The sequence below is a fragment of the Neocloeon triangulifer genome, unplaced genomic scaffold (genome assembly GCF_031216515.1).
Source record: "Neocloeon triangulifer isolate White Clay Creek 2 clone unplaced genomic scaffold, ASM3121651v1 ptg000014l, whole genome shotgun sequence".
Classification (NCBI taxonomy): domain Eukaryota; kingdom Metazoa; phylum Arthropoda; class Insecta; order Ephemeroptera; family Baetidae; genus Neocloeon; species Neocloeon triangulifer.
The window spans coordinates 13,551,601-14,069,151 of record NW_026775556.1 but is presented as its reverse complement, the minus strand read 5'-3'; the positions used below and the strand labels follow the sequence as shown (position 1 = coordinate 14,069,151).

The following is a 517,551-nucleotide window of genomic DNA, read 5'->3' as shown; positions in this document are numbered from 1 at the left end:
ATTTCGTCGTCAATTTTAATATTTGAGCCATTTATTTATTTATATTTAATTTAATTATTCCCTGTGCTTACAGTGCTCTTCGAATGGTTTTTAATATTCAGGTTGATAAAATTATATGAATTATTTAATTTTTAATGAAAATGTATATTTATAATTCTTATATGTCTCTCGCACCCCCTTTTAATCGAATCTTTTTATGGCTCATAATTAGGGGGGATCAAGATAATTTTTCCTTTCACGAAGTTAATTAAATCAATTTCTTAAAAATTGGTTGAATTCAAATACAATTATAATATTTTTTTTTAGCAAATTAGCAACCATGTATTTTATATTATTTAATTCATCGCGTGCGATGTTTGGTACCACAATTTGCTCCCACACTGTGGTACCACAATTTGCGCCCACACTGTGGTACCACAATTTGCTCCCACACTGTGGTACCACAATTTTCGCCCACACTGTGGTACCACAATTTGCGCCCCCACTGTGGTACCACAATTTGCTCCCACACTGTGGTACCACAATTTTCGCCCACACTGTGGTACCACAATTTGCGCCCACACTGTGGTACCACAATTTGCTCCCACACTGTGGTACCACAATTTTCGCCCACACTGTGGTACCACAATTTGCTCCCACACTGTGGTACCACAATTTGCGCCCACACTGTGGTACCACAATTTGCGCCCACACTGTGGTACCACAATTTGCGCCCACACTGTGGTACCACAATTTGCGCCCACACTGTGGTACCACAATTTGCGCCCACACTGTGGTACCACAATTTGCTCCCACACTGTGGTACCACAATTTGCGCCCACACTGTGGTACCACAATTTGCTCCCACAATGTGGTACCACAATTTGCTCCCACGCTGAGGTACTTTTGACTAAACGCCTTATTCAAATAATTTTTTATACATTTTATTGACTTGAGTACATTAAAAATCATTTGAAAATTACTGTAGGCGCATATGCAATAATTAAATTAACTATAAATAAATATAGATATTTATTTATATTTATATATATATAAATATAAATATGGCTCAACTATTAAAATTGACGACGAATTAGAAATGGAAATGGATAGGCTGCGAAATAGAAGTCGTAATCGAAAAAGGCGACGAAATAGAATGGGGTAAGCAAATGGAAAATGAATATAGAAATGGAAATAGAAACGAAAAAGCTTACAGAATTAGACCCCAGATTCCACAAACGTGGTAATAGACGTAACTAGCCTGAAAACTGACTTGATGTCCTCGGCGGTCGCGACCGCCGCGACCGCCGCGACCGCCGCGACCGCCGCGACCGTCGCGACCGCCGCGACCGCCGCGACCGCCGCGACCGCCGCGACCGCCGCGACCGCCGCGACCGCCGCGACCGCCGCGACCGCCGCGACCGCCGCGACCGCCGCGACCGCCGCGACCGCCGCGACCGCCGCGACCGCCGCGACCGCCGCGACCGCCGCGACCGCCGAGGACATCAAGTCAGTTTTCAGGCTAGTTACGTCTATTATGCTTAATTTTTACCATTTTAAAGAATATTTTACTTCAAATATGGTGTGGAATAATAATTAAATACACCTAAACAATAGAAATAATATACGCAAGCAATGATACGCAATAGAAAAATCAATGCATAATTCATTCAGTATAATATATGCAATTCCCTTACTTGTAATTTTCTTTTGTTTAATATACAATTAACAAATTTTTAAAATCAAATGCTTGCATAATTAAAAGATAATAATTTTATTAGGTTTTAAAATTGGTAAAAATTATATTTATCTTCTTAAATTATATATTGTCATGATTTGCTATATTTGGATATTTACATTTTAAACTTATTGATCCTTCCCGGTATATTTTTTTTAATCTCATATATGATAATTTTGTGCGACACCTTAATTAACATTGTATTATAGCTGTGCTATAGGACGTTTGTGGCACAGATATACAAAAATATTTTTGTGCCCTTTTCCGTCACCGCCATGTGCTGTTGCAAGCAAATTTGTTTCGCCCGCTGGCGGTGCCAAAAATTAGAGTGATACACCACACGGCCAATTTACAACGCGCGTGCGGAGGAGATTATTTATTTTTTATTATTTAAAAAAGTGCCTATGTGATGAAACAAAATTTACCTACTTAATTGTAAATTAAATTTAAAAAATCTATTTGGAAGATATAAAAAATTACCAAAACATATTTTGGTTAAAACATTTTATAAGTTTAAATAAATATTAATTTGTAAACGCTTACAAAAAGACAATGAAACTTTTTATTATTATTTTATTTCTTGTATTCCATCAAATGTTTATACAAGAAGTTGCAAAATTGTGAACATTGCAGATTTCATTGAAACTGGATTGAAGTGTATAAAGGGCATTGGCAATAAATGGCTACCGTGTAACGATCAATTTCCTGGCCATGGCTACTGATAACAAGAGAGCTTCTCGTCATATAACAACGCTTTGCCTGCTTATTACAACACTCATTGATTAAATCGGAGTCGTTTCGACGTTCAGATAACTCGGTCGCTGGATTCATCGCAGGGCTCGAGAGCTGATCCCGCCCGCCCATTTTCAGCTCTGGTTGCTGCCTGGGTCGCGTCTCGCAGTCTGGCGAAATCTCCTTTATGAAATCGACTGCTGCTTCTTATCCCTCCGCCCCACCGACCCACAAACCCGTCCGTCCGGCCGGCAGATAAGCCCTTTTCCATCTAACTTAAGCCATCTTTCGGATTTAGAAATGACCAGCAGCAGCCGCGGATTACTTTTATTACTGCTCCATTCTGCGGGCCCCCCGCCGGATCTCTTCCTCTCAGAACAAAATAAACGCAATCTTGCTTTTTTCCAAATGAATTGCACCCATCTTTCCCTAATTGAAATTCGCTCCGCCTCTCTGCAGGTGAACTTATTTATACACTTATTTGCATGCAGAAAGAGACTCGGCGAAAGTTGCGGTTTAATTGGCAATTGAGGATTCACTTTGTGCATGAAGCGGCGAGGACGACCGGCGGAGATGGGAAAGGTTAGCGACCCGCAATTAGTCTGATTAATCGGTGCATTATGCAACTTCGTGCTCGGCGAATTCATTTGCTCTTCTTTCATCGTCGGCTGCGGCTCGCTTTTGACGCGATGGAGACACGGCTGATCAAAAGGAAAATTAAAAGTTTTGTGCCTTGGAGGAGATGAAGAGGTAATTGAGAAATAATGAGTTTTCTGCTCTTTTGTCGTAGGACAGCTCAAAGCAGTCCTATCCTTCAAATACTGGCAAAAACATAAACTATACTTGTAAGTTAAAATGTGCTAATTGACGCTTATTTCGCAAATCAGGTCTGCGATAGACCTGGTGATTTTTTAGGTCATGAAGGATTAAAACATCTTAAAATTTTGAGAGATTTTTGTCCTCCATGACCTAAAAAAATAACAAGGTCAATCGCTAATTAATTAAATATATCTCTAAATGAAGAATAAAATATTTTAAATATTTTAGAATAATGTTAAAAGTAATTAAATGGTAACATTAAAAGGCAATATTAACATACTTTTGTTTATTAAAATGGCGTATCTAATAAATACATGTGGACGATTTTAATAAAAATAAAATTTCTCAGGGGTTGCGCAGGACTATTTTAAATATCAATACAAGAATTAAATTCTTCTTCTTTTCGGCATAAACAAATCCCAAGAATAAAAAAGGAAAAGATTTCCCTATGCAGATAAGCACCGAATTCTTGTGTATACGTATATGTACACACACAAATACTTTTACTCCCCGCATTTATCTAGATCGAATCCGCGCGACAAAAAGAATAAAAATGCTGAAAGGCCCGAAATTCCAAGAGAGGAAAAGGCACCAAGATTAATTATCGGCGCAGCGGCTGTTATCAAGTGGCGCAGTCAAAAAGCCGTGTCACCGAAATTTATTTTCCAAAGTGTGTTGCCTTTTTTCACTCTCTCGTATGTGCTCACGGCTTTAGCGGCAAGGTGTGAGTTTCTCGCGCGCACACCCCTTTCGGGCCGCTCGCTGCGAAAGACGGATTTTCAAGCAGTCATTTTTCAAGCCCTACAAACAGCACGTCCTCTTCTCATACGCATTATAAAGTGTTTAAACGCTCGCTATCAAACCGAGCGAGCCAAATAAATTATATGCGCGCCGCTTTTTATACCATGGCGCTCTGCTCGCTTTTAATTTATCGTCGGGGTAAAAAATAAAATTGTCAAAACGGCTGAAAAATGAACGCGCGCTCGTCTTCATGTACTCTCTCCAAGTGTATATTTACGACTGAAAAATTGAAAGAATATAAATAAATATATATAAGCTGCTTTTTTCACTTGACATCAGCAGTTTTTCATATTCGTCCAATCTTCTGCTTTCCGCGCTACGGAACGGCGTTGGGATTAATTTTTACCCGGCTGACGTTTCTGGAGCAGCACGAAATGATAAATTCCGCGGCGACGACGCAGTTGCCAAGCAGAGATCGTTTTTAATTTTGCCGCCGATTTGCATAGTGCTGATGCACTTTTTCTCTATACACAACATTCTAGCCAGCGAGATGATGATCATTCCAGCAGACCGTGATTTATTTATTTTTCAACGCTGCCGCCTCTCCGCGGAGAGAGAGCGTGTTATTTCAAATGGCTGAAATTCCTCGCGGTGAGAGCTTGAAAATAAATATTTTTATTTTCCTGGCGCGAGAGTGAGAGAGATGCAGGCAAAATATGCCGGGTATTTATTTTAGCTGCTGCCGAGCAGTGTAATGGGGCCCTTGGAGCGGCGACCTGTCCAGGTACCAAAACGGATAACGTATGAGCGGCCGGCGAAAAACTCGTGTTTACACTGAAAACCGCTTGTAAAGATAAATAATATTTCATTTCGCACGGCCCCCGGGTGAAGAAGAAACGCCGCTCCTCGACTTTTGCCAAAACAACAAGATAAATAATTGATTTTCCTGAACTCATCCTCCATTCGCTGCAATAGCCTCCAAAACTCTTAATTTTCTATTATTTGACCCTCTGCAAAAACCTGAAATTTTTATTTAAACATGTCATTAGTTTATTAAAATGAAAAATCAAATTTTTTATTCTTGTGTGTGTGTTGATTTGCATAATTGGAAGCCACGATGAACAAATAAATGCAATTCAATAAAAAAGGCATTCCATTATTTTCATAAACAAAAGTCTTGTATATACAATATGTATAAATATATTTTGATGGTCTCTTGGCACGAGAGGTGATTTATGGCGTGTTGCTTGGGAAACACCTCGTTTTCGGTCGCATTCAACACGGAATCGAACAAGCAAACGGAGAATCTCCCAATTAATATTCCTCGTAACTCACACGGCGAGCGCAGGTTATTTGTTTCTCTCCCGCACTCGCGGGAAACAAAAAACTAACGAGCCGGACTCCGGAATAAGAAAATAATTCGGGCTCTCCATCATCCGAATTTACATTTATATAAGTCCGATTATATTTACGGATCGAGCTAGGAGGAACTCCGGAGAGAGAGGTCAGAGGTCTCCATTCCGGCTGACTGACTTACGGACGGACCGACCGACCGACGGCGGGCTGCCGGAGAAGTCCCAGGGGAGGAATGTGGGGCTGGGCTGCACCGCCACTTTAATGACTCCATGCAGATGTCACTTCTCTCTCTGTTTCGCGTCCGCAACTATCCATTATGTATGTGTAAGCACCTCTGTATCTCGGCCACCAGCAGTGGCGGCGACGGCTAGTTTTATTAGGACACGGAGCGGCAGCTGTCGGGTTAATATTGGCCGGCAAAAAGCTGGTGGCGTGTCTGTGCAAGTGGTCGGTAATAAAGCTCAAGTTTGCCGTAAAAGTTTGAAACTGTCTCGCAAAACAAAGCCAGAGTAAAAAAGAAATCAGAAACATATTGGACATCAAAAATGGGAGCTAAAGCTTTGCGAGCAAACTTAATCAAAAGCTTCAAAATTAAATCTGGAACAATTTTTTTTATTATGGGAAGGAGTTAAATGTTTTCAACACCAATACTTTCATTGGGATGAAATACCCCGAAATACCTAGTAAATAATATAAACATATATAAAAATCGAATTACTTTTAAAATAAATATATACGTTTAAAATGAATTTTTTATAAACGATTATGATATATTATTACTTTTGAGTTGAATCACATAATCAACTTTATTTCTTTCTAACACATATTGAATCTGCTGTTTTCGGAACACAAGCATAACATGGAGTAAGGAACCATGCAAAACGCACAGTAAATAACAATCCGCATGCCAATAAATGACAAATTGACCAGCGTTGATCAGCCGAATCCATATCTCTGTGCTCTCCAGAGCGAATGAATAAATAAACAAAGCAGGCGCTTTTACATCAAGTCAAATTAGCCTCTCTGCATATTCCGGACGAACAAACAAACGAACAAAGCAGCGAGAGAGCGGATGAGTGATGCTCAACACTTTGACTCGCTATCAATCACGCAGAGTGCCTCTCCGCAGCCATCAATAAAAAAAAAATATCGGCCGCAAAATCCTCTCCGTTTGTTTACGACCACCATATTTATGCTGTTTGTTCTGTGCAAAATAATGGGCGTAATTAATAACACGTGTGGCCGCTCATGTAATGTGTGTTTGCTTTTCTGGAGAGTTTGTAATTAATTTATATACGGAAATGAATTTTGAGAGCATTAATTTTCAAAAATTGACTTATTTTAAAACAATGAAAATTTCATAGAGGCGTTAATTTATTTATAAAACATATAGTCAACACATAATATAGACTGGAGGAAATCTCCCCATTTCAGATTTAATTTTAATTAAAAGGCTGCGGATAAAGACACATAATGTGATTTACATCACTTAAAAATTAAAAAGAAACCAATGTGCTAGTTTAAAAAAAATTGTTATTTCCCTTACTCAAAACACTATTAAAAAATATGCCACATAGTGCCCTGCGCTCGGCCTGCGCTCGGCCTGCGCTCGGCCTGCGCTCGGCCTGCGCTCGGCCTGCGCTCGGCCTGCGCTCGGCCTGCGCTCGCCCTTCTGTTTCATATCAATATAGTTCATTTGGTTCTACGAACTTGAAGTAAAATTTAAATTTGATATATTTTGTGAAATTTAAAATTCAATTAAAATTGAAGCCTATTTTTAGGTGCAAAGGAAACATTATTAGTTTCATGTTGAATGTCAACTTCGCTCCTCTTGTGAACATGTGTTTATTTTTATTAAGGTTCATGTTGTTGTTTGTTTTTAATGTTTATATTGGTTAGTTAAAAAATAAAAATAAAATATAACTAAAGTTGAGAGTGAAAAGGAACAGGAAGGATTAAAACAGATGAAAATAAATTTTCTCGATAGGTCCCTAAACATTGTTTTCAGTGTTGATGCGATTTCTCCGGTGACAAACGTCAGAAATTCCGCTCAGGCACCCTAATCGAAAGCAAACCATCCCTTTGCTGCTGCTCTAATTGGAGCCACGTACTAAATGCGTTCCGTGCCGAGGGATGCTGAGGAGGAAATGAGCGGCACTTCCTGCGTTTTAACCTGGCAGTCCGTGCACCAGCCGGTCGGCCGGGATGATTAGCGAACACCCACCCCGACGCGATGCACCCGGGGCTGCTCGCACGTAATTATCATTTGCGGCCGCCGACATTCGGATGCACGACCGGTTGCATACTGACGAATCCCCCAGGGGCGCTCGTCTGCGTTTGACGCTCATCCAGGCACACAGATGCCTTTTGTCCCTGGGGAACGATTGGAGCGCCGGAAAAGCGAAAATCTTTGCTCATTATCAGGGGTGACACGTGATGCCGGTTGCATATCCTGAAAAACGTCCTTGGAAGCAGGAAATTTATGTTGCCAGGCTCTTCTCGTCGTTATTGCCGGCGCGAATCTCGGGGCAATTTTCGGACGAATATGTTCTCGTACTTGCCGCCGAGCAGACGACGGCCTGAGCCATTCTCTTGATTTGCGAGCGCAACTGCTCGCGGTCCTTATTCATGCGCCGCGCTTTGAATAATTGAGTCGTAAAGTTGTCATTTTGCCAAAGTGCACGCCATTAAATTGAATTTATAAACCCGCAATACTATAACATGCTGCCGCTCTCCCTTTGCGAGAAGAAACACACATTCGAACCATGAAATCTATCGACTGTAATAATGGAGTCCATTTATAACTTTCGAGAGAATATTCTCCATTGACAAGTACATACTTTCTCAAACCCAAAAAATTATAAAAGAATAAAAAATATATTTTAGGAAATGTTAATTAATTTCAAAAGGAATTGACGAAGGTCATTATTATTTTAAATTTTCACGGACCTTTATTGCATTGTCTTATAAGTAAAATGGTTACTTTTTGAGAAATCTTTCCTATCAATATGCGTAAAAGATTTAATTTTCAAGACGAACGTAAAAAACTCATGAACATTGCTCAAAGATTTATTCAGCACTAGGGAATTTGCACTTTCTGAAAAATTACCCTACTAAGTAAGATAAGAATAAATTCTTTAAACATGTTGTCAAACCATACTTATAAAGTAAATAAAAGCTTTATTTTCATTTCAAATATTATGTATTTTTTGACTTGTTTTTTTAGAGGTTTCAAAACTAAACCAATAAATAATTACAATAATCGCATACAGCAAAAATATTTATTTATAAAAATTCATTAACTATTCTTTTTGGATTAATCTGAATAAAGCGAATATTTGCTTGATGGACAACACAAAGGGCCGCACGTGAGACGATGCATGATGCGAGCAGACTAGAATGCAGCCACGTTTTGTTTTCAATTTGTTATTCTTCTGCGTGCTCGATTGTCCCTCTCTTCGCCAAGCAATTTGACTCGCGCAGCATCCCATTAAAAATGCCCTTGTCGCTGTCAATGAAGAGGAAAAATCGCTGCAACGCGGCATGCACTCTCTCGGGGCATTCAGTTCTTTATACGTTTATATATATTGAACGCAACAAAGTCAATATGTTGTTTGTTTTTTGTGTTTGCTATAGGTATATATAATGACACATAAAATGCACTCCAACGACGACGAGTTCATTCCGATCAAGCTAGGTGATTTTTTTATTTCCTCTCTCGTGCCGTTGCATTTCAGGTGTTTATTGATGCACGACCTGTGTTTGCTCTGCAAAAAAAGAAAATACACCGGTCGAGTGCAATGCATGTGCAATTGCTGCGCCGTGAAAACTCTATTTGCAGGTTCTCGTCGGGCACACACACACGGATATTTTTATCAGTAGAGGCCAGACTATAACGGCGGGGTACGAATCTGGTCTGCGAGGATGAAAAAATAAATATAAATGTTTCTGCGCTCTTAAATCGATCGCGGACAAAGAGAGTTGTCGTGTTTTGTCATCAGCCAAGCGTGTTCTTTATCACAACTTATAAACACACGCCGGTCGCGAGGGTAATTAATTTATTTGTCCACTTGCGCTCGAACCAAACGAACCGTGTACGCGTCACATTTATTCGAACCAGATTTCGCTCCAACATGTTAATTATTGCGACCGGTATTGCGATTTACGAGACGGGATGAAAATTCTTGAATTAAATTTTAGGTCCCATAATAATTCATACGCAAAGTTCATGTTAAGGGCTGCCTATTTAATTTTCTTGTTTTAATTCACAGAGCATCTTCCCACGGAGGTGGAGTTTTAATTAGGAGAGGATAGGGTTATATTGAACCAGAGTGGAATTATTCATAGAGTAGCGCTAGACTAATAAGGCAGGAGCAAAATAGAGCTGCGCACATATATAAGTAAATAAAATGTTTATGAGCGCTTCAAGCATCCACAGAGAAAGGTTTTCAAAACCTTGAGGCTCCTTTCATCACAAGACCGTTTGGTTTTAATTAAAATTTAGATTAGCAGCTAGAGTGTGCTTTTGCACCGAGTAAAATGTTGTTGGGATACAATTTTAACCTATTTTTAAATGTTCAAACTTCCTCCACTTTTTATTTTTCTTTTTACTGTCCAATTAATGATAGAAATTTTAAATTTATCACCATTTTTATTTGATATAGGGGGAAAATAAATTTATTGGAGACTTAAAAATTGTCAAGAAATGTAAGCGAGCCAAAGAAAAAGCGTCCAATTAAACGAATTTATCGGCCAATTTGGCCGCAAGAATGCGAAGCGTGCGGTGCTGTTTCTCCGCGCTGGAGGGCCCTGAGGGCCGAGACCCTTGGCAGGGTGCTGCTCATCTGGTCGGTCCGAGCCCCCTGTGGCGTATGTTAATGGCAGCGTGTTTGTTTAGTCGCTGGCGGCGTGACGGCCCCAAGAGGCGGGGGGCCCGACTCGCCTCCTCCGCGCCCATTATTCATCCGCCGTTTGTGCACCTTGATAATCGAACATGGGGCTTCTTGGCGAGAGCGGCGAATAAAAATGATCCTGGGCTGATTGATTTCTTAAGTGCACACCGTACTTGCCTCCACCGCCCCGTGCGACCCACTTTTCTTGAATGTCGGTCATTTGATAACTCTGTTCATAGTTCAATTTTCATAAAATCATTTCATTATTTTCATTATTATTATAATCTTCTTCAATTTAAATAAAATTATATTGAAACCACATAATTTCCATTGAGACAATTATATTTTTCCTGAAAAAAACCACTAAACATTTAAATATTAAAAATTTGAATTTTATTTAACCCATTCAATTCTTGCTGCAGTTTGAATCTCATTTGAAGGAAAAGTAAATAGAATTTCGTCACAAAACCATTAAAATTGAGTTAATTAGAGCTAATTGGGTATTCACAAGAAATGTCCTCGCCGTGGGAATTTATTGATTTATGGTACATAAAGAACTTCCTCCAAAATCCCAAATACCATCTCGTTTGCTCCTCGTCCCCAGTCGTAAATTTCCCGTTCAGATTCAAGTTTGTTAATTATTTGCCTTTCTTTCCTCTTCTTCTAATTACCATCCGCGGCTGCACGACTAATTAGCCGCGTCAACCAGTTTGACTCGAGTACTCGCTCACTCGAATTCCAACGCAACTTCTTCTTTTCAGCCACACACACAGTTAGTTTGTGCTTATTTATTATTCAAATGCTCTGGCTTTCTTGATTAAAATTATGTATGCGCGCGAGAGCATGAAAATGCCATTCCAATTTAAGATATGCAAACCGGCCCGGTGGTCTAGGGGATTAACTTATTTATTCCCGAGGGCCGCAGAGAGTTGAGTTAAAGGAGACAGTTACTAATTTCAGGCGATCAATCCTGTCCGCAATTATCATTCGGATTATCATTCCTCGTTCCACGCAGGGTCAAAAGTGGACCTCCACCAAGTGTTTGAGTAATTCCTTTCATTTTGCATATAAAAAAATGAGGATTTACAGCTTTTCTTCATTCACACCAAAAGAGGATTTTAAATGTTTGCAATTTCAAGAAAAATAAAATTAATTTAATTAGCCTTAGAAGAAATGTAACACTCCATTAAGATTTGATTCCATAGATATAGTGTCAAATGGTAATACAGAAGAAACTTGTATTTTTTTTTATCAATAAATTGTCATCCTTGGCATGTCAGATCTTTCAATAAAATTTTAATTATGAATTAAAAATTAAATTTCTATAATTTTTTTAAGTAATGTTTATGGGCTTCAACTTCTTTCAAAAATAGAAAAATTAAATTTTTTAAAGATATAATTATTAAAAAGAGTTCACACCTAGCAACGAAACTGACTTTATGCAACATAAATCAGCTATTATAATCATATTTTATGCCTGTTATTATATTTCTTTTAACTTAATTTTGCAAACTTCACCACGTGCAGTGCAAAATGTTTCATACAGCTTCAGCATCATTGTCACTTGTCACCTCTTGGCGCTGTATTTACGTTTTCTCAAGCAGTGGTTGGTTATCCACACAACCATCTCCCTCTGCGACACCCGCGAAAAACACGAGCATTGTTAAAACTGTACGCGCCCACCAAGTTTATGGACTTTGTTAAATTCAAAACATCGACTGAGAGATGCATCTCCTCGACTTTATTTCATTTCAAGAGACGTCTGAAGTTCACGCGGGCGTTTTATTTTCCGCGCGTCTGGTTAATTTGGCAGCAACGACATTGTTGACTTTTGCGCTGCAAAAACAATAGAGCTGATTCTTTTTCTGATTATAGAGAACACCACGGCTTCTGCTAATGCATTAAGCCGAGCGTCTCCCTCCGTTTGCCGGCGACTCCGTTTGCTTTGATCTCATTAAAGGGCAAAGAAACTCGGCCGAGCAGAAAGAGCGCCTCGCGATTTTTGCGCACAACAGAGCACGAAAGAAGCACACACATAAAATCAATTGCAACTGCTGATGCTGCGCCAGAAGAGCGACAGAGAGATTTCCATTTTATTAAAATTTTTACGAGCCCTCTCAAGTCTCTTTGCCGCGGTTGCATCAAAGCGCACAGCAAATTTTTAGATATATCGAGATGGAAAAAACCTCCCGGAATAATTTTTATCGAGAGCGGGTAATAAATTAGGCAGGGGTAATAAAAATCAGAGCACATTCATAGACTGCTTCTCTCTCACGGAGGTCCTCATCGTGATGCGCGATATCAAAAGACTACTTTAATAGCAAACCCAGGTTTTTTAAATTTAATGACGCATTTCGGTTTAATTTATTTATATTAAAAAACGTCCCTCTTATCCCATTATGGTCTCTGCGTTGATGAGATTTTTCTCTTCATTTCGAAAGAGACGATGAAGGGCCACACCGGGAGTGCTTATTAAAACGTCTCCTGATTCGGCCACCGTGGGATGTGTGTACGTGTGTGTTTTCTTTGTCCGTATTAAAACATATGCCTGGTTCAAAAAAGATTCTCTCTTGACTTTTGGCATTTTGATGAAAAAGATTTTTTCATTTTGTCTAAAGTAAATTTTAAATAAAAAGGGTGTAGCATGTGGATAATTCTATCCGTCCTGGTGCTGAGCAGAGGAATTATAATAAAAGCTGACAGCGTTATAATAAGTTGTTTTGAGCATTTAATGTGTCGTAGCAGAATACGTGTGTAATGTATGCGAGCGCGTTCAGCATTGTTTTATTTGAATAAAACACACGTAATTATGACAGCTGCGGATGATGTGCGAGACACCGACCAGAGTGCAGCGCATTGTTTATTGTTCCACATGGGAAAGGTGAGGCTTTTTAAGTCAAATTAAAGCCCACGCACTAAATATGTATATTTAAAATCACAGATTTAAATTATGGCCAGAAGAGATAAGCAAAGTATAAAATAATACGAGCATTAAATTTTGAATATTTTTGTTAATTGCATAATTCTTATTAATGTAATAGTATGACTTTTGAATGTTCTAATTTTATGGACAATAATCACAGCAATTCTGACCAAAAATCTTGTGAGTTAATTTTTACTTTTAACTGATCTCTTTACTCAATAGCCGCTATTATTTGATATGTTAAAAAAAAGTACAAATTTTTTATTTTTTCTTGATGACAGTTACGAAAATAGGTAAATTATATAGATATAATCTAAAAACGACAAAAACAAAAGTAAGCAATAAAATATAAAAAAGTTTAAGTAATATAAAGAAAGAAATAAAAATAATTTGAATAAACCTTATTAATTAGTTTATTTTTAAAACAACTTTTAAAAGTTTAAGAATTTGTTATGCATGAAAAGCAAACAGCTTTTTTCTTTTCACGAGTCGTGGAGGTGGTCTATTGTTTATGGAATAATAATTTAATTTGCCGGCAGATACAGATTACAAATAAGCACCTAGACCATGAACGCGTTCATACAAACCGAGTCCAGAGCGCCGCGGAGATAAAGGAGTAATAAATTTGCAAGTTGGCTGCGCGCAATGGGCGCTTTTGATTGTTATTGCCAAATCGTTTGATACCTGATAGCCAGCAGGCAAAAAGGTGTTACCCGGTCGTGTGTGGGAGGAGGTTCGCAGCACTGCATACACGCGAGGAAGAGAGACGATGAGCAAGCAAGAGGATTTTCTGCACACACTCGAGCTGGCGCGTAATAAAAATAAACTTTAATTCAGGCCATAAGACTGGTCTTGTTTGTTTTACAGCAGAAGATTTCGCATCAAAGTTGACTGGGCTATCAAAATACAAATATCATGATAAAAAATATGGAAAGATATATTTTTGTTTTTAATTGATAAATAAAATAAAATGTTATTGTATTTATTTTTATTGATATACTCATAATTTAGAGAAGTCTTGAGGGTTAAACATTCAAACCGAGTTTTCTCTCGTGGCGTTTAGCATTTCAAAATCAAAGAACATTTATTCAAGCAGCACCCAGCCGAACAAACAAACATATTTTCGGGCGTTGAAGTCACCGAACGGAGATTGCATCTCGCGAGTATTACCGTACGTCTCTTTTTCTTTCACTCACTGCTTTGAATACACAAACACGGAGCGCGTGAGCTTGAATTTGAATAGAGCAGCGCCTTTGTGTGCTCTCGCCCGGCTGCCTTATCTCAAATGGAAATATTTTCATAAACTTCTCCGGCGCGAGTGTTATTCCCACTTGTCCGACATCTGGATTATTATATATACCTGCGCGCCCGAATCCGAATTATCAGCATTGTTATTCACGACGAGCGGGATTATCGTCGTCGTGCCACGAGACAGATGGAAATATTGTTTAAGAAGTTGCACGGCCGCGCTATACACAGAGTCGATTGTTATAAAATAATAATGGGTGCATGAAATAAGCGACCGGATTCCTAACCGCGCCCTCTGGAAATTATTTTCTGGGCAAGATCTTTATCAAAAAATAGTGAGCTTCTCATTGTCACTTGCTTTTTTTGATCTACTTCTCGTTGTGGGATAACAGACAACAGACCTCACGAGAGAGGTTGACAAATTGGATGTTCCTGAGTTCAAGAAACTCCTCTCATGTCAACAAAGTGTTTCTTTTATACACGTAGCAAAAAAATATATATATTTTAAGACATACGACAATTATTCGTTTGGTTTTCTATTTATTTTTTAGCAAGTGCCCTATTGAATAAAAATCTAGAAAATATCTGAGCAAAAAATAATAATTTTTCCCTAACTGGTGTGATATTTTTCTCAAATTAATATATTTTGCCTAAAAACAATTTATTACAAAAAATAAATAAAATAAGATAATTTCAGAATAAAAAAAATTGTCTATTAAGGACATCTGAAGGAATTTTAATTAATAAAACTATAAATAATTTTGTCCAAATTACTCTACATTGCAGCGCATTCATATACTAACGCAGCGAGATGATTTTTCTCAATTACGCTCAAGATTCTCATGATCCACAGCGATCCACAGCTAATAGTAAGCAAACTAATTTCACTCTAATTGAATAATCCCACAACGCCACAAAAGGATTCAGACATAATAATCCAATATAATAAATTTATATGCATTCTTCCGTTTAATTGCGAGCCTCGTGTGTATGCAGTGTAGTTTCAATTATTCCTGCGTGTTCCTCTCTTTTATTCTCATCTGCTCCTTCACACTTTGATTTGAAAATTCAACGCAGCTGCAGCCAGGATTGAATTATTATTGTGTCTATATGATTTTTTTTTCATTTCCACAGAATGAGCAGAATGCAACCAACTGATTAAATTAATATGTTGCAGCTGAAAAACTCTCACGCTGCTCAGCACATCCTGCGAGATCAAAAAGAGCCGCTGAAATTGATGCGCGCTCTCGTTAATTTCGCGGCCTTGCTCTTTTCAAGAGTGAAAAAATAAAATGCGCAATTGGAACTGCTCACTTTTTTTCAATAATATGAAATTTCCTCTATTACAATATTAAATTTTAAATTTAAAAAACAAAATTATTAACTTTTAATGAAGGGTTGATAAAAAATTGTAACCAAAAATGTAGAAAAAAACTGAAATTTTTACTACCCCATCTTAAATTTTGTCACGTAAGAAGCTCAAGTAATTTTTTTAAATTATCCAGCCTGAGAAAAATGCGTGTGTTCAGAGATTTGATTGGTAGCTTTGGTTGCGAAAAACACAAGGTGTACGCAACCTGCTGAGCAAAACAAACGCAATGTTATCGATTCCTAGAAAATCGCCGACGGAGGGCCGATGGGACTTGTAATGAGTCCCTGATCTCATCTGAATAAAACTGCACGGTACAAATTGCTCGTTTCTGCTCACGCATTTCAAGGTGCGGTCTCTGCTGGAGCCTTTTAAGATCGAGAGGGCGCAGACTGACCTTCTAGAGGGAAACGAAGCAGGCAAGGCTAATTAAAAGAAAAATGAGCATCTATCAAGTAATTTTTTAAAATTTATTCAAAGGTCGTCAAATCAAAAAGAATGATTTTTTAAAATATTTCAAATTCATCGATGTTTTTTTTTTAATTAATTTTAAAATTTGAGTCAATTTTAATCATCACAAGCGCGGTAGCCAAATCAAATTTTCAATGCTCATTTTGGCGAAGCTCCTGCCTCACAAACAATATTGTGGTGCTTTCAGAAGCCGCGCCTGTTCGCTTGATGTTCCGTCTCGTGGTGTGTGACGAAATCGACGCGGCGCAACCGGTGTGTCCATCGCGCGGAGATTATCCATTCGTCGTGGTTCGCACCCGCGCGTATGTGCTTTGCTTTTCTTCTTATATATCATTAACGCGGCGGCCGAGTCGGTCGGTCGCCGCGGATTATTTATCCACGTCCGCGCGCTCACACACAGACACATTCTATATAAAGGTGGATGATGAATAAAAAATGGTAAAGCGAAGAGAGATCGCGTCGGAGGAGCGTCATTAAAATAACATCAAATGACGGAGAAAAAGCGAGGGAAAAAAGCGGAGAATTTCCACGTTGATTTTCTGCTACGCTGACTGCTTGATTATTATGGTCATATCCGTCTTCTTCTTCAGCAGCAGCAATAATAATGATGCGGCGCTTCTTGTCCAAACACACACACCCGACGTCTAATCTAAAAATAATCAAGATTGAGCCGAGAGGGAAGAAAATACGTTACGCATGATTTTGACGCTTCACCGCTGCTGCGTGTCGTTTTTCTGTTTCGATGGTTCGTGCGCGGGATTTTTTTTTTTTTTTTTTTCATAAAATGAAGGTAATTTAAAATTTGGTCTTTTTGATACGGTCTTCTACTTTGTGAAAAAAAACCTAAATTTCTCACCCTATGGACCCAAATATTTTGAATTTAAATTCCTACTGATGTACTGATTGATAGATCAGCTAAAAGGTAATTTAAATCTTATTATGTAATTTTTTTTTATTTATAAATAATTAATTAAGTAGATTTGATTTTTTGTAAAAATACTGTTTTCAGAGTTCATGAGAAGGAGAAAAACTAGAAAAAATATCATATTAATTAGCTGCAGCGAGACATGATTTAGCTATTCTAAATAAGAGGATGAACCTTTTGAAAAATTCCCCCGGGTTCAAAGGTTACCTCTGACTCTGACTCATACCACCTATGAAGCGAAAAAGGCAAGTTGGTCTTTCTGTATACATATTAGTTGCGAATTGTTGATCTAGAATTAAGAAGAAGGTTATGAGATCAAATTTGTGCATTGCTTGTTGCTGCCTATTCTGGTACTCCAGATTTAAATCTGGCCCTTCACATGATTTAAATGGGCCAAAATGGTCAAGCAAGCCTCTCATTTTGCTTCGCCATAATTTACAGTGCATTTTTTATGCAGAAAGTCAAATTTTGACAAAAATTGATTGGGATATTTCTTCACAGTAGACCCTGCTTGAAATTCATTACTTGAATTTACTGTAAATTATTAATTAATAATAATAATGTGAAAATAAATGTTAACATATAATTTAAAAAGAAAATATTTTAATGTTATTATCGTCATCATAATAATAATAATGATAATTTTTTGCTGATTATAAATATTTTATAACATTATTAATATTCAGACACTCTAGCAGTGTATGATTTTTTTGTTAATTTTATTGGCATTTTAATTCACTTATATGAGAATTACAGTAATTTACTGCCGGTTACATCACAAGTTATTTCATTTTTATTTATTATTATAATGTTATGTTACCTTTTTAGCATTTACTTCGTGTCTGCTAGCTGACATGAGCACTCGCAATTCGGCAGCACTCATCCCTCTCTGTCGTTTGTCGTGTGACATTTTACAATTCAAATGCCGTGTCGAAGCGAAATATCGTTCTCGGGCTGCGGCGCGAAACGTCTCACTTGGCTGTGCCACACATCTGTGCGGCGGCGAGGGTATTATCGGCTGCCGCTGCTTTTTACGCGTGCTGTCATCTCTTCCTCTGGCGACGAGAGAAGGAATATCAAATGAGTTTGACGTTTAGTTTGCACTCGTCCCCGGGGAGTTCGCCAAGCCGCACCCGAGCGGAATGCACAATAAGAGCGCGGCTGCATGTCTCTCTCTCTCTCTCTCTCTCTCTTGGCTGCTGCTTCTGCTGCTAGAATTAATAAAGAAGTCCCGTCGGGTGTAGTGTCGGCATAAATTTGGATAGAGGTCCTCCGCGCACATGAAAAATGTTGCCAATTTGGAGCGATGCACGCGCAGTAGGGGGTGCATAAATTGCCACCTTTTCAGTGCCTACAAAGGCCCACGCACCGAGAGGCAAAGCACGTCACCAATGTGCGAATCAAATATGGAATGGGCTCGAGATATATTCAAGAAAGAAGGAGCACGTGGAGCTCCCAGTCGGATCATTTGATCTCCTGCAAAATAAATTTATTCAAAAAGGGTCCCAGTTCAATTTCAAATTTAGTTTTATTTATGTTAATGGAAGGCAAATTGTTGAATGTATAATCGATGTACAAGACTTTAAGTTGCTTTATCTTCTAGTAGTTTGTTATAGTTTGCAGAGAGACAAATCCCGAATCTACTTAATGCAATATTATGTAGGCAGTGCAGGCGGCGGTCACAGTTCAAATAATGAAAGTAATGAAAAAGTAGTGACTTGGAAAATTGCATAATTTTTAATAATGTATGATTTGGAAAAAAATTTAATTGTTTTAAAAAAAATTAAAACAGACAAATAAAATAAAAACTAAAAAATTGTCTCTGCAGAAATTTTAATTAAATTGCATTATGTTAAAATGTTTTTTTTTCTTATTTGTTATTGAGAGAAGACTACTGCAAAGTGACAGTGACACTTTTTTTGTCTGCTTTTTGTGAGGGAAAATTCTTTAGGTTTTGTAGTATTTTGTTTTTATATTACAGTTGCATAATAACATTTTGTTTGTTTTTAAATATTTTTATACAAGAGCAATGATAATAACGCACAGTGCGTGCTACCTCTACTTCCAATATAAACTGGATAGCCTGGAAAACTGCTGGAAAAATTATTTATTTAGTAAATTATTATTAAGAACATAAAAAGCTGGAGCAGCTTCAAGTTAATATTTTTGAATTCATAATTTATAATTATAAACAAAATAATTTAAAAAAAGCTGATATGTACAATGCAACTTTAGTTCAAGTTGTAAGACATTGTAAGTTTGGAAAATGCAAGGGATGTTATCTTCTGTGGCAACAGTTTCGCCGGCGGAAATGGCCATATTCATATTAATATGCCGAGATCAAAGTCGTTGTGGCGCGTGTGTTTGCACGATTTGCAAAATGCATGGCCGAAAAGAGCCGGCCGGGAAATGATAATGCACAGCAGCAACTCGGACGAAACTTGAATTAATTACCAGGGCCTGAAATTGCCGTCCTCTTTGTCTCGGGGGGTTGCATCCCTCTCTAGCGTTTTCGTGGGAGATGATTTTATATTTCATATCCGCCGTCATGGAGTCTGTTTGCGAGGCAACTCGAGTGCGGCCGCATCATTTCGCTTGCGCGCGTGTGTACACACATACCCGCTGTCGAGGAAGGGGTGAATAGCGCAGGCACGGGGGTGGCTCTTAATTACATTTTTCAGCATTGTTGCGCATAATAGAGAAAGGATCAAGAGGAGCTTTCCGCGGGCGACGGTAATTGCTTTCGTATTCCCTCGGCGAATATTTTCATCGTTTGGTACACACACTGGTGTGGAGAGAAAGCGGTGAAACAAAGCGGAGATTATGCAACACGCGCGACCGGAGTGCATTCTCGCACACAGGGGATGCCTACTTTACACGCTTCAACTCGGCAAAATTTACCCTAGCAACATCAGAGAGCAACTATTAAAAGCTTTCTAAAACAGAAATTAATTTTAAAACTTTTTCCATTCCCATTCCAAAAAATTATTGCGATAAAAACAATAAGGTCAATAAGAAAGTAATATTCTTCTTTAAAATAAATTTTTTTTATCTGATTATTGAATTTATGTTTTTGGAAAAATGACTTACTAGTAGCTGATTTTCTTATGTTAAATTATTTCGATTCAAGAAATGTTTATTGGGTTTTAAATGAGGGCACTTATGTCCCATTTATATTACTATTTTTTTCAAAGATTTGCTCAGAATTATCATATTATCCACTTAAAATATAATCTTTTACAAATTTAAAAGCATTCAAAATAAAAATCAAAATGAAAGTCGGTTGCAGCGGATCCCCCACGGTCCCGTTTGCACTCTTCCGCAGCAGCCAACATCATTCTGCAATTTTCCCGTACATAAAACTCAAATCCTCCCAGCGGACGCCGTAAATTGTTTCAACGATGACGTTTCAAACGATCCAATCCGCGCAAACTTCTTTTCCTATGCCCTCTTTCACTCAGCGCGTGCAAATCACGGCTAGGAAAAAGATCCGACGCGAATAATCCCGGAGTGTAATTTATTCACTCGACACGGGATATATATTTCTCTCTGCGTATAAAATGCAGTCTGCTGCTGTCGAACATTGGTGAAAAAAAAAATCGATAGCGCTGCGAGTTCAATTAAATCGACTCCTTGCATGCACACGTCGAAGCGAATCTCGTCGGCCAACAGCACCATATTGCCAGAGGATGTGTTGCTGGGTTTGACGCGGGTGCGCAGCGCAATATCACCGGCATGGGGTGTTTTGCGCTGCTCTGTAGACTACATGATCCTCTAGTTGTGGAAATTGTATTGATACACAAGATACTCTAAAATTGAAAATCTTTGTTTTACAATTTTAATTAATCAAATCTTTATAAAAATACGTAATGCAGTTGATTTTTAAATTTACAATTTAATATTTGAAGCATTTGAAGCACTTTTTCTTATCAATTTAATTTTATAAATGTAAACAAATTTCATGTTATCTTTGTAAATCAATTAGAAAAAAGGAAATTTATTATAAATTAAAATAAATAATTTGAATTCTGTAAAAACATTATTTCAAACTAAATTAAAGGTTAGAGTTTATAAGGCTATTAAACAAAATATATTTTTTTTAAAATTTAGTTTAATACTTCCTTAAAAAATATCATAAGTAGATTGAATTGAATTTAGAATAAATTTTGCTGAATTAAAAACTAGCAAAATCTCCACTACAAGCTGTTCTTGAACGTATGAGGCTGACTCATTTCCAGCCCCGTCTAGGTGGTGCCAAATATTAACTGGCTCGCCTAGTCAATGGCAGAGATTCCAATCGCAGAGTCAGTGAATCAGCAGCAAAGAGAATTTTTTACGTCTACAATCTGACTCCGGGGACGAAAACCGACTAGTATAGTTGCAGCGCCCGTATAATCTGCTATGCGGATCTGCAGATACAAATAACAAGGGGTGACCGAGTGCAAAGAGGGTGCGAAATTTTATTGCGTTCGACGCGCACATCATCACTCGGGGCGGGGGAGGAAAAAAAGAATCTCGTAGAAGAAGTAGGGACCAACATGCGACACTCCGTCACTTGAGTGGAAAATTTTAATTCAATACTTCAGCAAAATGCTGACTCTAATGTAAGTTCACTTTCAACATCAACACACCCTTATTTGTAATCGTCTTTCTTTGTTATCTATTGAAATTGGAAAATTGACACAAAAAACAAAGAAGTTTTTTTTTTAATTAATTGAATATTTAACAACATTCTGATTTTAAAAGTAATTTAAAGGGAAAATATCAAAATTGATTTTAAATTCTGCAACCGCAGAGCAGCAGCTGCTCAGTCTGTATACGTGAAAAATTAAATTCCTGAAAACGAGTTCGAGAGATGAGCGAGCGAAGAGAAGAACAAAAATTGATTTCCTTGTGAGCCCCCGAGCGCGGCAGCTCATCCTCGTCTCATCTCGCTGCGCTGATGTTTTTGTAATTAAGAGTAAACAAAGTGCGCAGGAATTAATTTACATAAGCAATTAAGCGAGCGGAGAAAAAGAAACGCGCCTCCATCTCTTTCTCTCACGAGTGGCGTAATGATTTGTTTGTTAATTCAGAGAGCCGGCTAAAGTAAATTGAAAAGAAAATACACTTCTCTGCTCTCCGACCGAGAGTTTCCTCGCACGCAAATTCGAAAACGCAGAGAATATCTTTTCTGCGGCCTCCTCGCGCACATCTCATCATCATCGCGAGGCGCAAAACTCACTTTTGTACGTGTTCAGCAAGGTTATTCTGATGTGCTTTGTGCCGAGAACAATTCCTTTTGTGTGGATTTCAATTAAGTGTACGTAGAGCGGAGGAGCCGGCGGCGATTTGCTCCAACTTTTCGTTCTCTTCATCTGCTGCTGAAATGTAACCGTCGAGGGGGGTACATGAAAGACTAGCTGGCTTCTTCTTTTTCTGCCAGTAATCAGACCCGGACAGTGCCCTGCAGTTAAAGGCTTCCAAAATTAGAGAGACCAAAGATCAAAATTAAAATTAATTTATTGTCAATTGATCTCCATGAAATATCTAAAAATTTTAAAACATCTGCTTAAAAATCTCATCATAAAAATTTTAAGATTTTAATGAAAATAGAGATAGTCCAGCCCGTACTTGTCACGCACCACCTAAATTGCAAGCGCTTGCTTTCATCAAAAATTATTATTTCGCTCACCAAAAGTAATAGAGTGAATAGTGCTGGTGTTGCGTTAATTTAACAGCTGCTACAACACGCATTTTTAAATCTTCATAAAAGCTTTAAGTGCACATGTTTACAACTATTTTATCATTCAAATATTTAAAGCCCTCTGAATTTTTCAATGTCTACCTATTTATTATCTTCCTTTATGCAAACCAAAGCTGTCGTGATAAAAATGGAAAAATAAATATTTATTTTTATGCTGTAGGTGCAAGTTAAATTCATATTGCATTTATTAAAGCAATAATTTGTATCAAGACACACCATGCAACTTTGTTATTTAAAAAAAAAAAAAGAAAATTTAGGCAACTTAAAATAATCATAAATGATATGAATATTATCCAATTTATTCTTTATTTAATTAATTATTCCACTCTCATTGAAACATACGACATTTCGTATTAAGTTCAGCTACAGGCACTAAAAATAATCTTAAAAACAGTCACAACATGTTTTTACGCGATAAAAAAACTGATAATTAATTAACTCTATCAACACTTCCTCATATTAGGTTGGTTTCTTTACACCATTTTTTTATACCAGACATTCACACAATTCACAGTTCAACTTCAACAGCCTAGCTTTAATTCCACAGAAGAAAAGTGAGAAAATGAACGCTACCTACAAAGATTTTGGTAAGTTCTAGGAGAAATTGAAAAGAGAACTATATTTTCAATTAAATTTAAATAGTGTCCGACTCAGCAGGACTACCGATGAAGGAAATACCGCACTGGTGGTTAATATCCGGTTTCCTTGTGGTGATGCACTTGATCACCATGATTCTCATCACCATCGTCATCGTCAAATCACGCTCTGATGATGAGTCGACCAAATCATTGCCGACAAAAAGGTCCAGGGTTGTATCTGGACAGAGAATCATAGATGCTGAGGAAATCCAAATGGAAACCTTACCTACGCAAGAGCGTCAAAATAAAGGAATGGAATTTGCTTATGAAGAAGCATGTGGTGGCTTCTCTGAAGAAACATACCAACCGCCTCCCTCAGGAGCATACCAGCCTGCCCCCAGTACTTTCAAGGCACCCATACCAAAATTTTGCGAATCTTATGAGTACAACCAATGTGACGAACCCACCTATTCAAATAATGCAGATACTTATGGAAACCTTAGTTACAGTTACTCTAGCTTTGACGATGAAGAAACATACGCAAATGTCAACACTCTCAAAAAGTGATAACATCAAGATCTGCTTGTTAACTTTTTTTTTTAAATTGATATAAAATTATAAAAAAAATAATATCGCTCCTCTCATAGTAATCAGAGGAGTGATATTCTTTGGTGTTTGGTGTAAAATGATGTATTTGGGCAGAGAATGCCTGGTGGTACATTAATAAACACAATTGTAACTAAAATTTTGGCCAATAAATTGCAGCAATGCGTAAAAAAAGTATGCCCATTCCTATCAGGCTAATACTATAATCTATAATGATATAAAATTTAGACTTCATTATTAGTCTAGTCACAAAAATAATATTAATAATTTCCAATTTCCTCCATATTATACTGTGTAGTAAATTTAATCGTTGTTATGGCTAATTATATATAATAAAAAGTTAACTCCATGAAATGTAGATTTTTTCTTCAATTTTTTACCGTCTCAATATAAATATTATTAAAACATGGTAGCAAATAAGGTAAAGTAACTGCTGTATTAGAACACATAAAGAGCACTGTTAAATCGTTGCAGTTGAGCTTTAAGAGTATACACAAGAGGGGTCACCCTGACATGAGGGGCTATCAAGTTTCCTGAGCTTCTCAACAGGAAGTGAGAGGGCTGTCTGCGAAAATTTATTCTGATCGTCAAGGCGGAGTTTGGACGCCATCTTCAAAATGCCGATTCGCAGACGGTGCACCGGAACCGAATTAAGTTGTCGGCGGCCATAATCCAGCTGATTTTCTGATAATGACTGCAGCGCGTGAGAAACGAACCCAAGACAAAGGGGGACGACTCAATTTAGGAAGCAGGTGGCGTTTTTATAAGAGAGTGGGAAGCCTACAAATTGAATAATAATAAAAAAATACAATTGATATCAAAGACAAAATGCATTTTCTCTCATATAACGATTTCTATAAAAAAATTTTTTTTATATATTATCAAATAAAAATTACGTTTAAATATCATAAAATTATGGTTAATTATTAATTAAGGAAAGCAGGTGTTTTCATATATTATGGAATTATGAAGATAATGAGAATCCTCAAGATTATAATGACCGCCCTGCCGAGCTGTAAATTTATGGTGTGCGAAGAAGGGGAGTTTTCCTAATGGGGGTAGTTTGCTTGCCGGAGGTGTTTGTTTTTCGATCGTCTAAGTAAGATAAAAATGCTCCAAGCAGGTATAATATTAAGAAATTGAGATTTTTTCCTCCAGAATGAAAACTTTACTTACTAATGCCAACATTTTAAAACATTTTCTCTCTGGCAAAATGTCGAAAATTGAGGAAAAGAGCAAGTATGTACAATATCACGAAAAATGCACAAAAAATGAAGAAAAAAAAAAGAAAAACGTTTTCCCTTATATTGTTGATCGATGTTCCTCCCTGCCGGATAATAGCATTTCTCACAACTTTAAAGCGTCCCTCGGGCGAGAGCAGCATCGCATCTCGTGTTAATGAGACGACCGTGCTTTTGCTCCCTCCATCCCGACGACGTAACTCAAACTTCAAACTGCGCAAAGTGAATTACCTGGCACTGCTTTTCACGTCGCGTCAGGATGAAAGCGCAAGATAATTTGGTTATCTCGAGACTCACGACTTTGTCAACACCGCGGCCCCTTTGTCTTTCTCATTAATTTCTCCTTAATAGCTCGCGCAATTACGGCACAAAGTGGCTGGCGGGGGATGAGAGAGAAAAAGAGAAAACGCATTTTCTTTGTCGGAAATTTCCACAACGCGCGGCCCGTTTTATTTATGTTTCTCGAGACGTCAATTAACGAGAGGAGAAAAACCTATCCGGCCGTTCGGGATGTTGTTTTTTCCTTCCACCGCGAGACGGTCTAATGAAGGCCAGGGGCTACTTTATTTACGAGAGAGAGCCCCGCCGTCTCTATTAAAAACACACAAGCCTCTATTATATATAACAGCCAGGCCGACCGACAAGGCAAAAACAACAATATTCGTGCGTATTTTCGGCGTTATTGTCTCTCTGCTGGGGCAGGATTTGCGCGCGGCGAGAGATAAAAATTATGGCATCATTAGCTGCCGAGAGGACCGGCCAGAGCAAAACGACACGCGAAATTGGCACTTAAATTTTAAATGCGTAAAACGAGACTGCGCCGCGGAGGTTTATTTATGTTGTAATGATTCGCCCGAAACGACTCTCTATGCTTTGTGCGCGCTCACATTATTTATGGGCCGCTTTCATATCAAAAATTAATTAGCCTTTTTTTGGCGAGCTTGCTTCTTTCTCCCTCTTGTCTGCACGAGTTTTGCGCTAATTGGCCACAAACCTTCCCAGAAATCCCTCCGTATGTTGATGGACAAATACAAAATTCTAATTAAGAGCCTGCTTGCTGTATAGGAATTTGCATGATGTGAGCAAAATGGAGATATTTGCGCTTCATAATAATAACTTTCACTGTGTGGTGAGAGAATTTCACTGATTCCATTAGTCAACTTCAATGAACAAAACATATTTTACTCTTTTTTATATCTTAAAAAAGTTTATTAATTGATTATATTATTAAAATTGATAATTTTAATAATAAATAAATTTTTTTTTAAATGACTTTAATTCGTTAAATTTAATTATTATTATTTTTGTTTTCTTATCTGTGATTTTAATTATTTTTTAGTTGTATCATTTATTTTTTATGCTTTATGTCTAGTTTCTATTATTATAAAAAACATATAATCATATGTACACATCTTCATTTAAAGGTATGCTTTATAAATTGCAAAAATAAATATGTAACACGTTTTCTTTTCTTTTGAATTTCCTTTATTACTAATTCATTGAAGTATAACATTAAACATCGCTGATAGATTGCAAATTTAATTTATTATTCGAATTAAAAACACAGTTTTTATAATAGTTATGACTGATTCTTAATTTTTTAAAGGATGTTTTTCTCAGACTATTCTTTTTAAATTGAAATTTATATAATAATTTGCCAGTTTTATCTCCATTTATTTTACTACTGCGGTATGAGTGCACAAGAAATTATGACTTGTGAAGTTCTTACGCAGATTTTATATTGACTTGATGTAAGATAATATGTATAACAATAAAAATAATAATCTTCATTGTTTTGATTGAATGCAGAGAAAATAAATTTTTGAAATCATGTTTTGAGAACTGATAAGATGTGCCTCTCCATACAACTCCTTAATTTTTAATAACTTTTGCATATTTGCACAATATAATTGTAATTCATGTAACAAAATCCATTTTATATTAATAATCCTAATGTAAAATAATTATATTTCCATGGAAAAAAATGTTTTTTTAATAAGTTTAGTGTCAGAAAAATGAACCGCTCAAATTAAATGCTACAACACAGCTTGATCAATGCTCACATAATGTTATTTAAATTTTAATATTGTGCCTTGCAATAATTTTTCTTATATATACCATTGTTTTACACCTAAACTAACAAACGTTCATGAAAAATGCATCTCGCCTGGTTCATCTCATATTAAGAGAGCGAAACAAATTGGCGCCGCCGCTGTTCCTGTCCGGAGATTTACGCTCTGCCAATTTCCTGGACGTGATGAATACGTGCTGAGGAAACGCAAAAATAAATCCACAGGCCGCTCTCTCACATTTGCACCAGCAGTGGCATTTCCTCCGCAATCCTCCCCGGCAAACGTATATGTAATTTTTCGCGAGCAGGTGCGGAAATTCATCTCGGTGGAGCACGTGCTCACATTGTTGTCACCGTTTTTGTGAGTGCGTAATCCGCCTTCACGCTTTTTTGTTCATTACGCGCGCGTTGGAGCGAAACAATCGCGGCCGCTGGGATCCTTCTTGCACCCCTGCTTTTGCTGAGTTTGGGCTTTTTACACCACCAGAGTATTGTCCTGTGATTCTGCTGGGAGCTCAAATTTTTAAAATTATTCCAACTGAACTGCACGATGAAAAAAAAATCATGGCAGGAAAATATTAATATTTTTTTTTTAAATATTTGTAAAAATGTTGGGTTAGAGGAAAATTTAAACACAGAAAATGTGAAACGGGAAATCCGTGAGCTATGCAATGAAACTTACAAAACAGATATCACATAAGCAGACGGTGTGGTAATTTATTCATGAGAAATGTCAACTGAGGTTCTCGACTTTTTTTTTTGATATCAAATTTCGTTGCTGCTTTGGGCACGCACGTTAGGGAAAGGAAGAAAACGCGAACCGACTGCTGATTTTCCCCCAGCATGCAAAAGAGATGCGGAGCAAACAGGGCGACGCTCCTTCCGCTCGTAAAAGTTGGACGCGCCAATATTATGCGCGAAAACAGACTCTTCCTTAGACTTTATTGCGACGCAAAATTTTATTTCTGTTTGTATATGACGAGAAAGAAAATTGAACATGGAGAAAAATGCTGATGTGATCGGAAAAACCTCCGCTTAGCAAAATGGGGACACGGAAGAAGTGCATGGTTTCTACATAAATTTTCAAATGGGATTTGCTGTTCTTATATTCTTCAAATTATGAGTGGACTGCAGAGAGTGTCGTTTGGCACGTCTCTCCAGCTTCCCTCGCCAACTTAACTTTGCACCTTTCTTTATTTCATGAGAAATAATTGAAATTTCAAATATTTTATTAGGAAAACTTCTGCCAAAAATATAAATACGCATGGAGAAAAATATATTATGCATAGCGTTTTAATGTAGCCTAATAACTTATTTTGATTTTAATTAATTTTATAAAAAGAATGTAATAAATTTTGAATAAAAATTCCCTTCCATTTTTGTTATCTTATCTTTGGTTATAACTTTCAAGAACAAATTTTAAATATAAATTAATATAAAATTCTGTGTTTAAAAATGCAAAACATTAGAAAACTTTTTAATGCTTTGACATAAATAAATACTGAACGTATGCATACGCAATTTAACAGCATTCAACCTGTCACTTTCCTATAAACATACTTAAGGCTTTGCCAAAATTTAATTTAAAAGCTACTGAAAGGCGATAAATCACGGCCGAAAACAAAAGAGCCAACGAAGGGAGGTGAGAGAAAAGCAGCACGGAATGAAACAAAACAAAACTGCTCCCGGCCTGTCCCATTCGACCTGCGAAAAAGCCACTTGTTTTCGCTGCTCTTATCTTCAAGAGTACATGCACCCTTTGGACTGCGAAAAAATCTGCTGTGCGCGCAACGAGACAAACATTGGGAATGAAGGTGGCGAGGTAAATCACGATTTTGCTAACAAACAAAACAAATAAAATAAGAGGATGGCAAAGCGACACGAAAACGAGAGCTGTTTGGTCACACCAAAAACAAAAGCATCACAGGCAATTATTTTGGGTGTCCAACAACATTCCCACCCACAGTCCAGTAAGTAAACAGTACAGTTGTATATTGCATGGTGCATTAAATTCTGTTTGTTAAGAGTATATGAATAAGGATTCATGGGAAAAATGAAATTAAGAACTGAAAAATGAAAAAAAAATATTGAATTTAATTTTTTAATGAAATTAATTTTCATTTACGTGATTTAAAATATCATATTATTTTGCTATTAAATTACCAAGTAAACAAACAGCTAATCTGCAATGAAAAGTATTTCTGACGTCTGCGGTTGAGTTTCTTTTCCTGCCAAGATAACGAGCCACAACGACCCTGTTTACAATACACACTGACAGCCAAATTGCGAATTGCGAACCAAAGTATATGCAAATGAATAATTAGGCCCTTCACAAAAAACAAAGGAAGGCGATTACTTTTGTTTCCCGACTTTTTTCGGCGACGTCAAATTTGAGCAGCGCGACGGGACACGCTAGTTGGTTAGTTAGTTTGTTTTATTGTTTAAATATTTAATGAGCCGCGAGGCAGACAATGGAATAAAATTTATCCGCGCCGCCGTAATTCATCAGCATCAATTCAGAAATACCTGGCGTCGCACGGCACACAAATAATAAAATTATACTATTACAGGCGTTCATAATGCATTCGCGCGCGCGATGGGATACTTGTATATGCACGTGTATAATGATAATGGGCTCGTCGCTCATTGTATGCATATTAGATGCGCGAATAATGCGCGCGACCAATCATTATTTCCATCCGCAAGGTGTCACCGCCTATAACAAATATAATGATGCAACCAAATAAAGTTTGAGATTATTTTAAATTTTTTTAGAATAAATATATAAATCAAGTGTTCAGGATCGGAGGCTCCTTTGCAAATCGATAAATTACTGCGGCTCACTGACAGCCGACAAAATATAACTCATTTGAATTCATCCTCTGCCTTTACCCTTCCTCAAGAGTGTAATTGCACGATTTATTATCTGCTTTCATCCGCGCCCTATTAATAAATATTCAATAGTTCCCATTGACATCTCAATATTTCATAGGAAAGATTTATTGATTCGCAGCCCTTGGCCAATGAAAGCAGGAAATAGTTCGATACTAGAATTCAAATTTTGTAATTTTTAATGATCAAATTTGCCCCAGGGCTTATCATTTATCATATCATAGTATAAAAAATGAAATAAAATACTAGTTTCAAACTTGCAAACAAAAGAATGATTATGGCTTAAAATTCTTAAGAGATGAATTTAAATTTAAAACTTCAATTTAGCAAGCTGAATTAAATCAAAACAAATATTTGTGTTGTCTACAAAGTTTTATTAAATGCTTGTGTAAATCTTTCCCTCTAATTTTTTTTATTGAAATTTAATATTTTTAAACTCTTAAATCCATAAATTTTGTTTAGCTAAAATACTTAAGGTTGAAGTTTGGAATTACGCAACTCCGAATTTGCACTAAAGGTAACCGTTGAGTCGCCAATTAGCGGCAACTGAGTGCCAATTAGGCCGGTTGCTAATGAAAAGCCCCGGTCGTTCAAATAATTAAGCATAAAGCACTTTTGAAGTGTGGGGATTTTTTTGTATTGCTTGTTATTCACCCCGATCTTTTACCACACTGTACTTGTTAATTTTCATCCCAGCCCGACGTGCACCCGCATTTCACACTTGCCAACTTGCCAAGCGCACTTCTGCACCCCTGCACTTTTCAAGATGGAATAAAACCAGCAGCGAATTCAAATTTGTACGTAAATCCGCAGGTGTTTTTTATTTTTATATTTCTACTTTTTCTGCAACGAGTTTTGAGTGTTTATTCAAATGAAATTGCAAGGGGGGAGAGTTTTTCGCGTCTAATGAGCGCCAGTCAGCTCCCGCGAGAGGATTGTTGCGGATTCTGCATGGGGTGTCTCTCTCACTCTGAAAGCATTCTGCGGAGACGGACTCGCAAAAATCTCGGCGCTGCGCATAAATTATCACGTAATTAGAATTAGTGGTGTAATTTGCGCTGCTGGGGTGCAGGTGCGCGAATTTTTGCGCCTCTTTCCTTCTCCGTCGCGTTCCATGAATAAAAGATGTGTCCGCAGTTGCCTCTGCCAAGTTAGCGAATTTTGCTTAATTACGCACTTTGTTTCTCTCGCGGACTAATAACTCACGGGGAGACAAAATTTCCGCAGACATGTTAAATTTAAGGGGCATTCTAGTAATTTTTAGGCATGTGCGATGGTTTAAATTTAATTTCAACCAGATAGTTGAAAACTCTATTTGTATAGAGGATACCAAAGAAATGGAAGCTCAAACTAGCTAAAGAATGAGGATAAAAAAAACATGGAGAGATTAAAATCTAAGTAACAGCGGTTTGCAAATGATTACTTTTTTCTGATTAAATATAAAATTTATAAAAAGAGGTAAATAGATCGTAAATTTTAAATTGCTACGCAAGAAAAATATGGGTGATACATTCTGCACCATTAATAAAAGACTGCGGGCTCAGGCTGACAAAACTTTGTCTTACCCTAAAGAAATTTGTAATAAAAAAAATAATAAATATAAAATTTAATAGCGGAACATTGGAAGCGGAACATTAAATTAAACAGTATCAGTAGAGAGATGAAAAGATTCATTGCTGTAAAATCATGAATTAGTGGCTCAAGATTAGTTTATATAAATAATTTGGTCAATAATTTCAATAAATAAAAAAAAGGCACTTTAAAAGTAAAAGATGCATCTTATTAAAAAATTATTTAACACATTGTATGTAATATAAATAAATTTATTAAATTGTTTTATTAAAAATAATTTTTATTCTGTGATAATTATATTTAAAAATAAATTTATATATTTATTAACGTTTAAAAAATACAAAATAATTCTATTTGCACTACTTTAAAAAAAAAATCTGCAGTGCTCAAGCTATCAGCTGATATCGTTCCTTGTGTTATACTTGTAAAAGTCAGTTTTGGGGGCGCTACTGTCACGTGATGCAAGTGTTCTATTGTTTACATCGTGTTCAATCTACCGAAATTGTGCTTGCAGACAACGTCAAGAGCTCTTTGGAAGGTTCTGGAGCAGATGGAAAACGCCGAGGCTGCTTGTAAGTACAAATTCGATGTTGTGTTCTGAATTAAAAAAAAAAAAATTGATTTTCAGTATAAATTTTAACATCTGCAGCTCGATTATATCAATTCAGACAAACCTGACGTTTTCAACGCGTGATATAAATATTTTTTAATGTATTTTTGGCAGTTTTCGTGCCAAAACTACATTAAACAGAATCTAAAATTGTAATTAAATTGATTGTAAACAATTTATTTGCCACATAATATGTTATTTAAAATCAGGTTTATAGTGTCATATCTTACCATACCATTATCAATAGAAATAATTTGCTGCTTGAATGGAATCTTTGACGATTTTCACAGTTTTAAGGTTTCTAAAAGAGCATTTAATAAATTCAAGCTGACGTTAATAAACTTACAATTTACAATTAAATAAATTATTTGTAAAAATATCCACATCGTCTTTTCAAAGGAGAGGCGAATTTTAAGAACGTTGCTCACGTGTCTTTAAAAAAAGTTCGGGAGCGTGTCGGATTTCTGAACAAAGGAGTATTGAAAGTTACAAAGAGGCTTCTGTTTTTTGCTGCTGCCGGCTTCGCTTTTGCCGCACGATTCGACGCGCCCCTAATTACAAAAAAAGCACCAAAGGTTAAAAACAACTCCAGGGGAGGTTTTCCTTTAATTGTTAGGAGCTGATGATCGGCTCACAAGAGCGACTATTAAAAGGGTCGATCGTTTGAATGGGCCGCTTAGTCAAAGGGGATGCCGACGCTCTGCGGGTGGTTTATTTCTACCCTAGAGTGAGAAAAGCCTGAACTGAAACGATTCAAGAGAAGTGTCTTTAAGGGTTGTAGTCCCAAATTGCTGCCTTAATTTTTTTATTCCTTTTAGATTTCGATTTAATTAATAATAAAAAGAAGTCATTTAATGAAGCAGTTTCTAACAAGAGAGCTGCAAGAGAGGAAGATTTGGTCCGCATATTTTACTAAAAGAGGAGAATAAAAATATATAATATAATTTTCAATTTATAAATGGAGATAAAAACTTTGCAGGTCTTTTTTTTTACAAATATGTGCCTCTAATTTTTCAAATATGCAAACTTAAAAAAGTTTAGTAAATACTGTTCTCAAAAATTGTGTAATTTTCTGTTTATCATTTATCATTTTCTTTTTTTTCTGAGAAGTTTCTCTTAATTTAGATTAATGTTCATAAAATTATTATCACACGATAAACGATGAAGAAAATTTGCCAAAAAATATATGATTTTTTTAGTTCACGGTCATTCGATGGCCACAAATCATCGTTGGTGACACTCTTTTTTCCCTGTTTGCCCTTTTGCTGCACAAAAAACCTGCGGGAAGTTTGCCTTCTCATACTTCCTCAGGGGCACCTGAGTCGAGCGAGAGATAAAACCTCGAAAACAAACAGGCAATCTATCATTTGGCGAATTTGCTTTTTCGCGAATTCGCCCGTTCTTTCTTCCGCCGGCCTGCCGGCTGGAGTCATCAGTAAATGCCATCTCGGCCGGCGGGTAATTAATCACGCAGGTGAACGGCTGGCTGGCTTTTTTGCGCTGAAAGAAATCATTTGATTTTCATTGCAGAGTGAAAAAGAATAAAAGAAAAGGGAGTCGGTCTGTGCAATTAGGAGCGAGCACTTGTTGCGGCCGATGAGTGATGGCCGATTCGCGCAGTCGAGAAGCGATTTTTCAACGCCACCTTAATGCCGCTTTAATTAGACGTATCGTGCGAGTCCAGCGCTTTTAATTAGGCCCTGCGCCCCAATGATAAATAATACACACACATCTCACATACCCAAATCAAAACCGAGAGTTCTTTGCTCTCGTGCGCGCACAAACCCACGACGGTACGTGTAATTAACATTCAGCCCCTTTTGTGCGCAACCAAAGTTCTCAACTCGGCTCATTTTTCAGCCCGAGTCGTCTCTTTTTTGCAAGTAATTGCCAATTTTTAGAGGCCTGCGAACTTTTTAATTGGCTGTCTGTCGTTTGACAAATTTCCATGGTCTACTGCTTGAGTGATGCTTCAGTTCAGACAACGCTTTTGACCTTTTTAAGCAAAAAGTTGTACCAAAAGTTTATAGCAAACACAAGTTTACTATCCTTCTTGTTAAAATGTCTTTTAGATTGCAAGATTAATTGAGAGAAACTAAAAATTTGTTTGACTTAAACTAATAATTTTAAAATGTTTTTATTTTAAGGGATGGTTTAGATGGGAATGATTGGAAGGGATCTTGATTTTGTTAATTGCAAGTTAATTTGTATATTAAAACCTCTCATAATCCTGCAATAAACAATTAAATAATTTTGAACAAATAAAATAAGGGGAAAATTCTAAAATGCAATACATTTCATCACATTTTGTTATAAAATGGTGGTGTTTTCCCCCTTACCTAATTAACTTTCATCCAAAAATTATTTGCGTAAGGAAACAACTCTTGAGCACAATTTGAGATGTGTTTTTTGTGCGAAAAAAAAACCGAGCAAAATCTCTTTGTGTTAAAAGCCAGAAATAATAATAATCCTTGTTTTAATAAAAAATTTTTAAGTCAAACTGAGTATATGCGGCAGAGGAACAAACATCTACATCAAATGTTTATTTTATGAGCTGCTTGGCAGATAATTTTGCAGTAAAACCAGACTCACTCAGCCCGCTAACAGCTCGTCGTCGTAATCGAGAAATAAACAATAAAACGCAGCAACAAAGTGCATAAATCCGTTTAGTAGATGCGACAACGCCGTGCATATTATTGCTGCAGCACGCGACGCGAACAATAAAACGTATGATGTGATTTAGTCGCTTCTCAGATGTTGCGGCATGCGAGAGTGTGCAATAATAGACTCGCTGGGTATAATAATAAATTCAATATGACTGCTGGGGAGTGTCGCGCTGCAAAGATTGATAAAGGCAGAATAATAAACTCGCGGTGTATTAAAAGAGCAAAATAATATGCTTGTTTTATCTGCTCGAGAATGAAGCGCGAAAAACTCGCGGATCGCTCGCTCGACTGTGAAAAACTTTATGTTTTAATAATGTATATCGAAATGCATCCGCTGCTTAATGTTTGAAAACTGATTTATAAAATAAGTTTCTCTGCGGCGTGTGCAGCACGATTAACATGAAAGTGCAGCAAATCAAGACGAGGATATACAGCGTGTGCAGCAGTACGAAAGAAATTCTAGCCGCGACACCGTGTTTCAAGAGAATAATTTACTTCTGCCAAGATAATATACTCCTGCTTGCTTCAAGTACAAATAAATTACTAATAAAATAGATTACAAACGTAAGCTCATTTGGTGGAAGATTTACAACAATTTTTTACTGTGCAAATTTTCATTTTATGATATTGGTTTCAGTTACAAAAGCTGGTGATTGGAATGTTTTATTTTGAATTCCAAATTATATTTTAACATTTTCAAGAATCAAAATCGACGGGATCGAATCAATTTAAAGTAACCTTCATGTTATCCCTATTTTACTTCAAAAAAGTCTAGAACTTTCTGGTGAAGTGGTTTTTCTATACAAGATTTTACATAATGTTTGTGTATTATATCAAATTTTAAATTCCAGCCTCGTTGGGACAATTTGAGCGGATTTCTCACTCATTGTCACTAAGACCGTGGAAGATTTGCTTGAAAGAATGCATCATTAGGGAATTATTTTTTTAATTTTGTCAAAATACCGTGTTTTCTGTTCAATTTTAGTAAATTACATTAAAAATTTGCTTTCTTTATAATTCTGCAAATTGTTATAATCGTGGAAATAAACGTCTGAAAAAGAAGCACTTAGCGAATCAACGTGATCTCGTTTGTGCCTTTCTCAGTTTATTGCAAGAAGACTTGCTGACAGCCCCCGTCTGCACATTTCCATCTCGATTTCACCGCTCATTCTTCTTCACGTCGCGCAGATTTAATTTCAACGCGCGTTAGGCAATCAATTAGCGCTGAGCGGAAAGTGACGAAACGCGCTCTCGGCAGGTGCATCTCGTTTTCCTCGTTGTTCGCTTCCTTTCTGCCGCTGCATCACGACCAAGTGTCGGCTCGGCGGAGCACTTTAATCCATCATCTCTGCCCGCGCGCGCGGTCATCAAAGACGGAAAGAGAGTGAGTGAGTGAGTGCAGCAGAGTACAAAAGGTGCCGAGTAATGCTTTTTGATAATAACGACGTACGTGCGCGATTTCCAGAAGCGCGCCTTAATTAAGTCGAAAGAGAAGAAGCGAAGACCTACCTGGCTGACGAGTGTCGAAAATTGTTTCAACCGCGGCGAGATAGAGGCAGAGACACACGCAATAATCATTTCCTTTCGTTTTAGTTACTTCTCCGAGAGAGACGACGAACGAGCAAAAAGCTTTTAGTTCCCATGACTGTAGATATGCCTTTTCTGCTTGTTTTATTGTTTCACGAGAAAGGAAATCGTAAAGAGCGTGTGATAACGGCCGAAAAATGAGCAGGAGATGATTTTTGACGAAAATTTAATTCGGCGCCCGGATTATTGTTATTTTTTATGTGCGATGGCTCCTTCCGCACGTCATCAGCAACAGCCACATCATGCACGTAAAAATGAATTATGCGTCGCGAAATGTCCGTGTGAGAGTCATAAAAATGCTCTCGTTTCTCCATTATTTTCGTTCGGGGCTGGAAAATGGAAAGCTTCCTGTCATGGCGCTTCATTGGCTCTGATCATGCTTTACCAGTTTCCCTTTCCTGACAAGGTTTTATATTTTTTTATACAATTGCAGCAAGTTTTATAAGTATTAATTTTTTTATATGAATAGTCTTAAATATTATCTTCTCTCTTAAGTTTTATAATTGTTTTATATAAAACTCTCATTGAGGCGGTTGCAATACAAATTTATTTTTAGATTAAAGCTGGTTTCTATAAAAAAAATCGCCAATGGCTAATCTCTGACAAATTAACGTCGTAATTCTCCTTACCATTATTATTAAAAAGAAAATAAAATTATTATTTCTTTAAATTAGTTTTAATTTTGTGAAATCTGTTTTCATGCTTATAATTATTAAATTAGATTTTTATTATAATTTTTATATTTTATTTTTTGTAAAATCTTTTTACATTATAAAAAGTTGCAATATGCTTTGACATACATTTGTAATTTTTTAAATTCCATAAATTTATTGCATAGCTTGTAATAATCATTACAATTAGTGCAAACAATTATTCTCAGTGCAGGCGAACGTCGTAAACATTATATTTTATGTAATATAAAATTTCGTAAAAATTACCTTGCTGAGCTCGATATCGGAATATGAGATAAAATCAGTCAGCTGTTCATGAAATGAACCACACACTTGTCATTTTATTTGACATGCCAAGTTTTTTTATATAATTCGTCAAGACTTTTCGATTGCAAATGACGCATTATTGATTTTTTCAATCTCATTGCATCACAGCAAGCAAATATAATACGCTCTCATAGTTTTTTTTATTGTGTGTGACTGATAAGTTTGGTTGCGCTTTGAATACATACAAGTTCATGATGTGTGCATGTGAAGTAGGAGGTACCGCGGCTGTCACAGGCACCTTCAATTCATTATTTAAAAACGCTTTTTCTTACCTAATTTGTTGCAGCCCGAAAGCGACCGCCGATTTATAAATTGCCGTTCTCTGTTGAATTTTAAGCCGATTACGGCGCACAACATAATTTTCAGCGAATTCTTTCTTTAATTTTCGCGTCTCGTCCGCCCAGCAAACGCCTATGGCGCGCTCTTTGACTCGCGAGATATTCGCCTGCTAATGCCATTTAATTGCTCTCACGAGAGACGACCCTGTAATCAGCACTTAAAACTCATCTCTCTCGCTGCTCCTTTGCGATTATCATCGCTGTATGTTGTACATCCTGTGTATAGGTATGTCAACCGATCGGATTGAAAGCTCATTCGCGCATCATGCAAGACTCTTTGTCCGCTTCGCTGGTCGTGTCGCTTTTATTGTGCGCGCACGAGAGCGCAAATTTATTGTCCGCCGCGTGCGTCAGGTAAGTGAGTGAATTTATGCAGCGCACATACCGCCATTAGAGAGAAAGAGCCTCTTAAACTTTATTGTTCGTGGAAGATTTTATCACTCTGCTTAATTTTCGTCATATTTTGAGAGCACTCTCTGCCAGGTCTGCGATAAGCGAAAATTGCATCGTTCAGAATTTACCGCAACATTTTAAAATTCTTCGCTGCAAATATGAATTATTGATTAATTTTTTTTGCTTTTTAAAATTAGTTTTTTATGGATTAGTTGTTAGTAGTAAAAAAAGTCAAGTTCAATTTAAGAAATTTTCGCTGCATGAATCTTTTCCCACGATTTTTCATACGACTTAAAATTTTTTTTGGTAAATAATTTTTCTTTCCTAATTTATGATTTTTTTTTATTAAAAAATTAATTTGATTTAATACGATTATCATTGGAATTAGACACATCTTGTACGAAAGTGGTTAACTTATTAAATAAAATCCTGCGTGAATTTTATACAGGAGTATGCATTAACAAGCGATATATTTTTTCCCTTTTAGATGTCTGTGGCTCATTAATTCTAGTTAAATCATTCCGAATCCGAGAGGATTATCCATACCAGTCTAACCGAGGATAAAAAGACAGGATTCCGTTTCAATTTAAACCCTTTCAAAACATTTCGCAACCGGGGCGTCTGCTTTTCAAATTTAATACGTATGCGCTTAATTTATTCTAGTTGCAAGTAAAGTGCATTTGCCACGGCGAAAAGCAAGAGGAGCTTTCACGTGATTCATTTGCCGAAGAAAACCGTGTGCAGAAATTCTCAGCGGCAGCATTTCAGACTCGTGGCTTTTAATTCACTATCAGCGTGCGAGTGCAATAAATCTCAGGTGCAGCTCATAAATTGCAATCAGGCCTGCATTATCGTCGCATCTCTGCACAGACTGAATCAATATTTCATGTCTCATAAGAACTTTTATAAATAATAAGTAATAAAAATTGAAATTTGTTGAGCAATCTATAAATAACAACATAAAAAATGGTTTATTTGTCGATTTCTATTTTATAAGATTCAAAATTGATTAGAAAGTTTTGGGCATCAGTGTTGAAAAAAATGAGCTCGTAAAAAAGATTTTTTTTTTAATATAGCATAATTTGATTTGTCTATGATATAGTGATGAAAGATTCTACATCAAATCATATTAAATTTCATATTTTTTATTTTATTATATTGTGTCTACTTTTTAGAGACTAAAACATTTTTGAGCAAAGGTATGTTTTTTTAGAGATGATGAATAGTTGTTGTTGTTTTCTAGATCAACCTTGAACTCCCTTGTTCCTCATCAGCACACTATAGTTTATTTTTTGCATCTGGGGGACAACCTTGGTGGTCCCAATGGAGCGGAATGAGAGCAGCCGAAATTAATCGATTAGATCGCTTTACGCGTTCATCTCTCGTTTTTCGCTTTTTCTCTCACTTGGCGAGCCCTTCTCAAGAGAGTTGCGCTCTTTCACACCTCATTTGGCCGCGACGTGCATTAACCACACGTGACTTACGCTGCCTTATTTTGCGCTAAAAAGTTGGTCTCTGCCTTTATTCATTACGGAAAACTGCCTGCAGCAGCTGAGAAAAAGCCGCACTGAGAGAGTGCAAAAAATTACTAAAAAAATATATTTGCTGGCATTACCACATGATGGAGAACAGAAAGGCAGTATAAGTTTGTGTGAATTTTCAATTTTCATGAAAGGGGAGGAAAAAGTTTTAATTGGGTTGGTTTGCAGCAAAGTTTCGCGCCAAACACGGTGAGGAAATGAGCAAAACTGCGGCGTTGAAATTAAAAAAAACTTCTGAATAAATTTGCATAATTCATCAATAATTGTTTTTGAAATTTACCTCAATTTTAATGAAAGATCGCATCTAAAGAGTTCATTAGAGCATTTTATCCCGTTGAAATTGAAAAAAGCTTTGAAGTTGTCCACAATGGAAGAGACCTATTATTATTTTTCGAGTTTCAGTTCTTTTCTGCTGGCCTCTCTTTTCAGTGTTCATAATTGCGATGTAATTGCAGACCATTATAAACATTTAATTCGGTCTTGTGTGTGAGAAGAATCCCGCAGATGGAATCGAAGAGAAAGAAAAAAGGGCAGCTCTGCGCAAAAAGGATACGCGCTCTGTGGCGGCGTTTTGAAGAATTCGAGCTTGTTAGCGGGCAAAATGCGCGGCGAATTACACGAAGGCACGCAGTAATAATGCTCCAGCTCTTATTAAGGCGCACGTACGTACGTATTATTATATAAAACGTTCGCTCATATGCGCAAGTATAATAAATAAAAATTCGCCTCAGTGTGTGCGAGACGAGAGCGGCGCTCAGAGTAATGGGGCCTCTTCGTCGCTGTCGCTCGTCCTCTGATGAATCACTTTGGCCGCGAGATTTACGGCCCGCGGAGCAGATGGATTCCTTTCTTTCTTTCGGTCGTCTGGAGCCAAGTCATTAGCGAGAGCACGGCGATTTTTGCCTTTTATTGGAAACAACTGAGGGCTCTCTCAAATGAATTATCAAAAGGAAGAAAATTCATTTATGTGTAAGAGAAAGAAAGAGACGTGGTGCATCTGCCAAGCGGGTCCTTATTAACAGAATCTGTTCGCAGACAAGAGAATAAAAAAAGAGAGAGAGGATAAAAGAAGCTGCTGCTAATAAAAGAGAGAAAAATATGCGAATGAGGAGTAGCTACAGTTCTATAAACCGGAGCGAGCGAGAGCACAATGCAAACGGGCTGACATATTTACGATTATCGCACAAATGAACTGGCGTCGTGTGTAATTTATTGCTCGTTTGCAGATAGGCTAATTACGATGATAAATCATGACCGCGTTTGCTCCTCCGCGCGATGAGAAACGAAGAGCCCAACAGTCGCAGGAGGAGGTGCTCTGCCGAAACAATTAAAGCGCAAAATGAATACCACGAGAGTGAATTAATTATTCATGTTTAATTATAGTTTATGTTTATTCTCTTGTATATGCTGACTAAAATATAGGGACAGACATACTTTTAGATCAAGGTTGGTTAATTTTTCATTGAAAAATATCATAAATTTAGTACGCTGATGGAAGTATTAAGTTTTTATTGTTGTTTATTTGTCTACATTGTTACAATCACATTGCGGTTTACATTCAATTATTGAAAAGTAACGAGTTTTTAAAAGAAATTGAAATTTTTGAGAAAGCGACTCCGCCACTAGCAAAGATTTTCATTTATCTTCCGAAATAAAATGATCTTATGTATATTAATTAAGATATGAACATTTAAACTAGAGTTTTTATTGGTATTTCATGAATTATGATTTTAAAAATATGCAATAAAACTAACTACTAATTGTAAATGGATTTAAATATAAATGGATATTATTCGTTTCAGTCAAGAAATTTGTCTAGTGTTTGGTATTTTCCAACGCAGAACTTGAGCGCACACTCTAGGCTCCTATTTTAATTGTGTTAAGGTACCTTAAGAAGCATATTAATGACATTAGTTAAATCTGCCGTTTCATAGCACTAATGTAAAATGTTCTCAAAAGTTAAACATCGCCCAGCGCATTTACTTGAGGAAATCAAGCTGAAAGTCCCTTGAAAGGGCCTTAAATGCGGCACCGTGTCGAGAGGGTGCTTTTGCTGCTGGTGGGCGAGATAAGGTGATAAAATATGAAGTCGAGGAGAAAGTCACATAAAGGCACCAAGAAGTCCTCAAAGTGGCACTCGAGCCGCTCGGGGTTGCTGGTGTCAAGAGCGTTCGCGACGCCTTTTGTTTTTCGAAGAGCAAAGGGTTCGAAACACACACATACACCTCCGGTGGTTGCTGCTGTTAAATAGCCGACGCTTTTCCGGCTCTCGTTGCCGGCCCTTTTTGCTGTTCCGCTTTCACGCCCATAAAGCAAGCTGCTCCACGCCGTGGCCGTAAAGCAAGCCTAGAGAGCACCATTAGCCAAAAGAGCTTGGTGAAATAAAATAATGAATGTTTATAGCGTCTGTTCAGAACGTGTTCGCCGGCGTAAGATACGGCCCATTAAAGGTACTCGAGCAGTGGCCAGGACAACACCAAGAGATGGAGGGATTTAGATTAGGCGAAAAAGGCTCACTGCCGCGTTTACTAATTCTTGTTCGCAAAATTTTCAACTGAATGTTATTTGAAATTGAGGCAAGAGAACATTACTTTTTCATAATCAGTGAATTTAAATGCAACCTTCAGTTTCTTACTTTGAAATACAACCCTGGAGGGAATAAAAGAAAACTGTAAAATTTGTCAAATTGTGAAATTGTGAACCAGACTCAATTTTCAATGTCGAGCAGATTGCTGCGTGATGGTTGTCATGAATTATGAAAAGAAAATTAACTATTTCTTTAATATTATTGCTTGGTAAATCTGTTGCAAAATGATCTCGTAGCGTTAAGTGCATGTGTGCAGCTGTATTAAGAAGAATTTTGATTTTCTTCTACTTCTTCAATTTTGTAAATATTTTTGGCGAAGAACAAATATTATAAAATATATTCTAAAGTTCAGAGAATAAAAAACTTTTCTATGGCTTTAATCGTTTTAAAACCAATTTTTCAGTCCCATTTACTTTTATTTTTATTCAATACATTGTGATTTTATTTTTTATGTTTACATAACACACTTAATTTAAATGAAATTTAAAAGCACACAAGGCTAAGCTGGAAAAAATTTGCTGCTCAGCAGAGTGAAAGAAAAGACCACTCCTCGAATTTTTTCCTTCGAATTCTCGCACATGAGGCGGATAAAATGGCAATGTGTGTGCATGCATCGCGCAAAGATGAAATCAATTGTTTTGGACACGACCGGCCGTCCGCACAGCACTTGTATTAAGTGAAAATTACGAGCTACATGGCACATAAGCTTGCGAAATTGACACTCCTTATGACACCGCGGATCCTTTTTTACACACAGCGAGCCGGAGACAGAGAGCGGAGCGAGAGAAGAGGAGGAGAGAGAATTTGGCCGGTCCAAAAAAAAGCGGCTGATTTTATCTGCAGATGTATCGCGTTTCGCCTGACCTTTCGCCCGATATTTGCTCAAGCCTGTTGCCATTCTAAAATCGGTTTTTGAATTCCACCTTAAAGAATCTAACTTGCTTGAAGAAGAAAAAAAAATCACGGTGTGATTTTTAATTTGTTGCGCATTGTTGCGCGGCCGACAATTTATTCTGGTGTTATTCTTAACACACACGCCCAAGGTGAAACAAAATAAGACTCGGTGTGTAAAATTGGCACTTTCGCGACACCCGCCGCTCGGACATTTTTTCACCTACGCGCGAGATCTTCAGATACCGGTGAACGCGCGACGAGGAAATAAAATTGCAGCTGAAGGAGAACACGACGCGCGAAAAAAAGGGCAAATGTAACTCAAACCGTGCGCTTTAATGAGGCCATGTTCGGCGACTGTTTTTCGGCAAAAGCAGCTGCGCTTGCTTTTCTCGCGCGATACCTTTACGAGCGCCACGGAAAATAATTATGCACTCGTTGCTTTTATGGAGACGAAAGAAAGAAAAAGAGCAATCGGCAATCAAGTCGGGGGGTAAAAGCTCGAATTTAATGGCTTTCGAGCAAATTTTATAGCGCGCCAGAGATTTCGATCTTTCGGCAATAAAGAGCGGCGCGGAAAATTGTGTGTGGTTATTTATTTTCAGCTTTTACGAGCCGTAAATTCGCATTGTGTGCTCTGCTCGCGGTTGATGAATTTTGCAGATTGGACGCGCCAAATCGTAAATAATTATCGAGAGATCATCGCAGACCTTCTTTTTTCGCCGTCATGCCCGAGTGGAGAGAGGGTGTGCGCGACTTTTTGTGTAATAAATTTCACTTTGGATTTTCTCTCGGTGGAGCAAAAACGGCGTCGAATTTATTGAAAGGCTTTTTGCCCGCGCGCGACTCCAACATGCACAATGGCTCTCGTGTGAATTATACAACGTGGAGGATGCATTTGTGCCAAAGGGAGCTGGCTGGGCCTCGTTCGACTCGGAATTGGGTTTATTGGAAAACACTTATTGGCCGTGGGAGAAAAACGAGCGCGTCGGCTATTGTGCTGAATCAACGAGAGGCGTCCAAAAGTCGGATTGACGCTCTCACTGCAGAATCCAGCGCCCGTTCTAATGCCCTGCTAATCGATATAAATGGCTCCACGGAGAGACTCTTTTTGGATAAAATCACTTCTCTTTTTGCGGTGAAAGCAAAGATAATTGAAAAATATAAGTGGTTTAGAATTTAAATTTTTAAACACGAAAAAAATTTAATTTCCAGACGGTAAAATTTTTAATCACTAGAAAATCATATATTTTTAAATTTCGCGACCAATTTAAAATCCTCATTCGATTCAAAAAGCTATTTCCCCATTAATCCACTAGTCAAATGTTTTTGTTATTTGTTTCTCTCTTCCCAATACAAACGTATGGTCCGTCCGAATTGAAACATTTCCGTGGCAACAAAATAAATATGCGCCGGCCAGAAGTGATCAATCACGGTCGCATTTTCAATGAGAGCCTTTCTCGTTGTGCTTGTGGCCATTTTTCATATTGACCACCGCACACGGTCGAATGCACGCAGTGGGAAAGCCTTTTTTTGTATTATTACGGGCTGTTGCACCCCCCGTCGAGCGGACGAATATTTAAAACACAACAGCCAAACATTTCCATCATCCCCCGGCGACTATTAATTCCTCGACGCCGCTCGTATTTTATACGTTCGCATTTAGTCAGTAAATCCACGCGCAACGCGTGATTTAACAAATAACAACACACAACCAAAATCTTTTTAAGCCATAATCGAAGTTATATATATATATAAAAAAAAAAAATAAATAAAACTCCAAACTTTTCTCTAAATACTCATTTTTATTTGGGTATCTTCAAATATAATTTTATTGCAAAATAAAAGGAGCAATTAGAGAGCAATATTAATTATTAATGAAATCCTAAAATTGAAAATTTTATGGTATTTATAATTTAATATTAATCTTGAAGTATTAATTAACTTTCTCCTTTCAAAACAATATAATCAGTTTAAAACAGCCTAAAATTTATAAATTTAAATAGAAAACTAAGCTATGAACCAAATTTTATAATATTAACTATGTAAATAGCATCATTTTTCATTATAAATATGTGGCATGCATCATAAGCCAGTCGTGCTCTTCGTCAGTGCATTTTACAGCAGTGGCAGCAAAAATAAATAATAGGTAATCTCTTTCAAAAATTATTTTTAGCTGGATGACAGGTAATGAGTGCAATAATGTGATGTCATAATCTGTCAATTAAGGTTACTTGCAACATTAATAAATGCAGGATTATAATTATGTTAGTTTATAATTATTTATAGTTATAACAATAAGTATTTAACAATATTTGTAATTTTTCTTAAATTATATTATTTTTATTTTATTTTATTTTTATTTTTTTACTTTTAAAATAAATTGTCAATTTAAAAATACTTGGCTAGCCTGGGGGCATAAAAATAAAATGTGTGAGTTATAAATCATTAGTTTAATAAATTTATAAACTGGTTACACAATATTCAATTATATGTACATATAATTAGATTAAAAATAGTGAAACCACAATTCTCTATGAGTCAGATTTGTGGTAGGAACACCAATTAGGTACATACATAAATTGATATTAAAAGATTAATAAAGGTAAGAAAAAGATTAAAAAGTTTACAATGGTGGTGTATGCATGATCTTATTATATGAATAATTAAAAACAGTTTCGGACCAAGAAAAAATTTATTCAATGTTAGACTTTGATACGCTCCTACTCTCAGGACGGCATGATTGACGTCGATTCTCCGTCCGGCTGACGGCAACACGACGGCCATTTGATGTTTTAATTAAAATCGGTGATATCTCAAATAGAAGAGAAAACAGACGTCGGCCAGGAAAAACTTGAGACTCGCAGTGGTTGGCGGGAAACCGTTGTTTCAATCGGAGGCACAAACGTGTGGCTGAATAAATATGTAAATTACATCGACGTAGGCTTTTATTTAGATGTTATCTCTCTTCTCTTTCCATGTTTCCCGTCCGTCGGACGAAAATATGAAAAGCTGCCCTCGTCGATTCTCGATTAATTTTCCGGAGGATCATTTGGGGGCAATGTATGAAAATAATGATCTGGAAATGTAAATACACCGGACTAAGCACTCTCATAAAAAAATCATGCGGCGGTCAAAATGTTTTCAGCTCAGCGTCGGCGCGCATGACTGGCAGAAAGATATTTTAATTAGCTCTCTGGTGGAGCAGCTCAGATATTTTTTCATACGAGGAGAGCTCAAAATCCTCAGAGTTCATTGATTTTGTTTTCATTTTTGTTGAAATATAAAGTAATTGTGATTTATTTTTTGCTGCAAACATCTATTGATCTGCTAAAATTTACTGTGAAAATTGTTTGATGCAGAAAATTTTGTAACAATTAATTCAGTGGAAGTTGCTAAACGTCGGCAAACCGCGTTTGAGTTAATATGCTCGCGAATAATTATTTCCGGTGGTGCCGTTTGTTTTCCTAGCTCCTGTTGATTTTGCAACGAGAGAGATGATGATGATGAGCTGCTCGTCGCAACTAATTAGCTTCTGGCCACGGGGCCCAATTTAACTTTATCTATCCATAAATCTAGCTCGCTCGTTGCGGAACAGCAGTAGCTATTTATGTTTCAGCGTTGGCGGACGAAAGGGTTGAACAAACACACGGCGAAAAGCGCGCACAAGTTGATATTATAGTTTGCGCCGGCTTCTGCAAAAGCAATCATTCCTGCCGTCAGCTTATACATATAGTTTTCGTTTATAGAATCTGCAAAATTAAAATTTGATATAGAATTTTTGCTCTCCATCTTCCTTTTTTTCCTCTTCAGAAAAGGAATTTTAATTCAACCTGGTTGTCTCTCCGAATGTCGCAGCTTTTCACTCCGGCGCGGAAACAATGTTGAGCAGAGCGAAATTAAAACTCATCCGAGCAAAACGAGACTCACATCTAATCCGACAGACTTATTATTATTATGTGCTGTGTGTATAGCGAGCACATTTTTACAAGTGGCTAATCCTCCTTCGCATCGCGCCGAGCCGCAAATCCTGCCGTCCGTCGAGTGGAAGTCGAGAGAGCGCCTGCGAGTCGCGCATTATGCAACCCGCTCGTCTCTACACTCAACGCAGTACAATTTTTTCATTTTTACCCTCGCTCGTCAATTTCCGTGCAAACGCATATATTTTAGTATCAACCGTAATGACAATAATGACTCATTATAAATATAATCAGCCACTTGAAATTTTGTATTTCGCCGTACCTTGAAAATAACAGGAAATGGAGTGCCTGGGAAAAATAATTAGTGTTTTTTTTTAAGGGTCTGATTTTCATGCTAAAAATAATCACTGTGTGTATTTTATTTGAAAGAAAATATAAAATTTGATTCCAGGCTATTTTTTTTATATAAAAATAAATTTTGAATCAACCGAGAAGAATAATAAGAAATAAAAACACGGTGTATTCATAAATTTCCAAAACAGCTTTCTAAAATAATTTTAAGTGAAAGCTTAAAAATTCTGAACCAATTTTGTTCTTACATTTTATTTTTGCGTTTCAGGCTCAGGACGCCTTCAACAGAAAGGAGAGAAGTGAGTACAAATGACCCCGCCATCGCAATCACTGTCGCTGGTGGTCGGCCAGAAAATTTCCATCTCTCACGCTGGCTGCGAAAGATGGAAATCAGCCGTGAGAGGTGATTTTGTGACGGCGGGAAATTAAATTACGTTATATTCCGCGACACACTCGCAGGGTGAAATTGAAATTTAGATTAAATTCTCCATAATCGGAAGCCTGCTGAAGTCGTCAGCAGTTTTTGCAATGTCTGAAGACATTTTTTAAACGAGAATTGAAAATCTACTTGGAATGAGATTTCGACAATTTATATAATTTGAAATTTTGAGGAGCAAAGAATTTTAATTTTTGCTTTTTGTTATTTAACGAACAAAAAATATAAACGACCAAAAGGATACCAGGGCACAGCAGAAAAAATACCGATTGAGAAACCTGTTTTGAAATTCAATTTAGGACAGTGATACACACTTTTGTGCGGTGTATATTTATTTACTCTTCGCGCTGAGAGCCACGCAGATAATCCGAGCTCTGTTCTTGTTGGCAGCAGTTTATTGTATGTTAAGTTTGTGGCCAAGCGGCACGTAATTAAATTCAATAGTGTAAATCTGCTCGGCTGCCGACGAATATTATATTTTGACAACAGGTTGCGACCAGTATAATATATCGGGCGATCGGCTTTATGGGCTTCTGAGTTCAACTGTACTGTATAATCCATTACGATTCGCGCGAGGTTCGCAGCAGCCGGCAACTTTTTGTTTCCTTATCTGCCTCCCGCTTGTCACTCAAGACCAAAGCCTCACGCGTTCACAAGCAAATAATACGCATTGAAATTCAACACGGAAAGATATAACGGCTCTTCAAGTTTTATGTTTTGGTCCTTTAAATTTTTGGGGTTTTTTTTTGCATAATGATTAAATTGAAGATTGATTTGAATTAGGAAATTAGATTATCAGAAAACACATCTGTTGAATATTTTCCTCATCAGAGAAATTATCTTTTGATAAAATTGCGCTGGTTAAAACTTTGCTCTAAATTTTATTTAATTGTATAATTTTGAATTAACACAATATAAATATACTGTAAATCCTTTCTTAGATAACAATAATTGCCTTTGTAATAGATCAAAGCATCATTGCACAATTAAACGTGAAAGAAAATTGTGACGGTGAATTTTAAGATTTTACGTATTCAAATTTGCAGTTCAATTAAAAACAAATCTTTTTCCAATTGACACTTATATAATTTTGTTGTTGCCTTATTTTGAAAAAATATTGCTCAAATTAAAAGGTCGGATTATCAAATATGAATGAAAAATAACAATTTTACTAGTAAGGAGTTGCACATAAATCGTTTCAGATATTTGGTTAAATAGAATAGATCAAGTGCAAAATATTTTTCTAAGATCTGGAATATTAAATGCAAACTTATTCAAACCGTCCTCTGTGAGGTAGAAGAACGGTTCAAGTGCATGCGGAGAATTAAACTGTGAAGGCTCCAACTTTACTCTTACCGCAAAGTGACTTGACTGACTGTCTTGCAAAGTAAACTTGGCGATTTAGACAAACAAGTAGATCACGAGAAACTTGCTCCCTCGTGTCGCCGCTGAAACAGAGTCCAGCCTAATTAAAAGTTTGCACTTTTCAGAGCTCCAAGCATCTGCCGCTGCGGTTAATTAATGTTCTCCGCAACCGCTGGCACACAAAACGGAGAGATTCATTTTTCCTAGAAATTGACGATTCGCGAAAAAGCTTCGATCAATCATATGAATCGTTTCGAAAATTCCCGACGAGAGGGTTCAATCAATCTTGAGAGCGCGGCCTTATTGAGAGATCTCTCGGCGAGATTGACCGCGCAGATATTGTCGGCGGCGGCTCAATTGATAAAGAGGAAGGCGGCCCTTGATCATGACGTGTGCTCAACGTAATAATAATAATGGACCGTGCGGCGTTTGTGTACTTTCGCTCAGCCGGGCGCAACAAAAGCACTGTCTTTATTAGAAAATTATTGCTCAAGCTGCCGTCGATCGCGGCTCGAGATAAAAGCAATGCCGCCGCAAGTGACATCACGTACACAGGACGCTAATTTGCGTACGCGGGGCCAAACTAATCTCTTCAATCGAGTGCGGTCGGTTATATTAAAATGAAATGATGGGAAAGAATATTTCTTTCAACGGAAACTAGCAAATATTTCTGTAGTAAAAATTTATGTAAATATAGATTTATTTGTGCCTCTTAATTGTAGATAGCTAAATTTAAATTAAGAATTATTAGAATTAGTAATTGACAAGAAATGATTAATATAGTTTATTAATATTGATTTAATTTCATTAAATAGATTCTTAATAGACTTGAACTAAAAAAAATTACTATCATCGATTCAAAATTGTTAAATGTAAATATATTGATTAGTTTTAGCTTTTCAAAAAAAAAAAATAATAATAAACTTTTGTGATTTGTTTATTTATAAATTATTTGGTAACCACGTTTCAATCATAATTTATTTTAAAAATAAATAAAATATTTTATATATAAAATCATATTTTTGGAAAAAAATACGTTAAAATTTTATTATTTTGAGAAATATTCAGCTATTGTCATTTTACTGATTATTAATTCTATTTTAATATAGCGTGGTTTATTGATTTATTTTGCTTCTAATTTCTTGCTTCGCATTTCTTCACGGACAATTTACTTCATCACAAGAACTGCAGCTTCATTTAACATAACATGTGATGATGAAACCGTTAATTCGCAATAAAATTATTACTCTGCGCCAATTAAATTTTTCCTGCTCGCAGCTTCAATCAAAAGAGACGCTTCGTGTTTATGTGGTTGTGAGACATGACGAGCTCTTGCACAACTAATTCCATCATTAATATGCACACGCTTGGCAACATAAGTGTTTATGTTCAGTGATGGAGAGACACGCGGAAAATAATTAACGACATAATTCATCTCCACTCAATTACTTCCCGTTCATTCGCTGCTCACAAGGCGTGAAATAATGAAAAATCATAACTTTCCCCAAACTCAAATATACATAACTTGTCGAGAGAGAAGAAGAGCAAACTTGAAGGTTTCCGTGAAGACAATTTGATTGCGTACTAATTGCACGTTGGCGGCGTCCGTGCGCCGAGCAGATGTCGCAGCCCTGGGGCGGGCACCCTTCCGTCGAAATTAAATGCTTCACCACACGTCCCGACCTCAAAAGCCGTTTGTGGGTCCACTTTTACTGCCCTCGATGCCCGTGGGCCTTCATAAAGGACGGGACGCCGAAGAGCACGCGACGCACGCAACCAAGCAAAATAAAAATCGTGATGCTTTTTGATAGAGGAAGAGATTTATTTGTATAATGCATTTAATCGTATCTCCATCCTTGAAATATTCTCAAGTTAAGAATGAAACGCAAATCTTATTTACTTCTTTTTAGATTTTGTTTAAAATTTTTTATTTTCAAATTTAATATGTTATTCACTATCATTATGTAATCACTCTTGATATACACTTAAATTTTTGATAAAGTTAACTTTTCTCCCATTATTAAAAAAAAATGGTTCATTTCTTTTGATGCGTAATATAATTTTGGAATTTTTACCATAATAATAATTATTGTATTTTTTTTCATATTTTTTTTAATTTATGTAACACTTGAAAAAAATCTAAATCATTTATATTGTTATGCTCCGGTTGGAGCTGAATCTGAAGCTGTAACAACCCCTTGTTGAATCAAATTAGGAAATTAGGCTATTAAAATTATTCGACCTCGCTTCTTGAACAACGAGCACAGCGTTTGTTCCACCGTGCAAAACACACACCAATTGGAGTGCGTTTAATGATCGCACATTAATTGCCGCCGGACATAAATTCCATGCGATTCAAAAGCCGGGCCCGCCGTTTTCCGCACAAGTCGTGCGACGCAAATTGCTTTTCAGCTAGGAGGGAAGAAGCTGCACCAACAGTGGGTGCAAGCGCAGGAAAACGTACGTTTGAATAAGTGAGAGAGCTCCCTGCTCTCCGCTTGTGCATTGTGGTTTTGTCTGTGCGAAATCCTCCATTAAATCGTCGCACGCCCACTAGGCCGTCCATAAAGTACACTTGCGTCAGGAGATTGTGAGACTGCCTACATGAACACACATGCACGAGTGGGAAATAATTTCAAAGAATTTAGCGAGCGAATAAGCTTCATTGCATGCTACACAGACTGCAGTGAATAATTTTTTTAAAGGAGAGGAATGAAAGTGTTAATCCAGTTAAGCAAAAAGAAAAAGAAAATGCATTTCAATATATTGTTAGAGACATAATCATTCAGTTGTGTCGATATAATATTTATTTTATTTCATGTTTCTTAAAAATTAACCACAAAAACTTTTTTAATTTGAGAAAATAATATTATAAATTATTAATTTTTGTGTTATTGTAATAAAAGTAAAAATGTGATAATAAATTTAACGCATCATCTACTAAAATTTGTAAACAAATTAATTTTAATTTTGTTTGAAATAGAATTAAATAAATTTTGCACAATATTTTGTCTTGTTTTCCCTTCTCGATTCTAGACTGCATCTCGGGGCGTAGTGCGAATATCCAACAGGATCAGGCGGAGTCGAAATTACACTTAATGCGCCAAATCGCAAATCAGCAGAAGCAACAACACGAGCTTCAAGTTGCTGTTGCAGCGTGAAGAGTCGCCGTGGCGGAGATAAACACACTGCAGCATCACCTGCTGGAGAACGAGAGGCGGCTCATTTGCATTTTATTGCCTGCCGCTGCCAACAACGCAAACAAACTCATCTCCACCTGAAATACATTCCCAACTTTGTTAATCGCGGCCTGTTGGGATGAAAACTGCCGGTGCAACTTTTGCTGACCGCACTTTCGCATAGGAATTTACGTTCGGCTAAATTATTCGCATTCGACCGAGGGCAATTTGTGTTTCGCGGGCGAATTTATGTGCCCTATCAAATGGAAAACATTAAATTTTACGGCACCGCCGCCGCTAACAAAAGCAAAAACGATTCGTTCGCCCACGCAAAATGGACCCCTGTTTTGTGTTGGATTTATGTGACAAATCAGAGTGGCCCATCCGAGAGAGGCTTCTGTGTGTGTGTTGCCTCTCCTAGCTCGGACGTATCCATTACCGAGTGCTGCACAAAAAGCTCTAAATCAATAAGGAATTCTCGGAATCACGCTGCGGGATCGCTTTTTGCTCTCAAATTGAATCACGACCGGGCGCTCGAAGCCTAATTAAATTATAATGAAAACATTTCGGCCGATCAAACAATCCAGTCACATACTCGCCGCGTCTCCGAATAAACTCTTAATTTAATTTGCGGTGGTGGGGCCAAGCAGGAAAAAAACCCTGCCGGCGGTGAATTACTGATTGCCGGCTGGTAAACTCAACACTGCTGAGCAAATAAAATTGATTTTTTGCTGCTCTCGTCGCGAAATCGACTTGCACGGACGCGGAATATTATTGAATTTTGACTTCTTCGTGAGCCAATCGTGCTGCTTTTTACCCGGTACGGCACGATATGCACGTATAATATTTCATCAGAGCGATGAAAAGCGTGGGAATGCGTCTATGAGAAAATGGACACGGTGCGATTACAGATTCAGCTCGCGACGCACTTTCATCTTGGGCGTCCTGGCTTCCTATTAAATAACAATCAACATAATTAAAATCACAGAAAAACTTTTTTCAAACTAATACAATTACATAATAAATTCTCAGATAATTGTTAAGTGTGCGTGTGTTTTTTTCTGTTAAAATTAGTGTAGAGTAGTGTTTTGTTTGTGTTGTAAAGTGTAAAGCAGTTTCAGGGGTTAATTTTTAAGAGGTTTTTACGTGGATTTACTGAAACTGTGCGAGAAACACTTGGCTTTAAAGAATGGAATATACAAACCAAAATTTTGACTTTTAATTGAGAAATTAATTTTTAAAAGTGCCTCAAAAATTAATATTTTTGAGTCACAAAAAATCAAAATTTCAATTAAAACTCGGAAAATTAGGGTAAACAGAGCAACATAACTGGTCTGGATCGCGATTTCGCCCAATTCCAGGGCTCATCAGCAGACCTGAATGTTTCGACTGCACCTCCAAAATGCACCCTTCGCTCTCCTACCCCTCACTCTACACAGCTGCCGCAGTCTTAGTTCGTGAGTGCGGAGGTGCAGTCGAAACATTCAGGTCTGCTGATGAGCCCTGGAATTGGGCGAAATCGCGATCCAGACCAGTTATGTTGCTCTGTTTACCCTAATTTTCCGAGTTTTAATTGAAATTTTGATTTTTTGTGACTCAAAAATATTAATTTTTGAGGCACTTTTAAAAATTAATTTCTCAATTAAAAGTCAAAATTTTGGTTTGTATATTCCATTCTTTAAAGCCAAGTGTTTCTCGCACAGTTTCAGTAAATCCACGTAAAAACCTCTTAAAAATACATAATAAATGTTATTTTTTCAATCATTCCTAAATTTAACTCATAAATATTATTCCATAGTTTCATAAATCTGGAAAGGAATTTGTTTTATTTTCAGTAGATGTAATAAATTTTTTTTATCTATCTCCTGCTATCTCCCATTATTTATCTCTAAAATTTTCAAAAATTAACAATAAATAATTTTTTTGAAATTGCTAATTTTTATATTAATTTTTAATAAACTATAAAGTTTAATGTTACTAAAATATATATGTATTTTTTTTTAAATAAATTAAATTAATATCATATCAGAAATTTAATAAATTTCTTGCCCTTATTTAGATTTAATTTTCTTCATCTTAAATTAAGCACATATTACAACTTGATACACTAAAATACAAGGTTTGCAACTGTTTCCTGATATCAATTTTTCAACTGATCTATTTTTAGTATATTTTTAATTATCCTACATGCCACGGCACCACACGGTCTTATGTCTAAATGTCTCTATGGTGCGTAATTTTTCGCCCTATAATATGTCCCGTATTCTTCGCAAAAGCCTTTGTACAAGTCCTGTAATGACATGAAAATGCTGCAGGCCCACGTAGGATTAAAAAAAAATGGTTAAAAATTAAACTTCAAGCTAGATAAAAAGTCACCAGGGAATGCTATTTGCGCTTTTGTCTTTGATATAGAATGAAAAAGATGTTCTTCAACCGATTTGCAACCTTTGAATTCTTAGGAAAGATTATTTATTGCACATTGTAACTTTTATAAAGAGTTTTGTTGAACTTTCAAAAGCAATTCTCTTGTCTTTGAAGAGCGCTTTTTTAATATCAAAGGAGAATTATCTTTTGGGCAAGAAAAAACTCAATTAAAAAGTCTTTAGCCTGGCAAATGGCGTTTGAGCAGCGGCGGAACGTTTAATTAAACCGGATTAGGAGTGACATCGAGTCGTTCTCCTTTCCTCAACTTTGCTCTCGGTGCTCTGCAAATTGTTCGTACATTCACTTTTGCATACAAGTTTTCTCTTTTTCATCTCCATGGGAGGAAAATGCCCGCGTCCTGTGTAATGAATTCACTTTGCGTCCTTCTTATTAAACATCTTGTTTTTCCGCGCAGCCTGGTCGAGAGGCACTTTTGCTCTTTTTCTAATGAACCTCCTCTTCCATTTAGCGCAAACGGTGCTGCACGTTTTTCGGCAGGGTTGTTGCATTTTCAAAAGCACGGTGCTTGCGACACAAAAGATTGTATTTGCAAAGCGCTTTTTCGTTTGCCGACGTCAACACAGAGCGCCAGGGCGAAATAAAAGCAGGAATTCCTTATTTCCGCGCGCAAAGTGGCGTGTTTCTGTTTTTGCTTTGTTTTCGCAGCAACGGCACTCTTTTGTCACAGAGTGCGACGACGAATTTTGACTGACTGACTGCTGCCGCCTCCGCTGCCACAAAGGGACGCAATTACCGCCTGCGAAAGAAAATTGTGCGCGTCTCTCTTTTGACTTTTAATTGCTTCTGAAATTTTATGTCCGCTGCTTTCTACGCATTAAATGCTCCTCGACTTTTTAAATTTTAAGCTGTAGTCAAGAAAATGCACAAGCAAGTTAGTATGTTTGATGTTGTGCAGATAATTTTTTAAATTAAAATTACTACTGTAGAATTTTTTGGTAATTAATTCAGAAATTATTGTGTTGAATTCAGAAACCACTGCCAGAAAGTGACACGGACTAATCTAAAAAACAATTTTATAGACAAATTGCATGCAATATGTATACATATTTTTTTAACAAAATATTATACTAGATAAATTGAGAAGTAACAGAGGTTGTTAGCACATTACTTTTTTTAATATTTCGTCATTGGGGATTTCCAGATTTTGTAATTGCTGCCACTGCTTCTGCAGACAAGGAACTTTTTGCGTCCATTGATCTTGCCTTGGATGGTTTTTTTATTTTCAAAAGTTTGACATTTAGCTCACATATATGCAACAAAATTATGAGAAATTCCCATTTAAATACTTTATAGAATCTGTAGGTTGCATTCGATCTCAATGAAACATTCTTTTCAGCTTTCGATCAACGAAAGTCACATCTCTGGTCGGTGACACTCGCGTCAAAAATTTGCATTTTCAGCACCCGGCTCAGCTGCCTTTTGGCGAGACTGCTGCTGGAACAATGGGTCGGCCGCGCGCGTCCACGCCGAGTGTCGACTTTTGAAACGGACATGATTGTGTGGCCGCCGCCGTCGCCGCTACTTTGACAGCAGAAGAGCCACCCTGATTGACGCGCGGTGCTCATTGTGCGCAAATTTGCCTTTGTGCCATTTTTTCGGCGAACAATCGCGCCTCATCAGCAAGGTAGTGAGCAGCACCGCGAGACCGCCTCATTGTCTGAATTAGCGCGAACCTTGCGCCGCGTTTTGTTTTGCAGAAAAAAAAAGAAAAAAATACTCGGACAAAACGGCAAGTGATCCGCGCGTGCACAATAAGTCGGATTGGCTTTGTTTGCGGAGCGAATGGCGCATTTGTCATAAATAATGAATTTGGCATTCAGCGTGCTTGAAAAGGAAAATCAAAAGAGCTTCATTATTTAATAAGCTGTTTATTGACAATAAAAATTTGATTGCAAAATTTAATGAAAATCATAAAAATCAAATATAATCTTTCCATGTCCAAAAAGGGATTGATAAGAAATTTTATGTAATTGACTTTTGTAACTTGCACCCCTTAACTGGTACTCATCTTTTTTATTATTGTTTATTTAACTCGATTTTTAAAAGTATTTAATGTACGAAATAGAAAACAAAATGCGAAAGAAATTTATGTGCTTCATAATGAATGAATTTCTTTCTTTGAATCACTGAAGTAAAATTATACTTTCTGAGATTTTCTTTCTGTTTCTGTAACCCATGTAATTGTACATTTATTCACCTTTTCTGTAATAATTTATTAAAAAATTAAAAAAATATAAAAATTAAATAAAGAATAAAAATTAAAACGTAATAATAATTTAAATTGAATGAATTTAGAAAATATTTATAAAAAAAATGTATTTGTGGCACATTAAAATATTTTGTTCTCTTTACTATTCATGAATTAATCTATCCTAAAATTTTCATGCCTATTTGTATTTTATAAATACTATTTGCAGATATACAAAAGTCATTTCTAGTGTGTAAAGTCTCTCTGTGGAGAACACAAAAGAAACTTATTAAGCACGATTGCGATCTTTAGTCCCTAACAAGAAAAGTTTCTCCGCCGGAGAAGTTAAATTTCCCGCCATTCACGTCCTTTACTTTAGCCCTGCATAAAATTTCGCACTTTCTTGATGCCCAGCCTTCCTCCTTAAGCTTTTCCCGGCCATAAATCGCATGCGATGTTTCTAAACTGCTCGTAGCACTCCAAGCCGCTGCTCTTGCTTTTCTCTCTTTCTCTGCGAAATTGAAACAGAAGTGCGCTGCCCTTTTTCTCCAACACTTTTCTCAGAGAGTTTTATCTCGGCTCACGCAGACGGCTGATGATGTTTTAGCGCCGTACGGTGCCGGCCAGATGCCCGAGCGCGATTTCCATCTAATGACGTGCGTGCCGAGAGATGATATCGCACAGAAATTTTTATTGCCGCTTCGACGGAAAATTCACCGTAAATCGCAGCTCGCAGGAATTTCATCAATTCGCTCTTCAAAGGAATTTTTGTTCAAATATAAGATAATTTGTTTTGCCTCAAACGCATCGGAGCATAGACAAGTTTTGACTCCAAAGTCTTTGAAAATCTCTCGGATTATTAAACGAAGCAGAGAGAACGAAATCCAGAGCGACGTCCTTTTTCGCGCGTCTATCTTCATCAGCTTTGCGTTGAGTAAAAAGCAGGTCGGCGGGTGGTCCTGTTGGCTTTTGAGAGTCAAATGAGTGACGTCAAAATATGGAAGAGAGACGAAAAACAATACCCTCTCGGCAGATTTGGACCGTCCCACCTGGCGAAACACGAGAATATGTTATCTTTTTTATATATATATTTCTCATTACAAGACCGCGCGAGACGAGTGAGGTCTCTCTGGAAATTATTCCGTAACGCGGAGCGACGGCCCGGAGAAATTTATTTTCGTAGATGGCAATCGGCCGATATAAGATAATTTGCGGTTGGTAATGATTTTATTAAAAAGTTATGATGCGCGTGTATTAATACGCTTATCACCCGCCTCGATCGGCTAATTGCGGACTACGAACCGCCCCGAGCTTTGAAAATTGATATCGCAATTAACCTGTCAACCTGCCTGGCTGGGCGGTGCGCGCGATATTCAAAATAGCTTCTTATCCGACAAATATAGGACACCTGCTCCCAATGAGGACTTGTAACCAAGGTTAATTTCAATTAGAAAAACACAGAGATAAGAGAGGTTTCTCGGCAGAATAATTATATAACGTAAATTATTTTTTGAATTCAATATTATGAGCTAATTTTGCCCTGAAAAAAATAGTAATTTAAATGTTTAAATCGAGTGTATTTAATAATATGGAACCGTGAAAAAATGAAAAACCAGGCTTCGTTTGCATTTCGTTTTTTGAGGTTAGTTTTCCTTATGCTTAATTTTATTTTTTTCTCTTTCCTATAAAGTTGCCTAGTTTCAATTTTTCATGAAATCCACCACGAATATTAGTGATAGCATTCAATAATAAATTTACTTCAATTATTTAGTATCGTCATTATCAGGCGATTTTTTTTATCCAAATCTGTTTTTAATCATCATATTAATTTCGCATTTTGTTTAATTTTGTTTTAGCTATATTTAAAGATTGGCATTATTTGTTGAATCGCCACACAGATTCCAGTAATAATTTTACTTTGGGGATATTTTTTAATGTATCTTTATATTTCAATTTGAAATAAATCTTGTGTCTGTAGCTGCGCGTGCGGCGTTGTAGTTTCTTTATTCGAGTCGGAAATTTCGCATGTCAGTGCTCACTCACACCGCCAGCTTAATTCCACCGATAATAAAGCAATTTGGCATTTTGCAAGAGGACGCCAGGGTAAGGCCTTTTGTAATCACTCTCCATTAAGTGACTGGCCGGCTGCAAGAGTGATCTCACTCGGCTTGTTCAAACCTAATGACTTGTTGACTCGACGACCGATAAAAAAGGCGGGATCCAGTCATCAGCATAGGGCAATTTCGGTCAGCAACACCTGCTCCGCACCACTGTCCTGACCTTGGGTTCGCAAAGATTTCAGTCCTTTGATCTGGAAAAGTTGCATAAATTTATTATTATAAGAGACTTTAAAACGAATGCAAAAGAGAGCAATTAATTTGTATTTATGCATTTTATTAGCCAGTGGTCATTTAAATTTTAAAAATCTCAAAGGGAATTCCGCCTGCAAGAAAATTTGCTGTTTCATTTTCCTATTCGTACCAAACGTCACGCGGCAGCAGCAGCCTTTCTCTCTACTTCTCACACGTTGGTGCCTTTTGTTGGCCGCCATTGTCGTCTGGGCATGAGTGTTTAGCCGTTGAAAAGAGCCATTTCTTCTTTCTGGCTCCATTCAAATTGATAAAGGCCCAGCAGTGTGGATTACTCGACACTTTCAACAAAACGCGCATATACGCAATCAACAAATACAAATATTATTGCTCTGAAGAGGGTCCTTTCTCTGGGCACACCACGCAACCCAGTGATAATGCATAGCATATAATTTTGGACGATTGTACGCTCGCACAATCACGTTTCCATTCACACAAGTTTAGATGGAATAAACCCAGTTTTGGAGCTTTTTGTCCAGCTTGCAACTTTTTTCCTATTGTCCCGATCAAGTGGCATTTTGAGAGTATTTTGCAAGTGCAATTTATTTTCTCTTTTGTTAAGAAATAAATACTGCTTAAAAGAAATTTAACTTTGTTTAAAAAAAATTTTTAATAAAATTCCAGATGTATTAGGTGAGCAAGTTATTGAATTTTTCTGGTGCTTATCAGACTAATTGCTTCAAATTAGAAGCTTTTTAGTGCTTACAAGGACATTTGACAGTTCTCTATATTATTTTCAATTTGTTCATCATACAATTTGTTCAATTTTGTTTTAACATCCATTTTTTTAATTTGTATTCCACATCATTTTGTTCTGCAAGTTTTTTAACTCTAGTGGCAACAGATTCCACAAACGTGGTAATATACATTCCGACGTACAATTGAAATATTTACTTTATTTTATAGGCTCAATTACTGGTCCTAATTGCAATGCTCTCGTGCTATAAGGGTGAATTCTAGGTACTCCATGGTTCTCATCAAAGTACTTGAATCATAATAAATTTAATTCAAATATTTTACCGCCGCGACCGCCGCGACCGCCGAGGACATCAAGTCAGTTTTCAGGCTAGTTACCTCTATTATGCTTAATTTTTACCATTTTAAAGAACATTTTACTTAAAATATGGTGTGGAATAATAATTGAATACACCTAAACGATAGAAATAATATACGCAAGCAATGATACGCAATAGAAAAATCAATGCATAATTCAGTCAGTATAATATATGCAACCCCCTTACTTGTAATTTTCTTTTGTTTGATATACAATTAACAAATTTTTAAAATCAAATGCTTGCATAATTAACAGATAATAATTTTATTAGGTTTAAAATTGGTAAAAATTATATTTATCTTCTTTAATTATATATTGTCATGAATTGCTATATTTGGATATTTACATTTTAAATTTATTGATCCTTCCCGGTATATTTTTTTTAATCTCATATATGATAATTTTGTGCGACACCTTAATTATCATTTGTATTATAGCTGCGCTATAGGTCGTTTGTGGCACAGATATACAAAAAAATTTTGTGCCCTTTTCCGTCACCGCCATGTGCTGTTGCAAGCAAATTTGTTTCGCCCGCTGGCGGTGCCAAAAATCAGAGTGATACACCACACGGCCAATTTACAACGCGCGTGCGGAGGAGATTCGCAACAAAGAATCAATTAAACGCTGTCGACAGTGCAAACAGACGCGAGCAAACAAACAAACAAACCATAAAATGCAATAAAATTTAATTTATATTCCGCGTCCTGCGGGCTGATGCGTGATGGTGTGTGTGCGTCTGAACGCAAAGGTCGTTTTGTGAGCGGCGTCGGACCAACCATAATAATAATAATATTTCCTTCGATGCAATTTATTTATTTATTCACTCTTGATTGTTGCCGCGAGCGCAGCAATATTCAAATGCAGGGTTTCTCTCGTCGCCAGACAAATAAATAAATTATTCAAATTTCAGAACTTCCTCGTATTGAGAAAAATTTCACCTTGCGTGCGAGTTACACTCAAATAAGGAATGGTCAAATGTGCTGCCTGTCTTCACGATTAATTCAGTAGCCGCGGTTATTATTCAAATTTGTCGGAGAAACTCTGCGTGTGCCGTTTGCTTTCAATTTTTAATCAATTTTTTTCGCGCGAGAGGAAGATACATGATGATGAACATTTTGGCATTGCTCATGAATTTTATCATGCTAGAAAATTCCTATTGTAACTCAAAACTCAATACCTTATGATATGATCTGACAATGAGAGCAGAAATCTAGCACGTTCTGAGGCAAATAAAGTGCAAAAATGAAAAGGGACGTTCCGCCTGGGCTGCAGTGACAGGAAATCCCGAAATCGCGGGAAATTTTCAGACCATCTGCTGCATTTGATGGTTTGCATGCTGGGTGCGCGTTGATATTAAAAACGTGCCCATCGATGGGTCCCGCACATTGCATTTTATGCATGATTTTCTGTAAGGCAGCTGTCAAGGAGGCATTTTGGTTCAATATTGAATTTGTAGAGGAAAGAATTCAAGATGAAGATGCTGACAGTTTTCACTTTTCAGGAAGCTTTATTCAGATTTAAAATATTGTATGCATACTTTTTTCTAGATATATTTAAAAAAATTAATGTAAAACATAATATTAAGAAATTTTTGGATATTTTGCCACATTAAAACTTAATGCGCAAGTTATTCAATAGGAATGAAAATTGGTTACATAATTTTATCTGACTCTCAAGCTTCCACTTCTCTGTTTCATGCTTTTTCAATCCTTTCCCGTGATGATGTGAAGATGTCAAAAGTTTAAAAAAAAGTTTTCTGAGTCATGATTTGGTGTCTGGATATAATACATATGTTAAAACGGAACCTACATCATATATGCTCGCTGAATAAACTCACCATGTGTTTGAACGGTGCACACGAGAGCTAATGATGGTGCACCTTTTTGCAATGATCTTCAGAGACCGGGTATCGACATAAAGATCTTCATCTTGCCGCGCGCACGAGATTTTATCTTGTTATTTTCAGTCATCGTCTCTCGGCACCGCGAATAAGGTCGTTCCCATTACAGTGTGCGGTGCGCATATTGCGCTTCCAAGAGATAACACACACCGGGCGATAATAAAATCAAACCTCCGCGGCGCTTTCTATGAGAAGGGATGAATTAAACATTAGCTTTCGCGGATGCACTGTGTATTTTACTATATTGCAACACACAGAGGAGAACATTTCACATTCCGCCAGCAGCAGCGATAAAGTTTTTGTCTGCTCCCCAGGGATTGATGCGCGTTCGGAAATCTGCAAGGATTGCCTCAAGTTGCAAAAAAATACACCTCCTGTGTATTTTATTATTTAGATCTAACGACGAGAAAAGATATTGCCCTTTTTCTTTTGAATAATCTAAACAAAAAATAAAAGTGATATGACATTTTTAGAGTAAATTATTGCATTGATAGAAGAAAATAATTTGAAAATCATTCAGTAATTATTCTCTTATTTTACAACTTATAAACCAATTAATCATTGATGAACTACTTGTTTTACGTATTTTTTAGTATTCAAATTTTTAAGATTTTATTGGAAATAAAATTATATTTTTTATTTGTACTATGTCTAGTTTTTATTAAAAATGTTGAATCAGTTTATTTTACTTAATTATTATTAATTATTTTAAATAATTTTTCAAATAAATTTTGAGTTGAGATGCATATATATCGTAATGTTTTGATAATTTGGACGATTGACAAGTAATTCTGTGAATCTTTATGAAAAAATCTCTGTAAGGCGAGCATCATTCTTTCCCTTGTAGGATTAAAACAAAAATGGATGTGCTCCACCCGCCGATTGTATCAATGCGGGATGCCGGAGCGCAAAAGGCACTTTGTTTCCCGCGAGCGCGCAGATGTGTGGCTGCTGGGAATCAATTGAATTAGCCAGCGGAATTCCAGCGCGCCGGCTTTTTGCTCTTCACTCTCTGTGCTCGCATGCGAAAATTCCGAGAACGGCTCGGCCAATGTCATATCGCAAAAAGTTCTCAAAATAAATTTCTTCATTATTTCGATGCCCCGCCGCCTTTCAAAGCGAATTAAACGCTCTTTATCAACGGACTAAAAGGCGCCACAGGCCCTGCCAAGGAAAACTGCTGCTCCAGCAGCAGCGACGGTGCGTTATTTTCCTTCTTGCTCTCTTTCTGATGTATAATAAATTATTCAAAAAGTGCGATATCGGAGCGGCGAATTCAATTCCGGGCATTGTTCGGCACTTTTTCATTCGGAGCATATTGATGCGCGGCCGTAAAGTATATAAGAAAAGTTGCGGCCGAATTGGATTTCTTCTCTGCTTTTCTCATTCTCCGACTTCTTTCGCATTATTTTCTCCGCCCGCCGTTTTGGCACGATAAAATTTATTGACGTGCCCTTTAAAGGGATAAGAAAGTAGTTTTGCCATGTATCACCCGCCGAGAGCACACAAGCTATTTTATCTCTCTAGTCCGCTTTTTCTGCAGCTGAATTTCGATTCGCCCGTTTGTTTCTTTTGTTCTTCTGTCGCTTGGAAAAAAAACATGAATTTTATTAACTGATACGCGTCGAATATCAAACGAGTAGAATTAAAACGCAAAAAAGTTAGATTTGGCCAGAGGCACGTCGGCCAGGCAATTGAATCACGTAAGTCACTCTAGTCTGCTGGTTTGCTCTCGTGTCGGAATGTCTGTTCCACCTAGATTAGGGCGCACGTGTCTGCAATGTCTGACGTTTAATGCATGAAAGGGGCACGCGAAGAAGACGCTCGGGACAATTAGATTTTAGAATTGGTCGTTAAAGGTATACGTGTTGCTAAATTTGCAGGGTTTGCGTCACAGATTTCATTATCATTAGCTGAAAAAATTAATCAAATCTGCTTTAGAGATAAGTAAATTGATACCACGCCATGGAAACCAGCTTACTTGAATATTAAGATAGAAGTCTAACGAAATCTTCATCATGAAGGTGATCTTTTGCCTACTTGCAATTTTCTCAGTTGCCGCAGCTAAACCAAAAACCTTGTCAGGTACAATATTTATTTCAAACCCTAATTTTAAATAATTCTTTGATTTAATTTTCAACACGTTTTCAGAACTGGGCTTGCAACCATTTGCCGATGGTCAATATTTGCTGAGCAGCTTTATTGTAAGTATCCATCATATATTATGCATTGAAAATATAATTTTGTATTTTAACAATTTTTTCCATTTCTGACCATTAATAATTTTGCGCAGTCCTCATGGGTTGATGCCAGCAACTTTTGCAAGAGCATTGGTTGCGCTTTGGCTGATGTCACCACCGAAGACGAGCACTTGCTTTTAACTAGCGTTTATGGTGATTTTAATGTTTAAATTTTCCACCTCTTACTTGAACGCATTTTTTTTATTATTTAGCCTCTTCGATCCCAGACAGAGTTTGGATTGGAGGAACTGACCTGGGCACTGAAGGAAATTTCTACTGGGGACAAAGTTTGGAGGATTTTTCTGCTGATGTAAATTTAACCTTTTGGCACGCGGGAGAACCGAGCGGTGTGACTCTGCACGGAATCCCCGAACATTGCGTTCAATACCGCCGCTTTAATGGTGCCCTCCTTTGGAATGATGCACCTTGCGAAAATGAGTATCAGTTCATTTGCGAGGTCAAACCTTCTGTTTGTTAGATTACGATTTCCGTGAATGTACTCAGGAAAAACTTTTCATAAATATAATTATATTGATAAATCGGTTAAAAAACTGCAAAGTTGTTTTAAATGAGATTTTTATTAGAACTTTTCAAATTAAACAGATCAATTGTCAACTGCTCATGCTTTCAACATAAAACTAGTTTTAAGACTTTATTGACATTTTCTTGTAAATTAATAATAAAGAAGAGTAAATTATTTCACAGACACTTTGAATTTATTTACCAATATTTTCACTTAAAATAAAACCAACTGCTTTATGTTTTTTGACACAATATGACAAATATGTATAAATATTCCTTATAATTTATACACTTTCAATGTTTTAGAATAATTGAATGCAGAAATTTGTAGGCTGCGATTAGGACTGATTACTTGATTAGATTATATATTTTGTTTGACACGTTGAAGGACACATTTCAAGCAACAGCAACGCACTGTTTTAAATAATCGCACTTGAGTCGGCATTTCAAAAAGGAACTTATGTGCGATAAAGTTTTTAATCTATTGCAAAATTTGCAATATTTTTATTGAAAAATAAAATAATTATAAAATATACTGAAACGCCTTCTGCGTTTCTAAAAAGGGGCCTTATTAAACTAATATTCAAAATTAACCTCTTTTGCGATACTGCTTTTTTAAAGAAAATCCGGCTTATCAGGGTTCAAAGCTCTGTTGGAATGAGCAGCAAAAATGCGTCCGCCTGGACTGATTCTCATGCAAGGGGCAAGAAGTGATGAGATTCCGCGCCGCATTCTTGATCTTTTTCATTACATTCCAATGGCGTTCCATCGCTCAAATGAGCGTATTACATCACAGATATTCGGCCGACCGACAGATCATATAAACATATTTTTTCGGTCCAGCAGCAGCAGCAGCCGCTAAGGAATAAAAAAGGCGCCGCTCGTGTGTATGATTTGCACTGTGTTGGTGGAAATGATTTGAGTAGGAAGAAAGGAGCATCACGCACGCTCACTTATTATCGGTCACGCATCATACAAAATCATGAAATTCCTCCTGGACTATTAGAGATAGGAATTTCTGCTTTATAGATTCAAGTGCTTTCCTAAGAATTAAAAAAAAAAAAAAATTGAATTTTATTTAAATATAAATTTGTTAGATTTTTTTTTTAATTTTATATATTTCATTTTTAGAAAAGTAACTACACGTGAAACGCGTTTGATCAAAAATAACAAAACATATCGTTGTCTCCCGTCCAGGATGAGGAGCGTGGAAAAAGCGCGACGTCATTTGAATAATTCATATTTACCAAAAAGGGTTGGTCTCGGCGAGATTGAGGGTTTTTTCCTTCTCGCGCAGCCTGTCTTGTCCTGCGTAAAAAGCTTTTAAATTTTGGAGATTCGAGAGAGATGCCCAGTGATATTTTGAGACGAGAATAATGATGAGGATTAAGCTGAGAATTCCTGTTTATCAAGTGCACTCATCTCCACCGCACACACTCGATCTCCGCTTTATATACGAAACAGCAGAAAAACAACTAGTTGATTGATGGACAGGAAAATTAAAAAGAAAAAAAAACTACAAGAGCCGAGTTTTATTCTTTAAGAAAAGTCTTCAAGAGAGCATAAAATCATAATACGTAGTTTCCTTCTAAATTTTCATCTCCTTAATTAATAAAAGGCATTTTTATCAGTTTAAAAACTTTTAACCTTAATAAACTGACAGGATAAAAATTTATATTCATTTTGGCGAAAAGCACTCGTATTTCACAGTTCCGCTAATGTGGTACTAAATAATAATCACCACTTTGTCAGAATTACCCAGACGTGCCCAAATAAATCTGAATAATGCACTCTGCGAGCCGCATTTATACACAAAGCCCCTGTCATTATCTCTCTCCAGCCATTGTCGTTTGCAATGATCCTCTTCGTGTGTATCCGAAATTCAGCATGCGAGGAATTTCGGTGCGTTCTTAATGAAGATCACAGGCAGGGAAAGTATCCCTTTTGCTGTACGGTCTAGGGATGAGGTTACCCGCCGCCTTTGTTTCGCCCTTTGATGCGCTGCTCTGTGGCCACGGAAATATTGTTCTGCGCCACACGCGCACGAACACAAACACCTTTGTAGCAAAATATTCCCTCTCATCTCGGTTCGCTAATTCGTGTGCCGTCGGCGTGCTGCCGCTGGGAAAGTGGCAGTTTTGCAAGAGCTGCCTTTGACATTTTACTGTAGCAAGCGCAGGGAAAAGGATGGAAAGAATGAAAAGTCGGCGCAGATGTTTGCATTTTTCATGCGACTTTTAATGCATGTTTGTGATCTTTTTCCAGAGGGAAATAAAAAAGCGTGTGCACGAGTTTTAGAAATTTTTAAATCTTTGTTCTGGTGCAGACAAACACTGATTTTATTGTTGATGTGGACTGGAAATTATTCAGAAATTACGTAACGTTCACTCTAAGCAATTAATTTATATAATAAGGTATAAATTTAAAGTAGCTCACGGCTGCTGTAAAGAAATAATTTCACACTCAGCTGATGCAAATAAATAAGTATCATTTTCGGAGTAGCAGCAAATGAAAACGCAATAATGTTTGTAAAATTTAGGTTTAATAATTTTTCATAAAAAAAATGGTTAAATTCAATTTCATAAAATGCAAAAAAAAATGAACTAGCTCCATTTCTTCAAGTATTTAAAATTCTTGATCTTACCTCATTAAGCAAATAGCAAATTTATGACCATTTAGTTGCAAGTTTATGTACCAGCATTTTCAACGCGAAAAGATGAATTCTTTATTTAAATTTCCTCATTTTATAAATTTATAACAAGCTTGAAATTGTGAAGGCACTGAAATCAAATTTTAATTTTCCAGTGAAGCAAGCTTAAATTTTCATTTCAAACGTCAGTCTCCTGATAAACTAGGCCATTTTTTTTTGTAGTCAATATTTATGATCTAAAATTTTAGAGCTTTTTGGTGCTATTTTTCTGTGTATGTAAATTATTATCGATCATATAATTTTTCCGTTCTAATGTATTGGTAATTATTACACTATTATTAAACCATTTTTCCCATTACATATAGAATGATGTTGTCAATTGAAATCAAAGATAGTAGCTTGGGATAAATGGCTGCCTTTATTGAGCACCAAGAGTGCATTTCAGCATTTCGCAGGCCAAAACGCGCTCGACCGGCAAAAACTGCACCTTACTCTATTGCGATAATAAAAACAATGATTAAAGTCGCCCCGGAAAGGAGCAAAGAGGTCGCTCTTCTCTTTCGCGCGGGGGCCATAAAATCGACGAAGTCGCAAACAATGCAGATCACGGGCAGATATGAATCAAAAGAGCAGCGCAGTAATCCGGCCGGCGAAAGAGATAAAAATTCAAATAACAAGCGCGCGGCCGTAAAAGCTGCTTTATGGTCTCTTCTCGGGCACTTTGTTCGTATAGGAAAAAAGCAGCAGCGGACGAGCAACTTTCCTTGGGTGGTCATTTTCGTCGGCTCGCGCGGGTAACTTATCGTTTTTGCGTACATCCACTCACCCTGCTAGCTGCTGTGTGTGTGCAGAGATTAAATCATTATTGTGTTTTCGGTTCCACCGATTTCCATATTGTTTGCGACTCATTTGTATTCGCACGGCGCGCGAATACAACCATGCCCGCCTCCCCGCCGCCGCCGCCGTGCGATTATTGTTTCGCCAAAATTTCCATTCGCCATAAATTGCGCCCCTGCTTTTCTTCTGCTGCTCTCGGCACGCAGCACAAACAAAATAAATAAATAATGAATAATGCGCGAGTGCTGTTTGAAAAGGGAGCCGAAAAACGCGTATGTTGCAGCAGCAGGCGGCGAAACCAAAAAGCGGTAGCAACTTGTTCGCCGCTAAAAGGGACATTATGTCTCTGCGCCGCGAAAGGGCCTTGTTTATTTATTCGTCCGTTGTTCGACCAGGTTTGCTAATGAGCTGCAATAATTGTAAGCAAAAAACTTCAGTTTCTGGTATGTGAGCGAATAAAAACGATCTTTTTGTGAGATTGTGTTCAGTCAAAATTGGCAATGATCGAGCATACAACCTTGCTTATTTATTTAAGAAATAATGAAAAAGCCAGTATTAGTTTTAAACTGCATATTATCATTTATTATAATATTATAAATTCTTTCTTTTTTTTTCTTTGCAGTATTTTAATAATTTCAAAGCTGCAATTTTCATGGACCATCTGGCGCTGCTACTTTGCAATAATTGTATCTTCCTGATGCTTTCACAATTTTATTTCTTTTCTATAAACTATTCAAAAGCTTTGCAGATGATGAGGTTCGTCTGAACGGTGTGTGCATTTGAGGGGAAAATATGAAATGATAAGCGGCATCCTTACGTTGCTGGTTGCATTGTGCGAGGCGGAAAACAGATTTGGAAACGGGAGCATCTCTTCAACACAAAAAGGCCAAGAAGGTAAACACGTCGTTGCAAACAGATTAGAGAGCGTTGAATACAAATCACTCCATGCACAATCCCCAACGCACCTGGTTCTTTTCAGGTTGGATGTTTCAATGTGTATCAAGTATAGAGAAAAAAAAATCATCTGTAGACCAGAATCGTTTGCCCAGCAACATAAGAGTAACATCGATCGTTCCTAAAGAAAAATTGCATTTAGCATCAAAATATTTTGCTGTGTTTGCAGGGTGCTTTGTCAGATTTCGCAACAGCATTCTTGGCTATTTTTTGCCTTCGTGTGAAATATCTGACCCGGTCCTTGGTTTTTTTGGCGCTTGGTGTCGGACGATAATCTGGCGACATTCATCTTGCTTGCGAACGAAAGCTCCTTGCGCTGTCTCGGTGCGACAAATTTCACGCCATGAATTATCATACACGCATATACACAAAAGTAGCACCCATGAGACCAAGCAAAAAGCGGCTTAAGTTTGTTAAACCCAAGCTTGACTGCGGTGAATTCAATGGTTGTAGGGAGAAAATTGTATAATAAATTTTCTAAATGAATTGCTATTTTTCAGTTAGAGTGAAATAAATAAATTTTTGAATCTTCTAGTGAAATCAAATGATATGAAAATCAAAGGCTGCGCATCCCAAAATTATGTTGGTACACGGCTGCCGTCAGAGCCATGGGGCCTTATGGCTCGGGCGGAAGACATCTTTTTTTTTGGCCAACATAATAGAGCTGATGCGCGGCCTTTGATGAAAATAAAATAAAATTTTAAATTTATTTTATTTTTAGTTTTTTTTTTGGGAACTTTCAACCTGATGCTGGTCAATTTGTCGCAAAGCTTCCTCGTGTGGCGAATAGGATAAGGTCTATAAAATATGCATTAAATTAGGCGAAATGGGTGCGCACGGAGATATTAATTTTCAATGCTGGGCTTTGATAATCCACTTACGGTGATTTCGCGCATCCATTCATATTAGTTTGACGCGTTGCATTTGCGCGAATTCAGCAGCACTGTTACTTTTCGCGCTCGGCCACCAGCGGAATAATCATCTTATGGCCGTGAAAAGCCTCGCTGATTTATCGCACTTAATGCGTCGTAATTTAATCGCCGCTGGAATTAGTTTCTGATTTAATTGATAATAATAATTCATCATTATTCTGACTTGCACAGACATCAATTATGATGAGACCCGCATTCAGTTCAAAATGTTTTTTTTTCCAAAGAGAAGATCTAATTCTCAATTCAATAACCGCACCGTTAAATTATGATATGAAACATTTTCTACCAGCAGGTTAAATTAAGAGAGGAATGTTACCAAAAAAGAGCTGACAGCTGATCAAATTTTCCGCCCAGTCGAATATTATTCCTTTCAAAGAGCCTCTCGCCGAGCTCGTCTCATTCTCAATTATTTTTCCAGTCGGTTGTACACAATGAAATCATCTCCTAGAGTCTCGGGTTTCTTTTTGGCCGTCGTGCGTTCGCGCGCGATTACCTCCCGCTCTTTTCAGAATATAATGTGCCGCGCTTTATGCGCCACTCATGCACGCCTAATAGTACACCAGGTTCACACTGCGAGTACCTGACGAGTATCCAATGCGCAGCAATTAATCGAAAATAAATTGGCGTTAAAATGAGCAGCCGATGTGATCCGACCGCGCGCATTCCGACCGTTTTATTATACATCGGCGCGCGCGATTACCGCGACAAGTTATCAAACACGAACCAACGCCGGGTTAATTACTTTATTGCAAAGCGAGAACGAGCGATTTCGTTCGCCGCGATGCAATCGTTTCTAATTTACAACTAATTGCGATTATTACACGCCGCGGACGCTTCCAGTGCGGTCGTGTAATTGCAGCGCCAAACTGGTTCGGCGCAAAAAGGTCGTGCGAGGATTAACTCGCACACGTATCAGAGGGGTCGTAAAATTTGCGATTTATTGGGCTGGTGGAGAGCAGTGGGTGATTACGATTATTGCAACTATCACATTTGGTTCGATCAATAGTTTTCTTGATTATATTACATGGCCATTAAAAAAAAAAAAAAAATAGGTGATCACACTTTTCCAAAGAGTTATTAAAAATTGTATAGTATAATTTTTAGCGTATTAAATATTAAATTTACTGATCTTTGTTTAAGTTTACAATTAAATGAAAATTTGAAAAGATAATGTACACGGGAATTTTCTAATAATAGTAACAATAGAAATTTATTATGCATTAAGTTCAAAAACACTTCCAATGAAAAGATAGGAAAAGAGTTCAAATTATTATAATATTATCAAATCTTTTTTAATCAACGACGAATTGTGTGCATTACATACATTAAAATTGGTTACATCTCAATGTTGCATGGTTAGATAAAATTTATTAAATTTAGACATTTAAGCTCTTTATTGTTACCTGAAAATACTTGATTATTTAATTTTTTTTTTACTTTTTGGTAATCCTGATCTGCATGTAGGGCCTTCTAAGTAAATTGAGAAATTTAATTTTAAAACTATTAGAACCTGCCTCTTTTTGCAATACACTTAAATTCTCTTTCATTTAAATGTTTATTTTTTTTAAATTACCAAGAAAAATAGCAAATTAAAAACGTTTTCCATTATTATTTGTTTTTCTATAACAATGCGCCAGTTTGAGCACTTTCCTTGAGAGTCTCTCTCTAATAAAACAATAAAAAGGTCGCTCACGACTCTGGCAGATGCTCACGAGACGAATTTATTGCGGCTGCAAAACAAATAAAGCGCACGTCTCGTCTGTGTGATGTAATGATTACGGTTTGGGCCGAAACGAGGCAGAATAAGACTCCGGGGCGTGCTAGCTTGGCTCTTTTTTTTTTATTTATACTGCCAGCCGTAATCAAATGAGCAGCAGAGGATGAGTTAATTTTCAGTTTGCTGATGCGCGTGTGAGGTCTGGACTCTCGTGTATTATTAGCGAAGGCTAATGCTGGCGCGCAAAATTTCTGCCTGTCAACTTGTTGGGAATCAACGTCTTGCTGATTTTCTGTGAGAGGGAGGGGGAGAAAGAAAGAGAGATGAAGGAGTTGCGCTTTTGCACAGACTATCATGTTTGTGCTTTGAAGTGGCCTTTTGAAACGTGAGCAGCCTCGGGTTTTTGATCAAGATGCTTTGAAGATTCAAATTAATTATCAAATTTATATTAAAAATAGAACATCGTTAAATAAATGTGATTGCACAGAATTTCAGAATTTTAAAATAATCAATTTTCATATAAATAAACAAAAAGTGAGTAATTCTTAAATTTGTTTGAATATTTTCCAATTTTTAATAATTTAAAGTGTTTTTCATTAATGTGTCGAAGGGCATTTTGTGCCCAAATACATCATCCATTAATTCAAAATTACATTTGATTGATTACAAGAGAAAGAGAGAAATAAAATTATATTAACTTATACTTATAGTGATTTCATAATTTGCAATTAATTATTAGTATTTCAATTATTTATGCAAAGATATTTTAATTTAAGCAATGTTCAGACTTGTTAATATGCAATTTCAAAACAGGGACCCTTGATTCTGATGACATTGAATGCACGTAAATTCATATTTCGTGTTGTGTTTGGTGCACACCTACATCAATGGTGGATTGGATGCTGTTTGCGCCAACACTAAAAGCCAATTACCCGCCTTGGCTAAGCTTGGATGGTTCCGCTGTGTCTCTGACGCCGGCAGAAATTTGCAGGGCTTAACACGTCCGACATACACTGCCAGTCCCTGCTGCTTGTTTCAATATTATGCAAATCAACATCTCTCGACGGGTCTCATTAGGGCGGCGCAAAAGTGATTTCGCATAGCAGCATCTGGGCGCGTGTGTGCTCGTCTAATAATGCAAATCTGCCGCGTGCAAATCACATTCGGTGCCGAGAGAAGCATTGTTTATTGCTAGGGAGACTATTTGCATATTGCGCGATTCGTGTGTTTGCCTGGGCGCCTTCATTTCATTAGCACGTGAATTATGCATATTCTCAGGCGGTTTTGGGGCTTGGTGACGATTTGAGGTTCTAGGAATTGATTCGGTTGAGAAGGAGTTCGCTTAACAAATTATCGTATAAGTCAAAGCACGTATAAAATCTCCTTCAACGCCGCTCCATCAGACGGAATGAACAAAAAATTATCTAACTAAAATATGCTAGGCAATATTTAAAAAATATAATGAATATAAAAATATTAAAATAAATAAAAAAAAAGTACTGCGAGAAACAAAAGTTTTTTTCTCCAAATTTTTGGCAAAATAGCATTCGTCGACAGTAAAATTATTTTTTGTTTGGATTGATGTACAGCAAATAATTTTCAATTTGTATAGATTATGATTTATGTTATAATAAAAATTTTGAACTTTTGAAAGTTATGCAGCATGCATGTCATGGCTTTCTGCACGGTTGCATACTTCCCAACCTAATTCGCTCGCATTCAACCTGCTCGCATTTTTCAACATTGAAATGGAGCTGCGACCGAGGGCCCAAACTTTGACGATCACATGCAAAGTGCCTGAGCAGTTGCAGGTCGCCCGGTCTGGTCTCATTACCTATAAACTTCCCTACTCAAACTGCGACATGACGAGAACCTCTTTTCACTTTCAAGACGAGGGTTGGGCGCGAGAGGTGTGAAACTTTGCCTGACGACGTTAACAAAGGTGCCCCGAGATTTTCACCCCATTTAAGAGGATTACACACCCCCAGATGACGAGCCGAGGGTGAGGGGGAAATACACATTCTCAAATGATGCTCGACATCTTGTTGCAGGCTGTTCAAATTTTAATGGCACTTGTAATGCGAAAATCGTTTGGAATGTGTAAATTTTGCCTTTGGAGACTTTTCTTCGATAAATTTATTTCCCGGATGGAGCATTGGTGTTGATTCTTAAGCATAATTTTTGGAAAGCAGTCAGAAAACTATTAAAAAAAGTTGATTGACATGATCTTCAATTTTAATTGTAAATTGTAATGATAATGAATACCACCAAAATAAATTAAAGAATCGTTGAATGAAGTTTTATTAATTTGAATGGAAGATGTCAAAATGGAAAAAAAAAATGCTTTTGATGCTCTTTTACATATAATATGAAATATACTAAATTTATAATTAGTCAATTTTTTTCGGCATATGGAAGAATAAAAGCTACTTGAATTATATAATAATAAATCATAATATGTCTCCGGAAATTATAAAAAATTATTTAATATTTATTTAATAATCCCTCAAATATAATTTTATTGAAAGGGATAAATAATTTACCTTGTGCAATTTTCATCTGCGCAGGCTGTGATATACTCATTGTCAGTATTGAAAAAGACTTCATTTCCAAACAAATATGTGAGAAATTCTATAGTCGCGTGTTTTCCAAACACACATTCACCTCTATTTTCATGTCACACCTCTCCATTGTAAGTTCGGAACGTTCTCAATTTAAAACGAATTCTGCCGGCTGCTTGGCTACTTTGTACAAAGGGAGAGCAACAGATAAATTCGTGCAGAGATTAGGCGCATAATCCGCCCCCTTGTGACACCTTTTTGGAGCGGCAAAACCAAACACCTTTCGCTTTTTACTCACGTGACAAATAGGTCGACGTGAATGGAGACCTTGTTTGGAAAAATACACAGCAACGGAGGTGAGAAAAAGAAGATGGAAACTTCCCGTGATAGAAATGGACAAAGAAATTGGAGCTGTATCTGTGAATTTCTCTCTATTCCAAGGTGCAAAAGGCCAAATTGTGTGCGTGGAATTTTATTATACGCCTGCAGCTCAGGTTCGAATCGCAACAAAGGTGAGATTAGCCTCATCGCTCTATTTTCACCAAAAATATCACCCCAATTCATGGAAGGCCTTTTGAATATCAACCATTTGAAGATTTATTGATATACAGTGAATAGTTTGAAATATTTTTATAGGAAAAAGTTATTAGGAACTTTTTCTTTTTTCAAATTTTACACCAAATTTTGAAAATTTATGTTGATAACGAGTTTATACATAAATAATGCTCATTGCAATGCAGCGTCAGAAAGTAAAGTGAAACATGATATTCTGGTCTGTGTATAAATGTCCTAAATACTGTAAATTAAAACTGCGTGGTTAGTTTTAAAGTTCTATAAATTTAGCAAGCTGACAAAAGCGACTTCAGGATTTATGTTTTTATGGCGGAAGTGGCGGAAGTTGATAAGGTGGTAGAAAAAAAAGATAGGAAAGACAATAAATTTTATATAAGTTTGAAATTCCTCTGCTTAGATTAATTTTTACATTGGCTTAAACAATAGCAGCAGCAGAATGCTTCAGGACCATAAACATATATTCATAAATTAGCCAAATGAAATAGGAGCATGTTTAATGTTTCATTAAACAAAACAAATTGGCTCGCGCATGCCGTTGTAAATTTTCCATCATGTGAAATAGAATTACCGCCGTTAATTGTACAGTGCAGCACGTTAATGGCCGCCAGCAAAAGACGTTAAGTGTTTTTTGCAGCCGCTTTCAGACCATTATTTTCTTAATACACATACATATGTGAACACGCTCTTATCTGCGATCATCTTTCAACACACTATTTTTAGTTGGTGATTCGATTATAATGCAGAAAGATTAGCCAATAAAACGAGAAAGAAGAGTGACCATAAAACTGCCTGCAAATTAACTTTCATCCAGTAAATATCTTTTAATGGAGTTGAAGAATCTTTCTAATAATTATACAAATTTCCTTAAAATGTTAGAAAATTTATATTTACTGTGAAATTTTATATTTATTGCATGTGTAATGTAGTGGCTATGGTTGTTTTCTTTTATTCGCACTTAGTGGCCACTTGTTTGCGAGTGAGTTACGAATCTGCATTTTCTCATGCGTTTTCTAGAAGCACTCGAAGCCAACGTCGGTGTCGAGAGCTGCTATAGCTGAACGAGTGGCCACTCAAAATCCGCGAGAAACGTGTCTACGCATAAATTTATCTGCGCCGCTGTAACAATTTTGCTTGTTTGTTTAATTTGCGCAACAAATCTTGAGCAAGGTAAAGTAATTATTGACGTAATAAAACTCTAGTACAAGTCGTTTTGAAATAATGTACACACCGGCAGAGCTAAATGACACAGTAAAAATTAAAATCCAAAAATCAGGCAATTTTTTGTAATTGATGAAGTAAAAACCTATGTATCATTTCTAAAAGTTCAAAGCTATTTATTTCTTCAATAATCAAGTCGAACGAGAACTTGAATTTTGATTCCATCTTCAAAAACTGATCTTAAGGAGAAATATTGAAAATTATGTTAAAATTTTAAATTTAACAAAATGCCATGTGCAAAATCATATGGAAATGTACACTTCAATGCTACATCAAAAAAATGTAATGAAGTAGAGGCTAAAAATATTTTGATACATTTTATATATGCAAATTCACACACAGTAGCAGTGCGCGTTGTGTCAACTGTGCGAATACACGCGCGTGAATGTTACACATATTGCAGTGCGCGGCGGTGGCGAGATTGAATGATGGTGATTACTGCGTCTCTTGTATTGAAAAAGCATTAAAGCGCCGGTGTTGTGCCTAAAAGCTTCTGTGTTTTGCTTTTTGCTCGACGCCCGCGAGGATAAATCTCTGCCATGAGTGACGATAATGCGTCAATCTCTTGACGCTCCAGCTCCAAAAACCATGGCAAAGCGTTATAGCGACTGAAGTGTGGCTTTTTACACAGACATAGACACAGCAGTAAAAAAAAATGTGAAGCAATAGTTCTTCCAAATATTTCCATACTTTTGGAATTTTTACAATATTAACAAATAATAAAAACAAAGAAGCATGATAAATATATTTATAATAAATACTTTGGAGTTGTTAATTAAAGATATTTTAATAAATATTATATGAGAGATTGTGTTTAATAATGAAATGTAGAATTATTTTCCTTAATAAAAACAAAAATAGTTAACCAAAGTTTCCAGAAGTTTGGAAATTCACAAACACAACCAACAAAGGATAATTTCTCTTGACTGACTAGGGATATCCTTGCGTCATCATAATCTCTTGATATCAAACTGAGAGCATCTTTTCCGCCCTTGCTCTTTCGGCAAGAACGAAACGAACTTTGCTATTATTAAAAGTTTTGCTCGTTCATGCGGCTCAGCCGCCGAGGAAAATATACAACTTTTGTGTCCAGCGGCTGCAGCGGCAACCAAGGAGAAATTGGCAAACTTTCTTTCGCTCTCGTATAATTCTGCAGCAGATCGAAAAGCCACGCTGCTCTCTTGTGTTATTATTTCAGCTCTCGGACCATCACCGCGCGTGGGGGCGAAACGAAACATGCAAATTCGAAAAGTTTGCAACTCGGAACTGGCTGGAAATTTTAATAAAGCTGCGAAATGGAGAGAGAGGAGGGCGAGCCCAAGTGGCCTTGTTGTTTTTCTTTGCTGCTGATGGTAATTAAATTTCATTGGCCTGCGAAACTTTTGACGCCTCAAGAGGCTCATTTCGCGCTGAGCTCATCCAACAAGGCAGTTTGAAAGGGTATACAAAATAAGGCCATTCCATATATTATGGTATTTAAAGTTATAATATGAAAACAAGTAAAATGATGAATAAATTATTGAATCTTGCAACCAGTTCATTAAAACATTTAAATAATCTTCAAATTTCTAGGATAGATCTTTTTCAATGCAATTCCAAAACAAAACTTTTAATTTCTACAATACATGTAAATTAACAAAATGCATGTTCTGGATAAGTCATTTTGTAAACGTGCAGAATTGAAATATTTATAATTTTTCTTTTAATATTTGCTATGTTTCTTAAAATTATGAATTTTATTGGATTGAAAAATGGAAACCAGGCGAATAACCTTGTTGCAAAGAAAAAATGTTAAAATAAAGGACTTGACAATATCTGCCAATTTTGTTTCTTAATTTTAATTAAATTCTCCTAAATTTTATTTTTAATTTTTTATATTTATCCTCCCACTTAGTTTAAGTTTGGACACGACAATTTTTTATTTTCAACAAAGTTTGTTAATTGGTATTGGAGTATTTCAATTATGAGTTTAAGAAATAAGCAAAAATTAGTTCAACAAACAGACCATATTTTTTGCTATTTTAATTTGGGCTATTTTTTCATCCGCAGCTGACTCTGCGGTCAGTTGACCCGCAAGGGAGTGACTGCGGTGAGGGCGAAACTTGATCCACCGGTTCGCTCTTTGATTGACTTATGATACTTTTGGCGAGAAAACGATCTTGGCGGCCGATGAAGGCTAATTTAAAAAGGCACGTCAAACAAGTGCTCTCGAGTGATAAATTCTAGCGAGTATCCGTTTTCGAAAGTATCGTCAGAAATTAATAATCAGCGTTATTACGCGTTTGGCTGTGGTTGATGCTGAATCCATTGCCAAAAAGAAAAAAAAAACTAATTTTCAACCTATAAGAACAACGACAGTTCTCTTATTGGATAAGGCACTTCAGATAGAGTAAAAAATAACTTTCAAATTTATATAACACAATCTAGTACATTTCTGTAAATATAAACGGAACGTGCAGAATTTCAAAAATTGATTTTAACATATTTTAGCTTCAAAGCAAATAATTTTTTTTTTTAATTTTAATAAAGTATTAATAACAATTTTCAATTTTATTGTAATTGTAAATAAGATATTTAAACGATTAATAATAATATAATTGAAAATGAAAAATAGATTTTCTAGCAAAAAGATAATCTGTTTCTTTTCAAATTCCAGGAAAAGTTCAAAGTTTTTAGACTGTCAGACAACAAACTCATTTATTGAGGTAAAAGTAAAACGCTTAAATTAGCTACAATGCAAATTGCGTCGTCATAAAAAGATTATTCGACGGGCTGTGGATGGAATCGACGGCTCCAATCGAGAATGGCGCCTGCAAGAGAGTGAGCTTGCTGACGAACCACATCTCCTGTGGGGCCTACGAGTGCAACGTCGAGAGTCAGATAAAGACGTCCAGGCAGAACTGCCGTGATCAGGATGCCGTTGCTCAGGGCGAAAAGGGACTTGAAGTTGAGCACCTCTCGGCCCCTTAGCTCCTCGCCAGGTTCGCCTTGGCGCAGGGTCTGGCCGTTGAGGGAGCGTTGGATGGTCATCAGGGCGTTGAAGGCGTCAGGTTTGTCCAGGATAGAAGGGTCGTCGAGCACCAAATCGACGCCGTCCATCATTTTGATGGCAATGCCATTGCGCAAGGTCACCACCAGGCCGGACACAGTGCGGGCCGACTGCATGAAGGAGACCTCGTGATAGGTGTCTCCGGCCAGGAAAATCGTCTTCAGCCCGTTCAAACCCTGCACACCAGGATGCCCGAGGTCATTCTCATCCTCCATCCCCGTTAGAGCGGTGAATTCTATGAGCAAACGCTTCCTGCGTGCCCAGTGGTCGCGGTCCAGCAGACTCGCCTTATCCATCTTGCTTGATTGTTAAAAGAAGTTTTCTCAAAAGAATTTTTTGATATCTCAACATTAAGCTTATTCTGTGGCAACAATGGGGCTGATTCAAACCATCAGCAATTATTGGTTGTTGCACGATAAGCAATGAACGTTGCCATAGAAATGGCAAGAATGGATTGTTTTTGGCATAGAATTTAAATTTTAATTTTGATTTTAATGGGAGGGGGGGAATTTATCGAACTTCTAATATCCAGTTATTATGAACCAATTTTGAGGAAAAAAATGAACCTGATGCATTACAATTAATTATTCTAGTTAAAAAATATTTGAAGATTGATATATTTTTTACTATAAAAAATTAAATAATATGATAATATCATTAGAAACTTGCCCAATTAAAATTTATAATAGGATCTCCAAACAAAAATTTTTTAGTACTAGCTGAAAAAAAACATGCTTTTTTAGTTTATTTTTTATTTTTGTTGGTGTGGGTCTAATGAATATTAAAACAAGAAAGACTTTGATGTTTGTTGATAAAGAATCCAAGAACCAGGTTCATCAGTTTCGATCTTGCCAGCGTCAAGGGCGAAATTAATGAGGATTTTTAGCAATATTGAGAGTTTATCGAAGCTGAAAAATAAAGGCTGGCGCGAAATAAAGAGTAACAAGATGGATGATGAAGCACTAATGGGTGTAAGTTGACGGCGTGCGCGTTTATCAATAGCAGAGAGTGCCGCGCCAGAATATACGCGGGGCTGCCTCTCTTTTTCTCATTAATAGCATTTGCTATATAAATTGCAGCGACGGACTGATTTAGACGTTGGCCGCGGCGCGCACTTGACGGATGGGCCGTTTTCGCAGATGACGAGCCCTGATAAATCAAAATAAAAGCTCTCGATCGCGCCGCGCGCGTTTTTACCTCTTATTCAAATCTCTCGAGGGCCACTTTTTTGTTGCTCCCCGCCAGACAGATTATTGACGGTGATACTTTTTATTTATTCAACATTTAAATTTATTTCTTATGTAAATCAACTCGTCTTGAAAGCTGAAATGGAACTCCCACTTAGCTGCCAGCTGTTGGGAAAAAGCGACATGACGGTCTGTTTGCTTTCAGAAATAAGAAAATGAACAATTAGTAAACCAGAAAAATAACTATACGCAACTGATTAAATTAAAAAAAAATATATGTATAATTGACAGATTAAAAATATTATAAATACTTCCACGTGAATACAATTTATCAATCTAAAGAAATATTTTTCAAATATTTTTATTTCACTCTTTCTAGATTCCGAGAGGTTAATTAATAAAACAATCACCTCCCGTCTATGCAAATGGACCCCAACAAAAGCAATCTATCGAGATCTGAAATGGAGATACGCGTGTGGAGAAAAACCGGTGGCATCTTGGCGCGAACGAGCCGAAAATTTATCGAATCGTCCGGACACACCCATGCTGTATATTCCCGGACAAAATCAATTTATGTCGCTTAATGAAGGCACAGATAAGAGATGGAAAGAAAAATACGCTTGCTTTTTATTCTAATGGCCGGAGAAAAACGACTAGATAAATAAAAAGCGACCAAGCGGAGAGGTAAAAGCGGTGTTTGTTTTCAGGTGAAAGATGGAGGCGGCTGATTACCTCTCGTGTCCCGAGTTAGAGCAGCAGGGGACCTGCGAAAAGACGAATTCATTTGTAGATTGATTTATTATTCATTTTTTTAACAACAAAAAAATAAAGAATCGTTCATTAAATGAAATGAACTTAATTATTATGTATATACTTGTATGTAATTATTTTTCACTTTATTTTCATATTAAATAACATTTTTTAAATCTTTTTTACTGCTTATATTTAGTTAAATTTAGTTTACTTGTTTTTTTATCCATTTATATTTTTTGATACTATTATTAAAAATTAAGAATTCAAATTTCACTACAATAATATGCAATTTAGAATGAATAAATAAGTAAATAATTAGGTTTTGGTTAAAACCATGCAATGCGATTTTAACGTTAATTATACAACTATTTCAGGAGGAGAGTTTTTTTTATAATTTTTTGTAATTGACAATCTAAGTCTATAAATTATTTGCAACTCAATTCTAAGTAAAGATCTGTCTGGAATTGACTTAAAACTACCTTTTAATTTATTGTGCTGATATTTAGCCAAAACTGCCAAGTAATTGACGCTCTGCAGAAGATCTATCTGGAGTCTGGAAATCCATTTGGCTGGCTCGTTTTTCTTCCACCTTTTCCCTCCGACTCACTTACTTTCCTTTTTTCCCACTGACGGCCACTCACTCGTCTCTGGAGCGAAATCGGGTCCATGATAATAGGATTTTCGGCGTCTGCTTATCTGGAGCGGCCTTTTTAATATTGGCGAGTGATTTTGGTGCAGGGTCTGCCGCTCCGAATACCAATTGACTGACCGCCGCCGACGGGGTGGGCGACATTGATTATCCATCCCCTCGGCGGCAGCAACAAATGCCGAGAACTCTGAAAGGTGGAAAGCAATAGAAGGGCCGTCGAGTGCTGGAGGATCGCGGCGTCCATCTCTGATGAGGGATCGACGAGAGAAGAGAACCCTTTGGAAAGAGAGGAAATCAATTCCCTTTTTTTTGGGAAAATGCAGGTCGGCCGATGTGAAACGTAGACAAGGCATATTATAAGGATTTCCTCGGGACCCACACGAATCGACGTCGTTTTTCCCAATTACGACGAACCCCTCGCACGTACATACAATGCCGCTTTTTATTTATGGCGATTGCGCGGCTAATCAAGCGAGAGCATCGCGCCAGGCGTATGTAATTAAGGCCGAATAACAAAAAAGAAGAAGGTTATTTGACACTTTAATTGAATGTTTATTTAAATCTATGTGGGCAGTCGACGTCCGACGCGACCGCAGCGAGTATATATAAAAAAGCAAAGCATCTCGGGATGATGCGAGCGCGTGAGGTTTCCATTCGCGGAGCCGCTCTTTTAATTTACAAGCAAATTTATGGGGCGTATTAATTCTTGAGCGTGACAACTTTTCACTCTCAGGCCTATCATTATCCGTGTGTTTTGCCCGATGTCCTTGGTTTGCAGTGCACGAATTAAGCTGATGGAAGTTATAAGTCAAATTTTTATTTATTCAATGGCAAGAAATGGTAAGGTTAATTAAAATTTTTTTTTAAAGAGAAAATAAATTTTAATGTAAGCGAATTTACATTTATTTATGAAAAAGTTAAGAGGAGGAATTCGAAAAATAATTACCGCACCATTAATATAACAATATCAATTTTTCGTAATTTTAATTGCTTCTCTGTTTTATTCCTCCTCAATAAGAGAATTAATTCTTACGCATGAAAATTCTTTTAAATTTTCACACAAAGAAACGACATTGAATACAAAACTAGGAAATTTGTCAGATAATTTGTCGAGAGCTCAATGCAAATTGCCGTCGCAAAACACAATAATAAATGCGAGCTAGTTGTTTGTTTAGTTGCTCGCGCGGTCTCATGATTTATCTCACGAGCTCGGCTCCGATATCGCGAAGCCCAAGCCGTCGCGCAGCGGTAATAAAGTATAATTGCGGCCAGGTAGGCATCTAAATCAATCCGCACGTGAAATTATCCTGCCCGAGAGCACGCCTGTCACTTTAACATTTAAATTCAGATATATGGCGAACCGAGCCAAGCGAGCGAAACAAATGTCTGCATGATCACGTTGTTATTATTATTTGCTCTTTGCCTTCTTTCGTGCACTTGGAAAAGGAAGAGAGCAAATAAATGCAGGAATGATGTTCAAATTGCAGGCTCGCTCCAATGCCACGGATTAACGTGGACATTTGACTTATCTAATTATCTTTGCTTTTGGTGCGCGCCTCTATAATATTCCAAATTGTTTTGGATTGTAAGAAGAAATTTGATAGTAAAAAGTTATTTTTACATATAAATGGTTTGAGAAACTGAGAACTAATTCTTGAAGTGAATGCGAGAGATCGTAAAGATCTTTGGATTCAGAGCGAATAAAGCAGTGCTGTTGAGCAAACATCGACGCGAGATAGCGAACCTCTGCTCTCGGACGGGGCGCGAATGCCTATTGCATATCAATGAGCCGCCAACTGATCGCCTCTCGTTCTTCTTCTCCTTCTTGCTTCTCGGACGCGACAAGAATTTCATTTCACTCTTCACCAATTGTTCGGGGCCAACTCGAGTAATTTCCTTGCGCTGAAGTCCCTTAAGAGAGGTACGGTTTTTTTCTCTCTATTTAAAATTTGCTTTTCGTTAAAAGCCGCTGAAAATTGTTAAATTTTCCATTAAATTTTGACTGTTATATTTAGCCTGGTCATATTAAATTAAATGCATCAAACCTATAAATGGATTAATTCAATGCTATCAAATATAAAAAACATAATTAATATATGATTGCTGAACTATATTAACTTTTTTTTAAATTTATTTTCACAACACTATTTTACCCTGAAAAATTACTATTTTACATGATTGCATGATTTTTTTTCTTTAATACAACAAGTTTTAGCATTCGATCTTTTACAGAAATTAATATTTTACTTAAATAACTACTTATATTAAGATAATAATAGAAAAATTTAAAAAAAAAATTAAAAAATTTGTTACAAAATTTTTCACTTCAATAATTGTTGTTTTTTTTAATAAACTTTTTTTAACGTAATTAAATAATCATTAATTCGATCTCGTTAAGTTCAACGCGATTGACGTTTTTCACCAAATTATGCACACCCACACTGAAAATGATCCAGACCTGATCCAGACACTCGTAGAGTATGTTGTCCATCTAGCGGACGGGCGCAGTGTTAAACTCGAGGCGCGCATCATGTGGCTCCCCTAGTAAAGAAGCACCAGAATTAGCAGGCTATGTACAAAATACATACCGAAAAGACTAAAAAGAGTCTGGAGGCCTGTCTTTTTGAGCCCGACATTCATGGAAATAACCGATATAACCCTTAACCATCCCTGAAAAATTATAATTAGAATAATATTCAAACCTCGCTACGTTAAATAGTGGATTGATTCTATGTTTTTGAGAAGTTGAATTTTTGTCTTTCACATGTGCACAAGACAATAATTAGTTTTAGGTATATATTGAAGAAAATGTAATTATTTCCTTGTTATTGTAGTTTTAAAAAAAAATACCAGATAACTAATTATATAACCTTGTTTTTAACAATGTATTATATTAATAATTTTATAGTGATTGATCTATTTATTTTTTAAATAATTACTTCACCTTGTTTTTAACACAAAATTATTTTCTGTAAAAAATCCTAATATTGGCCTTTATAAACAGTAAAAGAACCAACGCAAATTATTGATTTTATTTATTCATTCAAAGACGTGCAGATTCGCACACCCATAATATTATTTATTATTAGTTTTATAAAATTTAAAATACTTTTTGTAAGAAAATTAATGATTAAATTAAACATCCGAATATTGGAATATTATACAAAATTATTAAAGATTTGACTAAAAATATGATTCACTAATTTCAGTGAAAAAAAAAACGTCCATGAAAGCAAATTTTCAATTCCGTGATGGCTACACAATATTATCAGTGCGCTTGTCGCTCGTTATAAACACAGATGAATGGATTTATTATGCATTTTGTGCAGAACGGGATGGCATCGTGGTGGCAGCGACAACGATAACGTTTACATTAACATCAATCATCTTCTTTCCGCTCGTCTCCTGTATCGATCTGGTGGAGGAGATTTTCACCCATTCGCCGCCGACGTAGGGGGACGTTCAGCGGCTATTGTGCCATAAAGTGCACGATTTAATGCGCCGCGCGGCCCTTTTTTCTTTTGATCCCATTCATGAAGCTTTGTTGGTTTTTATGTCGGGCAGAATAGATTCGGGTGCAAGAAATATCTCCAAATTCATGGCAGCGAGTAGAGCCCTTTCGGTCTTTCATGACCAGCGTCTGCGAGGAGAGAGAAAAAAACGTGAGTATGAATGCAAAAAGAGATAACTTTCACGCCGTGGCTCAAAATTTTATCCCGGCGCGTCTTGAAAGACGTGCTTCTTAAAATAATAAAAATATCTGATTCTTGCTTTCCTATTGAGAAATTTGCTTTCTTGAAGGTATTAAAATATTTTTTAATTCAATAAAATACGTGTTTTGGTAAATTCTTCCTCAGTTTCAGAAATCTAGGTGAAAATTCAATACGAAGATACTAAATGTTTAAAAATCTTTAGATTTGAGGTTTATTGACATTAAATTTTAAAGCTGTTTATACAAATTATATAATTTATCTTATCGGTTTTGTTTTCGCTTAATTTTTTTAATTTTATTAATTCATTTTACAAAGAAACTTTAAAATTTTTCAAAACGTCTTTAGCCATTATTGGAATGAAGAGAAAAAAAATGTGCAATTGTAGTGATGAATAATCATGCATTTTTTTTTTTTTTTTAATAGTTATTCTTATACGTGATTTTAATTTTCTATGAAATGTATGTAATTGTATAAGTTTTCAAACTAAATAAACGTTCATTAAATCAAACCAAGTTAACCTTAAATTAAAACAAAATAGTTCTTAAAAAAATCATTTAAAATGAATTATTCTTTTAACTTATCTTTCTTATTAAATTTATAAGCTCAACTTTCATTTTTTTTTATAATACGTTGACATCAGGTCCATCCTGTTTTATATGATGAGCTCTTTCAAATAAAGAACCAAATACATGTGATGCTCCGCAAGCAATTTACTGGTTGGACTTCAAAGGTTATGAGATGCTGTGCAGATTTATATTTTTCATTTCACTCTACGTGTATGTGTGTTGTTGAATAAAAAACCTGCAAGAGGCGCACAACCTTGCAGCATCTCTGATGTAGGTCAAACACCCTCAGTAATGGGCTCAATATCGCTCTATGCACGACACTCGCTCACTTTCCATTTCATATATCTGCGCGCTTTGTCAGCCCCTTGCTGTTAATATAAGTTCGCTTTTCGGGACGCAGCTTGATCCTAATTGAAACTGAAATAAGTCTTTTGTAGAGATCGGAAAGGATAGATTTTTCTGTTACAGAAATGCGCAGCGTCACTGACCGACTTCTTATTGCAAAGAATCAATCAACGTCTCTGGTGTATTTTTCGCAACAGCTGGCTGACCAGCACCCTTCTCCATATTCATTGGGCATCATTTGTTTCCAACAACAATTTGTTTCTTTCAGCTGTCTTTGGAAGCGGAATGATGGTTGTTCTTTGTCTTCTCGCGGTTTCGCTGCTCCACTGATGAATGTTTATTCCTGTGCGTTTGGCGTCGAGTGCCGCTCCTTGGGGCGAATGGAATCGAAGAGTTCTCTTCACTTTTTAATCAAACTTGGAGCAAAGAAAATCTCTTTCACTAATACCCGTTTTCCAATGATCACTGTGCGCTGGGAGAGAGAGCAGAGATGATATTCTGCGAAAGGCCATGGATGCACTTGAGCTGCTGGGAAATCGCGCGATAGCAATCTGAGAAAGTTTAGCCTAGGAGAAGAGAGAAAACTCTCACTTTTGTTTTATCCCAACGTGAAATTTCCTTGAGAATTGATTCAGCACTTATAAATTACTTCAACCTCCTAGATTTTAATAGCAATATCACATCAAAATTTAATAATTCAATCTAAAAAGATATAAGATAAATTACTAAAAACCTTGCTTCACTTTCTTCTCCTTATTAATTTTGACATAATCTGCACGCAAAGTACTAAAATCTGGCCCAGGTCGCGTCACTTAATTACGTTGTTAACGACTTTATCTTATTTCAATCGACGCTACTAATGGTGGCGTGGGCTGTGCTAAAAGTCAACGCTGGTCTGGCAAGTTGTAAAAGCGACGACATCGTCCAGTGCGGGCGAGATGACTCGGCGGGAGGGCGGAAAGTGAAAATGCCGCGTAAAAAAAAAACATGCACAGCTCTCTCCACTGGCGGGCGCCATCAAGCCCCCTGGACAATAAAACACGGCCGTAAACAAAGAAAATAGCAGCCGCCGGCAGCGCTCGTCCTCTTGTGTAAGAGTATTATTACTAAGGTCGGTCTGGCAGGCCAGGACTGACTGACGGGTCGTGATTTTTACACTGATGTGTGCCCGTCACTAGACCTACAAAATCATGAGATTATATTTTCACGGCACTACTTTTACTTTCATTTCAACTCAAACCTTTCTTATTTTTAGCAAGCCGGGAAAAACGTGAAACCACATCACTCCTTCTTTTCATTTGAATTAGCAAAGAATAATCAAAAATATTTTTCATATTAAATTCGTATCCGGAGCTGTTACATTTTTTTAGTTAATCATAGTAATTAATAAAATTTCAAGTATCGCAGCAAAAATTAAATTAACTCTCTTAATATAATTTATTTATAGGTACAATTAGTGAAAGAGTCTGTCCAATTACGTGTCAATTTCACTGCCTATCAAGCTGCGTCTTTCCTGGGCAAAAAGCGTCATTACCTCGTTTATGTCATTTTGGCGTTGGCATTAACTTGGGGCGAAAAACATTAGGGCTGATTGTGCCGTGCGCCGCGGGGCATCCAGAAAAGTCCGCTTCTTATCATCTGAGCGCCGCGACTTTGGGCAGTAAAAAGAGCGGCCCACGGAGAAGCATTGCGCGACTTTCGGCAGTAAAAACTTATGGCCCGTCATTCAGGCCGCGATTGTAAAAGTTGCCAGATTAAAAGGCCAGATCGCAATTAGCTGTTTGCACATGGTTCCTCTGACGGACACGTCACGACCGAGCAATGTGTCACTGAAAAAGCCTGTAATCGGCCACGTCTGATATTGGCTGTCAATATAAATTTTTTATCTTCCAACGAGCAAGAAATTTAGCACCAACTTGTGAAACTTTCACTGTCTTGTCATATTTTTTCCACCTTCTGACGTGAATCTCGATCGAATTTTTTTTTCAAATTCAAGTTAGGCAACTCGTTGAGCTTGGATGTCGTGCGGGCAGCCTATTCTGGCCACTCGCGCCAGAGACACACCTGCTCGGGGAGTACATTGACTTTCCGTATGATGAATGAATCGAGCGAGCGGAAGCCCTGGTGAGAAAATAGACCAGTTCCATTCATGAAATCTATTTTCGGCGCGCGCACAATGACAGCAAGAGAAAGAAAGGTGGAAATAAAATAAAGGGGTCGCGCGATTGCCTCTTGATGAGCGTCCTTGGGGACAAATTTCTTCCTCGCCAAGCACCCACGCAGGTGCGAGAGGTCGGCACGCAATCAAAACCCACACCAGTTGCCTCTCACTCAGAAGACAGTGTGGATTTTGTAAAATGCTTCAAGCAGCTACAATAGTTGAAATAAGACACAAAATATAGGTAAATTAATTTCAACTTCTAAACATTGGTAATATCAAAATTAAAAAAAGTAATAAATTTGATTTTACTCGCTGTTTCGTTATCACATTAAGTATATCTTCAATCTAAATTTGTATCTTGAATTGACTTGTTGGCATCATCTGAGAGCAGATAATAACACGTCTGATTTTTTCTTCTATTTATTTAGCTAAAATTTAATTTTAAAAATAGTTTTAATAATTTTGTAGCACAATTTGCTTCCATATGTGTACAAAATATTTTCCATCAACATGTTATGGTTTTGTGTAAGGTCAGAAATGAGCTGAATCACCAACATAATTTTTCGTTTCAACAAGTGTTTACTAAAATAGGAGATTCTATGACAATTATTGAGGAGAGAATTGGAAATTTTTGACCACCAATGTTACAATAAAATTCTATTTGACCATACAAATAAAGAGTACTTCATTAATTTGACAACACAAACTAACGAATTTATCTCTAAAGCTATTTTCCTCTAGGCTCAAACTAGACTTTAACCGCCTTGATTGTGTTCACAAAGGCTGAAATCATTCATTCGAGTGATAAATTCAGGTCGTGCACACTTAAATTTGAAGCGAAGGCAAGAAAAGTAAAATTAAGAAAACCCAATTTATTAACTTTTCCTCGGCTCTAACTAGCTTTTTACCGCATCGATTGTGTTCAAACAGGCTGAAATCATTAATTCGAGTGATAAATTCAGGTCGTGCACACTTAAATTTGAAGCGAAGGCAAGAAAAGTAAAATTTAGAAATTCCAATTTATTAACTTTTCCTCGGCTCTAACTAGCTTTTTACCGCCTCGATTGTGTTCAAACAGGCTGAAATCATTAATTCAAGTGATAAATTCAGGTCGTGCACGCTTAAATTTGAAGCGAAGGCAAGAAAAGTAAAATTAAGAAAACCCAATTTATTAACTTTTCCTCGGCTCTAACTAGCTTTTTACCGCATCGATTGTGTTCAAACAGGCTGAAATCATTAATTCGAGTGATAAATTCAGGTCGTGCACGCTTAAATTTGAAGCGAAGGCAAGAAAAGTAAAATTAAGAAAACCCAATTTATTAACTTTTCCTCGGCTCTAACTAGCTTTTTACCGCATCGATTGTGTTCAAACAGGCTGAAATCATTAATTCGAGTGATAAATTCAGGTCGTGCACGCTTAAATTTGAAGCGAAGGCAAGAAAAGTAAATATTAGAAATTCCAATTTATTAACTTTTCCTCGGCTCTAACTAGCTTTTTACCGCCTCGATTGTGTTCAAACAGGCTGAAATCATTAATTCGAGTGATAAATTCAGGTCGTGCACACTTAAATTTGAAGCGAAGGCAAGAAAAGTAAAATTAAGAAAACCCAATTTATTAACTTTTCCTCGGCTCTAACTAGCTTTTTACCGCATCGATTGTGTTCAAACAGGCTGAAATCATTAATTCGAGTGATAAATTCAGGTCGTGCACGCTTAAATTTGAAGCGAAGGCAAGAAAAGTAAATTTTAGAAATTCCAATTTATTAACTTTTCCTCGGCTCTAACTAGCTTTTTACCGCATCGATTGTGTTCAAACAGGCTGAAATCATTAATTCGAGTGATAAATTCAGGTCGTGCACACTTAAATTTGAAGCGAAGGCAAGAAAAGTAAATTTTAGAAATTCCAATTTATTAACTTTTCCTCGGCTCTAACTAGCTTTTTACCGCATCGATTGTGTTCAAACAGGCTGAAATCATTAATTCGAGTGATAAATTCAGGTCGTGCACGCTTAAATTTGAAGCGAAGGCAAGAAAAGTAAATTTTAGAAATTCCAATTTATTAACTTTTCCTCGGCTCTAACTAGCTTTTTACCGCATCGATTGTGTTCAAACAGGCTGAAATCATTAATTCGAGTGATAAATTCAGGTCGTGCACACTTAAATTTGAAGCGAAGGCAAGAAAAGTAAATTTTAGAAATTCCAATTTATTAACTTTTCCTCGGCTCTAACTAGCTTTTTACCGCCTCGATTGTGTTCAAACAGGCTGAAATCATTAATTCGAGTGATAAATTCAGGTCGTGCACACTTAAATTTGAAGCGAAGGCAAGAAAAGTAAATTTTAGAAATTCCAATTTATTAACTTTTCCTCGGCTCTAACTAGCTTTTTACCGCATCGATTGTGTTCAAACAGGCTGAAATCATTAATTCGAGTGATAAATTCAGGTCGTGCACACTTAAATTTGAAGCGAAGGCAAGAAAAGTAAATTTTAGAAATTCCAATTTATTAACTTTTCCTCGGCTCTAACTAGCTTTTTACCGCCTCGATTGTGTTCAAACAGGCTGAAATCATTAATTCGAGTGATAAATTCAGGTCGTGCACGCTTAAATTTGAAGCGAAGGCAAGAAAAGTAAATTTTAGAAATTCCAATTTATTAACTTTTCCTCGGCTCTAACTAGCTTTTTACCGCCTCGATTGTGTTCAAACAGGCTGAAATCATTAATTCGAGTGATAAATTCAGGTCGTGCACGCTTAAATTTGAAGCGAAGGCAAGAAAAGTAAATTTTAGAAATTCCAATTTATTAACTTTTCCTCGGCTCTAACTAGCTTTTTACCGCCTCGATTGTGTTCAAACAGGCTGAAATCATTAATTCGAGTGATAAATTCAGGTCGTGCACGCTTAAATTTGAAGCGAAGGCAAGAAAAGTAAATTTTAGAAATTCCAATTTATTAACTTTTCCTCGGCTCTAACTAGCTTTTTACCGCCTCGATTGTGTTCAAACAGGCTGAAATCATTAATTCGAGTGATAAATTCAGGTCGTGCACACTTAAATTTGAAGCGAAGGCAAGAAAAGTAAAATTAAGAAATTCCAATTTATTAACTTTTCCTCGGCTCTAACTAGCTTTTTACCGCATCGATTGTGTTCAAACAGGCTGAAATCATTAATTCGAGTGATAAATTCAGGTCGTGCACGCTTAAATTTGAAGCGAAGGCAAGAAAAGTAAATTTTAGAAATTCCAATTTATTAACTTTTCCTCGGCTCTAACTAGCTTTTTACCGCCTCAATTGTGTTCAAACAGGCTGAAATCATTAATTCGAGTGATAAATTCAGGTCGTGCACACTTAAATTTGAAGCGAAGGCAAGAAAAGTAAAATTAAGATAACCCAATTTATTAACTTTTCCTCGGCTCTAACTAGCTTTTTACCGCCTCGATTGTGTTCAAACAGGCTGAAATCATTAATTCGAGTGATAAATTCAGGTCGTGCACACTTAAATTTGAAGCGAAGGCAAGTAAAATAAAATTAAGAAATTCCAATTTATTAATTTTTCCTCGGCTCTAACTAGCTTTTTACCGCATCGATTGTGTTCAAACAGGCTGAAATCATTAATTCGAGTGATAAATTCAGGTCGTGCACGCTTAAATTTGAAGCGAAGGCAAGAAAAGTAAATTTTAGAAACACCAATTTATTAACTTTTCCTCGGCTCTAACTAGCTTTTTACCGCCTCGATTGTGTTCAAACAGGCTGAAATCAATAATTCGAGTGATAAATTCAGGTCGTGCACACTTAAATTTGAAGCGAAGGCAAGAAAAGTAAATTTTAGAAATTCCAATTTATTAACTTTTCCTCGGCTCTAACTAGCTTTTTACCGCATCGATTGTGTTCAAACAGGCTGAAATCAATAATTCGAGTGATAAATTCAGGTCGTGCACACTTAAATTTGAAGCGAAGGCAAGAAAAGTAAAATTAAGAAAACCCAATTTATTAATTTTTCCTCGGCTCTAACTAGCTTTTTACCGCCTCGATTGTGTTCAAACAGGCTGAAATCATTAATTCGAGTGATAAATTCAGGTCGTGCACACTTAAATTTGAAGCGATGGCAAGAAAAGTAAAATTAAGAAATTCCAAATTATTAACTTTTCCTCGGCTCTAACTAGCTTTTTACCGCATCGATTGTGTTCAAACAGGCTGAAATCATTAATTCGAGTGATAAATTCAGGTCGTGCACGCTTAAATTTGAAGCAAAGGCAAGAAAAGTAAATTTTAGAAACACCAATTTATTAACTTTTCCTCGGCTCTAACTAGCTTTTTACCGCCTCGATTGTGTTCAAACAGGCTGAAATCATTAATTCGAGTGATAAATTCAGGTCGTGCACGCTTAAATTTGAAGCGAAGGCAAGAAAAGTAAATTTTAGAAATTCCAATTTATTAACTTTTCCTCGGCTCTAACTAGCTTTTTACCGCCTCGATTGTGTTCAAACAGGCTGAAATCATTAATTCGAGTGATAAATTCAGGTCGTGCACGCTTAAATTTGAAGCGAAGGCAAGAAAAGTAAATTTTAGAAATTCCAATTTATTAACTTTTCCTCGGCTCTAACTAGCTTTTTACCGCCTCGATTGTGTTCAAACAGGCTGAAATCAATAATTCGAGTGATAAATTCAGGTCGTGCACGCTTAAATTTGAAGCGAAGGCAAGAAAAGTAAAATTAAGAAAACCCAATTTATTAACTTTTCCTCGGCTCTAACTAGCTTTTTACCGCCTCGATTGTGTTCAAACAGGCTGAAATCATTAATTCGAGTGATAAATTCAGGTCGTGCACGCTTAAATTTGAAGCGAAGGCAAGAAAAGTAAAATTAAGAAAACCCAATTTATTAACTTTTCCTCGGCTCTAACTAGCTTTTTACCGCCTCGATTGTGATCAAACAGGCTGAAATCATTAATTCGAGTGATAAATTCAGGTCGTGCACACTTAAATTTGAAGCGAAGGCAAGAAAAGTAAAATTAAGAAAACCCAATTTATTAACTTTTCCTCAGCTCTAACTAGCTTTTTACCGCCTCGATTGTGTTCAAACAGGCTGAAATCATTAATTCGAGTGATAAATTCAGGTCGTGCACACTTAAATTTGAAGCGATGGCAAGAAAAGTAAAATTAAGAAATTCCAATTTATTAACTTTTCCTCGGCTCTAACTAGCTTTTTACCGCATCGATTGTGTTCAAACAGGCTGAAATCATTAATTCGAGTGATAAATTCAGGTCGTGCACGCTTAAATTTGAAGCGAAGGCAAGAAAAGTAAATTTTAGAAACACCAATTTATTAACTATTCCTCGGCTCTAACTAGCTTTTTACCGCCTCGATTGTGTTCAAACAGGCTGAAATCATTAATTCGAGTGATAAATTCAGGTCGTGCACACTTAAATTTGAAGCGATGGCAAGAAAAGTAAAATTAAGAAATTCCAATTTATTAACTTTTCCTCGGCTCTAACTAGCTTTTTACCGCATCGATTGTGTTCAAACAGGCTGAAATCATTAATTCGAGTGATAAATTCAGGTCGTGCACGCTTAAATTTGAAGCGAAGGCAAGAAAAGTAAATTTTAGAAACACCAATTTATTAACTTTTCCTCGGCTCTAACTAGCTTTTTACCGCCTCGATTGTGTTCAAACAGGCTGAAATCAATAATTCGAGTGATAAATTCAGGTCGTGCACACTTAAATTTGAAGCGAAGGCAAGAAAAGTAAAATTAAGAAAACCCAATTTATTAACTTTTCCTCGGCTCTAACTAGCTTTTTACCGCATCGATTGTGTTCAAACAGGCTGAAATCATTAATTCGAGTGATAAATTCAGGTCGTGCACACTTAAATTTGAAGCGAAGGCAAGAAAAGTAAAATTTAGAAATCCAATTTATTAACTTTTCCTCGGCTCTAACTAGCTTTTTACCGCCTCGATTGTGTTCAAACAGGCTGAAATCAATAATTCGAGTGATAAATTCAGGTCGTGCACACTTAAATTTGAAGCGAAGGCAAGAAAAGTAAAATTAAGAAAACCCAATTTATTAACTTTTCCTCGGCTCTAACTAGCTTTTTACCGCATCGATTGTGTTCAAACAGGCTGAAATCATTAATTCGAGTGATAAATTCAGGTCGTGCACACTTAAATTTGAAGCGAAGGCAAGAAAAGTAAAATTTAGAAATCCAATTTATTAACTTTTCCTCGGCTCTAACTAGCTTTTTACCGCCTCGATTGTGTTCAAACAGGCTGAAATCAATAATTCGAGTGATAAATTCAGGTCGTGCACACTTAAATTTGAAGCGAAGGCAAGAAAAGTAAAATTAAGAAAACCCAATTTATTAACTTTTCCTCGGCTCTAACTAGCTTTTTACCGCCTCGATTGTGTTCAAACAGGCTGAAATCATTAATTCGAGTGATAAATTCAGGTCGTGCACGCTTAAATTTGAAGCGAAGGCAAGAAAAGTAAATTTTAGAAATTCCAATTTATTAACTTTTCCTCGGCTCTAACTAGCTTTTTACCGCCTCGATTGTGTTCAAACAGGCTGAAATCATTAATTCGAGTGATAAATTCAGGTCGTGCACACTTAAATTTGAAGCGAAGGCAAGAAAAGTAAAATTAAGAAATTCCAATTTATTAACTTTTCCTCGGCTCTAACTAGCTTTTTACCGCCTCGATTGTGTTCAAACAGGCTGAAATCATTAATTCAAGTGATAAATTCAGGTCGTGCACGCTTAAATTTGAAGCGAAGGCAAGAAAAGTAAATTTTAGAAACTCCAATTTATTAACTTTTCCTCGGCTCTAACTAGCTTTTTACCGCCTCGATTGTGTTCAAACAGGCTGAAATCATTAATTCGAGTGATAAATTCAGGTCGTGCACACTTAAATTTGAAGCGAAGGCAAGAAAAGTAAATTTTAGAAATTCCAATTTATTAACTTTTCCTCGGCTCTAACTAGCTTTTTACCGCCTCGATTGTGTTCAAACAGGCTGAAATCATTAATTCGAGTGATAAATTCAGGTCGTGCACGCTTAAATTTGAAGCGAAGGCAAGAAAAGTAAATTTTAGAAATTCCAATTTATTAACTTTTCCTCGGCTCTAACTAGCTTTTTACCGCCTCGATTGTGTTCAAACAGGCTGAAATCATTAATTCGAGTGATAAATTCAGGTCGTGCACACTTAAATTTGAAGCGAAGGCAAGAAAAGTAAATTTTAGAAATTCCAATTTATTAACTTTTCCTCGGCTCTAACTAGCTTTTTACCGCCTCGATTGTGTTCAAACAGGCTGAAATCATTAATTCGAGTGATAAATTCAGGTCGTGCACGCTTAAATTTGAAGCGAAGGCAAGAAAAGTAAATTTTAGAAATTCCAATTTATTAACTTTTCCTCGGCTCTAACTAGCTTTTTACCGCCTCGATTGTGTTCAAACAGGCTGAAATCATTAATTCGAGTGATAAATTCAGGTCGTGCACGCTTAAATTTGAAGCGAAGGCAAGAAAAGTAAATTTTAGAAATTCCAATTTATTAACTTTTCCTCGGCTCTAACTAGCTTTTTACCGCCTCGATTGTGTTCAAACAGGCTGAAATCATTAATTCAAGTGATAAATTCAGGTCGTGCACGCTTAAATTTGAAGCGAAGGCAAGAAAAGTAAATTTTAGAAACTCCAATTTATTAACTTTTCCTCGGCTCTAACTAGCTTTTTACCGCCTCGATTGTGTTCAAACAGGCTGAAATCATTAATTCGAGTGATAAATTCAGGTCGTGCACACTTAAATTTGAAGCGAAGGCAAGAAAAGTAAATTTTAGAAATTCCAATTTATTAACTTTTCCTCGGCTCTAACTAGCTTTTTACCGCCTCGATTGTGTTCAAACAGGCTGAAATCATTAATTCGAGTGATAAATTCAGGTCGTGCATGCTTAAATTTGAAGCGAAGGCAAGAAAAGTAAATTTTAGAAATTCCAATTTATTAACTTTTCCTCGGCTCTAACTAGCTTTTTACCGCCTCGATTGTGTTCAAACAGGCTGAAATCATTAATTCGAGTGATAAATTCAGGTCGTGCACACTTAAATTTGAAGCGAAGGCAAGAAAAGTAAATTTTAGAAATTCCAATTTATTAACTTTTCCTCGGCTCTAACTAGCTTTTTACCGCCTCGATTGTGTTCAAACAGGCTGAAATCATTAATTCGAGTGATAAATTCAGGTCGTGCACGCTTAAATTTGAAGCGAAGGCAAGAAAAGTAAATTTTAGAAATTCCAATTTATTAACTTTTCCTCGGCTCTAACTAGCTTTTTACCGCCTCGATTGTGTTCAAACAGGCTGAAATCATTAATTCGAGTGATAAATTCAGGTCGTGCACGCTTAAATTTGAAGCGAAGGCAAGAAAAGTAAATTTTAGAAATTCCAATTTATTAACTTTTCCTCGGCTCTAACTAGCTTTTTACCGCCTCGATTGTGTTCAAACAGGCTGAAATCATTAATTCGAGTGATAAATTCAGGTCGTGCACGCTTAAATTTGAAGCGAAGGCAAGAAAAGTAAATTTTAGAAATTCCAATTTATTAACTTTTCCTCGGCTCTAACTAGCTTTTTACCGCCTCGATTGTGTTCAAACAGGCTGAAATCATTAATTCAAGTGATAAATTCAGGTCGTGCACGCTTAAATTTGAAGCGAAGGCAAGAAAAGTAAATTTTAGAAACTCCAATTTATTAACTTTTCCTCGGCTCTAACTAGCTTTTTACCGCCTCGATTGTGTTCAAACAGGCTGAAATCATTAATTCGAGTGATAAATTCAGGTCGTGCACACTTAAATTTGAAGCGAAGGCAAGAAAAGTAAATTTTAGAAATTCCAATTTATTAACTTTTCCTCGGCTCTAACTAGCTTTTTACCGCCTCGATTGTGTTCAAACAGGCTGAAATCATTAATTCGAGTGATAAATTCAGGTCGTGCACGCTTAAATTTGAAGCGAAGGCAAGAAAAGTAAATTTTAGAAATTCCAATTTATTAACTTTTCCTCGGCTCTAACTAGCTTTTTACCGCCTCGATTGTGTTCAAACAGGCTGAAATCATTAATTCGAGTGATAAATTCAGGTCGTGCACACTTAAATTTGAAGCGAAGGCAAGAAAAGTAAATTTTAGAAATTCCAATTTATTAACTTTTCCTCGGCTCTAACTAGCTTTTTACCGCCTCGATTGTGTTCAAACAGGCTGAAATCATTAATTCGAGTGATAAATTCAGGTCGTGCACGCTTAAATTTGAAGCGAAGGCAAGAAAAGTAAATTTTAGAAATTCCAATTTATTAACTTTTCCTCGGCTCTAACTAGCTTTTTACAGCCTCGATTGTGTTCAAACAGGCTGAAATCATTAATTCGAGTGATAAATTCAGGTCGTGCACGCTTAAATTTGAAGCGAAGGCAAGAAAAGTAAATTTTAGAAATTCCAATTTATTAACTTTTCCTCGGCTCTAACTAGCTTTTTACCGCCTCGATTGTGTTCAAACAGGCTGAAATCATTAATTCGAGTGATAAATTCAGGTCGTGCACGCTTAAATTTGAAGCGAAGGCAAGAAAAGTAAATTTTAGAAATTCCAATTTATTAACTTTTCCTCGGCTCTAACTAGCTTTTTACCGCCTCGATTGTGTTCAAACAGGCTGAAATCATTAATTCAAGTGATAAATTCAGGTCGTGCACGCTTAAATTTGAAGCGAAGGCAAGAAAAGTAAATTTTAGAAACTCCAATTTATTAACTTTTCCTCGGCTCTAACTAGCTTTTTACCGCCTCGATTGTGTTCAAACAGGCTGAAATCATTAATTCGAGTGATAAATTCAGGTCGTGCACACTTAAATTTGAAGCGAAGGCAAGAAAAGTAAATTTTAGAAATTCCAATTTATTAACTTTTCCTCGGCTCTAACTAGCTTTTTACCGCCTCGATTGTGTTCAAACAGGCTGAAATCATTAATTCGAGTGATAAATTCAGGTCGTGCACGCTTAAATTTGAAGCGAAGGCAAGAAAAGTAAATTTTAGAAATTCCAATTTATTAACTTTTCCTCGGCTCTAACTAGCTTTTTACCGCCTCGATTGTGTTCAAACAGGCTGAAATCATTAATTCGAGTGATAAATTCAGGTCGTGCACGCTTAAATTTGAAGCGAAGGCAAGAAAAGTAAATTTTAGAAATTCCAATTTATTAACTTTTCCTCGGCTCTAACTAGCTTTTTACCGCCTCGATTGTGTTCAAACAGGCTGAAATCATTAATTCGAGTGATAAATTCAGGTCGTGCACACTTAAATTTGAAGCGAAGGCAAGAAAAGTAAAATTAAGAAATTCCAATTTATTAACTTTTCCTCGGCTCTAACTAGCTTTTTACCGCCTTGATTGTGTTCAAACAGGCTGAAATCATTAATTCAAGTGATAAATTCAGGTCGTGCACGCTTAAATTTGAAGCGAAGGCAAGAAAAGTAAATTTTAGAAACTCCAATTTATTAACTTTTCCTCGGCTCTAACTAGCTTTTTACCGCCTCGATTGTGTTCAAACAGGCTGAAATCATTAATTCGAGTGATAAATTCAGGTCGTGCACACTTAAATTTGAAGCGAAGGCAAGAAAAGTAAATTTTAGAAATTCCAATTTATTAACTTTTCCTCGGCTCTAACTAGCTTTTTACCGCCTCGATTGTGTTCAAACAGGCTGAAATCATTAATTCGAGTGATAAATTCAGGTCGTGCACACTTAAATTTGAAGCGAAGGCAAGAAAAGTAAAATTAAGAAAACCCAATTTATTAACTTTTCCTCGGCTCTAACTAGCTTTTTACCGCATCGATTGTGTTCAAACAGGCTGAAATCATTAATTCGAGTGATAAATTCAGGTCGTGCACGCTTAAATTTGAAGCGAAGGCAAGAAAAGTAAATTTTAGAAATTCCAATTTATTAACTTTTCCTCGGCTCTAACTAGCTTTTTACCGCCTCGATTGTGTTCAAACAGGCTGAAATCATTAATTCGAGTGATAAATTCAGGTCGTGCACGCTTAAATTTGAAGCGAAGGCAAGAAAAGTAAATTTTAGAAATTCCAATTTATTAACTTTTCCTCGGCTCTAACTAGCTTTTTACCGCCTCGATTGTGTTCAAACAGGCTGAAATCATTAATTCGAGTGATAAATTCAGGTCGTGCACGCTTAAATTTGAAGCGAAGGCAAGAAAAGTAAATTTTAGAAATTCCAATTTATTAACTTTTCCTCGGCTCTAACTAGCTTTTTACCGCCTCGATTGTGTTCAAACAGGCTGAAATCATTAATTCGAGTGATAAATTCAGATCGTGCACGCTTAAATTTGAAGCGAAGGCAAGAAAAGTAAATTTTAGAAATTCCAATTTATTAACTTTTCCTCGGCTCTAACTAGCTTTTTACCGCCTCGATTGTGTTCAAACAGGCTGAAATCATTAATTCGAGTGATAAATTCAGGTCGTGCACGCTTAAATTTGAAGCGAAGGCAAGAAAAGTAAATTTTAGAAACTCCAATTTATTAACTTTTCCTCGGCTCTAACTAGCTTTTTACCGCCTCGATTGTGTTCAAACAGGCTGAAATCATTAATTCAAGTGATAAATTCAGGTCGTGCACACTTAAATTTGAAGCGAAGGCAAGAAAAGTAAAATTAAGAAAACCCAATTTATTAACTTTTCCTCGGCTCTAACTAGCTTTTTACCGCCTCGATTGTGTTCAAACAGGCTGAAATCATTAATTCGAGTGATAAATTCAGGTCGTGCACGCTTAAATTTGAAGCGAAGGCAAGAAAAGTAAATTTTAGAAATTCCAATTTATTAACTTTTCCTCGGCTCTAACTAGCTTTTTACCGCCTCGATTGTGTTCAAACAGGCTGAAATCATTAATTCGAGTGATAAATTCAGGTCGTGCACACTTAAATTTGAAGCGAAGGCAAGAAAAGTAAAATTAAGAAAACCCAATTTATTAACTTTTCCTCGGCTCTATCTAGCTTTTTACCGCATCGATTGTGTTCAAACAGGCTGAAATCATTAATTCGAGTGATAAATTCAGGTCGTGCACGCTTAAATTTGAAGCGAAGGCAAGAAAAGTAAATTTTAGAAATTCCAATTTATTAACTTTTCCTCGGCTCTAACTAGCTTTTTACCGCCTCGATTGTGTTCAAACAGGCTGAAATCATTAATTCGAGTGATAAATTCAGGTCGTGCACACTTAAATTTGAAGCGATGGCAAGAAAAGTAAAATTAAGAAATTCCAATTTATTAACTTTTCCTCGGCTCTAACTAGCTTTTTACCGCCTCGATTGTGTTCAAACAGGCTGAAATCATTAATTCGAGTGATAAATTCAGGTCGTGCACGCTTAAATTTGAAGCGAAGGCAAGAAAAGTAAAATTAAGAAAACCCAATTTATTAACTTTTCCTCGGCTCTAACTAGCTTTTAACCGCCTCGATTGTGTTCAAACAGGCTGAAATCATTAATTCGAGTGATAAATTCAGGTCGTGCACGCTTAAATTTGAAGCGAAGGCAAGAAAAGTAAATTTTAGAAACACCAATTTATTAACTTTTCCTCGGCTCTAACTAGCTTTTTACCGCCTCGATTGTGTTCAAACAGGCTGAAATCAATAATTCGAGTGATAAATTCAGGTCGTGCACACTTAAATTTGAATCGAAGGCAAGAAAAGTAAAATTAAGAAAACCCAATTTATTAACTTTTCCTCGGCTCTAACTAGCTTTTTACCGCATCGATTGTGTTCAAACAGGCTGAAATCATTAATTCGAGTGATAAATTCAGGTCGTGCACGCTTAAATTTGAAGCGAAGGCAAGAAAAGTAAATTTTAGAAATTCCAATTTATTAACTTTTCCTCGGCTCTAACTAGCTTTTTACCGCCTCGATTGTGTTCAAACAGGCTGAAATCATTAATTCGAGTGATAAATTCAGGTCGTGCACACTTAAATTTGAAGCGAAGGCAAGAAAAGTAAAATTAAGAAAACCCAATTTATTAACTTTGCCTCGGCTCTAACTAGCTTTTTACCGCCTCGATTGTGTTCAAACAGGCTGAAATCATTAATTCGAGTGATAAATTCAGGTCGTGCACGCTTAAATTTGAAGCGAAGGCAAGAAAAGTAAATTTTAGAAATTCCAATTTATTAACTTTTCCTCGGCTCTAACTATCTTTTTACCGCATCGATTGTGTTCAAACAGGCTGAAATCATTAATTCGAGTGATAAATTCAGGTCGTGCACGCTTAAATTTGAAGCGAAGGCAAGAAAAGTAAATTTTAGAAATTCCAATTTATTAACTTTTCCTCGGCTCTAACTAGCTTTTTACCGCCTCGATTGTGTTCAAACAGGCTGAAATCATTAATTCGAGTGATAAATTCAGGTCGTGCACACTTAAATTTGAAGCGAAGGCAAGAAAAGTAAAATTAAGAAAACCCAATTTATTAACTTTGCCTCGGCTCTAACTAGCTTTTTACCGCATCGATTGTGTTCAAACAGGCTGAAATCATTAATTCGAGTGATAAATTCAGGTCGTGCACACTTAAATTTGAAGCGAAGGCAAGAAAAGTAAAATTAAGAAAACCCAATTTATTAACTTTGCCTCGGCTCTAACTAGCTTTTTACCGCATCGATTGTGTTCAAACAGGCTGAAATCATTAATTCGAGTGATAAATTCAGGTCGTGCACGCTTAAATTTGAAGCGAAGGCAAGAAAAGTAAATTTTAGAAATTCCAATTTATTAACTTTTCCTCGGCTCTAACTAGCTTTTTACCGCCTCGATTGTGTTCAAACAGGCTGAAATCATTAATTCGAGTGATAAATTCAGGTCGTGCACGCTTAAATTTGAAGCGAAGGCAAGAAAAGTAAATTTTAGAAATTCCAATTTATTAACTTTTCCTCGGCTCTAACTAGCTTTTTACCGCCTCGATTGTGTTCAAACAGGCTGAAATCATTAATTCGAGTGATAAATTCAGGTCGTGCACACTTAAATTTGAAGCGAAGGCAAGAAAAGTAAATTTTAGAAATTCCAATTTATTAACTTTTCCTCGGCTCTAACTAGCTTTTTACCGCCTCGATTGTGTTCAAACAGGCTGAAATCATTAATTCGAGTGATAAATTCAGGTCGTGCACGCTTAAATTTGAAGCGAAGGCAAGAAAAGTAAATTTTAGAAATTCCAATTTATTAACTTTTCCTCGGCTCTAACTAGCTTTTTACAGCCTCGATTGTGTTCAAACAGGCTGAAATCATTAATTCGAGTGATAAATTCAGGTCGTGCACGCTTAAATTTGAAGCGAAGGCAAGAAAAGTAAATTTTAGAAATTCCAATTTATTAACTTTTCCTCGGCTCTAACTAGCTTTTTACCGCCTCGATTGTGTTCAAACAGGCTGAAATCATTAATTCGAGTGATAAATTCAGGTCGTGCACGCTTAAATTTGAAGCGAAGGCAAGAAAAGTAAATTTTAGAAATTCCAATTTATTAACTTTTCCTCGGCTCTAACTAGCTTTTTACCGCCTCGATTGTGTTCAAACAGGCTGAAATCATTAATTCAAGTGATAAATTCAGGTCGTGCACGCTTAAATTTGAAGCGAAGGCAAGAAAAGTAAATTTTAGAAACTCCAATTTATTAACTTTTCCTCGGCTCTAACTAGCTTTTTACCGCCTCGATTGTGTTCAAACAGGCTGAAATCATTAATTCGAGTGATAAATTCAGGTCGTGCACACTTAAATTTGAAGCGAAGGCAAGAAAAGTAAATTTTAGAAATTCCAATTTATTAACTTTTCCTCGGCTCTAACTAGCTTTTTACCGCCTCGATTGTGTTCAAACAGGCTGAAATCATTAATTCGAGTGATAAATTCAGGTCGTGCACGCTTAAATTTGAAGCGAAGGCAAGAAAAGTAAATTTTAGAAATTCCAATTTATTAACTTTTCCTCGGCTCTAACTAGCTTTTTACCGCCTCGATTGTGTTCAAACAGGCTGAAATCATTAATTCGAGTGATAAATTCAGGTCGTGCACGCTTAAATTTGAAGCGAAGGCAAGAAAAGTAAATTTTAGAAATTCCAATTTATTAACTTTTCCTCGGCTCTAACTAGCTTTTTACCGCCTCGATTGTGTTCAAACAGGCTGAAATCATTAATTCGAGTGATAAATTCAGGTCGTGCACACTTAAATTTGAAGCGAAGGCAAGAAAAGTAAAATTAAGAAATTCCAATTTATTAACTTTTCCTCGGCTCTAACTAGCTTTTTACCGCCTTGATTGTGTTCAAACAGGCTGAAATCATTAATTCAAGTGATAAATTCAGGTCGTGCACGCTTAAATTTGAAGCGAAGGCAAGAAAAGTAAATTTTAGAAACTCCAATTTATTAACTTTTCCTCGGCTCTAACTAGCTTTTTACCGCCTCGATTGTGTTCAAACAGGCTGAAATCATTAATTCGAGTGATAAATTCAGGTCGTGCACACTTAAATTTGAAGCGAAGGCAAGAAAAGTAAATTTTAGAAATTCCAATTTATTAACTTTTCCTCGGCTCTAACTAGCTTTTTACCGCCTCGATTGTGTTCAAACAGGCTGAAATCATTAATTCGAGTGATAAATTCAGGTCGTGCACACTTAAATTTGAAGCGAAGGCAAGAAAAGTAAAATTAAGAAAACCCAATTTATTAACTTTTCCTCGGCTCTAACTAGCTTTTTACCGCATCGATTGTGTTCAAACAGGCTGAAATCATTAATTCCAGTGATAAATTCAGGTCGTGCACGCTTAAATTTGAAGCGAAGGCAAGAAAAGTAAATTTTAGAAATTCCAATTTATTAACTTTTCCTCGGCTCTAACTAGCTTTTTACCGCCTCGATTGTGTTCAAACAGGCTGAAATCATTAATTCGAGTGATAAATTCAGGTCGTGCACGCTTAAATTTGAAGCGAAGGCAAGAAAAGTAAATTTTAGAAATTCCAATTTATTAACTTTTCCTCGGCTCTAACTAGCTTTTTACCGCCTCGATTGTGTTCAAACAGGCTGAAATCATTAATTCGAGTGATAAATTCAGGTCGTGCACGCTTAAATTTGAAGCGAAGGCAAGAAAAGTAAATTTTAGAAATTCCAATTTATTAACTTTTCCTCGGCTCTAACTAGCTTTTTACCGCCTCGATTGTGTTCAAACAGGCTGAAATCATTAATTCGAGTGATAAATTCAGATCGTGCACGCTTAAATTTGAAGCGAAGGCAAGAAAAGTAAATTTTAGAAATTCCAATTTATTAACTTTTCCTCGGCTCTAACTAGCTTTTTACCGCCTCGATTGTGTTCAAACAGGCTGAAATCATTAATTCGAGTGATAAATTCAGGTCGTGCACGCTTAAATTTGAAGCGAAGGCAAGAAAAGTAAATTTTAGAAACTCCAATTTATTAACTTTTCCTCGGCTCTAACTAGCTTTTTACCGCCTCGATTGTGTTCAAACAGGCTGAAATCATTAATTCAAGTGATAAATTCAGGTCGTGCACACTTAAATTTGAAGCGAAGGCAAGAAAAGTAAAATTAAGAAAACCCAATTTATTAACTTTTCCTCGGCTCTAACTAGCTTTTTACCGCCTCGATTGTGTTCAAACAGGCTGAAATCATTAATTCGAGTGATAAATTCAGGTCGTGCACGCTTAAATTTGAAGCGAAGGCAAGAAAAGTAAATTTTAGAAATTCCAATTTATTAACTTTTCCTCGGCTCTAACTAGCTTTTTACCGCCTCGATTGTGTTCAAACAGGCTGAAATCATTAATTCGAGTGATAAATTCAGGTCGTGCACACTTAAATTTGAAGCGAAGGCAAGAAAAGTAAAATTAAGAAAACCCAATTTATTAACTTTTCCTCGGCTCTATCTAGCTTTTTACCGCATCGATTGTGTTCAAACAGGCTGAAATCATTAATTCGAGTGATAAATTCAGGTCGTGCACGCTTAAATTTGAAGCGAAGGCAAGAAAAGTAAATTTTAGAAATTCCAATTTATTAACTTTTCCTCGGCTCTAACTAGCTTTTTACCGCCTCGATTGTGTTCAAACAGGCTGAAATCATTAATTCGAGTGATAAATTCAGGTCGTGCACACTTAAATTTGAAGCGATGGCAAGAAAAGTAAAATTAAGAAATTCCAATTTATTAACTTTTCCTCGGCTCTAACTAGCTTTTTACCGCCTCGATTGTGTTCAAACAGGCTGAAATCATTAATTCGAGTGATAAATTCAGGTCGTGCACGCTTAAATTTGAAGCGAAGGCAAGAAAAGTAAAATTAAGAAAACCCAATTTATTAACTTTTCCTCGGCTCTAACTAGCTTTTAACCGCCTCGATTGTGTTCAAACAGGCTGAAATCATTAATTCGAGTGATAAATTCAGGTCGTGCACGCTTAAATTTGAAGCGAAGGCAAGAAAAGTAAATTTTAGAAACACCAATTTATTAACTTTTCCTCGGCTCTAACTAGCTTTTTACCGCCTCGATTGTGTTCAAACAGGCTGAAATCAATAATTCGAGTGATAAATTCAGGTCGTGCACACTTAAATTTGAATCGAAGGCAAGAAAAGTAAAATTAAGAAAACCCAATTTATTAACTTTTCCTCGGCTCTAACTAGCTTTTTACCGCATCGATTGTGTTCAAACAGGCTGAAATCATTAATTCGAGTGATAAATTCAGGTCGTGCACGCTTAAATTTGAAGCGAAGGCAAGAAAAGTAAATTTTAGAAATTCCAATTTATTAACTTTTCCTCGGCTCTAACTAGCTTTTTACCGCCTCGATTGTGTTCAAACAGGCTGAAATCATTAATTCGAGTGATAAATTCAGGTCGTGCACACTTAAATTTGAAGCGAAGGCAAGAAAAGTAAAATTAAGAAAACCCAATTTATTAACTTTGCCTCGGCTCTAACTAGCTTTTTACCGCCTCGATTGTGTTCAAACAGGCTGAAATCATTAATTCGAGTGATAAATTCAGGTCGTGCACGCTTAAATTTGAAGCGAAGGCAAGAAAAGTAAATTTTAGAAATTCCAATTTATTAACTTTTCCTCGGCTCTAACTATCTTTTTACCGCATCGATTGTGTTCAAACAGGCTGAAATCATTAATTCGAGTGATAAATTCAGGTCGTGCACGCTTAAATTTGAAGCGAAGGCAAGAAAAGTAAATTTTAGAAATTCCAATTTATTAACTTTTCCTCGGCTCTAACTAGCTTTTTACCGCCTCGATTGTGTTCAAACAGGCTGAAATCATTAATTCGAGTGATAAATTCAGGTCGTGCACACTTAAATTTGAAGCGAAGGCAAGAAAAGTAAAATTAAGAAAACCCAATTTATTAACTTTGCCTCGGCTCTAACTAGCTTTTTACCGCATCGATTGTGTTCAAACAGGCTGAAATCATTAATTCGAGTGATAAATTCAGGTCGTGCACACTTAAATTTGAAGCGAAGGCAAGAAAAGTAAAATTAAGAAAACCCAATTTATTAACTTTGCCTCGGCTCTAACTAGCTTTTTACCGCATCGATTGTGTTCAAACAGGCTGAAATCATTAATTCGAGTGATAAATTCAGGTCGTGCACGCTTAAATTTGAAGCGAAGGCAAGAAAAGTAAATTTTAGAAATTCCAATTTATTAACTTTTCCTCGGCTCTAACTAGCTTTTTACCGCCTCGATTGTGTTCAAACAGGCTGAAATCATTAATTCGAGTGATAAATTCAGGTCGTGCACACTTAAATTTGAAGCGATGGCAAGAAAAGTAAAATTAAGATATTCCAATTTATTAACTTTTCCTCGGCTCTAACTAGCTTTTTACCGCCTCGATTGTGTTCAAACAGGCTGAAATCATTAATTCGAGTGATAAATTCAGGTCGTGCACGCTTAAATTTGAAGCGAAGGCAAGAAAAGTAAAATTAAGAAAACCCAATTTATTAACTTTTCCTCGGCTCTAACTAGCTTTTTACCGCCTCGATTGTGTTCAAACAGGCTGAAATCATTAATTCGAGTGATAAATTCAGGTCGTGCACACTTAAATTTGAAGCGATGGCAAGAAAAGTAAAATTAAGAAATTCCAATTTATTAACTTTTCCTCGGCTCTAACTAGCTTTTTACCGCCTCGATTGTGTTCAAACAGGCTGAAATCATTAATTCGAGTGATAAATTCAGGTCGTGCACGCTTAAATTTGAAGCGAAGGCAAGAAAAGTAAAATTAAGAAAACCCAATTTATTAACTTTTCCTCGGCTCTAACTAGCTTTTAACCGCCTCGATTGTGTTCAAACAGGCTGAAATCATTAATTCGAGTGATAAATTCAGGTCGTGCACGCTTAAATTTGAAGCGAAGGCAAGAAAAGTAAATTTTAGAAACACCAATTTATTAACTTTTCCTCGGCTCTAACTAGCTTTTTACCGCCTCGATTGTGTTCAAACAGGCTGAAATCAATAATTCGAGTGATAAATTCAGGTCGTGCACACTTAAATTTGAATCGAAGGCAAGAAAAGTAAAATTAAGAAAACCCAATTTATTAACTTTTCCTCGGCTCTAACTAGCTTTTTACCGCATCGATTGTGTTCAAACAGGCTGAAATCATTAATTCGAGTGATAAATTCAGGTCGTGCACGCTTAAATTTGAAGCGAAGGCAAGAAAAGTAAATTTTAGAAATTCCAATTTATTAACTTTTCCTCGGCTCTAACTAGCTTTTTACCGCCTCGATTGTGTTCAAACAGGCTGAAATCATTAATTCGAGTGATAAATTCAGGTCGTGCACACTTAAATTTGAAGCGAAGGCAAGAAAAGTAAAATTAAGAAAACCCAATTTATTAACTTTGCCTCGGCTCTAACTAGCTTTTTACCGCCTCGATTGTGTTCAAACAGGCTGAAATCATTAATTCGAGTGATAAATTCAGGTCGTGCACGCTTAAATTTGAAGCGAAGGCAAGAAAAGTAAATTTTAGAAATTCCAATTTATTAACTTTTCCTCGGCTCTAACTATCTTTTTACCGCATCGATTGTGTTCAAACAGGCTGAAATCATTAATTCGAGTGATAAATTCAGGTCGTGCACGCTTAAATTTGAAGCGAAGGCAAGAAAAGTAAATTTTAGAAATTCCAATTTATTAACTTTTCCTCGGCTCTAACTAGCTTTTTACCGCCTCGATTGTGTTCAAACAGGCTGAAATCATTAATTCGAGTGATAAATTCAGGTCGTGCACACTTAAATTTGAAGCGAAGGCAAGAAAAGTAAAATTAAGAAAACCCAATTTATTAACTTTGCCTCGGCTCTAACTAGCTTTTTACCGCATCGATTGTGTTCAAACAGGCTGAAATCATTAATTCGAGTGATAAATTCAGGTCGTGCACACTTAAATTTGAAGCGAAGGCAAGAAAAGTAAAATTAAGAAAACCCAATTTATTAACTTTGCCTCGGCTCTAACTAGCTTTTTACCGCATCGATTGTGTTCAAACAGGCTGAAATCATTAATTCGAGTGATAAATTCAGGTCGTGCACGCTTAAATTTGAAGCGAAGGCAAGAAAAGTAAATTTTAGAAATTCCAATTTATTAACTTTTCCTCGGCTCTAACTAGCTTTTTACCGCCTCGATTGTGTTCAAACAGGCTGAAATCATTAATTCGAGTGATAAATTCAGGTCGTGCACACTTAAATTTGAAGCGATGGCAAGAAAAGTAAAATTAAGATATTCCAATTTATTAACTTTTCCTCGGCTCTAACTAGCTTTTTACCGCCTCGATTGTGTTCAAACAGGCTGAAATCATTAATTCGAGTGATAAATTCAGGTCGTGCACGCTTAAATTTGAAGCGAAGGCAAGAAAAGTAAAATTAAGAAAACCCAATTTATTAACTTTTCCTCGGCTCTAACTAGCTTTTTACCGCCTCGATTGTGTTCAAACAGGCTGAAATCATTAATTCGAGTGATAAATTCAGGTCGTGCACGCTTAAATTTGAAGCGAAGGCAAGAAAAGTAAATTTTAGAAATTCCAATTTATTAACTTTTCCTCGGCTCTAACTAGCTTTTTACCGCATCGATTGTGTTCAAACAGGCTGAAATCATTAATTCGAGTGATAAATTCAGGTCGTGCACGCTTAAATTTGAAGCGAAGGCAAGAAAAGTAAATTTTAGAAATTCCAATTTATTAACTTTTCCTCGGCTCTAACTAGCTTTTTACCGCATCGATTGTGTTCAAACAGGCTGAAATCATTAATTCGAGTGATAAATTCAGGTCGTGCACGCTTAAATTTGAAGCGAAGGCAAGAAAAGTAAATTTTAGAAATTCCAATTTATTAACTTTTCCTCGGCTCTAACTAGCTTTTTACCGCCTCGATTGTGTTCAAACAGGCTGAAATCATTAATTCGAGTGATAAATTCAGGTCGTGCACACTTAAATTTGAAGCGAAGGCAAGAAAAGTAAAATTAAGAAAACCCAATTTATTAACTTTTCCTCGGCTCTAACTAGCTTTTTACCGCATCGATTGTGTTCAAACAGGCTGAAATCATTAATTCGAGTGATAAATTCAGGTCGTGCACGCTTAAATTTGAAGCGAAGGCAAGAAAAGTAAATTTTAGAAATTCCAATTTATTAACTTTTCCTCGGCTCTAACTAGCTTTTTACCGCCTCGATTGTGTTCAAACAGGCTGAAATCATTAATTCGAGTGATAAATTCAGGTCGTGCACACTTAAATTTGAAGCGATGGCAAGAAAAGTAAAATTAAGAAATTCCAATTTATTAACTTTTCCTCGGCTCTAACTAGCTTTTTACCGCCTCGATTGTGTTCAAACAGGCTGAAATCATTAATTCGAGTGATAAATTCAGGTCGTGCACACTTAAATTTGAAGCGAAGGCAAGAAAAGTAAAATTAAGAAAACCCAATTTATTAACTTTGCCTCGGCTCTAACTAGCTTTTTACCGCCTCGATTGTGTTCAAACAGGCTGAAATCATTAATTCGAGTGATAAATTCAGGTCGTGCACGCTTAAATTTGAAGCGAAGGCAAGAAAAGTAAATTTTAGAAATTCCAATTTATTAACTTTTCCTCGGCTCTAACTATCTTTTTACCGCATCGATTGTGTTCAAACAGGCTGAAATCATTAATTCGAGTGATAAATTCAGGTCGTGCACGCTTAAATTTGAAGCGAAGGCAAGAAAAGTAAATTTTAGAAATTCCAATTTATTAACTTTTCCTCGGCTCTAACTAGCTTTTTACCGCCTCGATTGTGTTCAAACAGGCTGAAATCATTAATTCGAGTGATAAATTCAGGTCGTGCACACTTAAATTTGAAGCGAAGGCAAGAAAAGTAAAATTAAGAAAACCCAATTTATTAACTTTTCCTCGGCTCTAACTAGCTTTTTACCGCATCGATTGTGTTCAAACAGGCTGAAATCATTAATTCGAGTGATAAATTCAGGTCGTGCACGCTTAAATTTGAAGCGAAGGCAAGAAAAGTAAATTTTAGAAATTCCAATTTATTAACTTTTCCTCGGCTCTAACTAGCTTTTTACCGCCTCGATTGTGTTCAAACAGGCTGAAATCATTAATTCGAGTGATAAATTCAGGTCGTGCACACTTAAATTTGAAGCGATGGCAAGAAAAGTAAAATTAAGAAATTCCAATTTATTAACTTTTCCTCGGCTCTAACTAGCTTTTTACCGCCTCGATTGTGTTCAAACAGGCTGAAATCATTAATTCGAGTGATAAATTCAGGTCGTGCACGCTTAAATTTGAAGCGAAGGCAAGAAAAGTAAAATTAAGAAAACCCAATTTATTAACTTTTCCTCGGCTCTAACTAGCTTTTTACCGCCTCGATTGTGTTCAAACAGGCTGAAATCATTAATTCGAGTGATAAATTCAGGTCGTGCACGCTTAAATTTGAAGCGAAGGCAAGAAAAGTAAATTTTAGAAACACCAATTTATTAACTTTTCCTCGGCTCTAACTAGCTTTTTACCGCCTCGATTGTGTTCAAACAGGCTGAAATCATTAATTCGAGTGATAAATTCAGGTCGTGCACGCTTAAATTTGAAGCGAAGGCAAGAAAAGTAAAATTAAGAAAACCCAATTTATTAACTTTTCCTCGGCTCTAACTAGCTTTTAACCGCCTCGATTGTGTTCAAACAGGCTGAAATCATTAATTCGAGTGATAAATTCAGGTCGTGCACGCTTAAATTTGAAGCGAAGGCAAGAAAAGTAAATTTTAGAAACACCAATTTATTAACTTTTCCTCGGCTCTAACTAGCTTTTTACCGCCTCGATTGTGTTCAAACAGGCTGAAATCAATAATTCGAGTGATAAATTCAGGTCGTGCACACTTAAATTTGAATCGAAGGCAAGAAAAGTAAAATTAAGAAAACCCAATTTATTAACTTTTCCTCGGCTCTAACTAGCTTTTTACCGCATCGATTGTGTTCAAACAGGCTGAAATCATTAATTCGAGTGATAAATTCAGGTCGTGCACGCTTAAATTTGAAGCGAAGGCAAGAAAAGTAAATTTTAGAAATTCCAATTTATTAACTTTTCCTCGGCTCTAACTAGCTTTTTACCGCATCGATTGTGTTCAAACAGGCTGAAATCATTAATTCGAGTGATAAATTCAGGTCGTGCACGCTTAAATTTGAAGCGAAGGCAAGAAAAGTAAATTTTAGAAATTCCAATTTATTAACTTTTCCTCGGCTCTAACTAGCTTTTTACCGCCTCGATTGTGTTCAAACAGGCTGAAATCATTAATTCGAGTGATAAATTCAGGTCGTGCACGCTTAAATTTGAAGCGAAGGCAAGAAAAGTAAATTTTAGAAATTCCAATTTATTAACTTTTCCTCGGCTCTAACTAGCTTTTTACCGCCTCGATTGTGTTCAAACAGGCTGAAATCATTAATTCGAGTGATAAATTCAGGTCGTGCACACTTAAATTTGAAGCGAAGGCAAGAAAAGTAAAATTAAGAAATTCCAATTTATTAACTTTTCCTCGGCTCTAACTAGCTTTTTACCGCATCGATTGTGTTCAAACAGGCTGAAATCATTAATTCGAGTGATAAATTCAGGTCGTGCACGCTTAAATTTGAAGCGAAGGCAAGAAAAGTAAATTTTAGAAATTCCAATTTATTAACTTTTCCTCGGCTCTAACTAGCTTTTTACCGCCTCGATTGTGTTCAAACAGGCTGAAATCATTAATTCGAGTGATAAATTCAGGTCGTGCACACTTAAATTTGAAGCGATGGCAAGAAAAGTAAAATTAAGAAATTCCAATTTATTAACTTTTCCTCGGCTCTAACTAGCTTTTTACCGCCTCGATTGTGTTCAAACAGGCTGAAATCATTAATTCGAGTGATAAATTCAGGTCGTGCACGCTTAAATTTGAAGCGAAGGCAAGAAAAGTAAAATTAAGAAAACCCAATTTATTAACTTTTCCTCGGCTCTAACTAGCTTTTTACCGCATCGATTGTGTTCAAACAGGCTGAAATCATTAATTCGAGTGATAAATTCAGGTCGTGCACGCTTAAATTTGAAGCGAAGGCAAGAAAAGTAAATTTTAGAAATTCCAATTTATTAACTTTTCCTCGGCTCTAACTAGCTTTTTACCGCCTCGATTGTGTTCAAACAGGCTGAAATCATTAATTCGAGTGATAAATTCAGGTCGTGCACACTTAAATTTGAAGCGATGGCAAGAAAAGTAAAATTAAGAAATTCCAATTTATTAACTTTTCCTCGGCTCTAACTAGCTTTTTACCGCCTCGATTGTGTTCAAACAGGCTGAAATCATTAATTCGAGTGATAAATTCAGGTCGTGCACGCTTAAATTTGAAGCGAAGGCAAGAAAAGTAAATTTTAGAAACACCAATTTATTAACTTTTCCTCGGCTCTAACTAGCTTTTTACCGCATCGATTGTGTTCAAACAGGCTGAAATCATTAATTCGAGTGATAAATTCAGGTCGTGCACGCTTAAATTTGAAGCGAAGGCAAGAAAAGTAAATTTTAGAAATTCCAATTTATTAACTTTTCCTCGGCTCTAACTAGCTTTTTACCGCCTCGATTGTGTTCAAACAGGCTGAAATCATTAATTCGAGTGATAAATTCAGGTCGTGCACACTTAAATTTGAAGCGATGGCAAGAAAAGTAAAATTAAGAAATTCCAATTTATTAACTTTTCCTCGGCTCTAACTAGCTTTTTACCGCCTCGATTGTGTTCAAACAGGCTGAAATCATTAATTCGAGTGATAAATTCAGGTCGTGCACGCTTAAATTTGAAGCGAAGGCAAGAAAAGTAAATTTTAGAAACACCAATTTATTAACTTTTCCTCGGCTCTAACTAGCTTTTTACCGCCTCGATTGTGTTCAAACAGGCTGAAATCATTAATTCGAGTGATAAATTCAGGTCGTGCACGCTTAAATTTGAAGCGAAGGCAAGAAAAGTAAAATTAAGAAAACCCAATTTATTAACTTTTCCTCGGCTCTAACTAGCTTTTTACCGCCTCGATTGTGTTCAAACAGGCTGAAATCATTAATTCGAGTGATAAATTCAGGTCGTGCACGCTTAAATTTGAAGCGAAGGCAAGAAAAGTAAATTTTAGAAACACCAATTTATTAACTTTTCCTCGGCTCTAACTAGCTTTTTACCGCCTCGATTGTGTTCAAACAGGCTGAAATCATTAATTCGAGTGATAAATTCAGGTCGTGCACGCTTAAATTTGAAGCGAAGGCAAGAAAAGTAAAATTAAGAAAACCCAATTTATTAACTTTTCCTCGGCTCTAACTAGCTTTTTACCGCCTCGATTGTGTTTAAACAGGCTGAAATCATTAATTCGAGTGATAAATTCAGGTCGTGCACGCTTAAATTTGAAGCGAAGGCAAGAAAAGTAAAATTAAGAAAACCCAATTTATTAACTTTTCCTCGGCTCTAACTAGCTTTTTACCGCCTCGATTGTGATCAAACAGGCTGAAATCATTAATTCGAGTGATAAATTCAGGTCGTGCACACTTAAATTTGAAGCGAAGGCAAGAAAAGTAAAATTAAGAAAACCCAATTTATTAACTTTTCCTCGGCTCTAACTAGCTTTTTACCGCCTCGATTGTGTTCAAACAGGCTGAAATCATTAATTCGAGTGATAAATTCAGGTCGTGCACACTTAAATTTGAAGCGAAGTCAAGAAAAGTAAAATTAAGAAAACCCAATTTATTAATTTTTCCCTGGCTCAAAGTAGATTTTAACCGCCTTGATTGCGTTCATACTCAATGCAATAAGAAAGGAGTATTTCTGCCGCTGACATTAGGGGACTGAGCACTGGAGTTTTCTATACCAGAATGCAAATTTGATTTTATGTCACAAAAGTACAATTATTCAAATTAATCTAGACAGTCTTCTCAGTGGATACAAGATTCTGGAAAATCGTTCTTTCAACGATATATTTCTAGGAGAAAATACAATTTAAAATAGCAAAATTCACCGAATTTACTTTTACGACCTTTTTCGGCACTCTCCTTTTTGTCGATTTCATTTTTGAACGTCCTGTTCCGTGCCATTACCCTTCCCAATTACATCCTGTATTATCACATTCCAGCTTTACAACTCGAGAGCATTCCCTCACGCATTCACGGAAATCTCATGCGTCCGGCGTTATATTAAAAGCGTTGGCGGATTGGATTTGTTCCCGAGGCCGTTTCCCTCTGCCACTCTATATTGTGCAGAGCAGTCGTCAGATTGATGCACCTGCTGGGACCATCGCTGCGAGCGAACACGTGTGTGTTTCGCGCCGTCTCTCGTTTATTAGCATGCAAATTCTCGTGTCATCGGCCGCGGAAAGCGAAATGACATCTCCATTTGCGCACACGTGACATAGCCTCCGAGCCTAGGAGCTCATGTTCTGTGTTTCGCAATCTCGCACACAGAGAAAGAGGAAAAAATTGATGAGAACATGCTGCATTATGCGTCAGTCAGTCGCAGATCAAACCGTCCACCAGGGAAAATTGAACGGATTGCGTGACGCCGGCGGCGGCTGCAGCGCCAAGGATTTTCTTTTGTCGCCGGAATTCTTTGCCAAGATGACGTTTTCTTTTATGGGGGTTATTCACATTATTCAATCTCTGGCATATAATAAACCGACTTGCTGCTATTAATGTTTGCCATATCTTGTTTACATGATTTAATATATTATTATATATTGCCAGAAAAGACCACTTAAATTAAATAGCGAACCTTGGGATGTGAATAGAGGGATAAATTTGCAGATTCTAACATCTTAACAAAAAAGTCACAATTGTTTATCATAAAATTTCAGCCTTTAAAATTACTAACATAAGATCTTTTTAGCATAAAATAATATATCACACAATTCAAACACTGGTAAGCTACTTGCTTGTACTAAACGATTTGATTTTAATTTATTATCCAACTAGATGCCGCAACTTTGAAAAAATATAAATTTGCATATTGCATTTAAATAAAATGATAAATTTTTTTGTTTCAATCAATGATACCCAATTCTGCTGTTTTTGGTAGTTTGAAAATTATTGGTTCAACAAATATAAAATACAAATATTATTTAAATCTTTGAATTACCATAAAATTCGCATAAACAAAAAATACAATACGACTACTTTAAAAAAACTTAAAATTACAAATATAAATTATACGATTTTATTTTATAAAGTAAATTTGTATGCATTTTAGCGTTTTCAGAATGATAAAACTTGGATAAACGAGTATTTCAATTTTCAGATCCCTTCCCATTTGCTTAAATCGCTTTTGCATGATTTCCCATCTGACCTGCACTAATAATCTTGATTCGAATCACGCTTTCCCGCTAATAAACTTCATTGTTCGGAGAAAGCACTCGATTTCGCCTCATGACTAACTAGTTGCATCCTTCATAAACGTGTGCGCACGTAGACGTGTTCCGGCCTTATTGCCTCTAAGCGCGACCTCGCGCGTCTAATTATCCACTCAGAAGTGTAAATCGCGTACAAGCTAAAGTGATCACATCAAAACTTAATTTCATTTATGTCGTTTACAACAGCATTGAATGTGAAAAATTAGTCGGAAACGACTGCTGACAAGGCCATTTAGCGCCGCTACAAGTAAGTGTTTGTGAAGCTCGGATTTAATTTCTGTATTTATGCACTTTTCATGTAGCGATGCATATTATTTATGCAAATTACTGCAAACGCTATCTACTACTGCAGGCGTTCTACATGTGATCCGATACAAAGTGGACAATGCAGCTTTTCTAGGTTAACCTTCAAAAGTTAAAATGGCTTGCAAAGTATGAATAGGCTGAGATTGAGTCAATTTAAACTTTGAGAACAAGGAATGGCATTGGCAACGGAACATGTATACTAGAATTAAAACTGCCACAAATAAATATTAACAAAATTTTGACAAGATATTGTAATTAGAAATTGATAAAAAGAAATATAGTAGAAAATAATATAAAAATATTTTATGCTTCATCATTGTCTAATTCTCCTTGATAAATGAAAAAACTCTGCCAAAAATGTGTTTACCCTCTCATGTTTTATCACTGCATATTAAAATGTGCCGTATTATGGCGTGTCCCGGCGGCGGATCGAAAAAAACTAGATTATTTTTCATGCACGAGTGCCTCTTTGAAGGACGAAAAAGGGGTTGACAAAGGATAGCTTCCGTCTCATTTTATTTTTTCTCCACTGCGACGAGTGATTTATTGCTAGTAAGGGTACTTGACACGCGTCTCCACGTACTTCTTGATGGCCGGCAGTGCGAACACGCGGTCCCTGAGCGCCTTGAGCGCCGGCTTGTCTGCCACCAACTCCTTGCCAGCCATGTGCGACAGATAGTCGATCAGCGAGCCGTACGCAATGTCCACCCACGTTAGCTAATTGGCAAAAAGTATCTCGAATTACAAAATCCCAAAAGTAATCTTGGGATTGCAAAACAAATCCCATATTTTTTATTATCTTAAAAGTTAATAATTTTACCTGTCCACCAACAAAGTAGCCGCCATTTTCGTTTACCAATTTCTCCAGGTTGCGTAGGTACATTGGTGCCAAATTTTCAAGCACCTCTTTCCGTTTTTCGTCTGCAGAAGCCTTGTTTGGCTCATAAAAGTATCCCAGCATCACTTAAAGAAGAAAATTAAATTTTTTTTCCAAGGTTCGATTTTTTTTATTATGAAGAATCTAAACAAATAAATTTTTGAATTAAAAAAAGCAAAAGTAACTTACTGACTCGAAGGTCTGTGATTGTGTCGTAGGCGATGTCGCACTGCAGAGCTTCAAACTCATTTTGGCCGTAAAGGGTGCCGCCGGCCTTTCGGGCGAGATAACGCAGAATGGCAGCCGACTGATGCATTCTCAAACCGTCCATTTCCAGGACGGGCAGTTTTCCGAACGGATAGCCTGCGAGTCGCCATTATTCCCAAATCACAGAAAATCAAGATTTATCCAACTCACTCGGTTTCTTGGCAGGGAAATCTTCCACGGAGATGATTTCCTCTTCCCACTCGACGTTCGTGTAGGCCATCATGAAGCGCAGGGGCTCGCCCAGCCCGTGGAAGGGAAAGTAGATCATCTTTGCCTTCGGTGCCATCTTTGCTGAAACTGAAATCTCAAATTGCAGATCGGATCTTTTGTACGTTCATTCAATTTTGATTACTCACGCTCTGCACTTTCGAGAGTGAAGCTAAGCGGCTGATGGTGAGATAAAAAGTGACATCACTTGGGCCTCCGTTTGGATTTGCTGAGAGTTTAATCGAGCACCAAGTGATAAGGCGATAAAGACATGGAGCTCAGAATGGGCTGAGCGATGATTTGACAATTTTCGTTACTAATTTTGAATTATTCTTATCAGATAAGTGCGATGATCATACAACCACTATAAACTTAATACTTCTTTAATAATGATGAAATTAATTGCAAATAATGAAAACATATTTTTTACATTGTTATATTTTTTTGTACCCTAAATTAATCATTCATTTCAAAATATTAATCATAATTTTTTTTCAACTTTTGTTCGAATACTCTCATTTTTAAAGAAATGAGAGAAAGGAGAACAAACGAAGTCAAGGAAATAAATGAGCATATGGTACAGTTTTTTTCCACCGCAGTTCTTTTTTCTCACTCTCTAGCTTCTCTGCATGCACCATACAATTCGTCACTGTCTTTCAGGCAGCGTAAAAATTCGTCTTAGTCTCTCGACGCCTCGTGAATTATTTTTCTCTATCGCGAAAGGCGCACAGACGACGAGTCTTGAGAGCGTCTCGGTTTTGGGGCTCTTGCTGGAAAATTAATTACAACTTCATCCTCTTTCCCGCACGGCCATCATTATGTATTACAAACGATCCTCCGCCTTCTTTTCAGAATAATTTTCAACTTGCCGATTTTTCATCCACTGAGCCTGTTAAACTCATTAAGCGAGAGACTTTTCTGATTAAAACTTATGAAATGACGCTCTCTGCTCAGGAAGGTCCATTGAGGATTCTGGCTGATTAAAAAAATGAGCCTATCGCTATGAAAGTTATCGACCCTGACGTAGGCGCGCGAACTAATAAAATAACGGTGGTCATTATGCTGGTCGTAATTTCGCTGCAGGAAGAGTGGCTGTAAAAAGCATTCCCTCTCTTTTATGCTGATGCGCATAATTTGATGCTGAAAAAGACGGACGTGTTAATGGAGATACACGGCTGTCCTTTAATCAGATAACAAAGGTACATAATAAACCAATGTTTTTACTTTAAAATTAAATGCAGTATAAACATGGTGCAAAAATATATTTTTAATTAAAATTATTTAATATAACCAAAAAATTAAAAGCAGAGCTCATATTTAATAATAAAAAAAAATGAAAATGTCACATAAATTTGTTACAGTTTATTTATATTTAATCCACTTATCTCCGTCTCGACTTGAAAATTGTTTGTCAATATTAAGTGTGAACTTAAAACTGAAATATGACTTTGAGTAAAAATTAATTATTGGTATTTACAGGTTGACGTTTAAAAACTAATCCAAAACTGTTGGTGTTGTGATTCATATTTAAATTATACAATACAAAAGAAAAAATTCTACGAATAGAACATTTACCTCCATGCAGAAATGCTTGATAAAGTTTCTTCACTGCTTGATGAATGAATAAATTTCCATAGTACTTCTTACATTAAATTTGTGCAATTCTGAAACTAAATATGAATGCAACAGCTCTTGCATTTATGCAGCGTTTGTAGAAAAGTATTTATTTAAACATTAATGCCCACGCTAGAAATATCCTTGACATTCTCGTGAACATTCATTGTTGGCGCAGCAGTTGGAAAAAAAACTTGGATTCAGTTGTGTAAAAATGTCATCCATCACTTTTACTTGAGGAAAGAGTGCTTTATTCTCTGCTGCTGCACAGCACGCTCTATATAATAATAATAATCCGGCGCTTGCAAGTAAAAGTGCACGGCGGAGTTTTCGCAAACTTTAGCGGATATGCACCGTCTCGAGCTCGTTCTGCACTAATGGCGGAAAAGCGCAGCGAGAGCGAAAGTGAATCAAAAGCGCAGCTCCAATAAATCCTCCGGCTGGGACGGGGGCCGTTTTCTATGCAGTTAAGCACCGCTAAGTGGCTCATTTCGCATGCACTTCCGCCGCACCACTCACTCTTCCTTTGAGTGAAAATTAATGTAATCCACTGAATTGCTGGTGGGAGAGTAAATTTTGCTGTGAACTTCTTAAGGTCAAAAATATCATGAATATAGAGCTCCTTTAATTAATATACTGTATACTTTGTAAATTAATTTATCGCTAGAGTTGCCGCTTGAAAAGGGAAATAAATACATGACTTTATATTAACTACAAGAGACAGCAATAAAATATAATTTCTGAAAGAGCGGCAAAGGTATTATTAAATATAAATAATATTTTTATTTTAAAATTTGCAATATCATTTCTAAAATTTTCAATACATATATGTAATACATTACATAATATTAAATTTAGATATTCTGAGCTTGAAATAAAGATAAAAAAAAAACCTCCCCTCTAATAAACTTCTATATGAAGATCCACGTTTAACGGAGTGCGAGAGAGTTATTGAAATGTGAATGTCAACCAATGGCATAATTAATTATAGTTAATTTAAAGGCAGTATACCTTCGCAAAAATTTTAATTTGCCACACTCTACTGACTAGCCTTTGAATAAAATTTAAAATCCGTCATTTGCTGTTTCTAACGCACATTTCGAGTGTCTGAGCGGATCTATTTATTGAACATATTTGTCAGCATTTAAAATTAAATTTATAAACAGAAGCATTTTTTACATCTATTGAGCTTTTTCTGCCGCTTTGCAACAATTACTGCCTGTTTAAAAAAAATGATCTATTATTTGTTTTTGGTTCAGTTTTTTTCCTTATGTGTCTTCATTGTCAGAGAGTGTCTTTCAACAACGAAGCTTTGCAATTCCCACAAATGCAAAATCCAATATCCTGCTCTATGCTCGGCCGCAAACCGAGATAGTAAATCACTCGCGGTTCGTCATCTTCCATTAGGACTTCGCCCGCTGGTGCCTCTGGTCGAGTACTCGCGAGCAATATATATACCCTTGTTAAGGATCTGGAGATAAATCTTCGTCGTCGAGGCGAGGTGTCTAGCACTCTCTTCGCCGGGAATAATGCATGAATTTCCTACCACACGACGTCTCGCGCCCGCCGAGAGAGAGACGACGAGTGCCAGCAGCAAACAAAACGACCGCCAAATCCATTAAAATAATGGATCGGGGAGCTCCGGATAAAATCATATTTCTCGCTGGCACAATATCAATCACCTGCTGCTCCATTAGCCTCTCTCGCGATCAAAGATATTCACTGATAAATTAATTTCAGAATCCAGCTAATTGAGATTGCGCTTTGAAATCTTATTCCTTTGATTTATTTCGCACTCAAACGGGGTTTGATGAGAGGAGAGATGGATGGAATGAGAGAAACTCGACACGCTTTCGCAACAGAGTTATCGTAATCGTTTTATTGTTCCGATAAGACATCTGAGAGAGATACATACGCTGGTGAAACAATAATGTACACGAAATGCTCTGTAATATTTCTTACTCGCCTACGTGTAATACATAAACCTTCTTTCTTTGGCATCGAAAAAGAAAAATACAATATGTGAGATTCAGCCTCTATTTGGCATTGGGAAAACAACATCTCGTAAAAACGGCGGCTAAAACAGTGGCTTTTGCTGCGGTATATTGCGAGCGACAATTATAATAGTTAAAATGCATGCTCTTTTTGTAACATCTCATAATGATTTAATTTATATTTACAAAAATCAACTGAGCAACATTGCGGCAACAATATTCTAAACCTCATCCTCTAGCAGATCTCGCGATTTTATAATATCTCATTTCTAAAATTATGAAACTCGTCTCTCGCGTCTATTCTCGAGTCTAAAAGAGCGCCTCTAACTGTGAAAATACTGCTCAGGAACAATGGATCATTTTTTAATTAATCTCCTTTCCATTTTTCTGTCAATCATCTAGCTCAGTTAAATTTTAATTAATCAACTTTTCGTGAATAGTGGGACGATTTGACTTCTCGACCGCAGGCGACATTTGTTAAAATAACTGGCAGCAAAACTGTTGTGCACTTTGACAATGGTTATATTATTTTTCGGTCCACAAGTATAATTATTCATTTATATTTTGTTTAATCTCCATACAAAATACACCAGGAAGAAGTCGTAAATTGAGGCAGACAAACCGCTTCCTTTTTCCGCTCCCACATTCACAGCAAGAGTTTATCTCTCGAGTGAATTATTTCATGTTTCTCAAATTTCAACGGCGAATAATAATTTCAATTCAAAAGTGCTTATTAACCACTCATTATAAATGTAAAACGATGAGTTATTCTTTGACATTCATCACAGATAAATCACTTCTCACTTTGATCCTCTTCGGAAAAATTGTTCCGTTACCTCCGCACCATCCTGCGGTGACATCAGGTTTACTTTAAATTGTTTTAAACTTTTATTGACTTTTCATTTTCTAAACGGTGTAGGGAGTAGTTTGCTTGCATGATTTATTTACGCGGCTGTGGATCAGCTCTTCTGATACAAAAAACGAAACACTTATTGTTAAACATTGTGGACAACTTTTCACATTGAATTGAGATTTTGCAGCTGAGATGGCTGTTGTAAGAATTAGATGATATTTTACACAAAGAAAAATTTATTCATGTGTGTTTAACCGTTCAAAAAATAATAAACTTTTATAAATGAACAAAATTTAGGATCACAAGAATAATATGTTCACAAAAGTTTAAGTGATCATTTCAAATTAACAGATCCTGTCTTTTTCAGCACCACTTTTTAATTAAACAACACTTCCAAGGTCCACAGCCGCAGTTCATATCTGCTTGTCAGGGTTGGCGCCATTTTGGTGCTCGCCGCCGTTTAGTTTGGCTCGCCTGAAGCTGAGGACTCGGCTGACGACTGACGTGGAGGCGTTGGGGTCCTCCAGCCCCCGCGAACGGGCGCGGGGGCGGCTTCGCCGTCATGCCCGCTGAGAAACGCTGCGGCTGGGGCCACCGTTGGGTCCATTGTGACCTCCCGCAGGGTCACCAATCGTCCACTCAGCACGCCGACACATGATCAGATTCTTGTACGCCTGGCGATACTCAGAACTCATGACAACGTAAATGATTGGGTTGGTGCACGTGGTCAGGTAGACCAGGATGTAGCTCAGGATGTTCAGGTTCATGAACTCGACCGCCTTGAACGTCTTGGTCAGGGTGATCGGCAGGTAGCAAACAAGGAAGCACACAAAGATGACCAGGATCATCTTCAGCAGCTTCTTGTCCTTGGCGGTCATCTTGCCAGGCTGTGGTGCCGACGGCGTGCTCGGCCGACGGCGACGGGGACTTTTGCGGAAAACTGAAGCAAAGTGGGACAGCGCCGAGTTGACCGTGACCGCAGAGGACATGCGCTCACGGCGCTGAAGGGTCGGCGACCCTGGCGCTGAGACGCTGGGCGTGGCGCTGCGATCGGGAGTAATGACGCCTCCTTCGTCGTCGCCCAGGTTGCCCGTGTCAACTCCAGAGGTTGATTGGTCCTCCATGCGAAACATTGCCTTGCCTGAGAACAAAATTACAGGGCCATATAAATAATCTAAATTATACTCATTAGTTTATATTAAAACTTTTTAAATACAATTTAAAAATCTTTATTAATTTAAAAAAAGAGTTTAATTTTTAAATTTTAATATTTTTAACAATTTAAAATAAATTTAGGCGTTTGAAATTTAAATCATTTATTTAAATAAAACATTTTTGGAACTATATTAATTGGCTAGTAAATTAAGACAATTAATTAATTATTATTATTATAAATTTCTGGTGTTCAAGCTTTTGTTACAAATTTATTACAAGATTGTTGGATGAGCCTGTTGTATTCAGTCTATGTGTGATATTTCATTGAGTAAAAGAAGTTCATTAATATAATTAATATCCCTATAAATTTTCAATGATTTTCAATTAAAATGGAATCTTTTTTTAAACAAAATTGATAATCAGAGTACACTAAATTTTTTTCATATTTCTGCGGAAAGAGTTTCTCTTTAACTTCATATTTTTCTGTGGAATCAAGAAAAATAAAATATAAAAGCATTTTATGCTAACCTAAATGCTACGCTCCTATACTATAAGCATTCAACAAATGCATTTTTTTTAATAAAATGTCATATTATAAATTATAATACAAATTATAATAAACTTTTACTCTACTAATATCGAGTTTATGAAATTATACGGATCAAGAATAAAAGAGGAAAACAACGGGACTTTAAAATGAATATTTTGTTTTTGTACTTTGCAAGTATAAATAAGTTATTTTCGAATTCAAAAAGTTTGGGCATATAAAACATATTTTTTACTAAATTTTTTTCAATGATTGTAAATTTTCAGTTAGAAAAAATTTAATTGTACTTACATAAGCAAAAGGTTGATTCTACTTTAAAATGAGAATTACCTGGAAGTTGAAGTCTCATTGGTGTTGGGGTAAGAAAGGAGCATTTTCTGCTCTTGCCGTTGGCGTCTCCAACGTCACTCTTCATGTCGGAGTGTCCGTTCGTTTCGGCAAGACTGCTGAGGCCGATGGCTGAGTCTTCAGAGGCCAGTCCATCCCTGCGCATGCTGGAGCACGTGACGCCCGAAATCTCCGAGTTGGCTCCGTTGGTGGCGACGCCGAGGAGGCCATTGTCGCCGCCGCCGTGGTTTGATGCTGCCGGCGTCGCCGTCGCACTTTTGAGGTTGCGAGCGCGCGACTTCAGCGCTGTTTTGCGCACAATGTAGAAGATGCGCGCGTAGCAAACCACGATGGCCAGGCACGGAATGAGGAAGCCGATGATGAAGAGGAACTTCTTGGGCGAGCGGTTCTGCTCGTCCGGCAGAATGGTGCAGCTCCCTATGCTGGTGTCCAGACCGAATTTGCCCCACTCGCCCAGCAGGGTTGGAATCAGCGCGCCAAATCCCGTCAGCCACGTGCATGCCACCATGAGCGCCAAGTATTTGCGTTTGTACAGTCTGGAATCACAAAAATTAGAAGATAAATAATTTCTAATGATTATTTTCTAAAATTGATCAGAAATAGCATGAAAGGTTCAATCACAAACGCCAAATAGGTGCAAACTTTAAATGACTTAACATGATTTAAATTTCAAACCTTATTTATATATTATAATTCATTTTTAGGTGGAGATATTTAAGATATTGGCCATTTTTAGAAAAAAAGAAGAAAAAATGAAAATTCAGTTTACCGCACATAATTAACTGACGTTTTGTGATTTTTTGGACTGGCTTCTATTTTTCTCCAATAAAAATAGAGGTCGTCGACCTTTTGTTCACATTTAATCCAGTATCATCCCCATACCCAAACGCAGAAAAAGAGAGCGCATGGGAGATATTGCGGAAATACACAGAAAGTTTTGCCACCCTCGCAACATCCGACGAAAAAAGACGGGTTGGCGTCGTTGGAATTCGTTTGGCGCTTTTCTCTCAAGCAACTTTAGCCGCTGCTAAAAGAAACTTTTCCGTTTTTCACTCCACTCGGCTAGCAAAGCAGAAGAGTCAGGCAATCTGCCTCGCATGCCGGTCGAGCAGGTTGCCTACCAAACTCACCTGGGATACAGTTGTGGGTGTCCGATCATGACGTAGCGGTTCAGGGTGATTGCGAACACGGTGAAGAGGGACACGGCGACCAGGCCGTACCGCAGCAGTGGCAGCAGCACGCAAAGGAATTGACCGTGGCGCCAGGCGCGTTGCCAGAAAAGTGACGCCACCAGGGGTAGGTTGAAGCAGCACAGCATCAAATCGGACACGCTCAGGTTTATGATGAAAACTGCCGTGGCATTGCGAACCTGAAACAAAATAACAGGTTTTATTAATTAAATAGCTTTTTTTTACAAAACACAAAATATTTCTTTCAACATAAATAAAAAAAACCTAATTATTTATACAAATTGAATTTCTTTTATATTTAATTTTAAAATTTTTTTATAATAATATTTAATTTGATTTCAGCATTTTATTGGTACCAATTTTATTACTTAAATTCTTTTGAATTCGAAACTAATTTATTCAAACATAACTGACGCAAACGATTTATATTTTCATGCAAGAATTTTTATTATATGTTAGCTCCATCATTTTAAACAAAATCTTTTTGTAATAATTGCTATGCACATATGCCATTATATCGATAAATTAAATATCAAATAATGATCATTTTAATATAATAAATATAATCTTCACACACAAAGAAAATTCTGTATCACATATATTGTAAAAAATGCGACAAATGCCTAAAGAAAAGTTGTAACAATGGCAAGATGGCCCCACAGTGACATTTTTCGCAGAATATCACTGGTCTTAACTGACCCATTTCTCCTGAACTGAGCAAAAAGTGCGCGCCGGGCACAAATACTCGCGCGATTTTTTCTTTATCTGCGTCCAAAAGCGAAACATTCCACAGGCTATCTTGCTTGCTTTCCTCCTTTCTCCCCATTACATCTACAATGGACGCAGCACCACTATAGTTCTTTATCTGCGTGTGCGAAATGGAACATTCACGCGGTGGCGAGACTCGTTATTTTTTATCATCTGCCGAGTGAAAACTTTTTGCCCAGATAAAGCGTATTTGTAACTTTTGTCCGCCGCTTTTTATTGCTCTCGGCTTAATTAAAAGTTGATTTTCCTCTTCTTGCGGGCTAATGAAAGCCAGGCGATGAGCGCATTAATCAAACACAGAAATAATAACTGCCGTGCTTCACCAAAAGGGGAGGTAATAAAAAGCTTTTAAATTGCTTTTCAGCCAGGAATTTGCCGCTTTAAATTCAATTTATCCTCCTTCCCAGGCAAGCCGTTTTTGGGCTGAAGCCAAAGTGGAAAAGGGTTTTATTCTGTTCTGGCAAATAAGAAATTTAATAAAGCGTTTTAGAGACGAAGGAAATTTCCGAAAGTCAAATTGAAATTTCGCGAACCTAATATTGAACGTGAGTTTTTAAATCAAAGTTAAGGAAGAAGTTTGAGCTTTGGATGACTAGCGTTTCCATACATTGTAACTGTTGGCGCTCTCTCGGCGCAAAGCGCCTCGCAAACGACCTCGTTGTAGCTACAAATTTGCATAATCCTTTTTTGTGCAGCCTCTCCACCGCCGCTGCGAAAATCACTTCCGATTTATTTATTTGGCTGCGGATTTTCCCTTCCATCGCAATTTGCTAGCACGGCTTGCTCTGAGCTGAATTTAAATCAAGCTTGATTTTTCGCGACCTCTTTTTGCAGAGGTAAAATTTTCAGGAAAGTAAAATCGCAAGTCAAATATAAAAATATTATATGTAGGGCGGGGAAAACAATGGAGATCATTCTCGGAAGCTGGCAGCGCGAATGGAAAAATTCACTTTTGCCGGCAAATGGCCCTGAGAGTGAAAAGGCCACTCTCTTTTTCCTCTTGCCATTAGGGTCGCACTCACTCTGATTGCCGTCGAACGTACAAAGGGCTCGACAATTACTTTCAATTGCACCAACCACGCACAATGAGGTTCAAAAAGCAGCGGTTTGTTTGAATCGTAGCCAATCCGCAAGAATTAGTTTGTGTCTTTCAATTAGCTCAATTTACGACTGAGAAGTACCAGTCAAAATTTTTAATTTGAAGCAAGAAACAGAATAAAATCTATAGTTCTTAAAAAAAAAATTGAATTTATTTTAGTTTAATTTCATCGAACTACAACTATGTATTTATTTCTTTTTAGAAAACTTATGACGTAAAATTGTTCTTCCTTATATATATATTTTTTTACTTCCCCCCCCCCCCCCGTTTTTTGTGTATGACAAAGTCTCAAAACTGATCATTTTGTACACTTTTATTAGGATCGTATTTGAATTTTCTCAGAGAACATTTATTTCAGTGTTCATTTTAAAGTTGAAAGTTTATTTTTTTAATTAGAAACAAGCGCAATAATTGGTATTTTGTAATGCTGTGCATCCTCTGTATTTATTGTGTGCAATCGGCCTGTCTATGGGCTGTAAAATCCACTAGCACGTGCACTCGACCTCAGTAAACGAGCATGATTTACGGCATGCCGCGTGTTTAACCGAGAAACACCTTGCCCGCCATAAAACGCGCTTTCCCATGCAGCTCGGAACAAACTGCAGGCGTCGCAGCGTGAAATTAAAAGTCGCTCGCGAATGAAACAAGGCGAAATTGCCTCTCGACAATGCAAGAGAAACGTTTTCCTGTTGCTTTGGTGCAAAAAATAAAGGGTTGCAGGCGAACACACGATGGGAATTTGCATTATTTGCACGGCTCGGCCTTGTTGCTTTTCCCGCGCGACTCGCTGTCAGCTGACGAGAAGAATTCTCTTTCAAAAAGAAAGTTTGGCCTTCAACAGTTTTGATATGTGCGGAGAAAAATTCCTTTCTTGTATTTGCTCCGTCCTGTCAATATGAAATATTAAAAAAATCCTAGATTCCTCTTCAAAAATTATTCGCGTACCAAGAGGCGATAAATCTCAAATTATTGGCTGTTAAAAGCGTCGAGTAACCAACCCTTAGCGGTTGTTGCTGAGCGAGGAAAACCGCTGAAATAATGGGCCCTGAGCGGAATTGCGACTCGGTGCCAAGTTCCACGCGACTTCTGTTTGCGGTTTGCTCACGTTGGAAGCTCACAGAGTGGCGGCGCTAATTGAGCGAGAACACTGATCAAAAATCGAAGTTGAGCAAAGTCTGCAATTAGCCGCCCATTCAAAAACGCCGCTGGCAAACAGAGCACGTCCGGTTTAATCAAATTCAGTTTTCAGGTCAAGGGTATGTCGACGGAGCTTGTTCGTCGTGATTGCAACTGACACCACCGCGTTTTCATTGTTTCGTGTGCTCTTTTATAAATTAATTTGCTGTGTTAGTTGCATTTTCTCTCAATTCTAAATTATCAACAAATAACATTGAACAAAGGAAAATTTGTATAATATTTGTTTATATTATTGATATGAATTAACAATTAAACTTTGAAATTTGCCTGAAATAATTTTGTTTCTAGTATCCCATACGTAATTGATTTTTTGTGTAAATTACATTATTCTGATATAAGTGGATGCTTTAATGAAAATACCAAATTAATAATTAAAAATAAAAAATAAAGAAACTTTTTCGGCCACCATTTATTTTTAAGGTGAAAAACATAATTCATCCGTAAATTGAGACAGCTTTGTCTCAAATAATTGTAAATTAATTTAAAAAGAGAGAATTCTTTTATAGCTATCACCTGATTTAATTTTCTGATTTGATCGTGTAATACCTTAGAAAGGCAACTTAATTAGTAATTCCAGTTTTCTTTTCCTCTATTTAGTATTTTAATTTTGTTCTAGAATTTCCAAACTTTGCAATATTCACTTTTAGATTAAACATTAAATTATTGACTTAGTATGATCGAGATATTTCCTGCGTTGTCTGTTCCTTTTCCCCTGAGGTGTTGTACTCTTTTTACCTCGTTTCTTCAAAGTGAATTACGACGTTATTTGCTTACACTGGCAATACCCTCGAGTGATGAAGGTACCAACTTGCCGGCACAAGAAGAGTGTGCAATAAAAGAGCGACTTTTTGCAGATAAATATCATACCTCCCTCGCCAATTTTATTGGTCTCTCCATCAGACTGCATCGCTCGTAAAAAGCTAATTCCGTCGGCAAATCACTAAAGTGCGACTCGTTTTAATTCGATCGAAAAGTGTCTGTCTGCGCGTCAACCCGCACCAGAGACGCTAAAAAAGGCTCGACGGGCTTTATTTCCCCAGAGTGGCATTTTTTTCTCGTTTGAAAATGTAAGCATTCTGAGCAAAATTGAATTTGCTTTTCTTCCATTTTGAGTGCGAGGAAGCCTTTTTGCAAGCAATTCGTCCGCTCGTGTAAATTGGAACTCATCTTCTGAAAGCAAACAGCCAGTGGGCGTTTGCAAATCATTGCACTTCATTTCACGCTCTCAGGCTTGAAAGCCCACATTGAAGGAAAAATCCTCGAAATGTGTTTATTTGGGAGGCAGAAAGCCAATTTTTGGCATTCCAACTACACGACGAAAACCAAATTTGAAATTTTGATGAAAATTAATTTTTGCATGTAGCAAAAATTTTTTCTCCTCGCTCAAATATGTAAATGCCAATGTTCCAATTTTAAATTAAATTTTTTACAGTATTTATCTATAACATACTGTATCATATTACGATAGCTATTTTATTTTATTTTATTATAAATTAACGTTGATAAATATTTAAAAAATACTTTACAGAAATACTAATTGTAAGATAAACAGTTTAATTAATTAATTAGATTGAATTATGTTGAGTGAGATTTTATGCATTTTTTTAATGATTATGCGGACAGTGATTGAAGTTGCATTTTTTTTTTATTAAAATTTTTTCGTTATATAAACGCAAGAACCGTAATATCCACTATGGTTTTAAAAAATTAAAAATTTTTTATTATTAACGCATCCTAATTTATTTAATAATAATTTATGTTATCTACAATGTACGGGTAGCTCATCTTTTTTGTTAAATCTCGAGAACCAAACAGCAAAATTTTACATCAAGTAAAATGTGATGTTTTGCGCCGTTGTTCTGCCGAATCAATGAATCGTCTGGGCTTGTTGAAAAATTCATCGGGTGGGTAATGGAGCCAGACACCGCCGCGCGTTTCGCATTATAAAATTTCGGTAGAACGCGCTCGTTAGGCGCGCGCTTTTCCTCTTGAAGGCGCGAGGGGGGGAAAGGGACATAATATGGAAATTCAATTCGCACAGGCTGCGTACTGCATTGTTCTTATGTGCAGCGTTTTACGATGTAAAATAAGCAGCCCGCTCGTGAATATTTCATTGGCGCCCATTTGCGTCGGCGGGGCAATAAAGGCAAATGAATTTACGCCAACTCGATTTGGCTAACTCGATTACTTATTACTTGAGTCCTCTCAAGTGCTTACTTTGCAATTAGCCAGAGTGGAGCACCGAATCTGGTCGTTCCATTTTGAGGAACAAAATAATTTTAAAACAATAAAACTTGAATTTCAAGTTGATTAAACAGGAAAAGAATTATGTTTATTAAAAATTGAAATGGAAAAAGTATTTTTGTGGTAGGATAAACTAGAATTTTGAATTACATTTGCGGGAGATTAGTTCATTAAATTTTTAATGAACGTAAAAAAGACAGTATGAGTAATCCTTCCCATTTATTTACATGCACATCCCTTTCATTTCCAGAAGATTAAACAACCCGCCTGGCTCTCTCTTTTGAGTCTGTTTTCATTCTCGCACTTTATTACCGTGCGCCGAAATTTCTGCTCAAAATTAAGCGAGCCGGCGAAACAACCTCATCATCATCAAGAAGAATAAAAGCAGGCAGCTGCAGCGACACAAACTTGGCACTCGGCCCCACTCGAACTGCTAAAGGGTTGCTCAAGCACCAAACACCAGCGCAACTGAAAAACACCATAAGCGAAATTGCGGATTGAATTCTGTGACGGCTAATTGGGCTGCCAAACTTTATTTGGCCGACTTTCTTTTTGATACATTCGTACAGCACCGCAGACTTGCTCTTGGCAACGCGTTTCGTAAACACGCCCGTTTATTTAACCAACTGTGCAACACGCAGTACAGACGCAAAACGATATTTCACTGCCGGTGAACGAGTTTCGTGAGCAAACAGACACAATCTTTGAAGCTTCGTTACCCGCCGGCAGTAAAATCACCCAAGCTTAATTTAACTCTTTTCCAAAAATTTAATTATGTTTGCCGAGTTTCAAGATGATTTCGTTTGTGGCATTGCCAATATTTTTTTTTACAAGGAATTATTTATCAAAAATTAAGCCCATTCCTCAATCAAAAACTAAATTTTATAAATTACTCTTTCGGCTATATTTAGTAAAGTCTTTCCAATTATTATTTATTAATTTTCTGCGTGAGATATTTCATTACCTTCACTTAACTATATTAATGACAAAAAAATCTGCTTCAATAAACAGCAAAAAGATGTTGTAATTAAAAATACAAATGAAAAGTAAATTGCACGTTCCTTGAATTTTCGTACAGAAAACCACTTTAATGAGCATATTTTTTCTTCTTATGCTTTCAGATCTCGTCAGACGATTTCTCCTTTCGTGCCCTTTTTCTTCGAGTAGCGCTCATTCTCGCAAAGGAAGCTCGCGCTGAAGCAAAAAAGACAATATCCGTTCGCACTGCGAGAGGGAGAAGAGCGAAGTCGTGTGAAAAGCGAGCCCCTTTGATGTTGTCTTTCGCTCAGTGGAACGGAAAAATTCCAATTCGCATGCTGAATGTATTCGCGAAAACTCCCTGACGGCCGTAAGTCCATTCTGAGGGTAGAGAGGTAGTGAATTTTTCATGGCTTCGATACTCATTCATTTTTCATCTCCTAGAGGAATCGACACTTTGAATTTAATTATCAGGACGGAGTGACACTTCAGACACTTGTTTGCTTTTAGATAGGTTTTCCGCCTTGGAAAGAAGACAAAGTTAGGGCGGGGTTTAATTAAATTTTGGCGAAACAAGAAGTTTTTGCTTCCCAAATTAGTTTGGAGGGAGACACCGCAAAGCCACTGAAAACAATTGAAGTGAAATAGCTTTTGAAACGAATACAGTGTATAGAATCAAATATGAATTGCGAAACAATTTCGACTCCTACGCTTTAGCAAAGTTCAATTTTCTTCATACTGCATTTTATCGGATATTTCACCACGGAATTTATCGGTGCAAATTTCTGCGCCGCTTGGCATTTGCCTTTTGAAAGCTGCTGTATCGCGGCATTTCGCCTCCGGTTCACCCTTTTGGATTCAGCCTTTGAAGGCTCGCTTGTATATTTTATCAGCATCAGAACGCGTGCTGATTTTGAACACGGTAGTGTATTATAGCAGAGTTTGAACGGGAGTATGTTTTTGCAGGGCCAGAAAAAGAGCACCTTTTGAGCTTCAACTTCGTGGAAGCTTTTTGTTTCACAATTTAATGAATTGAGCTTCATTTCAAAGGGTTTCCAAGCTGCTCTTTTTCTTAAGTTTGTTGAGAAGAAAAAACATTGTCGTAGTAAAGCCGCACGTTATTCAAATTTCCTTGGGTCGGAACGAGTCATTCAGGCCATTATTTATTCACCGAGGAGAAAATGGGAAAGTCCTGTACAAAAAACTTGTGCGGTAAAAAATGCAAAGGTTTGGCCAATGGAAAGAGGGGCAGTCATCCAGTCAGACGGAATTTGACATGGCAAAATATTTTGACTGCGATACACGCACTGTTTGGCCGAGAGAGCTCCCGGCGCCGAATAAATAAATAAACGTTCGGCGCAAAGTGAGAAAAGCACTCGCGTTGTTTTTGCACAGATTCGTGGTTGCCAAATGGACTTGCTTTTTTGAAAGCTCCCCTTTCTGTTTCCATATTATTGTAAGGAAATTATTTTTATTGAAAAAATGAAAAATATTTCTCAGCGAGTACTATTGGTTTTGAAAAATATATTTTTATGAGTCTTGCTAACAAGCAGAGAATTTCCTCGCGTCGCACGAGCCTCTTCCCTTTTGCCATAATTCGAAGCATCAATCTGCTACCTTTCAGCGAAGCGCGAGTATATAAAAAGCCTTCGCAGCGCAACAGAATCGATAAAACGTGCGAAGAAGCTGCTGCCGAACGTCAGTTGCGTGATGATGGATTATCGCCATCAGCATTAGAAATTTATTAAAAGGCGCGTCGACACTTTTTCAGCCGCTAATCGCCACCGTTGCTGCTGAGTAAGGTGTGATGCCGCGCGGTCTATAAATAAAACCATCCACCCCCGCGGGGTTACGCAAATACCGCGTGTGTTCGATTGACCGATTTTCAGCAGCGATGCACCAACACACCGCCGCGGGGTGTAATTAAGCGCCGGCGTTCGCCTTTTTTATTTACACGGACGCAACCCAGCCTTCACGCGAATGTGTAGGTGAGCAGGTGAGATTGGGAGCGGCAGAGATTTAATCAGATTGGCTTCGCCCATGTAGTTCTGAATTTAGATCCATGGTTGAACAGGATTACATCATATGTGAATAATTAGAAGTTTCTATCCATCACTGATTAAAAAAATTTATTTTCTGAAAATACCCTAGTAAATAAAGTTGATGTGAATCACAAAATTATTGGCATGGGCAAAACAATTATATCATTAGCTTGAATTATAATTAGCTATTGTAAGAAAGATTATTTTCTAAAATTTAATTTTTCTAAAGCATCATATACAAATAAAAAACACCTTAAAATAAGATTCAACTTCCTCTACTGTTCAATTTCAATCAAATTTAGAAACTTCAATTTTGATTTCATATAATGTATAAGCATGGTTATAAAAAGCTTTTCTCTAAAACAAGCAATTTCAATAAGAGCATTGTTCCATTTTCTTGAAAAAAGTGTTGAATTTTATTATTTGCTTATCAGCATCAAAAAGTCCCGCAGTAAAACAGGAGCACCTTTATAATTATCATTTCTTTTGCAGCACAGGTCAAAGGCTAAATTAAGAAAAATTAATTGCCTATCTTGTCGAGTGCCGTAAAGATTTTACAGCCCAAAAAATATATAAAAAGCAAGACTAATAAATTCTTTTATTGTTTTCAAGTCAGTGGCAGTCGTAAAAAAGTTCTTTGGACTGACAAGTCCAAAAGATATCGGTATAAAAAAGACGCGCGTCTCGTTACAGCCCCTTTCTCCCGAATTGCCCTGCCGTTATTTATTTTTTTCGCTAATTTTCCTCCTCTTGCAAAACAAAGGAATGAGACGAGAGAGGGTTGCTGGGGCGACGTCTTTGTCTTGGTGACGAGACGCTCTGGTGCGTGGCGCGCCCAAGGCAAAAAAGAGCGAGGCGCGTGCTGTTTTTGTAAACATCAATCCTGACATGAATTGCATTATGGTCTCAGCCAGTCCGCCACCGCCACACACATATACACGCCCTTTCAATCACGTTTTTGATATCCGCCAGTGGAGGCAAAAAGCAAACAACAGGAGCAGAGAAGGGCTTTTCTCATTGCGAAACTGCGTGCAAAAGCCAGGCGAGCAAAGGTTGCGTGCCTGTTTGCCCTACAACAAGGACACGAACTATTAAAAAATCTAGCCTAGTCTCTCGTTTTAAATTATCCACTGAGAATTTAAGCTAATTAATTAATTAATTGTTATGTATAGTTAATTTCCATTTTATTCATGGCTTTATCGAATGGAGAATAATTACACGAATAAATGACTTTTAGATAATTTCGTTCCATATTTTGAAAAATAAATCACTCTATTTTTACAAAACACACTATAGCAAAAACTCCAATGAACGACGATAAAAGTTACCTGAATCTAACAAAATTTGGAATTAATTGAATTATATAATATATTTATATATGTATATGTTGTTGACAAGAAGCCATTGTAGGAAAAGACATCCACTCCTTAATTTATAAGGGCACTTTGAATTTGTACAAAAACTTTTGCAAAAAGTGATAATGAGATGGATCCAGTATATTAAAATGAACTATGGATTTCTATCACACTTCGTTGCCAAAGATTAAAAGTTCTATGTATAAAAAATAGCTTTGAAAGTCTATGTCAGTCTATGTTTGAAATAAATTTAAAACTGAACTTGATCAGATAAAAAATTGATTGTAAAAATATTTCACTCTGTTAGTACCACCTTTGCAATTAATAGAAATTGCTTCATATTTCCCAGTTTTATATTTTGTTTGCACAGCTGCAATAAGCAATAACACGCTTTCATCCAAGTTCATATTACGTGAGTGCCATTCGCACGTAGCGGAAAATGCAATATCTAGGCAATTTTCAGCTTGATATTGCGTTTGCCTTTGATCTATGCAGCGCATTGATTGGAGAAAAACGAGCTGCTCAATTTATATCAAATGAATTTGGCAACACTTATTTGCTCTCAAAGGCTAGAAGAGGAGCGTGGGCGCGAAATGTTGGTCGAGTCAACAAACCCACCGGCCGGCCGACTGAGCTGGGAACACAAAAGCCCACGCAGGCCTCTTTTCCGTTTTCCGCCCCACTGAAGCTGCTAGGTCAGAAAGTAGGTGACTTCCGCTTGACCTGACACAATTTGCTTATTAACGGAAGATTGATGAGCCTCTTTGTATAGTAATGGGATCAAAATTGACTCAATCGATCCAAAAAAGAATTCAGCACAAAATTTGGAAATTCACTGTAAAAATTAATGAAAAATATGTAAAAGACAGATAATGTTTTGAGGTATTTAATTATTTGTATTTAACGACGGCCAAAATTTGTAATTCCCAAGATTTTGAGCAGCAAAAAATTTAAAAATTAATAATTTTGTTTTTGCACACTCATATTTTTGGATGAGTGGGACTGGTGTGGTTCTTTAGGAGGGCGTAATGACAATAAACGCCCGAAACTCTGCTCGTAAATTTCATCCTAGGACCCAAAATACCGCTGCTCTCGCGAATCCACGCTGCCGACCTTTAAAAAGAACGAGGCCGCGCGCGACTTTTCATTTCGTACCGCAATATTTTTATTTCGGGCCGCTCTTGGTCTCTCGGCCGCGGCCGGTGTATTTTCAGGCGAGTCGTCGTAACTTTCCAATATTTCGCTCGGCTGCACGATTTTGAGACTTTTGACGATTTAATGGCGCGGAACAGAGCCGGTCGCCGCGTGCAGAATAGCTGCAGAAAAGCAAAAAGTAAGTAGTTTTCTTCCATAAAGCCGGTTATAAATTGGAGGGAAACACAATCAGAACCGAGTGAGGGGGTTGAGAAGTTTTCCGCCATAAAAGCGTAAAAGTATACTTTTTGGCGTTAAGTTATAAGATTGACAAAGTGAGAGAAATATATCGACCGGTGTTTCATTTTGATAAATGAACGCTTGGCAGATTCGATACTTGATTGGCGTTGCGTTTTCGGCGTGGTTGGCACAAAAGAAAATTTAGCTCGTGTTTCAGCAGCGGTGAGGTGAAATTCGCCTGCTGCTGACGGGATTAATGGGAGCCAAAGTTATCCAGGCAGATGGTTTTTGCGCCGAAAGGCTCAAACCCACCGCCTTTCACGAATTTGAGACGAACGCAGCCAGCTCGCAAGTAATTCGGCACCAATGATTAATATTTGCTTAAAGGTAATACATCCACTCAATTAATTGTTCTTTAACAATCTCAAAGCAGAAAAAACATAGTTTTAAAAATTAAAAACTAATTTTTCTATTTAGCGTATCAGAATAATTTAGAGCACTAATAAATAATAATTAATTTTATTTTATATAATAGCTTTTTTTTTTAATTATGGTTTTTAACATAATATTAGTTACCAGATTAACAATTTAAAATGAATTAGCACTATTAGCAGAGATTATAATCTATTTAAAATTATTTGATTATGATGCACGCCTGATACATTCATAAATGTTAAAGTAAATTATTTCATGCAAAATATTTCCACTTCAAATTGACTTTACATTAGACATATCGATATGAATTATTAAATAATTAAAAATAATACATTAATAAAACACAATATGCAACTAAATCAGTGACAAAAATAGTAAATCTATGAGGTCAGTCATGTCAGGCATACTTGAATCTGTACATGTGTTATATGTTTGACAAGAATTCCAGAAACTCAGAAAACTCCTCTGTTTACTTTGAAATAAATGAGTCAGTTTATCTAAATGTTTTCCTCCCATCGCCTATTTTTATTAAAATTCTAGATCTTAAACTGAACAAAATATATTTAATTTAAAAAAAAAAAACAATCAAATGGATGATATGTAGAATTGCAGATTGCAAATCTATTTTTATTTAAAACAAAAATTAAATCCTTAATTTATGGCGTTGTTGTTTAATTGATCATTATTTCAATATGAATACATGCATTTCAGTATCGCCCCTCCTCATCATACTTTACCAGCAACTTTTTCGAAATACATGCTTTCACAAAATGATATCTTTGCACGAAATAAATTCCTGGAGCTGGTCGTAAATCGTCGGATTTATCTTATTGTAATTGTCAGCGGCCGATAAATCGCCGGCTGACGGACAAAAATCGACTCTGGAGAGAGAAACAGAGAGAGATACTGCGGCCAGACGCCGTGATAATAATTTTTCAGGCCCGCACGATATTTCCTAATCCGTCTGCTTTTTGCCCCATGTATTATAAATCGCTGGCCGAGGGCGCTCTTCACTTTTTGGCAACCGCAGCTTTGCCTCTTTTATTGCCGAATTGAACGTAAATCGGCTGGACTGCTCTTGCGGAATGAATTTGCCTGCGCTTGTCACTTTTTTTCGCTTGTCCGGCATCGAAATCCATCGCGAAGGCAGAACTTGAAAAAGTGGCGGAGGAAATAAGAAAAGTTGTTTTTCGCAAAGTTTCCCCCTTTGCCAAAGTCAGGCGGCCTCTTACGCATGATGCATTGGGATGAGGGTCTGGTAGTTGCGGAAAAGCTTTTAATTTCCCCAACACGATTCTGGAATAAGAATGAGAGAGAAAAAAGGAAACGATACCAAAGCTTAAGAGCTTTTCATTCTCTGCTGGCTTTGTTTTGAATGCTGAGATCAAATTTAATAAAAGATTATTCAACTTCTGCTTTTGTGCTTGCTGTCGGCGAAAAGAGATTTTTGGAGATGGAAAGCTTTTTATTTTCAGGAGAAAAAGCTGTAGATTCATCCAACATTGCATTCGAAGAAAAATTTTATTTTTCCATCAAGGAAGCTGTGAAACGTTGGAATAAAATAAAGGCACATTTTTTTCGTCTGGAGAAAGAGACGCAAGCTTTTGCGTGTGCAAAGTACGTGTACCACTTTTCCCTCGCTTTCGTTTTATCGCGCCCTTCAAAGTACCCACCGGCGGTGGCGGCTTTCCGGGTACACAAACAGACGCGTACGGCATTTTTATTTTGCGGCTTGTGTGCGTGTGTTGCACTCTTGAGCAATAAAGAAGCTGTCAAAAGTATTATGATCCCCCAGTGTCTGTATCCTTTCCGGCCACTTCAAGCCTTCCAAAAGAAAAATATATAGCATGCTTCATTTTTTTTTTATCAAAAAGTATGATAGCAAATTCCAGCATATTGTGAATTGTGATGATAATTTACATCTTAATTCAGAAATTGACACTCGAGGAGACGTTCCTAGAAGTGAAGTTCTTGAAATTAAAAAAAAAAGAAAAAAAACTGTTCAGCCACTCTCGGTAACATTCTGAGAACATATTTCATGATGTGCAAGATATTTACAAAAATAGTAGCAAAATTAAATAAAAAAATTTTTTAGTAAAAAAGAGAAAATTAAAACAATAAATAAATTTATAATTAACAAAAATTCCAGTACCAACCATAGTTCTTTTTATTCATTTTTTATTTAATTTTGCTGGTATTTTGTATTTATCTTTCTCACGAAAGAAGTTCGTAGTTCATGACCAAGACTGGTAGAGCCGTCTTTTAAAAACAAAAACTTTTCAACAAGGACAAATTTCTATATGAAATCCTTCTCCCCAATACATCTGGTTATACTTCTGCGGCTGACAAAATGACAAAAAAAATTATTTGTAAGCTTAACTTTTATAAAAATTATCTGTCAATTTCTTTAGCAATGTTTTATTACGTCGTTTCAGATAAATCTAGCTTCGCACTCAAAAATCCAGTTTACTTTCGTTAAGATACCAAGCAGTTCGTAAATAACAATATTCAGGCAAAGACAAAACCAGGGGCATCTAGACAAAGTAAACAAGGCGCAGTGCTGCTGTCGGGTGAATAAAAAGTTACGGCGGCAGCAGAATCGGCCGCAAATCCTATTGCACGCGGCAGCAGCAGAGAAAGGCAAAAACGGGTATGCCCTGAGCAGTCTTATCGTGGAGACAAATACATTTGGCACTCGAGCCGCTCTTGTTTCTTTGGGGGTTCTCTCGCTCGGAAAATCTCGTCTCCAGACGGAAATAGAGAAAAAAGGGCAGATTTCGCAATCAGATAAAACTTTCAAGGTTGACATTGAGGGAGTTCACCACGTGAAATCCTTTGTATTTTGCCGAAAAGAAAGGAACTCCAATTAGAGTTAAACGTGCGTAAAATTGAATTTATTTGACAGAGCGCAAAGGGCCTCTTGCAAGCTTCCTTTTATTGCATTCCTTACTATTAAATTATTAAAGATTTCATTTTAAAAATTTATTTGATCCTCATTTTCCTTTCCGTAGCATAATAATTGATCTTTTATTGTGGTTTAAATTAAAATTGATTTGAGTGATTAATTTTGTGGACCTATCATTTTGCTATTTTCAGTTACTGCGTAAAATCAAAATATTGACAATTTTCAAATCATGTAAAAGTGTTATTTCTATAAAGATAGAAAAAGCATTACCATATATCGCTGACCATTTTCTAAAGGAAATGTAAAAACTTTTGCTTCCCAATCTTTTCTTCGCTGTAAGGGTCAAATGGACTTTCCAGCTCGACAGAAAACTTGACCGACCTTTCACTTTTATTCTTGCTTACTCGAAGCGAAAAAAGCTCAGAATTCCGTCCACGTTTGGTCGTCCTTATTTCAAATCAAAACAGTGCTTGCATTTGTATGCAAATTCTACGTGTCAGGCCGGCGGAGGCGAATTTATCGCGGAGGCCGCGCCGCAAAGCAAACTTGTCGCAGCTGCAATTAAATTATGCACGACGCGACTCGCTTACTTACTCCAACTGCAACGGTGCATTTTCTCCTCGGGTGCTGCCAGCACACGTGACGCGGCGCCCCAATGGCTGCTTTTGTGCAAAAAGAGACTTGTCACTTTCGCTCATGTACGCGAGGCGAAGGAACAAAAGCGTAAGCCAAATCGACCTCCTTTTGCATAAACACAGCAAATGAAATATTCATTGGCGAGCGAGGCCTGAGAATAAATAAATAAAGTCGTTTTCACACGAGACGGTCGCGCGCACCTGCTGGTGCAATTTGGAGAGTGAATTAGCTCAAAAGAAGAAGAAGTTCCATTCGTTCCATCAGGTGTGATTCGCGTCGGTTTTAGTGTCGGCGTGGCCTACTTCTGGGGCAAGACGTCTCTTCTCGTCTTGTCGCGTTACGGGAGTAAAAAGCAAGGGGCAGCCAAGAGCAGCCGGACGAAAAGAAGAAGTTGATGGGCCGACACTTGGGTTTAGTGCCTTATGAAATATCGCCTCTTTCGCAGAATTCCCGTCGGGAAGTGGAAATCATGACATGTGCTCCGTATTGGACGGACCGTCACATATGTGAGCTTTATTTTTAGATTAATAAACGTGTCTGTTGCCACGGGTATGTGTTTGTGCTCCATTGGTACATTTTAGCAATCATACGCTGTTTGTTTATTTAACACGATAGAACGTGCTCCCTCATAAGTTTATGGTAGAGAGGATTATTTTTTTATATGGAGCAATGCTTTTTAAACAAATTCAAACTGGAAATTTAAAGCAAAAGTAATCTGCCGCTTTTTATAATCATCCCGAAATCAATCATGAAACCGTTAATCTATAGTTCAAATTTTAATCAAAATAACTTGAATATAAATTTGGTGCGGGCTGTTGATTATGTTTCGTTTTGCTGAAATCCATTCAAGTACGGCTCTGCTAAAGTCGCAAAAAGTATGCAACCCGCGAAACGAAATTGCCAATTAAATGGAATACACGAAATTTTCAATTTTATCTGTAAAACAAATGTGTATATTCTCAAATAATTGATCAAAAAGAAGCCGATCTTGTAAATATTGAATACACAAATTATCAACCTAGAAAATCACATTAAATTATTTAATTATAAAACTTTGCAGCATAAGTGTCAAATAAATTTCATTAAAGTAATTTATTTTTTATTTTTTATAATATCATAAATCAGAATCAAAAGGGTTTGAGAAATTTTTTGAATATTGCTTAAAAAACGCTGCTTGTTTTCCGTTGAGACCCAATTGAGAGTGCTTTTCAGCTCTTTTGCCATTGTACTTTGCCTCCGCCTGCCCCTGCTTTCTCCCCCGCGCGCTGCCACTGACCTATCCACTTGAAATCGGGTCACCGTCGCCAACACCTCTCCCCAGAGACCGATTTCGTCGCCGCCGCGAGCGAAAGAGGCCCAAATAGTAATTTATCTCCTTTCGCCCTTGCTTTTGGCGCGCGTGCTATTTTCGCCTCCAAACCGAAGAACTTTATTTAGAAACAAACAATTCGCTCAATGTGGCATATTTGTTTACGGCAAAAACCTATAAGCTGCAGGATTAACAAAAGAGGAGCAAGAAATTCAACCGGCGTGGTTTGTTACCCTTCACTCTTTGGTCCATAAAATGGATTTTAATCAACCGCGGAACAATTTCGGCCCCTGCTCGAATCCAGTATGGCGATTAATTTATTCGCGGTAGTGGTTTGCATTGGCCGCATTCCAAATGCCAAACGATGGGTTTGTTTTTCAGCTCCGCCCTCGCATCGTTCACCGTTTTGGTATCACAAAAAGGGAGTCGAGTTTCATTTGCACCTCTGCGAGATTTCCAAATAATGAAATAACATACAAATTAACATATTTTCTCACTCTGTTTGCTGACATGTACATATTATGTAAATTTGCACTCTCCATTCTGATATCAATTATTTGCAAGCCCATTAAACCCAAAGAAGACATTTTCATATTTCTAATTTCTAATCCATAATAAATTTAGGCTTGATGAGTGGCATGATTATTTATTATTTATTATTAAATAAGAAGTATTATTTTTATAAAGAGAAAACTTACATAATATCCATAATATAGTTTAATTTTATAACATAAATAAAAAAAAAAATCAAAGCATAGAAAATAAATAGATATTTTGTTCTCAAAAATGTTATTGTTCTTGTAAATTGCACAAATTAAATTATGTATTATTTTATAATCTTTTTATAATCTAAATTGCCTATGATACAGATATCATCTAACCTTTCAAACACTTCCAAATCTGTTATTGCGGATAGGAATGGCAATTTTACCTCCGCATATTAAGGATTAAGAAAAAAAATCTGAAGGCTCCAGGAAGATTGAGATTGAAGTCTAACGTAGCAGAAACTGAGCAGGCTATTTTTGCGCGTCCTAGATTGAAAAGCGTTGCGAGCAGATGCCTCGCCGGTCGACAATGACCTTTGCCGTGAGTGAGAAAGCGAGAAAATCTCATTCCCGGCGGCATAACTGGAAAGATTGCATCTATTTTTGCTGCGGGAGGAAAAATTGAGCTAGACTCGGAATAAAAAAAAAAACGAGAGAGCTATTCCGTCCCCGTTTTCTTATGATTATTATTATCATCGTCCGCCCCGCCTTTATGGCACACGCCCTTCCTGCTAGGGCGAAATATACGTTCGTATATCAAACAACGGCCGGGCAATGATCTACGGCAGAGAGGGTCAGTGATCAATTAACTTAAGGAAGCGGACCGCCGCCGCCGTCGGCGAATTTATGGCCGCGCAAATTTATTTTCGCCGACGGGCGACGCGTCCGTCTCGTGCGTGCCCGACCCGAAAAGCCCATTTTCTTCTCCCGGGGCGGTTCTACTTCGTCTTTAAGCGAGAGGCCGCCGGGCTCACTCCAAATAATTATTTCATTGTCCGCAGCAGCAGAAGGGCAGCCGGAAGACGGAGGATCACGCTTTGCTAACACACGCCGTTGAGTTTGAATATCAAATTAGGGCTCTCTATGAAATTCAAGATCGCTTTGAAATAAAATATTTGAACTTAAAGATCTTTAATTCAAATGAATAAAGACTTTCAAAGCCTTTTTTTACTGATAAAAATTGATTTGTAATAATAATAATTAATTACAGCTCGTAAATTCTATTTAACTATACGAGTAAGAAGTGACTAAATTAAAATAAAAACAAATAATACAAAAATTCTTCCTTATTTTTATTACGCTTTTATACTATTTTTCAATTGCTCTGATGGAAAAAAAACAGCTCTGCGTAACCTATCCTGCAAGCATTCCAGTTATGCAGTCCCGTCCGACTTTGATGCAAAGCGCATTGCCTACCCTTGCAGGACAAACTCCTTTATACGGAAACATTTCATTTTTTTTTTCAGTTTGCTTCTCAAAGGAAACTCGAGGAATGCAATTGCGAGAGTCCCCGTAGGTAATTTAATCGTACTTTGCACTCCCGCGCGGGAATTCGACCTCGGACGGCCCTTTTTGTGTTTGCTAATGCAATTTTGAAATGAAAGTTTGCGCAAAACCGGCGGCAGCGGCGTCCTTGGCAAGCAACACGTGCTCCCGGTGATTAGAGGCTGCTTCTCTTTGTCCACCGCGTTTCCATTTCCAGCGGCAAAAGGGCGAATTAGTCGCTCGCGTGAGTCCTCGGGTGCTTTCGATTCCCAGCAGTCCCAGTACAGAGTATAATAATGGCGTTTTGATCCGCTTGTGCAGCCTCAACTGAAACCGGCAAATTTCCGCTCCAGTGAGCACCAATTGTCCAAAGGGGGGCGAAACAGGTGTCTTTTATCTCAACGCCTATTAAGATTTATACTTTTTGATATTCCTCAGCTTGTGAAATGAAGTTGGTCAAATTAATTTGATTCATTTACTAGCACAAAATAAGTAATTTTATATACTAATAGGTAAATTAAATATTTCAATTGTACTGAAAATTTCTTTCAAATATTTATCAAAAACTGATATTATAGTGTTCTGCTCTATGAATTTCCAATTATGTTTGGAAAAATTCGAACAGGATTTTAAAACTGTTGCGCGTTATCGTGGATTTTTAGACGAAAACTGGTTGGACTAAAAATCCTCGTCTACGCCACGCATGAATTTTGCAAATTCAGGTTTACATAAAAAAATTATACCAGGATTTCACAACTTTGTGTTGCGCGTAATCGTGGATTTTAAGACCAAAACTGGTTGGACTAAAAATCCACGTCTACGCAACGCATGAATTTTGCAAATTCAGGTATACATAAAAAAATTAAACCAGGATTTTACAACTTTGTGATGCGCGTAATCGTGGATTTTTAGACCAAAACTGGTTGGACTAAAAATCCTCGTCTACGCCGAGCATGAATTTTGCAAATTCAGGTTTACATAAAAAAATTAAACCAGGATTTTACAACTTTGTGATGCGCGTAATCGTGGATTTTTAGACCAAAACTGGTTGGACTAAAAATCCTCGTCTACGCCACGCATGAATTTTGCAAATTCAGGTTTACATAAAAAAATTAAACCAGGATTTTACAACTTTTTGATGTCCGTAATCGTGGATTTTTAGACCAAAACTGGTTGGACTAAAAATCCTCGTCTACGCCACGCATGAATTTTGCAAGAAGTAAAATTATTATCAAAAACCTACAACCAAATCGCCCTTATTTTGATCATAGTTTTTTTTTTAGTATATATTTATATTAGCTAGTTAAATATTCACATTTATTTCCTATTATTCACCCTCATAGTCCAGATTTCAATTTTATCAAGTCAATGGTCGATGCAAATGACCTTCTTTTGAATCTACACGTCCTCTGCAATTCCCTTTTCCAGTTTAATTGGGGCAATTCGTTTCGGCCAATCCGTCTCTGGTGCCCTTTGTCGCAGAGCGCGGCAGTTAATCAAGCGGCAGCAGATAAGAAAACTCGAATCCCGCCAGCAGCAAGACGATGTTCTGCTCCCGGCGGCGGATTCCGAAAACGGCCGGGCCAAATGGTTTTGCGAGTGGATTAGTTAGTGTGCGTTCACCCCAGCAGCTCGCACGACAGACTCGCTCCAATGTATATGTATGTGCGGCGCACTCGACTTTGCAAACAGAGAGTTGGAGGAATGGGACTTTTACGAGGTCGACTCCGGCCGGTCCCGAGTAAAACAACCTACCATTTTCTCTTTTATTTTCGCGCGGGAGAGGAAAAGTTGCGTGCGAAATTATTTGTCAATTTGATTCCCGGCCAAATGAGGGTGATTACGAGCCGAATTCTTTTTTTCTCCGAGCGGGGAAAACTTTTCTTGCGACGTGGAATGGCATCGAGCGACAATAACGCGTTGACGACGACGCTCTTCATAAAAATAAATTGCTAAGAAATGGGCACGAGCTGGTACAGGGGAGACAAAAGAAAGTTTCAATTTACAAACAACGATAGCCTAACAAATTAAATTATTAAAATTGATTCAAATATTACAATTCAATTCCTGGCTGTATTAAAAATGTGCTGTATTTTAGTTAATCAATTTAAAATATTTAAATATAAGTTAACTTTCCACGTAATAGGGTGGATTTAATCAATTCACCCCAATTTGTTAATTACATGTAGGTCGACGTGTTTAACCAAAAATATTCGCTTAAAAGCAAAATAATTAATTTACTCATTTGCGTGTTTACATAACCACTTCACGTATGAACGGGGTGTTGTGTAGACACTGCAGGCACCCAAATAAACAAAATTTTGGGCACGCGAAACCGCAAACATCCATTAGCAGCGCCACCAAATTCACGTGATAATTTCATCCCAGTCCGTGCGTTGGATGCGCTCGCGCCTTGCAAATTGGCCGTAATGGAAAGCGAAGGGCCTGCTTATGGCGTTCGAGATCTTCATTATGCGGGACACGTCAGTGCCGGTTGACCCCTCGAACTTTTGAAAAGTGAGAGAGCTTCAGCCAGTCTGCCGGCGAAACAACAACAACCGCCGTTAATTAGACTAAAAAGCTACTTGTGCGATGTGATATCATCGCTCGCCTCATCAACGCCGGCTTTTATTATAGCACGCCCTGCTACTTAACTGCGCGAGGGGCGATGAACTCAGCGAAAGTGGCACTTTAATTAGTAAATAAAGTAAATGAGGTCAAAGAGGTCTCCACTTCACATAACACCTTTTTAATAATATTTCATTTACATAATATTTTAAAATATTTAACGAAATAAAAAACTTTTGAAAAGTTAGCAGATCAAATTACATAACACAGATATTATTAAATAAGTTTAACTATGAAAAAATTATTAACTGACGGTTTATTGAAAAGTTGCATAATTTTTCTTCTTCTTCTTTTTCCTCTGACAAACTTGAAGAATGAAAACTGCGTATAATTTAATTTGAATTTCAAACATGGTAAACTGCTTGCGAGAGATTTCATCTACCAGTCTAAATATTAGTTCAAGAGAGGCCAGAAGCGTAATTAGAAATTCAAATTGCTCCTGAGCACCTCTAAAATTCTTCTCCTCCCGTTCGCTGCGCTGTTGGTTCGGCACGAAATCCAAACACAAAGCACGCACAGAGCAGCTGCGCCCAAAATAAAATTTATATTCAAAGCCCAGACTTTATTTCGCTAAAACTGCCTCATTCTGGCTTCCATTTTTTTTCCACAGCGGCGCAAATCTCTAGGCTGGAAACAAATGGCCGCCGTCGCCGTCGGGACTAATTCCTTTTCCGCCCTCTGTTTCGGAATTAGCGTCGTGGAGCACATTAAGGCATTTGGCAATTCTCTCGCGGAATGCTTTTGCTCGCAGGCACCGCTCTCTACTTGTGCAGTTTTGCAGCATTATGCGAAATGCGATTTACGATCCTCAGCTCGACGCGTGACTTTGTTGGTCAATTACAAGTCCCACAGGCTTGGAAAATGACCGTCTACATGTTAATGCATGTGACAACTTCTTCATTATCTTTATGTTTATTTACTTAATGGCCTCAAAATTTTAAGATTCATTCAAATTTATTGAAAAGGCGAAAATTATTGCTAATTAATTAAAATGCATTTTCAATTTTGTTACCACCTAATTGTTTTTTAAAAGTATCAAGAACATAAAATTGTTGCCAAATGCTCGAATGTGATTGATTTTGTTTGACAAATAAAAGAGGCAACATTCTAAGCGGCCCGAGTTCTTCTAATGCCGTTCTGTGTTAATAAAACTGTTTCGCTTCAGTCTATTTTTGAGGGCGAACAACACACGCCCGTTCATACGGTGCTCTCTCTGCTGCTTTGTTGACGTTCTGTCACTCGGATTTCAAACAAACTCCATCCGCTCGCTGACAAGCGGTCCCAATTTAAACAGTTTAATCTGAACCAGCAGCTAGTCCGAAATATTCAACTTCTCATCGTCGTTCCCGTTTAAAACTTCAAGCGGGCTTTTGTAAATGCGTGGTGACTTTATAGATAGGGCAACATTATTGCGCCAAAACGCAAACTTCCCCGGCACATTTCAGAGCCAACAACCCGGCACGCAACCAACCACTTATTTTGCGAATCGGCGTCGGCAGAGCGCGTGCACAAAAAGCTCTCTGCTCGTTTTCGTCTCGTTTGCTCAGTTTGCGAATTCAAAAGGCGGCGGTTTGCTGCAAACTCTCGCCCAATTACACTGTTAAAAGGATGAGATACTTGCCAAATTTCATTATCTCAGCAAACACGGCGGCAAACTTGCTTCCTAATGTTTATTTTCTACGCGTGAAGTACTCCCGAGTTCGAGAGCTGCTCAACATCAGGGCCAAATTTAATATCAAAGAAGAAGACAACAAACCTGCCTGACATGCGGAAGCTTTGGCAAATTTCAAGTTCGCAACAATCAGTCTTACCTAAAACAAAGAAATGAATAAATTTAACTCAAGTTTTTTTAATTAATCAATATAAAAATTATTTTATTTTATTGTCAATACATTAAATCCAAAGAGTATAAACTAATTTATTAAATCACACAGTTTATATTCTATAATTTTTATGGCAGACTAATCCTTATCAATTTATTCAAATTACAAAATAGTAAGAAATGCCAACCATGACATCGCGGAAACATCATTCTTTCTGTTGGCGACGGTGTGTTTTGCCACCAGAGGCGGTTCAATATTTCACTAGAGAGAAACGACCGGGGTGGGTTTTCGCAACGTCTCGCAGCAGCAGCCGCTATTAAAACGGAAGTGCGCTGCGTAGCAATTTTCACTATTCGCTAAAACTCCCCTGAGCTAAATGAATCTCCTGGCACGAGAATCGGACGGACGTGAGGTGATCAGAGGGTTTGAATTCAAAGCAGCGATTGCATTGACTGATTGCGAGTCCAATCAAATCCGCACGCGATCTCGAGTGCACACCAGGGATGAGGTGCGATTGATTCCGCCGTGGGAGGTGCGGCAAATTTAATCCGACGATGGAAGCACTATAAGTGACAGATCACTCTTTCGGTCTTTGATTAGCTGGATGTGTTAAAATAAAGGCCATTTTGATTGAAAATCCATTCCTGTTTTTTTGCATCCAATAATTCATTTTCGAGGTTAATCAAAAGGGTTTTTAATTAAACAATTTAAATTAATTTTCTAATTTATATGCGTAAATGAGTTTCCTTTTCAAAAACGGAGCGATTTAGAAATTAATGGATTTAAGCATAATGAGAAACTCATTAGTTTTTTTAGGCACAAACATTTTGTGACAAAAACAAGAACGCGAGTTTCGCATTATTCGTCTGCGCTCAATTAATTTGGCACGTTTTTCAATTACTCATGGTCTCAAATGAGGAGGCGGTGGGAATTCAATTTGGCTCCCCTCAGGAGGCGGCTGCTTGTTTTGTGTGGCGGCGGCGGGCCCACTCTGCCAAACAAACACACGATAAATAATCCACATCACGCCGTCATAATTTTAATAAAAATTCTTGGGCGAAACAATTTTTGCGCCCCAAATTCCCAGCGTCCTTTCATATTGCGAAACACAGCAGGAGGGCAGGCGGCAAATTTATGCGTCTCTTGTTGAGCGCCGGCACTTTTTCACGCAAAAGATGAATATGTCTCTCGGTCGCGGCGGGCGTGTGTCACAAAAATACGGCCGCAATCTTTCTTTTCTTCTCCAAGGCGGAGAGATAATTTAATTACTACGACAAAAAGCAACGAGTGCCTTGTTGTGACTGCGGTCGAGTTTCGCGTCGCATCCATCATTCGCAGCACGGCTTCCTCTTCTAACGTTTCCTTTTGTGGCTGCGGAAACAGAAAGAGTGGCCAATTTTGCAGACGAGCTTTTGTTTTCTGCAAATATAAGCAAATGATTGATGATGCATTTTGCCCTCTTCCCAAAAAGCAGAGCAGAGCATTAAAATAATATTTTGACCTTTTAATAACTTTACTTTGAAAAATTAATAGCTACAATAACCAATTAAACAATTTAATAAAGTAAAAAAAATCAAAATTAATTTATTTAATTTTTTATATAACTTTTTTACTAATTTTAATCAGTTTTATGATATTTATTTTGATTTTTTTACAAATTAATTGAGCAAGGACAAATACTTTGCAAAATATAAAAAATTAAAACATAAAATAGGTTGCATTAAATCTCACTTATATAACCTTTCAGTAATTTAATTAATATTTTATCCTCATAATCAATACATATTTTATTACAAATTGGAAAATAGCTCGTTAAAAATATTTAAATTTTCAACAATGCTTAACAAAAAAAATGGGTTATCTATTGAAAGCTCAAATACCAAAAATATTTAAATGAACCACATCTTATTGATTGTGCTTTAAAATTAAAATATTGAATTTTCTTTGGTTAACTTATCGAATCCTTTGATTTTTTATGTTGTGTTTAATTAAGGAAAATTCTGATTAAGGAATTCCCAAAAACATCAATATTTTCCATTCTAATATAAAGTTTATTGAGATGGATTTTTGCCCCAAGTGAACCCTTAACATTTTATCGAGAGCAACGTCAGCAAAAGTTGGCCCTCCTTCGCCCTTGAAACAGAATTTTCGGTCCATTAATTATGCAAATCTGCTGCAGAATTTGGCTGAAAGTTGGAGGTATAATATAGCGAGCGACAAATTATTGGTGCTGGAAAGGGCTGAAGAAAAAATTGAAGAGCAACATTTGCGTGCGCGATGATAAATATCTCCGGCGCACCGGTGTAATTTCATTTTTTGGCCACTCTCGCCGACTGAGAGGCTCAAAAGTGGCAGATTGCCAGCCAGAAGAGGGAACGAGGACTTCCCTTCCGCCGGCCGAAATCGCTTTATCACGCGCGCCACGCATGCAAAACCAACGAACAATGCCCTCTTCCATTGTTGCCCCGCGACGGCCGGGCCGGCCCATTATTGCGGAGCAAAAAGCGAACGGGGTATAATCAGCGCCGTGAGATAATGAATGCGTTGACATCGCCGTCGTGCCGCACATTCGGGTCACTCTTTCTTTCGGCATCGTTAATTTCCGCCCGCGTTCATCTCCACAGTGAGACGCACCAAAAATAGAGAGCTGGACAGGATTTCAGTGAATTTACTAATTAAAGTACCTATCATGGCTATTTTATAAATAAAATAATTATAGAGGATATAAATAATTAATTAACATTTACTAAATTTTGCCTGAGCAATGATGTAATATTTTCTCAAGAAATGTTACCTTTTGAAGAGTTCATGACTCTAAAATGACAAAAAAAGTTATTGCAAGAAGAAAAAAAAATGCTCTGTATGAGAATTGATTTCAGAGCATAGTACTATAAGTTTACAATGACCTTATTCAATTTCATCTGAAGCCCCTTGGCAATATCTTTGACGAAAATATAGTAAAAAAATGAAAATTTTTAATTCTATTTTTGCATAAATCATTTTATGAAACAAATACTCAATTAAATCATTCAACGATGTTTTTATAAGTTCAAAACTATTGAATTATTTATAATAAAAAAAAAAGATATTCACTAATACAATGAATAATATTTTCTATTTTGATAAATTCAAACACTTTTGCTGACTATTGCATTTGTTTTGAATAGATAAATGAAAATTAATTGAAGTGCTTTTGTCCTACTTTTCATTCATCAAAAATAAATAATAACAGTTAAAAACTACTATTCAAGTTATGGGCCACTCTTAAGTTCCATTATTGTTTACATTGAATCATCCTATAACCTTCTATTTCCCCATCAACCTCCCCTTTTTATTTTTCGCAATATTCCAGTCCAATCACAAAGCAAGCGCGTGTGTTAAAATCGAGCAATTTTGCAGCTTAATGTCCAGCATTTCAATAACGTCCACGCCACTCAAGTCAAACAAGGTCGAGTATCAAATAAAAACGTCCATTCAAACGCTGCGGAATGCCTGCAGGTCAAACGCGCGCGTCGGGGTTGCGCGGCACCTGAAAGTTTGCCACTATGCGCGGCTAATGGCCTCGTGAATCGCAATTTGCTTTACGAGCTGTGTCATATTTCACCGCGAAATGGAAACTCGCGTGGAAATTTGCGTCCCGAGACGCACGAATCACGGCTGGGTCGTGTAATTGGAGGGCAAAACGCCGCGCCTGAAAGTGAGAATGTTTTGTGTTGTGCGCGGCCAGAGGATTTCGTGACGGTCGGCAGTTAAATTACAATTTCGGTGTAATTTGCGGCTGATTGTGTGCGATAACCACCATGCTCGCACATCACATTCATATCCAGAACATTAATTTAATTTTAACTTTCAGTTATAATTCATTTCATAAATTAAAAACCAAACTTAAATCTAATCAATAGATGAAGTTTTTCAAATAACAAAATATTTTTATTTCCTATCCGATTGCAAATAATTGTTTTTGGAATTGAGAATTTCGGAGTAAAAAAACTTTAGAGATAAAAAAACAATTTTTTGAATTGATGTTCAAAGTATTTGAACCACGAGTTTCTACTTTTTATAAATTTTTAATAAATAGAGTGAGATATTATATCCTGAATATATGCATTTTACTATCTTGATAAACACGAAATTGTTGCAAATTTAGTTTATTAATTTATCTTACCACATTTATATATCTTAAATCAAAGTTATGAATAAATATTTAAATCTCTAGATTGTAAATAACTTGTCAGTGTTTCCATTATTTACACAATAAAAATCCATCTTTAAAAATTTGCTCTTCATTTCATTTAATGAATCATTATTTACTATGAATTATCTTGAAAAAAACCTTTCAGCTGTTTGAACAGGATTTAAGATTTACGGCTCTGAACCAGTTAGAATAAAGTTTTAAGTTTCGCGAAGTTTGTAATATCACCTGCGGCCAATGAAATAAATCAAGACAGAAATCCTTTTCGAAGTCGCGTAATAATAGCAGAGCAGTGCTTCTTGCGGGAGCGACGCAAATCCGGACTAATTAACGACGAACACCCGGCCATAATTAATGATTTCGCCGGCGACGTACGGCTCTCAACTGCAGGCGATTAATAATGATCATTGTCTGTCGAGTGAACGGGTCGAGAGAGAGCAACCGAAGCATCGAGCCAGCTGATGTGTGTGTCTCTGTCGAAGGAACTTTTTTGTGGTCTCTTATAGGATATTGATTGGAATCGGAAGTCTTGACAGACGGACGAATGAAGTTTTTATTTTAAATAAATAACTCGTGGGAAATCGCTAATAATTCCTTTTAAATAAAAATAATATTCAAAAGTGTGAATAGACGAGAAATTCAATTAAAAGGGTGCTCAAGTCGGAGTGAAAAATGTTTTGGGCCTAATGGTGTGATCCTTTGCATTTTTCTCTCTGCCAAACTACAAGAGGGGCCGTCACGCTTGCAAAAACTGCAAATTCGTCACCTCTCTCTCCGCCCTCTCGTTTTCCAGAGGCAGAAATAAAAAGATGGGCCAAAATAAAAAAGTAGCCAGCAAAAAAGCGGTTTGACATTGAGAACCGCTGTCGGCCATAAATCCCGCCAACCGACCAACATCTGGAGGGCCATTCCACGCTGCCACCTCTCTGCTGATCCTTTACAGCGCGGCTTTGGTGCGTCAACGCTCGCGATTTCATTGTTCCCTGGCCGTGATTAATGAAAAAAAGCCGCCGCTGTTTCGGCAACGAGCGCTGCAGCTGTGTCCAAACGGTTGCATAATACGCCAGCAACCAGGCGATTTCACTTTCCGCCCGCTGGAGCGCACTTTTATCTACAGTAGCACAAAAATTTCAGTGGTGGAAACTCAAAAAAGATTGCTCGACACGCAGATGTTGCGCAATTTCAGTTCGCAAGTTTGCGCCAGCTCTGTAAATGAATTTTTATCGCACATGTACATCAATCAGGTGTATAAAATTGCTACATAAAAATTAACAGATAAATTAAAAATAAAAAATCTGCTACATTTAGAAGCATTTAAAAATGAAGCTTATCCATAAAAATTTTGCTGCCCGCCAATAAAAATTTAAAAATTGATATAAAAATATCAAAAATACATACAACCGCGTCCAACATTACATAATATTTTTAAATTTTAAGCACTGCAAGAATATAAAATAAATTGAAAATAGATGCAGAATAATTTATTTCAATCAATTTCAATATATTAATATAACAATATAACTTTTTAATTTAATAGTGAGCTTTTTTGTAATTTTTTAAAAAAAAATTTATTTGTTTTATTTAAAGTATTCCATTATTTTTAAACTTATGAATCAAGAGAAATACAGTTTGAAAGGTATTTAGATCTAGAAATATTTATAAATTAACTTGCAAATCAATTAACATTAAAGTAGCATAGTAATGTGGCTCATATCCACTGACTTTTTCCAACGGCTGCGCATCCCAAAATTAATTTTGGTACTCGGCTGCCGTCAGAGCCATGGGGCCTTATGGCTCTGGCGGAAGACATCTTTTTTTTGGCCAACATAATAGAGCTGATGCTCGGCCTTTGACTTTTTCTAAAATCAATCTTCATTTCAAGAAAACTACAATTTTATTTCCTACTAATAAATCTTAATAACCTTGAGAACCACATGATCTCCATTAATCATCCTATTAACTTCACAACTCCCACGCAAGAACTGTAGATTAACATGTTGAGTCACTCCACAATTTAATGGCAAAGCCGTGCATCGGCGTCAGTCGGAAGTTGTTAATGAGAATATCAGTCGTAAAAATGGAACGCGAGGATGATTACGGTGTTTGCATAGCGAGAACACCAGCCAGGGTGGCCGACACGCGGCTTTAACATAATCGATTTGCCATTCTCGGCGGAATCTCAGCAACTTTGCGTGGTCTGCATTCGCAAATAACGCGCGGCGATCAACAACTTGGCCTTATTCGCCTCGGAAGACAAAGAGAAGAAGCTAGTGGCATGGAAATGTACGGCGGACGAAATTGCTGGTGATTTTGTCGCGACGCAATTTTGCCTCCCTCACTCGAAATCAATTTCACTCTCGTCTGAAAGGCAAACTTTTCAAGAGGGAAAATCTTTCGCATCACATGCAAAATGGATTTGATCAATATGAGGATATGAAAGACGATCTTCAATGAAATGGTTAAATAACTCTAATTGAAAAAGGTTTGTGCCTATTGAAAAGTCCCCTTAGTACATAAAATTTAATTTTTATTATTTATGAATTTTTGAAACATTTTTATTTTTTATCTGAAATAAAAAATGTTGTGCCAGATTTCCAAAGCAAGTTAAAAAAAATATTTGGAATGAAATAAAATATATTGATGAGAAAAAACATTAATAATAATATAAAAGAATGCAATTTTGAAGTGTTGGCGTTTTTGAATCACTGGAGAATTTTTCAAAACAATTTATGGCAATAAAGCAAATCTTGGGCTTGGAGTAATCAAAATTTTAGAATAAAGTCCCTAATGTGTGGGCCATCATCGTCAGGATTGTTCAGAAGGCCTAAAGAACAGCCTCAAGAGTCACTCAGCACTCACTCAAAGCAGGCGTTTCTCGTTTGTTGCTCCGTCTTTCTCGACTCGCATTAAAGCAACCCGGCTAGGAAATAGGCCATTTGTATTCCTACATTCGGCGGCAGTGGCGGCGCCCAAAATAAAAAGCAGCAGCCACGCCAGGCACGAGAAACAAATCGCCAAATCGAGTAAACAGAAAATATGGGCGGCGTAAAAAAGCACAAGGATTGATTCATTTCTGGCAAGAAGCCTTGGAACTGGTCGGCAAATAATTGAAAACGCCCGCGGGGGCAAAAAACCGAAAATCAATTTCGTGTCGGGCGAAAACAATGGCGGGGAAAATTGACGGGGCTTCTGTTAAACAAACACGGCTGGAATAATGAAAAGTGAGTTTCAGCGTGCGTTATTTTTCTACGAAAGATCTTGAAAAATATGACAAAAAGAGAGGCGCATTATTTCCAGGCAGATAACGCGGCTTGGCAAAAACGGAAGCGGCTGTGGCTTGGCCAGATAAGGAAAAGGATGTTTGAACAATTTTTTCGCTGCCGATAGAAATTTATGCATGCGAATGCCGAGGCTGGAGATAAAACGCAATTTGGCTAAAGTGAAACCGGGGTCAAAAGTTCACGTCCCTCGACTCATTTGCGTTCACCTGCTGCCTCAATCCCAGCGGACCACGGAGTGCAGAATGAATTGAGTGATGAGAGCGACGTTGATGGGAAATACGATCGCAGAAAAATCCCATCGAGCCTTTTTTTAATTGAACACCCGCGTGCATTTGCTTCTCCAAACAATGAAATGCAATTAAAAGACGCAGCTGCAGGAAAATATTGGCTGTGAAAAAACAGCAGTTGATGGCAGCAACGAATCAATTAACTTTTTCAAATCAAGTGCAGGCAATTTGTTCAACTGGATTATTGCAAGTTATACACGGACTTTAAAAACAAAATTCTCGAGTAATATTTTGATGCAGTTTTTCATTCGACCTTTGCAACTTGAGTGAGTATAAACAACCTACCAAGTAAAAAGACGTGAACTAATATGTACTTAGTTTGCGCAAAGTTGAGAACATAAATCAAAGAGCGCCGATAAATCAAGTGCCTTGCGCGTGTTTCTGAAGAGAAAAAACGTTATTTATCGGTTCAATTTTTCTCTCCGATGAATTAAATTGACCAAAGAAATTTGAATTAAAATTCCTCCGTGGGCGGCACTCCTGATGCGATGTTTTAACGGCTGCGACTTTTGGTCCCATAAATTAACCCCAATTATTTTTATCTGCCTCGCTTGCTCGCGCAACAAGGGCAGACGATTAATTAAAAAAAAAACTGGATTTCCGCCAGCTGGTGCGATTCAAATTTTGGCAATTCAAGGCGTGGTATTTTACAGAGAAGATAAAATGCGTTTCATGTATTTTCGTTTTGCCGATTCCTGTCACGCTCGTCCTTCTTATCAAAGTTTGCGGCGGTGGCAGTCAAGTTTCATCCGGGAGGATATTAATTAAAATTAATCCCACAGCGGCCGAGTAAAAGAGAAGTGCAAAGATTGTATGGTTTTATCTTTTTTTTAATCAGTTTCTATTCAAAAGAAACAGAGGTCGCCAAGCTTAGAATACTAATGGAAGCTCATAAAGATAAGGGAAAAATAGCAAGGAAAACATAATTTTTAAAAAAAACTTAATATTTATTTATGGTTTATGGTTGTAAAAAACAAATATTGGGAGTTATTTTTAATTATTTTCTATAAAAATCGGCTCATTTATAATTCTAAAAAGTTAGTCGATTTTTATGCAAAGTACACACAGGTTTTTCTGGATATTTGTAATTTTATCCCGTTTTCTCCAGTACCACAGGACTTGATTTTATTTTAAAAGAATTCAGCAACAAAAACTTTTGCTAGAGTTTTCGCCTGAAAATGCTGATGTTCGTCACGCCAGCATCTTTCCGGCAAAGCGACTCTCGTTTGCGGAAGCACGCATCTCCCTGGGTGACAAAAGTCAACACTCGTCTTCCCTCGTCTGGCCGCAAACAAGCCGAATCTTTTTCGCAAACTTTGCCGGCGGCCGGGTCGTTGCTGTTATTTCAAAGTAAATCTGCGCCAGCCACACGCGGTTTCTTTGCCGAGAGCTGAGAGCGAGCACCACACAGCTCCCCGCAGAAATCAGCAGCTCGCGTTGGATTAAATTACACCGGGGAGGAGGCACCAGCAAGAATTAGGGTCTTGTGATTTCAAGTGGCCCAATTTCGCTTATTGCTTGAGTTGCTTGAGTGCGATTTTCAAATTATGTTTAAACTCTTGGGTCGAAAACATTGGGGCTGAAAAAGTTGTTATATATTTTATATGAAAATCTCCGCTCGATTGGAAATTGATTGGATATTTTTACGACCGGATGAAACAGAAAAACTCGCTGGGGGAAAAAATTGATAAATTACAAAACATGTATTAAAGCCCTGGAGTTAGCGAATTGCGTCAGCTGTGTGACAACAAAACTTTGCGCGTAATTTGCAAGGCAAAGCTCTACGTGTGTTGGGTCTAATTGAGAGCTCTAGAATTCCGAGAACTTCAGATGATGCTGCACAACAACAGTGGCCACAAGCGGACGACTGCGTGCATATTATTATCCCCGGCCTATCATCTATTCGGAGGTGCCCTTAATAGCATCAAGTGCGTTCAAGACTGGCCGTAATATGCTAAGTGGCTGGTCGCTCTCATTACACGTGGGAGCAGCACTTTCGGATCGATCAAGAGAGTGGCTGAATATATTTATCAATTTGCGGGCGAGCACAATTTTCGCCTGCGTTTGACGGTGCAGCTTTCGATTATGAAATATGTGGTCGTTGGGGCCACGCAGGAAAACGCTGATGTGCCAGAATTTTTTGGTGGAAATGAAATTTTTGCTACATATATTATGAAAGTTGAACAAAAAATAATCAACGAGGAACATGACTTGGAAGTTTTTGGTATAAATAGATGATAATATCTGCAATTAATTCTTGTTTGTGAAAATATTAACAAATTTTCAAATATATATTTTCATAATAATTATCGTATTCCTGACAGGGAACTTTGTATTCCTTTGAAGAAACTGACACTCGAGGGCATGATTATGGGCGTGTATTCCTTATGAAGTTATGGAGATTGATGCACATCAAAACAAAAAGTAGTTCATGAAAGTTGCAATTAACAAATAATATTATTGTAATACAAAGGATTATATAAAAAATTCATTAAGTTGAAAGTTGTATTTTTTTCTATAGCATAATATCGAATGACATCAGCCGTTTTCATTAATACCAATCAAATATATTTTTTCCGTCGAATAAAAAATGTAATGCAAAAATTCTTAATGTAAAATACTATTTTTAATAATAATAATATTTTCCCGATATGCATTCAATAAAATTTGAATCATTTTTTTTTTAGTTAACATTATACATTTTGCTGAGCATAATATGTAAGCCGAAAATAGCTGGCATTGCCGTTAAGTCTAAAGGTTTTTCAAAGAAAATAGATTATTTGATAATTGCTTTTTTCTTTAATTAAGTAACACTCCTCGCACGTACTGCAAAACAAGTCGAAATAACTTCCACTTCCCTGTCAAGCATGTGTATATACATATATTATAAATATTCAAAACATTATGTTTGAGGAATGATGACGTCACAGTCCCCTTCCACTCTAGTTCAGAACGAAAGAAGTATCTAGATTCCATGAAAACAATAAAGCATGGGGTAAAATTTAAATTATAAATAACATCAGGACAAATATATTCAACCAGTATTCAATAAAATAAATAAAGGAAGAAAAAAATTAAAATAATTATATATGTAAATAATCAAAGCTTAAATAAATTAAAATCCTATATTTTTTCTTAAACGATAGCATTTTTTTCCAGGATATTCTTTCGCCTCACTTATATTTTTAATTTTTAGTTGATTTGCCAAATTATTCATATTACACAAAAGGATTATTACAGTCAACTCCGCCACAAATTGGCCCATTTCCCTTTTAACTCTGATGTGAGTTGACAGGTGAGTTAAATTTGAGTCTGCTGGTGCAGAGTCGCCTGCAGCCGCGGTGTCGAATTACCTCAAATTGGACGTTATTAAATTTGGCAGGTTCCTTCGGGCGACACGCGGACGGATCGGCTAACAAACTCGACTAAGGAAAGCAAAATCGAAATACAAACTCTCGCTTTTTTCCAAATATAGTATGTCGTGTGTGTACATTTGAGCAACGCGTTTGAAAGGCGACACTTTGTTTCTGCACAATCAGCATCACTCGGCAGGCAAATGCTGTAATCCACCAACACTCGCGGTGGTTTTTTATCAGTTGCTCCGCTGGCAACATCCCACACGGGACGTCGTTCGCAGCAGAGTTGTAAGAAATCTCCTTTTTTGCTCCCTCGGCGCGACAAAAATGGTTTTTATTAAAGTTATTCAAGTTAAGAACGAGTCGGCCATGATAAGAAACCGCAAACTGCGATGAACCTATAACGTAAGTATTTCCGCATATTTTACTGGACAAAAGCAATTTTCATTTTCATTGTGTCATAAATTAAATAATAGAAAATCATTAATTTAGGTTTTAACCTCCTACTTATTTAATTCATTATAAACAGATAAAAAAACTGCATGAAAAGAAATAGAAGAAGCAAAACAATAGGTCGCAGAGGGGCTGCAAAAAAATTTTCCCGCCCAGAAAAAAGGAATTTCGCTTTCCATTGTGCCGATGTTTTTTCCGTCTCCACTTTTTATGACGGCAACGGCTCATTATATATCTCGCGTGTCGCTCGCATCAGCAGCTAGCGCGAGCGGCTCCCGTTTCACTAGCATAAGAGAAGAGAGTCATTTCTTCTGACAAATGTCGTCAAGAGCGCTCTACGTCTTGCAACGCTTCTGAATGTTCCAGAGCAAGAATCTCATAGAGATATTGTTTACTGAGAGCATTGCATTTTAGTGCAATGTGAAATTTAAAAAAAAAAACCTATTAGAAATTCAATCATATGGGTCGAATAAAAAATAAAAATAAATATTTGCTGCTACAGAAAAAAAATTAAAAATATTCAGTAAAAAAAAAATGCAAAATTCAAACGAAAGATTCTTTCTCCCAATAGTGTAATATTGCAGAAAATCTTCCGAGCAAAAAACTGCAGCAGTTTAGAAGCGTTTTTATTTGTAAATCGGGTGCGCAATCACGATCGCGGCACTTGAAACAAAAAGTTTGCGCGCAGCAAAATTGCACAAGTTTGCTTTTGCTGGGATCGTGCAGCTTCAAAGGTGCACGCGGCTCTCGAATAATTTTATAAGTTTATTATGCCGCCGGAGGCTGCGCTACACTTGCTTACCAACTTTCCTTCGACGGCACAAACTATTCCGAAAGGACAGAATTGTAGGAATTTGCAACAATTACCCCCACGGTGGGACGCGCGCGCAGCCATAAAATAAATTTACGCCGAGAAACGCGAGTGATTGATTTGGGACGACTCTGCGAATTCACTTTCTCCGCGTGAACACATTCACGTAATTGATTCGAATGGGAATCTTCACGACGATGATGAGCATAACTTTTGAGAATAAATTACACGCCTCCACTTAATGAATGATTGTCAGGTTCAAATGAGCCCAACAAGGAAAATCTCTCCTTTTAATAAATGCAGTGAAATCTCAAGCTCATTTAAATTTAAAAAAAACCATTTCATGCAATATGTTTGTTTATTTAATAGAAATCAAAGTTACGCGAAATGAACCAAATATTATAAAAATTATACAAAAATTTTCCTACGAGGAAAAATATTTTTATTTTAGAACTTTCCTGTTTTGTCTTCCAAAATGAAATAGGAAGTACGTCAATAGCGTCGTTGCCATTATATTTTTCATAACTAACAATAAGCCAAAAATGAATACAAGTTTGAGGACAAAAACATCGCAATATATTGCTACATAATTACACGCTTTGTAATAAGAAGCGGCGGCGCTATCTTGTTTGTTTTTGTTTTTCCGCAGTTGAAACAAGAGACCGGCTAAACGGGCTAGGCAATCCCGACGGACGGCAAAAAGCATAATAAAATTGACGATCAAAACAAGAGGCACCCCAATCGGGGCTTTTTTTCTCTCTCTCATGCGTGCCACTTTGAAATTAGCTCTTGTCTGCTGTAGTGCTGATTTGCATGGAGGCGGATGAAATAACGGACGGAAATTCTATGAATATGGAAGAGACCCCTCACCGGCAGACCTTCTTTTTTCTGATGACCTCTGACCTCAACCGGGTACTCTCCTCATTTCGGCGTTAATTGGTTCTGCGGTGAAAATAAAAAAAGAACTTAATTTTACTTTTACTTTTTTAGAGTATTTTGACTATTTTTATTATATTTCCAGACCAGAGAGGCAAACTGCCTGTGAAACGAGCTATTTTAAAAAGCATCGCGGTTTTGCAGCCGAAATGCGGATTAGTCACAGCACGTTAGGCGCGGATTGGAAAAGTCTCGCACTCCGTTGGCCTTATTTAAATGCAACAAACGCGCAGCTCATGACCATGTAGTGAGAATTTTCCATTTATTATGTGTGTGCCTAGTAAGCCAACTTTAATTAGATCTTTAGCACGGTTTGGAGAAAATAGGCGGATCTCATTATTTGATTTCAGTCAAGTGGAAAAGTAGCAGTATAATTACAAATTATTTTGATAAAATTTCCCATTAAGTTATTTAAAATTCCTTCATCCTATTTCGCACTCAAAAATTCCACAGCATCGAAATAGAAATAATTATAGACCTTTTTTTGGTATAAGCTTTAATTTTTACAAAATAACAAATAACCCTGAAACATTTAATTGTGTTAATATTACAATGTTTGAAATTAGTGTAAGCGGAATTTTATTTATTTTTTCATTCTTTAAAAGTGGACTAATTCCTTTTTTCAATTAAACTCTTTCACGTACCACTAATTTGATTTAATTTTTTATATAAAGACATAACCTTGTTGCAATGTAATATTTTTTCTTTTCATTTCCATGTAACATTATAACGTTTTGATAAATTGATCAAAATCTCAGTTAGGCCGATCCATCATCCGCTTCTATTTCAGACTTTCAGAGTTGACCGGCGTTTTTAGGCGCGTGCTGTGTGTGCATCAAAATTCAGTGGGTCGGCCGCTGCCAAAAAAAAACTTCACATATTAGACCGGAGCAGAATTGATTCGCCGTCATAAATATAGCCGTCGCGATTACCACGGCCAACTTCCGTTTCTTATTTTTTTCCCTCCATCCGCGGCTGCAGCACGTCCGATATTGGCCTGACTCCGAGACTGATTGAGATACAAAGAGTCCCAGTCGCTTATTCACTTTGTCATAATTCTCTCTTTCTCTCTCTCTGACCTGACAAGACTCGATCAGAATATCAATGGGCTCCAATTTCTCCACTAGCCGATGAATAATGCGAAACGACACGCTGATGCGCGCGTACGTACAAACTTTTCGACTTCACGATCGACGAGAATGTGTGCGTCTCTAGGTGAATAAAAAAACTCAACCATGACTTTGTTAACATCTATATAAGTATATAAGAGACCCAGCTTTGTGAATCTTACTGAGAGGCACTGTTTAGAACATTATCAATGGCTAGGTGCCAGATTATTTGTCAAATTAAATTTTAAAAGGTTTACATGAAAACTATAAAATCGTTGTCGTTGGAAAGCAAAATTTGGAAAGCTTCAATTATGCAAAACGGCTTTCAATTATGTGACTAGTTACCATTGAAGATATAAAAACCATAATTATAATTATTAAATTTATGGATTTGGGCAGAGAATGCCCAGTGATACTTTAATAAACACAATTAATTTGCAACTAAAAATATACACGAAACTTGTTAATTAAAGAATGAGAAAATGCAAAATTTATTTCGTTAATAGTTATTTAAAAAAAAATACAGAAAACACTTATAATAATAATTGTTATATTATTATTATAATGATTGTAATATAACTTTTTGAAAGATTTAAACTTTCAATAAACAAAATCAACTGGAATTATTAATTTGTTTTGTATTTTTTGTCATTCTAAAAATTCATTTATATTACTTTGAAAAAATGGGCTGTCAAAAAATCAAATTACGCCGTTAATGATGTGTTTAGCGTGCCAGGCGCGTGCAGAAGCTTACGAAAGTGGTGCTCACGAGCGATATATAAAATTTCCAGACGCACACTCCGTTTCCCAGAAAGAGATCGGCGAGGAATGAATGTAACCCTGCAAGTAAAATAAACGCGTCTCGGCCTGCAAATAAACGCGGTGCGCGCGCGAATTACAGAGCTATGCGCTTTCCACGCAGGCAACAAACACACACGCATGAAATTAAAACAGCGTTTTTCTTTCTTTTCATCTGCGCTGCCTATTCTCGACGTTCCGGCCGAATGTATGTAAATATTATTTGAAATGCACCGAGAGCGGGTTCTTGTAAACGTCACATGCTCACCCTCGCTCGCCCTCAACGCCTTAATAATAATAAAAAAATCATATTTAAGAGTGTTTGTTTTTAATTGCTACGTGCGCACGTTGGCCCGAAATAGAAGTTTCGCGATCTCTTTTCACGGCCATGAAGATCAATTTATGCATTTCAAACGTGTTATTTTTTTCTCTATAGAAAGCTCTTTTTACTCATTTGAGTGAAATGGAATTAGCAAGTAAAAATTTTTAAAACGCAAGAGCAAAATTAACGCAATTTAAATATAAATCGACTTAACTTAGTTATTCATGAATAAAATATGTAAAATATAATTCCGTTTCAATTTTCAATTATGTAATAATCATATTAAAATTATATTATTATTTATTGTTTCTGCATATTATGTAATGCTTCTTCTGAAAAATATTTTAATCTATTTAAATTGAGGATTTACACTCGACTCAATGTGTAAATTAGATTATAAAAAAAATTAACAATATTTTTTTAACTATATATAATGATCAGCAAAATACGAAGGCATCCTGCTAATTATTCATATTCGTAAATTATTTGTAACACAGCAAGTTCTTAGTATTATTTTTATGTAGCAGTGAAATTCTGTAAAGATTTTAAAAAATAAAATTGGTTTTCAAACATAATAAAAAAACCTTAACGACCCCTTGTGACAACGCACGCAACATAATATCCTCGCAAATAAACTAACTATACGCAAAATCTAAGGTTTGCAACACTCACCTTTTTACACCTGAGGAGTGCAATTATAGTGATGAGGTTGCCAGGGATGCCGAGCAGAATGAAAAGGACGCAGCAGGCGACGGCCAGGTCGAGCAGCACCGGCGAGTAGCCCTTGAAAAGGTTCTCGCCAGGGAAGTCGGCGTCCGTCGACGACGCCGACTGGTTGGCGACCAACGAGTCACCGGCCTCCATGTCACGGCGAACGCGTTCCGCAGACCAAGTGAACGACGACCGCCTTCGAATCCATCCTTCCGACTGAGTCGCACGCGCGCAGGCGGCGCAGGACAACACAGAGGAGCAGAGAGAGTACTCGGTGGCGCGCGGGCCTCCCTCCTCGCCCGCCCGGCCGCCCGGCACCCGCCGCCGGGCGCCGCGCAATCGCTCTATCGGTGCCATCCTCCCGGCGGCGGCGAACGCAGTTTCGCTTTCTTTCGGTGCCAATGTCACCCGGCCGCCGCGAGAATGCAACGCTAATTACTCGCCAGCTCGAAAGATGCAGTTCAAGGGCGCCGGAGCGGCTACTGTTCGGGAATTTATTTGACATTGGCCAAGGAAAGAAACCAATCATTTAATTTTAAATAAAGAAAGAGTTCAATAATACATAATTACGTTAATTTTATTTTGAAAAAGCCTATGAATTTTTGGCAATTATTTTCAATTACTTGTTTTTGATGTCAGGCGTTTTAGCAGACCTCTGCTAGTTGTGATACCCTTTCTGCTCATTTTTTCCAAATCAATTTTTTTCATGTATGAGTCAAATGTGTCAAATCATGTATGACTTGAGTAGAATAAACAACAATATATATGTAATCTTTATTTTAAATATGTAAAATTTGATAACGTTTGGGTATATATAATGAGTTAATTTTGTTTTTATTTTTAGCATTACCATGTTGCTTGAATAAGTAAATCACAAAGAACACAAAAATATGAGACCAAATTTATTAGTCAATTAACAATTTATTATGATTAAATATTAATTACCACGAGCATTGTCAACGCCACTGCTATATATATTTTTTTTTTCAATAGCTGCATTGAAGATTAAAAAAAAACCTATAACAAATATTTTAAAATTTCACTATCCTGTTGCAAAATACAAACTAAAAAATTTGATTTTTTTTAAATAAAACTTACTTATGATGTCTAAAACTAGTGAAAATTTAAATTAATTTTAATAACAAACAACTTTTTAATTATAATTACATAATTAAATATTTGTACATGGATTGTCTATTGTCGCTCATTATATCCTTCCTTCTTTCTGGATAGATTTGTTTTAAATACATACATGACTACTTAATTATTGCTAATATACGACAGGAAATGAGGTGGTATTTTATAACCAACAGTTTTAAGGAAATAAATTGCCAGACGCCGATAAACTATTTTATCGCCGTTTTTATCTCTGTAACCCCATGAAACATTTGTATATGAAATTTTTGTTATAAGCTTGGAGCCGTCTGAACAAGAGGCAAGAAAAGTTAGAAGAAAAAATGGACAATGAAGAAAGCGTCGAAACGTAAACTTAGAAATTTTTAACAAATGTTTACCTTAACTGAAAGCTAACTATGATTTATTTAGTATGCCTCGCACTTTACTCACTGTTTCGGCAGTGATAATAATTTTGATCATCATTCTCGGAGTTTTGGGTAATTTGTTGACCATTCTTGTGTATTCATTAACTCCCAAAATACGAAACGCAACCGCTGCATTCATTGTCAGGTACTTCAAATTGCTATTTTATTCAATCTTAATTATTAAGATTAACCGAGATCTGTAAATTCAGCCTCAGCTTCGCCGACCTGTTTTTCTGCATTTTCGTTTTGCCGTTCAGCGCGTCTAGGTTCATCCATGGAAAATGGAAGTATGGGGATTTTGTCTGCAAATTGTATTCTTTTGTCGAGTTTGGAAATGTTGGCGTTTCCCTTCTGTTCATCATGATGATTTCAATAAACAGGTATTGCAACTGAGAAAAATATCAAGCACTTTCCATGAGCTGAAATATTATTAGGTACGTTAAGATCGTGCATTGTCAGATGTATGAGAGAATTTACACGCCATTGCGGACTGCAGCCATGATTGTATTTTGCTGGCTAGTCAGTTTCTTGATGCAACTGCCTACTTTGCTAGGAGTCTGGGGTAAATCAATTACTTTTAGGGAAAACCCCAATTAATGAAAATTAATTAATGAATGAAAAAATAGGTACATATGGCTATGATGAAAAGCTTTTCAAGTGTGACATTGTGGAAGATGACAACGGACGTTCAAGCAAATCAGCGCTCTTCATTATTGCATTTACCCTCACTTTCTCCACCATCATCTATTGCTATTCCAGAATTTTTGTCGTTTACTTCCGGTTAGTAGTTGCAATTGTTGAATTGAATCTATACTGACTTTAAGATTGCTTCTTCTAGGTCAAAATCTAGAATTCGTCAGAATTCAACATTTCAACAATCTGATAGAAACAAAAATGCAGACAATCAAAGGGATTTGCGTTTCACACTGATAATGTTCACGATCTTCATATCATTTATCGCCTGCTATGTTCCTCAAACAATCATTACTCTTGTGGATGAAAAAAAGGAAAAACCAGGTTTTAATATTATGTCATTTTTATATGATTGTTTTAATTTAACCCGATTCCAGCGTTGTACGTGGTGGGATACGACATTTTAAGTTTGTCCGCCTGCGTCAACCCCATCATCTACGCATTGATGAACAAGCAGTTCAGAGATGGCATCATTCAATTGCTGCCTGTAAAGAACACTTTCAACCCCGACTATCAAACTAACCAAACTGTATCTGCTAGCCTTAAATAGAATCATCGTAATTCACCATTTATATTTAAAAAAAATTATAATAATAATAATTTTATTGCTTTATAGGTATTTGCATTATTTTTACTTCAATTCATCATAGCTTCACTTCCATCAATGCACATGGCTAACTTTTTTCCAAATTAATTGCGTGGAAAATGTATATTTTGAATTTTCCGCAGCACAACGTTTACTTACAAAAATATAGATGACCATAAACCATTTATTTTATATAATTATGATAATTATTTCCTGACATATTATTTCAAGTTTAAACGCTGAAATAAGTTTTTAAATTAAATAACGAAAACTAACTTCTTGCGGTATATTTAACTCTCACCAGCACAATCAAAATATTAATGTTTGATAAGCCAAACAAATTATACGAAACTCTTATTTTATTTCTTTTACATTTACATATTACTAAACTTCCTCACAAGCCAACAAAGACCATTACAAAGTTTCCAACAGTGGTATTAAAATTTTGTATGACGCTTCAAAATGAACTTCCACAACGAATTTTTTTCTAATTGTTCTTATTAACAGCGCTCAATAATTTCACATGTGCTCTATTTACATTAACTGCTTATTATTAGTTTTCTCTTCAATTACGATTTTATGTTAAAAAATAAATGTGAATAAATTCATTACAATTACATTTAAAATCGTAACAAATTAATTTCAAATCTAACAGTTGACTAACAGGTATGGCCTTTAACAATGAAGATTAATTTATTTCTCTCCAAAAAATTAAGCACACAAACTGTAAAGGAACTTAGTTATTTATAAAGAACCTCAATCCCTTTTTTGGATTTCCTCTCGATTCCAACCAATGAAGAAATTTACTACTTTTGAAAAGTGGTTTTCGTGTTTCTACTTTTTTGGCTTTTTTGGTCAGCCATTCGTGGCGGGGAGTTTATGCAACTGGCTGAACGCTGGCGCATCAACGGCTGCCGCTGTAAAAGTTATTAAACCAGAGCACACCGACTCGAAGCGGTTTATGTAGCGCAGACGACCTAATGAAAATGTACTTTGAAGCCGAGTTGTGCCGAGTTGTTTACGATAATTTATTCATAAAATGTTTTTTAGGGTTTCGTAATATTAATGAAAATGTTATCAATATAATACATGAATAATATCTTTCATTTTTTTTGTAAGTTTTCATAGCTCTGGATGAAATGAACATTTTTTCGTCTCTTGAATAATCACTCTCTCAATTCTATATTTTTATAGCAAAAGAATTAAACTCCTTTTTTTAATTTTCTTTCTTCTTTTTCATGTTTACAGCCCTATTCAAATGACCTACAGACCACTACAGACAGAAACAAATAAGGAAGTGGAGTCTGAGCAAATGAGCGGCGCTCTCTGTAAAATGCTCCACAGCACGCCGCGCTTCTATACTCCCCACAGAGACTCTAAACCCAACGAACGCCCTTTCGAAACAAAATGCTCGTCACCAACTGTCAATAATCGCGACTCGTTTCGTCACCGCAACCGTGCGTGTCTCTTCTCTTCTCCCTAAAATGTTTTTGTTATTCTGTCTGAATACCTTATATCTCAAGACATGAATAATGAATAGGAAAAACGTTTTAAGTAAGACGCACATCGTTGGTTGGCACTTATCTTTGTAAATATAAGCGCGGTCCACCACTTCCACTTCCGTGACCTTATAGCCTCAAACAGCAGCGAATGGTTAGAGAAATTCTTCAAGCCTGTGCTAGCGATTAGAAGGTGTTTATGGAAGTAGATTAAAAGCTTGGAGGTTTTTCCTTGATATCGCAATTAGTCATTTTCCGCAAAAATAAATGTGTGTTTTGCTGAGGACTGAGCAAAATAAAAAAAGAAAAAAATATTATCTTAAAATTAAAATGAGTCTTCATAAAATATACTTTCAATATTTTTGGAACAAATTTTGATTAATACTATAGCAAACCAATGAAAAGGAGGAAAACAGATATTTAACTTAATATTTTTACTATATTTTTTTATAAAAACGAGCCTGTACACATTTCAAAATGCATATCATCCAAATTAGGTTTGGAAATAGATGTCAGTGAAAGAAAGGAGAAGCGGCGGAGAAAGTAAGAAAAATTGCAATCCATTTGGAAGATGGCATATAAATCAAGTCAAGAGCGAGTGCCACCCTCGTCTGCTACAACACAAAACGAGAAACAACATTTTTGGCCGGCGTCCCGCTGGCGGATGCAAAACGCCAAGATTAAGCGTCGCTCCTCCAGCAGCAGCTTTTCCTCGCCGATTTGCAATGCTTTTCTTTATTATTTTCTGACGGAGTCCCTCCGAGTCTGCCGCTGCAGCTGCAATTCCCTCTTCGCGCTCACCATCAGCAAAAAGCGAAAAGCACTCGGCCATTATTCCCATTCGTCTCCGGCGCTGCTTTTCTTGCCGGGGCTCAACAGCACATGTTCCGCCGCCAACAATGGCAACGAGAAGTGAGTGCTCTTCGCTGTTATGTACGGATAGCCCAGCAGCTATAGTGGAGATAAATGCAATTGCGACAATAAAAGAGCCAGATAGAGTTGGCTGGTACGCTCATTATTGTGTGCGCGAGAGCTCCTAATCTAAATTCAACATGTTATTATTCAGACGTTTATGTGTCTTTGAATGTGTCACATTGCACCCGACGAGTACCCCTTCTAAAATATTATTATACTGCGCACGTGGGTATAGGCAGAGCTGCTATATATTATCTCAGCAAATATAATGCGGTACTTTTCGGCTCACACATTCGACACATAGCCACATTCTTAGAAAACTTAGCTCGAGTTATTTTGTGATAAAAGTTAAATAATACATTTAAGATGAGATGTAAGATCCTGAATACAAAATCTGCCAATTTTTAAATTAATTTAAATTAATAGTATATTATGAATTAAAAAACAATTAACATTTAATTTAGAAAATTCAAATAATATTGCATGAAGTATCGTTTGTCTACTTATCTGCAGTACCAAAATACTTAAGAACTTTGTGATAATTTTTTTAAGCATATTTTCAACCAAAACTTTCTTTTTCTGTTTGATTTAATAAGATTATCAATTAAATGAATTAAATATAATTACGCTAATTAAATTTATCAACTAATCCAATTAACTCGGTAACTGTTTTTATTAATAAGGTTCAGTGAAATGATGTAATAGCCTGGTTTTTATACGTTCACTGATTAAAGTAAAGCTCTGTCAAACTAAAAATGGTAAAAATAATGCACTGAAAACCTGCTGCAAATAAATTATGCAGAGTATGACTATGGTGTACTGGACCCTTTAGCAAAAATCAATCGCTCTCGTCATGCAAACTTGCGTTCAAAGGCACACAGGATGCTGGTGCGCGGCTCATTACGCGCTCATTATTCGGTTTATTTATTGCCGGGCGGGGGTGGGGGCGAATTTCGACGTTCATTACCTCTGCCTGCACCAACAATGCTGCCAAAGCCTGGGTGTGGTTTTATGCCGGGACGAGAGGCGCTCACTAGACTAATACAACCCCACACTTGAGTGTAGTACATATTTCGTATGTCCCTCCAAAAACGCCGCTCACGTGCTCGGAACAAAATAAAAGTGACGAATAAGGAGCGACGCATGTGGGTTTCAGGCGCGAACAAAGAAAATAAAACGCTCACTTAATGACAAAATTATTTCCGAGTGCCAATGTGGGTCGCTAGTTTGCTTTTGGGTGGAGAAAAAGAAAGAACTTCTTATTATTGTTGAGGGAATTTATTTATGCGCGAATAAAGCAGCGAGTCGATAAACAACCAACGTCTTCATTTCCAATGCGGCGGCGACGACTCGCTCATTGTGATTCACTCGCCGTTGTATAATAAATTGGGCTCATCGGCGCCGAAAGTGCTGTAAATTCTGCACTCGCCAACGAAAACACAACAGCAACAACAAAGAGGCAGGCGCGCAAATCACGCGGACACCCACTTGGTAAATTTGAATTTATTAGGCTTTTGAGTGAGAAAATCTGCATAACGAGTCAAATAGATAAAATAGCTGCTGGGCCATGCAATTTAAATATTTAAAATTGTGTGTTTAAATGGATATTATTAATTAAAATTTATTGTAAAAATTTACTGATTTTTTTTTGCGATTTCATTTTACATGGAATTAAAAATTTTGTCAAGCAATAAAAACATTTTATTTATAAAATTTAAAATTTGAAAATTAAATGCAACATTGAAAACATTGAAATTTTTAGTGTTTTTTTTTTTTTTTTAGATTTTTATGAAACTGAATATTTTTTTATTATTTTTTATTTCTAATACAGTACCTTGTTGCAGTTAAATCTGGAAATATTTTACTAGTGTTTTAAAAATCAAGCAATTTTGCTGCTCTTTAAGCTAAGATTCTGTATTCTGAATGCCAGGAAAAAGAAATCTGATTTGAGAAAATTAATAAAAATCACAAAATAAAAAATGAGCGAAAATAAGGTGGTTAATTAAAATATTTTAACAAACGTGTGACTCCAAATTTCAAATTTGAACATATTTTATTAAACATATTCTTAGAATATTTTATTTTAGAGAAGAAGAAAAGGCGGTCAGTGGTAGTGTTGCAAGATTATATAAGAGCGATTGCGGCCTATAATCGGCGGCGGCGAGTTGGATCGTCCGGCGTCTGGACACGCGCCCGGCCAGCCGCCCGTTCTGTTTGTTATGAAAGCCACCCACGCCAATCTTCTCCATTTCTCGCACTCGAGCACGGCAGCGCAATAATAAAAATACGCGAGCGGCGGCCGTCATTAGCGCAGCTGGCCCCCGAGAAGTTTATCACTAGTGAGGCACGAGCCGGCACCGCTGACGTCAGCGACTCAATTTTCCAAATACACCAAAAAATTCTTTTTTTAAAAAATCCAAAAAATCTGACATTCTGGCATTTTCCGCATTCTATCTCCTCGGAAATAACAACGGTCGCGTTTGGAATTCGGAGTGGGCGGCCGATTGATTTCGAGCCGCGACAAGTAGCAGTGAGCTGTGGAAATGTACAGGACCGAATTTGTCTATTAGAGATGCCATGGTGGTGGCGGCAAAAGGAGGAAGTGAGCGTAATGAGCTGTGGGAAGAAGGGGACCCGCCGCACACATTTGTTTCTCTCTCGCTCTGAGCACCACGTGACCCCCGCGGCCGTGGTGCTTCCAACGCCTCCCTTAATTCAGTCCATCGGCCGCCTTTGATCGGCGACGACGACGAAGACCAGCTGGACACCGGACAGGCCCTCGTTAGCATCATGTTTCGGACAGTCATATTTGCACCGTTGATTTGAGTCAAGGTTAGTCACAAGGTATTTTCTCTTTTTACATGAACTTCCAAATAAAATTAAAGTGTACCTAATTATACTAATTTAATTAATAGCTAATTGATCGGCTACAAATTTTTTTTTTAATATATACTCTTGTAATTAAAGAAATAGATTACTTTCTCTAACCGACACAATTCTTTTGAAATCATTATTTCATAAAATTATTACATTGTCTTAAATATATGTTGATAACATTATTTATACATTTAATTAATATTACATTGTAATTAATACTTATTTTAATTTAACATGAGCATAACATTTTAAAATGTTTACTATCTTGTAATGGCGTTTTTTTATAAAAATATAAAAATATTGTATAAAAATATCTTTAATATTTTTTTATACAATATTTACTGATTATAAGATGCAGTTTTAAACTTTATTTAAATCTTTTTATAAAAAAGCTGAATCTTAAGTGCATTTTATGCTATACTTGGTGCAAAATGCAATGGACAGTGAAATAGAAGAAATTAACTGAACTGCCCAAATTTTAACAAATTGAATTTTATTGCTGGTCAATTATTTTGATAGACGCCCTCAGGTCAATGTAATGACCAAAATAGCTGACATTGGCACAGGGGCCACCGCGTGCGCCGTCTTTTAGCATTAGTCACTCAATTAGGTGTCAAAGAATCATTTGTCAAAACAGGATATTATTCTCGGCTTTGCGTTTATTTTCACTACGCGCTGGCGAGAACTTCCCACTATATGGCCGTGTAATTATTGTCAAAGTAAACGGCATCTTTTGATTACTCCAGCACTTTCCTTATATATATTATGAGTTATGAAAGTAAACAATTAACTATACCAGAGTTGCAAACGAGCTTCAAAACTTCTTCATCTCCTTTGGGATTGGAGATTTTAAAAGTTTTAAATAAATAAAAAAAATTCTTCACGTTCCAAATAATTGGATGATTTTTTTTACGAGAGAGCAATTAAATTTTGGTTTATGAGGCAATGAAGCGATAAATTACAGTACTTGGGAAATGCATTTAAGTGGCGGTGCTCATGCTGGTCGATTCTTCTGCGTTTGTCTGGTGCATGTCGCAGCCGACACATAAAACACATGCACGCCCAGAACATTTGAGTTCCCATCATTCGCTTTCTTGAAGCGCCACGCACTTTTTGCCCTCTCTCTCGCTCTCTGCGTGTTTTTTTCTTCTAGCTGCCTCATCTCGCCGTCTCGCCCCCATAATGATAATAAACCAAACGCATAGCACTACTCCACTGCATTCACCATCCTCTCGCTGCTCTCTCATCCAAGTCAAAGTTCGCGTTTCTTCCAAACACTTTCGTCTTCATGCCTGATTACAAATGATGTCACGAGCACTGCCCACAAATAAACTCCCCCTCGTTAAATTTTTATTCTGTTTTTTTCTAACAATATTGTATGTCTTTGATACCAAATATTAGTTGATGGTCAATTTTTCAAGTAGTTAATTTTGAAACAAAATTTATTTCTATTTGATGAAACGATGAAATATGTGTATTCTATGAACAATAAGTTGCAACAAAATACACTGTAAATGTTTTTTTTTTATTCAACTATTCAAAATTTGATATATTCTCAATTTTTTTTGTTACATCTTCAATTCACAATTGCATTGCTTAGCAAATAATTAGTGCAGAGTTTGTGTTTAATTTCTTCCTAAATAAGTCGATCTTTCGACATCGCTATGAATTTCTTTTCGAAGACTAAAGTACGTCAGACTCCATAAATTAAACGCCTTCTGCTTGCACATACACATGCGAAACTTTTGCGCGGTGAATTATTTCTCCTCTTTTCTCGCTGCTCAGCAGACTTTTTTATTTCGCAAACTCCACGGTTGCAGAAAAAACGGCAGCAAAAGTAACGGAGACGAGGCTGGTGTGAAAATACGCATGTCTCAAAAGTACTCGATGTGTATACGCAAATAATATTTATCCAAGTTCGCCTGGCCAAGCTCCTCTCTTGAGACCCACGCATATCCAAAGACCTTCCAGAAGAAAGGTGAACCCATATTTGCGGATCTTTGGACAATTTCTCTTCCCTTTTCACTGACGCACGTTCTGCCAAAATCCCCAACGTGAAATTCGAAACTGAATCGAATCAGTCCGCAAATTTTATCGTTGGTTTGCTTTGGCAGACGGATTCGGACGAGCCAGTTTTTTACTCGCGGCTTTTGGGTCGGCGATAAATTATCGGTTTGTTTACACTTACGCATCATTCGCGCAAACCGCTTTTTACCAACGTGTTTATATGAAAGAATTGCACGTGTTTCTGACATACCCGAATTTCTCTGACAGCTTCGGCGCCGGTGCGGTTTTATTCAGCGTCAGGCGACTCACATTGTTTTTGCTGCAAAAGTTGTCTTTCGTAATCCGGATTATCATTTTTATTCCCACCAGAAGAAAGAGAGTAAAAAAATTTTATAAGTAGAAAAAAAATCATTCCGACCCAATAATTTTGTTTCAAATCATTGATAACGAATTATTTGACTTTTGGAGCAGTGCGACAATGATTTACATTTTGATTGACTCGCTGCCTGCATGCAAATGAAGTGTGAATCGCTTGTTTGATTGATAGTCGAACCGACAGTACAACACGCAGCTCGGTGGAGGCGTCAAAGAGCGAAACGTCCGTTTCATATTTTTGCAGTAAAATTTCTGGCCCAATATGTAAATCGTTATAGAACAAGTGATGGACAGAAACGGGGATTTGTTTTGCGTCGGCAAACAAAAGCAGCGAGTTAGACGAAAAGTTTTGAATTTTTTAACGACAATTGCAGAAATAGATATAGATCAATAAAATTTTAATTTATTTAACTATTTTTATACTGCATTAAAAATTAAACAGATATTATTTCGAATAAAAAACTATTTCTTTAATGTTTTTGTTTAAAAAATTTTTGTTGATATAAATCAATTTCAATAAAAAGAATATTTTGTTTATCATACTTATTGTTAGTTATTTACCAGAACTATATTAATTTTTATAATTAAATATTAATTAAACGGTTATATTTTTATAAACATTGTCTTGTAATTATATAATAATATGTTACAACCCACCACTTATTCTCCTTATTCTTAATGATTCTTATGTGTATTTCGCATGGTCAGAAAATAAATTTAGTGTTTCACTCTTAAATTACAAATTGTATTATTTTCTGTAATTAAATTCATTAAACAAATGTAAATGATCTAAAAAATAGGATTTATTGGTAAAGTCGTGTATTAAGTGTAAATGCAGATTACTGCTCTAGATTTTAATGATCTCTGGCAATACATTCTGAGCTGCAATCAAAATACATGATACAAATGGATACTATACCATATGCATAATTATTTTTGCTGAGCTCACATTCAAAACAATAAAATTTTATATTTATGCGGAAGGAGAAGTAGCCGAAAATAGCACAACTATGTACTTTTACAACTTAGTTACTGATAATTTTTTATTCTTTGATCTGCACATTTAATTTCACTTTGCTTATTTCCTCGTTTTTGCCGGGTTCGTACGCATTTCGAAGATAATAATTCCATTTTGAATAATGTTTCTTAAGCTGACGATGGAGACCACAGGGCCCAATGAGACTTTCGTGGACGTGAGTTCGCCTCGAACGATGGCTTGGACCGATTCGTTTGCGGACTTCAACCAAACTGTCCTGCAGGATGTCGAGCTATCAAAGTATTATTTTGCAGCATTTCCAAGTATTGATAATTTTTAAATACTTATTTTAGATTCCCTCGTTCTTTGTCAACGTTTACCTCTGTTATCACCATCCTGATTCTCATTCTCGGGGTCTTGGGCAACTCGCTGACCATTTGGGCCCTGCTTAAATGTCCCAGGGTGCGCAACGTCGCCGCCGTTTTCATTATCAGGTAAATTTTATTAATATTATCTTAGAGCTGAATTAACTTTGCACCAACAGTTTGTGCGTGGCCGACTTGCTGTTCTGCGTGTTGGTGTTGCCATTCAGCGCCTCGCGATTCCTGCATGGAACATGGATCCATGGCATGACTATGTGCGTCTTGTTCCCTTTCATGCGCTATGGCAATATTGGAGTTTCACTGCTCTCCATCACCATGATCACCATCAACAGGTAATCAAAATTTCTTTTTTAAGATCACTCTTCTATTCAAATTTATATTAAATTTCTTTAAATTTAAAAGAATTAACAACAACAAAATAATCAATTCAAATGAGAAAAATGAAACTGAAAAAAAACTTGATTCTTGGAACCGATTCAAAACACTGCGAGTGACAGACGGGCGAACTTTTTCCGCCACGACAAAGTTATTTATGCACGAACATGTGCTCTTCCTTGTCAAAAGCGACTTGGTGAATCTCTGGAGTGCGAAACTTGATATCCGAGAAGCAACTCCAAATGACAAAAACAACCAGGGACCCATTCCGAATAATTAAAACGTTTCCTCCCAGCATTGGTCCTTCAGACTAAAGAACAACGCTCGTATGTCTCTACTTTTTCCTTTGTCAACAGATACGTTATGATAGCACATCACAATTTGTACGCGCGTATTTACCGGAAGCATTGGATCGCCGCCATGATTGCCTTCTGCTGGGTTTTCAGTTATGGCATGCAGTTACCAACCCTGTTTGGCATTTGGGGTAATAAATCCTATATTATTACAACTTTACTTTTTTTAACATAATTTTCTAATAAAGATTAAATAATTTATAAATAAAACTGCCTTTATATAAAATTCTAGGCTCCTTTGGTTATGACACCAAACTGGGGACGTGCAGTATTTTGGAAGACGAACAAGGCAGGTCAAGTAAGGCTGCGCTTTTTATAATGGCCTTTGTCGTACCCTGTTTTGTGATCATCCTTTGCTACGCGCGAATCTTCATGGTCGTCCACGAGTGAGTATTTTTTTTTTTTTAATATTTTTATATAATTATTTTTGTTCTCAACATTTTGCTTATACAATCCCGCTGGACGTTTGATAGTTGCCAGTTGCCTAACTTCCAAGGCACCGATTTCAATCTGAATTTTGTTATGCAGGTCTGAGAAAAGGATGCGTTTGCACGCGAACGTCAATGCAGCGCGTTCGCCGACAGGTACGGTGGGACGCACGGAAAAGGAAAACAAACGGAAGCGCAACGAGTGGCGCATCACGAAAATGGTGCTTGCCATCTTCCTTTCATTCATCATTTGCTACCTACCCATTACCATTGTAAAAATCGCGGACAAGGCGGTTAAATTCCCTGGTACAACGCAATAAAAACCAAAATATTTTCTTGTCTCACATATTGTTTATTTAAAGGACTGCATGTTATGGGCTACCTGTTGCTCTACATGTCGGCGTGCATCAACCCCTTGATCTACGTGATCATGAACAAACAGTACCGCCAAGCCTATAAGACGGTGCTCAAGTGTCAGCGAGGCCGACTGCTCTCGTTCACGCACGCTGGCAACACCAGTCAGCAGGCCGGTGAGAACCCTAAAAGTTCTTTGCATGGTATGCTAGCCATAATTAATTTAGACTTAAAGATATTTCAATTTTTTTTCATTTCATTACACGATATATATATATTTTTTTTTTAAATCTAAATTTTGCTCGTTTTGCAGAGAAATCGCGAGACCAAAACTGCAGCAGGACTATGATGTCACAGGTGTCCATTGCGTTAAATCCAATGGGCAACGGTGGCACCAGTGATGACATGCCTGACGTCTTCGATGAGTCAAGCTAGAGTCTCTCTTGACATGTGTAGAGATGTGAAAATAAACAATATATATTTATTTGTCAGAAGTGCAATTTTTGAAAATCAACAAGTGAACATCAACAAAGGAAAAAATTCTCGTCATTATTATGTAAATAATGTACCAAGTACACATTTTTTAATTAATAATACACATTGACTTAAGATCTGTATAATATAAAACTTAAGGAACTCTAGTTTTGTGGATTCTATCACCACAACTGCACTGCGCTTGGTTAATATAAATTTAATAAAATTTAAAATTGGTGTAAAAATCAACTAGTTAAATTTTTATGCTTTTTTTAACAAAAATTGCTCTGTTTAAATAAAATTTTGAGACAAGGAAATTTTTATTTTTGCTTTTTAGTGTATTACTTTCATGATCAGTGCAACAATGTGAAATGAAAATGAAAAGTACAACAATGCAAAATCGTTTATAACTGTCTCAAACGAAACAATAAAAATTTAACAACGATTGTTGCTTTCTTAAATTCTTTTGAGATTTTTGAGACTCTTTCACTTTTCTCAAAATGTTCCTGGAACAAGTGGTTTGGTCTGAAATTGGACCCATCGCGTGTGTGATTCTTCTGTGGCTTGCTAACGGCGGCTTTCTGTTTTATGGTGAGCCGTAGTTTTCAATTTTCCATTACGAGAAACTTACAAATTAGACAAAAATTCACAGCGTTCTGGAAAGATGTGACCCTTGTCCCCTTGCTCATGTTGATGTTGCGGCCGTCAATTTTGCCACCACTGACCAAAGGTGGTCCTCACCTTCGATACGCAATCTTTGTAGGAATATTTTACCTCGCAGAACTTCCATTTCTCCTGAACAACTCGTTAAATTCACCGTTCGAACAACTTCGTCTTGAGAATTGTAAATTATAATTCCCCAAATTTATTTTAATTTAACCCTTTGAAAATTTCAAAGGCTCCTGGGTACACACGATGATTGCCGATCCAATTTTCGGAATTCGAGAACTTAAAGTTGAAAAATGGAATTACTACATGACTGCCATCAACGCCGGTTTAATCATTGCCCTTTGCACACTACCCCGACAGATCACCAGCAACTTACCCACCATCACAACTCTGTATCGAGCTATTAGCAAAGAAGTCTTAGATTCTCTCGGTTGATTTATTTTATACAATTTTAATTTTATAATCTATATTTTTCCTTTCTTTAAAGTTTTCTTCACCACAAATTTGTCCCTGGTGCTTGCTGGTTGCGTGTGGCCGTCGGCGATTCATGCCCCGTACATTCTCGTGGCGCTTGTCTGCACTTTCGGCTGGGCCTCCAACGGCCACTGGATGACCAAAGAGCGGTTCCTTGGTGCACTGCGCCTCATCGGCGTCTATGTGGTCGCCCACTTACTGCTCGTCACCATCTATCACAACGCCTTCATCTACGAGCACGCCTGTTGCCACTTTATTCTAACAAAGTATAATTCATAAATCGAAATATTAATTTTTTTTATTTATTTTTAAAAAAAAAATACAATAGCATTTTAGGGCTGAAGAACATGCGAGACTGGGCCTGCAAAGAAAAGTGCACGACTGACAAAGACTCTTCACACTTTTTTATCATTCTCAGCTTGATGGTTGTTTCGTTTGCTGTCGCCCAGTGCAAATATCGAATAATAGTAATTTAATGAAGATAATTCAAAAAATATTTAAATATTTTATACCAATTTACAGGCAAGCCAGAAAACTGAAGATCTGCCTTTGACCACAACCAAAGAATTACTAGATCAGAGAATTTTCAAGAAGGTCAAACGAGAGGTTCAAGGAAACTTGCGTAATTAAATGCGTGTTTTTATTAAAATATTAAATTAAGGCACAAATAAAATTAGTAAAATCCTCGGCCATTTCCCTGGTGATCGCGGCGAAGGAGGCTAAAGTGAGGCAGGAAAAGCTCAAGAAGCAGATTGACGACTCGAGCACTGAGCTGCAGGACCTTCTCTTCGGCACCATCATGAACTCAACTATGATGGTCCGTTGTCTCTTACTAAATTTGCTTAGAAACTAATATTTATGTAAATTTTAAATGAAAAACACAGGTTTGGAGTGTGTTGTTTCACTCGTGGCTTGGATTCGTGATGTTGATGATGGCCAATGTAATGTGGATCATCCCGCGCCAGAGCGTCTTCATGAAGCGGATGGTGCGTTTCGTCTCGACTTACACCTGCATTCGCGTCAGCGTCACTTACTTGGCTAGTTTTACTTACGATTTTCCGGAAAGCATCATGGGCATCCACTTAAAGCAATTCGGGCTAAAATACGAGACGGAAATGGAAAAACTTGCTCTTTTCATGCAGGTTGGAATTTTACATTTGCTTCAATTAAAACAAAAAAGAAATTTCTTTCAATATAATAGTTCCTGTTTACGGCCATATGTCTGATCACGTACCGCCAATACACTAAGCCTTACATCGCGGGCCTAAATATACCTTTATCAGGTAACGGTTTTTTCTCAATTTTATGTACATTTAATTAAACATATAAAATTGATTGAAGGATTTAAGCGCTGGGTGAAGGTGATCAGTCTGATGTGGGTGCGTTATGCTCTTCTCGCTATTGTTGTTATGGTACTGTACGACGTGCAGACATTCAAGATCGTTGTCGTGCCCTTTTACGTCAGCATTGCAATAGCAATGGTATCAAGAGTTACTTTTTTATTATAAGTTAATTAATGTAAATTTTAAGTGGATTCCTCGACAACCTGGAGTGCCACTGACCATCTTCTTTTCGCTTCTGGTTGTGGTCGCAGAAATTAAGTTGATTCTCACTTATGTCTACAATTTTGCCGGCGCCTCCAAGTACATTGGCGAGATACTCGACCTATCCGACGTCAAGTATTTTATTGTTCGCAAATGTTTTTTAACTTTTGTATCCAATTCTTCTTTATTTTAGAATTTATTTTGCTTTCGGCCTGCGAAAGATGCAAGGCGGTGCTTTGCTGCTCCACCTTTGGCTGCCTAATATCCTCGCAATGTTTTCGGCAATCTTCCTGACTGCCCTGAAGCGCGAAACCATCGACAATTTACAGAGAAAGTGAGCAAAAAAATCGACCCTTTTGGCTTGTAATGAGCCTCGCAAATTGCCTCTCTCGTTTTCGCGAGCGTGGTCCACTTTTTGGAATGCGATTCAATTAAACTAGATTATTAATTGAAGAATTTCCTCTTCAGTTCGGAGCTCTGGGACGAGTCGATGAAGGAGCTACTTCTCGTTTCATCTATTAAAAGGCGGCCGGACAATGACGAGGAGAGCAAATCATTGGGCAAGCGGCGAGCTGCTCTATCTACAGTTGATAATGAGCTTGACGAAAAAATTAAGTGTGATTGATAATTATTCATTACGTTAATTTGATCGAAAATAATTGTGTTTAAAAAACCATTTTGTAGATGTTTTGTTTGAAAATCACATCAAGTTGACACTACTTCCCATTCGGAGCTTGAGCAAAGTAGGTATGTAGGTGGCCGAGGAGAATTATTCCGAAATAAGCGCAGGCCTCGTTTTTAATCAAGAGCGACTAATCATGTTAATGTTCACACAGGGAAGCCGCCGGGGCAGCTCGTCTAGCGAATTATATATTATGTAGGTTTGACAGCCGCGCGGCACTCCAATTTTCCTCGCGGCTCTGAAAGAGAAAAAGATGATTTCGTCTTTTGTGAATTAAATTGCTCGCGTGCGCGAGAAAAAAGATTTTATCGGTGTGCAAACACACGCGTGTTAAAAAGAGCGGCCGGAGAGAGACAAACGCTCGCTCTCTTTTCATTGTGCCGACCGAGCTGCGAGTGAGCACTTCTTCAACAGCAGTCGGTCGAATTGGATGGCATGATGCCGCCGTCGTCTGCCACTTTGATCTCCGCGGCCGCTTTTCTTGTCCTCTTCCTCTTGACTGCAGTCACTGTAAGTATATAGTTTCCCCTGCGTTTTTTAATTTGTATTTTAAAAATTAAAAAAGCGAGACATTTTTCTAGAATTTATTCAAGTACAATAACTAAATAGTCTATATTATCTAAGTTGTTAACGATGAGAGCTCTGAAATGCAAAACAATTTAAAATAATAATAAATAAAAAAAAAAACATCTGTTTCTATTACGATTTTTTGAAACAATAAAATTTTTCAGGATTTTCTGTTGAGAAAAAAAATGGTAGTAAAATATCACTTTTTATGTCGCATTTAAAAAAAAATGAATAGAGCTGAAGTGCTCGGCTTCTAGCCTTGCGCTTTATAGTCGCATAAGCACCGGCTGGAAACTCCGATTGATTAGAGTTGGCCTGACTTGTCACTTCTTGTCAAACAAACATACTTTATGAAAAAAAATTAAATAGCTTAATTTCACAATCGTACATGATAAAATTACTAAAAGCATAAATGAATTTTTATTAATAATTTTTGTAATAGTTTTCTGTTAAATTTTTCAATTGAATGTTAGGGCCATTTGTTCTCAAAATACTAAAATTATAATTATATAATATAACTGCTTTTTTTTATAAGTTTTTACTTAATGAGAATGACTAGAATTTCTTTTATTTTCACAGATATTTGAAATGTTCAATATTAAAGATTTTTAAATTATAAAAAAAAAAAATATAATATATAAAAATACAACAAGAGTTTTTGGAGTCTGTTATGGCTTACAATTAATATGACAATCAGTAAGAAAGTACCAGAAATTTTCTTCTAGCGGTTTTTACGATGACAGCAAGGTGAGGTTCAATTGTTCAAAAGTCAATGCCGTGAACTCTCTCTACTGCAGCGTGAAATTTTACGCGCTCTTACAGCTGTTGAAAGGAGAGATTAAGTAAAGTAACAGTTTTTATGATCCGCGTGAGGATGTGCACAAACTTTTAATTTTGATAATTATTAGCAACTTTCAAAAGCACTTTATATTTTACCTCTCACTAATGTTCAGAAGTAAATTAAACTTTTTACTTAATATGTCCCTATATAACTGGTCTTTTTAATGATCATGAACAATCATGAATAAGAAATGTCTTTTTAGAAGTTTTAAAACTTGTTGATAAATATAATATTAATTCAAATAAATTATTTCTTTCACAGGATTTGTAAAAATATTCATTAACTCTTTAACATTACTCAACAGAGCTATGATGGCCCCGGCATAATGCAAGTTCAAGTGGAAGGTTTTTTCAACCCTGACGGCCGCGACGCAACTGGTCGGTGCTGCGTCCCTCCACCCGAAAACACCACGTCCGCGGCAATTGGATGCGCCGACGAGTGCCGGACCTTTTTCCGAGTGTGTGCAGCTCGTGTGGGTCCCAACTGGCCCGAAGAGACTGACCTTCGGCAGCACACTCTTGCGTGCCCTCTTGGCCTTTTGGTGACCCCAACCATCGCTAACAATTCTCTCGAGCCTCGCAGGGATGGGCTGTTGCTCATGCGGTTTCCTTACAGAGAGTGGCCTGTGAGAAAAATTTATTATTAATTTTAAAATTTCATAAATTAATAAAATTATTTTTAAAACAGGGAAAAGTTAAATTGGTCATTGAAGCTTGGCACGACGTTACTGGCCAACTGTTTGGAAGAGATCCATACGAAAGTCCAGAAGGTTTGTGAATTTTTGTATTAACGGCAAAATAATGTTTTGGCAAAACCGCTACTTAAAAGGAATCTCATACAAAAAACTATGCATTTTAAATTTAAATTAATATTTAGGAACACCGTTTCCTTTTTTCTAACGGTAAGTGTATTATATTTTATGAGAGACCTTTTACGCAGAAACTCTGAATTAAGAATTAATTAGTATTAATAATATAAAAAAATTTCACAGCAGAAAAGGTGGCCAAAATGATTGTGCGCGTGGAGCGGCGTCACAAGTTGGTCTTTGGCGACGACTGGTTGCGGCGAAGCGTTCGGGTCAACCTGCCGCACCGGGGTCCTCAACGCAAACTAAATCGCCGTATCACTTTCACCTACGCCCTGAGATTGGCCTCAGTGCCCGATCCTTCCACCACAAGCACCACTTCTACCACGACGACAACCACAACCACCACGACCACTGAGCGTCCTGAGCGGGAAAGCGTCAGCCATAATTATATCTCTTCGTCTTCGACGGTCAGTTACACTCCTGTTTCAACTGTCCATGTCACCCACTTCCCTCAGGAGCCGCAGCCGCAGTACACGCCTATCGACGGTGTCTTCTTGCCGCAGAGTAGCAATGCCTACCCTTTACCACAGGCCGTCTTCACCCCATCGACCACGACACCTGCTGCTCCAGAGCGAGAATTCACTCTGCTGGAGAACACGTACCGACCTGACGAGGTGGTGACCGCCACCCTAGTTGAAGTTACCACCATGGTCCCTGAACCAAACGAGTCATCCGAAGATCGCTACACCCCCGTCGGAATTATTCCTCAGCCGCCGAAAAAGTGGCCGACCTTGCCCACTTCAACAGAGCCACCGAGACGACCTGAGGGTTTTTATGTTCCGCAGCATGATGACCCTGAGCCTGTTACACAGAGACCAAAAACCACGACGCCAAAACCTCATCACTCTACACCAACGGTGGACTATCATGCGGCCATAAACGGCGCCTATCTTGCCCATATGCTGGCAGGTCTGCCAGCCAAGCGTCCGACCCCCGCAAGCCCTCAAAGGGTCACTTATTCCCCGATCGGCGGATTCCACGTTTTTAAAGCTCCTGACCAAGAGGATGACGAGGAAAAGATGACTCCTCTGCAGAATATATACCCTTCTTCAAAACTTCCGATACCCGAGCCAATCCCATATAGTTATCCAACGACGGTACAATCAGACGTGAAGATCCAGAAGGTCACGGCAGCCCCTGTGAACATCGACCCCGCGCCAGAGAAAAGTTCCGAGGAAAGTTCCGAGCAAGTGGTTTTATCCTTTGTTGACTCGGCCATAGTGCAGAAAAACGAGAACGGCACCGAGTCTAGCGCCTTTGCAACCATGCCTGTCACCGTACTGGAAAAAACAGCCGAACAGAGAAACGCAACGGCATCTGTTATTTTAAAGAAGGACTCGTCGGAAGAAGATGAAGAGAGCGATGAGAGCCTAGATTCAGAAGAAAGAGAAGCTGTGGGTGCTCAGTCTGAGGACCTAGAGGATTTTTTCGACTACGCTATATTCCCTAATACTGCAGACTTTTTGTAAACGGCGTAGAAACAAAAGTTTAAACAAGTCATCTGCTTTTAAAATGCTCAAGTATCTCAAGATTAATTAAGTTCAAAAAATATCTAAAATCATTTATTAATAATAAAAAAATAACAATATAATTATTTATTTAATAAATATATATTTTTTTAAATACTGTATGTACATCTGTGTGAAGGTTTTAGATTTTAGTCTTATGTTGTGAACTGATCTGTAGCTACAATTTAAACTGTTTACATTTTATATAAATTCAAAATTATATTGAGGCCATTGAGGGTGTTATTGTAAATTGTGAAAAATAACAATAAAAGTTTTGTATTTTTATATTTATTATAAGAAATTTAATTAATATAATATTATTTTCACCAGAGTTTGTTGATAAAAACTAATGCAAAAATGAACCGAAAAAAAAACTAAGTAATAAAATCGTCTTTGAACTTAATTTTGGTCTAAACAAAACTTGTCAACCACGTGACCGCCAACCACAAGTCAATCAACCCGCCGCGGGAGCAACTTTCTAATCCTTGAACTTGACTGTGTTGATTTTCTCGTGCGCTCGGCAAGGAAGATGTAAAAAAAAGTATAAAAAGACACTGCCACCAACAAGTTGAAGTCGGTTGCGTCACTGGAGTGCTGTTTGGCCCCGTTACCCAGTCCCTACCTCTCCAATCGCATCAATGCAAATTAATTGGCTCAACATTAAAATCTAAATAATGTACAGCTTTCAAATATAAATAAAAATGAAAAAATAATTTTTATTTCTTAGAAATTAAGTCATGATAAATAAACGTCAAAACGTGAGTCATTTTGATTTCTAATTCTGCACGCAGAAAGTGTGTGCCGAATGTCGGTCAGCGACGATGGGAGGTCATTCTGAGGGGGCAATTTTATAATTGCGCTTTCTTGTCGAGCGAGAGCAATGACCACTAGCGAAGAAGTGGCAATTTGCAGCGAAAATAAATTAAGGGCGCCGGCCCTTTGGTGCAAAAAGCAAGCTCATGCTGATGAGCTTCGTGCGTTTATGCGAAGCGAGAGCGACGGTCCGACAGGCGGCATAGAAACCTGATTTGTATACGTCTCGAACGTTTTTGGGCCAGATCAGGCGAATAATTGCGCTTGGGATTCTGTGCTGCTCTCTCGAATCGGACGCTAATTAGCATCGGCATTAAGCCTTAATTAGAGTGCAGTATATATGTGAGACGCAATCTAGATTCAACACGTGGGAATGTACTCGAACTGAGACGAAATCTGGCCGAAATCGTCTCGTTTTTGTTATCGGCACAACCGCAATCTGCTTCTTCATTCGAACGGTGCTACTTTTCGTCAGGTGTCGCGAAATATAATAAATAAATGTAGGTGATTGCGGCGATTTTCGCAGTGAGTGGGCTGCTCTTTCAATTCGCGAAACGTTGCCGGCACCTAATTCATTGTGCATGCGGCTAAAGGAGCGAACGAGTCGGGAGCATCGCGCGCGCGAGTCATTCCAGTTTTACAGTTACCTGCGCGCCAGGTCGGCCAATGAGACGGAGGAGCCGTAGCTTTTTTAAATAAGTCGGTGGCCGTAGCGAGTCAGTCGACAGGTCGCTCTCGAGCCGCCTGCAGTGTTTAATTTTTGTTCCTGAAATAATTAAGATGAACTCGTTATTCGTGATTTCGGCGATTGTCCTGTGCGTCCTCGTACCAGAGGTCGTGCCCACCAGGACCATTCCAAAGTGGAAGAAGCAGGTACAGATATTTGAATTTAATCTTTAAAATATTTATTTATTTCAAAAAGATATAAATTAATGCTTGCAATGGTAACATACGATTGAAGTTTAAAATTGTTATTTAATTAATAATCTTTCACTCCTAATTACATTTTATTAACTCTCTAATTGTTTACTATAGTTTATTATTCTTACGTATTAAAAAAAAAATGAAGATTGTTTAAGTTCACACATTTTTTAGATTCGTTTTTTCAAATCTGATTGACAATCAATTTTTTTTCTTCACATTTTTCATGAGAAAAATTAACAACGGGAGTTAAAATCTCCAAATCTGTAAATTTAATTTATTTCGAGACACTTCCATTTGAGCTTGAGGTCAAAAACCTCGTTTTTTTTTCATCTTTAACGCTTCTTCGGAATTACAAATTGAGGAAGACTCTTCCTCAATTTGTAATTATATATGCTTTCTCGGCCAATAGCCTTCAGCCGCCCGCAATGCGCGGTTCGATTTGGGATGTTGTGTCGAAGGGAAAGCGGGACACAGATCGGAGCAGGAAAGCCCCAAGTGGATAATACAAATGAATCTCGTTACACATTCGCGTCGTGGGTTGTGAATCACCGCGCGGCTTGCTCAGGTCACTTCTCTCGCTGGATGCCGCACCCATTTAAGTGCGAAACCAGAAAGAAAAAAACCAGAGAACGCTCTTTGCGCAAATAAAAATTACAGTTGCTCGCAGTTCCGGGGTCAAAAATCTCTTCGGGCGCTTTGGTTCAATTTGATCAATTAATTATCTCTTGAATTTCTTTTCGCACGTTTTGATTGCGTGACGAGCTTGATTGTGATTCAAATGAGGCTAGTTAAAAATGGTGATGCTAAATAGAGCCGTTTGAAAATAAATAATAATTATACCGTTAATTGGCGTCTTCCAACATTCATTAAAAATTTCTCACAAAAGATACAGCATTAAAAATTATAAAAGATAATGAGCAAATATATTATTTTGTTATTAGGCATGTGAACTGCCAGCGACCCAGCAGGACTCAAACAGCCATTACACATGTGACGAGAGTGGTGAAATGCTGTGTCTTACCGGTTGGACCGGCGACATGTGTGACGTTCCTATTTGCAGGAAGGGTTGCGACCCCCTCCAGGGATATTGCAAACGACCCGGCGAGTGCAGATGCAAATTAGGTACAAAAATATATTTTTTTTATAAGTCATCTCATTATAAATGAAATAATAAATATATTAAAAATTAATTATGAATATTTTAATCAATTGTTACTTTAAAAAAAAATATATAATATAATTTGCTTTAGGATTTTACGGTGAAAAGTGCGACAAGTGCATTCCTTTGCCCGGCTGCCAACACGGCTATTGCAACTCAAGCTTTGAATGCAACTGTCACAAAGGCTGGGACGGCATCTTCTGCTCAGAACGTGAGTTTTTTTTATTATAACTTTTTTTTCATTAAATCTAATTGCAAGATAAATATTATCTTTTGCAGCGGTGTGCAGAAGCGACTGCCACCCTCAGCGTGGTTACTGCGAGAGCCCTAACGAGTGCCGCTGCCGTTTAGGCTGGGCTGGCGAGACCTGCAAAGAGTGTCAGGTGCTGCCTGGATGCCAGCACGGCTTCTGCAACAAACCCCTGGAGTGCCGATGCCAAGAGGGTTGGACTGGACTTCTCTGCCAAACACGTAAGAATTTTCAAAAATTTGTAGTTTTATTTGGAAATGTATTTAAAAGAAAAATCTCTTTTTTAATTAGTTGTGTGTATTAAATAGAAAAAACAAATCAATCCTTAACTTTTTTTAACAATTAATTTAATTTTTATTATAAAGAGAATATGGAATTATTATTCTTTATTACATAATATATCATATATTTATTTTTTGCAGCTATTTGCTCTGGTACTTGCCATCGCGAACGCGGCTACTGCAAGAAGCCTGGTGAGTGCCGTTGCAGAACCGGATGGTGGGGCAAGGACTGCGATGAATGTTACCCTTACCCTGGCTGCGTCCATGGATCGTGTTCCAGGCCTTGGGAGTGCAATTGCGAGCCTGGCTGGGGAGGCATGCTCTGCGACCAAGGTATTAATTATCAAATAATTGATTTTTATGTTAAATTTAAATTTAAACCAAAAAATTTTCAATGTATCACATTTAAAATAATTGTTTTGTTGAAAAAAAAATGATTATATATTATGAAATGATTTATTTTTTAGTCAAGATAAGATTATCCAACCTTTGTCAATGTTTAGCTATTAATTTTTTTAACTTTTAATTTTTTTATCCTTTTTTTATCTTTTTCATTTTTATTTTTATTTTTGTAGAGTTGACCTATTGTCAAGATCATACTGACTTGTGTGAAAATGACGCTAAGTGCGTGAGTCTGTCGGAGGAGGATGGAAATTACCGGTGTATTTGCACTGAGGGTTTCACTGGTCGCAACTGCGATGTGCCCAAGACGCAGCCAACCACTGAGCGGGTCAATGCCACCGAGGCCACCACTACGACCACGACTGCCGCCCCCGCGAACGAGAGCGAGAACGAGGCCACGCAGCGTTCGCGCAGAAAGTCCAAGATCATGAACTGGGACAAGAACTGAAGAGGAACCAGCAGGAAACTCAACCCACCTTTGCATTCAAGTCAAATCTTGCTGTTTAATTCTCCCCACAATGATTTATTTGTAAGACAGAGCAGAGTTGTCATGTAGTAACTTATTTTGATTTATTTATTTTTAATTTATTTATTTATTTATTGGGTAAATAATAAAGATATATTGAAATAAAACATGTGCTTGGTCACTCTTCTTTGGCGTCAAGATTTTCGACTTTCATCTCTTTGAGGACGATTTTGATGCTTGCAATCAGCCGCTCCATGTCGGCGGCGTTCAGGTCTCCTATGTGACCGATTCGGAAACAAGGAGCGCGAGTCACTTTCCCTGGATAGATCACCAACCCTATGTATATAATTTTTTTTTATAAAATGATGCCGCGAGTAATATGAATTATTTAATATTAAAAATTATACAGTACAATCAATATAAAATATAATACCAAGTGCGCTGAGGTTTTTATAGAATTCCTCAAAGTTGAAATTCGGATGGTCAGGAAAGCGGAAGCTAGAAATTATGTACCCATCGGCGCCTTTCTTGTTCTTATCGAGCAGTGTCCTGAAGCCCAACTCCCTCATTCCGTCTTGAATAATTTGGCAGTTCTTCTTATACCTGCGATTATTGTAAATAAAACCAGGTCTTAACTTTTTCACAATTAAGGCACCTATGAGCTCGCGCTGCGGGTCCTCCTTCATCCCAAAACTCCTTCAGGGCTTGCCTGAAGGCGAGAAGAGCGTGCGTCGGCGGCGTGAAACGAAATTGGCCGTCGCCCTCGAGTCCCTTGTGCTGCGCCAACAAGTCCAAGCTCAAGCAACGTGCGTTGCCTATTTGCAGGATTCAGTGATTAAAAAATATTATTTTAATAAATATTTAATTATCAGTTTTTAGAGTAATTGTATAATGGGAAAAACTAAATTATCTTTTTATATTTTTTCATTCAGACGTAACGAATATTTGGCGAAATTTCCATTTCATTAACTGCCATCATTACCAGGATCTATGCAGCCTGCTTTGCAGGCCAGTTTAAACTGTTGCCTATGTATCTGTTTTAAGTATTCTTATCGCTGATTCAAACGCCACTTTACGTCAATCCGTGCAAACTCGGCTGTTGGTTAGTTGCTATTTTTACCTACAGAAAAAAATCAGACGTGGAAACCCTGACCAGCACTATAACGTTGAATCATAGAATGAAATGCAGCTCCACTAATTCCCTTTACTGGCCCCTCAATGCACTTTTTTCATTTTTTTATTAATGTATATTGGATGATACTTTTGATAAAATATCAAGTTATGTTTGATGGCGTTCAACATTGTTTGCGTCACATATTATAAAAAAGGCATGAATGAAATTTCTGCGACCGAGTATCTGTGACAAAAGTAGGGCAACAGGAAACGGCCATTCACTTTTGGTTTCATTGCCAAGACGACGCGCGATGGCTCAAATATAAAATCTACATTTATTTTCATCCTTATCAAAAACGCATTAAAAGTTAATAAATAATAATCCACAAGTCTAAAAAAGCTTACATTTAATAGGTATATTAATTAATATTTTTTACATAGATTAAAAATAAAAATTTGGCTCACCTTGACACAGCAGTAATTTCTTGGTGCGAGCAATCACAAAAGCAAATCCCGGCACTCCTTGAAGACACTTGTTGGCCGAGCTGACGAGGAAGTCAACGCCGGCGCTTCGCAGATCAAGCTCGACGGCGCCGAAACTGCTCATGGCGTCGACAACAAAGACGCACTCAGGTCGTTGGCGTTTGACGGCGCGCCCGATCGACTCGATGGGGTTGATTACGCCAGATGACGTTTCGCAGTGGACGACGCACACAGCTGAAAATTCGATTTTCGACTCGCGTAGCAAATTTTCCACCTGCGCCTCGCAAACCGCCTCGTCCTCGCCGAATTCCAGCACAACCACCTCAATGGATGGCACGTACGAACACATGCTCTGCATCCGGCGACCGTAGGCGCCATTCACCAAAATTAAAATCTGCAGAATTTCAAATTAGAAGCAAATACACAACAAATCACTAAATTTAAAAAAAAACAGTTTAAAAATTAGTTGCAAATTAGATTTCAAGAAATTATGTATTTGGCTCAGAATTAGGGCAAGTTTCCCACAAACTTGGGTTCTTATTATGAGAAAAGTAGCAAAATTGAAAATTGTGGAAATTTAACAAAGAATTCCCAAATTTTTCCAGCTTTTTTTTAATTGCAACTTACAACAAAATTGTAATACATACAATCTATAGAACAATCTATTAATTAGCTTAGTTATAAATTTCCCCTGCCCCGTTCTTTGATGAGGGAGGAAAAAATTGATGCGCAATCTTTAATATATTTTAGCTCTATTATAAGTCTAAGTTTGCGCCTTTGACGGCCAAATTAGTGTAATGCAAAGACTATGAGATCGTTTTAAGAAAAAACAAATTAAAAAAAAGTTCTATACATTGAGGATTCTGAATAAAAATTTTGTTTATACCTTTCCCCCGGATCTAGGAAGCACAGTGTGCAGAACAGCTTCGACGGCATAGGTTCCACTACCCTGGAGCAAAAGAGCAGTGAACTCGTCGCATCCGACTCCTGGTAAAGCAAGACAATTTAATAATAATCCGTTTTTCCCCAAACAACCAAACTCGCGGATCCAAGCAAAACTTTCTCCCATCAGTTATTATATAAAGTGTTGCGTCGCATACCTGCCACCCGCAGCAGCTCAAGGCGGATTTCCTTCACTGTCTGTATGAATTCTAGGTCGCGTGAACCGAGGTCTCGAAGCATCGCCTTCTTCACAGACAGCGTGCAGTTTAATGGACCGGGAGTGAAAAGTGCTTTGTTGCCATCTAAACATTTTAGCTTGTTATTAAAATTATTGAAATAATTAAAACAGATGAACCGCTTCTCTTTGTAGACATGGTGCCGCAGAATGAAGCTTTTCTTAAATCTTGCTTCTTGGTCCTCCGTTGACATTTTAACCCTTGTGATAACGCAACAGATAAAAGAAGGGCATCTCAGCGCGACTCTAAAGAGCCTTTTGTCTTCGTCTTTTTTATTTATTTTTTACTTTTATTTTAATATAATATATAATGTCATATTTTTACATTAAAAATAATATATGCATAAATATATTTTTACGCAATAAAAATTCAAATTTACAATATTTTATAAAAAAAATTAATAATTAATATTAAATTTTATCAGAAGAGTGTTATTTTATTTTATTTTTAACTCACTAACACTATATATAATACTTGGATGCTGTGGACGTTATAAACAAATTTTTCATTAAATTATAATTAAATTTAATAATTGAACATTCTAAGACAAATAATAAACAAAAAAGTCGCAGAAAAAAATGCAGTTCAATAAAGTTTTCCTATTTTTTATCTTCGTACTAGAGGTTCAGTGCCAAGGTCAAAGCTCCCATGCAAACTTTCTCCGACGACCGTCCTGGAAGTTGTCGGCATTGCAGCGCATTACTTGTTATGTATTACTAGAACTGCAATAATAATGCACGTCCGCAGCCGACCTTCTCGTTGCATAATAAACTGCACTGACCGCCGGCGATCTAGGCAAACCAGAGTTTGCGAAAAATCCTTCGTCGCTGTGGAAAAAAGCTAGCGCGATTTTTCTAATCAGTTACTCGCAAGTGATGGCATCAGTTCGGTTGGCTGGCGTACTGCTGGCTGCTCTCCTGTGGGCCCACTGGGCCCCGGCCCAGGGCTTGGAATTCTACAAGCGCGGCACTCTAGAGGAAGATCAGCTTGAGGCATTCATCGCCCCCGCGTCTCCTTTAATTAAAAACGAGCAATGCCGAATCGACAGTTTGCTGTATCTCGCGCATCTGAGGAATTTCACTCTGTGGGCAGTAAAAAGTAAGGCTAAATTTATAAAAGAGAAAGTTTCATTCATCATTGGCTATAGCAACGCACTTCTGTATAGGAGCAAATGTTGCCATGGTCGAGCGGATGTGACTAATACACACATTTTAATAAATCCGCACTTTGGAAAACCCACGCGAGCTCACTCCGCACCGCGCAACTTTATTATCATTTATAATTTAATTGCAGAGACGTCTTATCTTCACGCATGCCACCGTACGTTCTCTGTCTGCACGTACGAAAAATTAGTTCTGGGAATGAGTTTTGAAATGTGCTTAAAAGGTCTAACAATAATGTGTACTGCATACAGTTCAAATCGGGGATCCCCAGAAGTTTTATTTCAATTGCAAATATATTTTATCAACGGACGCTTTTCGCGCGCGCAAATAAAAAGGAATATCTCGTTTTTAACTAAAAAGAGCAGACTTTTTTGAAGGGCTAAGAGCTTCAAATAATAATGTTTTATTTCTATTAATTTATGAAATAATTCAACTTCATTTAATTTAAATTTGCAATTTGATAAAAAAAAAATTCTCTCTTAATTGGTCACCCATTTCTCATGAGCTTATTTTAATTATATAAAAATTAAATTATTTTTTAAAAGATTGAAACCGGGCGAACCTCGTTGCAAAGAACAATGAAAAAATAAAAAATAAAGGACAACTGACCCCAAAGGCGACCTGCGGTCTGCTGGTACTTTAAACCTAGGGTTTCTTGTGTCCGACTAAAACTAATTGTAAGTGGGAGGAATTCTTTGCAACGAGGTTCGCCCGGTTTCAATCTTTTATGAAATCCACATCGAGTGTTACCATTCAATTTAAATTATTTTTAATCAACCAGTGTTCGACGCCAGTGCAAAAGTCCCTGTGGGCCTCTTGGCCGGGTCCACATTCCAAATGGGCCATTTCGACGAGTGCCTTCAAGTTGGGTCCGAAGAAGCACCAACGGAAGTTGTGCCTTTGACCGCACCTGTCAAAGCACAGTACTGCCTGGCGCGAATCGTAATTGAGCCTGAGCATGAGACATACCCTGGTTTCAACAGAATCGACCGTCCGCACGCTTTCAGTTTGCAGTATGACCCCCGAGCTTCTGCTTGGGAAAAGTTTATGGTGTGTAATTATAAATTTATTGTTACTCAAATATTCTTTTCAAGAAACAAAAATAAAGAAAATGATAATTATCGTAAAAAAGCATGAAATTTATGATAAATATTTTCAAGATGCTATTTATATTGATAAACTAAAATTTTGTTTCCCCTTAAAATATTATAAATAGTCACTGTTCACATTATTTAAATTTTAAACAGAGATTAATTTATAAAATTTATAATCTGAAATTAAAAAACGCTTGCAAATTTAGATCCCATTTGACCCATCGAAAAAGCCGCGCAACTCTTTCCACTGGGCGACGTGCATCCCGTCCAGTTGTTCTGCCGCCGACTTGCAGACGTCTCTTGATGCCGCCCTGCAACCATTACGCAAAAGACACGCCGTCAGCTTGAAAGTGGCCGTCGACGATCAGCTTTGCACCCTGGCTGGTCACGAACCCTTCCACACTAGTGACTTTGTAGTCATGCAAGTTAATAATGCCACATTCAAAACAAAATATTTATTGCTGCCTATATTTTAGAGCAATCATCCTCCTGACTTTTGGCGTTGTGTTGGCGGCGTCTTTCTTTGACATGGCAATTTACAGACAACGACCGGTTGGCGAGGAAAAACCCTTAAGTATATTTGTTTTCAAATAATAAGCTTATCTTTATAAAATGTACGTCATAACGCAGCCACGGGACAAGAGGTGCTAATGACATTTTCGGCCTGCACCAATTTGGAGAAACTAAATAAACCGGACCCAACCGACGATATGGGAATTTTGCACGGCCTTCGTCTCTTTTCAATGGTTTTCATCATATTAGGGCACCGTTGCCTGTTCACTTATGGTGGCCCCTTTTTCAACCCTGAGTTTCTTGAAGAGGTATTGTGGATTTTTTTTAATTTTTAAGTATAAACTATTTACTAATTTTTTGTCCATTCAAGCGATACCGAAAAATTGAGGATATGGTCCTTTTGAATGGAACTCTCCTTGTGGACACCTTCTTTGTTCTCAGCGGCTTCCTGACTTGCTTTGGAATTTTGTTGGAAGTTCACAAGAAAAAGAATATCAGTGTCCCAATGCTTTACCTTTACCGCTGGATGAGGTATATTTTTATTTCTGCGTGACTTTAGTTTTCCTCGCTAGCAATCATAAATTATTCAATTAGATTGACACCCGTGTACATGATGGTTGTAGCGTTTTACGCCACCTTATTAAACAAAGTAGACTCAGGGCCGATCTGGAAAGCAAGGGTTGGTCTCGAGAAGGAACGATGCGTTGACAACTGGTGGACTAATTTGCTCTACATTAACAACTACGTAAACGCGGAACGATTGGTAAGTTTCAAATTTTATATTTTCATGTCGTCCTAAAAATGTATTAATTTTATCAACATAATATATATTAATATATTTTTAAAATAAATTGCGTGCATGTCAGAGGGAATGGAATATAAAATATAGAGCGGAACTTGTCAATATATGTGTTAAATTTTTTCTATAATTTATTTTTTTATTAATTACTGTATTTTTTCAGTGTATGTTCCAATCCTGGTACATAGCATGCGACATGCACTACTTCTTGATCGCGCCTTTGATCGTCATCCCTCTGTACAAGAAGCCGAAACTAGGATTGGCTCTGCTGGGTGGCGTGATTTCTCTCGCCATCGTCATTCCCTTTGCGGTAACTTTCATTGGCGAGTATATCGGTGTTCTCCGCGTTTATATGAGGTACGCTCTTTTTATTTCAAAAATTATGCAACTAATACATGAGAATAAAATTCGCAAGGAGAGGAAGAGAAAGTTTTAAATTAATGCGAAAATGTATAATCGTGTCCGTCTAACCTTGAGACGATTAGTTGCCACCGCGAATAAAAAGCAACAGTAAATTGACAACTGCTTCAAAAAATTTGCATAATGTCTAATGTCTTAAAGGATTTCGATTAAGAATAAAAAATAAATTGTAATTTTTAGCTTGCTGGAAGATCCACCTTCTAACAAGAACTACTTCGCAGTCTACATGAAGAGTCACAATCGCGCGGCGCCTTATTTCATAGGCATGGCTGCTGCTTATTTGTATGGAATCCTGAAGCTGTCTGATATCAAAATTCCAAAGGTGAGCTATTTTTATGAAAATAGATTAAACAAGTTTTATTGGAAAAAAGCAAAAACATGATTAAATAAAATTTTGAAATCAATTTTGAATGTTGGCATTCAATTTATAATTAAAAATATTTTGATTTAGCAATTCCTCACGATTTATTTATTTATTCTCCATTCAATGCAGTCAGAAGTCATGAAAACATTGAACAATTAATTGTATACTGACAATAAGATATTATATTGTGTGGTTCTATGATAATGTTTTATTTTTTCTGCATTAAAAGCTTGTAAAGTTTCAGAAAATTAAATTAGAGGAATAATTAACAGTAAAGGATATGTACGAAACTTGTAATTGTTGATTTAATTAATGCCAGTAAGAAGGGAACAAACTTTAGATTTCCTATATATCTGAGAAGGTTAAATAAAAATTTAATTTTTCTAAATCATTTTAGAAAATTATGTGGATCTGCTCTCTTGTGGCCACAGTGCTCGGATTGTCGTCTATGTTTGGTGCGTGGGTGTTTTATATACCCGGCAGAGAATATTTCGCTTTTGAAAACGCGGCATACGCTTCTCTGCACCGCGTCGGCTGGGCACTGACCGTCGCTTGGGTCATCGTTGGTGGATGCACAACGCGATTTGGAATCCTGCAACCCTTGCTGCAAATTCACGCCTTCTTGCCTCTCAGCCGACTGACCTACTGCGCCTTTCTAACGCACGGCGCGGTGCAATTGTATACGCTCGCAACTCTACGCCAGCCCGAGTTCATGAGTTTCCCAAAATTGGTAAGGAAACATTTATTTAACTAAACATTGAAAGAAGAGTTTATATTTGATTTAATTTCATAAATTTTAAATTTTGTTATTTCCAGTTCTGGATGGCCTCTGGCGACATCACCATTTCCTTCATTATCGCATTATTTGTTCACCTGTTCTTTGAAGCACCACTAGGCGGAATTCAAAAAATGCTCCTCAAAAAAAGTAAAACGGCAAAACACACAAGTAAAAATTATATTTTGACGGTTTCTCTTTGCTTTTTCAGAAGCGAGCAACAGACAAAGAAATAATGGACGAGCGCCCATAAGAGAACACACTGTAAATGAGCAACCACCACTCTCACTAGTAGCCACCCCACCATCAGAGGACGAAGTTAGAGATAATGTAGAGATTTGCGCCACAGATAGCGGTGAAAATAATACAGTAGAAGCTTCCACAACTGGAAATACAATTGATGACGTCCCAGTACTTATAGAGCAGACTACTGTGTAGTTTTTTATCCTTATATTTCTTTTTCATTACTTCTTAAAATACATAAAATTATAATAATTTATTTTATTCAGACTATGTAAGTTTGATAAGAAAATATAAATAATCTTCCTACTTTTATAAATATTCTTTATCAAAGTTAAAAAAAAAAAACATTCACATTGCAAGTCATTGTATATTTTTCTTGAACATAAATAAGCAAATCGAATCACACCCTAACCAAAATAAACTTTAGGCTTTGCAGTTAAAAAATACTTCATATGTGATGTTACACTGAAAAAAATTGAAACAATTATAAAAAAGCATTAACGTGGCCACAATATTATAATGTACTCTATCTACGCTGACTAAAATTTTGCTCACACCAAAAATTGGAAAATGAATGTGGCACCTGAATATTTTAACAAAATATTTTATTGATATTTATTTATCTTATAATAAAAAATAAAAAAATTATAGAATCATTAAAAAAATCGGTTTTTTTACAATTCTTTTAACGATTAAATGAATAAAATAAAAAAGGTATTTTCTGCTAAGCAAAATAAAGTCTACGACTTTCACGGTTGGAACCTTCGAGAACTGGCTTGGATCGCTATATCTCACTCTGAAATAGCAGGGAGGTTAGACTTCAGACTCGTTCCACTCGTTTATTCAAGAGGACGAAACGTCGTGTATCGCAATTCGCAGGTCATCATGGCACAAAAGAATAGGCGCCGCCACAATGCACCGAAACGACGCTTCAAGACGAATTTTGTTGATTCACCTGGGCAGGTTGCCCCCGACTTTTTTTCAAAGGAATCAAAAGTTAGTGTATAATTATATTATGCTTATAAAAAATTCATTTTATATTATTATTATTAAATAAATACACAAGACCAAAATTGAAGAGCTACACAACTGGTAAGTAAAGGTTTATTATTATGCATTTTTCATTGGTTATTTTATGGGCACATTACGCTTTTTACAAAATGCAGGATAAAACCGTGCAACATATTGACACTTTCTTACACTACACAACACTTGAAGGCGCTAACTAAGATTTCAGGTTCATAGCATGGATTGCATCTGTATAATTAAATGTGCACAAACTTGTGATGGATAATGCAAATTGATCAAGACTGTACTGTACAACAATTTTCCCCCTGCAAAAATCTCATGTGCCAGCAGCAATTTTAGTGATTAATTTTGTGTTGTCATGTTGTGATAGTGATAATTGCTTGCGGCCCATCACGGCGCGGACCTCTCTAGAGGCCCCGCGTTTTAGCAACTTGTTTGCCAGAGGTGTTGCTGTTTCTTCACTTAATTGTAATTTGTTTTCATTTGACTTTATTTGGGAAGAATAAACAAGATAAAAAAAATCTCATTCTTTTCCATAATATGAGAATAACGCGTAGAGAACGTTGAGCAGGATTATCAGTTTTTTGCCAATTTTGTAAAAAATAATAATTTAAAATTTAAAGCTTACTTAATATGTTTGGCAATTTCTATAATACTTTATAATCTCAAATCACTAGCATTAGGTTTAATCCTGCCTGTAAATGACGCCCAATAAGTAATTGATAATATGCAACTCTTTCGTAACAAATTTTAATAATGCACAATGCACGGTAAATTTTAAATAAAGTAGACTAATAATAGCAAAATTTCAGAAAAAAATCAGAAAATTTTCATCAGGGAAGAAGCATACAGGAGCAAACCCCCACGGCTTCTACCCTGAGTCACTTAACGGTCAAAGTGTTGGCGCCTGCGATAGAGCTAATTGCAGACCTGATGGAGGCAGAGGGGGCTCCAACTTCGGCAACGGTGGGGATGGCGAAGACCCGCGTCGACCAAATCACCCTGGTAATATCTAGCTTTAAGACCAACCCCACTTCAATCATATTACTTATTCGCATTTTAGGCCTGACGCTATCAACTCGACGTCATTATTTGATCTTGTTTCTCATCCTGCTGATCCTTATTTGCGTCCTAATCTTCAGCACTGCTTGGGCATTATGATAAAATGATGAGATTGATGAGCAAACGGGTTTATCCTTGTTGAAACTTAACATTTTAAACTCAGAACACACCATATGCATATTTTTGTAAATCAAAACATTTTTTTTTTTTTATACATACCTATTATTGCCAACACAAATACATTGGCATTTATAATTTTAAATTTTATAAATATCTAAAATGATTAAAATTTTGTACAACAGCTACACATTTTAGATGCGTGCAATTCATTAAATTTTATTTTTATTCATTGCAAATTTGAACTTTTCCAAACTATTATTGAAGGAATTTTGCGATTTTGCGGACCAAAATTTAAAAATAAATGATAATTTAATGGTGAGTGTTTAGAGCTAATTTTGAGCTTTTGCTGATTTTGTATTTAAATTAAATAAATCCTTTTCATTATTGCAATAACTAGACCCAGTGAAGGAAATTAAGGAAAGGTTATAAATAGAAAAAAAAAATTCAAGAAGAATTTTATTTGGCGTATTTGGCTCACTGTAAAATTTTTAAATAAACAATATCCAAGTTTGAATGAACTGCGACAACTGCATTTTATTTTTAGTCTTTAATAAGCTTTTTTTAACCTGATTTTAGTAATTTTATAAACCGGTTTAATGCCCAAACGGCACTGACTTACGACGTCACATCCCAATTTCAACGTACATGCTAGGCTTGTAAGCCATCTGTCTTCTATCAAGAACAAGTTTTAATACGTCATCATAAAATTAGAATTCAAAAGTGAACAAGTTTCTCTTTTTGGACACGGATAGAAAGGCAATTTAGTTTTCAAATATGTTTGCAAAAATCTTCAAATTCCTTTGCAACTGTTTGTTACCTTCATTTTACGCCTGTTTGATAAGATTGTGTGTTTATTTGCTCATAATACTGCTTGGACATCACCGACTCTGCAAACTAGACATCAGTCCAATCCATTCCGCAAACAATCCGTTTTTTTTATACTTTGAGAGACCGAGATCCGTTTCCACGGACAGAGCAAAGATGAAGTTTTTGCTCAAGGAATCCTTATTATTGGCATAGTCAAATAAAGTTTTTACAGCGGTGGTTTAAATTTCTAGTTGTCTTCCAATAATCGCAAAAATTGGCTTTTATTTGTTGTCAATAAAATAATGGAGTGTCTCCTTTAAATTAACAATGCGATTAACGCTGCTTTTAAGGCAAATTCAATTTTCAAATACCACTACGAATAGCTATTTTTATTGTGTGAGAAAAGTTTCTCAAAAACTCTCAAACAGTGACGTTTTCAGCCGACGTCATAGTTTTCTGCGGGCCAGGTCCGTCACGTCTGCGTTGATACGCCAGGTTATTATCCATGACGTCAGTAGGCGTGCTCTGTAGTAAATTTTAGGCTATATAAGCGGGACGTTCTCAGGTTATTTGCACAGTATAGGCTCATCGTCAGACAAGGCACGTTCAATTTTGTGTTAATGCTCCAACCCTGGATTAGAGCTGCATCAAATCAACCCCCAGGAATCGTATTAAGTAGGCATTATTATTATAATTATCATCACATTTTCATTTTACGAACAAGTAAAATTAATTATTAAGGCTAACACCGCTATGCAAACTGTTTATATTGATTTATCAAACTTTTTTAGGAATTCTACAAAGATGTGCATTAAAAGAGATATTATTGCCGCATACAAAAAAGTTGTCAAGATTAACACCGGTGCTCGACCAAACAACCATCTCGTCGCTACTATTGCAAACAACCTACCAGGTCGAGCTTGATACATTTGGAGACATGGGATTTATTTCTTTGAGTAAAATTTATATTTTGCAATCCACCTGTTCTTTCAATGTGTTTGAATTGTCAACACTTTGTAGAAAAATTATGTATAGTTGCAAATTTCTTACTGAATATTATTGGTTAATAAACAAATCTCGCAAAACTGAATGTTTCAATATTTTATAAAAAAAAATATAAAAACTACTTCAATAACCAAAGAGCAAAATTTTCATCGATAGCAAAAGAAAACTAATTTTAAATTACTTTAAGTTGCCGAATTGTTAACTGATTCAACAGCTTTATCTAACAATCTTTTCATTTATTCTTGTAGGCAAATTTACTTAATCTGAGCCTGATCTGAGAGTATAAATGGACCAAATAAAAAACACTTTTGAATTATATAGTTGTTTTCATTTCCAACATTAACTTGAATTGTTTCCCCCAAAATCAATTTAGTATAAGAGTGATGATATAAAATTAAAAAATGCATCATTCATAGGTGAATGCGCTGGGTTCACTGAAGTTGCTAAATCCTTGTATAATACCAAGTGTTTTTATATCTTTCTAGTTAATAATAAGAAAATAATATTACCCCACGTTTTTCTCATAAGATAATTGGTAAAACTTTGACATTAAAATGAATTAAATCAAATAATGAAATACCCTTAAAAATATTCAAATATGTAAATGCACATGTTGAGGTTAGGACGAAGTTGAATAAATATTTTTATTTTAAAATTACACAAAATTTGAAAACAGGACACTAGTGAGTCAAATGTCAAATTCAACAAGTAAACTAAAACACAGTTCAATCTTGCATTTAACATGGTCATGCAGAGGAAGACAAGAGTCTGCCTCCAAAATATCATTGGAATGAAAAACTGTTAAATTAATACTCATTACGAGTCTATGTGAAAGTGAAATAAATAATTATGAGGATCACAATAATTTCACGCCTCAGTAGCAAACTCCTTGTTATACTGCTTGTTGAGGTCTTTTACGAACTCATTCTTTAATATCTTTAAGCACTTACGGTACTGCGCCGAACTGCGGAACTTGGCGATGTCAAAGCTCGGGGCGTGAGGCATGTGCACAATGAACGCGTTAGGCAGCACCACAAACTCGTAGTCTTCAGCCTCAAGCTGCATAATGTGCGACACCTTATTCCACCCAAAACCTACAAAGCGCGTGTCGTATTCTGGGATATCCTTGCGTACAACCACGTACGGCTCAAAGTCCGGCTCCCATTGGATCTACAAACATGACAATTAGATTAAAAATTCACTCCAATTATTGTAAAAAATTACCTTGTAAGGTGTGGTGGCGATCTTCCACTTGGCGTAGTTGGTTGGCTTGTGCCCTTTTGTCCAAACATGGTACCGGAAGGTAAACAGAGTGCCCATGTCCAGCATGCTCAGCAACTCGGCTTTACTTTTAGGAAAGTTGATCCGGTATCTTTGGGTTTCAAAGGCTGGCACAACAAGAGCCTATAGAATAAAGTCCAATATTATATAAAACAAATTTTCAATGAGAATCAAGCTTTTAAAAGCCAAGTATGCAAATTAAAATAAAATACCTTTTTATTTGAATCCAGGCTGAGCACCTGAATGGACTTCTTCAGGTATGTGTAAAGACCAAACATTGGCAAGAAATCGATGTCTGTTAGGAACACGTAGGGCGTATTTACTTGCTGCAGACCGACGTTGCGTAAAAAGTTCACAGGGTAGAAATTCTATTTTTATTTTTTTGATTAAATTATTCACATTTTTCACCAGACTTTCAAAATGTTACCCCTTCTTTATAGACGACATGATAGCCAATATTTTTGCGAGCGCTGAGTACTTCTGAACTAAGAGCGTAGCTTAGGAACTGTTGCGCTTCAGCATCAGACATATACAGAGTTAAGCTGATTGGTCCTGGAAAAAAATAGAATATGTATCTTTAGTTTTCTAAACAGCAAACAGAATAATATTATGTCCTTATGTCCTATGTTTTGTAAATTTTATTTTAAAATGTATATTTTATTTACCTTCCCATTGCTTGCTAAGGGCTTCCACCATCTGCAAACGGTCCATAGAGAGCTGAGCAACGAGGGTGACATCGAAGCCATCAACTGAAGGTTCATATTCAAAGTCCAAAAAGTATAGGTGAGTGCGGTAGCTTGTGATCCTTGCTCGCCGAAACTCGTAACAAGGATCCTCTTCGTTTAACTACAAAATTATAACATAACATGAAAATATAATATTGTCAATAATTTAATTGAAAAATAAAATAAATGCCATTGGGAAAAAGCGAAGAACAATATTTTTATGGATATTTATATACAGCTGTCTCAAAAATCTTAATTAAAGTTGCAAACAAAATACCTCGCTAAGCTCCTTTTCCTTGAGGGTGGTCTTGGTGTTGTTGCATCCAAACAACTCCCTGCGCAGCAAGTTCCCGTCATACTCCAGAAAAGTTAAGTACAGGTTCCTAAAGAACTCGACGTGCTTGTTCTTGACTTTGAGCTTCTTGGGTGAGTTGAAGTGGATCACCTTGAGGTCAGTGACTTCGGTGTAGCAAAGTTCAGAACGTGTATTGTCACTGAGCTGCACGTTCCACTGGCAAGGCAGCGTGTAGACCAAATACGGGTGCTGCTTGATGATGGCGTTGAAGATGTCCTGGTCAGCCAGGCTTGTGGATAATAGGGTCATCAGGTCACGCTCGGCAATCAGCCGCCATAAATGGCCCCAGCCGATTTGTCGTAGCTTGGCAAGGTGGAGCAAAATGACACCGGTGTTGAAGCCACGACCAAGTGCTGGCCATGGACGATGCTTTTTCCACAGCTTGCCGAGGTACCAGTCACTTTGATTTTCAACCAGACCAATGGCCTGAAATTTATTTTTAATTTAAATAAAATTAAATAAATCAGAAAAAAATTTAAATCACAAAAGATTTTATTATTGCACTTGTGTTCTATTTTTTGTTTTTAATTTATTAAATTTTCACCTGTTTAGGTCCGAGTTTCCGAAAAATCCTCCATAACTCAGCAATATCTGTGGCAAAGGTGACGTCCGTATCGAGAACAATTACCTTCTTTAGAGATTCGGGCAAGATCTTTGGCAGTGTAAGTTTCAAAAGACCATAAACACCGGAATAGTGCTTATTGGGAATCCAAGAGACATCTCCCACGACATTATCAGCCAAGTAAAAACTGACGTCCGCTGTGAAAATAAGATGGAAAATTGATAATTGTAGAAATTTTAACCCCCTTCTTATTAAAAAGTTACCTTGAGGAACGCTCCATGTGTTAAAGAGAGTCTGCAAGATGACCTGTGCAGTTGAGTCGGAAATGAGATGGAAATGCAGAGGGTTACGTCGATAGAATAAGATTGATTTAATAAGTGTTACAACGGAGCGACTTGAGTTATAGCCAGCGCACACAATAGCAACATGAATTACTTCACATTTAGGCACCTCAGGCTCCTAGAAATTTAAACGCAAATAATGATAGAGCTAGAATCAGTCAGTCTTGCTCGATCAATACCTTATTAGGACACTTCGGGTTTCTCTCTTCAGCATTACTTCCATATGAAGTGATGGTATTTTCTGCGACAGCAGCCGAGTCATTCCGTCTAGTCTCTGACATAGCATTGATCAACTGGCTTTGCGAGAAGCTCAATTGCCGTCGCAGGAGCTGATTCTGTTCTTCCATCTCGCGAACCCGCTCAGCAAGCCGCGCCTCACGATGGTTGAAACCCAGCAAGTTGTTGGGGTCGGCCTCTGATAGGGAAATTCAATTATTAATTTTTTTATTAATTGAATGCCGAATTCTGAGCATAATTGTTGGAGGTTAAATATTCCATGAAATGTGGGTTAGTACAGTCAGTGGCATACACTTCTGTTTTGTTCTGTGAAAGAAAATTCAAATTTTTAACTATAAAATAATACAAAATTGTACCATCACGGATGTAAAGGGTATAGTAGAGCAGGGCACACGACACAAGGACGGCCCCCACAAACAGACTCATCCGATGTCTAGCCATTCTGCAAAGAAAGCCATTCTGACTGCGCCTTCGGGCAATTATGGCTATCCTGGGTTTCAAAATTTGTCGATCACACGGTCATGTCTCATCCACACCAGATAGCACTCCACTGGAAAAGCATCAATTAATTTAATGAACGAAAGAAGTAATAAGAAAAAATAATAAAAGGCAATCGTGAATTATCTCAACTTAATAATGGCTTAATTTAATAACAAACAAAGAGATATTGGAATTATGAGGAAACTTTCAACTCACCCGGAGGATGTTTAGATGATAAAAAGCGGGGCGCTAGTCATTTTTATGCAGGCGTTGGTTTTCTTCAGAAATTTTAAATGAATATCTGGAATATCTAAAATAATCAGCGATTTGTGGAGATCTTCTGACGGCTGACCGAAAAATACAATCCACCCCTTTGTTTGTGAATCGAGTTCACGTAGGTGGCATTGCTGTCGCATCGCAGCCAAGCGCGCGTTGACCTCGATCTGCCTCGCCTGCAATACAAGCACAGAGAATTTAGCTCATAAAATGACAAAAAATATTGACCGCTTTAATTCTGATTTCTTTAAATAAAATTAACAACAAATTTAGGAAAAATTCTTTTTTAATTTTAAATTCAATATTCTTATTTCACTTGTCTTTGGCATAAAATAATCCTACTAAATTAAACCACTAACAGCTAGTATTAAAGTATCAAATATTAATAAAAATAATATTCACAAGAGATGTTGAAATTAACTTTTATATTTATTTATTTTATAGTATGATCTCTATTATCGCAAGAAACAATGCTCTAGCAACAATTGTTAACTTCTCATTAATGATCCTGGTGAAACAAATCTGAATGCCCGCCAAAAAACTCTCACAAAGCATCTGCAAAAAATATAATAATTCTTTCTAGAAACATTAGAAAAATCGTTTCGCAAGTTGCTTTTTTGCACCAGAATCTTAAAAGCAATTGTAAGAGAATCATTTCTTGTGTTATTGGGAATACCCTTTATTTAAAAAAATCAGCTTCCATAGCCATAGGTCTTGTTCCAATCCTCGTAACTCTTCAAATCCTTTCCAGACACACTTGGCCTAACTTGCTGCAAAGCCACCTTGAAATCTGCTAGTGTCACTGAACGAACCTTCAAAATCAGTAGTTTAATAATCTTGATACAAAATAATATTTATTTTTATTTCACCTGGCTAGCGTGGATGTGCTCCATTTGAGTCTCTGTGATGGATCTGATAGGCCCGTACGCAGCTTCTCGACAAAGGTCGCGCATGTCGGCACCAGAGAAACCCTCAGCCAGCTTCGCCACATGATGTACCTCATCCTCAGTAAGGCTGCAGCTCTGCTTAGCCATCAGGTTTGAAATAATTTGTCCACGAGCTTTAGCATCGGGAAGAGGAACATATAGGCGTTTAACTAAGCGCCGACGAGCAGCTTCGTCCAGTTCTTGGGGTCGGTTTGTTGCTCCCACAACAAGGATGCGCTCATCATCTGCAGTAGTGGCACCATCCTGATTTAGCAGAGCAAAAAATTTGTTCAAAAATTAATTAAAATGAAACTGTCACGATTATTAAAATTATTTTTAATAAATAAAACAGTAAAATAAAATTCCATACTAGCTGGACAAGGAACTCAGTTTTTATACGCCTCGAACTCTCATGCTCGGTCTCACTTCTTGAAGACAGAAGCGAGTCAATTTCATCTATGAAAATCACAGCTGGTTGATGGCACCTGAAATCCCATACAATTACTCACAAATGTTAATCTGGTATAATTATTATGTATTATATATTATGCAGAAAAAAAATAAAGTACCTTGCTACTGCAAACAGCGCTCTGACCATTTTCTCTCCCTCTCCAACCCACTTGGACGTTAGGGACGAGGCACTAATGCTGAAGAAAGTTGACTTTGACTGCGACGCAATGCATTTTCCAATCAGGGTTTTGCCTGTGCCTGGAGGCCCGAACAGAAGAATGCCTTTTGGTGGTCCCCTTAAGCCAGCAAAAATATCAGGCCGCAATAATGGCCAGACGACTATTTCCTGCAATTATCAAAATGACAAATTTGAGACGTTCTAGCCTAAATTTTCTTGATAAAGAAACCAACCTGAATGGTATTCTTTGCCGATTCAAGGCCAGCAATGTCATCCCATGTAACTGGCTTTCCTATGTCCATTATTTCATTCCGAATCATTTTTATCATTTCAGGAGCAATGTTCTTAAGCCTCTCGTCCATTTCGTCCTCCATTTCACCTTCAGATTTCCTTAAATATTATGGGAGAACCTAAAATAATTGCATAATAAATCTTAAAGTAACATACGATTCTTCTCCAAAAGCAGACTTGTGAGGCACAAACTTATTACTGCTGGAGGGAGGAGGGCCTCGTCTACCTCCCAAGCTTCGTTTCTTTGGTTGTGGATCTTCAAGAACTCCTCCAGAGTGGCCATACTTCTTGATATTCTGAGCGGCCTAAATATTTAAAAAAAAAAAAAAAAATGCATTTTATTTAAAAAATAAAAAACTCAATTTTGTAAAAAAAAAATATTATTGCTATAAAATTACCAGTTCTACTCTGGCTGTTTTAAAAGCTGCACTCTGAGGTGCTGAAGGTGCAATGAAGGTTCTCGCAGATACTTGGTTTTGGTTTGCACTAAAACGACTCAAGGGCTGTTGATCGCTGGTACTTGAGCTGGCAAAATTTGTGTTTTTGGTCCATTGAGGAGCTTCATCCTCAAGGGCTGCTGACTCGAAGCTTTTCTGCCTATTCCACTGGCTTGGTTTCGCAGGAGCTTTAAAAAAGGTGTCTATTTTCTGCTGCTCCACCTTTTGGATTCCAAACATTGGCTCTCGATGGACGAAATTTGAAGTCTTGCTTGACTTCGGTTCAAATGATGGTCTGGGCGGAAGAGCTGGAAACTCGGGTCCATCTTCCTGACTTGGACTGATCTTCCTCTTAGGTGCTCTAATAGAATCACAACCCAGGTTCATCTGCTGCACCCGTTTCATACTCTCAGTCACTTTTCTGTGCCATTCTTGTACCTCCTTTTCACTTGGCTTCTTTTCTTCAACCACAGAAACAGCTTTTAAATTAGATAATCCAGACTGCCAGGAAGATCTGTCCACTGCAAAGCAAAATAAAATAATACGTTAAATATATTTAAATTATTTATCAATTTTTAAACCTTTCATTTTCCCATCCACTTTCTTGACAGCATCTTTGACCACAGTCGAAATCAGACCAGTCGATTTGGCATCAACAGCTTCAAAATATTTTTTTAGTGTCGCGTCAAGCACTTCAGAGGACAAAATAGCATCATGTCTAGAATTTTTAAGGTTTAATTAATTACTTATCTTTGATAAAATTAGTGTAGAGAATACATAAAGAAATAATTACTGTTCAAGGGCTTTGTGGAAGTTTATTGCGCTCAGCGAACGTAGAGCACGGAAATGCTTTTGTTGCGATGCAATCGAGTTGTTTGGATCGTTGTCAAACAGGGTTTTTTGAACAAGGTGGCAAAACGGTGAATCTGAATCCGGCGAATACATTTTTAGTTGCTTAAATAATCGTAAATAATGCCCTTTCAGCGTTATCAGATTTAATGTTTTCTCCCTCTGGGCATTGGAGACGCGAACGACCAACGCCCCCTTTTTCGCCACAACACTTACACCAATCAGCGATGGCGTTAGTCATTTGTCTTGTCGTCGCTGATTGGTGTAAGTATTGTGCCGAAAAAGGGGGCGTTGGTCGTTCGCGTCTCCCATTTTTACTCTCTCTATAAAGACGCAAAAATCACCTGTTTCTTTCATAATCAAATGTGACCAACCTAAAAATGAACTGATTCTGTAAATAAGAGTTAAATAAAATCTTGGTTTTACCTAAAAATCACCTAATTTATTTAATTTGCAAGCATTATATGGTTTTTTTATATTATCATCCAGAATACGTTCGAAAAATATGAAAATTTCCCGAGTTTTCATGAGCTTATTATGTTGGTACATATATGTATTGGAATGTAATTTTGGCTCTTTTTTGCGCGAACCGCGAAGGAAGAAGCGCATGGGGCGCGGGCATAAAAAATTTTCACTTTATATAGTTTACGAGAATTGATCATGGAGATTCCATTGAATCGCATCGACTACTCTCTTGTGGGACCAACTTCACGACATACCATGAAAATTATTCCCAATCCCGAAGGAAAGGGTCAGCAAAAGGTGAAAATTTCGAATTTATAATTTAATAACAAATTTAAAATTTATAAAATTTAAAAATTAATGTGTGTAAATTTTTTATGATTAATTAAAGGATCAAAACTTACAAAATTTTATTTGAAATTATGCCTCAGATTGCACTAGGAAGTCATGATGGCGTTGTGCAAATTTTTAACATTAAGAAGGGGAATCTGGTGCATACCTTCAAATCTTTGCCTGGGAGAAAAATCAATGGACTTGAGCTAGGCGGAGTGAGAGGTAGGATTTTTAAATTATAATTTACGTTGTAATTAAATATTTTAAACTTCAAAATTAATTTTAATTCTAGATCAAATTCAAGACAAAATTTTTGTGGCTTCAAATAATGAGATTAAGGGTTACAACAAAAAAGGAAAACTTTTCCTCGCGTTTGAAACAACACTTACTGAACCTATACAGCACATGTAAAGCAAGTTTAAAATGAAAGAGAAAACACTAAAAATCATTCACAGGAGCATTTCAGGAAGCGATTTAATGGTTGCAACGTTCCACTCCTTTCAACACTACGCCGATTGTGCTGAAAAGCTGAACGCCACATTTGCGGACAAAATTACGGACATAATTAATTTGCCAGCACCGAATGTATGCTTTGATAACATTGAAATTAGTTAATACTCTCCTTTTAATCAGAACCAACCAGTAAGAACGGTAATAGCCTGTGAGGACCGGACACTGCGGATGGTGACAGACAAAAAGCAAACCGTGATTGCTGAAATCTCAGGACGGCCTTCAACCATGCAACTGGAAAACGGTGACGGTGGCTTAAATGGAATTGAAGTATTGTATGGCGCACAAGACGGCAGCATCGGACTTGTCTCTTTTGGATTGTAAAATAAATACAATATACAATAATGTCAATAATATGAAATAATTCAACTTAATTGTTAATTAATTTTTAGTCAACCATTAGTGCGTTGGGTGATGGAGAGCACCAACGGTGGCGTCAATTGCATGACACACTTTGATATGACTGGAGACGGACAGAAAGAGTTAATTGTTGGCCGAGACGATGGTCTCATCGAGGTATACGCATTTGACGAGATGCAGGAACTGCCCGTGAAGAGAGCCTCCTACGTACAATTATTCGACTCGTTAATGTTGGCAAAATTTTTAAAATTATTTTATCTTGCAGTCTTGTAGCGAGAGCATTGTGTCCATTCAAGCTGGATTTGTGAGTAGCGCCGAGTATCCTGAAATAATTGCAGTTACCTACACAGGTGTTTAAGCGCTTTTAAGACCCAACCTTAAATTTATTATTATTTGTTATATTATAAAGGCTGGTTTTTCGGTTTGACGACGGAAAGCAAAGAAAGCATTGATTTGCGGCAGGGTGACGGCCCAACAAATATGTCCGTGGAAATGCAAGAGCGCCTCCAGCAACTGCGGTAATATTGAAGAAAAATATTGATTAATTCATAAATTATAATTTGACTTTGTCAGAATGGAAATCGATGATATAGAGCAAAAAGTGATGCGAGAGCGAGAAAAGTATAAGCAGACAACGCAAAGCAAGCCAGACGCACTATCAATCGTGCCCAACATTGAAATCAACGACAAAGTGGAAAATTATGCAAATTTAAAATAGCGCAAATATAATCTTAGCTTAAATTTTTAGTTCACCCTCATTCAAAACGAGGCCGTTTACCTTTTGTCGATTGAGGTTCAGACACCAATCGATAACGTTCTCATCCAAAGCAACACGCCGCTGCTGATTTTGGACGTAGAGCGCAATTCTGCTGTTGTTAGCCACAGCGCGAGTGACCCAGAGGTAAAAATAAATAAAAATGGAAAATATGATTCAAAGGGGAAAATAATCAGAGCGGAAACCATCTGCTGGTCACCTATCGCTGCCAGGTTAACACGACCCGATTGGAGGTCAAAGTGCAAACAACCGAGGGCCGCGCTGGAGAACTGCGCGCCTACGTAACCGTGTCTATGCAACCCAAGTGCTGTAGACTAATCAAGTATCCCATCAAACCCCTGTCGCTGCATCAACGCAGTCATGACCTGGCTTTAGACAGGTTACAGTTTATGTTAAATAATAATAATTTATAAATAAGTTCAGGCCATATAATTCACTGCGGTTGACGGGCGAGTTCAGCTTGGCCGAGGTGCACTCGTGGATTGGATTGTGCGTCCCTGAGGTGCCAGAAAAAGTTCCACTGACCCCTGAGGGCGTCCTGTCTTATAAAAATGCTTCTCTTAACACTGTTCTTCACTGTGTCTATATGTAAGACTTTGAATGAATTCAATTTATCAATTCTTTGAAATAAAAAAACAGGAAAGGCAAGGCCGAGTTCAAAGCTGACAGCATGAGCACCATAGCCGTTCTTAAAGACATTTTAACAAAAGAAGCCACTGCGAAAAATATTGAACTAGACATTTCCTGTGGTAAAAAAAACGATTACGTCTGAAAATTAAATAATAAAAAAATCACTCATTTGTGAAAAATCTAGAAATCCACCCAGAAAGTACGGCACACATGCTAAGATTGTTACATCCATTGTTGGCAACACAACGTCAAATTGCAAATGACGCCGCTTTGCTGGTGCCGCTGCATGAACTAAAGCAACAAGGTGTAAATCTGCCTGAGCAGTATCAACTTATACTTGAACGCGAATTGCAACTCACGGAGAACATGAAACGACAGCCAGATCAGTTGCAACGACTTAAATGTAGGAAAATTTAAAATCAAAATCTGATAATAAAATCCACTATTTTCTAATTTGCAGCTATGATTTGTGATTTGTTCATGGATATTGGAAAGTTTCGAAGTGGAAATGCAAGAGCAAAGGTGCCGCAGTTATTGGAGCTGTTGGACAGCTACAAGGACATTCAGACACTGGAGGAATTTTTTGAGCAATAAAGGCATTTTATAATAAAAAAAGTCTCATGATTGATATTAAAACATATTACTTTATTATTAGAGCTAAGTTTGAGTTAATCACCTAGTAGCATTAATAATATAGTGTTATCTATTGATTACTTCATTATAGTTTCAACTGATTTTTGGTCGGTCATGCAGGGCTCAATTCGATTCGTTCGTGGCTGGCACAGTTCCAAATATGAAGAAACAGATCAAGAAGAGAGCTTATTTTACTTTGCAACAATCTCGTTAACTTTTGTGCAAACAACACAATTGACATTAAGCCCTGACATGCCAAACATTTCCAATTAAAAAATGATCAAGATTCGAGGTACTCGAGGTGATTTAAGTAGCAGCAGAAAAACTCGTTTTACCGATTCTACGTTGTCTACTCTTTTACTTGAATACAAAAAGAAAAAATTAATAAATCTCTTTAAATAAAATTACTGTCTTATCAGTTTATTAATTAGCTAATTAAGCTTGTAAGCAAAATGCAATTTCTTTACTAAAACATATTATTGTTAATATTCGTTTTAATCTGCGTTAATTGGAATCAAACAAATCAGTTCTTTTAAATGAGTAATACAGCAGCAACATTAACAAATTCAGGAGTGAACAGGTTGAACCAATACCGAGAGAGATTCGGGGACAACAAAGAATCTATGGTGTTCGTTGACTGGTAGAGAGACAGTAAAGGTATGGTTCATTTCTTACCAGCTGGCAGGGGTGAAGAGGGGTTGTGGACCAAAGGTACGTATTATAAGTATACAAGCGGCGCGCCTCTTTCCACTTACAAAACTTATCCATCTACCGCTTCAGCCTTTCTAGACGTTGTTTGATCAGCTCCAGACTAGCAGCATCTGTCTGCTTTGGAGGACTGCTCAAATTTGACTCGCCCAGTACACTACGAGGCAAATTGTCCAGCAACTAAAAGAAGGAAGTGTAAGCCAACTAATATTTTGTTGAGAAGAATTACATTTACCTCTTTTTGGGCATGGTTGCGGTTCATGTCATCAACCCTGTTGTCCATGGATTCCTCATTAGCGCCAAGGCCAGCCTTGTGCTGAAGTGCCTTTAGCTTCTCTTTGTAGTAATTAGCCTTGTCAGACGCTGGAATCATGTCGCCATCCTCACTATTTTGTTGCCTCAAATACAAGCCAAGCTCTACTCCACTTTCACTGGGTGTTTCTGTCATTTTAATTTACAGTAAATTTGAGTTGGCAGCACAAATTAAATTTGACTTACCTTGAGGTGAGGATATGGAACTGGCAGCTGTGCTGCCCTGGCGACTGCGATCAGTTTCAATGGTCTTGAGTCCTTTCTCAATATATTCTTGGAAGAACTGTGAGGCTTTTTCCAAAAAGGGCGCAATGTCAGCATCAGGGTTCATCTTCTGAAAGTCATACAACTGCTCTAACCCCTGAAAAAAATTGAATAATAGATTAACATATTAGCCAAGTTGATTTAAACAGCATTAAATTTATAATCTAATTACCTCTCTGGTTTGGTCTTTGGATCCAATTTTCTTAAAAATGGCAGACAACTGGTGGTGTGTCGTCTTGGAGAGTCTATGAGGAGAAGCTAGCTGCTGTTGTTCTCTAGGAGCAGCAGGCCTATCGCCTAGTTTCGGTGCACTCGTCTATTAAAAATTAATTTATTTTCTAGTCAAAATTTTAATTTATTAGAAAGACTTACGCTTATGTATTTGTTGACAATTTTACTAAGCTCGTTGCAAGTGTCTTCTTTGTTTAAATAAGTGAGAAGTGTGGCGCCCTTGAACTGTACCATTGTGTGCACAAGCGTTTTGATTGTTTTCAATGGGGTCAAATCTTTTCTGTCCCTCCAAGTGTGACTTGGGAAATCCTATTTCAAGCAATATCATTGTAAGTACTTATGATATATATATATATATATATAATGATCAACACTTACCACAAGAAAATGGTTAACCTCCCTAAGAACTGCAGCAAGGTCAAGCTGCTCCTGCCACTGCTCAATAACACGCATCACCTTCCACAAACTTTTCATAACCAGCTCAGTGAACTTTGGGTGAGTATTTGGATTGCTGATGCAGTCGTGAAGCATTCGAACTTGCGCGCTGCAAAATAAAATTTTAATATGCAAATATTCTAGATGCTCTGTAAATGTTGGTCTTACGTGACAAGTCTGGTGTGGTCTGCATTTTCAATGATGCGCACCACAAGCGAATTGGTGAGGCGCACAATTTGATCCTCGGTGTTAAATCGCTCGAGCTTTTGTTCGACCAGCATTAGCAGAAGTGAACTCATGACATCACGAATTACAGCTTGTGATGCACGAGTTGCCATCTGAGGACTTGAAAATATCTGAAATTTAATGAGTGCATGTTGTATGGTGTCAAAAATTTGTTTCAGATATTACAGATCGGAGTATGGCGATGAGTAGCGTGTAGTTTACACTCATGAGCTGAAGATCATGTGTCTCAGCGGTGGCCTTCTGTAGCACTTGCAGCTGGTTGGTGATTGCAACAAGAACCTGGTCAGTCATCGCCACTAGAGTCTTGCTGGATGCCTCTCGCCGCATCATCATTTCTACTTCCTTGCAGGCTTCGATGCTACGATCCAGGTTGTGGTTGCAGAGCCGACCAATGTGTAGTTCTACTGTCGCCGTTGCACCAGAACGGTTTGTCAACGGCGAGGTAATCATGTGCTTTGCGGGACTAAAAGTTGAATGAATATAAAGAGAAAATTAGTATTATTTTTTATTGCTTCTCTTGAGAAAAATATCTCAGTTGATAATATCCACGGATTGCAAGGATGGACAAAGATCTAAAAAGTGATCTGAGATTGTGTCAATCCTTAAATGTTTCGAAAAGCAAGAGACGAGTAAAATTATACAAGTAAACAGTAACTCTAGTGAACTTTTAATTGATTAACACTAGATAGAGCAAAAAAAAATTGAATTCAGAAGACTGACAAAATGACGTTTTCTGTTACTTACTCAAGCCTGGGCATACGGACGTCATTTCCAATGTCATCAAGATCCATTTTCAACAACTGTGGAGCCTTGACGGACGGCCCGTTCTCCAAATCTTCAAGCAAGTCATAATCAAGACGAAAGGCTGCAGAAATTGGACGTTGACGATGTGATGGATTAGCTCTGTGGGAGATAGGAATTGATTGCATGAGTAAAACATTCATTGACATTGCAAAAAAGTTACTGAAATCAAAACACAGCACACACCAATATCAAGGTCAATATCTTATACCATCAACGCAGTAAAATTTCGTTAATGAAAACCAACCAAAAATTTAATTGTTAAGGTCCTTCTTCCATACCAACAACTAACATTAAAACCATGCCCTGTGAGGAAAATCTTTTCTCAAAACCAAGTTAGTTTTCCAACCACTCGCTCTGACTGACTTGCTGGAAACAGGAGAGTCCCCAAGACGATTCATACGAAGGTCAAGTAGAAGCAAATTTCTCTTGATTGAATCCAACGAGTTGGAACCTCTTGGATTGAGAACCTCGAGACTGCTGCCACTCGATAGGATGATTTCTTCAACACTGCCTGTTCTGCTACTGAGGGCACTGCTACCCGCCTCAGTCAAATCTTCGTAACTGGGGGCAATATTTTCCTCAGGAATTTGCCGCAAACTTTCAACTGGCTCATTTTGATCAAGCGTGCTTATTTGCGCGGCAGGACTATTTACTTGTAAGGTCCTGGCGCGCTTAGGGCTTGAGGATGCTATTGGACTGAGGAGCAGGCGTTTGTTGTGAATAACTGGTAATGTGTACGTGCTGTTGGGATTGGTGATCATGGTCACATCACCCTCGTTGGCAAAATTAGTCAACAAACTGCTGTCAGCTGGGTGTGTCTCGTTGGCAACGTTACTGATATAATGGGGTTAAATTCCATTAGTGGAACATGCAATTATTTATCAAAAAAAGCATAGGACATTTAAAATGAGTAAATTTTGAATTAGAAGTAATCTTATAACTCATCTTGATAACGTGCATATTTTTTAACAAAAGAATATAAACTTTGTTGTAATACAATCAAAAATACAATTTTCATTAATTGAGAAGTTGCACAATTTCTACGCTAGCAAGATGAGCTAAAAAAAATAAGATAGTTTAGATTTAGATTTTACAGTTGTTATCAAATTTGTTAATCTCATAATTTAAGTGTAGAGCGTAACATTTATTAATAATGCAGAAACAAGTGTAGCTAAAGAAAGTTTTAAATACAATTATTCATGGTGTTTAGAGAGTAGAGGAAACATCTACATGCAAATTTTTAAGTGTACCTATAAGTGGGTTCGACAACTTCCTCTGGCTCCGAGTACCGTTCAGCGACCTCCTGTGCAACAGCATTTGGCCTGACAGCCTTTGTTGGCCTGCTTGCAGCTACCTCCACAGCCGTCTTAATCACAGGTCGCGTTTTTCCAGCACGCTTGATACGTTCTTGCAGTAGAGACAATTCTTTGTCAGAGATCTAAGGAAAAAATGTGATTTAGCTTGTGAAATGTCACATAATATAAATTTTATATGTATGTACCTGTCCGATCATCTTGTAGATTTTTTCACCCTCTTGGTGCCAAGCTTGCACCACACAGTTGAGAGCAGCAGTTCGTACAGAATTGTCCCTATCTGAAATTTGTCTGGCAATTTCTTTGAGAGCAGCTGCAGGTGTTGGCTGACTGACACTGATGCCGTAGTTATCAATCAGCAGACCTAATTCCTCCAAGCACTCTGCGGGATGGTTTGTCAATAATAAAAATAACTTATTCCCATTTCACTTCTATTACCTGTTCTCTGCCTCGAGTTCTTTGATTTGAGACCCTCCATCACATATGCAAAGAGCCTACTGCAGGGGTAAATCAAAGTGATTTGGTGCATGATGTTCTTGACACCGTTACGAACTGTGTCTTTGGGGTCGCCGGACTGTTTTAGCACTACATTAGAGTTAATACTTAAAAAAAATACTAAACTGACCTTTAAAATTAGGTAAGGGATGAAAGAGGAGGCTTCCATTTCAGGCATATTGTAACCATCCTCTGCCAGCATTGCAAAAACTGTGAGCAGGTACTCCAGGCCCCTCAGAAGAACGGAGGGGTTGGTGTCAAAGAATCTAAGTGTTAACCACTTCAGAATCAGGTCCAAGTTGCTCACAGTGGCTTGAGGATTCACATTGAGGAACTAAGAGACAAAACTTAAGTATAAAATTGGGCAACAGATTATTTAATTTACCTCATTCAAAGCGTCAATAGCTTTGAGGTGAAACTTAAAGTCATTATGGAACATTTTATCCATGAGAGATTTGTTCACAGCTGCGGTTGTCATTTGATCTTTCAAAAGGTCAACAAACTCATCCCGCGGAGTTGTGAAATTCCATTTTAAGACCTGGTAAGTGTCAATTTGCTATAAATAATAATTATAAGCAAATAGTACTGACCCTTAATTTTTGTTCATCAGCCATCCTCTGAGTTTTGAGATTGTTCACTTGTAAGAGTGGTGACAGATCTTGATCATCTTCCTTTTTATTGCGGCTGGTTGCTGATGGCTTTGCAATGGTTGGCTATTTAATATTAAATCTGGTTATAGAATATGATTGCATCAAAAATTTTTAATTTTACCTTGGACTTTGTAATTGTATTTGTGTTGATTTTGGCAGGAGCTGCTGCTGGAGGAGCAAGCTTGCCTTTAGCTGGAGCGCCCTTTGCAGCAGCTTTGGGAGGAGCTGCTGGCTTAGCAGGCAAACTAGCTCGGGCTTTTTCCAACATGGTTGTAACAGCTGTTCTGCTGGCAGCCTGTTTTTTTTTTTTTTAATATTTTTTTCATAAATAGAGCTTAAATATATCAGTCACTCACAGATAGCTTTTGACTCTGTCGAGCCATTGGTTCGAAGCCAACGTGAATCATTATGGGAAGAACAGCGTCCTGCGCATTTTTCCTCACATCAGCATTCCTGTCCTCCACTGCAGCCATCAAGTGAGGGAGGGTGGCAATAAGATCTTCTTTTGAAATTTTCTTTGCTGTTTATAAATCTAGTGATTATTTTGCTGCTCAAAGTTTATTATAATAAACTACCATTAGTTAGACTCTCCGCCATCCACTGGAAAAGCTCCGCTTTTAAGAATGGATTGCCAGTCTTGAGTGCATCAGCAATCATTTCGCCTTCATAAATCTCCTTCAGTCCACTTTGTTCAGCCCATACTTTAATGCAATCCATTGCTAGTGATCTAACCTGACTCTGATTAAAGGAAGATAATGTTTGTTTTTCATTCATATTGATGTTTTTATTTATTTAACATACCTTGCTGTCACTTAAGCCTTGCAGCATTGATGGCATGAGAGTCCTTATGTGCTGCTTGCATTGAGCTCCGAGTTTTTCTCCGAGTTGCCGGCAAATGGTAAATGTGGACTGACAAATTATTTTATTGCTGTCAGTTAGTCGCTTTGCTAAGGCAGCTGGTAGCTCGCCAAGGTTGGCCGTAACATAAGCATTGGCATTCACAATAGTGGAAACCTTCTGTAGTGCCTCATCTCGCATTTTCCAGTTTGTATCTGATAGCTGAGAGATGATGGCATCTGTGAACTGGCCACTGATGTCTACACGAGGCAAGAGTTCTTGTAAGTTGTCTGGATCGGGATTCTGGTCATCCTCTACACTCTCAGAATTATCCTCTCCCGTGGAAACAGTCATGCCTTTAATTGGAGTTGGCGGACGTTGGCCTTCAAGCTGCAAATAAAAAGTACGAATTAGCCACTCAATGTAACTTTCATGTAATTAGTGGTACACGGAACACAAGAGTTTATATCACCAACTGTACCTTATCAAACTCAGCATTGATCTGCTGCACTATGGCAGGCTTTTCAGACTCCATGATCCTTCTCAAAGTATCTCCCATGTAGAGATAGAGAGTACACAAAAGAGAAATAGCCGATGTTCGAACAGCCACATTAGTTGACGCCAAAGCTTTTCTAATGTTTTCCAAAACTGGTTTAGGTTGAATACTGCAAATTAAATCCAAGTGTAAGGAATTTCAACTAAATTAAGGTTAAAAATAACTTACACAAAGCCATATTCTTTAATGGCATTTGAGAGCCAGGCCATTGATTCTTGCTGAATCTTTGGACTTTTTTGGCTAAGTCCAAATGAGAGAACCTCAGTAGCTACAAAGTCAAGCTTCAAGTTATCTGCTATGGTTGTAAGGACTTCAGCTGCAGCAACGCCAGTTTTCGCATCTCCAAGTTTTTCAGCCACATCTTGCAAGCAAAGGTTTGCAGATGTTCGTGTAAATTTTGGGCTCTCTGCAATTGCTTTGACCACGTCCAACTTTGCTTTCATAACTTGGAAGTTGTTGTCTTTGAGGCCAGGCTTACGGCTCAGCGTCTTAACTAGCGCTTGTGCCTGCATATCGCTCTTGTCCATATTGCTCACCAACTGCAATAACTGTTCTGCTCCAGCTAAACGGGTCTTCCAGTTAGCATCTACAAGGTCATTCAATAGCTGTGGTGGAAGAAGTTCAGAAACAATCGCCTCCACTTCTTCATCAGCCATCTCCCTCTCAAAGTTACTAACAGTAGAGGCTGCAGCTTGCTTTTTTGCCGCAGGTTTTGCTGCCTTTGCACCGCCAGAGAGAACTTTCTTGGGACCAGTCGGTTTTTTTGGTGGAGGGGCTGAAGCTGGTTTGGCCACCACTTTAGCAGGCGCAGTTGCAGGACGAGCCGACTTAGGAATTTTTACGGTCATAACTGCCTTTTCGCAGCACTCCTTTATCTTTTGCATCTTGATATTGTCCAAATCTCCAATGAAAGGCATGATCGATTTTTCAGTAACTGCCTTCATTGCAGTGCCCAAAGCTTCGGCTGCACTGTCTCGCACTGTTGCATCTAAATGAAGTATAAAACAAGTTAATCAATTTAGATTTTCAAAAATAAATAAATGCATACCAGGGTCATTTAATGCTTTCAGCAGAAGTGGTACATAAGCTTTTAGCATTTTCTTGTCCAGCATCTGAGGGGTGCACCTGGAGAAGTAGCGAGTAAGGAATGAAGAAGTTTCAGATTTGACAGCGGGATTTTTATTTTTCTCAATTGCTTCAGTAATATCTTCTAGCATTGTTTCCAAAGTCAGCTGCAACAAAATTTGCAATTAAAATTTTTTCTTTTACTGTTAACCTCATATTCTAGTAAAATTAATGGCATAAAAAATTGTTAAATGTAATAAATTCATACATTTTGTGTGACAGCGTCAATGGCTTCACGCATCGCAGTTACAACGTTCTGCTTTTTCTCCTTGAATTTCTCCAAAATGCATGATACACATGCTGATGCATATGGCTGGAATTTCTTCTTCAATCCATTTGCAAGTCCGGCCACGCACTTGCCAGCCAGAGCAACAATCATCACATTTGAGTCTTTCTGAATAATCTGCAATTTTGAAATGTTAAGATTTTCTCAATTAATTTGTCTCTTGTTTATGATATACCTTCTTTAGTGCCCTAACGAGCTCTCCATAGTCACCACCTTCTAGCTTTGGGTTCTGGACTAGTTTCTCGAGCTCATCCATAGCCTCTTTCCTCTCCTGCCACTTCTTGGCCTCAAGTTTCTCGTAGAAATCCTTGGGCAATTTAGACAGGATGTCGACTGGATCTATTAGTTCTAACGGATCTATAGCTGGAGCAGCTGCTTCGTCTTCTTCTTCAGCGTCAACCTCGTCACCCTCTCCCTCTTCTACTGCAGCTACCTGCTGCTTCTGCTGCTGAGACCGCAAGTAGCGAGTCGGCACAACTTTCTCTCCAGCCACTTTTTCAAACTCAGCCTCCAGTTCAGTCAACTATTTAATTCACAATTCACATTAAATCTTACTAAAAATCAGGAAATATTTACACCAGTTGTTTACCTGAACTGGCTTGAGGTTGCTTAGTTGAGGCTTGACGGCTACTCCCACCCAGCGGTAAATTTCAACTATCAAGGCTTTTCCTTCGTCTCGGACAATTTTGTCTCGGTGGTCCAACAATTTTGGTACCTCTTTTACTAGTGGTTTGACGTTGATCACTTTCATACCAAACTCGCTGCAGAACAATATTTTTTTATAAATCAGATACAACCATAAAAGTCGTACAACTTACTTAAGAGCCATAGTCGCTGTGTTGATGCAAGCAGCCACAACTTTTGGATTCTTCTGATCGAACCCTTTGATCAGCTCTTCCATTACGGCTTCATGTTTTTCAATCTCTACATACATCAATGTAACTTGCTGAGAAAGTTCTTTGGTTTTGGTTCTTGGTGCGCTTAAGCATTTTGTTACAATGTTCGACATAACTTCACCAACCGTCCTAAATTTTTAATAATTGGGTTGAAATTACATTAGATTTATTTTAAATTATCAATTGAACAAAACTTACTTTCCAGCTGGTCCTGCATTCTCGATGTATGCCAAGATAGCTTCAAGGCCCTTCTCCTGAGCAGCTGCATTGCTGTCTGCCGCGAATTTTTTGACGATTCCCAAATATTTGTTCCACTCCGGAGCTTTTTCATCTGGGATTTGTCTGAAAAGCTTGGCCGCCTCCTCGTAACCATGAACTCTGGCCTTCCACAACTGCAATGCGCACCATGAAATACAAATAGCTAAAAATAAAGGTTAAATTTTACAGACCTTGTGTACGCATCGCTCTTCCAAAGGAAGCTTTGTGAATTCAGTGTCCTCCTCCATTTCAACTTAAACCTGTCAATCAAAAAGATTCAACTACAAAACTTATAAGATAAGTACTTATTAAATTTCAATTGATAAGATTTTAATTTGGACCATCTAAAAATTATACGGTGAATCAGCGATAAAGTACATAGGAGATTACAAGGAAAGAACTCGAGGAACTCAAAGCAAAACGAGAAATCTCACGGCAGACTGAATTCCCGGCGTGACTTTGACTGTGAGGTATTGCTGCAGAAAGATCAGGTTTAGAAATAACATGCGGGACAAGTTTTCTCTTGTGTAACTCGCCCACTCGCGACTCCCGAGGTTCGCGCACATGAATCTTAACCGACGAAAAATTGATGAAAACCGCAAATGATCATGGCTATAAAGCCGAATTTTCGAGTCCATCACACGCGAATCGGTGAAATGCGTCGATTAATTGCGTGATTCATGCCCGTGGGAAAAATCGTTACATGAAGAACGGCCTAGGGCAGTCAGGCCTTGATCCATTTGCATTGGGCGAGGGTGGAGGCGGCTGAATTTTTTTCCACTCTCGGACAGATTTAGATCTTGAATCGAGCGCTTACCTGTGCTACGGGTGCATTCGGCGTGCAGAGGTGCGGAAAAGCGACTTTGCGACTTCGGAAATGTCCGTTTCCTTTTATTTGCAGTCAGACCCTGAATATTTTTGTTCTCCACTGCGCTGCTCGTCGTTGCGGATTGCCCGCGAACGACCACTAACGATCTCGCATCTCGCTATTCAAATTGAATTAATCTAAATGCATTGCATTGCATTAAAAACAAGCAATTTGTGTCTGAATGATATTTTAAAAATTTTTAAATAAAAAATAATGATAAATTTTTACTACATTTTTACTTGGAACACCTTAAAAATAATTGAAAATAAAGAAAACTCGGAACTTTTGACAGATGGTTAGTTCGTTATAAAATTTTAGATGGCACTGCCAGAACCTCTTTTGGCGGTGAGAGATAATAATGATGGCGCCCGCCAAAGTTGAATTTGTTTTGAAAGTCGGCCAGCTGGTGTTTGATCTTGAGGACTTGTCCTTTTTGACCCGATTATTCCTCGAGTGGACATCGTAGTGGAAGAACTTCTATCGCAAAGCCTTCAGTAATGCGTCTTGTAAACAAGAAAGGCAAATTATCGTGATTTATCGTCCCGGCCATGCGGTTATTCACAAGAAACTTCCGCCCGTTGACCCGTCGAGTATTTGGGGTGATAGGTGTCATCATCAAGTACGGTTGCATCGCGCACTGCACATTTGAATATGTTGCCGACATTGTGGTCGTGAGTATAATTATTCTTTTTTGAAGCTGTGCTTTTACATTTTAATTGTAACTAATTTTAACCTGCAACTTTCAGTGCTCCGGCTCGTCAATGGAACCAACCTTGTTCACAAATAATGTTTTACTGACTGAACACATAAGTCCTCGACTCCAGAAAATCAAAAGAGGAGACATCATCGTTGCCAAATCACCCACAGATCCAAGACAATTTGTATGCAAGAGAGTCACAGGCATTGCCGGAGATAGAGTGAAGAATGGATTTTATTCAGAAATTGTGGGTTTCTTCACATGTCCTTAAATGGCAAAAATTAAATCTTTTTCATTACAGCAGATTCCTCCTGGTCATGTCTGGCTTGAAGGTGACAACAGAGGAAACTCGACAGACTCCAGAAGTTATGGTCCTGTGCCAGCTGGTCTAATTCGCAGCAGGGCTATTTTGAGAGTTTGGCCCCCTCAGGATGCATGTTTGCTCACAAAGCCAGAAGAAGAGTAGTTGTACAAAAGCAGCAGAGAGGATGAAATAAATCATAATTCTATTTTAATTATAAGTTGATACACATTGATTTATGATAATTATATGTAAGATCCAATTGTGAGCTAGTTCAAGCTAATCAAACGCAAGTGCTCATAATAATTTTGATTTACAAGAGCTTCTTGTTTCTATTATCATATTTTTCAATATGCATCTTAATTCAGTGAAATCTTGAATGTGATTAAAAAAATCACTCTAATACTTTTATTACTTAAAAGTAAAATTTAGTAAAAAAAATCAAAAAAATTAGGGGAAGTAAACTGAATTATTCCATTAAATTAGTACTGCGACTAATGGCCTTGACGTGGAAAAAAATCTAAGAAAAAAACAAGAACTATTAGAAAGCACCAGCACCACATCTATTTTCTAAATAGATTGAAAAAGATTGTTTATTTTTAATTAATTTAAAAATATTTATTTTATTGGTGCCAATAAATTCAATCAGGCAGTATGAGCTGTAATAAATTTAATTATAATATAATGTATAATACCATGAGACTACCTTGCTATGTTCACACGTGTTGGGTTGGGTTTTCAACTCTACAGTGTAGGGAAATAATAAATCTAAATTTTTAAATATATAATTATGAAACATGACAGCAGAGCACCATGTGCACAAAACATAATTTTATCTCATTAACTAATTTTACTAAAGCAAAGGACTGCAATTTTTAATTCTAATCACGCAACGACAAACAAATGAGGTGTAATTAAAAATGCACACCGACGCTCAGATCCACAGCGGATTACAATGTACAAAATCGCGTAATCTCTCTACAGTAGTTGTTATATAACATGCAAATAAGCCGTGCAGGTTGCAGAAAATACAGGGACTCCGCTGTGCACACTTCGCGGATTTGTCGAGTGATGGCATCGTGGACGGCGCATGCGCACCACCGGCGCCGCACTCACGCGCTTGGTGCTTGGTGTGTCTGTTCGATTTGAGAGAAGTGTCCGCCTTTGTCTTTCCGAGGCCGCTCGCTAAATACGAGCTACGCGCGAGTGTCCGGCCGGTCGGACAGTTGAACAGACTCCTCGTTGGTCATGTGGCTCGTGCTCTTGTGAGAACCGTGGCGTGTGTTAGTTTGATCGTACGCAAGTGTGTGTGAATGGAACTGTTTTAAAAACGAAGAGGAACCCGGAAAATCAATCGCCGAGCCAAAGTGAGTTTCCACCGCAGGTTGGGCCTCCCAGGGGTGCCCTTTGCTCACTGTATGACATGAAGTTTGATCTCAGGAAGCCGGTTTCGGATCGGGGGCTCTTGGCGCAGGCGAAAGAGTCAAACTGGGCCGGTTTTGGGCCGTTCCGTAACCGGCTTCGTGGGGGCCACTCCCTCTCTTTTGTGTCACGCTAGCCCGCCCGCGCGCCAGCTCCGGGCCTCGTCACGGGACACGGGAATATTTTTTTCCTCCCTTTATTTACATTTTTTTTACTTCTTATGCCAAAAATTCGTAATTCAAAGCAATAAATAATATTAAATTTTATCCAACTTGTAGAAATTTGGTAAATTTATTACAAATTCTGCGGTTTTCCTCATTTATATATCTCACAATTGCATACAGTCATACCCGTTTTCATTTCCTTGTTTGTTAAAATTTTTGGTTCCGTGGCACCGACGAGTGCTTTCCCCATGAGATCACCGTCCGTTTGTTTCGTCGCTGTCATGTCCAAGCGATCTAATAATATTAACGAACTCGGCGTGTGGTTTCAGATGTTGAGCAGCCGGACCAAGCACACCCTGCACTGCTGCCTCTTCTTCTCGCTGATCACCGCCTTCGAGGTCTTCACCGGCGGTGCCCGCATCGGTGACTTCGCCGACCCATCGGCGGGCATCGACCCCTGGCAGCAGTATGGCGTCCTCTGGACCATCGTCCTCTACGGACTTCGTCTGCTCGCCCTTCTCTCTCTACCGCAGGTGCGTTTTTGATATTTCACCGCCTTGGAATGCAGACTGCATTGTCTATGGGCGCCACCGATAACAGTTTATTTTTGCCGCAGTGCCATTTTTCAACATTTTCTTATCAATATGAGACTAAACAATCCGAGAAAGTCTATTTTGCAATTTATTTATGAATTGTGTTTGTTTTGACGTGTTTTTGTCAGCAAACAGTGTCGGTGAAGCATCTAAAGTCGTTAAACTACTTAATCCTAGAGTAGTGCAAGCTTTTGACATTTTAGTGAAAGTAAATCGATACGGTAAAAATGTACAGAACATGCCAGAATAATTAAAAATTTAAAATACAATTTTGATCAATATATGTTTCAATGGAATTTTTTTAATTGGAAATTTTTGTTTTCTCAGGTGCTGTTTAACTTCTTTGGCCTGACACTGTACAACGCCTTCCCTGATGGCGTGCAGCTTAAAGGTTCGCCACTTCTGGCGCCGTTCATCTGCGTGCGTGTGGTGACGCGTGGCGACTTCCCGCAGCTCGTGCGGCGCAACGTGCAACGCAACCTGAAGCGCTGCACCGCCGCAGGCCTCGAGAACTTTATGATTGAGGTGGTGTCGGACAAGCCGGTCGGTCTCGCGCCAGACCGCCGCGTGCGCGAGGTGGTCGTTCCGTCGACCTACCGCACCAAGACGGGCGCCCTCTTCAAGTCACGAGCCCTCCAGTACTGCCTCGAGGACGACGTCAACATGCTCGGTGACAACGACTGGGTGGTTCACCTGGACGAAGAGACCCTGTTGACGGACAATGCCGTGCGCGGCATCCTCAACTTTGTGCTTGACGGAAAACACCCATTTGGACAGGGTCTCATCACCTACGCCAACGAGGACGTCGTCAACTGGGTCACCACCCTGGCCGACAGCTTCCGGGTTGCTGATGACATGGGCAAACTCCGCCTCCAGTTCTCCATGTTCCACCGGCCGTTGTTCAGCTGGAAGGGGTCCTACGTCGTCACGCAGGTAAACATTTTGAAGAAAAAAATTCACTATTTTGTAGTTCGGTGAATTTTTCTAGAAAAAAATATAACTAAAATGCCATCAGCACTTAAATAATTTTAATAAATGTGCTGGATTTATCGGCTAACAATTTTTAGATTTTATCTAGTTTTTACTATTAAAATTTAAGTTTTCTTTTTTATGACGTTACATTAAAACAGCAGAACAATCACGCCTCTTATTAAACTCTAAATTCATGTCGCGTTGCCCTCAGCAGATGAAATTCATCATCGATATTATTGAATGTTGAGAACCTTCTTTCATCTTCTCACGCGCTCATGTGACTCACCCAGTCATCCTTTCAGCCGCGATAGCTGATAACCTACGCGGCATTTTTGTCACGGCGCTGTCGCGCTTTTCATATCTCTCCAGCTTTAAATGTTGGCTGGTCGGACTTTGCCATGGGCCGTCTAAGACGACGGGCAAATCTGATCGCTGTGATTGTGGCCGTAATCAAGTGAATGATAAGAGGCAAGAACACGTGAATTCTGTTTTGCCACGCCAATATCTGGAGAAAACATATGAATGGCCAGAGACATTTTAAACACTTGGCGAAAAATTAAGTAAATCGCAGCCTCATGCGTGTGGCCCATTTGTTGTCTGAATGAATGTCTCGCGCTTGACGCTCTGTGTGCTGAAATTACCGCCTGCTGGCGAAGCAAAAGCTCGTAATTCAAAGTGCCACCAGCTGAAACGAACCAAACGGCACACAAATCTACTTTTGCAAGCACAGTTGTCAAGAAAATGCTGATGAATTTAATTTTAATACTGCTCTCGTAAATAATTTTCATTCCCCATTTTATTTAACTCTGTTGATCATTTTGCGTGTTCCTATTTTAATAATATTTGTGTCAAAAGAATTTGCCTTAAAAAAAAAAAATAAAAAAATAAAAATAATACAAAGTTTGAAGATTAGACATAAATTTAAGAGTCTACTCTGAAGATAGCGTTCATCGTTCGAGCAAATCTTTCTCTTCGTCCATATTCGGCACTCTATACGAATGTTCTCGCACCGTGAAGTGTAACCAAGTGCGTGCGTGTAAGCGCCTTTAATTTTTTTCTTCCTATGCTGCTATAGCTAATTTTGACGGTAACAACAGCTGACCTTGAAATTAATTTTTTCTGTAATTATATAAAAAAAAATTCGAGACGGGCTACTCGGGCGAGAGCCAGGAAAGAGCAAAGCAAAGCAGAAGGTCGCGGGTAAATTCTCGCGCTTTCCTACGGAACTAGAGAGGGTGTCGCTTCTCGCACGCTCGTTAGCGCACAGATTTCTGAAATGCGGCCTGCTTTTTATCCAGTGCTCCAATCTGCAGCCTAATTAGCACCCTTTCTTGACTTGGCTCCAACGGTCTCGCTGCCAGCAGAGTTCAAGCCGGGTAGAGAAAGAAATCGCGTTGGAGAGAAATTATTCGAGCTTTCTCAATATTAGATGAAAATAGCTTACCATTGCATTCAATATTTTAATTCTGTCTTCTTTAAGATAAATTTTATTGCTTTTAAACAAAATTGATAATAGAAGCTTCTGGCATAAAAATTTAATACAATTGCAAAATTTTTTTACTATGGAAGTTTCATAGCCCTGCGATGAATCATGGAATTGTTGAAACTTTTCCTCTTCCATTCATTATTTTTAATATTTTTTGTCCGTCCATTGTATCATGTTATCAGCCTGATGAGTTCCCCCCGACAAAAACACTGCACAGCTCCCACAGCTCTTTCACGTGTCCAGCTGCGGAATTTGGCGAATCACGCCTCGCGCCTGACGATGAGCTATGCATGAGTCATTATACGCGAACTTCCTGCCGCCCCGGAAACTAGCAGCCCAGTCTGGCTACGTATTTTTCGTATTTTTTTTTATCACTTGCACGGTCTCTCCCTTGTGTATAGCTGGCTTTTCACGCCGTCGTGTGTTTGTTTGTCCGTTGCCATCACAGCGATGACCGTCGCTGACAACGCAGGTCGATGCAGACTCGAAAATCGCGTTAATTTCCGCGTCCCTAAAGTGTGGCGCCTTTTCCTGCCGCAGTGTAATTTATTCAGACGAAAATTGGAGAAGCAGCAGGCTGATTTATCTGTCGCCGTTTATTTTTCGCGAGAGAGGAAAGCAAGCGATTTGTCACTTTTGCTGTCGGAAGAGGAGACGGGACAAAAAGGGCATGAATTTGTCTTTGTGAGAAATGGGACGTTTTTGTTCAGGATAGGAAATGGTTTAGAACGCGTGCGGCTCTTGAAAGGCAGCTCTGGAGCTGGAGATGAAAGAGCACTTTGAAAGAATGGGTCGGTCCTTTTTCAAAGAAACAGAGTCCTTAAGAAATACATCTGCAGCTAACGTGCTACATTTCTTGAATTTTTTTTTAAGAACGACTTCTTTACAAATAAATAACATAAAACTCTTTACTTTATTATTATTGTTGTTTATTCCTGTCCGACAAATATTACATACATGTTATATGCACAGATCACAAAGAAAAATTGAGATAACAATTTTTGGGAGGGAAATGTTTTTGGACAAGAAAAGGCGCCGCCTCTAGCAAACATTTTGCATAAACATTTTACTTATCAATTTGCTAACCCAAATGCAAAATATTGTATTTTTTTTTATCTAATTAAAATAAAAACAGGACCTAAATAAAATTGCCAGAAAAGTTTTGAAAAATATTATTAATTTTGAGGTATATAAATTTTTATAATCAAAGTATTCTCCTCTTTTATTTTATAAGTAAGGCAATTTTCAGCCTTAGCCTCTTTTCACCAGTCGATCAATATAGAAAATTGTTTGTTTATTGAGTGCGTGTAAGTGGGAAAGGACAGGAGTGCACACGTAGCAAATTCAAAACGTACACACAACATACACACAGGGCAATACAAGCAAGGTTGTCGAACCGCTTGATTATTTATTCATGACGAGTCGATTAGCGTGCATGCAATTAGAATTCTAAATCACCAGCGAATGCTTGGAATAGCAAGACCTTAATTCTGCGACAAATAAAGCAGCTATTTATGAAAATATTTTATCAAAGTTATTAATAACAAGCCATTAATAATTCTTGTGAACCGGTTCAAGATCAAAGTCCATATCAGTCTGTATCCTTTAGCACTTGGCAACGATATTTCTGATGTTTTTTTTTTTTATTTCTTTTCTTTTCACATGTTAAACATTTCAAAACTCCTCTACTCTGATTGAATTCGAGTAGCGAGCGCAAGACGAGACCAATCAATTGATTACAAGATAGGAATTAATAAATTTCTCCGTCTTGCCCCTGCAGTCTCAATTTGCTGCTCGGACTCTTGAACAATAGGAGACGATCAATCAAGTTGATTGGTCAAACGGTTTCTCCTCGTCTGAGAAAATCGGCAAAATTTCGAGGAATTCTGCCAAATCTGAGCCAAGCTATTTTCTCAAATTTAGTGGAGCAAAACGCCTGCACGCTGTGTGTGTGCGAAAAGAAGTTTCTTTTTGAATCAACGTGCTTTCTTCGTCGATCGAAAGAGTTGTATGTGTTTATTTGCTTAACGAGAGAAGAAAAGAGGCCCCGGCGTTTGCTCTATTTGAAGTCACTGCCAGCGCTCTCTTTTCTTTTCACTCCATGTCCATTCAAAGAAGAGTGCACGCGCGCCGCGTAATCAAAAAGCGCATGCACATACTCTCTTTTCATTGCGAGCAATCACACCAGAATCTCAAGATGAAAGGCCTAACGCAAATTACGCCCATTTTTATAGGGGGTTTGCAGTAAATTGGCCCGTGCAGGGGTACTTGGCTCTCGTCGGCGCCGAAACGATCATTTAATTTGTCAGCGGCCGGGTCGTAAAATTAATATTGTCCGGCGTTTGCTAATAGGGCTGGGGCCGCTGGCGGATTGTTCAAATTCACGCCGGCGACGCGGATTTCATTGATCACGTGTTCGCCGAGTGCCGAAGGCTCTTCTTCTCAAGGACGTCGCTACTCGACGCTCGTCTCCCCGGTGACTCGTTAATTTCCATAATTGCCTTAATTAAGGAGGAAAATTTCGTTCCAAGAATAGATTTCTGGAGTTGGTTAAACCAGAATAAAAAATATAAATACTTTTCAAATGAAGTTGATTTGTGTGCCACGGGGCATTATCTGCCCATTTTGAGAAACACCATAAAAAAATTGTAAGCAAAACTACAAAACGTGAAAAGAGAATAAAAACATACATATTTCTGAAAGATTTTGGGGGGGGACAAGAAATTTAAATTTACTTAGCTATTTAAATTGAATTTTAATTAATTTTGAGAAACAAGATTAAATTGTTCTAAAACTATTCTAACTGCCAATTGAATTAATTGCAATTATATGATAATATTCACATTTTTATACAAAAAATTCTAATATTATTTGATAAGTTAAACAGACTGTAATTTATTTCTACCATGGAAATTCTCAGACACCCAAATCAATAAATTCGAGGAATGGTTTAAATAGAGCGCCATAGTTTATTTCTAATTTATGTACCGTTCTCTGGTACTCGGCATTGCTTCAAACAGTTTGCAATGGCCACGGGCGGTTCAGCAAGCAACTTTTGACGCTTTGAAATTCTCTCAGCTCTTCGTCCGTCTTTCATAACCACGCAAACAAACCAAGGAGCGAGTTTCCATGTTTGTCTCTCGGTTCGCATCCCGGCCGGGCTGCATTTCAATCGTACCTGCCGCAATACATAATCTGAGGCGGCCGCGCACCGAGTCGGTTCGATAACCCGCGCGTCGCGTCGCCTCTCCGAGTCATTGACGTCGAGGAAACTTTTGCTGCGCTCCGCACATTCTGCTCGGCATTATGATAACAAACGCGACAATAACGGGTGTTTGCATTTTTATCGCGAATTGGAAAATAGCAAGTACTGGAGAAAATCGGGCAAATGCGAGACGGCGAGGTAAAAATAAACCAAGAGGTGATAATCAGGCCGCGCCGCTGAGAGCTAAAATCAGACCTCTTGCATGCCTTTTGTGATGCCGCGCGCGAGCTCGGCGAAGAAATCAAAAGTGAGTGACGTCGGCCGTTGTTTGCAGCCCGAGAAATTTACACTCTTTTGTCTCCTCACACGAACAATGCAGGTTTACAATAAAAGTTCACTCTTTTACAACTGTACTTTTGCGTAAAAATATGTGGAATGAAAACGCGTTGTGATTTCTTGATATGTTTTTGCATGACTTTCAATATTCAAAGTATTTTATCTGACATTGTGTCACCAACAAACTATAAATCTCTTTTATTGCCTTAATAACTTCACCATAAAAACAAAGAATAAAAATTAGGGCAATTAAATCGAGGCATATAATGGAGATTAAAATTGATTTTAATTTCTAGTAGTGATTTCATTATCAATTTGTCTGGGCTTCAAAGGCCTCTGCGCCTATTTTTGTCTGAGAGCAAAGTGCCGCTTAATTTTGGCGTCTCACTTTGCCGCTGGATGTCACAGGCGAGGAGCGTGTTTTACAGCGGTGTCGTAAAAAGTGTTATCGCCGGGTGCAAACACCGTAGACGTTTGGTGAATCAGTCAAGTTTCTGCGTGCAAGATGGGTACATATTTTGTGTTCGTTTCTTGGAACTGGGTCACGTTATTTTCCTTTATCTAGTACTCCAATTAAACCTGAAAAAATAATGTTCCACAATGGTCTAAAAAAAAAGGTGAACTTGTTATTTAAATAACGTTAGTGATCCTGGCAAAGCATTCTTATTTATTTTCATTTAAAAAATCTTATGGAAAATTTTTTGATAGAAATTGTTGCTGGAGCATTAAAAATTTATAATTTTTTAATCTTTCTGTTGGTCATATTGGAATTGGCTGCCGCTCGAGAAACTTTGGAAATTCATTAATTTACAAATCGCTAGAAATTTAATTTCAATTAAAATTTATTATTTTCTACGCAAAAAAACTTATCAGAAAAGTCCATCAGAATCTCAAATTTAATTTTATTTTGGTTGTCATACCGTTTAGGCAAAAATAAGGCGGAAATATGATGAAACTTCAATTAAAAAAATGGTCAAAATTGCTCAAAAAATGTTATTTTGCAACTTGCGTCTAATTGTAGTGGTGAGTAATTAATGGCTATTTTTTGTAATTAACTGATTGTGAGACTTTATTGGGGGTAATTATGTGCTATCTCGGAGCTTACAAAGAGGAAAAATGTGATGCTCTTCAGCCTACGCATGTGTGTCAACGCGATAGAAGTTTATATTATTTATTTCCATTTATCTAATACTTTGCTTGTATATTACGCTTGCCTTGGACTCCTTGCACTCGCCTTGACAGCTTCAAAAGGCACTGCTTTGTTCGCCTGGGAAAAAGACCGACTGATGCACTCGCGATTCCCCGGGGAACTTCTGTCTCAAGATTACAAGGTGCTCAAAATAATTGCGCTTTCCTGGAACACAGTCGATTTTAAGTAAAAAAAATGCATGGTTTCAAAAAGGGTCTGTTATGGAGCCGCTGCTGTGACGATGTGGCGCGGCGCGAATCGATTGAAGAGAGATCCCTTGGCGGATGGTGTGTTGCTGCAGTTTGGGCTGCGGCGGCGACGGTGAAACTGGGCCGAATCGATATTTTCCGAACTTCGCGGAAATCGCGTGTAGATTCATTCCACACGTCGGGGCGAGTCGCATAAGTTTGAACACGACTGCGGCACGCCAATTACCGATTATTATATACACCAACCCATGTCATGCGCCTACACAGGATCATTAGTTTTATTTGTTTTTAATGGGAAACGAAATCTGTTGAAGGTCTATGCAGATTTGGTATTGACCATTACCAAAATAGCCTACAAACGCCAAGCAAGTGCAAAATATTTAATATGGTACAAAATTTGGCAACATTATTATATTTTAGTGCTTCTCGCTATTTGTTTATGAAAACCTAAGCATTTTGGCAAGTATTTTGCGTAATAATCTGCTGTTGAAGCCGCAAAACTGAGCCTGCCAATATTTGGAAGGTCGCAGAAGCCATGAGCTTGAATCGTTACAATCTAGTTAGAATCGGTTACCGCGGCAAGGGTTACGCGCGTGCCACTGCATTACCATTACGCGTGTGACGTCACAGGGTGCCACGACATTTCCGTAGGGAGACTTGCTTGCTCGCTGACGTGCCCTCAGTTGGACTCGGAAAGGGTGTGGCGCCAGAAACACTAGGGAGTTTGGGACAATATTATTTTTCCCACCAAGGTAAAAATAGGAGAGAGCGAAAGGAAAACAATTCCCTCTGCGGTTGCGAGAGACACGGTGACAAAATACACGTGTCGCAACACAAAGGGGGCTGCGTTTTCAACACAATCCCTGCGGGGTTATCTTCTTGACCAACGAGACTCTTGACATTGAATAAATAAGCTAACACAGGAGGAAATCGAATAAAGAAAGATTTGCCTTTTTAAAGGTTCATTAAATTGACCAAAATCTTAAAAACCAATGTAATAATTAAAATTTAAACAGATTTTTCAGATTTTTTAAATAAATGAAAATATTATTTAATTTAATCAGTGCCATATTATTTTACAAAAATAATAAATTGATAAAAAAAAGACCAATGAACAATCAAATTAATATTTTATTTTATATAAATTATTGATGGATTCATAATAATGAATATTGGTTGTTTATTTAATCTCTAATTTTTATCTTGAAGCAAAGTCAGTAAATATTTATTGAGCTTTGGTGTCGTTGGCTTCAACTGCGGTTTTGCGAGAGCGTCTTGCGCGGCGATTTATGCGTGTGCTTGAAATTCCCACCACCTCTACGTACCTGCAAGACAGGTGCGGGCGACCTTGGAGGCAGCGATGACGCTGGCAAGAAGCCTCCCGAAGACAAAGAGTATCAGCAGCGAGTCGCGTTTTTTTATTATTCTTTCTTCTCGCATCACGTGATAGTCGAGTGCGGACTGCGGCGGACCAACCGATATTCTCCGCGTGCAGTTCATGATTCGAAAGGGTCAGAGCGTGCCAAAAATTTCAAATAGAACACTCGCGTTCTGATTAACAACAAATTTTTAATTCTCTGAACACAACGAGGAAAATGGAGAGATGAATTTCAAATTTAATGTTCAGTCTTGGTTGCTAAAATTTGATATATTTAGAAAAAAAAGTTTCACGTGATTTTTTTTTAAATTCCGCTTTGGAGTTTGAAATAAAAATATAAAAATCATATATTTTTATACTCTGCATGTGAACCCTCTTGTTTCTGGATCTCTTTTAATGCGGGCAAAAGTTTTGCAAAACAAGGCCAGAACACGCAGTGCATTAATCTACCTGGATTAGAAGTTTTGCCCCAGTGGAGCAGTTGAGCGACCAAACTAATTACATATTCATAAATTGTTTGTTTGCATTAGCCAGGCAAAGCGTCCCTGGAGCCGAATTGCGTCTGCCAGTGGCACACGAGGGAAATAACGCAGAGACGAAAACCAGAATAAAACGCCCTTCTGGATAACTTTTATTTTTTCATAAACCACGCATAGATTAAAAGACAGACTCGCTTTTAAAATCTACGGAGAATTTATTTCTGCGTGGGAGCTTTTGAGAAAAGCCGTGACGGCCGGAGCATTTCAAATTCAAAAACAAACGCCCCGGGACGTCTGCTTTGGATCAGCGGCGCGGAATTATATTTACGCCCTTTCGCCTCGCTCCACTCGAGGGCCCGAAATAGGCCCTTATCATGTACGAATGCGGCACAATACAAAAATGCCGGCGCTCGTGCACTTGACACGGAGCCAAGCAACTCGTTTCCCTCTCGCCTGCGCGACACAATTCGCAAATGAATGAGGGTGTCGGGCAGGCGGACGGACGGCAGCAGGCAGGTGAAAAGCGAAAGAAAGGAGACGAGCGCTGATTGATCTCTGCTGTTCGCTCGGATGCTGGAAAATAGGCCGGCAAGGACTGAAATAGAGGTCGTTTTCTGCTTGAATTTTACTATATATACCAATGGCGCTCCAAAGCGGAAATGTTGAAGTTCACACAACGAGGGGGAGACTTATTAAAAATAGAAGGTGCAATGTTCATTCAATTCTGTGCTGATTTTTTCATGCATTATATTTTTTATATTTGGTTGGTGGAAGAAATTGATTTGATTTAGTTTTATATATACATTCCAAAAGCATTGATAATTCTACTAAGAAAAAAAACCTTCAAGAAATAAAATTTGACATTTGAAGCAGTTATATTTATTAAACACAAGGCGCATGTTTGATATAAACAGTATATGTAAAAGTTTTAAAAGGAAGTACTAATTTTTCCTTTTGTTTGTTCACAGATGTCGTGGGAGCGAAAGGTTTCGTTTGACAATGGGCCGGACGGCTCGGTGGCCGAGGACTGCTTCTTTGCGATGCGCGCCTTCAAAGAGGGCCTCTCGTTCAACTTCATCGAGGGCGAGATGTGGGAGAAGTCGCCATTCACCCTGTGGGACTTCCTGCAGCAGCGCAAGCGTTGGATGCAGGGCATTCTGCTGGTTGTCCACTCGAAGGTCATCCCGATCCGGCACAAGCTGCTGCTGGCCGTGTCCTGCTACTCGTGGGTCACCATGCCGCTGAGCACGTCCAACGTGATCCTGGCCGCGCTCTTCCCCATCCCGTGTCCACCCTTCATGGACTTTGTGTGCGTCTTCATTGGCGCCGTCAACATCTACATGTACGTGTTTGGCGTGATGAAGTCGTTCTCGCTCTACCGCTTCGGCGCCCTCCGCTTTGTGCTCTGCATCCTGGGCGCCCTCTGCACCATCCCCTTCAACGTTTTCATCGAGAACGTGGCCGTCATCTGGGGCCTCTTCAGCCACAAGTACCGCTTCTACGTCGTTTCCAAGGAGCTGCCCGCCACAGTGACCGTCTGAACGAGATCCTCTTTCCGAGGGCGGCAAAGTGTGGACGTTCACAAGTCGCCAACTTTCTGCCAGTTTCTGTTGACCTCCCTCTTGTTAACTAAACGTTATATTCCCGTGTGGACCGGTTGAAATTTGTAAGGTCGATTCAATCAAGGACGCTTTTCCGCATCCGAATTTCAAAGTTTGTAAAAATTATCAATTAAATTTTAATTTGGCAAGAAAAGCGTCGCACTTGCTTCAAAATACTCTTTCACCTTTCGGCATTGTTGAATCCCACTGTGTCTTATACTTACTGGCAAAGTTAAAGTTGCAGTATTACTGTAGACTTAATTAATTTACAACTGCGTTAATTTGATGTAGCAGTGTATATATTTTTTTACTTTTTTCTCGGTAATTCGCGATCGTTTTTTTTTTTTTTCAAATTATCCGCTTTCGCGTGCAGCGTTATTGAAGAAGTTGAATGAGTGCACGGCTCGGTTTAGGCGAGGTCGTGTGCGATCCCGGTGCCTCATATTGGGGCATTTGCCGACGGTCACCCCGCTTCCTGCGATAGACTTTAAAAGTCGCTCCCATTCTTTTTTGCAAACCGCCATTCCATCGCCCAGCAGCCGCTTGACCAATAAAGACGCCAAGCAATAAACAAATTCGAGCAAAAGCCCCGCTCGATTCTTGCAAAGAATTTGCGGGGCTCCACTTTCTTCGTAGCAGAAAATTCCTCATACACAAACACCTTCTACTACATTTTCTGACTGAATTGTGTGTTGTATACATTTGAGAAAAAGAATATAGAAGCAAAATTTTCCTCTTTGTCCGTGTGTTTGTCGATTGTATTTGTTTGTGTAAATAGAATGTTGTTGTCCAATCGCAGCTTCGCTTTCGCGGCGGAGCGTTTTAACGAGAGAACCAACTGTAAATTATTATAATTATAATTCCGCGTATAAACGGTGTAAATTAAAGAAATTCTTATTGAAATTGTACGTTACAAGCGGCAAGTGCGGACGGCGAAAGTCCGGAATGCGCCTCTGACTGACGAGCTGCAAAAAGTGAGCCAAAAATTGGCCAGTCGTGTCTTGGAATAATGTTAAGGAAATTCAAAAGCGGCAGCTTTTTGCACGAAATTTGTACATATAAAAAGAAGAAGAATTGGATGCACTTTTTCAAGATGATTCGATGAGCCGTTGCGAAGTAGATATTTTTAAAAGAAGGAATCTAACTGTGTAAAAAAGAGAGCCGCTGACACTTTTGATACGGACCAACTGATTGGAGAAACCTCTAACATTTCATTCATTCGTCACGAGAGAATGAAGTTTTGAGCACAAAAACATGATACTGTTGTAAATTCAAGCGCACAATGCAGACCCTTAATTCAGGATTTTGCACATATATATTTGGTTAATTAAATAATCAATAAAATTAAAAATAAATTTATTTATTTTCACTAAGCATTTCCAGAATTTTGGGTCTTCTCATTTGAGCAAGGTTTGTAATTGTCCCCTTAATTATTTTTCTTTGGGAAATTCACATTGTCCTCCCATTTCCGCCGCTCTCCTGTATGAAATTATGTAAAAGTAGTGCCGAGTGCGTAGTCGATGCAGCGAGTGCCATCATTTTTGTCCGCGGACGTGAGTGCAGTTTTCGTCGACGTTTTAGAGCTCGCGGTCACACTCGTTCGTCCCAATACTCTCCACTTAATTATGGATTTTGTGAATACACACGGTTATATGGATGCGTAAGAGTTGATGAAAGAGAAACGAACACTCGCATAACACGCCGAGATTCGCTTGTGAGGTTTAGAAAAGAAACGCGTTTCTGCTGATGTAAAAAATAATATTCGCCATGATTGAATAAATGAATTATGCACGCATTACAAGTGATTCGAAACATGTGTTTTTCATTTGGACATTATAATCTTCCAACCCTATAATGTTGTTCTGTATTGCACAGTAAGTAGGAGTGAAGCCGTTCAAATATCCAAGCGTAAACTTCCTTTGTTAATCCTTTGCATTTCACTTTTCCTGTCACTAGAGACGCATTTATAAGGTTTGCCCAATTACTTTTATTTTCAATTTCTCTATTTAACATAATCAAATGAGCAAAAATGAAAACTCTGGATCAGGCAGATTATAATATTTTTTTTGTTTACTGGCCACTTGATTGTGAATTAGATTGATTATATCGCAGTTGAGCGCCAACCTGATAACTTTGGTTGTCAGGTGCATTAGCCAAACTGCTTTAGAGCCAAGTGCTGATTATGATTAGTAAAAAGTGCCGGGCAGGAGGTCGATTATTATCTTTCATATATGGTATAGCATCCTCCAGTAACAAACGTGTATAATTTACATGAGGAGAACAAGCGTTGCATCAAAGTAAGGCGCTGCATGTTTTCAAAGTATCATTATTGAACGCCTTTTTATCTATACAATACCAAACAACACCTCAAAAAAACAAACACAAGAAAGTTATGAATCTGATTCGGCGTTTTGCCAAAATACCAGTCTCACTATTGATTTCTGATCTGATCAAATTTCACGTCGGCTCCCAAATCAATTTGGTCGACTGCGCCCGAAAATTGGCGAGTTAGGCAGCCCGCTCGACGAATCTGCTGGACCGGCTGCAGAAATGAAACTTTTTTGCTGCGTTATTTCATTATTGACGGAAAATTAATTGGCTCGTTAGGTAGCAGCTCTAATGAAGCAGGAGGCCGGGAAAGCGAAGCATTCAATCAGCCTGGTTATCAGCAGAAATGAAAAAAAGTCTCCGCCGGAAAATATGCTGGTGACGTGCGAAAAGCCAGACGAGAGATAACTTGATTTGCGCCGTTCCAATTTTGGAACTTGCTCCTTAATAGAAAAAGTTTCTGTCTCAATCTTCAGCGCAAAAGCAATTTGTCCGCAACAAGCGCAAATCAAACGCCCCCGACCGGCTTCGCTCATCTTAATTTGCTCTTAGTTCTTTTCTCCCAACGGGCATGGAGGCAGACGTGGAAGGCACATTAAATTCAACCCAACTATGGGGCCGTCGTCTGACGCTGGGAATTAAATTTTCAGAGCTCTGCCGCAAAAAAAAGGGTGGCGCTGCTGGGAAAGGGCGCTATTTGCTTTTATCGCAGAGGCGTCTGCCGCTGCGAATAATTCATTTTATTCCAGCAAGATAAAATTTTACAGCCACCCGAAACACATGTAACGGCGCAATTTTATCGACCTTTTTCCCAGAGCCACAAAATTTTACGAGAATGCTGCACTACAACGTGAATAACTGTGAAAATATTTTTCTATTTCTTTAAATAATTTTCTAATTCAGTTTTATCGATGATAGTGTAATATTATTAATAGATTAAGTAGATTGTAAGCATTGAATAACTGAGGAAAGATATTAAAAACGTGACATCCTCAGCACAATCATTTGAAGTAGCAAGTTATTGTACGCTGTCCAATCACATTGAAATAGCCTGACAGTCGTCTATATTGACGCAAACACTCACGTTGGCGATTATATTGATATTAATTTATAAGCAATGGAGGCGCAGAGATAAATAGAGGAACATCGCGGCCTCGCGATGACTAATACATAATCGAAGACACGCAAACAATCAGAATCAAGAAAGGACTCTCGTGTACATTTCCCACTTATCACTCAATACCACGTGGTCAAAATAGTTTTCCTATCTTGGCTCGGCAAACAGGCACTTGCCACCGTTTTATAATCATTATGCGAAAAGTTTTAAGCCATTTCAATTATTATGTATTTGAAACAGCAAACTAATCTACAAGGAAAACAATCCTAGAAATAAAAATAATGTGTAATTTTGCTGTGTTTTTTGTTTTCAAATTAATTCATAGACTTCAAATTTAACATGTTATGTCTTATAAAAATATAATCAATATTGATTCATTTAATCACCCACAACATATTCACAACGTTTGATTGTCTGTAATAAATATTCACGTAAAAATGAAATAATTAGACAAAATTAATGTTTTTCCAGAAAATCAGAAGTTTTAAGTAAAGATAAAAATGGAGGATAATAAAAAGACACCTTATACTTGTCACTATAACTCTAAAAGATATCACGTTTTTACAAAATTAAATGACAGCAAAAAGAGAAAAGAAAATGATGATTACTCGTCTCCGTTTGCGTGCGTTATAATTGACAAAAGGAGATTAAAAAAATAAAAAAAGTGTGTTTGCACAGCAACACGAGTTATGAATCAGCTCAGAGACACAGTGATAAGATTGGGCAATTTGAAAATAAAGGTACTAAACAATCTTCTTACTCATTGATCGGAACTTTCTGAGTGCTTTTGAGGTCGTTTTTTGAGCATACTTTTATCAGACAATAGACTGTAAGCGTCATAGCTTTAGTGTCATAACTGACAGTGCAGAAAACAGCTCCTTCGTCAACTACAGTGCAGCAGCACTGAAATCTGAAAACGACATATTCATCCAAAACACTTAGATATGGCTGAAATATATCTTTTCTATAATTATTAGAACTCTGCCAGATATTTAATTACTTTGTTCATGTTGATGCAAGTGATATCAAATTTAAAATAAAAAATTGAGAGAAAATTAAAAACAGAATCCTTGTCAAAAGTCAGAATTATATTTTTTTCCCCCAAAAGAGTCAAATTAACAAAAGATTTGAAATTTAATTTTACTTGTTAACATTTTTTATTTTAATATATTTTAGAGTGAGTTCTAAGAATTTGAATTTGTCGGATTTGTAAAATCTTCACTTCAACATGCACATTAGACCCACAGCTGAAAATGGCAAGGATTTACCCCTCATAATCAGACTCACGGCACTAGCTTGAAGTGGGAAAGGAGATTTTCACCATCCCTGCAGCACAAACCGTTCCATTTTATAACGTGCGATTCGGAATTACGACTGGCCTGCCGAGAGCATTACACGGAAAATGCATCTCCGTGCGCCGGTAAAAAGGCGGTCCAACACGATCCAGACACGGGAGCAATGAAAGCTGCTGGTTGGAAAATGCTATTTTTGCTTGCCATGATCTCGTTTTCTCTCGTCTGCTATTCGCGAGCATGAACGTATATGTTTGGGCAAACAAACAAATAGATGGAAAACAAACCGGAGCGGTCGCGCGCGTGATCAATATTTAATTTCCGCAGTCACCAGTCGTTGAGCAAAAAATTGCGAATAAAAAAAAGATCGACGAGACATTTCACATTAACTAACTGGAAACTGTGACACCCATTCATATCTAATCTCACGACCAATTTATTAATGACAGTTGCCACGTTTTTTAAATAATATGAAACAAGGTATGCCATTTGTATAAATAATTGACGTTCTAGCTATAGGTAATAAAAATTTATCCTAATTCACTAGATTTTGAGGGGCAAATCCAAAACTGCCAGCCGGTAATTAATTGAGAATATCAGTAATATCAAGTTCAGAAAGGTTCTGCAACGCGTTGCTTACATTATTATATGTGCATTACTCTGGAAGCTATCAAAAATTCAGATGGACGCAAAGGTGTTATCAAGATCTGAAGTGTCGCTCCACGTCCATATCGATTTTCCATTGCGTCAACAGCCGTGGCATATATTTTATATGTTGCTCTGGTATGCGTGGAATTGAAATCAGTTCGAACTCAAAAGAGAGGAGCGAAATGCAGTAAAACAGAGATGGGATTGTGCTCGAAATTTATTTCTCTGTCTTCGATTTTTTGCTCGGTACCATGGGAATGTGCCATAGCGCAATAAGGGTGGCGGAAAATAATCTGTAATCGTGTTTTTAAATTATGCATTCTTAATGCATTTAATCGTATTGCGTCTGTGAAATATATCAACATTAAAAAATCCAACAGCAATAATAATTTCAATAGTCAATAGAGTAATACTTAAAAAATTTCATTTTCAAAAGCTTGGATAATATTGTTTTGTTCTTATCTTAAAAATATATTATACTCTTTGCTAAAAAAACTTTATTTCTAAATTGTTTATACTTTTCAGTATAATTTTCGTTTGTTGGGTTACTTTTTCATTTATTTTTACCCGTTTGCTTTGAGTGCTTTCTTCAATTGCCTCTTTTTATTTGTTGAGATATTATCAAAGTTTAACAAAATGCGTTTTTTTTACTTTGGCATGTATTTATATGTCTTTTATTATACATATGAGAGCAATTTATATTTGTTTCGTTAGATTGAAGAGGTAACTAATAATAATAAATAAAATTGATTTTATTTACACTTTATTTAATGATAATTAAATAAAATAAAAATTTAAATTAAATAAAATTTAAGGCGCAGAATTGATAGAAATAATTTTGCGATTCGCTTATTTTCTCTAACCCTAGCCAGACCCTAGCATGAATATTAAAACACCCCCGTCTAAATTCATGCGCCTCTCAACATTATAGTGGACATATTTTCAAAGCCCGACTGTTGAATTGTTTTTATAGGGTGCGCCTTCCGCGGTCGTCCAGCTAGAGGAAAAGTCGTTTGTTCAAAATAGTTTCGCATTGCAGCAGCAGGGCAATATCACACGTTTTGTGTTTGAACCACACCAGAAATAAATGTACACATACCTCAAGAGCCCTTGTGCTTGCGAGCGATTTTGTCGCCAATGGCGTTTGTTATTTATTTTTATATTAATATTATTTGTTTACGCAGTGCTTTTGAAATGAGTTTTTTTTATTCGTAATAAATCAAAATCAGTATATTTCGTGTCAAAATTTTTCAAATTAAGAATTAGTGCAGATCTCGTGCAAAAATGGTGCAGAAATGGTGTGGAATCGGTCCAGCTGTTCTGCATCAGTTCTACACCAATTCTGCAGCTTTTCTGAACCAGTTGTGAACTAGGGGTCTAATTAAAAATAGAATGGTTCCATTTCCATTGCTATTTCATTTTCCATGCTTAAACATTTAATTTTGTTGCCTTTTTCATAAATGGTCTTATATTTTGCAGGTCATTGTCATTTTCCGTTTTGTTCATGGCGGTTGTTTATTTATTTTTAAATTAAAATATTTGTTAACAGTGCTTTTGAAGTGATTTATTTTATTCATATTAACTCAAAATCTGAATTTTTAAGCTTTTTCGTATCAAATTTTTCAAATTTAGAATTTTTGCTGATATCTTGCTAAACCGGTTCAGCTGTTCTGCATCTTTTCTTAACCAGTTCTGAATCAGGGGTCTAATTAAAGATGGCAGTGTTTTGAAAATTATCTCGTTATTTTTTTTAGTTAAATCCCAAAGTAGAGTAAGCTATGCAACCCGCGCTTCATGCATGTTTGGCTGTCAGTTTTTATGGTCATATTCTTTTGAAATAAGGTCGGTGGTATTGAGAATAATTATATTTCCAGAAATTATCTATCGCCTCTATTTCTATTTTATGACAGAGTTGAGAGTAATTTGATTAGTAGTGATGATCAGACATCAGACGTCAACTTTAATTTTAAACAAAAAATTTAAAAGGAAAATTATTAGGCTGATTTAGATTGGCTGAATAAATATTCAATATTATCACACGTGGTCTGTATTTTTTTCTTCCTGTTTGTAAGATATGCTATTAAAATATTATAACAAGTTCTAGTCTATCACTCTAGATAAGCAACAACAGCAAACAAAATAAAATTTTCAAGTGTTTCAAAAACAAGTTTCGCCGAATTAAATTTCTGTGTGAAGCTATTGGCGTCTGTTTGCAGGTAAGAGTTATTATAATGGCATAAAATATTAGTTTTACTTTCCTGGTGAATAAAGTTCAAAGGAATTTTTTCGTTTTATCATTTTCTAGCAATCCTGAAGCGGAAATATACTTTCCTCTGATCTTTCTTGGCCGAGTTTTCCGCCGGCACCTGCCGCAGGCCAAGATAAATATTTGATTTGGCCTGATTGAGGTGGGCGCTGGCCAACACTTAGCAAATGGAATCGCGCACTTGATTGAATCACGCGAGCCCCGTAGTTGAGAGGGCGAAATAATAATTGATGTGCTGAGAGGGCTGCCCCATCAAATTAATTTTCTGTCTTCCTCTCATTCATCCCTGCCAGGCCAATCACGTGCCTTCTGCAAACCCATCAGACCAGGCATGAATTATGCACGTCAATAGAAAGTGTAGTGTGGACAAACAACCTTTTAAATGCTTGGCCGTCTAACAGGTTTGAAGCTCGAAACTTCTCAATTTATTTTATGAAAGTTAAATTTTTGGCTGAATTTTTAGGAGAAAGAGACAAACTGTTATTTAAAAAGTTTCAGCCTTTGAAATTAATCATATGGAAGAAAATTATTAGGAATAATAATTTTCTTACTATTAGATACATAATTAATATTCATCTTTAAAAATCTCAAAGGAATAATCTAACAAACTAATTTATGACTTTTTTTTAGTTAAATGAATTTCTCGATGAGAACTACAGACACTTCGTAAAATCTGGAGCACGTGCGTGCCGCTGCCTCTCGGCAGACGCGGTTTGCTTGGGCGTTGAGGTCGATAACACCCCCCGTCCATCCACCCCAGCAGCCACAACACGATCGATCGGCTAAAGCACAGGGACCACGCCTTCAAGCGTGCCAACCCTAGATTGGTAAGTGAGTACCGGGTGAGCAACATCGACAAACAGAAAAGCTTGGAGTTCTTTGAAGTGGTGAAAGTAATTAAGTCTTTGCAAAATTTAAATTATCTCATTCAACTCAGTTATTTTTCACTTCAAACCTTAAGTTTAAAAAATAAGCTAAATAAACTCAGATATTTAAAAAAAGAATATTCCGCAATATATAAAACAGACCTTTAGTCAGTGGGTAATAAAAAAAAATTAGCAAGGAAATACAAAAGTTTTGTTACGAATTTAAAAATTGATAACTTTTAATATTAATTTAATAATAATTGATCAAATATGCACTTATGTGGACGGTAAAATAAAATACTTTTTAAATATAATACTAAGGAAGTATATTACCTATTTACAAAATAAAAGCTGTTGCATAAATAACATTTGCCGAATCTCTTCTTTCTTTGAGATGATCATAGAGGTAGTTACTTTCTGTCGAAAGGATCACTCCAAACTTTCATATCTGAAACATAAATAATTTCTATATTATCTGAGCCAATTTTATTAATTTAAAAATCATTTAAATTCAAAATACAATTATTTATTAATGATAATGAATTGATAATAAGAAAGTAACTTTCAATATTACAATCATGGCTCACACGTCTTAAATAAATAATATGTTATTTGTTATTGTACTTTAGGAGGGAAGAAAAAGTGAAGTAAAAATTTAATAAAGAAATAAAATTAGAAATCATTATGTAACCGACTAACCGTCAACAATAATAATCATGATTTAGTTACAAGATTTTATTACGGAAAGGATTTTCATTAAAAATGGTACCATATTTTTCCCTTTATAAATCATTTTACTTGATCGTCTTAAAAATTTAATAATAAAATTATATAATTAGAGAAAATATTTGAGTGAAAAAAAAACTTACTGCCAGGCTGGATATCCTCTTGCTTTATACCTTTCCTAGTTTCAGCTTGAATTTTTTCTGTAAGACAAATGACAAAATGACCAAATTTTGTAATAAATAATGCAAATTTGTATGAAACTTACTCCACTTTGTGGTGTCCATCATTGGTTGCACAACGATCGGATAAAGAGCGATCCCGATGGCTCCAAACAGACCGCCAATCAAGGCGCCAAAACGCCAACCTTTCCAAACTTTGGCCATTTAAATATTATCTTCCTCGATACAAATTTACAGAAGCCAAATTGAATTGAAAATTTCCAGACCGCGACTCCGTTTTGCTCCTTGTTTGGAAACACAGCTGATGTCGGTACTCGCGCGTGTGGAATTCGAGTAACTTTAGTAAATCTTCTTCACACAAGGCTGCAGCACCGCAGACACAGAAGTGAATAATTAATATTAGTTGAAATTCTTGACCACAGATGGCTGGCGGCTCCGGGTAGAGAGGAGACTTTAATGCCCAAACTGCAGAAAAGTTGTTATGCAATCCGCGTGGCATTGAGGTCTGCCGCGTTGCATACTTTCGAATTCCGAAGGCGGCTTTTGCACCATTTCCTTGACATTCCTGAGGCTGGTGCTCACTTCAATGTTTACGAGTGAGGAACGATTTCGTGTGTAAAAAGAAAAAAAAGAAATCCTACGGGAAAAAATAACAAAAAATGGCATAAAAATAAAAGTATAATTTACTTTGTTTGCAAATAAATTAATTAAAAAATTAATTGCAATCGTTTAAAGGGATTAAATTGAATATTATTTTTTTTAATCTAAAAAAAAAGTAAAAAAGAGCTGATGTATATATGAGCAGGTGTTTGATAAAGTTTTTTGAATAGACGTGTGCACTTTTATTATAGTGCTAATGGCGAATAATTTGGTTCTCGGAAGAGGCGGAAATAAAGAGGAATTTCCTGGAGGAAGGAAGACTGAGTCGTTGGGGAGTTTGCGGCGCACTCGGGCCGCCGCGATAGCAAATAAAAGTCATTCAAGTTACTTCACGGTTGTGTTATGTTAATAGTGCGGCGGCCGGCGCATTCCTTCGGTGTGGCATCCGCGCGCTGATTGGCCGACGAGCATGGGTTGGCGCTGACGTCACGCACACCCAATGATAATGAGGTATTCAACATGGCGCAGTGAGTGCAGTCAGTGTTCGCGGTCGCTCCGATGTGAATGTGATTTGCAGTGCGCACGATGCGGCGAAGACGCAACGGCGAGATACCCTTGCCCGACGGATGGGAAATGGGTCGCGATTTCGACGGCAAAATCTACTACATTGACCACAACAGTAGGCAAACGTCTTGGATCGACCCGCGGGACAGGTAAGCTGCCTACCTTGCAGGGCCCCACGTAGACTGAGCGTTCGCCGCCCCAGACAGCTCCACACGCGCCCTCAAACGCGCACCAAAAGTCCTTACAAAATTCTTCAGGCCCCTGTTGATTGATTATTCGCCGTTTTCGCCACTTTCGGGCCCATTCGGCTGGTATTTTGGTTGGGTTGCTGGTGTCGACGGTGCTGCCGCCGCGCCGAAAACACGCGAGACGCGCCGTGGTGACCTGCAAGCGGCCGCTCGCTGCCGCCGCAACGCTTTTCTCACTCGCGGCTTATTTCTCTCGGCCAAGAGAGCCGCGAAATTCTTCTTCGCCGACGATTCGAATTAAGAAAAAAAAAATACTTCCACGAGCGCTTCTTCGCTCGCATTAGGCTTGACAGCCGGGAATGCTGGTGTTGCAAAATTCTTGGCGAATTTCTTCCGCACTGGCGCCAAACTAAGTTGATAGAGGCCATTCCGAAAGCTTTTCCTTGCTGCGAGTTACAAAATAAAAAACTTATCAAAGGAACAAATTTTTAGAAGATTTAAACGGGTTGAAAAATGTTCATAGCCATTTTTGTGGTTCCGGTTTATTAATTTTCCCAATCAACATAGTGAAAAAATCTCGTAAAAAAATTGTTCGTTTACCTTTTTGTTTATTTATTTCCAATCCCTCATTTTTTTAATCAAAGAGAATCCTTCAGTTGCCCAAGATTTTTCTTCTAAATTATAGGATTAAAAAAATTCAAATACAATATTATAATATATTGTGATGAAGCGTTCATTTTTTGACTCGTTGAAAGGAGAAAATTGATTGTAACTTCATATCAATTAATGTTCGCGCTTCACAATAATAAATAAGATGGATTTTTCAGGCTACTGATTGGCTGGAAACGCTTTTTAACCCAATCAGAACGCTCGGCAATAATCAAAATTTGCTCTAATTGTTTTGATACACAGATCTTTCTCCATATAGAAACTCGAGAGTATCAGTCGAACAACAGATTCGGCTCAAATATAGAAGCTCCTCCGTAATGCTAAATTGCTATCGTAACCGATTTACATAAAAAAAAAAATGATAATAATAATATTGATACCCTCATAAAGCGTAAAAAATAAAATTTAAAATATTCTGTGTTTGAGGGAGAGTGAAAGAGAGTGCTTTTTTTTAATCTGCTATTTTTTTAAGCTTCTAGAAAATCGCAATTTTAATTGCAATCAATATAATGGCAGGGTATGAATTAGTTTAAGACAGTTTAAGATACGATTTGATTTTTTCCACCAAATTTAATTTACATTTAAAAAATTAAAATGGTATTAACAATAATTGATTAAAATTTTGTGAAACTTAAATATGAATTATCAATCATAAGGATCGTACTAATTTTCCGCAGAATTATTTTTTTATCTTTATGATTTGTGTTGTTAATTTGTGAGTGTTTTTTGTTTTTTTTTTTGTAATTTTTAGTGTAGACTTGTAGAGTTGTCATTTTCTTAATTTATGAGTTTTAAGTGGAAAAATTAATTATTTTGGAAACAGAAATTTTAATCTGCTTTGAAAAGAATTAAAATTTCCAATTAAAAGTTAAAATTTGGACTTTTTAATTCGGTTTCCAAGCAGTTTTTGAATCCACGTTAAAATTTCTTTTGGAAAATTGTAATTTGTATTTACTCCATTCACAATATTATAATTAACCATTAAAAGATTTTTCAAATTTTAAAACCTGCCATTTTACAATCGTCTGCTTTTTTTTATTAAAAATAATTTTGTTTGATTGTTGATTTTTTTAACAAGGAAAAGATGGGTGCTGTGACTCGGCTCTGGCCTTGGACAGGTGCACTTTTCGCACCTGCCCTGCCGCCGCTGATATGGATGAACCGCTGCTCGGAAAGGAAATTCTTTTCCGCTGCGCCAGCCGGGAAATCTGGCTGTTCATCTATTTGCTCACGCACCGGCACGCATGTTTCCATTTGTTCATCACGATGGATTTTGGGTCGGTTTCGGGGTCGTGAGCCGGGCGCGGATTGCATGAGCAAAGCGCGAGTCGTGGGAACTGCCCAGAATAAACACGTAGCGGCACCTTCAAAAATGAAACAGCCGCCGCAATTAGACACCCGAGTGAACGAGCCAATTACACGCACCATAAATTATTCAATTTAATGGAACTGAATCGTAAAGATTTTTGCAACTTTTTGCGCTCGACCTGCTCCATTTTCACACATTAATTTTACAATTAGTGCTTCACAAAGACAACATTTCGTCCTCAAATTAACGTTTTGGTGCTACAAAAATAAGATTTGAAATGATGATTTTTTTGTTAAACGACAAATTTTTTTTTAAATTTTGATGAATTGAGCTCAAAAATGCATTTTAAATTTTTAAAGAATCCCAACTTGGCACATTTTTGTTTTAAGTAAGAGCAGGAAATACTCACATGCAAAATTGCGCTTTTTAAAAAATATTTCTACAAATAAAAAATGTTCATGATAAATCAAATGCCACTAATTTTTGGTGTTTATATAATTGTTAATATCAATTATATCTTACAATTAAATTTTTAGTAAATATTATTCATAAGCAACATTTAAATGACTTGAGTTTATAAATTTAAATTTCACACTTTACAGGAATTTGCCATCGCATTATGATTTACTCAAACAGTATTTTAATAGCAATGTTTTCTGAGCTATATATTTTTTATAATTTTTAATTTTTTTAAATCATAAATTCATATCAATGAATGCAATCTTTTTGATCGATTATCTTTCTCTGCATATATTTTCAATGTTAAAATTTTTATTACTTCACCCTCGGGGGCCGATTTTAGGCCACCTGGTGCGTGCGCTGGTACGAAAAATAATTCGCGCTCGATCGATGGCGCGGCTGTTATAAATAATTTTATTTCACTCCGTATGCATGTGTGTGTGTGTTCTTTGCCTGGGAATCTTTTGTGTTTTCACTGACTGCGCCCCGTCTGTCCATGTGTCAGTCAGTAAGTCTGATTCAGGAGGCACGCAACGCGCAGAGCAGGTTTCCAGACGGCCGCGCGATTGTCTTCGTTTTGATGGGAAAGCATTTTAAATCACACGCCAGCAACATTTTTATTCAGTTTCTCATGTTTCACGAGAGCGGGGCAGAGCAAAGAGAGAAACGCGAAATGCGCCGCGGACGGAGAAAGAGAAACGAGCAGACGATCTCTGTGGCAGCCGCAGACGAGATGACTTTTCTCTTCGATCGCATTCATCATGTGGGAATTTGCCACGGAAATAGAAATAGAATGAGATGAACTTTCTGGTATAATTAAAGTCTTCGCTGAACTAAAATTTTAAAATTTCAATCGTTCAAATACAAATAAACGCATTAGTTATAAATATCATCAGGCAGAACATAATATTCAACTGTAGCTAATATGTAAACATTTTCTTCGAATTCAATTTTCTTATGGTTTTTTTTTCTAATAAAAATTTATACAAATGTTTTTTATAAATATATAATTAATTTAATGGATTCAAATGTTTCTTATAATTAATGTTCAGAATCATTTTATTTTCTACCGGAAAAAAATGTTTCAAGCCATATCTAATTAGCAGCCGGTTTTACAATCAGGGTTGTTGGCTCTCTTTTTACTGATTTATTTTTACAATCGACGTGTGGAGGAAAAATGCGGCGCAGAAAAGAAAATTGCTCCAACCGCAACAACTTGAAGCGCGCCGCGAGCCGCGCACTTTTATGGCTCGAGAAAACGAACGACGGACAATTTGCATGCAAATTAATTTGTTATTTCTGCTGGAAATTCTTGCTCGTTTGCATCACGACGAGAGAGCCAAAACTTGAAATTAAACTCGGAGATGCAATTAGAAATTTCGCAAATTTCTAGGCCCGCTGCAGTGGAATTCCGATTGGCAAAGAGAGCGTGCGTGATTTGCATTCAAGGCTCGTTGTTTAGGGTCACGCGCTTTGTTTTCAGTACATTAGTTGTTGGCAAACTGCATTCATTATCAGCGATTATCATTAATGAATTACAATGATATGTATACACATTGCTACAGTGCCGATTAATTATACGTGATGGTATTTGAGGAAATATTTTAATGGAAAATTGTTTCCATTTAAAAAAAAAGACAAAATTTTAATTTATTCGGGTATTTATTGAACCAGATAATTCTAATTTTCATTGTAAAAATCTTGAGCATATTAAAAATAAAAATAAGTAAATATTTAAGTATACAAAGATCAAATTTTTTATTAACCAAAATGATGTGCTTGTTCATTGAACATGACAGAGAAAGATTAAAATTCGCACTGTGAATCAAAACTCGTTTTCGTCTCCCGACCAGTTGAAAGTGGATTTTTGCCCTTTTCTCGGGTCATCCCGGCGTGCGTGGACAACAATGGGCAGCGGCGACGCGCGTGCCAGAAGCGTCGAGACGGCTTGGCGACCCCTGCGCTATTTTGGTCGCGAACGTCAACCGCGCTCGCGGCCGACGAGCGCCGCATTCCTCACGCGGGCCGAGCCAATTCATTTCAGCTGCAAAAGGAGAAAAAAGTGAAAGTTCTGCTGCACTTGCAACCCGGCGATAAATCGGAACGCTCTGTAGCTTGCGACAGGCGGACGCGCCGATAATAACGTAACCGGTGCTCCAAGTGAAGCTAAAATTGATTCGCCTTAACTAATCAGTTTGGAATTTCAAGTGGGAATTGCCATTAACAGATTTAAATCGATCAATCACTTTAAAAACACACGACAAACACACGTGATTTAATTGTAATTTCTCTGTAATTGTTTCTTATCAAATCATTTACTTTCATTTTTTTCTCTCAATATATTTTCGTGTCCTCTTCGCGTGGAATTTCGGAGCGATTGGTGCGAAAAGTTGTGTGTTTCGGAGCCGAAACCGCAAGTCTGAACGCACCAGTTGCGGTACAGGATGCGTTTCGGCCTCATGAGCACCACGTTCGTTTTCCCTCCGGACCACATCCTGTGCTAAGCACCCCAAACCTCTCCGGAATTCCAGAGCCGCAGTCAAAGGGCTCGGCGGGCAGCGACATTTCCCTGGAATCCGTTAAAAAAATATAAGCTCGCGGTCGTGTGTGTCGGGGAAAAAATCTTCCCGGTAAAAAAAAATGCCCCAGCTTCCTGTGTCGTTTTTGTTCCGAGCGCTTTCATCCGTCCCTACTCCATATATACGCAGCTGGAAAAAGTAATGAGTTGTAGAAGTCGTTGGAATTCCTTTAGATCATCCAGCCTCAAATACTCCTTCCTAATTTACTTCACCACATTTTTTACGTTACTCACGAAATTCGCCAATAATTGTGAATCATAACTTAAACATTGACCCACTGTTGATAAAAAAAGAGCACAATATTATTATAGAAACGGTTTACTGTGTGGTAAAGTTATAAGAATAATAGTTCAAGTTTGAATTTTTATCATATAATAAAAGGCGATTTTTTTTCCAACTTTTGTTACGACTCGTGGTGCATTGAATATTGTATAATGAAACCTTGGAACTTCAATGACAATTAAGTAGTGATATATATGAATAAGTATGAATATTCCGAATTAAAAAAATTCTGGATATTCACTTTCAAGGAAGCAATAAAACGCACAATCCTGCAATGAACAAAAATCGTCTTTTTTTATAAAAACTTGTGAAATACTTTCCTGTTGGCAACACAAGCATAATGGATCCATGAGTGCATCCTCAAAAATAATCCGCATAGGAATGTGCAATAATTGAACTAATCCGCTGACATTGCCAACCGCCAAGCAGCCCTTGCTGCGGGAAGAGTCCAAGGCATTTTATTTCTGCGCCGAGGGGCCGCCGGCGAACAACGAATCTCGCGGCTCCAGAGCCGGCGCGCTGCTGGAATTCCACTCGAAATAGGCCTCCGCGAAGAGAAACAAACGCATGATTCTGTTTCTTTTCTTTCATTTTTCCTGCGTGGACCGATTTTCGTGAAAATTCCCAGCAGAGCAGTGCACCTGTTGCGTGGCGCCGCGGCCGCCGCCACTCCGCCCTCGACGTCGCGGACAGATGAGAGAGGAAGAAATAATGCACGTCGGAATGTTTTTAATGACGCGCGGAGCCTCTATTATTTTTAAGTGCCCTTGCCCTGCTGTCCACGCAGGAATTCCATCCGACTGCTGTGCGCCCGCGCTAGCTGACGAGCCGCCGGAAAATTTAATTGGCGCCGAGTTCCGCGACTGTTGACGTAAAATCAAGTTGAGTTGTTGCCCAACATGACAGATCTCGTAAGATTTTTTTGCAATTTGTTTAAGGACGTCATAATTTACAGAATTGTAATATAGCGAAATTCTCTTCCTTTTATTATTATTTGTTTTTTATTTTATTTGTTTTTTAAAGATTCTTTTTTTTTGTGGTTTCAGAGGTGGTTTAAAAAACTTTTTGCTTTTAATGCTGTTAATTTAAAAAAAAAAAATGTAGTAAGGAAACGCAGTTTCTCAAATTGAATTCGTCATGAATCAATTCTGGATTATGGATTATCTATTACAATTTACAATATATCATCACAACATAATTATACGAAGTCTGTATCCTGTCAAAGTATATTATCTATTTTACCACCTTTTGTAACAACTGCGTCTATCAACGCCTTTGCTCAGTTGAAATTCATGCTTTTATCCTATTAAGATTATTTTTATTTTGATTTCAGCGGTTATAAAGGAATTTGCATTGTAATTTGATCCAAAAAGTTTTATCAGATAATGCTTTGTTTTGGCAATGCGGATTGCGATCTGACTCGGCATCATTTTCCACGAGGAATTCGACGAAAACATTTTGCGTAAACGCGGAGAGTCGTGTCGGAATTCGCGTTGCCTCGAGTGAGTAACTCTCTTGGCGCAGATGATATCAGCGCAGTCGCGCGCGGATGAGGTCAGTGTTTTTTCGCCTCGCACGCAATTATTGCAAGACGACTACTACTTTTCTGCTCGACGTCGCGGAAACTGCGGTTTAAAAAAATTCCTTTTAACTTGATGTGCATGGAAAAGAAAAGGGGGATTCCTTCTCTGGTTCCTTCCTCTGAGGGAGGTTTGGGAACAAAGACCCTTGTGTCTGCCGCGAGTACAAAGAAGGGGAAGCACGCGAAGAATTTGACACGGATTCGTGGAATTGTGGCCGGGCTTCTTGGAAAACGCAAGAGGGACGCGATAAGAAAGAGAATTAAGAGGCATGGTAGCCAGATGCGTTTGAGGCGAGATGAGCACCGGGCAGCAAACAACACAAGGGGGATTCCAGTCTTGTTCTATTGAAAAAACAGACTCCCTTTGAAACCTCACAAAGTAAAGGCGCAATTAGTTCAAGAAAAGAAAAAAAAGCAATATAAATCATCGGAATGTAGGTCATACAAACTTTAATAATTTATGCACATTTTAATTCGGTGTAAATCAGATTTGTTTATTTCAAATTTAATTGAATTTGTTATTAATAATTTTTTTTATAATCGTCCAATAATTTCACAAAAAATGAAAATGAAACATTAGAATAATCACATAAGTGCTGCTAAAGAATTTCCCACCCCCACAACTGGTGTACCAGTTGTGCTTCCACCCCCACATGGCACCCCATGGCGAGGGGGTTGCGTGTTTTTAATTCTCCCTGCGCCAGCTGGTCCCCAACTTCCCGACCCTGACCTTCTTTCCTCCCTTTCCGCTGCTCCACGCGCGTTTTGTTTGCTGGGTTGAAAAAGAGCAATATGAGCCGCATTCCTGGCTGATCGCACCCATCTGCGATAAGGCGACAGAACTCGTGGGCGTGCGTTATCAGCAGCCTTGGCATTCCTTTTAGCGTTCGTCACCTAACTAGCAGCTGCTCGCAATCGGCTCAGCGACACGAATTCTGCACTGTTTCCTCTATCTAGTGCAGTGGGTTATAACCGAGGAAAATAAAGAAAATTATGTTGTAGAAATTCACGATCGAGGGTTGAATTTGAAGTCGGCTTTTCCTTGATGGGTTTTTGCGAGTTAATTATTGTTTTTCTTCAACAACAAAAAACCCATCAAGGAAAAGCCGACTTAAAATTCAAATCTTCATAAAGGAAATTAATTGAAATTCCAAAAACTTTCATCTTATTATTGCAACAAAGAGTTTTGGAAAACAAATAAAATGAACTGGCCCTAAATTGATGTAATTAAAATGGAATTAAACAAAAATTGCTATTAAATCCTTGGAAAATTTCGTGGTGGAACAAAAGTTAAATTATTTTCCTTCTGGATTCGTCGATCAGATGGTGCGCGTTTCGGGCAATAAAATGCTTGGCATCCGAGGCTGCTATTTTTACAGCCGGCCTCTCAACTCCATGCGTCTCTCGGAGGGTGATTCTTTTTCTTAGCTATTCTGCGCTTATCTCGCCATAGCAGCTGCCGCTTTTTGCTACCTCACCCTGAAAAGAAAGACGGCGGCAGCGGGTGGGCGCCCTGCTTCCTATTAAAAGCCGTGGGAAAATTCTTGTGCATCTTTTTACTGCCGCTAAGAACAGCAAAATGCACTTTCTGCAGCGGAAGAAAATTCGCCTGAGGAATTTTTCACTTCATGCACTCCATTTCTATATTATTTTATCTTCGATCGTATTTTACATTAATGCCGAAATTTCAATAATTTTTCTTTCAATTTCCCCTAAAAAATTTTCCGCGCTCAGTCGACATTATTAAATTTCAGTAATCTTTCTTAATGTGATATGTTTGACAAATCTTTAATCTTCATCCCTTAATTTTTCAGATTAACAAAGCCGCTGAATTTCCAGGACTGCATCGGAAATGAGCTGCCGCTCGGCTGGGAGGAGGCGTACGACCCCCAAATCGGGGTGTATTACATCAACCACAAGAATCGTAAGTTCCTCGCATGCCTGATCAAAAATTAAATAATTTATTAAAACGTGCGCGGCGCACGACAGCCAGCCGCCGCGGCTCTCGCGGGGAAAAAAGCCCGCCTGTCAACCGACTGACTATTTTTACATTCCTATAATCATAATCGGCCGTAGCACTCCGTCCGAGGAATTCCACGCGGCATTTTTTTCTTTATATATACCTTTCATTGGGCCGCCCCTCGAGCGCCTTGAGAGGTTTTTTATTATTCAAATGAGCAGATGGACGGGCGTCGTTAATAAATTTTCCGAATTCTTCGATCCAGCAGCCGACTCTCGTCATTGTCAGATTTTGAGATTTTCATTTTTTTGCGCAGAAACAACGCAGATGGAAGACCCAAGACTGGAATGGCGCTCTGTTCAGGAGAACATGCTGCGAGAGTACCTGCAAACGGCGCAAGACGCCCTCGAGGTGAGTTTGGAAAAAATGCTACATTTTTTTTTAAATTTAGTTTGGATTTGATAAGAAACGAAACATCTCAGAATTTAAATTTAATAGATAATATTTTATTTTCTCCATTTAGTGAAGTTTAAATCGTTCAGTGCATCTCATGAACTATTTAAGTAGACAGGGACGTAAAAAGGGTAATCAGCTTTATGTCCACAATAACAAGGCTTGAATTGCCTTTTTAAGGTTAAATTGGAATTTTCAATCGCCCAATAAGAATCAACTATTTTGGCAACAAAATAATACCTAAGTCCATATTTTTAATATAAAAATAAAAATTTGGCCTAATTCTCCTGAAACTTCGCAACCTGTTTATCAAAACCATATGGATAAAAAAAAGTATGAAAATTCAAGAAGAGAGTACAAAAAAAATTATAAAAATCAACTATTAAGAAATTTAAATGAAACCATTTTAAATTTCTGCACTCTTCCTTCAAATTTATTTCAAAAACAACCGGCAAAAGCGCTTTCAAAGTGAGAAATTTTGAGCAGCAGGCGCCACGAAGCGATTGTTTTGAAAACACAGGATGCGCGTCAAGCAAGTGAAGAGCGAGAGAGAGGTAAAGCAAGTGTCGTGGTTTTTTGCGCGATTTGTGCCCGCTCGGCGCGTAACACCGGCAGCGGCGGCATTATTATTATTTGGCATGATCCGCGCGCGCTCATTATACTACTGCTCGCGGACCGAGAGCAGCAACATCCATCGCGAGTCAGAAGAGCGACTCACTCGCTGGCCGAAGAGAGCGAAGGAAGAATGGAATGCGGCGGCGTTGCCGCGCTTCGGCCGCCCGCCCGCTCGCTCGTCGGCCGGGGTCAACCGCAGCCGTGAGCCAGAGACGCTTTTCGGCGGCGGCAACCGCGACTCAACGACTCGCGGCCCGTGCCGCGCCTGCTACCTGAGTTACGCGGCGGTCCAGCGGCATCGAAAGGGGGTCCGCCGGGGTCCGTAGAGGCACCACGTGAGCGGGCAGGTGGTACCCTGACCGGCAAAAGCACCAGCGCTCACGTGCGACCATATTCATACCACACACGTACCTGGCTGCGATGAAAATTTTGAAAAAAAAATCTACCTGAAATAAGACAAATAATTTTTAGTTCTAATAATTTTTCTTCCGGTAGGACACTTTTTTTATATAGAGAATGAAGAAGCATAATATGTAATTGAGAAAACTTTTTAATTTTTATTTTTTCAAATTTTGCTCCTTTGTGCTGTTTTTTTTTTTTTTAAGTTTTCCCTTTTTTTCAATTTTTTTTATTTTTCCGGGATCATGAAATATTTTAAATTTGCTCCATTTTATTCAAGATTATCAAATGAAAATCGTCAAGTATATCTATAAAAATATTAATAGACAACGGATAGACAACAGCAAATATATGTACTCAAAAGTCTTGGTTATTTAAAATATTTTAAAACCAAGAAACTGCCCACAAGTTCTCTATAGTCTTGCCTGATTATTATAATTATTAATCTTCTTTTGCTTCTCTTAATTAATCAGTTATTTTGTGTTTGGTTTACTTCACATTTTTTTACAAACCAAAACTTTGTTATTTGTTATGTTAAAAGTTAGCATTAATTAATTTTGAAACTTGCCTGCCTTTTTGATTACACAGAAAATTTTTTTCACCCTAGAAGCGCACAAAATGCAGGTGCCATTTAAATTTTAGTTCATTTTTTGTCATAATATTCATCCTGTTTACAAACTGCGCATATTAAAATCTGTGAATCTTCTCACCAATTTGGACTGATTGGAACTGGGCTCGGCGTGTTTTGTTTTTTAATTCATTTTATTTTTTAGGCAAAATGAATCGCAAACTGCGCTGGGAGTGCTGTATAATTTCCATAAAAGAATATTGCTAATAACTGGTTTCGAGGAAAGACGATGGTGCCTACAGGCCTGCGTGCGGCGACTCCTTCTTTTCCTTCCTTGTTTACCTTCGGGCGGGGTTTGTTCACCACCTGCTTGTGCTTCACAAGCAGGAAAACAGGACGCTTTTCCTGGCGCGGCCTGAGCGCGGGTTTGTCGCACTCCCCCTTCCACAAGGTCACTCGGCAAGGTCGCCAGACAGGGATGATAAATAATAAATAATAGACGCGCAATGCCTCCCCCTTTCCTCAGCTCCCGCGTGCGTCTCTCCATATAGATAATTGTGTAGTAAAGGGAAAAAGAGAGCTCAGGCATGCGGATAAAAAATGCAGCAACAAAAGATTCGATATGGTTTCCCTACGTCACAAAGCGCAAGAATGCTCTTCCTCATTTTTTGCTTCCTTCAAAGAATGGGCTTTCTTTTGTTTGTGCATATATGAATAGAAAGGAAGGAATTTATTAATACCAACTACTCTTGACTCAGTCTATTGTTTTTAAAGTACATAAACCTATTTTATTATAATTTTTTTTAATCATTGGAGAATTAATCTAGTGTTTCAAAGTAAGAGATGTTTTATTTCAATAATTATGACACGTATATCATATAAATGTAAATATTAATCATTAATTGTAGTGGCAACGTGAATTAATTGACTAGGTGTTTTTATTTGCAGATTTAGATTATGTACATTGAATAATAAACTGTATGTAAAATTAATTTGTTTTAGGCCAAAAAGGAAATTGTGGAAGTCAAGTCGCAGAGACTGTGCTTGGCTCAGGACGAGTACAATCATCTCAGCAGTGCGCTCGGCACTCTCACCACCTCAAGAACGAGTTGTAAGCATTTTTGTTTAATATCGTGACCAATATATTTACTATTTTTGCTGCAGTGTGTTCAAGTTCAAGCAGCATTAGTACAAAATACGACCCTGACCTGCTCAAGTCGGACGTTGCTCTGGCCAAGAGTAGGGTGCAGAGGCTCAAAAGAGAGTTGGAGCAGATCAAGACCGAGGTGTGCTACACGCAAAAGGGGGTTGAGACTCTTGCCTTGTAAGTGATTCAAAAAATTTGTTCCATTTTAAAATTCTCACTGTTTTATTCCATTCACAGAGTCGAGCAGAAGCTTTTAACGCACCAGGCTGGATGCTACAACATTTCTGAGGCTCAGGCCATCTTGGCCGAGCTGAAGAACATTCAAAAGTCGCTGTCACTGGGTGAGAGGGAGAAGGCTGAGCTTATGCAGTCGCTGGCCAAACTGAAAGACGACCTCACCAGGCTACAGCTGTCGGAGAGTTCGCCAGATGTGTCAACGCTGAGCATTCCCCAGGAAAAGCTGAGCACTGCCTCACAAACTGACCTTTCAGTCGAGCCTGCTGTTATGAGGCTAGCTGAGATGGCTAGGATGAGGTTGCAGTACGACGAGGCACGCCAGAGAGTGCAGAACATTCAGCAGAAGCTAGCAGATTTGGAAGAAAAGGTCACTCCAGGGCAGGCCGAGTCAGACAAGGACCGCCTTCTGTTGTTCCAGGTAAATTATTTTTAAATTATTAATTTGCATTTAAAATTTCTTCAAAGGTCTTGCTTTGAATATCAGTTTACTTATGAGTTTGCTTTAATTTTATTAAATAAACTTTTCTTTTTTTCCATCAGGAGAAGGAACAGCTCTTGAGGGAGCTCCGCAGCAACAAAAAGCACAGTCGTTCGCAGCAAGAGGTGAAGGATATTGAGGCGCAAATTAAGCGGCTTGAGCAAGACCTTAATGATGCCATGGAGATGTCCAATAGGGCAATTGCCGACCGGTTGCGACTTCACGAGGAGAAGCAGCTTCTACTACAGCAATTGAAGGATGGTCTTCGAAACATGGCCATGTTAGAATCGCAGCTCAGAACACTTTCGGCGTCCACACTAAGTGCAAGCTCAAGTTCAAGCCTTGGCTCTCTGAGCACAAGTAGCAAGGCCAGCAGCAAGGGTTCGCTGAGTAGCAGTCTCAGTTTTACTGACATATACGGAGGCCCTCAGTGCACTTCCACCGAGCCCATTGACATGGTCGATCTTCACAGAAGAGTTGAGCGTCTTTTGCAAGGCAGCTCAACATCTTCCGAACTCGCACCCACACCCCACTCTCAGCCGTCCCTTTCACCAAGAAGTTCATTGTCCGTTTCGCCCCCTGTGTCGCCTTATGATCTTGGACCTCCTCCAGCGTACGACCAGGCCTACCACAGGGTAGCACCACCCGCACTAGACCGCACTCAGCTTGTTGACAAACTGGCTGAATTGCGGTTGCATCAAGCGGGACCCAATTTCCTGCCAGTGCCACGACCAAATGGATTGGTACGTCCGAATGTGCCTCTCGTCGACTTAGTTGACCTGAACAACATGTCGCAAGGGTCAGGCCTTGGACGGCCAGGCCGCAACTTTGACTCTGTTAGTCTGAGCAGTGACGTAACAAGTAATCCACCACTATCGCCAATTTCGGAGATGGTGCCTGATGTCTGCGAGTTATCGTCAAATGGAGGGCCCTCTGGCTCAAACACAAGATCGGTCTCGGCCGCAGTCAGTGATGAGTCCGTGGCCGGCGACAGTGGCGTCTTTGAGGCGGCTGCCAGCAAAAAAGGATCTGGTCTTAACGAAATGAACCTCGAAACTGCTCAAGTCCAAATCAAATTAAGGTAGAGCAATAAGTGATTTCATTCGAAGTGAATATAATTAAAATTGAATTTGTGAACACAGGTACTCTGTTAATGATAGTATGCTGTATGTTGGAATTGAAAGAGCGAGAAATCTGTCAGCCCTGTTCATCCCTGAGAATTGTAAAGTGTAAGTTGACTTTGAATCTTGCTAAAAAAAAAAGATAACTAACAAATTTAAATCCTTTTTCAGTTGTATAAAAGTTGCCCTGCTGCCGTCCAGTTCTTCTTCCATGTCTGCTGGTTGCACAAAAGCAGTCGAAGACTTGAAGAAACCTTCTTGCGGGGAAAATTTCCCCATTCCTGTGCCTCTAAGCAAGCTGTGTGCCAAGACACTGCAAGTAAACGTGTGGTGTATTAGACAAAATTGCCAAGAAGAATGTGTGGTGAGTTTCTTAGAACACCACAATTTTATGAGATTATTAAACTTTACCATTTAATTAACAGGGTTCTGCTCAAGTGAGCATGGCTGACTACAACCCTGAAATGGTGTCCACCAAGTGGTACAACGTTCTCAGCTTCCGGTTTATGCAGCCAGATCAGCAGAATGTGGCAGAGTCATCATCAGTTAGCGGTGTGCATGAAAAACAAGAAAGTGAGATTAGCATGGGCCGTGCTGGCGCGCCTGTCAAAGAAGAAAGCAGTGACGAGTCTACCATCATCTCTTCCCAAACTTCGACCCTCACCAGAAACCAAGGTAGCCAAACTTGAATTAAATGATTAATTGTGCTTAACTCTGGCATTCAATTGTAGGAGCGGGTGGATTAATGGGTCCTGTGGACGTCCAGTTGCTGGAACTGACTGCAGGACATGGTGAAGTGGAAGAGGAGGTGGTCAGTGATGACGACGAAGAGGACGAGTCAGACGACGAAATTAGTCATGAAGACATCATTGAAGAAGTTGATGAAGAGACGGTTGAGACAAAGGACCAGGAGACTAACACTGAGTGTGTTTTCATTCCGGAGAAGGGCGCTAGAAAAAAGAGCACCGACGACTCTGCCCGTGCCAAAATCATTAAAAGATCGCAAACCTTCTCCCCCAGTGCAGCTGTTAGCAAGAACCAGTACATTTGCAGGGTGAGTTGATAAAAAAAGAGATTTTGGGCAGATTATAACTGTTTAAAATTCTGAATTTGCAGTTGAACAGAAGCGACAGTGACAGCTCAATGCCTCTGTACCGGCGTTCAAGTGGAGTTGCCTTCCAGCGTAACTCTGTTGAAAGACGATCCCTGCGATGGAAACACCCCCCGGTGTCTCCTCAGAGAGCAGCCTCAGCCGCTTCGAGGCACCCACGCACTTCCCTGGACCTCGAGCTGGACTTGCAGGCCCAAAACACCAAGCTGCAGCAGCTGCAGGATGAAATCCAACGGTTAAAAGAGCTGAAAGACCGCATGGAAATGGCCAAGACGAGCAGGGACTCTGACAGCGCCGTATGGATTCTTGAGGATGAGCAGTTCCAGCGATTCATGGTGCAGGTAAATCATCACATGAGAATGTGTTGAATTAGGATGATTAATTTGTTCTTGGACCAGGCTGAGTCTGAGAAGAGGCCAAAGACCCACGATGAAAAGAGGGTGGACAAGATGATTAAAAAGACGTCCAAGGAATTGTACAAATTGCGGAAGAGTAGAGCTGGACAAGGAAAGCCAGACGTCATTTCATTCAAGTGAGTTTATTTTTTTTTTTAGATTACTGTGGAAATACTTTCAGATTTATATCCATGTATCTAAAATTAAATATATTAACTTTTGCAGGGAGAAAATGGCATTCTTCACAAGAACAAACCTTAATGTACCTGTACTGCCACCCGAGGACAACCTCTCCGAAGACTGCAATTCCGACAGTGGCACCTTGAAGCGTGAGGACAGCGAGAGCATCCATGGTGTGATTATCGAGGAGGAGCGAGTTGAAAGATTTGAGTATGTCATTGACCGTGAGCTTGGCGTTGAAGTCTAAACTGCAATTAACTCGCAACATAAAAGAGTCCATTTTTAGGACCACATTCTTGAATTTTGACCTGCTGTGACAGCTCTCTAAAAAGTTAGGAAACATTTAAATATTTCCCTCCGAGAACTTTGGTCCGAATGCATTTTGTGCCTTGCAGCTTGCCATAAAATAGTTGTTTTTTGCGTCAACACCACCGAGTTGTTAAGATCTTGTTCTTGCAACAACCTTTTTGATGAAACTGCCTTGATTACTCTTATGAATTATAAGTATGTTTTTGACTCGAAGTCGTTTGATAGTTATGATTGGTGCCTATTTTGTTTTTTACAAGAAACTTTCATGTTTGGTAAGCTAATTTATGTGTAAAAATAGCATTCCTTCTTTCGAAGAGATCTGAGATTAAACTTGTAATGGCCTTTGCATTCTTTGCATTGATGTATAATGCACCGGCAAAAGGAGGGTACCCACGACTTCTGCTTTTAGGCAGCATTAAGTATTCAACTTGTTGACAAGCGTTTTGGAAATTTAAAATAAAAATTATTAGTGCCTCGTATTAAATTTTAAACTGTTGCTCAATTGGATTAATCAATCAGCGTTACCAGTTAAAATTGAACTTTATAAAACTTAAATTGTTGCCTCTTATACACTTAATTGATAATGTCTGCGATCTGACTACACAAATTTATAGCAAATTTATCATGTATATGTTTGTCCCTTTTTAAGGACGCTCAAAAGTAAACGCAGCAAGGTTAAATATTTTAAGAGAGCTTAGAAAATCTTGCAAGTTGCAAATCCTTATTGAAATGTTTGTAAATAAAAGTAATTTTAATTGAGGGCTTTCGAATTCTAATTATGCTATGTTATCGCAATGATTGGCAAGTTCAGTGCCTTCTTACGCATGTTGTTGTTGTCCAATTTAAATCCCAAGGGCATGAAGTGTGGCAAGTTATGTTCAAAGTATTTCCTGGCGAATTTCTCATCTTGTCATACAATCAAAGTACTACTCGCCTTGACGACTTGCCTTATGACTTGAATGAAGAGCTTCTGTGTTGTTGGTTGGCTGAGTTATTTTCTATATTCTCTCTCAACAATTGTCTAAATGTGTAAAATAGTGAATGGATATATTATTATATATTTGTTGTACGCAGCTGTCTGAAACTATTTTCAATCGCCGTATAATTTTGTATAGCTACGTGTAAATAGCAGAATAAAAAGATGCAAATTACATTATTTATGAAAAGAGCTATTGGCTTATCTTTTTTACCGAGTATTTCCCTAATGTTGCAGTATAATTTAAAGAAAGTATACTCATGCTTGCATTTAAATATGTTTATTTACAACAGAATCTGCTTAAGTCTTTCGCAAAAATATTTGTTAAAGAATCTTAGAAAATAGGCAGTCCTTAAAACAATAAAATAGTACTTCATAGAAAAATATTCTCCATAAAAATCATTTAAAGAATTCGTCCTGATTAAAATTTTTGGTTGATAAATTGATTCATCGTAACGCACGATACCTTTGTCCCTTTTGGCAATGAGCTGGGAGCTGTAATTTTCCAAATATAATTAGTTAAAAAAATATTAAAAAGTATTCCACTTACAGCTGCTCCAATCCTTGATAGATATCTGTTCCTGATATGGAAGTCGGAGCGCTGCAAAAGATCCTGCGGAGAAACATCGTCCATTGCACCAGAGGCCAATAACTTCTCCCTTTCCAACTCGGCTTGTTCACTAATTTTTATTTATTTACACTCAAATCTCTATACTAAACCAAAAATAATTACTCTCTCTGTTTCTCCCACGCATCTCTCTGCTTTGCACTCATGTTCAACAATCCATCTCCATTGGAATCAATAATCAAGATGAGTACGCTGATCAAAAGAGCAACTAAATATATTTCACAAGTTAATTAAAGTCCCTCATCAAATAAAAAATTAACATACCGCAGAGCCATCCCAGGAAGAACATTTCCAACAAAAGATATCCTCCTTTGTCGACGATGACACCAGCCAGCATTGTGACCAATGCGAGTCCTAAGTTCTGCACGGCTTGAGCTCTAGATTTAATTAGCAAATTGAAAAATTAGAAGATCTAAAAAAAATTAAAATTACATTCCGTAAGCAGTTCCAAGCTGGTGGTCCGGGATGATAAGGGCCACCATGGGCCAGAGAGCGCTGGCGAGCATCGAATAGGAGACGCCCATGCAGACCATTGCGATGTACGGATTCAGGAATGTGAATGCCAGCAAGGCATGGCATCCGAGTGTTGAAACAATGGAGATCAGCACCCAAAAAGCGTTGCGACCCACTTTGTCCACCAGGAGGCCTAAAAGGGGCGACGCCACTGCAGAGATAATGAACACCAGGCTGTTTACGAAGTTGGCGTCCTGTGGCGGCATCTCAAATTTCCGCATGAAAAACACTCTACAAAGATTTGTTAAAATTTAGTTACAATTTTCTCAAAGAATTCTCACTTTCCGAGGGCAATAAAAGGAAAAATTGCCAGGTAGTAGGAAACACAAATTCCAGCCACCATCCAAAAGGTGACGGGGAAGTAACGGACATCGCCAATGCGCACAACTTCTTCCGTTCCTGTTGAATTCTGACCTCCAAGGTACCTCTCACGTCTTTTGTCCAGCACAGTCAAACCAAGAGCAGAAACCAAAGAAAGGATCGTTGTTGCAGCAGCTGAAAAAAAAATCATTATTGGGGGAGATTCAATAGACCTATTTTTTTTTTAAATTTGTAAATTCCGAATGAATTAGGATAAAAACTTGAAGGCAGGATAAAGAAATATTTACCCTGGGACAGCAGGATAAAATTTATCCCTTCGGATTTATCTCGGAATGATGGGGGTTTATTGAATCTCCCTCATTAACTTTTGCTTTTGAAAAATTTCAAATTACCGATAAATAAAACAACTCCCAAACAGGTGTAGCCGTGGTAGAAGTGGTTGACCCAGTTATAAAGAGGCTCCATGACATTAAAGTTGACTGTGGAGCCGACTCGAGCAAAACTCAATTGAAGACCAAAAACCATGTTCAGCTCTTTTCCCTTGAACCAGAGCACTGCGTAGTTGTTTTGAGCCACAGCTAAGGACTCACCTCCAATGCTGGAAAGCTCAAATTTGATTAAACCCAATTTTATTACTGCCAATTAACTTACCCGAAAATAAATCTGCCAACGACCATGAGCCAGAACTTATCCAAAACTCCACCCAGGGCAAAAACAAGTTGGCCAATAACGACCAGGAAAGAATAAATAACTGTGCCCAGACGAATTCCGAAGACCCTAAAAAAGAAGAAAAACGGTATTATGGAAACCAAATATTACAATTTTTTTCTTTCTTAAATTTAGATTTTTTAACCAATTTTTTATAAAATATTATTAATTATTTTGATAATTCAATCCCACCTGTCAATCAAAAAGCCTCCGACAAAGCAGAGCACCACGTTGGGCCATGAATACCAAGAGTACAAATAGACAAACTCCGTTGTGGTCAGCTGGAGGTCATGCTTGAAGTAGTCTTGCAGGGCGGCTGGATTATCGTAACAAAAGTATGAGCCTGAAATAAAAATTAAAAATTGAATCAAAGGTTGCTGTTGAAAAAAAAGTATTGATTTTACCAAAGCCGAGGATGCACATGAGTAGAAGTGCACAGGCCCTGCTACTAATGTGGGCCGGACTGCAGCAGGTCGCATTATTTTCCGATCTCTGATCATCATCTAGGACCTGTCGACGCCTGGAGGGTTCAAAATCTATCCGGTCAGGATCTTCCATCCCTCCTTCTGAACGAACCCTGCTAAATTATGTAAAATATAAAGGGAAAACAAAATCTTTTGTTCCATAACTGCAACTGGTGGGAGGATTATTTGTGGGGGCGAAAATGAGCCCAGAATTTTACCTCTCTCCGCTTTTTTCGGTTCCAAAAATTACTCAGGTTCACTTCCGTAAGGTCTCGGAGCGACCGGCATGGAAAAGAGGCCGATTTCCGATCCGGATTGAGGAGCCAAACAGGGACAAAATCACGAGATCATTTGTTATTACTCATCACGCAGTTGTCATACAAGAGACACCAGACACCTACCACCGATACCAACAACTACAGCTGGCGAGGTCACGTGACCACTACATTGCGCAGGGCTTTCAGCACAGATTTCGAAAGCTGCAACCCGCGTCACATTGGCAACTCGACAGTTGCATACATTCCAGATGCAAGACAAAAATCGCTAAAATCTTTTATTATTGCTCATTGAAACTTTAAAGAATGTGATTATTTTTTTCGGTGCAAATGGTAATTTTTTTATGCAGAGAGGTAAACATTAAAAGGTTGGAATAGTACAGAATAGTAGATTATTTAATAAATTTGAATGTTTTTTTGTTTAATACTTCCCACAGAAATAATGGCTGGGTTTTATTTAAACATAATTAAGTAATTAATCATAATTAATGAACTTTATTTATTTAAACGTAATTTTTCTGAATCTAACGTATATAGACAAAAATTGAAATTATTTTAACAAATAACTGTTTACCTGTAGACCATTATTTTATATATTTATTTAAAATTATTTATTATTGGAATAAATGGAATGTTTATTAAACACAATAGGTGTACCACATTAAGATACATAAATTAATTTTTAAAAGTGGCAGCTTCTCGCGGGCTCATTTTCTTCACTAAGCAACTATTTATAAAATATTTTTTTACTAATTGACGTGTCTTTTATCTTATAATAGACAATAATAGATTCAAATATTTAAATTGATTTTTTTTTTATTCTGTGCTGGGAAATTAAGCTGAAAGTTGCCTATTTTTTATTTTCTTAACAATTTTGTGTTGCGATTTTTTTCATTCATCATCCCTCTTGGGAAAGGCACCAGCGATAGCAAACAGGCCTGCTAAATCGCAAGGGCCGATAACTTTCGGGGACTAACTTGGGCCTGGTAGAAAGGAAAACGGGATTGGTTTGATTATTGGGAATTTGTTCGCAAATTTGTGCCACCAAGAAAAAAAATTAATTTTAATTTTGCACATGCGTTCAATTATTGAAAAATGATGGATTGATTGGTCTCTGTATTTTGCCTGTGGACTGTTGTTGGAGTGAAAAGTGATCAATCAACGCGGCCGCCACCGACTTCAGAGAGATCACAAAGCTTTCAAATCAAATCCTTGCTCGATGACGCGGCAAAAGTTTATAATGTGCAAACAACAGTCACTCCCGAAATTTGAATTTCAATCATCGCGCAAACGTCAACAACAAGATTGCGCAATCATATATTTTGTTGTCAACAAATATTTTTTAATTATTTCTGCTCAACAGATGGTCCCCGTTGCTGAAATCGCGGTCGTGATCAAAACATCAAATTGCCAGAAGAATGAAATAAATAACAATAAATAAAATGTCTTCTTGCAGCAACGAGGACAATAACGCATACATGTTGACAAGCGAAGGATGCAAAGTGAGTTCTGATGAATGAGTCATGAGAGTGATCCTTCTCCGCTCCAGATGAGAAATGGAAAAGTTTCTGTGCCGCGAATTAAAAAATTCCGAAACGCGTTACGTTCGGTCTTACAGCTCAGCAAGCAGCACAATAATGCACGGCGTTTGTCGCAAACAGATAAGCAGATGCAAAGCAGCGTGTTTCACAAATGGTCGCGCTGCTGTGTGTCTGCCATACGTAATGAGCGCCGCCCGAGAGTGCTGATTAATTCCAAATATGGAGAATCACAGCCGCGCGGCTTACTGATTTTAGTCCAAGGCCTCTTCCCCAGCAGCGTTCAATCTAGCTGCGCTCATTGTCAGTCCGACTGCGCTTTTTGCTCATTTTCTGCACCCGACTTTTTCAACAGTGTGCTCATCAACACGTTTGCCACTTACGCAGTCATATAGTTGATCTGACGATTACTCTTTTAGGGTAGGCAGCTAAATAAAATTAAAGAACACAAAGAATAAAGCATTTATGCCTTTTACTCTGCAATACTGATAAATAGGGTTGTGAAACTTAGACGCTTTTTTTGCCTAAAATAGTCGACTTTTTTTAGACACTTTTTTCATAGAAAAAGACTGTTTTTAGACGGTTTTTATCCAATTTAGACGGTTTTAGACTGTTTTTCCAAGGTTGAAAATTTGGCTTGTAAGAAGTCGCCGAGGGTGGATCTAGGGGTGAGGGGGTAAAAATCACTGTTCACCAAAACTAGCTAGAAATGCTCAGAATGACCTGTCCGAGATTTTAAGATGGTTGCCAGAAACCATGAAATTTTTTGGTTCAACCCCAAGTCCCGAGGGTGGATCTAGGGGTGAGGGGGTAAAAATCACTGTTCGCCAAAACTAGCTAGAAATGCTCAGAATGACCTGTCCGAGATTTGTAGATGGTCGCCAGAAACCATGAAATTTTTTTTCAAGAGAATGCGCGGTAAACGAAAATCTGTTCTCTTTCGAATATTTTGTGCACCGCAGGAGACGAAATGGTGAGTTTTAGACACTTATAAACTGTTTTAGTCGATTTTTAGACGATTTTAGACGGTTTTGGGCGTTTTAGACGGTTTTAGACGATTTTAAGTGGGTGTCAATCGTCTTGAAATTTCATGATTCGTGCACATTTGATGAATTCAGGCCAAACCAAAGCCCAGAAAAAAATAGTCGATCGTCTAAGTTTCACAACCCTACTGATAAATGTTATGAAATGTTTTTTTTTTTATTAAATTTCTAATAGATTCACATAAGACTTATTAATTAACGGTTTTAGATGCTGTGATGTTTCCTTAGGATGAATTTTTCCGAAGAAAAGGAAAATTATTTATTCAATTTAAATTAATAAGTTTTAAAATATAATAAATTGCTATTAAAAGCAATTAAAATTATGAATTTAATTTAAGATAAAATAAAAAGATATAAACTAACAGTTATTAAAAGTTACAATATCGAAACCTCAAGTTATACTTTATACAATTTTATTATTTACTGTAGAAACATGCTTTTTTTTAATTTGTCTTTATTGCATCTAATGTAAAAAGTTCAATTTTTTTTTTTAAATTGCTTTTCACCATTATTACAATTGAATTAAACAAACTTTTAGCGGATTTATTAATCTCTTGAAAAACATAAATTAAACCAAGTTCATGAGTTTGATCAGATTTGTTAAAGTAAGTATTGCTATACTTTATATAATAAGCTCATTTGATTCTTCACGAGTGAAATTTTCTGCGAACATATATTTAACAGCTGAAATTATAAAGTGCTTGAATATTCAAAAATCCATTTTTTACAGCCACGTCCCTGATGGTGAAAAAGTGTGCAGTTACTAATCGTCAGGCGGCCCAAAATAAAGTGCCCTCTCCACCAAATAAGGCGCGCGATTTTTTTACTTGACGGCCGGCGCGGCGAGAAGCGAAGTAAATAAAAGTTGTGCCGAAACGGGTGGACAAATGCAAAACGAACGAGCGTAGAATGGAGCGTCCGACCCTGGAATTAATAACGATCCGGTGCACTATGACCCAGATCTGCAAACATGCCGGCCGCTCAACAGTTGTGGACACCTAGCTCTCCGCAGATCAGACCGACGTGTCTGCTGGTATTTATTTCTCCGAGAGGCGGAGAGTGACAAACGCAAATAATATTTATATATGCGCGTCCAATTCTATTCCACTCGATTCAACCCGCTCGGATTTCTTTTCTTGTGCTCAATTCGTCTTCGATGAGATGAATAATGGATGAGCGCTGAAGGAAAAATAACGCAAATCATTCTCTCCTGCAAGTTTAAATTTCAACCGAGTTTTTTTAACTGCAGAAAATTGCAAGCTATTTTTTTCCAATCGAAGTAGAATAACTAGACGCATTAAAGTAAGGATGGGTGCTCACGATTTGCCGATTCATCTCTCGTTACGAAAATCCGATGAAAGCCCATGCATCAATCCGCGCCTGCCGATTTACAATTGATTTATTGCCGTATGGCAGGGAATTGTCTCGTCTTTGTTGCGGATTAAAAGGCCACGAGATTGGCTCACAACACTGCATAATACAATATTAAGCGTCAGTGTGGCGCCTAAACAAAAGAATTGTGCCTCTCGCGCGCTTTCGCGGTTCAGTTGGCTTATCTTTACCTGCCATCCGATCGCGCTCTCAATTACGGCCCAATTTGCTAATTTCAATCTATGGCCATCGGTCATTTGTATGTACGCGAGACGAGGAAGTAATAAATTCAAGCTTTGATAAATCTTCAATACTTTCTGGGTCACTTTGAAAGTTCGAAACCCAGTTTTGATATAAAACAGTTAAGTTGTAAAGCTAGTATTTTTTTATATCAAAATTTAATAAAATTAAATCTCATATTTTAATGTCATTTAAGTTTATAAGTAAAGTACAGTTTCAATAATTTATTGCCTATATGTCAAAAATACCTAGAGCAGCCTGCCTGAAACTAAAAATGCTACTGGCATGTTAATATACAATTTTTTTTAAACTATTTGCCACATGAAAAAATGGCATATATTTGAAGATAATATTTCGTTGAAAAAGTCACTGAAATGAAAAACCTATTTAGAAACAAAAATCAGCTATTTTTCGCAAGAGTATTTTTGTGTCACTTGAAAAAGCAAAAGTGGTCGCAACCGCGGAAAGTGCGATTATGTAATTACCAAGGCGACATCGTGCATGTCTTTTTAAAAGAGCGCAATAATAAATTTTTGGTCCTGCTGGCCAGCAGCTGTTGATGAGTCAGGCGGCTCGCTAGTTTGGTTTCGACGTCACAAGGTCTCGGCGGTGCGCGCCGCTCGGAGAAAGCGACGCGCTTTTCCTTTCACGCCGCCGCCTTTCAGCCCTGATTTGACCCACTCGGGGGTGGCGGGGGTGGCGACCACTTCACATGCGGGTCATTTACACCCTTTCAGAGCGATGGCCGTGATTTAAAGGCGTTCGGGCCTTTTGCAAGGGTAACACGACGCCTGCCAAAGACACGTGCACCACTGAGGCCACCGGCGCGGCGGCCCATCTGCTCGCTTGGCCTCGGCGGCCGAGGCCTTTTTCAACTGCAGACGACCCGCCGCCGGGGTGCTTTGGCCCCCTACGGAAACGCCGGTTGACAAATTCCATATTTTCTCAGAATTTGCCAATTTTGCGAATATCATTTTTTTATGAAGCACGTATTTTACTGGATACAGGATGCAGATATTTTGCGGGGAATAAAACTGAGGATCAAAACTAAAGAATAATTGCAAAATTTTTAGTTTATTTATTAAAAATTTCACATTTTTCATAGTCATTTTTTAAAATTTCAGCAAATTACCTTTTTAATTACGTAAAGATCATAGATTTTCTAGCTTACTTTTACTTACCTTCGAGTAGCAAGCAATTCAATACCAATTGCGGTAACTTTTTAAAGGTTTGAGCGTACGGGAAAGTGCAAAAAAAGTGTCGATGTGTCACTGAAAAAATGTTTTTTCCCCCGTTTTTCGGTAAGAGAGTAAATAAATAAATCTTCTAGCACGTGCTTTTCGCGGCAGTGAGGTTCGTGTAAATCTGAACTTAGGCCTTTAGCCAATCCGAGGCGACCAGAGGCTTCTCTGATTAGTTGAGCACTTGAGCGTTTGCGCAAGACCGAGAGGGCACTTTTCGTCATGGCAGCTGTGATAATGTCTGAAATTTTCAGAAAACGATACTTTGAAGCGGAATTTCGTCGGCAAAAAAGAGAGCTTTGGCCGAATCGACCACGGAATTCCCAAAAGCACATCTCGCTTCATGATTTTCACGGATGGCATCGAGTGGCAACGTCAAGTAAGCGAATTAGTTTGGGTATTTTGGGGGGACTGAGATCAGTTTTTGTTTTTGCTTTACACTCTTTTGTAAACAAAAATAACAAATATTTTTTTTAAATTGTTTATCCCTATTGGGAAAGGCATCAGCGGTAGCACACAGGCCTGCTAAATCCTAAGGCTTTTGCCTTTTATTGGCCTTTTGGCAATTTTTATTATTGAAAAATTATTGTGGAAATCTGCTCGAGAGCTTAATAAATAAATGGGAAAGCGTCGTTCCGCAACCATAATTAAAAGTGGGAAATAAACCAAGTCAAAATAAATAAATTTTTTATGATTCAACGTTGTTGATATAGACGGATCCAATTATTAAAAAACTTTAGAGCCCAAAATTTACAGTTAAATTTAACAATTGAAGTTATTTTTAAATTAACACTTTTATTATTACATTCATAATATAATGTGAACCTAATTTTATTTTAAATCGATATGAATTGTTTAAATAGTTTTAGATTATAAGCCAATTCTTTCATGAGCATTATTTTTGTTCATATTTTAGGACACTTCTATTGCCGTTTAAATTTCAGTTGAATTGTATGTTCAAGTTGACCACATACTATCTTTATCTATATTTATATTAAAGAAAAAATTCCCATTGGGAACAAGGAATGTGGATGTTTAGAAGATTTCAAATTTATTTTTAAGCGTCAATTATATGCATTATCGTTAATATAAGTTCAAGCAAAATGAAAAAAATTACTGAGCTGCTAAAAAAATTGTTGAGGGGAAGTTTTAAGATTTTTATTAAAACATTGGCAATTTTACGCTCAACCAATTGTAGGGATCAAGACTGCAAATCATCACGCTGTTTTTGGGAGTCGATAAATTTTTTTAAACGCCTTATACAAAAAAAAACTGATTGCATGCTTTCTTATAAAGAAAATTGATGTCAGCTAAAATAATTTCTTCTTATTTTTATTTCGCAATGAGTCGCGAAACATATGTGCGAAAATCCTTTTGAAATCAAACGCACCATAAGCTTTCGTCACATTTCTCTCTCCCTTTTTGCTCGCCCGTCGATTTTGGCCGCGCGAAATACAATTTAATGATTTTACGACTGCTAATGCGTTGTCGCGCCGTGCGTATAATTAAGATCGTTGCATTTTCGCAATCGGCCGGCAGCACCGCAAGGTTTGTTATCGTTTTTGCTCTCAACGGCGAGTGTCACCCAATCCTAAGAGAGGCTGCTTTCCTCGCTCTGCAATGTCAACCGAGCACTGGACCTGCTTCTCGCTGCGAGCCCCGAGGACGAAGCAGCGTTTTGTCGCAATTCCACACTCTTTATTTTCATTTGTTTTTCTTTCTCTCTCCCTTTTACGCACACAAGTAAAAATCAAACTCACAAAAGGAGAGTTTCTCAGAACCGTGGGCTGTAAAGCAATCGCCGCGCGATAATTATGCACGCGTTGTGAAATCAATTATGCTCTTTTCCTTGTGCCTTAGCTGTGCACGCATTTATCAACTTGTGCTGAAGAGTTAGTTTTTGTTTGCATTATATTATAGAGTATCGTTTTAAAGCCACCGTCCTACGCAAAGCATTGAGCGAATCGCTATTATGTATTTTAGAAATTAATATGCGCCGTGTGTGGGAATGGCATTTCGCGCCGTTTGAGAGGAAAATTGGTAGCTTGTCAGAAATAATTCCACGTTTTGCTACTAATTGACGAGCAACTCGTCAAACCTGAAGACTTCTCCTTAAGTAGATTCAGGACGTATTAGATTTATTAACTGTGTGTAAATTAAATTTTTCCTGCTCAGTAAATTTACTGCTGAAAAAAAAACGAAGTTCAATTCAAATTAAATATGAGAATTTAAAAAAAAAATCGTGTCTACAAAAAAATTGAATTTGTGAAAATAAATTAATTCTCAATTGAATAAGACAAAATCTTTTATATTTTTAAAAAAGTCTATAAATTAATTAAAAATAATAATATCATAGCAATATAAAAAAGCTAAGTAATTTACATTTTAAAAAAGAGATTGCATGGAATGTGAGAATTTGATAACAGAACAATTTTTAAAAGTCTTTGACACGTCTTATCACATCTCTTTCAATGTTATCTTTTTAGTTGCCACTTTTACATACCAACACTCTCATAAAAATCTTTAATTTGAATCTAAAATATTGAATGATTGGAATCTTAATAGCGAACTAAGTAGCAGTTCCATTCGTCAACAAGCTCCACGATTCTTTTAGTAAGTTAATATAAATTATTATTTCTTTTTCATGTTACTAAATTTTTGTTTCAAGATATTATAGCTATTTAAATTTATTGTGATTTACTATCAAAGTTATTAAATATATACTATGAAATTTAAGCATTTTTTATTAATAATTTATCATTGCAAACTAATTTTTAAACGTATTTTATATAAAATTTAAATTGTTTAATTTATTTATTCATTTTCCATTAAATAGACAGTCATAAATACAGATTTTATTAAAGAAATTGTCATATTATTCTGATTTCTTTTTTTTATAAATTGTTAGTATTTGAACTTTTCTTATAACTGCGTCAAAAGTAATATAATTCGTTGCTTTTATATTGCCTGTAAGCGAGATGTTACAAAAAAAAAAAATTGAAATTCAAAAACTTTTGATTAAAACATCCTTTAAACACTTTGATATATTTTGTTTTTCAATGTATGTAATAAATTTTCCTGATTTTGCCACATTATGCTAGAAGTTGTCCTGTGAGACAAATTGAATGCTCGGTGTTTATTTTTAAAGAAGAAACAACCATTTTATCTTTAAACCTAATATAGGTTTTGTTTTTTAATTGAAGAAACCACAATCAAAACTTAAAAGCAGCATGATTTTTAATCTTAAACATTAGCCTAGAAAAGGTTTACTCTGCTAGGAAATACGATTATTTTGAGCTTTCACTAAAACGTTAGGCAATTCTCGTCTATTAAAGCAAATGATTTTTATTTATTTACTCTGCACAGAGTTCAGAATCGAGCGCAAGAACTCTTATTTTCTTGCGAAGAAACTCGCAAACACAAAGTGCTCCTTTCAACTCAAGTGGCTCTTTGCGGGAGATGGAGATGTGCAATCTCAAATCTCCTCTCGCGAGTGAGTGAGTGAGTGAATCACCGTCGTTAATTTGTCCAGCATCGCTTCAGACTCGAATTCCCACGCATTTTGTCGGCCAAAAGAGACGCGAGTAAGACCGCTGCGATCGCCGGCAAGTCCAACCGAGATCGAAGGAAAATAACACAAAAATATTAAAAAGCGCGCGAGTGCAGTTTTCGCGCCTCGTCTCCGGCGTAAGGCGATATTTTGGCATTGTTTTCTGCGAGAGCCAACTCTCGGCTCGGGTAGCGCACACCGAGAGCACACATACGCGACTCCCACCCTGGCGAAGGCGCGCGGCGATCGCGACCAGGCCTGGCTCAGTCTGCGCCAGGTCGGCACGCGGGCAGCCACGAGAGGAAGTAGCGAGCCATAAGAAAAATACACACGCCGCTTTTATAACCAGTCTGCACAACAAAAGCCACACGGACGCTTATTGGACAATTTTCCTTGTGATACAAATTCAGGTAGGATCTCTACGGACATTTCTTGTTTTAAATTTCGCTCGGGATTTTAATTTGAAGAAAAAAAAACGTGTTCGGCAAGTTTTAAAAAAAATTCTTAGGCGTCGTCGTTAATTTTATAAATTAAGACTTCACAGTGTCAGAGACGGTTCTAGATTAATTAATTCAAATTATTATTAATATTTCTTAGCGAATTTGCGATTTTTGTGACATATGGCTTTTGACTCGCCAAGGCTATTCTGAAGGACGCCCCCAATTCAATGAGGATTTTTTGCTCATAACATAAAACTATTCTTTGAATTGGCAAACAATGGAAATTAATAGATTTCCAGCCATTCAACATTTAACTTGCAGTCTACGCAAAAATCTGAATAGTTGTTAATTACGCTTCATTGCATTCGAGCAAGATGAATTCACATCTATGGAGTGCTCTTTGATCTCATCTTTATTTGCAAATCAAAATAGAAGGTTGATTGACTGGCAAATAATCTTTTTTTATACATTCTCTCGAAGCTCAACAATCAAGTGCGAGTGAACTGCTTTTTCTTTTTCGACCCCTGAAGACTATTCCCAGAAAGAGAAAATGATTTTTTTTGCATCTCAAAGCCATTCAATTGAACGGATTTCTCTTTCGCAGTCGTTGATCCAATCGCGTATAGTTGAATTTCCTGCACTTGCTACCCTTAAATGGAAGAGTCCGCCTTTTGTGAGCAGCTGACATGTAGGCAGCACGTAGAGCAGCAATTAATTTCGAGCTGCATGCTCAGTGTGCACACTTAAATCAATTACTTTGCAAGAAGTGGCACGTAGATCATTCAAATGGACTTTAATAGATTTGTTCAGTCCTATTATGTTTCACTCCACTTCAGAAAATTATAATATCATAATAGTGTACACAATTGCTCTTAAGTATATTCGATTCAAAACAAACTTAACCTTTTTCAAGCTCAAAAGATACACTTTAATTTATTTTATTTAGGCAATAAACTCCGTATATTTCTATTATTAACTCAGAATGGAATTTTTTGTTTCAAAATGCTGAAGCAAAAACTTTTCAAGGCAAAGTTAAATTTAATTTTTTGTTTTATCATGAAAAAGTCACACGTTCATAAGTGATTCAAATCTCTCTCTAAACTGCGTACGCAAAGAGATTCTATCTTTCCTTGTCACGGAGGTCAGCATGAGAAAGCATTGAGAAATTTTGTACAGAGCAGCTGATCATTTTGCAATCGTCGTTTTGTTTCCTTAAAAGGAAGCTGTTTGTCCCGCCTGCGCTGATCAAATTTCCTTTCGCCCGCAAAACATTTTCGTCTAAGGCAACTCCTTGAGCACTTTGATAAATATAAGCAGTCACCTTACAATACAAAATCCCATATGAATGTTAATCACATTACGGCGGGCGCCATTTGATTTACGGAGTTGATGAGGTTGGCCGGACCAGATGGTTTTTTAAATGCGCCGACGTGCAGAGTAAAAGGCGCCCGCCGGCGTTTCATTTTTTATTTCCAGTCGAGGTCGAGGGTCAATGGTGAGCAAACAAAGCGGACGAAAGTGATCTTCAGGTGGAAATTAAAGCTGGAAATGTGCTCGAGATATATTCTGAGAGAAAAGTGCTTTTTTCCACCGTTGCACAAGTGCAGCTGAAAGGGGATCCGCGTGCAGAGAGAAAAAACGCGAAACAGATTAATAATCCCCGGCTGCAGCGATCGAGTGTCAGGTGTCAGAGCACAAACTCGGCGATTAGCACGGGTGGAAAATTGTTTTAATCGTCGCGTGATGCACATTGCGTTTATATCGTGCACACTGCGAGCGAATCTCTCTCTCTCTCTCTCGACGGCGTCCTGCTGAGTTTGCACTTTGCCATCTGAGCTGCTGGTGTGAAATTATTTTTAAAGTATGCAAGTAGAAAACTGGCCACGTTCGAGAATGCATTTTATAAAAATTAGCTCGCAAATACTTTATAGGCGGTTGAATTAATTAAACGCCTAACACTACTTTCCGCAATTAGATATGCATCTCGCGATCGCCGGCACTTTTATGCTAAAATCGGCTCTACTTAGAATTCTTGTTGTGCCCACACGTGAAGAATTACGATCGAATTCTGAAATCAGACTTTTTTATCACGCACCTTGTTGGTTTCGGCGCGAGGTGTGCGCACCGAGAACAATCAGTGCGTAGCGCCTAGAGAGGAAACAAAACCAGACCGCAAACAAAATTCAGTTAATTAATCACACAGCTCGTTAATTAACAGCCCTAGAGCCACTGCCTGCCGCAGGCAGACACTTACAAGTAATATTCAATTGTAAATTAATTGAGTAACTGGAAACCAATTTGTATAGTACAATAAATTTCAACTAACAATCATTTAGCCCAAGAGAATGCATGTATATATTTTATGAAATAATTTCAGTAATTGAAAAATGTTTTTTTTTCTCATATTATTAATATTTTCTTATAAAATTGATCGTAAATTTATTAATTTTAAATAACAGCAATAATATAATACTTCAATATATTTCCACGTTAGTAAAGTTAGTATTATTTATTAAAGTAAGTATAATAATAGAGCATTTAGAAAACTATTAAGTGCATAAAATGATAGAAAATTTATTTTTCAAGTTATTGTTGTGCTTATTTTGTTGTAATTAGTTTTTGGTAACAAAAATTATTATTTTTTCTGCAATTTCTAATTATTTTGAAGATCTAAGTACAGTCAACAATTAACAATGAACCATCATTTTTATGTTATGGCGATTTTTTGGAAACGTTTTACTTTCCTTTTTATTAGTTTATTACATACTGGAAAAGAACAAATAATATATTTTACTATTTTTTTTTAATGTTCTCTGACAATTGAGATATTTTTCTGACAACTAAATTACAGCAACGGCACATAAATATTATCTTCAGCTCATTCATAATTCTAAAATTTCTGAACTCATGACGTAACAACACGCAAGTTCATGGCGAAAAAACTTCTGTTGCGAAACGCGACAGCCGTTTTGTGCGCGCGCGTTATTTTATCTGGCTCGAGAATCAGTTTGTGCGATGCGCTCTCGTCCCTTCAGAATGCCGTAATCTCCACTCTCGGAGTTTGCTTTCCGCCGACTTTTCACAAACAAAAATAAATAAATCAGCAATGCTTGCGGCGGCGGCAACAAGTGGTTCTCCTTCGCCGTGTACTTTTTTGCACTTCGGCACCACAGATGAAACGAGAATTAACTGCAAAAAATTTGCTGCACAACTGCGACAAAGAAACGATCTTGATTTGTAAAATTTTCTGCATTTTCGAGGCTGATTTCAATTTTGGTACTGGAGCAAGTAAAAAGAGAGACTGGCGAGTGTGCCATGAAAAGGGACGCTGCACAGCAAGCTGCAGAGGAGGAGCTGCTGCGGTTACTGGGGCATTCCTTGTTCGCCATCGAAAACCACCCGTGTTCGCTGAGAAATAACGATTCGAGACGAGCAAAAGCAGTTCTCCGCCAAGGTTGAAAAACAGTTTTTGTCACTGCTCCTCGTCTTGAGTCTTGACTTTAAAGTTTAAACTTATTTTCTTCTTTACATTATGCTTCAAAATTAAATAATTATACCGGAAAATAGTTTAAAAATAATTTAAGAATGCCAGGAAATTTACACAACAAATCGAGTAGTTTTTCCTTCAGAAAAAACCTGGAAAAACATGCACAGAAATTTCCGGAAATGTCCATGTTGTTGATAACAGTTTGTATTGCAAATAAAAATTTTATCTTTTACTAGAAAAAAAATAAAGTTCAAAAATTTAAAAATTAAACAGCCAAAAAAATTCATTCGTGCAACTAAAATGATATGTTTTATTTAGAATAATATTCTTATGTCAAGCCATTTTCAGGTCGCCTTCTGGCTTTGCTTCATAACATATTTTATTTTCAAGAGCCTGCCATTAAAATTTATTTGCCTTTATATTACAAATATATAATACCAGCAAAATAAATTTTTAATAATTTTTGATCGTATCTAGACAAAAAAGAATTGCGTTCTTCTCTCATCAAATCTTTTCATCTCAATCGGTTTTATTAATAGATTGCACATTTTTATACAGGAAGTGTGAAACACGAAAACAGTTCACGAAACCAAAATATTGGTCGTCGGAGTTGGAAATTATTGTTATTTTGTGCACCATAAAGATCGATTGCGCGAGAAGTGGTCCCGTTTTTGGTCTGATCATTTTCATTCCTATACAGTCGCACTTGCTCGCTCGCTCGCTCGTAGTAATTACACGGAACACGCGTGCAGGCGGCAGCAATTGATAATTACGCTCGCGTCGCAAGTTCCTCCAATTACAAGTAGGCCTCCAGATCAGGTCATTAGGCGAAAATTTATTATTTCAAAAGTATTCTCTGCTCTGCGTATTTGGCCCTTTGCCGTGAGCATAAATCACATTAGAAAGCGCGTCGACCGCGACGGTAAAAAAATGTGGATTCGTGCGTAATTAAATCGTTTCATTTGCATTGCAAAAACCTGTGCGTGCCGGATTGGCCGAATACCAGAGCGGGAGGGAAAAAATCGGGCGTGTCAGGTGAAAAGTTAATGACTGTAATTAAGAGCCGCGCGAGTTTGGTATGCTGTCGTCAAAATCCAGGGCTCGGCCGGGCTAATTAAATTTTGGCGATCATAATAACGTGTCCACTCTAGTTATGGTTCAGATCCCTCGCATGCTAATCGACGCTTATAAAGTAATTAAATGAGATTATGTATAGAGCTAGAACTGATTCTAGTCTTTTTCCCAATATTATTGATACATAGAACTATATAAAATTATTTTTTCACGGGTTCTCACTTTCACTTATTTATTTTTTGTTTCAATTTTAGTTTATTTGGTTTCAATGAAAGGCAACTTTGCACTATACAATAACTCATCAATATTCAAAATACAATGTAAAATTTTTTTGATATATATTCATACAGACCTAAAGATAATATTAGCTGTATTTTAATACGGTTTAAAAATAAATATTTTAAAATTTCAAATTTATTTGACTAAAAATTTTAAAATAAAAAGTAAAAATTATGATTTATAAAAGATTATATTTTATTTTCAGTTAAATAAATACTATTCTATTTTTGTTTCTTATTTGATTTTTTTTTTAAATTATAAACAATATTTTATAAACTTAATTGTAATGTTAGCAGCCCCTAGTTACAATTTTAAATATGAAGTTATGATTTTTGGCTGGTTTTGATATTGATTGATCTTAAATACAGAATATATTTTTCAATCAAATTTAGAAAATGTTTTATTTTTTAATTATTAAATTTAAAAAAAAAATTGGGATTCTTGCCGATCTTACTGTAGAACTCCATAAGTAATTCACAAATAAAAACATTTTATTTATGGTGCTTCAATCCTTAAAACATGTATTTTATATATAAATATAAGACGCAATATAAACTAATGGCACTTCTTAATTTACATAAGAAAACATTCGGCAGGAGAGTGTTTTAATCCTTCGTATTTGGCATTAACGAAAGAGGCTGAATAGATAAGCCATTGCGAAACCCCTCCGCCCACTCGCGTTTTCGCTCAATTCACATCGCGCATGTAAAGAAGTAAGTATGTTGCCCATTTCGCAAATGACCTCATGCGCTAATACTTCACTGCCTGCTTTCCTAAAAAGGTCTGCACCGGGATGCTTTTTTTCTTGCATCTCTCGCCATTTCGAGACCCACGCGCGTCTTTGGCCGGCGGGTGCACACATTTGACCCTTGACGCGGCTGCAGGTGGAGTCGAGAATTAGACTTTTGTTCGCGGCGGCAGCGAAAAGTGCACGCCAAGTGTTTAGCATTCAGAGTGCGCGCGGCGCGGTGAATTACCAAACCAGTTTGCATTGCTTTCGACTCCATATTTGGCCAATCCACGGCGAGCTGCTCTCCTCGTCGTCCAGCATCGTCAGACGCGACTTAATTTTGTCACCAGCAACGCAGGAATAAACGGAGATTCTTTGCCGCATTTGGAGGCGGCCCGGTCGGCGTGATTTATGGCCCGTCGCGCTTAATTAGTCCGCGTTTGTCGATTTGAATTCGTGGGTCAAGGGAGATTAGCGTCCGTCTTTAGCGTGTGCGCAAGGTTGATTTGAAAACCTGATTTGAATTTTTATATTTATCGGTGTATATTTTAATACAGCCTTCCTTTTAAAACAATAGAAAGGGAGAAGTCGCCATTGCATTGGTATAATAACCATTGAGATTTAAGACGCATTGTTAGAATTTTTATTTTAACCTAAATTAAGTATGAAAAAAAACAGCCGAAGAAAAATAATTTGTGTTGTAAAATTGATAAGTACTTTATAAAATTCAAAATGTTGGTTAAAACAAGAGAGTAAAATCTTATAAAATAAACTAATTAGTTGCAAATTAAGGTTATTGGTGTCTATAATTATGCCTATATCAAGATATCATCCAAATATTCAAAAAATACAATGAAAACTACAAACAAAATTGGAGTTGAAAAAAATGCACATACATTTTATTTAAATACCTTTTGTTATTATTTTATTTTAATATCAAACCGTACTTTTCCTGAAATGAAGTATTAAATTTTAATTTATAATTAATGTCTTACGGTGATATTATGTACTATTTAAAAATATAACAAAGAGTATCCAATAAATATTATTACCAAGATTAATAATAATTTGAATCACATATATTTTATTTCGTACAAGCCTCTTTAATTGAAATCAATGGTCATACCTGAAATTGATCCTCTGGGAACTTAATTATTGTAAATGCTTAATTGGAGGCCAGTTTTATATTTTACTCATTATTTAATATTTGCTATGCTCTCTCTTAAGATTATGATAATCTTTTTGCCTGGGAGAAAAAGGAGCATTTTAATAATAAGATTAATGGAATTTTCCACTGAATCAATTATCATGAGCGTGTAATCAACGCAAGTTGTTTTGATATGTGTGTTGTTCTATATTTTGAACGCCCTGGGCGGATTTTCCTTTTAAGTTGAAACAACTGCCAATCAGATGCAAGGTCTGATTTCATCTCGCATTTGCATACTTTACAGGAAAATAAAACACCTGTTCGCAAACTGCTTCTCTCCAAAAGAGGATGCACACAAAAATCCTCTTCGCCCTACATGACCCAGTTTTCACCTGATCCGGTCGTACATATAATATGCATGCGGGGAGCTTATCAGCTCATTAATAACGACATCAAAATAAAAACGTCATGTTTGCCAATGATCGGCGCGCGAGTGAAAGATTTATTGATACACTTGGCTTGATGGGATTAATGAAAGAGGTGCTCAGTTACGAGAGACTTCGCCTTTTAAACGTAATAAATTAAAGACACACGGCTGCTGCGATGAGTCATTATATACAGCTCAAGAGTGCGTAGGAGATACGATGGGTCGCTCTCGTCACCGCGAGTTCAAGTCTCCAAACCGCAGACCGAACTCGTTTCTACTCTCTCGCAGAAAATAAGTAAGAGAAGCAACGAGTGTGACGCAGCAGCTCGACTCGCTCCAGAGCATAATTATTATCGATTTTGCTTTTGCAGTAAATCTACAATGGATGGGCACAATTGAATTTACATTCGTGTGGCGCCCACTTCCTAATTAGTCCGATGATTAACGACGAGAAAAATTGATTTGTCTAACGAAGTGAGGATTTTTGGTCTGCCGATGGGCGGAGGTTTTTTTATTTGCTTCCTCTCGTGGCAGCAAGGCCGAAACTTCCTCTCCTCTAGAGAAAATTTATGACTTTTTCAGCCAATTTCTCAATTTCTCGCTCTTCTAATCTAACACGGCAAACAAGGGATTGTTTTGATTTCACGCAGAGTGCCCTCAAAGCCGCAGAAACCTGAGAGCTGCAGACCTTGCATCAGGTCGCTCTTCTTTTGCTGCTGCTGGGCACACCCACGTTCTTTCACTGTATAAGCAAAGGTTGCAAGTGAACTCTTTTAACTTTGCTAGTTGTTGGATTGATGAAAAAAAAAACGAGTGCTGGAAAATTATTCACACACGTCCAGTTTCACGCAGAGATTTTGTTTGACGTGTTTGAGTGCGAGAGTTTCTCAGTTCCTGCCAGCGACACACACGCGAACCAGTCTTTGCCTTCTAAGGGCAATCGCTTCGCTTGCTCGCGAGAGATTCGATCTGTCTTTTATTTTAAAAGTGCGAAGGACTTTCGCAATTCGTTTATTTCACGCGTGAAAAGTGGCATGGAATAATACAGGGAGTTCTATAAGGTATTTAATTTTTCTTAAAATGGAGAAATTTTATAAAAACGCAAGAAATAAATTCATTAGATTCAATTAGTAGAACCAGCCCATATACATAAATTTTATCTGAATTTTCAATTTTTATTTAATGTAGAGCTTCTTATGATAAAGTCGTTGAGTGACTTTACAAAATAACAAATCATAAGTAGGAATTCTCTTACGGATAAAATATTACTTAGTTAATAAACCATGTTCTCGAAAAGAATAAAACCTCACTACATTTATTATATTTTAAAATTTCCCCTGTATTTTTGTGATATTGCTTTGTTTACTTATCCAGTAAACAATTATTACTTCACATTGTTTATATTCAATTGTTGAAATCAATTCATTTTAAAAAGTAATTGTTGGACAAAAGAATTTTTCTAAAGCTTCCAAGATCAAAAAGATTCCATCCGCCGCAGAGAAATTCAACTTGAACTGTTGGAAAATATTTAAAAGAATTCGGTATTATAATAATTATGCATTCTTTATCTACGAATTTCCATGTTAGGGATAATAGACATGTAAAGGTCGTCTGCGAGACGTCGCGTCGTTCGACCTTTGCCTGCAGCCAATTTGTTAGACATAAAACTGCACCAGGAAGGGCCTTTCTTTTCAAAATTAGCGGTGACGTGTTCAGGCAGGGCGTCCCGTTTCGGGCAAGGCCGCTGCCTGAGAGAAGATCGAACACGCGGGGGCGAATCTGCGGACGTGGGCGACAAGCCTCCGCTCGCCCACCCGCTCCTCCACTGATTTTCTCTGCTCACCTGCTCGTCTGATTTTGATTCCAGGCCCACGGCCATGGCGACCGACGTGGGCCAGTTGCCGCCGCTGCCCAGCGACGCCTGCGATGTTGAGCAGATCAACGACGAAGACCTCCTCCGCAGAATGGTAATTAGAACATTTTTATTCCGGCTCCCTAATTTCCATAATTTAAATTTTTAAATTTGTTCTCAATAGTGGCAGGCTGCAGAAGATTTCGGGCGAAAGAAGGAGATTCGCGCGCGCATGTACAAACTGCGCGAGAAGCGTTTGCGCGAATTTTACACGACCGGCGAGGTGCTTAAGGACGTGCAGAGCGCCGACCCGCACGCGGCCGACGCCGCGATCGCCATCCGCGAGGAGACGCCCAAGCGGGGCGGCACCACCTACCGAGAACTGGTCGTGGGCGAACTGCGCGCGGGCGACCTCTTCGACGTTCGCTGCGAGAAGCAGCCAGCAGAGTTGATCCAGAGCGCGGATGGCGCGCACGAAACCGCGATGCTCGTCTTCGACTCGCGCACCGTCGTCTGCGAAAGCGGCGCCGTCGAGACCACGCGCACCACTACCGTGACCGTGCAGCAAAGTGTGCAGGAAACCATGCTGGACCGCAAGAAGAGTCCTCCGAGCAGCCAGACAAGCAGCCGTCGCAGCTCCAAGTCTTCCCCGACTCGCGAGCCCTCCTCGAGGAAAAACAGTGAGGCCAAAATCACCACGGCTGAAATCATTTGCAGATCGAGTAGCGAAAGCAAGGAGACCTCATCGTCCCGTCGCTCCAGCGAGACCAAAAGCCCTTCGCCTCTGAAGGAAATTATTTCGTCTCGTCGCTCTAGTGATGCTAAGAGTCCTTCCCCTACCAAGGAAAATTCGTCTCGTCGCTCCAGCGTAACCAAAAGTCCTTCTCCGATTAAAGAAACGGTTTTGTCTCGCCGCTCCAGTGAAACGAAAAGTCCCATCAGAGACTCTCCTTCGAGCAGAAAATCGAGCATTTCAGAGAGAAAAAGCGTCAGTCCGGAGAAAGAAATTTCGGTGTCGCGCAAATCCAGTGTTTCCAACGTGGAGCAGAAGCAGGAGGAAGACGTGCAGTTCTCCACCTTCACCTCGGTGACGCTGGTGCGTCAGCAGGAGCAAGGCTCTCGCGTCACCTCTCCCAACCGGCGAAAGTTGTCCTCGGCAGGGTCGAAGGCGCGAAGAGCGGGGACGCCGAGTGCCTCCCCTCCTCCTTGCGAGAACGAAGATGATTCGAGCGACGATGAAGTGACCAAGAGGTCAAAGTCCGAGGAAGTGGCCAAGCCAAAGTCAATCCTCAGAACGCCTGAACAGCGCAAGAAAAGCGTCACTGACGAGGTCAAACCGGCCGCGGTCAGCAAACCCACCGAAGTGAAAGAGGTTAAGAGGGCAGTGGCTGAGGTCAAGCTGGAGAGTTCCAGGAAAACGGAAGTGACCACCAAGGTTGAGAACAAGCAGAGATTCGCCTCGAAGGAAGCTAAAGAGGAAACCAAGAAGGAGACCCGGACCATCAGGAGGAGGAGTCGCGAGCAGGTCGAGCAAGACTCGAGTGAGCGCGATTCTTCTTGTTCTCCGGTGCGCACCAGGACTCAATCCAAGTCCAAGGTGAGTCCCAGAACCGAGGTGATTTCAACCACGGTCACAACTACTTCCACGACCTCCACCCTGAAAAGACCAACCAAACTGCCTATGCTGAACAACAAGAGTAAGCAAGTTGTGGAGGAGAAAACGATCAAGCAGGAGGATAGGTGCTGCGGCCGCAGACACGGGGCCTCCTCGCCCGACAAGCCGTGGCGACAGAGTGCTCTGCAAAGCCCCAAGAAGGTCTCCCCTACAACGAAGACGCCCCAGAAGGCGCATCGCTCGCCTTCCACCAGCCCCGAAAGGCCTGCCCAAAACGAGAAACCAGCGAGGCGTCCTTTGGCCCAGAAAACACTCAACAGCCCTACCAAGAGCAGGACTGTGGAGAGCACAATCAAGAGGAATATTGTGGACAGAGCGGCAACAACAACTTGCGTAAAAACTCCAGAGGTAAGTAAAACGTTAACAAAACATTTATATAAATTTAAATTATATTTACATATATTTTTAAATGTATAATATAATATATTTATTTATTTATTATAATATAATTATAGAGAAATATTATATAATTAAATTATTACTATTTTTGATAGCTTACTTTTTTTTAAATGTTGTGAGTGTGTTTTATAATGCTGAACATTAACTTTAATGATTTATTTTATGAAATTATTTATAAAACCATGACTGAAGCAAATAGAGTATAATTACGATATTTAGCTCAAAAATTACTTCAGACAGACAGTTCAATTTTTTTTTAATGAACATGTAAATAATTGTTAAGAGATCATTGAATATTGAACAAAATACGAAATTCCATTTGGCGCATTTCATAAGCTTTCTTTCAAACACTTTTAAAGAGATAAATTATTTTTAAATATTCAAAAAACATTATTTAGAACATTTAACTTTGAAATTAGACACAAAATACGCTGAAAAGATTTGGACCGCATCCTATCAAAATATTTTCTTTGCAGAGAATCGTGACTAGCCGAGTAACCGCCCGCAGTGCCACATCTCCTATCAAACCTGAAACGACGCGCACGTTGCGAAAACCTGCAGAAACAATCACGCCGGTGAAAAAGATAGAAACTCTGTCTGCGAAAAACACAACGCCAGTCCGCAAAGGCGCCATCCCGACGTACCAGAGAACGCAGGCGGCTCGCAATACGACGACGACAACAACCACCTCCAGCACGGTGCGTCTGCAAAATAGGCAGAATCAACAAAATGTTGTTCAGAAGAACGGACGCAGCCTGTCTGGGTCAAAGGTTGTGGAAAAAGCAGTGCCAAAGGAAGCACCAAAACCTGCAGTTATCTCTCCTCCCAAGGAGCCGGCACCAGAAGTTACCGTAAGTGTCAAAATTAATTTAAATTTAAAAATAACAAAAATTATTATTTTACGCTTTCTAGTATTAAAAATAATTTTTTAGAAATAATTTTTTATTTATCTAACTTAACGTCACTCAAATGTAGTATGCAACTGGCTGAGCTGAGACGTATCACAGGTTGCATACTTTGACATTACGTTTGTCAGAAATTAAATCAATATTTCGTTAGGCAACTTCAATTCTAAGTTATTTGTGAATTTAATTCTCAAATTTACAACGCACACAATTTAAGACCTACGAAAAATTAATTTAAATATATATTTTTTCAAGACTATAAATATAAAACAATCAAACTCATAAAACTAAAATATTTAATATTCTTTTTCCTCATTGACTCATTACAGATCAGCAAGCCTGTCGAGTCTGAGGAGGAAAGCGCCGGGTTTTCGACGGAAGAAGATGAGACGGTGACTGAACTGGAGGACATCCGCTACAGCAGCGCCAACCTCCTGGACACGGAGGATGAGGAGAGCAGCTCCAGGCGCCTGCTGGCCCAAAACCAACCGCAAATTCAACAGTTGTCGCGTGACTCCTCTCCCGAGGGCCGTCCTCAACGCTTCGCAGACCGCGTCAGTGAGCCTGAGAGCGATTTCGAGACGACCAAACGCGAGAGAACGCCGCTGGAAGTTGTCGTGCCCCAAGGAGGACTCGACGGCTTGCAGGAAGAGGAGGAACAGGAGGAAGAACCTGCACTGCTCAGCGTTGCAGACAAGGCGAACATCTTCCTCACCACCGATCTTTCCAAGGTGGAGAAAAAGAAGCAGGTTGGTTTTATTTTTTGAAATAAAATTAGATATTTTAATATTTTATTTCATTAATAAATTTATTTATTCTAGTTTTTTTATATAAAATAATGATATTGACATATAATTTAACAATTTGGTGAACTTATTTTCACAGACTTTCGAAACGAATCAGGCCGTCAGTTTAGCCAAGGCCGTTTTTGAGCGCACAGACGACGCTCAGGAGGAAGCGCGCAAAAAGTACGAACGGGATATTCTCAGCAGGCCCTCTGTATTTTCCAAGGTCACAGACAGAATTCGCAACTTTGATCAGCAAGTGGTCACCCCTGAAGAGAAAGAAAAAGAGCCGCTGCCCAGAGAATCTCCACCGAAAGAAGTCGCAAAGAAGGAGGAAATTAGAGAGCCTGTGGTGGAAGAGCCCATAGTTCCCGAGAAAGTTATTCCCTCGTGTGAGGAGCAGCCCAAGGCGAGTGTCAGCAGGGCCAGCGGAAAGTTCGGTGTCACCCTGCGCAGGACCAGCAGCAGGCTTAGCGACATTGTGACTCCACCAAAGGAGGAGGAAAAACCCAAGGTCAAAGTGGCTGCAGAAAAGCCGATTGAAGAAATCACCGACGTTAAGCAACTCGAAATTATGGTGAGTGGTTTTAAAATGATAATGAAAATAGTAGAAGATAAAAAAGAAAATAATTAAAGATGAAAAGATTGAACTTTTTAAGGTTCATTATTTTTGCATATTATTAAAAACAGATGAGAATTTTACCAATTTAAATCAGTGTAAAAGGAAATTTTTTGTGCTGTTGAATTAAATAATTTCATAGAAAACAATAGAAAAGTAAGAACTTTCTATTTTTTAGTAAATTTTTTCCTTTTTTTATGTAAATGAAATAAAATAATCACTGTAAATAATTTTTCCCCTTCTTAAATTATAATAGGGGTCAAGATGCATTCCTCTATGATTTTTATTTAATCAGAAGTTATTTTATTAAAAGTGCCAAACACTCACGTCGGACTTAATTTAAAAGAGCGCAAATATTTCTGGTCCTTTCTAGCTTGAGAAAGCGACGAACTATGACGAACGAAGGCGTCTGCGGGCGGCCATCAGGGACGCCAAGAAGACGCAGACCATTTTCACGACGACCTCCACCGCCAAAGTCACCTCGTCTGTGAACGTGACTCGCAAAACCTCGCCCACGCGACAGGTAAATTGCAGTGGCGCGCAAAAGTAGGTTCTGATCCTCGACGTCTGTTTGCTCAGGTGAACGGCAGGAGGAGCGTTTCTCCGGTGAAGAGCGAGAGCGGCGGGCGAAAGAACTCGTCGCCGGTGCGCAAACAGTCTGCGGCCGAGGTGGTTCAGGACGGCAACGCGATCAGCTCTCCGCTCAGGGCGGCACCAGAGGAGCAGCAGAAGCCAGAGTTGGTCAAACAGCTCAGCACCGGAAAGTTGGACAAGGGAAAATTGGCCACTTTCCAGAGGGAGGAAAATACCACTGCCAACTCTGTGGTCTCCATCAAAAGAAAAGTTTCCTCCGAAGTAGAGAGTGAGTGAATTTTTACACTTTTCTCCTTTTTCTTACATTTCTCTTTTTATTTTTTCTTTACATTCATAAAAAGATTCATTGTTAGTAATTTTTGTTGTGAATTAGTTTCACGTGGAATTTTGTTTCATTTATTATAAATTACTATTTAATCAAGTTTTAAGAAATTTACTTTCTTGTATCACACTTTCATTAATTCAGTAAAATGCGTAAAATGTTAAAAAAAATTTAAAGAGGGAGTTTTTAAAATCAATATTCAATTGAAAAGTAAAAAAAAAATTCGGTACACAGACTTTTAGTACCAAGAATCAATCCGTAACTATTGATAATTTTTTATAGTAACAAAATTGAAAAACAAATTGATCCAATTGTTCATGCACGAATCGCATTTCCTCCGAATCGATCATTTTGAGTTTTCGACTTCCGCTCGTAAAGCAATTTTTTTTTTCTCAGTGCATTCACTTTTGTGTGAGAGAATCTGCTCGATCCTTTCAAAGGGACTGTGAATCGTATAAAAGTTGTTGCATCGCGTGTCTCGCGTGAATTTGTCGAGCCGGCAGAAGGAGCGGCGGGTAAACACGCGGGGGCCCACTCTCTCGCATTAGGCTTTAAGGCTGGCTGCCGACGGCTAAAATCGGTCGCTCGGATGGTTGGTTGGTTGGTTGGTGGGTTCACCTCGGCGAGCGAGCCGGTCTCACAATCAGTCACTTGGTGCCCGTCGCGCTGTGTAAACGTCGCTCGCAGGTCGGCAAACAAAAACCCCTTTCTTGTATGTAAGCATCTTTGCCTTTTACTTTTGTGAGTTGAAGTAATTCAATGAGGATTTGTTACATTGCAGCCATCTTTCATTGTAATTTTATGAGAGGTATCACAATATAATTAATAAATACACAGTAAATTTAGATTAACATTAAAATTGATTTAACTTTCTTTTATACATACAAATGTTAGAAGAATTTTTAATATAATTTTATAAGTAACTTAAACAAATGAATATTTAAAACTCTATTACTATTTTACTTATTTAAAAAATATTAATAAAATTATCAAGCATTATTTTTATTTTTGAGTAATTATACAGTCATTAACACAATTTTAATATAAAAGAAAATTGAAATAAATATCATTACCTCTTCATTATTCCCTGCAACGAATAATAACTTATAATTTATAATATGCTTATTTGGTGTGAAAAATTATTAATAAATAATTACCAAAACTCATTTAGCCACAATTTAATTACATTTGAAAAAGTCAATTACCATCTTTGCATTTTTCACTATCAGCTTTTGCACAATTGACCTGTTTAGCTACTGAGTGTTCTGGTGAAAAAATTTTTACTCTTCATTTCCACAACAATAAAGATCGTTGTCTCATTATTATCATCGCGTTAGGCGCTCTCTCACGATGTTGGCGCAACAAAGACCGGCAGCAGATGGAAATAAAATATTTAATTCACCGAATCTGTGCATTGGTCACACGTTGTTTATTTTGTATTATCTCGTATTTCCTGGCATTTCCGGTCCGTTGCCTAGAGAATCGAATCAGTCAGTCAGTCGGTCAATATTCCAAATCGCTGCTATTTCCCCCGCGCCGCCTGTATATATCGCGAGGCGCGGCCGAAACGAACTTGCCGTTAATGCATCGTCGGGAGTTATAACGGTGCGTTAACTGGGAAGCCTCGTTGCGGCTGCGATAAAAGTACACACACAAATGCCCGATGTGTGTGTATTCGCCATCATTTTCTCACTTTTGAGTGTAAACACGCGCGCGAAAGATCGGCCACTAAACTGGAAGCGGCTCTTAACACACTGACTCACATTCGCCGTGCAGAAAAAATTGCCTTTTTATTGCACTCTCGAGACAAGCAGGCGAAGCAGCAACTGAATTTTATAATATGAAGGTTGCAATTACTGATGCGTCGCTTTTCCCACGTCCTGATAAATAATAAATTGCTTTTTGTAAGGAGATAATTGAACCAGTATTAATAATGAAAAAAAAAATGAAACCATCGTTATTTTCTATCAAACGTGATAATTAAAATATATAAATTGTTTTTCAATTTTTTAATTTATTTTTCTTATACATTTGAGCAAATCTTTTTTTTCATAATTCAATCTTAATTATCAAAACGTGAAACCGCAAAATATAATTTCAACTATTTTGAATGCATTAAAATTTTTCAAAATATGTTTGATTCCACTTTAAATTCAACCAATTTAACTACATATTTTTTCATTTTATTTTTAAACCCTTTTTAATTTTGTTCCTCCAGGTGCTAGGAAAATCTCTGCACCGCCACGTGAGGCGAATCCAACGGACAGCGTGACCTCGAGTTACGGAGTGGGCCCTCTTGATGAGTCGGGCCGACCACTGTTTGGGCTTCGGGCCCTGAGAAGGACCCAAGGTGAGTCGTGACGCAAATCGCCTCTTGGCTCCAGCCAATTCGCAGACCGAAATAAACTCTGCCGGACCATCCGGCCAGAGTGCATGACATATTAATGAATTCAACGCGAACGCGTGTGTGTGTGTGTGATTGCAGAACCGGCACCGGTCGCAGCTCCCGCGGAAGTCGAAGAGCGAACTCCCACGCCGGCCAAGCCTGAGGTGACTGACCTTTCAGGACGACCTTTGTTTGGCGGACTCAAGGCCCTCAAAAGTCAGACAGGTACATAGAAATTACTCGCTAATTTTAAATGGTGACAATGTGCGAGCGGAACGAGGTTGGAGAAAGAAATGCGCTCTAAATAGTTTTGCGGCAATCAATTCAAATTGCTCCCCTCGAGAATGTCGCATCGGCGCATCCGATCGGAAAAAGTGCAATAAATAATCGGGTCGGCGAAAGAGAGCGCGGTGATTACAAATTAATTGAGTATGGAGAAGGGAATAGTGTATAGTGGGAAAAGCTCCGCCAATTCATCTTGTCTGTCGGTTTCTCAATTTCAATTCTTCGGTGCTCATCCTTCCAATCACATCAAGTAATTTTTTTTCGATTTCTTATTTTCTTCAAAAGATATGGGCCAAGTTTTTTCATTAATTAAGCGTTTAACTGGTGACATGTTTACAAAAACATTTTTCTTTTTTTATAGTTTCGACCGTGGTCCAAGAAAAAGAGACATTCGAGGTCACCGAAGACGCAACCATGCCCGAGTTGCAGCCGTCGACGGGCCAGTTGAAGAGTCTGGTCGAACGCCACGAGCAGAACACAAGTGAGTTTCCTTCTTCTTTTATTTGACGAGGCAGAAAACACCCGAAATAGCGTGCAGCCCTCTCGTTGCACCGCGCTTCATCGTCTCAGGCATAGGAATGTCATGCGCAGCCCTCTATAATCTAAACAGCCTCCCTAAAATGATGCGTTCGGGGAATCAGGTGTTGACGCGACAAAATTAGACCCGTCTCTCCTGTCAACGTTTCCCCCAAAGGAACACAAAAATAGCACGTTTTACACCAACAACAAATAACAAACTTCATTTTTTTTTTTAATTTTCCATTGTTTGATGAATTGCAGAGGTCAGCGGAACAAGCGTGAGTCCTACCGGCAGTCAGAAGCCGAGGGCAAAGCTGCGTGACTCTTTTGTGACCCAAGAGAGTCGCAGCAAGTTGGTGGCCGAGGCTCAGAAGGTGAGCAAAGTGGAGGCCCTGGTCAATAGGAGCGAAAGGTCAAACTCCCTGAAAGCCATCATCAAAAAGCACGAAAACACCGAAACAACCAGCGCTCCTACTGCCCCAGGTAAATAAAACAGAAGAGACGATTACGGTCTTTATATGCTGTATTATCTACTCCTTTATTTTTCAATTTGTTTGTTGATCTCCATTCATTGGTACACATAACAAAAAATGCACTACCGGCACTGTACAAAAAATGTGGAAATTAATTAATAAAATTAACGTTATGCATTAATTTCTTTCTGAATTTTCCTTTTTAAATTGAATTTTTAGAATATTAATAAGAGTAAAAAATTTATATTTTTTAGCGGCGGTTGAGCCCCAGAGAAAGATCAGCACTGAACAGGTCAAAAGCATCCTGAAAAAGCCGAGAGAAGCAACCCCTGAAGCCACTGTTGTCAGCTCAGCCACAATAAGCCTTAGAAAAGGTGAGAAATTATTTAAAATTAATTTTAATTGCTAAATCAAATTAAAATAACTTTGATACAATATACCGGCTACACTAATGACATGATTTATTTACGTTTTTTGGACCTACCGAAATAAATTTTAACTCTCCTCGCCGGCGCTAACCGCAGACTAAATCATTCTGTCGGCAATCTCTCGTGCAAAAAGCACTGCAGAGAAAAATACGCGCGTCGCGCATTCGCTGCCTAAGAAATTTGCGTTTTTCGCTTGGTCATGTGTCCGAAATTGGGCAAGCGTCGTTCGGAAAGAGCCAGCTGGCCGTCGGCCGAGCGCGAGTGCGCTTCAGCAGCGCTCAGTGTCCACCATGCCGCCGCACCTGTGGCTGCTGCTGGGGCCGTCGGGGGCCGTCATCGCCCTCGTTTTTGTGCTCATCCTCACCGAACGGTTCGCGGCCATCATCGCGTCAAACCCTGTTGGTCAGTCAGTGGAAAAAAATCCCAAATATTCCCTAAAAAGTGGCATTAAGTGCACCAAATTTTGAAAATTTATCTCAACATAAGATTGGTTTTCTTTCTAATTTTAAATTTGATCTGACGCTGAAAAAAAGCGGCGTGAATTGGGGTTTGTTTTTGTAGGTTTATGGGTCTCGGCTTCGTTTTTAATTGGCCGTGGTTCAGCCTGATTAGCCGCTTAATCTGGTTTCAGATGCGGCTTCTGAATCATCACTTAATCGTTCTAGTACTTTTAAATCACTTTTGAAACTTATGTTTCTTGAAATTATAAACGAAAAATCCTTTAAGAGTCTAACCAGACTAGTGTTGTCTGCCAGCATAAAATTGTCTAAAAATTATTTCAATTTTTTCTTGGGTTTTTCATCAGCCGCTACTAATTTGTAAAAATCATGACATTAATGAAGTTTTTAATTTAAAAAAAAAATACACATTAATTTTGCAAGAATAGAATTAAAATTACTTTCCTCAGCGGCAGATTTTTTCAATTAAATAATACTTTTACCGGAAATAAAATGAAAAGAATAATAATAGTGATTAGTTTATTAGTGAGCGACATTTTTCTTATTTTTAGCGAAGAGAGTAAATTTTAGTTTCGTTTTGAGAATATATGACTTAACAATCACAAATGATTTGATTTTAATTTTTAATTTTCCATTTGAAGACTCAATCGAACGACGACCTGGGGATGTGGAACAAGAGTCAGTGATTGAAGATGAGGACGGTGGTCGCACCGTGGTCAAAAATGTTCACCGCGAAAGAAACGAGGGTGATTTGAACACCACGTTCAGTGCCACCTCTCGCAGCCACGTGTCGGGCGACGGAAGTCGTTCGGCGAGTAGCCATTCCTCCACCACAGTGACCACCTCGACCCGCGACAGCCCCATTTCGATGGCGCGCGTCGGACGCAGTGGCTCCGTGCGCGCCCTTCAGCAGAAATTCCAGCAGACAGCCAGTAAGTATTATTTTTTTTCTCATCATTTCTAACAGATTTTGCTAGTGAAAAACATACTAATATATTTAGGACTAAAATATTAAAATTTATTATACGCAAAAATAAATCGTAGTTGATTGATAAAGACGCACTTGAAATGCGCGAGGCCACGAACCGGTCGCGTCACTTCCTTGTGGTGCTTTTGCTCTAATTTGGCGCAACAAACACGTTGCTTTTGAATCACCGGCGATTGGCCAAGATGCAGCACCAGATGCACGCCGAGCGCAAATCGTCCCAGCTCAGTGTGGTCTTAATTACTCACTTCTCTAGCGTGTTTTGTTTACGCGCCTGCGAATATTTGCTGCCGCGGCCTCGTGCGTGCCAACATTAATTTCACCTGCTTTAGACCCAAATAATCCTCTCCTCTAGTTTGATGAATTTAAAAATTAAAAATTTGGAAATTTTTGAGAGTGCTGAAATAACCCGCATGCGTTTTTTGTGCTAATTAACAGTGGAGTCTCCCGAGCCGCGATCCTTCCCCAAGGCTGGACTCATCTTCAGGACCAGCAGCTTCAAAAACGCTGCTAATGGCGAGAACAAATACCAAGGTACACCAATAGCTAGTAAATCCATTAATTTTTTTTAGTTATTAAAAAAATAATAGTTTGCTGTGTAACTTTTAAACTTTATTTAAATACAGTATTTCAATTAACTTTTAATATTTTATCCCGTATATCTCAGGTGGTGATTCAAAAGAAATCTGCGAAGATAATGTGCAGAGAACTGAGCAGGTGACTGAAAGAGAAGGTGTGTGTTGATATTTGAAGGAATGACTTAAAATGTTTGATTGTTTAACTTTTTTTCATAAGGGAGCGTCGATCGTCGCGTGACAGAAACGCGAGTGATTTCTGAAAGCTCTTCAAATTCGCAATCATTCCTCGGCAACAACACCAAAGTGACTGGTGTGCAGGACGTATTGACGCGTATGCGACAGGCAGACAACAACCACGGTAAAAATTCTTGTAAACAAATTTTTAACGGAAAAAATAATTTTTTGTCCAGATGAAGGGCTTAGTGCGGAAGATCGTGAGGCAAAGGCGCTGCTCAACAAGTTCCTGGGCGCGTCGGTGCTCATGCAGGGCATTGAGCCCCTGCTGCAGGCCCAGAGTTCTGCACTTGTCAGCCAGGTTGAGAAGCAGCGACTCGCCATTGCACAGGTCAGTGAATTTTTTTGTTATTCTATCAGCCTCAAACGTTTGTGCCTAAAATAGAAATTATAGGTTTTCTTTTAAATTTTATATATAAAAAGTATTGAACTGAATAACACAAAATATTTTAACTTAAAAACATCATTTTTTTAATGACAAGCTAATAATTATTACAAGTAAAACATAATTATATTAATATTACTTTAAACTCTTAATTTAAATTACTTTAATTGTAGTATTTCTATATTTATTTATCTTTTTGAATAATTTTTAAAAATTTTTTATGTTTTATTTCTATATTTACTTATAAAATAAAGAAATTAATTTAATTGCCTTTTTTAGTATCGTTAATTAAATTTATGTGTGGTCTTAACCAGTCATAACTAGATGTAAATTAACCTTTACTGGAGAACACTTGATAATTGGCATTGTTTACTTCGTTTTTTATTTTTAATGATTCCACTCATGATTAAACAGTAAATGAATATTATTAAATTTTCATGATTTACTCACTGTTATTTATAATGAAATTAATTTTTAACTCACCACAATAGGCATGAAGTTTTCAAATCTGCAATAATTAAAATTTCCATCCAGTTGGATTTTCCGCTACTTCCTACATGCAAATTCACATTAAAAAGTTACCGGTTCTCCGTTTATACAATCGGTTCAGTGTTTTCTTTTCTGCGCTGTCCGCGCTCGAGTGGATGAGCACACCGTCGGTTTTTGTTGCCGGTTTTCATACAATTCCACGAAGGAGGGATGCGAGGGCTAAAATTAGCTGGGTGGTCTCGGGACGAGGCTCAGCAGTAGCTGTGCAGCAGTGGTCGGTGAGTGCCGCAGCAGCCAACGGGTGGGTGATCGTCCAGCCGAAACTCTCTCTCAGATCAAGGTGATTAACCCTTTTACTCGGGCCCATTCATTCGCTCCAATCATCCAACGATTGATTGAGCTACCTCGAGACAGGATTTGGCAGCAGAGGGACGTTTGGACCAGAGTCAAATTGATCTGGAATTTTTATTGGGCGTCCCGACAAAGTGCTCAAATCGTTGTTTTGACTTTTGGAATGATGCATTGCACTCTCCAAAGTATTTTTAAAGTAAAAATTAAACAAACACCGTTTTAATGTTTAGTTGCCCCTTTGGTGATTTTTTTTTACAACTCGGGGGTTTTCTTTAAATAAACTAAATTTGTCATTTTTTTTCCAAACATGCCAGCATGTGTGGGCGACTAATAAAAAAAATAAAAGCAGAGGAAAACATTTTAGCGTGAGCAGCTGGTGGCGTTTTGAGTAAAACAAGTTAGCCGTTCGCGTTTTGACGTGTTTTTACATGCGATAAAACGCAGCTCGCGTGTGTGTCCAGAGCATCTTTTTCTCTCGTTTTAGCGTCCAGATGCGTGGCCGTTGCGAGGTGTTGATCAAAACCCTTTATTGCTCGCTCCGTGATAAACAGTGGCACTTGGCCAAGGGCGCCGCACCAGACCAGAGGGAGTCTTCACCACAATTTCTGCACTGCGCAAATATATCTCTCGCCCTTCTAATTCTGGAGGCGCGCATTTTGCATCTCCTTGATCTCTGCCAATTTTTCTTCACACGCGCGCGGCCAGCCGCACCAGATCACAGGAAACTTTTATCGTTTCTTAAGAGGGGCTTTCCGCGCGATTTTTGCGCCTCGCTTTTTTGCTAATCTCGTCGCCTGCAAAACTTACAAAGAGCAGATGCACCATCCTTTTAGAAGAAATCACTGATTCCCTGGGCACGAGCCAATGCTCAAAAGCATAATATGATTTAGTTATTTAAAAAAAGAAAATAAATTCATAATTTTAAGCTTAGATTTTGTAAATTAAATAAAAAATCCTGTTTTTAAAACATTTTAATATGTAATAAATAGAAACACTGCCCAAAGCCAAAGACACAATTTACTTTTAAATTGAAATATAATTTTTTCTTTTTCAAATATAATTTAATTACCATTATTTTAGGTTGATACAATTGATTGAAGATTTATAAATATAAATTATTTGAAGAAAAAAAATTATAAATTACTCTTAAACATATTTCAGGAAGAAATGGAATATGCAAATTTAATTAAAATACATCAATATTATTGGAGAATGTACTAAATTTCAAATTATCTTTTTATTTTAAGATTGACAAATTTTTAATTAAGGTATGATAGAGAAATTATATTGATCATAAAAATAATTTCTTAAAATATGCTGGCCCTTTTCTTTATTTTGATTTTCTGTTTTCAAGAAAAGTAGGACAATATCCTCATTCATCGACCATTACTAACTAGATTTTAAACAAATGCAGTTTGCTCTGCACACAAGTAGAGGCCATGTGGCGGCCCAGACGAGGAGGATAATGTCCAATCCAAACAGTGCGAGCCAGTGCTAATGTTATTCCACGTTCTAATTTAACGTTTCCTGCTGCGTCCTTAGAGCAGTTGCAAAGATTTTGTCTTCGACGACGGACACTCGCACACACAAACCCTTCTCGTTCTTTTCGCGTGTAAACCCTTTCGCCCAAATAGGCCGCGGCCGCGTGTTTTGTTGATTCGGCGAGCGAACAAGAAGAGAGCAGCCACCTTGAGCTGCTGGCGCGCGGCCAATTCGTCGCCAAATGGACCCGACCGACCAACATCTGCCCGCAAATCTGGACCGTTGCTGATTGATGGACGGACCGCCCGATTTAATTTTTCGCTTTCCTCCTCCTAAAAATATGAACTGGACATGATACGTGTGGCATTGAATTTCCACAGGCGCAAATTTACAACATCATTCACGCCTTTTGCAAATCCTTGATCTTAAAAAAAAATTAAGTAAAGCCAGTTTTAAATTTTACTCCCCTAAAAGTAACACACAAGGCTATGGAATATAAATCACTAATATATAACTTTCGTATAAATTTTACATCTATAAATAATATATAAACAAAACAAAAAACTTGAGTAGTACTTAAAGTCGTTCACTCGTATTTTTCTATTTCTGGCTGGAGATATTTTCGTTCCGCGCCGAGCTGCTGCTGCCTTTTACGCGTTTATGTACTCATCTTCTTTAAAATCAGAAAGCCATTCTTGTTGCTGAGATCAGCCAGCTCTCCGCTTCTTCTCGCTGCGATGGCCGAAAATAGCGTTATGAATAATAAGCGTGCGTAGCGAACACCACACAAAGAAAAGCTCTAAAACCAAATTAAGTTGGCGAAACCCTTCTTGCGAACACTCATCCAATTCTAGATCTAAAATAATACGAGGTTTGATCGCTAATTGTCTAGACTGCGAAAATTGAGAAATAATTCAGTTTTAGCCTGATGTTAAATCTTCCTCTAAAGGGTTAGTGGGTCAAGTTTTCGGTGTCAATTTTTGGCCGCCACTCATCGCTGAAAACAATCCATCAACTTCAATGGCGAGGATTTCGCGCTAGGGAAGGTTAGAGTGACGTAGGGGACATCTAAACTTATCCCAGGGATTTCGGGGCTTTCCATGCGGAATTAATTAAAGCTTTACTCACGATTTCGAATACACTGCAGAATATTTTAACAATTCGCAAGGAAAGTGGAATTAGATAATTAATGCCAATTCATATTTCATAATTAAATTAATAATTGCTGATTTAAAATATCAATCCACACATTTTTTGTTTTTCAATTTTACATCAAAATTTTAAATGGATTAATTGAAAAGTAAGACCGCAAATAGGGGTTGAAAAACGAATGCTCGATGCGTGCACCTTGGTAGTGTGTGCCGTCAGTGGCGACTCGGGACAGAAATAGACGCGCTCGCAGCCTCACCTATTTTGGGCACAAACTAGGAAGCACTAACGCCGCTTACTTGGTTGGACGGCCATGTGACTGACCCTTAATTGCTTTTTGCAGGAGGAAAAGTCAACGAGCGCCGTTGCTGAAGACGACGACGACGTCGACGCGCTCACCGACCAGGCCCATCTCAGGAAACTCGTAAGTTTGAAAACAAAAATATGGTTTAACATAATATTTTTTCTTTATCAATTTAAAATTAAATTTTGAATTCAAGAAGCGATCACTGGTTTAAATCCTGCAGCTCAAATGTACTTGGAGTTGAGGCTCTGGGCCGATGATATTCCAATTTGGCAGCGCACAGAAGGCCGAGCCGCTCGAATTAACTCTTAAGTGTGTTCTACACAATGTGAATACGAGCCGGCAAAGGCGCTTTGATAAATATTGTCTCAAAGTTGATCTTCTCCTTTGCGCCCTTGTAAAACTTAGGCACTTTGCTTTTAGTTGGACGCGGCCACAGACTACGACACAAGGAGGAAGATCCGAGCCAGGTTGCGCACCCTAATGACGGACAATAAAGGTAAGAAAATCAATTAAAAGTTTAAATTTTAGTATTAAAAATTAATTTTCCGCTTTGCAGTCACGGATGGCGGCGACGGAGTGTCTGCTTCGGACAGTGCGGCCCGTTCTCTTCACGGTGAGTTTGCGCCTTCGTCAGCAGTGGACCAACTAATGGCCACTCTCGGACGCAATTTTCCAGCTCTTGACAATAACGTTGGTGGTGGTGATGGTGACGGTGGTGTAGGAGGGGGTGGGTTGGGGGCTTTACAGCAACACCAGGAGTGCGACGGGCCGGCGGTCGACTCGGGCACCGAGTCAGGCGAAGACCCTCGCACACCCAACAGCCAGTCGCAGGTCGACCTGGCGCCGAAAAAGAAAAACGACGTGCCCGCCGAGGTGCTGGAGGAAGTGCTCGGCGCTCTTTCCAAGCTGCAGGGCACTCTTCAAACGGATGAGGTTGACCCTGCCCGAAAGGATGCTCTTTTGGAATTGGTGGCGCGTCTGCAAGGCACTTTGCCTGTGGCGCCGCAACCGGCGCCGCGCAGGAAGAAGCAGAGGAGCACCATCGGTGTGAGCGAGGCTGAGTTGGCAGGCGCTCGCCGACTGGCCGACGAAGTGGCACCTTTCAGTCCTCTCAGGCCATCTGACTTCCTCAGCAAGGAACAGCAGCCGTTCGAGGCGCACGACCCTATCACAGCCCTGACCCTGAAACGCCCACTGCATCGCCGCAGTTTCAGTCAGGGCCGGACTCTGATCGACGACGATCCGAGCCGCCTTCTTTTCACGCCGGAACAAAGCGTGCAGATCGCCGTGCACAAGGCGGCCATCAATAAACAGATTTCGCAGGAGGAAGACCGCAGAAGCAATCAAGACCCTTCCAGGTTGAACAGGGAGGGTTCCATTGAGGCTGAACTAGATTTCGAAACCAAAGGCTGTGAAGCAGTAATAAATGTGCCCAAGCGGCCAGACAATGCTGTGATTTTGCGCACTAAAAGTATGGAAGAGGGAACTAAGCAGCTTGCTGTGTTCCAGCCACAAGACCTGAGAGCGCCGGAGATGGTAAAAAATCAAGAGAGTAAAATTAACGGCCAGCAGGAGAAACCTGTGGATCTGCCCAAACCAAAAGCGGAAATTGCAAAAGCAATTTTCCCCAAAGTTGAACCAATTTCGAAGCCTATTTTTGCAACACAAGACCCGCCGAAACCCGTATTTTCTAAACAAGAACTACCCAAACCAAAACCGGTGCCGCAACAGGCAGTTCAAGAAGAGACGCCACCGAAAGCATTCAAGCCTTTTGAAGTGCCAAAGGCTTTTAAACCCTTCGAGACCCCGAAAGCAGAACAACCAGTGCCCCCAGTGGCCAAATCGTCTCATCTCAGAGCTCCTTCAGAGCCACCAAAACCACCGGCGAAGCCTTTGAAGTCCCTTGTTTTTGAGTTGGAGGCGCCAAAAGACGAAGAGCCGAAAACGAGTGGTGTCCTGTGGGGCAGCATCTGTCAATCTGTAAAGGAGCTGCACTCTGAGCGAAAAATTGTCTCGCGCGCAGAGAAAAAGCGAAAGTTAAAAAGAGCCAACACAATTGACATCCCGAAACCGTTTGACACGCAAGATTTGCACGACTCGGAGGAAGACGAAGAATTGACTGAGGGAGAGAACGGAATGCCGCAAAAAGCCACCCTCGAACTTCCCTTTGTGCCGAAAACGGAGAACGACCGAAAATTTCTCGCGTTCCTAGAGCGCAAAAGTCCCAAAGAAAACGCAAAGCCAACAACTTGCGCTCCCGGTGGCCACCAATGGAATAACAGATTTTCAAACTTAAAAACAAATTTTGAAAAAAGTAAAGAGCCTCCCGCGGAAAAGCCGGTCATCGCCAAAGAACCTGAAAAGGAACCTTACTTGCGAAAACACGACCCAGCAAAAACCACTAACAGAGAAATTTACGAACAGAAGCGAAAATCAAGTCTTCCCGCAGTCTCCTCCGCAATAGGAAAGAGAGAACAATTACCGTGGGCTGGCAGCGATCCGAACGTGGTTGTCGGCAGTCTGACCGTGGCCCAAAATGTGCAGCAAAAGAAACAAATGTTCACGCAAGCTGCAAAACCACCCATGATTAAGACGCCCCGAGTAGATCCGACGGTGCAAAAGGAAGAGCAACTCATGGAACTGCAAAGACAACAGCAGATCAAATACATGCAGCAGAAAGAGGAGCAAGAGCGGTACCGCCGGCTGAAGCAAGAAAACGAGCGAATTCGCGCGCCAGCACCCACCGGCCGTTTCAACCACGCGCAAAACTCAGCCTTCCGCCCCATCGCCAAGAAACCCTCCGAGCCCATTCAGATTTCGCACACCCCGCGCGTGAACCACTCGCCCCTTTTGCAACTGCCCCTTGTGCAAGAGCAACCCCCGCAGCAACCTAGAATCGAATACAGCGCCTCGGTGGCCACCGAGACGCGCCAACTCAATATGCGCATTTTCAAGGACAAAAATAACCAGGAAGAGAAGCAGGCACCGGACGTTTTGGAGGTGGCGGCGCCGTTGACGATGATGACGGCCGTTTCGCGGGTCAAAGAAGGGCCCAGAGCTCAACAGGCTTCCGTGGTTCACGGTCAAGTCCAGCACCGAGAGAGTCCGAGTCGTTCGTCCTTGGCCAAAAACCACCTGCGGGGAATTTTGCCCCGGGACGACAGCAGCCCGGGCAGTTTGTCCCTGACCCGCAGCTCACACTCGACCTCTGACATGCTGGATGCAGCTTTCCAGGCGCGCTTCGACGTCAGTGCTGCGTCCTCGCGGTGCTCGAGCATCCGACCGGAGTCGCCGTCTGAAATTCTGTCGCTCAAATTCGAGTTTCCCCTGCACCAGGCCTCGCCTTTGCCCTTCTCTCCGCCCACCCAACGTCGCACCTTCGACAGCCCTTTGAGGAAGAGCGAGTCGTCGCACCAGCTGGGCCAGAGACTCAGCGTGCCATCCATGTCCACGCCGACGCGTCGCTCGCCCTCCGGCGCCAAGGTGCACCTTTTCTCGAAGCAGTTTGAGGCTCAGGTCAGTCCTGACAGCGTCGAGGACAAGCAGCGCCAGGTAATGGCCTACCTGTCCGGCGAGTCGCCCAACAGCCGATCGCCGAGGCCCTTGTACCACCGGCAGGACACTCTGCGCGGCATCGTGCACGCCGACGACCTCGAGAACGTGGACGAAGAGTTCGAGCGGCTGTTCGAGTCGGCGGTGCAGCGGCCGCGGCAGCCGCCGGTGAGCTCCAGTGTGCCGTGCTCGCCCACCGGTGGCGGCAGTAAGTCGGCCGGAATGCGATTAAACCAGGCACAAAGTGAAGAGCTATAGCTTGTCTCTCATAATATAAGTATATGCGATATTTAGATTTTTACAACACGCCTGCGGCTCTCTCCATTCATTTAATTTTGGCTGAAGTTTTTTCCACTCGCATTAACTGCTCATTTTTTATTTTATTTCGTAGGTACTTGACACATATTTATTTTTGCGGTGCTTGAAGCAGCTTTGCTAGATATTCATTTTCATACACCTCTCTGTTTTTTTGATAACAAAGCTTCTTCATGCGCCGTATCATTGAGATTCAATGGGATCTTTTTGAAAGCTTACTCTAATTTGGCTCGAGAAAAAAAATGCTCAAAAGTAGATAATTTCTTAAATACATTATATATAATTCGCATTCCGGTTGGCGGACGCATTTTTGTGTGATAGAAACTTTCCGGTTTTGTAGTCTCTTGTTTCTGATTTGCGTTTTTATTTAATATTACTTTCGCTTTTATCTCACTCAAAGTTGTTGTTGTGCAGCTTTTATTTCCATTTCTCACATCAACATTATTATTTTCTTTTCATTGTAATCAGTATTAATTGTGAATTGGTTTTCGATTATTTGCATGGTGTGAATTTTAAGTAGATATAATTAATGAGTAGAACAAAAAAATACTCTTTGGGTAGATTTTTCTTGCCCAACACTATACAGATTTAATAAAAGATTGGTGTGTGTGATTGTGCCCGCAGTTTTTTCCACGGTGAAGGAAAAAATACGTTGGTGGTGCGCCTCACAGACTTACTTTTTTCCATCGTTTTTCTTCTTTTCTATTTTGAGATTCGCAGATTTTGCTCTCGTGATGTTTGAAAAGAGCGCAAACAAAGACACGTTTTTGCACTAATGTTGCAACAAAAACACTCTCATAAACTTATAGCTATATCTCTCTTTCTCTCACTCTCTTCGCATCACACAAAAATAAAATCCAGGAAAAACTCAAACTGAGATTCGATTTCTCGGGAGTCGACGGCCTTTACTTGACGGGCCCAAAATTAGATTCCATTGAAACTAGACCAACTTATTTTTATCCTCTCGACCGTTGACTTGTGTGTTTGCATCTCTCTCATTGTTCCTCCATCGGTGCACTCTGACGGACGCACTTTTGAGCTCTGATTTCTTGTTACAGAGAAAAGCGAGTTTTCTGTGAAGACAAGCTCTTCAACATCCACCATCCAAATGGACGGTTAGTTTGATACTTTTTCTCATAATAAAAGCTCTCTTTATTTCCTGAACGTAACTTATATTAAAAAAATATTTTTAGGAGGGACCAAAATAACGAGCGTTTCCTCTATGATGACTTCAAATGCCCGCGTTTCAAAAGGTGAGTGACCGAGAAGAATTTTAAAAATGTTGTAAATTTGGGGTCCCTTGTATAAAATAATTGCTCTACGGTAAGTGATTTTTTTGCCTTCAGCTTCATATATAGTTGCCCCTTCATTTATTTTATATAGTCATGCAGCGCCATTTAGCAGCTTTTTCATATTTTAGTAAAGAGTTTTTAGTACATTTTAATTTTTAAAAAATTATATAAATCCACCCTTAAAAAATGCGACACGTTAGTTTAGAGCCTCCATTAATCAAAGCGTTTTTCATCTCTGTCTCTCTCGTGTGGTGTCCGCCTTCACCCTCGCAGCCCCTCCCAGTAAGCTGAAGATGTCCCCGTTTGACAAGTTCAGGCAGCTGGACGAGCAAAATTCCAGCCCCTCTCCTAGGTAAGAAAAATCACTTAAAATCCAAAAAGTCATCTAAAAATCCTGCAGCCGCCCAAGAGCAAATCAGTCATCGCAGACGCAGAGCCCCTTAATCTATTTTTCCAGGCAAACGTAACTGACTTATTCAATTTTGGAAAAAAATTCAAATATTTTGTTACATAAATAAGTCGTAACGTTGGTCTGAAAAAAATTTTTAGTATGATAAGAATATATTAATTTAATTAATAGATTAGAACATTAGTAATTAATTTTGGGTCAAAAAGACTTAATGCCTTGCAGATGCTTACGGGCTATCAAATTTCCTCTTTTCTCTCTCCCTTTCATCTGAGTTTATATAATTAATCCTCTCTTATACATTCAGAATAAAAATTGTCCCTATATAAATAAATATTGTGAATTTTTTAAATTTTCTAACACTAATTCATAATTTAAATAATTATTTGGGCCGTGACATCGACAAAATATTATTACTAACCATCCCCAAGCAGTATGACCTCTCTCTCAGTAAAGTGTGATTTTAACACCCCGGCATTTCGGCAGCACCCCCAAAACGCCCGGGGGAAGCATCAGCGGTCCGTTGTTTAAATTCACGGACCCTGGCCTCAATAGGAGCGCCTCCAACGTCAAAGAAAGACTTCTGTACTGGTGTCAAGTCAAGACTAAGGAATACAAGGTACACACAAACACACGCATCAACATACACGAAAACCACCCCTGCTAACCCCCTTTCACTAACCAACCATCAAAAACTCTTTTTTTTGTCTTTTTGTGTTTCACCCAACAAGCGGCGTGCAGCAGAGCAGGCGAACTTTTTAACTGTGTTTTGTGTGTCAATAAAAATGTGTGCATATTTTTGCTGATTAAAATTTTTGCACTAGAAGATTTTGTACCTATTTTGTTAATATATTAAACTTTTTGTACATTTGAAATTTTTGGTAGATTTAAGTGAGTGTGTTTTTGCACTTTTTTTGAGTATGAGACAATCAAGTGCAGCCCAGACAACTTGGCGCATATATTTGATGAGAGCAACAAATTTAACGCAAATTAAATGCTGCCGAGAGAAAATCGCTGGTTTTGCTCTCGGCTATGAGCGCACCATTCATTGTTATTTTTGAGCACTCAAAAAAGTGTTGATAGTTTTGGAATCGGAGTGTTTGAACGTTGGTGTCGGTTTGCAGGATCTGAAGATCGAGAACTTCTCGACGAGCTGGAACAACGGTATGGCCTTCTGTGCTCTGATTCACCACTTCTGTCCTGACGCCTTCAACTATGAAGAACTTCGTCCTGAAAATCGACGCAAGAATTTTGAGCTCGCCTTTCGAGTAGCAGAGTGAGTTGATTCCTCCACAAAAATTTAAAGAATTACTAAAAAAAATTGCAGGGAGAAGGCGGACATTGCACCTCTCCTTGATGTGGATGACATGGTGATGATGAAAAAACCAGACTGGAAATGCGTCTTCACCTATGTGCAGTCCATCTACCGTCGATTTAAGGACGAAGAGATTTAAATTTTCTTTTTAAACCAACTTGATTTTCATTTCTCTATTTGAAACTTTGATAAAAATTTGTATAAAAAAAAGTATTTATGAATTTGCACTCGATTTTGTACTCTAATTTCCAATCAAGTGTTTGAATGTATTGATTGTGTAGAAAGTTAGAAGTCTCGACCGTATTTATCAAAGTAGAAAGGGGTTGTGCTTGAGAGCGCCCCAGAATAATTTATCTGTTTGGCGAGCGACCCTCCTGTACTCTTATAATTGCAGCGGGGCCGCCGCTTTTTATCGAATTCCGTCCGCCGTCCGTTGTTCTAAACTCGTGCGCTGAAACGCTGGCTATTTGAACTGCTGTCAACCTGTTTTATACATATTCTCTCTCTGTCATTTAAATGCGCAGTCTGTGAAAATCTCCCTACCCTTTTTTATTCAACCACGACGATCCAACTCTGGACCGTCACTCTCGCGGTGCTTGGTTTTAATATTTAATTTTATTAAGTAAATTTTATTTTCTAGTTGCTGGGCTGTGACGCTCGCGCAGCTTATCCCTCTTTGAAAATAAAAGGAAAATATGCTACTGTGCATTTTTCTTTCTGAAACGACAAACGAATATTTTTTTTTTTTTTATCAGTTTTCTTCTCTGTTGATATAATTATTTTATCTCCACTGTTCTATATATATATGTTGTACACACAGGAAAATACACTTATTATACTTTAACACCCCTCCTCTGTCCATCAATAGCCAAGTAGATTTCACTGACTATTATTTGTGATGCGTAATATTTAAATTATAATATTATCATTGTAACTAAAAGAAACACTATTTAATAAAAACTGTTCAAGAAAGTAAAATAATATGTTCAATTTATTTTAATTATGTGATATAAAATATTCTTTTAACCATATATATATAGTTTAGGACGTGTAAATAAAAAAAAGACAAATTATTGTTCAAATCAAAAAATTTAAATATTTGAGGTGAATTGTTAAGTTATAATTACTTTTTATTGTTGTTAACATAATTAGTTTTAACGAAAACTTTGCATAAATCTTTCATCATAATAAATTTATGATACACTTCTTTAGATGGTGATCTTACACAGAAGGCGAAGTCAAACTCAGCAGCTGCAGCCGCATCCTAGCCTCGATCCCAATAAAAACCTGTTCCAACAACCTTCAAAAACTAATAAGTACAAAAGCAATGCATTTTCCAATGAAATCCTGACCTTTTTTGTTTGTCATTTTCCAAAGGAGGAATAGCCTCAATTGCTTCGTTAAAAAACGCCCTATTAAAACAATGTAATTAATTGAGAAAGTAAAAGGTCGTTGAATCAAACCTGGCCGTAGGTGTACTGAAAGGTGCAAGGGTTTTCCTCAGGAAGGTAAGGTCGATGTGCGCCTGCAGGACCCCCTCTTCGTTGAAGTTTGGAATGCAAGACATGAGCCGAGACACCTCTTCGGCAATCATCTCCACTATGTACGACTGGATGCGCTGGCATTGACTGGGCAACACATTTTGCACCTGGTAGTGAGAAAAACTCGTTAGCAGAGGAGTATAAATTTTCGTTAGATAATTACTTCGCAGTTGACAGAAATGAGATTGGCAATTATCTCTTTAATGTAGGGGCGCAAGTCTCCTCTTTGGGTTGCACTTTTTTCCGGCAGCTTCGCCCAGTCGAATTCGCCAATGTACATAGAGGGCTCAATCGTTCCGACCAAAGGGTCAGTTTTGCTCTCAAGATATTTTTCACAAATGCTTCTGTCCAATGTGCTCAACGAATTCACAGCAGCCTCACGAGCCTTATTATAATTTAAATATTTTTTGTCAAAATATTGTCCAGATAAAAAAAATTACCAGAGCCAGTGGTGGAGTCTCTTGACCCCCTGTCAGCGAGGAGAGCGTTTTCATCACAGAAGGAAGAACAACGTCTCGGGTGTGCAGACAGTTGCTAAGAATCAAAAGAAGAGGATTCTCACTAGGATGCTTTTTGCTGCTCGATCTCGATGACGGCACTGAACCAGTCAAGATTTGAGAGAGAAACATGGGACTTGCGCTCTGAACCTCTTTACTCGAGGACAAATGTTCCAAAGTCTAATGAATGAGAAAGATTTGTTAGAAAAGCCTTAAATATAATGGGGTTATCTGTTATCTTTTTCACCTGAGTGAAGGCGTGGAAAATGTTCTGCACAAGGGATCCGTACTGCGAGTGAACAGTTGGATTGGTTAGAATGGGGTTGACAGACGATTCGCCCGGAATGTTGACAAAAATTGACTCCTTGAGAAGGGTAACTGCTTCAGTGATTTTGCCTTCGAACAATGAAGGCAGCGAAGTGACCAAACCACTGCTCTGCCTGCCTGGCAAAGTTGAACTCTGCAGGTCAGGCATCCAGTTCTCCTGCTTGTAAAGCATTCGAACTTGATCCGTCGTTTGCTTCAGTATTACAAACAAACAGTGGAACCTAAAGAGAAAACTCGATTTCAAAATGAACCTTAAAATCAAAGAGTTTTCACCTCAGGTCTTGGATTAAGCTGTTGACCTGTGCCAAAGCTTCAGACGGCAAGTCCAGTCCTCGGAGGCTATTGTAGAGGATTATCATTTCAGTCAGGCAGTGGGGCAGCCAAGGGCCAAAATCTGTTGAGCTTTTACTAGAGCTCTTGTGCTTTGGAGTTAGCGTACCACTTGGAACGGTCAGGTTCTCTTTGACCAAATCACATAGAGTCTTGATGCTCTTCAATACCATATCCTTTAAAAAGTGTATTTGTTTATTATTTAAAATTCATTTGTGTTGACAAACCTTAAATAATCTGTTGTGACCTGGAGAAGCTTCAACCTGCAACTCGCCACTGAAGTACGCCTGGCCTAATTTCCACAGCTCCGGAAATTGGAATGTGAAAACTTCCAAGCTGTCTTCCACAACTTGCACCTTGCTCGGTAACTCGCCCTGCCAATTTTGATTTCCCGCGTTTGCACCCAGTGCAGGTGGGTTTGCTGTAAAATAAAATTAGGAATATCTTTTGGAGAAATAAAATAGCTTACATGCAGGGCTAAGAAGATTTTCAGGTTGCTTTTCAGGCGGTGCAGTTAAAGACTCCAAAAGGTATTTAAATCTCGCTTCAATTGCATTCCAAGCATGGTTATTTTCACCATCCAAACTCGCCAAATTTCTAAATTGATTTTAGTATAGACCTATTTTCGATTATACACATTTTTACCTAGCCAATTTTTTCTGGTCATCAAGAGTGCAAGGCATTGTGGTCAAATGAGTTTTGAGCCGAGCAATCAGAGCATCAATTCTTTTGTCAACCTCCTCAAAAACTTTCTTGAAAATCTGTAAATAATTTATCACTATAATTTCAATAAATCCTACCAATATTAAGATTACATCTATATCCGAGTCACTAAATAGGGATTTGGCTCGAGTGTAGTCGTTGACAATTAAGTCGTAATCACCCTTCATGCTATTTTTCTCGATGCTAGTAGGAAGCATAAAGAGAAATTTGTTCCTCTGCATTGCTGAAAGGGCGTTTCGAGCTGCGTCAGCATTGTCCCTTCGATTTAGTACCTCTTTAAATAGGCGGTCTGCTTCTCTTCTTGAGGCTGTTCGATTGTCATATTTAAAAATTCACATATACTCTAATTATCAAACTAACCTTCGATGCTCTGCTCTAAACTGATGGTTGGCATCATGCGAACCTGAAGGGCATCCATCTCAAACTTGTCCCTCAGCACACACAGAGTGTCTAGCTGGTCCATGACGGCACCAACATTGGCCTAAATTTTATTAAATTACTTTCTTTTCCGCAACTATTATGATTTTAAAAATCGAGCCTTCAAAAAAGACAGCTGGCCTTCCTTGTGAGCCCCCACTTTGCGCTGAAGATGAGACAGACCAGCTTTCAGGTCGTCAAAACTGGTGCCTCGGTGGTGCTTCAGCAAAAATCTTGCTGGCAGAAAGTCCTCCGAGGACAACGACTCGCTGCTTGGGTGAGGAAAATATTCGTTCATCTGATCATCAGGCAATGATTTTCTAACAAAATTTCAATGATTAATAATTTAGTTTGTGAATTTTCAACTTAAACTTACGACGAGTCTTCAACTGAGAGACCCAATGGATCTTGCTGCTGCATGGCAGTAGTTGTGAGGGCTCTTCGACCCCAAGAACTGATTTCCTCCTCGACCCAAACCGCACTTTCCTTCAAAGGACCAACTGTCTCCATGTAACCTGATAATAATTAAATACAAATTAAAAAATAAAATATTGAGATTTGAAATATAAAACCTCTGAATTGAACAGTGCAACCACCAACCCCTCCAAGCCGGGTGATGACGACGATGTCGCCCTTGCCATTGCCAGGGCCAGACCTTGCAATGATCTTGTTTGGAGTGATCCATTCTGCCGACAAGATGCAGTTGCAGCCGCATATTGTCAGACCTAGAGAAAAATTATATGAGGAAAGTGTTTTTTAAATCTAGAAGAGGCACAAACCGATCAGATCTCTTGGGCTGTTTCCAAAATTTTCTCCTCGAATTGTGACCCGAGTTCCTGGAGGACCTTCTTTGGGCGAAATGCCCGTGACCACCGGCGCAGGAGCAGGCATAACGTGTCTGCAAATAATAATAAATTACATTTTATTTCAAAAGACCCAAATTTTTTGTTTTAGAGATGGGCGGATTCTTTCCTCTGTGATAAATAAAAAAAATGGTTTTCTTCGATTATTTCTTTCAATAGCTCACAATAGCTGTTTGCGAAAATTTACCTTAGTCTAGTCCTTTGTTAGGTAAAGCTGTTATTAATTATTATATCTTCATTTGAGTACAATTAAAAAATCAACCACTTGTCAAAAACAGCAATGTTTACGTTCAGTGACCGACCAAACTTCCTGGGCCTTAAACCCTACCGACTGTGAAGTGAAATGTAAGAGGATGCGTAAGCGCCATCTTTTGAGTAGAAAGGGCGCGAAAAACATTAGATTTGTTGAATCGTAAAATAAAATTTTGGATGAATGCATTGGTCTGCCCCGCCGGACGTGCGAGTCCCGCCCCCTTGCTGGTCCTGAAGGGTAGCGCGGACTTAATTAGTAGGGCTGGGCAGGTGCGCCGAGCCGCGGGGTCCTCCCGTTCGACCCCGGCCGACTCGAAGGTGGCCCTGAGCAAAAAGGGTTGGCGTCTCGTCTCCGCGAGCGGTGAACGGCGGAGACGGGAGCGTGTTGTTGTAGGCATCACAGGGGTGCCCGGTTCTTGCCACCTGCAGGCCGTCGTCGCTGCTTTCCTCTCTACCAAACGCGAATTGTGATAATTTAATTAAAAAAAACAATTGCCAGAAATTAAAAAGTAGGCCCTTGAAAAATTGTTTTAATTGCAACCCGAAAATTAATTGACTAAAAACAATATTAATTGGTATGGAAAGAAAAAAAAGAAGTTCTACGATGACAGTGGCGGTGCCACAGCCAGTCAAAACAAATAAATTAAGAGGGGAATAAATTAATTATTCCAAACCACTTTCAAACAAAATTTAATATTACGGATTGCATGTTTTATGGATACTCACTTTCCCACCGCCAGTTTAACCCATTCACTTAAAGCGCCTGATATTGCGCTTTTTTGGCGTGCTCGTTTCTCCGGTTTTATTTATTAATTGTTTTGTGTTTTGTTTTTATGGGAGTAAAGCTACATCAGAATGAATGGGCGGAATAATTTTTGTCAACTGACGCCATTTCTCATCTCCCTAGAGCTGCGATTTTTTCTTAACACGTTCTGCGCTTCAAAACTTATTACGAAATCCAAGTGACATGTACATATATATAATAACAATAAATAACCTTTTACTTTCAGAAACATTTTAGACAGTTTTATGAGAACTATTAGAATTATTGTTAATTCTACTCAAAAAATATCAAAACTCCAAAGCAAGAATATTACAATAATTGTATATTATTACAGTCCAATTAAAATATCGTATAAAATATTTTAATATTTTACCATTTTTACATTATGAATATGAACAATAATTATTTAATTAGTTTAATTCCGATTCCTATATTGTTTATTCATAAGTAATACATTTAATGATATTCGACACAAAAACTCCAGAATAATGTATATTTATGTAATTTAAAAAATTATAAAAACATAATTATTATAATATTAAGCTACAATAATGAAATGACGGTGTTAATGCGCTGCCACTTGTCAACAGCAAGTTCGACGACGAAGACGGCCGTGGCAAGGAGCATGCCGACCGTGTGGACCATGAAAATGCCGCTGAGATTGTGGATGCCCAAAACTTGTGGCGAGTCGGCTTGTGTGCGCGCAACTCGCACCGAAAGGTCAGAGTACCACTTGTCCGTGAGGCCTGACTCGACCAGCCGACTGACAAGAATGTCAAATCGCGGAACCAAGGTTGAACTGCGACGTAGAAAAGCTGAGGTAGGGTACGATATAGCCATTTCCTTAGCAATGTGCACTACCTAAAAAAATTGTCAAATAAAAGATTCCGATTTTTTAAAAATTTTTTTCTGAGAGACTTACATGTCCAGAATGTCTCTGCTGGTAATTGAACCAGACAAGCATTTCCGTGTTGACTAAACAAGCAACTTCGCGGCCTCCCCTGGCCATCACGTCCATTTGGCCCAGCACAGCGTCAGGAGACGGCTCAAAAAGTCTAATATTTTATCTCATGTTTATACTAAAACTAAAAATTTAGTAAATTTAAAATACTTTTGAGCTTCAACTGAAACACGCTCGTCGCCCGTTTCAAGGAGGCCCCTGAAGTTAGGGTGTCCCACAATCGGCAGCTTTCGGGTGACGATGTCCTCCAGCGAGTCGAGGGACTTCTCGTAGCGCGCTTTGGTCAAGTAGCTAAACAAGGCGCCTTGGTAGGCAGCGCTCAAGACAAGAAAGGCCAACAGCCAGCCAAGCAGCAGCACCCTGGCCCACGAAGCTCGCGGCATTTCAATCACCGAGACGCCCAGCGTGGTTGCCCAGAGGTACAAAAAGGGGCCGTCTGCATACAAAACAAAGCAAAGAAAAGAATATATTCAAAATGAATTAAAGAAAGCAGGCAACCTGAGATGCTCTGCTATTGTGCCGGTTGCATAATGCATCTCTTCCGAATATTGTGTTTCGGTTTTGTTAATTTATTACAAACACAGTAGGATTTTGATTATTTAAAACCAACTTTGCAATATTTATCCGGAGGAAAAATTAAAAATTATTAACAACAGCTAAAAAAGCAAAAATTCATAACATAACAAAATATTCAATTGTAAAAATAGTAAAGCAAACTTATAAATTTTTCAAAATATTTTGTATTTATATAAACCCTGTGAAAAATTTTTAAGTGCTATCAAAAAATATTTAATAAAAATAAATTAATATTTAAACTCAAGATTTTTTTAATCTTAAAATATACTTTTGATAATATATTCTCTAACCAGTAATTTGTCCCTTATTCGCGACCATTATGAGCACAAGAGCTGCAACAAGCACAACAGCAATGGCAACCCACGCATCCGGCGCAAAAGCTTCGACCAGGACAGCCCATCTTGGTTGCGGTTTGGGCATCGGAACGGCCCAAGCAAGGCCCCTGTGCCCATAGCTGCGCGACGCAAGCAGAAATCGCGTCCGCAGCGGCAACGGCATCAGACATCCGATTCCCACATCTGCACGGCCGGCGGCCACTTCGCCAAGGAGGCCACTGAACGTCCCGTCCTCTTTTCCGACACCCCAGCCTTGGTTGTCCGGCGGCAGGTAAAAGCGAACCCTGAAGTTCATTGCGGCGCCGATGCTTTTCATCAGAGACACCTCGATGCCGCCCAGCGGAGTCACACTTTCAAAACTCGACGCCGAGCGCATTTGAGCCGAGAATGAAGAATTTGCCGCAGGGTCTGTGGAAAAGTTAAAAAATATTTGATGATAAAAGTTATTGTACAATTGATGTAAAATAAAAAATATATAGAGATTAAATTACTTCAGGTCAACTTTATTTGAGAGAACCTGGTCAAATGGAAAGCGCTACTATTTTCATACTGGAAAGTGGGTAAGAGTTTTCAGTGAGCTTAATAAATAATTTTAATATTTGATTGTGCTACAGATGAGTTGGGCTGATCCGAAAACATACTGCGAAGACCACGATACGCATTTGGCCACTGTAGCCTCGGAAGAAGAATTTGAACTTCTTTACAAAGCAGCCAAAAAAATTAAAATCACGTAATCCGTTTTAATAAAAAAAATTATAATTCAGGAAATTGAGAGATTGGCAAAGAAAAACTTTAGTAATAAATTATAATGTTAATTTTTTTCAGTTTGGCGGTGGGTTTCCGCGTCTGATGCCAGCCGTGAGCCAGGGGATTTTGCTTGGCACGATGGCGCACAAAACTGGAAAAAACAAGTCGCTGGTGGTCCAAACGACAGCCAAACGATAATGGACCAGAGAAAGAAACGTGCGCAGAGCTTTTTTGCTTAACAAAATTCGTGACTGTCCGTGCAAAGATGTTACTTTCTTTGTTTGCGAACTTCCTATGAATTGTTTGCATAATTAATTAACCCCATATTTATTGTTTATGAAATTATCTTAGAATTTGATCGATTTTAAAAGTTAAATATTATTATTGAGTATTAATGAAAAACTTACACAAGTTTTGTTTAGAATTAAATAAAAGTTTAGAGTTTAATTTAATTAATACTATTGCACCTTTAAATAACGTAACTGCTAGTTTAACGTTTTTGTATAATTATATAGTAAAATTAATTATTTGGAAAATCACGCATACCTGTGAAAAGAATGACACTTGGAGGAAAGTGTATGGTGGCCACGTTGACTGTGCAACCCTGCAGGTTGACCATGGATGGATCTCGCATTTTCTCCTCGTCAAAAACTTTGACTTGGCCTTTGACACACTTGGCCACGTTAATTGGCTCTGGTGTTGATGAACCTTCGCAAATTCCACCAGTCGCAGAATAAACTCTAAGGAAGCGAACTAAGATTTTTTTAACCAATTTAAATTTAGGAAAAATTTCTAGCTTTTATCGGCAAACCTTCGTCTCTATCTGACACAGCAACAAAGCTCCTGAAAAATTGGTTTTTCCACAGAATGCGGAGGATTGGTTTAGGATCTTGTGTATTATTCTCTAGGAAAAGGTAAAACTGGGATTGCCAGAGACTCTTTTCATTCATCGCCACCAATCTTCGAAGAATTAAATCAACAGAAGTTTCTGTCGCATCTTCCATAATTGGTAAAATAATCGCAACCGTCGGACCAAATTGTACATTTTCCAGTGAACTGTTACAGACATGTTTTAGTTAAAAAAATTTATGTTAAATTATCAATAATTCAAAGGGTGCAGTGGAAAGTTGTGCATTAAATTTAAAAACAAACCGGCCGTTCAAATGAACTCCACAATAAATGGATAGAGGTGTTTCCAAATGCTGAAGAAATCGCTCCAGTCTCTGGTTGCAATTTTGAGAAATAATGATCAGCCCAAATGCAGGAATGCCCAGCAGACGGCGATGCGTCTGGAGAAATGGAGCCACGCAAGAATCAAAGTTCACTTCAATGCTTGTAAATTTTCTGGCGTCACTGCAGGCAAACAAAGCCAAAATACAAAGCAAAATTCTTGATTCCTTCATTCTATTTTCCAATTGAAGACTTGTAAATTTCCAATCTCTTGGAATTCTTTTTTAGACGCGATGTAATGGAAAGATTGTATGTGACTGAGGCTTCCGAAGAGAAAAAGAGGGATAAAATTTTTACTTGACAACTAAAAATGCCTCTTTTTCTCTGACAACCGATTTATCAAATTTTATTGCGCATTTACGATCTATTCACCTTTTTATTATGTTTGCACTCTTTGAACATTAGTTGCATTTCTACGACCATAAGTTACACAATATTGCAAACCCATTAACTTCTCAAGTCAATCACACAAAGCCCATATTGATCAAAAGAACAACATATGAGTGTTATTTCCGTGATTTGATTGAATAGAGCTGAAATTATTTTCTTTGTTTACAAAATGTAACAGTTTTAAAAGCATTTAAAGTTTGTCAACAAACAGTTGCATAAACAGGCACTGATAAATTATCTGTTTCACGCAACATTTAGCTCAAAAATTAAATTGTCTATTTTTATTCTTTTCAGCTTGAACTGTCACGGCGCCACTCTTGAATCGCATTTCTCTCGACGACGCCAAAAGAAATCGCCGTGTATTGGCTAGTCTGCGATAACAAAGCCAGAAGAGCCACCGGCCAATTTCCTCTTTGGCTCTGTAGCTCGTTTTTCGCACCTGAAATAGCAGCGTTATTGTGCGCGGCGCAGCTAATAGTGCGCGACGTGGGAAAGGTCAGTACGGACCGGGGCGCATATAATTAACGAGCTAATTTTGATACTGCACCGGTGCACTTACACTGAACTTACTCACCATCAAAGTGCAAAAGCCATCAACTCTCGTCGCCAGAAAATTTGTTGCAAAATCGATTGCTACCTATTGATTTATTTTGGTACATTATAGGTTACTCAAAGTTATTTCTAGATTAAATTAAGATATTCGTCGATATGTTGTTCAAATTGTAGTTAATTTTATTGAAGTGAAGATAGTCAATTATTATCAAATTTCCCTCAAAAGATTCATTTAAGGTAATACAAAAAATTAAAAGCAGTATATAAGTAGAGCCACATTTTATACTCATTGTACACATCACATCGAGTGTATAATTTTAATTTATTGATATTATTTTTTTGAAAATGTATCATTGCACGCAATAATTGTTAGAACATTATTTTCAATGTATTTATTTATTGAAGAGAGATTAAAAAAGTTATGTCACATATCTACAATAAATGAACTGCCAACACAATAAGTTTAATTTGTTGCATTTGTTACTAATCGTTAAGAATAAATTTAATGCAAAATCTAAAAAAAAGGGAAAAAACTAAATAAAAATGTTTCATTTTTGGATCAGACGGAAAAAAATGCAATTACCTTAAAAAAAAAATTAAAAATGTGTCACTGGGAATATCCAATATGTGGGAAATATTTCAAACTCGTCATGCTTATTTATTTTTGCAACTTGTGTGCATTTTTATTTATTTTTGTTTACCAAGAACATCCCTCGTTGCTCTGGAGAGCCAACTGTTGACACAGATTCTGTGTGGAAATAAACTGCCGTGCTGACGACAAGTGATTTTCAAAAGCAAAATATGAAAACAAATTATAAATACGCAATTTTCTCAACACTATAATTAAGTCACTCTGAATAAGACGCAGAATGATTAGAAAGCAAAATCTCGTCTTTGAAAACATCTCGTCTTTTGTCTTCGCTTGGAGGGCAAAAGCGAGACGCGCAGATATTCTAATTAACAAGTTTATTTACAACTCCTAACACTCGATATAGCGCGCGCGACTGACCGAAAACAAACTGCTATTTGTAGATTTATTTGTGTTTTGCGGCGCGACGGCGTTTCTGAAACGACGGTGAGCGCCGCGTGAGAAAACGACGCTTCTTTTTACGTGTGCCATTTTATTGCCACACAATCAGGGGCGCTCGAGATGCGCCGCAATTTTAGAGGCTCGTGTGAAGTCGTGACCCGGCGGCGACAAGTTCTAGAAAGTCTTTGGCAAACCGGACAATAAAATCATCAAAAGCATTGTGTAGTATCTTATTTAATATGTGGTGTAAAAAGTTGGATTCAATGAAAGCAGAAATCTTTTTGGCGAGAAATTTTTATCTTGAAAAATCAATTGCTAAAATGCTAACTTTTAATTGTAAAATTATTCAGATTTTTCATAAAAATGTGAGATTATTGCTTTGTTCTTTCCACTCGCCCAATTTTGTCTTTTTTATTTGTAATGGATTTGTTCCTTGCATGGGGGTAAAGTTTCCCTGATGTGGACAAAAAAACAACTTAAAAAACATGATTTATAAATTTTGCCAAAAATTTAAAATTGCTTGTTTGACAGCAAAAAATAGTTCTGTGTAAATTCAAGTTACAGTCTGCACCAGGGCCTAAGAATACATTACATGAAATTTCAAAAATAAAACCTGAAAACAATAAATTCATTAAGCTTAATCCCAATACTGAAAAGTATACACAAAGCATTACACAATTAAACTCGTAATGGATTAAACAACCATTAGTTAAATTGTTCTAGACTAATTTATGGTAATATATTAGAAATTTAAAGCTCCTCATGCTTATTCAATACAAAAATTCAAGTGAAAAAAGTATTATAAATTTTAATAATTTAAATTACTTTTGTTATTTAAATTTCAATTCAAATTTCAATCCTAATTCTTACATTTAGCATTATATTAAAGATAAACAAGATCAACATTATTTTAAAAAAGAGTTGCATCATGTACGTAACAATGCAACAGCAGCCACAAAAGGTTTGCACATGTTAACTACAAGAGTTTAGGAACCTCTTTTGTAAATAAAGGACTCGTCGTTTGATTTGGGTTTGATCCTTTAGCAAACATTTTCAGACGAGCCCCCAGAATCCGTCTATAGAAAAGCAAAATCACCACATCGGCCTCTTTCTCTGACCGAGGAAAACAACAATAGAAACTACGCGTTCGAATTAATACCGGTGCCAAGTGGCTTCTCATAATTTTTTCAAGGCTCTTCCCTATCCTCGCCGGCGAACGAAAAACGGACCGAGGCGAATTAGAAAGAGGAACATTGACAGAGTAATTCACGACGACGGCCGAAACGAGGGGTGAAAGGCGTCGGCTACGTGCAAAAATTCTCGCTGCTTTTGTTTTCCTGCTTTCTGCTGCGCCGGCCAAACCGAATCTTGCGCAAAAATTGTCTAGCAGGTGCCGCTCGTAATATTCGCGCGTTCTGGCAGGCGAATTTTTCTGCAGCCGCGATCTGCCGGTCCGACAGATATGCTCATTTTAATTGTTTCTCCGCGAGAGAAGCTAATTTTGATTTGTCAACCGGCCAAAATTTTTAATTCATGGGGAGTTTCCCACTCGCGCTCCAAGGGTCGCCGAACCCACATCTGAAAAAAATGACTCACACTCTACCGAATTTTTTAATTTTGTTCTAGAAGAATATTACATAAACTGATGAGAAGTGTCATGGTATAGTTCTAACTACAATGACAATGCAAAAATGATTAATTTTGCTGTCAAAATTTTACATTATCTTTGATAAAAATCAATTCAAATTAAATTATTAATTAATTTTTGTTTTAGATAGATAGAGTATTTATTGATTAATTTTTGTTTTAAAATGTTTTTATAGATCTTACACAATTATGCTTGCATTGAGATACTTTGTATTATAACTTACTAAAAAATGATAAAAATTATATTTTATATATTTTAATATTTGATTGATAAATTTATATTTTCTTTATCTTACAATAATTTTTATTTTTCAATTTTTAATCAACATGCTAATGAATTTCTTTCTCCTTTTTTTATATAATATTGGAACTGGAGATAAACCATTTGGCTTCTGGACGACAGTTATTTTAAGTTTTGTGAACAAGTTGTGTTGATCGTAGTCATGTAATTTGATGTGATAATTTAATTTTTATTATAAATAATTAAAATTACTTAAATTTAAGTTTCAATACGTCTGTATTCTCTATAAAAATAGGTGAAAGGAAGATGAATTATTATACTTTTTTTTCAATTTATCCTATAATTTTTTACTCAAAAATTCAGGGTTTTCTGTTTGAGGCTCTACTTGAGTTATATTCAACGTCGCGGATTTCTTAAGCGGCCGCTGAGTAATGAGACGCGAAAACGAATGAGAAAAATAAAAAGCACGCTAGGAGGGAAAATTATTGTTCGGTGCACAGCACCAAGATCACACACGGCCGCGCGAGAGCAAAGAAAAAGCAGCGGAACACGGATTAGAAGAGGGTGCGGAGTGAAGTTAAATATAGCCGGTTTTAACGAGAAACGACACCGAAGATATCGCCCTCGAAAATAAGCTGTAACTCTCTCATCTTGTCTTGAAATATACAGGCGTCCATCGCTCCTCGCGCGCGCACCAGAGCGTGCGTGTGCACTTTATTGAGTAATCCGCCCCGTCTGAATGGGCAGCGGAAAGTGCACATGCATCACTTCTTGCCGGCGAAAAAACCAACTTGGTGCGCGCGCGAAAGAGAGGAATGAGCAAAACGCGTGTCGCTAATTAGGCGGAGGATTGATTGCCTCGCGACGGCACCAACACGGACGAGTTGCTGCATTCGAGCGAGAAATTTGCTGCTAATCCATCTTGAAAGCCGGCCGCGGTTTTTGCTATAAAGCATTCGGCACGAGAAAAAGAGCAAATTGATGAATTTTTTATGGTCGCAAATCGTTCACTTCGGTGGCAAAAAGAAACTAATTAGTTTATTAATGGCAAATGATAATTCACAAAAAAAAAAGGATTTTCCACTCCTCCACTTTCTTTACGAAAAATTGTTAATTTGAAAGAAAAATAAAAATATTAAAAAAAAAATTATTTTAGTACTAATTCTTGTCGAAATGATTTCAGCTAATGAATTATGGTTGCAGTCCGCAGATAAAACATGCAGATCAGGATATTGTTTTTCTTAAACAATAAACAACTCACAAAACTAATTGAAGGAAAGCCGACTTTATTAAAATCACCATGAATCAACCCTCGATTGTGAAATTCTGCTACAAAATTGAAACAGAGTGTTCAAGATCGATCACAACTTTGACAAGAGATATCAATGTGAAAATAATTACTCTCTAGGTTATAGAACTAGAAAAGTATTTAAAGTTTATAAAGTTGATAAATTTGGAATTTCTTTCTTTTTACTTTTCTTACACAACCTTCTACGCTAGAACAAAATATAAAGTAAGCAATTTAATTTAAAAAATCTTAAATAACAACTTGAGAAACTTTGAAATTAAGAGAGAATCTTGGCTGCAAGTGTACTATATAGCCGATTAATCTATTCTCCCTTTAAAATAGCCAAGAGCTACTGATGGTTACTGCTGTTTTTCTTACTTGGCGCAGGTGCCGGTAATCAAAATTAAAGAAGAAAGAGCAATTGTTCAAATCTTATGAAAAACTATTTCTCATTCAAGTGTTTTCCTAAAATTAATCATAAAAAAATCTTTTACAACAAAAAATAGTTAACTTTTTTCAAAATGTGCCAAAAATTAAAAAAAAAATCATTATTTTAAATTGTATTTTTATGTTTTAAATTTAGGTTCTGCAATGGAAAATTATATGCAATGCGCGTGCCTCGATGTAGTAAATTAGAGTAGGAAGAAAAATGTCACCCTTCAAACACATTTCAAACAAACGGACGTGAAAATTAGCACGGCGGTCGGTGCGTCGGCGTGCGCGACACTGCGGAGAGGGTGGAAGTGTCACTCTCCAGAAAGATCATCCGTACAACAAATCTATTTAGAACACGTACTGCGGCGGACGGAGAGTGCCATTTTAAACGAGAGGGGAATCGTCAGCATTTTGGAGGAAAACGGCAAAAATCAGAAAATGCAACAATCGTGCGCCGCTTGCAACAACAAACGCACTTGAAATAATAGCCCAGGGTGCTTGGCGCGTCCGAATAATACATAGTAAATAGTCAAGGGCTCGAAATACACGCGCGTTTGCTGCTGTTTTCCAGAGGGCGGTCGGCGATTGGTGCTCTATTGTGACGTCCGCCAATCGAATCGGCCGCCGGTGCCGAATTATAAACGCGCGTATACGCGGCGGCAGTATTTTTCCCTACAAACAACTAGAAAGGAAGCGGGTGTGATGAAAATAAATAGGGAGACGGGCAGCGCGCGGGAGAGCCGAGGGAAGGGGTAAACCGCCCTCCCATATAACTTCCTTAGCCCTTTCGCAGCCACCGTCACTTTCTCACATCCGCTAGCTCCAGGAGCATTAACGTTTTTGTTTGCACTTTTGCACCTTTTTAAGTTCCTTTGTGAATCGTCCCCACACCGACCGACACAATGGTGAGTAAAGAGCATGCCATTGTCATTCGTTAAACACCAAAAAATTGATTCGGCCGGCGAAGATTGATCGAGTTTCATTGTGGAGGAATAAAAGGACCTTTGTTCTGAAGAGAGAAGTTTCTTCTTTCAAATCAATTCTAGGCGAGAGATCTTTTTAAACCGCTTTGAATGGACGTAATTGAGAAAAATGAGGGGTGTCCTCTCGTTTTTAAAGATAAAAAAAAAATATACCAGGAAATTGAAAATTTTACAATAAGGGAACTATTTCAAGGAAATCTAAATGCCGAATTAGCCTAACGTGAATTATTTTTGCTGGCCGCAAAATAGGCTAACTGCAGACTTTCATGTTTACCCTAGAATATATATTACTTGACATTAAAACATTATAATTTTTGCTGAAACCACTTTGAATAAAGTCTTTTCTTAATTATTCAAATATATTTCACACGAAAACTTACAGATTTGGAAAATTAAATAGTTAAATAAAACGAATAAAACAGCCAATGGCCAACAATAGCTTAAGAATACCTCGAACTTCAAGACGTCCTTCATTCATTATAGCATTATATAACTTAGGTCATTAAGGTAGGAGAACGAATGTATATCAAGAGTGGTTTCTTAAAATAAAATCTATTTTAAAGTTCCCAATGGTAAAAAAATATCAGAGGTCGTATAATAATTCACACCATAATAGATTATAGCCCCAAACTGACAGATTCAAATTTAGTATCAAATTAAATTTGCATTTTAGTCACAAAAATTAAATTAATTTTTTTGCAGATATGAGAAAATATTTAATTGAAGATTAATTCAATTTAATAATTTCCACCAAGTGAAATCGTGTTAACACGTTCAATTTAAGTTTTGAAGAAAAAATGATCATATCTCTACTATTAGAAGATGAACCCCCTCAAATTATTACAATTTAGTCGTTTTTCAGCACACAAATGAGGCCGAATGCGCCCCTTGCCAAATTCGCAAATTCCTCGAGTTTGATGTAGTGATCAATGATTAATCCAATTCGATTAATAACAATAAGGAGTGTCTGTCGTTTGGGCAACGCGATCCGGCCATTAATTTGCGACCGCTGCGTGTTGTTTGGACTGCTTGAACGCGCTTGAATTAGACACTTGACTACGAGATACACAGGCCGTTTGTATTTTGATTCTCTCTTTTCGCGCGCCGCCAAGGCAAAAAGTCAAAAGGCGCACATACGTTGGCCGCTTAATCGAGCCCTCTCGAAATAGAGACACGTACCCGAGACCCTCCATTGTTCCTAAATCAAAGTCGCAGCGTTTGATTTACGACTTGGCCGCACACGTTAAAATCGCGATATGCTCGCTCGCTGAATTTCTCGCTCTCTCTCTTTATGTGTTGAATGAAAGGTGTTTCTGGCTTTTGATTTCAGGCTGATGATATCCCTCCAGAGCAGATGCAAGGTAATTTTCATTATAAAATCTGAAAAGAAGCTGAAAAATTAAAATATCGATCGACATTCTTTAAATTTTATGTCAAAATTCTTTCCCATTAAAATTCCAAAGAGAAGAAAAATAAAATGAATAAACTACTTTATAGCATGGTGTGAAATAAACATAGTTTTATCACTATCATTTTTTCAATAAACTAAATTAGCCTCAATTTTTTAAAATAAATAAGTGTTAGAGCCACAGCAATAAAAAAATTGAATACAAAATATGAGCATTAAAAAATTATATTTGTTAAATAAAGGCGGAAAGAGGTGAATTAGAAAATAGATGGCCGCGAAGAAAATTTTGCGGTCATTGAAAATCTTAAAATAAAGTTACGGACTCTTAAAAATTAGAAAATTATTTTAAGAGGTCTTCAATAAAAACTGAAATCACGAGATCAGCGTGCGGCATCACGAAATGGTGCTGAAACTTTCATCTTCATACAGCGTTCATTTGCAAAATTTGCCCCATCAAAAGCGCGCAAACAACTCTCAGCAGGTCATAAAAATAAAACGGGGGCGGACGGACGATTTCGCAACGGCGGCAACAACAACATTTATACGTTCTGACAGCGCGAACTGCCCTCTCGTCTCCCTGGCGAGCGCAATAAAAGAGAAAAATCTGCGCCCAGCAGTTCGGGCGCAAACTTAATTCTTTATTTACGAGATCGACAGCAGAAAGATTTTTCGGGCGAAACGCCGCGTTTTTTTTATAGCTGATTGCGTTGGGGGTAATTCAATCTTTTATTACAAAGCATCGACGCCGGCAGGGGGCCTAAAAATGGGTCGGGTGCTAACCTTTTATCTCAACTGGCAGCGCGCCACTCATTTTATACTACACGGCCAAGGAGGACCAGACGCACTTCTTCTGCTCTTGCACTGGTGCATCTCGCGAGGCTCGATTTCCATCCTCTGCTAGCTTTCCTCTGATCTATTTTGGGCCCGCAACCGGCAATACGGACGCGCACTGGCCCTGTGTGATTTATCCGCCAACAGTTTTCCCCGCGATTAATTATAATTATGTCGGCGAGAGAGCAGACCCATATTTTTTAATTTCTTTCTTTGCTCACTCGGCCGTCCCGCTTGCCTTTTAATTAAGACACCGATTCGCACTCTCAAGAGCAGATTCACAAACAAAGGTTTTCATCCTGTCTCTGCGCTTCTCTGATTTATGCGATAAATTGCAGTCCGAGCTTGCGAAACGAACGGCGGACGATCTGAAAATTAAGTGTCCGCTTGTGCCAATTTCTTAGTTTCTTGAATGAGGGAAGGCACGTGTGTTTACAAAGAGTCTAAAAATAGCCGTAGAAAATTCGAGTCGAAAATGTGAACGTAATTCTGGGAAGGTATTAAATAAAGTTGTATGAAAAAGAAAGAAAAAGCAAAAAGTAAAAAATAGCTCCTTAGCATGCGTGAAGTTGCTATCAACAGTAGACCTGTAGGGCGCTGTAGTAAAAAAGATGAAACTGATTAAAATGGAAATTTTAATTGACTGAAAATTAACATATTAAAACAACAAAACTTTGATCTCAATCAGGATAGATTTTGCTAAATAAAATTAAATATGCCAGTGATAAATTAAAAAATCTTGATTTGAAATATAAAATATATATATTGAAATATATTGATGTTTTATTGGGAAATCAATCCATGCCTAAAATTGCCAAAATATATTTCCGACAGTTTTGTTTAAAATTAAAATGTCTTTTGTTCTCTTTTCACATTATGAATTAGGCATATTTAAAAGTTATCTGGTTTGTAAAAAAATCACTTTTCTGTTCCAGTTCTGCGCAATGCCTTCAACGCGTTTGATCGCGAAAAGAACGGCAGCATCTCGGTGGACTTTGTGCCTGAAATCCTGCGCCTCATGGGTCAGCCGTTCAACCAGAAGACCCTGAACGAGTTGATTGAGGAGGTGGACGCGGACAGTGAGTAAACTCGCCCTCGCAACGAACGGTTTTTCTCTCAAAAGCTTTGCTCCGTTCTGCTTTCAGAGTCGGGTTTCCTTGAGTTTGACGAGTTCGTCACTTTGGCTGCCAAGTTCATGAATGAGGAGGACGAGGAGGAGATGGAAAAGGAGCTGCGCGAAGCCTTCCGCCTCTACGACAAGGAGGGTGAGTTCATCCACAGCTGCCGCTCGACTCGAAATAGCCTCTTTTTCGGCAAAAGTAGCCGCCGGCCAATTAATAAAACTTTATTCGCGCCGCTCTCGAATTAAAAAAGTGGCGGAAGCAGCACGTTCATCGTCGCGCCTGTCTCGGTGCTGATTAGGCAACCGGCTCAGCGTTTCAGTCGCACCGGTTGCATAAACACCAATCGATCACACTTCTTACTCTCGCCCCCGCTTTTATAATAGCTGAACTCGTTTTTAGATGTCGTCACCAATTTATTTTTTTGTTTATATATTTTCTCAGGCAACGGCTACATTCCGACAACATGCCTGCGTGAAATTCTGCGCGAACTGGACGACCAACTGACCAGTGACGAGCTGGACATGATGATCGAAGAAATCGACTCGGACGGTTCAGGCACTGTAGACTTTGATGGTAAATTTGATTTTTTTATTTTTTATTATTAAACCAAAATAAATTGAAATTTTTATCTGTTCAGAATTCATGGAGATGATGACTGGTTAGATTTTCCCGACCGACGCCGGCGAACTTTCGCACCGAAGCCGCAGTCTCTGCCGACGGAGAGGCCATTTTTCGACGCGAATTCCATTCGAGCGGAAGCAAATAACAAAAATTTGTGCATTTTCTTTTTCGAAGTTGATCCAAATTCAGCCGCCAATAGAACGTCAAAGACTCTTCCCAAGCTTTTTTCGACAATCAAGAGAGGTCGGAAGAAAATGAAAGCACCCTTGTTTTTACTTTGTATTGTGAATAATTTAATTTTGTATAATTTATCTTTGGTTAATCTCGTGTAATGTTTAGTTTTTCTGCCCAGGAGAAATGGAATAAACCAAACTTACATTGAAAACCACATAAAAAGTCTGCGTTTGATTGATCAACTTATCAACTAAAATTAGGCTCTAACATCGATATTTTTCTGCACAGCAGCTGCGTTTTGATTTTGTCTTCAATCTCTTAAAAAATTAACTATTTTGAGTCAAAGATAAACACATTAAATTCATGGCCATTGCAAAGGAGATTCATAAAATCATTGATAAAAGCAATAGAGAATCACATATATTGTTCAAGTATAGCCTCAAATTTTGGCACTTTTTATAACAGGATGAGAAGTAGTTGAAGTTACAAGTTTCAAAGCCAAAAGTTATGAGAATTACGTTTAGAGGCAGAAGCTTACTTATGCTATTGCAACGACATGGAATGTTTGTTAAGTCTACTTTCAAAATCTAATGCTGCACTTTTGATAGCTACCTGAAAAATTTGAACTCGCTGGGTTTCAAAATTCTGCAGTTATACTGCGCTTTTAGAGGATTAAAAATAATAGTCAATGGCCAATCACAACAATTATTTTAACGTTAATAGACTATTTCACTGATCAGAACTTATATAGGTCCTTTCTTTCTGTAAATTCCATTATATTATAAAAAGGAGCGCCAATCAGCTGATGACGTCATTTTACAAGTCAATGTAATTTCTTAGTTAATTGTAAGACTATGATTTGGAAGAAAAATAAAATATAAAAACTAAGATTCCTACTTTTAGCCGAAGATCTCTGGAAATTCTGAAATGATTTCGTTGACAAGCGCCTGGTCACTACGGCTCTCCTCATTCTCCTCCGTCAAAATGTGCTGCAGACACTTCAGGATGTCCGACTTGCGGTGGTTGTGCTCCTCATAGTTTGAGTGCCGCACCACTCTGCGGCACAACTCCAGGTACTGACCTCGACGCTGAGAGTATCAAAATCAAATATGAGCAACTTCTGTTGTTAAACATGCTAAAAATTTACCTCATCACATGGTGATAGGTCAGCAAGCTGCCGAGAAATTATGTCAAGCAAAACTTTAGTGTCGTTGGTGTAGAAAAGTTGTGCAGTTGTTGAGTTACTAAACAGATCAAGGAAGAGTTTCACAATTGAATGGATCTTAGCCGAAGATGAGCAGAACTGAGCCACAGGATCATCTAGAGAAATATTGTTCAAATTAAAAAATCTGCACTTTTTTAAGTAATTTTAATTATACCTTCTCTGTTGAACAGAAGCAGCACTTTTTCGGTGAATGACTGTGCCACCGTGCATTTTGAAAGAACTTTCAAGAGAACGTTTTCGCTGCTTTCTTTGAACTGAAGATTGATGGCCACAATGAGACGCAGGAAGACGTCGGGAATTTGCTCCATGACATCAGACTCAGGAGGCTGCTCCAAGTTGCTCAATAAGAATTCAACGAAAGGAGCTCCCAAATGTTCTGCAAGTAATTTGACATGATGAAAATTGCAAAAATCATTTGATGAAGTATTCTACCTAAATGAGTGACTGGCATGGGCTGACCAGTGCTGAAAATCATGGTCAGCAGGTTGCCAGAATCAACAAGCCTGGCCAGATCGTTAGGGTTGCTGAGCATGTCTCTGCATAAATTAGAATTTTACAATGAGATCAATAATGCGCCAAAGTTGAGGCAAACCTGGCTAATTCCATGGGGAGCACGGAGGAGAGCATGATGACTCTGGGAGTTGTGTGAAGAGCACACATTCCCGAGAGGGCCTTCAGCAGGCACTCGCGAATGCTCCAGCGGCACTCCATCTGGTAAAACTGCAGCAAGACCTCAACGCCCTCCCACTGCATTCGCTCCAACACTCGAATGCACACTTTGCTGTCTGCATCTCTCTGTGATTAAATATTATTTTGAAATTCCTGCTTTGTCTCAATAAAAAAAAAAATCATACCAAAATACTTTGGAGCTCGGAAAGATAATCCTTTAAAGTTTGCTCGTCTTCATGAAGCATCCAACTTCTCTGCTGGTCGTCATCTTTAGCAGTTGCTAATTCCTCAAGCACCACCTTAAGTCTAAATTAGAGAGATGGATAAAAGATTACGTCATTATTATTTGCACATTTACCTGAATGCGTCATGAGTATTATCCAAAACAGAGTCGGGCATTTCTCGACCAGCACTTAAAAGCCCCAGCAGGGAGGCAGTGACTGATATAACAGGAGCCGAGACAATGTCAAATGGCAACTCTCTCATGCCTTCGAGAACCACTTTAACAGCCACACAGGATAGGTCGTGGTTCAAGCCCGTCTTCTGCCGAACTTGCTGCACCAGTTCGTAGGCAGCCTCCATGTTCTGTTCCTCCTAAAATAGTGAAATTTATGCATCAAATGATTGTGAACAAATGAAAAGGTAATTTTTACATTCATATCTTTAGGCGGAGCAGACGATGATTTTGTTTCGTTGTTTGGTTGAGAAGGTGCTCCTTCTGGAGGGGCTCTCGGAGTGGAGCTCTCGAAAGAGCCACAGGAACCAGTGATGCGTTTTCTCTTGGCCTCTAAGTCAGTCAGCAATTTAGCCGACGAACCTCCAGAGGAGCTGCTCTTAAGGGCTATGCTGCAGACGTCGATAAAATTCAAAACGTCCTCAACACTCTCCTGCAGAAATAGATAAAAATTTCATTCTTTTGATAAAAGTAAATGAAATAAATCATTATTATGAACCTCTTGACTGCTGACATAATTGCACGGGATGAAGCCGACCAAGCCATCCTTGTTGACAACCTTCCACCACTTTCGTGAGCCAATATTTTTTTCCAAGTTGACGAAAAGGTCGTTCTGCTTAAAGCTGATCGTCTTGGGATCCGTCGCATTGAAATCATACAAGGCGCGCAACAACTCTAAAAAATAAAGTTATTGTAATAATAGAGCGTATTTATGAAAAACAAAAACAAATACTCTGATGACAAAATCTTTTGTGTACCTAAATCATTATTGTCGCTCATCTGGCCTTGCAATGTCTGTGTGTCCTCCCCTGCGGATTTTGGCTTGACGAAAAGGATTCGCCCAACCGGCTCACTTCGATTAAATTTGAAGAGGGGCACGACCTGTAAATTTGAGATCAAAGAAGCGAATTTGTTGATTAGTGACTTGACGACAATTATGCAAAGACATGCAACAAACTCTTTGTTTAAGCAGGGTGCGGGGGTGTCAGAAGAAAGTGGTGATTATCGTCTGCTGCTCTTGCGTATTTTTCTCTTTGGCCGCCAAGGTGGCTCGCAAATCCAAATCCGAGAAAATCTTTATAAAGGGGGCGTGTCCAATCCTCAAAACAGTGTCGAGAATTTGTCAAGGCCGAAGGCCAGACTTGTCCTTATTCTGCCAATTTTCATTAATTTTTCGGTGCATTTGCCTAGCTATATCGCTATATGTCAGGAAATTGAAAGTGTAATTTCAAGTTCAACCTATTTAAGTGAAATTTTGCTGAAATGGCTGATTTGGAGAAAGAAGAGAGCCACAACTTGGTGAGTCACTTTTTTACTTTTCAAAGTCAAAACTCTTGACCGCAAACATATTGAACAAAATTATTAATTTTAATTTTAAATTATTCGCAGCACGTCGAGTTTCAGTGGGTTTTACAACACGAAGTCCACAACATTTTGAAACAGCTTTTAAATATTTTAGAGGTGAAACCAAATTTTTCTGCGTTGAAATTTTCTAAGAAACAATCGTATTTTTAGGAATGTCACAGAAGATTCCCTTTAATAAATGGAGACACAACGCAGCCACTAAAGCAGGAAAAGTTTTTGATGTCACCCTCACACCTTACCACGCAAGATCAGGTCAAATGCGTGGCCACACTTTGTGGAGACAGCATTTGTCATGCCGTAATGATTTAAACATTGTAAAGTGATTTGTAACCTCTAAATACAATTTGTAAACAGGAAATCCAGCTGAAATCCAGACGACAGCAGAATGTTGTCCACAGGACCAGTGTGACCAACGACTGTCCGTGGAAGCTGCAGCAGGTGCAGGACGCTGCCAACCACTTGCAACAGGCCATTCAGTTGATTGAGAACATCCACGAAGATTACAAGTTCAAGTAATTTTTATATTTTCCATATATTAATCTTAATCTTAATCTTTTGTATCCTTGAAATTTTCCCTTCAGGTCTTCAGAAGAGGTCTTGCACTTATTGGCCTCTATTTTGAGCTGCGTCCAAAGGTCAAGGACAATACTGCTTGTACCACGGAAACGTTCCATGGAGGATTTGATTAACAGCAAGAACATGGTATCTTTATTTGTAATGTTTAATCCATATTGATAAATTTTATTGTTTTCAGAAATCTTTGCTGCCTCCTTTACCAAATGAGATTGCGGTCAGCTTTTACATTCAGAGCCACAAGCTGGTTTTTGCTGTTTACCAAGTGAGCATGGTCCATGGGGCACTCAAGTTTGATACCTCCCAAGCCGAATGCTCCATTCCTTGGCTCAATGAGGTGCTTGTTTTGCTCACAGTCGGCCTCCAGACATGCCAGCAACTCAAAGACAAGGTGATTTTTTTATGAAAATTCTTATAATCTGAATTAAATTTGATACATTTTTCAGATATGTGTTTTCGCCCAGTATCGGGACTTCTACGCAGGATCTCGAGCAAGTTCTATTGTAACCTGAATTGTTGAGCAACAGCACTGTTTTCAAAGTTTATTTTTATTTTACCCATTAAATTATAATAATTCTTATTTGTATGATGTTGACTGTCCTCGTGTGAGATTTCCAAGTTGTTTAGCTTTTTTGGTATGTTTGATCGGCAGCATGATATCTATGTTGTAGTTTTTAAAATTTATTGTTAATTTATATTTCAATTTAGCATTCCATGTTTGTTGTGGACAAACTGCTTGTAGGCCAAAATTACGCAAAATCCTATGAATAGATAGACAATACCTAATGTTACTTAGAGCAGGAAAATTTCACCTAATATTTATCGATTAAATGTAGTTTTAGAAAATTTGCATAAATATTTACTGAGACACAAGAGTTGCAATAACACATGCTCATAATATCTGATAATATCCAAATTTTGAAGAAAAGAACGCTGAGATACTAATGATTGAAAATATTTAACTGCTTAATCCAACTTGGCATTCATTTTAGCCACGCGCATGCTGATAAAAAGTCAATCAACTATATAATCAAGATATATTTATGAAACGAATTCCAAGGTATTATATAACTTGAGAATTTTCAAAAAACTGAATTTAAAGTCAAATTAATTGTTGAAGATCAAGAAGTGATCACTTCTGTAGCAGTGTGATGTTCATATAAAGCTGAATTGAGAGAACTCAGAAGCAATAAAAAGAAGTCAATGTTGAAACGTTCATAATTATTTAATTTTAACCCTTTCCATCTTCAGAAAAAAATAAAGAGTTATTTATTTAATTTGCAAATTATTATGCAAAATACAAAATTATTGATGGTTGGAAGATAATTTTTCTGGAAAAAAAATGAAACTAATAATAAGCAATTATGATTAATTATTTATTTTATTAGCATCACCACCAATTATCAAATCCAAATTCTTAAAACAAAATAGTGAATGAGAGAACTATATCATCTGCAAACGAAGCAGTTTTAGTCGTGTCTGCACCTGCTGAAAAGCGAGTTTAAAGTGTGGGCAAGCAAAGGTAAGAGACACGGGCTGCTCTGCTATCCGGACACACCCTTCAAAGCATCAGATAAGAAAGCCTCAGGGTTGCTGATATCTCCAAGCAAACCTTTGCAATATTTTAGATTAACATCAAATAACAATTAATATTCAGCACTTCTTACCAACAACGTCACAGAACTCGTCAAAAGAGGCGCAAGGCAGCAGTTCATCAGAGTAGAATGTGAGAAGTTGGTTGCACGCCTTCAAGAGGGCCTCATCATTGTGCCGGATGTACTCAGCCAGTGCACTTGGCCACTGTTCTTCAGTGCTACAGTTCACCTTCTGTAGCGTTTGGAATAAATTAGAAATGCGCTTTTTAATTTTGACAAATTCCAACCTTGAAGCAATTTTTGTAGAGGCCATCAACAAGACCGTAGAACATGAGGAACGGTTTGTAGACGACGTAATCTTTCACGGAGGTGTCCGACAGCTTTGTTGCTTTCACTTGCTGAGTGTTTGTCTTTTCCAAATTCCTGGCCTGCGCAAGGAAAAGCAGCCGCCTCAAGTGGGCCACTCCATCCTCCTGCTCCCATCTGAAAGAAAAACATTAGTTCCAAAAATTTCTTTGTGAATTGAGACAACAAACTTCTTGGTTGAACGAAGGAGCAGCGACATGACACACCAATACAAAGGACCTTCGGGCACAAAGGAATTGATCACCCAGGTCTCTGCATTTGCATTCAAATAACTAGCCAAGGACTTTTCTTCGCGGGCAGCACAACGAGTGCTAAGACATGAAAGTTAATCAATAAACTTGAAAATATTTGATGGCAAAATCCCTTACGTATTGAGAACATATAGAGCCATGTGGATCAAATATGGCAGAAGGTGCATGTTGGACTCAGGGCCACCACCACTAGTGTCTTCGTTGAAAGATCGCTCATGTGCAAACTTGAGGAGCAGCAGTTTCAGGTCATGAGCTGTGCTGGAGTACGAGATGTCTCTGTGTCCAGTGCATTCCTAAAAATTAACAAAAAATATAAAGAAGGATTCATTTGAATAATTTCAGTTTATTTTTAAAATACCTGAAGGTAGGTGTTGTGTCTGGCAAGGCAGCTGGCAAAGGCAGATTCAGGCACCGAAGGACCCCAGAGCGGCAGAAGACCATTGCACCTGGTGTTTGCATTTTGCAAAGCAGCCGACTCCCATTCGTCTCGAGTTCGGGCCTGACGGACAGCGGCCATGTGGCAATCGACATGAACCACATTGAAGTGGCTGACAGTAGAGTAGCCCAGAGCTCGGCGTTGTTTGCGCTCCTCCTCTTCAAAGGCACACCGCTTTGTAAATGTGTAAATGCCCAGTACCTTGCTTGGCTGGCAACTAAATAGAATATATAGTATTTATAAATTTAATTATTTTTCATTACAAAACATACCGATAGCCCTCTCGACAGATGACGCAGACTAGTCCTGTTTCCTCTCCCAGCTCTTCCATTTGTGAAAGCAAAGAGCTGCTGGCTGTGACTTGCCCCCTTTCATTTGTGTGCATGCCAAGGGAGCCTAGTTGTTTCTCCCTCATTGCCATGGCCAGTCTTTTCTTCTCAGCTCGAGTGTGTTGTCGTACCTGATTCACATTGTGGACTTTGTTTTTAATTCCAATTTTAATTGAAATATTTTACCTGTTCAATTCTTTCTTTGACAGCCTCATTTGTGCCCAGGGCTTCAAGCAAATTTTCAGACAGTGAACCGACCCTTTCTTCTGATGAAACTTGCTCAAGTCTGTGCAGAACAGCAATGCACTCGGGGGTAGAAACTTCCAGCTAATCATATAATATGTTTAATATTCAATTCTTCCTACTTATGTCATGCTCGTAATTTTTATACCTGAGTTGGTTCGTGTTGGGTAGCAAGTCCAGCCAGCAGTCTGAGAATTGCCTTCAGGGCAGGCCTGGAAATGAAGTCCTTCCACGCGTCTGTGCCTGGTACAAGCAGCAGTGGGGTGGCAGGTGGGGCGTGGGCGGCAATGTAATCGACTGCTCTGCGAACAACCCCCAGTTGGTTCAGGTGGTCTTTCAAAGTGCTGCCAGCAGCATTGTGGTCCATTCCAGATGCAAGCAGGCACAAGAACTCCATCTTCTGCTCTTCCTCAGCGCTGCGCGACTGATCATACTTTTCAAAATCAAATACAGGCGCCAGGTAATCAGTCAGGACGGTCATTCGAGCAGGGTCTCCATAGCTCAGGGCACCAGCTACCTTTGCAAGGTGTTCAAGTAGTTGCAGGCTGACCTGAAATTGATCAACCAAATTTAATATGATGTTCAACAAATTTGACCCTAAAACACTCATTCTGTGGTTAAATTTATTTTACCTCTCCCGTTGCAGCAAATTGCAGAAGATCTTTAACGTGGCCAGCACCCTTGTCAGTTCTGGTTAGTAGCAGGAAATGATCAAGAGGTTTATCGGCTGCTAGGGTGAGAATAGTCTCCATGATGGCCAGAATTTGTTCTGTGAGACGTGGCTCGGCCGCTTTTCCTGCTGACAGACACCGCTCTGCAGTGGCCAAGAAAACTTCGATGGCACCGACTGATGGGGTAGCCAACAGCTCTTGGTTGCTTCTCACCTATTTTATACATATAGTTATAGAATGTCTTACATAGTTTGAAAATTTTACCTTTGTGCAGAGGAGGAATAATTTCAAGAGCACCTGCAGCAATGGCTTTGATCTCAGAACATTTGTAACACACATGAGCCTTTTCAGCAAGATCTAGAAATATAAATATTACAATTAACATAATTATTAACTAAATCAAATTAAAATCTTACCTGAATTCCTCCTGACTCGGCCATTACATTGGCCATTTTGTAAACCTGCTCGTTGTCCACCTGCTGTTTACTCTTGTTGTCTAGGGTCTCTACAAATTCTTCTGTTGCATCCCCAAGCAAGCCTCTCATTCGGTAAACAACCCTCATGGCCTCTCCATCACCCTCAAGCAGCCAAATTTTCTTGTACACTTCTCTGACTGGCAGATCGAGACTGATAATTTTATTGTTGACCAGAAGCTCCATGCCATTATCATCTTCGAGCAAAGCCACCAGTTCGCAATCTTGGCAGATTTTGTTCTTCACATCTCGCATGAGCGGTCCCAGTCCTTTCATTAAAAAATTATAAATAAATGAATTTTTTCTTTGTAAATTCTAAATTGTACCTGGCTCAGAGCTTGTGTAAGGATTTCCGAGCATTCTTCCCTGCAAAAAGTCTTCCTGCTGAGGATCTTTGTCTAAGGTGAGAAGGAAGTCGCCAACATCATTTTCCTCAGGGCTGATAATAGAGCACAACCGCTCCAAAATGAACACCTGCATTTTAATGATAAATTACAAGAAAAAGATCGCACAGGAAAAATACTGACCGGCGTCAAATCATCATCCACCTCGCATCGTTCAACAGCGTCAAGACAAATGCGCATGAAATCGTTTGTTTCCGCCTCAGTGCCACTAGTCATCTCTTCCAGGAGCTCAAACAACTTGTCTTGCGTCTCATCAATGAGTCTCGTGCGCTGGACAGCCAGTCTGCGTAGTGCAAGGTAGCCGTTTAGCACTGCACCCACAAGACGGCCCTTGTAGAGTCTCTTGATGGCGTCATGCTCCATAAAGCAGGCCAGCAACTCAGTCAGGGCCTTCAGAGCAAAGCCTTCGGCAAGGTCGAGTGACCCTTCCTCCTGTTTGCTCAGCTGGCTGATTTCACGGCTGATCAGATCTGCCAGGCGTACAAGAGTACCCCGCAGGGCCAGGTATCGTTTCCAACAGTCTGCTTGGATCAGAGTGCGGTAGAGGGCAAGAAACTCGGCAGACGTCTCTCCAGCCGAACTGAGGTCATCAAGGAATTCCGTTAAGAGGTTCAGCAGCTCTTGCTTTCTTTGTGGTACCTGAAAAATAGAAATAAAAAAAATAAACAAAAAATGGTATTTAAATAATAACACAAAATAAAAAAGCGCACTTGTCCAAATTCTTACCTGACAGGCAAAGAAGGTCTCGAGCATCTTGCAAGCTGCTTGCCTGGCAACTCTGGAGCCTTGATTGAAGAGAACATGTTTCAGCCACGAGGCCTGTGAGAACCTGAGACGCGGTACATGATGTCCAGCTGAAGCTCTCCACCTGCGCAGGTATTTGTGACCCAAGTAAGCAGCCCTGGCCTCTTCCCTGGAGGTCGGTTCTTGTCTGCTCTGGTGACGAGCACGCCATCTGGCAAATGAGTGCCTCGCGTCGCCGTTAAGCCAAGCGTCTAGACTGAGAGTGGAGTCTTGAGACGGAGCGACGCTGGCCATCTGAAGCACGCTTTTTTCTTTATGGGCCTGTGTGGTTGGCTTGGGTGGGTTCATCAGCCCCAGAAGGATGTGCAAGCACGGCAAAAGCACTGCTTCTGTAACTGGGGGAGACGCCTGCTGCACTGCAGCCAAGTAAAGACGCACCACACAACGCAACTTTTCTTCCCAGCAAGAGTCCTCTGTGCAAATTAGGGAGGACAAAAGACTCATCTCTGGCTGCACGCTTAATTGCCTAAAATTTAACACATAAATTCATTTAATATTGAGAGAAGAATTGAAGTAATAAAATTTATATTTTATTAATAATCTACATACCCTGATGAAGGTGCCGAGAGGGCTACGGAGATGCGGTCAGTGAGCAATTGGCAGAGCTCGGCAGTTGTGTCTGGCTGGTCTCGAGCAAGCAGACACAGCAACTGGCGCACCTGCTGTTGCACGCTGGCACTTCGACGGTGCAAATTTCGTTCGACCAGCTCACTCACAAGTCCACTGCGTCGCAGAAGCTCTTTGGGGCTGGAGATCGAGGCCAATGCCTTCAACAAGGTGAGACAGTGTTCCATTGTGGCGCTGGCGCATCCGTAGCAACCCTTGCATGAGTGGGACAGGCTGCGGCTTCCACGAGCGCGCGGGGCATTGTCACGCTGCTTGCGGTCATAAGCAACAATTTCCTCTCGGCATGCGAGAACCTTTAGACAAAAATAATAAATAAAACAAGATTAATTTTGTCTGAATAGTTGACATATAACATTGCCAAAAAATATGTATATTGCCAAAAGGCAAAATTTTGGATTCTTGTATAAACAATTGCAAGTACCTTTTGAGAGATTTTTCCAAGTTCTTCAAATGACCCCTTGCAATCTGTGCAGTATCTTTGGGCCAAAAGTTGGATTTTGTGCTTAACATGAGTGGTAGAGGCACCTCCTGATGTGGAGCTTGAGGACGGTGTTTCTTCAGATGATGCAACCTGCCCCTCTTCGACATTGTGCAAAATGTTCTCAATAGTGGGTCTAATAGCAGTAAGCTGCTTGTACACCCGATCTGCACGCTCCTGCATAGTAGCTATGGCTGCAAGCGTTTTGCGCCGGTCATCATCATTTTCGATTGGATCCACAGCACAGCAGGCCCGTGCCACCAAAGTGTATTCAAACTTTGCATATTTGCAGAAGCCGCAAGCATGGCACAAGAATGGGTCCTAGAATTTTTTTTTTTTTAAGTAACCATCTTTTGATTTAAGTACCCAAATGAATTTTTGCTTACCTTTTCGTCGTAATTAATGGCTCTGCACTTGTGGCATTGGAAAACATTTTCACCACAGTTTCCGCAAACTCCTGGATTTGATGGCACAGACACTCCACACCTGGGACACTGCAGCGTCTCTGAAGACGCTTGAATATTCTCATAAAAGTCAGAGTACTCGATCATCAAATTGCAGGCAACAATAGGCAGAGGGAAGTCGACCTTCAATATGAATTTAATTCAAACACCAGATCAAAATTTTAATTGCGTCTTACCTTCACTTCAGTCTGGCCAGATGTGAGAGTGACTCGCTTTGCCTTGTGCCACATAGACATCTTATTCTTCAGCTCAACCACAGCCTGTACAGTACGATTGTTGTAGTAAATGTTGATGGTGCGCAGCATCTTGGCCCGCTTTATATCTCCAATGCGTAAAGTGATACGGCTGATTGAGTGACTTCCAACGAGTTTCACTATCTGCGTCGTAGTTGTGAACTTTGAGTCAACTTTGACGGCTGACAGCTTAATGCTGGAGAGAGGCACCTCAGGGCTGTTGCACACAAGGCAAGGCCTGCTCTCAAAGTAATAGCCGTCTAGTTCAATGAACTGGCCAAGTTTGCTGTAGATCGATGTGTTTGGATGTTGAGCTAGAACTTGGTTTTGCGCCTTAAGAGCTTCAACAGCCAGATCAACCTGGTGAAAACAGAATATTAAAATCGTGTGATTAAGTTTGATCAGTATCACCATTTCTTGAAGTTTTCCGTTCTTGTCTGCAGTCTGTTTGGAGAAGTAGCCCAAGAGGTCAACAAATTGTGCGGCCTTTTTTCCGTAAGTCTTCAAACTGGGCCAGAAAGTCCAAAGAAGACCAAGAAGGTGTTGCTGCTCAGCATCATTGGAGTGCTCAAACAGACTGAGTACTAGCTCATGTGCCTGCCAGCGGACAGATGCAGCGTTTGTCTCCAGCAGGAAGGTTTTGATGAATTGGGCCATGACCTCAGAAGGAACATTTTTGTTTACATAGCCAACAAGTACTGAGCAGTCTGGTTTATCATCGTCAGATTCTACTGACCTCTCACGCTCTCTGCTGTTTTACAAGATGGTTAAAATTAATTGGCTTTTAATTTGAATTCATACAGCTTACCTTGGTCTGCATATAGCGTGTTGAAGAAGCTGAAGTACAGTTGGACAGACGCCTTCATCCAAGGTGCAACTGGCTTTGAACAAGAAGGGAATCAACGGTTCAGAGGCTAGGCAGAAGTTCTGCCAGTTGTTAGGTCTGCTGGTTGCCACTTCAAGACAGGCCTTCAGATGTTCCATGAGCTGAACTAGTTGGTCATAAGCAAGGGCTTCAGTAGCCAAGTTGGTGGCTCTGCCCATGTGGAATTCAAGTGCATGCAAATCCCGACTTTGACGATACTTGTCTTTGCTGCCACACAAGAACATGAGCAACTTTCGAACCTATGGTAAAAATGATTATAAATGAGTTAGAAATACAAAAGTAAAACATACTTGTCTCCGCACAAAGGGAGCCTGTGCAGTCATCATGTAGTCGCAGAGAATCTGTCTCCATTGCTGACCAAAAAGGGCAGCAGCTCCATCCGAGTGCTTCAGAACTTGATAGGGTAAGCGCAGAGCCATTTCCGTCAGCAGCTGTGGGTACGACTCAAAAACGTCTCCACCCAAGCCTTTAACATACTGCTTGAGGAAGAAAGGTGACATGTCCGGAGGAGCGGCAACAGGCTGGGATTTCAGGAAGCCTGGAGCTGTAGTCACTTGGCCGCTCTCTTGTCCCTTCCAGTAAATGAGCAGGCCTTGCAGCAGCGAGAGACAATAGTCAATGGCTTGACTTTCGACAAGACCAGAAGCCGTTGTCTGAGAAACATAGGCGTCACTAGATGTGGCAGCTTTGCTTGCTGCCTTGGCACGACTCATTAGGACACTGAGGAAGCGCATCATCACGAGATGTACTTCAACCAGCGGCGTGCGTCTGCATTCAGAGGCAGCAGACATGTCAACGGGACGTTTGATGCCCAGCTCGCTAATCAGTGCAGCCAGAAGTGCCTCCAGGCAGTGTCGGTCTCTGGTGTCCTCACCATCAAGGTCAGAGGTCAGAATCAGGATGACTTGCAGAAGAGGTATAGCCTGGACGCCGCCAACTTCTTGCAGTTTTGGGACAAATTCGAGAAGCTTTTCCAGAAGAAGTCTCTCTACGAGAAGAGAACGAGCCTCGGCCACCTCTTGTTGTTGTTCTGCCAACGGTTGGCTTTCTTTCTGGCCGCTGGATATCTTGGATGGCTCGTCAGAACGTCCCACTGCGTACATTTCAAAGCTCTCCGCACCACTTCCTCCACTCTCTGAGCCACCCTGTTCTGCTGGTGAAGTGCGTAAAGTGCTGCCATCAGTTGCGGCGTTTGAGCCTTCATCGTCGGAGCATGGAGCTGAGGCTGTTGTGTCTGACAGGTGGCCTGCTTCTGGAGCTTGGCTAGGACCTGCTTGACCAGCAAGAACTTGCAGATTCTGAAGAGCCTGGTGCGCCGCTTGTTGCGCCTCCAAATTCTGCATTCCCTAAACATTTCATTTTATTACTGCATTAAAGCTACATTGAAATAGTACCTGTTGCAGGTTTTGCTGGACAGTGAGCAGATTAGCAACTTGGTCACCATCTTCTTGCAAGCTTAGAGCTATGGCCAGTTCCATCATTGTCTCGTCCATGGCCTCAGGTGGTATGTCGAGCAGGGGCGGAAAACCGCCACCAGCGTTCAAAAGAGCCTCAATGGGATTGGCAGGAGGCAGCGGAGGTGGCACTCCGGCAGCCACTTCTCCTCCAAGCATTCGGATAGGCTCAGCTGTGTCAACGTCAGTTCCAGGAGGTGAAGGCGGAGGTGGAGATGCTACACGTTTCCTGCTGCGTTGTCTGGGGCGCAAAACTCTAATCAGCGCTTGTTTGCTACTGAACGACACTTGGGCGTCGGGGCAGAGTAGCAATTGTAGATAATGCTGTGCTGCAAGTGGAACCTGGAGAATGCATAACACAATTAATTTCACAACACATTAACAGGCAGTAATAAATTTCAGTACCTGTTCAACATCGCAGACAGAAAAGGCATGTATGATTTCCACCAGGGCATGCACAGTCGTTTCAACATGGCGAAGTCCAGGAACACAAACCGGAGCAAGAGAGGAGTTTGTGGGACGTGCTGCGTGCAATCTCCAAAATATATCCAGCAAATGCGCCACAAAAGGTCTTGGCCGTTTCTGATACAAGCTTTCGGCCATCTTGTGCAGATTGTTGGGACGTGCTGCTGCGATACTGCGAGCCATCAAAACCACACGGTAGAAGGCCTCAGCGTCCAAGTCTCTCGCTTCTGGAATGCTTGAAAGCTCATCAAGGACTGAAACCAAGTGCTCCATAATTGCGCGATCCTATATAAATGAACAAATTAATATGCATATCTTATATTTAATTTATAAAAAAGTTAACCTTAAAGTCGTAATAGTTTCCACGGCTAGAGTGGAGTGCAGCCAACAGAGATTTGGCATGAGTCTGAATTGTGTTTGAGGTTGGCAGAGTGAGCATTTTAGTGGCCAACTCAACAGTGACAATTTTCTGCTGCATCTGTTTCTCTTCCAGACAGCCAAACAATGTGAAGGAACCGTCTAACACTTCAAGTACTCCCGACACAACCTTCTCCAATGAGGTCAAAGGCTCTAAAGCACACAAATTTTCAGCGTCTCCGTTTCCAGCTGCGACTACTCCATTTGAAGAGCCAGGCTGTAAAATTTACATTAGTATAAAACAAGAAATAAAACCTTCAAAATTGTACCTCTTCATTTTCTTCAGGCCAACCAAAAGAATCCTTCGTTTTGCCATAGATGAGCATTGAGTCTAGCATTGTGACGTATTCTGGATCTTGGGATGGGCCGAAGGTAACTGACAACTTCCTATCAGCTTGCAGGCTTTCTTCTCTCGTTAAAGGGAAGTCGAACCATCTTGAGCCGGTGACATTTAGCTGAATGCTGCGACCTTGCACTTCCACAAAAGTGGGACTTCTTAATGGGTCTTGAGAACCCACCTTTATATAAAAAGATAAATGTAAAAAATGATAAAGTACGCTGATTTCTTTTGCATACCTGAATCCTAACTCCAGTCATAACCATAGAGGGATCAGCGTTGTTGACCTCAACGGTAAAGCCAGCAGGTCTGTTGTTGGCAATGTACTGACCCTGCTTAGCAAACCTATTCTTGATCTGCTCTGTATTATATGTCTCAAGAACGTCATTGCCACCATATTCAACCTCACTCATCAACTGACAGTGCTCAAAAAAGTCCACAGGGAATGCTGGGGCAGCATTCGGCTTGGCTGCTTTGCTCAAAGTTTTGATAGCAGCTGTTTTACGTCTCTTGGATGATTTGCTAGCTGGTTGAACAGCAAGCCAGAAAGAAGTGTGCTCTTGGCCGGCCATGTAGATGCGAAGACTGCCATCCTCACACAAAAGTATCAATGTCGTTCTCAATTCTGAGCCTGATGCTGCATGTCTGATCGCCACCATGTCCATGATTTTTGCCTTGGCTGGCACAACCTGATTTTCAGTATTAAGTGTTAATGTAATACAAAAATTTAGGTTTACAGTAATTTTTAATGCTACAAACACAAATGCAAAATTACCTTGATCTCCTGAACTAGAACTGTGTCTGGTCTCAGCATGAGGATCACAGGATTGTTTGACGATTGAAGAACACTGCAAACAAGGCCAGGGTGATTTGGAACCTCCGACCATTGGCAAAGAGGCTGAGCAGCTTGCGTCTGACTGGCTTTGCCTGCCTTGGCAAGCTGAATCTGGAAAACAGCTCCAAGATGCAGGTCTTTGTTGAGCGAAGCCAAGAAGCTTTTGCCCTGGTTGTAGCTGAAGAAGAGCAGCTGCAGTGTGTGGGAATAATAGACTGACACGCCACCACCTGCTATCAGACCATTGGCATCTTTGACGTCAGGGTGATTTACCTGTTTATACATATTTAAGTTATTTTTGTGACCGAAATAAATTTTATTTTTTGAACCTCAAGCGTGTTTGTGACATAGAAAGGTCCATGCTCTGCAGAGCTATCAGGGCCCATGGTTTGCGAGTAGATGTAACCTGCTGATGACATGAGCAGCAATGCTGGGTCAGAGTCCTCCGCAAACACAAACGTGGCATCTCTGATTTTGCCACTTGGCACTAGGAAGTAGAACTGCGGACTGAGAACATCCTTGGAAAGATCGTAAACTTTGACAAAGTCTGCAGTGATTAAAGCCAGCCTCGTTTGAGAACCTGGCAGCCAGACAGCCTTGATTATGTAGTTTCCAGTCTCAAGATGGGGATGCAGCACCAAGTGCTGGGACACAGTCCCTGAACCACTGAATGTTAAAACATGGCAATCCTTTAGACCGCACACGGCCAAGAAATCTTCATTGCATGGGTTTCCTATAAGCATAGATAAATAATTGGAATGGGTTGAATAAAATAATTAAAAATGTTATAAAGTATGACCTTTTGCAAAAAAATAAAAAGAGAATAATTAACAAACCAGTAATGGACAGAACAGTGAAAGGCACTGGAGCCGAAGCAAGTCTGGTCAGGGTAAGTTTCCTCTTTGAGGAGTCAGCCTGCTTGAGGAGGGCACTCAGCTGAAGAACAGTGATTTTGCCCTTTTCGTGGCTAACAGCTAAGTGCTGGCGTCTGCCATGTGGAGAGCTCAAGCAGCACATAGCCACTCTGCGGATCATGTGAGCAGACAGGAGCTGCCTGATAGTCTGGCCTTGGTCTCCAGGATAGTTAGAGCGCACGTTCTCGAAAGCACCTTCTTGAGACCCAAGAGTGGGCACCATCAACTGGTCACAGGCTTCAAACGTTTTCGGTTGGGTGTGCAAGCGGAGAAGAGCTTGCTGAGCTCTGGTATGGCATCCAACCTAAAATATTTACAAGAACACAAGAAGTTAATAAAATTTTCTTTTGATCAAATAAAATTACAAGTGATAAAGATTTCCACTTACCGAGCTGTTTCTGTCGCAAGCAGCTCTGACAGCGCCTACAAGCAAGCAGGCCAATTCCAACAGAGAGCCAACCAACGGGCTTCCAGCAGCATGGTGCATAAGAGCTTCACCACAAGCCTCAAGCTGTTGAGCAAGGGCAGCACGGTGACGAGCCTTGTCGTCTCTGGCTCTTTCTGAGCGCTCAGGAATAGGTGATGAAGTGGCTCTTCGTGGCTGTGACGAATCTGCGCTGAAAGGTGGCGCCGGTTGTGGCTCAGGACTGCGTTTTGAAAGAGCCAAACAGGAGTTGTCATCCTTGGCTCCGCAGTCACAAAAGAAGTTGCCATACTTTGCGTAAGTCACGTCGTGTGTCTTGTGGCAAACTCTGGCGCAAACGCTGCATACACCTACGCCATCAACCATTTTGCACGTGTGACAGTGATACCTGAGAAAAATAGTATTTTAATATAGAGCTTCATGAAAAAATTTAATTTTGTAATTTTACCAGTGTTGATTCATGAATTCTTTCTGGGTGAGAGTGAAAGTGCAAAGTTTGTTGCAGAGACTATCTTCATCAGAGTCTTCGCCAGTGCTATCTTCATCGTCTCCACCCATCCACTCCTCCATCCATTCACAGTCTAGAGTGTCAGGAGGGCTGAGGTCACAACTGTCCCAAGGAGACTGAGCTCTTTCTCCGATCAGAGCATTGTTTTGGGAGATTCCCAAGGCCCCGATGATATCAGCCACGTAGCAAAGCAGCTGGCCAGCAGCTTCCACAATGTCCCTCACTTTTCCTGTCAAAACTTGCTCCTAAAATAATAAAATAAATTAAAGTTTAAGTTTACAAGTACCATAGATAAAAAATATAGTACTACCTTTTCAATTTGCTTCAAAGTGTCTCCATCCAAAATGAATTCTTTGCATTGCTCAAGCCACAATGTAGCCGCACAGAACAAGTGAATGTGGCCTCTTCGAGATCCTGAATTTGCCAGCGTAACCATGATCTGCATCACATCCGAAAAACCTGTTCCTGGCATGTCCAGGGACAAAAGTCTTGAGCCTATTGGTATGAGGGCCTCCAAAATTGTTCTCGACAACGCCTCTGAGGCAGGACCCTCTTTCACAATATAAGAGACAAGGTATCGCAGCAGCTGCTGATTCTCTATTTGCTCGGGCCCAGAAGTTTTTTTGCTGGCCGTGGTTTCAGCTGGTTCAGGCGCTTCATCTGAAGGCACCTCTGGAGAATCCAGACACAGTTGGCCAAGCAAGAGGTGCCTTAGCCATTCTGATAACTCTTTCCTCTCTACTCCCGAGAGACGTGAAACAGTTGCAATGCACAAGGCCTCCAAAGGACCTCCAGGGCTCTTTTCAGCAGCAGAAAACAATTGATTGAAGAATCTAATAAAAATTAAATTAATAACAGATAAATGTTTCTAATTATTTTACTATATTAAAAAATTGCTACCTTCTATTGGTTGTTTGTCTTGCAAGAAGAACTTTGGTGAGGTCAGCATCTGTGAAAAACGTCAACAGAGCTGGTGCACCTTGCTCCAGCATTGCTTCCATAATTTTCAAACATTCAAGATGTACTCTTTCATCGACCCCCTCTGCCAACAGTAGTCTGTAGCAATGTGCAAGGAGAGTGCAAAACACCTACAAACTGTGTATTAGATTTAAATCTTATAAACCAGCCCATTTTTAAACCTGTCTTTGTTGGTCTTCATTTGTGGACTCAAGAAGAGCGGCGCTCAGGAGTTCAAAAAGATATTCAGCACAGGCATCTTGTGACACCGGCAAAAGAGCAGCCACAATTTGCTGACGAAGTGCCAGATCTCCAGGGCCGAGTTTGGTGGCCAAGTCGGATGAGAATGTGACAAGGGCATGTGTGAGGTGCTTCAGGGATTCATTGGTCAAACAGGAGTCACATCTGTACAACTTAGACACATGATTGTTCAGAACACTCAACAAATGGCTTTCTGCTGGGAGTTGGTCAGTTGCATACGCCTGATAAAAAGTAAATTTTAAAATACATTAATAATGACTGTTAGATTTCAAAATGAAAAATAAAGGCTTATTTGGAAAGATCACTTACAGATCCAGGGACGTAGGATGCTTTTGTGCTGTTCCATCTGTCTAGAGCCGAGCGAACTGAAGCAGGTAGTAGAGTCCGTAGACCCAGCGTCAAATTTGCAGTGTGCGTGTTTTGCGATGATGCCACGGCCAACACGTCTAGAAGCCACTCGTTGCTCTCTTCAACATAGGCAAGGACACCTTTCCTGATGGCCCCAGAGATGTGAGCCAACACAGCAAGCAAGTCAGGCAAAAGACTGATGGCTGTCTCGACGGCCGCTTGCTGCTTTGGATCATGCAAGTGGCCTAGCAGTTTAGCAAGGACTACATCAACCGCTATCACATCTGACAAGTGAAGAGACGGAGAGCCAGAAGCCTGAAGATACTTGGATCGGAACGCAGATAGAACAGATCGAGCTACAGTGGCTGTGTAATGCAGGCTGGTCTGTGTTGAACTGACTGTTTTAAGCAGTGTATCCACATTGGCAGGAAGTATTCCCTGAAATTGAAGACGATTGTTATTTCAGATTATTTGTAATATAAAATGAATGGTTCAATTAGATTATATTTTGGAGTTGGTGAATAATTTAAAAAATACCTGTTTTATCAAATTGTCTTTGATGTATGAAGAGAAGACTGTGCAGCCTGTTCTGGGACCCCAGACAAGCGTGTACAGCAACAGAGGGACATCGCTGGGGTCAGCACCCACTCCCAATTGGCTCACAAATGGGGCTGACGGAGGCAGCAAAAGAAGCATGCGCCAGGCGCTGCAGAACAGGTACTGAACTGTGCACAGGAGAGACGTAGACTGGCCTTTGCGGCACCAGCTGGAGTCGCATTTGTGCAAGACGCCTAGCAGATTGATCAAAGCGTCGACAAGAGCAGGGTATTTGAGTTTTTCTGGAGTGGCAAGAACAAAATTGCAAGCCAGCCCGTCCAATTTTGGACACTCTTCGTGGTTCATTTCAAGAGAGGTCAGACTGTAGTATCTGTTAATAAAAGTAGGAAAATTTAGGACATGAATAATTTCTTTAATCAATTTATTAATTATCAATCATTCATTTTTCAACTCACCTGGGTCTCATTCCAGAGTCCTCTTGACCTGCTCCTTTGGTCATGTTATCTACCACATCCTGAGAAGGACAGAACATCCTTGATGCAATTTTTGACCCCTTGTCAGCAGGCACTAAGCCTGTGGCGCTAAACAAGTTCCATTTGATTTGCTCCAAGAGCACAGAGGGTGCCTCGTACAGGTGACGCATCAAGTGTTCGAACAGGTGGATGAGTCGAGCTGTGTGGAGCAACTGGCTTTCCCTCAACGTAGAAACTTTTTCTGCTAACAGCTCGCCACATTTGATGAGGCCACTGGACACCTATCAATTTAAAATATTTTTCAATGCTGCAAAATATGACTAAAAAATAAATATCAATTACCTGAAGTAAGACAGACTTCTTTTGCAGCAGACTTAGGTAATGGAAAAAGAAGAGCAGCAGCTGGGCGTGCTCAACATTCAAATCTTCATTCTCTGAGTCAACTTGCTCTGCAGGACTTGTGACACATTCAAGCAAAGTGTTGATCAGACGGCTCCAAATTCGCAAAATCAAAGCTTCTTGGTCAGGCTGTTTCTTCATCACAATAAACTGGGAGAGCACAGCCAATGCTCGAGGATATACCTAAAAGTTGAATTAAAAAATGTCCTTGAATTTTTTTCAGAAGAATAAATTACCTGTAATGGCCACGGTTGCTCCTGCGGAGTAGGGTTGACACCAAGATGGCTGAGCAAGGAGATTTGCAGAGCATCTGGCAAAACAGACGTGGCTAGCAGGTTATGGGTGTAAAGCGTCAGGTGGTGGCTGAATTTGAAATAAAGGGCACCAAGACTTGCACCGAAGTAGGCAGGAATGGAGCCTGTCTTGGTCCTCGCAGTTTCTCTGTCCAAGTCTCTAATGATGGCAGCCAGGATGACCGTGTGTTGCTCGCTGAAGTTGGTGGCAACATTTGAACGTATCAAACCGCTGGTGGAGCACACCAAGTTGGCCGTCAGGAAGTTGAAGACTTCACTAGCCAACTGAATGTAGCCGTGAGGTTCACCCTTTTCAGGCACGACCGAGCTCTGAAGTCCTGATGATGAGGAGATGGCTGCCTGTTGGCCACTTTTTGAATCATCACGCTCTCCCTCAGCTTCACTGCCTTCTGATATTACTTTTGGAGCAAGAGTCTTCTCCAGCCACAGACCTAAGCAAATAAATAAATCGAAAAAAAATTATTCCATTTATTAACTGAATAAAAAAAATGTTTAAAAACTAATTCATAAATATCTTTTCATATCTTGAAAAAAAGGAATACCTAAGATGGGCTCACTATCCTCGTCTTCGGAACTATCCTCGGAAAAGCTGAAGTCGTCTCCATTGTATATTGTGGAGTCTGAGAAACTGACAGTGTCCTCTTCATTGGTTGGTTTGAGTGCCTTTTTCAATGTGTACGCCTTCCTATATGAAATGATGGCCAAGTAGTGCAGCAGTTGCAGCAAAGGTGCCGCATTAAGAAGGTAGGCAACTCTTTCCCCTGCTGTATGCTTGGCGCATAGGTCCTCAGGGTCAAGCAGTGGACCTTCGACTGGTTCTTTGTCGTCTTCATCAAGATCCGCCATAAGGTGGGTGCAAAGTTTGAGGGCGTGGCCTGCAAGAGCCACAGACAGAACACTGAAACCTTGCTGCACTTTCTGCAGGTTCAGTCTGCCAGAGGTTGCACGACTCGGCGATTTTCCTTTTTCTTGCTGTCGGTGTTCGTAAGTTGCAGAGACCTGATAAAACCGTTGAAATAAATTAAACAAAAGTTTATTTTATTTGGAAAATTATATTTATAAACTTAAACATAATTTTTTGATAACAAACCTGCTGCCAAAGTCCATGGAGAAGAACAGCAGCCCAGTGCGCCTCCACATTTTGCAGGGTGCCTTTCTCAACATGCTTTGATGAGGCCAGTGCTGCAGACACAATGTCTGCTACTTCAATGGCTTTCTCCACCACACCAACCATTGACGGGTCTAAATCCTCCTCTTTTCCTTTGGCTGTTGCTTGGTTGGCGTTGAGCAGAACGGCTGACGAAGCACACGAAACGGCTGCTTGCAGACAAGCTTTGCTGAGTTTTGCCAACTTGTTAACTTTTTCCGAGTTCAGAGGCTCAAGAATGGGAAGCGCTAGAGCGGTGTGAACCAAAGAGACTTCAGCAAGCAGGGTTGCTGAGTGCTGTTTGATTTGCATAGCATCTTGGGATGTCAAAGTTTTTTCTTCACTGTAAATAAATAAATAGAGATTATTTTTCTTTTTAAATATGATAAGATCTTAATAAGCAAGAAGAAAAATAAAGTTAAATAAAAAAAAAAAAACAACAACATGACAATTGTTATTAGAAATCCTATCCTTACATGAAGACAATTAATTAAAAAAAAAATTAAAATTACCTAGAGAGGTAAGGTTTGAGGCTGCCCAGGCCGAGGCAGACATTCAAAATTCGGTCAGAGGCATTAAGGGCTTTCAAGCTGATCACATTTTTGCGCACAAACTGGTTGTGTGCCTCAGTCTCAGCCGCCTCTTTTGTACTTTCAGCCGAGTCCACCGCAGCTGAAGGACTCAAGGGTGTGGTCAGTTGTTCCAGGATTGCGGCCGTCAGGTCTGAGCGAGGTCTTTTCAAAGGCTCGGCCTCTTTTTCCTGGCTGCCGGCCTTCGACGGTCCAGGCAGTCTTGCCACCTTCATGTCGGCCGTCAGGGCAAGGCGATCTGCCACCTGGAGGGTGCTTTTGCTCTGACACAAACCCTGCACTGCCAGAAGAAGCAGACGGGCCATGTGACCATCATCCGCCTCAAGTCGGCTGAGTCGCTCGACCAGAAAGTGCAGAAGAATTTTCGAAGCATGGGCCACACTCGAGACCTGGCTTTTCTCCACTGCAAAATAAAAAGGAATTTTCTCTCAATAGAACAAAATAATTTGCATTTTCTTGATAGATAAAAATAAAAAATATTAATGCAAAAAGTTATTGCAAATTATTTAATAAAATAAATCATGAATACTCACAACTGTCAGCCCCAGAACTGAGATATTCTGCAGCCAAAATGCTGAAGGCTGTGTAGAACGGTTCATATTCTGCATCATGACTCTCAAAATCAGATTCACTGAAAATACATATTTTTTTCATGACTAAAAATTGAAAATAAACTATTAAGCCTAAAGTCCCCTCCTTGTTTTGTTAATTTCAGTTTACATATTATTTTTTCAGCAAGGAAATTCATAAGTATATAATTTATTGAGGTATGTACATATTCGTTCAAAAATTTTGCTTGTGAAGTAATTAAATTCCCTTTTGGAACGTCTTGCCAAAAATCCTTGAAGAATGTCTAGCCAAACAGTTAGTGGATCGATTGCAACAGTCTGAAAAGTTTTTCGTAAATCACGGTGGAGTTGCGGCACATTTTTGGCTCGCAAACATTCCTATAGAAGCGTGTGTAGGTACAATTAAAATAGTTCGGTATGTGAAAAATGATCTGAATATTTTAGAATCCCCATAAAAACAATGCTTTCTTCGTTAGAAATTGCCAGAAGTTCTAAAATAAGACAGACGAGGATAAATGAGACGGGTGAGGAAAGGGCTTTTTAAGATTGGCAAAAACAACGTCGTTGGTGGTCCCACGGCCTCCACGGAGGCGGCCTCACCTTCGGATGATTCCTTTGACGAAATTAGAAACGTCCAACTTGCTCAACGAGCCGTACGAAGCGGCCAAAATTGGTTTGATTATCGAGGTCCACTCGACACCGCCGCTGCTCGCTGCCATTTTTCCTATTTAGTCATTTTTCTAGTTTTTTCACGGAGATTTCAAAGCGCAGCTGACGCGAAAGAAGCGAACATGGACTACGAAGCTCCTTGAAACGGCCCCGCGAATTCGCATGTCGTAGGCCGCACAGTCGCACATGCAAAAAAGCTAGTTGTATTTTCCGGTATTTTCTTCTTTTATTCGTGGTCAGAATTAAATACTACAAAAATTTCCTTTTCAGAAGTGAGCATAAAATTATATTTTTTCTTATTTAAAATTATGAAAATTATATTAATGTAATCTTTTTATGCTGTGGTGTTAAAAATTCTTGAGCGTGAGATATGCAAGAACAAAAAAACATTTACCAGAAAAATTAATTTTATCAAAAAGGATCAATTTTATTAAAAACTTATACTCTTGAAACAAAATATAAATTTGATCGTTGCATGTGTTGATGTTTGATATGAAAAACTGCTCCCATGAATAACATCACGAGAGAAAACAACTTCTCAAAGTGCCAAGAACACAAATAATAATAATCTGCATGGGCAATTTAATACTCACATTTTTTCTTTTACAAGATAATCACTTTCGTAATATTCTCTATAGCTGTTAAAAATAATAGCAATAATTGAATCTTTCAAATCATATATTCAGGCGAAGAAGACATATTTAAGCAGTGAAAATCTGAGCACAGGTACAAACCTGCATCTCGTAAACAGCACAGAGAGGTATCAGCTTCAATATCTTAAGATATAATAATCAATAATAATACAGCAGCACAATTTCGCAAAAAATAACTCCAAAGTAAATGAGTGAGTTTCAAGTGCAAGAGAAACATAAAAGTGCTGATTTACCATGGAAAATGGCTTTCACTTGAAGCTTCCAGAAAGTAGTCATATCACCTGTGTTTTGACCCACCAGGGCCTTGGAATAAATTAAAACTTCTCTTCTCTATATAAGCATAAAATAATTGTTTAAGGCACAGCAATTCATTGTTCATATCAGCAGCACTTGTTGCATGCGGATCACTTTCTAATGCTTGACTCTTTGATTGTGCGGTGCATCGACAAGATCCAGTCACTTTTAACGCAGAAAACTCAAATGTGTTTACAAAAATAGAGTCTAATACTTTTCTAAAAATATTCAAGATATTCACGATTGTTTAAAGATCAAAATCAGGCTTTGTTGGGTTGTGACACTTTAGTGAATGAAAAAGCTGCATTATTTAGCACCACTTATTTTCAGTGGCAAATTCACACATTTTTTTTCTTGATAAAATCCACCCAGCCTGGCAAATTCTCTGCGTCAAAAGTTGCGTGAGGCGCGGGAAATTATCCAGGAACCACACTTTCAGTGCATCTCTCCATTCGTCAGTTGGCGCCGGCACCAATTCGCAAACTCCACCGTCCTCTGTCACTGTTCACACGGTGCAGCCCTTGCGGGTGCCATAAAGTAGCTTGAGCTCTGGCAGGATTTGCTGCTTGATTAGCACTTGCGTGCGCTTCACAAAGACGCTTCTCTCCTTGTCTTTGTGGTAGTATTTGATGCCGGGTCGGTGCACCAGAAACGCGTTGTCCAGAATGTGGAACTCGTAGTTTAGCACGCACATAGCGTAACCCTGGAAAAATATTAATTAATAGGCCGATTTTATCACATAAATGTGCTGAGAACTATAAAGTAAAATTTATTGTTAAAAATTTTTAACAAATTTTTACCTGAATTTACTTGGCGTTAATAATTTTTCTGTTTATTTCCTTTTTGATGATTAAAATTTTTAATATTTCTATTAATTTTTATAGATTTTTTTTCTCACCTGGGTCATTTTGTCACTCATTCCTTCCCAGGACAGTCTCTCGTCATATGGGGGCTCCTGCCTGGTGCCTATGTAGATTGGCTCCCAGTGCAGGTGACGTCCCGTCCTCTGGCCGACATGGAAAACATGCAGGCCCTCTGACTGAGGCAGCGCCATCCACTCTGCCGCTTTCGGCACATTATGGCAATTTGGGCACACCTGAAATAAAATTAGTCAGAATTTTTGTCTTCAACCCTTTTTTTTATTAGGACAAGACAAAATGTCTTGTGCCCTTTTTCGCGCTTGTAAAATGCAAGCTCCAAATCTTTATTTATATTTAGAAACTAACGTGTTTGTGGAAAGGCACGGCGTCCTTATTCTTGAGCATGAGTGCAAGCTGCGTCTTGTTTTGGGGCATCGAGGAATTTTCCTTGACCTCAAAGATGCTGAGCGGGTACACCTTGGGCGGGGGTGGCAACCGAGTGGTGTTGGTTGTGACGTTGGCTGCCTGAGTCAGGTGCGCCCGCATCATTTCCAAAAAGTCGGGAATGACTCCAGGGTTGGGGTACAGCTCGACGTCCGAGGCGAGGATGAAGTGCGTCAGCGTTTCCTCGCGCGCCACGTTGCGCCCCACGTTCACAGGGTACAGCAGTTTGTGGGTGGTCTTGTAGGTTGGCTGGCTCATGGCAGCGACCGACTCCAGAGTTCTGGAGCAGTTGGCTAGGGGCAAGTGTGACTGGCCGTCGGACGCGGGCCTTGGAACCTGAAACAATAATTTTTTCAGTATATTTTATTCATAAAATTCCCATTGTTCCCTGCTTAAGGAGTGAACCAAAGAAAAATTTCAATTAAATTTTTAGTTTTCTCTATTTCCTAAAAAAAATTTCTTTCAAAATTGGCCAGATTAAATTTGATAATAATAAAAATTTACTTAACCTAGTTCATATCACCCCGGCCATTTACGTTGACAAAATAAAATGAATAAGACAATAAAGTATCTCAACTTCAAAATTGTAAAATTTTTACAGGGTTTAGATACCGTAAGCTCAATGTTAAGGATGGCATTATTTTTTAACATCAACCATTTGCATTATTAATTGAAATCAATAAAAGAGAAAACAAAGAAAATAAAAACAATGCTTATTCACTTGATTCTTTGATTTTTTTCAAGAGGACAAATATAGCTAGTGAGGTGCTTTGGCTTCAACGACTAAGTAAGGCTTATCTTAAAGTTTTTAAGTTTAAAAGGGCCAAAGAAAAGTGCTTGATAAAAAAACTTAATCTTTTTTTGTGATAATATCAAGATTTTGAAAGCGTCGTATTTAGTTCAACTAAACGCAAATGATGTGTACTTTTTTCATAACGTTTTGCATTCCGTGAGTTCATCAATATTTTGAATAATTAAAAAAATATATAGCACCCATCTACAAAATTTACCTTCTTCGGGACATGCTTCGTGGGGAAGTACAAATGGAATGTGACGTGCTTGCGGACAAGGTGTGCGCTGCGTCCACAGTTGCGCACGTGCTGGATGGCCGCGAGTGCCTGCGTCCAGTCTGTGCCAGGCGAAAAGACGGACATGGCGATCGGGCCCTGCCAACGCTCGAGCAGCGGCGCCAGGTTGTCGAGGAACGTGTGGTCGCCATGCGTGGTGTACGTGATCGAGTCGGCACACCCTGGCTGCTCCTCGGCGCGCACGTAATTGTAGAGCACCCAGAAATCGCCACGCTGGCCATAGCGCGGCGTCGGCTCGCGGTCAACGCAGCCCAGCAACTGCTTCAGCGTCGCCTCCGGCGCCGCCGGCGTCGCGACGGGTGGCTCCGAGGATGGCAAGATCTCCCGCAGATTGCGTCCTGTGTTGGACGCTATCGCGTGGGGCGTCCCGGACACCTGTTAAAAATTAATTTTATAGATATTGATTGTTTGGTTCTGTGTTTCATAACAAGAAGTTGCTGATACTGCCACATGCTTAAGTACTTTAATTAATCGACTTTTGTTTAAGAATAAACATAAAATGCAATCCATTTCAAACACTGCAAAGATTTCAAATTTGAGCCTAATTAATTCAATTAGTTATAAAAGAAAGACCATGATATATATAATTTCATATTTCATTCAGAATTTTATTCAACATCATAATTTGAGATTTAAGAATTTTAAAATTTGTATATTAAGTTTTTTATAATAATTGTTTTTTAATATTTACCCTTTCAAAATGTAGCAAATTTCTACAAAATTTGCAACATTAAAAATATTGAAAAACAAAATAATTAATATATAATTTTATAGAGAAAGCAAAAAATTTAAAGAATCTAATTCAAACAATTAGTTATTAAAATTAGCAACAAAAATACTTAAATTATTTTAAGTGTATCAAAAACGTGGCAAATATAAAATGTTAACAATAGTTTCGCCTTACCAAATTGAGAAGTTCAAAATATAATTTTACACCTCTGAATACAAAATTTTGAACTCTGAAATCTAAATAAAAAATTCTCTACTCACCACGGGGCTCAAGAAGGTGTTGAGCGCATAAAGGGACACAAAAATGAACGACCCCAGCAGGAGGCCTGATGTGAGTTTTCTTGACCGGATCATTGCGGCGGCTCCGGACTTGCAAAACCTGAGGTCATCTCGGCAGGTGAACCATCTCTCGGCCTGCCACCATCTGCAAAAAATAAATGAGTGGTTAAATTACAAAAAATAAAAATAAATTGAGTAACAAAGAAGATAAGACAAAGAAAATATTTACAATTGATGGCATTTCGTTGGCAATATTGATTACGGTCGGGTCGACCCAAAACACGCACAAACACAATTTCCCAATCATATATAATATATGATTATTTCATGTTAAAGGCCGTACTTATATTCGTGATAGAGTACTACTTTTTAGGTTCGTTTGTTTAGCCGCCTTTATACACATGAATTATTTGCCCAGTGAAGAAGCCTTCTATTGGCACTTTCGATTTATGTGACATCAGCTTGTATGTACTCGGTGAAAAAAATGAAGGTCGTTTCGAAGAAAAATTTTATTGCCTCTTGGAACAATTGCGCAAAACCATGATACCGTCAACCAGGGAGTAATTCTTTGACACGGACTGGCGTAGTCCAATTAATTAAGAGCGCGTGTCCTTGGCGGCCTCTCGGGGGCAAAACGCGGTTTCATATTGCTGTACCCTCTGTCCTTTTAAAAAACTCAATGGGCAAGCCGAACAAAAGCAGCATGGACAGGCGTGTCCCAGCTCGTCGGGGCTCTCGCATGTCGGTGAACCATTCTGCTCTCGTCGCTCTCTCTAAATCACCCACGCGTTCTAACTAATCTCCTTTGTCGGTTCACACACGGAACTTGGTTCGCCCACCTATGTGTGCCACGCTAATTTAAATTTATCAGCAGCGATTATGTTCCATTAATCCTGAGTAACACCCCCCTATAATATAGAACCTTCTGTTTTACTATTTACTTATTTAATTCGCCGGCATCCAGGAAATTCCAATTATTTTCTAAAACAAAATTTTTTTTAAAGTTCTTACTTTGTAAGCAAAACATCCTTATTGGACGTTTCTTAAAATTTTAACGGTATTATTAATTTTAAATTTTGGTTGCAAATGAAGTTTATTGTTGTACCACCGGGCAATCTCTGCTCAATTTGATACAAATATTAAAAAGATTATTAAAATATTTTTCAAGTAGCATGGAATATGAATGATTCATGCACTGTGCTTGAAAAACAAAATCATGTGCCAAAACTGAAGTATTTAAATAAATATTGTGTTTTGAATGTGCAGGAAATTATTGTTTTATATTTTTTTCCACCCGCTTTGATTTATTATTTTTATTTTCATTTTGGTACTGCGATATAGTAAAAAATGACCTGTTCTGCCTCTTGCATCTTTTGCTTTGTCTGCGTCTTTTTGCCCAAGGCAGACTTTGCTCTAATACTTGTGTGGGAATCGCCGTACGTCGACTGCGAAACTCCTCCTATGAGCGCACGAAACCCACGTGGGCTTGGCGAATCGATTCTCCACTTTTGGTCACCAGCCGACGCGGTAGCAAGAACCCTTTAATGCGGCGCAATTACCCTCGCTTTAATAATCAGCATGCGCTCTCTCATTGCACTATAAAACAATAAAGGCACGAGAGGCACACACTCAAATTTTTACAATACGACTTGACCCCACAGAGTAATCGAGCTTTCATTTCAAACAGCAACTTAACCTCGTATTCTTATCAACTTCACAATATTGTAGAATTTAACTACAGTAACGTGATAAATAATTATATAAGTTGATTGCGGGCACTGGACACTGGTGAAGTTTTTATCTGACGGTCGAGTAGAGGAAATGTCGCATGCAATATTGAATTTCCTGTGTTTGTGCAGGTCCCCTAGTGATTTTAATCAAATTTAGATAAAATTAAGTAATTTATTTTATTAAGCTTGCGATTTGATTATTTTCAGTCATCGCATAAATTTATAATTAAAAATTAAAATTCGAGAAAGGAAAACTATTGACTTATGTAGTACCTATGTATATAATATGATATTATAATACATAGTATATTTTTTGTCATGAGTTTTTAATAAAAATGTTTTTAAGTATACGTTTCAATCAGTTTCAATTTGTTTAAGTTATGTATTTGAAAAAAAAAATATCAAATTATCATACCTGGTGATTGTTTCAGGTTTAAAAATTAGCATTAATTTCAATCAATGCAAGCAGTATTTTTTCACTGTACAGTAATCATAAATAAAAAGACAATTGATTTGCTACGCTCTCAATTTTCAGGTCACGATCGATTGTATTACTTTAATTAGAGGACTTGAATATCAATGTCAAAAAAACAAAACTCAATTTACAAAACCAATGTTAAGCGCGTGGGAAATCAATACTAAATTATTATTTATTAAATGCAGATCGAGTCAGGCCTTGTTTTGTATTCTTCAATGTAATTATAAAATAGGAGCTAACGAGTAATAAATTATTTTGGGTTGACTGCAGCAAGTATTAAGGCATGTCAAGGCAAGGGTTATGCCGCAAAATTTCAGCTCGTCGCCGGATTGGCCGTATATTATTTTGGCTAATTTTTAGCGCACATAGCGTGCCGGTTGGTAATTTTCACGATCCAGTGAAGGGTGGAAAATGAAAAGCACCTTCCGCGAAACGAGATCGAATTTCTCACGCGCGGCCGAGCAACTCAATTTGCAAGTTGAACCTGATGTGTGCCTAATTGATCTCGCGTTCCAATAGCAGGTCCAGTGCAAGAAGTGCATTTTAATGCACGCGAATGAGAGAATTCCGCTCGGCGGCCGCCGGCGTGTGCTGTGATTTACGAGATGCAGTTGGCGAGAAGGAATTTCTCGCGGTGCAAGTCGGCTGGCCAGGCCGCTCGACTTGCCGAGGAGTCTTTGAACGCCCTTGACTCGGCCGACCTTTGAGAAACAACCTGGCCAAGGTAGTCGTTCGCTGGCGACTGCCGCCTCCGGCCTCGCCAAACGCAATTATTGTCCGCCGCCGCTGACAAAGAAATAGAGCTTTTGTGTCTGTCGCGGGAAAAAAGTCGGAAAAGTGGCTAAATTACATGTCGGACGCGCGGCGCCTCGATAGGCATTACATCTAACGGTTCTTGAATCTCGGATTGGAATCTTTGTTTGCGGTCGCTGTATTGCTTCAGCGTCGTTCTGCCGGTGAAATTGGATTGGAATACCTTTGCCGCAGAACTTGATTGTTTCCAAGAAATCAAATTATAAATACCAAGATAATTATACTAGTGTTTTAAATTCGTGCATCAGTGAAATTAAACAATTATAATTAATTCAAACTTATACTGTTTCCACTCCGACTTTTTATTTCTAAAATTAACATCATTGTAAAGAACATTAACAAGCAGAAGACAAGTATGTATTAGTTAAAAATGATAAACACATGATTCTAATTTCTTACTGATTGTGAGGACGAGAGTTAAAATATATATAAAAAAAATATCGCTATTACGCTAATATCATTTTCTAACTAAACAAAATGGAGAAAATTGAAAAAAAATTCATTTTGATTAATTTATACAATTTTTACATTAAAAAACAATAAAATTATTTAATTATCAAAATTTCATTTAAAATATTTAAATTTAAATTTAGAAATAAAACTAAACATAATGTAAAATTTGATTGTTAAAATTATTAAATTTGAAAATAAAAATAAAACATAAAAAGTTGTGTTGTAACGAGAAGTAAAAATGCCTGCCTAGCCCTGCAAATAATAGCGCGTGTGGGCACCTTCGCATGGCCTTTTGCCTTTTTATTGATATTTTAATATCTAGACTTGTTCAGAAATTACTATATTGAACACAACATATATCTTTTTTGATCTTGAATAAATTAATTTGAAATTTAATTGAATGCTGGTTAAAATTATAACATTATAATGCGTGGAAAACAACAATGCATAATTATTATAATGAAAGTAGTGGTATAGCGTGAATAATCATCAAACTATGCTCGCACCAGACAGTTAAAAATGTAAACGTACTCTGAAACGAGTGTAACTGCACCAGCGGAAGGTCAAAGCTGATTTATGTGTTGCCAGAGACACCGATAGAAATGTCAAAGCGGAGAGCAAAAAATGATGTTGGAGTAATAAACTGATTGATAATAGGCAGTAAATGACGGTGGCGGCAACAGGCAGTTTAAAAGTTAATAATCTGCTCTCTCGTCCCGCAAACGACAAAGAGATGCAAGCGCTTTTCGTCATTATCGACTGCGCGCAAGGTGAGGCCAATTTGCAGAGAGGAAATAATGAAATGGAGCTGCTGAAAGGATATTCACCCTTGTTTGTATGATGGCTTCGAGACTTTTCTACTTTTACATTTGGACGTAGCGGTGCATCAAAACCACAAATCGTTCACTCCAAACATAACCCATTTGCAGTCTCATTCAGAATTGCTGATATAAGGCATAATATAACATGCATTTTGTAATTATCATTTTATTAATATGAACCCATGACCGGTGCCAGCAAAGGCCGGGCTTTGTATATTCCCAAGCGAAATTAAACTCGCTCGCCAAAAAGGCGCCACAAGAGCAATTTATTGGCGAGAGCCATGAGCTGCGTGATCGACAAAAGGTGCTTTTAAATGTGTGCGTCAAAGATTGATTTGAATCAACTGCTTGTTGAGTTATTGAAATTGAATTGCAGAAGAGATGGATAGACAGTGAACGATTAAGTTGCTGCCTGTATATTGTTAAATAAGAAAATTTGATAACATTTAACTAGTGCAATTCATACAATTTATTACATATTAAGTTCCGTTTCGCGACATGCACAAAATTAAATGTGAAAAATATCACACAAATAAATTACATTTAAGAGGAAGGAAGTAAAAATTCATGTTTTCGTGTCGTACAATTTTTTAGCAGCAATTTTAAAAGTTTATTGGAATATTATGCCAAGAGGAAATCTCTGCAAAAAATCAAAATACATCCGCCTCCGTAATATTTAAATATTTTTTTATGTATAATTTTTTTTAAATAGAATTTTATAAAAATATCCTCTAGGCGGAGTTCGAGTTAGTTTATTTTAATAAAGGAATAAAATTAAAACCGTCACTTCTGGCTATGGTGTATATTATAGGAACACACATGGGTTTTGCTTTCAGCGTGTGTCAACTTTTCTCAACAGCGCATCGTCACTCGTCGGTCTCTTTCTCCGAGCGGTTCTCTCACGCAACAGCAAAAGGTCATCTCCATTTCACGGCTTGCAATTAAAATCGGAGCAGCAGAGAGGCGAGTGTGTCGAAAGAAAATGAACGAATCAAATGAAAATCGACCCGCAGCCGCCGGAGAACACGACACTGCCGTATACTTTTCTGTTATTGTTTTTGCGACATGCCTCAACATGACATTGCAATAACAACGTGCACTCTGGTTTCAAAAAGCGGCACCGAGTCCATTAGCGCGAGAACAGAACAGCCACTGCTAAATTAATGGGACGAAATTCGCCAGTGAAATTCGCTTCCGTCCCTCAAGAAATGAGAAACTCTTTTATAGGAAGCGGGCGGCGAAGCGTGCAACTCAAGAACAAAGAATATAAGGAGAAAATGTATTGTTTTCATTTGAATATGAACAACCTCTTAATTAATGAATAGAGAAATGATTATTATCTATCTGTTTTTATTTATTTCATAATTTTAATTGTTGAATTTTTTATAAATTTTGCGAGATTCCTGCCTAGTTGATTAATAAAAAGGAAAAATTTTTAACAAATTTGCCAGCCATAGAAAAATAGATAATGATTGGATATTGAATAATACATCCCATCAAAAGGAAATGATGTCATACCAATAATCAATCAAATTTTAAAAGCTTTGTTGGAGGCAAGTTAATAATAATAAAAAAAAAAAAAACTCTGTGGAGTCAGTCTTGTTTGCCAACTATAAAGAAACTGCAGCAAGCGCGTCTCGTCCTTGCTGACGAACCGTCTCGTCGCAAGTCAGTCAGGGCTGTTAGACGGAGAAACCTCAGTGGCATGATCTCACCTGAGTGCCTACGCGGACCTTCACGCGCGTTTCGTCACACCTTCAGCAGCCAAAGCTCTAACAAGAGTGAACAAAATTCCTTCGAGGACGCGCTTTTATTCACGGCTTATTTATTTACAATCGCAGACAAGAGAGTGTCTGCAGAAGAGCTAGTGTACTCGCAGCCGGGGCGATATTTTATTTACGTTTGTTTGTCCAGGTGCACGTGTTCGCGAAACCCTTTTGGTGCGCGGCGGCCAGCAACCATAACCACCCCTCGCAATGCCGCAAACGTGACAAGGCGATTTTCTGTTTCTTTTGATTGAAGAGTGCAAAGTTGAGTGCTGCTCAATTTAATGTCTGGTTGCGCAAACAAAATTAAGGTGAAAATTAACAAATAAAATTAAATCCTGTAAATTAATTACTTTACATAAGAATTTTTACTTTTAATTGTCATTACTTTAGACCTTTCACATAATTTTTAATACTTATCTACCTTTCAGTTAAAAGTTTAAGAATTATTTTAAATACAAATAATATCAATAACATTGGTGAATGAAAATATGGATAAATCGTCATTTAGAGGAAATTTAAGAAAAAAAAATATATATATAAGAAGCATCTCAAATGACAAAGTTTTGGTAATGAATTCTGTGTGCTTTTGTCAAGAGATGTGTTCTAATAAATATACTAACTTTAATATTTATGGCTCATTTTGTTAGAACATACTATTTTTAAGCAATCAGTGTATAACTATAAAAATAAATGACTTCAGTAGCATTGACTCTATAATCTTTGTCCTAAATCTTAATGAAACTAAAGGAATCAGAGCTCAATGCCAATTTTTCTATGAGTTTTGGCAAAAAAAGGTAAAGGATATCCTTCATTTGAGTAAGAAACTCTAGCCAGATTGTGAAGGGCTTGGCTAGGACCACATTTAACACGTGATTAATGTGTGTGTTCAAATCACGGAACTTGGGTTTGCGATTTAAGCCTGCTGTTAAATAAAATAGAGGACGCCTACTGCGAATAAATTTCTAACGCTCAAAACACAAATTCCGATTCTAATTACCGAGGTGTTTCACCTTGGGAGAGCGACGTCTTTTCTTCCACGGCTGCACAAGGTCCCATCTCGTTGCACGATGATTATTATTTTCGCGATTACCACATCGAACGTGGCAGCCACAAATTCAAAACACAATCGTGTGTTTGATACAATCTGTTGACACAATCAAAAGTGGAGGCGGCCCGACAGAAGAATTGAAAAATTTAGAAGAAGCTTATCAAACTAATATTTTTCAATATAAAGGAGTAGCCGACGGACCACTCGAAGAGCGCTAATAACGGTCGCAAACAGAAACATTATTCTCAACTGATTTAACGTCGGCGTTTAGAGTGCGTGTTTATTTATGGCTCTTCAAAAGCTATGGATAGTGACTGCGGCCGAAATACGATGGAGTTGGCGGGCGCTAATGAAAGCTTTTGTCGGGTAAGTGCTCACTCATTCATAGATAAATTAAACATACAAGAATAAAAAAAAAATTGAGCAAAGTGAAATTATTGAACAGACGTTCATAAAAAAGTAAAAAAGCTTTTCCTTTGTTGCTAAAATATTTCTAATTGAAACAAAACTATTTTAACAGAGTAGATAATGAAAGATAAATATCGTCATGGAAATATAAAATTTTGCCAGCTATGTTAGAATAGATTTATAGAAAAACCCCAACCTGTTGCTTTTGAAAATCAATCAAACACATCAGAATGAATAAAGAAAAAAAATGTTTTAGAATTTTACGCGCAGGTTTTTCCTATACAACAGAGAAAATCTTTTAGTCAGCGACGAGATGATGTAACCTTGAAAAAATGTGGGCAGACGTAATATTGCCTGTATTTTTCCTTGTTCAAAAGTAACTCGCCGCCCCGTGCCGCAACAACTCTCAGTTTTACAACAGGAAAAAGGGAAATTTTTTAAGAACCGAGCTGCCATTTGAACTATATTCCAAGAACGCCTATTTGGATTTTCCAGAAAACGAGGCCTAATTTTCCATCAGAATTATTTCTGTCCTCGCTGCCTTATATATAAAAAATAAATGCGGCAAACGCTGATGGAATCTAGTTTGGAGTTCAGTGGTCTGCGTGATGGCCCCAACGGTAGTGCCGTAGATTGAAAGAGGCGCTGCGAGATTGATTTTGGCCGAGTGTTTGTCTTGGATATGGGATGAAAAAAAGAGAGGGCCAAGCGCGATAAATAAAAGAAGACAAGAGGCCATAGCATACAAAAATTTATATGCATCACAGCACAAAACGCTCAACGTATATCGACACGCTTATCTAATCACAGAAGCGGTGTAACAATCAAAACCAATTTTAGAGTGAAAAAAGGGGATTTATGGCCCATAAGAGCCTTTCAGGGAAAATTTATGATATCAAATCATACAATTTCAAATTTTTGACGCAGTGATAATTTTGTATATAAAAAGTGTGCCTAATTGTGTAACTATTAAGCGACAGAATCATATAAAATTATAATTATATTTTTTTAACTATAATTTTAGTCACTTACAATAAAAAATTTATATTCAGATAATTTAAAGTTTGTTAAATATTTTGATTTTACTGAATAATTACGATAACATTTCCAACATTTATTCTTTTCCTGTGAAAAGGGAAATGGATACTAATTAAAAAAAAAACGTGCATTTTGCTTGCCTTGACAAAAGTAATGAAATGATTACATAAAAAATGTTCCTTCAAGACAAAGTAATAAATTTAAAAAAATCCTTAAATAAGAAATGCAATTTAATAATGAAAAATTGTACTCATTTGAAAGCAAGAAATTCCGCCCACTTATATTTTTTATCCACACACAGCAGCTTCCGCTCCCCGGCGTGCATTAGCGCTGTTACATAAACCATTCCAACCGAATGATCCGTTTGGAAATTTTGCTCTGGAGAACGTACCTGAGGTATGAGCAGGGCAAGTGAGAAAGGGCAGAACCGTGAGGGCAGCAATGTCTTAATCAACGTCTAGTTCTCCGCGGACTGCTGATCGCGAGCGTGGCTACGTTTTGCTTTGCTCAGCCAGCTTGCTGTATATTCCCCTCTATTTTCTACCATCACACACGTGACTCAAGCTCGAAATCAAAGAGGCAGCACCATGCTGCCATAAGTCCGCTACTGGATTAGCGGTTTTGTAATACAGCTCGGTGACATTATTATTTTTTTTCTTTTCAAATCATAGGCGTGACGATAACTTTATCATAATTATAATCATATTTTTTTTCTGCGCCTTTATTTAAAAGCTTAATTATAAAGTTGTAAATTAGTGCCATAATTTAATTATAGATCCCAAAGTGAAGTCTTGCGTTTTGCATCCCATGATGTCTTTTTTTTCTAAAATAACATTCCTGGTAGCGTTCGTTTGCACAAAATCCTGCATTTCAGTGAATTTATTTTAAGCCAAATTGAGTGACAAGCTTTATTTTTATTATTTATTATTACTTATGAAAAATTTAGGAGGAATTTTATGTCATAACAAAATTTGCCAAGATAATAAATACATTATTCTTTTGATTTCTAAAAGTGAAGATAGAACAGAGATAATAATGAGATTAATTAAAAATTATGTGACAATTTTACCATGTTTCAAGCACTCTCAGTGATAAATTTAAAACGCTTGATATTTTTTATTGCAATTTTAATTTTGATCCCCCATCAAGATCTCACGAGATTAGAACGTTTAAAAAACATATTAAGTTAACTGTACAAGAGGAAACATTTGACTACCTTCATTTATTGCAAAAATTGCAAGTTTTGATTAATCATAAATGTATAATAATTGATTGTGGGTATTTATCATATTTATAAATATGAACTCCTTAATTTCCCCAACAATGATTTAAAATCAATAGACAACCTGTTAGTGATTATTTTGGTGCTCGACCTTATGTCAAAAGGAGGGGGCAACCACCCTCTGTTGGAGGGCCACTTTTCGTGCCAGGCAAGCATTTTCTCGCCGACGTAATCATGATAAGACTTTCTCTCAATCGATCTCTTTATTGTAAGTTTTATTTTTAGCCGTGTTTCACTCTCGCCATCCGTTTGCATGCGATTTCGGTTTATGTTTAACCTCTGCTGTTGGGTGTGCGTCATTTGTAAAAAGTTGCATGCAGAGGCTATTTCCAATTTCCAACTAAGAAAATGGATTCCTTTTAATAGCAAAGAGGGGAGATTGAATGAAGAGATAAAAAGGAAATTATATCTTTGCACGTTCTGATATTCTCAATAAGAATATTATTCCGTAGAATTACTAATAATAATTAAAACACTAAAACATAATTATTCATTGCAATTTAAAAGGGAACGGCAGGAATAATTTTTAATAACAATTGAGATCAATTATGCAAATTATTGTAATAAAAAGTAACGCAACCTGCTGTAAGTGCGGCAATAAATTTACAAATCTCAAGTACCTTTGCAGTACCTGGCATATAACCGCATTAGGTTGTCTGAGTCGCCATCAAGTAGATAAGGAGCGAACTACTGGCGGATCAGGTGGCTACTCCTCTCTCAGGTATAACAAATAACGTACCTGAGAAAGCCTTGATTGATTTCTAAAAGCGGTCTTCGCACAAATTCCACTCATATCATTTAAATTCAAACTGTATAAAATTTATAGCAATAATAAGACTGCCCAAGATTTCAAAATATTTTGAAATGATTGCTTCAGGGCAAAAAGCCTAAAAAATTTGTAAACTTTTGAGGTCATCAAACCTTAATAGTTTCCCTGCAATATTTAAAGTGCCATTTCTTGTCTTAATTTCGCGGCTCCCTGACCGTCGCAATGCATACAGAACTGCAGCCATTAATGCAATTTGCAAATTCCTTTTGCCATGAAAAGCCAGGCAAAACCACGCTCTCTGCACTGCAACAATATCGACCTGACCAAAGGTGGCCAGCAAAAACCTTGACCTGAGACCGCGATCGCCTCCGATTCCAACTCGATTCGGTTTCAAGCTCACCTGTTGGAGGGCACGTTCATCGGCAGGGTTGCATTTTCCGACCCAACAAAGGCTCTCAGGGTCGGTGCTCAGGGTACCTACTACGTAATGACAAGCCAGCGAGAGGTGGAGAGAAGGATGAGCGCTGCCGGAGCCGACCTGAGCCGAGGTTTAACGCCGAGAGACGACTGTGTGTTCTGAAACGCAGCCACGGGCAGGAAGTGTCCATTTACCATTAGGCCATGTGACCTCGTTGGCTCTAATCCGATTTATTGTATTATTTGCCGACTACACGCACTGATATTATGTATAGTGTGACATGTGTGTTTGCGTGAAAATTTTGAATTGGTCTGTCTGTCCTAGTATATGCAAAGCACACGTGATGCTTCCTACAAACATATTAAAAACAAATGTTTAAACACTTAAAAAATTCCTTAACTCATACATTAAAACACACAAATTTATTTCCTTTCAAATATATTATTGTTGTTTATTCTACTCAAATCATACATGAAAAAAATTGAATTGGAATTGAATTTGGCCAAATATATTTCGTTGATATTGAATTGATGAAGATTGCTTTTTTGAGCGTAGTCTTTCTTCAAAATTCTTTACGTTGCGGCTTGCACAATTGTGTAATATAATTATGTTTTCTTATTTTTGATTGAAGAATAACATAACAGATAAATACTTTTGGTATTGATTATAATTTGCACAAATTAAAGTGCTGAAAAAGATGATTATATAGCTTCTTTAATAGTGTATGTTGTTAATGAGTGTGAGTGTGTGTTTTTATTTTATTTTATTTTTTTTTTAATTAGAATTTTTAGTGTAGAGTTGGGTGTTCCAGTTTCCGTTTTTTTTTTATTATTTAATATGGTTGGATTTATTTTTCATGTTATATGCACGTCCACACTTTCATAATCTATTCAAATTCAAACAATTTCATTCAAAAAATTTAATTTGAAAAGAAAATTTTTTAGCTGTACCAATTATAGATTGTACAATTTATTTTTATTTCCATCAATTTCCATACATTATTTCATTAATTTATTACTGGACTCTCAATTAGTGCACATTAAGCATTTTAAATCATTTTGCTTGCTTAAAAATATAAAATGAAAAAAAAATGCTCCATTATATAAGTCAGTTCAATTTGGGTATAATTATGCTGTATGCGGTCATTTTTATATCAAAAGTTCATTAAAAACAACTCCTGGCTTGACAATTTTTTTTATCAAACAGGTATGTAGCAGAGCATCAACTTGTTTTTTTATTTTGTAATATTTTTTAAAATAAATTTAATTTATATAACACTGAAAAAGTTGGGATATTATCTAGCTGGGCAACAGTTTCGCTCTCAAAGACCGCACCTTCCAAAGAGAATAGCAGGAGCCAAATGCTCCTGCTCTCCTGTTACTCGCAATAGGAGGTTCGGTCTCGCTCCTTTCCTTCGTTTAATTCCGTGCGCGACCGGCGTCTGTCGGCGAACCCAACCTCAGTGGTCTTGCTCCACAGCATTGCAGCAGTGCGAGATGTGAGAGCGGCTGCACGACACCGCCAGTGCACCGAAATGCCTTCCAACCTGCACCCCCAGCACCTCAACAACCCGTAAGTCTCGACCTCCGCAACCTTGAATAACCCGAGGCTAATTTTGCCCTGTCAAACTTGAGCCCCTCCTGGACGCGAATCGTCCTCGGAGCGCCGAACCGGAGGGCGCCGATCGCCAGACGACACCCTCCGCGCACCTGCTCGGGGTCGTCTTTTTGGTCATTGTTTTTTTTTCTGCAGAGATTTTACAATGAGCATTATTTGTAGGGCAGGGAATTGGAAATCGAGAGCGCGGCCGCCACGGAATCGAGGACGAGACCAACTAAATTAATCGAGCTTGCCGCAACAGCTCTCCGAAGATTTTTTTCTTGCGTATACACCTGAGCTGCGATGGACCTTTCTTTCTTTCCTTCTTTCGCATTCCGCAGACCACTTTAGTCTCGGGACTGAATCGGACTTTTACTTCCAACGAGATGTTTATTTGTCAACTTCAATTTAGTTTTGAATTTTGAATAACAAATTAATTTTATATTCCTTTTTTATACAACGTAAAATCTTGACCGTTTTGAAAAAAACTACCGTTTATGAAAATAATTTTTTACATTACTTCATTTCCAAAACGTTTTGTCGCTAGCAAAATTTTATTTCTCAATATTAATATTTTTTACATTAATGCTGCTTGACGTGTCGCAATTTCAAAGCGTTTGGAGCCGCGCGGCTCTCTCCAGCAGCACCACTAGTGACCAAGGTCAATCTCCAACTTTAGCAGATACATCCTCGCTTCTCTTTGCATTTTCCTCTTTTAGCGCATTCATCCTCCGTTTTTTTAATTTTTTTTTTTTATATTTTTATTATGGTGGTTAAGATTTATTTTTTTCTGATACGATAATACAATCATGCATATAAATTTTTTCACTTCCTTTTGTGTTTTTTTTTTGGCAGTAAAAATAAAATTGATTATTGATTATTTCAGTGCATATAAAAAGTACTGGAAAAGGATATTCCTGGTTTTAAATTTACTTTTCAAATAAATTCGCCATGGAATTGAAGCTGAAAATTAATGGGTCACATATAACCAACCCAAACGTGCGATTGGAAATCAAAATTCGAGCCAAGTAACAAAAGTTTAGTCGCGTGTTTTTTGGTTTACCCCCTTCATAATTGCTGAAAATTGCCCTATACGTTTCCTGCTTTAAGAACATGACGAAGGAGGTTTTTTTACGAAAATGGGGCCGCAGATTGTGGAGAAAGAATTATCTGATAATATTGGGCACAGCAATTAAAATACACAGTAAATAAAAGTTTTCAGAAGCCTATGTTTATATAGTTCTTATCCAGCCTTTGCTAAAGCTATAAAACGAATATTTATTTGTCTATTATTGTCATTATAAGCACACAAAAAAGATCATTTTATCTTTTATAAGACCTGTCAAATTTTGTGTAAATTGATAAAAATTCAATTATTGATCAATTTTTAAATCAGACACGAAGATCGATCAAAGGTTAACATGTTGATGCAAAATACGCTTCTCTGTTGAGTTTGATTGTGATAAGATATCTAGTTTTCGAAGAACTTCTTGAAATCTCAATTAAGCTAGCTACCTAGAATTCAGGTGTTAATTGCTGTGGGAGAATTTATTACATCATTTTTTTTCATGTTTATAACTAAGTGAACAAAATTTACTTTAATACCACCAAATTATATTTTTGGCATCAAATAATAACTAATTTGTTAATACAAGATTACAATTTATTTCGCAGGTATAATTGATGCAAATTGGAAGCTCAACAAAATTGAGTTTACATTCATTAATTCAAAATTAGCCTCTGTCAACTGCGGAAGCGTTAAAGCGTCATCATTTTCGCTCGACACGAGATTTTATCGCGATTGCCGGTGTTAGTTCATAATTAATCGAATTTTACTGGTATGGTCAGTGGGTGGAGGGCTGTTGGAAATTTAGCGCTGCAGCAAAAATACACGATGCAATAAAATACGCAGGCGAACATGTTAAAGCGCGGTATCGAAATAGAAAAGCGGGTGAGTTAGTGCGCCTTGTTTGGTCGATAATCATGCAAAGAAAAGCAAAACCGACGACTTGCGAGCTTATTTTCTTGTTGCCCCCAGCTTTTAGTTAAACAATATATACGTGGAAATAATTCAAAAGTTATTTGGAAGTCATCATTATATTGCGTGTTGTTGGCATTGCGTGGGCGGCGTTTCAAAAGAGGGGAGATTTAAATGTAATAAATTAGAGTCACGAGCATGTTTAAATTGATATTACCAGATATAACGATCCTTTTAATTAAGTACCTAAAAATTATAAAAACAAAATGTTTAAAAAGAGGGACAAATTACGATAACTCTTAATTTCTTACGTTTTAAAAATATTCATATTTTTTTTTTATATAAATTTGATAAATAAACTTCAAATTATTTTTACTCTGTATATTTTTGATCGGAGCACATAATATATAGCAATAGTAATAAAAAAATAATCAATTTTGATCTTTTCTTTTTTATTGCAGTTTTATGGATCGTGTTTTTATATTTCTAAATAAACAGTTAGTAAGGGCAAAATAAAGAAAGTTGTTTCATCTCGATGCAGTCGAAAACGAAAATGCGTGATCGTCAACATTTCATTTGATGTGCTCTGCTCATCTCTCTCAACTTATAATGTCTTTTTGTCTCTTCTCACTCACAACAGACATGCAACTTTTGTTTACCAAATTTCACTTTGCGAGCATCTTCTACAATCAGTTCAGCAAAACGTTTCTAAATACAATGAACTCGTAGAGAGAAAATATCTTAATCGAGCGAATTTAAGTATATTTACAGTAAAACATAATCCTCTCGGTTTGCTGAACAAAAAAAATGTTCACTTGAATTCATCCTAGTTTTTATTTCACCTTGATTTAATAATAATTCCAAATAAAAATACAAATTAAATAATAGTCTAATAAAGTTTTTTTGTATAAAAAATGTGAATTTTTTATTCTGTTGTGATTTTACAAGCGGATAACGCCTTGAAAGTCAACAAGCCAAGGTTAATTAGAACGCGTGAAAACGCGTTTCCTTTTACATGCTCTATCTCGATGCTTCAATTTGCCTGTGGAGTGACAACTCGCACGCAAAATGTGACAAGTCTCCGGTTTATGAGCAAAAAGCACGCGATTTCACTCTTTTTCTCCTAATTTTCGGTTCAACCCAAGTGTGAAAGAGATCAAATATCGCTGTTTATCAAAAATATGTCATCGAAAGTTTACACAAAAGTCTTATCTTTAGTACACCTTTTGAGTAACAAAACATCATAAGTAGCAGAATATATAATTCAAAAGAGTCTTCTCTCAAGCTCAAGAAATTTCATTGGAGCCAAAAACTCTCGACAGGGCGAAATTTGGAGAGGCACGTAATGCGCATTGTGAAAAAGCGGTGGAATGCAAAGCGCTGTTATTGTGTATGTGTGTGTGTAATCATCTCTTGGCTCGACAATGAGCAGTGCACACCGCGAGCATTAGACAATGAATGTAAGGAAGGGGCGAATATTCGCTGTTCTTTCTGGCGAGCCAATTTTCTCAATGGCCTGCAGCCTCAAATTGCTAACCAACGAGCGAGCGCAGCCCATAAAGCGAAGCGCGGCGACTCGGTCTGCATTTTAATTGCTGACTCGCTTCATTATATCACACGACTATATATAATACTGTGTGCAATTCCGAGCACACGCGCGAGCGACCTCTGATTATGACAAATAATTTAGTGGCCAAAATGAGGCCTCTCTATTCGCATCGCAGCGGCCACTTCAAAGCAAAGCGACTTTTGTTTCATTCCATAAAAGGAAATAAAAAAACTTGTATTTTTGTTAAACCAGAAAGCCTAGACTTGCAAAAAATTTCTAGTCATTCTCTTGGCAAAATAATTCACTCTTGTAGCCAGTTTTTATCAAATAATTTATTTTAACAATTAATTTACTTGTATCAAATTGTGCTTAAAATTTAATGCTTAAATTAAAGCTATAGTAAGAAATTTTCTAATCTGCTCAGAACCACAAATCGATATTGGACGTAAAGTTGTAAGATTCTTAAGTTTTCTACAAGCAGTATAATATTTTGGGTCAGCTAAATGTGTAAGTCTAATGATTCACAATATAACCAACGCCATTAATTATTACTTCATTGGAAAAAAAAATTGAAATTTAAATAATATTTTACAAAAAGCATTAGCGTTAGATTCTTTTATTTATTACATAAAACTGAGCTTGAAATTTTATCTTTTATGTGTCCTTTAATTAGTAGGAAAGCAGTGGCACTCAAATAAATGCTATCAATTAATCAACGCGCCGTCCTCTTTCAGTCACAATTAAAACAAATGGTCAACCAAGATGTCAATCTCTGCCAGAAGCAGAGCGTTGGCTTTTCGTTTGCGGCAGGCGCAATCATCGCTCTGCAGATATACGCGCGCGGCGGATTTGAGCATTTGGCCGCGCGATAAAATCGGGCGAAACGTGTTGGGCCGCTCATTTGGCGGCCCTTATTCTTTTATTGTTGGTCGACACGGAAACAAAATTATTGATCCGAGGGGCGTGGCCCGCCATTCATAACTCCAAATTCAAATCGGTGCTGCTGCTGTCCGCGTGCAAGCCACCGCACCAAAAACAACGATTCGCCACCGTGCGACGACCTCTGCTCCGCGACATAAAGTGGAGTGAGCGAAAAAAAATGAGCCAGCGGTGTGTAACAACAAGCAATATACACAGTGGCCTTTTGGAGACCTTTCAGCCTATGCTTTTGTGTTATAATTCATCACCGCTCCACTTTTGCCATTTTTTTTAGATATATGAAAAACAAATGTCTGGCAGCAGATTTTTCCATGCATTTTTTCTCACGGAAATGTTTGGTTCGAAAGAAGTTGTCGGCGCAGCCAATAATGCTTTTTACAGTTAGAGTGGAGGTCTTATTGGAAAATCACCTCCAATTTATTATTTTAACAGTATATTTTCTCGTGTCATGAGTCACGAGCAATATTATGCCCGTGCCTGCATTATAAAGAAAGACTTGCCAAGAGTCACACCTTGGTGGTTGCTAAATCTCAGAATTCCGAATTATTTATAATGTAAGTGCCAAAACCCATCAGAAATCGCTGAAGACATAGAAGCATCAATAATAACTTTAAAAACTAATTTGGCGTTCAATTGAATAATTAAATTAAATATATATATCTTACATTACCCTAATATAAATTTGAACTAAATTAAAAAAAAAAATGATTATTTCAAAAAACTTGAAAAAACAATAAATAATTTATATAAAATAAATATTAATTTTGACCTTTAAAAATTTTCTTTTATTATAGATAATATTTTACTGCTTCAATATTGTAGTTCATGCTACCGCTATCATTATTTATCCTCAAAAGCCGTCAAACGCTGTTTAATCGGAAATACACCCACCACATTTGGGCAGATAATTTGAAATTCAAACGAGATAAAGTCAAGTCCTCTGAGTATACAGTCGGCGGCGCTTCCACCCTAGCAACTTATAAACACTGTTTACAGCCGTGGATTAATTCATTTTGATATTTTCCACTCTGCATCCATAAGCCACAAGAACTTATTTTACCTATACGTCGATCTGGTTTCTGCCTGGCATGAAGAATATCAAAAACAAATTATCGCGAGCGCGCCGTCGATCTGCGGGTCACGTGGCTTGAAGGCAGGTCGCTGACCTCGCGGGGTCATCGGTATCATGCAAATCCACAAACCAGATTCCTTGCGCCGATGGTCATTGGAGTATAAAGCGCGAGAGACCTTCGCGAGATGAGTTGCAAGGCAAAGCCAACTACATAATACACACAATCAATTTTATACGACTCCCTTTTCTCGTTCAGAAAATTGGATTTTACGATCGGAAAATTCCGGTTGAGACGTTTCAGGACGTGTTGTTTAGATAATTTGCGACCAAATAAACAGGCGAAATCTGTCAGTCCATTAATCAGACGTTCACATTGTAATCCGCGTGAATTACACCGGCTGTCGATAAAAGCTGTTTGCGTAGCATCTGCGTCACAAAAATAAAAGGAACGAGCTAATAAATCACCCGCACTTTTAACCACGCGCTTTTTGTTGTTTAATTTTGCACGGGCCATTTGCGGCCAAAGTTAACGCTCCTCTGCGGAATTTTCAATTTGCAAGTTCAAAATGCAAATTGTGTTCATCTCTGCAGGGAGCAATAAAGCTGGAAGTTTCACCACAAAACCGTTAATTTATAATTTAAAATTCCTAACTAACAAAAAAATTTGCATAATATCAAATTCGGAGGCTTGCGTTTGTCTAACGGAGACGATTGTATCGCACTTTTTACTCGTGAAGCTTTGCACGTGTTCCGACCGGACCTTTAGATTTTCGGCTTCGTAGATAACACTCGGCGCTGCCAGATTAACGAGGACACGCTCAGCCCTCATTAGAGCGAGCAACAATTGCAGTCAATACTCTCATTAGCTTCCACTTATTGATCTATTTGCCCGCTCGACCGGCAAATCCTCGACAACTTTCCATCCACTCGAATTAACAACACGTGATTGTTTGCTTAAATAAAAACCTCTCTATTGATTCATATTGATTGAGCATATAATCAAACGTCCAGGCTGGTCTTGCACTTATTTAAATTAAATAATCGCAAATACAAAAATATTCTCTAGTCTTATTGCTAGGTTTTTTAAATGGTTTAAATGTTACTTTTTTAAAAAAAAATTAGTATTTGTAATAAAGAAATCTAAAAAAATTAATTTCAAATTTTTATTTTTCTAGCTCGCTGGCGCCGTTGCTGCCTGGCGGGGTGCCCCGGGGGTTGGCCAAGGGGGCGGGCCTACCCCGGCGATATTCCGCCTGCCTTGTCCTGATGGCTGTGTCCGTGACCATCTTCCTGCTGCACACTGTCCTCCTGTCCGACGCCAGGAACTTCAGCCATGTGCCTCTTTTGGGAAGAACCATTCAAGTAAGGAACTTGTATATTTTTTATTGTGCGCAATAGAGGGATAAGCTTTTCAAAGCTTGTTATATGTATTGCATCAGCTTGCAGCTCTCTATGCGATAACGAAAGCAGTTTAATCTCTAAAGCCTTAACATGTACGGGATATTCAGATCAAAAGCCCACTTATCTCGGTTCAAAGCAGCCCTCGTAGCATCGAAAGAGAAGGTGACTCGTTTTCCGGGGGCTGCTCCTCAAGTGCATCAAACAAAATTCACTTTGATCCTCTTTGATTATAAAAGGCGGCGTTTAATTTTCAAGTCGTCAAAAGCCTCTCATGCTGGAGCAGGAACTTGAATGGGATAAATGTAGCTCAAGGCTGTTAATTCAAATTGTCCTACTTATTTTAAAGAAGATTTGATTAATAATAATCCCCTTTAAAAACGTGTTGATTTTTTTGTTTAAAAAAATTAGAATTAAAACTAAAAAAATTTAAATTATTTTATTTCTTACAACGGACTGTATAACATTTAAATGATGAAAATTAACAATTTTTAGAGTTGGAGCGCGGAGGAGGTGGACGAGGAGGTGCTGGGCGCCGAGCAGGCCGAAGCACTCGCCTTCCAACGACGGCTGCTGGCCGATGAAATGATCGGCTACGTCTACGGCCGGCACGGTGACAACGTCACCTCGCTGGCCGGCCTTGTGCCTGAACTAGGAGGCACCCCTCGCCGCTCTGTGGTGCTCACCACGTGGCGTTCGGGCTCCACTTTTGTGGGCGACGTGCTCAACAGCCATCCTGCCAGTTGGTACCACTACGAACCCCTGTTGGACTTGGATATTGTTCAGGTCAGGGGGGCACCCTTAGCAGAGAAGGCGCAAGAAACTCTGCGGCAGCTGCTCAACTGCAATTACACTGGCCTTGGTGAGAAATATTGTTCTATATTTTACTCTTTTTGCAATTGAGGGATCAAATTACCCTCCCCCTTTTATACTGACAATGAGGTTAAAAATTCAAATTATAAATTATAATGTTATCATCTAAAAGTGCTCAAAATCTAGAATCTACATTATAACCGTGTTTTTCGTATTTTGAAACTCGTTATCTCTACCAGGAATTTTTATACATATCATCTTCTTACCAAGAAATTGATGATTTTCAAATTTAAGATTACAAATCTCCAGCCCTACTTTAAATTAGGTAATATAATTTGTCCAAGGAGTATTTTGACGATGAAATTAAAACTTACTTTTAGATTTTAAACGTCACGCAACCAGGCGTACTCTCCATTAGGTTGCAATAACCCTCTAAGCCTTGAACACCCCAGTTTCTTTCTTTACACATTTATAATTTGATGTTATCCGTGTGTCCAGACCACTACCTCGAGTACGGCAAGAAGCACGTGTTCCTGTTCACGCACAATCGGCGCCTTTGGCTGCAGTGCGAGGCGCACCCCAATCTCTGCTGGCGGCCGGACTTCCTCTCGTCCATGTGCAACCTTTTCCCCGTGCAAAACATGAAGGTGGTGCGACTCCGCGTGCGTCTCGCCGAGAAACTCCTTCAAGACCCAACGTAATTCTAAAATATAAGTCAAAAATTGATTCATGTTAAATAAATGATTGTACAATACAGCTTGCCGAATGTGCGAATCCTGCTTTTGATTCGCGACCCGAGAGGCACAATGCAATCGAGGAGACACAGAGAATGGTGCCCTGGCAACCCCGACTGCGACGACCCTGCCTTGCTATGCGCTGACCTCGCCAACGATTACTATGCTGCTGTTCGACTTAGTCGAAAGTTCCCTGACAGGTGAATATATAATTATGAATGCACTGGAACATAAGCTAAATAAAACTAATAAAAATAAGTGGCATAAAGTCATGACATAATGCATTGATTTTTTCTTTGGGGATTTGATTAATCTCAACGCTTTTTGCAATATTCATTTTTTAATTATGTAATGAAATGAAAATTTAAATAAAAATAATATAATCAGTAGTTAGATATAAGTAATTTCCGGAGCTGATATAGTCAAAGTAGACAATTTATTATTCATATTTATTAATTAATTTCATAATAATTGTATCAATTTTATATAATGTTTTAAAGTTCCTTTTAAGTCATGGCAATATCCCCACAATCAGGTACTTATTTCAATCGTTTCATTATTGCATCCATTGGAAGAGCCTATTCTAATTAATTTTTTTTTGGAAAAAAACTCTAAAGATGTATTGTATAAAAATCTTTTTTAAAAATTTATAAATAGATAAAATAGAAAAATATTAAAAAAATATAGTTAACAAATTTTGGTAAAATACAAATACAATTTTTGTTGTGTAGAGCAAAATAATTTTAAAAACTAAATTTTATATGTAGTATTATTAATTATAATTTGATATATGAACTACAAACTTTTAGTGATATAAATATCTCAATTTTAATACAAACTCTAATTTAACCACTTGTTTTCCAGGTTCAAGGTGATGCGTTACGAAGACATTTCTCTTGACCCTTATCGCAAGGTGAAAGAGATGTTGTCCTTCCTCCAGCTCAACTTCCACCCGGCCGTGCGGCTATTCTTGGACACGCACACCAAGGAGAACGTCGGAGGCGTGAGCAGCACATTCCGCGACTCAAAGGTCGCGCCGTTCCACTGGCGGCAGGATTTGTCCCATCGGGACGTGCGGCGCATTCAGAACGTGTGCGTCGAGGCGATGAAGCTGTGGGGCTATGTGCCGGCGCTCTCAGCCGCCCACCAGCTCGAGTTCAAGCCGCTCGCTAAGTTCAAGCTCAAGTGAGGCCCGCGCGGGGGCGCCAAAGGCCCCCTGTAGGCACTTCCGCACTTTGTTTGATTTCCGTCGTCCACAAAAAGCTGCTCTCACCAACAGGGCTGTCACGCGGCCGGTTTTGAGCCACGTCCTCTGAAACGGACGAATCAACATTCCATACTAATAAGTGAAGTTATTTCTTGATAACTGGAATCTAATTTGAAAAATTTGCTCATTGAAATTACGTTCATTCTCTAGGATGAATTTAGGCAAAACCGAGCCACCTGAGGGCGCTGTTTGGGCACCTTTTACTCTTAAATTGATTTGTCAGCGCCAGGGCAGTGATCGAAGTGATAGATTTTGCTGAAAATTGTTTGTTGGCCAGCCTACGAATTTTTATAATTTTGCTCATTCCACATGAAATTGAAAATCACAAACAAAAACTAATCGAGTGGATAAATTATATGTATAAATTATCCTTCACTGGCCAGCAGTAAAATCCGCCTTGCAAATTCATATGGGTAAAGCAGTTTTAGCGCAAACAGAAAACAGGGTCCAAAAAACGAGGTGGAGCGTACGGAAAAAGCAGCCACCAAATTAAAATGTACGAAATGGACGAAAATCGATTGAAAATTGGTCACAAATTCGCGGACCAGAGAATGAGGAAGACAATAAGAGGAGAGCAGTTGAACTACAATTCTTGTAGCCTTTTGTGATCTCAAACTGGCGATGCTGATAAAACGAGAAACGAGAGATAGAGACCGAGTCAGACCGAATTTAGTGAGCTAGGCTGTAATTGCTCATCGCTAATTTTACGAATAATTATATACATGCATATACTAGAAATTTAAAAACAAGAAACTTTCCTTCTCATACACCTCTCTTCTCTCACTCACATGTACGCATCCAACGCACAATCCGCTCTAGAGTAAAAAAGAAAACAGGAATTCATGCAGTTATAATCAAATTTGCACGAGCCTCAACTATATGAATTAATAACTCGAGTAAAACGATCAAACACCAATTTCACTCACCAACCGCGCGCGTATTTTGAAGCTTTTCGCTGCAACTTTGACGCCGTCACTAATCAACTTGTTGGTAGATTTTAGATTTTGAGGTGGCAAAATGCTCATTGAAAGTTTTGCATTGCAACGGAGCTTTCTCTCGTCATTTAAAATTGGTATTTACAGGACGTTTTACAATGGTATATTAAACTGTAAGAAAAGCGCATTTTGCCGCCTCGCAAAGGAGTTATTTGATAATAAAAGCAAGCTTTACTACAGAAAGAGACTCGATGAGAATATATATAATATAATGTACATTAACGGCGCATGTATAATATTGAGATGTATATGTTATCTTGCCAATTCGCGCTTTTCTAGGGAGTAAGAGCTGGTTTTGTGTTTCAATTTCACTGCCTCCTGCATAAAAAGGTGCCTTAGCAAACACGATAAAACAACGTTGATGCATTGAAAAATCCAGGGCAAGAGACAGTTAACGAAAAAATAAATTGAAAAATTTTGAAATCGCGCGCAGCCATCCTACGACAGAAAAGTGATCACATTATACACACGTGATTTATCGCCTTTGACAATTCATTTTCACTTGTTTTGTACAGACATATTGTTTTTTACTCTTACGTCGATGCAATTATGTTTGCAGAGGGCCTTAAATGTGATTTTTTTTATGTCAATTAGCTCTCTTATTTGATGAAAACTTTTGTTTATCTTTGCATTTTGCTTAAGTTTTGTTAAGAATGTATTATAAAAGTTTAATTTTTTATTTTGCTTTTAATTTTACCAAGTTGCCATAAAGGACAATTTATCATTTCCTCTGCATTTGTAAACAACTACTCTTCGAAAGAAGTTTGCCTCTTTAGACACTTACAATTAGTTGTTAAAACTGAAACGCACAGCAGCAGTTTAACACCTGCCGTTCCTAGACGATATCATGTAATCGATCGTGAATTCACTGAAAAGCATGTTTACTAATAAAGCGATAAGCAGTTAAAACACGTTGATACGAATCAAATCTTGAGCGGTAGATTACTATGTAACGGAGGATAAAATTTAAAAAAAAAAACATAGATTTGGGCTTCCAGCAATTACTACGACTAGAATTTAATTATTTGATAAACTACAAGACGAAAAATAACTAGCAGCTTTACACGAGAATATACATAGTATTTTAATTATATTCAGAAGTTTTCTCTGGAAATTAAAGAAAAAAAACGCATTCACTGCATTCTGGATAGAGAAAGTATATTAGCATAAGACAAGTACTTGTACTGACGTAGTCGTAAGTCGATTGTAAACCTTTCCTTTTGAGTACACCTCCACCGGCACAAAAATATAAAGCCATCATTCGAACACGATTATTCTTTTCAGTAGCAGGTTGATGTTTTGCTCATTCCCGAATCCAAAACAGGACATTTTGAATACGAAATATCAGCGCCACAAAAGCGAGTTGCTCATTCACATATTCCTAAAAAAAAGGCGAAAAATTTGAAAGCCGGATCGCGCATTTTCTCAAAGAGAGGGCATGTTACAAGAATTATAAAAGCGATTCAAGTTGATTGTTATTGCGCCTCTTGGATCACAATGATGTTAAGTACTGTGAAAATGTTATCAATCTTGATGCATTTTAACATCAATAAAGTGAATTTTTATCATACACAAAATATGTGCTGTTTTATTTTTTTATCTTTTCAGCTAAACCTCTTTAAAAATATTAGGCTTTTTCAAAATTATTTAGATTTGGGTAAAATCTTGATATTAATAAAAATCGTAGCATAAATGTTTTAATTACATAATTAATTGTCTCTTTATTTACATAATAAAACCACTCACACAGTACAAAATAGGCAGTCAAATGGGGGAGGGGGCCCGCAGGGCTGGAGGCGGCCGCAGGTGCGGTTTAGTAGCCTAGCTTCTTGAGGGTTTTCAGGTCGACGTCTCCGTAGTAGTCTTCGCTGCGTGCACAAATTACACGAGCGTGAGCAGAGGCGGGATCGCAAAAGAAAAGATGGAGAACAGAGACAGAGATATATGACAGATCAAGCCTCATGCACCGGGGGTTGGGGGGCCCTGGGGGCGGGTAATTTCGATTGACTGCTTTGGTCCAGGGGCCTCTTGGGCGGCGGGGGATTTATACCTATTGATTTTTGTTTTTGTTAACTTTTTCTCTCGCGCTCCTATCTTTTAACGGCTAGAATTTAATTGTCCTCGTCGTGGGACTGCTGCTGGGGCTGCTGCCTCGCCGCGGGGGCGGCGGCGGGACGAGGGGCGGCAGCGGGACGGGGAGCGGCGGCGGCCTTCTTGGCGGCGGCCTGCTTGTTCGAGTGAGGCTTGGAGCTGGTGTTGAGACCGGCGAGCAGTTCGCTCTTGCGGATGGACTTCAGGTCGAGATCACCATAGTAGTCCTCGCTGAAGAGCAGAAGGGGCCGAGTTTAGAAGGGTGGGGGGCGGCGGGGGCCCAGTCGGGGGGAGCGACGGCACGACGGAATCGGCGCCGCTCGCGAGAAGACGCAAAGGCGCCACTTCTCGGAGCGCAATCCGATTCAGGTGCGTCTCGGGCAAAATATTTGAAGTCCCATGTTATTGTTAGTCCATTTAGAGAACGTGAGATTTAAATTGAGAGTTTGAGGAAAGCCGGTTTTAATGGAAGGGACATTTGCTTGTCCCTCTCACAATCAAAACGTCGATGGCCTTTCCTCTCAGAGAGTTAAGTCGGAAGTCAAGGGAAGAGTCAATTGCAATCAGAAGGTTAACATTAATAGAAACTTACCAGCCGGGAACATCCTCGGGGTCCTCGCAGTTTCCAGTGCCATCAGAATCTCCGATCTTGAAGACGGTTCCGATGGGGCATCCGTACTCGCGGGCAACTCCCTCCAGGCAGATGTAGTATTTGCGGCAGTCATCAGGGTGAGCGTGACGAGAGAAGGTGCCAGAGTTGGCGATCTCACCAGCAGCAGGGCAGGCGAATCCTCCAGCGACCTCTGCAAGTGCAACGTATAAGGTCAGACAAGCAAGCAAGTTTTAGGCAACCTGCTGGACGTAGATGTCGAGCCGGTTGCATGTGGTAAAAATTTTTATTTGCGAGAAAAGAGTGGTGGGAAAAATTATCCTCGATCTTGACTTTGGTAAAGGGTCAGGGTCGTTTTGAATTTATTTATTTTTATATCACTAGGGGTACTGACCGTCGTTGCGGCACTCAGGGACCTGGTCAGCCCACATGCAGACGCGAGACTCCTTGTCGTAGGCAAGACCAGGGGAGCACTGGTAGCGGCTGGATTCTCCATCCCAGCAGTTCCAGAAGACGTCGCATTTGTTCTCGTCGGGGAAGACTCCGTAGAGGCGGGGGCAGTGAGGCGTGCTGATGGCCGGCTCTGCAGACGAAAATCAGAAAGAAAGAAAGTCAGCCACGCGTGTGTGAGAGAGACTTTCTAATTGGCGCGTAGAAAGCACATGTATGCAAGTGGAGCGATAAAGCGGCAATAAAATTCACATTATGCACGGCCTCAAAAATTTCAACAACCTTGGCAGTGAATAAGAGAATATATGCAGAGATAATTTTGTCGATAGTGAAATGACTTTCTATTCACGGTGAAAATAGTGTAAAATCTATTTATTTAAAATATTATTTATTATGTTACGCACCGATCTGGGTCCTGTCTCCGCACTCAACATTGTGCAGGTAGTCGCAGTTCTCGGTCAAGTACTTGGGGTCACTGGCATCGAAAGCGAGACCATTACCGCAAGTCTTGAGCTCAGCCTTGGCATCTTCGCACTTCCAGTATTTGTCACAAGACTTTGTGTGAGGGTAGAATCCATAATCATCAGGACATTTGAAGCTTTCTTGGGCAGCCCCTGTTTTAAAAAAGAAGGAAAAATAAATTAATAAAATGATTCACCAATAGCAGAGGTAAAATTTTTTCTGTCGTTTTTCTTTTCATAAATTAAAATGCTCCGATTCAAGTGACCTCAAATTAGAAGAAAGGAGCGGAACGGGTTCATTGCTCCCTGGGCGGGCAGCTTCTTAACCTTTAGCGGAGTGAAAGTGAATTCGCAACCGAGAGTTAGGTCATAACCCTGCCGAGTGGAAAGTGAAAGGTGTGGGATTAAGTCATGGAGTAAATCACGTGCCCATCTGAAGCTCAATTATAGGAAGGAAGCTGCGACGCACCACTTTCTCTACGATGGACCGCCAACAGTTTGGGCGGGTCCTCAAAATAAAAAAAAATCACTTCCTACTTTTGTCGGCTAATTAGGCATTTCCTGGCGTCAAGTGAGAAGTCAAAGGAACGAAAGAAAGAAAGTGACCTTGCACTTGAGCGGGGTGGAGAAATCGAGAGAAAGGAACCGGAGGGTGCCTTTTACTCTAAACAAAAAAATATAACAGGCAGACGCGTGAGTGTGTGTTCTTAAGAGATGCATAGGAAAAAGTAGCCACTTTCTCCGATACTTTTCGGCTTTAATGGACCGTGGATCATTATTGTAGGCCCGAAATAATCCTACTGATGAAATCAATACGCGATTTCCCACTTGCTTGATAGTTTGTTTGCAACAATTAACGCGTTAAAACGTTTCGCTTGTGAAGATAATTGCGTGTTTGAAACAGATGTGCCTTAATTTGAGGCCGTCCCGGCTGAAATTAAGATCCTCCCGTCTTTCGCCACATCCTCGCTTATTTAATCCACACGCAGCGGCCTTAATCACTTACGCAATATAAAACGCACTGAGGAGAAAAGAACTACAGTTAACTCTTTACATAACTTTCGCGCGCGCAATGACTCGCTTTCATGAGAAAGACTGAAATCGAAACGAGAAGAGAAACAGACGGCAGGCTTTGAGAGTTGAAATCGATTGAAAAGAGCCGATAATAATAAACAACGAGCTGTTTACAAATTGCCCTCTGGCTTTTACAATTTGTCACTCTCTCCGAACTGGCACGCACACCGTATAGAAATGTGAAATGCGATGAATTTGTTCATTTTCGAGAGTAAGAAAAAGCAACAAATATCTGACACAAATTCTTGAACACTAAACTCTAGCAGAATTTTCTCGAAAAAAAAGGATATAACTGTTGCTAAGAGATGAAGTGTAAAAAGGCTTGAAATAAAGTTACTTTGAAATCGAAATTAGTGGGATTTTTTGCAGTCTTACAGAGATTTAACAGAGATAAAAGTAGCAAAATTATAGTTTTAAGAAGAGAATAAGGAGAAATATTTGCAAAAATAATAATAATAAAACGAAGCAGGCGATCTTCTATTGCGCACGTTAAAATCTCCTTGGCAAAACGTTGGATTCGCGAGAGAGTGAGAAAAAAAAATGATAAAAGTAAGCGTACCAAGAGCGAGCACGGCAGCGAAGACGACGAAGCACCTCATCATTCACCACAAAACAGACTAACTTTCAACCCTTTCCTCGGCCAGTGCCGCCTTTTATACCTGGCCTCCCCACCTGCCGAGAGAGAGAAAATAGCCGCCGAGAGACACCGCCTAGCAAGAGTAGTCGATTCCAGCAGCACAGCTCCACATTCAAACTCACTCGCACACATATTCATTTTTATTTCGCCGCCGCTTGTGCACTTTGTTCTGACCTACTCTGTGCTAGTGCCAAATATTGTGGCGGCGGCCAAGCTGCACTTTTATTGCACCGTTTGATCATTACCGCTTTTCTGCAATACAATTCGTTGGGCAGCCAAGAATTGCGAAAATTACCCTATAAAAGCTATAAATGCTTAAATTACAATAGCCTACCATTTTTCTTAGAATATATAAATAATAAAAAAATGACTTTTTTCCTTTTGATAATAGTTATAATTTTTTTAATAAGGATTTTTTTTGACCTGAGCATATCCGATTAATAAATTTGTTAATATGGCAAAACATCTCAAATTTGATTTACCTAAAAAAATTTGCCTAAAATTATTTAATAAAATTTCTTAGCAGTGATTGATAAGCATTCAGACAAAAGTTAAAGCATTTAAAATTTAATATAAAATCATAATAAATAAAATAAAAATTAAATTAAATCATTTGTAAATCACAAATAAAAAATGTTATTTTATTTTATATTTAAAAATAAAATATCTTTTTAAAATAAATGTTATGTTTTATTCACTGTGTACCAATATTTGTGTGCCAGCAAACAGTGTGTTCATGAAGCTTTTTGTGCACTCTGTACCAATAATTCTCGACGCAAAGGTTGCTGGCCGTGACCTGCCCCACTGAATTAATTCGTCGATTCGCGGTGTTGACCAAAAGTGGACGAAATTTGCGTCTGGAAGGGAGAAGAAGAATTCAAATGGCGACTATTTCCTCTGCGTTTTTGACGGTCTGGAAGTGCCGCCTGCGATCGCCTGGGCGAGAAGCTATCCTTGAGCCATTTTTTTGTTGACGAAAAGTGGTAGTGCGTGTGTGGCGCATTTTACCGGCCGAAGGATCGAGATCGTTTTTCACTCTATATATTAAATAATCGGCTGATTCATAATTTTGTTCCGTCAACTGGAGCAGACGACGAGCGCGGCCTTCAACTCTCGCCGCCTGGCTGCGCATTATCTTTAGGCATCTCTTTGTCTTCCATCGGGCACGCAAATCGCTGCAGAGAAGCCAAAGCGGGTTTTGTTATATCGGTCGGGTTTCAAGGAAAGTGCACACTGTGTCTGAATTTAAAAAAGCTCCGACCGAGGCAAAGAAAGTTTGAATGCCGAGATCAAAGCCTAAAAAAATCTTTCAGACTTCCAGGAAAACCCCATATAATTGTAAGGTCCACTCTTGTGCATTTGAAGGACATCCAGACAATACGGATATAAATTTTTTGCTGATAAAAAAATTAAAGAAATAAAATTAACCGCAAATTTTGTTTTGAAGGAATAAAGTATTCAGACATTTTCAGATGTGTCATTTAAATATGATTTTATTATTAAAAGACATTATTTTGTTTGGTAATTTTTATCTTAGAAATGTTTAACGTTCAATTACTTTAAGAAAACTTGTAATTTGCATTATAAATTAAAAATTAATCAGTTTCCCTATAATTTTTTTTTATATATCAATATTTTCTATCATCTCCGGCTTTCTATTTCTTCTTGCACTATGAGCGAGAAACAGTTCTAATGTCACTCGAGTTATGCAAACTAGTTTTCCTGCATCTTTTGAATTAGAGATGATTGGTCAACCAAATATACACACCGACACAATTATTCAAGATTTGACGTAATTGAGCACAATGAAAGGTGTGCACCGCTTTCAGCATGTGTCATTTCAAGCCGAGACTTTTGTTCCCCGGCGTGCAATTTGTTTCTTGAGACTCAATGGCACAGAACAGAATATGTACAGAAGTAGCAACGGCCGCGTGAGCGTGCGAGCCTAGCTATTTTCACTTTCGTTAGTGCAAAGGACGTGCGTCTGTTCATTATATAATATAATAGCGCACGCACTCGGAATCGCTAATTAGTGCCGCGAACTGTTACGCAGGCATTTACGTGGCTCGCGAGCGTCGAAAAAAGAGGCCCATCACCGAGTATGTCGCAAAATAATTGGCTTTTTTGCCAGCAGATTCTCGCAATTAATTTGTGCATGATGTGCTTATTTAAGTTTCTTTGGTCATCTTTGCCAATGATCACTGCAATAATGGTTGCATTGAATTGAACTAAAATGTTAAAATATAATGCCACATTTAATTTGAAAATTTGTATTTTAATTTTCTTATTTTTTTTATGCAAGGTTAAGCCCGGTTTTAATTTCTACACAATTTAGTAAACACATACTATTTTAAAACATAAAAAACAATAATAAAATGCATTTTAATAAAAATAAAAATCAAACAGAATAATATTTCAATGCGAACTTTTTTTAGATTAACTTAGATTTAAATTGTATATATGCTTTAATAAATGCATGAATATTTAATCTTGATTTTCATATATTTTATCTAAACGTCTTTTATGTGATTCATCATCAAACGTAAAAATGAACCTGTTAAAACTATAACTCTATTCAGATTTTTGCAATTAAATTATTTTACCCTGTTAATCCAATCTTACTTCATTTTAAAATTTCCGTATCGCCAAATAAAGAAAATTATATTTATGGAAAAATAATCTTTGAACTTTGTTTGTAAAACAATAAAATACAACTTGAGATTGACGCAATTTGCTTTTTAAACAAAGTTCATAATAGAATAAAATAATGTCGAAATGAGCCAAAAAAGGCTAATCAGATTTCTTTCCGCGTGCGCTGACCCCTGTGTGTCTGTGTTGCGTCAACCGCGAAACTTTTGCAACAAAAGGCACACACTGAATAATTGAAGAAAGACGATCTCTCGTCAGCACTTCTTTTCTCTACGTACAAAACTTCTTGTCTCAAACGAGGCCGCAGTGATGAGACGGCGATTTTTGGCGATTTTCACGCGCGGCTGACCGACGAAATTTGCGCGCAATTCCGAGACGTGTGTGTGCGCTTTTAATTCTTCTCCGCAGCGGCGAATCGAGGACGCTGAAGTGGAGTTCAAAAATAAAGAGGCGTCTTTAATTGGCGATTTCTTACATTCTCCGGATGAGAAAGTAAAGCAGAAAGCAATAAAGCAAATCAATAGATAATTATATTTAAGTGGAGAAAAACTACCATTTCCGAAAACAGTATTTAAAAGCGCGATTTTTCTTATTTTGGTTGAGGTAATTTCATTTACTTTTTTACGTTGCAAAATTAAATTATTGATAAAATTTTTATTTAAAATATAATTTTATAATTTAAATCAATTTTTTCCGGTGATTGACACTGAATTTTGTCTCAAAATCAGAGGTGCATGCTGAGGTGTGTCGCAATGAATTCTGTTAGCAATGCGACTGGTTTTTCAAGTGCATATTTATTTCCACTTTGTGCGTACAGTATGCTGCTGATGGAAATATTTTTTGCCCAGCTGAATTGGCTGGGGGCGAAGCAGGCCAAATGAACGATCAAATGAGATGCTATGGTCGGCAACTTTTATTATTGAGAGCAAGGACACACGCGCGAAATATACTCAGCTCTGTACGCATTACGGACGTGACAGGTCATGCAGAGGAGGACAAATTTTGCTTCTATTAACTCATAGGTAGGATTTAATGAATTGTTTTATTTTAAAAGTGTTAAATTTTTATCTTAAATTGAGACGCATAAAAACAAAATTCTTGGTATAATCAAATTAATTACAATTAAAGTGTGACTAATGAAATATTAACACATGATTCAGATAAGGCGGTTGATTAATGCTGCAAGTAATTTCCCCTGCGTCATGCTGGTGCGATAAAATTGTATCTTGATAATTGAACCATACAATCTAAGATCACGACTGTTCCGATTTCGCCAATTACTCTTTCCTTTTCACATCTCTATAGAAGTTGGAGTACAATGGAAGCAAAATTTTTGCACATTTTTAACATTATTTTTGCTAAGATTAAAATATAATCGAAAATTATTTTTCAGCGATGAAAATAGATTATTTGCTTGATTCTTATCTATTTCTTAATAAAAATGCAGCGATTCAAGACAGGAATATTTAGGCAGCATAAATCTTTTCAATGAAGGATTGGAAGCATTTAAATTTTTTTAATTAATATAATTATTAAAATAGAAAGCTGAAAGAATAAATTTCAGCTTGAATTGGCACTAGATGAATATTTTACTTTCAAGAAGTTTGGACAAGTCTGTTTTCTTCTCCTTATATTCTCTCTCAAACTGTTTTGGCACACGCTGAGTGAGCTTGGTGAAGAGCGCACTTGAAAAGCAAAAAACTCGGAGTAAAAATATTCTCCCCGGCCTGTTTGTCATGCCGTGCATGCAGATTTGAGTGTTAACGACCGAGGATTTCTTTTCTCATTTGCATTCTTCCATTCCATTCTGCGCCCAGAGGAAGGATTTTTACCTGGCGCGCCACTCCGCAGAACTCGCTAAATATTTATACGGCTCGATTGATTTGAGACGCTCAGCTGCATGACAATTGCGATTGTTGCGTGGAAATAACTGCCAGAGCAAAACGAACAATGGATGAAAAAAAAATTGCTGCTGCTCCACCCTCGCTGAGTATAAATACGAACAATAATTTTGTCACTTTGTTATGTTATTGCCGTCTTGTATAAGTGCATTTGCATTGTCTCGATTTTGTTTGCTGCTCTTTCGCAATTGGTGGTCGCGACAATCAATGTTTTCACTTGATTGCAACATGTTGGTTTTGGTGACACTAATCAAATAAATAATTAAAATATAATAATGATTACAAAACTGCAATAACATCGAACATCGCTTCTACAAAAGTAATAAAATTTTGAAATTTTTGTGATCTATTTTTTATAATTTCTACCAAGCGAGAAGAACAAATATTAAATTAATATGCAAACTCAGAACTAAATTATTTTTTTCTGCAGAGAAAAAGTTTTTCATCGATCAACAATTTAATTTGGGTAGGTTTTTAAATTTCAGATTTATTTTTAATAAGATAAACAAATTATTTTATGCTACTGAGACTTTTGAAATTAATTAAATTATTTTGATCGTGATTGCATCTTATTGACTTGTTTGAAATTTCTCACTTTGATTTTCTTTTTTTAAATGATAACTAAATTATTCTTGAATGTAAATTTTAATTGAATTTTTCTCATTTTGCAAATTGTTATTTGACAACATTAAACATAATTGAAGATAATTCTAGCAAAGAGTCTAATTTTTCCGATGACATGCTTTGCTGGAGAATAATAATTTTTTCCAGGATTTACGTCTCCACTCATGTATCTCATTACGCGATATTTTACGGCAGGTGTGAAACTCAAATACGTTTTCGGTTCCACTCCACTAACATCAGAGCGGTGAGATGAAGCTTTTCTCCTCGCGCGCGCATGAAATTCGTTTGGGACGGGCTTTTTATTTTACTCTTTTCTCCTCGTCTCCGATGATAATAATGAGCCTCTGTTAAGGCCAGCAATTTTATTAGTCTGGCCAGAAAAAATACACGAGTACGTGCCAGAAGAGTCGAGTGAGTGCACTCTTGGCTCGATTCCACGAGAAAGAAATATAATAAAAGCCGCGCTGTGTTCTGAGAATAATGACTTTCATCTCAATCGTTGCCCTGTTATCCTAGGTGCCTTGAGGATCATCTCGATTTAGGGCCTATCCATTTTTATTGAGATTGAGTGTCATATTAAATTAAAGATGAACTGAAAACTGAAGCTGTTTTTTAATGCACAAGTAAGTATCTTTTTTCGTTATTTAGTAGAATTTCAAGATCAAGGGTTGATTTCTGGTGATTTGATTTTAAATTCGGCTTTTGCTCAATGGGTTTTTGTGAGTTTGTTTATTGTTTATGAAAAAAAAACAATATCCTGCTCTACATGTTTCGGCTGCGGGCTGCAGCCATAATTCATGAGCTGTGAAATTATTTTGACAAAAATCAGTACATATAAATTAATTGAAAAGTATTTTCTTCAAATAATAATTTTTTTTCAAAAATTTTGACAATTATGTTCGGATTGTTAGGAAATATTTTTATAAATTTAATTTTTACAATTATTTTTGGTCAGAATATGAGAAACGTGCTTTTGAGCGTACCTTTCTCGGTGGAGGTTGAGAGAAGTCAAAATTATTTTTCGTTTTTTCAGGTAGAGCAGGATATTGTTTTTTTTTCTTGGATAAAAAAAACTTTTGAAACCCTTCCAGGAAAATCTGAATTTAAATTCAATTACCATGTGTCTTTCATTCGTTCAAATTTAATTGATTAATTTTTTTTCAATAATTGTATGGTTTGGAAACTCATCAATAAGAATAAGAGTGTAATCAATCAGTAGAAGCAAACAAACAAAAATAAATCGTGCATTCCGCATAGATAGTTGATTGATTGACTGGCAGTTGAACCACAACGCGGAGCGAGCGGAGAGAAAGACTTTCACTGCCAGGGTGTGGCTGTAAACTTGAACACTCGACCATGAAGCGCGAGCTCCATTCAAGGGGATTCGAATTCATGAGCCAGCAGATAATAATTACAACAAACGTCTTTGTCACTTGGCAATGAGCGATTTAATAACCGACCAAACGCCGATATCAACCTACAGGAAACCGACAGCGAACCCCTGGCGAGAGGTCGCGCGAATTTGATTGAGCCCTGATTGAGTCGCCGCGGTTTTAATGAGCGGAGTAATGTCAACATATTTGCATACTTATTTGGCAGTGGAGTGTCTTGGGTGTGGGACTTTTATGTCCATTTTGACACATCTAATTAAAGATCTAAATGAGCCTTGAGTCAAGTCATTATTCTAATTTAGTTTGATTTAAGAGGTCAACAATGATTTTTAATTCCAGAATTATAGAATAAAGCACTACTTTGTCAGTTGAAATATAGCATTGAATAAATAATAGCTAATTAAATAGATCGCGAGAACTAATAAATAAATAAATTAAAAATATTAAATGATTTGTGATATTTTTAGAAGACTGCATATGATGCAACATAATTATAATGGAGAGAAAAGTTCCCATCTGAACCAAATTTTGGGATCGTGTGCTTTCTCACGCCGCGAGACGTTGAAAATCGTGAGTGATGATCCCACTTTATAGGAATCAAGACACTCTCGATTATAAACTAAGTCAAGACGAGTGTGTTTGTTACTCAATAGCAACTCTCGGGCGGCAGAGTTTTCATCAAACAGCGCTGCCGGAGTAAAATCTCGAGTTACTGACCTTTGAGTCACGAGAGCAACAGGTGCTCTTTTTATTTACGCTCCTTCGCTTTTTATAATCTCGCCTTGGATGACTTTTAATTGAAAATAAGAGCACGGAATCAGCCTCTTTGTTATATTATGCAAACCCTGGCCTGGTTTTCAGCACCACTTCTGCATTTCAAATTCAATATGCAAAGAGAACAGCAGGAAACGAAGGCACTCAGGTTTAAAATTTATTCATTAACCAAAGAATACAATCTCTAAGACTTAAATTGTTTTAAATTTAATTTTTGTCTAATTATAATAATTACGCTCCGGAAGAAGAGAAATGTATCAAGATCATTTTAACGCTTAAAAATGGAAAGTGCATATACAATTTTCACCGTAAATCCGAGATTATGTCACACTTTTGTGAATATATGTGATGGATTAAAAAAGCAAAACGGAAGAGAAATGGACTTTTACGCACACACAAAAACAAGCGTTCTTCTCTGTCGTGTGGGTCTGCAAGCAAAATAAACCTCAGAACGCACTTTCGCCAACATTTACTATAATTTTTCTTTCAAACGCCACGGGTGAAAAACTACGCCGCAGAAATATCTCTTCACAAAATTAGTATATTTTTTATAATCTGCAAAAAAATAAGATTCAAAAGTCCCCGCGAGCGAAACACATTTTGCACGAGGCCAATCGGTAATTGACTCCATTGGCAACGTTTTTATTCCCACACATAAGTTCAGGAAGCTGAATGAAAAAAGGGGCTGAGGCACGATGATGGCATTTCACGACATGTGAATTTTTAATTGAATCCTGGTGTGCTGGAATAAAATTTTCCTTGTAGAAATATATTAAACTTCCCCTTTTTCATGGAATAGGCGCGGTTTTAGTTGAGGAAACAAAGTAAATTGTGCCACAAATAAGAAATTGGCGGCGCGAGAAGAGAGCAATAATGAAAACAATTCCGTCGGCGGCATTGAAACTCGAGCGCGTAAATTGAATTAAACGATCCGGTTTTAGCGGCGCAACAGAGTTTGCATGGGAGTCGATGCGGGATCAATTGAAACGGGAGCTTTCTCGCCGCGAGCGGAAAAGTCTTTGGTACTTCTCGATGGCGCGCGTCCGGCCGCACACATCGCGAGAGAGAAAAACCGAACCGAGTGCGCGGCTCCAATATCGCGACACTTTCTTTCTTTCAAGCTCATTTCTCCTCGCGGCTCCACCTGCCTCAGGAATGTTCCAGCGAAAGTTGGCTGTTCGTTAGTTAATTCACACTATATATAAATCGTAGCGCTCTATTATGATAATAATTGCGCCAACGGCCTTTTGATTGCATCCCGCGTGTGCGCACAATTAGGAAAATAATTAGCCATCTCTACATTGCTGAGTGCAGAGGATAGGAGAGTGAATTAATTTGCTACCAGGCGCCTCATCACCAGTGCGAGTCGTGATAGTATAAAATAAAGAAAGACGCTCTTTATAAGTTATTTTGCATTTAAAAACAATAACACAATCGCACATGAGTTTCATTAAATAAAACAAATTACATTTAACATTATTAAAATTTAATAACAGATATCATTGTATAAATTATTTTTTAAATAAATCTGTTCATTTATAGAAATATGAATGAAGATAAAAAAATTAATAAAGAAATTTACACCTATTGTTTATAATGTATAACCTATTTTAATGAAAAAGAATTAAATTAAAACAGAAAAATTCAAATTTTTAGAAGCGCCTTATTTATAGAGAATTTGATAAAGCATTTTACCTTTTTTAAGTTTTTTATGCAATAAAATTAATTATGTAAAAAATGAGATTTATAATGCTTATAAAAACTATTAAATTTAATAATTCTTGAATAATATGTATTAAAATAAGAAAAACTTATTAGATTTTTATAAAAAAATACACCTTTGTTCACCAGAACCTCGCACACGCGTTTATTGTCTTCACCGCACACGGAGAAGGCGAGTCGAAAATTTACTGCCGTCTGATGGTTGCTGGTGTGACCATTAGTGAAAGCGGTGCGACAGGCCAAAAATGTAACGCAGAGAGATGCTGTAACTCATTCAAAAATCGTTTCCTCCGCATCAGGAAAAGCAGCGGCTTCCCAGACGAGTTTTCTCTGCGCTGCTCTCGTCCACACTTACATCACCTTTGACAAGAAGCCAAGCCCAGGCAAGGCTCAATTTTCTAATCCACTTATGTGCTCCAGCCGGCGGGTTCGAATTCGGAGAGAATCTCTCATTTCCGCTCGGATGCTGCGTTGTCTCGATTTCGTAACCAATAATGATCACCTGGCGCGCCTCTTTAACTTCAACAACTGTAGTCTGATATATAAAAAAATTATGCAAGCGCTCTTTGAAGTGCCGATTTCTCGATTTTGCTCGTTAATTCTACCCTATCGAATCAGCAGGAAAATATTTCTCTAAGCATTTTAATTTAATATGCTTATGAGGGGAAACATTGACAATAAGCTATAAATACAATTGATGTAAATGCAGGTAATTATTGGCGAGGGCACACAATCAGCAGTAAAAATTAACAAAAAAAATTCACCTCCGTGAGCATGATGATAAAAATATGTAATGCAAAACGTCCTGTAGGCGTAAATTTTCCTTGGAGCTACATATTAATTAATAAGGACAAGAGATCAAACGTGATGCAACGTAATTATGCACTTGACCAGGTATATAATTTTCCTGTTAAATTGGATGAGAATAAACCTGTTTAGGCATACATCAAAGAGTATGGTTAAATTATAATAAGATTCCACCTTTCAGTTTTGCTGCTTCTCTTACGATTAAGCGGATTTCTTTTAGAATTTACATTTCAAGTTTGCATCGTCTCTGCTGATTTATCGGACGCTAGTATTGCGAAAGGGTGGCATTTTGACGCTACCTCTCTCAACTGGAACGGCGGCGCCTCGCCTGTCGTGCGACCGTTTGACCTTTCACCGGTTTCCTGGTGTGCCTGCTTTTGCCATAGGTCGGCGCATTCAAAATAATTTTTGTAATTTGTCACTTTTACTCTCAAAATTACTCAGAAGACAAATGCATTTCTAATTGATTGGTTAATTTATTTGCAGCTGCTTTCACTTTCTTTGGGGACTAACAAATTAAAGAATGAAATAAATTTGTTCGTCGGACTTATTTTCCCGACAAAATTCTTTAATTTTGAGTCATAAATAGTTGTTATTTACAGTGAGCAATCCGAGTACTTGTTGTCGCAGGGTGTCACTCGCTTGTGTCTCCTTTGCCCGGCTCAGCAGCGGCCAACTCAAACACTCTCAACATGTCTTTTGATTTTTTTTTACACTATTTAGTTACATTTCATCCACTTTTGTTTCATATTGTCGCAAATCAAATGTCAAAGAAACATGCATGTATGCTAAAAGGCTTGATACTTTTCTGCTCTTACAACTAGGATGGAAATACAAATTTATCAAGCCTTGGTCAATAATTAAATCCCTATAGTGGCAGTCCAAATTGTAGGTAGGAATTGACCACACAGACTGGTCAAAATCTCTGGCTTCTCTATTCAGTCAACGTTAGAATCAATCTGTGCAATCAAAACAACTCACAATCTTTCAGGCCAAATTTTCTAATTCAAATCACAATAATAATTGATAAAAATAACAGCAGCCATTCTGCTTTCACAGATATGTTCATCCAAATGAAGTCATACGATCACAAATCAGACTAAGTTCGAGAGTAAACATGTTCCATCCCTCTTGTTTGAGATTTCACTGCATTTTTTGCGGTTATTTACATTATCATGCTCCCCATGGTTTGGTAATTTTATCTAAATGAAGCTCATCTGATATAAAAGGCTCTCCTCGTTTCAAACACACTTTAATTCAAACCAGAGTTTAATAAAAATCCATTGAAAAATGGCACAGAAATGAGCATGACAATCATTCATGCAATTTTCAGTCAGCATCATTTTGATTCACCACTTTCAGCAAGGAGACAAAACTTTAGTTCTAATATATCAAAGCGAATTTTCGGTTACACTTTTATCAGTGGCAGTTTATATGTGAGGTATTATCGTTTTAAATGGCACTTGCAAACATCTGAGTTCTACGAAAGAGAACTTGTCTACAAAGTCTTGATCCATTCTCATGATCTGATTGTATTCAAATTAGTCGAGATGAAAATTTCCAATCCTAACGCTACTTAAGTATTAGATTAGCTAGCACCATTGATGGCACTGGATGTTTTTTTTTCTCTCAATTCGACCGACTCCAAAGTCGGAAATTAATTTCAAAAATCAAAATGATCACCGCAAAATGAGCTGCAGTCGGTAAAAAACATTCACAGTTACGAGGACGACAATTGAAAAATATTGCACTTGCTCTGTTGTTCGCGCAGAGCGACAGCGATTTTGATAGATTTGAGAGTGTCTGCGTTGGCGGCCCTGCTCGAAATCAAAAACAAATCAAAGTGTCTTTGGTTTTTTCTCTTTCTTCTGCTTGTTTCCATCCTGTGGTAGTTGACACACGCCTTCTCTCTCCTTCTTGCTTCGACTAGATTCTCTCTGATCAACTTTTGGACTTGAAGAGGCGACTCAGTGTGCCCCACGACAGCCCCGAAATCCGCCTGTGTCGAGAGCGGATTTCAGGGGCCTCATGCTAGAGTTGCTCCTGCAGGTCCGTGCCGCCCCCACCCCCGTCGGGCAGCGTGCGCCGCTGCGGCTCGGGGGTGCTCTGGTATTGCAGTCGGAAGGGAGGCACGCGGCCGTGCTGCGGCGACCCAGGCACTGACATGCTCTCGTTGATGCGGCGCGGCGGTGGCTCTGGCGGCGCCGGAGACACGTGCCTGCGGAAAATAACAATTTCAACATCAGCAAAGCATCTAGGCAATTTGCCGGACTTTAATATCAAGGGCAAGTTCTGGTTTGAATTGTTTAGAAAAATTGAAGCGTCCAATCGAAAAAATAGAACAAAGGCATTTTTAATACCAAAATTCTGGGCCCATTAAATTGTAGAATTTTGCTGGCTTAAAAAAATTAAACTAGCTAGAGTTGATTTATATATCAGGCGATACTATTTTTTTCAGTCTTATGATGAAATTTTCATGACATTATAAATTGTTAAACTCCCTAAGTCTCCAGAGGAAAAGTTGAAACTTTGCCGAGAAATAGAAAGAGGAAATTCCACTTACATTGTGCAATTACAAATTGCCTCAAATGTATTGAATCACTTCCTCTATCCTGGAATGTTCATTAAAGAGTGCTGCAGGTTAAGATATCAGCGGCTAAATTGCAGTGTTAAGTATGAGGTCATAATTATTGGAAACACTCCAAGCAATTCAAAACAACAAATGAAATCAGGCGAAACGACAAATTGAGGCAACAAGAAGACGGAAACTTTAGTCAAACTGCAGCGTTGGAACAACAAGGTAAAAACTAATAATTGTTATTAAACAATTTGACAGGACGTCATGCCACCAATGAACATTTATAAACGGAAATTCTTAGAAAAATGGATTATTTTTAGTCTCGCATAACGTTATGTTGAGTTCCTCTTTTAGAATGTAAAAAGTAATATCTTTATTCATAAATATTAATTATTATTTAATTATTATTAATAAATAATAATTTTAAAGTTATCTACAATTTTTTTAATCATTTTATGTCTTATTTCTTCTGAGTAATCTTCACTTTCAATATTCAATTTTATTTTAATGACTTAGCTTGAGAAAAGGATGAATAAGTAGGAAAAAAATAAATTAGAAAGCCCTGTGGCTTTACGAAATATTTGTTTTGGGCGCATAAATTTGCTGGCTAAAATTAAAAAGCGTGATAGTGCAAGATTCCAAAGCGGGAAAACATGAAAGCGGGGGGTGAAAAGCTGCGGGGGTGGCAGGGCGAGTTTACCTTCGGGGCATGGAGGGTGAGGCGACAAAGTAGCGCGTCTCGCCGGCCCCCAAGCTGCGCCTGGTGGTGTCGAGGAAGCCGCGCCGCAGCCGGGGCGACTCTTCTGCCTGGAGGCGGCTGCTGCGCGGGGGCGGCGAGGGTGGAATCACCAGTGTGTCCCTTTGGTAGATGTGCTCGGTGTAGATGGGGGGAGGACTGCGGGCGTAGATCGGCGGCCCTGCCGAGGGCTGCTGCGGAAGCGGCGAACGACGGCCCAGCTGCAGCTGCAGGTACGACGCAAACCACTTGTCGGGCGAGTGGGGGCGGTGCGCGGAGGCAGGCGGAGGCGGGGGCGAAAAGCTGAATGCCCTGCAAGCAGCCACACAGACAAGCATAGAGGATGGAGCTCACGGGGGGTTGAAAAGTATGGATTGTGATTTTATAGATTTTTAACACCTTGTTATAATAGTAAATAGTTCAGAATAGTTTGGTTAAAATTATGTTTTGTATTCATTTAAAAAAAAATGAAAAATATAATTTTTTTAGGTGAAAAACTTCTTCCTTGCAAGAGACACGTGACAAATTTGAGGCAAAGCAGACAGCCAAAGGAGAGACTTCCAAGAGACACACACTCACCCAGGCAATCACACGCACACACAAAATAAAGCAAAATTGTACATTTCCCCCTTATCTTGGTTTGTTTATGTCATATATTCGACTTACAAATTTAAGAGTCAAATGCTAAAAAGTGAGTCAAGCAAGCTGATATTAGTAAAAAATCCGTATTTTTGGGACTTCCTTTGAGCTCACCTGTGGTAAATAGGAGGTGGTGGGGTTCCGTTTGCGGAAGTCAGGATTTGGTGAGGCTCCGACGGATGCCTCTTTCGCTGGTCAGCAGGATAGATCCTGGGAGGAATGGTGGGAGGCAGATCAGGGTGAAGTCGCTCATTCGAGTACAAGCGCGGCTCGCTTGGCTGCTGAAAAATGTAATGAAATTTTTCAACATTAACGCACATTTCTTGATTAGTTCGTATTTTTGATTTAACACTGCGCCATTTATTAAATTATAAATTTTTAAATTGTTGATAAATTCTATTTTAAGATTCAGAAACTGATATATTATGAATTATTAAATTCATTCAGGTTTTGAACAATCTAAATTTTACAAACCCGCCCGTAGATTGGCTGGTCGTGGTATTGGTAAAATCTGTGCGGCTGCTCATGATGCCTAATGTACTGCTCGTGGTGCCTAGGATCAGACAGGTTTCGGTGGTGGAACTGAGAGTGGTTGAACACACCCTGCCTCCTGGGGGGTGTAGGAGATGCCTGAGAGATGCTTGAGCCTGACGAGGGCGGAGTGTATCTATTTCAAGAACAATAAAAAAATTGAATGAGGAAAAATAAATGAATATTTATCCTTACTTCCTGATAGGACTGGTGACTGGAGTGTTGGTACTAGCATTGACATAGGTGGGACTGAGGCACGAAGTTGGCGAGGCCACCGTGTTGGTGCTGGCGTTCGAATAACTAGGACTCGGCTTGCTGCTGCTTTGGATAGGACTTGAGTTTGTTTGAACCGCGGTGGACGTCAGGTTTGTGACGGCCGTTTCAGAAGCCACCAAAGCAGGTGGGGTGCTTGTCTCAAAAGTGGACGCATACCAGCGTGCAAGGTCAAACTCTGCGTTTTCGTACTTGAGGATGAAGGGATCCTTCAACAACTTGCGGTACTTTGGCCTCTTTTGGTAATTTTTAGTCAAACTGCAGCAAAATCATGGGTTTGATTATAAGACTAAGTGTGGTTTAAGAATTACATACCAACTAGAAACAAAATTCTGGAACTCTGGAGAAAATGACTGATCTGCGGGAAGAGAGGGTGGGTCCTCATTTATCACTTTAGTAAGCACCTCAAAGTCTGTTTTGCAGTTGGTGTAAGGGAAGTGACCAGACGCCAGCTCCACCAGGGTGATGCCCAAAGACCACACATCAGCCCTGATGTCATAGTCGGGGTTGGTGGGATTCGGAGGGTCAATCCTTTCAGGCTATAAAAAAGTAAATTTGTAAATTTCTAGATAATAATCAAAAATTGAATGGTAACACTCGAGGTGGATTTCATAAAAGATTGAAACCGGGCGAACCTCGTTGCAAAGAAAAAATGAAAAAATAAAGGACAACTGACCCCAAAGGCGACCTGCGGTCTGCTGGTACTTTAAAACCTAGGATTTGGGGTCAGTTGTCCTTTATTTTTTCATTTTTTCTTTGCAACGAGGTTCGCCCGGTTTCAATCTTTTAATAATCAAAAAATATATTAAATATAAAATACTCACAGCCATGTAAGCAGCACAACCTGCACCTCTCGTTTTAGCCTTGGAGTCGACTAGCCTTCCAGATATTCCGAAGTCACATAACTTGACGATTCCTCTCTCATCCAGAAGAATGTTGCTCGGTTTTACATCTCGGTGGATCACACCATGCGTCTCTTTCAGGTAATGGAGTGCTTTTACAGTCTGAAATATGTAAGAGAAAATCAATTTAGAATTTATTTGCCATTTCCTAAACCATTAACAATCAAGAACAGTAAATAAGTGTCATAAGTACCGCTACAGTAACGTTTCCTAGAACATCCTCAGGCAATGGCTTCTTGATTCTTTTGAGCAGTTTGTCGAAGCACGTCGCCATCAGCTCCATGCAGATCCAGACATCAGCGTCTGTTATGAAGCAGCCGAGGCACTGTACGATGAAGGGACAGTCGTGAGACTTGAGCACCACCTCTATGTCCATAATTATTCGCTTCTCCTCCTCCCTGTTTCCTGAGCGCCGCATCTGCTTCACAGCAATCACTGTTTTGCTTGGCCTGTGCAACATTTTGACAACGTGGCCACAAGTGCCATAGCCCAAGTCGCCTAGGTGCTCAAGGTCGCTTTCTTCCGTCTGGTACTTCTGCGAACCAATCGATTGCTATCTTACTTATTAATCTCATAATTAAAATGATAAATTTGTAAAATTCATAATGCTAATTTTCTGTGATTAGTCTAAAATTTAATGCAAGTGAATTTATTACTTCAAGTTTCTGATTAAATTAAATCACATTACTGTATCAGTTTAATTTAACAGTATTTAAAATGAAGTTGATTTCATGGAAACAGAATATTAAAATTAAATCATTCAAATGTAAAATAATTTTAAAAATATACGTTAAAAGTTTTTTTAATTAGACGTAATTTTTGCACTATACATTAAAAAATTGTGTTAATTCTAGTGGTAAAAAATTGTTATGAAAATCAAAATTAAATTAAATTTTTTTGCAATTTTAGACGCACTTTCCCCTCTATGGTGAGAACCCCAGTTTGCCGCATGATCTCTTTCATCTTGGCGTCGATCTCAGCCGCCGACTCTTGAGGCCTGTTCTGGGTGTAAGTTGGCAGGCCGTGCAGGGCGAGTTCCTTTCGCGACCTCGTAGGGGTGCCCTCATGCCTCGGGGGCAACGGGGACGATGGGTCGCACACTGCAAAGAAACGAAAACACTCGTCAAATCATGTGAAGTGCGAATGGAGGGGCGCGCGCTGCGCATGCAGGCATGTGTCAAAACAAGGGCCGTCCCCACAGCCCCGCGCCGCCTTCGTGGGGCCTGCTGGTGTGCGGGGTCATACAGAGTGGTCAAATGGGCCCAGAGAGGCCCCCGAAACACTCAAAAAGTGGTTAAAATGCAATTAAAAGTGGGCACAGCCTGGGGCTAGGCAACTCACGTCGCTTCGGCCTGCTGATGGTGGCGGGCCTTCGGACCCCGGGGGCCACCGCCAGTCCTCCAGCAATGGTGTCCCGCTCGCTGGCTGCATTTTCGGCCTTGAGCCGGGCCTCCAAATCCGAAATTTTTAACGCTATTCGCTCCGTACTTATTGAAGCGCTAGACATTTTGGATTATTTTCACTTCCATCACTGACGACACCTGGCGGCGCCTACCCAAATCGGTAAGTTCGCCAGTGATTGGCCACTTTTGTCTTCGGTGGCAAATATGCAAATGAGAATTTGCAATACCGGTATCGCAAAATGAAATTGGAACGTTTAAAAAAAAAGAAGATAAAAATGTACAAAGTGTATTTTTCAATCTTATAAGCTTTCGTTTGTAAACTAAAAATTAAAAAAATATGCCTTTTAGGACGCTCATGGTGTTATTTTTCAAATTATAAAATTAATCGTAACCGGTAGGACTCTTAAAAAACCGATTGTCTTTGCCATAATTGCCATGATGCGCCCCCTGATTGCAGGCACGTATTTGTTATTGTCCCGTGACGTGTGATCAAAACGTATTTTCCGCCTCGATTACAGCTCAGCTGCAGTTTTTTTTGAAGTGATGCTTTGACCGATCTAATTATAAGGTAGATCAGTGATTATAAAACCTATAAATTTTATTAAATAACCTCATTTCTTTGCTGAATCGCCAATTTGTGACGAGGTGGGCGTGGTGACCTACGTGTGAAAAAATCGTACACTTTCTCAATTTTCAGTATTTTTGGCTCAAGAAGTCAAGACTCGCTCAATTATTTAATTTTATCCAGAGAAAAAATAATTCCATTTAAATTTTTTTTTAAATTTTGCTCAATGTCAGTTGTTCAGTGTTTTAATGTCCCATTTGGAAGATACTAGGGCAAGGTTGTCATTGCCTGACATTGGAATTGCTTGTTGTTCCAGTTATATGTTGCTGATTGATGGCGAAAATGGATAGCAAACTGAGCGCTCACGATCGACAAGACCTGGAGAAGTATACAAAGTTTTTGGCCATCAAAGCTACGCAGATCATTGTCAACAGCAGACTTGGTGAACCCGTCTCGACCAATTGCAAACCACTATCGTCGGGCACGGACTGGGTTAGTTAATAAAAGAAGGAGAAAAGCGGAGGCCATTAAATAGTTTTTTTTTTTAAATAAATTCAGTTCAACCTGGCCATCCCTGACCTACCTGAAGTGTCAGCCCAAACAAGGAGCATTCTGTCTGGCAGCAATCCCTGCCAGAAACTGCCCATTTGTGTAGAAATCAGCCTTAAGACTTCAGAAGGAGACAGCATGATTTTAGAAACATGGTTGCTGAACATGGGGGATCCAACAGACCATGCTGTATGTTTCTAATTATATTTTTCAGATATTTAATTGTGATGTATCTATTTTGTCTTCTTTTTAGACGAAAGTAACTCACACCATCTACAATCGAATGTCTCTGCTGCTCAAATCCTTGCTGGCTGTCACAAGAGTAACCCCGGCTTACAAACTTTCTCGGAGACAGGGAGCGGACTCGTACCTTATTTGCTACAGAATTTACAGTGGTGAACCTCAATTACAGTTGTTAGGTATTTATTTGAATTTTTCCAAATTTTCAAAAATAATTATTTTTTTCTTAAGGTGAGGGTCACAACCAAGCAAGAGTAGGCCAGTTGACCACTCCCTTGGGAACAATCCAGCTGTCGGTGGCTTACAGGACGAAAATGACAATATCACCCCAGCACACCAAGGACATTATGGTCAAATCTGACCACTTCAACCCAGACCTCAGCCCAAAGCACACGAGATATCAAAATATGTGAGGATAATTAAATTTAGTTTTTATTTCTTTATTATTTTATATCATATATTTAATTCGTTCTCTCCATATTAGCGAGGATTCAGACAGTTCGCTGAGCAGCACTATCAAAGCAGGTGCCTTTGCTGACCCCGGCTCGAAGAGGCCACACTCAAGATTATTTGCAGTGGACTCTGATGAGGTTCCTTTCGCCAACTTGCTCATAACAGCTTCCAAACAGCCAGCTCAGGATCAAAACAACGCAACGAAGAGCAAGCCAGACAATAATGGCAACAATAATGCTCCAGCAGCCAATCCAGTGTCAGCCAAAACCAGCTCGGATAGCGTTTCGAGAAGGTCAAGTAGCTCTGCTACGGACGACTTCATCATGGTCGACTTGGTAATACCTGCTTCATAATTATGCTTTTTTAATAAATATTCAAATTTGTTGTTGTTCCTGTTGTAGAAAACACCCTTTGCTGGTGGCAACCTGAACAGTGATCTTGGCACATTCTACAGGGAGTGCCAAACCGCACCACCCCTCAAAACCTTCTTAGAGCAGCCTACGTTGGCAGAGCAGGTGTCGGCTTTGCCGTCCCAACTGGCAATGTTTGAGAAAAGCCAGGCTGAATTTGACGCCCTGGTAACCTCCCTAATTTCACAGCCCTCTCTCACTTGAGCCAATCATGTTGCAAGAGTTGTTATTTCATTGTTGGTTACTTGTTGCTCTTGTTAAAGACTGATTATCCTGACACGATGTCATCTTTTGCCATATTAGACTTATTGCGTTACCAAAATTTATTATTGGATATTGGATTTGTGGCCTTAAAGAAACCTTGTCCAAAACTTGCAAATAAGCAATTGATTTACCAAAAAAGAGATTATTGGTATTGACTGTAAAAGGCAAAGACTGTAAATATGGTTGAACGCCTTTAATATAAAAGAAAAATGTATAGGTAGCAATGAAGAGCACACTCTGCACACAATTTCATTTATTAAAAACTTTCAGTGCTTGTCAAAAGAGCTTTAAAAGCTGTTCAAGCACTCTAGTCCACATTTAATTACCCTCTTCAACATGAGCCTGAATCTCTTCAAAAATTTTCGCTTATGAAATGAACTAAATTTGTGAATCTTCTACTTAATTTTTGATTCTTACCAAGGTTCTATTTTACCAGTTTAATGAGAACAATTTCTATCTATCAAGTCAGCAAGTCAGTTTGAGAAAAATGTATTAACTTGTGACAGGAGCTTCCTATGCTAGATTGCAAAATCATCACAAGGCAAAAGACTAATTTTTTTATTGTTCTTTGAAGCAAGCGAGTGAGAGATTGCTGGATGATATCGGTTGGGGGACGGGGGGATTTTTAATCAAGATTCTTAATAAATTTTACAATGGGAAAATTTGGAAGAAATTCTTTGACTTGATTAAAGTCAACTATTACTCATTATACACCATGCTTAGTGGTGTTAATGCATAAATATAATAAAATTATTGTCCTCAAGAGTCTTGTAAAATATTGGATAACAAGAAATAAAGCTAGTAAATTATAATATTTCTATTTATTTCTGATGATTTAAAGCTTGTGTGAGTGAAACACTTTACCAGATTTAGTTGGAATGAAATAGCTCTCATTATTTTATTGAGATGGAATCAGATGCAGCAAATACATTGTTTACTCTTTTTAATTTTTTTTCACACGGCACAATTTAAGGGTGTCCCGTTTTATTTTCACATCCAGAGAGATTCAATAAAACACCAAAAGTTATAGAGACAAATCACAGAGAGCACAGCAGTTCCACTTCCCTGTTGCTTACAAGTAGAGTTAAACACCGAATCGAAAGATTGCATTGATGGTTTTTGCATTATACTTTAATTTTACAATTGCAAATTGTTGTATAATATAATAATATGCAAAGTTAGAGCTCTGTTAAAAAATCACAATATATACTTAACATATTCTTAATTCTACATGGCATTTTTTTATATTCCAGTTTTTCAATTTTAGGGAGTTTATCAATTTAAGATTGCATACCTGATTTCATAGATAGAGAAAATTGATGATGAGTACTATTTTTTGGTAAATTTTAGTTCTTCATCTCATACAACCTCAGCGTTTGTTTTCCCCTTCTATCGTTCTCAGCCAAACATGGTTTAACTTCTTAGACATCTCCAAACATATATTTTTTGACTTTACAACAAAACACTCTGTTAGATGAATTTTCTTGAAGATGGCTCAGTATCTAGTCAAGAAAACTATCCGATCCATCAGAAAGGACTAATATAGCATAGAAGTGCATTGCAACTTACACAGCTTTCACTACATGGGCAATTATTATTATTAATTTATCTCGAACCAGCTTTTAGCAAAGAGATGAAATTTTTTAAAGGATTTTTAAGAGTTACACCTTTGAATTATTTATTGAACTGTATTAATACTTGATTTTTGTAATCTCCCAATCAAAGGAAATTTCTTGCAAAACTTTCTTCTTAAAAAATTAAGACAAAAATACAAACTAAGGTATAAGTACATGCAGAATGAAAATAAATTAAGAGCGCGTTAAATAATGATAAATATAATTATGATTTGTCTACCATTATACATTTTTCATTGCATATACATTTTTTAAGAACATAATTAACACCTCTAACTTTGCCCTGGGACGTCATATTTTCAGAATCAACAAATTTTTCATATTAGTTAAAATATTATTTGTTCAATCATGAATTCAAATTTGCAACTTGAAACACAAAACACATATTATGTAGATGAAACTCAAATTGAGCAAAAGCCCTGACAGGCAATCTCGTCGATTCGGGTTGAAAATCTTTTAAATCTTAAATTCCACCAAGTGTATTCGCAATAAATAAAATCACACACCGTCTTGAGAGAAATTAACACTGCTCGTCGAGGCCCTTGAGTTCGTCATCAGTTGGGTAGTAAACGCAGGGCGAGCGCGTCGACGGCGCCAGCAGCTGCAGTTTAACGTCGCGGCTTCCGTTGTTGCGGGCCATCCGACTGCTAGGTTGGCGCACACTGAAAGTGCGGCCGTTGGAGACAAAACTTTCCTCGTGGGTGGCCTCTGGGGAGTCGTTACCCCCTCGGCAACAGCGGCCACGCTGCGGCCAGAAGATCTTGAAGAAAAGCCGCTTGAACTTGTCTCCGAAGATGACGTAGATGACAAAGTTGACGGATGAGTTTATGGCCACAAGCAAATTGCTCGTGGCGATAAGCTCGTCTTGCAGAATGCCGTAAAAGGCCTCAAGCACGTTGTTGACCAGCGGCAGGATGTTGCACATGAAGAAGACTACGACCACGCACATTAGCATCGTTGCCAATCCAATCTCCTTTTTCTGCAGCCGGGACAGGCGTTGCCTCTCAGCATTTGCTTTCCTCACCTAAAACAAAGTTTTGAAATAAAAAAATATTAACTTTTGCTCTTTTATTACTTGAAATTGTAACGAGGTAAAGTAAAAAATTAATTTGAACGAAAATTAAAATAATTTTTTCTAGGAAATAAGAGTAAAACTAGTTTTCAAAATTATTTTGCGGTTGGGGCAAGCTGAATGGATAAAAAAAATATTGAATCAATATCTAAATTAAAATTCTAAACACTTAAAAGCAAAAATATATATTGCCAAAAAAAAAGCTTTCCAAGCAAGAGAGTTACAGACCTGCATGTAAATTGCGCAGTTGAAGATGGCAAGCGCAAGGAAAGGGACAAAGTACATGACCAGCAGATATGTCCAGTTGACATAGATGGTTATGTAGAGAGGGTCGTTCCGCAGCGCTGAGGCGCTCACCATGTAAATGGTGGTGTTGTATGGTGGCAGGGTGCCAGTGACACGCTCCACCTCAAAAAAGCGCGGCAGGTTGTACAAAACGGAGAAAACAATGATAAGCACAACGTAAATCCGCGCCCGGCCGTAAGTGCAGAGGGACCGAGCGCGCAGAGGGTGGCACACGGCCACATAACGCTCCAGGGTCACCGTCAAGGTCAAATACACTGAGCCCGTCTGCGCAATCAATCCCATGGGGTAAACAATCTGAAAAAAAAGATGAAAAATATATTTAATAATTATTATTTAGCCTTGATTCTTAATGTTCTTAAACAATTATTTAAAGTAAATATCAAATATTGAAAACTTTTGATATAATCTGTCATTTTTTTACTCATTTTATGAATATTAAAAAATAAAATAGACTTTCCTATGAATTAGACAAATGTGTCCTGGGTGAGCTGGGACTTGCAAAAATTTATAATTTCTATTGACTTTGACTGAAATTGCTTATATAATTTAATTAATTTTCTTACCCTGGCGATGGAAGGGTAGACATAGTACATGTAATGCGGCAGGCAGCCGGTGTAGGTGGCCACAGAGGGTAGCGAAAAGATTAGGATGGCGGCGACGAGGAGAGCGGCGTCGCACCGAGCCAGTCCAACAAGCAGGCAGTTGATGCTGGAACGCATCTGCGGCCGCGACAGGATCACCATGGTCAGCACGTTGCCCAAGATGCCCATCAGGCTGACCAGGCCGAGCAGCACCCCCTTGACGAGGAACTCATACAACCTGCGCAACTCGTCGCTGTTGCCGCCGCCGACGGCGCCGTCCGCCTCCTCCGTGGTCACATTGGTCACGTTCTCCATGGGCTCAAGTCACGTCCCCAGAATTCTCAGCCATCGCTTTAACCTGGTGACAAAGTGTTTTTCATTTTATAAATTGAAATAATAAATAATGTTCAGTGAAAATTCATTGAAAAACGCTGAACTTTTATATAATTATACATGAAAATAAATTTTAATTAATTAATATTAGAAATGGTTGTTACACCGTGGATATTATTGTTACATAAATATATTACATTTTTTTTATTCCCGTCATTTACAAAGAACTGAAAAAAATAAATATCTTTAATCTGGTTTATAGGGGAAGAAAAATAAAGTGTCAAATACATCTTCTTTTAAATTAACACATTTCCTCCCTAGTGTGCTACTACATTGCAAGTTGATCGTAAAACATGGATCTTTATTGGGTTCATTTCCTCTTGGCACTTAATAAAAAAATCATTCAATACCTCTCCTTTTTAATGACTTGCTGCTGTGATTGGATGAATGTGTTATATGTACAGTGACGTTTACAGCCCATAAAATCGACCATGGCTCGCCGCCTTATAAAAGTCGCAGCCTTCACTAGCAGCTTATTTTCGCACTTTCGAGATTGCGTCTCCCTGACAAGATTTGCCACGCAAATAACCTCTATAAATAATCCGACACCTGCCTGACAACTTTCGTAAACAAAATTTTCCCCGGGCTGTTGAAATCTTGTGCAGATAAAACGAATTTGCAATTTCCCTGCTGATTAGTAAATTAACTTTTTAACTCCCACTCCCATCCACCAGAAACGAAAATATTTTCCCGAATCGCATTTTTTCCTCTCGGCGATGATTAATGCGCTTGATTGCCCGTTGAAAGGGTTTCGCCTGTTGCCAATCGGAAGCTGCACCGCACGACATACACGTCCAGCGGGTTGCCTACTTAAATACTGGTTCTAGTCAGCGTGAGTAAAGCCGATTATTTCCGATTTCGAGTGGAATTTTAAACCGAAACACGCAAATTGGCACCCATTCAAGGAAAATCCTCCGTGAGAGCAGGTAATCAGCCCGACGGTTGTTTCCAGTGGCGATTCCTACCCACTTTTTCCGCTTGAGTTTGCATGAAACTATGGTAGAAATAATCCGCATGCAGCACGACGTGTAAGGAGGGATTTGTGTCGCCAGCGATCCGTGCAATTTTGACCTAATTCTGCTCACTTCTGAACTGCGACGTTTGTATGTACACGATTCTATGTATATTATCATTGTTTCAATATATCGCATCAGGGCCAGAACAAATTCAATCAAAAGCACTCAACTGCGCAGGAACTAATTAAGCCGACTGCGAATGCCCATCAGGAGAGTCGAGAGCAATCGAAACTTTTTGATGGGAAGCACTGCACTTCAACTCTGCTTTATTAAGTATTAAGTAACAGGCTTAATAGAGTTTGATTTGCAAGGCTCCTGAGGATTCTGCTGTCTTCCATTAGCAACCGTTTATTTTAATGGAGCTGAATAATTATTAAATGACGTTGTCTGCTATTTTTTATCAACAAGGAAAATGAACCGATACAAAAATGTAGACTGGATAAAACCAATTTTCAATTAGAGATAGCGGACAAATCATTTTTTTTTATATATTATAAAAATTGTGACCTGTTGAAAATTTATCTGCATGGTTTTTAATTGGTTCTAATCAATATTTTTTTTTTTACAAATCCATTTGATTATTTTTAATAACATTGCCTTAAATGATATTTCAGATTTGGGAACAGATTATTCTTCATCTACATGCACGCACATAAATGACACAATTTTCCCTCTGCATTAGTTGTTTTGTGTCCATTTCTGAAATTTATTTCGCTGGAGGGCACGTTTTTGCTTGTAATCCGGCCATTTGCTTTGGAGCAAGTTTTGGGATCACACCAGACGATTACATGAGATTAGGACGGCCGAGAGCGCGCAGGAATGAGGAGATCTGCTGTTGGAGAGGCGGATTGCTTTCGCAAGAGGCGCTTGCTTTGCGTTCAACCCTCGAATTAATTCCTAATGGCTATAGTGTCCTCCTACGCGTGCATTCTCTCGCAGCAAACCAAGGGGAAAATTAAAACACTGGAGAAAGAATTTGGACGATTTCTCACGAAATTAATTCAGTCCTGCAGGGAAAACTGTAGCTTGTGCGGTTCCACGTTTTAACCTGTTTGGAACAGTTGCGTGGTTCTTTAAAGAGTGATAGTCACATTGAGCCAAATACTAGAAGGGAAAACATTTGAATAAGACTTTTAAGAGAAATTTATATTTATTTCTTTTTGAATTATTGTGTAAATAGAAATTGAAAATAATAAAACTTACTGAAATTATAATTATTATTATTGCATCTCATCTCTAATTTTTTTTTGCACCCTGCAGTTTAAATTTAATCATGTTTATTAAAGTGAAAAAAATTACAAATTAAACACGCACAATGAATCATCAATATCAAAATGTTTATCTGAAATCAAGCAATTAATTAAACCTTTTCTTTAAACTTTTACGCTAATTCCCTTTCTTTGATATCTTATTTCTCTAATTTCTCTTAGTCTAAATTAAATGCTGCTTTTGCTTACCTACATTGACAAATTTAATTGTAAGCTTGATGGGTGATGGCATATTTCTCAAATTTTCTAGTGTGAATTTTGTGAATTCTATTCATATATTAGCAACCGCTACGATACTGATTGTCTGGGATCAAAACCAAAATCTTCTTATAATGTTGTGCTCATTATAACTTTTTAAAAGCTTATAAAGCCAATCTGTTTTTGTTTGGTACTCTGCAAAGTGCAGTCTCATCCTTTAATCTTGTGCCAAAAAAATTAGCCGCTTTTAATCCTACGCTCTTTTCCATTCGCAGTAGTTTACTGTTTGCTTTGGCTCCGGCGACCACTTACTCAGTGTAAATTTTTCCGTCTGTCTGCGGTCGGCTTTGCGCCATTTTTGCAATTCGCTTGAAAGCGCTCGCCAAATGGCTCTCAGCCGACTTTTCCCCGTCTCTCTATTTTCCTTTCGCAATCAACTTCTGCTATATTCCTCCAATTCCACTTAAAAAGTCAACGCTTAAGGGGCCACGTGCACGGCAGCGTCAAAGCACTTAGCGTATCGTTCAGGAATTAGTCGTGCCATTACATTGTTTGCCGCGCGGCAGAATTATAATTGCATGAGCACAGGCGAATTAATTTATTCTCGACGGCGCGACGCGATTGCAAAACATTTTCTCGAGAGTGCACTCTCCAGAGCAATTATGTGCACTTGCTGTGTAAGTCGTTTGGCTGTGCGGCACACAACGGCAAACAGCGAGTGCGCTCGTTGCGGCCGGAATCAATCCGATCGCGCGCGACGCAAAAATGAGGCGGCCGTGAATGCACCTGGGTACCGCTGGCTGCGACTGCTGGCGAGAAGCAATTATTATACGCTGCACCTCGGCGAAAGGGTTGCGAATGAGTGTGGTAACGGAATGCACTGGGGAGTGCTGCAGGCAAATATTGAATGTGCGCTGGGATTGAAAACCCAGGGACAAAACGACTTTTTGAATTGAGCTAGGGTGGCTAGCTGCGTAGTTGATCTGACATTCCTTATGTGAAAGACCTTCCATTGATCTCATCGAGGAAAAAGAGTCACTTTTGACCTTTTTTCAAAACCAATTTGCATTTATATTAAACTGTTTTTCCAGTTATAAAAACGTTTCATTTAAAGATTTACCACCAAAGTGCTCGAAATGAATATTTTTACAGAAATAAGTGCAATTGTTTCAATTGGTTTTAACCTAACAATCTCGAGGATATTTTATTAAATTATATTATATATTAAAAAAAATTTTTTTCAGTGTTATCATTAATAATGGTTTTAAAATATGCAAAGAAAATATAATATTGAATTATAATCATGACCTCCTCGGCTCATCTCAAATACAAACTGGCTGCTGCATAGCTTTCGATCATTATTTAAAAGCAATTTTGATAAGTATTTTTAAATTAAATGAAGCAATTTATTTATTTTTATCATTGCAATACTTATGATCATTAATCTTGATATTATATATTTAATGCTTATGATATATTTCATACAGAAAAAAGTGAAACTAAATTTAAAAAAAAAGAAAAAATTAGTATTTTAGAAATATTTAAATTTCAAAAAAAAAACTTTTAAACTATAAAAGGGTTGATAATGTTTAAAAAATAACCTTAAATAAGCTTAAAATTTCAACTATGATATTTTAGAGAAATTCAAACCTGAAATTTATCCCAATCGCTACAGATTTTCAACGATTTTCGTTCAAATCACGCATTTGCAAATATTTGCAAAATCCGATTCCCACGTCAATCGCTCTATTTCATCATACCACCTCCATACGGCCAATTACACACGACTGTTTGGCGTTTACTTCAAAATATTTGCTGGAGAATTCAGCGAATCAGCATGTTTGAGCTGAACGAAGTGTTCGCTAATATTGAAATAGGACGGAGGGAAAACAGTTCGGTAGCAAAAAAATCCAAATTTGTCCGCCACTCCGTCAGGACCCTTGTTCCCTTCCATGCAATTACGCCCAAAACGCTTCGACGTGTAAAATTCTAGCATAACACCGCAAAGTGTGACGTGCGCCACATTAAATTAGAGCACCATCCCTTGCATTTCAAAGTGACCACATATCGTATAAAGGCTCGCGTGTGCGCACTGCTGCAGCTTGAGAGGTGAATTTTAGCGTGAATTTAATTAATTTCGAGGGGCATCGTGCCCGAGGTCATTGTTAAGCAAATGAGATTCAGTCTAATTAGGAAACAACGCGAGCATACATTAGGCAAATTTGCTCTAGGAAATGAGCTAGGACCTTTTGACGTTTAAAGCCAATTAGTAACATTTGTATTCAAAGTGAAGCGTGCTTAGAATTTAAAACAACTGTAAATGAAAAAAAAATTGAAAAATTGCGAAGGAAAATTAATTTTCCACAATGTTCGTGGGTTGTGCAAAATGTGGGTAATTTTACTGGGTAAATTTGCAACTTTGTTTTCCGATTAAATGCTTACTTGCTGAAAATCTAATCAGTTTTTGTTTACATTGTTGCAGGCCACGCTCGAACTTTCCGCTCGGACCTCCCGTTAATTACATTTCTAGCGAGAGACGCGCAAAAGGGGTTGAAACGAAAACGCATCTCCAGGGGCGCAGAGAAAAGCGTTGCCTCTCTTTTCTTTCTTTCCTCTCAAGTCTCCGACGCGCGCGCTCTCTTTCGTCTTCGGCCGCTGGGAGCGAGAAAAATAATCGTTTGTCCTTTTTTAGTCGGCACAAGGGTCAAATCGTAACGCGCACCATAAAGTGATATATACTCGACAATAAAATGCTCCGGCCGGGCCAGATAACAAATAACAATTCCCGCCGCAAGGCCGAATATCATCAAAAGTTGCAGCGGAAGCAGCCCCTGACTGACCGACCGAATATTGAGACGCATTGGTTTGTTCCTCCTTGTTGCGGGTGTGTTGATCCCATTTGCGACAAGAAGAGGTATTTCGACAGATATCGGAGGTTCAAGACGCACACGGTGGTATCTTTTGTCATCAAGACGCGTGACAACAACAAGAGGAGGAAGGAATGGCGTGTTATTTTCGCTAACGAGACGCAAACATATTGGCTGGTGATGGTTTTGGTTTACCAGCTTCAGTGAATCTGTCTCCAGATTTTGTCTTATTAATTTACGCTCTTCTCAATATTTTTAAACAAAATTTCCAAGCTCTTATCTTCTTTGACGGAAGAGTTACCTTTGAATTTACGTTAATTAATTTTCAGCTTGCAAGTATAAATCGTGAGTCGTATTGAATTACAACCGCTTCCTCAATTAAAAATGATAATTGATGTGAAATAATTTGTCAACAACACCCCCTGTGAAAAAATCTGGGTATCGACTGTCATTAGTCATTATAGAAATAATGTTGATTGGGCTAAAGAATAAGATATTATTATTTCTGTGATTTTAAATGAACACGCAGCAGAGAGAGAAAAGCAATAATTTGATCTGAGCCGTGATAAAGGCGGGAGATAATTAAAGAGACGCAACTCTCTGTCACTCAGCCGCCGACTCTCTCGCAGGTCTAATTTGGCTAATTAATTTGGAAAAGAGGGGCACAGACGCCATCACTAACGAGCGACATGAAATGAAAATACACACAACCGAAAGCAATCACACTGCTACGAGAAAACCTTATAAGGATGTAAGAATTTTTTGTCTAAAGTGCATTGACAGGAATTTTTACATGAATGCACCTAGGATGATGGTGATGGATCTCGAGGGAAAGCGGGAGAGGAGCGCCGCAATTATCATGCAGCAGGTAGGTACCGCACAATAAAAAAAGCTCATCTCCTCCATTCAGAGCCACTTGCTGGAATCCGTCGAATCCCAGTTGGAAAGTATAGAAAAGAACGCCGATTAAATTTATCACCGACTCACAATAATACTCTTTTATTTCGTTGCAGCAGACGCTGGGTCGTGATATTGATTATAAAGAAAGAAACGTTCGAGAGATAGAATTCCAACATTTCCAACACAGAATCTAATTCCGTTTAGCGGAAATGAAATTGAATAAAATTGTGGAAATGTTTTTTTCAATTAGTCCGGTGGTTGAGCAAGGAAATCAATGCGATAAAAACTTTTTATGGGAAGATGCGACTTTTGAAAAATGTCATGTTATTATTCCAGTTTGAATAATGCGAGAGTTCTATAAAATGTGCGGTTATTGTTACCTCACATATGGTTATGATAAGCAAACAGTTTTTTAGAGAGAAAAAATGCTGGTGTCTGCATAGATTTGCTTGCGAGTGATCTTATTTAAAATTTGTTTAATATATAATTTTCTTGCAATTTTGCCAAAGAAAGGTCCAGAAAACTGTACTAATTTATCTGCTTTTTTAGAAATAAATGACATTTAAAATTTATTTTAAAAAAATATCAAAAAAATAAATAAATAATAGTCCCTCTCACATTAAAAAACATAAATTTTAAATAAAATTGTGTTCTTATTAAATACGTAAAAAAACATTGTTTATATATACCTGCTTTATGCATGTTTTTTTTTGTTTAAATTCCGTGAGCATCTTTATTTTTTTTATAATATAAATATTACTTCAGGCCAGATTTTTTTTCATTGGTGTTATTTCCTGCTCATCATGCTCAGTTTGCCTGAAGCGCGTTAAAAAAAACTGCCGAAATCAACCACACTCTATACATTGTGGCCTGCAAGTTTCATTCACCGCGAAAAGCACGTGATTATTCCACTTTTTATTCAACCTGCCCACCGCAATTGAAAAGTCGGAAACATATATGCACACATGACCAGTTTTTGTAATAATCGTAGCTCCAGGGACATTGATTTTGATTGCACCGGGACCGGTCGCAAAAAAAAAGCACGCCGCGAATGAGTTTTTCTTCTTCCTCTGCGTCCTGCCCAAACGCACACACCTGTTGTCGCTTTCATGCGCGCCACTTGGTGCGAGAGTTTTTGTGTCTAGCCGTGTCGATTGGCCAAATGATTATTACACTCTCGCCTCCACTTAATGGCCCGAATTGTGATTCGTGGGAAAGAACTCGAAAACTCATTCCTCACTGCTTTTGATCACACGCTGTTTATGGGCTAAAAATATCTGCACGAGCCGCAGGGGTGCTACGTGCCATTTGCCATTTGTGGCGAAGTAAAAAAGTTCACTTTTTCGCATTGGTGGGGTGCAAAGTGGACTGATTTGACTGAAAAAATATCCCCCTTTGCTGATCGCAAAAAGCCTCGCGCGTCCTTCTCCAGCACGCACGGCCCCGACTCAACTAAAATGTTGCCGTCTGCCGCGGATATCGATTGACAGGTCTTTCAACTCTAATGCCAAATTTCGTCCAAATCGTGCATTTGACACAGCAACGCTGTCGCATCATTATATTATGAGAAATGGATCTGAATTTTTACCTTCTCCAATTAACGTCAGATCTCTGACAGAAATCATTAGTCTTAAGAAATATCTTCTTCAAAATTAATTTTCAGCTCACTTCCTGCTTTGAAGCTCTAAAAAAAATTCAGTACATACGAACAAGACACGCAAAAGTTTCTGGTTCTAAGAAATTTCGCAAAAGTTTCGTATAGAAAAATGAACGTGAGAGTTTTCGTATAGCAGCGTTGCTGCAACTATTTTTTGCCCATATAGAGAGATGTGGTAGGAAAAAATGAGGGTAAATTTATTCGCAGGGACGGGCGAATCAGGCGTGAGTGAATCAAAAGAGTTCATGTGCGGATCTGGAGATGCCAGAATCGAATTTTGGCCCTCTGGCCGTCGTGGGAATAAAGGCCGAATGCAAATGAGACGGCGGCCGCGAGGTAATTTTGCGCTTTCAAGGGCAATCGTGACCTTGCAGATTCAAGTTCAAGAAAAATATATAATATTAAATTAGGCAAGACTAATTTAGGTTAAGTCAGTCTAGACGGCGGGCCACCCAAAGCAGGAAGAATGGAAAGTGTGAGAGCAGCTCTATTATTAGATCGCAAGTTGGTTAGCAAGTCATGATTTGAGCATTTCGCTTTTAGCTGATGGCATGAAAAATGGAACGTGAAGCATTGTTTACTTCTGACAGAGTTGCTGTTCATCATAAAAGTGCTCTTCGTTGAATATGTCATTATTCAGGATTCTGGTCTGGAGAGTTGTTTGTTTGTTTCCGAGTGCTTTATAAACTAAACAAAACAAGTTAAAATAATAAACTTTTATCCATTCAAAATCAGATAAACTCACAGGAGGGAGGGGGGATTTTTTTCACGTCCTTTTGGGGCAGGAAAATCGCCCCCACGAAATTTCGAGACCTACCTTGTGCCGAGTTTCAGGCTAATTTTCCTCCAAATTTGCGCATATCAGCCTGGTTTAAATGGGCTTTTGGAGATCCTTGACGACTCGAGCTCAATTAAAATCACTAAAAAGAGCACTTTCAAGAATATAAGCACGGTTTTTAGTGAGATTTCTATTGAAATCCATGAAAAAATGGCAAAAACACCCTTCCCAGCACATCTTGGGCCACCACATGATTTTTCCCACCAGAAATTAACAGATGATTATGGTAAAAGTCACGTGATTGGTCAACCAATAGCATTCATTGTTTACTAAATCGGTGATAATTCACGCCAAATCGTGACAAACGCGTGTTTATTCTGTTCCAGTGCTATTTTAACGCTATTTTCCAACAATTAACATTTGAAAAGGTCTTGAAAGTGATTTTTTCGTGTATCTCAAATGTTGTGGACTGATTTTGTGCCATGAAAAGTTGGCGGAAGTTGCGGAAATCGACGATAAAATCGCCAAAACTGGATTCACCGGACCTGCAGGGCCTTGGAGCTAATGGCCGGAAGAGGTAAGATTTTAGCAATTTTCTCGTGATATTTTCTCCCCGTGAGATTCTTGGCCCAGAAGGATTAGAAAAAAACGACCCACCGTGAGAGTGTATTTGATGATATGAATTGAGCATATATTAATTTTATTTAGCTAAACGTTTTCCATCAAAACAGGTTTCACCAAATTTGTTTATAGCAAATCTGTTATAATTTATTTATTGATGAAATATCCTGCAGAATATCATTTTTTCTGCAGGCTTTTTGCATAGCATGCGAAACATTTAAACCGCAGGGCGCACACTTCTCCAAAAGTCACCGAACAGAAAAGGTTATAGGAATTTTTGCATCTAATGGAAATCGACATAAATATTCTTATAAGCACTACTTTTGGTCCAATAATAGAATTTAACAACAATAATATTTTTAAAAGTTAATTTTGGCGAATGCATATTTAAATACATGGCAAAATTCGTGATACATGATAAGAACAAATACATAGTCAACCGAGGCTCACTGCGATGCATGGAGTCTTTTTGTCACAAGTTTGAGCAAAATTCATGCTAAAGTGGTGGTGCTGTGTTGTATAACGATGCCTTTTTCTTCATAAATTTGTTCTCAAATAAATTGAATGTTCACAATGTATTTTGTAATAATGTGGACGAATAAACACCAAAAATAAAAATTAATAACTTACAGTAAAAATTTATCTTCAATTTAAATATTTAATAACAATTAATTGATATTAAATTTTAACTTTTGTTTTGTTAACAATTTTTCCTATAAATTTTTCCAAGCCTTCATGTAAATTTCACAATTTCTTTAGTTATCAAAAAAATAAAAAAAATTCTCGATAAAAGTAAATTCCTCGTAATCTCTCTGGTCTTCGCTCTGTTTTATCACAATAATCTCATTCATAATGTAGCAACGCAGTGCCTGTTTTATGCAAAAATATCCACCCACGCACAAGTTGCAAACTATGATAAATTGCCTTTGAGGTATAGGCAAATGAACCGTCAAAGTAACTCGTCTGCGTACACACGACCCAGATTTCATTGCTGAGAATCAATCTTTCGCTGCCCTCCTAAAACACACGTGCTATGCACGTAATTCACTCCTTTAATTAGACGGCAGCGTTTCGTCTTTTTTATCCGTCGTGGTGGCGACGATTTTCCCGAGGCCGGCAGCAAAAACGACGAGACACGCGTGTTTCTGTGTACACACAAAAATATAATAAATCCGTCGGGTGTAAAAAGGAGCCAAGATGTGCTGGCCGCGGTCCAAACAGCGGTCATTCGAGCTCTCTTGGTGCGATTCTGTGCGCAACTCGTTCCGCCGACGCATGCATTGAAATAATAGTTCAAATGAAAAGCATGTATAAAAGTTGCGAAACATCTAATTAAGTTTATATGTGAGTTCTACTTCCACTCTTTATGTATTGGTGCGGAAACGGGAGAAAGTTTAAAAACAAAGTTTCTTTAAAAAAATGGAAAAGTTATTTATTTGTACTGTTGAAAACTTTTTAATATTTCTCCTAACATAGCTTTTTGCATCATTGAAAACTTTGATAAGTTAATAAAATTATTAAACAAGTATCTCCTTATAATTTTTGTGGCAGAGTCATCAGAAAAATGAGATTTTCCTTTTAATGCTCCTCAAAGAAATGAAAATCAAGTTAGCACACAATGGCAAAGCAAACTTTTATGAAAGGGAAGAATAACTGTGTTCATTACACTCCTGTTCTGACTGCGCAAAGTCACTTCAAAGTGCTCATCGCGATGAGCTAAATCGTTCTACTTTTCAAAATAACTTCATCCGACAAAACCCTTGCTTTTCTTCCCACTGAGCATTATTTAATATCATAAAGACTTCGTTAAGAGCTCATCCTTATTGAAAGTGATACTTCTTTCTCTTACGACCGAGTGCCTCTTTCCTTGTCCCCATGACAATGATTTTCCATGTTTTTTTCTTGTCATCTGCAGATGAAATTTATATAGCTCAAGGATGCTTTGCTGCAACTCGTCACAAAGTGTTTATGTGAAGACTTAATGGCGTGTTGAATTTTAATCTTCCTGAGTGTATACGCGCTCTGTCTGTCGAGGATTCATTAAGGGGCTTTTGTCTTTCCGCCTTTTAAAAGTGCCGCCGCATTTAGCATCTTGAGACTTGATCTTTTGTCTTTTGTCCTTTGCTCTGGCAAAAAGCGAAGTTTTCCGGAAACAAAGAGCCCAAGACAGACTCCCAAAATTAGGAAAATATATATCCGAAACAAAGCAAGGACGCGAAAGCACAAATTAAGAATCTTAACTCGGCTATTATGAAACGCACCACAGCTGGAAATATGCTCCTTAATAAAAAAGAGAGTGAGTTTAATTAAATTTGAGAGAGAGCACAAAAAAGCGCGCCCTCCAGCATAAACGCGTTAATCAAGTTTTGATTAATTACTTTTTTCTTTAAAACTTTTCCAATTCTCTGAAAGTTGAATTATTCATTCGGTGTAAACGGTATGTCGGGGTTTTATTGCTTTATTATTTCTTCCAATTATTTCACTTTTGTTCTTTTACTGCTGCCAGTTCTTGCTCACCCTGTCTAGCATTTTGCCAGTGGTGAGGAACAACGCGGAAAATAATAAAAGAAAGAAACGCACGCGCGAGCAAATTCAAATTAGCCAAGCAGCCCTCTCTGCAACATGTTGGAGTGATGAATTATCGTTTCGTGAGCATTTGACTGATCCATGGCGGCGCGAGCGTGTAATTTTTATTTAATCTTCTCGCCAGCTGCGCTCGAGTTCACTTTTTCAGCGCAAAAATCGACGCAATTATGCGTGAATTTCTCAGATTAAGCAAAAAGAGAAGGGAGAGCTTTTTTGCATCCAGCAGTTTTTTTCGCTCCAAAGAATGAACACAAAGTTGGTGGTGCATTATTTATGCGTCGGTTTTCTCTTTTACTTTGTGTATTTTCCTTTTCGCCTTTGCTTTTTTGGGCCAATCAAACGAAAGCCAGCAGACAGACAGACGTGGCGCGGCAGCGAGTCGGTCTTCGTTTTTATTGCCGGGTTATCTGGAGATGAACTGCCTTACTGACAGAGCCCACAACAAAACACTTGCCAGCCGAGAGAATAAACTAAAAATACAGCTGAAATTGACAAAACTGGGCCATTTGAGAGATGCGAGGAATGCGCTCTGCGCACAGCTAATGGACCAGCGGCAAGGAATTGACGCACTCGCGTCACAGACGACGAGGAACGTGGGAGCAAAAAGCAGAGGAACGTTTTTAAAGTGAGAATAAATTCACTCGAATTGACTTGAATCAAAAGTTTTACTGTGAATCATTTTGTTATTTCGAATTTCCAAATTCTTTTATGAAATTTGTGTCTCTGTTTTTTCTGACGAGAAACGTTTATTTTTTTTTTATGCCAAAAACTTTTCAAGCACGTAATGCGGGGAAGTGGAGCGGAATGGTAATTTATATTCAATTTGCAACGACAACAGAAAGTCAAATACTGGTGTGGTCCCCTTTTTCCCTTTCGCCAGTGTCACTTTCCGCGCGGGAAATATGATTCCGGGATTTTCCACGCCGACGAGCTCTGAATGGGCCGCGGGATTTAAACGAAAGCTCGCTGACGAGAGCAAACTTTTTTCCCTTTCTGCGCCGCACATTCATGGCGACCCCAAACCTTACTTTCGTTCTTTCTTCGGGGACGGTGAAAAAAACCAATAAAATAATTCACGCGCCGGAGGGCACCATCTGCATTTGGATAGAAGCTTTGTTTCTGCCGCCACATGCACTTCTTCGGCCGCCATCGATTTTCGTTTCGCTCACTTTACGTCTTGTGACGTCACCATCTCATCCTCGCTTAACTGGTCGTCGATGCTTAATTAAAAAGCTGCAGGGGTTGGCACCACTTAATTTACAACTGGCAGGCCCATTCCTCGCCCCCGATCGAGGGAAAACCTGCATGCGCCTAGGCCTCTGCATGCCCCGATTTCAAATTAACGTCAGAGTCTCTCAGAGGGTTCGAAAGAAGATACGAAATCGCACAGGGATTTCAAGTGCAACAGGGCTTATTGGTTTTAAATTGAGCAGCCAAGCCACCCTTCGACGGTTAAAATTTGAAAAAAAAAAAATTAATTTTTTAAAGCTTCTACCAAATTTTTTTGGAGTTTTAAGTTTTTTATTTTATTTAAAAAAAAATATTTAAAATTTCTAGTTTTTTATTATTTATTTTGTAGTTTTACAATGAGAATTTGCATGTAAGTAAAGTAGTCGTTTTTATAATATGTAGGAATAATTTTTTCTTTCATAATTAATTGGAAAGGTTTATTAAATCAAAATGCTAAAATTATTTTCATTTACAAAAAGACAATTTTAGATCCATAAAATCAATACATTTTTTATTTTTATTTTTTTTTTAAATTTTGACTCCATAAGTTTCAACAAACAACATCAAGTTATTTGTTTCGAGAATGTTCATTATTCTTGTTGCTTTTTTCCACCCCAATACTAGTTTACAAGCATTGTAAGCTCATTTCGTTTGCAAAATCGATATTCGCCCCATTCACAACAGTGGCTGCTGAAAGATAATAAAATCGTCGCCCTCATGGTTGATCTGCTGCAGCTGAAAGCAATCAGGTCGTGCGAATACAATGAATATTTCCAAGATTTACGACTCTCTCAGCCGTCCTTTCTCTCAGGGATACAAAATTCCGTTCCATTGGAATTCCAGTCGTGCGTCGACAAACAAAACAAGCGCCCTCTTAATAATTGGCGTTTCTCGGCACGCGCCTCTGATAAAACATAACGCCGGCGATTTTGCCAGCTTCTTCTCCAGCATAGCCTAGGGCAAACTTGGCCATCTAATTGACTTTGCAGATTCGATTCTAAGGACGCTTCCGGCGACAGTAAACCTGCTAATTAGCGTCAAGAATAGAAGAGGCTTGTGCGCAAATAACACAAACGCCCGTGCGCTGCGAGGGAGGGCGACTGCTTTAATGAATCCTTGCAAACTTAAGTGATGAATGGTCCTCGATCTTGACAATTAGTTGGCGCCTTGGAGCTCTCGTCTCTCAAAAGCCGCCACTCTCTTTGCAAAATGATATTTGATTGTGAGGTTAAAAACTGCGAATGTGTGATAAAAACTGAACTTTTCAAGAGAGAAAATAATTTTAACTTTTAAGGTGCATAAGTAGGAAAAATATATTATATTTAAAAAAAAAATTGATTTTTTGATGAAAATAATAGAAAAAAATTATTTTAACGCAAAACATGAAACAATTATTTCAAATTTTGATATTCAAATGGAAAATAATAATGTATGAAAGAATGGCAAAAACATCAATCAAAGAAGATTTTATGAAATAATGTAAAATGATAGATGCTGTGTTTAAAAAAAATCGTTATAAAAAAATTGATTTTTAAATTTGCTATAAATTTTAACGAATTTTAAAATAAAAGTTTATTTCATGTAAATACATTATTAATTTTGAAATCAATATTTATTTATTTATAAATATTTCAATTAAAAAAATATCAATGTCATTAAATTGAGATCAATTTTATGTATCTTTTAAAATTACTTATTAGTATATTTAATTAATATTTAATTTTGAGAGAATTTTGATATTCCATATTACTATTGTTTGATTAACCGATACCTATTAGTCGCTGCCTTCCTTTTACTCAAAGAAAATATTGATAGGAGTTATTAAATTCATGCAATGCTCTAATTACAAAAATATCTGAAGTCATTTTCATATTGAATTGCTGAAGCAGAATTCACTTAAAATTTGTTAAGTTAGCTTCAAAGTTTTGGCAAGCGTTTCCGTTTCGCATGTGTCAATGTCAGACTTTTAACCACAAAAATCCTCTTACGCACAACTTTCGCTGAGCAGACGGGTCTGCCCAAGGGGAAACAAGCTTCAATGGGATGCTAATTAAATTAAAATGCAAATTCGCGAGACTCGGAATCAGCGCGCGGAATAATCGGCGGATGAGCTTGCTAGGTACGCTGCGCTCAGAATAATAAAACGCGGCGTATAATTGCTAATTTGCACAGTGAAGGAACGTGATTTACTTTTCAATTAAAGCACCAAGAAATGAATTTTCAAAGCACCGCTGAATGCGATAAATTCCAGCAGGAACGACCTTCAAAAGATTTTCCGTTTTTTTTTTCGTTTGGAGACCAAACATGGAACCGCCATGCTCAATCAGTATGCGCCGCATGTAAACTTATGCAGTCTGTTTGCATATAAGCGGAGGAACACCCAGCACGGCTGGAAAAGTTTTGCATGCGGGGGGACTGACGACAAGAAGGTTGCTAATAATAACCGAATTTCTAAATGTTTGTCATATGCACGAGAGGGAAGAAGAAAAGTGAGGTTTGGAAACACAAGCGTGTCTTTGTCGCAGACACGAGAAACACAAAGGGGTACCTCTGTGGGTCGGAATCCGAAGTCGCAAGGTGAGCAGCGACGCACGATATTAAAAATAGCAGAGCTTTGATTGGGGTGCCAACAGCGATTAATCTCGCTTCCCACCAGAGGAACAAAAATGATCAGAATAAAACACAGTCGCTCTAAAGTTTCTTTCGTCAGCTGAACTTAATAAAAAAGAAAAGTCACTGGCGCGTGCGCTAATTGCCCGAAATTCCGCGCCCGGCAAAGTCACGCAAGATGCGCTAAATTGGCTGACATGCAAATGAGCCGGCACTAATTCATTGATTACGCCGCGCTAATGTCCCTTGCATGGCCAAGGTGCCTCCTGAGCGCACGATCAATTCCTTAGGCCCAACGCAAAGACCGCGGAACTTGCATGGTGGGAATCAGCGAGGCGGAAATTGCAGCTAGGAGAGCGGAAAAAGTGCAAGATAGGGAAAATTTGTGAGAAGCACCTTCGTCCCAATCGGCTTATGCAGCTTAAGTAACTTGAAGAAATAAAATTGAATTTTTTCATTCCTTCCTAAAATAGCTTTTATTCGCTTTTTTTTTACAAGCAAGGCAGATTGGATTTGTTCCAGAAATTTTAAATAAAAGTGGTTCAAATTTTCTGATATATTTCATTGAGAAGTAAAAACGAGAGCAATGGCAATTTTTTCTGGTGACAACTTGTTTCTTGATAGGAATTTCGGTTCAGATAAAGCACGTGACAAGCGATTTCTGTGTGCTAATTGTATGTGACAAGTTTACCGGCAGAGAGTATTCTTTGATGGAGCACGTGATGGCGAAAGTCTTGTTATAATAACTGGATTTTAAGTTATGCGCAATGTTACAAGTGTTTTTTAATATTATGTAAATTTATTTGGCCTGCGCAAGATTTTATCTTCCTCTAGTTTTTAAACGACTCTTCTTTTAATAGGCTTTTTAGTTTAGTAGCCTTTTAATGGATTCAGATTGTTGAAAAATATTTTATTCATAAAATGCCAACTAAACTGTAGCGAAAAGTAATTTCTTTTATTCACATATAAACGGTTTTCCGATATTCTAGCTCTTTTTCTGCAAAACATTTTTGGCGATGCTTTATTCAATATGTGTCAGTCGATTTTATAATGGTTTATGTTTAATTTGAATTTGCATGGACTCGTTTCTTTACAATTTTTTAATTTCAGAGTAAAATGAATTATCAATTTTTATGGGTGGAAGAAAGAAAAGAAGTCGTCAAACTAAAGCTTTCTAAGACGCTATACTTATTAATAATAGGCAAAGAGACAAGACCCGCTATTCAGTTTTATAGCAGTACATTGGGATAGAAGAGGATTTGTGTCAAATAGTTTCAATGCTCCTCTAGCGATCAACCAGAAATGTGATCAATAGACCCGTTGTTTGGAGCTGTGTTGTCTATGGTTCTGCGCAATTCCATCACGGAGATTGCACTTTTAATTGACGCGCCATTGGCGAAAATTGCTTTGGCACGCCGATTCTGCGAAGCCCGCAATATGGAGCGAGACAACGCGGCTAGCGCTAGGATTCAATTAAAACACGCGAAATTGCCACAGAGGCTAAACTTTGTGTATGGGTATTTTGTGCGACCACTCGAGCGTGTACAGAAATGCGCCATATTTCACGTGCCTTCCGAAGATAAACTGCGTCCACCGAATTTTGTTGCTGTTGCGTCGTGACGCCTGAAATATTTTGTGATATTTTTATCCACGGCTTTGGCAAGCAGTCTCGTAGATTTATATGTGCGCATAATGAATTTTCTATATTATTCTTCAACAGTGTAATTCGCAGCTTCCGAAAATGGTGGAATTGATTGCCACGTTTTATTGCGCATCCAAAACCCATCAATCAATCGGCCGTTCCAAATCGTAAACGCGCATTTTCTTCGTTTTGTTATATCGGCTATCGGCTTCGTACGTCCGCAAAAAAAAAAAAATAAAAAATAAATGACCGTCGATCATTCGCAAACGTGTGTTTAATCGTCATCTGGCAAAATTGATTTTTTACCTCGTGCGCAATACAATGTATGAAAAATAAAAGACAGCCGCTTTTCATCGTGGTACAAACTCGATTAAAATTAATAACCGATCAGTGGGCACGCACGCTTTCAATCAATCTAATCGTTTTCTAACTGGCCTAACACGCACGTTCTTTTTTCAACGAAGCATATGTGGTTTTTGCATATTTAAATTTGAGTAATTTACCAGTAATTTACGCTTACAGTCGACTCGCTTTTAACTTTTCCATTAAAAATTTTCTAGGTCAAGAAAAGTTTAAGTGAAGGAGTTAAGAGAAAAACACCATTCATTCAATCCGACAATCCTCGCACTCTTTCACCCTGTGCGCAGCATGGAAATGTAAGATTGAATGTGTGAGCAACTTTTCTCCTGCAGATAAAAAAAAACTTTCAGCGAGAGAGCAATTTGCGGTGGCGAGTAAAATATTTTATTTCCGGGAGAGCAGACAAAAACTTGTTGGAATGCGTCTCAGAACTATGAAATTATAAAACGTGGCTTGCGAAACTTTCGTTAAGCTCCGACCTGTTTACCGGCCGGGTATATTTTAGTAAGCCGCGAAAATCCGCGCGAAATGTTTTTCCACGCGAGATGAAATTTTTCAGGCTTCTTTCAATGCGAGAGGGTTTGCGCAGCGGAAAGGAATGCATTTGACGCCGCAAGCAGATTTGCCCTGGATCAGCCGTCGATGGATGAGGCGGATTGTATTGAAAAGGGGTGGTTTTTCACCCCATCCTCTCTCATATTGGCCAGATCAAAGGAGTGCCTGCGGAAATCGGATCAGCCGCCGACGCAAAATCCAATCTCGGGCTGCATTCTTCCTCGAGTTGGGCGAAAAAGAAGAACAAAGTTTTGATTCGATTCGCTCATTACTGAAGCCTTAAAGAAGCAGGTGGCTCAAAGTTGCAAACTAAATTGCGGGCTAAACATGAGGGCGAGAGAGGAAAGGGTTGTGCGGGGTCGCTTTTGCCCTTGGCCAGATGTCAAAGGGTGAGCGTTAACTCGATTTTCCTGGAACACTGACAACCCGCACGTTTTCTAAACGTAATTTTATCTTGTTTTATCAAGTAGTTAATGTTACGTGGGTTTTTCTGACGTTGAAATGCAAAATGTTAACCTGATGTTAAAATTAAAAGCGGATTAGAAAGCTTGTTAAAGTTGCAAACAAAAATAAAGTTCGGAGTTATTTTACCCCTCAGCTGCTAAATAATTAAATTATTTTTCACGCAGTGCTTTCGGAGTGCTGCTGTTGACGGATAATTCATTTGGAGGTGTTATGTAGATGGGAAGTGAAGACAATTCCAGCAGCGAGCTATTTTCGCCTCGTATGTACCAATTACTGAGCAAATGGTATACAGGTTGGCTCGTGTCTTTATTGCCTCTACCTGTTCGCTCTGGGCTGTAATTTTCTGCTCTGATGCTGAATAATTAGCGCGGTTTCTCTTCATTAAACACTCTTTGCTACTTCAGAATATTAAAAATTACGCAGAAAACGTAATGAGATGTGTGGCGATGAAATCAAGAGTGAATAAAGAATTTATCTCATTACTTCAATCACAATAACTTTTTGTTGAGTTCATATTACATTTTTTTTTATTATCATAAAATTTAAATTATATAGCTTCCATGCAGTAGAATTAATATAAATATTAAAATGCTTGTTGTTTAAATTTTTAAATGATAAAACAAATTAATTTAAATATGTATGAGGAAAATTGGTTTCAGCATTTCTTAAACTATATGCTTTTGAAAAATGCATATATAAGCTTTTTCCAACTCTCAACATTTGAAACTTACTAGTTTGTTGATGAGCTTTCCTTCGTTATTGCATGTAAAGTAGTTTCATAATTTTATTGTCATTCTATAGAAACTTTGTGTTTACCTCATTAATCCGCAGTAAATCCGGGATTTTAAATGCTCAAAGGGAAACGAGATTCTCTGTCTTCATGGAAGAAAGACTCTCTAATCAAATATGTATATTATACCTTCAGTATTTTGGAAAACATTATTGCAGCTTGTTTATAAAGCAATTTCATAAAAGCTGAAGTTTACGTCAACATCCAAAGTTCGACCACTTAGCGAATCTTCAAATAGCAACATTACCCCGTTTAACTTTTGAGACAGAACAAATTTGAAGCAAATAATTTCAACACAAAGCACAAGGCATGATAAAACAGATTAATTCACTCCCGCTGGCACTCAAGATTATGCAAAATTCCTGGCGACAGCGTGGCGAAAAGCGAAATGTTTCGCATAATTTGCATGCAAAGGAGCGCGACACACCAAAGTAGAAATTTGCCGAGGGCGCCAAACAAAAGGGAAATGGAAAATGTCACGCAATTTCATCATAGAAAGCAGGTAGATAACAAAGCATGGCGAAAATAAATTACGAAAAATGCTTCATTAGCAAATAAAGCAGGAGAAAATTGTGATCGGGAAAATTTGCCTGAATGTTTTATTCATGTCGATTTCCAGCACCTCTCGATACGAATAGGGCCAAAAGAAAATCTCTTTCGGGGCGCCGCGACCGCAATCGGTCGTTTTGTGTGCAAATTAAAGCAGGACCGAATTGCAAAAAGCGAAGAAAAAAGTCCAAGCGGTTGCCAAAAACTATTTTGTTATTTCCAACGCCGGCCAAGCAACGCGCGGGTTGTTTATTTTTAATATCTGGCGAGGCGTAAAAGACGAAAGAACCCAACAGCCGTCGTCCAATGAGAGAGTGGTGCTGGAAACAAGCACCAATATATATACAGACGATAATTGACCCGAGGGTTCAGTTATTTTTTTAGGGGGCGCGTGACTGATGAAGCGAAAATTAGTCTGTTGATTGAGCCGAAAGAGCCAAAGCCACGGGATGGGCTGGATAATCCCTGACGGGGATGATTTTTCTGTTTGTTTGCAAAACAATAAAAAAAAAAAAGAGAAAGGGAGAGCGGGGGCAGTCGGCGGCAATAAAAATAACAAGGGCGGGCGCGGATTTTCAATTTCAGATAAGACTGTTTGGCTTTTGTTTCTTTCCCTCTCTGCGAGCGAGAGTGAAGTGAAGAAGGGCACTCGGCCAGAGGGACCATCTAATAATATCAATATTTCGAGTGTCGCTCACAATGGGCCACTTTGCGAGCCAAGAGGATATTTCAAAGTAAATCGGCCGCATTTTTATTTTCGTGCCGGCCCAGCGTGGAATAAATTACTCTGATGCACCTGTATAAACGTCTGAATACGAGTTTGTTTTGCAATTCTGGCACGCGTCGCCTCGCTCTTGCCGCCTGTGGTTTATTTGTCTTGACACTTGGACTTTTAGCCAGAGTGTCCGCGAGTGTAAATAATTAAGAAGAAACAACCCGCGCCGGGATAATGGGGCTCGGCGTTTTAGCCTGATGACTTTGTCCTCCCGTTGAGCCTGGCTGCTGTGCGTGAGAAGGATGGGTGCAACTTTGATGTGCGAGAAAAAAGTGTTCTGTTTCACTTTTGTTAAAAAAAATATCACATTATTTTCGCTTTGAAAAGTCTTTACCAAACCTCGTGGCACAAGGAAAACTCTTGAATTTATAAATTGTAATAGAAAATATATTAAATTTATAAAAAAAAAAATAATTTAAACTATTCCATTATTGCCCCATGACGACAGAAACCATTATCATATTCATTTTTCCTGAAATGTAAATTTCCGTAGCACATCAAAAGAACCGCATTAATTTTTATGCCGCGGCTCAGTTGTTTTCCAAAATGAAGAACGCTTTTGAGAGCAGAAGGAAGGAGAACGCATTTGGCATTCAAATTGAAAATGAGACACGCACTGGCGTCTTTCAAGATGCGATTGACACAGTTTCGCTGTCACTCAACCAAAAGCAGATCAAATTTGGCATAGCAGCTGCCTTCTATTGCTGCCATTTAGAGAGCTTCGCAAAATTTCTATCTGATGATTGGATATTTCTGAGAAATTTTCATTACAGTTAAGAAGGAGCGAGTTCCTGACGAAATTAATCAAGTCTTGGGGGCACGTCGTCAGATAAGGAAGAAAATGTTGAGACACAAAGAGATCTTTTGTATGTACGTCTCGAGATTTGAGCAAATTTGACGTCGACAAAGATGAAAATACAGATCACAGGACGCTCCAGCTCTAGAATGAACTCATTTTCTTTTTATAATTAATGAGTCAATCCAATTTGTTTGAATTCAGGCTTGACTGATAATTTCATAGGGCATCATAAAAATATTCTTCAGATTATTTTCACAAAAAATATGATGATATTAATATATACAGTTGAGTAGTTTAAGCACAACTCAGCACGCATTTTTCGTGAAATGGGTTATTGAGGACGACTTTTTATGTGTGAACGCACTCTAAAAGCCATTATACAAAGAGATCAAAGGGCCAAGAGGGCCGTTTGGCGGAAAATTAGCATTTGCCAAAACATTTAGGCATATTTTTAAGCAGGGAATATATTTTTTGGTCTGGCCCATGGAGAAAAAATTAGAGCTAAAAAAATTGAGTTTAGAATTGGTTAATTTAGTGAAATTATCTACAAAATATCTTATTGTTTCTAATTATTGGTCGGCTTTTTACCTATCAAGGAATTAAACCATTTTATAACCTTAAAAACTTGGTATTTTTTAAAAAATATATTAACTTTGAAAATTAAAATTTCCCTTTATACTTTTTCAGAAATAATCTTTGATCATATTTGTAAAAAGTTTTACCTTAAAAACATAAAAGCATTGAAATGAATAGGTGCCTATATAAAAATAAAACGCATTATCTTTGAGTTCTGTTCCTAATCACAAGAAAAATCTCGAGAGCCTGCAGATTTAATTAAAGGTGCCTCTTTTCCACCTCGGCAACTCAAACTTAATTGGTGTTTCAACTCTTCAGACAAGAGACGTCCACAATTAGTTTGCGGCTATTTCGCCCCTCCGTGTTCGGAGAAAATCATAAAACTCGACAATTGGGCACGTGGAAAACAGGTTCACTTCATCGCCTCCATTACCTACCATGACTGAAACATCAAAGCAGATCTCCTTTTTTCCACAAGAAAAAACATCAAAAGGTGGCTGCGACCTCTATGCATTTTTTCCACATTCCATCTAGAGGGAATGCAATTTTCCACTGAATTTTTTTTAGAACCGTTTCCGTTATATTTCAGAAGCGGGGTTTCTTTTTGAGAGGAAGTATTTGGTGCAGCAGTGTGTCCTCATTTTGCTCTCGTTCGTCGTAAAGCCCCCCAAGTCAAGATCAAAAGTCCACATGGCAATTGGTGGTGGAATTAAAATATCTATCGCCCGCCGCCTGCTGGGGCGAGAAAATAAACATATATTCTTGTGAAATACTTTGAGAGTGGCAGCTAGGAGATCTGAGATTGCGTATAGAGTAAGTGAACGCGTCGTCAGACTTCGCAAACGCAAACATTTGTTCGATTGCTTTGCTCGTCTGGAAATTTAATTGCTAATTGATTTACGAAGTAATTGTTTGCGGCATTGCGGCACTCTCTCCGCTTCACTTTTATTGGGAAAGTATAACTTACGTGCCGCTGTGAAATATCTGAGCTTGAGAGAGAATGTGAATTGGCAAAGTGCATTTCAGCGAATGATTGATGAAGGAAGAAATCTAGAAATGGCCAATGGGAAAAGTGGGCTTTTAGCGCGGTGAGCAATTTTTCAGCAAGCGCTCAGCTTGTCGCATTTCGGATTTGGGTTGTTTTTGCAAGAGTGAATTGTGTAGCTATTAGATTTACTTCACGCAGTAATTTATTCAGTTAGAAACAAAAACACATCAAGTCTTTTAATAGATTGTACTGCAGTACAGCAGCAAGTCAATAATTTACGTTAAATTTTCAAATTTTTTCAACATTCCAAACGTAAGCCTTATTTTAATTAAACATATAATTGTATATTTGTTTTTTTTATTCTGACTTCTTCCGCGATACTAATAAAATAAAATGAAGATAGAAATATAATATTTTATGTGTATCAAAGACAATGTAATTCTAATTCTTTAAACTTAGCAATGTTTTATTGTTTTTTGCAAAAACAAAATGGGCAAGATGATTTTTGTAACACCGCAAGTAACTTTCTGAAGAGTAACAAAGAAAGTAATAAGTGGAATTATTAACAAATAAGAATTATTATTAAAGTTGATAAACGTAATGAAAGATAATTTAATAAATTAATTAAATGAATTACTGAAAATATTGTAAAAAATTTACATTGTTTAATTAAAGCTTTTTAAATTTCAGAATAAAATGAAAATTGGTCTCCATCCATATTGTGCCCTCATGAATAAAAAGGCGTTGAAGAGGAAAGTGAAAATTAAATAATCTTCTCTCTCCGCCCAAGCAACGCTTCTCGTCGCAAATGGAAAGTCGTCACAGTGACAGGTTTATCCGCGAAATAATCATACAAATCGGGCTGAACGAGCGCTTGAAATCTTTTCTCCGGCGGCTAGAAAATTTCGTCGTCGGCTCTGCAATTTATTTTCGCAATCAAGCCTTTCCACGCGTCTCTCCTGTTTATTTACTTTTGCCTCATCCATCCACTCCTCCGCACGAATTCGCTGAAAAAGTTTTTCGTTGAAATCACGTTCGCCTCGCGCAATTGATTGGCTCGCTTGTTTGAATCACTTTGAATTTGGATTAATGCTTATGAAAATCGTTGAGCTACACAATAAAGAGTAATTAGACTAAATAATGCATTTCATGCAGTTGGGATCCGGCCAGATGTGAGCATCATTCATAGTAATAAAAAATTGTTTGCAGTTGGATTCCAGTGGAAATAAATTGCGGAATCTCTTTGTATATTTTTTCAAGATTATTTTTATTTGAAAACTTGGCAGGAATTTGCAATTCCTTGTCATTCGCCAAGGATTCCACGATAGAAAATCAAAATTAATTGTGCCTCTTGACTATTGATGACTCTTAATTAGTTTGCACAAATAGTAGAGATAGTATGAAACTTTTTCCCATTAATTACAAACTCTTTGATCCCAATGTAGTAAACATGACCTCAAAAGTTGCACATTTTATTAGTTCCATATCAAAATCACGTGGATCAATTTCTGATATTGACCTTCATTTTGAATGTCACAAATTATAATTTTTTCCTTTTATTTCTTGCATCCACATCAACCCTCAAATGGACAAGGAGAATTCAATAAAAGCATCGAGCACCATAATCTGCAGCAATGCGCACGATATATAAATTTTATCCGGCTGCTTATTGGCACTCGCGAGCTTTTATTGCCATTCGGAGAAGAGCAGGATTTCCACAAGCAAAAAACTCTTTACACGCGTGCTCCATTTTCTTTGGTACCAACGACCCCCACCCACTTTGAATGAAAAAGAATTATTAGTTTAACTGGCCTCTTAAATATTTATTAATTACCAAGTGAAATATTTTCAGATGGCCGAGCCAAAACTCCCGACACACTCCTGGCCAAACATTTATCGCTGCGGCGCTTTCCACGCTGGGTGTGATTTGTGCATGTGAATAATAAAAACCCAGTCGATGGGCTGATAATCACAGCAAACAGGTTCTTCGTCCGGCACTAAGAAATTTACTTCTTGATATACTTTTAGGTGTTCACTTGTTCCTATATTTATAGGGTCATAATCATTTACTTAGTCAATGAGATTGGGTTCGATTTCGAGGTCAAACATGCGTACATAAATAAACGTGTACACATTATTTGCAAAACCGAAAAGTGGACCAGTTCAAAAACAAGTTTTCCTGGCCAGATTATTTTTAGTTAACACCAATTGCGCCAATTGAAATTGAATCGAGTTCGTTTATTTTCAGACACTGCAGGGTGCAAGCATCTTGTATTAATTCTGACCTGAAATAACTTTGACTGGTGAACTTGATCTCGATAACATTTTTTTTTAACAAATTTTGTAAGATATGATAAGATTGATGTGATTTATCCATGTATGGACAGAGATCACCTTCTTGTGCTGCACCAACAAACAATCAGAATGGAAAATTTCCACATTTAGAATAGATGAACAATTATTTGGTTTATAAAAAAAAATTAGATCAAAATGAAAATTTGTTACGGACTGAAAAAATGCTTATGCAGAAAATTTACAAATCTCTAGACCTGATACTCAATAGGACATTTTAAATTTGTACTTAATTAAAAATAATAAATGATTTAGAAAATTAAATTATTTCCACACTCTTATAGTATCTGAAAAATTGGTTTGAAGTTTGAATCAAATAAAAATTTTTACCTGTGATGTTATCAGTGAAGGGCATGACGATCGCCAAGTAGCCGGCCGTTGTTGCTAAAAGGGGTGTCCGACCACCCCTGATATTATTTACCGCCCTCTAAGTGGTGCTGTCCTGAGCTCATAATCCAAGGAAGGCGCACTCGGGACGACGCGAAGGAGGCAGTCGAGCCCGCAATTGCTGCCGACACACTGAACAGCTCCGACGGCTCCGTCGCGCTGAGGCTGCCGGACTGGCGGGGCGCCACCGTCGACCTACCCTCGGCAGGACAGAACAGGACTATGGTTATGACGTCCATGATGCGGACGTTTATGTGCTGAAAAAGAAGGACTTTCAGATTTATTGAGTCGTCTGATCTCATCATTCGGATCTCACAATCAGTCCGGATATTTCTTTAATGGCAAAAGCCAATTTACGATGCCGAATTTACTTGAATTTATTGCCAAAAAAACGGCTTGATTCGGAGAGATTTTTGTTAAAAAATGTATAAAGCCGTTCGTTTTTTCTGGTTAATTAGAGGACGCTATTTGCCGAATTTAAAAGGGATTTGTGAGTAAAGCAGAGTAGGCCAATAAAATTTTTATTAAATAAAAAATAGTGTTTGACAAATCCTCATTGGCAGAAGAGCTATCATATATTTTACGTCTTATGCTCACTTCAATTTACTGCAAAAAGAGATTTTTATTTGACTAAATTTCTAGTTCATGTATCTTCTTTTACCGTTTAATGTTCATGACGTTCCTAAAAATTTGAATAAAATCGGAGGAAATCCACATCTTAAAATGCGATTTCAGAGTAAATGAAGTAATACTATTTTATCACTTCAAAAAATATAGGCTACATTTTCATATTGATTCTCTTTTAATGAAAAACCAATTTTCATACATCTTCTCTTCACTTAGACTTGCTGCTAAAACGGGCCATAAGTGGTTTTTATTTTAAAAAAAAGTTACATTGCGAGTTCTTTGACCGCTTTATGTGCATCCTTTTCTGGTTATTTTTAAAACGTGAAACGACATAAATACTTGGAATGTACTTGAAATGGTATGTACAAGAGAAAATAATTTAAAATTACTAATTTTACCAGTTCTGTTAAAAAAAGGTATTGACATATATTGTTTTTTTTTTAAAGTTCCAATTTAACATCATTAGGCCATTTAATACTCTTGAGGGTTTATTTCATCCGTCAATCAGATTTGATTTGTGCTTCACCAAAATACATCATTTAATTTGTTAGATTAACGCCCACGCTAGCTCACCACTGTGAAAAGTAAATTCAGCAGCTCCATGTTTATGGATTTTATATTTGTTTTTCCAAACGCCAGTGGGAATAATCGGATATATGTTCATTTTAATCAGTTGATGGAGCCCCAACGGAATCAATTTGCCAGAAAGCTCTGCAGCCACATTTGAACCAGTGCGAATATTGCGAATCAAACGCATTTTGCAGTCATTCATTATCTGACAATTGACCAGGGAATATTTTGAAATTTCAGTCATAACTGATTTTGAAGAGCTACATGCATGGATCGTTAGGGGTAAATTATAGTTACAAGGGTTGAAGTTAAAAAATAAAATAAAATAACAAATTTTGATTGTAATTTGAAATGATGAGTGTGAAAATTCACATTTTCGTGGAATTATTTAAAGAATATTAATGCTTATTTATTATGCGATACATACATTATACATTTTAATTATAGAAATTTAATACAGTTGAGAGAAAAGATCAGAATTCTTACAATCAAAGTTTTTTATTGTAAATTTTTTTTTTAATTATTTTTTTCACATTTCATTGTGTTTTTTTTTCGTAGTTTCATAATTTTTTAAACTCAGCGTAGTGAAAATTTTTCAATTCTAATGAACGATATTTTGAAAATTGGAATTGAATTTAGTGTATGCTTCAATTACCCTTGCAGCAGCCCTCCAAAAAATCTCTTTGCATTTTTTCCAGCACACTATAATACGGTATTCTATTAAAAAAATGTTATTTCATTATTTTATTTGGGGCAAGCATTACTTAGACCAACGATTAAACCGCTCGAGTAGCATACAGAAAAGTTCAAAATAAATTTTTATACAAAACTCTCCGTTGCGCTCCACCGGCGTAAATTGGATGATGAAGCGGCCGTTTTAATTAATGGCGGAGTTTTGGTGAGAAAAAAATCACCTTTTTCCTGTGTGTCGCGGAAACTTTTCACGAGACTCATTTTTCAAAAAGTTTAGGTGCTGTGACGCAGTTTGTGAGCTTTTGGCCTTCTCTGATTGCGACGCCCTCGTATTTATTTTCAGCCGCTTTTTATTCATGTGAGGGCTTACTTAGAACGAAAAGTCTGCTGGTTTCACGTACCGAAACAGATTAAAGTATAAAACGAGATACGCGTGATTAAAACACGTTTGGGCGTTGAAATGTGTAGTGTTCTTTTAGAATTTTCAAAAGCACAGCATGAGCATTGGTTAACGCGAATAAAAAAAATGAGCTTTAGTTAAATGAGTGTATCTGGCACATTCATTCCAGACAGGTGGTGTCCAACAATGGTTTCATGAGAATCAATAAATTAAATTAAAATTTGAACTGAAAATCAGTAAAAAATTATTAAAAAATAAAATAAACAACAATAATTTAATTTTGAATACTTAGGACTCCTAAAAATTATTAAAAATGATAGAATTGATAAAAAATTAGCCATGTGTACTCTAGCAAAAATTACGTTATTGATTTGAATTTTTTGCCCAATCTTTTAATCTGAACAACATTCATTTGAAAAAATAATAGCATAAAATATGCTTTCTTAACAAGTAATAGTCGTTTATAATTGCAAAACAAGAAGAGCAGGTTAATTATAATTATTTACATACGTTAAAACAGCCCAAAATATATTATTTCCAAAAAGTCTAATAATAGAATTTAATTGTGTGCATCATTCTTATTCACGTTCCACTAAATTTTCTCTTGTTTTCCTGCACGATATTCTATTTTTACTTTCAGGATGGCGTAATCAGGGTCTTACAATGAAATATGCATACACGCATGACTTATATTCTTGCTTCTCATTTTTCTGCAATTACCCACTCATGCTCCCGTCAGGATTAAGCAGCATTTGGCGTACAAAACGGAGACCACTTATTCAAAACAAAGGCCTCTGAGACATTTATTTTGCAATATTTGCATCTTGCCTAGGGCACTTCCTTGTCTCGAGCAGCCAGCGTGGTTGCCTCGGGTCAGATGTGGTCCACGATTGTCGTGCTCCCAAGAGTAGACGCGATTCACATGCCAAAAACAAGGCTGCTTTTTGCACTGTTCTTTTGGCTGTCAATCCCACTTACACGGGATCAGTTTGTTTTGCCGTCACTTTTTGCCAAGTCAATATAGGAGCTATATTTATTTTCCGCAGAAACGTGCGTCTGCGTCCAATACGGACAAGAAAAACGTTTAAAAGAAAAAATTTCATAGTCCCTAGAATTTATTTATTTCCAAAATTATTCCTGCAAAATCTTTCTTCGTGTATTTAGTACTTCTCTAGGAACAGGGGAAATAATTAATCGCGTAAACAACCTAATTACTGCTAATTACCATGATATGAAGGTTGAAATTAATAAAGCCCAAATTTACCCTAAAAACAAAAGTCAATATTTTGAAAAACTTATTTTTTCTAAACGAATGTGGCACTAATTTGAACTAAGATTTTTCATTTTGAAAATCACCATTTTATACTAAATCATCGCATAGAGAAACATATTTTTCAAAGTTTTTACCAAAATTTTCCGACTTTTTAAATTTTAACAATGGTAAAGTTAACTATCGATTTTCATACAGGGATCTTTCGCACTAAAGGAAAAGGTCTCGGCTGCATATTTCCTGCACCAAAAGTCAAGTGCACATCATGCTCTTCCTGATGTTTGGGAGTGTGAAAAACGGCGGCTCAGCGCCGAGATGAAAGTGTCAGTCACAAAAATGCGCGACGGAGCGTGATAAATTCATATTTAAATGTGTTCTTTTTCCTGGTGCTCCTCAGCGCCCCCGCTCCTGCTGCTCGGGAATAGACATCGCTTCTGAAATAATATAATGCAAGAGAAAGAGAGAATGTTCAGGCGGCAAAATGAATTGGAAATGAGAGAGAATATGAAATTGTCGCCCGCGCATCGAAAAAAGCGTAGGCGCCGAAGACGGTGGAGACTTGAAATCCTTAAAACGCGTCCATTGTCCCCGAGCGCGACAACAAAGGAGCTCCTCTTTCTAAAATATGGATCCGCGCGCCTTCTCTATATCTCCGTTGATCCCGCTCCTTTTGAATCGATCGGGACCGTAACACCATCAAATCACGCCTGAGATGGGAATTCAGTCAGGCTTATCTGCCGAGGCGCCCGTCGGTGTCTTTGAATAGGCGGCTGATAATTGTCCCGGTGTTCAATAAATTATTAAAACGTCTTTATATCAAAATGAATGCCCTTTATTTAAACTAACTTTCTGAGTAACTCTCTTTTTTACGAACACTAGCCAATAAAAATTAAAAATAATAGTAAGATTTTAAGGAATTTATTTATTAATATGATACATCAATTACTTCATAAAAAAAGTACTAATTCTTACTTTTTCTAGGTCTTACAAAAGATTGGAGTATTTATTTATTAGCAAAAAATGTGGAACCAGTCAAATTTTACATTGAATTAATTTAAGAAATTTATTTGAGGCAAGATCCACGTATCAGAAAATTTTGATTGTTGTCGAGCATTCTGATTGCACCCAAATAAAGCAACTATGAAACAACAATCATAACCTTTGTCATTGTTTTTATACGTGGACCCTGATAAGAAGGAACTGAAAAAGATCACAAAAATCATTAAATAAAAATGCACTAAATATAATTTATTTTTATTAAAATTGTCTGAATTAACAAAAATTGAGTTATTTTATGCTGAAATTTAGCACCTATATATTTATTTTCTTACAGAACTTTTAGTACAAATAATTTTTTTATTTATTAGTTGGCACCTGCATATTTTTGCTTGATGTCAGTTATTTTCACTTTATTTATCAGAGTACACAAATTTTATATTTTGATGAAATATGCACTTTGAAGCAATTAATTGACTAATTACGTCAGAAAAAATACCATAGCATTTAGTTAGACATAGTTATTCACAGTTATTCATTAATGGCTCCATTCTTAAATTTACTGCTTTTGATTGCAGGGTAGAACAGCAAAATGTGTTGCCTATTCCCTAATAGAAATCATGAACCCTCTCAATTTTTTTGTAAAAAAACATGTTTTTTTTTTTTTCTTTATTTTTACAAACAAAAGGTATTATTTTACATTCCTCTTGAAAAAGCTTGGGACAAAATTCTAGTCTAAGCACCGGGTCGCATTATTTGCACAGTGAAATAAAACATTCATGCTATCAGTCAACGGAGCTTAACTTGAGGAAAAAATGTTTCCTCTATCCACCTTCACCCTCCTACGCGTCATTCAGGTAAATACTTTTCTCATGTTTGCACATTCAACCGAGTTCGTGAAATGGATAGTATAAGCATTTCAACAAACATATGTATGCGTACAGAACGAAAATCGCTTTCCTTGGAGTAGCGAGAGGGCTTTCCATGTTCGAAATTCCAACCCACCATCACTTTTGTCTTTCAGTTACAAAAAGGGGAACGCTGACATTTCCTGCGAAATGATCGCTGGCAAAAAATTATTTTCGCAAGTGAAAATGAAAACCGTCGCTTCCGAGCTCGCGTACAAAAGGAATTTACGGCCTACGTGCAGCGAACGTCGGCATTTTATTCTAATAACCGAGCCCACGGCGCAGCAACGATTCGATCGTGCGTCGCGCGCGAGTGAAAATCGCGAAACGCCGGAACTTCTATTTGCTTTCAGAGAACGTTCTCGGACGGTCAATGTCAGATTTGCAGCAAGGAGATCACGACATACATAAATTAGCGAGTCAATAATCTAATCAGCCTGTCTAATTCGTCCTGTGGGAATCAGTTTTGCACGCCTTTGAATTGCTTAGAGATGATAACAACCTATCTCTTCTCCTAATTGCCAGATTGGCTGATCCAATTTTGCGCGACACGCAAATCGAATTAAACGCAAATTAATGAGCCCATTAGCGAAAAGGAGCGCAGGTTGTTTGAAAGTAGAAAATTAAGCAAAGCCAGCTCAAACAACCAGGCAACAATTTTAGCTAATTTAGAGTAAACTGGAGTAAACAAATAAATAATACGAGTTTTAATTAAATTAATCGTTTTTCTTGCAAGAGGTTTTCTTTCCTAATTTACAAACTTGTTTTTTTTTTTGTTCCTCAAAAACTTGATAAAAAGCTTATTAATAGCAATTGAATTTCAGCACGTGGGCCGCAGCGCAAAAAGGCCACGAGCAACTCAATTTGATTGAATCGTTAAACCAAAAGTGATTTGGACCAGACCAGATCAAATTCAACGCAAAAGGCCTGATTGAGCATTGTGTTAGGGCAGACGATGAAAAGCAGACCCCGGTGCTGAAAGCCACCCACTTATTGTTAATAGGGTTGGCGGAAAGTTCGTTAGCGAGAATTCGGCACGTGATTTTCTATGGGGTAGAAAATCTGTTTAATGTTAATACCAAATAATGGGAAACATCAAACAATCAATATTGATATTTCCTTATAAACACACTATATGCACCTCTTTGAAAATTTATATATTAAAACAACTCTTTGGATTTAATAATCATTAAAAATCTTTTAGAATAGCAAATGATTAAATGAAAAATAGACAAGTATAATTTTAAAGAAATCATTTTCATTTTGTGCATATTATTTTGCGTTATTTTGTGTCATGGATAATTATTATAATTGAAAATACAATTTATTACATATAATTATTTTCCTATAAGAGGCCATTTCATAACTCTGTTATATTTTATTAATAATGTTAAGACTATGATGCAAGTTAAGACGATGATTTAAATAGGCTGAAGCAAACAAATGCGATTATCATAACGGACAAACACCAGCACAAACAAGAGGGTGAGAAGAGCCTCTTGACTCCTGCTAGGTTGCCAATAATCGCACCTGTTGGCTGGTCGAGCGCTGAATTTGCCGTCGGCTGCTCTTTATGTATGGCCGCACGGCGATAAACACGACCACTTTGTCTCGACTGTTCTCTCACCTTTAAATGAAGGTTGTCTCTGTATATGCACCATAAAAGAACGAGACGGCATGTGAGGCACTTATTGCGCGCACCGGCACGTCTGTCAATAAAGAGAGCGAAAAAGTTTTTTTATGAAGAAAATTTGCCTCACGGAAAATACGCCCCGGTGAATTTCAAAATACGCAATGCGAAAAAAATCAAAAAATACACTGAAGTTGTAACGCAAAATAATTTTAAAAACATATTCAGAGAATTTGGGCATTTTTAATTTATTTTTCTTAATACAAAATATAAGTTTTGCATCAATTTCCATTGAAATTGAAAAAAATTGAGCCGTTTACTTTCAATGAAAATTGCGATTTCCACTAATAAAATAAAGTAACTCCTAACTTTTGTGTTAACTTCTGCTTTTTATCGCTAACAGTCAAATTCTGCAAAAACTTGAAATTTGCTCTCTCTCTACTTACAAAAGAAGACGCGCGCGAGCACTTTGGCGGCGAGCGTGGCGAACGCACATAAATTCTCATATTCATCTTCACTTGAGAGTGCTGCTGCACCTTTTCAGTCGTTGGCCCGTCTCACTGCCGATGAAAAGCAGCCTTTCTCGGTGCTGCGAAACCGCCCTGTGCTCTAGAACATAATGCAGCGCCGGTACGTATTTTGCAAGACGTGACGTGTGCGAAAGCTAGAGGGGTGTGTTCATGTTTATACAGTAGTGGGCCATAATTCAAAAACGCATCGAGCACCCTTCACGGTCGGTTGAACACTAACGGGGCGAACGTGAGCGCAAAGCGAAGGAAAACGCGCAATTTCATATATAATATTGGGCTGGGAAAGATGTTCCTCCTCGTCAGTAATTTTTCCTAAATTTCCTATGCACGCTCAGCAAAGAAAAATAAAAATTCTTAATTTTTTATAATTATTTATTTTTACTGTCAATTGTAAAAATCAAAATCCATCCCTTAATTTTTCTAAATTAATCAAATATTCTGATGTACAAATTTATGATATTTACAAATTATGAAATTTGGTTTTTTCTAAAAAAAAAACTTTCTGGTTTCTCTCTCAAGTTTCATTTTAATTTTTGAATATTGGAATGACGTATCTTGATTGGCTCCGAGCTAGTTCAGAGATATTCTTTTGATACACAAATGCACTAAATCAGCAACTTAATTAAAAAATTTCTGCAAAAGCAAAATCTAAAACAAATTTAGATTAAAATTTTTTCGTTAGTTTGAGAAAAATTAATCTATAAAAATAAAGAAATAATATTAAAGTAGGTGGAAAAGCATTTCTGTGTGAATTTAATTTTATCATAAATATACGAGGTGAAAATTGAAAGCAAACTGCACGTGGCAGCCGCGCTTCAGATTTATTATATTGTGGAGGCTGAGTGCTCTCCAACGAAACAAGTCGGTCCCGTCGCAAGCAGACCTCAAAGCAAAATTTATTCCAATCGATGGTGTGTCAAACGGACAAATAGATTAATTGTCACTTCTTCAATTGAATTGACCCTCGTCTCGGCCGCCGAATCGATACAGAAATTTAACTCTTGACCTCATCCTTGTCCCCCGAGCTGTGCAATCTGCAGGAAAGGGCAAGTGCGCAGTAGACGCGCCGGCGAATAAGAAACAATGACAGCAGGTTGGATGAAGAGAAAAAACTTTGGTAAAAGGAGGCACCTCTCCCAGATCATTTTCTATTGGCTATAGATAATACTGTCGTCAACTATACGCACACAAAAACTGAAAGGACAGTGAAAAAATCGTCTCGCGTCCCACTTTGTGAGCTATCAAGCGCTTTACATGCTGCATGTTTTTATCGGCCACACGGCCTCAAAGCTAAATAGCCGCTAAGAGTATTACGGGAACCGATAATGAGGTCGTGCTGACTAGACCTATTTGCCTTTCATGCATGGGAACTTTTATCAAACTGTGTTTAGAAACATGTAAAAAAAAGTAGCCAAAACTTTTCTCTGCCTTTTACCAACTACTTTTTAATTAAGTTAAATATGCGTTACAAAAACGAAGATTTGATTGAAATTTTTCAAATTTCAAATTAACTTTTGTGTAGAAATTAGATTTTATAAAGGCTTAGATATTAACAAAGTACAACGATTGGTAAAAAAAAATCCAACACAAACAATAATAATAAATAATTTTTTTTCTTTATTTAGTATTACATGAATAATTAAAATAATTTATGAATTCAAATGAGAACTATATTAAACATGTACCATGTTACCAAATCAGTTTTTTTTAATCCCATGGCTTAGTTGTAGGTTTTTTTACCTCAGTGATTTATGGTCTTCAAAATAAATCCTTGATTACACCAAAAAAGTTTGAAATTTTCTGTTTTAAATATTTTTTTAATTTATATTGTAACGTATTAACATTATATTATAATATAATAATACTATCACTATCTTAATCCTTTTTATTGATTTTAGTTTGAAAATTTAACTTTTAAGGTGTGTTGGATAAAATGAAAAATATGTTTCAAACTATTTGGAGGAAAAACGCTCCTTTACCGAAAATAACTTTTGGGGTGACTTCTCTTCTTTGAAACGCGGAGACGAAACTTTTAATCTTTGCGTCACAAAAAGTGAGCATACAGCAGTTTCGATTTCCTCAAAGTCCGGCGCCCCAGGGGCACAGATAATGTCCCCAGAGAGGGGTCATCTTCACACACGCAGAGCCGGGCAACCGGCAGAAATGAATCAACTTGGAATTCCTGAGGGCCGGATACCCCGGCGAGGATACGTGTCGCTTGATCAAAAGTTCACAGCTGCCGGGAAATTGAATTATCAGCAGAGCTAGCTGGCTGCTGGGCGAACGGGCGGAAATTCAAGCCACCTAGATGGATCCATTAATAACCTGCACAAAGGCTGCCCTAATAGATAGTACGTCACACGTGAATGCGGATTGCGCGGATTATATTTAATTTTCTCACCACCCAGAGGTGTATTTGAATCTCGTTGAGTAAATTAATTAACACAACCGCTTACCCGCATGACGCATAAGAGAATTCTGATCAAAACCACAAAATGTTGCTGACGCGCTATAAAATACAATTTAAACATTTTCTGCATCTGCGTGGATTCAAAATCAATAAAATAAATTTAATTAATTTTAAAATTCCCAATTTATATATTTATATTTCATAATATTTATGCTGAGAGAATATTTTTGAGAAAGCTAAAAATGAATTTTGTATGGAGGCAGTATGCAGCCTGTGCATCATGTGTGCGTGCTCGTTGCATACATCCCTAGGGGCCACTTGAGGCTACTCGGAGCGGTGAGCAATTAGTTTTATTTGTGTTTGCCTTGCCTAAATAGGAGTCGCGTGTGTGGCTATTGGTCCGCTCGTTTGTGCAGCGTGTTTACCTGGGGATCAAAGGACGAAATACGAGCGCACCCACCGCTTGCATTATTTGGCTTGATTGGATTGAGCCTGACAAGCTAACTGAATTTTACGCCAGTTCCATTAAACTTATTTTGTTTTATTATTCCAATTTTTCTGATATGCACTTTGTGTATTGTTTATTTCTTCGGCGTGCAATTATGATTTTTTTTACATACATTCAGACCGAATCAGACCAAGCGGAACGGTTATGAAACACACCATTAAAATATTTCTTTCCTGCAAACGCGCAGTAGATTTCACTTCCTCCCTTTCTTTCTCGGGCTGGAAGGGACTCAAATGAGAGCTTGTTTTATTTCACGCTGGCTTTCCGGCGCCTGAGCAAATATTTACTCCCTCTCGCAATTGTGGAGGCAACGAGTGTGCATGCAAAGGCCGCCAAGGGGTCAAAGGTCACGCGACTCGTTTGGAGAGCACACGCGAAATGCGCTGCTGAAAAGAAGCGGCGTTGGGTCTCGGCGGGCGGAGAAAGGGCCAACAAAAGAGCGACGAGCGGCCAGATTTTGTTTGCGGCGCCCTACTATTCACATTCCACCCCTGCGAAGGAAACACTGGGGGAATATATGCGAGGGATGTGCGGAGGCCCATATCCGTGGCCGCTAATTTTTCTTTCAGAAGACGCGGCCGCCCGGAAGGAAATCAAGTGGACTGACTTTCAAATTTTGTTATTTTTGACGGTCGAAATCACTTGTGAGAGGGCGGAAATTTTCGGGATTCATGCATGGCGACTCATTCACTCCAGCGAAAGAAAAAGGCGGAGAGGAGGGACGGCCAGATATCCAGATATTCAAAACTGTCAAATATATTTTTCACCAAGAAAAGAAATTGCATAAAAATGGCTCAAAATATTCTTTATTTTTATTATATCTATTATTTCCGTATTTAAAAAAAACGTATTATGATTTGTTTAAAAAAATTCAACGTTTCCATTGTAATATTGGGAGGCCATTATGGAATCCAATTTCAATGAGAAAAAAATTAATTACTTATTGCAAGGATGTTGTGAAGAGAGGGTTGCATATTTATACCAACATTACCAACCTATCCACACGGAAGCTAATTTGAAACTTTAAAAGGTCAAACGATTTCCTCTTCCCTTGCAAAGAAATACACAGTGAGGCCTCAAAAGTCAAATAATTGCCAGAGACAAAACTTTCATTTCCTGTTTGAAAACATCCGCCCTTTAAAGGGAGGAAATATAGCTGCAATAATTGGACGCTAGCGAAATCGGCAAAGTTAGTGGCAAGAGAAAAAAAGAGCCTGGCTTTTCCATTATTTCTTAAAGTTATACAATGATTTTATTTTGTTAAGAGAGTGAAAATATGAATTTTATATTCACGTCAGGCCGAGTTGTAAGAGTTGGAAAAATGAGAGCCTTCACTGCATCGCGAGCTTTTAAAACTACAAAGAGCGCAGCGTGTCGAGTTTTCTGCGTACGCTCGCAGGGATATACATTTTTCAAACGTTGTATAGCTTTTGCTGCACCGCACAGACTGCAAGTGCGATGTTACTCTGAAAGCAGTCGCTCAGTTATAAGGTCTGTGCAATGCCAATTCATCGAAGCAAAAAGCGACAGCGTGTTTGTCGCTCCTCTCTCTCTGTGTTTGCTGCAAGACAAAGTTCTCTCGGGCAGATCGGAGTGAGGTAAGCCACCGAAGGCAAAGGCAAATAATGTGCCCGAAAGCTGGGACGGAAGCTCGAATTGGAGCACGCGACCCGGAAAATCATTTTTAGTCTATGCAGCATTCCGTCGAGTTGCTGCTTTTGATACTTGTGGAATGAACATGCAGACGATTTTCATTAAGATAAGAAGCAAATATTGACTTAAAACTCCCAAGCTGGCAAATAATGTTATTCTAAAATAAATTTCAGTCTCGCATATACTTGGGTTCACGTCTAGTCTTTATTTATTTGTAGTTTATTTTTAGAAATTTTTCATGAAGTAATTGAAAAACTTTCTTTATTACAATAATTGCCCTGAAATTGAGATCAAGTTTTGAAGAATAATTCCCCTTAATTTATATTTGGAAGCAAAATTTGTCTGGCCTTGTTGCGAGAGTGTGCGAAAATTACCTTTGGTTTTTTGTCCCTCATTTACTCTTTGGTTACTCCCCTATTTGATTTATGTCCTTTCGACATGCCACGCTGACAAATACAGACTTTTTTCACCTCTTTTGTGAGCGCGCCGCTAACTAAGGACAAATGACGCCACCGGGTATATTCAACGTCGGCCACGAGGGTAATAACGCAGCTCATTTGTTCTCGGCACCTTTCGCAGCTGCACTGCAAAAAGGGAAAAGTGTCGCTCGGAAATCGTGCGTGTCTTTTTTGCCAGACAGTAGTTGAGTTACGTGGACTGAATTTTTAACAGGTGGAAAATACGAGGAATAATTTTCTTTTCAAAAGAAAAAACAAAAACACCAAAGTTCATCAAAATTGAAAATTGATCAGAATGAACAAAAAGAAGAGAACTAATAATTCGAATAGAATAGTAAACGCAAGTATGGTGTAAAAATTTGTTGTAAAAAAATACATAATTTTAAATATTCATACCAAATAAATAATCTGTGGAATCCATTGATAAATATTACAATGAAGTTCTTTGTTGAAAAAGTTTCTGATGGATGGTTTAATTTAAAATTTCAAAGTTTTTCATTTCAAGTGTTGCTAAAATTTGACAAAAATGATTTTCTTGATATTTCATTAAATAAGTCTGTTTTTTTATAACATTAACTCTGTAGTTTGAAATTTAATTCAAATTTACATTAGAGCAAATTAACAGCAAATAATTGTTGGGCCGCACCAACAAACAATTTAGCGCCGCTAATCAAACCTGTACCGCCTTTGAGTACAACGGAATGTCATGTTGATTCTTGCCTAATTAGCTCGTTTCCACAGGTGGCTTCGGAGCCAAATTTGCGTGGCGTCTTGTACAAACAACCCTGCGGTGCATTCCACGTGTGGGGGGCTGACTCCTGCCAAAACAAAGACAAGCAATTGCGGTCGCGCGGAATGTAGGCCGTCAATGGCCCTTTAATTAATGCAGCTGCCCTTTGATCACGCACCCCAGGCTCCAGACCAAAAAACTCTCGATCTCGTCTACGTCGAAGCGGCTCGTCTCTGAGCGAGGGTCATTCAGACGCACGGTAAACTTTGATAACAAAAAGCCGTCGGCCGACCCGTTTTCTCCTCGATTGGCAGCTCAATTAGTCCGGGAAAAGAACGCATTTTTTTTAGGGAAAAAAGTTTTAAGTGGATTAATGTGCTTCAAAGTTCAAGTTGACTCTGAAGAGCTCTCCTTTTCGGCAGAACGCGGAATTGATGGTGATCAATAAAAAAATCGTTCTTTTATTTGGCGAACTAAAGCTGTAGCAAATGGTAGTTATCTAAATATTTAAACAAAAATGAGAATTCAAGCGATTCGCAGATATTAATAAATAAAAATAAATCTAGGATAAAGGAAAAATTTACCAAAAGAAGCCATAGTTTGTTGTAAATATTTAAATGACATTAAAAATCACTTTTTTTAACACACTGAGGATGGTTTAGACATAATTATATTTTACTACTAATTTGTGATTAATGTATGTAATTCACCGTGGAAATTCTGGGCAAATATTATTATCATTATTATCACCCCCGTGTTTTTCTGCACGCATTCCCTAGCAGACCAGTAGCAGAAAACAGAAATCTGAGAAAAAATTAATAGACCTGATGAGCGTGGGGAGGAGCTTTAGAGCGGTTTCAAAAGTCATTAAAGTTAAACTAGAATTATTATTTATGTGTTTCAGATTTTCCCTCTTTCCCTCAGCTAGCACTGAACTGACGCAGATGCAGGTCAGTCTCTTTGATCGCATGTTCATGCGAATTTTACTTGTTGACAATGACAAATAAAGCTATATGTAATTAAAACATATTCACTATTCGGTTTGTAATTACAGGCTGATTAATCGTGTTTGCAGCTCACAAATAAACAATGCAGGTATTTTTGAATGTTTCCATGATTTTTGTTATTTATAATTAATGACAAATATAGAAATTGTTCAACAAAACACGTTTGATCGGTGAATTAAATCTTATTTCATACTTGCTTCTTACAATTTAACATTTTAATTACGGCTATTTTATATAATTGAACAAGTTTTTCCTTTTCCATATCAAAGTGAATTACTATGAACTTTCTATTTCTTTGATTGCTCAATTTTTCAGTTAATATTATTGAAAGTAATAATTTTGTGTTACATTAAATTCATTTATTGAATTTATTCTTCCATACCGAGAGAGGCAAAGTAAAAATTTCACCGAGATCCATTTGAGGAGTGCCAAGAGCGGGTTTAAAAAATTCCTCATTTTCTCTGTGCGAAACATTTGAATAAAAAGTCAGAGGGAGAGCCGTTTTTCCACTGCTGATGATATTCAAGATTAATGGGCCTCGTCCTTGCGCGTCCGTCGGTCTCCCGCGGGCACTCGACGCTCTCTCCTCGTCATCATTGTTGGCGGCTGCAATCGATGCCCTTAATAGCCCTGTTGCAACAAAGCGGCGTTTTATTGGCGACGATGCTGCGGCCAGATGTCCCAGCAGCAGAAGCCCTATTTTCGCCGGCAAGGGGATGAAAACGTGAATATATCTCAGGCTCTAGTCAGCTGTAAAGAACTGTCTTGTCCTTGCATTGGAAATTCATTAAAATTCAATTGTGCAGGAAGAGATAGGGACGTCCTTTTGCAGACAAAGAGGAAAATGTTTCCACCGCAAAAGAAATGAGATTGTGTTCGTTTTGCTGTGCGCTTTATGCAACCCGCTCATCCCGCGAGACCGACGAAAAGGCTAACTGGACCCTAAGGCAAAGGAAAATTTTGTTTGGCCTCGACTTTTTTTACGTGTCGTGAGAACGGAAAAGCACTTTCAGTATAGAATGGCAAGAAAAAATACTCACAAACCAAATCTGGTGCAATTTCAGTTTTGTGCATATGCGGGATCAGATTTTTGTATTTTCCTATATACTGCGGTTCCTACAATCAACATTGTTCACAATTAATCACTATGCTATTTAAGAAACTGTGCAATTACAGCTCCTAAAAAGAAATAAGAAAACGTTTCTTCAAATAACTGCGCTGCTGAAAATTTATAAAAATATAATATATGATTTGTTTTTATATATAATATAATATTCATTTATTTATATCAGTAGTTTATTTAAAAAACCATTTTTTCATCGATCCGAATTCTGATGAAAACCAACCGCAAAATATAAAATAATCACTCTAGTTTTATGATTCCCATTTTCCCAATTTTCGTAATCAGATAAGGCTGATGTGGTAGTTTAGCAGCTATCGAGAGGCCTGCAGATGTGGCGATTAGCACTCTCTCTTCTGCTAGCTCCATTCACCCCCTTCCCAGCTCGGCCACAAATCACGAAAACAATTAAACTCTCTTAAGAGATAGGCCGGTCCTTTGTGCGATAAAATCGGCAGCTGATTTATTGTATTTTCTCCAAGGAGCCGGCGCTCTTCTTATTTTCTCTCTCCGCCCGTCTGGATGTAAATTAGGCGTGCGCGGCGTGCGGAGTGCGAAATAGAACGGACGGACCTTGACCAATACGCCTGGGGTTTGCAGACGGGATGCAATTTCACAGCTCGATCGACGCAGCGCCAGAGAGCAAAGACGCAGTTTTCGATTTCAACGCGTACGCAGTGAAATATGAATGAGAAAGAAATGCAAATCGCGTGCAACTTTTTGCATTGCTATGAAAGTCACTCTGACAAATTGAATAAGATTCGAGCCGCGTTTTCTCCCTTGTTAAATTATGCATGCACAATTATTTTATTGTTGCTCCTGGTCGCGTCCTTCCTGTTGTTTTTTCTACCCGCGGCCTTGATACTGTAATTACTGCGTGCACTTCGTAAGCTTAGCGGAATTAAATTCTTAAATAGCAACAAGAAAAGCGTCAGGCGCGACGGGTAAAAGAAAAATTAGAGCAGACAGTTTGACATGAAATGCGTTTTTTTCAGTACAACGCTAGACTTTTGTCACTAGCTAAGCAACTGTCGGAAAAAATATTTCACAATTCAAAAAATTATTATTTTGTTTTTAATTTTTCATTCGTAATTATGAATTTCAATTTAAATTATATATTATTGTTTTATAATTTATTTAGTAAATATTTTTGGTAGCGGAAGCATGAAAAAATTGCGTCGGAGAGAGTATAGTTTTAACAGTATAATTAATCCTTTTATTCAAACATATAAAAACGTCTTATGTACAAAATTAAAAGATAGAACATTATTTTTTCGTTAATGCCCTAAATTATATACTTTTCGTTACTAACAGTAAAATATTTACAACTTTATAATAAAATTTATACATACATTTGAACGTCATCGTGAGCAGATATAAAATTAAACAATAATTTTTTAATCTACCTCCATATTTTTGAATTAAATATATTTACAATCTAAATCAAATCTGTTAAACAAACTTATCATGTCGCTGACCGCAGTTTTTAAAAAAACATGTGAATCTGAGCAAACGGCGTAAAATTCCCCATCGCTTTCTTGGTGGAGCTAAGGAGTGCAAAAATGATGTAATGTCGTGAGAGCGCTCAATTTTAGCGATATCAAAAACTGTTGACCCAAGTCTATTTTTCTGGTAGATCTTTTCCCTAAAATATTTTGTACTTAGAAGAAACTCGACATTTTCAATTTTGTCGTTTTTAACAGCGCAATGCAAGGCGTTGTCACCATCTATATCTCTTCTCTTTACATCTGCATTGTTATTGATCAGTAGTCTACACATTTCGGGGGTTGAATGATGTGCAGCCAAAGTTAGCGCTGTTGATCTGCACTCATCCTGTACATTTATGGCAGCTCCTTTTTTGATAAGGTACTCGACAACTTTTGTGTGTCCATTGGCAGCAGCAATGAGAATGGGCGTTCTTTTCCTTGCACCCTTATTTTCAATGAGGGAAATGTCCTTGATCAGGAGTAAAAAGACATTATCTAGTCTGCCAAATACCGAAGCCCAATGTATAGCGCCGTTTCCTTTTGAGCACTTTAATGAAAGATCAGCACCATTTTCCAATAAAAGCATGCACATTTCTTTAGTAGGGTTTTCAGCTCCCATTGATAAAGGTGTTCTCAAATCATCGGCGCGTGCGTTAATGTCAAACCCATTTTGCAAGAGACATTTTGCAACATCCACGTGACCATTGCTTGCGGCACTGTGCAAAGCTGTTTGCCCATGCCCATCTTTTTCGTCAATTTCAAAGACTTTGAAGTCTAATAAAAGCTGGACGACTTGAAGGTTCCCTTCAGATGCTGCAAGATGCAAGTGCGTTCTCCTATTTCGGGAAAATGCTCGGAGGTCAGCATTTCGTGCGATTAAAAGTTGGCACATTTCGACACTTGCGTAGGCACATGCGATATGCAGTGGTGTAGCCTCATCATCATCTCTAGCGTTGATGTCGGCTCCCTTGTCAAGGAGGAATTTCGCAACGGCTACGTGATTTTTCAACGCCGCTTGATGAAGAAGTGTCCTGCTTTTAAATCCAGTTTTTGGCGCGCCAAAGTAGTCCTTTTGCGAAAAGTATTTAATGTTCTCTAATTTGCCACCTAATGCTGCAAAGTGGAGTGAATTGTTTCCGTTTTTATCAACAGCATTTAAGTCAGCTTTATTTGAAACTAAAAAGTCGCAGACGAGGTAGTTAGAGTGTGCGGCAGCCAAGAGAAGTGGTGTCATTTGATCATTTGTTCGTTTGTTCACAAAAAGAGCAAGACTATCGCCAGAAGTTGAATTATCATTATAAACTCTAATAAAATATTTCACGTTTTGAAGTCTGTTGCGCATGCAGGCAATATGCAACGCATTCATGCCCTGCTTGTCAACTGCCTCTAGATCTACACCTTCTTCAATAAAGTATCGACACAAGTCCACATCATCGCTTCTTGCTGCATAATGGAGAACAGTGCTGCCGTCGTTTGATTTTTCTTTTAGAAGACTGTGGTCTTTTTCAATCAGCAAATTCAAAGTTTGCCGACTGCCACTTATGCATGCTGCGTAGTGAAGGCAGCTTTTGCCACAGCCATCTCGTACACTCGTATCGGCAGGATTTTCTGCATTTTCAACCAAATACTTAACAACATCATGGTGGCCGTTTTGCACTGCAGCGAGCAGAGCCGTCCATTTATTTTTCGTGTCTACTATTTCGGTGTCAACGCCATTTTCTATGAGCCGTTTAACCATTCCAAGATTACCATGGCTGGCTGCAATTGATAGTGCTTGTAAATCCTTGCTTGACTTTAAAATTTCTCGAATTTCGAAGAAATTGTTTTTTAATGCATCAAAAACTTTCTCGGAATTGGTCGTAGCGACGTTGTCAATTAGACAACTAACATACTGATTCTTCACATTTTTTTCAATTGTTTCAAGTATGCCCATTTTCAGAAGTTCAATTGCAATCACTTCGTCGGTTTTGCAAGCTTCTGCCAGAAGTTCGCGCCCTTTGGATATGGGTAAGCAGAAATGACTATCCTCATCAGTTATACTGCTAGTGAATTTCACTTTTGTTCGAAGTTGCAAAAAAACGTTCCTGAGACCTTCAGTTACAACTAGCTTCAAAGTCGTTTGAATGGTGTCGTTTTTGAAGTAATTCATGAGTGATTGAGCCAAGTTTTTATCAACTCTGCTTTCCTCAGATAAAAAGCTGTCCACAAATAGACGGCACTGTCTGAAGTTTTTTTTCTGAAAAATTGGTATTTGAGATGATCCTTGATCGCGGATTTCCCTAATGAACATACCAGCAAGCAGAAACTCTGCGTATGATTGGTGATAAAATATTACGGTCTTTTTGTCATTCTGCACTGTGGCTACTCCTGTGTTGTTGATTTTTATGATATCATTGTCAGACAACTTCGTTACGCAAATTGTATCACATTGGTGCATTTTTGCGACCTTTTGAAGCAATTCCATTCTTGAAACCACTTCTACTCCAAATTTATAGTGATTTCTATCATATGGCTCTTTTTTCATAAGCGTTTCACGTATTGTTTCTTCCAGAACAACTTCAAATACAGAAAAGAGGCTACCCTCATGAATATTATTTTGAGTGCCAAAATTTAATATTAATGTGAGGTGAAAGGGGTTTTTCAGAATATCTGTTGCGCCTAATTGTCGAAGTTTATACAAAATCTGACTGCATTCCATTTCAGATTTGGATGTTATTTGACGAAGGAGCTGAATTTGCCTCTCTTGTTCAAATGGTTCTATCTCAATGATCTTCACGGTAACTCCTTTAAGAGCTTCCAAAATTTCTTTTTCTTCGTGTGGTCTTGACGTTATAAGAAGTGGCAACTTCATCTGAGCAAATATTCTCACGATCCCCATTATTTCTTTCTTTAGTTCCGGACAAACTTCGTCTATTCCATCCAAGAAGATAACAACCTTTCTCTCATGAATCAAGGAGCCATCATCGTTAGTGGCTAAAGCTTGTGTGCGCTGCAAAAATTCCATTGCATCGAATGGCTTGCTTTTTTGCAAGTTCTGAAAATTGCGTAAAAGAGGCACAAAGGCAGTCTTCTTAATCCGCTGATATCTATTTGTGAAACATTGGAGCTCCTTTAAAGTGGTAGTTTTCCCAGAGCCAGACTTTGATGAAATCACCCAAACGCAGTATTCATTTGAATCGTTATCAATATATTGTTTTTGATAATCCCATCTAAGTTCATCGTAAGAGTAATGTTCTTTTAATGCATCCGGTGCATTTTCATCCTCGATGGCTTTTTCATTGGAAAATCTTGTTACCATAAATTTTGGCGGGACGAAATTTGGTGACCAAACTGGAAAATCCAGCTGGTAAGATAATGTGCTTACTATAAGAGACTTGGGCGTGCTTTCATTGTCTTGACACTCTTGCAAAAGATCGCCTGCTAGTTCTTGAAGTGTTGAACCATCTCTCAGCAAAGGGTTTTTCAAAAAGTTCTCCATTTTTTCCGCAGCGTCTGCAATTTTTTATTACTCATTAGACATCTCGAATATGCTACATATATTGGCAGTCACTTACTTTCGTGGTTCAGAACACAAATGAAAATGCCAGCTTGATTTGTTGCTTTGATCGTAAACTCGGTACTCTGTATGAACAAAAAATTTGAGGATAATAATATAATATATCGCATTATAAAAAATAGGATTTGTTTAATTAATTTCAAAATTATCGTGTTTAAGAAATATTTTTCAAAGCGACTAAAAAAAAACAGCTACATATTTAAATTGTCTTGTTCTTACCATTGAATTGTATGCATCAGTAGCAGTGGGAGTGCGCACAAAGAAAAATATTTTTGGCCGCCCGATCCACTCCATGTTGTGCGGCCCAACAAACAGGTAGACAAAATCACTGATCTTTATTCTGTTGGCTCCTATTTGGACACAAAGTTCTTTGTCTGCTTTATTCTCTTCTATTGCACTTGCAAAACAGCAAACAAGAAAACATCCCATTGTGCATTGGCCTCCTTGAACTTTATTTAATAAGGCTTACGTCAGAAAATTAATTATGTTTAAAAATTATTCAGCTTACCCAGTCTTCTTAGTTTTTCCAAACTGAAATCTGTAGCCGAGAGTGTATCAGTTTCAAAATCAAGATTTTCTCTCAATGCTTTTTCAATGTCTCCAGCGTGCTTACAGTCGCCACAAATAACACCGCGTTTTCTTCTCAACTGCTCGCCAGATTGGGACTTCCATAAATAGTATGTCCTTTTCATACTGTCCGCCGTGTCCATGTAGAAAGTGTCCTTTGCTACTGCATCAACATCGCCTGTACCCTGGTTTGATATGTTCCTGTGTAAAATAAATAAATAAATTTCCAAACTTAAAAAATATAATAATAATTAATTTTTACTTGTAAATTTTAAATTTTGGGTGCGCTGTTTGTACTATTTCTAAAGTCTGGCCATGACTTGTAGAAATCTCGTTAATATTAAAATGCACCATGGAGAAAAAGTTCTCTATTGTAGTGCTCTCGGTCAGATCGTCCAGAGTTTCGCAAATTTTGCTTACTAACCAAGTTCCTCCATATCTGTCTCTGTTTGCTCGAGTTGCTGTATGAATTTTTTTTTTTTTTTTTAAATTAAATATTTTTCTGATATAATAGAAAATACCTTCTACGGTGGAATAGACTATGATGAAATTGTCAGCCCCAGGAAAATTTGTTATCTTGCAAGAGTTTTTGTTTGGAAAGGGAGCTGGTTGAGGACTCCCTGCCGATACTATGACGTCTTTCAAAGTCCCGCGGCAAGGCTAGATAATATGATTGATCTCGTTTTATAAAATTTTAAAATGATACAAATCTTTTATTTTACCGCAAAAATGAGGAGATTTAAACATTTTTCCCAGCTCTGCAATTTCTTCATTGAGTCAACGATTTGGTACGTTGTGAAAGTATCATACAATCCATTTTCCAACTGATAATCAGTATATATGACGCCGTTCTCATCTCCATGTGACAAAACAATGAGCACAAAGACTGAAGGAACGTCTGCGGAAATATGAGACATGTAAGTTAGTTTCATTTGTTTATGGAAAAAAATTTTACCATTTGTCTGAAAGAATCTCATTAGCCGATCTTTTTCTGATAGCAAATGTAGAAGCTTTTCTTTTTTTGGTGACTGCAAGTGTTGATAGTGGCAGTGCCGGTCATCGTGAAAGGAGCTTTTTATATTTTCCAGGTCTTTATTATTTCCCTTACGAACCATTTGCGGATCGTCAGTGAAGTTGTAGCTTACGCACAACAAACAGACTCTGAAACAATTTAAAATTCAATGCATTTATTTTTATGCACATATTTGATGTGCAATTTACATATCAGCATTGCGGTTCGCATTGTCTGTAAAGCATCCGAAGCGGGCCGTTCCCTGAATACGGCGTGTGAGATCCATGATGAAGCAGGATTTAGCGTTTTTACCCTGGTTTAATATATATATCCATGGTCCTGGAACAGATAAAGAAAAAAACCAATGTGTAAACTGTCATACATTTTATAATAAAAATTTTTAATTTTACATACAAGTATATAAGATAGTAATACGATCATATTAAAAAGCCACAAGTTTTCAGAGTAGCTAAAGGTTTTCTTAAAAATGCTGTGAGATAAGTATGGAAACACAATACTTCAATAAAGCCAAAATATAAGGACGACTAAACCACTACTTTTTACACATACACATGCATTCTTTCAAGTATATAAATATAAAAAGAGTTGAGAATGTCTTTCCTTAAGAATAATATCCAAAAGCAAACATTTTTTGAATTTTCGGAAGCAAAAATGAATTAATAATTTTTCAAATACTCTGTTTTAATTCTCATTAAAATGCGCGCTTTATCAATATCTGAATGTTATAGTCAATGCTTGGATTTATTTATAAATAATCACTTAGCAACTTATTTTGGCGATTTTCGACCGTAATTAGTTAATTGGGTGCGAATTAGATTAATATATTATTGCTCTATGTAAATATCTATATTTCTGCGCTTATCTCCCCCACGCTTACAAACACGTCATGCGGGAAAAATGTGAAGCCGGACATCAAATGCTCAGCGCTGCTAGCTGCTGAGTTCATTGCACGCCGCAAAAAGTATTTTCTATTAAGACGGCGTCTTGGCGTCTAAATTTTTATTGAAACTATTTTCTGGCAATAAGTTTTAAAATCTTGAAGCAACAGTTAAAGTTTCGAAATACTTAAAAAAAAAGTCGTCAATTTGCGAGCGCAGCGTGAGACCGCACAAAGGAACTCTGAATTAATCTGGAGCTAAATCAATTCAGTTATAAGTTATAAATTCTCCAAATTTGTTCTCGAGAAAGAATCCTTCTTTTTCTTTAGACCACTTTAGACGATGCGTGAAATTCCAAAACATACTCATCAAGACTTTTTAAATAGTCCAAAGTCCAGCCACCATTTTTATTATAAAAAACAGGCAAATTCCGGGATTTTCCAAAAGCATACTGGGAAAAATTGAATGGCTTTTCATTGCAATATTTAAAGACACTTACAACATTGGCAGACTTTGCGAATTCTTCATCTTGGGTCGTTAATCTGCTGAGAAAGTTACTTGCCTTATATGCTCCTTTCTCGGTGGTTCCCAAGCTAATGAAATTCAGCGCCCGATCAGGTGATGCTGGCAGCCAGCCATGGTCTGGTCTGCGAAAACCTGTTTCTCAACAGCCTCAGGCATTCGGAGGTTTACCTGTGAACTTTGATTTTGCTGGCAAGCAATTTGTAAGTGAGAAACGAATTAATAATAAAAGTTGAAGGGTAAAATTTGCATTTCATGTTTTACCTTAAATAAATATTTAAAAGTTTTGAAAATATTGAAGTGAAAAACCAAATTGACTTTATTTAATGTATTGCACTCATTAGATTAGCAAACATACCCTCAAAGCCCAATTTCCCAATCAAAGGTGAGACTTTTTATATTGCCTCACACACTATGTTTGACTTGATGGATTCACCTTTTTGCATTTTTCAATTTTGTTTGAAAGTAATGATAAGTTAGCGAGATGCTGGCGAGATGTTAATGAAAAATGGAAACATGCGCAATTGAAATGAATTGCTAGCATCATTATTCATCACAATTTTTCGCAGCAATTATAGTAAGTTAAAATTATATACTCGAAGTTACAAGTTAAATGGTAAATTAAGCACTTTTATGTTTTTTCATAAAAAAAAGTTAATTTGACAAATCTGATATATTCAAAATTAAAGCTCCATTTGAGATTGATTTTTCGTAGAATTTAATTTTAAGCAATTCAATATTTTAATTTTAAGAGTGAAAGCTGGTAATAACGTGTCGCTAGTGGTATATTGTAGCGTATTGCTGAGCATCTCATTAATTCATTCCGCGCCACCGTTTCCGCACCATAAATTGTTGGCAACAACTCCATTGTTGGCAGCTTTAAAAGGGGAGCAGAATATATTGCAGCCGTAATTTGTGGGGACCACGGGAGAAAACAGCCTCCACGCTGATTAAATTTTTGGTTCTCAAAGGAAATTTTTTTTCCACGGCTATGGTGGAGAAATTTCAGTTTTCAGTAATTAATTATCCTCAAAAAAATTCAAAATCATACAGATATTTTATTCAAAAAATCAAACAGAAAAGTTTACGTGTTCATAAAAATTTTTGAATTTTATAATTTAGCTCCTAAAGACAGGTTAAGCAAAAAAATCAAACAATTGTTGTGTGAAAACTCACAACTTTGAAAAAGTAAAGGTGTTTTCAAATTATAGGAATTAACTACAGAACTTGCTGGTTTGAAAGGGGATTATCAGTTAGGAGTAAAGCCGATCAGACTTGTTGCCACTGAAGTGGGTGAACACACTAGTTAATTGATTTCCCTACGCGCTGCATTGAACATCAATTAATGTGGATAAGACTGCTATTATCTGAAACAAACTCTCTCTCTCTGTTTATTCGATTTTAAGACCAATATCTATTTGCTAAAATATCTTTTAAAGATTTAAAGGTACCAATATTTCCGAAGTAAAATTTAAAATTTTAATATTGCAATATTATTTCAATAAAGTAATATATTAAAAATTTCCGTGATAAAAAAATTTTCAACACAAAATTTGAGAGAAAAACACAAAAAATTTCAACAGCAGTTATCGCGACTCTGCAATGAGTTTCTCAGCGATTTCTGTTGCTTTCCCACGCCGCTAAAGCTGCATCTCTCGTTTTTCTAGCTGGTGGCAAAATGAATGCGCTCTGAAGGGATGCGTTGGCTGCACCACAAAAGGCGTCGCTTTCAATTTACGCCGCGCACCCTCGATGTGTTTGCTCGCTGGGCCGGGGGTTAATCTTGGCGGCGACTCTTCTTGGCACGGTCTCCGCTCACTCATTGAATGAATACATAATAAATAAATTCGTCCCCCGCAGCTCGTTTTATTGCCGCTGCAACTCTGTGTCCTACAAGGCTGTAATTCTTCACTTATGCGCTCTGCGAATTTCATTTCCTGGTTTTCCTTAGAACAGAACACGCTAAAAATTCATGCAAAAATGGTCTCATTTGTGCGCGAAATTTCATCTTATAAAACTATATTGATCAATAATAATTTGCATTGATGATGCAAGTCGCAGCAGGTCAAATAATCACTAGATTTTCTTTTTTCCTCGATTACTTATTGTTAGAGGTAAAGTTTTCCAATGACGCGCACCTTTTTGGGGAGACACATGAACACGAAAACTTATTCCTTTTCCATGAAACCACTGCGTTTGGCACAAAAATATTATTGATGTGTCCCCTTAGAGAAAGTCCTATTCTGTTTGTGGTGCAGTGCAGTGGAATACGGAATACTTCATAACGATCCCTTATCACTTTCCTGGCGAATGTAAAGTTTTGCCGTGCGCGCTTATCGCGGCAGACCCGATTCTCTGGGTGAGCAAATAAACCCTGCTCTCCCTTTCGCTGCAGTTAATGCCCCGAGTGATCGTAAAACAAGGAAAAGCAAGGTTCAAGTCAAGAGCAGCCTTTGATGCTGCTCAATCAGGGGCTGCCTCTGACTGTCAGGCAAATCGTTGACATTGTCCGAAGGGAACATTTTCAGATTGATCTTTGTCAGGGCCCGGGAGTGTTTTTTACTAGGGGGAAATCCTAATACACATTTTTTCAATGAAAATACTTTGGATGTAAAGCGCGATTTTGTAAAAAGGTCTGTGCGATGCTACAGAAAAACTTTATTTTAAAAATTTTCCCCGTTTTCATGCTGTTGTTTTGTATTACATTGGTACTTACTTCGTCCCAGTTGTATTTCAGCAAAGGAAAAGATTGATTTACATTAATTTTTTGATGTAAATTATGGAGATAATGAATAATTATTAAAAGATATTTAAAATAAAAACAGCTAAAGCGAGAAATATATTAATATACCACATTTTGAGAAATTTGTATTAAAAATGTGATTTTAGGTGCATTTTTATCTCCTGCTAAGTGATTTATCTAAATGGAAACAATTAAATAGGAAACATAATCCACTTTATAAGTTCAATAAACTGCGGCGCTCATAAATAAGCATTTGGTGCAAGAAGGCGAAGGTGGCATAAAGGAAAAAACCGACTTCACTTGGATCGCCGAATTCTCACTTGCATTTTAGACTTCTCTCATTTCTCTATGGCCAATTGTTAACGCTTTAGGTTGTGAACACCACAACACCACCTCCACCTGACCCTCAGGACAGTCACATTGCAATTCCTCTGATAACACCGGAGAACAAGAAAAAGGAATGGCTTTCAACAGAAGCACTTACAATTTAATGGGTTGATAATTAATTAATAATTAAAAGAAAAAAACTAGATTCAATAGATATTCGGTAAACTGCATAAGCATATAGTTTTAATTATTTCTTTAAAATTTCAGTCAAAAGAGCAGATGTTTCTAAACAAAAGCAACCAAGTTTCAAGAAAATAAATGGTAATTTATCTTTAATCTCCAACAAAATTAACATTGTGAATTTCAATTAAAATTCTGGTAAAAATACACACAAACGTAAACATCTTTGAGCATGCATTTAATGTAAAAAATTTTTTCGATTACAAAAATGACTATTGTAATGAAAATGATAAAAAATGGGTACCGGAGCTCGGTGCAAAATCTGCAAGTGTCACAGGCGGAGTGCTTGAGAGAGTCCATGGACCATCCATAGGCGCCAAGTGCAAATTTAATGTGACAGGAACTGGACCAATTCAATAACCAATTATTTATAGTATAATAAAACACAGTGTCCAAAATGCCAATTTACAGTGAATCTCACTGTAGAATTTATTTCATATAGTAATCATTCTAATTGCATTCTATATTTTAAGTTGTGTGCTAAAGTTATAGGTGCCATTTTGAGAGATTTATTTTAATCCAATTTAAATCTCAAATTGATCTACAAAGTAAAATTGTAGATAAAACCATCACACAGCTAAAACAAATATCATTTCTTTAATATAAAACAGGCATTGCTGTGAATTTTTTAAGGTCCATACGCTCAGTGATCAGTTTCCAAAGCAGATAAATTGCGGTCTTCCTTGTCCTTGAAGACGAATTCGCCACCCTCATTTTCGATGACAACCAAATTAGGATCTTGTCGCAATAACATTGAGAGCGTGCTTTCTCCACTTCCGCTGTCTCCAACCAAAGCGACCGAGGGAGTTTTCCAGTGCAAAATATGACGATTGAGATGACGTCACCCTCCTGTAAAGAAAAAACAAAAAATAACATAATTTTTATTAATAATAATAATATCAGTTTTAGGCTGTTTTCAGTTAAACACCTGCAGCAGTTAAAGCTCTTATACTTTAATTTTCTCTGGTAAATATGGAAGTTTTAAAAAAAAAATTATGTGTCAACACTGCCAACCCTGTTTTTTTTGTCAAAGCCTAGATTGATGAGACTTACTTCGAATAATTAGTCCAAATATTCTGACGAGTCACAACTGGCTAATGCAAAACCCAGGCCAGAAAGAGGTAAAAGGATTTCCTAAAACATGATGAATTGAAATCTATGAAAAGGCATACAAATATTACTAATTATATTATGAATTAAAAAAAAAAAATTAAAAGTCCGAACTACGAGCTTATTAAATTGCACCGCAGCATAAAGTTGACAAATTGCCAAATTGGAGAGGTGTGGCGCCGACCTTAGATTAGCAACAGTACGCGTTGTCACCTTTGAAAAGGTACAGCCCTGTGGACATGTTGAACAAACTCACTCAAGAGCCCCACACATCAACCTGATTTTGAAAAAGGGATTTAAGTTTTGAGAAAGGCAAACAGGCAACAAGGAAAATAGGGGATCACAATTTTAACATAATTTACATTAAATGTAATATGCCCAGAATCACCCAGAAATATTATATGTATTATCTTTTAAAAGTATGATTAAAGATTTATTTTAACTTTTCCTAGTTTTAAATGTAAAATTTTCGCCAAAAGCATTTGTTTTGAGAAAACTTTTTTTGTAATAAGAACTCTTCAACCATTTGTCATCTAATTTTCATAAAAAAACCCTATTTGTCCCAAGTGCAGAAATAACTATGAATTGACCTTGAACCCTTGAGAAAGTTTTGGCCCCGTTGGCGATTTCAGGTGGCTGGAAGACTTGCATGCCCTGACTGTCCTGGGACGAGTCCTCAGGGTCGAAGAGGCCGACGACCTAGGCCACTCCAAAGTCGGAGATCTTCAGGGTGCCGTCCATGGTCAGCAGGTCGCCCGGCTTCAGGTCTTTGTGCACCACCCTTCGTCTGTGCAAATACGTACCCCTCTGTAGGACCCTTCGCCCACCACGTATCGTCCAACCATTAGCACGCCTTTTGGACCGCGCTGGTAAATGACTTGGACCTGCCAATGAGAAGTTAAATATTCGTGGCAAACAAAAAGAGGAGTTTGGAAAATACATAGAAATATAAACCTAATCTCCGAATCAACCTTGTGGAAGAGCAAAAGTTCCTCCTCCTCCCAGTTATCATCCGTTCTTTGGCAGTGTGAGTGCTGATAGCTGTAGAAAATTAATTTGGATTATTTGGAAAATTTTATTGACGACGTAAAGTCGGCGTGCCCGACTGTGCCCGACTTCAAAGCCGCAGTAAACATTGCCACGCCCCCGGCCAGTCGAGTTTCTAAAGTTTACAAGCAAAGTCACATTTCGGACAATTCTTGCCGATTTGAATCGCCGTCGGCCGTCGTCGGCGGACGACGCCGCAACAGGAATTGCCAATGAAGGTAAGAAGAGCTTTTCTTTTTTGTTTTATCGCGCTCCGTCGTATTTTCCCCTAATTTGTTTCCGTTTAAGTCGGACTTACATATATTATTGATGCAATTCAAAGAAATGTTTTTTACCTTTTTTTCTAAAATCTGTCCGCTGGTAGCAATGGCTGGTAGATAGGAAAAAAATTTGTAAACGAGGTCGAGAAAAAATAAAAAATGTTGCGGGCACGGCGAGCGTTTGTTACATATCCGGATTTTTGTCGCTGCCACGCCGCATCGCCAAATCTGTCTTGAATTAAAAAAATCACATAAATTAATTTCATAAAAGTTTAAAAATTGAATTATATGAAGTAAAATGAGTACTTGCCAGATCACGGCATACAGGATACCGGATAACTCTAGTTTGTACGTCCGATCAAACTTGTATTCAACACTCATTTTTTCCGGCCACCTGTCACACAATCGTTGCCATTTCTTGTCCTCGTCGACGATCAGATACTGGTGTGCAATCGAGCCTCGGTATTCACCCATGCCTTATAAAAGGAAGGCCAGGATAAGCAATTTGACAAAAATCTATAAAAGTTTAAAAATTAAACTCGACTCACATATCACCAGTCGTGTGAACTTCTTATTTTGAATATTGACAGTGGCCGGAAAATCGCCAAGGAGCGATTCTAGCGTTTTCTGTCGGCTCCTCTCTTGTGCTAAGTCGATGTAAAAACCTGACTCGCTTACAACAAAATGCACCGTTCTCTTTCCGCCGCACTGAAAATTAAATAAATTCATAAATATCAAGTGTGATATTCTGGAGGAGGAATGTTTACCTTGCATTCGATTGACTTCTCAGTGCGGCCACGGATCATGCTCAGAAAGGAGGCCCTGTCAAGATTGGGCTGCTGCAGGGTGCACTCGGTGGCGTTGCACACCTCACATGTCTCAAACTTGGTCAGTGCGGTCCAAATCTTGAGAGCCTCTTCACCGTACAGTTTGAACAAATCCGTGCCTAACTCTGCCTCCTTGGCCTTAAGTTTTTTTTTCCTATATATAATTTATAAATTATCAAGACTGCAGTTTTGTTTTGCTACTTTTCATGTACCACTCTAATACACCCAAAGTTTTAGCAGTCTCAGACTGCTTGCTAATCTGTCCATGGGCCTGCTCCAGCAGCTCAACGACTCTACCAAAGTTTGTGTCGAGGTGAGAGTTTTCAGTAAGGCTTTTGAAGAGGGAGATGTGCTGAGGACGTCAAAAAAGTGTTTGTTTCAAAAGTAGAGCAGTCACAAAGTTAAGAAAAATTTAATTAACCGAATGCAAAAGTTTTAAAAAGGTGTTGTGGACATTAAAAACGCGTACCTTCTTCATAAGGAGGTATTGTAAGAGCATGATCCACGAATTTACAGTGCACTGTCCGCGTCTAAAGGTGTAATGAGCGGACTTCGGGCAGCCTAGCTCGACTTGAAGACGATTGTGCGGATGGACTAGCACTATGCCATCAACCTGCAGCGCTGGAAATAATATTTTATGTAAAAAAATTTTTGCTCAGCCGTTTATTTTAAGGTGTGTACGTTCTTGCGTGATGGCTGGTGTCGCGGTTGCAGTCACACGGAACTTTGGCTCAAATTGAGTCGTAACTAAAAAGAATGAGTTTTTATTGGGCATATATTATTCCCAGCGTTTATTTTTACCAATGCTCGTAGTCTCGACACTACTGCTAAGGGACTCTTTGGTCTTCGCCGAGTCCGACAATGCCACCGCCCAAACCTGGGCCCGGAGCTGCCAGCGCTCTCCCGCAACATGCAAGCGTGCTTTTGATTTTTTTTTTCTTAACTTTCGCTCAAATGATATTTTACATTTCCTTACCAACACGGACCATTTGCTCAAAAGATCTACATGTTTTGAGATCGTTGAAGAGGCATCGGCCCACATCTCCTTGCGCACTGAAGAACGTGCTTCGAGCTGCACCGACTTTTTCAGGTGAGAGCCACTGAGTCAAAGTTTCAGCACCAGATAGTGCAAAGGAGATTGCCAGTCGGATGGAAACTGCATTGCGAATCGTGGCCGTGCTCCTAATATTAATTTAAAAAATTTCTCAATTTTAAAATATCCGCCGGGCTAATGCTCAATTATTCTGCGCTCAATTTACAAAAAAACTTGATGAATAAAACGAAACATTTTTTTTAAGGAACAATTAATTCAATGTCTCAATTGACATATAGTTACAAATTCTTGCGAGCATTTCAAATCGCAGGGCAAAGAATTCGCGCTTCTGCTAATCCTTGATATCTTAATTAACGCGCTTAACACTTTACAAACATTATTTACCGTTTCACTTTCTTGATTGTGGCTCTCCGTCTCCCCTTGAGAGCCATTTCGAATTAAAAATCACTCGAAAAAATTAAAAAAAAACCGTTGTAAACACGAATCTCCCGAATTCTTCAGCAATAATCCAGACTAAAAAATTTTCACTGTTGACTTTTCGACTCTTACAACAGTCATCTCCATTTATGATTTGCAACACACAAAATATTATACATAATATTGCACATGTGCTTTTACAATGTTGAAAAACTCTTCAAATAAATTAAAGTAAATCACATTTTTAAACATAAAAAAAAACTTTTTTGATTGACATGAAAATAAAGTAATTTAGTATATTTTGATACTCATTTAAAGTATTGCTGAAAAAATTATAATACCTTCTTGAAGCTTCCCATGTTTATTCCAAATAAGAAAATCCTCATTTTTTCCTCATCTCTCCGTCAAAATTGAAGAAGGAGTAGTCCATTTTGAAAAAAAATTAATCTCCGCTTTTAACACATATTAGAAACTGGTAAAGACAAATTTTTTTCAAATTAATTTGTAGTCTGAAGATTTGGATAAAAAAGTCCTTTTATCAAAAAATTACTATTAAACACCGAAAAAATCCTTCAATTCGTTTGAATATTTACTCATTGTCAGAGAGATATTAAAGGCGCATGAAAATTGCGAGACTTTGAAGTTAAAAAATTTGTCAAAGAAAGTAAGCATGGAAATGAGCGGAGTACGTGCATAACCAAGAACCAATAATAATCATAGATTTACAGATGAAATTTAAAAAAAAATTAAATTGTGTAGTATGAATGATGACTGATGCTGAGCAAGCTTAAAGAATAAAGGATTTGTTGGGATTGTGAAATACCATAAACCATAAATTATTTAAAATTTAAAAGAAATTGCAATATTCAAACAAGCTGATTTGCAACTCACAACTAGATTTTTGTCATTCGATCTTCTCATTCACCGCAGTTTTTTCAGATCTCTTACACTTTTTGTTATTGTGCTACCGTAGAAATTAATAAAACTAGGACTAAATAATCCAGCCAGGTCTTTCAAAAAAATTAATTTATTTAACTTGCATTTAGCAATATTCAAACAAGCTGATTCGCAACTCACAACTAGATTTTTGTCATTCGATCTTTTCATTCACCGCAGTTTTTTCAAATCTCTTACACTTTTAGTTATTTTGCTACCGTAGAAATTAATAAAACTAGGACTAAATAATCCAGCCAGGTCTTTCAAAAAAATTAATTTATTTTACTTGCATTGAGCAATATTCAAACAAGCTGATTCGCAACTCACAACTAGATTTTTGTCATTCGATCTTCTCATTCACCGCAGTTTTTTCAAATCTCTTACACTTTTTGTTATTTTGCTACCGTAGAAATTAATAAAACTAGGACTAAATAATCCAGCCAGGTCTTTCAAAAAAATTAATTTATTTTACTTGCATTTAGCAATATTCAAACAAGCTGATTCGCAACTCACAACTAGATTTTTGTCATTCCATCTTCTCTTTCACCGCAGTTTTTTCAAATCTCTTACACTTTTTGTTATTTTGCTACCGTAGAAATTAATAAAACTAGGACTAAAAAATCCAGCCAGGTCTTTCAAAAAAATTAATTTATTTTACTTGCATTTAGCAATATTCAAACAAGCTGATTCGCAACTCACAACTAGATTTTTGTCATTCAATCTTCTCTTTCACCGCAGTTTTTTCAAATCTCTTACACTTTTTGTTATTTTGCTACCGTAGAAATTAATAAAACTAGGACTAAATAATCCAGCCAGGTCTTTCAAAAAATTAATTTATTTTACTTGCATTTAGCAATATTCAAACAAGCTGATTTGCAACTCACAACTAGATTTTTGTCATTCGATATTCTCTTTCACCGCAGTTTTTTCAAATCTCTTACACTTTTTGTTATTTTGCTACCGTAGAAATTAATAAAACTAGGACTAAATAATCCAGCCAGGTCTTTCAAAAAAATTAATTTATTTTACTTGCATTTAGCAATATTCAAACAAGCTGATTCGCAACTCACAACTAGATTTTTGTCATTCGATCTTCTCTTTCACCGCAGTTTTTTCAAATCTCTTACACTTTTTGTTATTTTGCTACCGTAGAAATTAATAAAACTAGGACTAAATAATCCAGCCAGGTCTTTCAAAAAAATTAATTTATTTTACTCGCATTTAGCAATATTCAAACAAGCTGATTCGCAACTCACAACTAGATTTTTGTCATTCAATCTTTTCATTCACCGCAGTTTTCTCAAATCTCTTACACTTTTTGTTATTTTGCTACCGTAGAAATTAATAAAACTAGGACTAAATAATCCAGCCAGGTCTTTAAAAAAAATTAATTTATTTTACTCGCATTTAGCAATATTCAAACAAGCTGATTCGCAACTCACAACTAGATTTTTGTCATTCGATCTTCTCTTTCACCGCAGTTTTTTCAAATCTCTTACACTTTTTGTTATTTTGCTACCGTAGAAATTAATAAAACTAGGACTAAATAATCCAGCCAGGTCTTTCAAAAAATTAATTTATTTTACTTGCATTTAGCAATATTCAAACAAGCTGATTTGCAACTCACAACTAGATTTTTGTCATTCGATATTCTCTTTCACCGCAGTTTTTTCAAATCTCTTACACTTTTTGTTATTTTGCTACCGTAGAAATTAATAAAACTAGGACTAAATAATCCAGCCAGGTCTTTCAAAAAATTAATTTATTTTACTTGCATTTAGCAATATTCAAACAAGCTGATTTGCAACTCACAACTAGATTTTTGTCATTCGATCTTCTCTTTCACCGCAGTTTTTTCAAATCTCTTACACTTTTTGTTATTTTGCTACCGTAGAAATTAATAAAACTAGGACTAAATAATCCAGCCAGGTCTTTCAAAAAAATTAATTTATTTTACTCGCATTTAGCAATATTCAAACAAGCTGATTCGCAACTCACAACTAGATTTTTGTCATTCAATCTTTTCATTCACCGCAGTTTTCTCAAATCTCTTACACTTTTTGTTATTTTGCTACCGTAGAAATTAATAAAACTAGGACTAAATAATCCAGCCAGGTCTTTAAAAAAAATTAATTTATTTTACTCGCATTTAGCAATATTCAAACAAGCTGATTCGCAACTCACAACTAGATTTTTGTCATTCGATCTTTTCATTCACCGCAGTTTTCTCAAATCTCTTACACTTTTTGTTATTTTGCTACCGTAGAAATTAATAAAACTAGGACTAAATAATCCAGCCAGGTCTTTCAAAAAAATTAATTTATTTTACTTGCATTTAGCAATATTCAAACAAGCTGATTCGCAACTAACAACTAGATTTTTGTCATTCGATCTTTTCATTCACCGCAGTTTTCTCAAATCTCTTACACTTTTTGTTATTTTGCTACCGTAGAAATTAATAAAACTAGGACTAAATAATCCAGCCAGGTCTTTCAAAAAAATTAATTTATTTTACTTGCATTTAGCAATATTCAAACAAGCTGATTCGCAACTCACAACTAGATTTTTGTCATTCGATCTTTTCATTCACCGCATTTTTCTCAAATCTCTTACACTTTTTGTTATTTTGCTACCGTAGAAATTAATAAAACTAGGACTAAATAATCCAGCCAGGTCTTTCAAAAAAATTAATTTATTTTACTTGCATTTAGCAATATTCAATCAAGCTGATTCGCAACTCACAACTAGATTTTTGTCATTCGATCTTCTCTTTCACTGCAGTTTTTTCAAATCTCTTAAACTTTTAGTTATTTTGCTACCGTAGAAATTAATAAAACTAGGACTAAATAATCCAGCCAGGTCTTTCAAAAAAATTAATTTATTTTACTTGCATTTAGCAATATTCAAACAAGCTGATTCGCAACTCACAACTAGATTTTTGTCATTCGATCTTCTCTTTCACCGCAGTTTTTTCAAATCTCTTAAACTTTTAGTTATTTTGCTACCGTAGAAATTAATAAAACTAGGACTAAATAATCCAGCCAGGTCTTTCAAAAAAATTTATTCATTTTACTTGCATTTAGCAATATTAAACAAGCTGATTCGCAACTCACAACTAGATTTTTGTCATTTGATCTTCTCTTTCACCGCAGTTTTTTCAAATCTCTTAAACTTTTAGTTATTTTGCTACCGTAGAAATTAATAAAACTAGGACTAAATAATCCAGCCAGGTCTTTCAAAAAAATTAATATATTTTACTTGCATTGAGCAATATTCAAACAAGCTGATTCGCAACTCACAACTAGATTTTTGTCATTTGATCTTCTCTTTCACCGCAGTTTTTTAAAATCTCTTACACTTTTTGTTATTTTGCTACCGTAGAAATTAATAAAACTAGGACTAAATAATCCAGCCAGGTCTTTCAAAAAAATTTATTCATTTTACTTGCATTTAGCAATATTAAACAAGCTGATTCGCAACTCACAACTAGATTTTTGTCATTCAATCTTCTCTTTCACCGCAGTTTTTTCAAATCTCTTACACTTTTTGTTATTTTGCTACCGTAGAAATTAATAAAACTAGGACTAAATAATCCAGCCAGGTCTTTCAAAAAAATTTATTTATTTTACTTGCATTTAGCAATATTCAAACAAGCTGATTCGCAACTCACAACTAGATTTTTGTCATTCCATCTTCTCTTTCACCGCAGTTTTTTCAAATCTATTACACTTTTTGTTATTTTGCTACCGTAGAAATTAATAAAACTAGGACTAAATAATCCAGCCAGGTCTTTCAAAAAAATTAATTTATTTTACTTGCATTTAGCAATATTCAAACAAGCTGATTCGCAACTCACAACTAGATTTTTGTCATTCGATCTTTTCATTCACCGCAGTTTTCTCAAATCTCTTACACTTTTTGTTATTTTGCTACCGTAGAAATTAATAAAACTAGGACTAAATAATCCAGCCAGGTCTTTCAAAAAAATTAATTTATTTTACTTGCATTTAGCAATATTCAAACAAGCTGATTCGCAACTCACAACTAGATTTTTGTCATTCGATCTTTTCATTCACCGCAGTTTTCTCAAATCTCTTACACTTTTTGTTATTTTGCTACCGTAGAAATTAATAAAACTAGGACTAAATAATCCAGCCAGGTCTTTCAAAAAAATTAATTTATTTTACTTGCATTTAGCAATATTCAATCAAGCTGATTCGCAACTCACAACTAGATTTTTGTCATTCGATCTTCTCTTTCACCGCAGTTTTTTCAAATCTATTACACTTTTTGTTATTTTGCTACCGTAGAAATTAATAAAACTAGGACTAAATAATCCAGCCAGGTCTTTCAAAAAAATTAATTTATTTTACTTGCATTTAGCAATATTCAAACAAGCTGATTCGCAACTCACAACTAGATTTTTGTCATTCCATCTTCTCTTTCACCGCAGTTTTTTCAAATCTTTTACACTTTTTGTTATTTTGCTACCGTAGAAATTACTAAAACTAGGACTAAATAATCCAGCCAGGTCTTTCAAAAAAATTAATTTATTTTACTTGCATTTAGCAATATTCAAACAATCTGATTCGCAACTCACAACTAGATTTTTGTCATTCGATCTTCTCTTTCACCGCAGTTTTTTCAAATCTCTTACACTTTTTGTTATTTTGCTACCGTAGAAATTAATAAAACTAGGACTAAATAATCCAGCCAGGTCTTTCAAAAAAATTAATTTATTTTACTTGCATTTAGCAATATTCAAACAAGCTGATTCGCAACTCACAACTAGATTTTTGTCATTCGATCTTTTCATTCACCGCAGTTTTCTCAAATCTCTTACACTTTTTGTTATTTTGCTACCGTAGAAATTAATAAAACTAGGACTAAATAATCCAGCCAGGTCTTTCAAAAAAATTAATTTATTTTACTTGCATTTAGCAATATTCAATCAAGCTGATTCGCAACTCACAACTAGATTTTTGTCATTCGATCTTCTCTTTCACTGCAGTTTTTTCAAATCTCTTAAACTTTTAGTTATTTTGCTACCGTAGAAATTAATAAAACTAGGACTAAATAATCCAGCCAGGTCTTTCAAAAAAATTAATTTATTTTACTTGCATTTAGCAATATTCAATCAAGCTGATTCGCAACTCACAACTAGATTTTTGTCATTCGATCTTCTCTTTCACCGCAGTTTTTTCAAATCTATTACACTTTTTGTTATTTTGCTACCGTAGAAATTAATAAAACTAGGACTAAATAATCCAGCCAGGTCTTTCAAAAAAATTAATTTATTTTACTTGCATTTAGCAATATTCAAACAAGCTGATTCGCAACTCACAACTAGATTTTTGTCATTCCATCTTCTCTTTCACCGCAGTTTTTTCAAATCTTTTACACTTTTTGTTATTTTGCTACCGTAGAAATTACTAAAACTAGGACTAAATAATCCAGCCAGGTCTTTCAAAAAAATTAATTTATTTTACTTGCATTTAGCAATATTCAAACAATCTGATTCGCAACTCACAACTAGATTTTTGTCATTCGATCTTCTCTTTCACCGCAGTTTTTTCAAATCTCTTACACTTTTTGTTATTTTGCTACCGTAGAAATTAATAAAACTAGGACTAAATAATCCAGCCAGGTCTTTCAAAAAAATTAATTTATTTTACTTGCATTTAGCAATATTCAAACAAGCTGATTCGCAACTCACAACTAGATTTTTGTCATTCGATCTTTTCATTCACCGCAGTTTTCTCAAATCTCTTACACTTTTTGTTATTTTGCTACCGTAGAAATTAATAAAACTAGGACTAAATAATCCAGCCAGGTCTTTCAAAAAAATTAATTTATTTTACTTGCATTTAGCAATATTCAATCAAGCTGATTCGCAACTCACAACTAGATTTTTGTCATTCGATCTTCTCTTTCACCGCAGTTTTTTCAAATCTATTACACTTTTTGTTATTTTGCTACCGTAGAAATTAATAAAACTAGGACTAAATAATCCAGCCAGGTCTTTCAAAAAAATTAATTTATTTTACTTGCATTTAGCAATATTCAAACAAGCTGATTCGCAACTCACAACTAGATTTTTGTCATTCCATCTTCTCTTTCACCGCAGTTTTTTCAAATCTTTTACACTTTTTGTTATTTTGCTACCGTAGAAATTACTAAAACTAGGACTAAATAATCCAGCCAGGTCTTTCAAAAAAATTAATTTATTTTACTTGCATTTAGCAATATTCAAACAATCTGATTCGCAACTCACAACTAGATTTTTGTCATTCGATCTTCTCTTTCACCGCAGTTTTTTCAAATCTCTTACACTTTTTGTTATTTTGCTACCGTAGAAATTAATAAAACTAGGACTAAATAATCCAGCCAGGTCTTTCAAAAAAATTAATTTATTTTACTTGCATTTAGCAATATTCAAACAAGCTGATTCGCAACTCACAACTAGATTTTTGTCATTCGATCTTTTCATTCACCGCAGTTTTCTCAAATCTCTTACACTTTTTGTTATTTTGCTACCGTAGAAATTAATAAAACTAGGACTAAATAATCCAGCCAGGTCTTTCAAAAAAATTAATTTATTTTACTTGCATTTAGCAATATTCAATCAAGCTGATTCGCAACTCACAACTAGATTTTTGTCATTCGATCTTCTCTTTCACTGCAGTTTTTTCAAATCTCTTAAACTTTTAGTTATTTTGCTACCGTAGAAATTAATAAAACTAGGACTAAATAATCCAGCCAGGTCTTTCAAAAAAATTAATTTATTTTACTTGCATTTAGCAATATTCAATCAAGCTGATTCGCAACTCACAACTAGATTTTTGTCATTCGATCTTCTCTTTCACCGCAGTTTTTTAAAATCTCTTACACTTTTTGTTATTTTGCTACCGTAGAAATTAATAAAACTAGGACTAAATAATCCAGCCAGGTCTTTCAAAAAAATTAATTTATTTTACTTGCATTTAGCAATATTCAAACAAGCTGATTCGCAACTCACAACTAGATTTTTGTCATTCGATCTTCTCTTTCACCGCAGTTTTTTCAAATCTCTTAAACTTTTAGTTATTTTGCTACCGTAGAAATTAATAAAACTAGGACTAAATAATCCAGCCAGGTCTTTCAAAAAAATTAATTTATTTTACTTGCATTTAGCAATATTCAATCAAGCTGATTCGCAACTCACAACTAGATTTTTGTCATTCGATCTTCTCTTTCACCGCAGTTTTTTAAAATCTCTTACACTTTTTGTTATTTTGCTACCGTAGAAATTAATAAAACTAGGACTAAATAATCCAGCCAGGTCTTTCAAAAAAATTAATTTATTTTACTTGCATTTAGCAATATTCAATCAAGCTGATTCGCAACTCACAACTAGATTTTTGTCATTCGATCTTCTCTTTCACCGCAGTTTTTTCAAATCTCTTAAACTTTTAGTTATTTTGCTACCGTAGAAATTAATAAAACTAGGACTAAATAATCCAGCCAGGTCTTTCAAAAAAATTAATATATTTTACTTGCATTGAGCAATATTCAAACAAGCTGATTCGCAACTCACAACTAGATTTTTGTCATTTGATCTTCTCTTTCACCGCAGTTTTTTAAAATCTCTTACACTTTTTGTTATTTTGCTACCGTAGAAATTAATAAAACTAGGACTAAATAATCCAGCCAGGTCTTTCAAAAAAATTTATTCATTTTACTTGCATTTAGCAATATTAAACAAGCTGATTCGCAACTCACAACTAGATTTTTGTCATTCAATCTTCTCTTTCACCGCAGTTTTTTCAAATCTCTTACACTTTTTGTTATTTTGCTACCGTAGAAATTAATAAAACTAGGACTAAATAATCCAGCCAGGTCTTTCAAAAAAATTTATTTATTTTACTTGCATTTAGCAATATTCAAACAAGCTGATTCGCAACTCACAACTAGATTTTTGTCATTCCATCTTCTCTTTCACCGCAGTTTTTTCAAATCTATTACACTTTTTGTTATTTTGCTACCGTAGAAATTAATAAAACTAGGACTAAATAATCCAGCCAGGTCTTTCAAAAAAATTAATTTATTTTACTTGCATTTAGCAATATTCAAACAAGCTGATTCGCAACTCACAACTAGATTTTTGTCATTCGATCTTTTCATTCACCGCAGTTTTCTCAAATCTCTTACACTTTTTGTTATTTTGCTACCGTAGAAATTAATAAAACTAGGACTAAATAATCCAGCCAGGTCTTTCAAAAAAATTAATTTATTTTACTTGCATTTAGCAATATTCAAACAAGCTGATTCGCAACTCACAACTAGATTTTTGTCATTCGATCTTTTCATTCACCGCAGTTTTCTCAAATCTCTTACACTTTTTGTTATTTTGCTACCGTAGAAATTAATAAAACTAGGACTAAATAATCCAGCCAGGTCTTTCAAAAAAATTAATTTATTTTACTTGCATTTAGCAATATTCAATCAAGCTGATTCGCAACTCACAACTAGATTTTTGTCATTCGATCTTCTCTTTCACCGCAGTTTTTTCAAATCTATTACACTTTTTGTTATTTTGCTACCGTAGAAATTAATAAAACTAGGACTAAATAATCCAGCCAGGTCTTTCAAAAAAATTAATTTATTTTACTTGCATTTAGCAATATTCAAACAAGCTGATTCGCAACTCACAACTAGATTTTTGTCATTCCATCTTCTCTTTCACCGCAGTTTTTTCAAATCTTTTACACTTTTTGTTATTTTGCTACCGTAGAAATTAATAAAACTAGGACTAAATAATCCAGCCAGGTCTTTCAAAAAAATTAATTTATTTTACTTGCATTTAGCAATATTCAAACAATCTGATTCGCAACTCACAACTAGATTTTTGTCATTCGATCTTCTCTTTCACCGCAGTTTTTTCAAATCTCTTACACTTTTTGTTATTTTGCTACCGTAGAAATTAATAAAACTAGGACTAAATAATCCAGCCAGGTCTTTCACAAAAATTAATTTATTTTACTTGCATTTAGCAATATTCAAACAAGCTGGTTCGCAACTCACAACTAGATTTTTGTCATTCCATCTTCTCTTTCACCGCAGTTTTTTCAAATCTATTACACTTTTTGTTATTTTGCTACCGTAGAAATTAATAAAACTAGGACTAAATAATCCAGCCAGGTCTTTCAAAAAAATTAATTTATTTTACTTGCATTTAGCAATATTCAAACAAGCTGATTCGCAACTCACAACTAGATTTTTGTCATTCCATCTTCTCTTTCACCGCAGTTTTTTCAAATCTATTACACTTTTTGTTATTTTGCTACCGTAGAAATTAGTAAAACTAGGACTAAATAATCCAGCCAGGTCTTTCACAAAAATTAATTTATTTTACTTGCATTTAGCAATATTCAAACAATCTGATTTGCAACTCACAACTAGATTTTTGTCATTTGATCTTTTCATTTACCGCAGTTTTATCAAATCTCTTACACTTTTTGTTATTTTGCTACCGTAGAAATTAATAAAACTAGGACTAAATAATCCAGCCAGGTCTTTCACAAAAATTAATTTATTTTACTTGCATTAAGCAATATTCAAACAAGCTGGTTCGCAACTCACAACTAGATTTTTGTCATTCGATCTTCTCTTTCACCGCAATTTTTTCAAATCTCTTACACTTTTTGTTATTTTGCTACCGTAGAAATTAATAAAACTAGGACTAAATAATCCAGCCAGGTCTTTCAAAGAAATTAATTTATTTTACTTGCATTTAGCAATATTCAAACAAGCTGATTCGCAACTCACAACTAGATTTTTGTCATTCGATCTTCTCTTTCACCGCAGTTTTTTCAAATCTCTTACACTTTTTGTTATTTTGCTACCGTAGAAATTAATAAAACTAGGACTAAATAATCCAGCCAGGTCTTTCAAAAAAATTAATATATTTTACTTGCATTGAGCAATATTCAAACAAGCTGATTCGCAACTCACAACTAGATTTTTGTCATTCGATCTTCTCTTTCACCGCAGTTTTCTCAAATCTCTTACACTTTTTGTTATTTTGCTACCGTAGAAATTAATAAAACTAGGACTAAATAATCCAGCCAGGTCTTTCAAAAAAATTAATATATTTTACTTGCATTGAGCAATATTCAAACAAGCTGATTCGCAACTCACAACTAGATTTTTGTCATTCGATCTTCTCTTTCACCGCAGTTTTCTCAAATCTCTTACACTTTTTGTTATTTTGCTACCGTAGAAATTAATAAAACTAGGACTAAATAATCCAGCCAGGTCTTTCAAAAAAATTAATTTATTTTACTTGCATTTAGCAATATTCAAACAAGCTGATTCGCAACTCACAACTAGATTTTTGTCATTCGATCTTCTCTTTCACCGCAGTTTTCTCAAATCTCTTACACTTTTTGTTATTTTGCTACCGTAGAAATTAATAAAACTAGGACTACATAATCCAGCCAGGTCTTTCAAAAAAATTAATATATTTTACTTGCATTGAGCAATATTCAAACAAGCTGATTCGCAACTCACAACTAGATTTTTGTCATTCGATCTTCTCTTTCACCGCAGTTTTCTCAAATCTCTTACACTTTTTGTTATTTTGCTACCGTAGAAATTAATAAAACTAGGACTAAATAATCCAGCCAGGTCTTTCAAAAAAATTAATATATTTTACTTGCATTGAGCAATATTCAAACAAGCTGATTCGCAACTCACAACTAGATTTTTGTCATTCGATCTTCTCTTTCACCGCAGTTTTCTCAAATCTCTTACACTTTTTGTTATTTTGCTACCGTAGAAATTAATAAAACTAGGACTAAATAATCCAGCCAGGTCTTTCAAAAAAATTAATATATTTTACTTGCATTTAGCAATATTCAAACAAGCTGGTTCGCAACTCACAACTAGATTTTTGTCATTCCATCTTCTCTTTCACCGCAGTTTTTTCAAATCTATTACACTTTTTGTTATTTTGCTACCGTAGAAATTAATAAAACTAGGACTAAATAATCCAGCCAGGTCTTTCAAAAAAATTAATTTATTTTACTTGCATTTAGCAATATTCAAACAAGCTGATTCGCAACTCACAACTAGATTTTTGTCATTCCATCTTCTCTTTCACCGCAGTTTTTTCAAATCTATTACACTTTTTGTTATTTTGCTACCGTAGAAATTAGTAAAACTAGGACTAAATAATCCAGCCAGGTCTTTCACAAAAATTAATTTATTTTACTTGCATTTAGCAATATTCAAACAATCTGATTTGCAACTCACAACTAGATTTTTGTCATTTGATCTTTTCATTTACCGCAGTTTTATCAAATCTCTTACACTTTTTGTTATTTTGCTACCGTAGAAATTAATAAAACTAGGACTAAATAATCCAGCCAGGTCTTTCACAAAAATTAATTTATTTTACTTGCATTAAGCAATATTCAAACAAGCTGGTTCGCAACTCACAACTAGATTTTTGTCATTCGATCTTCTCTTTCACCGCAATTTTTTCAAATCTCTTACACTTTTTGTTATTTTGCTACCGTAGAAATTAATAAAACTAGGACTAAATAATCCAGCCAGGTCTTTCAAAGAAATTAATTTATTTTACTTGCATTTAGCAATATTCAAACAAGCTGATTCGCAACTCACAACTAGATTTTTGTCATTCGATCTTCTCTTTCACCGCAGTTTTTTCAAATCTCTTACACTTTTTGTTATTTTGCTACCGTAGAAATTAATAAAACTAGGACTAAATAATCCAGCCAGGTCTTTCAAAAAAATTAATATATTTTACTTGCATTGAGCAATATTCAAACAAGCTGATTCGCAACTCACAACTAGATTTTTGTCATTCGATCTTCTCTTTCACCGCAGTTTTCTCAAATCTCTTACACTTTTTGTTATTTTGCTACCGTAGAAATTAATAAAACTAGGACTAAATAATCCAGCCAGGTCTTTCAAAAAAATTAATATATTTTACTTGCATTGAGCAATATTCAAACAAGCTGATTCGCAACTCACAACTAGATTTTTGTCATTCGATCTTCTCTTTCACCGCAGTTTTCTCAAATCTCTTACACTTTTTGTTATTTTGCTACCGTAGAAATTAATAAAACTAGGACTAAATAATCCAGCCAGGTCTTTCAAAAAAATTAATTTATTTTACTTGCATTTAGCAATATTCAAACAAGCTGATTCGCAACTCACAACTAGATTTTTGTCATTCGATCTTCTCTTTCACCGCAGTTTTCTCAAATCTCTTACACTTTTTGTTATTTTGCTACCGTAGAAATTAATAAAACTAGGACTACATAATCCAGCCAGGTCTTTCAAAAAAATTAATATATTTTACTTGCATTGAGCAATATTCAAACAAGCTGATTCGCAACTCACAACTAGATTTTTGTCATTCGATCTTCTCTTTCACCGCAGTTTTCTCAAATCTCTTACACTTTTTGTTATTTTGCTACCGTAGAAATTAATAAAACTAGGACTAAATAATCCAGCCAGGTCTTTCAAAAAAATTAATATATTTTACTTGCATTGAGCAATATTCAAACAAGCTGATTCGCAACTCACAACTAGATTTTTGTCATTCGATCTTCTCTTTCACCGCAGTTTTCTCAAATCTCTTACACTTTTTGTTATTTTGCTACCGTAGAAATTAATAAAACTAGGACTACATAATCCAGCCAGGTCTTTCAAAAAAATTAATATATTTTACTTGCATTGAGCAATATTCAAACAAGCTGATTCGCAACTCACAACTAGATTTTTGTCATTCGATCTTCTCTTTCACCGCAGTTTTCTCAAATCTCTTACACTTTTTGTTATTTTGCTACCGTAGAAATTAATAAAACTAGGACTAAATAATCCAGCCAGGTCTTTCAAAAAAATTAATATATTTTACTTGCATTGAGCAATATTCAAACAAGCTGATTCGCAACTCACAACTAGATTTTTGTCATTCGATCTTCTCTTTCACCGCAGTTTTCTCAAATCTCTTACACTTTTTGTTATTTTGCTACCGTAGAAATTAATAAAACTAGGACTAAATAATCCAGCCAGGTCTTTCAAAAAAATTAATATATTTTACTTGCATTTAGCAATATTCAAACAAGCTGATTTGCAACTCACAACTCGATTTTTGTCATTCGATCTTCTCTTTCACGGCAGTTTTTTCAAAACTCTTTTTCTTTATATATATTCCTAGATAAGTTTTTTTGGGCTCGGCAGCTGGCTTTAAATTTTTTTAGAGTAGATCGTAGTGAATAGCTTTAAATATTAATCGGACAGATTGTTCTAAGTTATTGTAATGATAAACATTAATAGAAAACATAATTCTAAATTTTCATAGAATTTATTCGATTTATTCAAGAAAATTAACACGTTTATTTTATTTAAAAAAAAATAATCGCCTCATACATGCGGAACAAATTTATAAATATTAATTTCTCTTTTCTTTTTTTCTTTTTCAGAAACATCCTTTTAGCAAGTAGCGAAAAGACTTGCAAGCGGTGAAGAGGTGAAGACCAAAGTCATGAGCCGCCTGTACTGTGAGCCGAGTTCACATGACTCACGTGACTGGCCAGCCGCCAATCGAGAGGACACCTTTTTCTTCCTCACGCTTGCAGAACTTCTTGCTTGTGTAGACGTCGGAGGCGACTTGAAACCACATGGTCGCAAATTTGAGCGCTTCCAGAAGTACTTTTCCATCAACTCCTACTCGGGAGAAGAAACATCAGTGAAGCCGTTGAGGTCGAGAAGAGTGGTAATATAATATTATATAATTTAGCGTTTAATCCATTTTGTAAAATCGACTCGATGGATATAATAATTAGTATAAATCGAAGCTGGCTGTTTTTTTTTTTTTAAGAATTTACTCGTCGTCATTCGAACGAATGTATAAAATTTAAAAAATTTGGGAACAAACATTTCCGCGCATTACACAGCAGCGCGCAATTCCGCTGCGTGCCAAACATAATCTATTATCCAGATATATTTGTGTTTTGTCCTTTCTTGTTTTGGGTGCCTTGGGTGGTCACAAAATTTCGTTGAGAGTAGTAAAATTTCATACTTCTCGTGTACCAATGGTTCTTGAGAAGGCGCTCTAAATCTCTTAAGGAATTCTTATTGACATATCAAATCAAGTCCTTGCAACAATATTAAACAGATTTTTGCGATTGTTGAAAGACAATTGGAAATTTTAATCACCATTGTTGTAAAGACTTGATTTGACTGTGTCAATAAGGAGTCCTTAAAAATAAAAATGCTTCAAATGACTTTTTCATATCAAGGAGATGTAAAACTTTATGGGATTTGTTAAATTAATATGGAATATTAAAAGTAATACAATTTGTTTTAATCATCATTATTATTATTATTGTGATTTTATATCAACTGCTTTTTTCCTCTATTTGTAAGTTTTTAACAATAGGAAAAATGTTTGTGCAACCTACAGGGAAACGTTTTCAACACGCAAAAAAGTTAACGATTTTTTAACACCAATCGACTTCTCGCGTTGCCCTGATGAACCAAAAATATTATTTTCAGCCGATCTTAAACGGCCGCTTCGGTAAAGCGGCCGAAAGTTGGCGATTTTCAGCTTATGCAGGCCCGCTTCACTTGCCCTGGAGCTCGACGCTTTGCAATCTTTGCTCGCAGCGAGCACGCACCGACCTGTTCAGCAAGCACACCGCTGGCGAGTCGTATGCGGTGCATACTTGCTGCGCTCTGCACTAATCGGCTATTTAAAAATATTTCCAACATTTTAATATATACTCTCTATAGTTTTATTTCATGTGTTAATAAAATGAAAAAATCTTTACATGAAAAATAAAAAAAAATAAACATTTTCTTGTGCAACTTTTATTATTTTCTTTCCAAATTAAAAATTACAATTTACTAAGTACTAAGGATTGCCTTGTTATTGATTAATTATAAATGCATTTTTTTTTTGCTAATCTCACTAGGTACACATTATATAATTATATTGAAATTTCACATCTTCTATGCTGGTCTCTTCAATTTCTTGCAAGGTCACTTCAGCTCCTTTGTTTGCTGATTCTGGTAAGAGCCCTGCATATGAGAGGCCAAATTTTAACGAAGTTTTCAAATTTTTAATTAAAAAAAAAAAAAAAAAATTACAAGCTATTGCAAAACTTTCTAATTTCATTATTTTTATAATAATTATTATTACAAGAAATATTATAGAAATAAATTTCTCACTGAATTCAAAATAATTTTCATCAAAAGAAGTAAGGAATATTTGTCTCTTGAAATTTCGTTCATTGCTCTCGTAAAGGGAAGTTTTCTGATTGTGAGTATCTAGAAAATAAAATATTTTATAATATTGATTAATCTTTCATCATTCAAAATATTATTTAAAATTGTAAAATAATAGTTCCTTCAGCATTATTTAAAGATGGCATTAAAAGAAAATTGATGAAAATCAAATTAAGATCCAACCTGCAACTGTCGCACATTCATTTTCAGGCGGCTCGTAATTCTCATGGAGCTCTTGATATTTGGAAAGACAGAAGCTGTCAAGAATGATGAGAAACTCTCTGAGCAATATACACCTGACGGCTTAATTTTATTTAAATGGTGAAGAAACGTATTAATTTATTTGATTTATAATTGCATGGCACTCATGATTTCTTTTATTGTCAAATCATAATACTTGGCAAAAATATTTTAACTTCTATGAATAGAATACTTATTATTTTTTTAGTCTCCATTCTCCAGATATTTTGGACTAACAAATCAAAAAGCAATGTGCCTGTCAGGTGCTGAAGAATGAGGATGGTTATCTCTTCAGAGAACAAAAAAGCATTCAATACAATTATAATACTCATTCACTCAATTCGCCATTTAGAAATTTCGTTATTTATTTTTACTTTCCATTTCCACTGTTAAAAATGGAGATAAGGAAACAATTTTTATAAATAATTTTGTGTGTGAGCACAAGGGTTTTTTTTTTTTTAATTTTTTAGTGTGTCGTGTTTGCATTGTTAAGTTTATACCACTTTATGTTTAAATTTTGCAAATAAATTTAACGTGAATTCAGAAACTGAGCGAGAAAACAAATTATTGCTCGGAAAACAAATTAAAATGTCCAAATTTCATCTGTAGATAAAACTGAAATAAAATAAAATATTATATCAAAAGTTTCTTAATGATTCTTATTAAAATGTATCATACAGGGCTCATCTAATTTGATATAATCTTAATCATATATAAAAAAACTTTTTAGTGACTTAATAAATAATGGGCGTCAAGTATCTAAGAAGAATGATTTTATTTTTAATATCCAATAATTTACAACAACCTGTGTGTAGGGCGTAATAATCATAAAGCAGTTCACCTAGAGCGTAAATCTGACGAAGCACGAGGTTCAGATAAGCAATTTCTGCCTCGCGACCCCAGAACATTTGGGCGGTCAGTCCAAGTGGAATTCTCAGTTAAGTCAATCCCTCAGCAAGAGCGCGCGCGTCTTTTAATTACTTTTTCTATATATTTATATAATGTATAGTTATTATTTCTCATGTAACGAAAACATTGTAGAATAACAAAATGGGAGATTGAGTCTTGCACACCAACCACACACCAACAAAAACGTATAACATTGGCTAAAATTTTCTTCTTCACTCCAATCAAACATGAGTGTCGCACAATTCCAGCCTCACAGAGACGGAGACGTTGGGGGCGGCTATCACATTACTGATACTGCTGGGCGCCAAATTGGACAGGGTTGTACATCACAGGGCCCGCCTTAAAAATGATTAGAAAAGCTATTAATAATGGTTTTATTTGTTATTTGTAATGATTTCTATTGGTAACTGCATTCTAGCTAATCAATCACATAATTGGTGTATCATTGCCATGCATATAAACCACGGAAATAACATATAAATAATATATTATTAATATTTATGGTACAGTTAACAATCAATGTATTTTAACTATTTCAGACAAAAAATTACATTTATGAAACTTTGAGACAGAAAAACAGAAAATTCAGTTTTAGATTTTTTATTCTTGAATAAAAAGTAATCTTTTGTAGCTTGCTGTAGACATAAAAATAATCGAAAGTTGTGGTAAAATAAACTAAAATTAAACTACTGCTAAAAAATCAAATATCAAAAATTAAAGTGAATAAATAAATCGCCAATTAACGGAGCCACAATCTTAGGCTGACCAATTACCCGATTGATTTCAAATGTCTGCCAATTCATCCTCAGAAAGCTGCATGCGGGAGGAGCCAAAATTTAAAGAACTTAAACCCGGATGACTGCTGTCAACTCTTACCTGCTGGACTGAATTCTCTGAATCAGAATTTGGCGAAGTCATTGGCGACGAAGCAGGCGTCAAAAATTCTGACGAAGCAGCCCCCTCAACTGCAAAAACAAAATAATGCACGGATGTTAATATTTAACAGTATAAAAAAAATATATTATTTATTGCTAACCTGGAGCAGGCACAAAAAGATTAACTGGGGGCTGAGCTTTAGGGCCGCCCATGCCAGGGAACAGGTCTGTGGGTGCAGCAGATGGGCTCGATGCTGCAGATCCATTCTGCTGTAGAACGTTTACATAGTTTTTCCTCATGTCTGTAAAAAGTGATTAAAGGGTTAAAAAACGTCAAATTTGCTTTGTATTTTTGTATAATATTGGTACTTACTTCGTCCAAGTTTGTATCCCGAGCCTCCAGCTGGAGGTGCTGATAGTGAGGTGTTGTTGTTACTGTTGGGGACTGGAGATGAGACCGGAGTGCTGGAGGCACTGGGTTGCATTCTTGGATTCATTTTGGGGGGAGGAGGAAGGTCGCCGCCAACTTCTGCACCATCTCCATCTTTATTAACCCATTTATTTTTGTCTGCATCCCACACAATCTGTAAGATAACAGCAAAAAAATTAAAATAATTCTTAAGCGACATCAAAATCAATAGAAATTATATTTGTGAAATTAAGGACTTACTGAAGGATTTTTGTCATCTGGAAGTTTCATCTGGTTCTTGGGCCTGAGCGAGATCTTGCTCAGTAGACCTCCAAGCCAGCCACTGCCTTCCTGGCCAGGATTTAGCGCTTGCTGTGGCTTCTTCAGGGGGGTCGTAGGAGTTTTAGAAGCGGCAGGTTTGTTGGACTCTGAAGATGACTCAGACAATGTCTGCTGACGCCTTGAGGGAACCAGCGAGATGTTTGGCTGCAACGAGAGCAACGCAGGGTCACGCCTGACGCCCCTTTGGGACCCCGGGAGCTCAAGGGGCTGGTCAATTGGGAAAGTTTGAGGTTTGCGACTGCATATTGGTCGGTCAATGGGGTAGGTGCCGCCAAAAATGAGGGGACGTTTGCGGTATAGAATGGACGCCTCCAGGTATGACAGGGAAGAGGAATGGTGGTAGTAAGAAGGAGGAGGTGAAGGGAGGCAATTGTCCAAATTTGTTAGGTCAACATTCAGCGGTGAGGGAGGTCGAATGTTATTTCGGGATAAGGGGTGGTGCCGAGGACGACTTTCCTCATAATGAGGAGGAAAGCGATGTCGAGGCTGAGGTGGTTGAGGGATTTCGAGAGGGGTATTTTGGGGCACAAGAGCGTGGTTACTTACAGAGTCACGTTCGGGAGTATTCCTCCCGATGGACTGGCAGCGTGAAAAAGAAGCGCACTTGCAATGAGTAAATTTAATTCATTGTTTGTGAGAGAAAAGTTCCAAAAAAGTATTTGAAGAGTCAGATTATACGGATCATGCTAGCTAATGAGTTTTTCTACAGCCAAAGTAGATAAATAATTACAGCAATTATTTATAATACAATTTTACTTTTATTCTGGAGCAAAAACAGTAACGTCAAATGTGGATATTTGGAGCAAATATAAGATTTACTTTACACCCTAAATTTTTACTGGTATTGCCTATATTATCAATTTAAAGTGCATCAAAATTTCAAATAAATGAAACAAAATAAAATTTAGAAGATCAAAGATTCAAGATAATGTTCTTTAAAAATTAAAAAGCATACTCCAGTTTGTGCAAAAATAAACTTTGACTGGATAATTATAAACAAAAATAAGGTGAATAAGACTTATGTATCAAGCACTATGTAAGTAAGAAATTTCTTAAGTCCTGCCTCCTTGACATGCCTGGCAGCATCTAACTTTCTGAGGAATCAGACCCCAAACTGGGACTCTTGCAAATTTACCTCTGGCTGCTCTGATTGCTGATTAGACTGGTCCCAGTAGTTGTAGCTGTGCTGAGGGGTCGAATTCGCAATTGGCTCTGGGGTCTGCGGAACAGACATCTGAGGCGTCATATGTTGAGGAGTTGTCTGCTGATGGACAGGTGTTTCCGAAGTTGGTGCCTTTTGACTCTCTTCTGTAGCAGACCATGGTTGCTGCTGCCAGTAGTTGTTTTGCTGCGTCATTGTCTCTGAAGCAATGGCAGTTGCTGAGGATTCAAGATGTTTTAAATTAATAAAACTTATTTTAATAATCACGGCAAATCATACTTTCAGTTGTGACAGTGTTGTCAGCCTGGTTTTGCTGTTGCTGTTGCCATTGCGATTGCTGGTAATAGTACTGTTGCCATTGCTCTTGGTAGGCAGTCTCGTCTGGTGTTGGTTGCTGATCAGTTTGTTGACTCTGCTGTGGATGGCTTGAGTAATCCTCATACTGCTCAACATTTTGAATCGCTAGGTGTCTCAAGGAACTCAACCATTCCGGGTCCGAGGAATAAAACGTCACTTCCTCGCCCTACAAAAATTTATATTTATCAAGTTAAATTACGCTTTGAATAAAACTAACCTCTTGAGTAGGACTAAATAATGGATCGCTTTGCTTCAGTTTGTCAGCAAGCTCGGCCACTTGGGCAGCCAATGGTCCGGCTGAATTGTGCATCACTAGAGTGTTGGCCAATTCTTCGCAATACAGAAGTGCCTCAGTTGAGTACCCGTAGTCAATGAGATGACCGGCGTAGAGCAGCTTAAAAGGCTGCAGAGAAGTCACGTAGTATGAGGGCTCGGCAAGACGTCGGGCATATTCGTACACCTCGGTGCACTGAATGGCTTCAATAGTGGCAAACGAGTCAAGCGGAAGAGCAGCTGAAGTGGCCAGAAGACACAATTTTGGTGATGGGTGCTGCCCAAAAGTACCAAAATCAAGCTGAGACAATAAGTAACAAAACTGGGATGCATATAAACAACCACGAGCCGCTGAAACATGTTAAAAAAATAATTAATCATCAATTGAGAAAAAAATTGCTTCTTTGTTCAAGGGAATTTAAATTACCAAGAGTGTCGCCAAGAGTTGTAATGGCTCTGTGGTCAAGGTCAGAACGAGATGATGGATTTGAAAGCATCATGGCCAAATGTGGTTTCCAGTCGCCCCACTTCTCATCTGACACACTCTATAAAAATAAGGGAGTTCAGAAAAGTTTCTTATCAAGTCAAAAATTAGAAAATTACTGTGACCGCAGCAGGTTGTCTTCCAGACATAAGCTGGTACAAAGTTTGCAAAGGATCATTTAGTGACAGCCCGTTTGCAAATCTCGTCATGACACTGGCATAAGTTCGAGCGTCCATTTTGGATGCAAGGAACAATGCGTGGCCCCAAAGGCCATGCTTCATTGCCCAGTCGAGAGCTTCCTTTGTGTTACCAAACAAGAGGAACTGCCGGAATTTTGCGGTTAGTTGATTCTCTGAAAGTCTGCTTTGCGATCGAGGTGCTCGAGACTCATCCTCAGAGTCGGAAGAATCGCTCCGGGAGGAATCATGTGGGCTCCTGGTCAGGTCGGAGTCTTCTAACAGCAACTCGGCAATGTCAGCGCCAACAACAGTCTAAGGGTTTTGGAATTTTTATTATAAATAAGAAAATTATGTGTGTTTGAGTGATTCTCACCCCATTTTGTCTGAGCAAAAGAATCAGGAGTCTCCACAAGAGAATGTACGAGTCTCTATCTAGCATTTCAGGATCCATTTGGGCATTTCTGATTTTTTGACTGCAAAATTGGATGACACTGTTCTTGTGAGTGGTGCCCCTACAGTTGAAATAGTATTTTTTAACTCAAATAATATTTGACAAACTATTTTTTACTTGACAAGGGGTCCTGGGAATGATCGGAGTTCTGAGTTTATTGGGTCGTGGGCCAGCAGTGTCTGCAGGTCGTGCACCAAAACAGTTGCCACTTGGCCTTCGCGAGGGTAGTGGGGCAAAACATGTACAAGGCGGCCCTGGCCACTGATTTTAGCCACTGGGTGAGCGCTCGTAAACTTGGCTGGAGTCAGCCTCTGGATCGGAGCAGGAGAGGGTTGCCGTTCAATAGCATTTGCGCCACTGTAATTATAAATTTCTAGTTTAAATTCTTGTAAATATTTAAATTTAAATTTAGTTTATTAACACTTAGTTTGCTACGCTAGCACAAACACACAATTGTGGTTGCCGAGTCAATGGAATATAGTGATTCTTGTGATAACAACATGATTGAAGGATGCGTAAATTTTTAAGCTTCACATCTATATTCCTCTGCCTCAAGAATTAAAATTGAAGGCAAATAAGGATGAACAAATGGAGTAGGTTCCCAATATAAGGCATGTATTTAATCCTAGAAATGAAATGATTTGGAGCAAAAAAATCTGATATTTTGAGTTAGCAGTCAAATTTTATAAAGTCAAAATTGATCAAACCCTGGGACTTTGGGACGGGTCTGTGGATCATTCACAAGCACCATAGCCATAAACCTGTTTTGAAAAGAAGTTAGTCATTCAATTAGTCCATGCGCTCAACTAAAACAAATTACAATATCCAAGAGAAAACATCAGCTGTTATGAGTGGTGAGGTATTAGTTCTTTTATAGAGGAATTATGGTGGCTTTGATCAACAACTAAAATGAATATAATATATATGATGATTCAAAAAGTATGATTCAGTATGGGATATAATTGCTCCAAGCAATAATTTTTTGTTTATAACTTTGAAAACTTTTAAAATTCTCAAAATATAAAAATTCCCCAATCAATGCAATTGCGCCGGCAAATTCAACGCTCCACTTAAACTTGATTTGGTAAGCAGTGTAGACAGCAGTCAAGCCAGCTTTTTTGGGCATTGACTTTGTATAAGAGTTTGCAGAGAGAGCGGCAAGGCAACTACTCAATAAGACAAAATAACCTGGCCCAACACCTTCCAACCAACCAGCTGATCAAAGAAGCAGCCTCACCTGGCACCTGCCTGAGAAGGAGTAGAGTTAAGTAATGTTTGCTGCGGATAGTAAGGGTTGTAGGAGGGTGGGAGGGACGGCGGACCTTGACGAAGGTATAAGGGGGTAAGGGGAAGGTCACGCAAACTGTGGGCCGGCGATCTCGCACGCAGGAACCTGTGGGGAACCAACACATAACGAGTCACAGCAAACGTGCAACAGCCCAAGCCACGCCAAATTAGGGCACTCTTAGGGTATGTCAGTCTCGGCCATTGCTTTGGCACCAATTAATTCCACATCAGCACAAAAATTGTTAATCCAAAATACAACTTGAATTTAAGCTGCTTTTTAATTTAATTAAAGCTGAAAAACATTTTCTTAAATTATAAAAAGTGATTCAATTTCTAGTGTGCCAAAGTTGGACGAGACTGGTTTTGAAGGTTTTATTTACCTGATTTCATCGTTGATTGAGCTGCGTCCTGAATGGACACTACCCCTGCTGTTGTCATCGTTGAAGCCATCAATGGTGCCACTTCCAGGTCCTTGCTGGCTGCTTGGTGGCATGGAAATGTAGCGACGATACCACTCGGCATAGGCGGCAGGGTTGGTGCGTCGCAGTTCCTCGTAGTAGGCAGCAGTTTGAAGATTGTATTCAGGGAATTGCAGCTGCAAGGACGGAGGTCCTCTAGGGTAGTGCTGGTGGTGAGAGTCATAAGGTCGTCCATAGTAATCATATCCTCCTATGAAAGAAAACATTTAACCCAACAGATGATTTTTTTTAGAAAAATGAATGATTTTCACAAAAATCACGCTGTGCCAAATTGAGGTGTCACACTTGATGAGTTATTTACAATATATTATGTGCCAAAAAATTGATATTTAAATGATTAAAAATCACTCCACTCAAAAGTCACAGCTTTTACCTTTGGCAGAAGCCCCAGACGGTTTCTTAGTATCTTTCTTAGAAACTGAAATATGTTTATGTTACTACTCCAAGAGCTGTTCAATATTACCATCTACAGGCTAGTCACAAATAAAATTCAAGATATTTACCTCTCCCATAGTATGGATCCCTGGTGTCTCGTCTGTAGCGGTCTCTATAATCGTAATAAGCCTTATCTCTGGAGCTTCGAACCCTTCCTCGGTCTAGATGGTCCGACTCATAATCATTTCTTCTTGCCTCAGAACCTGCTCTGCTAGGTGGCCTGGATCTAGAAAATTTATATTAGTAAATAAAACATATTCAAAATTTTAAATCTACCTCTCTCTGTTTGAATATCTATCATCCTCGTATCTATAATCTCGATGGGACCGATAGTCATCTTTTTCACGAACTCCATCTCGTTCTCTCTCCCTATCACGATCTCGGTCTCTGTAATAGTCCTTATGACGTCCGGATCTGCAACATGTTTAGAAATATTTTTGTTTTAAATAATTCTGAGCAAAAGGATGTGCTTTATAGGTTTAAAAATAGGATCAACGTCATGCTTAACAGTGACACAGATGACCTACGAGTCTAGTTGCAAGAGAAGTGTTAGAACAAATAAGGACTGGTTCAAGACCTGTAAGAGGAATGCTTTCTGTCTGGGGACCTTTCTCCACGGTACCTCCGGCCCCTATCACTGTGGTTGCTGTCACTGTCTTCCTCTTCATAGTCTTCATAATCTTTCCTGCGTCTACTTCTTGGCTGAGACTCCCTGTCTCTCTCCGACCTCTTTTTTGGCTCCTCCTTGCCAGGCCTGGGCGGTTTTCCTTTTGATTTGTCGACCTTTTTCTCGGAGCGTCTTTCATCAGATTCCTTTCTCTCCCTCTCTCTGAAAATAAAAGTAAATAGTTGGAAAGAGAACAAAATAAATGTTATAATTTCACCTTCTACGTCTTTCTTTCTTGTCCAAGGGTGGAGACTGGGGTGGCGACTGAGGTGTTGGCTGCCTGCTGTCTTTTCTTTTTTCTTGGGCAGCCTCCTCTTCAGCTTCTTGCTCATCGTGCTCAAATTCACCTCCAGAAATAATTTCAAGGTCTGATATTTCACCTTCTTCCAATTCAGACTCGGGTGCAGGATCTCTTTCCGGAGTTGCCTCTCCTTCAGCTCCTCGCCTACTGACATCCTTGAATGCAGAGTTCTGCTCACCAACCAAAACAGCCCTTGAAGCAGCAGGAATTTGGGGCGGCGGCCTTCGTGGCTCGGCGTTGGTGCCCTCGGCATTTGTTCGGCCTTCGGTAGGTCGCATGGGTTGCTTTTTGGGAATTGGCCTGGGTGGAGACTCATTGTCTCCCTCGGCACTTGTCCGAGCGATTGAAGGAGGGGCAGCAATTGGAGGAGGCTGTCCTACACCCTCACCAGTGGTGCGGATGGCAGGAGGTGCCGGTTCATCACATTCAGAACCTATTGTCTCACTGCGTTGACCATTTGGCTCGTCAGGCTCTGTTGTTCCAGGCACAACTCTTGGACCACCAGGCACAGGACTCTGACGACTCTCACCCGTCACAGTGCGTAAATTAGACAACTCTGCACTCAGCTGTCCAGTTTCGAGGAACTGGTTGCGATCGCTAGCTGAGACAGGGTCAACATTTTCATTTGTAGGCGGAGGGGGGAGAGGCGGCGAAGTGGACTGGGAAGGGTGGGGTCGCTGCTGATCCAAGTTCTCAGGTGGAGGAATGACACTAGGCCATGGAGATGGATCATCCTAAAACAGTAGAAACAACAAAATTGATGACGTCGCTAATCATTAAAATATACAATCAATTGCAATTAAGGACTGCTTTTCAATAATAATTGATATAATATTAATTACTTTTGCACCAAAAAATAATTTTTAGTGAATAAAATATTATTCTTATACCTGTCCAACTGCCATACGAGATGAAACTGGTGGTGGAGGCGGCAGTGGAGAAGCCGCTGGAGGCGGCATGACAGCATCTTGGGGTGATTCTTCATTATCCGGCTCCACTTCTAGATTTGCTGAAAACTGTTCCTGCGGCCCTTGGTGAGGCTGCTCAGGAACTTCCAAGTTGTCGACAGCACTAAGTGCTTCTGGGAGAGTCACCTCTTGAAGAGAAGGCTCCGGCTCTGGAGGAGGAGGTTGCGGTTGCTGAACAGGGGTTTGATGGTGCACTTGAGGAGACTGTCGAGGTGTTTGATGCATCTGTGGAGGCGGCGGGGGCGGCGCACTTTCTCGCACTTCACCAATCTCATTCAAGTTTACGTCAGCCAGTTGCTTTTCGAGTTGCTCCATTTTCTGATGGGTGGCTGCTTCCTGAGCTTGAGCAGCAGCCAAATCTTTGTCTTCCCAGTTCCAGGACGTATCCTGATTGCCCTGATTCCAGCCCCAGTTCCAGGTGTCGTTTTGTTGCGGTTGTTGGGGGTATGACTGCTGCTGACCTGGATAGCTTTGCTGTGCCTGATTTTGGTAAGCCTGAGACGGGTCGCCCGGCTGAATAATAAATTGGAAATAAATAAAGAGGAAAAGGGAATCCCTAGATTAAAGCTTGTTAAACCAAAATAATTTAAATAATTTCACCCAGAAATAATTTTGTTTCTTCTTTAAATTGAAACTCTGATTATTTCTCTTAGTATATTGGATAAAGGAGTTTCATTTTAACCAGCACAAACGCCACTTCAACTGTGAACGTTCTCGACAAAATTAATTATATAGGTTTGAAATTTCATTGAATATTTGACCAAACAAAAATCATACCTGATAATTATAGTCATAGTTGTAGTTGTTCTGACTGTCGTAGGCCTGATATGACTGCTGTTGGTTCCATTGTTGATTGGGCTGCTGCTGCTGTTCTACAGGTTCCCACTGAGCCTGCTGCTGATCCCAGTTGTTCCACCACTCTTGGCCAGTGTTATTATTGTTTTGCGTGGGAGATTGAACTTGCTGTTGTGGGTATTTTGGGGAAGCTTGCTGTTGTTGAGGCGGATACCATTGTTGTTGCTGCTGCTGGGGCAGCGGGGGTTGCTGAGTTGACGCGGTCTGCTGAGGGGGTGCCGGCTGTTGAGGCGACTGCTGCCAACCCTAAAAATAAAAAGTTTTAGATGCGTTACAAAAATTTCAGTTAGAGATCACATTTGCAACTTAAATATTTTATAAAGAAGCTGGATAGTTTCCATTGAAAAATCAAGATAAATAACTTAAATAACAACCTCTCTGACAACCACGTTAATAACTTCTAATTGTTCATTGTCATCAGAATATTCGTTTTCCACTTCGTCAGCAGAAACATCGTCGGCAAGCATATGTTACTTTTATAAAATATAAAGTAGGTAGAAAAGGAGAACTTGAAAGCAGCATCCTTATCAGCTTATCTCCCCAAATGTTTGGACCCCAAGTAAATAATTGCGGTTCAGGCGCCCTCTTTGATTTACTAACTACATACAACTGACTACAATTAAGGGATTTGCCTAAAAATAATAAGTACGGAAATAAATATTTAATATAAAAATTATTGTTATGGACTATAATTAAAAAAAATATTTTAGATGCTTTTTTACCTGCTGTTGAACTGATGGTCCGGGTGAGGGGGCAGGCGGAGCACCCACTGCGCTGGGGTTGTAAAAAGTAGGCGGTGTAGGGGCACCCGGATGCTGAGCGATGGGGGCTGCATTTTGGGCTGGCGAAGCATTTGTGCCCTGAGGTGCTGTACCAAAAATAAAATTTTAATATCAGGAGATTCCAAGGGTGCAGCAAACTTACCAGCCACCCTGTGCGCCAACTTCGTCCTTTGCCGAAACATTTTTATTTAAAGGCGCATTGTCTCTGTAAACCAAATCGAGAAGTTCTTAATCAGATATCCAAAAACAGCCAGTTGAAAAATATAGAAAGAGAAGTTAAATGTGAATATGAAGACAGAGAGCGTGAGAAAGATTTGTGAAAGGAAAATATTGGCCCCGTTTGACAGCGCACATATTGCTCCAGAGCGGTCGAGCGAACCGAAAACACAGATGATTAGCCGGGAATGGTGGACGAGACGGTAAAACCAGAATAAGGGTCAAGTTGTCTAGCCTATAATTTGTACCTTTTCCTATCACAGCCAACAAATAAGTCGAATTATGCTGATAAATTTCGCTAGCTGAGTGCGATTCCGCAAAATCTTTCTGTGCAGCTCGCTCTCACCTGTGACGTGACGGGATGTCGTGGTGGATAGTATGTAAGGGGTGCCAACTTGTCAAAAATACTAAATTTTTAATTTCTTCACTTATTTCTACTAAATTAGACTTTTTGATGAAAAGTTATTAAATTTCAGCCTAATGATGCATTGAAAATATAGAAAGCTTGCTCTATTTAGATATTATCTTAATTGTGGATATTTAATAATTGCAAATTTATTTCAATAGGTTGCATCACTGCATAGTCTGCTCAAAAATAACCATGGAGGTTTTTTTATAATTATGTATTAAAACCAAGTATTAAAAAAAATTGATTTCATTGATTTATTAGGATAAATGATAAATTATAATGATTGAAATAGAAGGTTGTTTTGAATATTAAAAGAAACTTAAAATTTGCTGGGTATTTTAAATTAGAATAGTACTAAAATTGTTCAAAATGCATCAAAAATTTTATTTATATATTTCACACCATTATTATGTGATAAAAATATTGAAAATTTAACTTCAAGCGAGTGAAAAACAGGAGGAATAGTAATTAATTTGATAGGAACCAGACAATGACATCAAGTCGTCATAGATAATTTGAATGAGATTTAGATTACCAAATAAATAATATAGAACCCTGATTTCCCCATTAACGAATTGCGCCGCAAACAATATTATTCTATGCAGGAATGTTGGAAGAAAAAAATGGTTGTGCAGAAATCTACACCAGCATCTCTGAAATCATGGTCTCCAGCTTTCTCGCATCTTCAGAAAACTTCCTGATGCCATCGGATAATTTGTCAGTGGCCATCTGGTCCTCATTCAGCATCCAGCGGAACGTTTTCTCATTCAGCTCAATCTTCTCAACATCAGACTCTTTGGCTAAAATTTTGACATTAATTTATAATTCAAAACAAAGGTTATTTAAGAAATTAAAATACCTTTGGCATCAGACAGCTTTTGGGGGACTGCGTCGTGGCTACTGTCAAGTTCTTCCAGCAATTTGGGGCTGATGGTCAGCAGATCACAACCAGCAAGAGCTTTCACTTCGCCTGAGTTTAAAAATAAGAAGAAAAAACTGCAATTTTTATAAGATTGAAAATATATACCAATATTTCTGAATGAAGCTCCCATGACAACAGTTTTGTAGCCAAACTTCTTATAATAGTTGTAAATGCGAGTGACGGAAACAACTCCAGGGTCTTCGTCAGGCTTGTAGCTTTTCTGGTTAGTGTTTGCTACAAACCAATCGAGAATTCGGCCGACAAAAGGCGAGATGAGTGTGACTCCGGCTTCAGCGCAGGCCACAGCTTGGCAGAAAGAGAAGAGCAAGGTCAAGTTGCAGTGAATGCCATGCTTCTCCTCAAGCTCTCTGCAATTCAAAAAATGATAAAAATGTTCGGAATTTTTATTTTGGCTAAAAATTTATACTTGGCCGCTTGGATGCCTTCCCAGGTAGAGGCAAGCTTGATGAGGATTCTTTCCTTATCAATTCCATGCTCTTTGTACATCTTGATGAGTTTGAGGGCCTTGGCAACGCTGCCATCTTTGTCAAAGGAGAGCCTAAAATTTAATTTGGTTAGTAATCTATAGAAAATTAAAATTATTAATAATTTACTTTGCATCAACTTCAGTAGAAACGCGCCCAGGAACGATTTTGAGAATCTCGGTTCCGAAAAGGACCAACAATTTGTCCATGGCCTCATCCAACTGTTCCTTCTTGGTGCTGAAATGATAAAAATAATTGCGTAAATTTTCATTTGATTACAACCTTGATTTTGCAAATAAATTATTTGAACATCTGATGATGAGATAACGACTTTGACCTTCACTTCGCCAAAGTGCTGGTCATCACGAGTATTAACATTTGCACCATCAGGCCATAGAGGATTTGTATTTTTTGCTATAAACAGATTAAGACTTACTCTCCAGCAGACTTTCCATGCTCGACTGCTTTCTCGATGAGGTGCTTGTACTGAGGCATTTTTGCAGCCAAGAGAATGAGCGATGGATTTGTGGTGGCATCAGTTGGCTTGTACTTTTCCATCACTAAAAAAATTAAAACAAAAATGATTTTTTTCTTAACACATATTTTTCATAATTTTTAATCAAAAAATTTAAAAATCAAAATTCTTCTTTGAAAATTTTACATGATGAAATTTTTAATTATTAAATCAGGAATTAATTTAATCATAATTATTCCACATTGCTTGCTCAAATCGGGCTGAAATGCACTTTAACAAACACTGGGTATTGAATTAATAGTAATTATTATTTTTTCGAAAAATTTGAGGAATTAGATACAAAGCCGCATTGATCACGGGCGTGGAATCAAAGCAATGCTTTACAACCTTTTATTTTCCACCGCACGAGAATCATGCTAGAAAAGGCCACTTAAGTTGTAAAATTTTATCATATTAGGGTATTAAACTTTTTCTAGGTCCCAGCGGAATTGAAAAAATTATTTCGCTGTTATTAGTTTGCATTGCCAAGAAAAAGAAGTGGTCGAATTCAGTCAAAAGAGAGGAGAATTTGAAAATAATTATGGACAATTAAATACATAATGCTGGACCAAATCTGCGAAAGCAGCAGGTGGTGCGTCTCCAAGCAAGACTTGGCCGGGGTCGTCAGCAATTAGAAGTCAAAATCACCTTCAAAATCGCCGCTGTCGGCCACCACGGTGGTCAATTCCTTCAGTTGGGCCAGGGAGCTCGACATTTTTGCCTTCTTGCTGGTCGGCGACTCTCCAGACATAGTGAAATTCTCGGGAAATCGTCCGGTCGGTCGGCGCAGGCGGCTGAAAACCACAAGGTCAAAGTTGTTTCACCGGCGAGAGCACCAAGCGCAGCAGCACAGCTTGCCTGTTTGAAAATTTCAAAAGTCACTAATAGATGGCGCGCTAATCGCTGAAGAATATTGAGTTAGCCAATCGTGCCGCTTGATTTTGGTGGCGATCGCGGGAAAATTGCAACGTGGAATGCCTTCGAATGGAAAAGCGTTGTGCTTCGATGATACTTCAAGTCCGTTTTGATTCCGGATTTATTTAAAACATGCAAACTCTTGCAAATTAATTTTGGCGTTGCAAGATAAAACTTGAAAATGGCTGTACTCAACGATTTCAGAAAGAAGTTTATTCTTCAATGTATAGGTAAAATTATCTATGTTATATTGCAAAAAATAATATTTCAAAAAATTATTATCGCTTTCAGAAAACTTCTTTGATATCTCCAACAAAGAAGACTTATTCCTTGATAATAATGCTCTAGAAAAATTTTTGAATGACCAATTTTGCCTCATATTTTGTGTCCGACGTGTTCCTGAAGCGAGTATTGATGGTCATCGAATCACGTTTTCGAACGAGGTCAAATTAAATAACCAAATTTAATATAATGTATATTGAAAAAAAATAATATTCATTAAATGAACTTTAGGTCTCCTGCAAACACACCGACCAACTGATCGTATTTGTCAAAAACAGAGCAGAAGAGCTCACTGCAGATAATTTGCACACTTTGATAAGCACTACCACCATCGGAGGTGGAGCAGTGTCATCATTTCTGCACAGCATTCAAAACATTTACATACCCGCAATACTGCAAGTAAGATAATTCATATTGAATTGATTGTATTAAATGTTATGGAAAATGAAAATAAAAATAGGGAAATGACGGGCAGAAAAAAGTGAGTTCAAAAATAAAGGAAGCGCTGGTGCAGCTTGAGACAAACTTGAAAGGTGAAATTCAAGCAATCGAGGCTATAGCTGGTAATTTTTAGATGAATTTTTAAATTCAAACAATTTTTATAATGTTCCTCAGGAGTTGAAACTGTTGCAGATGAAATCGCTTTTTGGAAAAATGTGCCAAAGTCTGCAAATATTTTAAAAATATTAGTCCCGTTTGAAAAAGAGACAAAGTATGAACTATATTTTTCTTTTTAAAAGTTATCCTCTAGGTTGGAATAAAAATAATTTTAGCTTATTGCGCACTTCTGCATCTTTGACGGACGTAGAGGACATGCTTGACGCGGCGCATGACGTCATGGACGAGCTGTGGAATGAGGAAAGTCCTGCTTTCCCTCAAAGTAGAATGGAAAATTTGCTTCAAATAGTTGGTATGCTGTTATGTTCATTATTAGGAAATTTAATTATGATTTTTATAAAATAGCGAACGGCGTGGTAAAATATTTGCAAAACCACTTGACACAAATTCAAGTGTGGCGCAACCCTTTTGAGAAGGTCACTCCAACTTTAATTCAGGCAATTTCCGCTTCTAAAAGATGGATTGAATCTTGCAATAAATTGACATCGTTTTTCTGGCAAAACCATACCAACCACAGATGGACAGGGCAGCCTTTGACACCTCATTTACTCTCAAAATTCGTTGCCAGATTAGACGAGGTTAGCAACAATTTCAAATGTTTTTTTTTAATAACATTAATTATTAATTTATTATTATATGCGTCTTCTGAAGATTAATGCAATTAGATCAGTTCATCACCATCTTAAATGTTTTCTGCCGGACGATGAAAATATACATGTCAAGAATGAGGACGCTTTCATAATGTTCCATGGTTAAAATTTTTAACTTGCCCTACTGCAGAAATTATTTTAAGGTTGTGTCAAATAGGAGTTGATGCATTTCACTGCAACACTTTTGTTGACGAAAAGTGGAAAAATGCCGTAGCCCAGTTTGAGCAAACTGTATCCTCGTTAGAAGAACGCGTTGCTGTCAAATTAAAAATGCTTCTCACACAACAAGGCTCTCACGCGATGCAGGTTTAACTTGAATCACAATCCTTTTTCCATTTGTATGTGCGAAATTAAATTACAGTCGATCCACACAATGAAGAATATGGAGGAATTATTTTCGCGGCCTTACATTTTGCAACTCCTCACAAGCCAAAGAGAGTCTCTTTTGGCGGAACTAAATAGATCAATTGAAGATACGAACAAAGAAACAAGAATTCAACAGTCGCATCTTGTGAATAGCAATGCTGTAGAAGTCATTAAGTGGATAAAGCAAAATGAAGCCATTGTAAAGGACCAAATGAAATTTTATAATTATTATATAATTTATTTTAATTTATAGATTCTGGACATTCAAACGGCCAGCAAAAAGTTTTTTCCAGATTTATCTGGTTTTAAAAACTTGGAGTCGGAAGTTGAAAATTTGCTGAAATCTTTAAGGGAGCTCAACGCAAACGCTTTTAACATGTGGTCACGGACTAAACTGGCAGCTCTCTCAAACGCAACCCTTGGTTTTAACGCTGACAAACCAGTGGTGCAGTTCGACAAAGTTACCAAACTGATGGTGGTTACATACAATCCAGATCTAGATAATCTCATTCGAGAATCAAGACAGCTGACAGTTCTGGGTCACGTTATTCCCGACCAAATTAAAAAGGCAGCAGAGCAAGCAAGAAAGTTCATGCGCCAAGCGAAAAACTTAGATAAGGCAAGTGCAATATATTAAAAATTATATTTTGGGACAAATATTATTCTATAAATTTATAACTAAACATTATATTTCCGTAGATTTGCAACTTCCACAACACAATCGGAGACCAAATGATCCCGAGTCAGCGACCAATGATGCTTGAGGCGGCTTTTGCTCTTTCTCAGCTTGTCCAAAAAGAGACGCAAGTCACTTGGGTCAATCCAGTCGCTGTTGACGAGTATATTGACAAGCTGCAAACTGCAGTTGAAAAGCTGTCGACCCAAAATACACTTCTTTCCGGATTCCATTCTGTTATTAAGAACAAAGTCATGTACTTGATGACAGTCAACTTGTTGAAAAATCAGGGCCAATGGAAAGGCGCGATCAGGGAGATAAAAGAGATTTTTAAGCAGGTGGAAGCAAAGGTAGGCAACTTGCTCGACACGGTCGATGTGCACACTGCCTAACTTGTAAATTTCAGAATTTCTCCAATATGAAGGCGTGGAAACTTCACTGGGACCACCAAATTTACAAAGCGCTCGAGTTTCAGTACAAACTATGCGTAGAGTCACTTAGTGAACACATTCAAGAAATTCGAGTTGAACTAGTTTACAGGTTAAAAATGAACGCTTTTAAAGTTTACTGTATAAAAATTAATTAAATCCAGGCAGCAAAAGTTGCAATTTCAACCTCCCTTTGAAGAAATACGACTGATTTATTACAACCAATTAAAAAAGCTCATGTCGATTCCCGTGCAGTTCAAAGGAATTGATGGTACCGACAACACTTTATTCATCGGAATAGTTGAAAGGTTATTGGTTGGTGATCAATAAATTTATTTTAATTCTTCATTAATATTAGGAATGGAAACTTACTCAAACCTTTATATGAGCGGGCGGAGGAATTATTTGCTAAACTTAAAGCAGTGGTGACAAAGTTTGAGCGATGGGTTGCTCTTGGAAGTGTTGACCTGCACCAAATGGCAGAGCAAAATTTGCTGATGGCGGACGATTGGGACAAAAACTTCAAAAGCTCAAAAGCCTGGGCACAAGAAATTGGAAGATTTACAAAGTAAAAATATGATTTAATTACCTTCAAAAAATAATTTTTGCATGAAAATATAGTTTGGAGGAGAAAATTGAGTGCTTTGCCGTCAGCATATTGCCTGTGCGTGCCGAGGCAGAAATGCATAACAGACGCTACTGGGACATTTTGACAACTACATTGAGGGATGCTATAAATAATGACGCACTCAAAATTCAATCCTTTGCCATGGATGGAATTAATGTTCTTCGGCAGCAGCCAGCCACTGCTGGTGAGCTTAGCAGGGCCACAGTTCAGTACTCAGAGTTGTTGAATAAAACACCTGACATGGTAAAAGCGTATGATGAAGCAAGAAAGAAAAACAGAATTTTGGCAAATTGGACAAGAGAAAAAATTAACACTTTGGACGAAGTGTCCTCGGTTTGGCAAAGTTTCCAGCTTGTGCTTGGAAACAGGGAATCTGTTATGGAGGAGCAGGTAATAACAAAGAAAATTAAAAAAAAAATCAATAATTGCAATTTGTTCCAGATAAACAATATAAAAATACAACTGAATGAGAGGCTTAAAGAACTTTCAGAGGACACGGAAAAGTTCTGGGAGCGTTGGAAATTGTCAAGACCAAATGACAGTAAAATTGGAGGCTCTGTTTTGTTGAAAGAAACATTTGATAATATAGCCGCAAAAAGAAAAGAGTGGATTTATCTGAAGGAAAAAAGAGACGAACTCAAGTAAGTTAAATTAAATTACTCCAATCTTCTTATTTGTTTATTTTCATGTCAGAGCCGAGTTGGACGCGTTTGGTCTTTCAGATAGCGATGTTCCTGATTGGGCTGAAATTGAGAGCGACGTCCAATCTCATGAAACAACGTGGAGTCTTTTAAGCGAATTTCAAAATGGCAAGTTTTGATTTAAAAAAAAAAAAATAATAATAATAATAATAATTATCCAATAAATAATAAAATATTATATAAATAGGCATTGAAAAATTTAGCGAAGAGGAGTGGATTGTATTTAAAAACAGGACAAACAAATTTGATGAATTTTTATTAGAGTGGGAGCAAAAAATTGACGAGCAAATTTCTACTGGGCACTCCATGCCACTCATATCACACATTCACAAAGAAATCAAAACTTACATGGTATAACGGTCAAAATATTTATCTAAAAATGATATTTTATGTTCGCTTTAAAGGATATGGCACCTGGACTAAGATTATTGAAGGGCGATATGTTCAGTGAAAAGCAATGGGCAACCATGCTCGAATTAATTGGTATTCGCTACCAATCAATAGAAATTATAAAGTTCAGGGAGTTTTTACTGGCCAAGGAACAAATTATACTAAACATGGAACAAATCAAGAGTTTGATTGCTCAAGCCGCGAGTGAAATCGTAATCAGACAAGCACTGAGTGAGCTCAATACTTGGGAGATTGAGGCGAAATTTACATTTTTTGAGCACACTGATTCTCAAGGCAAAATGCTTTTGTTGGTCCAAGATTTTAAAGAGATTCTCAGCAAGGTACGTTGGATTATACATTTTGTAGAGGAGTGAAATTAAAAAAATAAAACGTCTTCTTATTGCTAGGTTGGAGATAACCAATGTCTGCTACAATCGATCAAAAGTTCACCAAACTTTGAGAGCTTCAAGGACCAGTCGACCTTATGGGAAAATAGACTATCCACCTTGGACGAGTGTTTGCGTAATCTCTCTCAAATCCAGAGAAAGTAATTACAAAATATTTCTCCCAACGCACCACCTATAACGGCCTTTTTGAACAAGGTGGCTTTATTTGGAGCCAATTTTCGGCGCAGGGACGTTAGCAAGCGACAAAGCGAGGTTTCACAGAGTAGACGTCGATTTTCGGAACATCGCAGTGGAAATTTCAAGGGAGAAAAAAGTAATCTCACTTTGCCGGCGGGCTGGTTTGCCGAGGCTGCTCAGCAGCTTAATCGACCAGCTCGAGAGATGTCAAAAAAGTTTAAACGACTTCTTAGAAGTAACAAAAGATAATAAAGATAAAATATTTAATATTCAATTCAATTATTTACAGGAAAAAAGATCAGCATTTCCGCGCTTTTATTTCATTGGTGATGACGACTTGCTGGAAATCTTGGGCCAATCCACAAAGGAAAAAGTCATACAAGCGCATCTAAAAAAGCTCTTTTCCGGCATTCACAATGTGGATTTTGCTGAGGATAAAAAGAGCATAGTTGCTTTGAGGTCGTTGCAAGGTGAAGTGGTCCCTCTCAAAAGAGGGGTGCATTTGCAGGAAAATGTTGAAGTGCGTCATGAAATTTTAATTAAATATTCCAATATATTAAAAAATAAAATTAATTTAGCGTTGGTTGAGTCAGCTAGGAGATGAAATGAAAAATACGCTTCAAGAGCTGCTGTTAAAATGTAATGAAGAGAGCAAAAGATCTGAATCCGGCCCAAACATTTCAAATTATCCGTCGCAAATACTTTGCTTGTCAGAAGAAATACTTTTCACGCATCAATGTGAATCCGCTATTTCAAACAACAGACTTAGCAGCTTTAGAAAATCTTTGAAAGTAAGAAAAAAAATCGACGCATTTGAACTTATTATAAATAATCTCATCACTTAAATTCAGTCTAGATTAGAAGGATTGACGAGTTTTGTGACGAAGAGTGATGCTGAGTATTCAAAAGTACTGATTTTAAAGATCAGAGCTTTGATTATGGTTCTCATCCATAACATCGCTGTTGTTGATTATTTAATTAACGCAAACAGCGGTGTCTCGATTGACTCATGGGAATGGCAAAAACAACTAAGGTGAATTATTTAATTACATTAATTTACAATTAAAAATAAAAAATAACATTAAATTTTGTATTTCTAGATATTATCAAAACTCCGATGGATCGACCACTGTAAAAATGGTAGACGCGGAGTTCAAATACACGTTTGAATACTTGGGCAACGCACCTTTATTGGTTCACACGCCGCTTACAGATAAATGTTACCTCACATTAACACAGGTTTAATTAAATTTTAATTTTCCCCTAGTTATATAAAAACTTGCATTTAGGCGATGCACATGGGCCTCGGAGGAAATCCAGTTGGCCCAGCGGGGACTGGAAAAACGGAATCGGTTAAAGCACTTGGCGGACTTATAGGGAGACAAGTTTTAGTTTTTAACTGCGATGAGGTTTTATCTTAAAAAGTAATGTATACTTAATATTAAAAGAAATCTATCAATAGGGAATTGATATGAAATCAATGGCACGCATTTTTGTCGGCCTGGTGAAATGCGGTGCTTGGGGTTGTTTTGACGAATTCAACCGATTAGAAGAGGCAACCCTATCAGCAATTTCAATGCAAATTCAGTCTATTCAAAGTGCACTGAAAACAAAACAAAACTCAGTAACATTGATGGGAGAAGCAGTAATTTTTCTGTTAAAAAAAATTAATATTTAAAAAAAAATTAAATTTTAGGTCAGCCTTGATAGAAATGCTGGGATATTTGTAACAATGAATCCCGTGGGCAAAAGCTACAAGGGTCGCCAACGTCTGCCAGATAATCTGAAGCAATTATTCAGACCTGTCGTCATGGCCCAGCCAGACAGCGAATTAATTGCCGAAGTGTTGCTTTACGCGGAAGGTTTTCAGCACGCCGCTGAGATAGGAAAAAAACTTGTGGAAGTGTTTAATTTGTCAAGTCGCTTGCTCAGTCAACAGCAACACTACGATTGGGGTCTACGTGCTTTGAAAACAGTCTTGCACGGTTGTGGATCTGCTCTGAAAGAAGCTAAAAATTTAAATGACGACGAAAGAGATGCAAAAAGCGAATCCGAGCTTGCCGTCCGAGCGCTGAGATTAAATACGCTCTCCAAACTGACAAGTGCGGACAGTACACATTTTGACGCCCTCGTCAAAGATGTGTTTCCAAGTGTCAGTTTAATCGAAATGCAAAACGAGAAACTGGTTGGGGCGCTCAAAAAGAGTTATGAGCAACTGCATTTGGTGGAAAATTCAAAACAGGCAAATAAAAAAATTTAGAATATAAAATTGGATTAAATTATTTTTGTTTACAGATTAAGAAATGCTTGGAATTGTATGAACAGCTTCTGCAAAGAATGGGCGTAGTTATTGTAGGTCCATCTGGCTCGGGGAAAACAACAGTTTGCTGCCTCTTGAGTCATGTAATTTTCTATTTGATTTTAATTCCTATTCATTATTTTTTGTTTATTTAGGCACTCAGTCAGCTGGGTCAAATTGTTCGGCAACACACTATAAACCCAAAGGCAATGTCACGCGCTCAACTATTGGGGTATGTTGACCCCGATACAAGACAGTGGCACGATGGAGTTTTAACAATCAGTGCTCAGCAAGTGTATAATGAGCCATTGGGTAATATAGCTTTTTTTTTACATAAATTAATTGAATGAAAAAATTTTAGAAATAACGTCGTGGATTGTTTGTGACGGTGACGTTGATCCTGAATGGGTCGAGTCTCTGAACTCAGTTTTGGATGACAACCGACTGCTGACTTTACCCTCAGGCTGGAGAATTCAGTTTGGGCCAAACGTCAATTTTTTATTTGAAACACACGATTTGAGTCATGCTTCGCCAGCCACTATATCGCGAATGGGCATGATTTTGATGAGGTGCGATTTAAAAATCTAAATGATGTTTCAAAATAAAATTAATTTTCTTTTGTTTTAAAGCGAGGACGACGTTGATATGAAACACTTAATGGCTGTATGGAAAAAGCAAAATCAAATTGTAGACGAAATGTTATCAGATTGGCTTGATGAATACTTTTTTAAAGGTATTTAAACAAATAACATTTTAATTATTATGAGAAAAATTTCCCTTCTTAAGCTGTTAAATGGATTCTCTCAAATGGTGAATTTGCCATTCCTTGGCCAAAAATTGGCCTTGTGCGGACAGGCCTGTCACAAATGTTCAACGTGAAGAGCAAAGGGCAGTTTACGTGTGCGCTAATCAAAGGACTCGGCTCAAATTTAACAGAAGCAAGCAGACAAGCTTTTGCGACCAAAGTAAAAAAAGCGCAATTCATTTTGAATTTAAAATAATAAAAATTGTCGTTGCATTAAGGTTTTTGAGTGGACAGGAGAAATTTTGGCCGATCCAAGTCGGGTTTTGCTGAGTTATTATAATGAATTGCAAGACTGCATTGATACTCATTACTCTGAAGGTGCAATTCTTATTATTACTATTTTGAATATTTTTTTTTCAACCCTTCTCATTTTTAGATTTCGTTAAAGATCATCAAGAAAAAACGGTGATAACAGCCTACGGGAAAACAATTCTTGACCATTTGAATGCTTGGTTTGAAGAAGACCATAAAAAATCATTTCTGCTTGTCGGCCCGCCAGGTTGCGGAAAAAAGTGCGTACAAGTAGCAAAGATTTTAGATAGATTTTAATGATATTAATTTTTCAGTGCTCTAATGCAATATTACTTTTCACAAATGCGGTCAATTGACGTAGCAGAGATACACTGCAGTGCGCAAATCACGCCGCAACATGTTTTGCAAAAGTTGAAACAGGTTCAAATTAATTTATTGTGTGTATTAAAATAATTTTCTTTGTAATTATTTAGGTTACAATAACAACATCAAGTATAAGTGGAAGAGTTATTAGACCAAAAAATGCTGAGCATCTCGTTCTCTACTTCCGAGATTTGAATTTAGCAAAGCCAGACGATTGGGGCACAAACATGCTCATCTCGTTCCTCCAACAAGTAATTTTATATTTTAATTTGCAATTACATTAAAATTAATTTACGTGTTTAATGTATCAGGTGCAGTCGTATCGAGGGTTCTTTGACGAAAATCTTGAATGGGTAGGAGTTGAAGGAATACAAATCGTTGGAACGCTTTCAAATGGAAATTCTTCAAAATCGTTCAATTTGTCGCCGAGGTTTATGTCACTTGTTGCGGTTTTGGCAATGAGATACGCAGATAATCAAGACTTGCAGCATATTTATGGCAGCCTTCTGACCCAGAGTTTAAGTGAAACTCTACCAGAATTAAATTTGTGGCAATCCTCTGGGAAGTTAAATACACTGATTGACACAATGATCAACATCTACACAGAAGTAAAACTCATTATGTGTAAAATTATAATATAATCCATAAATTTGCAGATCTCAACAACTTTTACATCGATGCAACAAAGCCATTATTTGATAACTCCGTATTTCCTCACAAAATGGTGTTTAAATTTGAGCAGATACTCCTTTGCAAGCGGAGCAGAGCTTGTTGACTCTGTATTGCTGGTGAGCAAATATACGTTAAATTTTTCAATTATGCACACAAATATTGTTTTCATTAATTTTATATGCAACAAAAATTAGAAAAAAGGTAAGGATGTTTATGCAACTTGTAATACAAGGATGCATTGCCGGTTGCAATGTCTTCAAATATAAGGAGATTTGACTTTGCAAAATATCAAGTACAATATTACAATTATTGATAAAAAGATTTAATAAGAATTATTTCATTATTAATTATAATATATCTTGATGTAAATAAAATTTATAAATTTGATGTATCTCTGCGTATGAAAAGGCCATGGTCCATGAAGTCATGCGGATATTCGGTGACATGCTTACAAACAAAGAGGACAAGGAAAAATTGGAGCTTTTGACAAAAAACGTCATAGAAGAGAAATGGAACAAATCATCATCAGCAATAATGGAAAAAATTAAAAGTGATAATCATTTTTATCATTTAATTGCTTATTATTATAAAGTTACGTGAATTATCTTTAGATAATTTCTTTGTAACTCTCGGAGGATCAAAAAAAGGAAAATGTGATCAAACTTCTAAGCAACTGGGGCGCCTCAGCCACTCTGATTGGAGTGCGGTGGTTGACAAGTATTTGAACCAATATGGTATAAAAATATTTTTTCTTGCTAGAAAGTTATATCTTTTTGTAATCCGCAGCGAAAGAAGAGCAAGGAGTAGAAATAGTAATCACGCAAGACTTTTTACAAAGTGTCGCGAGGATTGATCGAGTTTTAAGCTCCTCTCGTGGGTCGTTGCTGCTGTGTGGAAAAACGGGGTCTGGTCGGAAAACTGCCGTCCGACTAGTGTCCCTAATTCATGGCTCAAAATTTGTTACTCTGAACGTAACAACCGATTATTCCGTCAAAAGCATTAAAAAAGAATTAAAGACGGTAAAATAGAAAACAAATTTTAATTTAATATTTTTGATTCTTTTCTTCATCAGGCCATTCACTGCGCTGCATTGGAAGGGGAGCAAGTAAATTTGCTTATCGAAGACTACCAACTCAAGGAGCCTGCATTTTTGGATGTGATCAACAGTTTGCTAGCGTCTGGTGAAATCCCAGGACTTTACGCAAGTGACGAATTAGAGTCGATGATGGGCACTCTGCGAGAAATGGCTTCACAAGATGGATATATAGGAAGCCTTACAACCTACTTCGCGGAAAGTAATGTTTTTATGGCTTTAAAGTGATGATTTATTGAGATTGAAAATAATATTTTCCACTTTTAGGAGTAAAAAATAACTTGCATGTGATACTTGTAATGGACTCTGGAGATCCAAATTTGATTCAAAATTGCGAGAGCAACCCAGCCATTTACAAGTATTGTACAATTCATTGGAGTGATTATTGGTTAGAGGAGAGCATGACAAAAATTTCCCAACAAATTCTTACGACGTAAATATTCAATTTTATAATTTTTAAATTACATTTTTTTGGTTAAATCCGGTTAAATATTTTAATTAGGTCTAGTGAAATATTAAAAGATGATGACGAAATACATTCGCACTTGCTCACTATCCACAAAAGTGCACTTTCTTCGCTAGCAAATCCATACCGATTTGTGTCGTTCGTTCGACTATACCATCACATTTTCGTGCAAAAGAAAGAGGGAATTCACAAAAGAAAAGAGAAATTGAGTGCCGGCATCGCGAAACTGACTGAGGCGCAGAATGTGGTGAAGGAGCTGCGTGGAAAAGCAGAGAGACAAGAAAAAGAGCTTGCCCATAAGCAAGCGGAAGCTTCCGCTGCCCTAAACATGATTTCCGAAACCATGCAAGGCGCCAACACGCAAAAGGCAGAAATGGAGACTTTGAAGACGCAGACAGTCAAGGAAAACGAGCATCTGCTGGTCAGAAAAAAGGAAATCGACATGGAACTGGCAGAAATCGAGCCTTTGGTGCAAGAAGCGCAGGCGGCTGTGGGAAATATTAAAACTGAATCTTTGTCTGAAATTCGGTCCCTCAGAGCACCGCCCGAGGTCATCAGGGACATTCTTGAGGGCGTTCTAAGGCTCATGGGCATTCAGGACACCTCTTGGAATAGCATGAAAATTTTCTTAGCAAAACGAGGTGTAAAAGAAGATATCAAAACTTTCAATGCCAGGAACATTTCTGTTGACAGCAGAGTGGCTGTGGAGAAATTGTTGAAAACGAAAAAGGAGTCGTTCGAAGAAAAAAATGCGAAGCGGGCGTCTGTGGCCGCAGCGCCCTTGGCCTCTTGGGTGATGGCGAATGTAAAATATGCGGTGGTGCTTGAAAAAATTAGACCATTGGAAAGGGAGCAAGACAAATTACAAAGGTATTGTGATAATTTTGTAATTAAATCAAGTTAAATTTTTTTTCCCCTTTGTTTAGAAATATGAATGCATTTGAAGCAAACATAGGAAAAATAAGCTCCGACTTGACCAATGTGAACGATCGCGTTGCTGAGTTAAAGGAAAAATTGAACACTTTCACAAAGGAAGCTGCTGAAATTGAGATTCATCTCACAAAAGCTAAGGATACTTTGAAAGCCGCCGAAACTCTAGTGGGCAAACTCATTGATGAATATGAAAGATGGAAAAGCCAGGTTTGATTTACATATAATATAAAACATCTCAAATAATAATTTTTATGCAGCTTCTAGAACTATCTGACGACTTAATATCTTTACCCATAAAAGCACTCATCGCGGCAGCGTTTATAATATACCTGCCAGCTCTTCCCGAGGAGCAACGAAGAGAATCATTGAATTATTGGAAGTCAATATTGAAATTAGAGGATTTTTCTTTGCAGTCTTTTTTGGCGACAGAGCAGCAAATTCTTGTTTGGCAGTCAGAAAATTTGCCAACAGATGCAGTTTCCATTGAAAACGCAATTTCAACTTTGAACGTAATTATTACATGCTAATATATTTTCTCAAAGCTGAGAGTTTTTTATTAGTCCAAGATCAGGCCGTTAATAATTGACCCAACCTCTAAAGCCCTTGACTGGATTCAGGAAAATTTAAAAAGCAACACAGTTGAAGTTCTTGCCCAAAGTAATGAGCGTTTTGCTACTTTGCTGGAGCTGGCTGTCAGGTAAATAATAAAAAAAAAATTAAGATTTTAAATTACAAGTGCCTGCTTTTTAGATTTGGAAAGGCTTTAGTAATTCCAGAGGTAGACACAATCAACCCAATTTTAGTTCCTCTTATAAAAGAGCAATTCATACACCAAGGTAATTAATTTCTCCTAAGTGGATACTGTTTCTAATGAAAGGAGTTTAAGGTGCTCGATGCATGGTAAAAATCGGCGAAAAACTCGTTGATTACAACAAGGATTTTCAGCTTTTCCTCGTGAGCAGAAACACCAGTCCACATATTTGCCAAAGTGTGGCAGCAGCCTTAACGGCAGTTAACTTTTCCACAACCCCGGCTGGTCTTTCGGAACAAGTATGCCGCTTTTTGCTATTTCACTGCATGTTCGCTCATAAAATGAAATTTTAGCTCTTAAGCAGCGCATTAAAGCACGATAAACCAGAGTTGGAAGTAAGACGCGGGGAACTGTTGAGAGAGGAGGAGAAGAAGAGAACGGAGTTGGAAAAACTGCAGGAAAATTTGCTCGTTGAGCTATCGTCGGCCCAGGGGGATTTGCTCGAAAACAAAGTAGGCTGATTTGTTTTTCCGCTCAGGGAGCAAAAATTAATTAAGCTCTGTAAACAGGAGCTTCTGAGTTCTTTGAATGAGACCAAGGCAAGCAGCATTGCTATTTCCAACTCGCTACAGGAATCGGGCAAATTAAAGGAAAGCTTGCAATCAGAAAGAGAGCTCTATCGTCCGCTCGCAGAGTTTGCGAGCACTTTTTACTTTGCGATTGCAAAATTATCGACTGTGAACGTTATTTACAATTTTTCCGTTTCTTTTTATCTCAACTTGTTCAATACTGCCTTGGAACAAACTGACGTAAGCATATTAAATTATTTAAATATATAAGGTTAATTTTTTATTTTTTTATTTTTAGATCGATGAAGAAACAGGCGAGCGCATAAAAAGTGTAAAAAGACGCTTGACGCAACTCGTTTTTGAAAAGGTTGGCCGATCCCTGTTCAAAAGTGACATGATTATGTTTTCCATGCACGCTGTACATGCCATTATGCCAGAATTAATTCCCGAAGAGGTACTAAAATGTTTGTAATTTTTTAAACGTCATTATATATTGAACTGAACAGGAGTGGCTGTTATTTATTGGTCGGTCAACAGGAGACATCAAAGAATACGAAGTTCCCTCTTGGATAAGTAAAGAACGCCACGGACAAGTAAAAATGTTCATTGTAATTTCATCTATAATTAAAACTTATTATTTATTAATAAAATTTTAAAATTTCTCTCTAGAGCAATTTGCCTTCAATAGGCACTCAATTGAATTTAGACGACCAAAATGCATGGAAGACGTTCATGCAAAGCGCAGAATGCGAAAGCAATTTCCCTAGTCACACGCAAAATTTGTCGCTTTTTGAAAAACTGCTCATTATACAAATTTTGCGGCCTGACCGATTAAGAACCATGATGATTTTATTTGCGCAAAGTTCACTGGGTAAGAAATTTCAATTTTTGTGATAAGAAAATTATTTAAATATGAATTAATCTACAGGTCTCTCGGATATTTTCCCAAGCGCTTTGAGTCTCAAGAAACTTCTAGGAGAAACACAACCTGCCGAGCCAATTTTACTTTTATCACTGCCAGGAACCGATCCTTCAATTGAACTGAAATCACTGGCGAGCAATACAATCGGGCAAAATGCATTCCATGAAGTATAAAAATAAATTTAAATATTTCAATTCGTAAAATAATTATATTTTGTTTTACAGGTTGCTTTGGGCGAGGGGCAAATTGAAGTGGCCGAAGCTTTGTTGGAAGACGCGTCGATCAATGGACACTGGTTGTGTCTGAAAAATCTGCACCTAGTGTGCAAGTGGCTGCCCACTTTGGAAGCAAAACTGAAATCGCTGCAGCCGCATCAGGACTTCAGATTGTGGCTCACGTGCCAACCACACCCGAATTTGCCACCGGTTTTTCTCAAATCGTGTTTGAAGATTATTTACGAGGCAAGTCGAATTAGATTAAATAAAATATTTTAATAATACTTGAAATTTAAATTCCTACCTGCAGGCTCCGCAGGGCATGAAGAGAAACTTGCAGCGGACGTTTGCTGGCTGGGGTCGAGAGGTCATTGAAGCACCAAGCAAGCAGCCAGTTTTGCGCGCCCAGATGCTTTTCGCTCTGGCCTGGCTGCACGCAGTCCTGCTTGAAAGAGCAACCTACGTGCCGCAGGGCTGGAGCGAGGCATACGATTTCAGCGATGCCGATCTCAAAGCTGCAACATATGTCGTAGAAACTTTAATTAGCAGTGGTATAATTTCTAAACTTTACATAAAATTAAATTATTATATTCCATGCTATTATCAGGTAGCATCAAATGGGAGTACATTTACGGCCTGTTTGAAAACGTAGTTTATGGTGGAAGAGTGAAAAACGAATTTGATATGAAAGTCTTGGCCATTCTAGTAAGAGATTTTATCAACTCTTCAGCGATTGGCGGTAGAAACTCTTTCGGTCCTGGTATTAATTTGCCCAGCTCGGCCAAATTTACGGTGAGATAAATAAAATTGTTAAATTTTGGTAGATCGAAAAATTATGTAATTAATATGAATTTAGGACTCTCTTAACTGTATTGCACAATTGAGTGATCACGACAGTCCTTTGTATTTAAGTCTGCCATCAAATATAAATTCGTCTTGGCAAATAACAACAAGCCAATATAGCATAGAACAGCTTTTACGTGAGTTAAATTATTTTTATTTGAAATTTCCATAAAAAAATTGAACAAATCTTAATTCCAGAATTATCACGGTCTCATTTCGTTTCAAAAATTGATATTGAAAAGTGGGACAGCCTGCTGACGCCTATATTCAACGTGTGGAAGAAAATTAACCAGGTAATTGAAAATTAAAATGGTGGAAGTTCCAAGATTAATTTTGGTGTTCATTGTGAATTAAAATTTAATTTATTTAACATGAATATTATAGGGCGTGGGAATAATTCAACTGAAAGTCACAGACGAAAGCACCAAAGCTGATTCTGCTACTCCAATTGAACAGTTTTGCGCATTGGAATGGAAACACGCAATAGAGTTGGTTCAGAAAATCCACAAATCGCTCGCTGCCCTTATGAAAGTCGTCAGAGGCGCTTTGGTGCCTAGCAGAGAAATTGCTTATCTCGCTAAATCAATAATCGAGCACCAAGTATACAATAATTTTAAATTGAGTTTAATTGAATTAATTTTTTTCCTTCTTAATGTAGACACCTCCCTCTTGGCTTAAGGACTGGGAAGGCCCTCCAGAACCCATGCAATTTGCTCGGACAGTCGTGTCCAAAGCTCAGTCAGTGCAGACCTGGATGCAAAAATGCAAGCAGGGGATCTTGCTAAAAGAAAATCTCAACCTTTCGGAATTGTTCCACCCTGACAACTTTTTAATTGCCTTAAAACAACAGACAGCTAGGTAAATTTGGAACTTTAATTTTTGTTTTGTTATTATCATCAAGATTTTATTTCAGACAATTTAAACTACCCCTCGTAGATTTGCAACTAACATCAAGTTTGACTGGGCAGTTGACCAGTGCGCATTTGTCGGTAAAAGTGTCTGGTCTTTACATTGAGGGCGCAAATTTCGATTCGGGAATTCTGACTGCGGTAAAACCACATTCACCTGCACTAAACGAAATTCCATCTTTCTATTTTGCTTGGCTACCCAAAGTAAGTTTGAACAATACCCAACTGAATTGCTTAAAACCGTTTTCAGAGGCGTGATTTAATTTATTCTAATTTATCTAAATTTTATTTTTGTCATAGGGATCTATTGTAAAATCGCAGCACCATGTGATAGTACCTGTGTACCAATCAATTAACAGGGAAAACCTAATTTCAAGTTTAGAACTTCCATGTTCGGGATCAAAATCACAGTGGATTTGTGCTGGAGTAGCTTTGTTCCTTCAATCACAGGAATAAAAGAACATGAAAATCACCTACAAAAATTGGCAAAAAATATTCAAGAAAAATTAGGCTATGATGTTTTAAATAAACAAATGGAATGCTTATCTGATTGTTTTGTTTTTGGGAAATTAAATTTCACGATAAGTTCAAAAATTGCTAGATCGGTATTAGCAAAAAGTTATAAATTGTGATCTAAAGAGACAGACCTGCGGAATAAAAATATTTTTTTATCTTTGCTTTAAAATTATTCAAAAGGTAATGACACGATTTTGATAAAATTTAATTGAAGTCTCCTTATTCTAAAAAAAAATGCTATAAAAATAAATACATTTATAAAATTTTATAAATATCTAACTTTTCTTTTTCATTGTCAAAATAAACGCTGACGCGGTAAAATAAAAACACCCATGTGGGAATTAAAAAATTATCACCTTAAAAATGATGCTCGTAAATTATGAACTGAACTTACGCAAGACGGCTGATGAATTAATGATGTACAAATAATCCAGACGTGTCTGGATGAGAAAAATCTCAGAGAGCGTCGTTTGTTATTGACTAATAATGCCAACAGAAATTCCATACTTTACGGCTCCTGAAAAAAAAATGAGTCAGCATGGAGTTTTAATTACGCCGAATGAATAGAAAATAGAATCAAAATCGTTCACATCTTCACATGTGAACAACGCCGCAGAGTTTTAAATAAATTCTCAATTCATTAAACCATAGATCCCTATGTAACCACAGAAAAATGAAATTTTTTTTACAATAATTGAAAAGGATTTGAATATGTACACACATAACAAAAATTGAATCAATTATGGCTCATTCTTTTACTCGCCTATTACGGATGCTCCAAGCCTCGCAGGAGCCACAAGTTGTAGGCTTTTGATCTCAATTTTTGTCTGTTCTGAGCCAAGCGGACAGAAAACGCTGCAGATTTCTGTCTGTTCTGCTCTCTGACTTGCCTGGTCTT

General features: G+C 37.8%; 37 protein-coding genes and 2 long non-coding RNA genes across 78 annotated transcripts; 20 read left to right on the top strand and 19 right to left on the bottom strand.

The window, feature by feature from the left end:
* Positions 1-23,428: 23,428 nt before the first annotated feature.
* Positions 23,429-24,463, top strand: LOC132200783 (uncharacterized). 3 transcript variants are annotated; one of them, XM_059626498.1, is made up of 3 exons: positions 23,429-23,526; positions 23,582-23,971; positions 24,027-24,463. In XM_059626498.1, exons 1-3 carry the CDS (start codon positions 23,502-23,504, stop codon positions 24,128-24,130), a joined length of 519 nt encoding a protein of 172 aa, XP_059482481.1. In that variant the 5' UTR covers positions 23,429-23,501; the 3' UTR covers positions 24,131-24,463. The 3 variants fall into 3 exon arrangements, with proteins under 3 accessions (XP_059482481.1, XP_059482480.1, XP_059482479.1); XM_059626497.1 differs by having other exon boundaries at positions 24,021-24,463; XM_059626496.1 differs by having other exon boundaries at positions 23,582-24,463.
* A 40,195-nt stretch (positions 24,464-64,658) lies between these two features.
* Positions 64,659-65,663, top strand: LOC132200522 (C-type lectin domain family 4 member K-like). Its single transcript, XM_059626036.1, has 4 exons — positions 64,659-64,802; positions 64,869-64,921; positions 65,011-65,110; positions 65,170-65,663. The coding sequence occupies exons 1-4, from the start codon at positions 64,736-64,738 to the stop codon at positions 65,433-65,435; spliced, it is 486 nt and encodes a 161-aa protein (XP_059482019.1). The 5' UTR covers positions 64,659-64,735; the 3' UTR covers positions 65,436-65,663.
* A 52,332-nt stretch (positions 65,664-117,995) lies between these two features.
* On the bottom strand, positions 117,996-119,107 carry LOC132200450 (glutathione S-transferase-like). Its single transcript, XM_059625918.1, has 5 exons — positions 118,983-119,107; positions 118,777-118,923; positions 118,549-118,722; positions 118,303-118,445; positions 117,996-118,199 (listed from the first exon to the last, which is right to left on the bottom strand). The coding sequence occupies exons 2-5, from the start codon at positions 118,910-118,912 to the stop codon at positions 118,032-118,034; spliced, it is 621 nt and encodes a 206-aa protein (XP_059481901.1). The 5' UTR covers positions 118,913-118,923; positions 118,983-119,107; the 3' UTR covers positions 117,996-118,031.
* Positions 119,108-122,304: 3,197 nt separating this feature from the next.
* LOC132200825 (protein trapped in endoderm-1-like) lies at positions 122,305-165,856 on the bottom strand. The gene is made up of 4 exons (XM_059626564.1): positions 165,575-165,856; positions 126,475-126,713; positions 125,327-125,880; positions 122,305-124,435 (listed from the first exon to the last, which is right to left on the bottom strand). The coding sequence occupies exons 1-4, from the start codon at positions 165,764-165,766 to the stop codon at positions 123,855-123,857; spliced, it is 1,566 nt and encodes a 521-aa protein (XP_059482547.1). The 5' UTR covers positions 165,767-165,856; the 3' UTR covers positions 122,305-123,854.
* On the top strand, positions 160,733-169,412 carry LOC132200826 (G-protein coupled receptor moody-like). Of its 2 annotated transcripts, XM_059626566.1 has the most exons (9): positions 160,733-160,878; positions 167,027-167,096; positions 167,159-167,299; positions 167,364-167,534; positions 167,589-167,716; positions 167,781-167,934; positions 167,993-168,171; positions 168,225-168,404; positions 168,464-169,412. In XM_059626566.1, the coding sequence occupies exons 2-8, from the start codon at positions 167,071-167,073 to the stop codon at positions 168,395-168,397; spliced, it is 972 nt and encodes a 323-aa protein (XP_059482549.1). In that variant the 5' UTR covers positions 160,733-160,878; positions 167,027-167,070; the 3' UTR covers positions 168,398-168,404; positions 168,464-169,412. The 2 variants fall into 2 exon arrangements, with proteins under 2 accessions (XP_059482549.1, XP_059482548.1); XM_059626565.1 differs by lacking the exon at positions 168,464-169,412 and having other exon boundaries at positions 160,734-160,878; positions 168,225-168,460.
* A 4,017-nt stretch (positions 169,413-173,429) lies between these two features.
* LOC132200056 (G-protein coupled receptor moody-like) lies at positions 173,430-179,855 on the top strand. Of its 3 annotated transcripts, none has more exons than XM_059625238.1 (9): positions 173,430-173,691; positions 177,258-177,382; positions 177,436-177,576; positions 177,627-177,797; positions 178,197-178,324; positions 178,426-178,579; positions 178,722-178,927; positions 178,984-179,178; positions 179,289-179,855. In XM_059625238.1, exons 2-9 carry the CDS (start codon positions 177,264-177,266, stop codon positions 179,408-179,410), a joined length of 1,236 nt encoding a protein of 411 aa, XP_059481221.1. In that variant the 5' UTR covers positions 173,430-173,691; positions 177,258-177,263; the 3' UTR covers positions 179,411-179,855. The 3 variants fall into 3 exon arrangements, with proteins under 3 accessions (XP_059481221.1, XP_059481222.1, XP_059481220.1); XM_059625239.1 differs by having other exon boundaries at positions 173,433-173,679; positions 178,984-179,151; positions 179,289-179,854; XM_059625237.1 differs by having other exon boundaries at positions 173,433-173,679; positions 179,289-179,853.
* A 1,078-nt stretch (positions 179,856-180,933) lies between these two features.
* LOC132201025 (piezo-type mechanosensitive ion channel component-like) lies at positions 180,934-183,035 on the top strand. 2 transcript variants are annotated; one of them, XM_059626887.1, is made up of 11 exons: positions 180,934-181,059; positions 181,115-181,214; positions 181,270-181,409; positions 181,477-181,734; positions 181,794-181,875; positions 181,934-182,073; positions 182,123-182,271; positions 182,330-182,470; positions 182,605-182,753; positions 182,821-182,883; positions 182,973-183,035. In XM_059626887.1, exons 1-11 carry the CDS (start codon positions 180,940-180,942, stop codon positions 182,996-182,998), a joined length of 1,368 nt encoding a protein of 455 aa, XP_059482870.1. In that variant the 5' UTR covers positions 180,934-180,939; the 3' UTR covers positions 182,999-183,035. The 2 variants fall into 2 exon arrangements, 1 of the variants encoding a protein (XP_059482870.1); XR_009442230.1 differs by having other exon boundaries at positions 182,605-182,879; positions 182,973-182,990.
* Positions 183,036-183,047: 12 nt separating this feature from the next.
* Positions 183,048-186,879, top strand: LOC132201024 (mucin-2-like). Of its 2 annotated transcripts, none has more exons than XM_059626886.1 (4): positions 183,048-183,328; positions 184,531-184,851; positions 184,914-184,995; positions 185,221-186,879. In XM_059626886.1, the coding sequence occupies exons 1-4, from the start codon at positions 183,254-183,256 to the stop codon at positions 186,561-186,563; spliced, it is 1,821 nt and encodes a 606-aa protein (XP_059482869.1). In that variant the 5' UTR covers positions 183,048-183,253; the 3' UTR covers positions 186,564-186,879. The 2 variants fall into 2 exon arrangements, with proteins under 2 accessions (XP_059482869.1, XP_059482868.1); XM_059626885.1 differs by having other exon boundaries at positions 183,049-183,328; positions 185,218-186,878.
* A 1,243-nt stretch (positions 186,880-188,122) lies between these two features.
* Positions 188,123-191,097, top strand: LOC132201028 (neurogenic locus protein delta-like). The gene is made up of 6 exons (XM_059626889.1): positions 188,123-188,288; positions 189,281-189,461; positions 189,590-189,709; positions 189,778-189,969; positions 190,171-190,362; positions 190,605-191,097. The coding sequence occupies exons 1-6, from the start codon at positions 188,196-188,198 to the stop codon at positions 190,877-190,879; spliced, it is 1,053 nt and encodes a 350-aa protein (XP_059482872.1). The 5' UTR covers positions 188,123-188,195; the 3' UTR covers positions 190,880-191,097.
* Positions 190,990-193,828, bottom strand: LOC132201026 (2-aminoethylphosphonate--pyruvate transaminase-like). Its single transcript, XM_059626888.1, has 7 exons — positions 193,791-193,828; positions 193,594-193,737; positions 193,380-193,480; positions 192,476-192,887; positions 191,553-191,712; positions 191,331-191,500; positions 190,990-191,233 (listed from the first exon to the last, which is right to left on the bottom strand). Exons 1-7 carry the CDS (start codon positions 193,807-193,809, stop codon positions 191,076-191,078), a joined length of 1,164 nt encoding a protein of 387 aa, XP_059482871.1. The 5' UTR covers positions 193,810-193,828; the 3' UTR covers positions 190,990-191,075.
* A 718-nt stretch (positions 193,829-194,546) lies between these two features.
* LOC132201754 (nose resistant to fluoxetine protein 6-like) lies at positions 194,547-199,237 on the top strand. Its single transcript, XM_059628194.1, has 10 exons — positions 194,547-194,769; positions 195,616-195,884; positions 196,135-196,353; positions 196,812-196,972; positions 197,036-197,204; positions 197,404-197,597; positions 197,841-197,982; positions 198,422-198,754; positions 198,841-198,949; positions 199,011-199,237. Exons 1-10 carry the CDS (start codon positions 194,547-194,549, stop codon positions 199,235-199,237), a joined length of 2,046 nt encoding a protein of 681 aa, XP_059484177.1.
* Positions 199,238-199,860: 623 nt separating this feature from the next.
* On the top strand, positions 199,861-201,808 carry LOC132201015 (uncharacterized). The gene is made up of 3 exons (XM_059626874.1): positions 199,861-200,038; positions 200,884-201,076; positions 201,135-201,808. Exons 1-3 carry the CDS (start codon positions 199,928-199,930, stop codon positions 201,230-201,232), a joined length of 402 nt encoding a protein of 133 aa, XP_059482857.1. The 5' UTR covers positions 199,861-199,927; the 3' UTR covers positions 201,233-201,808.
* Positions 201,809-203,678: 1,870 nt separating this feature from the next.
* On the bottom strand, positions 203,679-207,438 carry LOC132199627 (xylosyl- and glucuronyltransferase LARGE2s-like). The gene is made up of 11 exons (XM_059624493.1): positions 207,263-207,438; positions 206,923-207,116; positions 206,509-206,744; positions 206,252-206,447; positions 205,971-206,185; positions 205,349-205,852; positions 205,012-205,192; positions 204,774-204,898; positions 204,559-204,714; positions 204,290-204,469; positions 203,679-204,235 (listed from the first exon to the last, which is right to left on the bottom strand). Exons 2-11 carry the CDS (start codon positions 207,005-207,007, stop codon positions 203,933-203,935), a joined length of 2,181 nt encoding a protein of 726 aa, XP_059480476.1. The 5' UTR covers positions 207,008-207,116; positions 207,263-207,438; the 3' UTR covers positions 203,679-203,932.
* Positions 207,439-208,004: 566 nt separating this feature from the next.
* On the bottom strand, positions 208,005-210,630 carry LOC132199819 (fidgetin-like protein 1). Of its 2 annotated transcripts, none has more exons than XM_059624851.1 (9): positions 210,398-210,630; positions 210,186-210,322; positions 209,566-210,125; positions 209,324-209,472; positions 209,110-209,266; positions 208,818-209,044; positions 208,619-208,733; positions 208,192-208,512; positions 208,005-208,134 (listed from the first exon to the last, which is right to left on the bottom strand). In XM_059624851.1, exons 1-9 carry the CDS (start codon positions 210,547-210,549, stop codon positions 208,015-208,017), a joined length of 1,938 nt encoding a protein of 645 aa, XP_059480834.1. In that variant the 5' UTR covers positions 210,550-210,630; the 3' UTR covers positions 208,005-208,014. The 2 variants fall into 2 exon arrangements, with proteins under 2 accessions (XP_059480834.1, XP_059480835.1); XM_059624852.1 differs by having other exon boundaries at positions 210,382-210,523.
* A 425-nt stretch (positions 210,631-211,055) lies between these two features.
* Positions 211,056-214,117, top strand: LOC132200503 (Bardet-Biedl syndrome 7 protein homolog). Its single transcript, XM_059626005.1, has 15 exons — positions 211,056-211,215; positions 211,347-211,470; positions 211,541-211,655; positions 211,704-211,833; positions 211,882-212,078; positions 212,151-212,325; positions 212,384-212,468; positions 212,528-212,636; positions 212,692-212,809; positions 212,867-213,019; positions 213,070-213,272; positions 213,317-213,481; positions 213,533-213,642; positions 213,708-213,926; positions 213,984-214,117. The coding sequence occupies exons 1-15, from the start codon at positions 211,114-211,116 to the stop codon at positions 214,115-214,117; spliced, it is 2,139 nt and encodes a 712-aa protein (XP_059481988.1). The 5' UTR covers positions 211,056-211,113.
* Positions 214,118-214,147: 30 nt separating this feature from the next.
* LOC132200501 (protein mini spindles) lies at positions 214,148-224,548 on the bottom strand. Of its 3 annotated transcripts, none has more exons than XM_059626000.1 (30): positions 224,390-224,548; positions 223,764-223,832; positions 223,513-223,706; positions 223,237-223,443; positions 223,008-223,179; positions 222,594-222,941; positions 222,341-222,535; positions 222,056-222,239; positions 221,176-221,995; positions 220,933-221,116; positions 220,416-220,841; positions 220,190-220,352; positions 219,971-220,134; positions 219,736-219,909; positions 219,555-219,677; positions 219,350-219,502; positions 219,095-219,298; positions 218,908-219,043; positions 218,658-218,851; positions 218,407-218,594; positions 217,520-217,990; positions 217,097-217,255; positions 216,518-216,815; positions 216,275-216,462; positions 216,050-216,215; positions 215,813-215,980; positions 215,613-215,756; positions 215,363-215,537; positions 215,100-215,305; positions 214,148-215,044 (listed from the first exon to the last, which is right to left on the bottom strand). In XM_059626000.1, exons 2-30 carry the CDS (start codon positions 223,818-223,820, stop codon positions 214,925-214,927), a joined length of 6,381 nt encoding a protein of 2,126 aa, XP_059481983.1. In that variant the 5' UTR covers positions 223,821-223,832; positions 224,390-224,548; the 3' UTR covers positions 214,148-214,924. The 3 variants fall into 3 exon arrangements, with proteins under 3 accessions (XP_059481983.1, XP_059481984.1, XP_059481985.1); XM_059626001.1 differs by having other exon boundaries at positions 217,520-217,717; XM_059626002.1 differs by lacking the exon at positions 217,520-217,990.
* Positions 224,549-224,799: 251 nt separating this feature from the next.
* Positions 224,800-225,652, top strand: LOC132200506 (mitochondrial inner membrane protease subunit 1). Of its 2 annotated transcripts, none has more exons than XM_059626009.1 (3): positions 224,800-225,111; positions 225,187-225,384; positions 225,439-225,652. In XM_059626009.1, the coding sequence occupies exons 1-3, from the start codon at positions 224,989-224,991 to the stop codon at positions 225,601-225,603; spliced, it is 486 nt and encodes a 161-aa protein (XP_059481992.1). In that variant the 5' UTR covers positions 224,800-224,988; the 3' UTR covers positions 225,604-225,652. The 2 variants fall into 2 exon arrangements, with proteins under 2 accessions (XP_059481992.1, XP_059481993.1); XM_059626010.1 differs by having other exon boundaries at positions 224,802-225,111; positions 225,442-225,652.
* Positions 225,653-226,549: 897 nt separating this feature from the next.
* LOC132200505 (beta-1,4-mannosyltransferase egh) lies at positions 226,550-238,825 on the top strand. Its single transcript, XM_059626008.1, has 4 exons — positions 226,550-226,805; positions 227,354-227,557; positions 227,945-228,550; positions 237,840-238,825. Exons 2-4 carry the CDS (start codon positions 227,354-227,356, stop codon positions 238,410-238,412), a joined length of 1,383 nt encoding a protein of 460 aa, XP_059481991.1. The 5' UTR covers positions 226,550-226,805; the 3' UTR covers positions 238,413-238,825.
* A 10,167-nt stretch (positions 238,826-248,992) lies between these two features.
* LOC132200502 (protein kibra) lies at positions 248,993-266,267 on the top strand. The gene is made up of 14 exons (XM_059626003.1): positions 248,993-249,207; positions 257,941-258,050; positions 258,403-258,497; positions 261,124-261,232; positions 261,286-261,445; positions 261,506-261,923; positions 262,046-263,064; positions 263,126-263,212; positions 263,276-263,468; positions 263,530-263,779; positions 263,836-264,158; positions 264,221-264,556; positions 264,614-264,747; positions 264,836-266,267. Exons 1-14 carry the CDS (start codon positions 249,080-249,082, stop codon positions 265,035-265,037), a joined length of 3,564 nt encoding a protein of 1,187 aa, XP_059481986.1. The 5' UTR covers positions 248,993-249,079; the 3' UTR covers positions 265,038-266,267.
* A 65-nt stretch (positions 266,268-266,332) lies between these two features.
* On the bottom strand, positions 266,333-269,112 carry LOC132200504 (major facilitator superfamily domain-containing protein 1-like). 2 transcript variants are annotated; one of them, XM_059626007.1, is made up of 11 exons: positions 268,928-269,112; positions 268,650-268,825; positions 268,438-268,588; positions 268,189-268,314; positions 267,930-268,135; positions 267,498-267,711; positions 267,136-267,447; positions 266,968-267,080; positions 266,809-266,911; positions 266,626-266,755; positions 266,333-266,570 (listed from the first exon to the last, which is right to left on the bottom strand). In XM_059626007.1, exons 2-11 carry the CDS (start codon positions 268,801-268,803, stop codon positions 266,523-266,525), a joined length of 1,557 nt encoding a protein of 518 aa, XP_059481990.1. In that variant the 5' UTR covers positions 268,804-268,825; positions 268,928-269,112; the 3' UTR covers positions 266,333-266,522. The 2 variants fall into 2 exon arrangements, with proteins under 2 accessions (XP_059481990.1, XP_059481989.1); XM_059626006.1 differs by having other exon boundaries at positions 268,650-268,822; positions 268,928-269,111.
* Positions 269,113-274,656: 5,544 nt separating this feature from the next.
* LOC132201239 (titin-like) lies at positions 274,657-310,840 on the top strand. Of its 9 annotated transcripts, XM_059627238.1 has the most exons (28): positions 274,659-274,796; positions 287,419-287,518; positions 287,588-289,426; positions 289,954-290,328; positions 290,712-291,131; positions 291,268-291,744; positions 292,160-292,309; positions 292,366-292,648; positions 294,921-295,052; positions 295,188-295,313; positions 295,735-295,854; positions 296,154-296,375; positions 296,620-296,739; positions 297,893-298,183; positions 298,675-298,770; positions 298,904-298,969; positions 299,032-299,172; positions 299,225-299,379; positions 303,248-303,328; positions 303,632-303,707; positions 303,768-303,824; positions 303,888-306,971; positions 308,137-308,193; positions 308,272-308,331; positions 308,644-308,722; positions 309,263-309,395; positions 309,901-310,052; positions 310,104-310,840. In XM_059627238.1, exons 1-28 carry the CDS (start codon positions 274,774-274,776, stop codon positions 310,228-310,230), a joined length of 9,042 nt encoding a protein of 3,013 aa, XP_059483221.1. In that variant the 5' UTR covers positions 274,659-274,773; the 3' UTR covers positions 310,231-310,840. The 9 variants fall into 9 exon arrangements, 5 of the variants coding, with proteins under 5 accessions (XP_059483223.1, XP_059483221.1, XP_059483219.1 ...); XM_059627236.1 differs by having other exon boundaries at positions 303,768-306,971; XM_059627237.1 differs by lacking the exon at positions 274,659-274,796 and adding an exon at positions 278,222-278,377 and having other exon boundaries at positions 303,768-306,971.
* Positions 310,738-315,116, bottom strand: LOC132201241 (exocyst complex component 2). The gene is made up of 17 exons (XM_059627242.1): positions 314,977-315,116; positions 314,706-314,824; positions 314,499-314,651; positions 314,303-314,441; positions 314,048-314,246; positions 313,870-313,990; positions 313,602-313,816; positions 313,432-313,547; positions 313,256-313,383; positions 313,014-313,207; positions 312,730-312,962; positions 312,377-312,677; positions 312,073-312,309; positions 311,796-312,017; positions 311,555-311,739; positions 311,444-311,503; positions 310,738-311,391 (listed from the first exon to the last, which is right to left on the bottom strand). Exons 2-17 carry the CDS (start codon positions 314,815-314,817, stop codon positions 311,313-311,315), a joined length of 2,694 nt encoding a protein of 897 aa, XP_059483225.1. The 5' UTR covers positions 314,818-314,824; positions 314,977-315,116; the 3' UTR covers positions 310,738-311,312.
* A 1,162-nt stretch (positions 315,117-316,278) lies between these two features.
* Positions 316,279-328,483, bottom strand: LOC132201864 (glutamate receptor ionotropic, delta-2-like). Of its 8 annotated transcripts, none has more exons than XM_059628394.1 (7): positions 328,429-328,483; positions 319,256-319,797; positions 318,991-319,197; positions 317,653-318,105; positions 316,937-317,222; positions 316,748-316,880; positions 316,279-316,686 (listed from the first exon to the last, which is right to left on the bottom strand). In XM_059628394.1, exons 2-7 carry the CDS (start codon positions 319,446-319,448, stop codon positions 316,369-316,371), a joined length of 1,590 nt encoding a protein of 529 aa, XP_059484377.1. In that variant the 5' UTR covers positions 319,449-319,797; positions 328,429-328,483; the 3' UTR covers positions 316,279-316,368. The 8 variants fall into 8 exon arrangements, with proteins under 8 accessions (XP_059484377.1, XP_059484379.1, XP_059484374.1 ...); XM_059628396.1 differs by lacking the exon at positions 328,429-328,483 and adding an exon at positions 324,796-327,605 and having other exon boundaries at positions 319,256-319,287; XM_059628391.1 differs by lacking the exon at positions 328,429-328,483 and adding an exon at positions 325,619-327,605.
* LOC132201867 (troponin C, isoallergen Bla g 6.0301) lies at positions 326,001-330,620 on the top strand. The gene is made up of 6 exons (XM_059628400.1): positions 326,001-326,162; positions 327,571-327,601; positions 329,415-329,558; positions 329,625-329,744; positions 330,045-330,176; positions 330,241-330,620. The coding sequence occupies exons 1-6, from the start codon at positions 326,160-326,162 to the stop codon at positions 330,264-330,266; spliced, it is 456 nt and encodes a 151-aa protein (XP_059484383.1). The 5' UTR covers positions 326,001-326,159; the 3' UTR covers positions 330,267-330,620.
* LOC132201865 (NCK-interacting protein with SH3 domain) lies at positions 330,240-333,843 on the bottom strand. Its single transcript, XM_059628398.1, has 11 exons — positions 333,705-333,843; positions 333,505-333,628; positions 333,246-333,421; positions 332,946-333,179; positions 332,651-332,886; positions 332,478-332,598; positions 332,216-332,418; positions 332,056-332,159; positions 331,778-331,999; positions 331,546-331,718; positions 330,240-331,486 (listed from the first exon to the last, which is right to left on the bottom strand). The coding sequence occupies exons 2-11, from the start codon at positions 333,524-333,526 to the stop codon at positions 331,298-331,300; spliced, it is 1,680 nt and encodes a 559-aa protein (XP_059484381.1). The 5' UTR covers positions 333,527-333,628; positions 333,705-333,843; the 3' UTR covers positions 330,240-331,297.
* LOC132201866 (protein rogdi) lies at positions 333,844-335,894 on the top strand. The gene is made up of 7 exons (XM_059628399.1): positions 333,844-334,045; positions 334,136-334,207; positions 334,262-334,408; positions 334,466-334,623; positions 334,693-334,813; positions 334,866-335,075; positions 335,131-335,894. Exons 1-7 carry the CDS (start codon positions 334,010-334,012, stop codon positions 335,194-335,196), a joined length of 810 nt encoding a protein of 269 aa, XP_059484382.1. The 5' UTR covers positions 333,844-334,009; the 3' UTR covers positions 335,197-335,894.
* A 152-nt stretch (positions 335,895-336,046) lies between these two features.
* LOC132201682 (E3 ubiquitin-protein ligase UBR4) lies at positions 336,047-354,633 on the bottom strand. Of its 2 annotated transcripts, none has more exons than XM_059628041.1 (45): positions 354,515-354,633; positions 353,879-353,976; positions 353,268-353,748; positions 352,699-353,098; positions 352,151-352,607; positions 351,531-352,039; positions 351,238-351,477; positions 350,878-351,176; positions 350,402-350,792; positions 349,826-350,302; positions 349,438-349,737; positions 349,199-349,386; positions 348,609-349,131; positions 348,239-348,543; positions 347,755-348,178; positions 347,289-347,670; positions 346,782-347,185; positions 346,393-346,725; positions 345,857-346,306; positions 345,550-345,798; positions 345,207-345,497; positions 344,804-345,148; positions 344,339-344,740; positions 343,235-344,290; positions 342,867-343,183; positions 342,470-342,809; positions 342,002-342,418; positions 341,748-341,948; positions 341,305-341,682; positions 340,806-341,176; positions 340,179-340,722; positions 339,576-340,091; positions 339,375-339,522; positions 338,992-339,317; positions 338,840-338,932; positions 338,537-338,788; positions 338,053-338,454; positions 337,848-337,988; positions 337,605-337,792; positions 337,255-337,549; positions 337,014-337,189; positions 336,816-336,956; positions 336,567-336,762; positions 336,352-336,511; positions 336,047-336,296 (listed from the first exon to the last, which is right to left on the bottom strand). In XM_059628041.1, the coding sequence occupies exons 1-45, from the start codon at positions 354,631-354,633 to the stop codon at positions 336,229-336,231; spliced, it is 14,793 nt and encodes a 4,930-aa protein (XP_059484024.1). In that variant the 3' UTR covers positions 336,047-336,228. The 2 variants fall into 2 exon arrangements, with proteins under 2 accessions (XP_059484024.1, XP_059484025.1); XM_059628042.1 differs by having other exon boundaries at positions 342,470-342,806.
* Positions 354,634-354,991: 358 nt separating this feature from the next.
* Positions 354,992-370,101, bottom strand: LOC132201152 (beta-1,4-glucuronyltransferase 1-like). Of its 2 annotated transcripts, none has more exons than XM_059627094.1 (6): positions 369,940-370,101; positions 358,913-359,075; positions 357,845-358,297; positions 356,757-357,170; positions 356,429-356,626; positions 354,992-356,233 (listed from the first exon to the last, which is right to left on the bottom strand). In XM_059627094.1, the coding sequence occupies exons 1-6, from the start codon at positions 369,957-369,959 to the stop codon at positions 356,036-356,038; spliced, it is 1,446 nt and encodes a 481-aa protein (XP_059483077.1). In that variant the 5' UTR covers positions 369,960-370,101; the 3' UTR covers positions 354,992-356,035. The 2 variants fall into 2 exon arrangements, with proteins under 2 accessions (XP_059483077.1, XP_059483078.1); XM_059627095.1 differs by lacking the exon at positions 369,940-370,101 and adding an exon at positions 367,880-368,039.
* Positions 370,102-371,429: 1,328 nt separating this feature from the next.
* Positions 371,430-382,044, top strand: LOC132199601 (carbohydrate sulfotransferase 5-like). The gene is made up of 6 exons (XM_059624448.1): positions 371,430-371,529; positions 378,270-378,456; positions 378,988-379,354; positions 379,804-380,002; positions 380,063-380,239; positions 380,904-382,044. The coding sequence occupies exons 1-6, from the start codon at positions 371,492-371,494 to the stop codon at positions 381,226-381,228; spliced, it is 1,293 nt and encodes a 430-aa protein (XP_059480431.1). The 5' UTR covers positions 371,430-371,491; the 3' UTR covers positions 381,229-382,044.
* Positions 382,045-383,992: 1,948 nt separating this feature from the next.
* LOC132199602 (protein obstructor-E) lies at positions 383,993-387,650 on the bottom strand. Its single transcript, XM_059624449.1, has 5 exons — positions 387,547-387,650; positions 385,857-386,066; positions 385,397-385,585; positions 384,985-385,195; positions 383,993-384,623 (listed from the first exon to the last, which is right to left on the bottom strand). Exons 1-5 carry the CDS (start codon positions 387,587-387,589, stop codon positions 384,413-384,415), a joined length of 864 nt encoding a protein of 287 aa, XP_059480432.1. The 5' UTR covers positions 387,590-387,650; the 3' UTR covers positions 383,993-384,412.
* Positions 387,651-398,390: 10,740 nt separating this feature from the next.
* Positions 398,391-404,706, bottom strand: LOC132200320 (dual specificity mitogen-activated protein kinase kinase 7-like). 4 transcript variants are annotated; one of them, XM_059625704.1, is made up of 10 exons: positions 404,493-404,706; positions 404,067-404,251; positions 403,345-403,704; positions 403,074-403,253; positions 402,565-402,788; positions 402,172-402,507; positions 401,920-402,112; positions 401,560-401,726; positions 400,771-401,118; positions 398,391-399,710 (listed from the first exon to the last, which is right to left on the bottom strand). In XM_059625704.1, the coding sequence occupies exons 1-10, from the start codon at positions 404,656-404,658 to the stop codon at positions 399,524-399,526; spliced, it is 2,346 nt and encodes a 781-aa protein (XP_059481687.1). In that variant the 5' UTR covers positions 404,659-404,706; the 3' UTR covers positions 398,391-399,523. The 4 variants fall into 4 exon arrangements, with proteins under 4 accessions (XP_059481687.1, XP_059481688.1, XP_059481689.1 ...); XM_059625705.1 differs by having other exon boundaries at positions 401,560-401,723; XM_059625706.1 differs by having other exon boundaries at positions 403,345-403,686; positions 404,493-404,705.
* A 356-nt stretch (positions 404,707-405,062) lies between these two features.
* Positions 405,063-408,083, top strand: LOC132199834 (autophagy-related protein 13 homolog). Its single transcript, XM_059624875.1, has 7 exons — positions 405,063-405,199; positions 405,436-405,611; positions 405,678-405,857; positions 405,922-406,087; positions 406,140-406,317; positions 406,393-406,696; positions 406,763-408,083. Exons 2-7 carry the CDS (start codon positions 405,453-405,455, stop codon positions 406,973-406,975), a joined length of 1,200 nt encoding a protein of 399 aa, XP_059480858.1. The 5' UTR covers positions 405,063-405,199; positions 405,436-405,452; the 3' UTR covers positions 406,976-408,083.
* On the bottom strand, positions 407,871-437,110 carry LOC132199833 (FMRFamide receptor). Of its 2 annotated transcripts, none has more exons than XM_059624873.1 (4): positions 436,934-437,110; positions 410,611-410,986; positions 409,970-410,341; positions 407,871-409,693 (listed from the first exon to the last, which is right to left on the bottom strand). In XM_059624873.1, the coding sequence occupies exons 2-4, from the start codon at positions 410,941-410,943 to the stop codon at positions 409,190-409,192; spliced, it is 1,209 nt and encodes a 402-aa protein (XP_059480856.1). In that variant the 5' UTR covers positions 410,944-410,986; positions 436,934-437,110; the 3' UTR covers positions 407,871-409,189. The 2 variants fall into 2 exon arrangements, with proteins under 2 accessions (XP_059480856.1, XP_059480857.1); XM_059624874.1 differs by lacking the exon at positions 436,934-437,110 and adding an exon at positions 419,745-419,949.
* A 16,600-nt stretch (positions 437,111-453,710) lies between these two features.
* LOC132200804 (uncharacterized) lies at positions 453,711-460,640 on the bottom strand. 2 transcript variants are annotated; one of them, XM_059626536.1, is made up of 11 exons: positions 460,521-460,640; positions 459,332-459,461; positions 459,066-459,271; positions 458,833-459,008; positions 458,632-458,770; positions 458,373-458,571; positions 458,052-458,311; positions 457,763-457,992; positions 457,542-457,608; positions 456,280-457,479; positions 456,027-456,223 (listed from the first exon to the last, which is right to left on the bottom strand). In XM_059626536.1, exons 2-11 carry the CDS (start codon positions 459,406-459,408, stop codon positions 456,174-456,176), a joined length of 2,604 nt encoding a protein of 867 aa, XP_059482519.1. In that variant the 5' UTR covers positions 459,409-459,461; positions 460,521-460,640; the 3' UTR covers positions 456,027-456,173. The 2 variants fall into 2 exon arrangements, with proteins under 2 accessions (XP_059482518.1, XP_059482519.1); XM_059626535.1 differs by having other exon boundaries at positions 453,711-457,479.
* Positions 460,641-464,263: 3,623 nt separating this feature from the next.
* On the bottom strand, positions 464,264-466,080 carry LOC132199835 (uncharacterized). Of its 2 annotated transcripts, XR_009442136.1 has the most exons (5): positions 465,904-466,080; positions 465,554-465,847; positions 464,907-464,987; positions 464,495-464,702; positions 464,264-464,430 (listed from the first exon to the last, which is right to left on the bottom strand). It is a non-coding gene; the product is annotated as an uncharacterized LOC132199835 (long non-coding RNA). The 2 variants fall into 2 exon arrangements; XR_009442135.1 differs by having other exon boundaries at positions 464,264-464,702.
* On the top strand, positions 465,618-484,394 carry LOC132199836 (uncharacterized). Its single transcript, XR_009442137.1, has 3 exons — positions 465,618-466,228; positions 483,001-483,293; positions 484,076-484,394. It is a non-coding gene; the product is annotated as an uncharacterized LOC132199836 (long non-coding RNA).
* Positions 484,395-485,803: 1,409 nt separating this feature from the next.
* Positions 485,804-496,848, bottom strand: LOC132199631 (protein transport protein Sec16B). 5 transcript variants are annotated; one of them, XM_059624496.1, is made up of 24 exons: positions 496,727-496,848; positions 496,405-496,467; positions 496,203-496,348; positions 495,403-495,726; positions 494,548-495,138; positions 493,574-494,391; positions 493,267-493,518; positions 492,966-493,103; positions 492,758-492,915; positions 492,628-492,672; positions 492,156-492,444; positions 491,726-491,881; positions 490,606-490,845; positions 490,411-490,549; positions 489,978-490,349; positions 489,802-489,919; positions 489,319-489,725; positions 489,024-489,267; positions 488,718-488,962; positions 487,502-487,726; positions 487,205-487,415; positions 486,993-487,133; positions 486,833-486,921; positions 485,804-486,295 (listed from the first exon to the last, which is right to left on the bottom strand). In XM_059624496.1, the coding sequence occupies exons 2-24, from the start codon at positions 496,442-496,444 to the stop codon at positions 486,242-486,244; spliced, it is 5,442 nt and encodes a 1,813-aa protein (XP_059480479.1). In that variant the 5' UTR covers positions 496,445-496,467; positions 496,727-496,848; the 3' UTR covers positions 485,804-486,241. The 5 variants fall into 5 exon arrangements, with proteins under 5 accessions (XP_059480479.1, XP_059480481.1, XP_059480483.1 ...); XM_059624498.1 differs by having other exon boundaries at positions 493,312-493,518; XM_059624500.1 differs by lacking the exon at positions 491,726-491,881.
* A 399-nt stretch (positions 496,849-497,247) lies between these two features.
* On the bottom strand, positions 497,248-499,640 carry LOC132200887 (transaldolase). The gene is made up of 7 exons (XM_059626656.1): positions 499,457-499,640; positions 498,731-498,854; positions 498,424-498,531; positions 498,237-498,368; positions 497,915-498,177; positions 497,747-497,857; positions 497,248-497,687 (listed from the first exon to the last, which is right to left on the bottom strand). The coding sequence occupies exons 1-7, from the start codon at positions 499,557-499,559 to the stop codon at positions 497,527-497,529; spliced, it is 1,002 nt and encodes a 333-aa protein (XP_059482639.1). The 5' UTR covers positions 499,560-499,640; the 3' UTR covers positions 497,248-497,526.
* A 224-nt stretch (positions 499,641-499,864) lies between these two features.
* LOC132201753 (cytoplasmic dynein 2 heavy chain 1) lies at positions 499,865-516,607 on the top strand. Its single transcript, XM_059628193.1, has 66 exons — positions 499,865-499,953; positions 500,015-500,166; positions 500,237-500,404; positions 500,466-500,568; positions 500,621-500,717; positions 500,779-500,915; positions 500,969-501,201; positions 501,275-501,374; positions 501,431-501,579; positions 501,635-501,838; positions 501,893-502,258; positions 502,339-502,665; positions 502,722-502,855; positions 502,908-503,051; positions 503,102-503,311; positions 503,365-503,761; positions 503,813-504,012; positions 504,065-504,180; positions 504,260-504,423; positions 504,477-504,803; positions 504,870-505,009; positions 505,065-505,281; positions 505,336-505,566; positions 505,625-505,837; positions 505,898-506,079; positions 506,147-506,285; positions 506,336-506,455; positions 506,509-506,691; positions 506,743-507,288; positions 507,342-507,449; positions 507,501-507,657; positions 507,707-507,914; positions 507,975-508,078; positions 508,132-508,310; positions 508,369-508,468; positions 508,527-508,662; positions 508,717-508,822; positions 508,876-509,016; positions 509,077-509,373; positions 509,422-509,553; positions 509,846-509,987; positions 510,049-510,171; positions 510,224-510,456; positions 510,510-510,732; positions 510,798-510,963; positions 511,033-511,866; positions 511,923-512,136; positions 512,187-512,438; positions 512,490-512,626; positions 512,680-512,765; positions 512,816-512,979; positions 513,034-513,192; positions 513,250-513,489; positions 513,548-513,703; positions 513,756-513,857; positions 513,919-514,120; positions 514,178-514,338; positions 514,396-514,632; positions 514,697-514,937; positions 514,994-515,178; positions 515,243-515,366; positions 515,428-515,522; positions 515,614-515,829; positions 515,888-516,087; positions 516,143-516,341; positions 516,438-516,607. Exons 1-66 carry the CDS (start codon positions 499,905-499,907, stop codon positions 516,591-516,593), a joined length of 12,663 nt encoding a protein of 4,220 aa, XP_059484176.1. The 5' UTR covers positions 499,865-499,904; the 3' UTR covers positions 516,594-516,607.
* The last annotated feature ends 944 nt before the right edge of the window (positions 516,608-517,551 follow it).

Excerpts from the sequence above, each read along its gene's own strand:
- LOC132200320 (XM_059625704.1), bottom strand. The coding sequence starts at position 404,658 with ATGTCTAGCGCTTCAATAAGTACGGAGCGAATAGCGTTAAAAATTTCG. Across the intron at positions 403,705-404,066 it reads TTCTCACCATAGAGGGGAAA|CAATCGATTGGTTCGCAGAA; the intron begins GTGCGTCTAAAA and ends TAAGTAAGATAG. Across the intron at positions 402,113-402,171 it reads GTCACCAGTCCTATCAGGAA|ATACACTCCGCCCTCGTCAG; the intron begins GTAAGGATAAAT and ends TTCTTGAAATAG.
- LOC132201028 (XM_059626889.1), top strand. The coding sequence starts at position 188,196 with ATGAACTCGTTATTCGTGATTTCGGCGATTGTCCTGTGCGTCCTCGTA. Across the intron at positions 188,289-189,280 it reads TTCCAAAGTGGAAGAAGCAG|GCATGTGAACTGCCAGCGAC; the intron begins GTACAGATATTT and ends TTTTGTTATTAG. Across the intron at positions 189,710-189,777 it reads CGGCATCTTCTGCTCAGAAC|CGGTGTGCAGAAGCGACTGC; the intron begins GTGAGTTTTTTT and ends TATCTTTTGCAG.
- LOC132201239 (XM_059627236.1), top strand. The coding sequence starts at position 274,774 with ATGGCATCGAGTGGCAACGTCAA. Across the intron at positions 298,771-298,903 it reads TGGCGAGAACAAATACCAAG|GTGGTGATTCAAAAGAAATC; the intron begins GTACACCAATAG and ends CGTATATCTCAG. Across the intron at positions 299,173-299,224 it reads ACAGGCAGACAACAACCACG|ATGAAGGGCTTAGTGCGGAA; the intron begins GTAAAAATTCTT and ends TTTTTTGTCCAG.
- LOC132200506 (XM_059626009.1), top strand. The coding sequence starts at position 224,989 with ATGCGGTTATTCACAAGAAACTTCCGCCCGTTGACCCGTCGAGTATTT. Across the intron at positions 225,112-225,186 it reads ATGTTGCCGACATTGTGGTC|TGCTCCGGCTCGTCAATGGA; the intron begins GTGAGTATAATT and ends TGCAACTTTCAG. Across the intron at positions 225,385-225,438 it reads ATGGATTTTATTCAGAAATT|CAGATTCCTCCTGGTCATGT; the intron begins GTGGGTTTCTTC and ends TTTTCATTACAG.
- LOC132201024 (XM_059626885.1), top strand. The coding sequence starts at position 183,254 with ATGATGCCGCCGTCGTCTGCCACTTTGATCTCCGCGGCCGCTTTTCTT. Across the intron at positions 183,329-184,530 it reads TCCTCTTGACTGCAGTCACT|AGCTATGATGGCCCCGGCAT; the intron begins GTAAGTATATAG and ends ATTACTCAACAG. Across the intron at positions 184,852-184,913 it reads TTCCTTACAGAGAGTGGCCT|GGAAAAGTTAAATTGGTCAT; the intron begins GTGAGAAAAATT and ends TTTTTAAAACAG.
- LOC132200056 (XM_059625238.1), top strand. The coding sequence starts at position 177,264 with ATGGAGACCACAGGGCCCAATGAGACTTTCGTGGACGTGAGTTCGCCT. Across the intron at positions 177,798-178,196 it reads ACCATGATCACCATCAACAG|ATACGTTATGATAGCACATC; the intron begins GTAATCAAAATT and ends CTTTGTCAACAG. Across the intron at positions 178,928-178,983 it reads CAAGGCGGTTAAATTCCCTG|GACTGCATGTTATGGGCTAC; the intron begins GTACAACGCAAT and ends GTTTATTTAAAG.
- LOC132199833 (XM_059624873.1), bottom strand. The coding sequence starts at position 410,943 with ATGGAGAACGTGACCAATGTGACCACGGAGGAGGCGGACGGCGCCGTC. Across the intron at positions 410,342-410,610 it reads TCTACCCTTCCATCGCCAGG|ATTGTTTACCCCATGGGATT; the intron begins GTAAGAAAATTA and ends CTTTTTTTTCAG. Across the intron at positions 409,694-409,969 it reads ACTGCGCAATTTACATGCAG|GTGAGGAAAGCAAATGCTGA; the intron begins GTCTGTAACTCT and ends ACTTTGTTTTAG.
- LOC132200505 (XM_059626008.1), top strand. The coding sequence starts at position 227,354 with ATGTTGAGCAGCCGGACCAAGCACACCCTGCACTGCTGCCTCTTCTTC. Across the intron at positions 227,558-227,944 it reads CCCTTCTCTCTCTACCGCAG|GTGCTGTTTAACTTCTTTGG; the intron begins GTGCGTTTTTGA and ends TTGTTTTCTCAG. Across the intron at positions 228,551-237,839 it reads GGTCCTACGTCGTCACGCAG|ATGTCGTGGGAGCGAAAGGT; the intron begins GTAAACATTTTG and ends GTTTGTTCACAG.
- LOC132200826 (XM_059626566.1), top strand. The coding sequence starts at position 167,071 with ATGGACAATGAAGAAAGCGTCGAAAC. Across the intron at positions 167,535-167,588 it reads ATGATGATTTCAATAAACAG|GTACGTTAAGATCGTGCATT; the intron begins GTATTGCAACTG and ends AAATATTATTAG. Across the intron at positions 167,717-167,780 it reads TACTTTGCTAGGAGTCTGGG|GTACATATGGCTATGATGAA; the intron begins GTAAATCAATTA and ends ATGAAAAAATAG.
- LOC132199601 (XM_059624448.1), top strand. The coding sequence starts at position 371,492 with ATGCCTTCCAACCTGCACCCCCAGCACCTCAACAACCC. Across the intron at positions 378,457-378,987 it reads TTTTGGGAAGAACCATTCAA|AGTTGGAGCGCGGAGGAGGT; the intron begins GTAAGGAACTTG and ends AACAATTTTTAG. Across the intron at positions 380,003-380,062 it reads AAACTCCTTCAAGACCCAAC|CTTGCCGAATGTGCGAATCC; the intron begins GTAATTCTAAAA and ends TGTACAATACAG.
- LOC132201025 (XM_059626887.1), top strand. The coding sequence starts at position 180,940 with ATGCGAGACTGGGCCTGCAAAGAAAAGTGCACGACTGACAAAGACTCT. Across the intron at positions 181,060-181,114 it reads AGTGCAAATATCGAATAATA|GCAAGCCAGAAAACTGAAGA; the intron begins GTAATTTAATGA and ends ACCAATTTACAG. Across the intron at positions 181,876-181,933 it reads CCTAAATATACCTTTATCAG|GATTTAAGCGCTGGGTGAAG; the intron begins GTAACGGTTTTT and ends AATTGATTGAAG.
- LOC132199631 (XM_059624496.1), bottom strand. The coding sequence starts at position 496,444 with ATGTTTCGGCAAAGGACGAAGTTGGCGCACAGGGTGGCTG. Across the intron at positions 492,673-492,757 it reads GGATCCATACTATGGGAGAG|TTTCTAAGAAAGATACTAAG; the intron begins GTAAATATCTTG and ends AACATATTTCAG. Across the intron at positions 489,920-489,977 it reads GACAACCTGCTGCGGTCACA|AGTGTGTCAGATGAGAAGTG; the intron begins GTAATTTTCTAA and ends TTATTTTTATAG.
- LOC132200887 (XM_059626656.1), bottom strand. The coding sequence starts at position 499,559 with ATGTCTGGAGAGTCGCCGACCAGCAAGAAGGCAAAAATGTCGAGCTCC. Across the intron at positions 498,532-498,730 it reads CATGGAAAGTCTGCTGGAGA|CACCAAGAAGGAACAGTTGG; the intron begins GTAAGTCTTAAT and ends TTATCATTTCAG. Across the intron at positions 497,688-497,746 it reads AAAGCTGTCTGATGCCAAAG|CCAAAGAGTCTGATGTTGAG; the intron begins GTATTTTAATTT and ends TCAAAATTTTAG.
- LOC132199819 (XM_059624851.1), bottom strand. The coding sequence starts at position 210,549 with ATGTATTCGCCGGATTCAGATTCACCGTTTTGCCACCTTGTTCAAAAA. Across the intron at positions 209,045-209,109 it reads CGGCAAAGAATACCATTCAG|GAAATAGTCGTCTGGCCATT; the intron begins GTTGGTTTCTTT and ends TGATAATTGCAG. Across the intron at positions 208,734-208,817 it reads GCGCTGTTTGCAGTAGCAAG|GTGCCATCAACCAGCTGTGA; the intron begins GTACTTTATTTT and ends ATGGGATTTCAG.
- LOC132200504 (XM_059626007.1), bottom strand. The coding sequence starts at position 268,803 with ATGGAAGATCCTGACCGGATAGATTTTGAACCCTCCAGGCGTCGACAG. Across the intron at positions 267,712-267,929 it reads GGGAGTTGTTTTATTTATCG|CTGCTGCAACAACGATCCTT; the intron begins GTAATTTGAAAT and ends TTTTTTTTTCAG. Across the intron at positions 266,571-266,625 it reads TATCAAGGATTGGAGCAGCT|CTCCCAGCTCATTGCCAAAA; the intron begins GTAAGTGGAATA and ends GGAAAATTACAG.
- LOC132201026 (XM_059626888.1), bottom strand. Across the intron at positions 191,713-192,475 it reads GAAATTACTGCTGTGTCAAG|GCAACGCACGTTGCTTGAGC; the intron begins GTGAGCCAAATT and ends TCCTGCAAATAG. Across the intron at positions 191,234-191,330 it reads TAAAAACCTCAGCGCACTTG|GGTTGGTGATCTATCCAGGG; the intron begins GTATTATATTTT and ends TTATATACATAG.
- LOC132200501 (XM_059626000.1), bottom strand. The coding sequence starts at position 223,820 with ATGGAGGAGGACACTGAATTCACAAAGCTTCCTTTGGAAGAGCGATGC. Across the intron at positions 222,536-222,593 it reads TCGTTAGGGCACTAAAGAAG|ATTATTCAGAAAGACTCAAA; the intron begins GTATATCATAAA and ends TCAAAATTGCAG. Across the intron at positions 215,538-215,612 it reads CCAAAGACCAAACCAGAGAG|GGGTTAGAGCAGTTGTATGA; the intron begins GTAATTAGATTA and ends AATTTTTTTCAG.
- LOC132200825 (XM_059626564.1), bottom strand. The coding sequence starts at position 165,766 with ATGGAGGCCGGTGACTCGTTGGTCGCCAACCAGTCGGCGTCGTCGACG. Across the intron at positions 126,714-165,574 it reads CACTCCTCAGGTGTAAAAAG|GTTCGCAATGCCACGGCAGT; the intron begins GTGAGTGTTGCA and ends ATTTTGTTTCAG. Across the intron at positions 125,881-126,474 it reads CACCCACAACTGTATCCCAG|ACTGTACAAACGCAAATACT; the intron begins GTGAGTTTGGTA and ends TTGTGATTCCAG.
- LOC132200450 (XM_059625918.1), bottom strand. The coding sequence starts at position 118,912 with ATGGCACCGAAGGCAAAGATGATCTACTTTCCCTTCCACGGGCTGGGC. Across the intron at positions 118,723-118,776 it reads TTTCCCTGCCAAGAAACCGA|GCTATCCGTTCGGAAAACTG; the intron begins GTGAGTTGGATA and ends GGCGACTCGCAG. Across the intron at positions 118,446-118,548 it reads AATCACAGACCTTCGAGTCA|TGATGCTGGGATACTTTTAT; the intron begins GTAAGTTACTTT and ends TTCTTCTTTAAG.
- LOC132201241 (XM_059627242.1), bottom strand. The coding sequence starts at position 314,817 with ATGCCTGCTCCTGCGCCGGTGGTCACGGGCATTTCGCCCAAAGAAGGT. Across the intron at positions 314,442-314,498 it reads TTGCACTGTTCAATTCAGAG|GTTACATGGAGACAGTTGGT; the intron begins GTTTTATATTTC and ends AATTATTATCAG. Across the intron at positions 311,504-311,554 it reads TTCAGTACACCTACGGCCAG|GGCGTTTTTTAACGAAGCAA; the intron begins GTTTGATTCAAC and ends TTGTTTTAATAG.
- LOC132200502 (XM_059626003.1), top strand. The coding sequence starts at position 249,080 with ATGCGGCGAAGACGCAACGGCGAGATACCCTTGCCCGACGGATGGGAA. Across the intron at positions 258,051-258,402 it reads TTACATCAACCACAAGAATC|AAACAACGCAGATGGAAGAC; the intron begins GTAAGTTCCTCG and ends TTTTTTGCGCAG. Across the intron at positions 261,446-261,505 it reads GGGGTTGAGACTCTTGCCTT|AGTCGAGCAGAAGCTTTTAA; the intron begins GTAAGTGATTCA and ends TTCCATTCACAG.
- LOC132201754 (XM_059628194.1), top strand. The coding sequence starts at position 194,547 with ATGGCATCAGTTCGGTTGGCTGGCGTACTGCTGGCTGCTCTCCTGTGG. Across the intron at positions 196,973-197,035 it reads TACCTTTACCGCTGGATGAG|ATTGACACCCGTGTACATGA; the intron begins GTATATTTTTAT and ends TTATTCAATTAG. Across the intron at positions 198,950-199,010 it reads AAAAATGCTCCTCAAAAAAA|AAGCGAGCAACAGACAAAGA; the intron begins GTAAAACGGCAA and ends TTGCTTTTTCAG.
- LOC132199627 (XM_059624493.1), bottom strand. The coding sequence starts at position 207,007 with ATGGCTAGACATCGGATGAGTCTGTTTGTGGGGGCCGTCCTTGTGTCG. Across the intron at positions 206,448-206,508 it reads ACCCGAAGTGTCCTAATAAG|GAGCCTGAGGTGCCTAAATG; the intron begins GTATTGATCGAG and ends TTAAATTTCTAG. Across the intron at positions 204,899-205,011 it reads CCTTAGCAAGCAATGGGAAG|GACCAATCAGCTTAACTCTG; the intron begins GTAAATAAAATA and ends ATTTTTTTCCAG.
- LOC132201865 (XM_059628398.1), bottom strand. The coding sequence starts at position 333,526 with ATGAGCGACAATAATGATTTAG. Across the intron at positions 332,419-332,477 it reads CCGAGCTCCAAAGTATTTTG|AGAGATGCAGACAGCAAAGT; the intron begins GTATGATTTTTT and ends ATTTAATCACAG. Across the intron at positions 332,000-332,055 it reads CATGCCAGTCACTCATTTAG|AACATTTGGGAGCTCCTTTC; the intron begins GTAGAATACTTC and ends AATTACTTGCAG.
- LOC132201152 (XM_059627094.1), bottom strand. The coding sequence starts at position 369,959 with ATGAACGTGCCCTCCAACAG. Across the intron at positions 358,298-358,912 it reads ACACCTTCTTGAGCCCCGTG|GTGTCCGGGACGCCCCACGC; the intron begins GTGAGTAGAGAA and ends AATTTTTAACAG. Across the intron at positions 356,234-356,428 it reads TGAGTGACAAAATGACCCAG|GGTTACGCTATGTGCGTGCT; the intron begins GTGAGAAAAAAA and ends ATATTTTTCCAG.
- LOC132201867 (XM_059628400.1), top strand. Across the intron at positions 327,602-329,414 it reads CCCTCCAGAGCAGATGCAAG|TTCTGCGCAATGCCTTCAAC; the intron begins GTAATTTTCATT and ends TTTCTGTTCCAG. Across the intron at positions 329,745-330,044 it reads CCGCCTCTACGACAAGGAGG|GCAACGGCTACATTCCGACA; the intron begins GTGAGTTCATCC and ends ATATTTTCTCAG.
- LOC132201753 (XM_059628193.1), top strand. The coding sequence starts at position 499,905 with ATGGCTGTACTCAACGATTTCAGAAAGAAGTTTATTCTTCAATGTATA. Across the intron at positions 509,988-510,048 it reads AATAATGGAAAAAATTAAAA|ATAATTTCTTTGTAACTCTC; the intron begins GTGATAATCATT and ends AATTATCTTTAG. Across the intron at positions 515,179-515,242 it reads CCAGCTCGGCCAAATTTACG|GACTCTCTTAACTGTATTGC; the intron begins GTGAGATAAATA and ends ATATGAATTTAG.
- LOC132200522 (XM_059626036.1), top strand. The coding sequence starts at position 64,736 with ATGAAGGTGATCTTTTGCCTACTTGCAATTTTCTCAGTTGCCGCAGCT. Across the intron at positions 64,922-65,010 it reads ATTTGCTGAGCAGCTTTATT|TCCTCATGGGTTGATGCCAG; the intron begins GTAAGTATCCAT and ends AATTTTGCGCAG. Across the intron at positions 65,111-65,169 it reads GCTTTTAACTAGCGTTTATG|CCTCTTCGATCCCAGACAGA; the intron begins GTGATTTTAATG and ends TTTATTATTTAG.
- LOC132199602 (XM_059624449.1), bottom strand. The coding sequence starts at position 387,589 with ATGATGAGGTGCTTCGTCGTCTTCGCTGCCGTGCTCGCTCTTG. Across the intron at positions 385,196-385,396 it reads CCCTGAGTGCCGCAACGACG|AGGTCGCTGGAGGATTCGCC; the intron begins GTCAGTACCCCT and ends TTGCACTTGCAG. Across the intron at positions 384,624-384,984 it reads CCCGAGGATGTTCCCGGCTG|CGAGGACTACTATGGTGATC; the intron begins GTAAGTTTCTAT and ends TCTGCTCTTCAG.
- LOC132200503 (XM_059626005.1), top strand. The coding sequence starts at position 211,114 with ATGGAGATTCCATTGAATCGCATCGACTACTCTCTTGTGGGACCAACT. Across the intron at positions 212,079-212,150 it reads GGACTTGTCTCTTTTGGATT|TCAACCATTAGTGCGTTGGG; the intron begins GTAAAATAAATA and ends ATTAATTTTTAG. Across the intron at positions 213,482-213,532 it reads GTTCTTCACTGTGTCTATAT|GAAAGGCAAGGCCGAGTTCA; the intron begins GTAAGACTTTGA and ends ATAAAAAAACAG.
- LOC132201682 (XM_059628041.1), bottom strand. The coding sequence starts at position 354,633 with ATGGCAGCGAGCAGCGGCGGTGTCGAGTGGACCTCGATAATCAAACCA. Across the intron at positions 352,608-352,698 it reads TCCATGGACTTTGGCAGCAG|GTCTCTGCAACTTACGAACA; the intron begins GTTTGTTATCAA and ends CGGTTTTATCAG. Across the intron at positions 350,303-350,401 it reads AAGACAATTTGATAAAACAG|GGAATACTTCCTGCCAATGT; the intron begins GTATTTTTTAAA and ends CTTCAATTTCAG.
- LOC132201866 (XM_059628399.1), top strand. The coding sequence starts at position 334,010 with ATGGCTGATTTGGAGAAAGAAGAGAGCCACAACTTG. Across the intron at positions 334,046-334,135 it reads AAGAAGAGAGCCACAACTTG|CACGTCGAGTTTCAGTGGGT; the intron begins GTGAGTCACTTT and ends AATTATTCGCAG. Across the intron at positions 334,624-334,692 it reads CACGAAGATTACAAGTTCAA|GTCTTCAGAAGAGGTCTTGC; the intron begins GTAATTTTTATA and ends TTTTCCCTTCAG.
- LOC132201015 (XM_059626874.1), top strand. The coding sequence starts at position 199,928 with ATGGCACAAAAGAATAGGCGCCGCCACAATGCACCGAAACGACGCTTC. Across the intron at positions 200,039-200,883 it reads TTTTTTCAAAGGAATCAAAA|AAAAAAATCAGAAAATTTTC; the intron begins GTTAGTGTATAA and ends GCAAAATTTCAG. Across the intron at positions 201,077-201,134 it reads GCGTCGACCAAATCACCCTG|GCCTGACGCTATCAACTCGA; the intron begins GTAATATCTAGC and ends TTCGCATTTTAG.
- LOC132200804 (XM_059626535.1), bottom strand. The coding sequence starts at position 459,408 with ATGGATCTCACACGCCGTATTCAGGGAACGGCCCGCTTCGGATGCTTT. Across the intron at positions 458,771-458,832 it reads TAAATCTCCTCATTTTTGCG|CCTTGCCGCGGGACTTTGAA; the intron begins GTAAAATAAAAG and ends CATATTATCTAG. Across the intron at positions 457,993-458,051 it reads GGAAAAACTAAGAAGACTGG|TTCAAGGAGGCCAATGCACA; the intron begins GTAAGCTGAATA and ends TATTAAATAAAG.
- LOC132201864 (XM_059628389.1), bottom strand. The coding sequence starts at position 319,847 with ATGAAGGAATCAAGAATTTTGCTTTGTATTTTGGCTTTGTTTGCCTGC. Across the intron at positions 319,198-319,255 it reads TGTGTCAGATAGAGACGAAG|TTCGCTTCCTTAGAGTTTAT; the intron begins GTTTGCCGATAA and ends AAAAAATCTTAG. Across the intron at positions 318,106-318,990 it reads AAGTGTCATTCTTTTCACAG|ACCCTGCGGCAAATTCTTCA; the intron begins GTATGCGTGATT and ends ACTTTTCCACAG.
- LOC132200783 (XM_059626496.1), top strand. The coding sequence starts at position 23,502 with ATGAACGCTACCTACAAAGATTTTG. Across the intron at positions 23,527-23,581 it reads CGCTACCTACAAAGATTTTG|TGTCCGACTCAGCAGGACTA; the intron begins GTAAGTTCTAGG and ends AAATTTAAATAG.
- LOC132199834 (XM_059624875.1), top strand. The coding sequence starts at position 405,453 with ATGGCGAAAATGGATAGCAAACTGAGCGCTCACGATCGACAAGACCTG. Across the intron at positions 405,612-405,677 it reads TATCGTCGGGCACGGACTGG|TTCAACCTGGCCATCCCTGA; the intron begins GTTAGTTAATAA and ends AAATAAATTCAG. Across the intron at positions 406,697-406,762 it reads ACTTCATCATGGTCGACTTG|AAAACACCCTTTGCTGGTGG; the intron begins GTAATACCTGCT and ends TTCCTGTTGTAG.